This window comes from Ranitomeya imitator, chromosome 3 (genome assembly GCF_032444005.1).
Source record: "Ranitomeya imitator isolate aRanImi1 chromosome 3, aRanImi1.pri, whole genome shotgun sequence".
Classification (NCBI taxonomy): domain Eukaryota; kingdom Metazoa; phylum Chordata; class Amphibia; order Anura; family Dendrobatidae; genus Ranitomeya; species Ranitomeya imitator.
In genome coordinates, this window is record NC_091284.1 from 793,343,770 (window position 1) to 793,838,137 (window position 494,368).

General features: G+C 43.6%; 1 protein-coding gene across 1 annotated transcript; it reads left to right on the plus strand.

Moving 5' to 3' along the window:
• The first annotated feature begins 77,267 nt into the window (after nt 1-77,267).
• ARHGAP42 (Rho GTPase activating protein 42) lies at nt 77,268-451,814 on the plus strand. The gene is made up of 24 exons (XM_069759185.1): nt 77,268-77,675; nt 210,329-210,424; nt 219,978-220,039; nt 286,924-286,995; nt 325,017-325,118; nt 343,889-343,999; nt 402,785-402,889; nt 406,293-406,422; nt 415,341-415,441; nt 417,115-417,224; nt 417,960-418,038; nt 419,216-419,255; nt 420,981-421,043; nt 426,137-426,211; nt 428,643-428,727; nt 431,090-431,148; nt 434,736-434,841; nt 435,058-435,217; nt 438,174-438,318; nt 440,335-440,718; nt 441,395-441,542; nt 443,550-443,612; nt 448,450-448,529; nt 449,838-451,814. The coding sequence occupies exons 1-24, from the start codon at nt 77,522-77,524 to the stop codon at nt 449,924-449,926; spliced, it is 2,619 nt and encodes an 872-aa protein (XP_069615286.1). The 5' UTR covers nt 77,268-77,521; the 3' UTR covers nt 449,927-451,814.
• Nucleotides 451,815-494,368: the final 42,554 nt, after the last annotated feature.

Here is a 494,368-nt window from a genome sequence, read left to right on the forward strand (position 1 = left end):
AGATAGCATCGAGGCTCCATGTCTGGACTCCAGAAACAGTCATAACATTAATGTTCCATCTCAAATTAACTTTAGAATTAATGAGCCGTGCGGCAATTAAAAAATAACAAGTAATGACAACTGTTTGTAGCAGTTGCTATAACAAGAGTTTTAACTATTTGGTTAAAAAAAAAAAAAATTGCATGTAAGATCAAGATACCGTAGTGTGTTGACGGGTCTTCTCTCTTAATAGCCAAAATAGTCCCCAAAATATTGTACCATTTGCCTATTAAGAGGTATCGTGGAATATACTGGACCCATAGTTTAGGAGTCCACAGTATTCATGACGAGCACTCCCCTGCCCACCCCTCTCAGGGTGGAGCTGGATGATTGGATACTGCCCACAGCAGCCCATCAGTTACTGGCAAGACAACCCAGCTGCCCCACACTACCCCTACAGATACCCATACACTTTAGATGAATGTCTTATTTATCTTTCCCAACTCTCCCATACACAAGCATGTTTTTTCTTGTCACTGCCAGACAACTCCACAAGCCTCAGTCTTCTCTCCAGACAACACCTATCAGGAGAGTGTGTCTTCAAGAAGTGTGTCTTCAAGAAAATGGCGCCGGAAAGCGCGGACTGCGCAGGCGCCGATTCCGCCAGCAGGAGGACCAAGAAAATGGCGGCGGAAAGGAATCAGGTGGCGCAAGTAACAAATTGCTGTGGCATGAGGCTGTGGCACTTCATGCCACAGCTATTTGTGACTTACGCCACCTGATTCCTTTCCGCCGCCATTTTCTTGGTCCTGCTCCCGGAATCGGCGCCTGTGCAGTCCGCGCTTTCCGGCGCCATTTTCATGAAGACACACTTCTTGAAGACACACTCTCCTGATAGGTGTTGTCTGGAGAGAAGGCTGAGGCTTGTGGAGTTGTCTGGCAGTGACAAGAAAAAACATGCTTGTGTATGGGAGAGTTGGGAAAGATAAATAAGACATTCATCTAAAGTGTATGGGTATCTGTAGGGGTAGTGTGGGGCAGCTGGGTTGTCTTGTAGTGTGTGCACAGGATCCCGCCCTCATTACGCTGTGACACTTCATGCCACAGCGATGTCTTAATTTTTGGCCCCCTGACTCCGGGCCATGAATTTCTCCCTGCTCCCGCAATCGGCGCATGCGCAGTCCGCGCTTTCTGGCGCCATTTTGTTGGAAACCTCAGTGTGTCTTCAAGAAAATGGCGCCGGTAAGCACAGACTGCGCAGGCGCCGATTCCTGAAGCAGCAGTCTGCACTTTTCTGCTCCATTTTCTTTAATACTGCAGTCTGTCTTCAACGGCGCCGATTCCAGAAGCAGCAGTCCGCACTTTTCGGCTCCATTTTCTTTAATACTGCAGTCTGTCTTCAACAAAATGTCCCCCTGACAGTTTCTTCTGCCATCACTCATTTAGTGAGCATCTATAATATAACGCTGGGAGCGTCACTCTGTCTGAAGCCTTTATAGACTGTGCAAGCGCCGGTGCAGTCTGGACCCCACAGAGTGACGCTCCCAGGAGATCGCGGTATGCGTAAGCACACCGCGATCTCCAACGGAGAGGCAGGGACGTGCCAGGAGGGTAAGTATGCTATATTCACCTGTCTGTCCCATTCCAGCGCTGCACGCCTCTCCATCTTCCGGGTCCTCTGCCTCTGACCTTCACAGTTCAGAGGGCGTGATGACGCGCTTAATGCGCGCCGCCCTCTGACTGAACAGTCACAGCCAGAGGACCCGGAACACGGAGCGGCACGCAGCGCTGGAACGGGACAGACAGGTGAATATAGCAAGTGCTGGGGGGCCTGAGCTAGTGGCGACTCCGGCACCTGACCCCCGCAGCGCGCCGGTGTCCCCGCTTTCTCAGGCCCCCCAGCACCCAGCACCCAGCGACGATAGGTGAGTATTTTTTTTTTTTATATATATATCATAGCAGCATACGGGGCATATACTATGCCATTATGGGGCCATCAACCATAATGGAGCAGTATACGGGGCATATACTATGGAGCATCTTATGGGGGCCATAAACCTTTATGGAGCAGTGTACGGGGCATATAATATGGAGCATCTTGTGGGGGCCATAAACCTTTATGGAGCAGCGTACGGGGCATATACTATGGAGCATCTTATGGGGGCCATAAACCTTTATGAAGCAGCGTATGGGGCATATGGATGGGAGCAGCAACTTACAGAACGGTGGCGCAGGATGGGAGCAGCAAACGACAGAATGGAGGCGCAGGATGGGTGCAGCACATGTCACAATGAGGGCGCAGGATAGGAGCAGCACATGTCAGAATGGGGGCGCAGGATGGGAGCAGCACATGACAGAATGGGGGCGCAGGATGGGTGCAGCACATGACAGGATGGGGACGCAGGATGGAGCAGCACATGACAGGATGTGGGCGCAGGATGGAGCAGCTCATGACAGGATGGGGGCGCAGAATGGAGCAGTACATGACAGGATGTTGATGCAGGATGGAGCAGTACATGACAGGATGGGGGGCGCAGGATTGAGCAGCACATAACAGGATGGAGACCATATACCAATATAAATGCTCGCCATCCGGGCGTAGAACGGGTTCAATAGCTAGTATAAAATAATATCTTTATTAATTAGTAGCAGCGATACAGAAAGATATAATAATTTAAAAAGTTATAAGTAAACAAACTGTGTGCGAATCAGGACAGTATATATTATATATTTAAAAGGAGAATAAACCCATAAGCACAAATGATATAAAGGTCACTAATGGACCTGAGCAAGGTAATTAATCCCCAAAATGGGGTATAAATAATTCCCTGAAATTATTCTACAAGAGAAAAATATAAAAATACATGCCAAAGTACAATTACATGGTGACAAGTGGAAATCCCACGAAGGCTGTGCAATATTGCAAAAAAATATAAAGTGCTTAAGTGCAAAAAAATGAACTTCGGGAAGGATCCACTCATGCACATAGGAAACTCCCTTAAACGCTGAGCATTACTGCAAAATAATAAAGTGCTAAGTGCATATAATGTATAATCCAGGGAAAGATATTAATAAGCATTACCTTAGGGTACCTCACCATCCTAAACACGCGCACACACCCGACGCGCATTTCGGAAATTAATTCCTTCGTCAGGGGGTGGCATTCAAGCAGGCTTAATGTGTTTATATAGTATGCGCCGCTGATGATGACGGCCGAGGCATACCCAGCGCATGCGCAGCCAGGAGGACTCAGGAGCTCCTTCCCACACATCACATGACCGGACGCATCAGATTAGTTACCAGACGTTTCCAAGGTAACCGTGATGTAAGAGGCTGGAGTATACGAGCGCAGGATGCACATGCGCACTAGCCGGACAGTAGACCATGGGCAGCAAAAGACTATGTGAGTTATATTAACTCTACTAAAAACAGGGCATATTTATCAATATACAGAAAACACATCTGTTAGGGACATACTTACTTAGACTTTGCTGCTACAATTCCGTTATTCGAGTTATTGCTGTGCCAGCTTTGGTACATCGGATTCCTCTGGGCAGGTCTACTACATCTCAATTGCTAGGCTTGCTCTGCTACAATGGTAATTATTATTAGGCCAGTACTGTTACATTTATCATAGATGTTTCTCCTTCGGCATTTCCTATTCAGGTGATGATGGTACAGGAAGACAACTGAGTTGGGTTGAAGAGGTGATGAGGATGATTACATCCTCCCAGATTACATCTGGCCTGGCGTCATCTTCCCAGGAAAAAAATGGCACAATGCATGCGCAGTGCGCCCGCCAAGATCAGCCAGCCGCTACACGGCAACAATAGAAATTTTTTCCTGTTGGTTCCTTTTGATCACTGTGATAGACCCTATCACAGGGATCAAAATAAAAAAAAATAGTAACTCAAGCCCCCCTTTGTCAACCCCTTAGTTAGATAAAAATGATAAAACATATTTTTTTTTTTACATTCTTTGCAGTTGGGGTTAAAGTCAGGGTCGGGGCTAAGGTTAGGGTTTGGGATGGGGCTAAGGGTAGGGTTGGTATTGGGGTTAGGGTTGTGTTAGGGGTGTGTTGTGGTTGGGGTTAAAATTGTTTTTTTTACAAAAATAAAAATTACGATATTATGGCTAGTGTTGAGCGCAAGTGCTCACTTCTCGAGTCCGCATCGGGTGCTCGGGTATACACGGAGTATAGTGGATCACCACATTTTTTTTGTGGTGTCTAACAGCCATGAAACATGCGGGGCAGTGACTCGAGCATTTCACTCGAGCACCTGTGATATTTGGTGCATACCTGAGCACCTGATGCAAATTGAAATAGCGAGCACTAGCTCAACACAAATGACTACGTATTCAATATGATGACCTAATGTTATCAAATTCTGTGTCATACCTGTGGGTTCAAAATGCTCACTATACCCCTGGATAGAATCCTTGAGGCGTGTGGTTTCCAAAATGGGGTCACTTCTGGCGAGTTTCCACTATTTAGGTACATTCTGGGCTCTCCAAACACGACATGTCATCTTAATTATTCCAGCAAATTTTGCATTCAAAAAGTCACATGGCGTTCCTTCCCTTCTGAGCCCTGCCGTGCGCCCAAATAGTAGTTTTCCCCCACATATGGGGTACCAGCATGCTCAGGAGAAATTGCACAACAAATTTTGAGATCCATTTTTCCTGTTACCTGTTGTTTGAAAATAAAAAAAATTGATCTAAATTAATTTTTTGTGAAAAAAAGTTAAATGGTCATTTTTTTTTTCACTTTACAAAAATTCCTATGAAGCACTTGAAGGATTAATAAACTTCTTGAACATGGTTTTTAGGATCTTGATGGGTGCAGTTTTTAGAATAGTGTCACTTTTGTGTATTTTCTGTCATACAGACCCCTCAAAGACATCAAATGTGATGTGTTCCCTAAAAAAAAATGTTTTTCTAAACTTTGCTGGAAAAATGAGAGATCGCTGGTAAACTTTTAACCCTTATAACTTTCTAATAAAACAAAAAATTTCAAAGATTGTGCTAAAGTAAAGTAAACATGTGGGAAATGTTATTTATTAACTAGTTTGTGTGACATATCTCTGTGATTTAAGGGCTTAAGAATTTAAAGTTTGAAAATGGCAAAATGTAAAAAATCTGTCAAACTTTAGTTTTTCAAAAATATACACAAGTTATATCGAAGAAATTTTACCACTATTATGAAGTACAATATGTCACGAAAAAACATTCTCAGAATCAATGGCATCCGTTTATGCGTTTCAGAGTTATAACCTCATAAAGTGACAGTGGTCAGAATGGTAAAATTTGGCTTGGTCATTAATGTCAAAATTGGTTTGGTTATTAAAGGGTTAAATAATGCTGGCAAAATGGGATTCATTGGAAATCACACAAGATCTGAATCAATAATTCAGTCCAGGAAACAAGGAAACCAAATTGACTAATTTCGGACCCTCGGTAATTGACAGCTGAAGCTTAAACAAAGGTGAAGGAGGGATTGGCAGTTTACAGTCCGCGTCTCGTTATGGCTGTAATCAGGGCGTGATGGTGCAAATTGCTCATTTAAGCGACGCAATCAGTGCATTTAATGTGTAATTTGACACGATGGAGAAAATCAAATATTGCAGGATGGTAATTTTTTTTATTTGGAGTTTGCCAGCCTGTGCAGAATGAAAGGAGAGTAATTATAAGTTTGGCAATATGAGAATGTCAATTAAAATTTTTATGTTTTTGCCCTTTTACCAATGAGACAGAATTATTTAGTAAATCCTTTTGATCGCAGAACAGAGGAAATTCATTCACCGGACAAAATAGTTACAAGAAATCTGATTTTTTTTTTCCTGTTTTACATGAAATGAGCTCTGTCATCAACAGGTGGCAAAATAGTCTGGAAGAATAGATGAAAATGGAAAAAGAATCTATATAAATTGTAAAGTGGGAAACGTTATACTAAATACACATAATAAACCTAATGAATAATGATCATGATTGGAGGGGTACTGATTCTGATTGAAGAGACACAGCTGTGTGCAGGGACTTATTTATAGATGGGTACCATGGGTAAGAAAAAAAAGTTCTCGAATTGAAAAAAAATGAAAATAAATTGGATATAATATAGATCTATAGTTCACATTGGCCAATCCATACTCATAATTTTGGCCCCTCAGCAAAAATTTGATGTGTCACTCTAGGCATTAATAAGCATCCTGCTTCCCTGCAGCACCTCCATAGGGCAAGTGAGGTATTACGTATTGCTAAAAAAAAATCAGATCTCCTGAAGTTAATTTTATGTGGATTCTCTAAAAACGGCTCACAGATTTAATTTAGTCAAATTAAAATTCGGTCCATATAGAATCTACCCCGAAAAGATGTTCATTATCTGAGGTTTCGCCAGATTCCAAAACATAATAATAAGCAGAGAGCAAGAAAGGGGTGTCCTAGTCTCACCCCGACTGACTGGTCCTCCGATTCTTTCTGATAAATCTTCGATATGGATTTTCCAATGCTGACTAGGCATTAAACCATGACATGCCTGTCACCTAACATGATCATGTGAAGCCTACTCAGCGCCATTCTCTCAATCAGCTTTAACGGGTAATTAAAAATGACCTATAAGTGTTACTCCAATTTAATCAGAAATCAGACAAATGTAAATATAACATAAATATTTTATTGAAACAAACAACTACACAATAAAAATAAAATGTAAAAGTTAATAGTAAAAACAAGAAACAATGAAAGCAAGGGAAGGCTGATGAGAGACACAAAATAATAAAGGTAAGTAATCAATACAAATGGTACCCACCAGATGGCAGAATACTATAAGGAGTGATAACAGGTATGTATAGGTACATATGTACATGTGTATATTCACAAAGTTAATTACAATGCAATTCTGCAAATTAGATATATAGAGATTTGGTGCAATGTAATGCACAAAAATAAGATCAATACTGAAGAGATAAAGATACACTATATTCAGACATACCCCAAAATAACAATAGAATGTGTCACCACGTCGGCCTCCACATCAGACACCTAGAATGGCTTCTAATGAACAGGTCTTGTAAAGACCTTCAGAAAGTGTTTGCAGCTATCAGGGTTTTTTTGCAGAGGAAATGTGTGTTGGTATACAGTTCTATACATTTCTGAACCCTATTTCACAACTGTTCTAAGCTAGAATTTGGAAAGAACCACTCAAATAAGTACAGAAGAGTAATAGTCCATAATTACTTTAAGACATGAAGGTCAGTCAATCAGGAAAATTGCTCGAAGGAATCTCATGTGTAGTCATGATGAAATTTATCGCAATAGGATCATCTAAGGAGAGGAAGACAAAGAATTACCTCCGCTGCAGATGATAAGTTCATCAGAGCTACCAGTCTCAGAAATCACAAATTGACAGCACCCCAAAAAACAGCTCTCATAATTGATGCACAGACATCAAGTAGCAGATACAGCTCATCTGCTATCCAGAGGAGAATGCAAGAAGTGTTCTTTTATGGTCAATTTGATACTAAGAAACCACTAGTGAAGATCGTAAACAAGGAGAGGCTTGTTTGGGCCAAGCAACACAAGGACTATATATTAGACAGTGTGATCTGAAGACTTAAAAATAGAGATTATTGGTAGCAGTATCCATGTCTTTATGAGATGCAGAAAAGGTGAGCGGATGGTATCTAAATGTGTGGCATCAATGGTGAAGCATGGACAGGGAGGTGTAATGGTGTTGGAGTGCTTTAGTGGTGATATTGTTGGTGATTCATTCCAAATTCAAGGCATCCTTTCCTATCATGGCTTCGACAGCAGTCTGCAATCAAATGATATCCCGTCAGGTTTGCTCCTAGTGGAACCATCAGAACAATGACCCTGTTGCAACAGGAAAATAAACCAAAGCACTTCCAGACTATGAAAGTGCTTTGTAACCAACAAGAAGAGCGATGGAGACTGCGTCAGATAACATGGCCTCCACAATTATCCAACCTCAACCAAATTGATATAGTTTACAAAGTGAAGGCAAAACAGCCATCAAGTGCTCAGCATCTCTGGGAATGCCTTCAAGACTGTTAAATGCCATTACACGTGAAGCTGAAAGTTACGGCACAACTGTCAGGTGACCAGGGACCAGGGGCTCCTTCCCTGTCCCTAACACTTGGGGCGCCCTAGCTTGCCCTGCTCCCCAGGATACTACAGATGGCGAAGATGCCGGGGCCTCCACCCTTGCCTTATCTCCTGAGATAGCCCTCTATATTTTCTCTTCCCCCACCCAGTGAAGAGGGGGCGCTACTGTGCACCATAGTACACCAACCCGACAAACGAGGCAACACAAACAAGGATTAACAGAAAACTCCAGCAATACAAAATTTTCACTCACATGTAATAAAGGAATGCATCGGGGTGTGAAGGTAGGGGAATAAACCAAAACAAAGAAGGATAAGGAATTACCACGCATACAAACCAAGCAACAGTCACTAAGAACTCTTTCAACTGTACTTCTCATGTGTACTTCTCTCCCTCCATTAGCCAAGTAGCAATAAAGCTAGCTCTGACAAGGATTAGTAACAGAGCCCAGATTATAAAGGGGTAAGGAGTGTCTAACCGAGCTCAGCTGACAGCGATTTCCAACCTGGACGCCTAACCCTGGTTCTGCCATGTTCATGAAATGACAAAGAAGTTATTTTTCTCAGCACCAGAGTAGGAGCAATCAGATGCTGCGGTCTTCTCGCTCCACAGTGTCACGGCAACCTCGTGACACTGAAGCTGCTTGAGAGAATGCTAAGTGGGCATAAGACAGTCCTCAAAATAAAATGGTGGTACTGTGAAGAATCTAGGTTTAAAATAGTCTGGTTTGTTTCAAATGTATTACTCCCTGTTCCTTCGTGATTTTTTACCTTCAGTCTGAATCTACAATATGCACATTTCAATAAGAACAAGGAAAACCATTACATGACTAGTAGTGTTGAGCATTCCGATACTGCAAATATCGGGTATCGGATTTCCGATACCGAGTTCCGATATTTTTAAGATATCGGATACCGGAATCGGAAGTTACTATAGTGCAATGATGCACTATAATGTAGTGTGGGTGGTGCATGGGCGGAGACTGCATCTGTGTGTGTGGGCGGGGTCTGTGCGTGACCGTGGGGGGTCTGTGCGGGCTACCGGGGGTCTGTGCGGGCCTGCCAGGGGTCTGTACGGGCCTCTCGGGGGTCTGTGCGGCCTGCCGGGGGTCTGTATGGGCCTCTAGGGGGGTCTGTGCGGCCTGCCGGGGGTCTGTGCAGCCTGCTGGGGGTCTATGTGGGCCTGCCAGGGGTCTGTACGGGCCTCTCGGGAGTCTGTGCAGCCGGCCGGGGGTCTGTGCGGCCTGCTGGGGGTTTGTACGGGCCTCTCAGGGGTCTGTGCGGCCTGCCGGGAGTCTGTGCGGCCTGCTGGGGGTCTGTATGGGCCTCTCGGGGGGTCTGTGCGGCCCGCCGGGGGGGTTTTGTGGCCTGCCGGGGGTCTGTACGGGCCTCTTTGGGGTCTGTGCGGCCTGCCGGGGGTCTATATGGGCTTCTCTGGGGTCTGTGCGGCCTGCCGGGGGTCTGTGCGGGTGTGCAGGCATTGTTCGATGGGACTACAAGTCCCATCGGGCTATGCCTGCTACAATGGCAGTGATTGACACATTAGCCAATTAAAATGGGGGACCCACCAAAAAAATGATGTATGGTCCCCCTATAATTAATAAAAAAAAAGGCTAGGCAGACAGCTTTGGGCTGATATTAATAGCCTAAGTGGACATGGATATTGCCCCACCCCAGGCTGAAAACACCAGCTTTTAGCCACTCCAGAAAAGGCACATCTATAAGATGTGCCAATTCTGGCACTTAGCTTCGCACTTCCCACTTGCCCTGTAGCAGTGGCAAGTGGGGTAATTGTTGGGGGGATTGATGTCACCTTTGTATTGTCAGGTGACATCAAGCCCAGAGGTTAGTAATGGAACGGCGTCAATAAGACGTCCCTATTACTAACTCCATAGTCATAATGTATAAAAACACAAGCACCCCGAATAAAGTCCATTAATTAAAATAATGACACAGACACCTTTAATACATTTTAAATAAACCATACTTATGACATACCCCATTCCAGAGACGCTATTGTCCCCTGCAGAAGGGTTAAAATACCAACAATAATCCTCACTTTTCCACAGAGAAGATGATAATTCATTTGTCCCACGATGGGTCTAGCTCTGCTTCATCTAGATGGCAGGCTGCATGATGTGACCATACAGCCTGTCATCCAGCAGAGACACTGAGCAGCGTGTGCTCAGTGTCTCCCTGTGAATTCCTTTTACCTGTCAGACGGCACCATAAATGTGAGAATGTTCTCACACTCGCATTGCCGTCAGAAAGGTCCTGAGAGTTCACAGGCAATGAACTCACTTCAGCTATCTGACATCAGCGCAAGCACTGTGGAAAGTTTCTCGTGTTCGCTGTCCCTTCAGACACGTAATAGGAGTTCACAATGAGACACTGAGCACACGCTGCTCAGTGTCTCTGCTGGATGGCAGGTCGTATGTATTTCCCAACATTTCCCAAGATAATTTGAAATGACAGCAATAAAAAAAACATACAGACAGAGAGGGATTCCTGCTCTTCTTACCTTAGGTAGAACACAGAATGAAGAACCAGACACAGGCAGAAAATTATACCAGAATACTCAGCATTGTTGCTGTGAATCCTGCACTGGGATAAGCTAAATAAAAGCACAGCATGATTTCTGTCTCTTTCTCAGATCACATTTTCCCTCTGCTCCTCCACCCTCTTTCTCAATCTATGGATTTCAATATAGACTGTAGCCTGATAACTCGGTCTTTGGATCTGTGTAGTTTTCAGAATGGATGTTTAGTTAAAAAAGCAGGGAGAGGAAAAGAAGTGGCTCATAAGTGGAGAAAGAAGCTCATTTATCTAAAAAAATATATACCAAATGTCTTATATTGACATATAGTACTATTCATTTGTTCAAAGAGAATACATTTTACTGTTTTTATTTTATTTTACTTATTTGTTTAGCACCATTAATTCCAAATTAATCTGAAGAACACCCAAGCAAAGAACATACAGACTCCTTGCAGATGTTGTCCTTGGTGGGATTTGAACCCAGGTCCCCAGAAACATAAAGCAACAGTGCTAACCACTGAGCCACCATGCTGCCCACATAAAACACAGAAATATGAGGATGAGACCATACTGCATATACCTGGTTTAAGCCAAAGCATGAATAAATAAAAATGTTTTAATATATCTTAGGGGAATGTGACATTAATCTTACCTTTAGGAGTCTTTCAGATGTCCAATTTTCATGTAAAAGTGCTACCCTTGTTTTTCACGGATAGCCCTCCTGTCCAATTTTGATCCAAGAGATGGATTAAAATCAGCAATGTAAGTCAGAAAGTCCATGAAAAAATCGGACCAAACGCGGGTGAGGTCCGATAGTCATAGAGGAAGAGGTGACTCTTTTACCTTACTGTAGACTCACTGTAAGTATTTAGAAACGTCTCCAGTTAAAAACAATGGAGAGGAAAACGAGCGGGAGGAAGAGGTGATGATACAGTCTCTCTACCTCATACTGTTCATGAGACTACTGCTGTGAGAGGGAGGAAGGGGTGATGATACAGTCTCTCTACCTCATACTGTTCATGAGACTACTACTGTGAGAGGGAGGAAGAGGTGATGATACAGTCTCTCTACCTCATACTGTTCATGAGACTACTGCTGTGAGAGGGAGGAAGGGGTGATGATACAGTCTCTATACCTCATTCTGCTCATGAGACTCATGCTGTGAGAGGGAGGAAGGGGTGATGCTACCGTCTCTCTACCTCATACTGTTCATGAGACTACTACTGTGAGAGGGAGGAAGAGGTGATGATACAGTCTCTCTACCTCATACTATTCATGAGACTACTGCTGTGAGAGGGAGGAAGGGGTGATGATACAGTCTGTCTACCTCATTATGTGCATGAGACTCATGCTGTGAGAGGGAGGAAGGGGTGATGATACAGTCTCTATACCTCATACTGTTCATGAGACTACTGCTGTGAGAGGGAGGAAGGGGTGATGATACAGTCTCTCTACCTCATACTGTTCATGAGACTACTGCTGTGAGAGGGAGGAAGGGGTGATGATACAGTCTCTCTACCTCATACTGTTCATGAGACTACTGCTGTGAGAGGGAGGAAGGGGTGATGATACAGTCTCTCTACCTCATACTGTTCATGAGACTACTGCTGTGAGAGGGAGGAAGGGGTGATGATACAGTCTCTATACCTCATACTGCTCATGAGGCTCATGCTGTGAGAGGGAGGAAGGGGTGATGATACCGTCTCTATACCTCATTCTGCTCATGAGACTCATGCTGTGAGAGGGAGGAAGGGGTGATGATACAGTCTCTATACCTCATTCTGCTCATGAGACTCATGCTGTGAGAGGGAGGAAGGGGTGATGCTACCGTCTCTCTACCTCATTATGTGCATGAGACTCATGCTGTGAGAGGGAGGAAGGGGTGTTGATACAGTCTCTCTACCTCATACTGTTCATGAGACTACTGCTGTGAGAGGGAGGAAGGGGTGATGATACAGTCTGTCTACCTCATTATGTGCATGAGACTCATGCTGTGAGAGGGAGGAAGGGGTGATGATACAGTCTCTCTACCTCATACTGTTCATGAGACTACTGCTGTGAGAGGGAGCAAGGGGTGATGCTACAGTCTATCAAACTCATCCAGTACATGAGACTCATGCTGTGAGAGGGAGGAAGGGGTGATGCTATAGTCTCTCTACCTCATCCCCTGCATGAGACTCGTGCTGTGAGAGGGAGGAAGGGGTGATGCTATAGTCTCTCTACCTCATCATGTGCATGAGACTCGTGCTGTGAGAGGGAGGAAGGGGTGATGCTACAGTCTACCTCATCCTGTGCATGAGACTGGTGCTTTGAGAGGGAGCAAGGGACGATGCTAGAGTCTCTCAAACTCATCCAGTACATGAGACTCATGCTGTGAGAGGGAGGAAGGGGTGATGCTACAGTCTACCTCATCCTGTGCATGAGACTGGTGCTTTGAGAGGGAGCAAGGGACGATGCTAGAGTCTCTCAAACTCATCCAGTACATGAGACTCATGCTGTGAGAGGGAGGAAGGGGTGATGCTACAGTCTCTCTACCTCATCATGTGCATGAGACTTGTGCTGAGAGAGGGAGGAAGTGGTGATACTACAGTCTCTCAAACTCATCCAGTACTTGAGACTCATGCTGTGAGAGGGAGGAAGGGGTGATGATACAGTCTCTATACCTCATCCTGTGCATGAGACTCCTGCTGTGAGAGGGAGGAAGGGGTGATGCTACAGTCTACCTCATCCTGTGCATGAGACTGGTGCTGTGAGAGGGAGGAAGGGGTGATGCTACAGTCTCTCTACCTCATCCTGTGCATGAGACTCATGTTGTGAGAGGTAGGGAGGGGGTGAAACCAACAACACAGCTCAATTATGGGAAGCAAATGTACATTTGATGGAGAAATAATGAAATTATCAAACATTTGGCTTCTGTACAATTAATACATATCTACATCTGCCAAAAGCAGGATTTGGATTTTGTAACCACAGGTACTTACTACCTTCAAAATCTACTTATGTTATTAATCTGGTCCTAAGTAAAATGTTTTGGTTAAAGCTTTAGTTAAAGTCTGCCATAATTATTAACATACATGGATGATGGCATTGAATCTATAGTTTCGCTCGTTTATAGACCAAATATATCCTGAGCCAAGGAACATAGAGGTGGGTTAATAAAGAGTAATAAAAACTCATCTCAGAAAATAAGAGAGAAGTCAATAATCTTATTTTATCTAAAAACATAAAAGTAAGGTAAAAGTATAGTCTACGATGTAATGAAACACATAGTTTACATGAGTCCGGTCTCCCAGCTGCCATTACGCACTGATCAGTTGTATATTCTGCAGACACGGAGGCCGCCAAGGGTAAGTCCACAGAACAAGAGACATTGTAAATTTATTTTTACTAGTTTTACATTCATTACTTATAGTTCATGTGATTCTATTATGTCTGAAATAGTAATAATAATAATCGTGATTGATAATACATTTTTACATCTTATTCGTATGTATCATCTTTATTACATGAATGTATAAAACTATGTCCAAGCTATTTATCTATAATCTAATAACAGCAGAAAAAAATCAATGTTTTCCAAATTTGCTGGTAAAGTCCTGATTTTTTGGTTACAATATCAGCAAATTTTTGACCCCAAAAAGGTGAGATTATGTAAATACTGGACGGGAAAGGGTATGCAAATGGGGGGTCCTGCCTAGTTTGGGGGTGTCCCTATTCTTGCAACACCAAAGTTGGTTAGTTGGTTAAGGGCATGACATGGTTTGGAACTTTATGTCGCGACCCAGGCAAGTGTTCCTGTTTTTTGGGAGACATGTTGTATTTTGAATAGCACCATTTTACAGAACGTATAAAGTATAATTTGTTTTATTTTTCATGAGGGTGGAGACTGGAAAAACGCCGCAATTTTTCTATTGTTTTTTTGTTGTTGTTTTGTTTTTTATGTTTTAGTCATCATTGTCCAGATGTAAATGACATAATAACTATATTCTGTGTCATTTTAGAGTAACAATGAGACCAAATTTTTTAAAATGTTTTGCTATTTTTCCACAATAAAAACATGTTTTAATCATTTGTTTTTTTGTAAGAAAGAAAAATATGCATAAGAAAATCAAGTATCCCAAAAATGTTAACATACCCCTACATATTATTTCAACGGCCTTCGGTTCGATCTCAAACCATGGCTACTTGATGGATGAACGCTCTGTAGGAAGATCGATCTTGTGTAAGCCTAGATAGATCCACCAGGGTCTTCTCTGCTGTTATATTGATAGGAAGCCATCAGGTTGCTGGTCTTCCTCTTCACCTTGTCCTTCTATTGTTACGATCATAATGTCCTTCTCCAGTGATTGCTCTCTTCGTTTGAGTTGTCCAAAGTAGGCAAGTCATAGCTTGGTGATCCTTGCTTTGAGAGACATGACTGGCTTGATTTGTTCCAGAATGTATGTGTTTGTTCTTCTTTGCCATCCATAATATTGAAAATATCCTTCTCTAGCACCACACTTTAAAGGCATTGATTCTTCTACTGTCTTGTTCTTTATTGTCCAGGTTTTGCATATAAATGTTACCCCAGAAAGAACCAAACTATGTACGATCCAGGTTTTCATCACCAATGTGAAATGTTCCTTGCTTTGGAGACCTTGTGTAGAGAATTCATTGTTGATTTGCCCATAGCTATTCTCCTATTGTCTTCCAGTGTCGTTGCTGCATCCTGAGTGATCATTTATCCGAGTAGGTTGAAGTCCTTTACAACTTCCAGTTTGTCACCGTCCATCTCAAATGTGTCCCGGCTGCACCTGGCAGTAGTCAATGTGTTTGTTTTCTGGTTCAGTAGCAGACAGCTCCTACACCAACCATGTTCGAAGTCTAAGTCCATATGCCGTGCCCTGTGAAGAAAAGTGACAAATGCTATGATGGAAAAAAACCTCACTGGCCCCTTAGTAGTGATGGGGTCCATGAGGCACCATTATGTAATAGATATGCCATTTCATTTTCTGCTCCAATGATGGAGCATAGAGCAAAAAAAGATTACAAATGTGAACTCAACAGAATCATTCACCAAAATGCATTTTTTTTAGTAATTTGCTTTTGCTTGGATTCAGCAAAATGGCGGCTGCTGAATGCCATAATTCTGAACTGTCAAGGGCCGATAAAAAAAACCTTATACTCACCTTACCACTCACCTATCCAACCCTTCTCCTTCTCATCAACAGCCACTATTTTTTGGATCTTCTCATTCCCACCACTCGGGTTGAAATCCCCGGGGCAGTTCTGCACAAGTGCGTACAAAGTTACGGCGCACGTCAGAAAGTCGTGACCTTTTTGTACACTTACGCAGAACCCCTCTGGGCCTCATCAGAGTTGGAAGTCCCTGCTCAGTGTGAGAAGCCCATTCAACAGGGATCAGAAGATGAAACGAGTATCGGATGGGTGGCAGTGAGGAGTTGAGAGGATGGAGAGCTGAGCGGTGAGGTGAATATAAGGATTTTCTTACTTTTTACATCTTAGGCTACTTTCACACTAGCGTCGGAATCTCCCCGTCGCAATGCGTCGGGCAGAAATTCCGACGCTAGCGTTTGACGCACTGCACAATGGGTGCAGCGGATGCATTTCTCCAGCGCATCCGCTGCCTCATTGTGAGGTGCGGGGAGGTGGGGGCGGAGTTCTGCTCCTGGTGGTCCGCCACAACACGGCGCAACCGTCGCACGACGGTTGCGACGTGTGGCAAAGCGTCGCAATGCGTCGCTAATGTTAACCTATGGGGCAAAAACGCATCCTGCAAAGTTGTTTTTGCCATAAACGACGCATTGCGACATCTGGCAAAAAACGCCAGTGTGAAAGTAGCCTTATATTTATTATACTCTGGGGTCTCTCAAGGGACATTAAATTCACAGAGAATAACTTCTCGACAAATCGAATTTCCATGGGAAAAACAAACAGGTGAATTTGAATGTTAGAAATGCTTTGTTTGGGATTTGAATGTTGCCCGATCGGCTCATCTCTAGTTGGTATCCATTCTATGTTTTGCAATAGGGCCGTATCATTTTTGTGTACATCTCTGACTTCATATCTTTCCTCTTCCCGCACCAACTACTGTTGTACTACTCCCTGCAACAAGAATATGAGAATTTTTACATTTAGCTCTAACGTCCAGTTGAGCCAGATCTTTGACAATATCACACAACAGCTGTTGAGTGCTGATACTTTCATTTACTATGGCAACCATAGAAAATCTAGATTTGGCCCAGTTAAAATTCGCAATCAGCTAAACAGGAATTTCTTAGAAGAGTAGGTTCATATCCAAGGACTTTCTTTGTCTTCAGTTCTTTACAGGGTTCCGTAGATTTCCTGCTCGGGAACCATCACACAAAAGACGTCACTAAATACAAACATGTGGGGATAATAGAGAGAGTAAACAAACGGAATGCTAAGAGATTTTATCACATAACGACCGAAATACAAGGGGCAACGGTGGGAGAGATCCATTGCATTTTAGTTTTAGCTTTTCTCACTGTAGCAGATATACAATCCATGGAAAGCAATATCATTCCTAAATATGAGCTGGCTGATGACATTTTAGCTTCTGAAAATGAGCAAAGCATTAGGACTGTACTACAGGGAAAGGGTGCAAGTATCATAACTGTACCTATTTTTTTATTTTTTTCTCTTTTGGAATGAAAGAATGAATGAATTAATTAAAAATTATTTTTAAACAGGGTCCCTCATCACAGATAATCATCATTATGAAAAGTAACCTTATTCTCGGGTAAGGCGAGGAGTTGACCACAACATAAGAGGTATGGCGCAGCAAAGACTGGCACCAGCTATAGCTAAAAACTGAATTGTAACTGAATGCTCATTGCGTTAGGAAATAAAGTACACAGTAAAAGTCCACAATATTTGGGGCAGATAAGCTTCACAGATCTTATAGACAGGTACATTTCTTATCAGACACAGTCTCTTTAACAGCGCAAACCTCCATACGTTGACTTCCTCTACTTGCAGTTTGCTGGTGTTTTAACCTTGGCTCACCCCAAAAAACACATCACACACAGCTCTCTCTCTCTCTCTCTGCGGGCATGATGCACGGAATAAAGGGATACGCCTGATTGAAGCTGCCAATTTGCAGCTGCTCTTGCCTGCCGTCCACATCCTCATGGCCCAGACTCACTATGTCCCAGCATTGGACCAAGTAGGATGGATACAAGCACTTCACTGACTACCGATGCATGCTTTAACTGACTTGGAGGAGCTGAGACACAGCAGGACATGTGCATCTGTGTCCTCAAGATGCCACTCTCATTTTCTATCTTAGCTAAACTCTTCTACTTCATAAGCCCCGCAACTTCCTACAGGAAAGCGGTCTAGCAGATTCTGAATCATAAGTGGGCTAAACCCATCAATCACAGGAACAGAAGGTCTCAAAGCACCCTATGTAAATGGAGTGGTAGTGACCATGTACAACCACTGTCCCATTAGCTGCCTATAGGAGTGATGATTGCACATGCTCACTACCACTATATTCATACATGGTATTTTGAGCCCTCAGGATAGGGGAGGGTCCTAAACATCATACTTTCCTTTAAACAAAGTATTGTTTATGGGACAGCACCTTTATTTCGGTGCAGGTCCATTTCCTAGAACAATGTGTCAGTTAAACTTGGATGATTTAGAAAAATATTTCCCACATCCACACATAATCTCCAAAAATCATAGTGCATGCTCTCATCATCTCCCACCTCGACTCCTACAACCTCCTGCTCTGTGGTCTCCCTTTTAACACTCTCGCATCTGTAACACCCCAGCTAACCGGTTGTTACAGTGGCATGGCTTATCTCACGGGGAGAGTGACGTTATGCTTGGAAGCGAGGAAGGATCCCTATGACAGGTATTCAGCACATACAACACTGTTCTGACTCCAGGCCAGAAGGGGGAGCTCTACACCCGACTTCAGGGGAGCTGCTCTCTCTGGTCGGGAGGAGGAGGAGTCAGTTTCTAGGCAGTTGCTAGGCAGTTGGAGTTAGACAGTTGGTGAGAGGAGAGCGAAGAGAGCGGAAGGAAAGCTGGGGCCGTGGAGACGAGTGATTCTGCAGCTCCTGGGAAGGAAAAATAAAGCAAAGCAGACTGAGAGGGAAAAGAAGCACAGAAGAGTGAAGAGCTGGAGAGAGAAGCTGCAACTGGGCTTCCTCCATGCTGAGCGCAGATACAGGTAGCCAGGAGACCGAGGTTGTGGGGGTAACTTTATGCCACATGGCAGAAACTGGCGTACAGCTGATTGCAGGTTGCCTGTCCACCATTAACACCCGAGGACACAGTAGCAAATAGAGCCCATGTCGTCATAGAGATCCCGTAAAAAGGCTCGAGCTGCCTGTCGTACGGGTAGTATCCTACCTAAAGTTGGACAGAGAGAAAATGTGAGGACCTTGAGTGAGACCTAAGGCAGCAAGGGACTACAACACCACAGCGCTAGAAGGAAGGCTTCCAACCCCACCTGGTTTGAGCGATTCCCAATTCGCTTCCAAGCCGGCCGGACCACACCAGCATCCATGATCTGGTACCCTGGACTGTGGCTGCCTCGAACCAAGTAAAGAGGTAAAGAGACAGCAACCCTGTGTCCTCCGTTTCATACTACACCACTTATCCCCATCTTCATCTATTATGCCGGGAGCCCTGGGGACCCAGCTTCACCTGTGGGAAGCCATATCATCCCTGCTGCCATAACATCACCCCAGTGGACCCCTATAAGCAGCGTTGGTCACCCCTGACCGAATACCACAGGTGGCGTCACAAACTTTTATTATTCAACTAACCCCTTTAAAGACCATCCCTTTAACATGGGCACCCAGGGCCACGGACCGGGTCGCCACCGTGACACATCCCTTTAAGTACCGAGTACCCCAGGGCCCTGGCGGGCGTTCCACATGCCTCCAATCTATCCTCAGCTCTGCTTCCCAACTTATCCACCTATCCCCTCCCTATTCCCCGGCCTCTCACCTCTGTCAATCACTTCACTGGCTCCCCATTACCCAGAGACTCCAGTTCAAAACCATAACCATGGCATACAAAGTCATCCACAAGTTGTCTCCTACATACACCTGTGACCTAGTCTCCCGGTACTTACCTGCACACAAACTCCGATCCTCACAAGATCTCCTTCTCTACTCCCCTCTTCCCACAATCGCGTACAAGATTTCTCCTGTGTACCCCCCTACTATGGAACTCTCTACTCCAACATATCAGACTCTCTTCTACCATAGAAACCTTCAAAAGGAACCTAAAGACCTACCTCTTCTAACAAGCCTACAACCTGCAGTAACCCTTGTTCCACCAAACTGCTGCACGACCACCTCTCCCTCTCACTGTCACGCACAGTGTAGGACAGACTAAGTGCAACACAAAGGGATGAGGGGAAAGGGAACCAAAAACTAGGGAAGGGGGGAGTGGAAACCCCAAGACAGATCTACTGTAATGTCACTCTGTTTGCCCTATGATCCCTATATAGGTTCCGCACCTATCGCCGAGCTGGATACCTAATCCCTGCCTGATCCTGGCGACAAGCCCTGCATCGGGAAGGACAGGATAAGCGCTAGTCAATCCTCACTACCGCTAAAGAGAACTGGGATAGACAAACTAAGCAAGGGAACACTTAGCTTGAGAAGACTCAGAGAGAAACACCAACGTCCTCCAAACTTCAAAAAGAACGATAGCCGACTGCTACAGCTCAAAGACTCAACAGGGACATGGAAATGTCACCCGCACTTGCCAACAGCAAGAAGGATGTATATTAACACTCAGGTCAAGGTGTGGCCATTAGCCCCGGGAGAGGTGGCCACTAGGTCCTAGCATCAAAAGGACCAGGCAAAAGTCTGCAAAGCAAACTGCTGAGACCTTCTGCAGACAGATGCAGTGCAACAGTCTGCAGCCTCTAATACATCCGTGACACTCACCTACTGTATCCTCACCCAACCCTTGTAGATTGTGAGCCATCACGGGCAGGGTCCTTCCTTCTTCTCTACCAGTCGGTGACCTGTATAATTTAAAATTATTGTACTTGTTTTTATTATGTGTACCCTTTTCACATCTAAAGTGCCATGGAGTAAATGGTGCTATCATAATTAGTGATGAGCGAGTGTACTCGTTGCTTTGGTTTTCCCGAGCACGCTCGGGTGGTCTCCAAGTATTTGTTAGTGTTCGGAGATTTAGTTTTCATCGCTTCAGCTGAATGATTTACAGCTACTAGACAGCTTGAATACATGTGGGGATTCCCTAGCAACCAGGCAACCCCCACATGTACTCAGGCTGGGTAGTAGCTGTAAATCATTCAGCTGCTGCGATGAAAACTAAATCTCCAAACACTAACAAATACTCGGAGACCACCCGAGCGTGCTCGGGAAAACCTGAGCAACGAGTACACTCGCTCATACCTACTCATAATAAATAATAATAATTTTTGCTAAACCTACAAACAACGTACACCTATGTTAGATGCAGTCATAATTCTCTGTATAACTAAGGCCCTTATGGCCCATAAATGAGGCCTCTTTTTATAGATCACAAGGTCTCGATGACAGATACCATGCCCCTTGTCATGTCATCTTTTGCCAGACATAATGCCCTTATGACAGTGACAGTGCCCTCCATAACAATCACAGCTGATTCCTGTGCCAGACAGGCTAAACACCCCCATAGACATTAGTATGCTGTAGATGAAATAATCATTTAGCTGACAACTGCCACCCCGACTCCTCCATATACAGGAATGCCCAGCTCCATTGATCGTTCCCGTATTCCCTGTGAGAGAGACGCTTCCAGATTTCTCCAGGAAGATCAAATTGATCAGCCTTTGGAAATCCAACATGTCGATCCTTGTCCCTACATCGCCTATTGGGGACAAAGAGGGAGACCCCCATACACATAAGACTGTTGGACAATTTTGCCTATACCAAACTGTATGGTTGACTTTGGGACTTTATCGCATCCACACGTTAGACATCGTTGGTATATCTCGATTTTTCCAAAGCGTTTGATACCGTGCCGCACAAGAGGTTGGTACACAAAATGAGAATGCTTGGTCTGGGGGAAAATGTGTGTAAATGGGTTAGTAACTGGCTTAGTGATAGAAAGCAGAGGGTGGTTATAAATGGTATAGTCTCTAACTGGGTCGCTGTGACCAGTGGGGTACCGCAGGGGTCAGTATTGGGACCTGTTCTCTTCAACATATTCATTAATGATCTGGTAGAAGGTTTACACAGTAAAATATCGATATTTGCAGATGATACAAAACTATGTAAAGCAGTTAATACAAGAGAAGATAGTATTCTGCTACAGATGGATCTGGATAAGTTGGAAACTTGGGCTGAAAGGTGGCAGATGAGGTTTAACAATGATAAATGTAAGGTTATACATACATGGGAAGAGGGAATCAATATCACCATTACACACTGAACGGGAAACCACTGGGTAAATCTGACAGAGAGAAGGACTTGGGGATCCTAGTTAATGATAAACTTACCTGGAGCAGCCAGTGCCAGGCAGCAGCTGCCAAGGCAAACAGGATCATGGGGTGCATTAAAAGAGGTCTGGATACACATGATGAGAGCATTATACTGCCTCTGTACAAATCCCTAGTTAGACCGCACATGGAGTACTGTGTCCAGTTTTGGGCACCGGTGCTCAGGAAGGATATAATGGAACTAGAGAGAGTACAAAGGAGGGCAACAAAATTAATAAAGGGGATGGGAGAACTACAATACCCAGATAGATTAGCGAAATTAGGATTATTTAGTCTAGAAAAAAGACGACTGAGGGGCGATCTAATAACCATGTATAAGTATATAAGGGGACAATACAAATATCTCGCTGAGGATCTGTTTATACCAAGGAAGGTGACGGGCACAAGGGGGCATTCTTTGCGTCTGGAGGAGAGAAGGTTTTTCCACCAACATAGAAGAGGATTCTTTACTGTTAGGGCAGTGAGAATCTGGAATTGCTTGCCTGAGGAGGTGGTGATGGCGAACTCAGTCGAGGGGTTCAAGAGAGGCCTGGATGTCTTCCTGGAGCAGAACAATATTGTATCATACAATTATTAGGTTCTGTAGAAGGACGTAGATCTGGGGATTTATTATGATGGAATATAGGCTGAACTGGATGGACAAATGTCTTTTTTCGGCCTTACTAACTATGTTACTATGTTACTATGTTACTATGTTACTATGTTGCCTACCGCCACTGCTACGTTTCTGCCAGCGTTGAATTAAAAGTGCTGGCCACGTCCGCAGATCGCATTGTGTTTATTTTCAGCTGTAACTGTTCTCCGACATCATATTATTATTGTGGTCAGCAGTAAATTGTTGAAAATTTCATCCGGTAGCATGGCCGTCATCTAAAGCAACGCAGTGCCGCAGCAATCGCTGACAGCAAACAGGGATCTTCCAAACAACGCGAAACGCTCGGAATATTGGAAAGTTGCATGCCCGTTTATTAATCCTTACCTAAAATAACAAAATCCCTTTAAGTTGTATCCAGAAGCTATTGAGACATTCAGTATGGGGAATCTCCGTGGTATAAAACGTTGCGTACAATTATATCCATGCTTTATACTTATTTCATCTTTGCAGAACACAATCTTGTTCCTGTTGTTTTTTCAGGAGGGATCAGAATAATTTGCTCATCACATAAACCAGATGCTGACTGCGACATCTGTATTTACTTTTAACTCCTTATACAGGGTTTGTGAGTTTCTAAAGTTGGGGCGTTCTCATCATTCCATTCCCAGTACTGCGGAGATACGCTGACATGTTTGTCCTTTGACATAAATAGGGCAAAAAAAAAACCCTATCTGCAGAGCCATGACCGCTGGGGTGTGTACATCCAGCTATCACTCCACCAGAGATGATGAAATGCGCCACTAGTTTATGTTCCCAAATGAATATGGGAAAGCGTAACTTCAGACATCTGGCCAATCCCATATAGGACTGGAAATATTTCAGTATTTCCTGTCTCTGTGGTCCTATTCCCCTAGGACTGGAATCCTTCCACATTCTTGGGAACAGCACATGGGGGAGGACGCAGCATCAAAAAGTCCAAAAAGTCACATCTGTACTGCACACAGCACACAGGAGGAGAGGAATTGTGAACGTGTATCTGCCACAGCATCTCTATACTGTAATATACTTGTATATATGTACTAAATATATATATATACATGTATATATAAATATGGGAATATATATGTGCATATACATATATATATATATGTATACATATATATATATATACTTACCTTGTAATGTCTTCACATCCTGTTCCATCCAGATGTGTCCTTATCCCAGAATTCCAAGCGGCGGAAGTTCACCGACCTCCATATTGGGACACCCAAGTGATGGATGTCTCAACAATGTGGAAACTGCTGGTGGTACCAACCTCTTGTGCGGTACCACACGCAACACACCGTCGCACCACACACACACACACACTTTATATGCCGTATGCAACACACACACACACACTGTATACGGCGTACACACACACACACTGCATTCCACACACACACAAACACACACTGTATATGCCATACGCACCACACACACACACACACACTGTATACCACACAAACACACACTGTATATGCCGCATGCACCACACACACACTGTATACGACGTACGCAGCCTCTTGTGCGGTACCACCAGCGGAACACCGTTGCGAACACGCCGCCGCCGGGATCAGCCGAATGATTCACTGACCGCCACCATCTTTGTACAGGAGGAGCGCATGCGCAGTTTTAATGTGACCGCCACTATCTGTCTGCACAAAGATGGCGGCGGTCTGATTTACGCAAATTCTGCTCAGGCACAGTGAATCATTTGGCTGATCCCGGCGGCAGATGAGTGATGTGTCTACAGGCAGAGAAAGCCGGTCACATTAAAGGGGTTTTCCCATGAGCGAAAGTTTATTTTAAAAATTGTCTGTGTCTGACGGAGTACGAAATCACATGGGGTACACAGGTCAAAGAAGAGATGACATGAGAGGAGAAGACAGCAGATGGGGAGAGAGAAAGCGCACAGGGGTGAGAGAGACAGAGCACAGGGGGGAGACGGCTCAACCGGGACAGCACATGAGGGGAGAACACAGGAAGGAGAGAGACAGCGGACAAGGGGGATAGCACATGGGGTAGACAGGTCAAAGAGGAGAGCACAGACGGGAGAAGTCAGCACATGGGGAAAGAGAGAGTGGACAGGTGGGTGAGCACATGGGGGGAGAGATTCTCAATGCTGCAAAGCCTGCCCCCATCGTGACATTACCGCCCTCCCGATGCGATAGCATCCGGCCTCCATCTAATACATATATATATATATATATATATATAGAAATATAAGATTATAATTTAATATATATTTAGATTTTTATATATATATATATATATAGTATATTTTTATATATATATATATATATATAAATATATATATATGCACACAGTATACACATATATATATATACGTATATACCGTATTTTCCGGCGTTTAAGACAACTGGGTATATAAGACGACCCGCATCTTTTCCATTTAAAATATAGAGTTTGGGATATTCTCGCCGTATAAGACGGGGGTCGTCTTGTACGCCGGGTGTCGTCGTATACAGCGTATGCGGAGCTCTGAGGTCGCCGCATATGGTTCATGTAAAAAAATTATTAAAATAAAAATTAGGGATATACTTACCTTCTGATGGCCCCCGGAGTCCTCTCGGCTCTCACCGGTGCACGCGGTGGCTTCCGTTCCCAGGGATGCATTGCGCAAATCACCTGAGATGATGTCGCGGTCACATGACCGTGACGTCACAAAGGTCCTTTGCACAAAGCATCCCTGGGAACGGAAGCCACCGCGTGCACCGGTGAGAGCCGAGAGGACTCCGGGGGCCATCAGAAGGTAAGTATATCCCTAATTTTTATTTTAATAATTTTTTTTTTTACATGAATATTGTACCCAGGGCCTGTAGGAGAGTCTTCTCTCCTCCAGACCCTGGGTATCATCCCGGACCGTTCCCTGCACCATATGCGACGACCTCAGAGCTCCGCACACGCTGTATAAGACGACACCCGGCGTATAAGATGACCCTCGACTTTTGAGAAGATTTGCAGGGGTTAAAAAGCCATCTTATATGCCGGAAAATACGGTATACTGTATTTACATATTTATACATTTTTATATATATATATATGATTACATGTGGAGAGAGAAAAAACATCATAAATATCGCATACGTGTCTTGGCTATATGCACTTTTGCAACATTTATTTTATTACTTCAATGTATGGAAGACCATGAAAATGACTAAAGTAACTTTCCAATTTGGCTTTAATTTAAAAAAAAAATCTCTTACTATTTTGTGTATACAGCTGCTTTACCGAACTGTGAGTCTCCAGAGTTACAGACTGCAAACATGCCCTGTGTGTATTCTGGTCCTGAAAAAAATATGTTGAACCTTTTCTCTTTTTTTTTGTTCTTAATAATCATCTATAAACAATAGTAAATGAGGGAGGGCAGACTGAAACTATAATCTAAGCTAAAAAGAAACAAACTATAAACCGTAGAAATGTGTGTAGCCTTATAGAAAAGGGTGACAGTTTTTAAAATAAATCTGTCAGCAGGTTTTTGCACCTAATCCGACATCAGTATGATGTAAGGATAGAGATCCTGATTCCAAAGATGTGTCACTTACTGGGCTGCTTCTTTTGGTTTTGATAAAAATCAGTTTTTATCATTTGGAGATTCTCACCGGAGGACTAGCAAACCTGCCATGTAGCCCTCGATATTTATGATCTCTGTATAACCATACCCCCACCACTGATTGGCAGTTTGCTGCCTATGCACAGTGTACACAGAAAGGAGACAATCATTGGTGGGGCCGGGGTTATTCAGAGCTCAGCAATCAGAGAACTGCTAGATCTGCAGCAGATAAAACAGTGATTTTATCAAAACTGCAGCAAGCAGCCCAGTAAGTGACACATCGCTGGAATCAGGGTCTCTGTCCCTACATCATGCTGCTTTCAGATGGTGCAGCAAAAATCTTTAACAACGTGATGGTTAGTGTTGAGCATTCCGATACCGCAAGTATCGGGTATCGGCCGATACTTGCGGTATCGGAATTCCGATACCGAGATCCGATACTTTTGTGGTATCGGGTATCGGTATCGGATACATAGAGATGTGTAAAATAAAGAATTAAAATAAAAAATATTGATATATTTACCTCTCCGGCGGCCCCTGGACTCAGCGCGGGTAACCGGCAGGCTTCGTTGTTCAAAATCAGCGCTTTTAGGACCTGAGAATCACGTCCCGGCTTCTGATTGGTCGCGGGCCGCCCATGTGACCGCCACGCGACCAATCACAAGCCGCGACGTCACCGCAAGCTATTAGCGCGCTCATTTTTGAAAACCAATCACAAGCCGCTACGTCTTTGAAAGTCATTAACGCGCTCATTTTTCAAAAATGAGCGCGCTAATAGCTTGCGGTGACGTCGCGGCTTGTGATTGGTCGCGTGGCCGCGACCAATCACAAGCCGCTACGTCTTTGAAAGTCATTAACGCGCTCATTTTTCAAAAATGAGCGCGCTAATAGCTTGCGGTGACGTCGCGGCTTGTGATTGGTCGCGTGGCGGTCACATGGGCGGCCCGCGACCAATCAGAAGCCGGGACGTGATTCTCAGGTCCTAAAAGCGCTGATTTTGAACAAAGAAGCCTGCCGGTTACCCGCGCTGAGTTCAGGGGCCGCCGGAGAGGTAAATATATCAATATTTTTTATTTTAATTCTTTATTTTACACATCCCTATGGATCCCAGGGCCTGAAGGAGAGTTTCCTCTCCTTCAGACCCTGGGAACCATGAGAATACCTTCCGATACTTGATGTCCCATTGACTTGTATTGGTATCGGATATCGGTATCGGCGATATCCGATATTTTTCGGGTATCGGCCGATACTATCCGATACCGATACTTTCAAGTATCGGACGGTATCGCTCAACACTAGTGATGGTTAATACTAACATGTCAAAATCCCTTATAGCATGATAAAATTTATCAAAATTCTTCTGTTTTAATTGTACAGGAAAGACAAAATCCCCCATCGGTAAGAGGTAAGTAATGCTTCAAACTTATTTAAACTTGTAAAAGATAAAAATATATCAACATGGCAAACCACAGATATTAGTAACAAAACCAACGCGGTTCAGCATTCAGCCTTAATCATGGTATTATTATTTATTATTATTATAACACCATTTATTCTATGATATAGATAGCATCACAGAGTGTTAGAGTTGGAAGGGACCTCCTGGGTCATCGTGTCCAACCCCCTGCTCAATGCAGGATTCACTAAATCATCCCAGACAGATGTCTGTCCAGCCTCTGTTTGAAGACTTCCATTGAAGGAGAACTCACCACCTCTTGTGGCAGCCTGTTCCACTCATTGATCGCCCTCACTGTCAAAAAGTTTTCTCTAATATCTAATCTGTGTCTCCTCCCATTCAGTTTCATCTAATTACTTCTAGTCTTTCCTTGTGCAAATGAGGATAAAGATGATCCTTCTACAATGAGACAGCCCTTGAGATATTTGTAGACAGCTATTAAAGGGAACCTGTCACCCCGTTTTTTCAGATTGAGATATAAATACTTTTAAATAGGGCCTGCGCTGTGCGTTACTATAGTGTATGTAGTGTACCCTGATTCCCCACCTATGCTGAGAAATACATTACCAAAGTCGCCGTTTTCGCCTGTCAATCAGGCTGGTCTGGTCAGGTGGGCATGGTGACATCGCTCTTTTGTTCCCCAGCTTTCTGTTGGTGGCGTAGTGGTGTGCGCATGTCCAATTTCCGAATTCCCTGCAAACTCGGCTTTGGGAAAATGGCCGCCGCGATCTCTTCTGCGCACGCGCGGCATCCCGCGGCCATTTTCCTGAAGCCCCGTGCAGCAGAGCACTCCATCTGCGCACGCGCGGCCCCAGGAAGATGGCCGCCCCCACCGATGCAAGGGATTACAGCGCAGATCGCGCGCTGTTTCTTCACGTGCGCGCAGGGAATTCGGAAATTGGACATGCGCACACCACTACGCCACCAACGGAAAGCTGGGGAAGAAAAGAGCGATGTCACCACGCCCACCTGACCAGACCAGCCTGATTGACAGGCGAAAACGGCGACTTTGGTAATGTATTTCTCAGCAAAGGTGGGGAATCAGGGTACACTACATACACTATAGTAACGCACAGCGCAGGCCCTATTTAACAGTATTTATATCTCAATCTGAAAAAACGGGGTGACAGGTTCCCTTTAAGTCTCCTCCCAGTCTTCTTTTTTGTAAGCTAAATATTCCTAGATCCTGTAAGGGTATGTGCACACGTTGCGGATTCTCTGCGGATCCGCAGCGCTTTTTGAGGTGCAGAAACGCTGCAGATCCGCAATTGATTTACAGTACAATGTAAATCAATGAGAAAAAAAATGCTGTGCACACTTTGCGCAAAATCCGCTGCGGAAACGCTGTGGTTTAAAAGAAGTAGCATGTCACTTCTTTTTTGGGAATCTGCAGTGATTTTGTACCCATTCAATTATAGAAAACAGCAGGGGTAAAAAACGCAGCAAATCCGCAAGAAAACCGTAGTACTTTGCATTTTTCTTTGTTAAAAACCATTCTGTTAGTTGCTGCCCACTGCTCCAGTTTATTTATATGTTTTTGAATCCTCTCTTTCTCTTCTCTGGTATTAGCTATCCCTCCTAGCTTTGTGTTATCAGCAAATTTAATCAGTTTACCATCAATTCCTTTATCTAAATCATTGATAAAGATGTTGAACAATACAGGGCCCATGACCGAACCCTGTGGTACCCCACTTGAGACATTCTTCCAACTGGATGTGCAGCCATTTACGACCACTCTTTGGGTCGGATCACTAAGCCAGTTATGAATCCACCTAACAGTTGCCTTGTCCATTCCATACTTAGTCATTTTTTCAATAAGGATTGTGTGAGATACTTTGTCAAATGCTTTGCTGAAGTAAGATATACTATATCTACAGCATTTCTCTGATCCACCCAGTCAGTGATTCTGTCATAGAAGGAAATTAAGTTAGTCTGACATGACTTATTAGTTACAAACCCATGCTGACTCTGTTCAATCACTTCATTCTTATCCAGGTACTTACATACGTGTTGTTTATTAATTTGTTCAAATATCTTTCCTGGTATAGAAGTCAGATGATTAAGACTTAACAACGACAGACTTATGGTCATCTTTATACCCCTGTTGTCCTGGTTAAACTCAAATCCACTGTGTGTTCAATCCAGACAGGCTCAGACCATCCAACATACCTCATCTACAAAACCACGACCCCACCTGCCAGCTTCTTCCCCTTCCTAGTTACTTTATGGCCTCCATCCCATTGATTGCTGGTTGATCACCCACACTATGCCAACTGCAGTAAAGGTAGTGTGGCAGCATGGACAGGAAGAGGCTCACTTTGAGCTGCAGTGGATGACTTGAGTGTCCTAATGGTTACCCTTTTGTCAGTAAGATTATCTTCAAATGTAGAAGAGATGAGTTTATGGGTCTATTGCCACCAAACACTTGTACTCCCAGCTATTGCCAACAGATCGAGGAACACAAACATATTGCATTTGCTTTGCGATGTGTTAAAGGGAATCTGTCAGCAGTATTCTTCACTCATGGGTAGCTTTTTCAAAGACAAGTCTAGCAATACCTTTCCTCCATAACTGAAAAATTAGGGTTTGAATTGATGTTCAATTGTATATGGTAAATATGAAGCCTCTGTCACTCCAGCTCTATTCCCCACCTCATCCTGCTTGACTGATGGCTTCTGTTTCCGAAGTCACACAGTACAGAGGCTCTTATCCAAGCAGGCGCACTATTGGGAATAGAGCTGGAGTGACGGAGGCTTCAGATCTACCATAGATCTTCAGCCTCATTTGCATATCAATGATTTCACAGTAAGACTGTAAAGGTATTGCCGGACTTGTTTTTCGAAGCACTACATGCGCATATACAAAGTTTGGGGGGGTGGGGGGATGAAACTCCGCTGAGAGTTTCCCTTTAGGGACTATAAGTTATTATCCCTTCATTGTTTTGTTGTCAAAGGACACCGCAATCGAGGAGGGTCTAGATTTAAAATTCTGGTATCAGGTCTGAATATTTCTCCTTCTCTTGTCTAGCGTCGACATTTATTTAGGGTTCAGAATTGATTTAGGTGTCTGGTCCGGAGTCTAACATTTTAGGGCTTTGGTTTGGGGGTCTGAATTTCTTTATGGATATTGAATATAGACAAGATGCGGCGGTGTGGTGATGAGAAAGGAGATGGACAAGTTGTGGAACAACGTAGGGACTATGGTCTACTTAAACCGCCACTGCTATCAGTGCCTGTAGTTTGGGAACACCTGGAGAGCCGCAGACTAGAGACCACGAATGTGAACTGTAATCATTCTCATCTCATATGTTCGACACACCGAAAAATTGCCAAGACCCCTGCGCCACCGTGTCACGAGATATAAAGCTGCAACAATTCTATTTACAGATCATTATGGTACATTACCTTTCTTTTCACTTTCCAGATACTAAAATAGCAAGCTGTTTGCCTAATTAAACCATACTATTTCATGGCCAACATTTGGAATATTTTATGGCGCGCAAATAAGTTCAGTCTATCCAAATCACATTCGCCGGTCTGCACAAACTGGCATAACGTGGAAGAATTCTGAAACTGGCTGTTTCCATCCTATCTGTAGACCAATAATAACTTCTTCCAATTTTGCTCAGTACGTGGATTTGATGGGAACAATAAAACGGATAGTGTGAAGTCAAACTTAGGTTGAGAACACCAAGTGTATTAATGACCCCGTATCAAGTAAAACAATTGTCCCATACCACGCACAGAAATAATCTTATACCAATTCCAACATTGACCCACATGGAGCATAAAAATTACCCTACACCATGTCCAACAATGAACCTATAAGAAGCACAACAAAAAAACCATGTGAAGGCTAAAGATGACCCTAGTAGTGATGAGCGAATGTGCTGGGATAAGGTGTTATCCGCCATGCTCGGGTGAAAAGCGAGTGTCTTGGGTGTGCTCGAACAGTCCGTGCGGCTGTGTGTAGCAGGTGTTGAACACATGCAGGGATTTCCTGTTTGTTAGACAATCCCTACATGTGTTGCGGCAGTCGAACAGCCACGAGTCATGCAACCGCGGGAACTCGAACATAGTTTTTGACCACGCTGAAGACTCTCGGTTAGCACCCGAGCATGGCAGATAACACCTTATCCCATCACGTTTGCTCATTACTAGACTCAAACCCAAAAAAGAAGTCAACCTTTTCCCGGTAAACGCACTTTCAGTAAGGCAGTCAGACAGCTTTGTGAAGCTCTTTACCTACAAATTAGCTCTATATTTGCAAGTAAATAGTGTTTTTCAAGGTGCCAAGTTCTCTTTAAAGCATCTGCTGCTAACATCTTGATGCGACCACAGGTTACCTTCACAGGTCTCTTCGGAGTTTATGCCTGGGTAGAACAAAGCTATTACACAAGGGGGAATTACACAATCCTAGGCAAGTAGCTGTTTGATATCTAATTTATTTCTTCAAACAAAAAATACTTTTTGCCTTTAAATAACAGCAAACATAGATGCCAAATCAAGGTCAGAGACCTTTCCATTTCCATCATCACTAATGGAAAAAAAATAAACCCTTAAACATCAGGATATATTATACAATTTGCCAACAAAGAATTTAACATCTGTAACCGGGCTTGTTAGTGCCAAAAAGTTGTGTCATCTGCGATAAAATAAAATAAAAAAACTCGACTTCTTCACACCCACATTTCTGGAAAGACTATTATGCTTAGCTTGGCCCATGCTACCCCAACCCGGTGGTCTCATTTTCAATATGGAGCGGGGCAGATGTCTTCTAAATATGTTCAGTACATACCTAGCTTGCATCCGTCACTTGCTGTTAACATTAAAGTGAAGGTGAAAACACCATATTTTTTTATTAACGCAATGTACATGTGTAATTAATAAAAAAAATGTTTCAAAAAGAATTTATCAATTTTGATTTTCGAATTTCTATTTATTTTCTAGTTTTATTGTACATTGATGCTTATCTTTTGGCGGAGGATTCCCACCCTGCAAGCAATAAGAAGATCTCAAAGAATAGATGAAAGACAGATGCCTCGGCGATGGACTTGTTTGCGCTGCAGATAATTTATAGCGTGTTACATTTTTTTGGCTTGTAGAGCGGTGTTGGAAAACATTGGCCGTTTCATCCTCAGATCTTGATAGCTCTATCAGGTCTCTGCTCAGATCAGATGAAATAGGAATTCTTGGATTTTGCAGAGGATTACTCATTTTCCAAAAAATTGGAATGATAACCGGTCAAGAAATGGGGCATGTAAAACAAGTGACATTTGGAACATTATAAAAAAAAGTGCAGATAACCAAATTTGAATTTGGCAAAAATTAAACACAAACGTAAGTGAATATGGAGCTGAATCATCACAAAATAAATGGTCACATCTGTGGAAACTTTAGAAGAAAGGTATTGACGAAGAGCGCATGGTCTGACCTGTCCATTGGCATTCCTGCCGATTTTTGGATGTAGTAAGTGCTTTTAAAAATGTACAGCACTGCAAATTAAACTTGTTTTTCCCAAGATTTATTGGCTTATCCATACAATATACAATAAATCTATTAATCTCTAATTGGTGGGATTCGACTGCTGCGGCCCCTTACTGATCTGGAGGACATGAGCGTCACTGCCGTTCTCTATATTCTAAAAATGTAATTTGGCAAAGAGAGACTTTAACCTTTAAAGACACTGTAAGGTTAAAAAAAATGATTGTATAGTGGAATTGTATGTTCTTTAAGACTCTATATACAGTACTCTGCAGCTGTACGTTTCCTCTGTGCAGCGTTAGTTTACAGTGGCATTTAATAGTTTGGGCACCCCTGGTCAAAATTACTGTTATTGTGAACAGTTAAGGAAGTTGAAGATGTAAAGATCTCTAAAAGGGCAAAATTTACAGATGACAAATTTACTTTGTATTTTCAGCCAAAAAAAATATAAATTGTCATTTTTTACATTTTAAAAAATACAAAAAGGAAAATGGAGCAATACACAAGTTTGGGCACCCTGCATGGTTATTAACTAGTAGCATCCCTTTTTAAAGTATCACAGCTTGTAGCCAGACAAGAGTCTTTCAATTCTTGTTGAACTGATTTTCATCAATTCTTCCGTAGAAAATTGTTCCAGTTCTGTGAGATTCCTGACTTGTCTTGCATCCTCTGCAATTTTGAGGCCTAGCCACAGATTTTCAATGATGTTCAGATCAGGTGACTGTGAGCGCCATTGTAATACATTCCGCTTATGACTTTTGATGTCATCTATTGTGGATTTTGATGTGTGTTTAGGATCATTATCCATCTGTAGAAGCCATCCTCTTTTCAACTTCACTGTTTTACAGATGGTGTTATGTTTGAATCCATTCTTCCCTCTACCCGTGAAATGTTCCCCCTGCCATTGGATAAAACACAACCCCAAAGCACGATTGATCCACCCCCATGCTTAATGGTTGGCAAGATGTTCTATTCCTGAAATTCTGCACCCTTTTCTCTCCACAAATACACACATTTGATAATTGTGGCCAAAGAATTCTATTTTAACCTCATCGGTCCACAGGATTTGTTTCCAAAATGTGTCAGGCTTGTTTAGATGTTCTTTTGCAAACTTCTGACGCTGAATTCAATGATGAGGTCACAATAGAGGTTTTATTCTGATGACTCTTCCATGAAAACCATATTTGTGCAGGTGTTTCTGAACAGTAGAGCAATGTACCACAATGTACCACAACTCCAGTTTCTGCTAAATCTTCCTGAAGGTCTTTTGCAGTCAAGCAGGGGTTCTGTTTTTCCTCTTTAGCAATCCTATGAGCAGCTCTCACAGAAATGTTGCTTGATCTTTCAGACCTTATCTTGACCTCCACTGTTCCTGCTTACTGCTATTTCTTAATTACATTTCAAACTGAGGAAAGGGCAACTTTAAAACCCTTTACAATTTTTTTATAGCCTTCTCCTGCTTTCTGTGCCTCCACCATTTTCATTTTAAGAGTACTAGGCAGCTTCTTAAATGAACCCATGACTGCTGTTTTTTGGCAAAATGTTAGAGGAAGCTGGGTTTTTATAAATCTGTGAGATTTGCATCACTTGGCCTTTCCTAACGATGATAGTGTATGAGCCATAACCCTAACAGGCTAATTAAGGTCTGAAGCCTTAGTCAAAATCTTCAAGGGTGACCAAACTTTTGCATCACCCCAATTTCCTTTTTGCAATTTTTAAAATGTAAAAAGTGACAATATTTTTTGTCTATAATACAAAGTAAATGTGTAATTTTTAACTTTAGGCCTTTTAGAGAACATTTCACCTTCAACTTGCCTAACTGTTGGCAATAATTTTGACCAGGGGTGCGCAAACTTTTACATACCACTGTATAAAGTTATTTTAGAGAGATGGTCTCCAGCCTTTCTTTTCTTAAGCGCCACAATCAGCACTCAGAGATAGTCATGAGCCATATCCAGAAACACCTGAGTCTTGACATCCAGTTCCTCCTGAAGTAGTCCCCCTATTATTGGAATAATGACAACCAAAACTTCAGAACACAGAAATCACACCAGGAACCAAGTGCTGTCGTCCCCTAAAAAGGCAGAATTCTTCTAGGACTTCCCAACTTACCTCCATTCCGTATTCTCGCATCCAAACTCCCAGCACACTATCGTACCTCCCACCACACTGTCCAGTTTCAAGCATCCCTAACTGGCAGTATCATGCTATCTCAACCGTACCCTGTCTAGTATATGCACATCCAGATCTGCTCTTCTTTGCGGGGCTACTCAGAAAAGTCACAATCTAGAGACCTTCTCTACATAACTATTTGCTAGACCTTGTGCTAAAGCACAGAGTTAGCCACACATCATGGGCTTGTGAGCCAACTGTTTCTTCCGAGCCAAAGGTTGGGAACTCATATTCTAATGCAATGCTTATAGAGGGGAAATGTCTCTAATACAGCTAGTGATGGATCATGCCATGACTTTTCTCATACAGCCTGCAATACGGCCACTAGTGCTGAAATGCTTACAGATGTATCTGTAAGCAGATTACTTAGATGTAAAAGCACAATGAGGAGACAGTGGTACTTAATCAACACTATTTATTTGGCTAATACACAAAGAAAATGTATCTATCAGTATATTCACTACTCAAAAAAATAAAGTGAACACTAAAATCCCACATCTTAGATATCACTGAATGAAATATTCCAGTTGTAAATCTTTATTCATTGCATAGTGGAATGTGTTGAGAACAATAAAACCTAAAAACGATCAACGTAAATCACAACTAATATCCCACGAAGGTCTGGAGTTGGAATGATGCTCAAAATCAAAGTGGAAAATGAAGTTACAGGCTGATCCAACTTCAGTGGAAATGCCAAAAGACAAGGAAATGATGCTCAGTATTGTGTGTGGCCTCCACGTGCCTGTATGATCTACCTACAATGCCTGGGCATGCTCCTTATGAGGCGGTGGATGGTCTCCTGAGGGATCCCAGATCTGGACTAAAGCATCCGCTAACTCCTGGACAGTCTGTGGTGCAGTGTGACATTGGTGGATGGTGCGATACATGATGTCCCAGATGTGTTCAATCGGATTCAGGTCTGGGGAACGGGTGGGCCAGTCCATAGCTTCAATGCCTTCATCTTCCAGGAACTGCTGACACACTCCAGCCACATGAGGTCTGGAATTGTCCTGCATTAGGAGAAACCCAGGGCCAACCGCACCAGCATATGGTCTCACAAGGGGTCTAAGGATCTCATCTTGGTACCTAATGGCAGTCAGGCTACCCCTGGTCAGTACATGGAGGGCTGCGCGGCCCTCCAAAGAAATGCCACCCCACACTATTACTGACCCACTGCTAAACCGGTCATGCTGAAGGATGTTGCAGGCAGCAGATCACTCTCCACGGGGTCTCCAGACTCTGTCACGTCTGTCACATGTGCTCAGTGTGAACCTGCTTTCATCTGTGTAGAGCACAGGGCACCAGTGGAGAATTTGCCAATCCTGGTGTTCTGCGGCAAATGCCAAGCGTCCTGCATGGGGGTTGGCTGTGAGCACAACCCCCATCTGTGGACGTCGGGCACTCAGACCATCCTCATGGAGTCGGTTTCTAAGCGTTTGTGCAGACACATGTACATTTGTGGCCTGCTGGAGGTCATTTTGCAGGGCTCTGGCAGTGCTCCTCCTGTTCCTCCTTGCACAAAGGCTGAGGTAGCGGTCCTGCTGCTGGGTTGTTGCCCTCAAACGGCCCCCTCCACATCTCCTGGTGTACTGGCCTGTCTCCTGGTAGCATCTCCAGCCTCTGGACACTTCACTGACAGACACAGCAAACCTTCTTGCCACAGCTCGCATTGATGTGCCATCCTGGATGAGCTGCACTACCTGAGCCACTTGTGTGGGTTGTAGAGTCCGTCTCATGCTACCACGAGTGTGAAAGCACAACCAACATTCAAAAGGGACCAAAACATCAGCCAGAAAGCATTGGTACTGAGATGTGGCCTGTGGTCTCCACCTGCAGAGCCACTCCTTTATTGAGGGTGTCTTGATAATTGCCAATGATTTCCATCTGTTGTCTATTCCATTTGCACAACAGCATGTGAAATTGATTGTCAATCAGTGTTGCCTCCTAAGTGGACAGTTTGATTTCACAGAAGTTTGATTTACTTGGAGTTATATTCTGTTGTTTAAGTGTTCCCTTTTTGAGCAGTGTATATATTTATATACACAAGTAAGCACTATATTATGGGTAACAGTAGTGAGGTCAATACAGTATGTTATGACACTATCAGAACACAGCGATGCAACTAAATATAATGTCCACACAATGTTCTATTATATACACTTTCCTTAATGTTCTTATTATCTGGCAGTTAAATGACTATTAATTACTTTATTTCTGAGCTTAATGGACGTCACTCTCAGTTCTAGATCCGTCACTAATGTAGTCTCTGTAAGCTCCTCTGATCATGACACTGGTCCTAGCAGGGGTCACAGGTATTTCCCGCTAGACCGCAAGTCTTAGACATGAGACTCAGTGGGTATACAGTGTGCTTGTTGCACTGGTCGACTCCATTTCCTGCAGCACAGCCCCAACCTACACCCTATGTCTATGCTCAAGGTAACAGCCCACAGGAATGGTCCTCTGCTGCCTCTCCCGAGCCTGGTTTGGATCTGGTCTGGGTCTTCTACTGACACTGCTTATTGTCTTCTACTAGCACTACTTAACTGGTGCCGGGCATGGATCTTCCACACAGCTCAGGCCTTCTCTGGCATTTGACTGCTCTCAGACCCTTTTATGGCGATGGTGGCTGTAAGCCTGGTACAGGTTCTGGTGCCAATCCTCCCTTCTCGGTCAAGGTCAGCCTTTTATCTTTAGTAACTGCGACACAGGTGTTATGTTACCCTGGAACATGCACTTCCATTCTTGGTCCTTACTACTGTAATTCAATCTTTATTTTCACTTTTGCTTTTGACCAGCAGATTGTGGTGTTCACTTGTAGTTACTCATGTAAGCATGAACTGTACTCGTCTTCTCTCTTGTCCACCTCCTTACATATCATGTATCTTTGTGTCACCAAAACCTAATCTCGTGGCTTGCATGACTTTTTTGATTGTTGTTCCACATGCTTTGTGCCTATGTGTCCAAACATGTGCATGATGCAAACCTCTATGCCACAGCTATGGTGATGCTGATCTAGAAGTCACAAAGAATTATTACAACTTGTCCCCACCTCACCGGTATCTCTCGCTCTTTCCCCTCCTGATCCCAACCTCCTGCTACTGACTGACAAGTTAAATTCTCTGTGACCTGCTACCCCACCCACCCAAGGTTTTGCACAAATATCAACATTCAAGTGGGTGAGGCGTATGTGCAGATCAATAGTCCAGCTCTCGTAACATCCTCAGGACCTTATTACACATGCGTCCCCTCCTTTCAGAAATTATGGCGCCTGCGCGAGAACGTGGATGGGGAAACAGGATATGAAGAAGAGTTACCTGCCAGTCAGTGAAAGGAAGCCGATGATTGGCAGGAAAAGAGCAAAAGAGGGGCCAAGCCCCCTGTACTTGTGTCTCATTAGCGTAAAAATTGACGCAGTCTACGCCAGCTTCCGACAGAAGGACGTATCCAGCGTTATATTATAGATAACATATCCTTAGGATCATGAATGTCACCACTACCAATCATCTGTAGCTCCCTCTGCCCTGGACCTCCCCTTTAACAACCTGCAGCTTTTCCTTTTCTACATATGAATGCTGCAATCAGGCATAGTTCATAGTATGGTGAGAATGGCCTATGTATTAAACACACTGAGCCAAACATAAAAAAAATAAGGACCATTAGAAGATACAGACATTATGGTGTCTTTCCAATCAGCGTTCCTTAACATATTATATCATTTCAATCTAAGTGATTACGAGTTCATTAAAAGTTTACCGAATACATTTACTTTTCCTTCCACCCTAAATTTTACTCGTCGCATTTTTTTCTTTTTATTTTCGAGGACAATAATGTAATCAAATAAATGATAATGCAAAGAGAGAAATCACACAGCTCAGCCAAAGTTATTTAATTACAGAGTATTATACTTACATACAATATGATTCTTATGAAATTGTACTGCTAGATGAAATGAAAATTGCACTATTATATCTTGGTAAGTGCTAGATATCTGCAGAAGGGAATGGAAAGGACACCAATTGTCAATAACAGTACAAATATGCATAATGTAATAGGGTACTTCATAGTTCTGAACAGGGCTGCCACCAGGAATTTCAGGGCCCCATGGTGACAACATTTTTGGGCCCCCTTGAGACTCCGCACAGGCTTCAACCCAGGTCCACCTCCACCCCTTGAACCTTTCACAGTCACACCGCCCACTCTTGGAAAAACTCCACTTCTGCACCACGTCCTCACCAATCACACATTAAAGGTACCGTCACACTAAGCGACGCTGCAGCGATACCGACAACGATCCGGATCGCTGCAGCGTCGCTGTTTGGTCGCTGGAGAGCTGTCACACAGACAGCTCTCCAGCGACCAACGATGCCGATAACCAGGGTAAACATCGGGTTACTAAGCGCAGTGCCGCGCTTAGTAACCCGATGTTTACCCTGGTTACCATCGTTAAAGTAAAAAAACAAACACTACATACTTACCTACCGCTGTCTGTCCTTGGCGCTCTGCTTCTCTGGTCTGGCTGTGAGCGCCAGGCAGCCGGAAAGCAGAGCGGTGACGTCACCGCTCTGCTTTCCGGCCGCTGTGCTCACAGCCAGACCAGAGAAGCAGAGCGCCGAGGACAGACAGCGGTAGGTAAGTATGTAGTGTTTGTTTTTTTACTTTAACGATGGTAACCAGGGTAAACATCGGGTTACTAAGCGCGGCCCTGCGCTTAGTAACCCGATGTTTACCCTGGTTACCAGCGAAGACACCGCTGAATCGGCGTCACACACACCGATTCAGCGATGTCAGCGGGAGATCCAGCGACCAAATAAAGTTCTGGACTTTGTTCCCCGACCAGCGACATCACAGCAGGGGCCTGATCGCTGCTGCCTGTCACACTGGACGATATCGCTAGCGAGGACGCTGCAACGTCACGGATCGCTAGCGATATCGTCTAGTGTGACGGTACCTTAACAGTTCCCATCGAACACCAGATCACATACATAGCCAGCAGCTTTTGTTTTGGGCAAAAGATTTTTTAAGCCGCCACCACGACAAGGTAGACTCTTTTGGCCAGGCCCTATTCTACTCTAACTTTTTAAACATTTCTTAAAATATTCAGTACTCTTTTTAGGTATATTTTTATTTATTTTCCTTTAAGGGAATGTGTTACATACAGTGACTGTATAATACCACATACAAAGACAAATACCGTCTCACAATGGCCGGACCACATATTACCACCACACAGTGAACGAATTATACCCTATACAAGGGACAAATACCATCACACCATGGCCAGACCATATATTACCACCACATAGTGCCCGAATAATACCACATACAGGGACAAATACCAACACACCATGACTAGATCACATATTACCACATAGTGACCAAATAATACCACAGACAAGGAACAAATACCACCACACAATGACCAGATCACATATTACATCACATAGTGACTGAAAACAACAATACTGATCATTAATAAAAAACAATACTTATATTACCATAAGTGCCATTATACACAGAATCTGTGTACATAGTATACAGTGTATAGTATCAGTATACAGGGAGTAGTGACTTATCAGTGACAATATATACAGGAGCTCTGTATATAGGGTCATTGTACAGGTAATTCAGGGATCACTGGTGACATTACACGCAGGAGTTCTGTATATAGTATACTGTATAGTGTATAGTGTCAAGTAACACATTAACTTACCAGTGACATCTCCAGTTGAAGATATTCATATTCGCTTTTCTTTTTCATCCTGGTCAGACCACCATCATTTCTACCGGCCAGGACTAGTTTCTGTTGAAAATAATACAGTTATCTAGAGCAAAATTCTACGCTATGCCAGATGAATAAAAAATGTGACAATGTCACCCTGCATAGTAATATAAATTCCACCTCACACTGAAAACAATGTCCTCAAAAATAAAATACATCACAGCAGCAATAATATCCCTTAATTAGCCCCTACAGGCGTAATGTCCTACATTCTGTCACCTTTATGTATTAACATTCCACATCCTGGCCCCCATGTATCTCATTCCTGGCCACATGTGTTTCCATCCTGCCCTCATATGTCCTCCCATCCTGCCCCCCATATGTCTCCATCCTGCTCCTTCATATGTTTTCATCCTCACCCGTATGTTTCCAACCTCCCCCCATATGTCTCCATCCTGCTGCATGTCTTCATCCTGCCCCTATATGTCTCCATCCTGTCCCCATATGCCTTCGTCCTGCCTCCCATATGTCTCCATCCTGCCCTCTCATATGTTCTCCCATACTGTCCCCTATATGTCTCCATCCGGACCCCATTTACAGTATGTCCTATCATCATATGTCTCAATCCTTTCCCCGTAGGTCTTCATCCTGCCACCATATATGTCCTCTCGTCCTGGCCCCATATGTCTTCATCCTGCCCCCATATACAGTACAGACCAAAAGTTTGGACACACCTTCTCATTTAAAGATTTTTCCATATTTTCATAACTATGAAAATTGTAAATTCACACTGAAGGCATCAAAACTATGAATTAACACATGTGAAATTGTATACTTAACAAAAAAGTGTGAAACAACTGAAAATATGTCTTATTTTCTAGGTTCTTCAAAGTAGCCACCTTTTGCCTTAATGACTGCTTTGCACACTATTGGCATTCTCTTGATGAGCTTCAAGAGGTAGTCACCGGAAGCGGTTTTCACTTCACAGGTGTGCACTGTCAGGTTTAATAAGTGGGATTTCTTGCCTTATAAATGGGGTTGGGACCATCAGTTGTGTTAAGCAGAAGTCTGGTGGATACACAGCTGATAGTCCTTCTGAATAGACTGTTAGAATTTGTATTATGGCAAGAAAAAAGCAGCTAAGTAAATAAAAACGAGTGTCCATCATTGCTTTAAGAAATGAAGGTCAGTCAGTCCAAAAAATTGGGAAAACTTTGAAAGTGTCCCTAAGTGCAGTTGCAAAAACCATCAAGCGCTACAAAGAACCTGGCTCCCATGAGGACCGCCCCAGGAAAGGAAGACCGAGAGTCACCTCTGCTTCTGAGGATAAGTTTATCCGAGCCACCAGCCTCAGAATTCGCAGGTTAACAGCAGCTCAGATTAGAGACCAGGTCAATGCCACACAGAGTTCTCGCAGCAGACACATCTCTACAACAACTGTTATGGGGAGACTTTGTGCAGCAGGCCTTCATGGTAAAATAGTTGCTAGGAAACCACTGCTAAGGACAGGCAACAAGCAGAAGAGACTTGTTTGGGCTAAAGAACACAAGGAATGGACATTAGACCAGTGGAAATCTGTGCTTTGGTCCAATGAGTCCAAATTTGAAATCTTTGGTTCCAACCACTGTGTCTTTGTGCGATGCAGAAAAGGTGAACGTATGGATTCCACATGCTTGGTTCCCACCGTGAAGCATGGAGGAGGAGGTGTGATGGTGTGGGGGTGCTTTGCTGGTGACACTGTTGGGGATTTATTCAAAATTGAAGGCATACTGAACCAGCATGGCTGCCACAGCATCTTTCAGCGGCATGCTCTTCCATCCAGTTTGCGTTTAGTTGGACCATCATTTATTTTTCAACAGGACAATGACCCCAAACACACCTCCAGGCTGTGTAAGGGCTATTTGACCAAGAAGGAGAGTGATGGGGTGCTACGCCAGATGACCTGACCTCCACAGTCACCAGACCTAAATCCAATCGAGATGGTTTGGGCTGAGCTGGACCGCAGAGTGAAGGCAAAAGGGCCAACAAGTGCTAAGCATCTCTGGGAACTCCTTCAAGATTGTTGGAAGACCATTCCCGGTGACTACCTCTTGAAGCTCATCAAGAGAATGCCAAGAGTGTGCAAAGCAGTCATCAAAGCAAAAGGTGGCTATTTTGAAGAACCTAGAATATAAGACATATTTTCAGTTGTTTCACACTTTTTTGTTAAGTATATAATTCCACATGTGTTAATTCAAAGTTTTGATGCCTTCAGTGTGAATTTACAATTTTCATAGTCAAGAAAATACAGAAAAATCTTTATATGAGAAGGTGTGTCCAAACTTTTGGTCTGTACTGTATGTTCTCTCATCCTGCCTGCATATGTATCCATCTTGCCCCATATGTCTCCATCCTGCCTCCATATGTCTCATCTCATCTCTCCCCAAGTTTCTACTTACTGTCCTCTTCCTGAGCCATATAAGGTGCATGTCCTTTCATCAGTTCATCCATTCATATATCTCCATCCTGCCCCCCATTATGTTTTCATCCTGCCCCCATTATGTGTCCATCCTGCCCCCATATATGTCCTGTCATCCTGACCCGATATGTCTCCATCCTGCCCCCATATGTTCTCCCATCCTGCCCCCCCTCCATTTGTTTCCATCCGGCCCCATGGGCAAGCAGCTTGGTGAGAAGGCAACAACTGTTGGCACAATTATTAGAAAATGGAAGAAACACAAGATGACTGTCAATCTTCCTTGGTCTGGGGCTCCATGCAGGATTTCACCTCGTGGGGTAAGGATAATTCTGAGAAAGTTCAGAAATCAGCCCAGAACTATTGGGGAGGACCTGGTCAATGACCTGGGTTTTTTTTTTTTTTTTTATGCGTTGTAAAGGATGGGGGTCATTTTTAGTGGACGGGGGACATTACTACTGGACAGGGGGACATTATTACTAGATAGGGGACATTATTACTGGATGGGACCCAGGATGGAGTACATTACAGGAAGGGCCAGGACAGGGGACATTACTACAGGATATAGGACATTATTACAGGAGACTGTGCATATGATCCACCAGCTGATGGGTCCAAATTTTGCATCGTGCCCATAGGACTCTAGTTACGTCACTGGGTGTATGGGCACTTTTAGTCTGACTTACCAATAGGGGGCGCAACCACTTAACATGCCTGGTGCTATTCTGTAAATTATGTCTGCTACAAAATAGAAATACACTGTTCCTGTTATGAAGCCAATTTTACTTTCCAAGAGCCTGTACCGAAATTCTTTTATTTTTGCTGAACGCGTTGCACTTTTGAATAACACCATTTACTTTACCATTTTATTTATTTATTTTGCTGAAAAATGGAGAACAAAAAAAAAATCAAAATTAGTTGAAATGGTAAAACAAACGCAATCCCTCCATTGTTAGGGTCGGTCTCATTTTTAAAGTGTTCACTTGTATGGTAAGAATAACCTGTCAGCATGGTTCTCCAGGTCAATATGATTAAGGTGACACCAAACATATAGTTTTATTTATTATTATAGAAACTTAAAACAATGTACCGTACTTTGCAAAAAACAATTTGGCTTGTGTCACTGTTTTCCAAAATTTTTTGTTCTATTTCGGTCAGCAGATCTGTATGAGGGTTTGTTTTTTTTGAATGGCGAGCTACGGTGTTTTGGGATTACATGTGATGATAACTGTTTACTGCATTTTTGGAGGGATGCACGGTGATAAAAGAAAAAATTTAAAAAGTTTTGGAGTTTAGATTTCTTTTTCTATCAGGATTAAATAATTTTATGTTTTAAAAGATCGTACCGTTACGGATGTTGCAGTACTGAATATACTTTTTTTTGTTTTAATTTCTGTATTTTTAATTGGAGGGACCATTCAAATTCAGTGTTTTTTATTTTTTTGCAATCTTCTTAAATGGCGCTGTCACCCATTTATAGTGTCACAATTAACTGAAACAGTAGTATAGTACAGTAGGTATTGTCTGATGGAATCATACTTGTGAAGGCACAGGAACACGGAGAGCGATGCCATCAGCAACGGTTGTAGCATTCTTCAGAGCGCTACTATTGTACTTTCCTCTCTCCCAGCAATTAGTAACTATTCTGATGAAGGGTCGGATGTTGGAATGAAACGTCAATATTTCTTTTCACATTTTTGGATAGCACGAGTAAACTTTTGTCTTTTTTACCTGCATACCATGGAGTGACAAGTCCTTTCATATTCCCATATACTGTATACATGAACACTTATCTCACCCAATCGTTCTTGTGTTCTCAATGGATAGAGGGAAGAATGTCGCAGCCAGAAAAACCTCTGTCATCAGCTTATCTCTCCTGAAAATAAAAAAGATTGGTTGTATAAATTACCTTCCCATTTCATATCTCTTCTGATATCATCTATTTGGTGAGAGCTGGGAGGCCCTCCATATAAATAAGATGGTGAGCCAGTCCCTCCAAAATCAGCAAGTTTGCCTGATTTTCATCAAATGTGTATGGGGACCCTAACCCCTTCAGCCCCCAAGCCTGTTTTCACCTTCCACACCAAGCCAAATTTTACAATTCTGACCACTGTCACTTTATGTGGTAATAACTCTTGATCCCTCCGATTCTGAGATTGTTAATTCATCATACATTGTACTTCATGATAGCTGTAACATTTCTTCCATATGATTTATTTGCAAAAAAATTGGAAATTTGGTAAAAATTTTGAAAATTTTACAATTTTCAGACTTTTAATTTTTATGCCCTTAAATCAGAGAGATATGTCCCACAACATAGTTAATAATTAACTTTCCCACATGTCTACTTTGCATCAGCACAATTTAAAAAAAAAATTGTTAGGAAGCTATAAGGGTTAAAAATTGACCAGCGATTTCTCATTTTTACAACAAAATTTGCAAAACCATTTTTTTAGGGACCACATTATATTTGAAGTGACTTTGAGGGGTCTGTATGACAGAAAAAGTGACATTTTAAAAACTGCAGCCCTGAAGGTGCTCAAAACCACTCTCAAAAAGTCTATTAATCCTTCAGATGCTTCACAGTAATTTTTGGAATGTGGAAGGTAAAAATGAACATTTCACTTTTTTTTTCACAAAAATTTTATATTTTCACAAAGGTAATAGGAAAAAAATGAACCCCCAAATTTGTTGTGCAATTTCTCCTGAACATGCTGATGCCCAACTTTTTGAGTGCAGTGCATGGCTCGGAATGGAAGGAGCGCCATTTGACTTTTTGAATGCAAAATTTGCTGGAATAATTAGTAGAGACCAAGTCATGTTTGGAGAGCCCCTGATGTGCCTACACAGAAATCCCCCAATGATGATGCCATTTGTGAAACGAGACCTGTCGTGGAACTTATCTAGATGTGCAGTGATCACCTTGAACCCCCAGCTGCTTCACAGAAACTTAAAACATTGAGCTGGGAAAATAAAATAAAATCTAATTTTTCCCACAAAAATGTATGTAGCCGTAAATTTTGTATTTTCACAAGGGTAACAGGAGAAATTGCACCATGCAATTTGTTGTGCAATTTCTCTTGATCCACTGAGAAACTGACGTTTTGTAGGGACAGGAACCATCTGGTGACTCGGACATTCCTCTTTTTTTCATTTCTCATCCAGACGAGGGGTGAATGGTCAGTTACCAAACGAGACCAACACCCAAGCAAATAGTAGCGTAGGGACTCCAAGGCCCATTTTATCGCCATTTAATCGCCAAGCACTTCTTCTCACTACGCTATAATTTTTCTCTGCCGGGGTCAATTTCCTGCTCAAATAGGTGACTGGATGCTCATTCCCATTTACTTCTTGCGACAGCACCTCTCCGAGGCCTACCTCTGAGGCATCGGTTTGTACAATAAAGGTTTTCTTGAAGTCATGGCTGATGAGGATCGGCTGTCCACACAAAGCCGACTTCCAGGACTGGAATGCTTCCTCTGCTTGAGGATTCCACCGGACCATCACCATCTTCTTACCTTTCAACAGGTCCATTAGGGGTGCTGATTTCCCAGAAAAACTGGGTATAAACCGATGGTAGTACCCAATGATGCCAAGGAATGCCCTCACTTGTTAGGTAAGGGCTTGGGACAGTTTTGAATGGCCTCAATCTTGTTTACTTGGGGCTTGACAACCCCGCTGCCGATCATGTAACCTAAGTACCGGGCCTCTGTGGTTTTGGAATTAAGACAATGGGGCTGGCCCACTCACTTCGGGACTCCTCAATGACTCCCAACTAGAGCATTTGCTTCACCTCTGCTGCAATGGCTTGCCTTCGGGCTTCTGGCACTTGGTACAGTTTCATCTGCACCCTTACCCGGGGCTCGGTGACAATGTCATGTTGGGGAGGTCATGTTGGGGAGGTCCACCCCGGCAGCTCTGAGAATACGTCCGTATTCCGCTGCATGAGGGCCCAAGACTCCCGTCGCTGCTGTTTGGTGAGAGCATCATTTATTTTAACCTGACCCCCTGCTGTGTCCTTGGCCAGTGCCAGAGGGTCTCCTGTTAGCACAACCGGAGTCGCCTCCGTGACTGAAGATTACCTGTCCTTTCAGGCCTTTAGCAGGTTAACATGGTACAGTTGCTTGGGTTTCCTTTTCCCGGCTTGGTACACTCTATAATTCACTTCCCCCATCTTCCCCCGTATCACATAAGACCCTTGTCACTTGGTTATGAGCTTACTCTCTGGGCTGGGCACTAGTGCCAACACCCGGTCTCCTTCTTTAAAGGTCCTGATTGTGGCCCTTTTATTGTACGTTCGGGTCTGCGCAGCCTGGGCATTCATTAGATGCTCTTTTACTATGGACCGTACGGCCGCAATCCAGTTCTGCATGCTTGACATGTGCTTAACTACGCTTCGATGCGTAGTGGGCTCCTGTTCACACATCTCCTTAGCTACTTCAAGCAATCCCCTCGGATGCCTGCCATGTAACAGCTCAAACAGGGAAAAACCAGTGGACGCCTGTGATACCTCCCAGATGGCGAACATCAGATAGGGCAATAACATGTCCCATTCCCTCCCATCCTTGGCGACTACATTTTTGAGCATGGCTTTGAGGGTCTTATTAAACCTCTCCACCAGGCTGTTGGTTTGTGGGTGATATACTGATGTACGTAGCTGTTTAATCTGGAGAAGCTTACATAGCTCCCTGGTCACCTTGGACATAAAAGGAGTCCCCTGATCTGTAAGGATCTCCTTTGGTATTCCAAGGCAACAGAACATTGCAAATAGCTCACAGGCTATTAGTTTGGTCGAGGTGTGTCGGACGGGTACCGCCTCTGGGTACCAGGTGGCGTAGTCTACGACTACTAATATGTGTTGGTGGCCCCAGGCGGATATTACTATTGGCCCTACCGGATCCATCGCAATCCGCTCAAAAGGTACAACTATAATGGGCAGAGACACCAATGGATTCCGGTAGTTTGCCATGGGTGAGGTTAGTTGGCACACCGGGCACGTATCGCAGTACCTTTGGACTTCAACGTAGATACCAGGCCAAAATAACTGCTGCAGTATGCGCTTCAGAGTCTTTTTGGCCCCCAAATGCCCCCCAGCATGTGAGTGTGGGCCATGTCAAGCACCGACCGATGGTAGGATTGGGGGGCTACCAGTTGTTCTACCACCTCATCCCGGATTTTATCAACCCTGTACAGTAACTCCTAGTTGATCGCCATCCGTGGAAACTCCATCTCCACGCCCGGTTTCTGAGCCACCCCATTTACCTCGATTACTCTTTCCCTTGCCCGGGTCAGAGTGAGATCCTGGGAGGGTTAACCCTGGTCTCCCACAGGGACCAGAACAGAGGTAAGTCTCTTCCCAATACAGTCCCATACGGAAGAATCATTACCACTCCCACCACATGTTTTATCTCTCCACACAGGGTGGTAAACATAACCTCCGCAGTCGGGTACTCTAGCAGGTCCCCATGTATGCACACCACCCCTACCTTCCGTCTATTAAAAATGTCCCCAGCAACCAGGGACCCGTACAACAGGGTTATCAAGCTCACCAAGTGCAAGAGAGCATTCGTCTGGTACCCATTAATGAGTACCTGGCACAGCTGAGGTTCGGTACCAGCAGGACCTGTAGAGGCAGTGACTAGCTGGGCATACATAGACACACGGAATGTATACCCACAGTCCATGGGTTCTGCTGTTAGGGGGCAGTTGGCAGCTACATGTCCCGGCCCTTGGCATCACCAACACTTAACAACTGCGAAGCGAAGGAACCGTGGGACTGATTTAGGGTACACGGGGCTGTTGTCACACTCCTTCAGAGATATCCCCTCAGCACGGGAACGTTCCGTATTGACCCTTGGAGGTTGTGGACTTTTCCCCGGCTCCTGGGTTGGCGGGGCATTACGTGACAGCCCAAGTGGAGCAGTGTCCCGTCCCGTATAAAGTCCCGAGTGGCTGTATACCACTCTATCAGTCCTACCACCTGGTCCAGAGTGCAAGGGTCCCCTTGTCCCACCCAATGCTGTATGGCTGCTGGCAGAGCTCTCACCAGCCAGACGACCACCACCCTCTCCACTATCTGAAGTAGGGTTAAAGTCTCAGGTTGAAGCCACCTTTTCACAAGCTGCAGCAAGTCATAAACCTGAGACCGGGTAGGCTGGTCTTCCACAAAAGTCCATGAAAACATCCGTTGGGCTCAGTCTCAACCCCCAGTTGGGCAAGGATCTCACCTATTAGCTTGGCGTAGTCCTGGGCATCCTCCTGACTGAGGTCAAAGTAGGCCTTTAGCGCGTCACCCCTCAGGAATGGAGCCAGTTTCCTCAAAGCGGAGCAGATCTTGTCTCAGGCATCGCAACATTCAGGGGTCGATTCTGGAGATGCCTCATGCAGTGCTGCAATTTGCTGTAGCAATAAGCAATAGATTATTAGTTTGTTGCTGTTGTTGCTGTCTGAGGACCAGCTGCCTCAGGATCTCCTCTATTTTGTCTGCAGGCCTGGGTTGCAACGTGGCAGGCCTAATGACAGACATGCAGCTGGTGTTGGGGTATGCCCTCAATTCACACTGCTCCGCATTCTCCAACCATATGTAGTGCAGCGGTGTCCTTGCTGTGCAGTGAGAAGGCAGGGACCCAGGAAAAGTTCAAAGTAAAGTCTTGTTTATTGTATAGCGTACTCACAAACAGAAAGTAAACAAGTTCTCCGGTTCGCAGCAGGGAAAAAGAACGAAGACAGTCCGTGTCCCGTTGCCGTGGACGATTACACCACCATGTACGCTGGGTGCCAGGCTCTAGGCTCTTCTCGACCTTGTGGTCACACAGAAAGAGCTTTGCACAAGCCTCCTGCTCGGTCTGCTTCCAAGATCAACACTGACACATTCAAACCCTCCTGCAGGGTTTTTTGTTTCTCTCTGCCAGACTACGTGGCCATAGGCCACTTGTAAGATCCGGGCTGGAAGAAACGGACCAGCCTCACTACCTTCCTGCTGTCCGTTTCAAAAATAAAAACCATACTGGGTTTTCTTGAACAATTCGTTGGTCAAATAACTTGACCAGATTCCAGCTTACTTTTTGTTAGGTGTCGAGTTCCAGCCGTTGCACAGGGGGAATCTCAACCCATCTCCACCACGGTCTCCCATTCTCCTCCAGCTGCGGTGGAGCCTGCTCAGCAGAGACGTTGGTCCCAGCGTTTGGCTCAAGCTGATACTGTGCAGCTGGTAACTGCTGTCCTTCCAGGCTCAGCTATTGTAACCAGTACTGATCAGCGGTGAGCAGACGTCCCTGGGACTAAGTCCTGCTTTTCTTCTTCTGAGCATGCCCAAGGGACGACCTCTCATTGGAGGTCAGAGGTCACATGCTCAGGTCCTGTAGCAGCTCCTATTGGACCACAAAGGTTCGCATTGCCATGCGCTAGTATAAACTTATTAACGTGTGTGGATGTATGCCTGTTGATGGATGAAAGCTCCAAATCATTCCCATCCCTAGTGTTATTGACTGATCACGAATGGTGGAAGTTACCTAGCGCCTCACAGTGCTATCCCGCACAGCTAGCACACGATACAGCATCTGATAGCAGTGACCGCCAGTGCAGCACCGTGCGCTAATAGAGCGCTTTCCTGGCCCAAGTCTGGGTGGTTAGTGGCGTCCACCAGAGCGGCACTGCGCGCACTCTTGTGCAGTAAATTATTAGTTGTATTTATCTCTGACACCCCAGTAGCGGTGTCAAGCGCAAGAGGTCTAGAGGAACTCTTTCCCTGAGTTTTGTGACAGAGTTCTGTGACTCTTTGCTTGAGCTCTTTGTGCGGTACCGCGACCCTGTGATGCAACAGGGTTCGCGTCCTTCATACCGGGTGAAGCTAACCCACATGTGTATCCACATTATACCGCCATATAGTTTGTCATTACTCAGCAGCAGGTTCCATCTCTGCACGGTGGACCCCGGGCTGCGAACGCACCTTATACCATCCTTATAATTATTTGGTGCTTTCCGCTAGCCCTAATATTGTACTAGCGCCAGGGTCTGGCTAGTAATGGCGGACAAACAGCGACTGCAGCGGTACATCCAGCAGCTGAAGGGCAGGTTGGCGGCTCTCGAGCTCACAACCTTGGCTGTTGATGATACCACAGTAGTTGTTCAGGCTGCTAGCGTGGCTGCAGCTAGTTTGTCCACTACCACCCTTGTTCCAACCTTATCCCGCCTCCCCCTGCCAGATAAGTACTCTGGCGATAGCAAGTCATGCAGGGGATTCGTGAACCAGTGTGCTATACATCTTGAGCTTCTGGCTGCACGTTTCCCCTCAGAGCGGGCTAAAGTGGGATTCATAATATCTCTCTTGTCGGACAGGGCGTTGGAGTGGGCTACACCGCTGTGGGAGCGTGACGATCATGTGGTGCAGAGTTCTCTGCGGTTCCTGAGCACTCTGAAACAGGTCTTTTTGGGACCTCAAGTCACCCATGCTACGGCGCTCCAACTGCTGGCACTGACACAGGGCTCATCCTTGGTCAGCCATTTTTCCGTCCACTTCCGGAATTTAGCATCTGAGCTGGAGTGGTCGGATAAAGCCCTCATCTCAGTATTTTGAAGGGGGCTGGCTGACCATGTGAAGGACGCTTTGGCCACTAGGGAGGAGGAGCTAATAGCTGTATCAACTCGCATCGACCTTCGTTTTAACGAGCAAAGGTTGGAGTGAGCCCAGAGTAGGCAGAGGTTTCGACTGGCTCCCACCTTCGCCATACCTCTGGAATCTCCTGTCCAGGTGTCCGAGCCGCCTGAGGCCATGGAGGTGTCACGAGCGGGATCTAAGTCCCAGGTCATTTGTGCACTCAAGGTCTGTCGTGTCTGCCGGCGGTCAGGACATCTTGCCTCCAGATGTTCCCAGCGGTCGGGAAAATGTCAGCGTCTAGTGGATGTAGGAGGAGGTACACTAGACACGGCTACATTTTCCTCCAAACTGTCCTTCAAAGGGACAATCACCTTTGGCCCATCCACTCTTACAGTCGAGCTTTGTGTGGATTCTGGGGCGGAGGGGAATTTTATGTCCTCTGCCTTCGCCCAATGCCACGCAATACCCCTGGTGATGCTCGCCAAGCCGGTGACTGTACGAGTGGTGAATGGGTCGACTCTGCCCTCACATATAACACACCAGACCACCCCATTTACTTTATCCATGTCTCCATCCTATCAGGAGATTATCTCACTGCTAGTCCTTCCTGAGGGAATTGATGAGGTTCTGTTAGGGATACCATGGCTACGCTACCACACTCCTCATATAGAGTGGTCCTCTGGGAGAATTCTAGGATGAAGTGAATCTTGTGAGGGTAGATGTCTGAGGGAGTGCATTTAGGTTGCTACTACTGAAGTACCCGCAGATCTTTCCTCTCTCCCCAAGCACGATTGGCCCTATGCGGATGTGTTCTCCAAGAGGGCTTCGGAGACCCTTCCACCCCACCGCCCCTATGACTGTCCTATTGACCTCTTGCCTGGTGCAGAGCCTCCCCGGGGTCGAGTCTATCCCCTATCTCTCCCGGAGACGGAAGCGATGACCCAATACATTCAGGAGAACCTGGCAAGATGATTCATTAGAAAGACAGTGTCACCTGCAGGGGCGGGGTTCTTCTTCGTGCAGAAGAAGAACGGAGAACTACATCCATGCATAGATTACAGGGGTCTTAACGCAATCACCCTTAAGAACAAATACCCTCTGCCTCTGATATCTGAGCTATTCGATAGGTTGCAGGGAGCGAGGGTATTTACTAAGCTTGATCTGCAGCGCGCTTACAACCTGATTCGCATCCGTGAGGGGGACGAATGGAAGACGGCATTTAACACCAGGGATGGGCACTATGAATACCTGGTGATGCCCTTTGGGCTCTGTAATGCTCCTGTCATTTTCCAAGACTTTGGGAATGATATCTTCCGGGATATGCTCACCACCTAGGTCATAGTCTATCTGGATGATATTCTCGTCTACTCTCCAGATATAGACTCCCACCGGAGAGATGTTTGCAAAGTCTTAGACCTCCTATGGGCAAACTCCCTCTATGCCAAGTTGGAGAAGTGTGTGTTTGAGCAGGAGTCCTTGCCTTTCCTTGGCTATATCATCTCTGCCCAGATTGGCTATGGATCCTGCAAAGCTACAGGCTATGATGGACTGGCAGGAACCCCATTCTCTCAAAGCGGTGCAGCGCTTTATGGGGTTCATTAACTATTATCGCCAGTTCATTCCCCACTTCTCAACTTTGGTAGCTCCCTTGATAGCCCTCACCAAGAAGGGAGCAAATCCCAAATTGTGGTCGGAGGAGGTCTCCAAGGCCTTCCTCTCTATTAAGTCTCATTTTGCTAGCGCTCCCATCCTACATCGCCCCGATGTAGATAAACCTTTTATAATGGAGGTGGATGCCTCATCCGTCGGTGCTGGAGCAGTCCTCTTCCAAATGGATGCTCAATGTCTGAAGCATCCTTGCTTCTTTTCCTCCAAGACCTCAACACCAGCGGAGAGGAATTATTCCATTGGGGACAGGGAGTTGCTAGTTATGAAGTTGGCCTTTTCGGAGTGGAGACACCTACTGGAGGGGGCTCATTTTCCCTTCCAAGTGTATACCGACCACAAAAATGTGGTTTATTTACAGACTGCCCAGCGGCTAAACTCTCACCAGGCTAGATGGTCCTTGTTCTTCTCCCACTTCCACTTCAACCTCCATTATCTTTCCGGGTAGAAGAACATCCGTGCCGATGCTCTCCCTCGCTCCGTAGTGTCAGTAGAGGAGGAGCCTCGGTTAATTGTCCGTTCGGAGAGCCTGAGGACCATGGCCCCAGTTTCGCTCTACCCCTGGGCAAGACCTTTGTGCCATCTAATTTGCAACTGGAGGTTCTCTCTTGGGCTCACTCGTCCAAGGTGGGTGGACATTTTGGGACTAAGAGGACATCTGAACTTCTAGCAAGGACGTACTGGTGGCCGCATATGGCCCGTGACCTTGGAGACTATATTTGGGCGTGTGTCTCCTGCGCCAAGAATAAGTCTCTCTGACAACGGCCTGCTGGGCTACTTTACCCTCTGTCAGTGGTGGACAGGCCCTGGGAAATGGTCGGGATGGACTTTGTGGTGGGCTTACCCCAAGTCCTGTAGCTGCACTATTATTTGGGTAGTCCCCGACCATTTTTCCAAAATGGTGCACTTGGTGCCTCTTCCACGACTACCTTCTGCACGGGCCTTGGCGGCGTTGTTTATAAAGCACATTTTCCACCTACACGGTATGCCAGACAAAATTGTCAGTGACCGGGGTCCCCAGTTTGCGTCTCGGTTCTGGAGAGAGCTTTGTCGTCTTCTCAGCATCAAGCTGAATCTCTCTTCAGCATACCATCCCGAGACAAATGAGTTGGTAGAGAGGGCCAACCAGACCCTGGACACATACCTGCGACATTTTCTCTCAGCCAGGCAGGATGACTGGGCATCCTTGCTACCGTGGGCGGAGTTTGCACTGAACAATGCCGTAGCCGACTCCACTGGGCAGACCCCATTCCTCCTTAGTTACGACCAGCATACGTGGGTTCCTGTATCCATGCCAGTGTATTCCGCCAACTCAAGGGTGGCAGACTGGGCTGTGGAGGCACATGACATTTGGGACCGCACACAGGATGGTATCCGGGCCTCCAAGGATAGAATAAGGGTCTCTGCCGATGCACATCAGCGCCCCGCTCTGACCTTTGCTCCTGGCGATTTAGTGTGGCTCTCCATTCATTACATCAGGCTGCGAGTTGAGTCCACTAAGTTTGTGCCTCACTATCTAGGTCCCTTCAAGGTCCTGGAACAGGTTAATCCTGTGGTCTACCATCTGGCCCTTCCATCTGGCCCTTCCTCCACGCCTAGGCATCACAGACACCTTTCATGTGTCCCTCCTAAAGCTGGTTCACATGTCCCGGTTTTCCGAGCCATCTGCTGGGACTTTGGGCTCATCCATGGACGAATATGAGGTGAACGCCATTATGGGGTGTTACGTGGCAAAAAATTATTTTTGGTGGATTGGAAGAGTCATGGCCCAGAGGTTCTGGGAGCCTGTTGAGCACATTTGGGCTCTGCAGCTCATTGCTGCCTTTGAGCGTAGCAAGGCCCAAGGGGGAAGTGGGGGGCATGTTAGGTGTCGAGTTCCCGCCGCTGCACAGGGGGAATCTCAAACCATCTCCACTGCGGTCTCCCATTCTCCTCCAGCCGCAGTGGAGCCTGCTCAGCAGAGACGTTGATCCCAACATTTGGCTCAAGCTGATACTGTGCGGCTGGTTACTGCTGTCCTTCCAGGCTCAGCCATTCTAACCAGTACTGATCAGTGGAGAGCAGGCATCCCTGGGACGAAACCCTGCTTTTCTTCTTCTGAGCATGCCCAAGGGACGACTTCTCATTGGAGGTCGGAGGTCACATGCTTCTATTGGACCACTAGGAAGGTCCTGGAGAGCTTCTGCTATAAAAGGTTTGCATGGCCGCACAGCCATGCGCTAGTATAAACTTATTAACATGTGTGTATGTATGCCTGTCGATGGATGAAAGCTCCGAATCATTCCCATCCCTAGTGTTGTTGACTGTTTGCAAATGGTGGAAGCTACCTAGCGCCTGACAGTGCTATCCCGCACAGCTAGCACACGATACAGCGTCTGATAGCAGTGACCGCCAGTGCGGCACCGTGCGCTAATAAAGCATTTTCCTGGCCCAAGTCTGGGTGGTTAGTGGCGTCTCTGACACCCCAGTAGCAGTGTCGAGTGCAAGAGGTCTAGAGGAACTCTTTCCCTGAGTTTTGGGACAGAGTTCTGTGACTCTTTGCTTGCGCTTTTGTGCGGTACCGCGGCTCTGTGACGCAACAGGGTTCACTTCCTTAATACCGGGTGAAGCTAACCCTCTTGTGTATCCACATTATACCGCCATATAGTCCGTCATTACTCAGCAGCAGGTTCCATCTCTGCACGGTGGACCCCGGGCTGCGAACGCACCTTATACCATCCTTATAATTATTTGGTGCGTTCCCTAGCCCTAACACTTTTATTCTGCCTTGTGACTCACAGGCATCCTGCTGTGACCACAAGGCACTTCAGCGGATCTAATACACCTCTGAGCGCATCCTGGGGGACACATAGCGACCCTTGCATATGATACCGGTCACTGGCTCACATAAGGCAACAGAGTTACTCTGGATTCCATCTGGCCTCTATTCTGTGGACATTTTTTAGAAATGCACAAAACTATGGCTGGTGGCACTTTTCTGCATGACAAAGAAGACGGTCACTGCTGGATCACAGGTCAGACGGTGTTTACAGTGTCTCTGCCTTTTTATGGGGAATCTTCCTTCTGAATCACGTATTTTAGAGATTTATATGGAAACTCCGGTTTAAGCGCTCAGCGCAGAAGGCAGGATAAGTGTGATCCGAGCCTTACTGAGCCAGAATGAAAAAATCAACAGCAGGTGAAGAATTGGCTTTATTTTTTATGCCGTTCCTCATGTGGTATAAATGATTGGACAACTTTCTTCTTTGGGTTGGTGCTAATACAGCGATACCAGATTTATATCGGGTTTTTATGAATGTCTGCTGTCGCACACTAAAAGACGCCTTTTTTGCAAAACAACTTTTTGCATCACCATATTCTGAGAGCTATAATTTTTCCATATTTCGTCCGACACAGTTATGTGGGTCTTGTTTTTTGCAGGACGAGTTCATGTTTTTATTGGTACTATTTTTGGGCACATGATATATTTTTATCACTTTCTATTTTGATTTTTGGGAGGCAGAATGAACAAACACCTGCAATTCAGGAGTTGTTTTTTTGTTTTTTTTCTTATACCATTCCACATGTGGTAAAATTGATTTTTCGGTTCAGTATGATTACAGCGATATAACATTTATATAGTTTTTTTGTGCTTTGGCGGTTTTACGCAATAACTACTTTTTTATAAAGGAAAAAAAAATTGCATCACTTTACTCAGAGTATTCTGGTATGATAAAAAAGCTTAATTTTTTGCCTCATTTTTTTTTTATCGGGTTAAGTCGTGAAACAATTTTGTAGGTCAGGTCGTTTCGGAAGCAGTAAATATGTGTACTTTTTTTCATTAAAATATTTATTTAAGGGTATAATATATTATTTATTTTTTCTCATTATTTTGTGAATTATCTAAAAATATTTTTACACATTTTTTTTTAACTTTCTTACTAAGCCCCTCCATGGAACTTTCAATTTCAACTTTCAGTCTTATCGCAGTTCTACTGCATTGTAATGCACCTGCATTGCAATTTATAGGGACAAAGTGCCAGGAGCGGTGCGGGCTCCCCTCCTGCACTGAGTTCCTGGTGTTAGCTGTCAGAATCAGATGACAGGCAGCTGCGATCGCGCAGGCAAAATCGCCGTGACGTATCCATACGAGTACCAGCCGACCTGGATGTATGGACACGTCAAAGGTCATGAAAGGGTTAAAGGGGGATTCTAGGCTTACTATATCGATGACCTATCTTTAGAACAGTTGCGGTTCCAGAGATATGGGCTTTTTTTATTTTCCTGTTACTTTTTATGGTCTTTCCAAGGGGAGTGACTAATAGGGTAATAATACAAAGCAGCCTAAAGACACGCCCCAGAGGATCCTGTGAGCAATGTACCCTTGGAAAGGCCATAAAAATTAGCACTAAATAAAAAGGTCCATATCTCTGTAACTGTATGGAGGATTTAAATGTAATAAAAACAGAATAAATCTGAGCAGAAGTGGGAAATCCCAAAACATTGACACCTTTGACATGGTGACAGGTTCATTTTAAGTTAGGAGAGGGGAAATTGCTTTGCAGATTTCCAGAATTGTGACCAAGTGTGGGCACTCCCCTCTATTAACTCAGAATTCTCCAGTATGAAAATGTATGTAAAAATTAGACAACCCCTTTAAGACAGAAAGTAAGAGAGGGAAATCTAATCTAATCCTGTAGTAGAAATGTTAGTCTTTAGAACATTACGAATAATTTTAATAAAATGTGAGACAGGTACTGTGTCTCTCGGGAAGGAGCTGGATATCCCGATACAGAATAAATCTGATATGAATAGTTAGTGAGCACAAATGATCCAGCACTGAGGTGTATTTAAACATCAGGTTCAGAAGTTGAAGCCATAAAGTCGCTGCATGACGACTCTTAATGCGGCTCTTTAGTCATAGCTCATTTATATCAGCTGCACTTTGTGCCGTCAGGAGCAGATTTTAGATATTAGCATTACTTGATGGAGACTGGAGCACATTATACACTTTGTCATATTCAGGTCGTGAACCCCCCAAAAAACTTCTACTGTGCTAAAAAATTATATTATACACTAAAGGGAGGTAATCATGAAATATGTATTTGCAGTCAGTTTTTCTTGTGGCTTCATTGTTGCTATTTGAACCAAATTTATCAAAGTGCTGCACAGTGTTTAAACCATTTGGCTCATCTTTAAATATAAACCCGGATTGATACATCCATGAATAGGGATGAGTGGACCCGTGGATATTCAGGTTCGTAAGAATTTTAGTGCAAAGTTTGGTTTGGGTACCATAATTCTACCGGAACCTGAACCCAAACCTCATAGAAGTCAAGGGGGAGCCAGACACTGGTGCTGTAAAATGGTCGTAAGAGGTCGGGGTCTCTCTCTTTTCCCAGAACTTCGAACCGTAACGGCTTAGGGTCTCTCTCCCTTTTACTGGAACTCCGAACCATAAGGGCTCGGGGTCTCTCTCTCTTCTCCCGGAATTTCAAACTGTAAGGGCTCGGGATCTCTTCCTCTTCTGCAGGATTTCCGAACCATAAGGGCTCGAGGTCTCTCTCTCTTCTCATGGAACTCCGACAAGTAGGGTCTCGGGGTCTCTCCCTCTTCTACCGGAACTCTGAACCGTAAGTGCTCGGGGTCACTCTCTCTTCTCCCGGAATTCTAAACCGTAAGGGCTCGGGGTGTCTCCCTCTCCTGCCAGAATTCCGAACCATAAGGGCTGGGGGTCTTTCTCTATTCTTCCAGAATTCCGAACCGTAAGGGCATGGGGCGTCTCCCTCTCCTGCCGGAATTCCGAACCATAAGGGCTCGGGGTCTTTCTCTCTTCTCTTGGAATTTCTAACCGTAAGGGCTCGGGGTCTCTTCCTCTTCTCCCGGAATTCAGAACCATAAGGGCTTGGGGTCTCTCTCTTCTCCCGCAATTCTGAACCGTAAGGGCTCGGGGTCTCTCTCTCTTCTCCCGGAATTCCGAACCGTAAGGGACTCGGGATCTCTCTCTCTTCTCCTGGAATTTCGAACCGTAAGGGACTCGGGGTCTCTTCCTCTTCTGCTGGAATTCCGAACCTTAAGGGCTCGGGGGTCTCTCTCTTCTATCGGAACTCAGAACCTTAAGCGCTCGAGGTCTCACTCTCCCTTCTCCCAGAATTCCAAATCGTAGGGCCTCAGGGTCTCTCTCTCTCTTCTTCCAGAACTCTGAAAACTGAGAGGGACTTCCAGGAGAGGTAAGTGTTTGGAGTTCAGCACAGATACGGACCCTGAACTTTACAGTTTGGGTTCTTTCATCTCTATCCTTAACCACCAGGTCTCTTGACCTGAACAAACTACTTCATAGGTATTTATAAGGCCATGTTCACATCACGTTTGCCCCTATGTCCAGTGGTTCCATTGAAGCTTACATGCGGACACCCACAAAACATGTCTATATAATGATGGGGCCATTTACCATAATAATACAGATTGAGTCACAGTGTGCTCTATCATGCATCATTTTAGGCCGTATATGCCTATTCCATGCAGGCAGGAAGACCTAGTTGAGTATTGCCCCATCGGCCCATATGCCTGAATCCTTTTTTGCGGGGTTTTGGACGTAATTCCTGACGGAACCACTGAACGTGGAGGCAAACGCAATGTGAATCCTGCCTAGGGAAGTTAGCTCAGCTCAGGAGACCCAGCGATCGAGCCAGGCAATATGAGCATGTTCATGTTTCACAGAAGTGCTAAACCAGCCTTATAATTCTGATTTTCTACTTTGTATGCTTTGCATACTCCATAAATGAGTTTGTAACTTTTTATGCAACTTTAAAAAAAAAAAAAAAAAAGTTGCTGTTTATAAAAGGAGATTCAATGTTATCTGCGTAGCTAACTACACCCACTTTTTCAAGGAGGAGGGAAAGGCATAAAATAGCAATAAGTGAAATGTTTTTTGCTAAACAAAATGGTGTGGGAACATTTTTAACATTTTTATTATAAACTGGTGCAAAGCTTTAATAATAAAAGATCTTGGGGGGAAAAAAACCTTTTTGACTAACTTAGACACCAGACATTACATTTTGAAACATATATTCTCTTTTTATATACACTGCTCAAAAACAATTAAGGGAACACTTAAACAACACAATGTAACTTCAAGTCAAGCACACTTCAGTAAAATCAACCTGTCCAGTTATGAATCAATTAAATTGCTGTTGTGCAAATGGAACAGACAACAGGTAGAAATTATAGGCAATTAGCAAGACAGATCCTACAAAGAAGTGGTTCTGAAGATGGTGACCACAGACCATTTCTCTGTTCTCATCCTTTTTGGCTGTTGTTTTGGTCACTTTTGCATTCAGTCATTGCTCTCACCCCTAGAGGTACTGCACAGTAGCATGAGGCTGTGTCTACAACTCACACAAGTTGCTCAGGTAGTGCAGCTCATCCAGGATGGCACATCAATGCGAGCTGTGGCAAGCAGGGTAGCTGTGTCTGTCAGCGTAGTGTCCAGAGCATGGAGCAAAAACCAGGAGACAGATCAGTACACCAGGAGATGTGGAGGTGGCCGTAGGAGGGCAACAACCCAGCAGCAGGACCGCTACCTCCACCTTTGTGCAAGGAGGAACAGGAGGAGCACTGCCAGAGCCCTGCAAAATGACCTCCAGCAGGCCACTAACATGTTAAACCAACAACATAGGAGTGTGTGTCATAACGTAATGAAGATAATATCATACTATATAGAGTTCATGTGGGTAAAAAATACTATTGAACCAAGAAAAACCACATGAACAAGAAAAATAAAATGTCAAAATAATTAAAGTCAAATGCATAAATAAATATAAACAACCTTTTATTGGAGACACCAAACATAGCATGTAAAAAGAAAATCAAAACATAATAGACAAATTACCATAAAAAGATTTTTAAAATAAGCAGGGGAAGCAGGCCATCACACACATTTTTTGTAACATGATCTAGGAGTATGACAATAAGGCCACATTCACACGTTCCTTTTTATCCTGCGGGTTCTCCCGCAGCGGATTTGATAAATCTGCAGGGCAAACCCGCTGCGGTTATCCCTGCAGATTTATCGCGGTTTGTCCTGCGGGTTCCGCTGCGGGTTCCGCTGTGGGATTTACCCCTACTATTGATGCTGCATATGCAGCAATATGCAGCATCAATAGTAGTGTTAAAAATAATAAAATCATGATGATATACTCACCCTCTGACGTCCCGATCTCCTCGGCGCTGCAGGCGGCGGTCCGGTTGCAAAGATGCTGTGCGACCAGGACCTTCGGTGACGTCATGTGACCGCGACGTCACCGAAGGTCCTGGTCGCATAGCAAACCTGAGACCGGACGGCCGCGTGCAGCGCTGAGACTTCAGAGGTGAGTATAACATTATTTTTTATTTTAAATTCTTTTTTTTTAATACAAATATGGTTCCCGGGGCCTGGAGGAGAGTCTCCTCTCCTCCACCCCGGGTATAATCCGCACATTATCCGCATTACTTCCCGCATGGTGGGCACAGCCCCATGCGGGAAGTAAGCGGATCAATGCATTTCTATGGGTGCGATTCTGCACAAAGAAGTGATATGGTCCTTCTTTTTTTCCGCAGCAATTCAGCGCGGTTTTTTTCGGGTTTTTCCGCATCATGTGCACTGCGGTTTTTGTTTTCCATAGGGTAACATTGTACTGTACCCTGCATGGAAAACAGCTGCGGACCCGCAGCGGCAAAATCGCTGCGGTTCCGCAGTGAAAACCACATAGTGTGAACATGGCCTAAAGGGGTGTAAATAATAAGTATTCCCAAATTTATAGAGTACAAGGTCAGATTTACCACAAAATAATTTGTGGCAAATAAAGCGCAGTGCATTAGGTGTAATATTATTCATCCATTAATAAAGTGCTTTCATTTGTAATGCTGGCCGTGAAAAATCTCCTTATACAGCTCTGGCAAAAATTAAGAGACCACCACATCAAAACCCTGTCATGGGCAGCCCAATCTCCAGACCTGAGCCCCATTGAAAACCTCTGGAATGTAATCAAGAGGATGATGGATCGTCACAAGCCATCAAAGAAGAACTGCTTAAATTTTTGCGCCAGAAGCAGTGTGAAAGACTGGTGGAAAGCATGCCAAGACGCATGAAAGCTGTGATTAAAAATCATGGTTATTCCACAAAATATTGATTTCTGAACTCTTCCTGAGTTAAAACATTAGTATTGTTGCCTATAAATGATTAAGAACTTGTTTTCTTTTTTTATTATTTGGGATCTGAAAGCACTGGGCTTTTTTTCTAATTTTGACTATTTCTCCTTTTCAGAAAAAAAATACAAAATGTATTGCTTGGAAATTCTGAGACATGTCATCAGAAGTTTATAGAATAAATGAATAATTTACATTATACTCAAAAAAATACCTGTAAAGAGAAAAATCAAACAAACTGAACATGTTGCAGTGGTCTCTTAATTTTTGCCAGAGCTGCAGGGAAAAAAAAGGGGGATCCATGTGCTAGTCAGGATTCATGCAGTGTGTGTTGACGCCGCTGCCCCACACTCCAATGCGCGTTTCACAGGTTGCTTCATCAGGGAGTGTGATGACAGCTAATAATCTTACTTGGGTTATTGTGGAGCAAGCAGTGACTGTGCTGGGGTGTATATATATACAGTGGGGCAAAAAAGTATTTAGTCAGTCAGCAATAGTGCAAGTTCCACCACTTAAAAAGATGAGAGGTGTCTGTAATTTACATCATAGGTAGACCTCAACTATGGGAGACAAACTGAGAAAAAAAAATCCAGAAAACCACATTGTCTGTTTTTTTATCATTTTATTTGCATATTATGGTGGAAAATAAGTATTTGGTCAGAAACAAACAATCAAGATTTCTGGCTCTCACAGACCTGTAACTTCTTCTTTAAGAGTCTCCTCTTTCCTCCACTCATTACCTGTAGTAATGGCACCTGTTTAAACTTGTTATCAGTATAAAAAGACACCTGTGCACACCCTCAAACAGTCTGACTCCAAACTCCACTATGGTAAAGACCAAAGAGCTGTCAAAGGACACCAGAAACAAAATTGTAGCCCTGCACCAGGCTGGGAAGACTGAATCTGCAATAGCCAACCAGCTTGGAGTGAAGAAATCAACAGTGGGAGCAATAATTAGAAAATGGAAGACATACAAGACCACTGATAATCTCCCTCGATCTGGGGCTCCACGCAAAATCCCACCCCGTGGGGTCAGAATGATCACAAGAACGGTGAGCAAAAATCCCAGAACCACGCGGGGGGACCTAGTGAATGAACTGCAGAGAGCTGGGACCAATGTAACAAGGCCCACCATAAGTAACACACTACCACCATGGACTCAGATCCTGCAGTGCCAGACGTGTCCCACTGCTTAAGCCAGTACATGTCCGGGCCCGTCTGAAGTTTGCTAGAGAGCATTTGGATGATCCAGAGGAGTTTTGGAAGAATGTCCTATGGTCTGATGAAACCAAACTGGAACTGTTTGGTAGAAACACAACTTGTCGTGTTTGGAGGAAAAAGAATACTGAGTTGCATCCATCAAACACCATACCTACTGTAAAGCATGGTGGTGGAAACATCATGCTTTGGGGCTGTTTCTCTGCAAAGGGGCCAGGACAACTGATCCGGGTACATGAAAGAATGAATGGGGCCATGTATCGTGAGATTTTGAGTGCAAACCTCCTTCCATCAGAAAGGGCATTGAAGATGAAACGTGGCTGGGTCTTTCAACATGACAATGATCCAAAGCACACCGCCAGGGCAACGAAGGAGTGGCTTCGTAAGAAGCATTTCAAGGTCCTGGAGTGGCCTAGCCAGTCTCCAGATCTCAACCCTATAGAAAACCTTTGGAGGGAGTTGAAAGTCCGTGTTGCCAAGCGAAAAGCCAAAAACATCACTGCTCTAGAGGAGATCTGCATGGAGGAATGGGCCAACATACCAACAACAGTGTGTGGCAACCTTGTGAAGACTTACAGAAAACGTTTGACCTCTGTCATTGCCAACAAAGGATATATTACAAAGTATTGAGATGAAATTTTGTTTCTGACCAAATACTTATTTTCCACCATAATATGCAAATAAAATGTTAAAAAAACAGACAATGTGATTTTCTGGATTTTTTTTTCTCAGTTTATCTCCCATAGTTGAGGTCTACCTATGATGTAAATTACAGATGCCTCTCATCTTTTTAAGTGGTGGAACTTGCACTATTGCTGACTGACTAAATACTTTTTTGCCCCACTGTATATATATATATATATCTACTATATAAAGCTGAATGTGTGTATGTGTGTGTGTGTGTGTGTGTGTGTGTGTATGTCCGGGATTGGCATCTGCACCGTCGCAGCTACAGCCACAAAATTTTGCACAGTCACACGTCTGGACCCCGAGAGCGTCATAGGCTATATTGTGAGGCGAAATTTTAACCCCGCGCTTTCCAATTCACCAAACAATTTTGCCCCTATCTACATAATGGGGAAAAAAGTGAAAGGAAAAGTGTTGTAAGCGTCGCAGCTACAGCAACAAAATTTTGCACAGTCACACGTCTGGACCCTGAGAGCGTCATAGGCTACGTTGTGAGGTGAAATTTTAACCCCGCGCTTTCCAATTCACCAAACAATTTTGCCCCTATCTACATAATGGGGAAAAAGTGAAATGAAAAGTGTTGGAGGCGTCGCAGCTACAGCCACAAAATTTTGCACAGTCACACGTCTGGACCCTAAGAGCGTCATAGGCTATGTTGTGAGGTGAAATTTTAACTCCGCACTTTCCAATTCACCAAACTATTTTTCCCCTATCTACATAATGGGGAAAAGTGAAAGGAAAAGTGTTGGAGGCAAATTGACAGCTGCCAGATGTGAACAAGGGGGACTTAAAGAATGAGAGTGATGGCGCCAAAGAGTATATACCGTACAGTTGCTAAGGTGCGACCCCGACATGGGATACTCACCACACACGGGGATATGAACACACATACAAAATGCGCCACACACTACCATGTGCTTGAACACATATACCACCCTCAGCACACATTTCACCACACATACACCAACCTCGCCACATAAAAGTCGAAACACAAAAGTCGCCGCTCAAAACTCGCCACGCGCAAAACTCGCCACATGCAAAAACTAGGCTCACGCAAAACTCGCCACAAGTGCAAAACTCACCTCATGGAAAACTCGCCACACGCAAAACTTGCACACGCGGAAAAATTGCCACATGCACAAAATTTGCAACACATGCAAAAGTTGCCTCACACAAAACTTGCACATACTCAAAAGGCACCAGACATAAAACTCACCACGTGCAAAACTCGCCATGCGCAAAACTTGCTGCACACAACTTGCTACACTAACCTGTTACATGCAACTCGACACACAAAAAGTTGCTACACACATGTTGCCACACAAAACTCATCTCACAAAAGTCGCTACATGCATGTCGTCACACACAACTCAACACACACAACTTGACAAACGAAACTCCCCCTAAAACACACACAAGTCTGGTATTAGCCTTCAAAAATAAAAATCTGATTAATAAGCAGACAAACTACAAGAGCAACAAATGTACCATATAGGAAATACAGCAGCTGTCAGTCACATGACCTGTCTATTATGTGTATGTGTGAGCTAATATATACTGCCAGGGGGAGGGCTTCCTGTTGGCTGGGGATTTATCAGGCTGCCAATTTATCTTACAAATACTGAGGTAAAAATACTGAGCAAATAACGTGTTAATGAGGTCTAATACAGGAGATCACACAGGTATATACTATATACAGGGGAGATGACACACAGATATATACTATATACAGGAGAGATAACACACAGGTATATACTATATAGAGGAGGAGATGACATACAGGTACATACTATATACAGGAGGAGATGACATACAGGTATATACTAAATACAGGAGGAGATGACACACAGGTATATACTATATACAGGAGCAGATTACCTACAGGTATATACTATATACAGGAGGAGATGACATACAGGTATATGCTATATATATAGAAGATGACATACAGGTATATACTATATACAGGAGGAGATGACACACAGATATATACTATATACAGGGGAGATGACACACAGGTATATACTATATACAGGAGGAGATGACATACAGGTATATACTATATATAGAAGGAGATGACATACAGGTATATACTATATATAGGAGGAGTTACTGACACCTGCTGTGTGGGCCCCCACTGCTCCAGGACCCCCCCGCCTCCCTCCCACCCTCCCTCCTTGAAGACGATACTCACCCTGCTCCAGCGATGGCTGGTCTCGGCGTCTGCAGCTCAGCTCCTCCTGAATGAGCGGTCACGTGGTACCGCTCATTAAGGTCATGAATATGCGCATATTCATGACCTTAATTAGCGGTATCACATGACCGCTCAAGCAGGAAGAAGGTGCTGCGCCAGAAGTCGGGACAGAGCCTGGAGCCATGTCGACGCGGCCGCGCGGTGTATGGGGCTAGGACAGGTGAGTCTGAGGGACGGGTCAGGTCAGGTGAGTATGAGGGACGGGTCAGGTCAGGTGAGTATGAGGGACGGGGCGGGGCGGGGCGGCCTCCAGTACAGCGCTGATAGCAGCAGGAGACCTCCTGTGCTGTGGAGAGAGGCTGAGGAGCGGCGCAATGGTGGGGGCTCTGTACACAGGAGTACTCCATGGGGCTGATCTGAGGGTTGTGGGGGCACAGGTAAGCGGACGTTCCTACATGGGGGCTGTACAGAGAGCAGGGTGACTTTTGAATGTGGGGGAGGGGGTGCTGTCACGTGGGGGGTCTGTGGGGGGGAGGGGGTGCTGTCACGTGGGGGTCTTTGGGGAAGGAGGGGGTGCTGTCACGTGGGGGGTCTGTGGGGGGGAGGGGGTGCTGTCACGTGGGGGTCTTTGGGGAAGGAGGGGGTGCTGTCACGTGGGGGTCTGTGGGGAAGGAGGGGGTGCTGTCACGTGGGGGTCTGTGGGGAAGAAGGGGGTGCTGTCACGTGGGGGTCTGTGGGGAAGGAGGGGGTGCTGTCACGTGGGGGTCTGTGGGGAGGGAGGGGGTGCTGTCACGTGGGGGTCTGTGGGGAAGGAGGGGGTGCTGTCACATGGGGGTCTGTGGGGAGGGAGGGGGTGCTGTCACGTGGGGGTCTGTGGGGAAGGAGGGGGTGCTGTCACGTGGGGGTCTGTGGGGAGGGAGGGGGTTCTGTCTCGTGGGGGTCTGTGGGGAGGGAGGGGGTGCTGTCACGTGGAGGTCTGTGGGGAAGGAGGGGGTGCTGTCATGTGGGGGTCTGTGGGGAAGGAGAGGGTGCTGTCACACACATGGGGGGGGTCTGAAGGAGGACATAAGCCGTCGTGCCATGCAAGATGGGAGCGGGGGGGTGGAGAGATAAGCCATGCATACAGGGGGGGGATAAGATCCATGCATTCAGGGGGGGGGGGAAATGCGAGCCATGTATTCAGGGGGGGAATATGAGCCAAGCATAGAGGGGGGAATATGAGCCATGCATTCAGGGGGGGGAATATGAGCCATGCATACAGGAGGGGGATATGAGCCATGCATAGAGGAAGGGGGGTCATTATACAGTATTGAGCATCATGTGGGATCATTATACAGTATGGAGAACTGTGTGTGGCCATTATACAGTATTGAGCATCATGTGTGGCCATTATACAGTATTGAGCATCATGTGGGGCCATTATACAGTAGTGAGCATCATGTGTGGCCGTTATACAGTATGGAGCATCATGTGTGGCCAATGGACATTATACAGTTTGGAGTATCATTTGTGGCCGTTATACAGTATGGAGCATCATTTGTGGCCATTATACAGTATGGAGCATCATTTGTGGCCATTATACAGTATTGAGCATCATGTGGGATCATTATACAATATGGAGAACTGTGTGTGGCCGTTATACAGTATGGAGCACTATGTGTGGCCATTATACAGTATGGAGCGCTATGTGTGGCCATTATACAGTATGAAGCACTATGTGTGGCCATTATACAGTATGGAGCACTGTGTGGCCATTATACAGTATTGAGCATCATGTGTGGCCATTATACAGTATGGAGCATCATGTGTGTGGCCATTATACAGTATTGAGCATCATGTGTGGCTATTATGTGTGGCCATGTTTTTTTTTTGTTTATAATTATTGTATATAAAACAGTGTGATCAGCAGTGCTAAATAGCTGTGGTTGGGACGTGGATATGGGTGTGACTAGTTGTGAAATGGGTGAGGTCAGAGGCGTGGCCTAAAATTTGCCGCGGCACACTACGCGCGCCGCAAATTTTATACCTCCTTCCCTTCTTCAAAAGTTGGGAGGTATGGTACCGCTTTTGCCAGATCATGGCAAGTGCCGCAAATCCCATAGGGAATGAATGAGGCTGAATGCAGTGTTGTTGTAAGTGATCCGGTACGCGGCAGATGCAGAAAAACTGCCTGATCTGCTGCAAAAGGCGACTTTCACATCAGCGATTCTTGCCAAAGTCTATGCCAATAGTGTGATACTCACCAAAGGGGGAGGCAGCACTAAAAGTGCCTAGGGCAGCAGAAACTCTAAATACGGCCCTTGGGGTCTACATTATATTCTGTGGGGGGACTGCATTATACTCAGGGTACTACATTATATTATGGGGGCTACATCATACTATATGAGGGGTTACAGTATACTCTATGGGGGCTGCATTATATTCTGTTGTGGGGCTGCATTATTCTCTCGGGACTACATTATATTATGGGGAAATACAACAACCTCAATGACATTATACAAATGTCCCAATAAAATAGCTATATAGTTTAGCCAGATTATTGCAGAAAAGAAACCCGCTCTAAATAGAATATTTCTTAACACGGAGAACAAAAAGAGCAATCAGGTATATAAAACATAGAAAAGTTTATTAATACACATATAAAACATAATAGACAGCATATAAATATACAAAAAGTAGCAGGAAGAAACACCAAAGGGGAAACACCAGACTCCACACTTAATGCCTAGCCACTATGTGCAAGGCAGAAGCTATGCATGGCATAAGGTGCAAGTGCAAATACAGAGCCGCATAAGGGAGGCAGATCCATTCACCCCATGGATTGTCACACCAGTACAGTATAAATAAGTGACCATGGGGATGAAATGCTTACCAAAAAGTCAAAGTGTGGGAGTCCAGGACCGGGTGTGCGTACCCCAACGCGCGTTTCGCTTGTGACAAACCCCGCTTTCTCAAGGGAATACAACGTTTGCCCAACCAGGACCTTAAATTAGCCTTTGAGCCGGCACATGACATCTAGCCGGCCAATCACCGGTGGAGTTGCCGGCGCATGCGCACAGCGGATCCCGGACCCCGGCCAGTGAAGCAGGACGTCATTGTCGTCACGTGCGAGGGAGGAGGAGGAGCAATCCCCCTTCGCACCGACAAGGATAAAGACATGCCGCTGCACCGCCAGAAGCCGGCACCGCAGCGCGCACGCGCGCTTCCACAGTGACACATAGGTGCCGCCAGAAGATGTAAGTTTCACATATACAAAATAGAAAAGAAAAAACAGGACAATACCTAAGCAGTGCACACATGATTAGAACTGATAATACAAGAACAGTATACTGGTTCCAATATAGTCCAAAACGGTGCACGTGATTTGCATGATGTCCCGTCCTTTATTTTTGCACGTATTTAAGCTCTCCAAGGGCAGGAGTATTTCTGTCACTGATGAATCAATAGCAGATGGTCATAACCAGGTGAAAGATCCTGCTTAGGACAACAAGAAATTCAAAGAAAAAATAAATAAATATAAAGAACCACAAGTACAACAATTTAAAAACAGAAATTAAAATTAAAAACAAAAAACCACAAACCCAAGCCCCAGGGGATAAATGATAAGAAACAGGAATGAAGAATAAATACAAAAAAATAGTAATAAAAAGTAAATACACTCAGAGAAAAGAGGAGAAGGAGAGTGACTCATTTAGTCCTTTTGGGGTCATAGTATCTAGGACCACCATCCACTTCGCTTCCACTTGCGCAAGTCTCTTTTTATAGTCACCCCCTCGAATCCCTAGGTGTATCGCATCGATACCCCGTACCATAAAAGATGAAGGATCACATTCATGAAATTGCCTAAAATGGCGCGGGATGGTTTTAAGGAGGGACAGATCAGTCACTGTCCTGGCTGCACGAATGTCCCGCACATGCTCCCGCACACGCTTTCTGAGTTCTCTAGAGGTCAGACCAACGTAAATTTTTGAACAGCCACAAGTGGCGTAATAGATAACATTAGTGTTTCCACACGAAATACGTTGTCTGATATTAAACTCTCTTTTACCATCGGATGAGCAGAATGTGGTGCAGCGCAGGACATTCGTGCAGGCAAGACAGTGACCGCAGGGTATGGATCCAACATTGGGCCCTTTGGACCCAAATGGATTATCTCTAGTTGGAATATAATGGCTTTTTGCCAGAAGGTCTTTTAAATTCTTAGCCCTCCTGGCAGTCATGGACGGGCCCGCCCCCAGTAGTGGCACTAGGGAGGATTCGACCCCTAAAATGGGCCAGTGTTTCTTTAGAATATCCCGCATCTCTTCCCATTCATGATTGTACGTGGAGATGTACCTAATTGGGCCATTACACTGGGTCACTTTTTTCCTCCTGGAGGGCTGCAGCAGGTCACCACATGAGGTGGCTCTGGCTCTTTGATAGCCATGCCTGATGCATCTATTTGAATAGCCGCGTGCCGAGAAACGTGACTTAAGATCTGCAGCCTGGTTTTCAAATTTTGCATCCGACGAGCAAATCCGCCTCATCCTCAGAAATTGACCGACCGGGACGGCCCTAATAGTAGATGGATTGTGAGCTGAGGACGCATGGATAAGCGCATTAACAGATGTTGGTTTGCGATAAACATCCGTCTGGATGAAACCCATTTGGTCCACCTCAAAGGTAACATCCAAAAAGTTCACCTTTTTGGTGTCATAGGTGTATGTTAGACGGATGTTTAAAGCATTCTGGTTAAGCGTCCCCATAAACTCCCCGAGCTGCTGCACCGTCCCGTCCCACAAGAAAAAAACATCATCTATGTATCGATGCCAGCACAGCACATGAGAGGCGGCCCGTGGGCCCTCGTCGCCAAACAGAAATCTCTCCCAGGACCCCAGGAAGAGATTTGCATACGAGGGCGCACAGGCCGCGCCCATGGCTGTGCCGCGCATCTGAAGATAAAATAAATCCTTAAAGACAAAAAAATTTTGTGGGTAAGAACGTAGTGCAGCAGCTCGAGGATAAACTCACAAAAAGGGCCGCCCAGGTCGGACGCACTGAGGAAGAGGCGGACAGCCTCGATGCCATGTTGGTGGTCAATACAGGTGTACAGACTCTCCATGTCCGCCGTCACTAATAACGTATCATGGTCCACAAGAATGCCATCGACCCTCGCCAGGGCATCCGTAGTGTCACGTACATAAGATGGAAGTGTTTCCACCAGCGGTTTCAGATAAAAATCAATGAATTGGCATATCGGATCGCACAAGCTGTCAATGCCTGACACTATAGGACGCCCGGGGGGGGTCAAGGGCATTCTTGTGGATTTTAGGCAGTAAATAAAAAGTTGAAATCTTAGGGGACCTAACTGTCAGACCCTCCAGGACTTCTTTAGTAATTAGACCACCATCGAGGGCCCTAATTAGGATTTTCTGGAGGTCAAGCGAGAAAGAGGATACCGGGTTAAAAGATAATCTCTGATAAGTACCCCGATCCCTAAGTTGACGGAATGCTTCCCGTTCATATTTATCTTGGGGCCAGATGACGATGTTTCCCCCCTTGTCAGCTGCCTTAAAGACGATGTTTGGTAATTTTTGAAGATCTGAAATAGCCATCCTTTCATTTCTTGTGAGGTTATCAAAGCGCCGTCTAGTAGACAGCTCCTTGAATTCCTCTGTCACTAGTCTAGTAAAGATGTCAATAGCAGGGCTAAGTGACAAGGGGGGAAACCTAGCCGATCTGGCCACAGAAGAAGGTGGAAACCTACTTGCACTAGGACTCTCCTGCTCATCCGATGGTAAAAGAGAGTTTAATATCAGACAACGTATTTCGTGTGGAAACACTAATGTTATCTATTACGCCACTTGTGGCTGTTCAAAAATTTACGTTGGTCTGACCTCTAGAGAACTCAGAAAGCGTGTGCGGGAGCATGTGCGGGACATTCGTGCAGCCAGGACAGTGACTGATCTGTCCCTCCTTAAAACCATCCCGCGCCATTTTAGGCAATTTCATGAATGTGATCCTTCATCTTTTATGGTACGGGGTATCGATGCGATACACCTAGGGATTCGAGGGGGTGACTATAAAAAGAGACTTGCGCAAGTGGAAGCGAAGTGGATCGTGGTCCTAGATACTATGACCCCAAAAGGACTAAATGAGTCACTCTCCTTCTCCTCTTTTCTCTGAGTGTATTTACTTTTAATTACTATTTTTTTGTATTTATTCTTCATTCCTGTTTCTTATCATTTATCCCCTGGGGCTTGGGTTTGTGGTTTTTTGTTTTTAATTTTAATTTCTGTTTTTAAATTGTTGTACTTGTGGTTCTTTATATTTATTTATTTTTTCTTTGAATTTCTTGTTGTCCTAAGCAGGATCTTTCACCTGGTTATGACCATCTGCTATTGATTCATCAGTGACAGAAATACTCCTGCCCTTGGAGAGCTTAAATACGTGCAAAAATAAAGGACGGGACATCATGCAAATCACGTGCACCGTTTTGGACTATATTGGAACCAGTATACTGTTCTTGTATTATCAGTTCTAATCATGTGTGCACTGCTTAGGTATTGTCCTGTTTTTTCTTTTCTATTTTGTATATGTGAAACTTACATCTTCTGGCGGCACCTATGTGTCACTGTGGAAGCGCGCGTGCGCGCTGCGGTGCCAGCTTCTGGCGGTGCAGCGGCATGTCTTTATCCTTGTCGGTGCGAAGGGGGATTGCTCCTCCTCCTCCCTCGCACGTGACGACGATGACGTCCTGCTTCACTGGCCGGGGTCCGGGATCCGCTGTGCGCATGCGCCGGCAACTCCACCGGTGATTGGCCGGCTAGATGTCATGTGCCGGCTCAAAGGCTAATTTAAGGTCCTGGTTGGGCAAACATTGTATTCCCTTGAGAAAGCGGGGTTTGTCACCCGCGAAACGCGCGTCGGGCTACGCACACCCGGTCCTGGACTCCCACACTTTGACTTTTTGGTAAGCATTTCATCCCCATGGTCACTTATTTATACTGTACTGGTGTGACAATCCATGGGGTGAATGGATCTGCCTCCCTTATGCGGCTCTGTATTTGCACTTGCACCTTATGCCATGCATAGCTTCTGCCTTGCACATAGAGGCTAGGCATTAAGTGTGGAGTCTGGTGTTTCCCCTTTGGTGTTTCTTCCTGATACTTTTTGTATATTTAGATGCTGTCTATTATGTTTTATATGTGTATTAATAAACTTTTCTATGTTTTATATACCTGATTGCTCTTTTTGTTCTCCGTGTTAAGAAATATTATATTATGGGGGGCTACATCATACTATATGAGGGGGCTACAGTATACTCTATGGGGGGGCTGCATTATATTCTGTGGTGGAATTGCATTCTCTCAGGGGACTACATTATATTCTGTGGTGGGTTGCATTATACTATATGAGGGGGGCTGCATTATACCCTATGGGGGTGCTACATTATATTCTATGGTGGGGACTGTGTCATACCTGAAGGGGTTGCATTATATTTTGTGGGGTGCTGCATTCTATTCTATGAGAGGGGACCGCATTATATTTTATGAGGGGGCTACATTATATTCTGTGAGGGGGCTACCACAACCCTTGCTACATTATTAAGACGTGAACTACCTTATATTATACCCTGATATTAGCGCTTTTTACCGCACAATTGGTGGTCTTGTATCTATTTCTATGTAGCTACATAGTGGGCCCCAAGAATGATTTTCTCTGGTGGGCCCATAGTGCTCCAGTCCGACGCTGTATATAAGGGAGATGACAAACATGTATATACTGAGGTGAAAATGAGAGGTATGAGGTGAAAATGAAAAGGTGTGAATGCAAAATGAGAGGAGTGAGGGAAAATAGTGTAGTGATCGGAAAATGACAGATGTGAGGTCGAAATGACAAGTGTTAGGGGGGAATGAGAGGAGTGATGGAGAAAATAAGAGGTGTGAGGGAGAAAATGAGAGATGTGAGGGGGTAAATGAGAGGCGTGATGGGAAAATAAGAGAAGTGACGTGCTATAACTAACCACAGATATTTACTATGCCCAGGCAACGCCGGGCTCTTCAGCTAGTATATATATATACATATATATATATATATTTGATGCTGTGGCTTTTGTTTCTTGATGATATGTCATATTTTAAATAAAGCTGTTTCGTTTTTGTTTCTTTGTTTCTTCTTGATACAGTCATGTGCGGATTATGTGTGTTTTCACTGTATTTCTGCAGCAGAAACAAGGTTTTTTTTTTTACCTGGGGATTTTCAACAGTCTATGACAAAAATCTGAAGATAAAAACTCAACATAGCCGCAAGAGAAACTGACAAGTTGCGGATGTCAAACACACAGGTCAGTTTATGCTGCATAAAAATACAAGCAGGGTTTGCACCCGCGCCCTGGAGCCTAAAGGCCCTTTGGTCTATATTAAAAGACCAATACTGTTGTAGACTTGCAATAATTGGGGGCTCCGCTGGCGCCCATGAGCTTCAAATTACGCCACTATCCAAGAGGTTTCCCTGGCTTTCACTCTCTAATCCCGTGTACTGGGATCTGGTCTTATACAGAGGCCCCTGGAGAGAAGCTTTGGGGTCAGCTGCTGTGTTGGGGGTGCAGGCTGGCAGGAGAGATCAAGTAGCCGAGTAAGATGGCCGTATGACATGGATGGCAATTGCATTCAATGCTCAAACTGACCGGCGGCTCTCCTGACCCGAGCGTGACAGCTGCATAGAAATACATGCTATTACGCCGCTCGGGCCAGGAGAGCCGTGGGCCAGTCTCAAGGTTGCGGTATGATCATGTTATATGGCCGATCAGGGCACATAAACCAAGGAAGCAGACCTATATCTGCTTTTGTAGGGTGTGGTGCTGTCCAAATGGCCAAAGTCGTGAGCTAATTACTCCAACTGACAGCACGCCTGCATTGTCAAACTGGACGGCAATAGACGGTCCAGCCATGGTAACTGGATGGATCCAACGCTGCTCAGGGCTTCTGGTCATGATGTCTCCACCAGAACTGCCAGCAGAATCAAGAGGGACATTAGTGATGAGCGAACGTGCTGGGATAAGGGGTTATCCTCCATGCCCAAATGCGGCTGCATATCTCCCGGCTGTTCGACAGCCACAACACAAGGAGGGATGGTCTAACAGGAAACCCCTGCATGTGTTGCGCCTGTTGAACAGCCACGAGACAGGCAGCCGCGGGGACTCGGACATATTTTTCGAACACACCGAAGACACTCGGTAGGCACCTGAGCTTGGCGGATAACACCTTATCCCAACACGTTCGCTCATCACTAACGTCCCTATTCATTCTGCTGGCATACCCAGGGACAGGAGCACGTGTCCCAGGAGCAGGTCCCAGAGATTATTATTATTATCATATTATTATTATTATTAGATGTGACACCATTTCATAGCCAGACTCCAGATTAGAACTCTATACAGACTGAAACCCTCACAGCATACTGACCCAAAACTCTCTGGAATCCCGTAGGTCATAAGTGTGTGAATGTTATTAAGGCTCAAATATCCTCATGAATGTTTACATTTTTAGTCCCAATTTTTTGTATTATTTTGAAACCTTTTATATTGTTCATCCTTAATAAATAAAACAATGCTCAATGTTTTTTCTTCTCATTTTTACAATGTTACATGTAGTTTCCCCCCCCCAGCCACCAGCTTGTGTGTTCTTCACTGACACACGGTAGCTCCAGCTCCGGTTATTTCCCGTTCTACCTACAGATGGCGCTCTAGAGACAAACTTCTCAAGTTTCCAATTCTTTTACAAAAGAAAAAAAGTTTGTGCAGCTCTATATGTGATCTGAGTTTCCTATGTAATAACTGCAGCCACAGCTCGGGGTGATGTCATCAGCTCCAAGGATTCTTCTTGCAATCCTCTTCCTATTTCCCTGCAGTTTAGGAGGAATCCAGGACAGAGGGGGGGTGCAGACTGTAGTTTATCTAGGAATGTAGGGTGACCTGAGTGTGACCTTGCTGGGAGTCCCTGTGTGGCAGGAGAACAGTGGGTGGGGGGGGGGGGATCTATTGGGATCAGAGTTTAGCAGCATTGATCAGCCCTGACTACTTTGTGCTGAAGGGAGGGGGAAGAGTCTAAGAAAGAGTCAGATCTGCCGGAAATGTCTGAAAAGTTGAGTTTCCTCTGTGCAGCAGCAGCAAGAAGCAGCATCAGCCTTGTGTCCTGATCACTGGGACAATGCAGCAGGGTGACACAGGCTGCAGATCTCCCCCAGCACCATTGCTGTCCAGGCTCTGATTCTTCACTCTGCTGGGATCTAAGGAAATACAACTTTCCCCCCCAAGAAAAAAACTCTGCAAGAAGATTTCTCCCCTCCAAGGATCTGAGGCTCCTGACTTACAATGGGACTCCCCACTCTGGAGTTCAGTGATTCCTGCTTGGATAGTCCAGACTTCAGGGAAAGGCTCAAGTGTCATGAAATTGAACTGGAAAGGACCAATAAGTTTATTAAGGAGTTGATTAAAGATGGGAACATGCTGGTGGGAGCCTTGAGAAGTAAGTACCCAGGGCTGACATGTATCAGCAAGCTTGTTATGGAAGACTTTGCATTCAGAAAATTGCTGGGGAAAAGTTAGAAGCCGGAGTGTCTGGGTGTCTTGGGGTAGGATGTCTACTTTGTATGGCTTCTTGGTCAGTTTCATAGATATTTCTACTTGTGTAGCTGCTGCAGAATCTCTTGGATGTCAGAGCTAGTCCTAGACCTGCTGAGATCTGCTTCTTGCTTCCATTGTTTATTATGTTCTTATGTATTTATTTATATAGCACTGATACATTTTCTTTGCCAAGAAAGTTTTGCGGGAATCAAGGTGGCGTGTTTTCTAATATCGACACATAGACTAGCGGTGCGAAAAATGGAGTCACTGTCCTCTGTAGAAGTCTTCAACTTTTCCTTGCAGAACTTTCGAAAGCTGCTGAATATGACTACGGGCTGGCGCACACACGAGCGACTTTCTCGTCCGCTTAGGCTACTTTCACACTGGCGTTGTTTTGAATACGTCGCAATGCGTCGTTTAGGGGGAAAAAACGCATCCTGCAAAGTTGTTTGCAGGATGCGTTTTTGCCCCATAGAGCAACATTATCGACGCATTGCGACGTATTGTCACACGTCGCAACCGTCGTGCGTTAAATGTAACGTTTTTTGCTGCCGACGGACCGCTTTTTCCGACCGCGCATGCGCGGCCGGAACTCCGCCCCCACCTCACAATGGGGCAGCGGATGCGCCGGAGAAATGCATCCGCTGCACCCGTTGTGCGGCGCATCAAACCCTAGCGTCGGAATCTCGGCCCGACGCGATGCAACCGGCCAAATCCGACGCTAGTGTGAAAGTAGCCTTACTATCCTTGGTTTTCACAGATCGCAGTCGTACATATGATATATGGGGTAAAGCAAGTCTGACTTTTTCCTTGGACCAAGTCTTCGGCAATAGTGATGAGCGAACGTGCTGGGTAAGGTGTTATCTGAGCATGCTCGTGTGCTAACAGAGCATTTTCAGTGTGCTTGAAAAATATGTTCAAGTCCCCGGCTTTTCGACAGGCGCAACATTCAATTTGAAGAGGGTCATAGATGTTCAGATTAGGGGTTTTAACACTTTATATTGTCTTCAGCTCAAGAATACCCCAAATATGCTTACAAAAGCAATTATTGTTATGATTTGCTTCTAAAGCGCCATCATATTCCACAGCGCTTTACAGACATGATCATCACTGCCCCCATCGGGGCTCACAATCTAGATTCCCTATCGGTACGTCTTTGGAGCGTGGGAGGAAACCAACACAAACACGGGGAGAACATACAAACTCGTTATTGTCTTTGGTGGGATTTGAACCCAGGTCCACAGAGCAACTGTGCTAACCACTGAGCCACCGTGCTGCCCAGTAAACATTTTCCAAAATTGAGCCTTTTTGCCATGTGCTGGGTCAGTATGCATAGTTTGCTAAGCTTTCCCATATTTTTTTTACAATGGGGGTCAATGGCTGACGTATGTACCTGTATGTCTGTGTGGTACATCGAGGGTCTTCGTGGCAAAATTTCAAAGCTTTTTTTACTTGGGGTATCAGGGGCATCACAAATATTCACTCCAAAATCCTCCAAAACTTTTCCTATTAATTTCTATTGGAAATTTGCTTAGCTCTACATACGAGGAGTATTTTGACTGTTTCTTTTTTTTTTTCTCTCTCAAGAGGTTTTGAAAAATTGAGGTTTTGAAAACGAACCTATCCATTACAGTAAATGGCTGCCCACTCTCCCCAGTCCCACAAGCTCGCTGCCTCGGAGTAATCCTTGACGCTGATCTCTCCTTCAAACCACATATCCAAGCCCTTTCCACTTCCTGCTGACTTCAACTCAAAAATATTTCACGAATCCGTTCATTCCTCAACCATGAATCTGCAAAAACCCTAGTTCATGCCCTCATCATCTCCCGCCTCGACTACTGTAACCTGCTGCTCTGTGGCCTCCCCTCGAACACTCTCGCACCCCTCCAATCTATTCTAAACTCTGCTGCCCGACTAATCCACCTGTCCCCCGCTATTCCCCAGCCTCTCCCCTCTGTCAATCCCTTCACTGGCTCCCCATTGCCCAGAGACTCCTCCATATATCTGTGACCTCGTCTCCCGGTACTTACCTACCCACAACCTCTGATCCTCACAAGATCTCCTACTCTACTCCCCTCTTATCTCCTCTTCCCACAATCGTATACAAGATTTCTCTCGCGTATCACCCCTACTCTGGAACCCTCTACCACAACACATCAGACTCTCGCCTACCATCGAAACCTTCAAAAAGAACCTGAAGACCCACCTCTTCAGACAAGCCTACAACCTGCAGTTACCACCGATCGAACAAACCGCTGCATGACCATCTCTACCCTCACCTACTGTATTCTCACCCATCCCTTGTAGATTGTGAGCCTTCGCGGGCAGGGTCCTCATTCCTCCTGTACCAGTTATGACTTGTATTGTTTAAGATTATTGTACTTGTTTTCATTATGTATACCCCTCCTCACATGTAAAGCGCCATGGAACCAATGGCGCTATAACAATAAATAATAATAATAATAATAATAAAATGCCCTGGTGGGAAAAAATAGTTGAATGTCACTCCTTTGAATCTTCTCCAAATTAGGCAATGTCCTATCAAAGGGCTGCAAAAAAAATGCCTGTTTGTTAGACAATCCCTGCATGTGTTGCGTCTGTCGAACAGCTGCGGGGACTGGAACATATTTTCCGAGCACTCCGAAGACCATCGGTTAGCACCTGGGCATGCTCAGATAACACCTTATCCCAGCACGTTGGCTCATCACTACTGCCTATGCTTGTATTGTAAGCACTTTAATGAATTGCCCGTTCATGTGTTGGCCATTGAGCTGAAGGCGAGAAACTTGAGTTCATCATGACGTCTCATGTCGTGAACAGGACGTTACTGTGATGGAATTATCACTGCATTGAGCTTTACGTTCGCTTTATACTGGTGCAGCTTTCTGTTCTCCAGGGTCTGAAGGGAAAACTGCTGGAAAGTATGTTCCAGCCCCTTTAGATGGGTCATTATTGGTCAGTTAATGATCAATCAGTACCTGGTTAATGGCCTGTTCATACATGTTCATACATGTATTCCCATCTCCAAGATCCTATCCCAATGTGTAGTAGATGTAATAATATTAGCAAAAACCCATCAATTAGAAATGTAGTATAATTCTTCTGGTTACCCCATGTGTAGGGTATTGCATCCATGGTTACAACCACTCATAGTGACAACTAGTTACCGGTTAGTGGTCGTAACCATGGATGCCTAAGCTACTGCAATGCCCTGTACATGAGATAAGCAACATAGTGAATCAGGAGGACAATACTGCATTTCTAATTAGAGGTATTTGCTAATATTATTAGTATTATTATTACATCAACTACATATTGGTATAGGATCTTGGAGACGGGAATACTACTTTGACAGTCTGTCCGCGTACAACATGAAACTGTCAGCAGCGCATCTTCTGTTCAGCGAGTAATGTGCTGCTGATAACGATGATTTTACTGCTGACATAAATGCGCCAATCACTTGACGAACGTTCGCTTTGGTCATTTGTCAGGTGATCGCCTACATGTTTACACAGGATGATAATCAGAACGAGTGTTCACCTCTTTTGCTGATTACACTGGTCTACAAAAAAAAAAAAAAAAAAAAAATTCTGGCATGGACTTTAAGAAAAGATTTAGACTAATTTGAGGGTGCTGAATTCAAATCTGATCTTATAATTTCTCTATCACATCACGTTTTTGCGCTATAGGCATATACATTTTCAAGAATTCCATGATAAATATAAGTAGCGTATGAAAAGTGACGGTTTATACGGTTCAATAAGGTAAATTTAGTTTTCATTTAGTCTCCCAATAAATGTGAGAATATCTTTGTTTTCTTTGAACATGCATAATTCCCATTTGTTATGATAACACCCTTGTTTTCTGTGCTACTGGGACAGTAGAGCTACAGCAGAGCATTTGGTGAAAACTGAATGGCCTCAGCGACAGAGTTTGGCATCTGGCGATAAGAATGTCATCCATGATCCTCTAGTCACGCAGGGGTCCCCAACTCCAGTCCTCAAGGCCCACCAACAGGTCATGTTTTCAGGATTTCCTTTGCATTGCACAGGTGATGCAATTATTACCTGGGCAAGACTAAGGAAATCCTGAAAACATGACATGTTGGTGGGCCTTGAGGACTGGAGTTGGGGACCCCTGCGTGGATAGGAAGGACGTTGTTTTTCCTCCCTTACACATAAAACTTGGATTGATGAAGCAGTTCGTCAAAGCTCTCAATCACAGTGGAGAATGCTTTAACTATATGTGTTCAACTTTTCCTGGTCTTAGTGAAGAGAAGAAAAAGGCTGGAATATTTGATGGACCTCAAATAAGAACACTTATGAGAGACCCAAATTATATCACATTAATGAATGAGACAGAAGAAAGAGCTTGGAATGCATTTTGTAATGTGGGGCAGAATTTTCTAGGGAATAATAAAGCAGACAACTATGAAGAGATTGTGGAAGAGCTACTAATGAGTCTGCGACATCATGGATGGAGAATGAGTATCCAGATTCACTATTTAAACAGCCATTTGGACCTTTTTCCAGAGAACCTTGGGGATGTGAGCGAGGAACAAGGGGAGCGTTTTCATCAGGACATTAAAACAATGGAAGAACGGTATCAAGGCCGGTGGGACTCACATATGAAGGCCGACTATTGCTGGAGCTTGATGAGAGACAACCCAGAAGCTGTACATCACAGATCAGCCAAGAAAAGAAAGTTCAAATAACTGCCATTTGTCATTCATCTGTGTGCCATATATATGTGTTTTTATATTTTGCAGTTTAATTCTGTAAGTATATTTGATTTGCTGTTCATAGACGTTGTAATCTTTGTTATTCCTTGATTAAAAATATACAATGTAGTATAGAAAATCATGTGTTTTTATCATAAAACATTAGGAGTAATTTTCATCAAAAATTGAAAATATCTCGAAATCCTGATGTGATAGCCAAAAGCGGAGTTCATATTCGTAACCAGCAGCCAAAATTGACTTAAAATATGTTTTAAAACCTTTTGCCAGAAAAATTGCGTTGACCGGTGTTATCGGACTATGGCCACATTCGCACTTTCGGTATTTGGTCAGTATTTTACCTCAGTATTTGTAAGCCAAAACCAGGAGTGGGTGATAAATGCAGAAGTGGTGACGGTGGTTTCCATTATACTTTACCTCTGATTGTTCCACTCCTGGTTTTGGCTAAAATACTGAGGTAAAATACTGACCAAATACTGAACGTGTGAACGTGGCCTAAGATTAATAATACTAAATCATTCAGTGTGAACACAGTCAGGATAGGCCTTTATTTTACTGATTTTTATATCCTGTTCACTAAAATCCAAATCGGTTATAAACCGGCTACGATTTTGTGTTAAAAACTGGAGTTGTTGCCCATAGCAACCAGAAGCCAGCTTTCATTTTCCCGCTCCATATTATGAAACAGAAGATGTTGTCGTTGGCAGCGGTTTCACTTTGTTTGTCTGCCCAACTTTATTGATTAAACACAATTTTTACGAACAAAATGTTTTCATCGTGTAAAAATCTTGCAAGTTGTCCCTTGTGCAGTTTATCTTCGTGTCTGTGGCCAGATGTGGCCCCTGCCTGGGTCCCTGCCTGGATTGTGTGGGCAGAGATTACCCCTCCAGGATACAGAAGCTTTGTAATGTAATCTGATCCAGCTGTCAGAGGAGTTCTGGCCTCAGGGCTCCGTCTCCCAGGAAGGGGCTGACATTCCTCACAATTCATTGGAATTTTTTTTATTTTTTTGCATTTTTAACCTCAGGCCTAAGGCTATGTGCACACGATGCGGATTTGCTGCGGATCTGTAGCGGATTTTTCCGCGCAGAAAAGCTGCAGATCCGCACTGTGATTTATAGTACAATGTAAATCAATGTAAAAAGAAAAAGATGTGCAGAAAAATCAGTGCGGAATTGCTGCGGATTTAAAAGAAGTGCATGTCACTTCTTTTGTGTGGATCTGCAGCGTTTCTGCACCCTTCCATGATAGAAATCCGCAGTGGCAAAAACTGCATAAAATCCGCGGAAAATCCGCATAAAAACCGCGGCAAATCAGCAGCTGCGGATTCTGCCAGGAGATGCGGATTTTGTGCAGAAAATTCTGCACCACATTTCCTACGTGTGCACATAGCCTTAGCCTTTCCTCCAACAGTTTTTCATTACATGCAAAAAAAAAAAATCTCTGGGGCTATCACCAGGAGTGGTGATAAATGCAGAAGTGGTGACGTGTTTCCTTTATACTTTTCCTCTGATTGTTTCACTCCTGATTTTGGCTTACAAATACTGATGTAAAATACTGAATGTGTGAACGTGGCCCTAAAAGACAGGTCCCAGATGGCTTCTACCCACCTGTTCCCCTTGTGACATACACCTGTCACTCAACGAGCCTGGGGCGGGATGAAACAGCCAGAGAGCAGCCTCTTGGACTAGTCACCCGAGCGGCGTAGTCCCCGACTCGGTGTAAGAAGTGTGTTTTCTTTGTAAAGCCGCAGCGTTTCAAATCAAACCTTACCTGCCTGAAATGACCGACACTGACCATGATTCATGTCTCCGGATTGTAGGCAGCGTGAACCAGCTGTCAGGTTCCCTGTAAGACTTGCTTTAAAAAAATTATATAAAATCGTTATTGCTTCTATTGGGAAGTAATAAAAAATGTTTTCTGTTAAGAGATTTACTAATCACCCTGATATTTCTCGCCCAAATAGCAAATTTGACAAGAATAAGGATGTATTATGATTCTGTGTTGATTGGACTCCTAAGGCTACTTTCACACTTCCGCCTTTTTTCCTCCGTCGCAATCCGTCGTTATGGGCAAAAAACAAATGTGCAAAGGGCAAATGTGCTCACAGGATGCGTTTTTTGCCCATAGACTTGTATTAGCGACGGGTCGCGACGGATGGGCACACGTCGCATCCTTTGTGTGATGGATCCGTCGTGTTTTGGTGGACGCAACGCACAAAAAAAGTTCAATGTAACTTTTTTGTGCGACGTGTCTGCCATTTTCGACCGTGCATGTGCGGCCAAAACTCCGCCCCCTCCTCCCCGCTCATCACAATGGGCAGCGGATGTACTGTGACATCGCTGTGTGTATTATCCCTGTACTGTGACATCGCTGTGTGTATTATCCCTGTACTGTGACATCGCTGTGTGTATGATCCCTGTACTGTGACATCGCTGTGTGCATTATACCTGTACTGTGACATTGCTGTGTGCATTATCCCTGTACTGTGACATTGCTGTGTGCATTATCCCTGTACTGTGACATCGCTGTGTGCATTATCCCTGTACTGTGACATCGCTGTGTGTATTATCCCTGTACTGTGACATCGCTGTGTGCATTATTTACACAATCCTCATCCTCATTTGGGACAATGGGCTCCTTCCTCTGCTGCCTGTGGGAACTGGTAATTAAATGAGGGCAGGGGTCCTAACTGCTTTGAGGACAGCATCTTGTGATTTACGTGAGCAGGGAATTTGTGTTTCTGTTTTATGCTTCGAAAGAAAGTGAAGGGTTAACCGCACCCACAGGTACTACAACGCCATATATGAACACCATTCGTATGGTTCCCATTTACATTATTATTATTTTTTTTTTTTTACGTTTGTAAGATTTCCTTTAATCACTGCTCCACTTTCATGGCCTTCTGCTTGTAATAATGAAATCCTTTTTCGCTCTCCCTGATGTGTTCGGAGTTTTTCTGCTTTGTGCTTGCAGAATACCAATACAGTCAGACGGCGGGGCCTTGTTTAGACAAGGTAATTTTACCTATTATGATCAACAATTCAATTATTTCGCTGTCTCATTTAATTGATTGGGCTGGGTTCAAACGCGGGCGATAGTCAGAGGGTGTACTATCCACCCGAACACTCCTCTCCCTGCCTGCAGAATCAGCACTGACCTATCCTCCTCAGGACAGACCACCAATATCAGATCGGTGGCGGTCCAACTCTCGTCACCCCCTACCAATCACCTGTTTGAAAAATCCCCTTGTTGCCAATATTGCTGCCGATTTCATGCGCGTGGCATCGGCAACACAGCTGTTTGTTAGGCAATCTCTGCATGTGTTGTGCCTGGGAGTTCTAGGGAGCTCTTCAGTGGGGGAGAAAGGTGGGCCCTCAGAATCAAATCCTCCGGTGGACCCAATGTTCATCAGTCTGACACTATAAACATAAGGATGAATGACCTTGGGGAGATCAAAACATCCAACACCGCGGAGACACCATCACGTGTTTCTCAACGCAGTGATCCAGAACACTGCCCCCATCCCTTATGGGAAATATGCAAATGCATGTAGAAAAGCCGCGGAGACACCATCACGTGTTTCTCAACGCAAGCAGTGAATAGCCAGGTCTTTCACCGGGAAGGAACAACCACGGGAAGGGCAGCATCCAAAAGCATTGACATAGGTGGTTTTCCTTTTTGGATGCTGCCCTTCCCGTGGTTGTTCCTTCCCGGTGAAAGACCTGGATATTTATTGCTTGCGTTGAGAAACACGTGATGGTGTCTCCGCGGCTTTTCTACATGCATGAGTCTGACACTGGCGCCTGTTGATAATCCATGAGACATGCAGCCACTTGGACTGGAACACATTTTTCGAGCACGTCGAAGACACCCGGTTATCACCCGAGCATGGCGGATAACACCTTATCTGAGCACGTTCGCTCATCACTATTAAGCATGTATGTGTAGATTCTATACTATAATATGCACAGTATTCTCATATCCGTTCTTGCCTGTTATTTTTCAGAATTTCTAGACAGTCCTGTAGGGCATAGTCATTTTCTTATTACCGTAATTCCATCAGCCTGTTTTTGTCTGCCTCCTCGATGTATCCTGGATTATACTGGTTTATACTAATTTGATCCCCATTTATGTTTCCTGCTAAAAGTATATTAAAATAAATATAAGTAACGGACCGGATTGTTTTTCCTGGCTCCACGCAGACCATTGTAGTTCAGATGACCCGGTAATTGGGTTATAGTTACAAACCGCAGTCACGTTTCTTAACAATGCTCTTTATGACTAGGTCGTAAGTATAGGGTAGAAGCTTATACGTTCCTCCAGAGCATTGTCCATCCCTCTACATTTTCATGCATGCCGGCCCATGGCTCCTTCGGTGCAGAACTGCACAACCTCCGTAGGCTGCTGCACAGGCGTCATGAAATTCTATGTAAGGGATCAATTCAGACATCAGTGATTATCTCGGAAGTTGGTCCGAGTTTCATCAGTCTTTTGTTTTTTTTTAATCAGAGTTCGATGTGTCAGTTTTTACCATCAGAGTTTGGTGTAAATTTCACCAATTTTTGTTGGCTGAGAAACAAACAAACAAAACAATTCTCTCCCTTCTCTTATCTAGTAGTCAGTAAAAGATGGTTAGTACTCAAACAGCATGGAGGGCTGTCCGATTTTTCTTTCACGAACCGATTGCCGATTTTGATCTACCATTCTGATTAAAATCTAACATTAGTCCGCAATTTTGTCAGGACCGCCGTTTCGAAAAAAAATCACCGACATGTGAACTTCTTTATTCTCGAAAAGCACGGGTAGCACCCTACGAGAAAAGCTGACTTGTGAATGAACCCTTAGGAGGTATTCATTCTCGTAAACAATCGATGATTCGGTGCACCATGTCACAATTTTTTTTCATATAGAATCCGACTTGAAAATTTCGTAGGCTACCTTGATTGGAAGTTGGAGAAATATCAAAGTAAAGTAGAGGGTTTTATGTAGCAGTGATGTCAATCAGCTTTTGGTATGGTTTTAACTGACGTCAAGATCATATTCCCGGGCCCCAGATTGGCGTTTAGAGAAAGAAAATTGGCCAAAGTCTAAAGTATTAGGTCTGTGCATGTTATAGGGCCTTAAAGAGAATGCACCCTATATGGTGACACATATATGGAGTACGCTTAGGTCTCTATTACAGACCCAAAGCCCTCGGTGGGCTTCTGTATGGATTTCTGAATGGAAGTTTTAGAGATGATCCTTAGGACTTTTTATGGGTCCACTGTCGTATTGAATAGATTTCTGGCTTCTGCTGTACTCAGACTGTCAGACATAACTTTGTTTTCTTCTTCCATGTGATGTCCCAGCCAGGAAGAATGTTTGCATGAGTCACAAGATAAAGTTAAAAAAAAAACAATGCTCAAGGTAATTGTTGGGTTTCTTCAAGCTCAGGATCAGATTTCCATGGTTTGCCTATGGGTTTGTAGAAAGCATTTTACTGAAAGTTTGTCGCTTCACGGAAAGGAGCTGGGGATTACTTTTTCTCATCTTTGGGAAGTGACCCGTGATGAAGGTTACACTGATCGACAAATATTGAAGCAAAAAAAAAAATCAGCTGTTAATATAATATACAAAGCACAGACTTGTATGCACACATACCTGTATTCATACACTTACAGGTACAAAGATATTCATACAACTATATATTTTAATAAATGCTCGGGACCCTTGTATTCCGTATTGGGGGCCCTGTGTGCCACCTCCTACCTGCTGGCATCCTCTGCTCCTTTTTGATTAGCCAGCCTTCCAAGATGTCATCATTGCTGATCTAAAAATGAAAAGAGGAGCCGGGGATGCAAGATACCAACAGGTAGTACATGGTTCGCAGGGCTACTGTTTGCCAGCTACAAAAATAATGACGTTCACTGGATCAGGGTGCTGTAAATCGATTCACTCATCCCATAATTACTGTGCACCATACATACGCATATCTATACACCTGCTCATGCATAATTAGGCAAGCAATTACACCTATATTTATACACTTACAAATTAAGTTTCTCCTAGTCATACACTTACTACTACTTTCATTTGAACACATGCACACTCATACCCATACAGACAGTATTTGTGCACACATACAAGGGGCGATCCAAAAGTAATGATAATCAATACTAAACACAATGAATATAGTCAAAAAATAAATGTATTTTTCTACATAGTCTCCTAATAAGTCTATACATTTAGTCCATCTCTTTTCTAAACTTAGAATTCCCTTCGAAAAAAATTCTTGATCTTGACCCTCAAAAAAATCCCCAACAGCGGTTATCACGTCGCTATTGTCGTCAAATTTCTTGCCCCGGAGGTGTTCCTTGACCGAGGAAAGAGAAAGAAGTCACTGGGGGCTAGATCTGGTGAATAGGGGGGGTGTTCCACCAGTTCAAAGCCCGCTTCTTGAATGGTAGCCATGGCAACAGCAGCTTTATGAGCCGGCGCGTTATCTTGGTGAAACAACACTCCAGCCCACAGTTTGCCACGCCTTTTCTCCTTGATAGCCTCCCGCAATCTTCTTATATGTTCTGCGTAGTAGGAACCCGTAATAGTGGCTCCCTTCTCCAAATAGTCCACCATAATAATTCCTTCATCGTCCCAAAAAACGGACGCCATAACCTTCCCTGCTGAGCTTGAGACTTTGAATTTCTTCGGCGTCGGTTCGTCGGCTCGTTTCCATGTCATCGATTGTTGTTTAGTTTCGGGATCAAAGTGGTGGATCCAGGTCTCGTCCATAGTCAAAAAACGTGACAAAAAATGTTCCTTGTCTGCTTGGAACTTTTCGAGATTTGCTATTGAAATGTCAACTCGTTTCTTCTTTTGTTCGTCGGTTAACATTTTTGGCACCCAACGCGCGGAGACCTTTCTCATATGCAATTCTTTTGCAAGGATTCTTTGAATACTGCCATATGAGATCCCTGGGACCTCAGTTACATGCCTGATAGTCACTCTTCGATCTGCCAATACAACTTCTTCAACTTTTTTCATGTTTTCTTCATTGAGGGATGTGGATGGGCGTCCTTCACGATGTTCATTTTCAGTCGATGTTCTTCCCAGCTTAAATTCCTTGGCCCAGCGTGCAACTGTGGAATATGGATGAGAAGAGTCCCCCAATGTTTCCACCAAGTCGCTGTGTATGTCTTTGGTAGTCATTTTTTTCAAGCAGAGGTATTTGATGACAGCTCTGAGCTCGTTTTTTTCCATTTTGATGTTCACTCCTCGGCAGTTCATATTCAAATCAATGTAGCTCCCGGGAATCGTGGTCTATTTAAGTAATTTTTTTTTCCTGGACTAGTGGGTACCTAAGAGAGAAGAAAACATTTTATTTTAATTTCTGTGGGCAATAGAAATAACCGATTATCATTACTTTTGGATCGCCCCTCGTACATACCCATACCGTTACCCATGCTTACAGACAGTATCTGTGCACATGTGATGCCCACCAGGGCCGTGGGGTACTCGGAACCGGGTCGGACAGTTCTTTGGGGATGTCACGGGGCCGTGACCCGACTCCGTGGCCCTGGGCATGCAACAAAAATGCATGGGGAAAAGTTATTTGGGATTGATTCGTGACGCCACCCGTGGTGTTCAACAAGGGATTGCCAACCGGCGGTTCTGGTCCACTTTGGCCGATGGTGACGCAGCAAAGATGGTACAGCTCCCCACGGGTAGAGCGGGGCCCCAGGGCAGATAAAACAGACAGATCAGGTGGTGGTGAGCGTTGGGGTGCAGAGAATAAGCAAGGGACGCAGAAAAATACAGGTTTCTTTACTTTTACTTCTTGGTAGATGAACATGCAATTTGGGGTACCAGTTACAGATGACAGCAGGAGTCAGGCTAGCCTGGAAGCATTCAGGGGGTCCACCTTACAAGGTGGGTTTGGAGGCCTTTCTGCTGCGCTCCCTTTTCAGGTCCCTGCTGCCTGTAGTGTTGGCTTTGTCTTGTATGGCAGACAGCGTGAGCCTATCACGGGCGCTGCCTTTTCACTAACAGCCCCGGGCTCTTGGTCTCCTGTGGTGCCTCCGGGTGTTTGGAGTAGCCAGGGAGCTTACAGTTCTCTGCCCTCCAGATTCGGCTGTCACGCCACCGCACAGCCAAAGACTCTGGCGTCCTTCTTGTCAGCGCTCCATTTTGGGGCCAGCTCTGATGCAGATGCAATTTCCCAGAGTCCTTGTCTCTGGTCCTCTCTCCTCTCTCAACACTAAAACCCTAACAGACTACCCTCACTCCTCCTCCCGACCAGAGAGCGCAGCTCCCCTGAGGTTGTGTCTAGAGCTCCCCCTTCTGGCCTGGAGCAGGAATTGTGATGCATGCTGTGTATTACCTGGCATGGGGACCTCATCCTGCTTCCAGGCATGACATCACCCTTCAGAGGGAGGCAATGTCACCATGGCAACCAGACTCTGAGGTGCCACACACATACAGTTAGGGCCAGAAATATTTGGACAGTGACACAATTTTCGCGAGTTGGGCTCTGCATGCCACCACATTGGATTTGAAATGAAACCTCTACAACAGAATTCAAGTGCAGATTGTAACGTTTAATTTGAAGGGTTGAACAAAAATATCTGATAGAAAATGTAGGAATTGTACACATTTCTTTACAAACACTCCACATTTTAGGAGGTCAAAAGTAATTGGACAAATAAACATAACCCAAACAAAATATTTTTATTTTCAATATTTTGTTGCAAATCCTTTGGAGGCAATCACTGCCTTAAGTCTGCAACCCATGGACATCACCAAACGCTGGGTTTCCTCCTTCTTAATGCTTTGCCATGCCTTTACAGCCGCAGCCTTCAGGTCTTGCTTGTTTGTGGGTCTTTCCGTCTTAAGTCTGGATTTGAGCAAGTGAAATGTATGCTCAGTTGGGTTTAGATCTGGAGATTGACTTGGCCATTGCAGAATGTTCCACTTTTTGGCACTCATGAACTCCTGGGTAGCTTTGGATGTATGCTTGGGGTCATTGTCCATCTGTACTATGAAGCGCCGTCCAATCAACTTTGCAGCATTTGGCTGAATCTTGGCTGAAAGTATATCCCGGTACACTTCAGAATTCATCCGGCTACTCTTGTCTGCTCTTATGTCATCAATAAACACAAGTGACCCAGTGCCATTGAAAGCCATGCATGCCCATGCCATCACGTTGCCTCCACCATGTTTTACAGAGGATGTGGTGTGCCTTGGATCATGTGCCGTTCCCTTTCTTCTCCAAACTTTTTTCTTCCCATGATTCTGGTACAGGTTGATCTTTGTCTCATCTGTCCATAGAATACTTTTCCAGAACTGAGCTGGCTTCTTGAGGTGTTTTTCTGCAAATTTAACTCTGGCCTGTCTATTTTTGGTATTGATGAATGGTTTGCATCTAGATGTGAACCCTTTGTATTTACTGTCATGGAGTCTTCTCTTTACTGTTGACTTAGAGACAGATACACCTACTTCACTGAGAGTGTTCTGGACTTCAGTTGATGTTGTGAACGGGTTCTTCTTCACCAAATTAAGTATGCGGCGATCATCCACCACTGTTGTCATTCGTGGACGCCCAGGCCTTTTTGAGTTCCCAAGCTCAACTGTCAATTCCTTTTTTCTCAGAATTTACCCAACTGTTGATTTTGCTACTCCAAGCATGTCTGCTATCTCTCTGATGGATTTTTTCTTTTTTTTCAGCCTCAGGATGTTCTGCTTCACCTCAATTGAGAGTTCCTTTGACCGAATGTTGTCTGCTCACAGCAACAGCTTCCAAATGCAAAACCACACACCTGGAATCCACCCCTGACCTTTTAACTACTTCATTGATTACAGGTTAACGAGGGAGACGCCTTCAGAGTTAATTGCAGCCCTTAGAGTCCATTGTCCAATTACTTTTGGTCCCTTGAAAAAGAGGACGCTATGCATTACAGAGCTATGATTCCTAAACCCTTTCTCCGATTTGGATGCGGAAACTATCATATTGCAGCTGGGAGTGTGCACTTTCAGCCCATATTATATATATAATTGTATTTCTGAACATGTTTTTGTAAACAGCTAAAATAACAAAACTTGTGTCACTGTCCAAATATTTCTAGCCCTAACTGTATATATACTCATACCCTTACCCATACTTACAGACAGTATTTGTGCACACATATATACTTCTATTCACACTTCTATATTTACACACAGATCCTCATGTCTATATGCACTCATACACACATACATATTCCTATCCATGCTCATACCTTTTCCCATACAGACAGTATTTGTGCGCACATACATACCCATACCCTTACCAATACATACAGGCAGACAGTATTTGTGTGCACATGCTGTAGATACTCATACCCTTACCCATACATACAGACAGTATTTGCGCACGCATACATACTCATACCCTTACCCATACATACAGACAGTATTTGTGCACACATACATACTCATACCCTTACCCATACATACAGACAGTATTTGTGCACACATACATACTTATACCCTTACCCATACATACAGACAGTATTTGCGCACATATACATACTCATACCCTTACCCATACATACAGACAGTATTTGTGCACACATACATACTCATACCCTTACCCATACATACAGACAGTATTTGTGCACACATACATACCCATACCCTTACCCATACATACAGACAGTATTAGGTGCACATACATACACATACCCTTACCCATACATACAGACAGTATTTGCGCACACATACATACTCATACCCTTACCCATACATACAGACAGTATTTGTGCACACATACATACTCATACCCTTACCCATACATACAGACAGTATTTGCGCACACATACATACTCATACCCTTACCCATACATACAGACAGTATTTGCGCACATATACATACTCATACCCTTACCCATACATACAGACAGTATTTGCGCACATATACATACTCATACCCTTACCCATACATACAGACAGTATTTGTGCACACATACATACCCATACCCTTACCCATACATACAGACAGTATTAGGTGCACATACATACTCATACCCTTACCCATACATACAGACAGTATTTATGCACACATACATACTCATACCCTTACCCATACATACAGACAGTATTTGTGCACACATACATACTCATACCCTTATCCATACATACAGACAGTATTTGTGCACACATACACACTCATACCCTTACCCATAATTACAGACAGTATTTGTGGACACATACATACTCATACCCTTACCCATACATATAGACAGTATTTGCGCACACATACATACCCATACCCTTACCCATACATACTGACAGTATTTGCGCACACATACATACCCATACCCTTACCCATACATACAGACAGTATTTGCGCACACATACATACTCATACCCTTACCCATACATACAGACAGTATTTGTGCACACATACATACTCATACCCTTACCCATACATACAGACAGTATTAGGTGCACATACATACTCATACCCTTACCCATACATACAGACAGTATTTGCGCACATATACATACTCATACCCTTACCCATACATAGACAGTATTTGTGCACACATACATACTCATACCCTTACCCATACATACAGACAGTATTTGTGCACACATACATACTCATACCCTTACCCATACATACAGACAGTATTTGCGCACATATACATACTCATACCCTTACCCATACATACAGACAGTATTTGTGCACACATACATACTCATACCCTTACCCATACATACAGACAGTATTAGGTGCACATACATACTCATACCCTTACCCATACATACAGACAGTATTAGGTGCACATACATACTCATACCCTTACCCATACATACAGACAGTATTTGCGCACATATACATACTCATACCCTTACCCATACATACAGACAGTATTAGTTGCACATACATACTCATACCCTTACCCATACATACAGACAGTATTAGGTGCACATACATACCCATACCCATACATACAGACAGTATTAGGTGCACATACATACTCATACCCTTACCCATACATACAGACAGTATTAGGTGCACATACATACTCATACCCTTACCCATACAGAAAGACAGTATTTGCGCACACATACATACCCATACCCTTACCCATACATACTGACAGTATTTGCGCACACATACATACCCATACCCTTACCCATACATACAGACAGTATTTGCGCACACATACATACTCATACCCTTACCCATACATACAGACAGTATTTGTGCACACATACATACTCATACCCTTACCCATACATACAGACAGTATTAGGTGCACATACATACTCATACCCTTACCCATACATACAGACAGTATTTGCGCACATATACATACTCATACCCTTACCCATACATAGACAGTATTTGTGCACACATACATACTCATACCCTTACCCATACATACAGACAGTATTTGTGCACACATACATACTCATACCCTTACCCATACATACAGACAGTATTTGCGCACATATACATACTCATACCCTTACCCATACATACAGACAGTATTTGTGCACACATACATACTCATACCCTTACCCATACATACAGACAGTATTAGGTGCACATACATACTCATACCCTTACCCATACATACAGACAGTATTAGGTGCACATACATACTCATACCCTTACCCATACATACAGACAGTATTTGCGCACATATACATACTCATACCCTTACCCATACATACAGACAGTATTAGTTGCACATACATACTCATACCCTTACCCATACATACAGACAGTATTAGGTGCACATACATACCCATACCCATACATACAGACAGTATTAGGTGCACATACATACTCATACCCTTACCCATACATACAGACAGTATTAGGTGCACATACATACTCATACCCTTACCCATACAGAAAGACAGTATTTGTGCACACATACATACCCATACCCTTACCCTTATATACAGACAGTATTAGGTGCACATACATACTTATACCCTTACCCATACATAGACAGTATTTGTGCACACATACATACTCATACCCTTACCCATACATACAGACAGTATTTGTGCACACATACATACTCATACCCTTACCCATACATACAGACAGTATTTGCGCACATATACATACTCATACCCTTACCCATACATACAGACAGTATTTGTGCACACATACATACTCATACCCTTACCCATACATACAGACAGTATTAGGTGCACATACATACTCATACCCTTACCCATACATACAGACAGTATTTGCGCACATATACATACTCATACCCTTACCCATACATACAGACAGTATTAGGTGCACATACATACTCATACCCTTACCCATACATACAGACAGTATTAGGTGCACATACATACCCATACCCATACATACAGACAGTATTAGGTGCACATACATACTCATACCCTTACCCATACATACAGACAGTATTAGGTGCACATACATACTCATACCCTTACCCATACAGAAAGACAGTATTTGTGCACACATACATACCCATACCCTTACCCTTATATACAGACAGTATTAGGTGCACATACATACTTATACCCTTACCCATACATACAGACAGTATTTGCGCACACATACATACTCATACCCTTACCCATACATACAGACAGTATTTGTGCACACATACATACTCATACCCTTACCCATACATACAGACAGTATTTGTGCACACATACATACTCATACCCTTGCCCATACATACAGACAGTATTTGTGCACACATACATACCCATACCCTTACCCATACATACAGACAGTATTAGATGCACATACATACTCATACCCTTACCCATACATACAGACAGTATTTGCGCACACATACATACTCATACCCTTACCCATACATACAGACAGTATTTGTGCACACATACATACTCATACCCTTACCCATACATACAGACAGTATTTGCGCACACATACATACTCATACCCTTACCCATACATACAGACAGTATTTGCGCACATATACATACTCATACCCTTACCCATACATACAGACAGTATTTGCGCACATATACATACTCATACCCTTACCCATACATACAGACAGTATTTGTGCACACATACATACCCATACCCTTACCCATACATACAGACAGTATTAGGTGCACATACATACTCATACCCTTACCCATACATACAGTATTTGTGCACACATACATACTCATACCCTTATCCATACATACAGACAGTATTTGTGCACACATACATACTCATACCCTTACCCATAATTACAGACAGTATTTGTGCACACATACATACTCATACCCTTACCCATACATACAGACAGTATTTGCGCACACATACATACCCATACCCTTACCCATACATACAGACAGTATTTGCGCACACATACATACCCATACCTTTACCCATACATACAGACAGTATTTGCGCACACATACATACTCATACCCTTACCCATACATACAGACAGTATTTGCGCACATATACATACTCATACCCTTACCCATACATACAGACAGTATTTGTGCACACATACATACTCATACCCTTATCCATACATACAGACAGTATTTGTGCACACATACATACTCATACCCTTACCCATAATTACAGACAGTATTTGTGCACACATACATACTCATACCCTTACCCATACATACAGACAGTATTTGCGCACACATACATACCCATACCCTTACCCATACATACAGACAGTATTAGGTGCACATACATACTCATACCCTTACCCATACAGAAAGACAGTATTTGCGCACACATACATACCCATACCCTTACCCATACATACTGACAGTATTTGCGCACACATACATACCCATACCCTTACCCATACATACAGACAGTATTTGCGCACACATACATACTCATACCCTTACCCATACATACAGACAGTATTTGTGCACACATACATACTCATACCCTTACCCATACATACAGACAGTATTAGGTGCACATACATACTCATACCCTTACCCATACATACAGACAGTATTTGCGCACATATACATACTCATACCCTTACCCATACATAGACAGTATTTGTGCACACATACATACTCATACCCTTACCCATACATACAGACAGTATTTGTGCACACATACATACTCATACCCTTACCCATACATACAGACAGTATTTGCGCACGTATACATACTCATACCCTTACCCATACATACAGACAGTATTTGTGCACACATACATACTCATACCCTTACCCATACATACAGACAGTATTAGGTGCACATACATACTCATACCCTTACCCATACATACAGACAGTATTAGGTGCACATACATACTCATACCCTTACCCATACATACAGACAGTATTTGCGCACATATACATACTCATACCCTTACCCATACATACAGACAGTATTAGTTGCACATACATACTCATACCCTTACCCATACATACAGACAGTATTAGGTGCACATACATACCCATACCCATACATACAGACAGTATTAGGTGCACATACATACTCATACCCTTACCCATACATACAGACAGTATTAGGTGCACATACATACTCATACCCTTACCCATACAGAAAGACAGTATTTGTGCACACATACATACCCATACCCTTACCCTTATATACAGACAGTATTAGGTGCACATACATACTTATACCCTTACCCATACATAGACAGTATTTGTGCACACATACATACTCATACCCTTACCCATACATACAGACAGTATTTGTGCACACATACATACTCATACCCTTACCCATACATACAGACAGTATTTGCGCACATATACATACTCATACCCTTACCCATACATACAGACAGTATTTGTGCACACATACATACTCATACCCTTACCCATACATACAGACAGTATTAGGTGCACATACATACTCATACCCTTACCCATACATACAGACAGTATTTGCGCACATATACATACTCATACCCTTACCCATACATACAGACAGTATTAGGTGCACATACATACTCATACCCTTACCCATACATACAGACAGTATTAGGTGCACATACATACCCATACCCATACATACAGACAGTATTAGGTGCACATACATACTCATACCCTTACCCATACATACAGACAGTATTAGGTGCACATACATACTCATACCCTTACCCATACAGAAAGACAGTATTTGTGCACACATACATACCCATACCCTTACCCTTATATACAGACAGTATTAGGTGCACATACATACTTATACCCTTACCCATACATACAGACAGTATTTGCGCACACATACATACTCATACCCTTACCCATACATACAGACAGTATTTGTGCACACATACATACTCATACCCTTACCCATACATACAGACAGTATTTGTGCACACATACATACTCATACCCTTGCCCATACATACAGACAGTATTTGTGCACACATACATACCCATACCCTTACCCATACATACAGACAGTATTAGATGCACATACATACTCATACCCTTACCCATACATACAGACAGTATTTGCGCACACATACATACTCATACCCTTACCCATACATACAGACAGTATTTGTGCACACATACATACTCATACCCTTACCCATACATACAGACAGTATTTGCGCACACATACATACTCATACCCTTACCCATACATACAGACAGTATTTGCGCACATATACATACTCATACCCTTACCCATACATACAGACAGTATTTGCGCACATATACATACTCATACCCTTACCCATACATACAGACAGTATTTGTGCACACATACATACCCATACCCTTACCCATACATACAGACAGTATTAGGTGCACATACATACTCATACCCTTACCCATACATACAGTATTTGTGCACACATACATACTCATACCCTTATCCATACATACAGACAGTATTTGTGCACACATACATACTCATACCCTTACCCATAATTACAGACAGTATTTGTGCACACATACATACTCATACCCTTACCCATACATACAGACAGTATTTGCGCACACATACATACCCATACCCTTACCCATACATACAGACAGTATTTGCGCACACATACATACCCATACCTTTACCCATACATACAGACAGTATTTGCGCACACATACATACTCATACCCTTACCCATACATACAGACAGTATTTGCGCACATATACATACTCATACCCTTACCCATACATACAGACAGTATTTGTGCACACATACATACTCATACCCTTATCCATACATACAGACAGTATTTGTGCACACATACATACTCATACCCTTACCCATAATTACAGACAGTATTTGTGCACACATACATACTCATACCCTTACCCATACATACAGACAGTATTTGCGCACACATACATACCCATACCCTTACCCATACATACTGACAGTATTTGCGCACACATACATACCCATACCCTTACCCATACATACAGACAGTATTTGCGCACATATACATACTCATACCCTTACCCATACATACAGACAGTATTTGTGCACACATACATACCCATACCCTTACCCATACATACAGACAGTATTAGGTGCACATACATACTCATACCCTTACCCATACATACAGTATTTGTGCACACATACATACTCATACCCTTACCCATACATACAGATAGTATTTGTGCACACATACATACTCATACCCTTATCCATACATACAGACAGTATTTGTGCACACATACATACTCATACCCTTACCCATAATTACAGACAGTATTTGTGCACACATACATACTCATACCCTTACCCATACATACAGACAGTATTTGCGCACACATACATACCCATACCCTTACCCATACATACAGACAGTATTTGCGCACACATACATACCCATACCTTTACCCATACATACAGACAGTATTAGGTGCACATACATACTCATACCCTTACCCATACATACAGACGGTATTTGTGCACACATACATACCTATACCCTTACCCATACATACAGACAGTATTTGTGCACACATACATACTCATACCCTTATCCATACATACAGACAGTATTTGTGCACACATACATACTCATACCCTTACCCATAATTACAGACAGTATTTGCGCACACATACATACTCATACCCTTACCCATACATACAGACAGTATTTGCGGACACATACATACCCATACCCTTACCCATACATACAGACAGTATTTGCGCACACATACATACCCATACCCTTACCCATACATACAGACAGTATTTGCGCACACATACATACCCATACCCTTACCCATACATACAGACAGTATTTGCGCACACATACATACCCATACCCTTACCCATACATACAGACAGTATTTGCGCACACATACATACCCATACCCTTACCCATACATACAGACAGTATTTGCGCACATATACATACTCATACCATTACCCATACATACAGACAGTATTTGCGCACACATACATACCCATACCCTTACCCATACATACAGACAGTATCTGTGCACACATACATACTCATACCCTTATCCATACATACAGACAGTATTTGTGCACACATACATACTTCTATTCACACTCTCATATATATTTACACACACAGATCCTCATGTCTGTATGCACTCATATACACATACATATTCCTATCCATGCTCATACCTTCATTTGCACAAATACATACATGGCTCTATCTATACACACACTCATACCCTTTTGTGCACATATACATCGTCCTATCAAGAAACGTACAAATACATACATTTATATAATATAATATACAGTATGTGAGTACTTGGCCAAAAATATTTCTGGACAGCTTTTCCTGACGTATATACGATACTTTAATGTAAATATAGACATTTACCAGGCAGAGGCCAAAAAGTGTGTTCTGGTCTCTGCTTGGCCATTTTGTGTCTACATCTTGTTTTATTTAACCATATAGGAAATTACATTAGTCTGTAGCTTACTATTTGGAGTATCGCAGTAAAGAAATGGGGTACGGTATATCTTCCCTTTTTTATTTTTTTGGAATGGGTCCCGATGGACAACCACACTGTTGCCGGTGTAGGGTGTACACCATACACCGGATAACAGCTAAAAATGCTGTGTGTAGCCTATTACATGCATTTACAGGCATACATACACACACATACACACACTCACCTAAACATACCGTACTTACACATTCTTAATGTACACCCATAACTATTTATTTCCATACACATACTAATATATACATTTATAAACATATATGCACATATATTAAAATGCACATATATACTTGTGCATCCATACAAACTACTATTGTATTGTCATGGATGGTCGAAAGTATTGGCACTCTTGAAATTGTTCCAGAGAATTCATTATTTATCCCAGAGAATTATTGCAATTACACATGTTTTTTTATACACATGTTTATTTCCTTTGTATTGGAACAACATAAAAAAATTTGGAAAAAAAGGCAAATTGGACATAATTTCACACAAAACCTCAAAAATGGGAAGGACAAAATTGTTGGTAACTTTCCAGAATTGTCGGTAAACAACTTAAGCATGTGATGCTTGCTCAAACTCACCTGTGGCAAGTAATATCTGACAATCACACCTGAAACCAGAGAGATTGACTCATTCTTTGTATTGTGTGTCACATAAAGCATGGAAAACCGAAAAAGGAGAAGAAAACGGTCTGAGGTCTTGAGAACAAATTGTTGAACAATATTAACAATCTCAAGGCAAGGTTACAAGTCCAAGTCAGAGATCTTAATGTTCCTTTGTCCACGGTTTGCAACATAATCAAGAAGTTTACAACCCATGGCATTGAAAATAATCTCCCTGGACGTGGACGACAGAGAAAAATAGATGGAAGGTTACAATGCAGGATAGTTCGGATGGTGGATAAGCAGCCCCAATCAAGTTCCAAATTAAATTAAAGCTGTGCTGCAGGCTCAGGGTGCAGCAGTGTCAGCACAAACTATCCATCGACATTTGAATGAAATGAAACGCTGTGGCAGGAGACCCAGGAGGACTGCATTGCTGACACAGAGACATGAAAAAGCTAGACAGCAGTTTGCCAAAATGTACTTGAATAAGCCAATGCTAATGGGAAAGTGTCTTGTGGACAGATGAGACCAAGACAGTGTTTTGGTTAAGCATATCACTCTACTGTTTACAGAAAAGGGAATGAGGCCTATATAGAAAAGACCAAGTACCTACAGTCAAATATGGTGGAGGTTCAAAGATATTTTGAGGTTGTTTTGTTGCCTCTGGCACTGGATGCCTTAACTGTGTTCAATGCCTCATGAAATCTGAAGATTGTGGATTTTGGGTCAGAATGTAGTGCCCAGTGTCAGAAAGCTGGGCTTGCGTCCTAGGTCATAGGACTTCCTTCTGGACAATGACCCCAAAAATACTTCAAGAAGCCCACAGAAATGGATGGAAATCAAACGCTGGAGAGTCTTGAAGTGGTCAACAATGGGTCCAGATCTAAATACCATTGAACACTTGTGGAAAAATCTTAAATTTGCTCCAGGTATTTGAAGGGTGCCTTCTCCCAACAGCAGTTTGCAAAACAAGAGTTGTCAAAAAATTCCAGGTGAGAGGTGTAAGAAGTTCGTTGATGGTTACAGGAAGCGATTGATTTAAGTTATTCATTCCAAAGGATATGCAAGCAAATATAAAGTTGAAGGCGCCAACAATTTTGACTGGACCATTTTTGGGGGTTTTGTGTGAAATTATGTCCAATTTTCCTTTTTTCCCTCTTTTATAAAATTTTTTTTTTTTATGTTGCTCCAATACATACAAAGGTAATAAATGTGTACAACAAAACGTGTAATTGCTCTAATTTTCTAAGATAAATATTTCATTTTCTGGAACAATTTCAAGGGTGCCAACACTTTTGGCCATGACTGTGTATTCGCATATCTATAAATACAGATGTGTAAAGTTTTGCACATATTCATACATGCACATACGAATATTCATACATACCCACACACATACGCGTGTATATACAGTGGGGCAAAAAAGTATTTAGTCAGTCAGCAATAGTGCAAGTTCCACCACTTAAAAAGATGAGAGGCGTCTGTAATTTACATCATAGGTAGACCTCAACTATGGGAGACAAACTGAGAAAAAAAAATCCAGAAAATCACATTGTCTGTTTTTTAACATTTTATTTGCATATTATGGTGGAAAATAAGTATTTGGTCAGAAATAAAATTTCATCTCAATACTTTGTAATATATCCTTTGTTGGCAATGACAGAGGTCAAACGTTTTCTGTAAGTCTTCACAAGGTTGCCACACACTGTTGTTGGTATGTTGGCCCATTCCTCCATGCAGATCTCCTCTAGAGCAGTGATGTTTTTGGCTTTTCGCTTGGCAACACGGACTTTCAACTCCCTCCAAAGGTTTTCTATAGGGTTGAGATCTGGAGACTGGCTAGGCCACTCCAGGACCTTGAAATGCTTCTTACGAAGCCACTCCTTCGTTGCCCTGGCGGTGTGCTTTGGATCATTGTCATGTTGAAAGACCCAGCCATGTTTCATCTTCAATGCCCTTGCTGATGGAAGGAGGTTTGCACTCAAAATCTCACGATACATGGCCCCATTCATTCTTTCATGTACCCGGATCAGTCGTCCTGGCCCCTTTGCAGAGAAACAGCCCCAAAGCATGATGTTTCCACCACCATGCTTTACAGTAGGTATGGTGTTTGATGGATGCAACTCAGTATTCTTTTTCCTCCAAACACGACAAGTTGTGTTTCTACCAAACAGTTCCAGTTTGGTTTCATCAGACCATAGGACATTCTCCCAAAACTCCTCTGGATCATCCAAATGCTCTCTAGCAAACTTCAGACGGGCCCGGACATGTACTGGCTTAAGCAGTGGGACACGTCTGGCACTGCAGGATCTGAGTCCATGGTGGCGTAGTGTGTTACTTATGGTAGGCCTTGTTACATTGGTCCCAGCTCTCTGCAGTTCATTCACTAGGTCCCCCCGCGTGGTTCTGGGATTTTTACTCACCGTTCTTGTGATCATTCTGACCCCACGGGGTGGGATTTTGCGTGGAGCCCCAGATCGAGGGAGATTATCAGTGGTCTTGTATGTCTTCCATTTTCTAATTATTGCTCCCACTGTTGATTTCTTCACTCCAAGCTGCTTGGCTATTGCAGATTCAGTCTTCCCAGCCTGGTGCAGGGCTACAATTTTGTTTCTGGTGTCCTTTGACAGCTCTTTGGTCTTCACCATAGTGGAGTTTGGAGTCAGACTGTTTGAGGGTGTGCACAGGTGTCTTTTTATACTGATAACAAGTTTAAACAGGTGCCATTACTACAGGTAATAAGTGAAGGAAAGAGGAGACTCTTAAAGAAGAAGTTACAGGTCTGTGAGAGCCAGAAATCTTGATTGTTTGTTTCTGACCAAATACTTATTTTCCACCATAATATGCAAATAAATTGTTAAAAAAAACAGACAATGTGATTTTCTGGATTTTTTTTTCTCAGTTTGTCTCCCACAGTTGAGGTCTACCTATGATGTAAATTACAGATGCCTCTCATCTTTTTAAGTGGTGGAACTTGCACTATTGCTGACTGACTAAATACTTTTTTGCCCCACTGTATATACTCTTGTATATACTCCCATATTACTAATTGCTCGGCATGGTGATGTCATGGTTAGCTCTCCTGCACTTCCCTACTGGGCTCCATTGTTTTTCTCTGCATGATGATTTATTTGTTGACGTGTAAGTTTATTTTGGTTTCCTGTGTCTCCCACTAGTAAAAATATACCATGGAGTTAATTTGGTCTTGTAGGAAACTTGTGTCTGTAGATCTGAAATGGGAACATCTTGTTGAATTTCCCCAAAGGAGGAACGAGAGACCGGGCAGAGACTTCAGAAATGTCGTAAGCTCTTATTCATCAGGACTGCCATTTTGCTGGCCAGTCTTGATGATCTCTCTTGGCTAAGCTCTACCAACTTTTCAAAAAGTTAGCGGACTGGCATAAAAATGTCAAGTCACTACGTTTTTGCACAATGAGCTGCGTAAAGATTTGTCGACCTGTCAAACAGTCTGGCGAAAACTGGTGGATGATTTGGAGCCATGGAGGTCGTTGACGCCCAAAAATCTTGAATATTTTATAATCTGACGCTCATTTACTTGAATTAATTCCATAGCAAAAGAAGTTTGTTGTGTAATTCCACCATAAAGCCATAAGTGACGCAATGGAGAATGACTTTTTGTTATCATTTTTTTTTTTTTGCTCTGTTTATTATGATTCAGTATATGACTTTATGACAGCCATTACTTTTATTTTCCCACACTATCGGAATATTTTTGGACTTGTGGTTTTTATTCTGCAGTTTACAAGTCCTAAGGGACGTCCAGATGTCACCAGTTTATCATGGATGCTAAAGTTCACGTCTGGTTCCTATTAACTGTCATTTATTTTTACTTAGCGGGCATTCCTTACCGAGAAGTTTGCGAGACAAAGGCTTTATATTACCCATGCACAGTGTAATAATATAACCTCACTATGTGCAAAGCTCTGTTCCCTCATGATTGTCCATTTGGGCAGAGCCATTTTGTTTTTTTAAAGGGTTTTCTCATCTCAAATGTTTATGGCAGGATATTCCATAAATGACTTATAGGTGTGGTCCTGCCATTTGAACCAGTACCTGTCTTGAGGACAGACCGCCCCGTCTCTTCATGCGCAGTTTTCTCCATACACTTCTTAGAAATTTCTGAAAATACCCAAGCAAAACAAGTAGACAGGCTGTTGTGTAGGGTAAAAGCTGGAAGCACTTACACTATATGAACACCAAAGCAGTACACCTACAAAGCTTTCATGATCTCCCATTCTACATACATAAGCATTAATATGGTGGACCCCTTTGGAGCTTCCATTTTTGTGTGAAGGCTTTTTCCAAGATTCCAGAATGTTTCTGGGGCAATATTTGACGATTCATCCAGAAGAGCATTTGTGAGGTCAGACACTGATATTGAACGAGAGGGTTGGGTTTGCGATCTCTGTTCTAGCTCAATGGGGTTGAGGTCCGTTCTCTGTGCGGCCGGTCATGTTCTTCTAAAACAAACTTTGCCAACCATGTCTTTCTAGACCAAGCTTTGTGCACTGTGGGCCTTTCTTAAACCGTTTCCACAAGGTTGGAAGCACATAATTGTCCAAAATGTCTTGGCCTGAAGCATTAGGTTTTCTTTCAATAGAACTAAGGGCTCCTAACAAGCCCGTAGCGTTGGCCTTCCTCCAGCAAACTAGAGCTGGCACGATGCAGTCAGGTGGGCAACGTTCCCCTGGCATTTACTGAGCCCAGACTCGTCCAGCAGATTATAGACAGAGAAGTGTGATCCAACACTGCACAGACCAATTGTTCACTCCCCTAGAGTCCATTGGTGGTAGCTTTACACCACTCCATCCAACGCTTTATTTATTTTAGTTTTACTTTATTTGCTTATGTTGCAGATTTTGTCCTTGGTGGAATTTGAACCTAGTACCCCAGTGCTGCAAGGCTAACCACTGACCTATCGTGCTTCCATTTCATCCCATTGCATCCTTTCGCTTGGCATCTTATTTGGTGATTATAAGGCTCAGATGTAGCTGCTTGGCCATGAAGCCCCCGGCGGGGTGCTGGTGGTAATACAAGAGGAGGTCCCGACTCTGCAGAGCGTTGGTGACTTTTCTGCCCTCCAGCACTCGGTGACCCCGCTCTATAACGTTACGCGGTCTCCACTTCATGGCTGAGTTGCTGCCGTTCCTTTCACTTCTCAATAATATCACTCACAGGTGACTGAGGAAGATTTAAGATGAAAAAATGTCAAGAACTTGTTACAACGTTGACTCCTATTACAGCACTATTATCGAATTCAGAGAATGAGCCATTTTACAACAAATGTTAGTGTTACTCACCTGTCCTGGCTTCCGCAGCACATCTTGCTTCCTTCCCCTAAGGCTAATTCTCTAGGTTACTATGTTATCCTGACAAGTGCCTTTGACGTCATCGCTCAAGTCCTTTTAAGGCCGGCTCGGGCACCCATATGTGCCTGAGTATTTAGAAAACATTTTTCTTGACTTCTAGTTGTCAGGAATTTGCTTCTTCCACTTCACTAAGAAGCAGCTCGGTGTCTAATTATCTCCTCTGCTACTTATTACTTCTATTCTTCTTCTCTACAAATGCTATTTTCAAGCTCAGTCTAGCTTATTTAAGTGTAGTTCACAGCTATCATTTTGTAATCAAGATTCCAGATTACCAACTTTCTGACACTGTTCATAGTGCTGTTCACACCTATGTCTCTGCTTTCAAGGTACTGCATCTCTGCAAGCAAGTCACCAGTTTGCCAATACATTTCTGCTAATGATGTGTGAACTGCGTCTCTGCAAGCAAGTTTTCCAATGTTTCACTGTTATCCTGTGGTTAACCATTTCTCTGCAACAAGTTCTTGGTTACATACTTCTCTGCTATTAACCATAGCTCTCCTGTATATCCACATGTGGCTCTTCTACAAGCGCTTCTTGCTCCACTTATCTGTCTACCCCGGCCCTACATACCCTACTGTCCTCGCTGATCCACGTGCTATCCGTCTAGACCCGTTACTCATCCTGACTTGCAGATCAGAGAATCCAAAGTACCAGGTGAGACCATTACTAAAGGCAGACTGCGTGGCTAAGGACTGGATTTTATACACCTGTGACAGTGGGACTGAATGCACAACCTGAATATAATGATAAATAATTGTGTTCAAATATTTTGTCCATATAATGTAGGTCCATTCATTCTTGGGATTGATAGAGCCGATAAACATTAAAAGGGAATAAACTTTTTATAATAGGTTTTCACCCTTTTTTACTAGTGTTGATCGGTTGTGTTCAATTTAAAGAGTAATAAATTATATATATATATATATATATATATATATATATATATATATAATATACCGTGTGTATCAAGCCATCACTACCCACTCAAACCAATGTCTGAAAGTTCGCAGCTTATTGTATCTCTCGAGTCGAGATTACAATAGAGATCAGATTCAGTAGAAAGTTTTTTGGGTTCATAATCCTCACTTTCAACCCTCAAGGATACACTAAGCAGAAATGGGTTGAGCTATTTTTGTGGGGTCTTAGGATCTTGACGCTCATGATCAGCATTACGAAATGACTCAATAATATTGATAAACTTACTTATATTAAAGTGGATTTTATAATTTCTCTGTGAAACGTTATTTCAAAGTATTTGCCTTTTCATTGATCAATATCTTCTAAATATTACGCTGTTGCATTGAAGTCCATGACAAATGCTGTAATGCCTAATGTGGTGAAAAAGTGACACTGCAGGTAACAGAATGTCCAGTAAGCTGAAAGGGAATCTGTCAGCAGTTTTTTCACTATGTAGTCTGACCAGCAGCATGAGGTAGGGACAGATACCCTGACTCCAGGGATGTGTTACTTAGTATACTGGGTGCAGCAGTTATGATAGTCACAGTTTTCCTTGCTGCAGATGACATCTACAGAATGGGAGGAATAGAACTAAGCAACAGCATGTGTGAAAAAGACTTGGGTATACTAATAGATCACAGACTGCACATGAGTCAACAGTGTGATGCCGCAGCAAAAAAGGCAAATGCAGTTGTAGGATATATTAAGAGAAGCATACAGTCTAGATCACACAAAGTAATTATCCCCCTGGATCATCATTATTCTAATTTGCACATGGAAACAACGAGAATCAATGAAATTAATCTGAAAGGGAGAAGATACAGATTAGATATTAGAAAAAACTGAGGGGCTTCTATTAAATCTAAGGGGAATCCAATTAAATCTCGTCTTTGCATGGTCATACGCGGGACGAATGTATTATGATATGACTTCAGTATTTACAATATTCAGTCGCCCCTGGTCTGACGCGAGACTTCGAGGACTTGTGTAATGTACAAAACGCGGCTGCAAAATAACAAATACATATAGTGGAAAACACCGAAATTGTCAGTCACACCCAATTATACCAAAGAGCTCCGACAAGCTCCGCAGTAAAAGGCTTGATACTGTTTTGATTTCAGTTGCTCCTCGGGGAAGATTAGAGAAATTGTGTTCATGCCTCAAAAATCTTGAAAGAAATTGAAGAGCCGGCCATGCATGCCTGCCGTAGGCTCGTGAAAAGTCTTCCTTGTTCTAGCATGAGAGTTGGCTGAGACTTCGCATTCAGTGGTATGAGCATCAGCTTGGCTATTAAACTGATCTACGACTTGTCAGATGTTCATAATGTCTTTCTCAGGTTAAGAGTCAATAGGAAATTAGTAAATGGATAACTGGACCTAAACAGACACTGGGTCAATTTTAAGATACTCGAGTGGTTCACAAATTTTTGCTCCCAGCTACTTACGTGTAGTGAATAGCACTGCTATGTTTGAGTTTCTTTGTGCTAAATTTTGGGTTTTGGGTCAATTAGTTGCTGTTATTGAAAGGGTTTTTCCCATCTTTAGAAGTTTTTGCCTAAGTGATATCTTACTATTCGGTAGGGTGTGACCACACGGACCACCACACAGAGTGCCATGTGAATGTCTCAGTGGCTGGACATGTTCACCACCACTCCTTTCACATTTCGTGGGACTGCCGGAAAAAGAGGAACGCTGAATGGAGCGGTGGTGCCCGTGTCTGGACCCCTTTCTGTTCAAGCAGAGCTCTGCAAAGCCCGATTTTATGAATCGATGAGTGTCCCAGCAATCGGATCCTCAAGGATAGGTGATACTGTAACTTCTGAAGATGGGAATAACCTAATAAAAGGGTTCCACCAGAAACTTTTGGAAAAGGGACTCAACCAATCACCATTCAACCATATGAAAAAAGTTCTACGGGGCGATTTATATCGCCGGCCTCGATGAGGGGACATTTTGAAACATCTTGATTCTTTAAGAGGCGTGTGCCTCTATGTGCGCCTCCCCGCAAATCTTACTTCACCCTTTGCTGGACTAAGCACCGCAAAGCATCGTATATTTGATGGACGGGGTTCATCACGCCCCCGTTTCGCCCCACTTTGTTGGAACAGAGGCGAGAATGACTTGAAAATGTCAGAAGTTGCATTTTTTTAATGCAACCTTGGGTTGCGCAAAAAAGTTGTTGTTTTTTTTTTTCTCTTTCTTTTTTTTCAATGCTTTTTTTTTTCTCAAGAAATGTGGTGAAAACTTTGAGTCACCCCATAGAATAAAGACACTAAACTAGGCAAGTTTTTTTATTTTAAAGCTGTTTTCGGAGATTCTCTACTTCTAAGGGTCCCACCGCATGTGTCCTCCTTTCCGTCAGGCATCTATCTCAAATGGAAGAGGGAAACCGATGGAGGTACTCATCCTCTTGCCTTCAACAACAACTGATGTACCGGACAGGTACAGGCGCCGGTCTTGGGGATAGATCTAAACATTTCATGTAAGCTTTTGGTCCATCCACAGGAGTAAGAAAAATAGCAACGGGTTCATTTTTTCATAAGTTTCGTCATTCTTTGGAATCCGGTTGAGTCCTATCGGGCTCAAAATCGTGAGTTTAATACAATGGATATTTGTCAATCCAGCCTTAGAAGGGTCCCATGACCATAAGGTGATCACGTAGGGCTCCATTTATCAAAGCTTTTACGCCAAAAAAAAGTGGAGTGAAAGCGTTGAAAAGTTGCAAAAATTTTGGCAAAATTTTACAGCTTTTAGAAATGACACGCTAGTTTCTCTCAACTCAGCCAAAATGGGCAGAACAGGGGCGAAGCGGGGTTGTGACCGCTCGTCTAATTTATGACAAGGTGTGGCATTTCTTCCACCAGAAATCTTACTCCAATCAAGGACTAGAGTAAGAGTTCGGAGGCGCATGCCATTTATCAGATTCCTCCCTCTACTTGGATCAAGAGTGATCTGTGATCAAACCTGGGTGTAACCTGCTGTCCTCCTTCTGAACTTAGTGTTGTCGATTTTTTTTTTTTTTTTTTAATGCATCACTCCTTTCCTGACTCTTCGTTCTTGTATGAAAATCTAGTCTGATTTGTCAGGTGGGCGTGATCCTCACGCCAGTGACGGGAACTTACCTGGAGCAGCCAGTGCCAGGCAGCAGCTGCCAAGGCAAACAGGATCATGGGGTGCATTAAAAGAGGTCTGGATACACATGATGAGAGCATTATACTGCCTCTGTACAAATCCCTAGTTAGACCGCACATGGAGTACTGTGTCCAGTTTTGGGCACCGGTGCTCAGGAAGGATATAATGGAACTAGAGAGAGTACAAAGGAGGGCAACAAAATTAATAAAGGGGATGGGAGAACTACAATAACCAGATAGATTAGCGAAATTAGGATTATTTAGTCTAGAAAAAAGACGACTGAGGGGCGATCTAATAACCATGTATAAGTATATAAGGGGACAATACAAATATCTCGCTGAGGATCTGTTTATACCAAGGAAGGTGACAGGCACAAGGGGGCATTCTTTGCGTCTGGAGGAGAGAAGGTTTTTCCACCAACATAGAAGAGGATTCTTTACTGTTAGGGCAGTGAGAATCTGGAATTGCTTGCCTGAGGAGGTGGTGATGGCGAACTCAGTCGAGGGGTTCAAGAGAGGCCTGGATGTCTTCCTGGAGCAGAACAATATTGTATCATACAATTATTAGGTTCTGTAGAAGGACGTAGATCTGGGTATTTATTATGATGGAATATAGGCTGAACTGGATGGACAAATGTCTTTTTTCGGCCTTACTAACTATGTTACTATGTTACTAATGACCACACCCCTTTGACTAATAAGAATAGAGTTACATACAGGGGAGAGAGGGCCGTATCTCGGGAGCAGAGAGGTGCAAGAATAAGAAGAGGAAAACCCCAATAGATTCAGGCAGTATTTATTTCCTAGAACGAATCTATATATTAACAGCAAGTAACGGGTCCTCTTTAGGTGATGACTTATGCCAAAGCCAGAAAAATATACTTTTTTTTTATAAACGATTTTTGGCGTTTTTGTCTCTCTAGAACATTCCTCCTCTTATATATTCAAGGCTTGAGTTACAGTGACTTTGTCTGGTGTATGACCTTGAGACTTCTGCTGGTTCACAAGCTTTAGATGCCATAATTTACCAATGTGCTTAGTTAATCACCATGAAGGAATCCTATTAAGGCATCCTTTCCACCCGAATCATTTTATTACTGTGTTCAATGTAAGGCAAAGACGTTTTCTTGCTCCAAGCTCGCTCACGTCTTTATATGCCGTCCTTAAACCAGGGTGTTCACACGATTATATATTGTCGGTACTATGAGAAATCATCCGACTTTTCATCGGTCACGGCACTTGGATGAAGCTTTTCTTCAATGATTTGCTTACGAAAGAGTGACTTTATCCAAATGGCAAAATACCTTTAAAGTGGTCGTACGCGACCATGTGCTATGCCGAGTGCACTCTGCCCACGGAAGTGTATGGAGCGTTTCCTTTCCAGAGTTATTGTGTACAATCACAGCATCCTACATGAAGCACCCCCTGTCTGTAGATTAACAGTTTTTTTTGGAAATGGTTCAATATACCTTGCATTTCATTCATTTGTTTTTTTTTATGATTAAGAGTCCAGTGGGCGGTGCTACTCGGTGTTCGACGGCCTTCCTTGTGACTGTACATACAGAGATTGCTGCCATTCACTCAGTCGGACCCCCACTGGACTCTAAAGCATAGAAAAAGCCGGGAATCTAACGAACATAAGTTATACTGTCCCTTGGCATTGCTGAAAAGGACCGCCCACTGGACTCCTAAGCCTAGAAAGAGCAGGCATCTAAATCAGTAGACGTTGTGCTGAACCTTTTTGCACAATCCCATATATCAGTCTGCTTTTCCTCGTTTGCATTATACCGTGCTGCCCACAGGGTGACAGGTTCCTTTTAGTACCAAATTAAGGCTATTTTCGATTTGTTGTAACATGGATGGATGGATTTTAGTGTCCATATTCCACCCAGACCACCTACATTTTTTTCTGAATCTATCTTAAATTAAAAGGAATCTGTCAACAGGTTTTTGCTCTGCAATCTTAGGATAGCATGATGTAGGGGCAGAGACCCTGATTCCAGTGATGTGCCACTTATTAGGCTTGCATTCAATGAATGTTTTATCAGCAGGTGATTATCACTGCACGGACTGATGCTCAGGTCCGACCATGCCCCCGGCTCTAACAAACGGCTCGCTGTCACTATACATAGACAGCTGTGATGTGGGCGCGGTTAGCTTTCTGAGCTCTGCTGCATGCTACATCTAAAAACTCTGCTTGTATCACAACTACTGCACCCAGTATACTAAGTAATACATCGCTGGAATCAGGGTCTCTGCCTCTACAATATGCTGTTCTCAGATGAAGTAGAAAAAAACCTGCTGACAGATTCCCTTGAAATTCACCACAGAACTTTATGATGATTTGAGACCGGTTCAGTAGAACACAAGAAAAGGATTTAAGCTGATCCGCGATAATCCCTGGGAAATGAGATTAATTGGTCACTGTTTGCAAAAACGTTTCCGTAATATGTATGTATGTAATGTAATATAGAAAAATACTCATAAAATAGCTTTAGCTGAGTACCATACTTTATTTTCATGTTCTAATACTCTTTACTTACTGTAAGGTATATACTTGTTTTTTTCTTGAGTTTTGCTTGTGAAATGACCACAGTGTGAACGCGCTCTTACGCTTTACATGGATACCAGCTTATAGTCACTTCTTTTGGTTTTAGAGAAATATAAATGCTGACTTTTTATCCACTTAAGAGCCACTTTTCTGCCTCCTGAATTCACCATCCAATCTGAAAATCAGTTTAAATTCATCTTGGTCCAAGTAAGACAGACTGGCAGCCACTGAGGGATCACATTACAGCTGCCTATTAAAGTCGTTGTATGTAGATAGGAATAAGTTGCGGATTTCTCCCGCGCTGCTGCGTTCGGAAGACGCCAAATCTCAACGATTAATTCAAACACGTAGTTTTTATTCTAAGTGTCAAGTACTTGCTCCTCAGGAAATGACCACATACAGTACCTATTATTGGAGGAGGAAGAGAATAGGCATGGATGCAGTCAGAGAAGTAATTTATCTTATCCCAGAGCTGGATTCTCAGCTACAATGCTCAGTAGTGCTGTATAATATATCGTGTATGCTGCTCATGTTTGTATGTGTTGTGTATGGGGGACATCACAACAGCATCCACTAGTTGAGAGACAACTGAAAATCAGAACTTGAGTCTGCAGAGGAGAAACTGGTTAAAATGCAGGATTCAAGTCATGAAGTAGCCAGAAATAGTGTTACAAGATGGGGATATTTCTTTAAGGAGGACCTGTCACTTGCCGTAAATATGTATTTTTTTATAGCAGGTGTAATTGCCACTGATCTCCTGAGTTCGGCGCTGTTTTTCTTTTCTTCCTGCGTTACTCCATTCCTGAGATACAGCCATTTCTTCCTGATGTATAAATCTAGTTTTGTAAGCCAAGAGGGCGTGGTCAACAGGTTTTTTTTCAGCTGAGTCTTCTATGTGACCACGCCCACTTGGCCAGCAAGCCTAGATTTATACACAGAGAGGAATGGGCCATATCTCAGGAACGGAGAGGTGCAGGAACAAAAGAAAAACCGCGTCGGATTCAGGAGAACAGCGGCAATTACACCAGGTGAAAACGTTTCATGTTTATTATGTGTGACAGGTCGTCTTATATCACTATTAAAGTAGAACGCCGTGGGAAGATCTAAATGTTGTCGTAACCAAATAAAAATTGTAAAATGAATTGTGCCAATATAAAGAATGCTTCTAGTTACGGAGAAATTCCTGTGGCTATAGAACATTCCGCAGAAAGAATTCTAGTGAGCCTGTCCGCATTAAATATGGTCGTGGCGACCATTGATATTCCATAGCAGTGTGACTATACAGAGCGGCGAGTCTGCACACCCGTATATCTTCCCCTCTACGACGGTGGCGGATGGATCCCTGCTTTAATTTGTGCGATACATTTTTATTTGAAGGTATTATTCTTGGAGTTTCCTCGAACCTTATGATCCATTGTTTGTTTAGGCCGTTCCTGGAGAGCTGGAGCGACACATTTGTATTCATGAGATATATTTATGTGGTTTTCCATTGGATTTATAGACTGGGGGTGGGGGTTTACGCCGCCGTATCTGTCGTTGACGGCGGTCACGATTTCCGCACGCGCCCTTACTTTTTAATGACAGATTTTCCTTGGCACAGTTCATGCGAGTCCATTATTCTTCCACTGACACATTGTAACGCAGAGATTCACTACGGGGAAGGCATTGATCAGCCGTAATGTCGGCCTGTGATGGGGCTCATGTTGACCGGTGACTGAGTCGTGTCCTAATATCTGATCTTATTCCGCCCGTTGTCAGTTTTATCAATTCCGTCAATCTTTATTTTTCATCCTTTCTCCCTCTAAGTGGTAAGCGCCACTTTCTCCGGTAATTCATGGCCATGACTTTCACGTCTGAACCGGTCTGCAGTTTGTCGCTTATTATTCCCATAGAGAACCGATCATGGGGCCTTCCGGTGCCTGATGTTCTGAGATTGTCAGGTGCACAGATGTAGCAGAGCCGAGTTTGTCAGATAATGATCTATATTCTGCAACACCTGTATTACACCGATGTAGCAGAGCCGAGATTGTTATATAATCATCTATATTCCTCAGTGCTGTATTACACCGATGTAGCAGAGCCGAGATTGTTATATAATCATCTATATTCCTCAGTGCTGTATTACACTGATGTAGCAGAGCCGAGATTGTTATATAATCATCTATATTCCTCAGTGCTGTATTATACTGTTGTAGCAGAGCCGAGATTGTTATATAATCATCTATATTCCCCAGTGCTGTATTATACTGATGTAGCAGAGCCGAGAGTGTTATATAATCATCTATATTCCTCAGTGCTGTATTATACTGATGTAGCAGAGCCGAGATTGTTATATAATCATCTATATTCCTCAGTGCTGTATTATACTGATGTAGCAGAGCTGAGATTGTTATATAATCATCTATATTCCTCATTGCTGTATTACACTGATGTAGCAGAGCTGAGATTGTTATATATTCATCTATATTCCTCAGTGCTGTATTATACTGATGTAGCAGAGCCGAGATTGTTATATAATCATCTATATTCCTCAGTGCTGTATTATACTGATGTAGCAGAGCCGAGATTGTTATATAATCATCTATATTCCTCAGTGCTGTATTACACTGATGTAGCAGAGCTGAGATTGTTATATATTCATCTATATTCCTCAGTGCTGTATTATACTGATGTAGCAGAGCCGAGATTGTTATATTATCATCTATATTCCTCAACTCTGTATTAAATTGATGTAGCAGAGCTGAGATTGTTATATAATCATCTATATTCCTCAGTGCTGTATTACACTGATGTAGCAGACCCGAGATTGTTATATAATGATCTACATGCCTCAACGCTGTATTATACTGATGTAGCAGAGAGAGTTTATTACAGTATCGAGGAATGTAGATCATTATGTATTAGACTGATGTAGCAGATTTGAGTTTGTCACATAATCATTTATACTCTGAAATAATGAATGACACAGATGTAGGAGAGCTGAGTTTGTCAGATAATCCATGTTTCACCACACTATATGATGCTGATGTAGTACAGCCGAGTTTCTAAACTCTTATATGTTTTGCAACATTGTACTGATGTAGCAGAGCTGAGTTGCTAAATAATCTGTATTCTGCATCCCCTGCATGGTACATATGTAGTAGAGCCGAGTTTTGTTCGATAATGTAACTTCTACAACACTGGATGATGCAGATGTAGCAAAGTGGAAAGTGTGAGATAATAAGGTGTGATACAAATGTAGCAGAGCTGAGTTTGTGAGTAATCAGTAATGTATAATCTCCAACATTATATTCTGCAAAACTGTATGACACTGATGTAGCAGTTCTGAGTCTGTCATATGATGATCTGTATTCCCCAGTACTTTATTACTAATGTCGCAGTGCTGAGTATGTCGTATAGTATTCTACAGGGCTATAAAGTGCCTACAGACCCCTAGTAAAATGCCAGGTTTTTGTCATGTGGATAAGTCATCCCAAGTACAATCATTTCAGATCCTTTTCCACCTGTAATGTCCCCCCAAATCTCTACAAATCCATTTGAATATAAACTGAAATCTTTGAGTGGAAAAATAAAAATAAAGAGCTAAAATAATGTGATTGCATAAATAAATATATGCACATCATTAAAGTAATACTTTGTGGAAGTCCCCTTTAAATTTATGACATCATTCAGTCTTTTTTTTATCAGCATGGCACATCTAGAATTGCCAATGGTTGCCCACTCTCCCTTGAAGTAGCTCCAAAAACTGTCAGATCATGAGGACAATTCCTGTGGACAGCGCTTTCTTCTGGTCACCCACCGCTTTTTAAATTGATTGCGGTCTGGGCTCTGGCTGGACCTTTCCAAAAGTTTGATCTTCTTCTTCGTTTATCGATTTGGAGATATGCTTGGGGTTGTTGTCGTGCTGAAATTCCTCTTCATCTTCCACTTTCTGTTGCAAAATTGACTGATATTTGAAACTGTTCATAATTCGTTCCACCATGCTTCACTGTGGGTATGGTGTTCTTTTGGTGTAGCAGTAGCTTAGAGCCAAACATACTTTTTAGAATTGCTTTGAATGTTTACTTTGTCAGAAAAGGCTTCATGAGCAAAAGGGTAACAATAAAGTGACATGACAAGAATCTTCATAACTAATCATATGCTAAGTAGTTGCAAGTCACATTTATGTATGAGATAGCCAAGATGATTGTGTATAAAATGATTGTGGTCTGACCTTCAAAGCAGTGGTGGATGCTGAGATCTGGAGCCTGAAAGTCAAAGGTTCTAAACATTGTTATCCTTTTGCTCGTCAAAGAATGAAGAATATAGGTGATTGTTGTCACATGCAGTACACAACAAGCATTTGCCAGAAATTCCTGCAGCTCCTTTAATGTTGCTGTCAGTCTTTTGGCAGACTCCCAGACCAATTTTTCTTTTCTTTTTCATCAATTTTTGGGGGCCACCCAGTTCTAGGTAATTTCACTGTTGTGCCACATTTAAGCCATTTCTTTATTATTATTATTATTTATTTATATAGCACCATTAATTCCATGGTGCTGTACATGAGAAAGGGTTTACATACAGTTATAGATATAGTTTACAGCAAACAAGTTTACAGTGACAGATTGGTACAGAGGGGAGAGGACCCTGTCCTTGCGGACTTACATTCTAATGTAATACATTTCTTGATGACTGTCTTCATAGTGTTCCATGGTATCAGGGACGTCTCCAGGTTTTCATGCGCCCTCGGCGAAAGAGTCCCAGTGGGCCCCTTTGAGACTTTAACACATACCACAATTCATGATGCACAGAAATATAGGGATAGTACAATGCCAAAGATTTCACTTACTTCTTACATTACATGAGTGATATCTATTGTACATTCTACATTAGCTCAGAAACCAGACAGTATAGTCCTCTACACAGAATAATGAGCCCCATGTATTGCTCCATACAGAATAATGAGCCCCATATATTGCTCCATACAGAATAATGTGCCCCATATAATGCTCCATACAGAATAATGAGCCCCATATATTGCTCCATACAGAATAATGAGCCCCATATAATGCTCCATACAGAATAATGAGCCCCATATATTGCTCCATACAGAATAATGAGCCCCATATAATGCTCCATACAGAATAATGAGCCCCATATATTGCTCCATACAGAATAATGAGCCCCATATAATGCTCCATACAGAATAATGTGCCCCATATATTGCTCCATACAGAATAATTAGCCCCATATATTACTCCATACCGAATAATGAGCCCCATATGTTGCTCCATACAGAATAATTAGCCCCATATATTGCTCCATACAGAATAATGAGCCCCATATGTTGCTCCATACAGAATAATGAGCCCCATATGTTGCTCCATACAGAATAATGAGCCCCATATATTGCTCCATACAGAATAATGCGCCCCATATATTGCTCCATACAGAATAATGAGCCCCATATATTGCTCCATACAGAATAATGCGCCCCATATATTGCTCCATACAGAATAATGAGCCCCATATGTTGCTCCATACAGAATAATGAGCCCCATATATTACTCCATACAGAATAATGAGCCCCATATATTGCTCCATACAGAATGAGCCCCATATGTTGCTCCATACAGAATAATGAGCCCCATATATTGCTCCATACAGAATAATGCGCCCCATATATTGCTCCATACAGAATAATGAGCCCCATATATTGCTCCATACAGAATAATGCGCCCCATATATTGCTCCATACAGAATAATGAGCCCCATATGTTGCTCCATACAGAATAATGAGCCCCATATGTTGCTCCATACAGAATAATGAGCCCCATATATTGCTCCATACAGAATAATGAGCCCCATATATTACTCCATACAGAATAATGAGCCCCATATATTGCTCCATACAGAATAATGTGCCCCATATATTGCTCTATACAGAATAATGAGCCCCATATATTGCTCCATACAGAATAATGAGCCCCATATATTGCTCCATACAGAATAATGAGCCCCATATATTGCTCCATACAGAATAATGCGCCCCATATATTGCTCCATACAGAATGAGCCCCATATATTGCTCCATACAGAATAATGAGCCCCATATGTTGCTCCATACAGAATAATGAGCCCCATATATTGCTCCATACAGAATAATGCGCCCCATATATTGCTCCATACAGAATAATGAGCCCCATATATTGCTCCATACAGAATAATGAGCCCCATATATTGCTCCATACAGAATAATGCGCCCCATATATTGCTCCATACAGAATAATGAGCCCCATATGTTGCTCCATACAGAATAATGAGCCCCATATGTTGCTCCATACAGAATAATGCGCCCCATATATTGCTCCATACAGAATAATGAGCCCCATATATTGCTCCATACAGAATAATGCGCCCCATATATTGCTCCATACAGAATAATGAGCCCCATATGTTGCTCCATACAGAATAATGAGCCCCATATGTTGCTCCATACAGAATAATGAGCCCCATATATTGCTCCATACAGAATAATGCGCCCCATACATTGCTCCATACAGAATAATGAGCCCCATATGTTGCTCCATACAGAATAATGCGCCCCATATATTGCTCCATACAGAATAATGCGCCCCATATATTGCTCCATACAGAATAATGGACCCCATATATTGCTCCTTACAGAATAATGAGCCCCATATAATGCTCCATACAGAATAATGAGCCCCATATGTTGCTCCATACAGAATAATGCGCCCCATATATTGCTCCATACAGAATAATGAGCCCCCATATATTGCTCCATACAGAATAATGGACCCCATATATTGCTCCTTACAGAATAATGAGCCCCATATAATGCTCCATACAGAATAATGAGCCCCATATAATGCTCCATACAGAATAATGAGCCCCATATAATGCTCCATACAGAATAATGAGCCCCATATAATGCTCCATACAATATAATGAGCCCCATATATTGCACCATACAGTATTATGTTCACCACATAGTGCTCCATACAGAATGAGCCCCATATATTGCTCTATACAGAATAATGCGCCCCATATATTGCTCTATACAGAATAATGAGCCCCATATATTACTCCATACAGAATAATGAGCCCCATATATTGCTCCATACAGAATAATGCGCCCCATATATGGCCCCATACAGAATAATGAGCCCCATATGTTGCTCCATACAGAATAATGAGCCCCATATGTTGCTCCATACAGAATAATGAGCCCCATATGTTGCTCCATACAGAATAATGCGCCCCATATATTGCTCCATACAGAATAATGAGCCCCCATATATTGCTCCATACAGAATAATGGACCCCTTATATTGCTCCTTACAGAATAATGAGCCCCATATAATGCTCCATACAGAATAATGAGCCCCATATAATGCTCCATACAGAATAATGAGCCCCATATAATGCTCCATACAGAATAATGAGCCCCATATATTGCTCCATACAGAATAATGAGCCCCATATAATGCTCCATACAGAATAATGAGCCCCATATAATGCTCCATACAGAATAATGAGCCCCATATAATGCTCCATACAGTATAATGAGCCCCATATATTGCACCATACAGTATTATGGTCACCACATAGTGCTCCATACAGAATGAGCCCCATATATTGCTCCATACAGAATAATGGACCCCATATAATAATCCATACAGTATAATGAGCCCCATATATTGCTCCATACAGAATAATGGACCCCATATAATGCTCCATACAGAATAATGAGCCCCTTATATTGCTCCATACAGTATAGTGAGCCCCATATATTGCTCCATACAGAATAATGGACCCGATATAATGCTCCATACAGTATAGTGAGCCACATATAATGCTCCATACAGTATAATGGGCACCATATAGTCCTCCATACAGAATAATGGACCCCATATAATTCTCCATACAGTATATGATGGGCCCCATCTATCGCTCCATATATAATGGGCCCTATATATTGCTCCATATAGGATGGACCCCAGAAGATGCTCCATATAGAATGATCCCATTCTGACGGTCCCCATATATTGCTCCAAGTATTGCAAAACAAAAAAAAATGAAATGCTCACCTCTATTTGCTCGCCGCTGCTCTGCTCCGGACTCCTCAGCGCCGCCGTCTTCCAGCTCTCTGCGCTGTGACTGTTCAGACAGAGGGTGCACACTAGTACGTCATCTCGCCTTCTGACTTGAACATCACAGTCAGAGGATGGAAGTCGCTGCAGCGCTGGAACATTGAGAGGTGCATATTGCAAGTGCCGGGGCCCGGAGCAAGCCGGGGAGGGGGAAGGCCCCTCGCAGGTGCCGGCACCGAAGTCCTATAGTGCGCCGGTGTCCCCGACGGTGAGTGGGCCCCCTGCCTGCTCACCGAGTGCGCTGGGTGCCGACGCCAGCCCTAAATGGTATATCTAACGACTCTCAACCATGAGATCCCTTTGCTGTGTTGTCGGCTGTTTGCATGTCCTGGCTTTTTCTGTAAAATACACCTAAGAAATGTCAAGAAAATCCTCCTACAAAAGCAAAACTCTACATGTGGTTGATAAACAAAATAGAAAGTTGCACTCTGTAGTGCTAAAGCATGTCAATATGAAATATGTATAGCGATAATGCTTCTCGATACTAGGAAAAAAATGAGACGCTTAGCACATCATTTGGCCAATTCACTTGTGTCACTTATCTGTATGTGTTTGGTTAGAATCTCTGTACAGGGTGTTCACATTTATGTCATCGCACTATTTTAGTTTTATGATTTTTAGTTCCCCCTCTAAACTTGATCTCAGTTTGTTTCTCAGTGGATTTGTACAGATGACGGGGGACCTTTCAAAGGTGAAAAAAATTCTGAAATGATTCTTCTTGGTATGATTTATTTACATGACATAAACTTGGTATTTTAACAGGGGTGTGTGGACTTTTTATATCCTTTGTATATTGTGCAACACTGATATACGTAGTAGTGCTGAGTTTGTTAGTTTATCATTTATATCCTGCAATATTGTGCGATAAAGATGTTGTACAGCTAGGTTTTCAATTTTCTATAATGTTGCATCACAATGATGTAGCTGAGCTGAGTTTTAGATACTATTATATATTCTGTATGTTACTGATGTAGCAGAGCTGAGTTTGTGAGATAAGTGTAATGCACTGCAATGCAGTATAGATTGTGGTAGAACTGAAATTTGCTGGATCGGTTGTTACTTGTATTTCGATTTGCACCAGTCTCTCTGTCCTAAGATTAAATGACAAACTCGCCTCTGCTACATCTGTAAACGATCCAGGCGCAGCAATGACAGTCATTATTTGGACAAGGTAAGGCATTATGGATGGCAGTCTTCCCAGAATGCAATTTGAGAGCGGTTATTTACTAGATTACAAGCGCTGGAATTTGGAGAGTCCTTTATGCCTCAAAGATCAAACGATTACCTGGAAGTGCAAGTCCAAGAATTGTGTCCGCTTGGGAGGTAATAATTTTATAATCGGTGACACAGCTACTCGCCCAACTTTCCAGACATGGTAGATAAATCTGATTGTAATGCTGGGCGTCTTCTCTTCTTTCTACTGCTCTTTAATGAAAGTTCTGATCGTTCTATAGCTCTGACATTATGATGGTGAACCAGGAGGCCCAGGATGAACATTGTCTTTATTACGAGCACTTTTAGCCCACATGATATTGTCCTACATTGTATTACACAGTAGAAGACCGAGGTCTGAATTGTTTTGGGATTTAATACTCCTCCGCCTCTCACCAGTCTTTGAAGGGAACCTGCCACTTGCCATAAATATATAATTTCTTTACCTGATGTAAAAGCCGCTGTTCTCCTGCATCCGGCGTTGTTTTTCTTTTTTTCCTGCGCCTCTCCATTGCTGAGATATGGCCCCCTTTTCCCTGTATGTAAATCTAATCAACATAGCCAACTGGGTGTGGTACTCAAGGTGACGCCCCTGCGGAGAGGAGTTGGGAGCCACACCCACTTAGCTAAAATGCTAGATTTATATGCAGGGGAAAGGAGGCCATATCTCGGGAACGGAAAGTGACAGGAACGCAATAAAAACTTCTTCAGATTCAGGAGAACAGCGGCATTTACACGAGATAAAAAAATATACATTTATGACAAGTGACCTGTCCTCTTTAAAGGCCTCTTACTCATTAGCTTAAAGTCAACCAAACCTGACAATTTTGGCAGGAATGTACCTGCTGATTCTACCCCCGAGGACAGAAGCACCAGGCAATGGAAAATTATACTCTCCATCCTTTTGCTCTGTCGATGTCCGAGATACCCAGCTGTCCGCTACTCCCCTCTCCCTACCGGAAACACATAGGGCCCGATTCATTATTGCTGTTGCTCCTTTGTTTCTAGAATAAAAATCTTTCTCTTAGCGACTTTTTATATTTGCTTCTTATTCATTAATTAATTTGCACTTTTAACTTTTCACGTAAACTTTACTTGATTACATCTGTTTTTATTTTATTTTTTTTTTTTGCTGCTGTTTTTTCTTTTTGTCATTTGCAATTTTTCAACATGTTGACAGATCTTTGCACTCTTGCATTCCTAAACCTCATTCAAATGCACAAGTTGTAAAAAAACATTTGGCGCAGTTAAAGACTAGCGTGCAACATTTTAAAACTTATCGAAAAGGATCCTGCGACTTTTCGCTTTAAAAAGGTAGAAAAAAGCATCACAAGCATCTCTGAATTGTGTGTTTTTCAAACACTGAGCATATTGTGATTTATTTGGCACAAAATCCGCCTGTGCTAATAGAAAGACGACAAAAAAAAAGCTGTATTAAAAAAAAAAACCTTGCAAATGATGAATCAAGGCTACTGCGGGGAGTTTATTATTTGTTTAGTGCCTGTTTTTTGGCACATTTTGTATCTTTTCTACTTTTTAGACAGATTTTATAAAAGCTGTGCGCCATGTTTAATGAATTTTGCGCTCAAATCCATCCTTTTTATTTTGAACTTATCAAACAAGGCAGCCCCCCCCCCAATAAAGATAGGCATATTTCACCATCACGGATCGAGAGCAGCTCAGAATAAATGTCTGCTCCATTCGAAAGTCTGCAGCGGTCAGGTGATTAGAAGAGTGGCATCCTTCTTTACAACCTAACCGGTGCCACCAATCACAGGCTGCAGCGGTTCTGTTGACTTTCGAACAGCGCAGACATCACTTGTGGAACCTGTGAAGACCTCCGTATCCTCTTGTTCTGAATCTACGAGGGTGCTTTAAGGTGAGCATGCCTTCATTTATTGTTTTAAAACCATCTGTGCCTATAATGATTTATTTCAGTGTTGATCAGCCCCTTGAAATTCAAACAATTCTCTTCATGATAGATTCCCCCAGAAACTCTTGTCCATTCTAGCACAGGAGGAGCTCAACAGTTTTGTGGGGTAAAAAGAGCTCACTGATTGAAATTCCTGCTCCATCTTAGGAGTCCAGTGGGCGGGTCTACTCAATGATTGGGTAACCTTTGATATAGTACAGTCAGTCATGGCCGAAGGTGCTGGTACCGTTGAAATTGTTCCAGAAAATGAAGTATTTCTCCCAGAAAATGATTGCAGTTACACATGTTTTATTATACACAGGTTTATATCCTTTGTGTGCAATGGAGCAACAGAAACAAACAGAGAGAAAAAGGCAAATTGGTCAAAATTTCACACAAAACTCCAAAAATTGGCCGGACAAAATTGTTGGCGCCCTCAACTTAATATTTGGTTGCACTCCCATTGGAATAAATAACTGCAATCAATATCTTACTCTAACCATCAACAAGCTTCTTACAGCTCTCTACTGGAATTTCGGACCACTCTTCATTTGCTAACTGCTCCAGGCCTCTCATATTTGTAGGCGCCTTCTCCCAACAGCAATTTTAAGATCTCTCGACAGGTAATCAATGGGATTTATCTCCAGACGCATTGCTGCCACTTCAAGATTCTCCAGCGCTTTGTTTCCATCCATTTCTGGTGCTTCTTGAAGTATGTTAAGGGTCATTATCCTGCTGGAAGACCCATGACCTAGGATGCAAAAAGCAGCTTTCTGACAGTGGGCACTACATTCTGACCTAAAATCCGTTGGTAATCTTCAGATGTCACCATGCCTTGCAACACAGTCAAAACTCCTAGTGCCAGAGGCAGCGAAGATACCCAAAAACATCTTAAAACCTCCACCATATTTGACTGTATGTACTGTGTTCTTTTCGATGTAGGCCTCAATCCGTTTTTAGTAAACAGTAGAATGATGTGCTTTACAAAAAAGCTCTATCTTGGTCTCATCTGTCCACAAGATGCTTTCCCAGAAGCATTTTGGCTTACTCATGTGCATATTGTCAAACTGCAGTCTAGCTTTTTTTATGTCTCTGTGTCAGCAGTAAGGTCCTCCTTGGTCCCCGCCATAGCATTTCATTTCATTAAATGTGGACGGATAGGTCGCTCTGACACTGATGCCCCCTGAGTCCACAAGACTGCTTGAATTTCTTTGGAACTTGATTGGAGCTGCTTATCCACCATCCTGACTATCCTGTGTTGCAACCTTTCATCTATTGGTCCCTGCCATCCATGTTCAGGGAGATTAGCTACAGTGCCATGGGTTGTAAGGAGCATCAAGATCTCTGGAGATGGACTTGTAACCTTGGGATTGTTGATATTGGTCAACAATTTTGGTTCCCAAGTCCTCACAGTTTTCGTCTCCTCTTTCTGTCCTCCATGCTTAGTGTGGCACACACAGACACACAGTGCAAGGATGGATTCAACTTCTCCCCTTTTTATCTGGTGTCAAGTGTGATTTTCATATTACGCACACCTGTTACTTGCCACAGGTGAGTTTGAACGAGCATCACATTTTTAAAATCTAAGTTGTTTACCCCCAATTTTGGAAAGGTGCCAACAAAGGAAATAAATATGAGTGTAATTGCAGTAAGTTTTGAGGAGGAAAAACTTAATGTTCTGGAGCAATTTCAAGGGTGCCAACACTTTTGGCCATGGCTGCATATATACTGCACAGCTGTCAATCACAGATTAGGACCACCAGTTTGCAGTGATCTCTCAGCAAAGGACTTTGGCATAACAAGTACAGTGGTGTGACTAGAAATGGCTTGGTTTATGGCCCCCGAAAATCTCAAAACCAGCAATAAAGCAAAGTTTCATAGTCGCTCTCCACCCTGAGAAGCTCAGTAAGTTCTCTTGTACTGTGACACGCAGGAGCGCGGTAAGATCTCGTTACGTGGCAGAACAAGGTTTGCAACTTCTTCATTTTTCTCTCCGCAATATAATAAAATTACACGTTGGTTATAATAAAGGCGCTGAACTTCCTATCAGTAGACACCTGTAATTAACTTTTACTTACCCAAAATAGAAAGCAGTAATTACATGATGGCTGTTCTCCAGCATAACCCTCTGCATTTTCTCCTATTTTCTTTTTTTTTATTATTAATAATAATAATAATAATAATAATATTATTTTATCTACATTTATATTTTTACATAAGTATAAAACTCAGTTATCAATGTTTGTACAAATTTTTACTAATAATTATGTATTAATAACTGTAAAGCGCTGCGGAATATGTTAGCGCTTTATAAAAAAATAAAGATTATGTATAAAATATTTAAAATATAATATAAATTTGTTGGTATATATATTATTTGTCAATTTTGTAGGTTTACTTTTAACCTATTTTGAACAGTGGAATAGAGATGGAGGATGCACCTGTGTATGTAATGAGGGTGTTATTTTTGTTTTGTTTTGTTTTTTTTGGATTTGGGGGAAATCGAACACATTATCAATTTGGAATGTCGTATTAAAGGTGTTGCTCAATACTGGACAATTCCTTCTTCAATGCTTAAATGGCAAACTAAAAAAATAAGTTAAAAAAAAAAGCATCCCTGTCTGACTTTCTGGTGCATTTTTGGCAATGTACCGTAAATGATTTGTCTCCTGGACTGAAGGTCTCCTGACAGTCATGCCACGTGACCACTGCAGCCAATGATGAGGCCGATTGGCTGCCGACTTCAATAGTTAGGGTGGACATCCGCACAGCGCTGACATTGCTGGAACAGCAACATTCAAAAAAGAGAGTATGGTTTTATTTTTATTTCAGGCAATACAAGTTAAAAAGAGGTAGTCCAGTGATGGACAATCCCCTCATGGGGGTTGTCCAGGATGATAAAACCATGTTTGATCTCGATCAAAAGCAGCGCCACTACTTACCACAAGTTGTATGTGGTATTCAGCTAAACTCCCGTCACATTAACATTCACATTGTTCCTCAGGGGAGGTGCTGTTTCGAAAAGTAAGCAGCCACTTTTTCCTAAACCTAGACAGCTCCTTTAATCTTGCTCCAAGTGTTAGAAAATATGTTACACTGACACCCAATAATCCTAAAAGTGAGCACGACCGTTGTCATAAATGTAGTTTTAATCTAGGGTCTACCAGTAGTTGGAAACAATCTGCAAAATCTGGTCATCCAGAATCTCGCATGAATGTATAAAAATTATTTTGGCATCTGATTTCACTGTTGTGCTGTGATTGGTAAGGTCTGAGAGCGCACACCCCCAGAGAAAACTCTGCAAAAACACTTAGCTGGCTACAAGCAGAGATTTCACATGCTGCGCTCCAAAAGGAACAAATGGGAATATTTCTGCAATGGAGTGACACAGCGCAAAACGGAAAAAAGTGTCAGAATCAGGGGAGCTCGGTGAATTTTACAAGGTATTTGACTTCATTTTTTGAGCAAGTGATAGGTTTTCTTGAAATTGCACTAATAGTCCATATACTGTGTAGCTGGGGATTATGATGAGACTAAAAAGATATTGTCACTATCTCCTTGTCCTTTCTGAAAGAGAGTCTGTAGTAGAATTATCCTTACATTTATGTATGACAGATATTACTTCGTCCTGTGAAATAGTACTCCCTTTCCAATGTTTGAGCGTTGTGTAATGTTTCAACTCCGGTCGTCATTTTCTGCACTGCTGCATAGAGCCAGCTCATTTCTGGAAAGTCTAATTTGGAACGAGTGGGGCTTATGAGTAACGTGGCAATGTAAGACGTTAATAGCTTGTGTGGTCACGGCATTGCGCTCCGAGTCAGAAATGTCCATGTCGCTTCTAACATGCAGTTTTGCATTACAAGACGCTTAGCTCCAGGGCTCCAGCATAGAAGGGAATTATAAAAGTGTATACCAAAGGCTTCTAAGCATGTAGTACAAGTAGAGCACGAATGCCCACATGTCGTCTCCCAGCTGAACGCTTGTTCCGCGGTATCTTTACCTAATGGCTGATTCTGTACATGCCACCGGCTAAAACAAACACAACGCTCCAAAACGAGCTTCCCCTGCCTCCTGTGTCAGCATTGCCAATAAATGTTCTACCAGTAACCCTTTCCTTCTATCGCATTGCAGTAATATGGTCCACGCGGCTCTAATATGGTCCACTCGGCTCTTATATTATCCACTTGGCATTAATATGGTCCACATTGCTCTAATATGGTCCACATTGCTCTAATATTGTCCACACGGCTCTAATATGGTCCACAAGGCTCTAATATGATCTACACGGTTCTAATATGGTCCACACTGATCTAATATGATCCTCACAGCTCTAATATGGTCCACACGGTTCTAATATGATCCTCACGGCTCTAATATGGTCCACCTGACACTAATATGGTCCACACGGCTCTAATATGATCCACACAGCTCTAATATTGTCCACAATGCTCTAATATGGTCAACTTAGCTCTAATATGGTCCACACGGCTCTAATTGTTCCATATTGCTCTAATATGGTCCACATTGCTCTAATATGGTCCACATGGCTCTAATTGGTCCATATTGCTCTAATGTGGTCCACATTGCTCTAATATGGTCCACATGGCTCTAATATGGTCCACGCGGCTCTAATATGGTCCACGCAGCTCTAATATGATCCACATGGCTCTAGTATGGGCCACAAGGCTCTAATATGGTCCACGCGGCTCTAATATGGTCCACATGGCGCTAATATGGTCCACACGGCTCTAATATAATCCACACGGCTTTAATATTTTCCACACAGCTTTAATATGGTCCACACGGCTCTAATATGGTCCACACGGCGCTAATATGGTCCACAAGGCTCTAATATGATCTACACGGCTCTAATATGGTCCACAATGCTCTGATATGGTCCACAATGCTCTGATATGGTCCACTCGGCTCTAATATGGTCCACCCGGCTCTAATATGATCCATGCGGCTCTAAGATGATCCACACGGCTCTAATATGGTCCACATGGCTCTAATATGGTCCACACGGCTCTAATATGGTCCACATGGCTCTAATATGGTCTACACTGCTCTAATATGGTCCACATTGCTCTAATATGGTCCACGCGGCTCTAATATGGTCCACCAGGGAGCATAAAATTAGCTTTTTTAGTTCCCCTGACCACCAGAAAGCATACAATTAACCTTTTTCACTATCTCAACCACTAGGGAACATAAAATTAGCCTTTCCATTGCTATTGACCACCGGGTAACATACAATTAGAGTTTTTATTACTCTAGACCACCAGGGAGCATAACATTAGGTTTTTCATTACCTGGGACCAGAAGGGAACATTAGAATTAGCCATTTCATTACTGTAGACCAGATTCTCCCAAACTCCAGTTCTCATGGCCCCGAACAGATCACGTTTTCAGTATTTCCGTAGAATTGCAAATTTATTTTCTTTTTTTTTTTATGCTATACAGTATGCTCCCTTTGGCATAACTTTTTTTTATGTAACACAGGGGTCACACTTCAGTAGAAGAGATAAATGCTAGGAGACTGACCCATAGAAGAGTAACACCACGCGTTTCGAGTCATGCGACCTGCCTGATTGTATGGCTGACATTGCAACCTACTGTAGCTCTATACTCCCTTATGGCACCCATAAAAATTGATGTAATTTCTGCTTTGGTAACTACATCTCTCGTAGCTTTTAGGGTCATTATTTACTGTACCTGCAGTGTTGATGACACCTTTTAGAAAAAAAAAAAAATTTTAAGCCCCTGAAATGGATTTTTCAAATCCCAGCAATTACTGTTTGAGAATTTATTTATTTGGCCGGCTGGCGCCTAATTGAGCTGAGAGCAATTTTAATGCTTCCGAACTTGAGAAGGAATATAAATCCTACACTCTGAGATTCACAATAGAAGAAGAGATGCGACACAATCCGCCATACTGTATCATTATAAACCACTGCCCCAATCAATCTGCAGTGGGATTAAGTGCACTGCGGGGAGCACCGGGGTGATGGAGGAGGTCTTAATCTCAGCTTCCTAGTTTTGTGCTCCATTTCTAATAGATTTATATATATTTGTATGGCCACCCTGGTAATACAGTACAGACCAAAAGTTTGGACACACCTTCTCATTTAAAGATTTTGTTGTTTCACACTTTTTGGTTAAGTATATAATTCCACATGTGTTAATTCAGAGTTTTGATGCCTTCAGTGTGAATGTACCATTTGCATAGTCATGAAAATGCAGAAAAATCTTTAAATGAGAAGGTGTGTCCAAACTTTTGGTCTGTACCGTACATGTAAGCAGCAGATCCGCGATGTAAGGTTACTTAATCTTGTTATTAATGCCGTCCTGCCGCTCGCTGATTTCTGTTCCCTGATGTCTTGCCTGTGTTTGCTTCTCCTGCTGAAAATGTTTTCTGCATGTTGTGTCTTGCCGTTACCTTCCGGGTAATAATCCTGCCAGCTTGTTTGATGTGCTGCCCCGTATGACAATGCCCAGTGGGTAAGAGCGCAGAAGAGTGGGATTTCTGCAGTATTCGGAAGAATATTTAACGTTTTTATGAAATTCGCAAAGAGATCTGTTGTATTGTTCGATCACAATGATAGCGGTGGTCACAGAATGAAAAAAAAAAATAACAATAAAAACAACAACAAACCTATAAATTGTATTTAAAACCTTATGTGAATTAGAAAAAGTTATTTCTGATTGTGTTGTTCAGCTAGTCTGGTGTGATCGAGTTGCAGTACCACCTGCCACCTGTAGACCGGCGCGGCGCTGTTTTGAAGTAAGATCAGACCTGTTTATTAGACAATCCCTGCATGTTTTGCCGCTGGCGACTCGCACATATTATTTGAGCACGCTGAAGACACTCAGCACCCGAGCATGGCGGATAACACCTTATCCCAGCACGTTCTCTCATCATTGGCCCCAGCTTGTTGACTTCCTCCCATTCCGCACCTTCATTTCCACATTCTACCTTTCGATCATTTTGACGCGCGTTTTTCACACTTGCAGATATGGGAGATGTTGCCCAGGACTTGATTGATGCCATTTTTTTTTTTATCCCTTTTTGCTGTTCACATTTACATACTGAGAACGTGTTTGTCAAGTTTGGATGAGTGAAACTCTATCAATGAAGTCTTGTTGCGATCAGGTTTAGCGTGGGAGGAATGTTGGCACCGTCTCCGAGACCGGTTCAACTGACTCTAGTACTTTGTGCTTGAACTATGATCCTTGGCTACTGCTTTGGCTTTTATTTACTGCACTTTTCTGTTTTATACCATTGTGTTTTATTTTTTATGTATAGTAAAATCTATACTTTATTGTTTTTTTTTCTTTTTCTTGTTTCTATTTATTGTAATTCTTACAGTGAATATTCTCATTATTAGAACAAGCACGCTCGACATTTTTTTATTTTGTAAAAGCCATGCACACATCTCTCAGAGAGCCCCTTGGGGACAAATCCGTCATCCATCATTGGTCAACGACTCTGTGGACATGCTCTAAGGCTATGTGCACACGTTGCGGATTGTATTCGCTTTTGCTGTGTTTTTTCACTGCGAAAACGCTTTTACAACACAACCCATTGAATTCAATGGGATTCCGCAATGCTGTGCTAACGCTGCGTATTTTTCCATATCGCATTGGGGAAAAATGCACAGCATGCTCGTTCTTTGTGCAGAATCGCGGCGATTCCGCACACATAGGAGTGCATTGATCCGCTTACTTCCCGCATGGGGCTATGCCCACCATGCGCAAAGTAAGTGGATCATGTGCAGAGGGTACCCAGGGTGGAGGAAATGAGACTCTCCTCCAGGCCCTTAAAAAAGAATTAAGATAAAAAATAGTTATGTACTCGCCTTGTAGCGGCCCCCGGATCCAGCCCAGGCCTTAGCGATGCTCCTGGCAGCTCCCGTTCCCAGTGATGCCTTGCGACAATTACCTGTGATGACTTAGCGATCTCGCGTGATGCTACATCATCTGAGGTTATTGTCGCGAGGCATCACTGAGAATGGGAGTTTCCGGGAGCAACGCGAGTATCAGGAAGGCTGCGGAGGCCGCTGGAAGGTGAGACTATCACGATTTTTTATTTTTTTAAATTATTTTTAACATTATATCTTTTTACTATTGATGCTGCATTGGCAGCATCAATAGTAAAAAGTTGGTCACACTTGTCAAACACTATGTTTGACAAGTGTGACCAACCTGTCAGTCAGTTTTCCAAGCGATGATACAGGTTGCTTGGAAAACGCTAGCATTCTACAAGCTAATTACGCTTGTAAAATGCTAGTGTTTAGCGGGAAAACGCATGCCAATTCTGCATGTGTATTTCCTGCGGCAGGAGGCGCAGAATTGACACGGCAATTTCCGCGGCGCACATAGTCTAAATGTCTCAAGTGGGAAAAAATACTTTAAAGACGAACCAATAGCTCTACATATATTTCTGTTTTAGTAAATACATGCGTTTCCCATAAACATAGTAATTATGGGATACTTGTACACCTCACTTCTCAAGGATAAGCTGTGAGACAGGGGAGTCCAGCGGTTCGGGGTCAAATGCCAAGAGAGTTTGTCATAAACAGAGGGGCAAGACAATGTCACAGTTTATGGTCAGAATTCCCAAGGAGGTAGCAAATCGAGACAAAGGGAATAGGCAAACGGATGGTCAATGGCAAGGTCCAAGGTCAAGCAACCAAAGATCAGAATAACAGAGCACTAGAGAATGACACACAAACCACCGAGCTAAAGCTACAACTGGCAGCAATCTAGCCATTATCAGCTAACTAAGTAGCCAGGCAATTATTCAGAAAAGGAGACACCTTGATGAAACCCATCAGACCTGACCTAAATAAGTGGCTTGGCTGTTGCTCACAATACTGACAACCTAGCACACCCCTACCAATCATTGCGAGACTTGGCTGTCATTGACAACTGCCAGCCCAGCATGCCTCTGTATTATATATGGCGGCTGAGCTATCACTCACTGTGTCCCTAGACAGGATTGTGACAAATTCTAGTGTACTTTTTTTTTTCCAAACTTTGTGTTGGGCCCATTCCTCTGCTGATCCTCCTGGAAATTAATAATAAACTTGAAGCTGCTGACAGAGTTGGGATGGAAATGCTCAGTATTTGCAAAGGGGATGGTAAGCCCAGTTATTAGGCTTTTTGTAAATTTTCACAAGGAATAAGAGGCACATTTTTAAGAAACAATCCTCCAAGTATTTATAAAAACAGACATGTTGGGAGAATTTTTTTCTTCAATTCAATTAATTTATTAAGCTTCAGAAGATAAAAGTGTTGTCATGGGTATAGGCAATACAAAAAAGAGACTAGTAACTTTGAACTCTTCAAAATGTGATATACAAAGTGAATCTGTTACCAGATTTCACAGCTGTAACAACTCTGCTGGCATCACGGCATGGCCTCTCATCTCTCACACTATCTTACCCACTGCTCCAGGTCATGATGTGGTGTCTGTTTCTTGCCAGCTCCATATTCTGTGTCTCTGCTCTCTGCATGCTTCCTGGCCGTGTGCATAGGGGGGTGGAGCCTGAACTCTCTGCTTCTTATAGGAATCAGGTGCATCTGTCTAATCTGTTCCTGACCAATTACCAAGAGGCCTTCAGTATTTAGTGCAGCTCCACCCAGTGGACTGGGCATGTGCAATGTGTTAGCTCAGTTTGTGTTTAGCTTCTGAGTTACCAGGCCTTGCTTTTTGTTACTCCCTCTCTAGAGGCTTTTCTCCTTGCCTTGCCTTGATCTTGTTTGTCTGCCCTCCAGGAGGCTGTATATCCTGGTTCCTGTGTCTTTGTTCTTGTACCTTGTCTTGTTCCATTTCCTTGTCTGTACTTAGTCCTATCTCTGCTCCTTGTCTGTGACTTCCTTCCCTGCTGTGTCTTTCCTTGTGTTCTCAGTCTGCTTAGGCTATGTGCACACGTTTAGGTTTTTTCTCGTTTTTTTCACGATAAAAACGCTATAAAAAATAATTAAAAACGCATACATTATGCATCCTATCATTTAGAATGCATTCTGCATGTTTTGTGCACATGATGCGTTTTTTTCCGCGAAAAAAACGCATCATGTGCACAAAAAGGAGCAGCATGTTCATTAATTTTGCGGATTTTCTGCGTTTTTCCCGCTATTCTATGCATTTGGGAATAAACGCACCAAAAACGCGTCAAAAACGCTTGAAAAAACGCAAAAAAAAACGCATGCGGATTTCTGGCAGAAATGTCCGTTTTTTGTCAGGAAACATTCTGCGAGAAATCCTGACGTGTGCACATACCCTAATGCTCCGCACTCTTGCGGCCCTGCCTGCTCTGAACCCTTGTGACTTTGTGACCTTGTGACCAGGGCTTCGCTCTCTTGCAGCTTTGCCTCTGCTCCGCACTCCTGCGGTTCTGCTCCGTTCTACTCTGCTTTTCTGCTGCAGAAACCTCTTGCTGCAGCTCCTCTCCGCGTTCCTTGCAGTTCCTCTCTGCTTAGCTTCTGTTGTTGCTCCATCTCCTGCTGCTCTACCATTCCTATCCGCAGCGTAGCGGTTCTCTCCTGTGTGAACAGGTCCCAACCTGCTCCTTCATACTCCTTTCCTTCTGGCTTGTTTCCGTACCTGCATCTCCTATGTGAACAGGTCCCAACCTGTTCCTTCATACTTCATTACTTCCTGCTTGTTTTCTTACCTGCACCTCCTGTGTGAACAAATCCCTACCTGTTCCTTCATACTACATATCCGTACCTGCACCTCCTGTGTGAACAGGTCCCTACCTGTTCCCTCATACACCACACCAATCTGCCCTGTGTCTCTGCCGTTCCTTCCAGCCCTGTGTCTCTGCCGTTCCTTCCAGCCAGCCCTGTGTCTCTGCCGTTCCTTCCAGCCCTGTGTCTCTGCCGTTCCTTCCAGCCCTGTGTCTCTGCCGTTCCTTCCAGCCCTGTGTCTGTCGTTCCTGCCAGCCCTGTGTCTCTGTCGTTCCTGCCAGCCCTGTGTCTCTGTCGTTCCTGCCAGCCCTGTGTCTCTGTCGTTCCTGCCAGCCCTGTGTCTGTCGTTCCTGCCAGCCCTGTGTCTGTCGTTCCTGCCAGCCCTGTGTCTGTCGTTCCTGCCAGCCCTGTGTCTGTCGTTCCTGCCAGCCCTGTGTCTGTCGTTCCTGCCAGCCCTGTGTCTGTCGTTCCAGCCAGCCCTGTGTCTGTCGTTCCCGCCAGCCCTGTCTGTCGTTCCCGCCAGCCCTGTCTGTCGTTCCTGCCAGCCCTGTGTCTGTCGTTCCTGCCAGCCCTTTGTCTGTCGTTCCTGCCAGCCCTGTGTCTGTCATTCCTGCTAGCCCTGTGTCTCTGCCGTTCCTGCCAGTCCTGTCTCTGCCAGCCTTGTGTCTCAGCCATGCCAACCTACTCGTCTGAGTTTCATTTGTGCTCTTCTGCTATTGCTGCCTGATGCCCACACCTGTCCTAGTGTTCCTGTTCTCCAAGTGGGATCAGCAGCCACAGCCAGACACCACCCTGGAGTAGCACCTGGCAGCTGCCTGCCGCACAAGCCTGACCTCACCATCAGAGGCTCCAGTGAAAACCAAGGCAGCTGTCATAGTCACGCCCCTTCCAGGGTAATCTGGTTCGTGGCACAGTGGGGCCACAAACCCCCTTGGCTCACGCCCACCAGTCAGGGTGTGAGCGTGACAACAATACAGACTGCTTACATTATTATATAGAGCTTAGACCTGATGAGGCCAGTGTACTTATGTTGTAAGTCTGTCAGGATGGTTGTGTAATAGTTTACAACAGTTTGAACTCAGTCTCCACCTCCTGAGTTTCGCTCCTGCTGATTCTCTGCCCACCTAGCCTGATTTACCATTTTTCAGTATCCCTTCTCCTTGCTGTTGCTGAATCCCTACCAACCCACTCTGACTAATAGATCCTCAATGTCCCTCTTTTCTCCTGCTGAATGTCTGCTCACCTACCCTGACTGACCGCTCCTAAGTCTCCCTCTTCTCTGCTGCTTCTGTTCCAACTCTGCTGCTACTGAATCTCTGTCCACTTAGCCTGACTTAGCACCTCAGTGTCCCTCCCCCCTCCTGCTGAATCTCTGCTGACCTAGCCTGACTCGCAGATCCTCAGTGTCCCTTTTTTCTCCTGCTGCATGTCTGCTCACCTACCCTGACTGGCTTCTTAGTGTCCCTCCTTCCTTTTGCTGAATGCTGAATCTTTCCCCACCTATTTTTATTGACAGCTCCTCAGTGTCCCTCCTCCCTCCTGCTGCTGAATTTCTGTCCATGTAGCCTGACTGTCAGCCCCCTAGGTGTCTCTCCTGCTGCTATTGAATTGTCACACTGCTCAGTACAAGGGATAGTAGCAGGAGGCAACTTGAATAAGGAGGACTGAAACTTTGAAAGTTGGCACAGTAATGCCTATGACCACTATTACTTGTCATGTCTCCTCTTTTACTTATGGGTAGGGATGAGAACCAAACTTTAAAGTTTAAACTCCGAACTTCGAACATTAGCTTATTATTGCATGTCTGATTTACTGTTCGGCAGCCTAATAAAGCGTGTTGAAAGGCTGCAGTGCAGCCAATCAACAAGCTTTAAGGGTGTGGGCACTTCCAGCCACATCACAGCAATGCCTAGTAATGGCATGGCTGTGATTGATCAACGCACCACATGCCCAGGCCTGACAGTGTAAAATAAATTAATACTTAAAAAAAACTTTGTGAGGTCCCCCTTATTTTTAATAACTAACCAAGGGAAAGCAGACAGCTGTGAGCTGGTCTTATTATGCTGGGAAGGGACAATGTCCATGGCTCTTACCAGCCTATTAATATCAGCCCACAGCTGTCTGTTTTGCCTTTCCTGGTTATTAAATATGGGGGGACCCTAAAAAAAATGATGTGAGGTCGCCCTTTTTTTTATTAACCAGCTAAGGCAAAGCAGACAGCTGAGGGTTGATATTAATAGGCTGGAAAAGGCCATGGATATTTGCAGTCTAATAAGACCAGCCCTCAGCCGCCCCAGAAATGGCGCATTCAATAGATGTGCAAATGCTGGCGTTTAGCCTTTGCTCTTCCCAATTGCTCTGGTGCGGGGGCAATTGTGGTAATGGGATTGTGAGGTTGATGTCAGCTGTGTCATGCCTGCTGACATCAAGCCCACGGGTTAGTAATGGAAAGGCTTCTATCACACACCCATATTACCAACCCAGTAAGTAAAAAGAGAAAAACACTAAAAAAAAATCTTTTATTTGAAGAAAAAACAAACAAACAGCAATTTCCCTCTTACACCCATTTATTGAAAAAAGACTCAAACCAGTATACCGTAATCCAAATGGAGATCACACGACGATCCCAGTCTCTGTCTTCCAGTGTACAAAGCTCCCTTCTCATAGACTGTAGCAACAGCTACTGCCGAGTCTCACGTTGTACTCATAGCATCATAGAATGTTAGAGTTGGAAGGGACCTCAGGGGTCATCGTGTCCAAACCCCTGCTCAATGCAGGATTCACTAAACTATCTCAGACAGATGTCTGTCCAGCCTCTGTTTGAAGACTTCCTTTGAAGGAGAACTCTTGTGGCAGTCTGTTCCACTCATTGATCACCATCACTGTAAAAAAGTTTTTTCTAATATCTAATCTGTGACTTCTCCCTTTCAGTTTAATTCCATTGCTTATTGTTTCCATGTGCAAATAAGAATAAGGATGACCCCCTATACTGACAGCCCATCAGATATTAGTAGACTGCTATTAAGTCTCCTGTTAGCCTTCTTTTTTGCAAGCTAAACATTTCCCTGATCCTTTAATTGTTCCTCGTAGGACATACTTTGCAGTCCACTCACCATCCTGGTCCCTCTTCTCTGAACTTGCTCCAGTTTTTCAATGTCTTTTTTAAAATGTGGCGCCCAGAACTGGACACAGTATTCCAGATGAGGCCTGTCCAAGGAGGAGTAGAGGGAGATAATTACTTCATGTGACCTAGACTCTATGCCTCTCTTAATACATGCGAGAACTGTTTGCTTTTTTCCTGCTGCATCACACTGTTGACTCATGTGCAGTCTGTGATCTATTAGTATACCCAAGTGTTTTTTACACGTGCTGTTGCTTAGTTCTATTCCTTCCATTTTGCAGATGAAATTTTCATTTTTCTTGCCCAGATGTAGAATATTTCATTTTTCCCTGTTCTTCCCAGGCTACTAACATCAGCCCACAGCTGTCTGCTTTGCCATAGCTGGTTAATAAAAGTATAGGGAACCACACATAATTTTTTTTTAGTCCCTCCATTTAGAATAATTAGCAAAGGCAAAACTGACAGCTGGGAGCAGACATTAATAGGCTGGGAAGGTTCACGGATATTGGCCCCTTACCAGCATAAGACCAACTGACAGCTGTCTGCTTTCCCTTGGCTGGTTGTTAAAAATAGGGGGGATCCCAGGTATTTTTATTCATTTTTTTTTTATTTATTAACAAATACAGCATGCTATGCTAATCTTCCACTTGTACCTCTGCCTCCTAGTTAAAGATTTTTTTTATTATTCTATTTTAATTTTTCCTATACACATTTATTTGCTGGGCAATTTTCCTGTTCCTAACCCCATTTTGCTTCCATTTTCAGCCCTCTAGCCCTTACTATGACCATTTTATAGCCATTTTACAGCACCAATGTCAGGTCCCCATTGACTTATGAGGTTCGTGTCATGTTCAGATACCCAAATCTAACTTTACACTAAAGTCCAGTCCAAACTTCCACTGGTCTGCTCATTACTACTTATGAGGGAGCCAAGATATTGCAGAAAATAATAATAAAAGCTTTACACTAGAAGACAAGACTAATCCGGTCCTTGAGATATCCTGTTTGTGAACTCATTTTTCAAGTAAAGGATTATTTTATCCGAAAAAGTCTGTCCCTCCCTCCCCCCCCCCCCACCCAAGTAAACGGCACCACTTTATTCTATATGCGACTTGTGGTATTGCAGCTCAGATCCAGTCACATAAACATAGCCAAGTTGTGGTACCAAAAGCAGTCAGTTGACAAGAGTGGCACTGTTTTATTTTAATCGTCCAAAGGTGTTTTCACCCAGAATTGTATAATATTTCTAGATGGTGGCCCGATTCTAACGCATTGGGTATTCTTGAATATGCATGTCTACGTAGTATATTGCCCAGCCACGTAGTATATTGCCCAGCCACGTAGTATATTGCCCAGCCACGTAGTATATTGCCCAGCCACGTAGTATATTGCCCAGCTACGTAGTATATTACCCAGCCGTGACGTCATGGCAGGTCCTTGTCGCATACCATCATTGCCACCGGAACCTGCCAGTTGCATGGAGCAGTCACCGGAGCGTCGCGATGAGCGGGAAAGGCGGCGGAAGGTGAATATATAATAATTTTTTATTGTTTTTATTATTTTTAACATTAGATGTTTTTACTATTGACGCTGCATAGGCAGCATCAATAGTAAAAACTTGGTCACACAAGGGCTAATAGCGGCGGTAACTGAGTGAGTTACCCGCGGCATAACTCGGTCTATTACCGCCAGCATTAACTCTATGTGGGCGGTGACTGGAGGGGAGTATGCGGGCGCCGGGCAGTGACTGCGGTGAGGAAGGAGCGGCCATTTTCTTCCGGACTGTGCCCATCGCTGATTGGTTGTGGCTGTTTTGCCGTGACCAATCAGCGACTTGGATTACATGACAGACAGAGGTCGCGACCAATGAATATCCGTGACAGACAGACAAACAGAAGGACAGAAAGACGGAAGTGACCCTTAGACAATTATATAGTAGATTATTATTTACTTTTTTAGCCCCATTTATTCCATGGAGCTTTACGGCATATTCTGATTCTTCTACATCTCATGTTTATGAAGGTTCAAGAACTTCTATTGACAGGGGAGAATAAATAAACCTCCGTATCATAGGCCACGAGGCTATGTAGCCTCTTGTAAAATAAAAGCCATGTATTTAAAAAAAAAATTAAAATGTGTGTTTGATGATTGTCTTCATGGCGCGGCTAATTACTGGGATTCTGTTCTTTACTCCGAGTATTGTTCAAAGCCGCTCGGAGACAGATTGCTGGCGCTTGTCCCAGTTTCTGCATTGTCAGAAAGTGAATTCTGTAAGTGGCACGATGTTTACATAAGATTTTAGCAAAGTTGTAGAACTAGGAATGAATTAGGACCAGTCCCATGGTGAGGACTTGGTTTACATTACTGTGCAGATAAGACAATGCGCGACGTACGGCCCAATCTGGAACATCCGTGATGGGAACGCTTGGGCTGTGGGGTTTGTGACCTGATAAAACGGTACACGTTCATTACACCTTAGACAAAACATATCTCTACTCTCATCTTGTATGAAATTCAAAGCACATGTAGAAAAAAAAATGTTCGGTTGATACCTGAAAACCATCAGCAAGCTGCTGTTGCTATTATTTCTATGGGATTGAGTTGTGTCCTTTCACACCGTAGATCAGTGTCGCACTGCGGCAGCCAGTCTCCTAACTCGCACTTCACAGCCGGTCCGAACAGTCTTTTCGCAGACTGTGAAACATGGATCTGCGAAACCAGTCTTATGTATCATTACACCTAAAATCCCGATTCCTCCATGGGTAGCGGTATTTTTGATGTAGTAATGCCTTAATTTTTTATTACTTGAATGTGTACGGTCTTCTTCCAACCTCTCTGCAGGTTTCTATAAATTTTCATTTTTTTCTCCATGCTGGCAAGCCATTCCTGGTATGATGCTAGTGATTTTCTGTTTTCTTTACCCTGCAGCAGTTTCTTAAAAAAACAAACTCCGCCTTACACACCCTTCCTGGGTCCAACGCTAAGTCTCCACCACTGCAACTGATGTCTGTTATTGTATCAAATCAACAGCACTGCAGCCAATCAATGAGCCCAGCGGGTATAGGTGAGTTTACAGCCGCTGAGTTCACTGATTGGCTGCAGTTCTGTCGACACGATAGGGGAGGGTAAGTAAAGCAGAGTCTTTTTGTTTTTGTTTTTTTAAACAAGTTACAGACGGGAGACAGGGGGTTTCCGAAGCTGGAAAACCCCCTTAAGCCAATCTCCTGTTCCCGTTTGCCCTCTCATACTATTTTTCTGAAGCTGCATCTCCCTCTTCCCCCCTCTTCAGTCTTCTGTTAACCATTTACTTATGAGTATTCACAGAGAGCCTGGAAAGAAGGAGCTCTAGGCTGCTGGAAGGTGAGATAGATACCACTTTATCTGATGCCACTTTATCTGAGGCCTGACACATCTTGTCGGAACACGGTCGAAGTATGAAAATCATATACTTGGGGTCTCATGATTGCCCAGTCCCAGCATCGGCACTGTAGAATCCTGACTGTGCACGCTGCGATCAGTACCAAGGCTGTAGTCACTTAGAGCGACTACAGTCTTGAGCCCCAATCTTGGGCAACCCTTTTATTGATATGGATATCAAATGATAACTGCTGGCCTCTGGGCAACCAGCAAAGTAGTTGTGTTCCCTAACGGTCTTTGACAATATTTCACTGAAATTCTAGTTTTCGAAATACCGTCATACAGTGGCAAAATAGCGCTGACAAAAAATGCCGAACACTACCTAAATAATATGGAGTACTTAAGAAAATATACAACTATTTAATTCCCAATTTATCCCATATATACATGGTTTTCCCCACTTAGTGACAGAGCTAATTTTGACTTTAATGACCAGGTCAAATTTTTTTTAATCTCACCAGTGTCACTATATGTGGTAATAACTCTGGAATGCTTCAACAGATCCCAGTGATTCTGAGTCATAAATTTTGGTTGATTATAATTTGCCTAGATTTATGAAAATTTTGCACAAAATTTAGCAATTTTCAAACGTAATGTCTTTAAATAAGATAGTTGTTGCACACAAAATAGTTAATAAATAACATCCCCCACATGTCTACTTTACATCTACATAATTTTTAAAGCATTTTTTTTTTAGTTAGGAGGGTTCAAAGTTGATCAGCAATTTCTAATTTTTCCAACAAAATTTACAAAAATCATTTTTCTTAGGGACTACATCTTATTTCGCGTGACTTTGAGAGCTTATATTCTAGAAAATACCCAAAAGTGACACCATTCGAAAAACTGCACCCTTCAAAGTCCTCAAAATCACATTCAAGAGGTTTATTAACCCTTCAAGTGCTTCACATGAATTAATGGAATGTGGAAGGAAAGAATAAACATTTTACCTTTTTCACAAATATTTTACATTTGGCCCCAAATGTTTTATTTTAACAAGGGTAACAAGAGAAAATGAACCCCCAAATTTATTTTGCAACTTCTCCCGAGTATGCCGATACCCCATTTTGTATGAGGAAACTACCAATTGGGTGCACGGCAGGGCTCGGAAGGGAAGGAGCATCTTTTGAACGCAAAAATAACTGGAATCGAGAGTGGATGCCATGTTGCGTTTGGAGAGCCCCTGATGTGCCTAAACAGTGGAAACCCCCCTACAAGTGACACCATTTTTAAAACTAGACCCCTCACTGATTTTATCCAGGGGTACAAAGAGAATTTTTGAACCCAAAGGTACTACACAGAATTTGATAATATTGGGTTGTCATATTGAATATAGTGCCTGAGTGACATGCTTGAGTCACCGCCCAGCATGTTTTGCAGCTGTTAGACACCAAAAGAAAAATGCGTGAATTGCCTGTTTGTTTCAGCCAATCTCCGCATGAATTTTTTGGCTGTCTAATACCCATGAAACATGCGGGGTGGAGACTCGAGCATGTCACGCCAGCACCCACAATACTCCGTGCATAATCAAGCAAAAGTGACCTGATGCAAACTCAATAGCGAGCATCGTCGTTTTTTTTTTTTTACTTTTGAAAAAACCCTAAGCCCAACCATAACCCTATAAGCCTAGCCCTAAGCCCAACCCTAACCCTATAAACCTAACCCTTTAAAGAATGGAAGAAATAAAAATTATAAAATTAATCTGACTAAGGGGATGACATTGGGCCCTGATCATGTTCTCCATGGTTTCAGCTACCCCCTGTAGCTGAAATCCTGGAGATTTTTGGACTGTGGGGTGCGCTATACTCTTATTCATGATCACCGTTTTAAAGCAGCGATGAAGAAATAAGGCCCCTTAGTAGCCAACGTTTTAATGCGTATTGGTGGTCGTTAAGGGATCAATTTGCTCCTATGATTCCTGTTAGAAAACAGGAGCCCTAGGCAATTGTCCACTTTTTCACCTTCTTAAATGGTCCCCTGCACATGGCACGATTCATCAAGTCTGGCGTTGTTCATGCCCGCCTTGATGAAGGGGCATGATGGAGTCAGACACTCCTAATTCGTTAGAAGGCGCGAAAGTGGCATCATGAAGTAGATAGGGTGTTATAAATTAGACAAGCGGGTGCCACCACACCTTGTTGCACTCCCATTTGTGTCAATTTTGAAGGAGTTGATCAAATCAAGCTTGAATACTCAGTCACGTAACTTATTATCTTGCAACTTTTTTTAAAGTATGTTTTACGGCGTAAAAGCTTTGCAGAATCAGGGCCTAAATTTTGAATTTCCCTGCAGTGCCTCCACAGAAAAAATGAAATATTACACGTTTCCCTTTAAAATATATGGGCTTGTATGCAGGTTATGAACACGCTGGGTCCTCCAGGGCCAGTTGCTCCCTTTTATGAGACCGCATTTACCAAAGTTGGTGCTTTATTTTAACTTGATCCATGTCACAGGCTCTAGTATCCCGTCATCCAGGGACTCTGTAATTGAGTTAGCAATATACATTGTAACATGTTTCTAATATTTAGATCTTGCGGTATAATTGTGAATTCCTGCAATTATTGCATTTCCACCAGAGCAGGACGGTAACTTCAAAAATCCTTAAAATCATAGATTCCAAGAAAGAAAAGCAAAACTTCCTGCTCTCGTCTGCTTGTTTTTCTAGTTTATTAGGAAATATCTGTTTTACTTTTTGAAGATTAGTTTAGCAGCTGCGAGGCATGTGTTCCTTCATAGTCTGAAGCCTTGTTAAGTGGATTGTGAAAAAATCCCTATAAACTGTTCCCTTTACGACGTGTATCGGAGTGAAATGTATGGGATTACTGGTTCGCATCGGCCCGTGGTAACTGAACGCTTTACCGACTTCATATTGATTTTTAGAGTGGACCGGCTGTCAAGTTTGTGATTTTCAAACTGTTTGAGCTCAGTTCTTAAAAATAATATGTCACACATCAGTCCTCTTTTCTTTCTTATTTTTTTTTTAAATATGCCGTAAAAGGTGCCCGTGGGTGCCGGCACACCAAAGAGGAAGTGAATAGAACCAACTGAAATTTTTAAACTTTTAAAAAAGTTTTATTATCCGCCATCGTCGGGTGCCAACCGAGTTACTTCGGTCTACTTGAATAATATATTCAAGTCCGCATGACTGCCTGTCTCCCAGTTGTTCGACAGCCGCAACACATGAATGGATTTCCTGTTTGTTAGGCAATCCCTGCATGTGCTGAGGCTGTCGAAAAGCTGCGGGGATTCGAACATAATATTCTAGCATATATTAAAGTCACTCTGTTAGCACCTGAGGATGATGGATAACACCTTATGCGATCATGTTTGCTCATCACTAGTTGTAGCGTCGTCAAGGGTTGTTCCCATGGGTAGAGGTGATCGACTTTGCTTCCTGGATCTTGCCGGCGGATCAGCTGCGACACATGAAACTATAAGAGGGAACCCAAACAAATTTGCTCAATTCTACCCATGATCAGTCTTTAGGAGCGCTCTGCTCCCCTTGACTTCCAGTTTCCAGCTTCTCGGGAAACGGTGCATTCCTGACGCTTGACTGTTGCACCGACTTCTAAAATGGTCTGCGCTCCCATGCTGCTAGCGCACGCAGTTTTGGTGCACTGCAGGGAAAATGAACACTTCCTGCTAGATTCCTGTACTGATCACAGCTGATTGCACCCATAGGTCTAACCAGGGCTGTGGAGTCGGTAAGCCAAGTCTCCGACTCCTCAATTTCGTTGACACCGACTCCGACTCCACCAAAATGGGCTCCGACTCCACGACTCCGACTCCACAGCCCTGGGTCTAGCACCCTGTGATCTGATCATCTTTGCGGATTGTCCTAATTAGAAGGGAATGAAAAAAGTGAACGTCAGTTGATCAATGATGGAAAATATTTATTTAACCCATTTAATCCAATCATTTTCATGTACTTTCTGATGGTAGATAACTTATCGAACCCTCTATCCTGGTTTTGACCCTCTTTACTAGCGATTTGTCTTGGAGGAATTTCAGGTGGGGTTCTTCTACAAACAACCAACTTGTCAACAAACTTGAAGATCAGTTGGCTCCCGAAATTCCCTGATGACAGGTGTATGAGGCTTGGAGATTCATCAGGCACTCATTTGGCAATAGCTAAATCCTGTATCACCAGGGTAAATATTTTACTTCCAAGAATCTGAGATGTGAGACTTAATTCAATTGAGCGATGGAGGGAAACTTGTTGGATAAACAGAGACGATTTTGGCTTTGTGTCCTTGGTTGCTTTGCTCGTAAGGCATTTTTCACCCTGCTGGTCGCTTTCCATGTGTAAGATGCAGCTGAAGATCTTGGAATAAAGACAAAATAACAGCACTTAAAAGTCAGGGTCACTGGGTGTGTATGGAAGACATGTCAAGAAGATTCATGGGACTGGACCACAAACTCACAAGTTATGCATGGAGTGGTGTTTTTGGAGACACAGGGGGAAAATCCTTTTGATGGATATAATGTGTGTTTCATTTTGCCTTTTACATTTTTAATTTTTTTTTAAACTTTTTTTTATTGGTTTTAGGATCCAGTTTATAACCAATTATGGAGCCTGACCAACCAGTTTTTTTACTTCACAAATTTGGAAGTTGTGTTGAATTTATGAAATTAAAGCACCAGGACACCTACAAAATACTGTTTTGGTGGTGCCAATAATACAAAAGCTGGTACTGCAGGTGTCTTTAGTAGTACCCAGATTTTGTCTGTGTAACACATTTGTGCATTATTATAAATGACTGCTCGCTATAGTAGGCTTCTACCCTTGGTAGGACATGTTGACATTGTGGACAAAGTCTATTCTGTGGGGCAGGAAAAGTGGAAATGTACCGATGTGACCTTGCAACAGGCAGCACGGTGGCTCAGTGGATAGCACTGCAGCCTGGCAGTATTGGAGTCCTGGGTTCAAATCCCACCAAGGACAACATCTACAAGGAGTTTGTATGTTCTTCCCTTGATTACGTGGGTTTCCTCCGGGTTCTCCGGTTTCCTCCCACACTCCAAAGACATACTGATAGGGAATGTAGATTGTGAGCCCCAATGGGGACTGTAATGTGGTCTGTAAAGTGCTGTTTAATTAATGGCGCTATATAACTGAGTAAAAATAATTATTAACGTTTTTATATTAATAAAGGGGATGGGAGAACTACAATACCCAGATAGATTAGCGAAATTAGGATTATTTAGTCTAGAAAAAAGACGACTGAGGGGCGATCTAATAACCATGTATAAGTATATAAGGGGACAATACAAATATCTCGCTGAGGATCTGTTTATACCAAGGAAGGTGACGGGCACTAGGGGGCATTCTTTGCGTCTGGAGGAGAGAAGGTTTTTCCACCAACATAGAAGAGGATTCTTTACTGTTAGGGCAGTGAGAATCTGGAATTGCTTGCCTGAGGAGGTGGTGATGGCGAACTCAGTCGAGGGGTTCAAGAGAGGCCTGGATGTCTTCCTGGAGCAGAACAATATTGTATCATACAATTATTAGGTTCTGTAGAAGGACGTAGATCTGGGTATTTATTATGATGGAATATAGGCTGAACTGGATGGACAAATGTCTTTTTTCGGCCTTACTAACTATGTTACTATGTTACTATGTTACTATAAGTGGTATGCCAGTTTTAGAAAAAACAAACAAGCGAGATTTTGTGATACTTTGTCAGGAGATATTTATGCTATATGTGGTCATTAGAGTTGAGCGACCTTGACCTTTTTAGAGTCGAGCCGGGTTTCGCGAAACCCGACTATCTCAAAAGTCGGGTCGAGTGAAATCGGCCGATTATGACGTAAAGTCGGGATCGACCGAAACACGAAACCCAATGCAAGTCAATGGGGCAGCATAGTCGGCAGTGAGTGGGGGCCAGGAAAACACCTAGAGTGCCCATTTTAATGTCAAAACCATCCATTCTTCTTAATGAAGCTTGTCAAGCGTAATTTACCTTATAATAATTGGAAGGCATTTGAAATTGGGGGTCATTTGGCTAAAGTTGTGGTGGGTAGGGCTGGTTCAAGTAATTAGTGGGCCCAGTAAATCTGGACCACGTCACGGCAGTGGAGCAGGGAGAGGTAAGTATTTCAACTTTGCAAGTGCTGTGAACCTGAGCAAGCAGGGGGGGCCCACTCGTTGGCATTGGCACTGGCACAGGGCCCCTCAAAGTACAGCGGTGTGTTTGCACGGCGGGGGCGCCTCCCACCGGCAGCAACACTTTTGCGTACTATGAGAGGCCCTGTGCCAGTGACGTCGCCAACTAGTATTCCTCCCCCCACCTGATGAAGGAACCTGCACTTTCATCTGCACCTTCCTCTTTGTCCCCGTGTAAGGTGGTATGGTATGCGGGAAGAGCAACCTGACTTTCAGCAGGGTCACAATGTTGTTGTGTAGCGTGCACGGGGAATGTTGCGTTATGGGTCAATGTACCAGCAGACTCATCTATCCCTGGCTGGGCAATGGGCAGGATGAGGAGGAAACACAGATATAGGCCCAAAGAATAAAGTTGGTAAATGCAGTTCAAAATTGGTAACACAGGAATAACCAGGGGGCATTGCAGTGGAGGACAACTGGAATGAGAGGCTGACACAGAGAGTAGGCCCAAATCAGTAAGTAGTCGAAATGCAGTTCAAAATTGGCAACCGTAGTAAACAGGCGGCACAGCTTTGTTCAGTGGAGGAGAACAGCAAGGAGTGGCAGACACCGATAGTAGGCCCCAACCCAACTAGTAGGCCAAATGCAGTCTAACATTAACAACTACTTAACGAGCGCCTGAAAACGGAATTTCAGGACAGGAAACCAGGAGAACAGCAAGGAGCGGCAGACACTGTTAGTAGGCCCCAAACCAACTAGTACGCCAAATGCAGTTGTTCCATTTAACCACAATTTAACGAGAGCCTGAAGATAGAAGCTCAGGAAAGGCAACCTGGAGAACACCTTGGAGTGGAACACACCATCTCTCTCCACCCGATACCCGTTTTGTAGGCCTAATGCAGTGTAGTTTTCTACAACTACTAAACGAGAGTCTGAAGACCGAAGCAATGGCAAGGAAACCTGGGGAACACCTTGGAGTGTAACACACCATCTCTCTCCACCCGATACCCATTTTGTAGGCCTAATGCAGTGTAGTTTTCTACAACTACTAAACGAGAGTCGGAAGACCGAAGCAATGGCAAGGAAACCTGGGGAACACCTTGGAGTGTAACACACCATCTCTCTCCACCCCATACCCAATTTGTAGGCCTAATGCAGCCTACTTTCCGACAACTACTAAACGAGAGCATGAAGATCGAAGCTCAGGAAAGGCAACCTGGGGAACACCTTGGAGTGTAACACACCCTCTCTCTACACCACGGAAGGGCTGATTCTTAGGAAGGAAGGCTGTCGGAAAGAAGCAGGGCGCGTCCGAGGGTGATTATATTCTTATTAGGTATATACTCACCCTCGGACGCGCCCTGCTTCTTTATTTGTAATGAATGTTTATTTGCAATGTGGTTTTGACTTACTCTATTTTTTTGGTAAATAATGATTTTATTATTTTCATTGTTTTGCATCTTCTTGGCAATAATATAAAGAAGACGCGACAGGACAACACTCGGTGGATGCCATATCTGTGTTTTAGATTGAAAAAAACTTTCAGTTAACTACTTGCAGGAGAAAGTTATTGTAGCTGGTGGCCATTTTTAGTACTGTACCAGATTTTTGTTGTATGTGTTTGTTTTTAATGTTAAAATGTCTGCATTTGATATCTCTCCAGTATTTTCTTTTTTATAAGCAAAATACTTATTTTTATATTTTCTGATGTTGGTTCAAGGGGTACACGGGCAGCAGTAGACAGGTCAGTGGAGGCCTAGTGGAAGGAGGGACCGCAGACAGGCTTCGAAGCCCTAACATAATAAATTGGGCTGGCTGTAGGCAATTTAAAATTGGTTCCAGGGGAACACAGGCAGCAGTAGACAGGTCAGTGGAGGCCTAGTGGAAGGAGTGACCGCAGACAGGCTTCGAAGGCCTAAGAAAAATGTCAATACAATGGTATTGACAGTGCCAGGCATTGAAGGATGTCAGCGCATAGACTAAACATTGGTGGAGCTGTGAGAGAAAATTTTGCAAGTGGTAGAGCACTGTTTGAGCTGGGGGGGGGGGGACTGTCTTGTGGCCGGCGGTACAGGCCCAGGGCCCCTCATATTACAACGGTGTGTCTGACGTTGGGTGCGCACCACCACCGCCAGACACTTTATTGTACTATGAGGGACCTAGTGGCAGTGCCGTCGACCAAAAGCGGGCACACCCACCTCCTCAGACAAACAGTACTCTCACGGGTGCTGGCGCCAAGTGGCGATGCCACGGCCCCGTGTGGGGACTTTGGCCATTTAGGGAGGTGTTAACATGTCGGATGCTGGACAATCAGGTGCTGTAAATTACGAGATTGGAAAAGTCGTTTAGAATAGTCCACAGGCAAGACCTTTACATAGGAAAGCTAGGTGTCAGCCGGGCAAGGTGGGGCAAAAGATTTCGAAATCCAGTTGTGGTTCATTTTAATGAAGGTTAGATCATCTACATTTTGGGTAGCCAGACGAGTCCTTTTTTCTGTTAGTATTGAACCTGCAGCACTGAATACTCTTTCTGATAGGACACTAGCTGCCGGGCAAGCAAGCTCCTGCAATGCATATTCTGCCAATTCTGGCTAGGTGTCTAATTTTGATGCCCAGTAATCAAATGGGAATGACGGTTGAGGGAGAACGTCGATAAGGGATGAAAAATAGTTAGTAACCATACTGGACAAATGTTGTCTCCTGTCACTTTGAATTGATGCTGCAGTACCTGTCCTGTCTGCGGTCATAGCAAAATCACTCCACAACCTGGTCAGAAAACCCCTCTGGCCAACGCCACTTCTGATTTCTGCCCCTCTAACACCTCTGGTCTGCTGGCCCCTGCAGCTCGTGTGAGAACGATCACGGGCGCTGTGTGCAGGGAATGCCAGAAGCAAACGGTCAACAAGAGTTGATTGTTTGGTTGCTAATATTAGTTCCAAGTTCTCATGTGGCATTATATTTTGCAATTTGCCTTTATAGCGAGGATCAAGGAGGCAGGCCAACCAGTAATCGTCATCGTTCATCATTTTTGTTATGCGTGTGTCCCTTTTGAGGATACGTAAGGCATAATCCGCCATGTGGCCCAAAGTTCCAGTTCTCAAATCTGTGGTTGTGCTTGGTTGAGGGGCAGTTTCAGGCAAATCCACGTCACTTGTGTCCCTCCAAAAACCAGAACCCGGCCTTGCCGCGCCAACAATTTCCACTGGCCCCGGAAAAGCTTCCTCATTAAAAATATAATCATCCCCATCATCCTCCTCGTCCTCCTCCTCCTGTTCGCCCGCTACCTCGTCCTGTACACTGCCCTGGCCAGACAATGGCTGACTGTCATCAAGGCTTTCCTCTTCCTCAGCTGCAGACGCCTGATCCTTTATGTGCGTCAAACTTTGCATCAGCAGACGCATTAGGGGGATGCTCATGCTTATTATGGCGTTGTCTGCACTAACCAGCCATGTGCATTCCTCAAAACACTGAAGGACTTGACACATGTCTTGAATCTTCCACCACTGCACACCTGACAACTCCATGTCTGCCATCCTACTGCCTGCCCGTGTATGTGTATCCTCCCACAAAAACATAACAGCCCGCCTCTGTTCACACAGTCTCTGAAGCATGTGCAGTGTTGAGTTCCACCTTGTTGCAACGTCTATGATTAGGCGATGCTGGGGAAGGTTCAAAGAACGCTGATAGGTCTGCATACGGCTGGAGTGTACGGGCGAACGGCGGATATGTGAGCAAAGTCCACGCACTTTGAGGAGCAGGTCGGATAACCCCGGATAACTTTTCAGGAAGCACTGCACCACCAGGTTTAAGGTGTGAGCCAGGCAAGGAATGTGTTTCAGTTGGGAAAGGGAGATGGCAGCCATGAAATTCCTTCCGTTATCACTCACTACCTTGCCTGCCTCAAGATCTACAGTGCCCAGCCACGACTGCGTTTCTTTCTGCAAGAACTCGGACAGAACTTCAGCGGTGTGTCTGTTGTCGCCCAAACACTTCATAGCCAATACAGCCTGCTGACGTTTGCCAGTAGCTGCCCCATAATGGGAGACCTGGTGTGCAACAGTGGCAGCTGCGGATGGAGTGGTTGTGCGACTGCGGTCTGTGGACGAGGTCTCGCTTCTGCAGGAGGACGAGGAGGAGGAGGAGGGGGTGCGAACGGCTACAGCCAACTGTTTCCTAGACCGTGGGCTAGGCAGAACTGTCCCAAACTTGCTGTCCCCTGTGGACCCTGCATCCACCACATTTACCCAGTGTGCCGTGATGGACACGTAACGTCCCTGGCCATGCCTACTGGTCCATGCATCTGTTGTCAGGTGCACCTTTGTGCTCACAGATTGCCTGAGTGCATGGACGATGCGCTCTTTAACATGCTGGTGGAGGGCTGGGATGGCTTTTCTGGAAAAAAAGTGTCGATTGGGTAGCTCGTAGCGTGGTACAGCGTAGTCCATCAGGGCTTTGAAAGCTTCGCTTTCAACTAACCGGTAGGGCATCATCTCTAACGAGATTAGTCTAGCTATGTGGGCGTTCAAACCCTGTGTACGCGGATGCGAGGCTAAGTACTTCCTTTTTCTAACCATAGTCTCATGTAGGGTGAGCTGGACTGGAGAGCTGGAGATCGTGGAACTAGCGGGGGTGCCGGTGGACATGGCAGACTGAGAGACGGTGGGAGATGGTATTGTTGCCGCCGGTGCCCTAGATGCAGTGTTTCCTACTACGAAACTGGTGATTCCCTGACCCTGACTGCTTTGGCCTGGCAAAGAAACCTGCACAGATACTGCAGGTGGTGCAGAAAATGGTGGCCCTACACTGCCGGAAGGGATGTTGCGTTGATGACTAGCTTCATTGGCCGAGGGTGCTACAACCTTAAGGGACGTTTGGTAGTTAGTCCAAGCTTGCAAATGCATGGTGGTTAAATGTCTATGCATGCAACTAGTATTGAGACTTTTCAGATTCTGCCCTCTGCTTAAGGTAGTTGAACATTTTTGACAGATGACTTTGCGCTGATCAATTGGATGTTGTTTAAAAAAATGCCAGACTGCACTCTTTCTAGCATCGGATACCTTTTCAGGCATTGCAGACTGAGCTTTAACCGGATGGCCACGCTGTCCTCCAACAGGTTTTGACTTTGCCACGCGTTTTGGGCAAGATACGGGCCTGGCAGATGGAACCTGTTGCGATGTTGATGCCTGCTGCGGCCCCTCCTCCTCCGCTTCAGAACTGCTGCCGCCTGCACCCTGTTCCCCCAATGGCTGCCAATCGGGGTCAAGAACTGGGTCATCTATTACCTCTTCTTGTAGCTCGTGTGCAACTTCGTCTGTGTCACCGTGGCGGTCGGTGGTATAGCGTTCGTGATGGGGCAACATAGTCTCATCAGGGTCTGATTCTTGATCAGCACCCTGCGAGGGCAATGTTATGGTCTGAGTCAAAGGACCAGCATAGTAGTCTGGCTGTGGCTGTGCATCAGTGCACTCCATGTCAGATTCAACTTGTAATGGGCATGGACTGTTAACTGCTTCACTTTCTAAGCCAGGGACGGTATGTGTAAAGAGCTCCATGGAGTAACCCGTTGTGTCGCCTGCTGCATTCTTCTCTGTTGTTGTTTTTGCTGAAGAGGACAAGGAAGCGACTTGTCCCTGACCGTGAACATCCAGTAACGACGCGCTGCTTTGACATTTACCAGTTTCACGAGAGGAGGCAAAAGAGCTAGAGGCTGAGTCAGCAAGATAAGCCAAAACTTGCTCTTGCTGCTCCGGCTTTAAAAGCGGTTTTCCTACTCCCAGAAAAGGGAGCGTTCGAGGCCTTGTGTAGCCAGACGACGAACCTGGCTCCACAGCTCCAGACTTAGGTGCAATATTTTTTTTCCCACGACCACCTGATGCTCCACCACTACCACTACCCTCATTACCAGCTGACAATGAACGCCCCCGGCCACGACCTCTGCCACCAGACTTCCTCATTGTTTTAAAAACGTTACCAAACTAACGGTATTTGTTGCTGTCACACAACTTACACGGTGAGCTATAACTTCAGTATGATTTAGCTACCCCTTTACAGGTGGGTGAGACCACAACGAAAATCAGGCACAATGTTACACACTCTGTTGTTGGTGGCAACAAATGAGAGAGATGCCACACACGCAGGACTGTCACTGAAGCGCAAATGTAAATATTAATCTCCCACTGATTTGTTTTTTTTTTTTTTTTAAAGGGAGACTTTAGAAAAAAAAAATAATAAAAAAAAATGATTTTTTAAGGAAGAATTTATAAACCAAATAAAATGAAATGATTGTTTCAGGGAGAATTTAGAAAACAAATAAAAAAAAAATAGGCTTTCTATGGCCCACTGAGTGAGAGAGGACGCACACAGGAGTCAGGAGTGGCACACAAGCCCAGAGGCCAATATTTATCTCCCACTGATTGATTTAGTGATTTTTTCAGGTAGATTTTGGAACCCAAATCAAGCAAAAAAATAGATAGGCTTTCTATGGCCCACTATTTGTGAGAGAGATGGCACGCTCAGGACTGGCACACAAGCCCAGAGGCCAATATTAATCTCCCACTTTTTTTTTTTTTTTCCAGGGAAAATTTATAAACCCAATAAAAAAAATAATAAATAGGCTTTCTATGGCCCACTATCTGAGAGAGAGAGATGGCACGCTTAGGACTGGCACACAAGCCCAAAGGCCAATATTAATCTCCCACTGATTGATTTATTGATTTTTTCAGGTAGAATTTAGAACCCAAATCAACCAAAAAAATAAATAGGCTTTCTATGGCCCACTATTTGTGAGAGAGATGGCACGCTCAGGACTGGCACACAAGCCCAGAGGCCAATATTAATCTCCCACTTTTTTTTTTTTTTTCCAAGGAAAATTTATAAACCCAATAAAAAAAATAATAAATAGGCTTTCTATGGCCCACTATCTGAGAGAGAGAGATGGCACGCTTAGGACTGGCACACAAGCCCAAAGGCCAATATTAATCTCCCACTGATTGATTTATTGATTTTTTTAGGTAGAATTTAGAACCCAAATCAAGCAAAAAAATTAATAGGCTTTCTATGGCCCACTGAGTGAGAGATGGCACACACAGGAGTAAGGAGTGGCACACAAGCTCTGAGGCCAATATTTTTCTCCCACTGATTGATGTAGTGATTTTTTCAGGTAGATTTTAGAACCCAAATCAAGCAAAAAAATAAATAGGCTTTCTATGGCCCACTGAGTGAGAGATGACACAGACAGGGATGGCACTCTAGCAGAAATGCCAATCTTAATCTCCCACAAAAAAAAAAAAAAAAAAAAAGGAACTGTCCTTCAATTACTATCTCCCTGCAGTAATCTCAGCCAGGTATGGCAGGCAGCAATAAGGAGTGGACTGATGCACAAATTAAATAAAAAGTGTGGACAAACAAACAAGATAGCTGTGCAGAAAGGAAGGAACAAGAGGATTTGTGCTTTGAAAAAAGCAGTTGGTTTGCACAGCGGCGTACACACAGCAATACAGCTATCAGGGAGCCTTCTAGGGCAGCCCAATGAGCTACAGCGCTAAGGAAAAAAAAAAAATGTAGCTTCCACTGTCCCTGCACACCGAAGGTGGTGTTGGGCTGTGGAAATCGCTACAGCACAAGCGGTTTGGTGGTTAATGGACCCTGCGTAACGCTATCCCTGCTTCTGACGAAGCGGCAGCAACCTCTCCCTAAGCTCAGATCAGCAGCAGTAACATGGCGGTCGGCGGGAACGCCCCTTTATAGCCCCTGTGACGCCGCGGACAGCAAGCCAATCACTGCAATGCCCTTCTCTAAGATGGTGGGGACCAGGACCTATGTCATCACGCTGCCCACACTCTGCGTTTACCTTCATTGGCTGAGAAATGGAGCTTTTCGCGTCATTGAAACGCGACTTTGGCGCGAAAGTCGCGTACCGCATGGCCGACCCCGCACAGGGGTCGGATCGGGTTTCATGAAACCCAACTTTGCCAAAAGTCGGCGACTTTTGAAAATGAACGACCCGTTTCGCTCAACCCTAGTGGTCATCACCCCATATTTGTAATCTGATTTGCATGCGTTCAATGGTTTTTGTTAAATCATCCAGCAATTACGTTGGCCGTGGCTATTTCATGGTACAAATACACAAATTAATAATTCAACAGGGAAAATCCAGCCACTGGGACCCCAACTCATTTTGAGAATCAAGGAGTCCTAAGCTCTTGCCTTATGTTTGCACTGTATCTACTACTGCAGGTCAGCTCAAAAATTCAAGTGCACTGTTCAAGACACAAAGGTGGTGCTGTATCTCCGTGTCTTTAGGGATACCAGGAGTATATGTCAACTGGAGGCTCCCTACAAAAAACAATTGAAGAATTACTGGACTCCCGGTGTGAAAGCGAAGCTCTAAGACACCGCCAAAGCCTTACTAACCCTCCCGGAAGGCAGAATTCAGGAAGCTTTGATGGGGCCCTAATGCACATTTGGTAGTGCTATAAATATGGTTGGGATTTCCTAAGGAAAAAAAAAGGGGGCTTATATGTTATAAGGAAAATATTTTCGGCACCAACCTTTGCATGCTTCAATTACTTTCCTCTTTGGCAGAATGATGAAAGTTCAAGATGGATGATGTTAAATTTAGCCGATGGACCCAATCAATGTTTTTTTTTGTATGTTTTTGTTTAGAGCCCAGATTTTGTTGATGGTAGATGTTGCCTTCGTTCTTAGCCAAATAGTTGAAAAACTATTCTTGCTCTGCTCACATCCTCGTCATGTGCTGAGCAGGGACGGTGACGTCATATGTGCGATCAACAAATAGATGATACCTGCCGGCGGTGCAAGTGGACTTGATGTCCCCGAACCACCCTCACTTCCTGATGCAAAAATTACCCCTATAAAGAATCTGCATAGTCCTGTAGTAACCTCCATATGAGAAATTCTACCAATTGTAATTTTTGGTATTTTACACTGAACTTTAATTGTCTTTTTTGTCCATTAGTTCTTTTCCTCCAAACTTGTTATATTTCATCACTTTTGTTTTTCCTACTGATCTTCCTTTTTTTCCCTCATCTTGGTAAGGAAAAATGATGAGTGTCTTAGTGTTCTGTCGGTGATCAAATGTCTTTCTGCAGACTTTGGATTCCTACAGTATCTTTTTGCAGACACATTTGAAATGCGAGTCTGTGGTTATCTGACTTCATGCCTATTTGTTTTCCTTCCATTCCTTTGAGTAACAGGATCAAAAATCCGATTTTAGGGGTGACCATCTCGACAAATAACTGCATTAAAATTTAATTCCGACCGTAGTGGTAACTCTGTCTGTAAATCGGAACCGTGGAGAAGGAAGAAAGGCCGTGATTCTTAATGATCCTCCATGTGGGATTTGGTCTTTTGGATAATAAGCTGCACCAGGTGATGATATATAGTAAAGAGAAAGCCAGCTCTCCTAGTACTTGAAGTCCAGCTTGCACGGAACCAGGTGGATCCACACTCTTTACTATATATGAATTCATTTGATTCTTAGCCTTGACTCCCTAGTACACAATTTAAAAATGTCCATTATGTTTAAAACACGGGAAGATCAAAGGGAACCTGTCACCCCCAAAACCGAAGATGAGCTAAGCCCACCGGCATCAGGGGCTTATCTACAGCATTCTGTAATATTGTAGATAAGCCCCCGATGTATCCTGAAAGATGGGAAAAGAGGTTAGACTATACTCACCTGGGCGGGCGGTCCGATCCGATGGGCGTCGCGGTCCGGTCCGGGGCCTCCTATCTTCATAGGATGATGTCCTCTTGTCTTCACACTGCGGCTCCGACGTACTTTGTCTGCCCTGTTAAGGGCAGAGAAAAGTACTGCAGTGCGCAGGCACCAGGAAAGGTCAGAGAGGCCCGGCGCCTGCGCACTGCAGTACTTTGCTCTGCCCTCAACAGGGCAGACAAAGTACGCTTGCGCCGGAGCGTGAAGACAAGAAGAGGACGTCATCTTATGAAGATGGGAGGCCCCAGACCGCGACGCCCATCGGACCGGACCGCAGCGGGAACGCCCCTGGGTGAGTATAATCTAACCTCTTTTTCTCATCTTTCAGGATACATCAGGGGCTTATCTACAGCATTACAGAATGTTGTAGATAAGCCCCTGATGCCGCTGGGCTTAGCTCATCTTCGATTTTGGGGGTGACAGGTTCCCTTTTAAGCAGCCAGTGTTTTTGATAATAATTAAAGTGTTACAACAAACTCTGATTTCTCTGATGCGGTTAAAAACCTGGAGAAACTTATGCTTGAAGAGTTGAAGTTATGGTGGGATTCCACAACTTTACAAAAATATATAGATAAAGACATGATACCGCGGGGTCTGAGACTTAAGAAGATACCAACTAAAGTTTACAGTGTGGATTTCATGAATGATTGGAACAATATTTTGCGTAATTGCTCATTAAATCTCATGAAGTTTATCATTAAATTTGAGAATGTACAACTCCAGGTCGTCCAGAAGGACATTGAAATGAAAAAATCTGATTTAATTGAGAATGGATATCAGAAGGAACTAGATGAGTCCCTTGCTAAAATTCAGAAATCTGTCACTAAACTTGAAGATCATAAAATAAATAAAATAAAAAAGTGTAAATTTCAGAGGGACAAGCTGGATTAGTCTCTGAATCATGTGTATTATTGGAGTTGCAACACAGGTGGTAATCGCACTCCTAAATCCATTCTCGAAATGAAGAGGAAAAATCAGAAAGACAAAGGAGACTTGGATACATCTACAACCAGACCATTATCGGTTAATTTTTCAGAAACCAACATCTCGGTAATTTCAACTCAATCTGAAACTGAAAGCTCTGATAATGCCACTTCCCATAACAAAGGTTGCAAAAAACGCAAAAGGCAGAGCGGGAGGAAACACAGAATGACCACAAGAAATAATAGATGCAACATCAAGTGTATTAAATTTGTCTTCCCTTGTTTTTTCAAATGAACAACATATTTTGTTGTCAAGAGGCCTTAATTTTATACCTGAAAAAAAATTTGACCTGTTTGTAACAATCATGGATATTAATCGCTTTATAAGAAACCTTACAGTTTAAAAAAACATTTTGCAGGTGAAGATGGCGTTTGTGAACAGGAAAAAAATGTTTGTTAGAATGTTTACCAAGGATTGGATTTTTCAGAACAGATTGCTGTACTAAATTTGGAAGAATTAAGAGGAAATTCATCTGAAGATGCCGCTTCAAAGATAGACAATATTATGATGAAAAATCCTTATTTCTATCCTGTCAACTCACAAGTTGATTGTATGGAGCGGTTTCAGGAGGTTTTGGAGGAGCTGTGATAAAGAACGCAAGTGAGCATTCGAAGCGCATCTTGCTACCTTGCCCTTTCTATGCAATCTTTGTAATTTTTGTAAATTTTTAATGGACGTAAAATAAAGAAAGAACTATTTTACCAGATGCTGGAACAACAACTTTTTTTTCCTTGGCCAGGTGATGATGCCTAAATAGTATTGAAATTATCTGTCTAGTCTAGGCTCGCCTCTGGCGCTTGTCAGTACAGACTTTGTCCCAGAATGCACCAAGATCACAAAATAGATGTTTATTGGGAATGGTGTGCCCAGAACGTTCCATCAGACTCCTCCAGTTGAAAACATTTCACATCATAAAGCTATTTTTTAATTGGAGAAGGACTGGTCACATGCTCCTCCATTAGCTGCCATCTTAAAAAACAGTAGAGCTTCATAGTCTGCAGGAAAGGCTGCCATAACAAATGGACAGCGATTCACAAAAAAGGAGATTGGCTCTAAACTTTCCTCTATTTGTACAAGTTAGTATTCTTCACAATATAGATTTTTTTTTTTCAATTACCACAGCACAAATTCTCCAACATGCTGCCATCACTGTTGCGGATTCTGTTTTTGGGCTCCCTCTGGTGGTTACAGATGGTACTGGGTGACTTGTGTTCTCTGCGGTCTCTGGTGTCCACCTGTTCTATCAGGATATGGGAGTTTCCTATTTAACCTGGCTTTCTTGTCATTTCCTCGCCGGCTATCAATGTAATCAGTGTGTCTTGTTACCTCTGCTTCCCGCTTCTGTAATCTTCAGGACAAGCTAAGTTTTTGATTTTCCTGTTCCACGTTTTGCTTAATTTTTGTCTTAGTCCAGCTTGCAGAGATGTGATTCCTTTTTGCTGGTTGCTCTAGTGGGCTGATATTACTCCTCATGTTCCATGAGTTGGCACATGAGTTCAAGTAATTTCAGGATGGTTTTTTGTAGGGTTTTTCGCTGACCGCGCAGTTCACTTTTGTATCCTCTGCTATCTAGCTTTAGCGGGCCTCATTTTGCTGAATCTGTTTTCATAACTACGTATGTGCTTTCCTCTCATTTCACCGTCATTACATGTGGGGGGCTGCTATTTCTGTGGGGTGTTTCTCTGGAGGCAAGAGAGGTCTGTGTTTCTTCTAATAGGGGAAGTTAGTCCTTCGGCTGGCGCGAGACGTCTAGGAATCATCGTAGGCATGTTCCCCGGCTACAGCTAGTTGTGTGTTTAGGTTCAGGATCGCGGTCAGCTCAGTTTCCATCACCCTAGAGCTTGTTTTGTTTTTTGTGCTTGTCCTTTTGTGATCCCCTGCCATTGGGATCATGACACATCACCATTTTGCTCAACTGTATAGTTCCAGGCAAATGATTAAAGAAAAAGAAAAATCACACTTCTCGCTTACCCCGTTGCCCATCAGCCTGCCATTCGGTCCACCACGCCTCTTTTTTTCTTTTGTCAAGCACCTCCTCACTAGCTGCTTCACTCCGTGCCGTGGCTCCTTGACCTTGGCTTATATAATGATGTCATGACTAGGGTTGAGCGAAACGGATCGTTAATTTTCAAAAGTCGCCGACTTTTGGCAAAGTCGGGTTTCATGAAACCCGACCCGATCCCTGTGTGGGGATCGTATGTGCTTCGTATGACGCGCTTGGCGCCATTTTTTTTCAGCCAATAAAGGAGCGTGGGCAGTGTGATGACATAGGTCTTAGGGGCGTGGACGCCTATCGCCATGTTGTCGCTTGTGCGCTATAGCAATTTGCACTGTGTAACACCAGCTTTTCAGTTCAGGGACGGACGGAGGGGAGAGAGAGAGAGAGAAAGAAAGAAAAATAAAATTCCCATTGACTTTGCATTGGGTTTCGTGTTTCGGTCGATCCTCGACTTTTCGCCATAATCGGCCGATTTCACTCGACTCGACTTTTGAGATAGTCGGGTTTCGCGAAACCCGGCTCGACCCTAAAAAAGTCAAGGTCGCTCAACCCTAGTCATGACGTTATGACGTGTGTCACTCGAAACCTGGCTGACAATGGAAACCATGACAAGGAGTGAAGTGGTGAATTCAAAGAAGTTCATTTTTTTTCTCATTAATGTTCACTCTCCAGCGCATCTTGACTGAAAAAACAGAAATGTTGAAATTTTTGCAAATTTATTAAAAAAGAAAAACTGAAATCTCACATGGTCATAAGTATTCAGACCCCTTTGCTCAGACTCTCATATTTAAGTCACATGCTGTCCATTTCCCTGTGATCCTTGAGATGGTTCTACTCTTTCATTGGAGTCTACCTGTGTTTAATTAAACTGATAGGACTTGATTTGGAAAGGCGCACACCTGTCTATATAAGACCTCACAGCTCACAGTGCATATCAGACCAAATGAGAATCATGAGGTCAAAGGAACTGGCCATGGAGCTCAGAGACAGAATTGTGGCAAGGCACAGATCTGGCCAAGGTTACAAAAGAATTTCTGCAGTACTCAAGGTTCCTATGAGTACAGTGGCCTCCATAATCCTTAAATGGAAGTAGTTTGGGACCACCAGAAGTCTTCCTAGACCTGGCCGTCTAGCCAAACTGAGCAGTCATGGGAGAACAGCCTTGGTGAGAGAGGTAAAGAAGAACCCAAGATCACTGTGGCTGAGCTCCAGAGATGCAGTAGGGATATGGGAGAAAGTTCCACAGAGTCAACTTTTACTGCAGCCCTCCACCAGTCAGGCCTTTATGGCAGAGTGGCCCAACAGAAGCCTCTCCTCAGTGCAAGACATATGAAAGCCCACATAGAGTTTGCTGAAAAACACATGAATGACTCACAAACTATGAGAAATAAGATTCTCTGGTCTGATGAGATGAAGATAGACTTTTTTGGTGATAATTTTGTGGAGAAAACCAAGCACTGCACATCACCTGCCCCATACAATCCCAACAGTGAAACATGGTGGTAGCAGCATCATGCTATGGGGGTGTTTTTCAGCTGCAGGGACTGGACGACTGGTTGTCATTGAAGAAAACATGAAAGCGGCCAAATACTGAGATATACTGGATGAAAACCTCTCCCAGAGTGCTCTGGACCTCAGACTTGGCCGAAGGTTCACCTTCCAACAAGACAATGACCCTAAGCACACAGCTAAAATAACAAAGGAGTGGCTTCAGAACAACTCTGTGACCATTCTTGACTGGCCCGGCCAGAGCCCTGACCTAAACCCAATTGAGCCTCTCTGGAGAGACCTGAAATTCGCTGTCCACCAACGTTCACCAACCAACCTGATGGAACTGGAGAGGTTCTGCAAGGAAGAATGCCAGAGGATCCCCAAATCCAGGTATGAAAAACTTGTTGCATCATTCCCCAGAAGACTCATGGCTGTACTAGCTCAAAAGGGGCTTCTCCTCAATACTGAGTAAAGGGTCTGATACTTATGACCATGTGATATTTGTTTTTTTTTTATAAATTTGCAAAAATGTCTACATTCCTGTTTGATTTTCAGTCAAGACTTTTTTGAATTTACGAAATGGCTGCAATGAAACAAAGAGTGAAAAATTTAAAGGAGTCTGAATACTTTCTGTAAACACTGTGCCACACAATTATGTCTCCAATTAGTTAAAATACAGATAATTTGAACAGTCTCTTTAACTTTTAGCCCCCAGGTCAAGATTGGGGGATATCTTTTCGAGGGAACATCTATCTACTTAACATCTACCTGTAAAAGTGACCCGAGATCTTGATGGAAGCATGGCTTGTGACACAAAACATAAGTCCCTTCCTACAACTTTCAGCATTTCTGTTGGCCTCTGGTGTAAAGATACTGGTACTGCAATGGGATAGGCTCATGGCATTGTTGCATGGTAGGAGCACAGACTCTTTTGCATTGTGGAAAAATCTGCAAGGCCTATACAGTACAGTACTTAACACATTTTTGTCCTCTTCTCCTTTCAAAGAGATATGTACTCATTTGCCTCTCACCCAAAACCTGATGAAGGAGCTCATTCCACTTAATATGTTGGCTGCCTCTCCCTACTTCCGCCCCGCTCCTCTCAGAAATGACTCAGTTTATACACAGCCAAGATAGGCAGGAGGAGTACTCCCCTCATGAACACAGCAGACTCATAACTGAGAGTCCCCACTATATTCTTGGATTGAAAATATTGAAATTTTATTTTTAATCTTCTTGGCCCCCTGAGTGTTTTCTTTTGTTGTATTTTTTCCAGAGATACAGGACTTTTTATTTTCTCCAAATAATGCAGAGCGGCCTAAACAATCACCCCCCAGAAAATTCTGTGAGCACTGTCCATTAGTAAAGAGTAAGACTATGAAAATTAGCACTAAATAAAAAGACCCATCACTTTGGAACCATATTACAAAATGTTGAAAAAAAAAAAAATCAGAATACTCGGAAGAAGTGGTAATAAAATAAAAGGAAAAACCGGGCACTTTTGATCTGATGACAAGTCCTGTTTCATTTTGTGATCTAACTCAGTAGTACCTTCCTCAAATGTTTTAATGTATAACTAGAATATGCCAAAACATCATGATTTGTAGTGGTCTGACTCCTCGGTTCTCCATTGGCTTGTAAAAGAGGCTACTGTTTGTTCAGCTTCTGTTTTACACAGTGAGTGGCTACTGCCAATGGCAGCAGGCCACGTGGCTGCTATGTGGCCCATGATTCGAGGGGGCCCTGTGCCAGCGTTATCACACATTTAACTGTATCGGCATACTGGATGCCGATACAGTTGAAAGTAATGACGTTTCCTTCTCCATCTTTATTCCTCGACGTCTGACGTCTCAGCGCAGCAGGCGCAATTACGTCATTACATGGTGCTCACTGTGCTGAGGTGTGCCCACTGCGCCGCTTCAGAGTGCTCATTGCAGAGAGCGGAGCAGCGGTGTACGATGAGGAGAGGCGAGTATTGTATTGTATTTATTTATATTTTTTTTCTTCTAGTGGCCTAATACTGTACACAGGACTATAAGATGCATTATACTGTATGGAGGATTATGGGGGTGTATTATACTGTATGGTGGACTGTGGGTGGTGCAGTATATTATATGGAGGACTATGGAGAATGCAGTATACTATATGGAGGATCTTGATAAATGCATTATACTATATGGAGGACTATGAGGGGTGCATTATTCTATATGGCGGACTCGGGTGTGCAGTATACTATATGGAGGACTATGGGGAGTGCATTATACTATATAGAGGAATATGGAGAGTGCATTATACTATATGGATGACTATGGTGAGTGCATAATACTATATGGATGACTATAGGTACATTGTACAATATAGAGGACTATGAGGGTGCATTATTCTATATGGAGGACTAGGGGGCTTATACTATATGAATGGCTGTATGGGGGCTATTATAACATATGCAGGTCTATGTGGGGGCCATTGTAATATTTGGAGGGCTGGGTGGGAGCTTTTATACTTTATGGAGGGCTGTGTGAGGGCCATTATACTGTATGCAAGCAATTATACAGTGTGAAGGTTTGTGTGTGGTCCATTATAGTGTTTGGAGGGCTAGTGGGAGCCATTATACAGTGTAGTGAGGTGAAGGGTAATTATACTGTACGTAGGCCCATCATGCTGCATGTAGAGCTGTGTGGGGATCACAGTTAGGAGATCATACTGCATTGGGGTCACCATACTTTGCCAGGGGATCTGGGGTGGGGTACAGCAGAGTCATCGTAGTAGGTATTTGGCTGAGAGGGACAATATAGGCAGTGATCCTATAAATAGCCAATGCTTTTACAGGTTGTATATTCTAGAATTTATACAAATATTTGAATGAAGCATATGTTTAATAGGTTTAGTTGATAAAGAAAATTCTTTAAATTGTTTATTTAGACTGTAGCATATTTAACTGTTATGTAATTAGTAGCAAAGTATTTTACTCACTAGGGCTAATGTTAGTCCCCATTACGGTTCCTTTTTAAGCTGTATGCTGTACGTGTAATTTGTTATGTGTACATAGTAAACTTTTGTTTCAGAAGAAATACATTTTTGGTATGGCAAATCCTTTATGATACTTACAAGAATACTGAAATGTTGGCTCTTCTGCAAGAATCTTGATTATTACAGTATCAATTACAATAATGTAATTGTTTATAATTAGAAATTACTAGGGTCGATATGAAAATTTGAATAAAGTTGGTGGATTCCCCAGATATTGGCGGAATCCCCAGATATTGGCAGAATCGACTGTCCATCTAAAGTGTGTGTGGATCTTACGACTTTCGCCCAACAGATAATATCAGGAGGGATAAGGATCAGGCAGTTTGAATTGAAAAGCCCAACTTTATTGTTCTCCAATACATAATCCATTGCCGTAGGTGTCTGGTGGTGGCTTTCACCATAGAAAAACACATGGACAATTGAATGAGTATTTGGATATATGAGTGAATTGGGAGAGGCAACTGTTAGCATGACAAACATTTGGCTGACAATTTTTGCATATGTTTGACTAGGATCCAGGTCTTTATTGAAACAGAACTTGGGCCCACCAGAGGATCCTTTTTGTAATCTGGTCGGTAAGTCAAACCCAAGTCATGAATAGGAACTGTCCTTATGCAAAGAAGTGCCTTGGGACTTGTGGGAGTAATTAAAGTGTCTGATTAAAAATACTTACCTTGTTTATTTCTTTCAATAATATCCAATGTGAGGTTCCCGAAGAGTGGAGGTTATTTTAATCCTCAATATTTTAATGAATTCTGCTGAACTGCTTGTGTCAGGGACAACGGTATGGCTACTGTTCTGTAAATTTGTCCTATTTGAAATGTAGTAATCACTCATATCCAGGATGTCATAAAACTGTCTAGGCCTATGGAGGCGGAAAAGGGACTTTTGGGATTTTCTTATGTCTGCTCACAGGGCATATGTATTCGGTTTCAAGCCAGAAATGTGGATACTTGATTTTTCTGTGGCTTCAACATATGTGAAAACCTCTGGAGAAAACTTAATGCCAAAGGAATTTTTCCGCTGTGCGTAAATGTATTTTTTCTGGTTTTCTGCTAAGGTCTACCAATTTTTATCTATCTATCCCATATCTATCTATAATCTTATATCTACCTATCTACAGTACCTAATGTTTGTTACATGCTCCATATACTAGAGAGCGGTAAGTTGTGTTGAGTTGTGGAAGTACAAAGTTAAAGAATTAAAACTCTCTTTAAAATACCATTGACTATATCCTGGAAGATTAATGCCTCACCCGATACACCCATCTGTTTCTCTCTTTTCGAAATCTTCAGTTATGGGTAGGCCTCTGCTTAACTGCTTGAGAAAATGGTCTTCGTCAAGCGGTTATTCCTATTCCCATCCACTGGATATGTCCCAAATGAATGATAGATGCGAGTCCCACTGCACCTGCTGCAAATGTGAATCGATTTATAGACAGCTGGGCATCCGCGGTCGCCTCTCCACTTACAGCGGTGCACGGCACCCAGTCCCATTCTCGAGATCCACATCTGTCCTACTTTTACTTAGGAGGGTATGCCGTACTAATATGAAAATAATTCTTCTAAAGGGAAACTGACTGCTTCACCAGCCCCCAAACTGCCACCATGTATTTATTAATCCCTTTAAACCCTTCCTAACAAGTCTCTTTTAGCGGCTTATTGATTTCTGCTCTTACCTAAAATCTGTTTTTTATCTGCATTGGCGACATGCTGATAAGTGGGAGACTTGGGAGTCGTTTTTCCCCAGTCTATTCATCCCACTAATCATATTATCATACCTCTGTGGGCAGAGAGTGACATCATTTGGAAGAGTGGGGTCACCACGGCCTGTTGTGCAGGGAAGCTGGGTGTCCGTTTCCTGGCTTCATCGGCGCACTGTGCATTCCTACAGAGGCCGCTGTGATGTAGGACACAGCCAGCTATGAAATTTGCAGAGCCGGCAGTAATGGCTGGCTGAGTCCTGTGTCCGCTGCCTCCCTGGGCGTGCATACACCCGGCTTCACTGTACATGGCCTGGGAGGCAGATATTTGGAGTCGGTGGTAATGGTTAGCTGTGCCCTACATCAGTGGTGTCTCTCTTGGCATACGCAGTGTGTCGATGAAGCTGGGAAGAGTAGGACACGGCAAGGAAAATGGAATAAAAAACTGCCTGCCATGAAACAAATTTATGACAACCCGAGGCCTGCTGGGTGATGCCCAAAGAAAATCACTATTTGTCTTTTTCACGATACCATTTTGTATTGGCTGTCTGACAATTACAACCCTAATCTATATTCCCTAGTAGGCATATTGAAGTCATAGTTACATTCCCTTTTTTTTGTGACCTCCTTCTGTGAGCTGGTGTTGGGAAAATGTATGACCAAGTGTATGGTCGCCAAAAACATCTGATCACTTAAATTAAAAGATTAGATGATCCCTGACCGTTTCCTGGCCACCAGACCATGCATACAATATTCAGCCTAAGGCCGGTTTCACACGTCAGTGGCTCCAGTACGTGAGGTGACAGTTTCCTCACGTACCGGAGACACTGACTCACATAGACACATTAAAATCAATGTGTCTCTGCACATGTCAGCGTGTTTTCACGGACCGTGTGTCCGTTTGAAAAACACGGAGACATGTCAGTGTTTGTGGGAGCGCACGTATCACACGGACCCATTAAAGTCAATGGGTCCATGTAAACACGTACCGCACACGGATGCTGTCTGTGTGCCGACTGGGTACCACACCACGCACCGTGCAGGAGACAGCGCTAGAGTTAAGCGCTGTCCCCTGCTTTGGGTGCTGAATCCAGAATTCATTCCTTCTTCCCAGCAGCGTTCGCTGGAGAGAAGGAATGAAAAATCAGGTTTTTTTTTTTTGTTGTTGTTAAAATAGGGGGTGGAGCCGCATATTCATCACTAATGAGCGGCACCACGTGACCGCTCATACAGGACAAGCTGCGACGCTGAGAGGAAGCATCGAGGGAGCTGGGTAAATATTTTAATGCCAGCGGGCAGGCGCACAGGGGAAGGGAGGGGGGAGATTACCGGGAACTTTATTTTAACAACAAAAAAAATAAAAAAACAATGATTTTTCATTCCTTCTCTCCAATGAACCTGCTGGGAAGAAGGAATGAATTCCGGATTCAGCACCCAAAGCAGGGGACAGCACTTAACTCTAGCGCTGGAATGAATTCCGGATTCAGCACCCAAAGCAGGGGACAGCACTTAACTCTAGCGCTGTCTCCTGCACGGTGCGTGTGGTACCCACTCGGCACACGGGCGGCATACGACTGCCGCACGTGTGCCACACTGATGTGCCACGTGAGCACACGGACACGGATAACTCCGATACCGATTTTTCCGGTACCGGAATTATCTGGACGTGTGGGACAGGCCTAAGACAACCCATTTTTTAAGAGTTGAACAAGAAGTGTCATAAGACCCTGGTTCAGCGGCCGTCCCTGCTGCCCCTTATGATTAGAAGACCTTGTGATGTCTTTACGTTGGGGCGCAATGCACACTTATGAGATTAGAGGATGCAGAGAATTATGCAAATTCGCCTCGATTTGGTCCGGAGACCATGGACTACTGACATGGCTTCTGGACCATGGCTCAGCAAATCTTTTCTACCTTCTAATATAATTAGTAACTGGAATTTACTGACTCTTGTTCACTTTTTGAACCAATGCTATTTCAATTTTACTCACACCACCACCTTTTACCCTTCTTACCAGCGTGTGTTAACTCGCTGCTCTCTTTGAGGCGACATTGCCTTATTGTTCTTTTGTTTCCGTTAACGAACACCGGAATGTCTGCAAGCTCAAGGAGAGCAAATACAGCCATCTTAAAATGGCTTGAAAGAATTGAATTGCGCCTTTACATGCCCTTTCCTATTCAACAAATAAAACCCATTTTCTTTGCACGTTCCAATAACAAAGAATTGATTGTCGCCAATCGTAACTAAAACCACGGATGATCAGACGGGAAGCCATTCCAGAGTCTTTCCTCGGAACATTTCCTTCCATTCATTCATTCCTCTTGTGGAGTCTTGTTTAACCATTTTTATGACAAGGCTTAACCTCTTTTTTTTTCTAAGTTTTTGTAAGTTTTTGAATTGTTTATTATTCTGTCTCTCTATGAATTCCTCTTTTCTCTTCGCTTCTGTGTAAACACTGGGTGATAAAAGTATTTTTACAGTCCAGTATTTGCACAAGCTGACTCCAGTTCATGTGAATCGTCTGCCGTTGACCCCGGAAAGTGAAAGTTTTTTTTGACTTGCATGTAATTTCCCACTTTTGTATGAAACATATTATGCAAAAATAATGCTTTAATGTAATGTTTAATAAACACAACGTTATCTGCAGAGCATCTCGCCGGAACGTGACACATGTTCATTCTCCCACGTTTAAGTTTAAAGAAAAGTTTATGTGCTTCCTACTTTGCCAAGAAGAGAAGAATAAGGCGCTGCTTTTTTTCCCATGACCCTCCGACTCGCTCTGTTCCAAGGACTTTATGTTTGGAAATGCCTTGATAACAGCTTCCATTTTTCAAATTCTCTTCCTAACATAACCCAGTGTGACAGCAATTGAACTGAACCCCACCACCCCTCCATAAAAAAAGTTTCTGGCAAAGTTACTGTCATGAGGCCACAGTGTCATAATGATAACCGTTCGGGTCTTCACACTGCATAATATTGCTACTGTCTAAAATTTATCTGCTTTAATGTCAGCCATATAAATTTTCCATGTCCGGAATTGCCTACGAAATAGCTCTCGGAATAACTGTTACGCATTGTGGTAGGATTTTGGCTGCAGGACTGGGCACACAGAGTGCTGTGCATCATCATCTCATCATGGATGCATGGCTAGGTCATAGCTGGGTCGAGGAAGGGTATGTTCCTCAGGATTTGGGGGAAGAGCCAACAAGCCACTTTGTCTTGTCTTGACCAGGGTATTTGGATACAGTTCTATATCCATATGTTAAAGGGAATCTGTCATTGACCCCTCCAACAGAAAATATGGCAGTGTAGTTCTTGAAAATGCAAGGTAATGGATACCCCACCATTTTTTCAGCACTGAGAGTGGAATATAATGAATACATTGGGGTGGATCAATTGATGGAGGTCTTCATTACTCTCCACCTGGCGGTCACCTTCCTCTTTTTTATTGACAGTTCTGCCCCAACCGATGCTTTGGATATTTGACTAGTGGAGAGAGAAGCTTTCAATCATGGAGAGGAAAGTAAAGCTGGCAGGATGCAATGAAGGCAGTTCTTGCACTTGCCATACATCACTACACCCCCAATTGACTTCTACCCTCATTAGCATATACGTTAAGACTGGGATAGTCAGACTCTAATCCCGCTGATTATCGGGTCTTTTAAAAATGGTCATTTCCAACATTTGGATGCTTGAAAGGTGTGAAAATAATCAGAGCTGCATTAACCAAGTACTTTCAGTCAAGAACATTTCAAAGATGTTTACAAAGGGGGAAACTTTTGGACTTTAAGCTGTTCTCCCTTTCTATTTTGTGGAGGACAACAATTCATGTGTTCCCGGAGTGCAAAACAGCTCCTACAACGGATTACATCATAAATGGCTTTTGGCTTAATATCTCTCTCTCTCCTGACTCCTCCATACACAAGAACATTCGGCCTGGTCAAACGCTCTTGTTCTCTTTTGGGAGAGTCTGTGCCGGCAGTTGCCTATCTAACCGCCGAACATAAGGATCATCTGCTGAAATTCCAATCAACTTCTTTCTCTCTACATCATCTGCTGTGGGAGAATCGTGAGGATTTCCATACACATTAGACTGTTGGTCAATCCTGCCGATATTGGAAGACATCTCAAAACCAGGTTTGGGGTTGCCTCATTCTAAGGCTTGGACTTCCCCTGATCATACAGTGGTGGCAAAACATCTTATATGAGTACGCTTAGAAGAGGGCAAAACCCCAAAATAGGAGATGGATTGCTTACATATCAAAATTTGCTGGGTCAATAGTATTCATGCCCCAAATGAAAAAGAGGCCATGGCTTGAAATGGCGGCAGCTTCTGTATTATAGCATTGAGGTTCCCTCTGTTGAGGCATAACTGAGGTCATGTGAAGGGTTTATCCAACATTTTAAAAAGGACCACGCTTGTATAAAGGCACTGTTGGATATTGCAGCATTTGTTGGAATGCAATACCAAAACCACCCATGAACAAGAGTGATGCAGTTTCTGGAAAAAAAAAGGACGTCAACTTGTGTAAGAGCGATTATGATGAAAAACTGCAAAGATCATGAGCACCATAGGGTCTTTTTCAGGTTAAAAAACCAAAATGAAGGCAAAGAATATGGTCACCCTCAAAGGTTGCGAAAGACCCAACCCCTGTGAATGCTGAAGAGATTGGCTGCTCCAGATTCAGAAATGGAGATTTCATGTGGAACTTGGGAAAGTGGAGATGAAACCGCGCTGCCAGTAGTAAAAATGCAGTGGACAAACCTTGAACGTATAAATGCGGTTTAAGAGGGAAGAGAATGAAAAATCATTGCAGTGTGAAGCATTGAAATATAAAGTGCATTCGACGTTATCCAGATGCTCGGCATGCTTACCAGACTTGTCGAAGATCTAAAATTTTACTGACCTTGTAAGCGACTATATCTGTTAATTTGTGTGAAGGCTCCTCATCCTCATTTACCATTTATACCATTTAAAGTTCATGGTTTATAAGCTTAATCAGATAACTGGCTCAATATTCACAATCTGCTGTGTGGGCAAAGCTGTCGCAGCGTGCCATGTTCTGCTCAGGAGCAAATTGAGTGCACAAAGTGAAGCAGCTGGTGGAGACCACAACTGCACAAGAGGGGACGATGCTGTGGATAAGGCATTGCGTCCCTGGATTTAGAGTATTTTATGTGTGGGCAGTGGAAATACTGGGAGCGGCGTTTATTTTCTAATTCAAATTGAAATGATAAAATGTTAGTGATGAAAAAGAAAAAGTCGCTACTTTAAATCTGCATTTATCACTATAAAATATTATAAAGTTCAAAGGAAAGTTGTCATATAAAATAATGCTATTGGCCTACAGATATAGGGTTAATCTGCAGGTTAATAGGGTTCTGACACCATGCGGCGCCAACACTGAGAGCCCCACTGCCAGGAGGAAATGAACTTTATACCCCCCGGCAGCATTCGTTGATCAGTCAAGGAAGTGGCATTGGCACGGTTTCAGTCACTGTTCTGTGTACAGAGAGCGGCAGCTGTAACCGCACCCCCGGCACTGACTGACAGCCAGCCCTATGTCTGAGTCTGCTGTCAGTCAGTGCCAGGGGCACGGTTACATCAATCGCTCTCTACACACTGAGCGGTTACGGAAACTGTGACGGCACCACTCCCATGACTGAAAGGACAGTCAGTCATTGCCAGGGGGATTAAAGTTTATTTCCTCCTGGCAGCTGGGCTCTCAATGCCGGCACCACAAGTGTCAAGAAATCTATTAACCTGCAGAGTAACCCAATATCTGTAGATGAATAGTGTTATTTTATGTGATCAGTTTCCTTTAAGGTCATTAGATGAGAGTAGGCCAAATTTACTGATTTTGTCAAGATGAGATGATGCTCTGATGTGTATGGTGGCCTCCCTCCTGGTTCTCCCCTAGACAGGTGATGTCGGGGGAAAGAAGGATCGAGCATTAGAAACTTTAACAGCCGATCCTTTTGTTGTAAAGGATGAAAAGCCACTGTCAGGGAAGTCTGGAGGGGACAATGGCTTTTTTCTCTCTCCTTACTGAAAACACATAAACTCTTGGTTGAGTCGAGCCAAGTTCTCATGCGTATGGGGAAGTAAGGGGACAGATATCCGTTCTGTCATCAGATATCGCCTGGATAAGGCCAGCTTTAAAAACACTTTAGACTAACATTGGCCAAACCTGCCAACATCAACAGTCTAATGCGTTTGCGACAAATTATATCGGGGAACAGAAGAATCCGGCATGTCCGATTTTTCATTTACTTTCGTTATATATTGAGATAAGCCATCATCAGAGATGTCTGACAGTGGCTCTTTCATACAGAACACAAGAGCTCTCAGCCTGCTGTGTATGTGAATGTCGGGCCAATGACAGTCAGCTGAACAGTTGGCCAACCATCGCTCGGCCGACAGCTGTCGAAAGTGTATGGGGGAATTTTTCTCTATTGCTCCAAATTATTTAAAGGGAATCTTTTAGTAGGACCGACCCTCCTTAGCCATTTATACTGTTTCCGCATGCAGGTCATAGAAAGGTAAATAATATGACACGTTGATATCTGCGATCCAATGTCATATTCCAGAGAAATCCATGTTTAACTTATATGTAAATGAGCTGGTAAGATCTATGGGCCGGACATAGATCTCCCTGAGAATCTGCCTCCAGGGATTATTGTAAATGAAAGGGGGCGTTACCAGTGAGAGACATGAACAGACTGTCAGTCATTACATGTCTCACACGGGTAACGCCCCCTTTCATTTAAACTAATCTCTGGAAGCAGATTCTCAGGAAGAGCTGTGCCCGGCCCATAGATCTTAACAGCTCATTTACATATTAACAAGAACATGGATTTCTCTGGAAAAACACATTTGATCACACATACCAAAGTATCATTTTATCCAGCTTCCTGTGACCTGGAGAGGAGTGTTGATCCTACTGACAGATTACCTTTAATCTAAATTTGGTCTGAGGCCTGCAAGCGTATATGACTACAGAGGGTCTACAGTAGGTACATCCAATTTATAGGGTCATCAGGCAAACCCTGCTATATTGATAGCCACAGTCACCGATTAGGTTGCAAATTGCCCCCACTGTATTGACAGCCCCCAAGTGATATTACCTAACCACGGCGATGAGCACATTATCCCCCCTGACAATGAATATAAGCCAGGTTCTTCTAGAATGTCCATTACTGGCCACCCCAAAGGCTAGAGCTTTCCTCAAAAGAACCCTTCAAATATGGTCCAACATAATGATAATTTTGACCTCAGTAGTTATACACGAGAAGACAAAACATCATATTGCATTAATAACTCTGTCCCGGTGTTTCCTTGTATCACTTATAAAATTTTTCTTTTGTAAATTCTGTCAGGCAATCTTTCATTTTCGTCCCAGTTCTAAAGCAGAACATATGGCTGGGGAACAAAGCGCATATGGCATATGACACCTAAGTCATGGCGCGTAATGCAAATGTTCCTCTTTCTTGTGATCGTTTGCTTTTATGTCCATGTGGATTTGCCCACTCGTGCCTTATGCATGTTAAGCTTTTGCTTGGCCTATTACATACCTATCCTTGGGGGTCTTCAACGTAACATTGAATTTGCTGGTTTGTATGATGAACTACAACATGTTTTGTATTTTTCTCTTGTGTTGCTGTTGTGGTTATCCCAGCACTGTAGTTCTTGTCACTTAGGTTATTTGTGTACGAGGACTTCATGGTGATTTTGTAAACCTTCGCCTCCCGATAAAACACATCTGGTCCCATTCAGAGGATCACTACCTGGGGATGCAACTTGAAGCAACTTTTGTTGAAAGTAACAGAACAGAAAGTAGACGCTGAAATACCAGAGTTTCCAATGGACATAATTTCTAAGTGCTACAAGATTCAGTTAAATTTTAAATCCCAACATTTCTGCAAATATTTTCTAACATATCTACATCTTCCCAATTTAATGACTCTTTTTATTATTGTTCTTTATAGTGCCATAAATCCTAGGACTGTTTTTTTTTTTTTTTCTTTTTTTCAATTTAACTGGAACTGATAAAATTTTGGTAAGCAAATGTTCTGCCTTCTGGTCCTTGAGTTGTAATGTTGATCATCACTGTTATGAATTATGTTGCTTTACGTGTGATATTCAGAAAGCACCCATCAGAAGCAAAATCAGGTGGCAAGTCCGAGCCAGTGCAATTGTTTATTGGGGTATCTATGACCAGGCTTTAACTGATCAGGTGTGGCCAGGAATTTGTTGATTCGTTTTTTGCCAGGCACTTTTGGAAACATCTCACTTGGGGCCCTTCTAAGATGAAAGATAGATGTTCCAGTTCCAATGTTTCGGTCTCCTTTGATTTCGATAGAGTTCCGGTTCAGGTTGAAGTTCGGGTATAGTTCTGGTTCGGGTCCGCCCATCCCTACTTATAAGTTTTCTAGCTTGTAGTATAAAATAAAAGCTATACTATGACTGGTGTTTTCAGGAAATAATTTTTGGGTGCATTTTCTTGAGAGATGAGCAAATCGATTTGGTCCATGTATGGGCGCTGGATAGCAGCTTTGCGATCCGCTATCTATCTGGCAGCATCACCAGCTCCTCTCTTGATTACCCGGCCTTGCGTGACATCATCATTGTTCCGTGATGTACACCTGAAGTTGTGCCAGGCTGACTAATCAAAAAAAGAGAAGGCAAGTAGGAGGTGGTTCGCATGGCTCCCGTCCAACAGCCATGGAAAACTAACCTGGCCGTTGGACTAGGGTCTTGTGAATTTATCCGCTTATCTCTAGTATTTATCCTTTAGTGATTGAAGGGTAATTGCCTATTTAGAAAACTATCCCCTATCCATGGTCGATCACTGGGGTTCAGCTCTAGCATCCCCAGTCATCTAGGCAATGGGGCTCTGGGATTGAAGAACTGGGTTGTCCATTCCATTCTTGACCTATGGGACTGATGGAAATAGAGTTGCAGTCTCAAAGAACCGGTCTCATTTGGCAGCTCCATACACAATGAATGGAGCAAAGGTCGAGCATGCACATTTCCGTTTAACTCAAAACTGCAGAGCCCAGTTCTCAGGATCTCTGGGGTCTGACTGCTGGGAACCCTTATACTATTATGGTGAGTTATCCCCTATCCTCATTTCTAAAATATCTTTATCTGAGCCTTTATTATAGACTCCATCTTATTTGCCGCAATGGGCACCTAGTTGTATCCCATTAAAGTCACTGGGCCCGCCAGACATTGTTGGTATCTGCTGTGCAATAGAGTTTTGACGTTTCATTAATGAAAACAATTGACAATGTCCTGCCAAATCCTTAATATAATGGAGCTCTTGACTTACCCCATTAAGAACATGATGTGAAACCAAATACAAGGAGAGTTGTAGTTCGCAGACATGAAGAATAATTCTTTTTCAGTTAGAACTCCTTTTTGTTCAGTTTTTGCTGTATTTTTATTTGTTTGGTAATTCCGAGAGGTCAAACCGGTAAGAAGAAACTCTTCAACCTTTTACATCCTGTGATCTCCAGATGTGCTGTCTGTTTCCTTGGGTTCTGCCAGATTACAGCACTTTGGTGTATAAACTACATTTGGCTATTATTTATCTACCGACATCTGCTATTTAAAAGACATTTGTCTGATGTAGGTCTTAGAAAATGTTATGTTTTTCCTTCAGACAAGTCCTCCTCCTCGTGAGAAGTGCATTGTTTCTTTGCCTGCAAGCCTCGTAGAAAGTTCATTTTGTGAGTCCTGGATGTACAGGCGTACCCCAACCCTATAGAATCACCGTACCTAAAGTTCCTGGTTCCGAGAGCATTTATTTCCATGTCTGCTATAGTTATATTTCCTTAGGTATGGCAAAGTTCTGCTTTTATCACCATTTTTAGCAGTATATCTACAATTAATTTCCTTAGTGGATTTTTTTTTAGCTTCTTTTATCTTCTACAAATTTTTAGTTTGTTATTATATCTAACTCACTATTAACAGAGACGGCTCCAGGTTTATATGGGTTGGGCGCTGGATCCCAATGGGCATCTCTTCGCTTCTAGTTTTTCTTTCTTTGCCTTCCAAAATCGTATAACTTATTTCTATTTTTTTGGTCGGTAATGTTGAAAGAGGACTTGAATTTTTGTCGTTTGAGCTGTACTTCTTACTAGTATCACTTTGGGGTATATTACGACTTACAACTTTTTGAATTTTCTTTATTCTAGTTTTTTAAGGCAATTCTGCTATATCGATTTTTTTTTTTCCGTTTCCAGATTTTTCATATGGCAGAAGTATTTGGTTATTTTATTAGTTCTTTATTAGGTCTTTAAAATGGAATGAGCACTTGAGTTTTTGCAGTATGCAGTAGTTCTTATTGGTATCATTTTGAATTTTTTTGTTATTCCATTTTTGGTGGAGGAATGATGATGAAAAAACAGCAATTCTGTCATATAGATTTTTAGCATTATTTTAGCATTTTATATATGGGATAAATGTCCTGTTGTTTTTTTAATTCTTTATATTAGTTTGGACAGTTTTGCGTGTGGCAATTTCAAATCTGTTAAATCGGCATTCTCAGCTTTGAAAGTTATCTAAAATATGTGGGATAACTTACTGACCGCTGGGGTTCCAACCACTGGGGCCCCCCACTAATCCTGAGAACCTTGGCACTGAAGAGCCCTATGTGAAGGGAGCGGTGGTCGATGATGTGCACTGTCACTCTATTCATCCTTAATGGGACCGACAGAGATATCCGAGCACTGGTGTTCGCCACTCCATTAACCATAAATCAAAGGTACGCATGATCGATCACTGCTCCATATATTCTGAGTTGCTATCATAGAATCATAGAATGTTAGAGTTGGAAGGGACCTCCAGGGTCATCGTGTCCAACCCCCTGCTCAATGCAGGATTCACTAAACCATCTCAGACAGATGTCTGTCCAGCCTCTGTTTGAAGACTTCCATTGAAGGAGAACTCAACACCTCTCGTGGCGCCTGTTCCACTCATTGATCACCCTCACTGTCAAAAGTAACATGAGTTTTGAGTATACTATATATTGATCACAACATAGAGAGTAATTCATTGCTTACAATGCCATAACTTAGTATTTTGTAGCATAACCTCTTGCTTTACCTTCTGCACCACACCGACAGGGCATTGAAGCCACTAGGTTATTCAAGACATCCTGACGGATCTCGCTCCATCCCATTTGCAAATCTACAATAATTTATCTTTATTGCTGTGGGTACTGGCCCCATCTCGTCGCCCTAGCTCATCCCAAAGGTGCGCTATAGGTTTTTAAGCAGATGATTGGTTTGGCCATTGCAACAGTAGAATAATTAACTTTGCTAACCAATATTTGACTAAATTAGATGTCTGGTATTTCCAGCCCCTGCCTACTTTGGTTTTACCATGTGGCAGCATTACCTTCTCCAGTATATCCTTGTACATGGTAGCATTCATGTTTCCATCAATTCTATGCAGAGGGCAAATGGCAGATGCAGAAAAGCACCACCACACCATGATATTGCCACCACCATGTTTAACTGTAGGTTTTTGTTACCTTACATCACTACGTTTTCCAAGTGGGCGGTATATATAGTGCTTGTTGCCATCACTACCAAAAAGTTTGAACTTAGATTCATCCAACCACAACACTTTAGACCAATTAGCTGTGATCTTTGACAAACTCAAGTCGGACCTCTCAGGTCATTGCAGACATGAAAGGCTTCTTTACTGGAACTCGTGCATTCAACCCTACTGCTCTTAGCCATCGCACCACAGTTTTGCCACTCACTTTGACCCCATATTCTTTGTTCACCTTGTGCAAATGCTGTACAGCACTTCTATGGACAACAGATACTGAGTAATGACTTAATAATGTGATCAACTTTGGAGGAATAATAAGCTTGCTGACATCTGGTCATAAATTTGGCATTGTCCGTATATATATATATATATATATATATATATATATATATATATATGTGAAAATTATGCACTAGTTGTTGGTTTCCATCATAGGAGACTTGAACCAGCGATCAGTTGATACTGTATTATTGAAGTGTATTGTAAGATTACTGACTTGCTCTGATGTCCATTTCCTATCTCTTAGGGCTTGTTCACATGCTGCATTTTTGCCGCTGAGAAAATTGCAGAATTTTATAGTATTAGCAAAGACTTCTAAAATCTCATGCACACACTGTTTATTTTTTTTACTTGCAGATTTGAACCATCAAAGCATTTTAGGTTTTTTTCAGATCTGCAGCATGTCAATTCTTTCAGTATTTTTGCTGCATTTTTCATTCATTCAGATTAATGGGGGAAAATGCAGCAAAAATATGGTTATTTTATAAATCAGTTTTCCTGACAACACTGTTTTTTGCTGCCGAAAAATCTGCTGCCGAAAAATCTGCTGCAAATACTCGTCATTTGCACGTAGTTTTACTGCTATTGTTAAGATTGACATGGACAAGGTTGACATTGATGTACAGTATAAGGTACCTGCCTCCAATAGGTGGCGCTAGGGAGGTAGATTGCAGACTTGCAAAAATGCAGCTTTCTATACGGAAGGAGAAAGTAATATTTTCTAATACAGGAAAAATAAAACCTCATGCATCGAAGTATAAGGTTAAGTTTAATATACAACAGCGGAAAATGTCTTGACTGTCTTCTGGTGGTCAGGAAATATTACGCATCTGGTAGAACTTTGTCATAATTTTTTACCCTGAATCTCCAGTTTTTGAAAATGGACAGAAAAAAATAGTTGTCTAATGCAAATCATGCGTGACATTCTTCATTTTTTCTAAAACTCAGTATTGTCGCGCCTTGGTGATAAATTATTTTTTGTAGGACGATTTCGCAGTGTTCTTTACCTGTTTGAAGCTGTGGATGAAAAATCGCAAATCCAAAGGGAAAACCACGTTCCTTGCTCGGAATAATTACTGTGATTACAGAGGGTTACAGCGGGTGTGTTATGATAGATATAAATATGTCTTCGCGGCCTGCTGACTAAGGGTTTCAAATGGAATATCAAATATTCACCATTTTCATGATAAAAAAAATGTATAATTTTATCATCAGTCCAAAACCCAGATAAAATTGAGCCCAGACTGCTGACTGTATATAATAGGTAACTACATGTTTGCGTTGGACAAGGATCAAAACATTAGATGAGTGATTTTGGTTAGTTCCAGAATTGGTTTCATTTGCATTCAAGTTTTGTTTAATGTCATGGGTTTTCCAGTGATTATTCGAGACAGTTACGGTGCGGCCACTTCATGGAGGTCTCTTTTACATTTTACCTATTTATCTTGCTGGGTATTACTATTAGAGAATTGAATTTGTCTCAGATTTCACAAAAAGAAAAATTTTGATTTGGCAGAAACCAAAGTTTTTGCTACACACTTTGTGCAAATTCAGAAAAATGACAGATGGCCAGACATAAGAAACAAGGCCTGGAAAGAGTTAAAAAAAAAAAAAGATAAAAATGGATACTCATTTGGTCCTCCTTACCTGTCCTCTTCAGTGTCTTCCAGTGCCTGTCATCATCAGTGTCTAGTGCACTGACATCATTACATTGTGGCCTAGGCAGTGCTGGAGACATCAAAGATACCAGCTGTTGGTTTCACTGGGTGCAGGAAGACACTGAAGATGCCAGGCACTGGAAATTATCTAATATGCCGGGTGCCAGAAGACACAGAAGGTGCCGGGCCCTGGAAGTTACCTAATATGCCGAGTGCCGTAAAATGCTGGGTGCTGGAAGATGCTGAGCACTGAAAGTTATCTAATATGCCGGGTGCTGGAAGTTGCCGGGTACTGGAAGACACAGAAAATGCCAGTCACTGGAAGTTATCTAATATGCCGGGTGCCAGAAGATGCCAGGTGCTGGAAGACACAGAAGGTGCCGGGCCCTGGAAGTTACCTAATATGCCGGGTGCCGAAAGATGCTGGGTGCTGGAAGATGCTGAGCACTGAAAGTTATCTAATATGCCGAGTGCCAGAAGAAACCAAAGAAGCCAGACGTTGGTTTCACTGGGTGTTGCAAGACACTGAAGATGCCGGGCACTGGAAGTTACCTAATATGCTGGGTGACAGAAGACACCAAAGATGCCGATCGTTGGTTTCACTGGGTGCTGGAAGACACTGCCGTGTACTGAAAGGTACCTAATATGCCGGGTCCTGGAAGATGTCGGGTGCGGGAAGTTATCTAATATTCCAGGTGCTAGAAGACACCAAAGATGCCAGTCATTGATTTCACTGGGTGCTGGAAGGCACTGAAGATTCCGGGCACTGGAAGTTACCAATTTTCCAGGTGCCAGAAGACAACAAAGATTCCGTGTGCTGGGAGACACCGAAGATTCCGGGCATTGGAAATCACTGATTATGCCGGATGCAGAAGGACACCGAAGAGAACGGGCACTGAAAGTTACCTAACATGTTGTGGGTCAGAAAAGCCCAAAGATGCAGGGTGCCGGGAGTCACCGAATATGCCAGGTGCCAGAAGACACCAAAGATGGACCAGTGATAACTGCATTTGTGACTGGGCTGAAGAAGATGACCATAGCATGGCTCTAGGCTGGGAAAGAGGAGGCAACTGTCCAGAAACTTCAGGACAGTCTGTAGAAATAAGGTACAAACCCTGGCAAAAATTATGTAATCACCGGCCTTGGAGGATGTACATTCAGTTGTTTATTTTTTTTTTAGAAAAAAAGCAGATCACAGACATGGCACAAAACTACAGTCATTTCAAACTTTCTAGCTTTAATAAATGCTAAAATAAATCTAGAACAAAAAATGTTGTAGTCAGTATTTGTTACTTTTTTAGAACAAGCAGAGAGGAAAAATTATGGACTCACTCAATTATGTGGGAAAAAATTATGGTGTCATGAAAAACAAACAAACAAAAACACACTCCAAAACATCACTAGTATTTTGTGGCCCCACCTCTGGCTTTTATAACAGCTTGCAATCTCTGAGGCCTGGACTTAATGAGTGTCAAACAATAATCTTGATTAGTGATGAGCGAGTGTACTCGTTGCTCGGGTTTTCCTGAGCACGCTCGGGTGGTCTCTGAGTATTTATGACTGCTCGGAGATTTAGTTTTCCTTGCCTCAGCTGAATGATTTACAGCTATTAGCCAGCTTGATTACATGTGGGGATTCCCTAGCAAGCAGGCAACCCCCACATGTACTCAGGCTGGGTAGTAGCTGTAAATCATTCAGCTGCGGTGATGAAAACTAACTCGCCGAACACTAACAAATACTCAGAGACCACCCGAGTGTGCTCGGGAAAATCCGAGCAACGAGTGCACTCGCTCTTCACTACTCTTCATCAATGTGGCTCCAACTTCCTCTGACTGCTGTTGCCAGATCAGCTTTGCAGGTTGGATTCTTGTCATGGACCATTTTCTTCAACTTCCACCAAAGATTTTCAGTTGGATTGAGATCCGTACTATTTTCAGGCCATGACATTGACCGTATGTGTCTATTTTCAAGGAATGTTTGCACAGTTTTTGCTCTATAGCAGGATGCATTATCATCTTGAAAAATGATTTCATCATCCCCAAACATCCTTTCAATTGATGGGATAAGTGTCCAAAATATCAACATAAACTTGTGCATTTATTGAAGATGTAATGGCAGCCATCTCCCCAGTGCCTTTACCTGACATGCAGCCCCATATCATCAATGACTGTGGAAATTTGCATCTTCACTTCAGGCAGTCATCTTTATAAATCTCATTGGAACAGCACCAAACAAAAGTTCCAGCATCATCACCTTGCCCAATGCAGATTTGCGATTCATCACTGAATATGACTTTCATCCAGTCATCCACAGTCCACGATTGCTTTTCCTTAGCCAATTGTAACCTTGTTTTTTTCTGTTTAGTTGTTAATGATGGCTTTCATTTAGTTTTTCTGTATATAAATCCCATTTCCTTTAGGCGGTTTCTTACAGTTCATGTCGTGATCCAGGTTTGGATCTGTGACAGATCTGCTTTCCCTCAGATCAAAACCTTTTTTCCTTTCAGGTCATCGGGGGTTAATGCAGTTTTCCTCTCCTGGTGGCCGCTGGTGTTATTGCTTTGCATTGCTGCTGGGTCAGCTGATATTGGTGACCACTCCCACCATCCTTCATAAGGTCACCTGGTGCATCAGCTGATTGTTGGTTATACAGGTCCTTCTGGAGATCAACCAAGCCGATGGAAGGAGTTTTCTGAGGGCAGTGGTTCTTCTGCTGAATATTCATACCTGGTGTATTACTCTGCTGTACTGTGCATTGAAGCAGAGAAAGCTAAGTGTTGTTTGCTTATACCTTGTTTGTCTAAACTTTCCCTTTGTGTTTTATTAGTCCAGCGGCAGGACCAGTGCTCTCATTAGCCAATTCCCTACCCAGGGATAGGTGCAGGGCGAGCAAGGGCTAAGGTATCCTGCTCGGCAACAGGTTGAAAGAACTTTTATAGGGACATAAGGAAGATTAGGGCACATCCTTAGGAGAGTGCAAGAGGTGTCCACTTTCCCATTTCCCTATCGCAGGGCCCACTGTTGTTATTGTGTCCCCGGTGTTTCCTTGTGAGTTCCGCCGTTTTGTGACCAAAGGGTCGTGCCACGCTTGGACAGTTACTTTGTGACAGTTCGGTCACAGACGTTGACTCTACTTTCCTCCCATTCGTTCCTCATTTGTTTTGTTGTGCATTTCCTGTTTTGGAGACATTGCTTTAAGTTTCCTGTCTTGACGCTTTGATGTCTTCCTTGGTCTACCAGTATGTTTGCCTTTAACAACCTTCCCATGTTGTTGGTATTTGGTCCAGATTTTGGACACAGCTGACTGTGAACAACCAACATCTTTTGCAACATTGCGTGATGATTTACCCTCTTTTGAAGAGTTTGATAATGCTCTCCTTTGTTTCAATTGACATCTCTCATGTTGGAGCCATGATTCATGTCAGTCCACTTGGTGCAACAGCTCTGCAGGGTGTGATCACTCCTTTTTAGATGAAGAGTAACGAGCAGATCTAATTTGATTCAGGTGTTAGTTTTGGGAATTGAAATTTAGAGGGTGATTCCATAATTTTGTCCCACATAATTGAGTGAGTCCATAATTTTCCCCTATGCTTGTTCTAAAAAAGTATCCATTACTGACTACAACATTTTTTGTTCTAGATTTCTTTGTGTTTATTAAAGCCAGAAAGTTGTCATTTGAAATGACTTTAGTTTTGTGCCATGTCTGTGATCTGCTTTGTTTCTACAAAATTAAACAACTGAATGAACATCCTCCAAGGCCGGCGATTACATAATTTGTCTGTAAAAAAAATGTCTGTAAAAAAAAAAAAAAAAAATTCAATTGTAATCGTCATTTTCATTTTTATTTCATAAATAGTATGCATAAAAACAATCATTTGCTTCTTTCTCATTTGCTTCTTTCTCTGCCAAAATTTATCAATCATTATCAAAAATCTCAATTCTCAAGTAAAATCTGTATTGAGTGAAGACAACTTTCCAATTACTGAGATACTAGTTTTCACATGTATTATTGATTTATGGAATAAAAATAATTTTTTTGAAGCTGAAAAATCTTAAACCGTACATATTATTTTGACTGTAATTATCATCATTTCACCATTCACAGTTAATGCATCTGATGTCTTCTTATCAGAATTATGGGCTGCAGACATGTATCGCTTATCATAATGATTTATTATGGTTTTCCAATGTGTCCGTAAAAAATATTTTCTGTCCTTGATTCTTTTTATAAGCTGTCCAGTAAAAAAAAAAGTAAAGTTGGCAACCTTAATGGTAAATTATAATTTTGAGCGGATTTTTTTCATATATTTATTATTCCCTGGGGTTTAACAAGCTCTCCAATCAGAATTATGCACATTTGGATTACATTTTCTGGCCAAATTTGAGCAAACTGCTGAGTTCTAATGTCAGATTTGTGTAACCTATTATTTATCTTGACGCTTATGCATCATGTTAGTACTGTATGTATGGTATTTATCAGAGTACGTTTATCACTGTTTATCTGGACACTTTATACTTTTTATCTGTCTGCCATATCATTTTTTTTACTCCTGTCTGCTATAATTTTCTCAGTAATCTATATATCATGTGTCTGGATTGGATCTCCTCTTTACCCTGAATGTAGTATTGCACCGTTTATCTTGGCACTGCATGCACTATCTGGACAATACAGTATATACTTTACTCTAGACAATATATGAAATTACAGTGTATGTGTGTGAATATATAGAACACCTTAACCCCTTAGTGACCAAGCCAATTTTGATCTTAAAGGGAATCTGTCAGTGTCACTAGTAACTGGCTTAGTGATAGAAAGCAGAGGGTGGTTATAAATGGTATAGTCTCTAACTGGGTCGCTGTGACCAGTGGGGTACCACAGGGGTCGGTATTGGGACCTGTTCTCTTCAACATATTCATTAATGATCTGGTAGAAGGTTTACACAGTAAAATATCGATATTTGCAGATGATACAAAACTATGTAAAGCAGTTAATACAAGAGAAGATAGTATTCTGCTACAGATGGATCTGGATAAGTTGGAAACTTGGGCTGAAAGGTGGCAGATGAGGTTTAACAATGATAAATGTAAGGTTATACACATGGGAAGAAGGAATCAATATCACCATTACACACTGAATGGGAAACCACTGGGTAAATCTGACAGGGAGAAGGACTTGGGGATCCTAGTTAATGATAAACTTACCTGGAGCAGCCAGTGCCAGGCAGCAGCTGCCAAGGCAAACAGAATCATGGGGTGCATTAAAAGAGGTCTGGATACACATGATGAGAGCATTATACTGCCTCTGTACAAATCCCTAGTTAGACCGCACATGGAGTACTGTGTCCAGTTTTGGGCACCGGTGCTCAGGAAGGATACAATGGAACTAGAGAGAGTACAAAGGAGGGCAACAAAATTAATAAAGGGGATGGGAGAACTACAATACCCAGATAGATTAGCGAAATTAGGATTATTTAGTCTAGAAAAAAGACGACTGAGGGGCGATCTAATAACCATGTATAAGTATATAAGGGGACAATACAAATATCTCGCTGAGGATCTGTTTATACCAAGGAAGGTGACGGGCACAAGGGGGCATTCTTTGCGTCTGGAGGAGAGAAGGTTTTTCCACCAACATAGAAGAGGATTCTTTACTGTTAGGGCAGTGAGAATCTGGAATTGCTTGCCTGAGGAGGTGGTGATGGCGAACTCAGTCGAGGGGTTCAAGAGAGGCCTGGATGTCTTCCTGGAGCAGAACAATATTGTATCATACAATTATTAGGTTCTGTAGAAGGACGTAGATCTGGGGATTTATTATGATGGAATATAGGCTGAACTGGATGGACAAATGTCTTTTTTCGGCCTTACTAACTATGTTACTATGTTACTATGTTACCCCAAAAATCACATATGAGATAAGGCCACCGGCATCAGGGGCTTATCTGCAGCATTCTGTAATGCATTCTGTAATGCTGCAGATAAGCCCCTGATGTAACCTGAAAGGTAAGAAAAACAGGTTATATTATACTCACCCAGGGGCGGTCCCGATGCGGTCCGGGTCCGATGGGCATCGAGGTCCGGGTCCGGCGCCTCCCATCTTCATACGATGACTTCCTCTTCATGTCTTCCTGCCGTGGCTCCAACGCAGGCGCACTGATTTGCCCTGTTGAGGGCAGAGCAAAGTACTGCAGTGCGCAGACGACGGGCCTCTCTGACCTTTCCCGGCGCTTGCACATTGCAGTACTTTGCTCTGCCCTCAACAGGGAGATAAAGTACGCCTGTGCCGGAGCCGCAGCATGAAGACAAGAAGTGTATTAATATATAAACACTACGGAAAGTCCTTTTGAGCTTTATGGAAATCACATGCTTGGACAGTGGCATGTAAAATGTGAAATGATTAGTGATGAGCGAATATACTCGTACTCCCGAGCACGCTCAGAGGTCCACCGAATATTTTTTAGTGCTCTGAGATTTAGTTTTCATCGCCACAGCTGAATGATTTATATCTGTTAGCCAGGCTGAGTGCATGTGGGGGTTGCCAGATTGCTAGGGAACCCCCACATGAATCTGTGCACATCCTAGCTTCATATCCTATGTGCGCATGCTCCGGAGCCGCTAACAGTCAGTGACTACATGATAGTTTGTGAGCGCACATGCGATGTGTGCCACGGTCTTCCCGTTCACCACTCCGACTCTTATTGGCTCCGGAGCCGTACACAGATTCAGTGCGCATGCCCGGAAATCTGAGCTTCATTGCGCAAGTGCGGGATCTGTTGGGAGATGGCAGTGACATAGGGAGCAGTGAAGGGAAGATATTAGAATGCGATGGATGTGGAGAGATTGAAAAAAAGTCTTTTAACGGATTATGACTGAAAAGCTAGAGATCCCCACCATTCTTCTATTTTTGTCCACTTAGAAGACGCTCCTTTTTTTTGTCCACTTGGAAGACTCTCCATACTTTTCAATATACAGTAAATCAATGGAAAGGCAAACACCATTCAGATGACACCTGGGAGTCTTTTTGGAGCATTTTAACCTGAAAAAAAGCTCACTGTTTACCCATTGCTTAATGGACTTAAAAAAAAAAAAAAAAAAAACGCTTGAAAAATTGCTTCCACAAAAATGGCACAAAAAATGCCACCGAAGAAATGTTTTCAAATGCTCCAAAAATGTGCAAAAAAGACACTTCAGGAGAAGCCACTGGCATTTCCTGAAGCGGCTACCATTTGAGAATTTTGCTGGTTTCACCCGCGCGCACATATCCATAAATTTAATAAATTTATCTTTGCTAGTGATGAACTAATATGTTTGATTTTGGGTCCTTTAAAGTTAAAAAATACTGCAACAAAATATGTTTTTTTTTTTCTAAGTTTCTGTAGACGTAAAAAAATATAACAGGGATTGATGTAAACTCACTGATGGAAAATGAAAAAAAAAAAGACACAACTGTTTTCCAATCCTTTTCTCTGATTCCTCTGCTGCTTCTAACAATGCGGTCATACTTAACATTTATATTAATTTCATCCCCCTGGGGAAGAGCTGCAGGATTGAGCAGATTGATAATACTGTACTTTAGATGTTTTCTTGGGTCTCGATTGCATGGACTCTGCAGTAACCTTCTCTTCTTTAATTGTATTTGCAATTTCACCAGAGATGAATTGGTGAAGGAAAGGTCAGTGTCTTAATGACAAAGTGAGACTGCAAAAGTTGCACATACACTAGACGAACAGTAAATGAGTGGAATAATCATGGTAAAAAATGTACCGTACGGAAAATAAAAAGCAAAAATAACAAAAATGAGTGTCAGAAAAACACTTCTAATTGTTCCGGTTTGCCCACAGTTACATTTGGTGCCCCTGGGTTTTGAGTTTGTCTGTTGTGGATTTTTATGTGTGCTTAGGATCATTATCCATTTTTGAAGCTTTTCAATTTCAGCTTTTTACAGATGGTGTTATGTTTGCATCAAGAATTTGTTTAAATTTAATTGAATCCATTCTTCCCTCTTCTCGTGAAATGTTCCCTGTGCGATTGGCTGCAACACATCCCCAAAGCATGATTGGCCTACCCCTATGCTTAATGGTTGGTGAGATCTTCTTTTCCTGAAATTCTGTGCCCTTTTTTTCTCTCCACACATTCCTATGATCATTGTGGTCAAATAGTTCTATTTTAACCTCATCAGTCCATAACTGTTCATTTACATACTTCTGATACTGAATTTTATGCTGAGAATGCAGGAGAGGTTTTCTTCTGATGATTCTTCCATGAAGGCTATATTTGTGTGTGTGTCTGAACAGTAGAACAACCACGACTTCAGTCTGCTAAATCTTTCTGAATGTCTTCTGCAGTAAAGTGGAGGTTCTGTTTTGCCTCTCTAGTAATCTTACGAGTAGCTCTCACTGAAATTTTCCTTGGTCTTCCAGACCTTATCTTGACCTCCAAAGTTCCTGTTGACTGCCATTTCTTAATTACATTTCAAACTGTGGAAAGGGCAATTCATAAACACTTTGCTATCTTGTTATATCCTTCTCCTGCTTTGTGGGCCGCCACCATTTTCATTTTCAGAGTACTAGGCAGCTGCTTAGAAGAACCCATGGCTGCTGTTTTTTGGCACAAGGTTAGAGGAGGCTGGGTTTTTATAAAACTGGGAAATTTACATTACCTGCCCTTTCCTAACGGTTATCGTGAATAGGCCATAGCCTTAACAGGCCAATTAACCCCTTTCTGACCTCGGACGGGATAGTACATCCGAGGTCAGAAGCCCCGCTTTGATGCGGGCTCCAGCGGTGAGCCCGCACCAAAGCTGGGACATGTCAGCTGTTTTGAACAGCTGACATGTGCCCGTAATAGGCGCGAGCAGAATCGCGATCTGCCCGTGCCTATTAACTAGTTAAATGCCGCTGTCAAACGCAGACAGCGGCATTTAACTACCGCATCCGGCCAGACGGCCGGAAATGACGTCATCGCCGACCCCCATCACATGATCGGAGGTCGGCGATGCTTCTCCATTGTAACCATAGAGGTCCTTGAGACCTCTATGGTTACTGATCGCCGGTAGCTGTGAGCGCCACCCTGTGGTCGGCGCTCACAGCACACCTGCAATTCTGCTACATTGCAGCGAACAGCAGATCGCTGCTATGTAGCAGAGGCGATCGTGCTGTGCCTGCTTCTAGCCTCCCATGGAGGCTATTGAAGCATGGCAAAAGTAAAAAAAAAAAATGTAAAAAAAAATGTGAAAAAAATAAAAAAAATATAAAAGTTTAAATCACCCCCCTTTCGCCCCAATCAAAATAAATCAATAAAAAAAATTCAAATCTACACATATTTGGTACCGCCGCACTCAGAATCACCCGGTCTATCAATTAAAAAAAAAGCATTAACCTGATCGCTAAACAGCGTAGCGAGAAAAAATTTTGAAACGCCAGAATTACGGTTTTTTGGTCGCCGCAACATTGCATTAAAATGCAATAACGGGTTATCAAAAGAACGTATCTGCACCAAAATGCTATCATTGAAAACATCATCTCGCCGTGCAAAAAATAAGCCCTCAACCGACCCCAGATCATGAAAAATGGAGACGCTACGAGTATCGGAAAATGGTGCATTTTTTTTTTTTTTTTTTTAGCAAAGTTTGGAATTTTTTTTCACCACTTAGGTAAAAAATACCCTAGTCATGTTAGGTGTCCATGAACTCGTACTGACCTGGAGAATCATAATGTCAGGTCAGTTTTAGCATTTAGTGAACCTAGCAAAAAAGCCAAACAAAAAACAAGTGTGGGATTGCACTTTTTTTGCAATTTTACCGCACTTGGAATTTTTTTCCTGTTTCCTAGTACACGACATGCTAAAACCAATGATGTCGTTCAAAAGTACAACTCGTCCCGCAAAAAATAAGCCCTCACATGACCAAATTGACGGAAAAATAAAAAGTTATGGCTCTGGGAAGAGGGGAGTGAAAAACGAACACGGAAAAACGAAAAATCCCAAGGTCATGAAGGGGTTAAGGTCTGAAACCTTGTTCAAAGTTATGTGAGCACACAAATGATGCAAGGCACTTCTTAATCAAACCTTTGGGGCTAAAAAACGGTGCCTTTTGAGGACTTTGGCAATCTATGTATTTTCAATTAGTCACTTGAAACATCTATTGATTTTGCCAGAGAAAAATAGGTGGCTATACAATTCAACAAAATGGCCAGCATGCAATACTACATTTCCTCTTCATCGGCCTCCGTAGGGGAACTGTATAACCGACTGTATCTTACGGTGTCCATACCATCAGATATCTCGAGCTGGACCTACAGTGATGACTTCTTGTATAAAAAAGGTTGTCAGTGATGAGGATAATGTGGGAAACAGGCAATGTCCAGACAAATTTGTGTGATATTCCAAGCTTGTGATACCGATTCATGCTTAGGATTACCTTCGAAATCCACAAAGCCCCTTTATTTTCTCCATATCCGGTGCAGGGGGTGCCTCAAGTTGTGCCGTCTGCTATTTGGTGCCAATATATACAGTAAATATCCACTTTTGCTGTGTGTAAGGACTACAGCTGTATTTCCCCCCTGTGCAGAGTGCTAGACAAAGACGGACTTTGGCCACATTTTTAGTCACATACCAAGTCTTCCTCACAGCTTGACAACACTTACAGAGTGGAGCGGGCAGATAGCAGAAAGAGTAGAACATTTGTTAGACCATAAAACGCGCCTTTCCATAAACATACATTAAACTGTCTTGGGATTTCTTGTCTCCGCACTTCGCAGTGTTCGGGATGAAATGGCACACAGTGTGCGTCACCGGCCGCTTATCTCCGTATGAAGGGCAACTTTTATTATAACGGTGTTGCAGACATCCTTAAGTGTCCTTTTCAGCACAGGTTGAGGGGAGTTTTGGTTTATTGGTAATTTCATAGGTTGAATTTCACCCTGGCTCCTCTTGGCTCGAGGAACCGACCTCGGAATATATTTTGGAATGTCTGTTAGATAAGCTATTAAAATCAATCACGCATTATTTGAACCAGATGTTACTTTGGCTTGACGAAGAATGTGTGAGGGTTCTTTACCACATCGAGGAGAAATGAATGTATATATAGTGCGTATCATGCTTTATACATTACTGTACATCCACAAAAAATATTGGACACCTCCACATTACACAGGGACTTCTATGACCGCCCATTGTAAATCCATAGACATTTGTATGGAGTTGGTTCCTTTGCAGCTATAATGGCTTCCACTCTTCTGGGAAGAATTCCTTCAAGGTTCTGGAGATTTTCTTCCAGAAGAGCATATGTGTGGTCATACCCTGATGTTGAGAAGAGGTCATTCTAGTTCATCCAAAAGGTATTACATGAGGTTAAGGTCGGAGCTCTACGTGGCCTTTCATGCCCTTCCACCAAAATCCCCCTACCATGTCTGTATGGACCTCGTGTAGTTGGCACAGTCGTGGGGAACAGAATAGGGCCTTCCGAAACTTTTTCCACAAAGTTGAAAGCTGTAATTATCCAAAATGTCTTGTGCTGAAGCATTAAGATTTCCTTTCACAGGAACTCAAGGGCCGAGGACAACCCCTAAATATATGCCTATAGTATTATCCTCTACCACCATACATCTCGTACAATGCAGTCAGGGGGTAACGTTCTTCTGGAGTTCACCAAACCCAGACTCCTCCATCCGATGCCAGATAGAAAAGTGTGATCTGTCACTGCGCAGAACACGTTTCCTCCGGAGTCTAGTGGTGGCGTCTTTACACCACTCTGACGCTTGGCATTGTAATAGGTGATGTACAGCTGTCTTCAGTTTTTCATACATAAAGCTCCTGGCAGGGAGCAGTGTTTGCGTTGATGTTAATACTAGAGTAGGCCTGAAGTCTATACTTATGGAATCAGCAGAATGTTAGTGACTTTTCTGCCCTCTTCTCCTCAGAACACTGTGACCCCACTCTGTAACCATATGAGGTCTCTTCTTAGCGGCTGAGTTGCTGCGGTTCTTTCCATTTCTAAATAATATCACTCACAGGTGATGGGGAAGATTTAGGAGGAAGAAATGTCATGAATGGACTTGTTACCCCTGGTGGCTTCAATTACAAGATTGCACTTGTATCAGTGATCTCTTTATCGTCAGCCATTCTGTTACTTTTTAGTAAAGGGAGATGGCATGGTGGTCGGGGGGGATGGAGGTTATATAGCAAGGGCATTGGGGCTCAAGTTTATACATTGGGAGTGAGGGGCCGGATGATATGCACCAGGGTACGGGGGGCCAGACGTCATGCACCAGGGTGCGAGGGTCCAGGTGTTATACACCAGGAGGCGAGTGGCTGGATGTTATACACCACGGACAGGGAGCCAGATATTATAGACTGCAAGTAGTGTGATACACCAGCCTCTTTTGAAAACCTTGGCTGCTTTATATCCATTACCTCCTTTCTCACAATGAAGACACAGAAACTTGTGTGGGATAAGTGGGCTGGCCACAGCTTTATTAAGAAGCAAAAACTCCATCCATGCCCATTTCCTTTCTTTCCACTAAGATCCTCATTTAACCCACAAAGGCTTACCGTTGTATTACAGTGGGCCTTGCTGAATGCACATAATTGGGCATGGATGAGGCCATGCTGTGATAATTTTGTAATTAAACATATTATTATTATTATTATTATACATTTTTATAGCGCCATTTATTCCGTGGCGCTTTACATGTGAATACGGGGCAAATATAGACAAATACATTAAACATGAGCAGATAACAAGGCACATGAGTACATAAGGAGGGAGGACCCTGCCCGCGAGAGCTCACAGTCTGCAGGGGGTGGGTGAGGATACACTAGGAGAGGGAAGAGCTGGCTGTGCGGCTGTTCAGTAGGTTGAGGATCACTGCAGGCTGTCATATCATATAATTAATATTTTATATATAAAACATTTGTTAAATATATAATAACATATCCATAAACTTACACTATAACCAAAAACCTTGGTCCTTTATGTATGGAGCCGTCAATCATCCTCATCTTAAGCCTTCAAAATCCAAATCTATCAAAGAAAGACCAATAAAAGACGGGGCAGGGTGGGGTGGACGGACACCAAGAGGAAGGTAATATTGCTGACAAGCCTTTTGGTGGCAAAAGCAAACCCCCTATATATACTGTACTAATCTGAAGACTCATCTCTTCCGACAAGCCTACAGCCTGCAGTGATCCTCAACCTACTGAACAGCCGCACAGCCAGCTCTTCCCTCTCCTAGTGTATCCTCACCCACCCCCTGCAGACTGTGAGCCCTCGCGGGCAGGGTCCTACCTCCTTATGTACTCGTGTGCCTTGTTATCTGCTCATGTTTAATGTAATTGTCTATATTTGCCCCGTAGTCACATGTAAAGCGCCATGGAATAAATGGCGCTATAAAAATGTATAATAATAATAATAATAATAATAATAATCCCACCCCCTTTTACACAGAACAGCCCAAAAAACTTTCCCACAAATTCCTTTAACCGTTTCCTACTCCCTTACAGTCCCAGTGCCTTTCCTTTATATAGTTCAAGCCCCATAACACCGGGGGGACAAGGAGCCGGATGTTATATACTGGTGAGTCGAGGGGCCAGATATTATACACTGGGAGGTGAGGAGCCAACATCGTTGGCGAGGAACCGGATATTATACATTGGTGGCAAGGAGCAAGATGTTATACACTATGGACAGGGAGCTGGATGTTATACACCGGGAGGGGGGGGGGGGGGTGAAGAGCCGGATATTAAACACCGGTGAGCCAAGGGGCCAGTTATTATACAGTGGGAGGCAAGGAGCCAGAAACTATACATCGTGGCAAGGATGCTATACACCATGGACAGGGAGCCGGATGTGTTACACCATGGACAAGGAGCCGGATATTATACACCGGTTGCGAGGAGCTGGATTTTATACACCATGGACAGGGAGACTGATATTATATACCAGTGGCGAGGAGCTGGATGTTATGCACCATGGACAGGGATCCAGATATTATACACCGGTGGCAAGGAGCTGGATGTTATACACCATGGACAGGGATCCGGATATTATACACCAGTGGCAAGGAGCTGGATGTTATACACCATGCACAGGGATCCGGATATTATACACCGGTGGCAAGGAGCTGGATGTTATACACCATGCACAGGGATCCGGATATTATACACCGGTGGCGAGGAGCTGGATTTTATACACCATGGACATGGAGACGGATATTATACACCGGGGGGGGGGGGGGGGGAGAGGAGCTGGATGTTATGCACCGGTGAGCCGAGGGGCCAGATATTATACACTGGGAGGCAAGCAGCCAGATACTATACACCGATTGCGAGGAGCCAGATGTTATACACCATGGACAGGGACCCGGATGTTATAAACTATGGTTTATGATGCTTCTCTAATTTGTGTACTTAACAGCACCTGTAACTTACCTGTGGCACCTAACAGGTATTGGCAATAACTAAATCACACTTGCAGCCAGTTGACATGGATTAAAGTTGACTCAACCTCTGTCCTGTGTCCTTGTGTGTACCACATTGAGCATGGAGAAAAGAAAGAAGACCAAAGAACTGAGGACTTGAGAAACCAAATTGTGAGGAAGCATGAGCAATCTCAAGGCTACAAGTCCATCTCCAAAGACCTGAATGTTCCTGTGTCTACCGTGCGCAGTGTCATGAAGAAGTTTAAAGCCCATGGCACTGTGGCTAACTTCCCTAGATGTGGACGGAAAATAAAAATTGACAAGAGATTTCAACGCAAGATTGTGCGGATGTTGGATAAAGAACCTCGACTAACATCCAACAAGTTCAAGCTGCCCCGCAGTCCGAGGGTACAACAGTGTCAACCCATACTATCCGTCGGCGTCTGAATGAAAAGGGACTGTATGGTAGGAGACCCAGGAAGACCCCACTTCTTACCCTGAGACATAAAAAAGCCAGGCTGGAGTTTGCCAAAACTTACCTGAAAAAGCCTAAAACGTTTTGGAAGAATGGTCTCTGGTCAGATGAGACAAAAGTAGAGCTTTTTGGGCAGAGACATCAACATAGAGTTTACAGGAGAAAAAAAGAGGCATTCAAAGAAAAGAACACGGTCCCTACAGTCAAACATGGTGGAGGTTCCCTGATGTTTTGGGGTTGCTTTGCTGCTTCTGGCACTGGACTGCTTGACCGTGTGCATGGCATTATGAAGTCTGAAGACTACCAACAAATTTTGCAGCATAATGTAGGGCCCAGTGTGAGAAAGCTGGGTCTCCCTCAGAGGTCATGGGTCTTCCAGCAGGACAATGACCCAAAACACACTTCAAAAAGCAGTAGAAAATGGTTTGAGAGAAAGCACTGGAGACTTCTAAGGTGGCCAGCAATGAGTCCAGACCTGAATCCCATAGAACACCTGTGGAGAGATCTAAAAATGGCAGTTTGGAGAAGGCACCCTTCAAATATCAGGGACCTGGAGCAGTTTGCCAAAGAAGAATGGTCTAAAATTCCAGCAGAGCATTGTAAGAAACTCATTGATGGTTACCGGAAGCGGTTGGTCGCAGTTATTTTGGCTAAAGGTTGTGCAACCAAGTATTAGGCTGAGGGTGCCAATACTTTTGTCTGGCCCATTTTTGGAGTTTTGTGTGAAATGATCAATGTTTTTCTTTTTGCTTCATTCTCTTTTGTCTTTTTTAATTAAGACAAATTAAATGAAGATAATAAAACCAAAGAATTTGTGATAGTACTCAGTTTCTTCCTGAAAATGATTGCAATCTTACAGAATTGCAGGGGTGTCAATACTTTTGGCCATGACTGTATATATATGTATATATGTGTGTGTGTATATATATATATATATATATATATATATATATATATGTATATATATGCATCACATGTCTATACCTAGTGCACACACCAAATGCATACAAGAAGTAAAAGATTGTATGTACCTTTGTGCCCGATGTCCCAAGTACAATGCACCCCATCGGGACAAGGGAAATTGTCCAATTTTGTCCACTTTTATTATTATTATTATTATACATTTTTATAGCGCCATTTATTCCATGGCGCTTTACATGTGAATACGGGGCAAATATAGACAAATACATTAAACATGAGCAGATAACAAGGCACACGAGTACATAAGGAGGGAGGACCCTGCCCGCGAGGGCTCACAGTCTGCAGGGGGTGGGTGAGGATACACTAGGAGAGGGAAGAGCTGGCTGTGCGGCTGTTCAGTAGGTTGAGGATCACTGCAGGCTGTAGGCTTGTCGGAAGAGATGAGTCTTCAGGTTCTTTTTGAAGGTTTCTATGGTAGGCGCAAGTCTGATGTGTTGGGGTAGAGAGTTCCAGAGTATGGGGGAAGCACGGGAGAAGTCTTGGATGCGGTTATGGGAAGAAGAGATGAGAGGGGAGTAGAGAAGGAGGTCTTGGGAGGATCGGAGGTCGCGTGTAGGTAGGTACCGGGAGACCATGTCACAGATGTATGGAGGAGACAGGTTGTGGATGGCTTTGTATGTCAGTGTGAGGGTTTTGAACTGGAGTCTCTGGGCGATAGGAAGCCAGTGAAGGGCTTGACACAGGGGAGAGGCTGGGGAATAGCGGGGGGACAGGTGGATTAGTCGGGCAGCAGAGTGTAGGATGGATTGGAGTGGTGCCAGAGTGCTAGAGGGGAGTCCAGAGAGTAGGAGGTTGCAGTAGTCGAGGCGGGAGATGATAAGGGCATGCACTAGCGTTTTTGCAGTGTTGCGGTCAAGGAAAGCACGGATCCGGGAAATATTTTTGAGTTTGAGACGACAGGAGGAGGCAAGGGCTTGGATATGTGGCTTGAAAGAGAGGGCAGAGTCGAGGATCACCCCGAGGCACCGGGCGTGTGGGACTGGGGATAGTGAGCAGCCATTGACATTGATGGATAGGTCTGGTGGAGGGGTAGAGTGAGATGGGGGAAAGATGATGAATTCTGTTTTGTCCATGTTCAGTTGTAGAAAGCGAGCAGAAAAGAAGGCTGAAATGGCAGACAGACAGTGCGGGATTTTGGTAAGCAAGGAGGAGAGGTCAGGTCCGGAGAGGTAGATCTGCGTGTCGTCAGCGTAGAGATGGTACTGCATACCGTGGGATTCTATGAGCTGTCCCAGGCCGAAAGTGTAGATGGAGAAGAGTAGGGGTCCTAGAACAGAGCCTTGAGGAACACCGACTGACAAGGGGCGAAGTGAGGAGGTGGTGTGGGGGAGGGAGACACTGAATGTTCGGTCTGTCAGATATGACGAGATCCAGGAAAGGGCCAAGTCTGTGATGCCAAGGGATGAGAGGATTTGTAGCAAAAGGGAGTGGTCTACAGTGTCAAAGGCAGAAGACAAGTCCAGGAGAAGGAGGACAGAGTAGTGTCGCTTGCTCCTGGCAGTTAGTAGGTCATTGGTGACTTTAGTTAGGGCAGTTTCAGTTGAGTGATGGGAACGGAAGCCTGATTGTAACCGATCAAAGAGGGAGCAGGAGGAGAAGTGAGAGGACAGTTCAAGATGGACGTGTTGCTCCAGCAATTTGGAGGCATAAGGGAGAAGAGATATTGGGCGATAGCTAGACACAGAGGATGGGTCGAGGGAGGGCTTTTTGAGGATGGGTGTGATCTTGGCATGCTTGAAGGATGAGGGAAAGACACCTGTTGTGAGTGAGAGGTTGAAGAGGTGTGTTAGGGTTGGGATGAAGACCGTGGAAAGGTTAGGGATGAGGTGGGATGGGAGCGGGTCAAGCGTGCAGGTGGTGAGGTGTGATCTTGACAGGAGGGTGGAGAGCTTTTATGATATATATATATAGATATATATATATATATATATCTATATATATATAGATATATATATATATATATATCTATATATATATATATATATATATATATATATATATAAATATATATATATAGTACAGATCAAAATTTTGAACACACCTTCTCATTTAAAGATTTTTCTGTATTTTCATGACTATGAAAATTGTAAATTCACACTAAAGGCATCAAAACTATGAACTAACACATGTGGAATTATATACTTAATTTCAGTTGTTCCACACTTTTTTATGTCTTATATTCTAGGTTCTTCAAAGTAGCCACCTTTTGCTTTGATGACTGCTTTGCACACTCTTGGCATTCTCTTGATGAGCTTCAAGAGGTAGTCACTGGGAATGGTCTTCCAACAATCTTGAAGGAGTTCCCAGAGATGCTTAGCACTTGTTGGGCCTTTTGCCTTCACTCTGCGGTCCAGCTCACCCCAAACCATCTCGATTGGGTTCAGGTCTGGTGACTGTGGAGGCCAGGTCATCTGGCGTAGCACCCCATCACTCTCCTTCTTGGTCAAATAGCCCTTACACAGCCTGGAGGTGTGTTTGGGGTCATTGTCCTGTTGAAAAATAAATGATTGTCTAACTAAATGCAAACCAGATGGAATAGCATGCCGCTGCAAGATGCTTTGGTAGCCATGCTGGTTCATTAACTCCACTCCATTAAAGCAGCTATTAACCCTGTGTGACCAACTTTTTACTGTTGATGCTGCACTGGCGCCAGGACTTCAAGCGGCTCTTCGGAAGGTGAGTATATGTTTATTTTTTATTTTGTCTTTTTTAACCTGTTACATACGTGGCTGGGCAATAAACTACGTGACTGGCCAATATACTACGTGACTGGGCAGTATACTAGGTGCCTGTGCTGTATACTACGTGGCTGTGCAATATACTACGTGGCTGTGCAATATACTACGTGGCTGTGCAATATACTACGTGGCTGTGCAATATACTACGTGGCTGTGCAATATACTACGTGGCTGGGCAATATACTACGTGCTTGGGCAATATACTACGTGGCTGGGCAATATACTACGTGGCTGGGCAATATACTACGTGGCTGGGCAATATACTACGTGCTTGGGCAATATACTACGTGGCTCTGTGCTGTATACTACGTGACTGGGCAATATACTACTTCGCTGGGCAATATACTACGTGACTGGGCAATATACTACGTGACTGGGCAATATACTACGTGACTGGGCAATATACTACGTGACTGGGCAATATACTACGTGACTGGGGAATATACTACTTGACTGGGAAATATACTACGTGGCTGGGCAATATACTATGTGGCTGGGCAATATACTATGTGGCTAGGCAATATACTACGTGGGCTGTGCAACATACTATGTGGGCTGTGCAACATACTACGTGGACATGCATATTCTAGAATACCCGATGCGTTAGAATCGGGCCACCATCTAGTCTCTATATAACAACATGGATATTACCGCCATATGGTCAGTGGTAGATACCAGCCCTACAGAACATATAAGAGATCACGGCACGGTTACAGATAATGTCTGTCAGTTAGCGACAGGGTCTGTTCCGCAGGACTGGCGCATAGCAAATGTGGTGCCAATATTCAAAAAGGGCTCTAAAAGTGAACCTGGAAATTATAGGCCAGTAAGTCTAACCTCTATTGTTGGTAAAATATTTGAAGGGTTTCTGAGGGATGTTATTCTGGATTATTTCAATGAGAATAACTGTTTAACTCCATATCAGCCTGGGTTTATGAGAAATCGCTCCTGTCAAACCAATCTAATCAGTTTTTATGAAGAGGTAAGCTATAGGCTGGACCACGGTGAGTCATTGGACGTGGTATATCTCGATTTTTCCAAAGCGTTTGATACCGTGCCGCACAAGAGGTTACATAGTTACATAGTTACATAGTTATTAAGGTTGAAGGAAGACTATATGTCCATCTAGTTCAACCCATAGCCTAACCTAACATGTTGATCCAGAGGAAGGCAAAAAAACCCCATGTGCAAAGAGTAAGCTCCACATTGGGGAAAAAAATTCCTTCCCGACTCCACATACGGCAATCAGACTAGTTCCCTGGATCAACGCCCTATCAAGGAATCTAGTGTAAATACCCTGTAACATTATACTTTTCCAGAAAGGTATCCAGTCCCCTCTTAAATTTAAGTAATGAATCACTCATTACAACATCATACGGCAGAGAGTTCCATAGTCTCACTGCTCTTACAGTAAAGAATCCGCGTCTGTTATTATGCTTAAACCTTTTTTCCTCCAACCGCAGAGGATGCCCCCTTGTCCCTGTTTCAGGTCTATGATTAAAAAGATCATCAGAAAGGTCTTTGTACTGTCCCCTCATATATTTATACATTAAAATAAGATCACCCCTTAGTCTTCGTTTTTCCAAACTAAATAGCCCCAAGTGTAATAACCTATCTTGGTATTGCAGACCCCCCAGTCCTCTAATAACCTTGGTCGCTCTTCTCTGCACCCGCTCCAGTTCAGCTATGTCTTTCTTAAACACCGGAGACCAGAACTGTGCACAGTATTCTAAGTGTGGTCGAACCAGTGACTTGTATAGAGGTAAAATTATGTTCTCCTCATGAGCATCTATGCCTCTTTTAATGCATCCCATTATTTTATTTGCCTTTGTAGCAGCTGCCTGACACTGGCCACTGAATTTAAGTTTGTCATCCACCCATACACCCAGGTCTTTTTCATTGACGGTTTTGCCCAGAGTTTTAGAATTAAGCACATAATTATACATCTTATTACTTCTACCCAAGTGCATGACCTTACATTTATCCCCATTAAAGCTCATTTGCCATTTATCAGCCCAAGCTTCTAGTTTACATAAATCATCCTGTAATATAAAATTGTCCTCCTCTGTATTGATTACCCTGCAGAGTTAAGTGTCATCTGCAAATATTGAAATTCTACTCTGAATGCCCCCTACAAGGTCATTAATAAATATGTTAAAAAGAAGAGGGCCCAATACTGACCCCTGTGGTACCCCACTGCTAACCGCTACCCAGTCCGAGTGTGCTCCATTAATAACCACCCTTTGTTTCCTATCCCTGAGCCAGCTCTCAACCCACTTGCACATATTTTCCCCTATCCCTATTATTCTCATTTTATGTATCAACCTTTTGTGTGGCACCGTATCAAAAGCTTTTGAAAAGTCCATATACACTACATCCACTGGGTTCCCTTGGTCCAATCTGGAACTTACCTCTTCATAGAAACTGATCAAATTAGTCTGACATGAACGGTCCCTAGTAAACCCGTGCACAAAATGAGAATGCTTGGTCTGGGGGAAATTGTGTGTAAATGGGTTAGTAACTGGCTTAGTGATAGAAAGCAGAGGGTGGTTATAAATGGTATAGTCTCTAACTGGGTCGCTGTGACCAGTGGGGTACCGCAGGGGTCGGTATTGGGACCTGTTCTCTTCAACATATTCATTAATGATCTGGTAGAAGGTTTACACAGTAAAATATCGATATTTGCAGATGATACAAAACTATGTAAAGCAGTTAATACAAGAGAAGATAGTATTCTGCTACAGATGGATCTGGATAAGTTGGAAACTTGGGCTGAAAGGTGGCAGATGAGGTTTAACAATGATAAATGTAAGGTTATACACATGGGAAGAAGGAATCAATATCACCATTACACACTGAACGGGAAACCACTGGGTAAATCTGACAGGGAGAAGGACTTGGGGATCCTAGTTAATGATAAACTTACCTGGAGCAGCCAGTGCCAGGCAGCAGCTGCCAAGACAAACAGGATCATGGGGTGCATTAAAAGAGGTCTGGATACACATGATGAGAGCATTATACTGCCTCTGTACAAATCCCTAGTTAGACCGCACATGGAGTACTGTGTCCAGTTTTGGGCACCGGTGCTCAGGAAGGATATAATGGAACTAGAGAGAGTACAAAGGAGGGCAACAAAATTAATAAAGGGGATGGGAGAACTACAATACCCAGATAGATTAGCGAAATTAGGATTATTTAGTCTAGAAAAAAGACGACTGAGGGGCGATCTAATAACCATGCATAAGTATATAAGGGGACAATACAAATATCTCGCTGAGGATCTGTTTATACCAAGGAAGGTGACGGGCACAAGGGGGCATTCTTTGCGTCTGGAGGAGAGAAGGTTTTTCCACCAACATAGAAGAGGATTCTTTACTGTTAGGGCAGTGAGAATCTGGAATTGCTTGCCTGAGGAGGTGGTGATGGCGAACTCAGTCGAGGGGTTCAAGAGAGGCCTGGATGTCTTCCTGGAGCAGAACAATATTGTATCATACAATTATTAGGTTCTGTAGAAGGACGTAGATCTGGGGATTTATTATGATGGAATATAGGCTGAACTGGATGGACAAATGTCTTTTTTCGGCCTTACTAACTATGTTACTATGTTACTAATGTCTTACCGCTGACGTTTTTTGTGATGAGTCGTCACTTTTCCCATCTTTTCCATCTGACCCAGACCGACATGACAACTTCTTCCACCCAGGACTCGTCTGCAGAGAATACAACAAAGACATATTTCACTTCTCATATTCCAACATTCACCATTTATTCTCATCCGGCACAAATTGCTCATCCTGCTGATACCCCAATACTGAGCCCCTGCTGCCGTATGTATCCCTAATACTGCACCTGATATCCCAATACTGAGCCTCTGCTGCCGTATGTGTCCCTATTACTGCACCTGATACCCCAATACTGAGCCTCTGCTGCCGTATGTGTCCCTATTACTGCACCTGATACCCCAATACTGAGCCACTGCTGCCATATGTGTCCCTATTACTGCACCTGATACCCCAATACTGAGCCACTGCTGCCGTATGTGTCCCTATTACTGCACCTGATACCCCAATACTGAGCCACTGCTGCCATATGTGTCCCTATTACTGCACCTGATACCCCAATACTGAGCCACTGCTGCCGTATGTGTCCCTATTACTGCACCTGATATCCCAATACTGAGCCACTGCTGCCATATGTGTCCCTATTACTGCACCTGATACCCCAATACTGAGCCACTGCTGCCGTATGTGTCCCTATTACTGCACCTGATACCCCAATACTGAGCCTCTGCTGCCGTATATGTCCCTATTACTGCACCTGATACCCTAATACTGAGCCTCTGCTGCCATATGTGTCCCTATTACTGCACCTGATACCCCAATACTGAGCCTCTGCTGCCGTATATGTCCCTATTACTGCACCTGATACCCTAATACTGAGCCGCTGCTGCTGTATGTGTCCCTATTACTGCACCTGATACCCCAATACTGAGCCACTGCTGCCGTATGTGTCCCTATTACTGCACCTGATACCCCAATACTGAGCCTCTGCTGCCATATGTGTCCCTATTACTGCACCTGATACCCCAATACTGAGCCTCTGCTGCCGTATGTGTCCCTATTACTGCACCTGATACCCCAATACTGAGCCTCTGCTGCCGTATGTGTCCCTATTACTGCACCTGATACCCCAATACTGAGCCACTGCTGCCATATGTGTCCCTATTACTGCACCTGATACCCCAATACTGAGCCTCTGCTGCCGTATGTGTCCCTATTACTGCACCTGATACCCCAATACTGAGCCTCTGCTGCCGTATGTGTCCCTATTACTGCACCTGATACCCCAATACTGAGCCTCTGCTGCCATATGTGTCCCTATTACTGCACCTGATACCCCAATACTGAGCCACTGCTGCCGTATGTGTCCATATTACTGCACCTGATACCCCAATACTGAGCCTCTGCTGCCGTATGTGTCCCTATTACTGCACCTGATACCCCAATACTGAGCCACTGCTGCCGTATGTGTCCATATTACTGCACCTGATACCCCAATACTGAGCCTCTGCTGCCGTATGTGTCCCTATTACTGCACCTGATACCCCAATACTGAGCCACTGCTGCCATGTGTCCCTATTACTGCACCTGATACCCCAATACTGAGCCACTGCTGCCATATGTGTCCCTATTACTGCACCTGATACCCCAATACTGAGCCACTGCTGCCGTATGTGTCCCTATTACTGCACCTGATACCCCAATACTGAGCCACTGCTGCCGTATGTGTCCCTATTACTGCACCTGATACCCCAATACTGAGCCACTGCTGCCGTATGTGTCCCTATTACTGCACCTGATACCCCAATACTGAGCCACTGCTGCCGTATGTGTCCCTATTACTGCACCTGATACCCCAATACTGAGCCACTGCTGCCGTATGTGTCCTTATTACTGCACCTGATACCCCAATACTGAGCCGATGCTGCTGTATGTGTCCCTATTACTGCACCTGATACCCCAATACTGAGCCGATGCTGCCGTATGTGTCCTTATTACTGCACCTGATACCCCAATACTGAGCCACTGCTGCCATATGTGTCCCTATTACTGCACCTGATACCCCAATACTGAGCCACTGCTGCCGTATGTGTCCCTATTACTGCACCTGATACCCCAATACTGAGCCGCTGTTGCCGTATGTGTCCATATTACTGCACCTGATACCCCAATACTGAGCCTCTGCTGCCGTATGTGTCCCTATTACTGCACCTGATACCCCAATACTGAGCCTCTGCTGCCGTATGTGTCCCTATTACTGCACCTGATACCCCAATACTGAGCCGCTGCTGCCATATGTGTCCCTATTACTGCCCCTGATACCCCAATACTGAGCCACTGCTGCCGTATGTGTCCCTATTACTGCACCTGATACCCCAATACTGAGCCGATGCTGCCGTATGTGTCCTTATTACTGCGCCTGATACCCCAATACTGAGCCGATGCTGCCATATGTGTCCCTATTACTGCACCTGATACCCCAATACTGAGCCTCTGCTGCCGTATGTGTCCCTATTACTGCACCTGATATCCCAATACTGAGCCGCTGCTGCCATATGTGTCCCTATTACTGCCCCTGATACCCCAATACTGAGCCGCTGCTGCTGTATGTGTCCCTATTACTGCACCTGATACCCCAATACTGAGCCGCTGCTGCCGTATGTGACCCTATTACTGCACCCGATACCCCAATACTGAGCCGCTGCTGCCGTATGTGTCCTTATTACTGCACCTACTCTGTGATTCTCTGTACCCTCTAAATTCTAAGGCTCCCCTCTATAATATAGTAATGCCGGGTGCAAGTGCCCTAGAAAACATTGCCCATATTTTGCCCCCTAGAATGTAATAATGCCCTGTGTGCCCCTTTGATAGTCACAGTAACCTGAGTTCCCCTATAATAATAAGTGCCCACTTTACATTTATTAATGTCTCGAGTCTCCCCCTGTACATCTCCCCTATACACAGCATGATGCTCTTTTATACACACTGTTTAATGGCTCCAACACTGTATGATGACCCCTCACTGTAATCCCCACACTGTATGATGCCCCTCTAGATGGCCTCCATATAGTATTATGCTCCAGATAGTCCTCAGTCTAGCATAATGCACTCCCCATAGGCAGAGTCTATAGCACAAGGCAGCACCCCATAGGCAGACCCTGTAGTATAAAGCAGCACCCCGCAGGCAGACCCTGTAGTATAAAGTAGCACCCCTGTAGGCAGACCCTGTAGTATAAGACAGCACCCCTATAGGCAGACTCTGTAGTATAAGGAAGCACCCCTATAGGCAGACCCTGTACTATAAGGCAGCACCCCGATAGACAGACCCTGTACTATAAGGCAGAACCCCCATAGGCAGACTCTACTATAAGGCAGCACCACTATAGGCAGACCCTGTACTGTAAAGCAGCACCTCCTTAGGCAGACCCTGTAGTATAAGGCAGCACCCCCATAGGCAGACCCTGTACTATAAGGCAGCACCCCCATAGACAGACCCTGTACTATAAGGCAGAACCCCCATAGGCAGACTCTACTATAAGGCAGCACCACTATAGGCAGACCCTGTACTGTGAAGCAGCACCTCCTTAGGCAGACCCTGTACTATAAGGCAGCACCCCTATAGGCAGACTCTGTAGTATAAAACAGCACCCCATAGGCAGATCCTGTGGTATAAGACAGCACCCCCATAGGCAGACCCTTTAGTATAAGGCAGACCCCCCATAGGCAGACCCTGTAATATTAGGTGGACCATGTAGTATAAGACAGCACCACCCCATAGGCAGATTCTGTAGTATAAGGCAGCACCCCTTAAAAAAAATAAATATTCACCTCTCCTCTTCCTGGTTCCTGCGCTGCTCTGAACTACCGCTTGTCTCTTGACAGCAGGCGCCGGGCAGTGACTCATCTTGCCCACTGTCAGTGGGGTAAGGAGCGCAGCGCTCCATCTCTCATCATTGCGATCAGCTGTATCTGCTAAATGCCGGTACAGCTGACCCTGCGATGACAGGTGGGGGGCCCAGAGCCAGCAGTGGGCCCCCCCCCCCGCCTGCTCAGGGGCCACATTGCAGCAAAGCAGGGAGATCGATTCTCCTTGCTCTTCCGCAAAAGGTAACTGTATTGACGCGCTGCGTTCGCCGATACAGTTACAGTAGTGTAGCTCCGGGTGGGCCCCCTCAGAGCACTGGGCGCCCGCACCCTCTGCCCCCCGGTAGCTACGCTACTGCGCATGTCCCAATATTTTTGTCCATTTTGTTTATATTCTGTATAAAGCAATGTAAGTCTAGGAAATGACCATAACCTTATGTAAGTCCACTGCATCTGATCATGTCACAAGTGAGTGTTGTAGTGAACCTCCATGTTTGACTAAATCCTCTGTGTAGTGGATATTTATTATGGTTTTCAGTTAAGTTTTATCTTTTAATCCTATGATGTCGTTTCTTGGAAACCATCAACAAGGAGGATCGTGGCTGTTGACGGATCTAATACATGACCGGTCAGCTCTCCGCTCTTGTGTTTTCTGAATACTTGTATCAGTCTAGTATGGAGCCAGGAGAACTCTGCATGCCTCCATAATGAGGTTTTCTGACTTTGCAAATATTGCATTGAGTAATTTATCTCAGTAATTGGCTTCAGAGGTCACATGTGTAATCGATATCGTTATGGCTGCGGAGGCGCCGGACCTACGACTAAGTATTGTCTTTTTTTTCTTCAATTTCATCCTTTGGCCATATTTTTTAATGGGTCTGAGAGTCCCTCACTCTATATGAGAATTTGTCAACTCAATAAATACCAGAAAGTATCAAAAACAAAGCAGCTTTATTTAAAACATGACACACCAAAAAGACAAAAATTGCAGGGTCAAAAACAGGATAAAAACGCCTGTAAAAAAATGCAATAATGTGTATTCCAATATTTAGTATATTCACAATATACCATACATGCCTGATAAGTACAAGTCCCTTACCAAGCCCCTCGTCTATTGAGAACACTAGTGTCCCTGGGTTACTGATTCCACTGTTGTCAAATGGATGGAGAGCAGCCAAGTTGGCTTTTACCTTGCTGTGAATTGAAGAACAGGGATGATCAGATCTACATTGTCCAGGGGTATTACCCACACGTATTAGGTATTAATGTCATATTCTGTAGGTATTCCATAAATGCTTGAGATAATAATACCCCTTTAATGTTCTTAAAGGGTTATACGCATCTTTAAAAAAAATGGGTATTGTAAGATAGTGCTTGCAAATACAAGCAAATTTGTAATTTACTGCTCATTAAAAATTTTAGCCGTTCTTGAAATATTCACACTTTTTTTTAAGTGTGTTTACGGCTCTTTGCCTTGGAAACAGTGGTCGGTCTCCTTGGCAATGGACAATAAACAAAAGAAAAGTGTTAATATCTCAACAATGGATGCAAATATTAATAAGCAGTAAATTGCAAAAGTGCTTGTTTTTACAAGGACTATCCAACAATATCCATTTTTTTGGAAAATGGGAATAGCCCCTTTGCCCCTTTTAACGATGGGAATAGCCCCTTTAAAGAGCACCTGTGACCTGATGCTTTTTTTTTTCATTATTTTAGTTTGTGCGTCCTTGTGTACTAAGTGTATTCTCCCTCCAGAACCTTCCTGTACTAATCGTTTCCATATAGCCAAAATCTCAGAAATGCTTTAATTGAATGGGAAGCCTTGTACAGTACGTCGAATCTTTTCAGGGCGATTTTCAGCATCTAATTATTTTAATCAATGGCAATTTAGCTCAGCGGGTCTCAAATGGCTGGAGAAAGCTTTGAGAGAAAATGACCTTTAAATGAAACCCAGTGAAGAAAAATTACATGTCTGCACCAGGAGGTATTTCAACGTAAATGGATGATAATTCTCCCCCTGAATGGAAAGACAGATCCACAATGGAGCAGCTAAATTTAGATTGATTGATGGGCGGCAATTACAGGTTTGACCCTTATTTACGGGGAGGAAATAGCATCTTTTCTGTCATATAGCAGATGACTTAGACATGTCGGAAAAAAATGCTATATGAGTACAGCGTGTGGCGGTATGATGGGAGTTTTGGAATTTTGCATTTTTATATTCGCAATATTTGGTAGCCATGAAAGGAGTCTAGTGCCCCAAAGGGGTAAAAGGTTGTCCCAACTCAGCATATCACAACCTATAGATGATAACTTGCTGGTTTAATTGGTGCAAACCCCCCATAGGGCTTTGAATGGGAGTGATGGCCATCCATTGTCTATGGGACTGCTGGAGGTACTTGAGTGCTGTACTCATCCGCATGCAGCCATCATTCTTCTCATTGTCTATAGGACTGAAAAAGGTAACCAGGCACTTGCTTATGTCCAATCACCAGATATACAATGAATGGGTCAATGATGCACATGTGCGATCAAAGCTCCACCTCAGAGTCCTGTAATCAAAAAATTATGGATTGGTGATGACTTACTAATGGTGACGAGAGAACATGTGTTATCCGCCATGCCCAAGTGCTGACCGAGTGTCTTTGGCGTGCGCTCAAAAAATATGTCCCTGCGGCTGCATGCCTGATTGACAGCCACAACACATGCAGGGATTACCTGTTTGTTAGGGGATCCCCACATGTGTTGTGTCTGTGTAACAGCCACAAATCAATCAGCTACAGGGACCTGGACATAATATACGAGCACTACAATATTCTCGGATAACACCCATGCGTGCGGATAAGACGTCATCCGAGCACATTCGCTCATCACTAGTGGGGATCCATCACTCCCACTATCAGCTGATTAGATATGACACTGCCGTACATTATGTAGTGGCCATGAGTGGTATTGCAAGCTCTTTAGTAGTCGTCAACATATTTTCCATCCCTGGCATCCAGCACAGTGTGAGCAGACGTTCTTGTGTCTTTATTACAGCGGTTTGGATGCTATATCCTCCACTGCTCTCTTTACTGTGCCCTCCGTAATATTATCAGGGCAGGGGCTTCTCTTTACCAGGATAACAGTTCTTTGTTGCAGCCTATTCACTATTCCTCATTATTATATTGCAGATCTGTCGATGGCCGTGCAGAAATTTTCCCATTCGTTGCAAGATTTCCAGTTTGAATGCATTGGCGATGCCGAAACAGATGACGAAATAAACATCGGTGAGAGCAATAATATAAATGTGCGGCGATGAGTAAAGAGTAGCGATGAGCGAATGTGCTCTGATCAGGTGTTATCCGCCATGCTCGGGTGCTGACCAAGTGTCTGCGGCGTGCCTGGATAATATGTTCCAGTCCCCGCGGCTGCGTGTCTCATGGCTGTTACACAGCGACAACACATGGCGGGATGGCAAATCATTTGCAACATAGTCTGGAATTCAACAAGTATCTAAATCACATATAAAATGTTGTAGCCTGGTGACATCCATAGCTCATATCATAATACAATTATTGATGCAATAATCCTTATTGACTAAGGCAAAGTAACCCTCAAAAGAAGTGCAAATAAAGCTTGAAATTCTCCGGTATACTTACTAAGTGTGTGGAGCCTGTGCCGTATCCCTCTTCCCCGACGCGCGTTTCATCTATACTTCTTCAGGGGGCGCCTCACATACAATGGACATACATGCATCTTATTATAGGCGTTCCCATTTATAGAGGGGCCTTAATAGCTGAGCTGACTCCACACGCGTCTGATGCAGGCAGCATGACACAGCCCATATCTGCGTCTAACTGCAGCAACCAGAGCTGAGCTCTGATCACTACGTAACCATTAAAGGGCCACTGTCACCCCCTCCAGCTGTTATAAACTAAAAGAGCCACCTTGTGCAGCAGTAATGCTGCATTCTAACAAGGTGGCTCTTTTCGTTTTTTGTTCATGTATTCCCAAAATAAAGCGCTTTGAAACTTATCCAAAATACCCCTCTTTGTCCACGGAGGCGGGTCCTCACTCCCCAGCTTGAACCGGTACTCTGCCATCACGAATATCTTCAGGGGCTTTCGGCGCCGCCCCCTCCGCGCTTTTTTCGCTTCAAAACCGGCGCCTGCGCTGTGTACAACTGTGTGGGGCAGGCGCAGTAAGCTCTGGCCGTCTGACGTCCCAGCCAGGCTTGCAGACTGCGCCTGTGCGGCCGCCCTGCTTATGAATCCCAGCCCCGCACTGTGCATAATGCATAACACAGTGCGGGGCTGGGATTCCCAAGATGGCTGGCCGCACTGCCCACACAGGCGCAGTCTGCAAGCCTGGCTGGGACGTCAGACGGCCAGAGCTTACTGCGCCTGCCCCACACAGTTGTACACAGCGCAGGCGCCGGTTTTGAAGCGAAAAAAGCGCGGAGGGGGCGGCGCCGAAAGCCCCTGAAGATTGGAGTGACGGCAGAGTACCGTTCAAGCTGGGGAGTGAGGACCCGCCTCCGTGGACAAAGAGGGGTATTTTGGATAAGTTTCAAAGCGCTTTATTTTGGGAATACATGAACAAAAAACTAAAAGAGCCACCTTGTTAGAATGCAGCATTACTGCTGCACAAGGTGGCTCTCTTAGTTTATAACGGCTGGAGGGGGTGACAGTGGCCCTTTAAAACACCACCATCAGAGATTGGACTGGAACGTTGAATCGGAACCCGGAACGTGACGGTTCTCACGTGCAACAGATCCAATTGGCCCCTCCTGTGAAGAGGCCGAGATTTACACTCTCTGCAATACTGCAGTATATTGTACAAGCAATTGCAGGTTCAAGACCCCTAAGGGGACTAAAAATGAAACTAAACAATCATAATAAAAAAACAATATAAAAATGTGAATCCCCCACAAATAAAAAAGTGGCAAAAAAAGAAAACTTTTTTAGGTATTGACTCCTCCATAAAATTCCTAAGACTCAAATTAATTAACAGTAAATGCTGTAACAAGAAAAAAACTTTAAAAAAATGCAAATAAAACAAGATAAAAGCATTGCATGCAGCCCAACTTTTATCAATAAAGCCATCCGCTCTCCTTGCAAAGAAACAAGCCAATCACTGGGAAAATAAAAATAGTGTCACAGACCAAACCTTTTTTTTTTTTAATTTACAAGTGTCCTAATTTTTTTTTCTCCATTTAGGGCTATGTTCACACATTGCATTTTTGCAGCATTTTTTTTCTGCAAATATTAAGCTGGGCTTTACAGTAACAGCATATGCTATGGGATTTCATTTTTTGCAGCAGGTTTTGCCTGCAGAAAAAAACGCAGCAAGAACGCAACCTGTGAACATTGCCCAAATGACCAAAAAAAAAAATAAAAAAAAATCTAAGCAAGTTTGGTATCTTTGTAATCGTGCGGACCTGGAGAATTATGATTCGGAGTCATTTTTACCACATGATGAACAACATAAAAACACGCACAAAAACCCATGACGAAATTTCAATTGTTTTTCAAACTTTCTCTGCACATGTAACATTTTTTTCCCGCTTTCCAGTACATTGAATATTAACATGAATGGTGTCATTCAAAACATCAACTCTTCCTGCAAAAAACAATCCTAATTCTGTGCCAATGAAAAAATAAAGACGTTCTGGCTGTCGGAAAAAGGACAGGGATAAACAAAAGCATAAATATGAAAAATTGCCTGGTCGTAAAGAGGTTAAAGTCTAATTTTATTTGTTTTTGCTTTTTTTTTATGTTTGTTATTTGTTTTTTTCCAAATATTTTCAGCTGATTCATCAATTGCGAAGTTTTAAAAAGTTCCAAAATATTTGTGAAAATGTATTTTGGTCCCTCCTGGGATTAATTTAATGTAAGACTGGAAATTTTTGTTCAAATTTTTCCACCTTTAAGCCGAACATGTTACTTTTTTGGTGCTTAACCCATTACTTGCCAAATTAGCCATTTTCATTTTTTTTTTTTTTTTAATGACAGATTGTTAATGATTTGGCTCCTAATGAATCAGAAACCTAATTTGCAAAAATTTTTCAAGTACGGATTTTTCAGAAACGGGCGTCACAATATTCAATTAAAAATGACAATGACACGATTTCCTATTTTGAAAACATTCATTTTACAAACACAACACAAAAAATTGGACCTAATTATAAAAATTATAAAATCTTAGTTGCTAGAAGCTAATGATTAGGCGTCCCAAAAAAAAGGACATTGGTAGATAATGGGTTCAAAAGTCACCAAAAAAGTCAAAAAAATTAAGAACATTTATGATTCTGTGTTACATTCTTGATCTATGTCCGACAACTTGAAGCATTTGGAGCAAAGATGTCAAGGAACCCCACAAGAAGAAGAACTCCCAGACTAAATAATGGCCACCAATATTACAGTTCCCTAAAACCCCTTCATACATTGGTAGGGATATGATTTTCCATTCTCCTATGCTCTCTTAAAGGGAATTTGCCAACATTTTTAAAAATATACATTTAACACAACAATCTGATTTAATTTTCTGCTGGCAATTTTATTTTTTTACTATCTGTATAAAATTAGAAATTGTGCAGTTCTCACACTGACCACCGGGGCTATTTTAGACTCAAACTTCCTGTTGTTCCAGGAAACACATTAACATTAGCAGCAATGAACAGACCCCGCCCTATCTTTTGTATTGAAGCATGTAATGAGCATGTGCAAAGGGTATTGTGATGGTAAGGGGAGGTTGTGATATAATTTATTGCGAATGTTGGATTGAGATTACTATTTCTGCTTTTTAGTAAAGACCATGATGTGAAAATAAATATTTCTGTGAATTTAAAAACAATAGCAATACGTGTAACACGTAAACCTGGTCATTTTCTGAAGATATATTCCCGTTAAAACGCATCAGGAGGTCTTCTAATCTCATAGTACAATCATCTCTTAGTTATCTGTGATCATAAGATTTGTCAGCTCCAACGCTGAAAACATCTGAAGAGAATTGGTTACAGTATTGAGTCCCCTGCTCCATTTGGTCCCGGTGGTATAAGGATATTGATGAAAGTGGAAACGGTGATCTGCTTCTTTAGCGTAGCTGCCGTAGGGATAGGAGTCCTTTGACCCAGTTATTTATGTGATAAATTAATATCTACAATGTAACAGCACTATATGTACCGGAATGTGCGGTGTACACATATGATCTGAATTACGAAAATTCCTGCAGTTTTGGATGCCATGCAAGTTAGTTTTGTAAGGGAATACTGGTTCAAGGGGAATTTACCTTTTGTAATGTAAAGTATGCTTTCTTTTATTATACTAAGAATCTGCTTAAAAAAATGTATAAGACGTGCAAAAAAATTTTTTTTTTTTTTTCGTTTTAGAAAATATCTGGGATCTGATTGATCTGATTTTGTTTTTATCCCTGAGAGACAAAAATATTTTTATGTGATGGTCAAATACTTGCTAAGGTTTAGTGATGAGTGAACGCGCGCGGATAAGGTGTTATCCGCCATGCTCTGGTGCTAAAGGCATGCTCGAAAAATATGTTCCAGTCCCCGCAGCTGCATTTCTCGCTGCTGCTCAACAGCCGCAACACATGGAAGGATTGTCTAGCAAACAGACAATCCCTCCATGTGTTGCAGCTGTCAAACAGCCGTGAGACCTGAAGCCGCGGGGACTCAAACATATTTTTCGAGCAAGGCGAATTGACTCTGTTAGCACCCGAGCATGGCGGATAACGCCTTACCCCAGCACGTTTCCTCATCACTAGTAATGGATCGTTCTGAGCTCATAGATTGCTACTGATCTCTGCAGCACAAGTCCTGTTTAAACAGGACTACTGCGCTGCCGAGAGTGATGATTTAAAAAAAAAAAAGCCAAAGGATAATTTCTCCCAGCGAAGAATCCTGTAACTGTGCATTATATATATAATAAATATATATATATATATATATATAAATTTATATATATATATATATATATATATATATATATATTATATCTTAAAGGGAGTCTGTCACCCCCAAAACTCAAATTTAAAACCTTTTTCCATTCCTTTAGTGTAATTATCCGCTATGAAAATCATTCCTGTACTATAGATTTTACATGTTACGTTTTAAATGAAGAACAAAAAAATGTTTTATTAGACATGTAAATGAATAGACTTGGGTGCACCCTTGGTGTGGCCGAGGGCTCATTTCACCATTTGCCCCCTCAAATCCAATCCTTTCCACCTCCCGTTATGTTGATTAGTTGGCTTAGTCCTGCACACAGTGACATTGCAGGAACCGAGCGCACACCCAGTGTCAGTGTGCAGGTGCGTTCTCCTTCCCTATTCCAGTCTGCGGTGGCCTCTCATAGCACACAGAATCACACCGTAGGGAGCGGCCGATGCTGACGGGAGAGGGAAATGAGAGCGCACACACTGACACTGTGTATGAACGCCTGTACAGCTCCTGTACTGTCAGTGTGCGCTCTCATCCTTCTCCTGATCATTGGCCGACTTCTATTTTGTTGTGCCGCGTGCAGCGAGCGGCCGCTGCAGACAGAGAGGGATAAGAGCCGGAGTATGGCTAGGTATAGCACAGGTGATTGGATGAGCACAGCTTCACAGCTTCAAGTCCCTTAACGGGACTATTAAATACAGTAAAAAGAAAAAAAAAATTTTTTTAAAATATGAAAAAAATAATTTTTTTTTTTTGCCACAATGAAAATAAAACTATTAAAACAATATATTAAAATCCACACATTTGTTATCGTTGCATTGAGAAATGTTCCATCTATCAAAATATAAAATAAATTAATCCGAATCGTAAAAGGCATAACGAGAAAAAAAATTAAAACGCCAGAATTTTTTTTTTTTTGGTTGCCGCAACATTGAAATAAAGTATCGTTATAATAAATTGGCATCAGTATAGACATCAGCACAAAAAATAAGCCCTCACCCAGCCCCAGATCATAAAAAATTAGAAAGGCAACAAAAGCAAAAAAAAAAAAATCAAACAAATTTCCGATTTTCTTTTTCACCACTTGAATTAAAAAGAACCTACGGTAGACATGTTTAGTATCTGCGTAATCGTACTGACAGTGGTTAGCACTGTACGGTGGCTCAGTGGTTAGCACTGTACGGTGGCTCAGTGGTTAGCACTGTACGGTGGCTCAGTGGTTAGCACTGTACGGTGGCTCAGTGGTTAGCACTGTACGGTGGCTCAGTGGTTAGCACTGTACGGTGGCTCAGTGGTTAGCACTGTACGGTGGCTCAGTGGTTAGCACTGTACGGTGGCTCAGTGGTTAGCACTGTACGGTGGCTCAGTGGTTAGCACTGTACGGTGGCTCAGTGGTTAGCACTGTACGGTGGCTCAGTGGTTAGCACTGTACGGTGGCTCAGTGGTTAGCACTGTACGGTGGCACAGTGGTTAGCACTGTACGGTGGCACAGTGGTTGGCACTGTACGGTGGCTCAGTGGTTAGCACTGTATGCTGGCTCAGTGGTTAGCACTGTACGGTGGCTCAGTGGTTAGCACTGTACGGTGGCTCAGTGGTTAGCACTGTACGGTGGCTCAGTGGTTAGCACTGTACGGTGGCTCAGTGGTTAGCACTGTAGGGTGGCACAGTGGTTAGCACTGTAGGGTGGCACAGTGGTTAGCACTGTACAGTGGCTCAGTGGTTAACACTGGTGCTTTGCAGCGCTGGAATCCTGGCTTCAAATCCCACCAAGAACAACATCTGCAAGGAGTTTGTACGTTCTCCCCGTGTTTGCGTGGGTTTCCTCCGGGTTCTCCGGTTTCCACCCACATTCCAAAGACATACTGATAGGGAATCCAGATAGTGAGCCCCATTGGGGACAGCGATGATAATGTCTGTAAAGTGCTGTGGAATTAATATAAGCGAGTAAAATAAATAAATAAGAGACTGAATAAGAAGCCGAGATTCTGCCGGAGAAACTCTAAGTCAGGTTAGACCGGGTGTGAGAAAGATAAACAAGTCAGGTCTAGACAGGCAGCGACGGGAGACACAACATTGTAGCTCAGTGATTTCATGATCATAACAGTCGCCTCTAGAACAGGGACGTTGCCGGATTCTACTGGAATTCTACTGTGTGTTCTCTGGAATAAATTAATGTAGAAATGTTAATTAACAGATTAAAAGGCACGGAAAATGTGAGCGAATAGAAGAAACTTTGTTAACTATCTTATCACAGTAACACAGTCATATGCTTCCTTCTCCACTCGAGACCATTCTCATTCCCTTCCTTCTGTCTCCCACTCCAGCAAAGACACAGACATTGTACTGTGTTTTATCTCGCCCCAGTGCAGGATTCACAGCTACACTGCTCAGTCCTTCTGTATAATGTGCTCCATGCAGTTATAGCTTCTGAACATATAGAGAGGGGAGAGCAGGAATCCTTCATGTCTGTGTGTGAAAATTATAGGGGAAGCTTGCAGAGGGGAAAACTGATAAAAAATGTTAATCAGAAGTCATGTAATGGCCGAAAATAGTGCTGCGTCACATATACAATCACGTGGTCACCTGAAATGATAGTTACACTTTAAGGTTTGTTGCATCTTCGTGTTGAATGTGACATTTTTACCACACAGTAAATTGCAAAAAATATTCATGAAATTGCAAAATTCAGATGATCAAAACATCATATCTACCACCTCACCGAGCTCCAGATCCCAAAAAATGAAAACATTACGGGTCTCGGAAAAATGCGACAAAAACATTTTTTTTTTCTTTTTACAAATTTTAGAATTTTATTTTACCAGTTAAATAAAAAAAAAAAATACTATACATGTCTGGTATCTGCGAACTTGTGCTGACCTGGGGAATCATTTTACCAGGTCAGTTTTACCATGTAGTGAACATGGTAAATAAAAAACCCAAAAAACAATTGTGGAATTACACTTTTCTCGCAATTTCTACACACTTGGAATTTTTTTTCCCCAGTGCATCACATGCTAAAATTAATGGTATTATTCAAAAGGTACAACTCGTCCCTCGCAAAAAAACAAGCCCCCGTATGGCTATGGGGAAGGACTTTCTAAACCCTCCGCTGTGTCCCCTGAATGTAGAAATTTGGCTCAGATAGAATTAAAAACAGAAGACAAGTATCGGGGAGCACTTTGGAATCGAGCCTAGAAGAACCAAGGGACCTCATGGATACGAAGTACCGGGTTGTGGGATCTTCACCCACCATCGACTCCTTGCGTTGTTACACAGCAGCCCGCACATATGTGTTTTTTTTTCTTTATCTATTAAATAATGGAATGTTCAAGTAGATTTCCATATTTTCAAAGTTACAAATGTGTTTGGTAAAGTGAGGCACCTTACCATCTGAGAGAGAAGGGAAATATCACGTATCGGGTCTCTCCCGAGACCCTCGGAAATGCTGCGGCAGCCACTATAATGTACTGATGTGTTTTGCAGACTACAATATGTGAAATTTATAAAACGCTAAAATTGATTTATAGCGTCTTCCTACACTTTCGAATAACATTGCTCAATCCCCGAGCGCTGGATATTTCTTACATTTTACCAGCGGATTCTTCTTGCTTTTCTTTTCATGGTCTGGACCCTAGCAATGGTCCCAGTGGTATGGCGCACTTCTTCCTCTACCTTATCAGTAGTAGTGCACTTCAATACCGTAGCCTGAAGCTGAGATATGAGAGGTTGGTTGTTGAGGTTCTCACACTGTAGGTTCTTTCAGCTGCCCATGTGTCTACCTGTAACACGGAATAAGCGCGTTTCTGGTGACCGGTCAGAACAAGCTGTCATGTTTTTGCATGAAGAATACCATTATATGACTTGTACCTTGCATTTATCACCAATATTCCCCTCTCTCAAGTCTCTAATTTTCATTAGTCTCGGGCCTAGTGGGTAGAAAACTAGCTTCCATGATATCTACCATACACAGCATGAGGGATTCCTGCTCTCCTGTCTCTCTGTAGCACATGATGTAAGCAACAGCATCATGAAGGACATTAGACACAGCAATACTGAACTGTGTTACTGTGAATCCAACACAGCAGTACTGAACTGTGTTACTGTGAATCCAGCCCCGGCTGACTGCTCCCCCAGCTATCTTGAGCTCTCTGAGAAACTCCTCTGCCAGTGGCTTACCTTCTGTTATACAAAAAGGGTTGAATGTTATAAAACTAACAGGCCGATACCCCCCCGATATCAGCAGGTTCGTCCTACTTTTAGTTAATGTTTGTGGGCGGGCTTAAAGGAATTGCTCCCTCTCGCATAAAATTTATCTCTCACTGCATTTTGTTTAAAAAGAACAAACATTGTGCTGTAATCGCCATCCCTGGATCCATCGGTGAGCCTCCGTTGCTGTTCCTGCTATGTGGCATTGGCCGTGGCGCTGAAGTCACATTGGCAGCGCAGCAGCCAATCGGTGAACTCAGCTGCTCGGAGGCGGGCGTTCCATCCACACCGAAATACCCCGCTCAGAGCCGCCTGCGACCGTGCTGTCATGGTGACATCCTATAGCGTGGTTTGTATTGTTTTAAACAAAATGCAGCAAGGGATGAATTGGATTTAAAAGAGGGGGAAAAAACCCTTTAAGCCAAATCTTCTGCTGGAGTCAGCCATGAGTTGATTTCTAAAAGTGTGTTTGTTTTCAAGGATCACAGACTGACAAATGTGCCGCAATCTTCTTTCTTTTGAGCTCCCCCGCTATCATCAAATTCTAGTTTTAGTGCCCCTTTTAATAGTCTTGTGTATGGGTTTTCTTTGACAAGTCTCCTTTTTAGCTGTCATGTTCCTCTAAAGTCCTTTTATCAGGGAATCAATACATGCACTTAACTTTGTTTCCTTTCTTTCAGCTCAATCCTTGAAAGAATTTGCTCGCCTACTCATTACCGTAGAGGAAGAAAGAAGGAGACTGGTAAGAAACATTTTTTATTTTTTTTTGCATCGGCGTGAACCATAATCATCTGGGACTATTAATGAGCAGAAAAAAAAACAAACAGCGATTGATCACAGGCCATTACTTGTGCTGATCGACTTTCATATGATATAGGTTTCGGGATTTATACTGCAATTTACAATGAAAATTGCTCCATTTGTAGAGTCACTCCATGTTTACCTTGCCAAAGCCTCATCAAATTACATCCATTTTATTAGCTTCTATCCATATTGACGTATGGGCTTGGCTTTTCTGACCCTGTGGCAGTGAAGACCTCGGTGGTTTGTGACCTTTGCAATCGCTTGTCATTTCTGTAGAGGGCTCCACTGGCAATAATGAACTTTTTTTTAACATCCTTTGGCTCCATCTCCAGTCATGGCGACATGATGGATGAACGATCTGTAGAAAGATCGATCTTGTGCAAGCCTAGATAAGTCTACTAAGGTCTCTCTTGATAGTATCTAGCCATCAGGTTGCTGGTCTTCCTCTTCACCTTGTTCCTTCTGTTCTGCTGACCATGATGTTCTTCTCCAGTGATTGCTCTCTTCATATGAGGTGTCCACGGAAGGCAAGTCGTAGCTTTGTGATCCTTGCTTCGAGTGACCTGTCTGGCTTGATTTGTTCCAGAACTGATTTATTTCTTCTTGCCATCCATGGTATTGATAAGATAGATGTCCAGTGTGTAGCCTCATTCTATCGATTCTACTGATTAGGTTGGAGATACTCACGACCATGTTCTGTACCCAGTCCATGGCTACAGAGTGTCCCGAGACGAGATTATTCCAATTAGCTTTTTTTGCATTTCTAGATTCCATTTATTTGGGAAAAACCATAACTCAAAAACATCCAACGATAAACTAAAGCATGTGTCAAGAGTTTGACCTATCTTAAAAGCTTTTATGGAGCATCTCAATCTTGAAATAATAATCATTGATTCAATCATTTCGGTGCAATGAATCTTTTTGGACATCTTTGTTACTATCAGTTAATAGCTTTGAATACCAACTCCTTTGATTTAATAATTTCTGGTCAATTCTAAATGCAACTAAAATGTATGGGAGCTCTGTTGTCAAGTCTTTGATGACCATGTAAGACATCACCATGTAGAGGAATCCCACTTGACCATCTGATAGACTGAAAGATGACTTTGGATTTGGGAGTCCATGCATATTAGTTGTAATGGTCTCCCGACTGTCTCTGGATAAATGATGTTGAGGGACAGAAGGATGTGGCCTATCAAATTTTGCACTGTTGATTCTTTTGTTCTCTAAAAGTTAAGCCACCTCCTGAGATGTCTGACATTGGTCCTCTGATAGAGAACTCAGGAGCACTCAGCAGCTGAGTGCTCCTCTGTATGGGAGACTTCGGGAAGAAGCTGTATGATCCTGTGTATGGGAGACTTCAGGAAGAAGCTGAGTGCTCCTCTGTATGGGAGACTTCGGGAAGAAGCTGTATGATCCTGTGTATGGGAGACTTCAGGAAGAAGCTGAGTGCTCCTTTGTATGGGAGACTTCGGGAAGAAGTTGAGTGCTCCTGTTTACGGGAGACTTCGGGAAGACACCTGTTGGTCGTATGTTCAGCCAAACCATCATTTGGACAACAGCTACCTAAAGTGTATTGGGGACTCTAGATTTGACAGAGCTGGAATGTTGGTCTGAAGCAATTTTTTGAATAATTTTCTTTCAATTCCACCGTGTAAGGGCTCATTCAGACATCAGTGATTTTCTCGTACAAGAGATTCAGTTTTATCTGAGTGTCGTCAGAGTAATGGGAAAAACTGACTCACTGACCACAGAGTTTGGTCAAAGTTTCATCATTTTCTTGGATGATAATCAAAACGAAAAAAAAAAGTTTCTCTATCTTCTATCTATCTGTCTGTGAAAAATTTGTCTCAATTTTGCATAGACCAGAAAAAATCACGGACATGTGAACATCCCCATAGACTTTATAGGTACAAGTGCTGTCCGTGAAAACCACATATATCACTTGGCCGAGAAAAGCCGAAGCGTGAATGAAACCTAATGGGTTGCCTGTCATAAAAAAAAATGTATCTAAGTGCAAGGAATTTGATAAAATTAAGAAAAAAAAATCATGTTGAAATATCTGTTGCTATATGTGACCAGTCATTGATCTTCTGCCGTACGTGCAGTCACCAGTGCTGAGACCAGGCTGCAGCGGTCAAGTGGAAGTATGGAACGTGGTGGCATCAGCACTATAAACATAGACTGGTGAGGACCACCTAAGGCTGCAAGAATTACACTCTTCTTTTAAAGGGAATCTGCCACCCAAAAAATCGTATATGAGCTAAGGCCACCGGCATCAGTGGCTTATCTACAACATTCTGTAATGCATTCTGTAATGCTGCAGATAAGCCCCCGATGTAACATGAAAGGTATGAAAAACAGGTTATATTATGCTCACCCAGGGGTAGTCCCGGTTCGTTACGGGTCCGATGGGTATCGCGGTCCGGGTCCGGCGCCCCCTATCTTCATACGATGACATCTTCTTCTTGTATGCCCGTGGTAGGGGTTACATAAGGGGCCCCTAACCAGGTATCTTTGATTACAACTCGGTGACGCGCCCTAATAGTGGAGGAGAACCTCAGCAGATGACCGCGCTGTTAATGAAGATAATCTCTATATAAAGACCAACATAGATATTACCGCCATATGGTCAGTGGTAGATACCAGTCCTACAGATCGTGTGATTACAGCACAGTTACAGATAATGATAATGGCCCAGACCGACATGACAACTTCTTACAGCCAGGACTCGTCTGCAGAGAATACAACAAAGACACGTTTCACTTCTCACATTCCAGCCCCATCACCATCTATTCCCAACCTGCACAAACTCCTCTTCCTTCTGATACCCTAATACTGAGCCGTTGCTGCCGTATGTGTCCCTATTACTGCACCTGATACCTCAATACTGAGCCGCTGCTGCCGTATGTGTCCCTATTACTGCCCCTGATACCCCAATACTGAGCCGCTGCTGCCGTATGTATCCCTATTACTGCCCCTGATACCCCAATACTGAGCCGCTGCTGCCGTATGTGTCCCTATTACTGCACCTGATACCTCAATACTGAGCCGCTGCTGCCGTATGTATCCCTATTACTGCACCTGATACCCCAATACTGAGCCGCTGCTGCCGTATGTATCCCTATTACTGCCCCTGATACCCCAATACTGAGCCGCTGCTGCCGTATGTGTCCCTATTACTGCACCTGATACCTCAATACTGAGCCGCTGCTGCCGTATGTGTCCGTATTACTGCACCTGATACCTCAATACTGAGCCGCTGCTGCCGTATGTGTCCCTATTACTGCCCCTGATACCCCAATACTGAGCCGCTGCTGCCGTATGTATCCCTATTACTGCCCCTGATACCCCAATACTGAGCCGCTGCTGCCGTATGTGTCCCTATTACTGCACCTGATACCTCAATACTGAGCCGCTGCTGCCGTATGTATCCCTATTACTGCCCCTGATACCCCAATACTGAGCCGCTGCAGCCATATGTGTCCCTATTACTGCACCTGATACCCCAATACTGAGCCGCTGCTGCCGTATGTGACCCTATTACTGCCCCTGATACCCCAATACTGAGCCGCTGCTGCCGTATGTGTCCGTATTAGTGCCCCTGCTGTGTGATTCTCTGCGCCTTTTAAATTCTAAAGCACCCCTCTATAATATAATAATGCACTCCCCATAGGACTTCATATAGTATAATGCACTCCACATAGGCCTACTCTATATTGTATAATGCACCCCGTAGGCAGACTCTATAGCATAAGGCAGCCCCCATAGGCTGAGTCTATAGCCTAAGGTTGCTCCCATAAGCAGACTCTATAGCATAAGGCAGCCTCCATAGGCAGACTCTATAGCATAAGGCAGCCCCCAAAAGCAGAATCTGTAATAAGGCAGCCCTCATAGGCAGAGTCTCTAATAAGGCAGCACCCCCATAGGTAGACCCTGTAATAAGGCAGCACCCCCATAGGCAGACTCTGTAAAATGGCATCACCCCCATAGGCAGACACTTTAATAATGCAGCACCCCCATAGGCAGACCCTGTAATAAGGCAGCACCACCATAGTCAGACCCTGTAATAAGGCAGCAGCCCCATAGGCAGACCCTGTAATAAGCCTGCACCCCATAGGCAGACCCTGTAATAAGGCTGCACCCCATAGGCAGACACTGTAATAAGGCAGCACCCCTATAGGCAGAACCTGCTCAGAGGCCCGTAGCGACTGGGCAGCAGATCAGGGAGATCGATTCTCCCTGCTTTGTTGCAGAATGTAACTGTATCAGTGTGCTGTGCACGCCAATACAGTTACAGTAGCGTAGCTCCAGATGGGCCCACCAGGCCTGGGGCGATGGCCCCCTCTGCCCCCCCGGTAGCTACGCTACTGATTGTACATCAAGTTTGGGTTGCCATGACACATTGACTGTATTACAAACCTTATTGCTCAAAATCCATGTCAGACCTAAGTGATGAGAGGTGTGAGTTGACACTGAAGCCTTCTTAGAAGAGTACAAGCTGTTATACAGTACTTTACTAACAAGGGCCCACTCCATAGTCCCAAGGATTTAATATGATCAGTCTGGTCAACCAGCTCACCTGAGTATCTATCTGTCCACGCTTTTTCGGCTATGTAGTGGATTTGAGCACAGAAGATGATAAATAGCATGGCCTCAACAGAGTCGTCAATTTAACAGGACATGTCACCAGGTCAAAAGTATCCAGGTTTGCTCTAATTTTATTCCCTGTCTTCCCCAGTTTAGCTTTTATTTTATTCCCTCTGTTCTCCTGAGTATTCAGTCCTTTTTTTAATTAAATCCGCCATACGGTTTCAGAGATATGGACCTTTTTACTTAGTGCTCATTGTTATGGTCTTTACATGGGATCCTGACTAGCAGGGTAACAATGTAACGTAACTTAAAGACACGCCCAAGAGGATCCCTTAAACCGCGCCTCCTTATAAAGACCATAAATATTGGAAGTAAATAAAAATGCCCTTATTTCTGGAACTGTATGGCAGATTTAAAAGCATGGCATGCTCAAGGGAGCATGGGGAACAAAACTGATCACGTTTGACCTAGTGACAGTCAGTTTTAAGTCTGAAATGGCAAGGTTTGGATCCCAGATATATCTAATATGGCATACTTTTGATTCCAAAGTCCTCAAAAGCTGGGACACAAGACCCAATGTGGCTGATAATAGTGAATACATTGTCTGGTTGTCTTTAATCTTAATATCATCCAAAAAAAGATTTGACTAAGAAAATACCAATATAGTTTATATACCTCACCGAATAGGGATACTCCATGTGATAAGATCTATCTTTACACCTCTTGTTTTCTACTTGACCTAAATATGAAGTAAACGTAAGTAAACTACCAACTTTATTTCTACAGTAAAATAACCTTTGCCTGTAACTCATTGCACAATGAATGTATTCCCATTTCTGGACGGCTTCATCGGTTAAGGTTAACTTGCTCATTTCCCGATAGCACATACTTCTTGTGATAAAGTCACTTCCTTTTTGGTATTCTTTATCGCTTCCTATAATCATGGTTTTGCTGAAGTGCTACCTGACCTCGGAGTATGATGTACTCTCACTCTGCTGCAGAAACAATAAGTAGCTTACTACAATATGACGTGCGCCATGCGGATATGCTCATCACAGTAAGGTCAGACAAATTTGGCACAACAAGACAAATGCAAAGAATTTGACGTTTTTAGTAAATTTTCAGTTCTTTTTTTTACAAGAAGAGATCAAGCATTCAGCTAACCCTGTATGATAAATCTAAATACGCCATAGGAACGTGCACATTTTCTAAATATGATGTATGTGACACAGTGGCAGCACCTTGGTCATCAGCTATAATGTCAGACTGGTGACGGTCTTGGAAGTCACCTGTGAAAAGGGTTGTCTTCTCCTGGATGACTGATGTTTTGGTTGCTGCTTTACAGCCTGGGCACCGTTGAAGGATTTTTATTTAGGTCAGTCCGTTTCTGAGCTTGTAGACCTCTAAATCAGTATGACTGGGAGTACAGGGCCGGTTGATGTGGGCCGGAATGGGGTTCTCCTTGACCTGAAACCTCTCCTCTTGTAAACAGGAGTCAGACAGGTGTAGGGTGTTGTGCTGTGGAGTTAGTGCTTTACTCAGTCTTCGTTCAGGAGTCCTGTTACCTCCCCGTCCATGTGACCGGATCCGGCTACAAACATGACAGGAGACCTTGGGTCCAGTTTAACAGGTTCTGCTTTACTGTGCAATTCGGTTACACACGGCTGCAGCATACAGATTGAGACAGAGTCCCTTTTTGGTGATGTTACCTTTGTCCTGTGTACTATCAGTCCTTGCCTCCGTTCTTCCTGACCTGCCCTTCCCGGTTCATATCAGGGACTTCCTATACGGCAGTCCAGCTTTTCTGAGGGCCACTATCTTTCCCATTCGTTGAGACCTGGCTGATATCTTCCTCACTGGGGAGACAGAGTTATGGCACTCAATATCTGTTCCGGGCCCTAGGCCTAAGACTGCCCCGGCATCCTCACGAACATACAGATATGTCCTCATACTGTTGGGAGACTTGGCACTCCTAGAACGTTCTCCCCTCCGCTGCATTTGCTGACTGAGAACCTGTTAACACTGAAGAGCCTAGCCTTCCTCTGAACTCCACTCACACCTGACTCTGAACTTGACAAGACTCCAAATGCTTACCCCCCAGAAGCAGGAAAAGCTTTTCCTATTAACCGATCTAACCCCTCTCAACTTGTAGGCTAATATCTTGTGGACAGACCCAGGGACAGCCTTGAGGCAGAGCCTCCAGGAGAAACGAGACACAAGCCGGCCATAAGGATAAAATGCAACATTCCTTTATCAAGCACATAACATATTGACATATCACACTTCACGTTAACCCTCTGTTGCCCCACTGTTTTCAGTCACCCTTCTAAAAGTACTAAAAGCCTAAGTGCATTTACAAATTTTTTTTTGAGGCAGACAAATTCTATGTGATTTTCATGAGGAACCTACATCAGGGATCTAAGTGTCTCTCCTTGTCAGCTCTACTTTCTGTTTAGTAAATATTTTGTCAAGGTGCTTTACGCATGATACTCTGGTAGCTCTTTAGTGGGTTTCCACGGATAAGTTTTGCTTTAGTCACTTTGTTTAGCAGATCTAAGTGAGTGCCCTGACCATTTTCCCAAATACAGGGATCTGGACTTACACAGAGGCCCCTGGGTTGGGTCCACAGAGTGACTGCTGGCCAGTGGATCGGGTTGGCAGAGTCTAGTGAGAAAGTCGCATCAATACCAGGAGATCAAGAGCATGAACAGAATAGTTAGGCATCAGAATGGTCAAAATACAGACAGAAGTCAGAAATGGGAATCAAACTAGCACTTGTGGCAGCAAAAGCAGGTGTTATCCAGAGTAAGAAAACTAATAACCGGCAAGTAGAGTTTGGGAGCCATGGGTTTTATAGTGTGAGCCCCATCCATAAAAGGCTCCCTGAAGAGAGATAATTAGACTACTTACTAGCCCCAGTATATTAACCCAAACAGTTGCAATGTCGCCAATCGATGCCCAAAAGGACGGCAGTAGAGGATGAAGTAGAAGGACTGAGCAGAGACATGGATGGAACAAGACATAACAATGAGGGAGACTCCTTTCTCAGATCTCTGCATTGTGCTGCTCCTTCGTTATTCCTCCTGAGGATGTAAAAGTTAATTGACCACTGGGTGTTTACTGTATCTCTTGTCTAAAAGATTAGACTCCGATTTCCAACAAAAGACGATTCAAAATTATTAAAAGTGACATTACATAGCACAAAATGGAACATAAAAGACTTCTGCAACCTCCATGAAATATGCCGTGATAAGAAAAAATAAAATGCTTTGGTTGTGACTAGAGAATAATTCATGGTGTAATTCCAAATTGTGCGTTCCTCTGTACTCATTATAGAATATCCCAGATCTCATTTCAGCGTTTTGACATTTCTTCAGGCTCCGTGCTGAGAACAATTACTCCCATTCGTTACTTCCGGACAGCCCTATTTTTCAAGGCTACCGATATTAACTAGGAACCTTCCCGTTACCTGTTAGCAGATGCCCGGGGTGCCCACCAGCAATGCATCGTAGATTGCCAGCTGGAGAGCATGCTGTGCCTATTATGAGATTATTAGGGAAGCGATTGAACGGCTGCCATCACTTGTCCTGTCAGCGTTATTGACAACCTTGTAATTTCCATCTTCTTCCATCTATTAAAAGTGAAGACGCATTCAGGGCAGAACTGCTGGGACTACGGAGAGTTTGCTGAACTGTTGGAATAAAAATTAATATTCATGTTTGACGGAGAAAAAATGGGTCTGATATTATATATAATATATATAAAATATAATAATTTATTATAAAATATAATATATATATAGTCAATTTAGGTCAGAAGAAAGTAGCCTTCAGGGGGTCATTTAGGATGCAAAAAGCAATTTTGGTAACAACTGATATTACTATTGGTGGTAATGTAAACTGTGGGGGGCGTAATACCGGTAATTCATTTTTTTCCAAACCCTTTCATAGTAGGTGGATGATGTGCGGTTCAGGAACTCTCCTTTAATTTGCCTGCTGCCTTCTAATAACCCACACTCACTAGCGGGAACCGTTCTCCGACCCTTTATTGTCTTTGGCTCTGGTCCATTTGGTATCAACGCTAATAGTCACTTTTCACCGCTTGATGTAATAGACCATGTGCATTTTTTTCCGACTAGGTCACTTTAATATTTTACCTTGTATTTAAAAGGGTTTTCCAGGATTACTACATTTTGCTTTGAAGTTGGTTAATCCAGGAAAAAAAAAACATTGTAATCTAATCCTGCTCCGACCACAGCGGATACCACAGCTGTAAAACCGATACCTGCTTGTAACTGCCGCGATTGGAGCTAGCTCAGATCGCGGCAGGTTTAGCTTTTTATATGTCGCAGTCCATAGTGACCGGGACACTAAGAGATGATTTCACTGGATTTTTTTAATTTAAAGGGAACCTGTCACCAGGTTTTTCCCATATTAGGTACAGCCAGTACCTGTGAGCCCTGATATACAGCAGTCTAACATGCTGACTATAAGCCCCTTATCCGGCCTGCAGGACAAGAAGAAGACCTTTTATTATTCTTACCTAAGGAGCGGTACGATGGCCATCGCTGGTCTTGATCCGGCGCCTCCCTTTTTCTTGCACTGCCATCCTCCTTCTTGTGGATGACGTGTCCTACATCATCCACACAGTGTCCCTGGCATTGCACTCCCGCGCAAGGGGGAATGTTGTGAATTCTGTGGTCAAGCTCCCTCCTGTGGTCATGAGTGGTACTTCGGCTGGTTCTGTCTATGAGCTTCCTCTGGTGGATGTGAGTGGGGCTGCGGCTTCTGAGTTTCCTTCCTCAGGTGACGAGGTTAAGTCGTTAGGTGCTGCTCTATTTAACTCCACCTAGTTCTTTGTTCCTGGCCTCCAGTCAATGTTCCAGTATTGGTCTTGCTCTCTCCTGGATCGTTCTTGTGGCCTGACTGCCCTGCATAAGCTAAGTTCTGCTTGTGTTACTTTTGTTTGCTATTTTTTCTGTCCAGCTTGCTATATTGGTTTGTCTTGCTTGCTGGAAGCTCTGGGACGCAGAGGGAGCACCTCCGTACCGTTAGTCTGTGCGGAGGGTCTTTTTGCGCCCTCTGTGTGGTTGTTTGTAGGTCTTTGTGCTGACCGCAAAGCTATCTTTCCTATCCTCGGTCTATTCAGTAAGTCGGGCCTCACTTTGCTAAAATCTATTTCATCTCTGTGTTTGTATTTTCATCTTTACTCACAGTCATTATATGTGGGGCTGCCTTTTCCTTTGGGGAATTTCTCTGAGGCAAGGTGGGCTTATTTTTCTATCTTCAGGGCTAGCTAGTTTCTCAGGCTGTGCCCGAGGCGCCTGGTCTGGTCAGGAGCGCTCCACGGCTACCTCTAGTGTGGTGTGATAGGATTAGGGATTGCGGTCAGCAGAGTTCCCACGTCTCCGAGCTCGTCCTATGTGATTAACAACTATCAGGTCATTTTCTGTGCTCGTATTCACCAGGTCCATTGTGGTTCTGAATCACCTGTTCATAACAGGGGAAATGCAGTGCGCATGCGTCAGTGCTCTTTGACCTTTTCCGGCGCATGCGCACTGCAGTTCTTTGCTCTGCCCTCGGCAGAGGAAAGAGAGAAGTATGTCTGTGCAGGAGCACAATGCCAGAGACACTGTGTGGATGACGTAGGACATGTCATCCACACAAACCAAAAAGAAGGACGGCTTTGCAAGAAGATAGGAGGAGCCGGACCAAGACCAGAGATGCCCATCGGACCCGACCGCCCAGTAGGTAAGTATAATAAAATCTCTTATTCTTGTCTTGCTGGCCAGATTGGAGTCAGAAAGACAGTATATTAGTATGCTGTATATCAGCGTTACAGGTACTCTGCCATACCTCGTATAGGAAAAACCCAGAGACAGGTTCCATTTAAAAATATCACCTCATTCAATTGCTGCTGTCCCATTGATTCTGGAACAGTTTTTCTTTTTCTTCTGTGCCCTTCTGTCCCAAAGTTATGCCCCTCCCCCGTAATAATGGTGCAAAGTTTACCTTCAGCCAACAGGGCGTGTACCAGAGAACATCTTTGTGGGTGTTGCTGAATTCTGATTTGTCAGCGTCGTTTGATAACAAGATTGAATGAGAAGTTCTATGGTACACGCCCAGTTGACTGAAGGGTAATTTTGCACCATTATTACTGGGGGTGGGCATACATTTTGGAACGGAGGGGCACAGAAGAAACAGAAAAAAAAAAACATTTTGGGATCAGTGGAGCATCGGTATTTGGAGGCAGTATCAGTTTAAGGCTACTTTCACACTAGCGTTTTTTTAAATCCGTCACAATGCGTCGTTTTGCAGAAAAAACGCATCCTGCAAAAGTGCTTGCAGGATGCGCTTTTTCCCCATAGACTTCTATTGACGACGCATTTGCGACGGATTGGCACACTTCGCATCCGTCTTGCGACGGATGCGTCGTGCTTTGTCGGACCGTCGGGAGAAAAAAACCTTACATGTAACGTTTTTTTGCTCCTGACGGACCGCTTTTTCCGACCGCGCATGTGCGGCCGGAACTCCGCCCCCACCTCCCCGCACCTCACAATGGGGCAGCGGATGCGCCAGAACAATGCATCCGCTGCCTCCATTGTGCAATGCAGCAAACGCTAGCGTCGGAATCTCTCCCCGACGCATTGCGACGGGGAGATTCCGACGCTAGTGTGAAAGAAGCCTAAGTTAAAAACATCCAGCGAAAGGTCCTCTTTATTTACCGTAGTTAGACAAGAAGGGGCCCTGTGTCATCACATGGCCTCTTTCTCCCTGTATGATGGTACGTGCAGAAATATCAACCACTGAGTAGGACCGCCCACTGGACTTCTGAGCCCAAAATATGTAAGGATTAAGAACTTTATGAGCGCCAACTGCCATCTTCTATCTGAGTAATGGGAAAATCTAAATTCACTGAAGACAGATTTTACCCGTGAATTGAGAATTTTGAGAATAATTACGGTAATATAATTATACTATTATTATTACATATTAATAATGAATATTCATTTTGCTCAGAATTAAATCCAACATAGTGATTCAGCCCTCCACAACAATCGTGGTCACTTCAGTGGCCACTTGGTGAAAAAAAAAATTGGCTTTTCCATTATTCATGTGTGAACGGCGAGTTGTTGCACGCCTGTGCCGGACACAACTAAGGCCGAGGCTGTGTACTTTGTGATTCTGTCCAGTGTCCATGCCGCCCGAGCACCAATTCAGCAAAACAACTGATTGCCCAGATCAATGGGAACAATCCCATAAAAATCTATAGGATTCATTCTGCCAATGTTTCTAGAGGGGGGAGAAAGTGATGTGTGGATATAAGGTAATAATAGAAACAGACCCAATATGCCAGTTTCCCGGGCTGGAGACCTTGTAATGCGACTTATCAGAGGTGCGGGGAGAAACTGCCTGTATTGATCAGTCGATTATGTCTGTGCACGACTGGAGTCAGAACATTTGCTCTCAAATAAACAAGCAGCCGTTCAGCGGAGGCGCGACATCATCTCTCCACACTCAGCAATGACCTCGGCTCAGATATAAAGGCAGAAAATAGCAATGCCCAGATGTAGAAAAGACACCAGCAAGGGACATGAGATTTTAATTTTCACATTTTCGGCAAATATAAAGGTGATGTGTCTAAGATTAGGAAAAACATTTGCTTTTTTTCTTTAGAAACAGCGCTGCTTTTGTCTAGTGGCTGTTTCTGGTATTACATCTGTCCATTTCTTATTTCTGTTGTGACAGACCTACTGCAGGTTAGGTCCATTTACAGAGTAGAAGGGACTCAGGATGGGGGGGGGGGTTATTACTGGATGGGACTCAGGATGGGGGCGTTATTACTGGATGGGACTCAGGATGGGGGGGCGTTATTACTGGATGGGACTCAGGATGGGGGCGTTATTACTGGATGGGACTCAGGATGGGGGGGCGTTATTACTGGGTGGGACTCAGGATGGGGGGGCATTATTACTGGATGGGACTCAGGATGGGGGCGTTATTACTGGATGGGACTCAGGATGGGGGGGCATTATTACTGGATGGGACTCAGGATGGAGGACTTAATTACTGGAAGGGACAAAGGATTGGGGATATTATTACTATATGGGACCCAGTGTAGGGGACATTATTATTGGAAAGGACTAAGGATGGAGAACATTATTACTGGTGGGGACTCAGGATGGGGATCATTATTACTGGTAGGAACTAAGGATGGAGGACATTATTACTGGAAGGGACTAAGGATGGAGAACATTATTACAGGAAGGGACTAAGGATGGGGAATATTATTACTGGAAGGGACTAAGGATGGAGAACATTATTACTGGAAGGGACTAAGGATGGAGAACATTATTCCTGGAAGGGACTAAGGATGGAGGACATTATTACTGGAAGGGACTAAGGATGGAGAACATTATTACAGGAAGGGACTAAGGATGGAGAACATTATTACTGGAAGGGACTAAGGATGGAGGACATTATTACTGGAAGGGACTAAGGATGGAGATCATTATTACTGGAAGGGACTAAGGACAGAGAACATTATTAATGGTAGGGACTATGGATGGGGAACATTATTACTGGAAGGGACTAAGGATGGAGAACTTTATTAATGGAAGGAACTAAGGATGGAGAACATTATTACTGGAAGGGACTAAGGATGGTGAATATTATTACTGGTAGGGACTAAGGATGGAGAACATTATTACTGGAAGGGACTAAGGATGGTGAATATTATTACTGGTAGGGACTAAGGATGGAGAACATTATTACTGGAAGGACCTAAGGATGGGGGACATTATTACTGGTACGGACTAAGGATAGAGAACATTATTACTGGTAGGGACTAAGAATGGAGAACATTATTACTGGAAGGGACTAAGGATAGGGAATATTATTACTGATAGGGACTATGGATGGGGAACATTATTACTGGAAGGGACTAAGGATGGAGAACTTTATTAATGGAAGGGACTAAGGATGGAGAACATTATTACTGGAAGGGACTAAGGATGGTGAATATTATTACTGGTAGGGACTAAGGATGGAGAACATTATTACTGGAAGGGACTAAGGATGGTGAATATTATTACTGGTAGGGACTAAGGATGGAGAACATTATTACTGGAAGGACCTAAGGATGGGGGACATTATTACTGGTAGGGACTAAGGATGGAGAACATTATTACTGGTAGGGACTAAGGATGGAGAACATTATTACTGCAAGGGACTAAGGATGGGGAACATTATTACTGGTAGGGACTAAGGATGGGGAACATTATTACTGGAAGGGACTAAGGACAGAGAACATTATTAATGGTAGGGACTAAGGATGGGGAACATTATTACTGGAAGGGACTAAGGATGGAGAACATTATTACTGGAAGGGACTAAGGACAGAGAATATTATTAATGGTAGGGACTAAGGATGGGGAACATTATTACTGGAAGGGACTAAGGATGGGGAACATTATTACTGGAAGGGACTAAGGATGGGAAAAATTGTTACTGGAAGGGACTAAGAATGGAGAACATTATTACTGGAAGCGACTAAGAATGGAGAAAATTATTACTGGAAGAGACTAAGGATGGGGAATATTATTACTGGAAGGGACTAAGAATGGAGGACATTATTAATGGTATGGACTAAGGATGGACAACATTATTACTGGAAGGGACTAAGAATGGAGAACATTATTACTGGAAGGGACTAAGGATGGGGAACATTATTACTGGAAGGGACTAAGGATGGAGAACATTATTACTGGAAGGGACTAAGGATAGGGAATATTATTACTGGTAGGGACTAAGGATGGGGAACATTATTACTGGAAGGGACTAAGGATGGAGAACTTTATTAATGGAAGGGACTAAGGATGGAGAACATTATTACTGGAAGGGACTAAGGATGGTGAATATTATTACTGGTAGGGACTAAGGATGGAGAACATTATTACTGGAAGGGACTAAGGATGGAGAACATTATTACTGGAAGGACCTAAGGATGGGGGACATTATTACTGGTAGGGACTAAGGATGGAGAACATTATTACTGGTAGGGACTAAGGATGGAGAACATTATTACTGCAAGGGACTAAGGATGGGGAACATTATTACTGGTAGGGACTAAGGATGGGGAACATTATTTCTGGTAGGGACTAAGGATGGGGAACATTATTACTGGAAGGGACTAAGGATGGAGAACATTATTACTGGAAGGGACTAAGGACAGAGAACATGTTTAATGGTAGGGACTAAGGATGGGGAACATTATTACTGGAAGGGACTAAGGATGGGAAACATTATTACTGGAAGGGACTAAGAATGGAGAAAATTACTACTGGAAGAGACTAAGGATGGGGAATATTATTACTGGAAGGGACTAAGAATGGAGGACATTATTAATGGTATGGACTAAGGATGGAGAACATGATTACTGGAAGGGACTAAGGATGGAGAACATTATTACTGGAAGGGACTAAGGATGGGGAACATTATTACTGGAAGGGACTAAGAATGGAGAACATTATTAATGGTATGGACTAAGGATGGAGAACATTATTACTGGAAGGGACTAAGGATGGAGAACATTATTACTGGAAGGGACTAAGGATGGAGAACATTATTACTGGAAGGGACTAAGAATGGAGAACATTATTACTGGAAGGGACTAAGGATGGGGAACATTATTACTGGAAGGGACTAAGGATGGAGAACATTATTACTGGAAGGGACTAAGGATGGAGAACATTATTACTGGAAGGGACTAAGGATAGGGAATATTATTACTGGTAGGGACTAAGAATGGAGAACATTATTACTGGAAGGGACTAAGGATAGGGAATATTATTACTGGTAGGGACTAAGGATGGGGAACATTATTACTGGAAGGGACTAAGAATGGAGAACATTATTAATGGTATGGACTAAGGATGGAGAACATTATTACTGGAAGGGACTAAGGATGGAGAACATTATTACTGGAAGGGACTAAGAATGGAGAACACTATTACTGGAAGGGGCTAAGGATAGGAAATATTATTACTGGTAGGGACTAAGGATGGGGAACATTATTACTGGAAGGGACTAAGGACAGAGAACATTATTACTGGAAGGGACTAAGGATGGAGAACATTATTACTGGAAGGGACTAAGGACGGAGAACATTATTACTGGAAGGGACTAAGGACGGAGAACATTATTACTGGTAGGGACTAAGAATGGAGAACAGTATTACTGGAAGGGACTAAGGATGGGGAATATTATTACTGGAAGGGACTAAGGATGGGGAACATTATTACTGGAAGGGACTAAGAATGGAGAACATTATTACTGGAAGCGACTAAGAATGGAGAAAATTATTACTGGAAGAGACTAAGGATGGGGAATATTATTACTGGAAGGGACTAAGAATGGAGGACATTATTAATGGTATGGACTAAGGATGGACAACATTATTACTGGAAGGGACTAAGAATGGAGAACATTATTACTGGAAGGGACTAAGGATGGGGAACATTATTACTGGAAGGGACTAAGGATGGAGAACATTATTACTGGAAGGGACTAAGGATAGGGAATATTATTACTGGTAGGGACTAAGGATGGGGAACATTATTACTGGAAGGGACTAAGGATGGAGAACTTTATTAATGGAAGGGACTAAGGATGGAGAACATTATTACTGGAAGGGACTAAGGATGGTGAATATTATTACTGGTAGGGACTAAGGATGGAGAACATTATTACTGGAAGGGACTAAGGATGGAGAACATTATTACTGGAAGGACCTAAGGATGGGGGACATTATTACTGGTAGGGACTAAGGATGGAGAACATTATTACTGGTAGGGACTAAGGATGGAGAACATTATTACTGCAAGGGACTAAGGATGGGGAACATTATTACTGGTAGGGACTAAGGATGGGGAACATTATTTCTGGTAGGGACTAAGGATGGGGAACATTATTACTGGAAGGGACTAAGGATGGAGAACATTATTACTGGAAGGGACTAAGGACAGAGAACATGTTTAATGGTAGGGACTAAGGATGGGGAACATTATTACTGGAAGGGACTAAGGATGGGAAACATTATTACTGGAAGGGACTAAGAATGGAGAAAATTACTACTGGAAGAGACTAAGGATGGGGAATATTATTACTGGAAGGGACTAAGAATGGAGGACATTATTAATGGTATGGACTAAGGATGGAGAACATGATTACTGGAAGGGACTAAGGATGGAGAACATTATTACTGGAAGGGACTAAGGATGGGGAACATTATTACTGGAAGGGACTAAGAATGGAGAACATTATTAATGGTATGGACTAAGGATGGAGAACATTATTACTGGAAGGGACTAAGGATGGAGAACATTATTACTGGAAGGGACTAAGGATGGAGAACATTATTACTGGAAGGGACTAAGAATGGAGAACATTATTACTGGAAGGGACTAAGGATGGGGAACATTATTACTGGAAGGGACTAAGGATGGAGAACATTATTACTGGAAGGGACTAAGGATGGAGAACATTATTACTGGAAGGGACTAAGGATAGGGAATATTATTACTGGTAGGGACTAAGAATGGAGAACATTATTACTGGAAGGGACTAAGGATAGGGAATATTATTACTGGTAGGGACTAAGGATGGGGAACATTATTACTGGAAGGGACTAAGAATGGAGAACATTATTAATGGTATGGACTAAGGATGGAGAACATTATTACTGGAAGGGACTAAGGATGGAGAACATTATTACTGGAAGGGACTAAGAATGGAGAACACTATTACTGGAAGGGGCTAAGGATAGGAAATATTATTACTGGTAGGGACTAAGGATGGGGAACATTATTACTGGAAGGGACTAAGGACAGAGAACATTATTACTGGAAGGGACTAAGGATGGAGAACATTATTACTGGAAGGGACTAAGGACGGAGAACATTATTACTGGAAGGGACTAAGGACGGAGAACATTATTACTGGTAGGGACTAAGAATGGAGAACAGTATTACTGGAAGGGACTAAGGATGGGGAACATTATTACTGGAAGGGACTAAGGACGGAGAACATTATTACTGGAAGGGACTAAGGACGGAGAACATTATTACTGGTAGGGACTAAGAATGGAGAACAGTATTACTGGAAGGGACTAAGGATGGGGAATATTATTACTGGAAGGGACTAAGGATGGGGAACATTATTACTGGAAGGTACTAAGGACGGAGAACATTATTACTGGAAGGGACTAAGGATGGAGAACATTATTACTGGAAGGGACTAAGGATGGAGAACATTATTACTGGAAGGGACTAAGGATGGAGAACATTATTACTGGAAGGGACTAAGGATGGAGAACATTATTACTGGAAGGGACTAAGGATGGAGAACATTATTACATGGGAGGTGAACACGTATGTCTTTGTAGGATTTGGAATGCCCGGGTCCACATTTTTCACCAGGACCTATTGGACTCTAGTTACATCACTGGCTTTAAGCTTACAGTTTAGGAAACTAATATTGTTGATGAATCTTACACTGCAGAGTTGAGTTGATATCAAAGCTGCTGATTTTAGTTGTATTGTTGACACCTTAACTGTCTGTGAATATCTATTATTCTTATTTTGGATTCATGGTGCGAAGTAAGACCAGATAAATGATCTGTGAGAAGAGAACAGAAGCGTGCTGCTGGATTATTAGACTGTGCACAGACTGAGTTCAGGAATCTGTTGATCCAATTACTGACACCAAAATAAGACTTCATAAGTAGGATGAGCTGGAGAAAACCCTACCTTAAAGTAAACTGGTGTTTAATGAGGATCTGTTGGCCCTCCTGACACATCTGTCAAATGCTCCTATTCCCCATGATCTAACAATTCCGAATTTTTTTCTTTAGAACTCTATATTTTGTCTCTGTTATTCCTCCTAGAATCTTAGGAATAAATTGACAACAACTTATTACCAGTTAGGCTACTTTCACACTAGCGTCGGTAGGGGCCCGTCGCAGTGCGTCGGGCCGACGTACCGACACATGCTATGAAATAAAAGCACAACGGGGGCAGCTGATGCAGTTTTACAACGCATCCGCTGCCCCATTGTAAGGTCCGGGGAGGAGGGGGCAGAGTGCCGACGTTTTTGTCCAGATGGACTGCAAAAACACGTCACATCCATCACACGATGGATGCAACGTGTGGCAATCTGTCGCAATGTGTCGCTAATGAAAGTCTATGGAGAAAAAACGCATCCTGCAGGCAACTTTGCAGGATGTGTTTTTTCTCCAAAACGACGCATTGTGACGTGCGTCGAACGACGCTAGTGTGAAAGTAGCCTTAGGGACCTATCCCTGCAAACATTATCCAATCAGGGCTATGTAAATTGCCTTTTCTGAGGGGAAGAGGACTAGAACTCTAGCGCCATCTATTGGAAGTAGCCATCTTAAAAGTGACTATTGAGCCTTGCCACATGATTTTTTTTGATAAAAGTCAAACCAGAATTTTGAGACTCTGTGTTTGACAGTGTTGCCCCTCCTCAGTGCAAAGCAGAATATCCGATTGGACTGTATGAGAGACCTCTGACTGTGGTCTAAGGTGTAACTTTTTTATGAGTGGAGCCTGACGTGCCAGGATAAGGAGACATATAGGCCATGCAATGGGAAATTAATCTTGCAGATTGCCTTTTCTGAGGGGAAGAGGATTGGTCCTCTAGTGCCACATACGGCACGTAGGCGCCAGTCAGAGGCCTCATATAGCTAAAAAGATCTCATGATTTGCACCAAGGAGGGACGGCCCACCGAAAAACACGTCTGCAAATTGAGATTCAGGTTCGGCTTTTATCCTAAGCCAGGTGACAAGGCTCGTTAAACGGTTGATATTGACTTTTACGATTGCTACCCCTTTCTGCCATCGGATGGAACAGTACGTCTGATGGCAGAACCCCTGCTTTGATGTGGGCTCCGGCGGTGAGCCCGCATCAAGGCCAGGACATGGCAGCTGTTTTGAACAGCTGACATGTGCCCGCAATAGGCGCAGGTGGAATCATGATCTGCCCGCAATTATTAACTAGTTAAATGCCGCTGTCAAACTCTGACAGCGGCATTTAACAAGAGCTTACGGCCATCGGGCCGGAAATGCGTGCATCGGTGACCCCTGTCACACGATCGGGGGTCATCGGTGCGTCAGCATAACAACCAGAGGTCTCCTGCAGACCTCTATGGTTGTTGATTCCAGATCGCTGTGAGCGCCACCCTGTGGTCGGCGCTATAGCAAATCTGTAATCCTCCTAACTAGAGGCGATCTGAGCATCGCCTCTGTAGCAGAGCTGACCAAGCTATGCCAGCTTCTAGTCTCCCATGGAGCCTATTGAAGCATAGCAAAAGTTTAAAAAATGTTTTTAAAAATATGAAAAAAATGTAAAAGGTCACATCATCCCCTTTCGCCCCATTCAATTAAAACAATAAAAAAATTCAAACCTACACATATTTGGTATCGCCGCATTCAGAATCGCCCGATCTATCAATTAAAAAAAGGATAAACCCGATCACTACACGGCGTAGTGATAAAAAAAAATTCAGAACGCCAGAATTACGTTTTTTTGGTCGCCGCGACATTGCATTAAAATGTGCAATAACGGGTGATCAAAAGAACATATCTGCACCAAAATGGTATAATTAAAAACGTCAGCTCGGCACACAAAAAAATACACCCTCACCTGACCCGAGATCACGAAAAATGGAGACGCTATCGAAAAATTGTGCTTTTTTTTTTTCTTAGCAAAGTTTGGAAATTTTTTCACCACTTGGATAAAAAAGAACCTAGACATGTTTGGTGTCTATGAACTCGTACTGACCTGGAGAATCATAATGGCAGGCTAGTTTTTGCGTTTAGTGAACCTAACAAAAAAGCCAAACAAAAAACAAGTGTGGGATTGCACTTTTTTTTGCAATTTCACCGCACTTGGAATTTTTTCCCGTTTTCTAGTAGGCGACATGGTAAAATGATGATGATGTTGTTCAAAAGTACAACACGTCCTGCAAAAAACAAGCCCTCACATGGCCATATTGACAGAAAAATAAAAAAAAGTTATGCCTCTGGGAAGGAGGGGAGCGAAAAACGAAAACCCAAAACCGAAAAAAGCTCGGTTAAGTCCTCTTCCTTTTCTGAAGAAGCAATTTGCATATTTAATTTCCAAGAGGAGCATTGCATGGCCTGTAAGTCTCCTTACATTGACATGCCACTTTTTAAAAAGAAAGACATTACTCAATAGATCCAGGAAAAAGAGGCACGCAATCTTCATAAATATGGAGTTCAGTTTGAGCATACGCGATAAATTCACTGATTATGTCCAATTTACTATTTGTTTTTGTCATTTCTATCTAGTTGGCCAGCTTGTAGCCTGGCGAGTGTTAAGCCCTTAAATACCAATTTCCTAAAACAAGCAAGTTAACATGAGCTGCTTCTTTCACAAGTTGTCAGACTGTACGAGATGAACTTGTTTGTGGTCACAGTATCACACGGTGCCAGGAATGGCGGACAGCTACAGAACGGTGGATTGTGTCTTGTGAACATATCATCCAGACGTCCATTGGACAGGAAGCCACACGCTCCGAGAGGCTACATATGGAACTTGTTGTTGGTAATTTTTGTGGTAGTGATCGTGAGCAAGATGTATAAGCGAAAGCCATGGGAAACTTTATTCGGGGAGAAAGAAAAAAAGTGAGGTTGAGGAAAGAATTACAATTCCTAATCCACAAGCTAAAATGAAGAGCAAAGTTTCTCGTAGCTGAGAAACTATCAGTGGGTGCAACTGTTGGGTAGAAATGCGTCTAGCTAGCGTTAATCGTTGGTGTAGTATTGCCAACGTCAAGTCGGTGCAAAAATTATCACTGTGAATAGTTGAAATAAAGTTGTGGATGTTGGAGCTACACACACTTCCCCCTTGTACTTTTTGAAGTTCCCCAGGCTCCATGGTCTAGGTGAATGGGGATTAATGAACATAATTGTCCATAGCCACATGGGCCTCAATTCATCAAGACCACCATGTACGCAATGAGGGAGCATGCTGGAGTCAGATGTGCCTGATTCATGATACAAGGCGTTTTTGAAAAGTGGCGTGTGCCTCTGTGTGCCTCACCACAAATCTTACTCCAGTCAAGTACTGGAATAAGATTTCTGGCATATGGTACACCACAGCCATTATGAATTAGAAGTCCTGTGGCATCAAGCCACCATCCTGCCCCAGGTCTGCCCATCTTGGCGGAGCTGGATGAAACTGGCCCAAAAACGACAAAAAGCTAAATCAACTTATCAAAGTGTTTTATTACAAATTTCCTGCTAAAACACTTTGATGAATTGGGGTCACAGTCTTCAGGAACTAATAGGATACATCAAATCCCCCAGAGCCAAGTGAAAGGAAGGGGATAGCAGCGTGACTTGAAGAAGTCCAAATGCAAAATCATCAACAGCGCCCCCAATTGTCATGGGTCTTTAATAGTATTGGTCTTCCTATATGTACTTTTTGTGCTCCCTAAAGGCTCCAGGTCCCATGTGCCATTGAAACCCCCCCTGCATTTACTATTGTTGCACCCCTTGAAGAGGAGCTGGCTACGGAGACTTACATGTGTTAATACTGTTACTATTCTAAGATTGCTGGGATATGTCACCTTGGGTAAAAGCATGGGAACCTTATGACTTGGCACACAATATGGCAGCTCCTGTCCACCTTGAAGCTGGAGGTGCTCAGTGGTTGACTCACAGTCCAGAAGTCCATGCTTGTAACTTTGAGTGGTGTCTGATACATCCTGTATGTCCACCAACTATCTTTGTTTAGACAGCTTCCTTTGCTCCTGTCATCGTCCCTGTACCAAGAAGTGGACATATAGATGGAGCAGGTGAAGAGTCTTGAAGGACATCGGGCAAGTTTGCACCTTGCGTTGTAATGAGTTGTGATGTGCGATTCATCATGCATGGTGCTGTAGCAGGATGGTGGGACAGATCATAAGATTGGATCTCTGAAGGAAATAACCAAAGTACCTGGTCCAATGTTTTATGACCAACCTGGAATGATTGCCACCTGATCTCCCACTGAATAGACAGTCCCTTTGTGAAGACCTCGGTAAACCACCATACGAGACACTGAAGAGCATGACACATTTGGTTAATAGTATGGCAAAACAATTTCGATAGCTGTGCTCAACGGTCACTTCACTTTTCTTAGTGCAGAAGCTAGACTTTGCTTATTCCACCAGAAGAAGGGTCCATGTATGGACCTTGATGTCACTGGAGCTTCCCAACGTAACGGTATTAGCATCTGGCTGAAAAACTGTCCCTGTAGGCACATTTTACATGTACATATGGAGCTCTATGCTAAAAGGAAACCAAGACTGAGATGTGAACTCTCTTCTAATTCTGGTCCAACAGAATATGAATGGAACGGTTGTGAACGCGCTCCACCTACCCTCCATTCAGACAAGGCTTTGAAGACCCCCATTCTCAGAAATGGTGGGGGTTAACGCAATTGGACAGCCAACAATCAGCAATTTATTTGCTGGATAGGGTACAACTTTCAATCTTGGATTTACCTCTTTAAGGGGTACAATTACGTTTGATGTGGTTTGATTTGTAGAAGTAAGGACAATCTGTCCAGGAATTGTATTATTAATATTAGTCCTAATATTATTATGGTTGCCATGTATACCATACGTTAGGGTGAAGTTTAGTGGAGCTGACAGTTTGGCAAGTTTGAGTTGGAAAGTTTCCATTTGTCAGAATTAGATTATTTTTAGTGATGTGTTACGGCCCCATACGCTTTTCATAATGTTCATTACGCTGTTGTAGGATTTTTTCTCCTCTGCTGATTTTGTGTATATCTGTACTGATTCTTGATTCCAGATTATCCGTGAGAAGTAATTTTGGAGAAGGATTCTCATTTGAGATTTGTATAAACACTACAGTGATGGAATATATATTCCTATATGGCATTGCTGGGACGTCTGGCCGCTTTCTCATGTATATTTATGTTTCAATATGTATGTTATATGTATGGGAGCAAGACTTCAAAGCCGATGTTAAGTGTCATGTGAACGTCCTGCGTAACTGTTATGGACAATGTCCATTATCCTAAGTGATATTTAATCCACTTCCTACCTTGTATTTGGAAAGGTTGGCTCCGTCACAGTCCTTCTTGTGCAGCTTTGTCGCAGTGTGTCAGTGCTGCTGAATCTCTGTAAAACAGCAGCGTTATTTATCTATTTTTTTATTTAATGCAAAGTTAAAGGAATGGTCTAAAATTAATGCTGATTTTCATCCTAAATGTCTATTAATTTTAATTAATATTTTTTCTAACATTTTTAATTAAAAAGTCCCTACCGTTCATCTGTGACATCCATTTCAGGGGCTGGTTTCGTCCCTGCTCTACTGAGCAATTGTCGGTTGTCAATTCCGACGTGTGATCAGTAAGAGCTCTTTCGTAACTGTGCGATACTATTTTTTACTGCACAGTGACAGTGCACTCCCTCGCCATCTCTAATGAGAAGTAATGAATCGGCAATAGAGTGCACTGTCAGGGCACATTGTCAGGCAGAGACCATCCCTGTCGCCAAAAGTGACGTCTGTTTTGCGGGAAGGGTTGGTCTCTGCTTTTTCTGCTTGCCAGGTTATCTCCTTCCAATGTGCACTGACAGTGCGCTCTGTTGCCACTTCTCATTTGAGCCTGCAAGGGAGCACACTAGCGCTATTTTAGACTTTATTCTTTACAGAAGACTTTTCAGATGTCTCATTTTCATCACAGGTAGTATTACAATGAACGGTAACATGTTTATACACAACTAATAGTACAGGATCCACCATTTATTTAATCCTCATCCCTTCACAATGACCTTTGCATACGTTCATTAAATGATTTTGCACAAAGATAGAGTCAGTCTGTCTATTGTTGCTGATCTACATGTGAATATCCTGAAATAACCGGAATTATGAGTCTATAATAGCCCCCAATGGCCAGAGTAAATATTGAAATATTACAGGTTTTTTTTTAATTCAAGTTATGATATATAAAAAACAAAAACATTACTAAAATAAAAAAAACTAAAACATTTACATAAAAAGCAGATTTAAACAGGTCATTTTCTGACGATGACCGGTTCCCTTTAATAGTGTGAGCCCTGTTGGAGGGACCGGGACTAATGTGAGTGATGACGATCGGTGCAGGAACATGGAATATAGTGATGCTATAAAAGTCACAGAGAGAATAAAATTAAACGATATCCTGATTTTTTTACAATGACTTCGCATTTTTGAGTATTGTATTTTTAGCTCTCGGTTTCACTACACAGAAGTGCATCATCTACCGTGTATTTCTCACAAGGTCTGATTCTATGAAATGTATGAATATTTTGTAGTTTTACGAGGTGAAACAAATCTTTTAAGTTCAGCACATGGACTTTTGCCTAGAAGAATCATGATTTCCAGCATCACAGAGTGGATGTGATACTTGTGCACTAAACACGTTTAATAGAAAATGAAGTATGCCTTTATAATGGATGAGGAGGTGTTAGGATTGAGAAAGTTCCAGAATTGGAAAACTACCCTTCCAGGTCATTAAGTGTAGGGAATGCGCATGGTCGAATGAGATTTGGGCCCGTTTTCTCTTGTATGCAAATATTAGGTGTAGAAGAGGAGAATTGCTCAGGTTATCATCCCGCCCATGAGGAGCAGGTCTCAGCCATATTGATCTTTCTCTTTCCTTAACGTCACATAATTGCTGTATGGACTGCTCTACAGTGAGAAATTGTATCACATCCAAAAGGAATCTGTGTTATTGTATCTAGAAACTTAGAGAAGTCATCATCAGGATTTAGCATAAACGTCTTTGTAAATCTACGGTTATATGTCCACTAGCTATTGAACCCGTTCTACGCCCAGGTGGCTAGCATCTATATTGGTATATGGTCTCCATCCTGGTATGTGCTGCTCCATCCTGCGTCCCCATCCTGTCATGAGCTGCTCCATCCTGCGTCCCCATCCTGTCATGAGCTGCTCCATCCTGCGTCCCCATCCTGACATGTGCTGCACCCATCCTGCACCCCCATTCTGACATGTGCTGCTCCTATCCTGCACCCCCATTCTGACATGTGCTGCTCCATCCTGCGTCCCCATCCTGTCATGTGCTGCACCCATCCTGCGCCCCCATCCTGCCATGTGTTGCACCCATCCTGCGCCCCCATTCTGTCATGTGTTGCACCCATCCTGCGCCCCCATTCTGTCATATGCTGCTTCCATCCTGCGCCCCCATTGTGACATGTGCTGCTCCCATCCTGCGCCTCCATTCTGACATGTTCTGCACCCATCTTGCGCCCCCATTCTGTCATGTGTTGCACCCATCCTGCACCCCCATTCTGTCATGTGCTGCTCCCATCCTGCGTCCCCATTGTGAAATGTGCTGCACCCATCCTGCGCCTCCATTCTGACATGTTCTGCACCCATCCTGCGCCTCCATTCTGTCATTTACTGCTCCCATCCTGTCATGTGCTGCTCCCTTCCTGCGCCCGTTCTGTCATGTGCTGCTGCCATCCTGCGCCCCCGTTCTTTCATGTGCTGCTCCCATCCTGCGCCCGTTCTGTCATGTGCTGCTGCCATCCTGCGCCCCCGTTCTGTCATGTGCTGCTCCCATCCTGCGCCCCCGTTCTGTCATGTGCTGCTCCCATCCTGCACCCGTTCTGTCATGTGCTGCTGCCATCCTGTGCCCCCGTTCTGTCATGTGCTGCTCCCATCCTGCGCCCCCGTTCTGTCATGTGCTGCTCCCATCCTGCGCCCATTCTGTCATGTGCTGCTGCCATCCTGCGCCCCCGTTCTGTCATGTGCTGCTCCCATCCTGCGCCCCCGTTCTGTCATGTGCTGCTCCCATCCTGCGCCCGTTCTGTCATGTGCTGCTGCCATCCTGCGCCCCCGTTCTGTCATGTGCTGCTCCCATCCTGCGCCCGTTCTGTCATGTGCTGCTGCCATCCTGTGCCCCCGTTCTGTCATGTGCTGCTCCCATCTTGCGCCCCCGTTCTGTCATGTGCTGCTGCCATCCTGCGCCCCGTTCTGTCATGTGCTGCTGCCATCCTGTGCCCCCGTTCTGTCATGTGCTGCTCCCATCCTGCGCCACCATTGTATTATATGCCCCCCATAAGATGCTCCATTATATACAGGTCCTTCTCAAAAAATTAGCATATAGTGTTAAATTTCATTATTTACCATAATGTAATGATTACAATTAAACTTTCATATATTATAGATTCATTATCCACCAACTGAAATTTGTCAGGTCTTTTATTCTTTTAATACTGATGATTTTGGCATACAACTCCTGATAACCCAAAAAACCTGTCTCAATAAATTAGCATATTTCACCCATCCAATCAAATAAAAGTGTTTTTTAATAACAAACAAAAAAACCATCAAATAATAATGTTCAGTTATGCACTCAATACTTGGTCGGGAATCCTTTGGCAGAAATGACTGCTTCAATGCGGCGTGGCATGGAGGCAATCAGCCTGTGACACTGCTGAGATGTTATGGAGGCCCAGGATGCTTCAATAGCGGCCTTAAGCTCATCCAGAGTGTTGGGTCTTGCGTCTCTCAACTTTCTCTTCACAATATCCCACAGATTCTCTATGGGGTTCAGGTCAGGAGAGTTGGCAGGCCAATTGAGCACAGTAATACCATGGTCAGTAAACCATTTACCAGTGGTTTTGGCACTGTGAGCAGGTGCCAGGTCGTGCTAAAAAATGAAATCTTCATCTCCATAAAGCATTTCAGCCGATGGAAGCATGAAGTGCTCCAAAATCTCCTGATAGCTAGCTGCATTGACCCTGCCCTTGATGAAACACAGTGGACCAACACCAGCAGCTGACATGGCCCCCCACACCATCACTGACTGTGGGTACTTGACACTGGACTTCAGGCATTTTGGCATTTCCTTCTCCCCAGTCTTCCTCCAGACTCTGGCACCTTGATTTCCGAATGACATGCAAAATTTGCTTTCATCAGAAAAAAGTACTTGGGACCACTTAGCAACAGTCCAGTGCTGCTTCTCTGTAGCCCAGGTCAGGCGCCTCTGCCGCTGTTTATGGTTCAAAAGTGGCTTTACCTGGGGAATGCGGCACCTGTAGCCCATTTCCTGCACACGCCTGTGCATGGTGGCTCTGGATGTTTCCACACCAGACTCAGTCCACTGCTTCCTCAGGTTCCCCAAGGTCTGGAATCGGTCCTTCTCCACAATCTTCCTCAGGGTCCGGTCTCCTCTTCTCGTTGTACAGCGTTTTCTGCCACATTGTTTCCTTCCAACAGACTTACCATTGAGGTGCCTTGATACAGCACTCTGGGAACAGCCTATTTGTTGAGAAATTTCTTTCTGGGTCTTACCCTCTTGCTTGAGGGTGTCAATGATGGCCTTCTTGACATCTGTCAGGTCGCTAGTCTTACCCATGATGGGGGTTTTGAGTAATGAACCAGGCAGGGAGTTTATAAAAGCCTCAGGTATCTTTTGCATGTGTTTAGAGTTAATTAGTTGATTCAGAAGATTAGGGTAATAGGTCGTTTAGAGAACCTTTTCTTGATATGCTAATTTATTGAGACAGGTTTTTTGGGTTATCAGGAGTTGTATGCCAAAATCATCAGTATTAAAACAATAAAAGACCTGACAAATTTCAGTTGGTGGATAATGAATCTATAATATATGAAAGTTTAATTGTAATCATTACATTATGGTAAATAATGAAATTTAACACTATATGCTAATTTTTTGAGAAGGACCTGTATGCCCCGTATGCTGCTGCCATATATATAAAAAAAAAATACCATACTCACCTATCGTGGCTGGGCGCCGAGTGCTGGGGGCCTGAGCAGGCGGGGACACCGGCGCGCTGTGGGGGTCAGGTGCCGGAGTCACCGCTAGCTCAGGCCCCCAGCACTTGCTATACTCACCGGTCTGTCCCGTTCCACCGCTGCGCGCATTAAGCGCGTCATCGCACCCTCTGAACTGTGAACGTCACAGCAGAGGACCCGGGAGACGGAGACGCACGCAGCGCTCGTACGGGGGACAGGTGAATATACTCACCCTCCTGGCGGTCCCTGACTCTCCGGTGGAGATCGCGGTGTGTGTTCAGTGTTTACGCATACCGCGATCTCCTGGGAGCGTCACTCTGTGAGGCCCAGACTGCGCTGGCGCTTGCGCTTGCGCAGTCTATAAAGGCTTCGGACAGAGTGACGCTCCCAGCGTTATATTATAGATTGTACAGCCACATAACTTAGAACGTAAAGGTTATAAAGAAATTTCTCTGTCGCCCATGACGGCACCACGGAGAGAAGGGATCCGCCCACCAAGGACAGGAAACCTACGGATAAAAAGGCGGTACCACTCTCCTGCATCAGTTGGTTTCCTGTCCTTGATGGGAGACCTACGGACTTACCAGATCGGCGTTGGAATTCCGGGGCCAACCAGTCCAACTCAGGCAGCTGGGGTCCCTCTGCCTCGGCTGGGGTGGTGACCTGAAGCGCCACTGCTGGGGGCTAGTGGGCCAACAGAGTGTGCGGGGGAGGTAACAAGGAGTTCGCGGTCACCTCCCCAGGTAAGATGCAGCAGCGGCAACATCCAGGGGGGTCTCTCTGTGGTTGCGGGAAGTGCAGCGCGACCCTCCCTAAAACAAGCGTCAGTCTGCACGCTGCACCGCCATCGGGCGTGCAGAACAGCGCGCTAGGGACTGCATAGGACCGGGGGCGCCAGTCAGTAGCGCCATATCTGCACTCCGGGCACCATCTTGAATAGTTCGGCGCATGCCCGGGATCTGGGCTGGTCTCGCGAGGCGGCCGGAGCTTCTGCGCAGGCGCCGGTGGGGTTGCCGCTCGGGCGCATACTACGGTCTGCGCAGGCGCCGGCGGGGTTGCTGCTCGGGCGCATACTACGGTCTGTGCAGGCGCCGCAAAGGATCGACTGCGCAGGCGCCGGCGTTCGGCGCTCCTTGCCGTCGGCCGGGCGCTACTGAGCAAGCGCAATAAAAAAAAAAAAAAAAGGGAAAAGCGTCGGGAAGGCTTAAATAGGAGAATCTACATCCTCCCAGTGGCTCTGCAATATTAGGCAGGAGCCTCAGGAGCCAATAGTCGCCGCAGCGCCAGCGCAGCACGCGTTATTAAGGCAGCAACCGCAGACCAGCAGCAGTATGAGCGACCCGGCATCACCCTTGCCAGAATCACCTCCACCTGTAGCGTCGCTGCAGCAGCAGCAGCAAAAAAGGCGACAGCAGAAAGGACACCAGGACACCAGCAAAGAACGCCAAAGGTCCCAACACAGTAATGAGTCCAGTACGGCGTCGGGGAAAAAGCCAGAGGCAGAGAATCCCCAATCGGTATTTATGGGTCCTGGAGGTGGTAAGTGGATCTTCGTGAAAGTCAGAGACAGTAAGATTATTATTTGTCTCTTTTAGGGGAGGAAGAGCGTAGGTAAAACCAAGCACAAAATTTGTGCCATCTGTAGAGAGGATCTTCCACCCGCCTGGGAGAAGAGACTATGCAATACTTGCATACAGCAGACTGTATCTGAAAGCCTCCCTGGGTTTGCGACCGACCTAAAAAACCTGATTAAGGAGCAAGTGGAAGACACCTTTAGATCACTAAAAAGTGGAAAAAAACGGAGAAAGACCAGACACAGGTCCCCGTCTCCAGTCTCAAAATCTGGCAGCGATAGTGAGAGTTCAGTGTCCTCCAACTCCTCCTCCTCATCTTCATCATCCACTTCTTCCTCGGGGGGGCATAACTGTTTCCCACTAGAGGACACCGATGGCCTCATAAAGGCAGTGAGAAGTACTATGGGGTTAGTAGACTCCCACCCTAAAAAATCGGTACAAGACATCATGTTTGGGGGCCTGGAACAAAAAAAGAGAAGAGCTTTTCCGCTTAATGACGCAATTGCAGCTTTAATTAAAAAAGAATGGAGAAAACCCATGAAAAAGGCCCTTCTAACTCCAAAAAGGAAATACCCCTTCGAGGATGAATCCTGCTCCTTTTGGGAGAAGGCCCCCAAATTAGACGTAGCAATTGCTAAAGCCTCAAAAAAATTTGCTCTCCCGTTTGAGGACATGGGGGTCCTAAAAGACCCTATGGACAAGAAGGCGGACGCCTTTCTTAAAGGCTCTTGGGAGGCAGCGGGAGGAGGCCTAAAACCGGCAGTAGCAGCGGCATGTACTTCACGCTCCCTAATGATTTGGTTGAACCAACTAGAGGGTCAATTAAAGGGAAAAACTTCCCGGGACTCAATGCTGAATACATTACCTGTAATGAGGGGGGCCGCGGCTTTCCTGGCTGATGCCTCGGCCGACTCCATCAGACTAGCTGCCAGGTCAGCAGTGTTTGCTAATGCGGCCAGGCACGCCCTCTGGCTTAAGAACTGGCCAGGCGACCTGCAAACAAAAACAAAACTGTGTACCATCCCCTGCGAAGGAGAATTTCTGTTCGGTTCTACCTTAGACGACATCTTGGAAAAAGCAGAAGACAAGAAAAAGTCCTTCCCCTCTCTGGGTCTCCCCTCTTATAGGAAGCCCTTTCGGAACAAGAGGTTTTTCCGTAAGAACCCAGGGAGAGGCCAGGGGAAATGGGAAGATAAGAGGAACAAAAATAAGGGGTTCATCTTCAACAAAAACCCCAACGATAGCAAGAAACCTTCACAATAGGGGTCAGTATTGGGACCTGTTCTCTTCAACATATTCATTAATGATCTGGTAGAAGGTTTACACAGTAAAATATCGATATTTGCAGATGATACAAAACTATGTAAAGCAGTTAATACAAGAGAAGATAGTATTCTGCTACAGATGGATCTGGATAAGTTGGAAACTTGGGCTGAAAGGTGGCAGATGAGGTTTAACAATGATAAATGTAAGGTTATACACATGGGAAGAAGGAATCAATATCACCATTACACACTGAATGGGAAACCACTGGGTAAATCTGACAGGGAGAAGGACTTGGGGATCCTAGTTAATGATAAACTTACCTGGAGCAGCCAGTGCCAGGCAGCAGCTGCCAAGGCAAACAGGATCATGGGGTGCATTAAAAGAGGTCTGGATACACATGATGAGAGCATTATACTGCCTCTGTACAAATCCCTAGTTAGACCGCACATGGAGTACTGTGTCCAGTTTTGGGCACCGGTGCTCAGGAAGGATATAATGGAACTAGAGAGAGTACAAAAGAGGGCAACAAAATTAATAAAGGGGATGGGAGAACTGCAATACCCAGATAGATTAGCGAAATTAGGATTATTTAGTCTAGAAAAAAGACGACTGAGGGGCGATCTAATAACCATGTATAAGTATATAAGGGGACAATACAAATATCTCGCTGAGGATCTGTTTATACCAAGGAAGGTGACTGGCCCAAGGGGGCATTCTTTGCGTCTGGAGGAGAGAAGGTTTTTCCACCAACATAGAAGAGGATTCTTTACTGTTAGGGCAGTGAGAATCTGGAATTGCTTGCCTGTGGAGGTGGTGATGGCGAACTCAGTCGAGGGGTTCCTGGAGCAGAACAATATTGTATCATACAATTAGGTTCTGTAGAAGGACGTAGATCTGGGGATTTATTATGATGGAATATAGGCTGAACTGGATGGAGAAATGTCTTTTTTCGGCCTTACTAACTATGTTACTATGCTACTATGTTACAATGAAGGTTCGCCCCAGGTGGGAGGGAGATTATCTCTCTTTCTCCCAGCCTGGGAAAAGATTACCTCCAGTCAATGGATACTAAACATCATAGAATCAGGACTGAGGTTAACATTCAAGAGATGCCCTCGTCCCTCTTTCACGATAACATCTACAAGATCCTCGGCAGAAGAGCAATTGGCGCTAGAAAACGAGGACGTCGGGTTAGTAAAAAAGGGAGTACTCCTGGAGGTTCCCCCTCAAGAAAGAGGACAAGGGTACTATTCCCCTCTATTCCTGAGGAAGAAACCAGACGGTTCCTTCAGGACCATTATCAATCTGAAAAACCTAAACGATCATCTAGAGGTTCAAGCATTCAAAATGGAAACGATAAAGTCATCTATCAAAATGCTGTTTCCTCAATGCTTCATGGTGGTCCTAGACCTGAAGGACGCATATTATCACATCCCAATACACAAGGATCACCAAAGATTCCTCAGAATGGCGGTTCACATCAGGGGAGTCCTAAGTCACTTCCAGTTTTCAGTTCTACCATTTGGCCTAGCAATAGCCCCGAGGGTTTTTACAAAGCTGGTCGCGGAGGTAATGGCTCACCTCAGGGAAGAAAACACAATGATTGTACCATATCTGGACGATTTCCTGGTGATAGGCTCCTCCCCGCAACATTGCGAGAATCAACTAGCATTAGTGATTCATTCCCTAAAGGAATTGGGTTGGCTAATAAACCTAGAAAAATCCAGACTGATGCCCTCTCAGGTCCAGGAGTACCTAGGTCTCACTCTAGACTCCAAAAAAATGGAATGTCGGCTCCCGGAGAACAAAATACAAAAACTAAAAAGTTTAGTATTAAGAGTGCAATCTGTCCCTTCCATAACACTCCGTCAGGGTATGTCCCTTTTAGGCTCTATGACCTCTTGCATCCCTGCGGTCCAGTGGGCCCAACTACATTCAAGAGATCTCCAATGGCAGCTATTGTCAGAGCAAATCCATCTAGGGGGGCATTTAGACGGGCGGTTAACTCTATCTCCTCGCACCAATCACTCTCTGACTTGGTGGACGTTGCAGGAAAATCTTTCCCAGGGAGTCCCATGGGTAATCCCGATCTCTAAGGTCCTAACTACGGACGCAAGCCCCTCAGGGTGGGGGGCTCATCTGGGCGATCTAGTAGCCCAGGGCATCTGGTCTCCATCTCTAACAAACAAATCCTCCAACATGAAGGAACTTCTTGCGGTCAAATTCGCCCTTCAGGAATTCTTGGGGGTTCTTCACTCTCACCATGTAAGAGTGATGTCGGACAACCGGGTGGTGGTATCTTACCTAAATCACCAAGGAGGCACCCGTTCCAAAAATCTGATGGAAGTGACCAAGTCAATCCTACAAATAGCCGAGAGCAACCTCCTATCCCTAACAAGCCTACACATAAAGGGAGTAGACAATTACAAAGCAGACATCCTCAGCCGGTCCAGCCTAAAACAGGGAGAATGGGAACTAAATCAAGAGATATTTACCCTGATCACAGAAAAATGGGGGGTTCCCAAAATAGATCTCTTTGCGAGCCATCTAAACAAAAAGGTAGCCTCCTTTTGCTCCCTATCTCCCCTGGGGAACCCAGTAGTAGTGGATGCATTCCTGATGTCTTGGGGTCACCAACTGGTTTATGCCTTCCCTCCTCTTATTCTGATTCCAGCAGTGCTGAGGAAGATTCGGGAGGACGGGGCGCTGGTCATCTTAATTGCCCCGTTCTGGCCGAAGAGACCTTGGTTCTCATGGATGAGGAAGATGTCAATATCCGACCCTTGGGTATTACCAGATCTCCAGGATCTATTGTCTCAGGGCCCAGTCTGTCATCCGCAGGTCAAGAACTTGCACTTGACAGCTTGGCTCTTGAAAGGAAACTATTAGAAAGCAGGGGGTTCTCCCCCGGGTTAATTTCAACTTTATTACAAAGTAGGAAGCCGGTTACTACAAAACAGTACGGCAAGATATGGAAAAAGTTTCTATCTTCATCAGGGGCAAAAATAGGGAAAGAAATTCCCCTTAATTCCATATTAGAGTTCCTACAAAATGGGTTGGAGATGGGGTTAGCCACTAGTACCCTAATAGTTCACGTGGTAGCATTAGGAGCCCTATTTAATTTTGATTTGGCTTCAAACAGGTGGGTCTCTAGATTCATCAGAGCAGCAGGAAGATCGAGGCCTCTTCCGGTAAAAGTTGTTCCTCAATGGGACTTAAACTTGGTCCTTAAAGCCCTGACTAGTCCACCATTTGAACCTTTACACGAAACTTCATTAAAAAACCTATCTCTCAAAACCGCTCTGTTAGTCGCCCTCACTTCTGCCCGTAGGGTTAGCGACTTACAAGCTCTCTCAGCTAACCCTCCTTACACACAATTCCTAGAGGATAGGGTCATTTTAAAAATAGACCCAGCATATCTCCCGAAAGTGGCTTCAAAATTTCACAGGTCTCAAGAGATATCTCTCCCCTCCTTCTGTCCCAATCCTAAAAATAAGGAGGAACAAACATTACATACACTAGATGTAAGAAGATGTCTCTTACATTACCTAGAAGTCACTAGAGAGAGTAGGGAGGATCCCTCTCTGTTTGTGTGTTTCCAGGGTCTCCGGAAGGGGAAAAAAGCATCTAAAGCCACCATAGCAAGATGGATCACGGACGCCATCAGTCTTTAATACTCGGCAAGTGGAGTGTCCGTTCCCGGGGAGGTTAAAGCTCACTCGACAAGGGCAGTGGCAGCTTCCTGGGCGAAGAAGGCTGGAGCTTCTATTGACCAGATATGTAGAGCTGCTACCTGGTCCTCACCATCCACATTCTATAGATACTATAGGTTGGACCTAATCTCCTCTTCAGACCTTACCTTTGGTAAAAGGGTTCTGGAGGCAGTGGTCCCTCCCTGAATGTACTGTCTATGCAAATCTCTCCGTGGTGCCATCATGGGCGACAGAGAAAAATATAGTTCTTACCGATAACGGTATTTCTCTGAGCCCATGACGGCACCCGTACATTCCCTCCCTTCACTTGTGGGTGCACACATTAAAATAGTGCCATAGTCTATTTATAGTCAATTCATAGTTTAAAATCACGCGATATCTTGTTATGCTGAACAGTTAAAATTAACAAATGTTTTAGTAGTCTCCCATCGTTCTCTATGTAAAACAACTGATGCAGGAGAGTGGCACCGCCTTTTTATCTGTAGGTTTCCTGTCCTTGGTGGGCGGATCCCCTCTCTCCGTGGTGCCGTCATGGGCTCAGAGAAATACCGTTATCGGTAAGAACTATATTTTTCTCCACCATATGGTAATTAGGGCCAAAGTGTCCACTGGGCATATGCAGGACTCCCAAGTGCCTGACGGAGTCGGTGGTATCCAGGCCAATCTTTGGTTTATTGCCACCGGTGACACCTACTAGAATGTCCACTGGTGACTCCTACTAGAACGTCCACTGGTGACACCCACTAGAATGTCCACTGGTGACTCCTACTAGAATGTCCACTGGTGACTCCTAGGGTTGAGCGAAACGGGTCGAACATTTTCAAAAGTCGCCGACTTTTGGCTAAGTCGGGGTTTCATGAAACCCGATCCGACCCCTGTGCGGGGACGGCCATGCGGTACGCGACTTTCGCGCCAAAGTCGCGTTTCAATGACGCGAAAAGCGCCATTTCTCAGCCAATGAAGGTAAACGCAGAGTGTGGGCAGCGTGATGACATAGGTCCTGGTCCCCACCATCTTAGAGAAGGGCATTGCAGTGATTGGCTTGCTGTCTGCGACGTCACAGGGGCTATAAAGAGGCGTTCCCGCCGACCGCCATCTTACTGCTGCTGATCTGAGCTTAGGGAGAGGTTGCTGCCGCTTTGTCAGAAGCAGGGATAGCGTTAGGCAGGGTCCATTAACCACAAAACCGCTTGTGCTGCAGCGATTTGCACTGTCCAACACCACCCTCGGTGTGCAGGGACAGTGGAAGTTTTTTTTTTTTTTTTTTCCCCTCAGCGCTGTAGCTCATTGGGCTGCCCTAGAAGGCTCCCTGATAGCTGCATTGCTGTGTGTACGCCGCTGTGCAAACCAACTGCTTTTTTCAAAGCACAAATCCTCTTGTTCCTTCCTTTCTGCACAGCTATCTTTTTTGTTTGTCCACACTTTTTATTTCATTTGTGCATCAGTCCACTCCTTATTGCTGCCTGCCATACCTGGCTGAGATTACTGCAGGCAGGGAGATAGTAGCTGCCTGCCATACCTGGCTGAGATTACTGCAGGCAGGGAGATAGTAATTGTAGGACATTCCCTGTGTTTTTTTTTTTTTTTTTTTTGGTGGGAGATTAAGATTGGCAATTTGGCATTTCTGCTAGAGTGCCATCCCTGTGTGTGCCATCTCTCTCACATAGTGGGCCATAGAAAGCCTTCTCATTTTTCTGTATTTTTTTTTGTGGGGTGTATAAATTCTCCCTGATAAAAATACAGTGGGAGATTAATATTGGCCTTTGGGCTTGTGTGCCAGTCCTGAGTGTGCCATCTCTCTCACAAATAGTGGGCCATAGAAAGCCTATTTTATTTTTTTTGGGGTTTTATAAATTCTCCCTGAAAAAAAGGTAGATTAATATTGGCCTCTGGGCTTGTGTGCCAGTCCTGAGCGTGCCATCTGTGCCAGCCCTGAGCGTGCCATCTCTCTCACAAATAGTGGGCCATAGAAAGCCTATTTAATTTTTTTTTTGGTTTTATAAATTCTCCCTGAAAAAAAGGGAGATTAATATTGGCCTCTGGGCTTGTGTGCCAGTTGTGAGCGTGCCATCTGTGCCAGTCCTGAGCGTGCCATCTCTCTCACAAATAGTGGGCCATAGAAAGCCTATTTAATTTTTTTTTTTTGTTTTATAAATTTTCCCTGAAAAAAGGGAGATTAATATTGGCCTCTGGGCTTGTGTGCCAGTTGTGAGCGTGCCATCTGTGCCAGTCCTGAGCGTGCCATCTCTCTCACAAATAGTGGGCCATAGAAAGCCTATTTAATTTTTTTTTTGGTTTTATAAATTTTCCCTGAAAAAAGGGAGATTAATATTGGCCTCTGGGCTTGTGTGCCAGTTGTGAGCGTGCCATCTGTGCCAGTCCTGAGCGTGCCATCTCTCTCACAAATAGTGGGCCATAGAAAGCCTATTTAAATATTTTTTTGGTTTTATAAATTCTCCCAGAAAAAAAGGGAGATTAATATTGGCCTCTGGGCTTCTGTGCCAGTCCTGAGCGTGCCATCTGTGCCAGTCCTGAGCGTCCCATCTCTCTCACAAATAGTGGGCCATAGAAAGCCTATTTTTTTTTTTTGGGGGGTTTTAGAAATTCTCCCTGGAAAAAAAAAGGGAGATTAATATTGCCCTTTGGGCTTGTGTGCCAGTACTAAGCGTTCCATCTCTCTCTCTCTCTCTCTTAGTCAGTGGGCCATAGAACGCCTATTTTTGGTTTTATTTGTTTTCTAAATTCTCCCTGAAAAAATCATTTTATTTTATTTGGTTTCTAAATTCTTCCTGACAAAATCATATTTTTTTTATTATTTTTTTTTCTAAAGTCTCCCTGAAAAAAAAAAAAAAAACAGTGGGAGATTAATATTGGCCTTTCTGCTTGTGTGCCAGTCTTGACTCCTGGGTGCGTCATCTCTCAGTCAGTGGGCCATAGAACGCCTATTTTTGGTTTTATTTGTTTTATAAATTCTCCCTGAAAAAATCATTTTATTTTATTTGGTTTCTAAATTCTTCCTGATAAAATCATATTTTTTTTATTATTTTTTTTTCTAAAGTCTCCCTGAAAAAAAAAAAAAAAAAACAACCAAAAAAAACAGTGGGAGATTAATATTGGCCTTTCTGCTTGTGTGCCAGTCTTGACTCCTGGGTGTGCCATCTCTCTCTCTCTCTCTCTCTCTCTCTCTCTCTCTCCAATTGTGGTCCATAGAAAGCCTATATTTTTTTTCCTTGATTTGGGTTCCAAAATCTACCAGAGAAAATAACTCCATCAATCATTGGTAGAAAAATATTGGCCTCTGGGCTTGTGTGCCACTCCTGATTCCTGTGTGCGTCATCTCTCAGTCAGTGGGCCATAGAACGCCTATTTTTGGTTTTATTTGTTTTATAAATTCTCCCTGAAAAAATCATTTTATTTTATTTGGTTTCTAAATTCTTCCTGATAAAATCATATTTTTTTTATTATTTTTTTTTCTAAAGTCTCCCTGAAAAAAAAACAAAAAAAAAAAAAAACAGTGGGAGATTAATATTGGCCTTTCTGCTTGTGTGCCAGTCTTGACTCCTGGGTGCGTCATCTCTCAGTCAGTGGGCCATAGAACGCCTATTTTTGGTTTTATTTGTTTTATAAATTCTCCCTGAAAAAATCATTTTATTTTATTTGGTTTCTAAATTCTTCCTGATAGAATCATATTTTTTTTATTATTTTTTTTTCTAAAGTCTCCCTGAAAAAAAAAAAAAAAAAAAAAAAAACAGTGGGAGATTAATATTGGCCTTTCTGCTTGTGTGCCAGTCTTGACTCCTGGGTGCGTCATCTCTCAGTCAGTGGGCCATAGAACGCCTATTTTTGGTTTTATTTGTTTTATAAATTCTCCCTGAAAAAATCATTTTATTTTATTTGGTTTCTAAATTCTTCCTGATAAAATCATATTTTTTTTATTATTTTTTTTTCTAAAGTCTCCCTGAAAAAAAAAAAAAAAAAAAAAAAAACAGTGGGAGATTAATATTGGCCTTTCTGCTTGTGTGCCAGTCTTGACTCCTGGGTGTGCCATCTCTCTCTCTCTCTCTCTCTCCAATTGTGGTCCATAGAAAGCCTATATTTTTTTTCCTTGATTTGGGTTCCAAAATCTACCAGAGAAAATAACTCCATCAATCATTGGTAGAAAAATATTGGCCTCTGGGCTTGTGTGCCACTCCTGATTCCTGTGTGCGTCATCTCTCACTCAGTGGCCCATAGAAAGCATATAGTTTGTTACATTTGTTTTCTAAATTCTCCCTGCAAAAATCAATGTTTTTTTTTGGGGGGGGTTTCTAAAGTGTTCCTGAAAAAAATAAAAATAAAAAAAAAATAATAGTGTGACATTAATATTAACATTTGTGCTTCAGTGACAGTCCTGCGTGTGGGGCATCTCTCTAATTTGCAGCCACCAAAAAAAGAGTGTGTAACATTGGGCCTGATTTTCGCTGTGGTCTCACCAACCTGTAAAGGGGTAGCTAAATCATACTGAAGTTATAGCTCACCGTGTAAGTTGTGTGACTGCAACAAATAACGTTAGTTTGGTTACGTTTTTAAAACAATGAGGAAGTCTAGTGGAAGAGGTCGTGGCCGGGGGCGTTCATTGTCAGCTGGTAATGAGGGTAGTGGTAGTGGTGGAGCATCAGGTGGTCGTGGGGAAAAAAATATTGCACCTAAGTCTGGAGCTGTGGAGCCAGGTTCGTCGTCCGGCTACACAAGGCCTCGAACGCTCCCTTTTCTGGGATTAGGAAAACCGCTTTTAAAGCCGGAGCAGCAAGAGCAAGTTTTGGCTTATCTTGCTGACTCAGCCTCTAGCTCTTTTGCCTCCTCTCGTGAAACTGGTAAAAGTAAAAGCAGCGCGTCGTTAGTGGATGTTCACGGTCAGGGACAAGTCACTTCCTTGTCCTCTTCAGCAAAAACAACAACAGAGAAGAATGCAGCAGGCGACACAACGGGTTACTCCATGGAGCTCTTTACACATACCGTCCCTGGCTTAGAAAGTGAAGCAGTTAACAGTCCATGCCCATTACAAATTGAATCTGACATGGAGTGCACTGACGCACAGCCACAGCCAGACTACTATGCTGGTCCTTTGACTCAGACCACAACATTGCCCTCGCAGGGTGCTGATCAAGAATCAGACCCTGATGAGACTATGTTGCCCCATCACGAACGCTATACCACCGAACGACACGGTGACACAGACGAAGTTGCGCAGGAGGTACAAGAAGAGTTATTAGATGACCCAGTTCTTGACCCCGATTGGCAGCCATTGGGGGAACAGGGTGCAGGCGGCAGCAGTTCTGAAGCAGAGGAGGAGGAGGGGCCGCAGCAGGCATCAACATCGCCACAGGTTCCATCTGCCGGGCCCGTATCTTGCCCAAAACGCGTGGCAAAGCCAAAACCTGGTGGAGGACAGCGTGGCCATCCGGTTAAAGCTCAGTCTGCAATGCCTGAAAAGGTATCCGATGCTAGAAAGAGTGCAGTCTGGCATTTTTTTAAACAACATCCAATTGATCAGCGCAAAGTCATCTGTCAAAAATGTTCTACTTCCTTAAGCAGAGGTCAGAATCTGAAAAGTCTCAATACTAGTTGCATGCATAGACATTTAACCACCATGCATTTGAAAGCTTGGACTAACTACCAAACGTCCCTTAAGGTTGTTGCACCCTCGGCCAATGAAGCTAGTCATCAACGCAACATCCCTTCCGGCAGTGTAGGACCACCATTTAGCGCACCACCTGCTGTATCTGTGCAGGTATCTTTGCCAGGCCAAAGCAGTCAGGGTCAGGGAATCACCAGTTTCGTAGTAGGAAACACTGCATCTAGGGCACCGGCGGCAACAATACCATCTCCCACCGTCTCTCAGTCTGCCATGTCCACCGGCACCCCCGCTAGTTCCACGATCTCCATCTCTCCAGTCCAGCTCACCCTACATGAGACTATGGTTAGAAAAAGGAAGTACTTAGCCTCGCATCCGCGTACACAGGGTTTGAACGCCCACATAGCTAGACTAATCTCGTTAGAGATGATGCCCTACCGGTTAGTTGAAAGCGAAGCTTTCAAAGACCTGATGGACTACGCTGTACCACGCTACGAGCTACCCAGTCGACACTTTTTTTCCAGAAAAGCCATCCCAGCCCTCCACCAGCATGTTAAAGAGCGCATCGTCCATGCACTCAGGCAATCTGTGAGCACAAAGGTGCACCTGACAACAGATGCATGGACCAGTAGGCATGGCCAGGGACGTTACGTGTCCATCACGGCACACTGGGTAAATGTGGTGGATTCAGGGTCCACAGGGGACAGCAAGTTTGGGACAGTTCTGCCTAGCCCACGGTCTAGTAAACAGTTGTCTGTAGCCGTTCGCACCCCCTCCTCCTCCTCCTCCTCCTCGTCCTCCTGCAGAAGCAAGAGCTCGTCCACAGACCGCAGTCGCACAAACACTCCATCCGCACCTGCCACTGTTGCACACCAGGTCTCCCATTATGGGGCAGCTACTGGCATACGTCAGCAGGCTGTATTGGCTATGAAGTGTTTGGGCGACAATAGACACACCGCGGAAGTTCTGTCCGAGTTCTTGCAGCAAGAAACGCAGTCGTGGCTGGGCACTGTAGATCTTGAGGCAGGCAAGGTAGTGAGTGATAACGGAAGGAATTTCATGGCTGCCATCTCCCTTTCCCAACTGAAACACATTCCTTGCCTGGCTCACACCTTAAACCTGGTGGTGCAGTGCTTCCTGAAAAGTTATCCGGGGTTATCCGACCTGCTCCTCAAAGTGCGTGGACTTTGCGCACATATCCGCCGTTCGCCTGTACACTCCAGCCGTATGCAGACCTATCAGCGTTCTTTGAACCTTCCCCAGCATCGCCTAATCATAGACGTTGCAACAAGGTGGAACTCAACACTGCACATGCTTCAGAGACTGTGCGAACAGAGGCGGGCTGTTATGTTTTTGTGGGAGGATACACATACACGGGCAGGCAGTAGGATGGCAGACATGGAGTTGTCAGGTGTGCAGTGGTCGAAGATTCAAGACATGTGTCAAGTCCTTCAGTGTTTTGAGGAATGCACACGGCTGGTTAGTGCAGACAACGCCATAATAAGCATGAGCATCCCCCTAATGCGTCTGCTGATGCAAAGTTTGACGCACATAAAGGATCAGGCGTCTGCACCAGAGGAAGAGGAAAGCCTTGATGACAGTCAGCGATTGTCTGGTCAGGGCAGTGTACATGACGAGGTACCGGGCGAAGAGGAGGTGGAGGATGAGGAGGATGATGGGGATGAGTATATTTTTAATGAGGAAGCTTTCCCGGGGGCACGGGAAATTGGTGGCGTGGCAAGGCCGGGTTCTGGTTTTTTGAGGGACACAAGTGACGTAGATTTGCCTGCAACTGCCCCTCAACCAAGCACAACCGCAGATTTGACAACGGGAACTTTGGCCCACATGGCGGATTATGCCTTGCGTATCCTCAAAAGGGACACACGCATTACAAAAATGATGAACGATGACGATTACTGGTTGGCCTGCCTCCTTGATCCTCGCTATAAAGGCAAATTGCAAAATATTATGCCACATGAGAACTTGGAACTAATATTAGCAACAAAACAATCAACTCTTGTTGACCGTTTGCTTCTGGCATTCCCTGCACACAGCGCCCGTGATCGTTCTCACACGAGCTCCAGGGGCCAGCAGACCAGAGGTGTTAGAGGGGCAGAAATCAGAAGTGGCGTTGGCCAGAGGGGTTTTCTGACCAGGTTGTGGAGTGATTTTTCTATGACCGCAGACAGGACAGGTACTGCAGCATCAATTCAAAGTGACAGGAGACAACATTTGTCCAGTATGGTTACAAACTATTTTTCATCCCTTATCGACGTTCTCCCTCAACCGTCATTCCCATTTGATTACTGGGCATCCAAATTAGACACCTGGCCAGAATTGGCAGAATATGCATTGCAGGAGCTTGCTTGCCCGGCAGCTAGTGTCCTATCAGAAAGAGTATTCAGTGCTGCAGGTTCAATACTAACAGAAAAAAGGACTCGTCTGGCTACCCAAAATGTAGATGATCTAACCTTCATTAAAATGAACCACAACTGGATTTCAAAATCTTTTGCCCCACCCTGCCCGGCTGACACCTAGCTTTCCTATGAAAAGGTCTTGCCTGTGGACTATTCTGAATGACTTTTCCAATCTCGTAATTTTCTTCACCTGATTGTCCAGCATACGACATGTTTCCACCTCACGAAATGGCCAAACTCCCCACACGGGGCCGTGCTATCGCCACTTTGCGCTTGGACCCTTGAGAGTGCTGTTTGTCTGAAGAGGTGGGTGTGGCCGCTTTTGGTCGACGGCACTGCCACTGGGTCCCTCATAGTACAATAAAGTGTCTCTGGCGGTGGTGGTGCGCACCCAACGTCAGACACACCGTTGTAATATGAAGGGCCCTGTGCCTGTACCGCCGGCCACAAGCCAGTTCCCCCCCCAGCTCAAACAGTGCTCTACCACTAGCAAAATTATCTCTCACAGCCTCACCAATGTGTAGTCTAGGCGCTGACATCCTTCAATGCCTGGCACTGACAATACCATTGTTTTGACATTTTTGTTATGTTAGGCCTTCGAAGCCTGTCTGCGGTCCCTTCTTTCTACAACTACTACACTGACCAGGCCACTGCTGGCCGTGTTACCCTGGAACCAATTTAAAAGTGCCTATAGTCAGCCCAATTTTGTTATGTTAGGCCTTCGAAGACTGTCTGCCGTCACTCCTTCCACTAGACTTCCACTGACCATACACTGCTGCCCATGTACCCCTGGAACCAATTTAAAGTGCCTACAGCCAGCCCAATTTTGTTATGTTAGGCCTTGGAAGCCTGTCTGCGGTCACTCCTTCCACTAGACTTCCACTGACCAGACCACTGCTGCCCATGTACCCCTGGAACCAATTTAAAAGTGCCTACAGCCAGCCCAAGTTTGTTATGTTAGGCCTTCGAAGCCTGTCTGCGGTCACTCCTTCCACTAGACTTCCACTGACCAGACCACTGCTGCCCGTGTACCCCTGGAACCAATTTAAAAGTGCCTACAGCCAGCCCAAGTTTGTTATGTTAGGCCTTGGAAGCCTGTCTGCGGTCACTCCTTCCACTAGACTTCCACTGACCAGACCACTGCTGCCCGTGTACCCCTGGAACCAATTTAAAAGTGCCTACAGCCAGCCCAAGTTTGTTATGTTAGGCCTTGGAAGCCTGTCTGCGGTCACTCCTTCCACTAGACTTCCACTGACCATACACTGCTGCCCATGTACCCCTGGAACCAATTTAAAAGTGCCTACAGCCAGCCCAAGTTTGTTATGTTAGGCCTTCGAAGCCTGTCTGCGGTCACTCCTTCCACTAGACTTCCACTGACCAGACCACTGCTGCCCGTGTACCCCTGGAACCAATTTAAAAGTGCCTACAGCCAGCCCAAGTTTGTTATGTTAGGCCTTGGAAGCCTGTCTGCGGTCACTCCTTCCACTAGACTTCCACTGACCAGACCACTGCTGCCCGTGTACCCCTGGAACCAATTTAAAAGTGCCTACAGCCAGCCCAAGTTTGTTATGTTAGGCCTTGGAAGCCTGTCTGCGGTCACTCCTTCCACTAGACTTCCACTGACCATACACTGCTGCCCATGTACCCCTGGAACCAATTTAAAAGTGCCTACAGCCAGCCCAAGTTTGTTATGTTAGGCCTTCGAAGCCTGTCTGCGGTCACTCCTTCCACTAGACTTCCACTGACCAGACCACTGCTGCCCGTGTACCCCTGGAACCAATTTAAAATTGCCTACAGCCATGTTTTATTATTTTAGGCCTTCGATGCCTGTCTGCGGTCACTCCTTCCACTAGGCCTCCACTGACCACACCACTGCTGCCCGTGTACCCCTGGAACCAATTTAAAATTGCCTACAGCCAGCCCAATTTTTTTATTTTAGGCCTTCGATGCCTGTCTGCGGTCCATTCTTTCAACTACTACTACACTGACCAGGGCACTGCTGCCCAAGTACCCCTGGAACCAATTTAAAATTGACTACAGCCATGTGTTAATATTTTAGGCCTTCGATGCCTGTCTGTGGTCACTCCTTCCACTAGGCCTCCACTGACCACACCACTGCTGCCCGTGTACCCCTGGAACCAATTTAAAATTGCCTACAGCCATGTGTTATTATTTTAGGCCTTCGATGCCTGTCTGCGGTCACTCCTTCCACTAGGCCTCCACTGACCACACCACTGCTGCCCGTGTACCCCTGGAACCAATTTAAAATTGCCTACAGCCAGCCCAATTTTTTTATTTTAGGCCTTCGATGCCTGTCTGCGGTCCATTCTTTCAACTACTACTACACTGACCAGGGCACTGCTGCCCAAGTACCACTGGAACCAATTTAAAATTGACTACAGCCATGTGTTAATATTTTAGGCCTTCGATGCCTGTCTGTGGTCACTCCTTCCACTAGGCCTCCACTGACCACACCACTGCTGCCCGTGTACCCCTGGAACCAATTTAAAATTGCCTACAGCCATGTGTTATTATTTTAGGCCTTCGATGCCTGTCTGCGGTCACTCCTTCCACTAGGCCTCCACTGACCACACCACTGCTGCCCGTGTACCCCTGGAACCAATTTAAAATTGCCTACAGCCAGCCCAATTTTTTTATTTTAGGCCTTCGATGCCTGTCTGCGGTCCATTCTTTCAACTACTACTACACTGACCAGGGCACTGCTGCCCAAGTACCCCTGGAACCAATTTAAAATTGACAACAGCCATGTGTTAATATTTTAGGCCTTCGATGCCTGTCTGTGGTCACTCCTTCCACTAGGCCTCCACTGACCACACCACTGCTGCCCGTGTACCCCTGGAACCAATTTAAAATTGCCTACAGCCATGTGTGATTATTTTAGGCCTTCGATGCCTGTCTGCGGTCACTCCTTCCACTAGGCCTCCACTGACCACACCACTGCTGCCCGTGTACCCCTGGAACCAATTTAAAATTGCCTACAGCCAGCCCAATTTTTTTATTTTAGGCCTTCGATGCCTGTCTGCGGTCCATTCGTTCAACTACTACTACACTGACCAGGGCACTGCTGCCCAAGTACCCCTGGAACCAATTTAAAATTGACTACAGCCATGTGTTAATATTTTAGGCCTTCGATGCCTGTCTGCGGTCACTCCTTCCACTAGGCCTCCACTGACCACACCACTGCTGCCCGTGTACCCCTGGAACCAATTTAAAATTGCCTACAGCCAGCCCAATTTTTTTATTTTAGGCCTTCGATGCCTGTCTGCGGTCCATTCTTTCAACTACTACTACACTGACCAGGGCACTGCTGCCCGTGTACCCCTGGAACCAATTTAAAATTGCCTACAGCCATGTGTTATTATTTTAGGCCTTCGATGCCTGTCTGTGGTCCCTCCTTCCACTAGGCCTCCACTGACCTGTCTACTGCGGCCCGTGTACCCCTTGAACCAACCTAATAAAATATTTAAAAAATTAATTTGATTATAAAAAATAAGATCGTGTTGAGATCTCAAATGCAGACATTTTAACAATCAAAACAAACACACAACAAATATCTGGAACTGTACTACAAAGGTCCAACAGCTACAATTTCTTTCTCCTGCAAGAAGTTAACTGAAAGTTTTTTGGAGTTGTTAACACAGATATGGCATCCACCGAGTGTTGTCCTGTCGCGTCTCCTTTAAATTATTTCCAATAAGATGTTAAACTATTAATTTAATAAAATCAATAATTAAAAAAATAATTGAGTAAGTCAAAAGCACATTGCAAATAAACATTAATTACAAATCAAGAAGCATGGCGCGTCCGAGGGTGAGTAGATACCGAATAAGAATATAATCACCCTCGGACGCGCAATGCTTATTTACAACAGCCTTCCTTCCTAAGAATCAGCCCTTCCGTGGTGTAGAGAGAGGTTGTGTTACACTCCAAGGTGTTCCCCAGGTTGCCTTTCCTGAGCTTCGATCTTCCGGCTCTCGTTTAGTAGCTGTTGGAAACTACGCTGCATTAGGCCTACTAATTGTGTATGGGGTGTAGAGACAGGTTGTGTTACACTCCAAGGTTTTCACCAGGTTGCCTTTCCTGAGCTTCGATCTTCATGCTCTCGTTTAGTAGGTGTCGGAAAGTAGGCTGCATTAGGCCTACAAATTGGGTATGGGGTGGAGAGAGATGGTGTGTTACACTCCAAGGTGTTCCCCAGGTTTCCTTGCCATTGCTTCGGTCTTCCGACTCTCGTTTAGTAGTTGTAGAAAAGTACACAGCATTAGGCCTACAAAATGGGTATGGGGTGGAGAGAGATGGTGTGTTACACTCCAAGGTGTTCCCCAGGTTGCCTTTCCTGAGCTTCGATCTTCATGCTCTCGTTTAGTAGGTGTCGGAAAGTAGGCTGCATTAGGCCTAAAAAATGGGGAATGGGGTGGAGAGAGATGGTGTGTTACACTCCAAGGTGTTCCCCAGGTTTCCTTGCCATTGCTTCGGTCTTCCGACTCTCGTTTAGTAGTTGTAGAAAAGTACACTGCATTAGGCCTAAAAAATGGGTATGGGGTGGAGAGAGATGGTGTGTTACACTCCAAGGTGTTCCCCAGGTTGCCTTTCCTGAGCTTCGATCTTCATGCTCTCGTTTAGTAGGTGTCGGAAAGTAGGCTGCATTAGGCCTACAAATTGGGTATGGGGTGGAGAGAGATGGTGTGTTACACTCCAAGGTGTTCCCCAGGTTTCCTTGCCATTGCTTCGGTCTTCCGACTCTCGTTTAGTAGTTGTAGAAAAGTACACAGCATTAGGCCTACAAAATGGGTATGGGGTGGAGAGAGATGGTGTGTTACACTCCAAGGTGTTCCCCAGGTTGCCTTTCCTGAGCTTCTATCTTCAGGCTCTCATTAAATTGTGGTTAAATGGAACAACTGCATTTGGCGTACTAGTTGGTTTGGGGCCTACTATCGGTGTCTGCCACTCCTTGCTGTTCTCCTGGTTTCCTGTCCTGAAATTCCATTTTCAGCCTCTCGTTAAGTAGTTGTTAATGTTAGACTGCATTTGGCCTACTAGTTGGGTTGGGGCCTACTATCGGTGTCTGCCACTCCTTGCTGTTCTCCTCCACTGAACAAAGCTGTGCCGCCTGTTTACTACGGTTGCCAATTTTGAACTGCATTTCGACTACTTACTGATTTGGCCCTACTCTCTGTGTCAGCCTCTCATTCCAGTTGTCCTCCACTGCAATGCCCCCTGGTTATTCCTGTGTTACCAATTTTGAACTGCATTTAGCCCACTTTCTTCTTTGGGCCTATATCTGTGTTTCCACTTCATCGTGCCCATTGCCCAGCCAGTGATAGATGAGTCTGCTGGTACATTGACCCATAACGCAACATTCCCCGTGCACGCTACACAACAACATTGTGACCCTGCTGAAAGTCAGGTTGCTCTTCCCGCATACCATACCACCTTACACGGGGACAAAGAGGAAGGTGCAGATGAAAGTGCAGGTTCCTTCATCAGGTGGGGGGAGGAATACTAGTTGGCGACGTCACTGGCACAGGGCCTCTCATAGTACGCAAAAGTGTTGCTGCCGGTGGGAGGCGCCCCCGCCGTGCAAACACACCGCTGTACTTTGAGGGGCCCTGTGCCAGTGCCAATGCCAACGAGTGGGCCCCCCCCTGCTTGCTCAGGATCACAGCACTTGCAAAGTTGAAATACTTACCTCTCCCTGCTCCACTGCCGTGACGTGGTCCAGATTTACTGGGCCCACTAATTACTTGAACCAGCCCTACCCCCCACAACTTTAGCCAAATGACCCCCAATTTCAAATGCCTTCCAATTATTTTAAGGTAAATTACGCTTGACAAGCTTCATTAAGAAGAATGGATGGTTTTGACATTAAAATGGGCACTCTAGGTGTTTTCCTGGCCCCCACTCACTGCCGACTATGCTGCCCCATTGACTTGCATTGGGTTTCGTGTTTCGGTCGATCCCGACTTTACGTCATAATCGGCCGATTTCACTCGACCCGACTTTGGACATAGTCGGGTTTCGCAAAACCCGGCTCGACTCTAAAAAGGTCAAGGTCGCTCAACTCTAGTGACTCCTACTAGAACATCCACAGACATCTCTAAATCTAGTCTATATGCAGAACTGAACTAAATTTGTTCCTCACATTAAAGAATTTACGATATGCATGTACTGGTTCACTTAATTCTGGCATAAGAGCATGGTGACATGGCTGAGATATGGACTGGCTTTGGTCTGCTTCTTCTGCTGGCCATGAGGTGGTCTAGCGATCAGCTGCAATCACCGCTCAGGAGAGCTTCATGCATTCAGATTTCTACAACACGCAATAAGTTCAATGCTAATTGTAAAAAAAACAATTTGGTTCTTGAACTTCTTCTCCAGAGACAATTGACCCTAAATATGGAATGATTCAAATGAAAAAGGGTTGGTCCTAGAAACAACACCTATCCACAGGATAAATATATGATTGCTTGAGATCTGACGCCTGGGGCCTCCATTAATTACAATATCTGGGGTGTCAAAGTAGATTGTGAGCCCCAACGAGGACAGTGATGATGAGGTCTATAAAGCACTGTGGAATATGATGACGCTATATAATAAATAATACGTGATAAATATTGTTTATGGGACCGCCCTTTTAACGTTAACCCTCAGTTGGGATCATTGCCCTGTGTGTTTGGTCATGGGGCCATATTTCTTGGTACACCTCCTGCCTGCCTGGTTTCTATTTGGAAGTAATGTGCTTAAATTAAACAGTCCAACAGGAACGTTTCATCCATTTACTGGTGTCTAATATTGATATGACTCCCCGCCTAAGTTCTGTCTTGAAAATGCACAGAAGATTTCTTTATAGTCTTGTAAGATCATCGAAACATGAGCCACATGGACTGGTAATTCCTTCACACGACTAGTTCATAATCATTGGATGTAAGCATGATTGTTCGGACGAGTCGAGGGGTTCATTTCAAGTCAAACTCATCCTTGACTTTTATTGTTAAACATACCGTTAGAGCTGGTAAGCGTGACAGCGCGACACAGACCAATACCAAACAATGCGATAACTCAGTCCTGTGTGACTCGGCCTCCGGGGTTCACTTCACAATTTAATACATCAGTTACTAAACCAAAACACACGGTCTTTTTCCTTAACTCTTCGATACGGCATACAAGATCTCAGCGGGGCGTACTTATTTAAATTACTTAAAATTCTGTTTTTCCCATGTAAAGCAGGATCCAAAGTCGTGTTAGGAATATGTTTTTTCTGTTCCGCTATTGGAACAAAAAACAGAATTCATGCAGGAAACAGATTACTAACATCCCGGACTCAAATGATGCCACCACTGATTGCATTAACTGGAAGGAGGTCCATTGGGTTTTTGTTAAAATGTTCATCATTTTAATAGAAATAAATAGCTGAGAACACCAAAACTTTTTCACTCGTTGAAAATGAATGAGACTCCTTACAAAAGCTCCAACGAAGGTGTGAACAAAGCAGGGGTTAAAAAAAAAATAACAAAAGCAAAAACACTCAACAAATTATATCTCTAAATTGTATGTAGTTGACACATATGTGGTCACTTAGAGACGAGAGTTTGTGATTGGCTTTATTACAAACCTGTTCTAAGAATCCTGGGCTCTGCTTCCTTCACCTCGGTCCACTGCCCCCTGTTGTGCTCCACAGTGGGTTTTGCAGGGTGCCCGGCGTGGCTCAGCAACGTCATCTCCCTATTCCTGTGTGTTAGGATTAAGACTCTAGAGTCTTGGTATGCTCCACCATTTGGGCTCCAACTCTCTGATAATGCATGCCCACAAGCCAAGCACAATCACTCGGTGCACCCTAGGTGTGGCTGAGCGGTTCAGTGCAACATCCCACCTATTTGTATTTCATCCCTCTTTATCGCCATCTTCCTTTAATTGATTGTTTTAGCTTCACAGAAGACCAAGAATGATGGAGATAGATGGAAAACTAGCAGGTAAGAAAATGCACTAAAAAGCTCGCCTACACCAAGGGTTCACAGTGCGGCTGTGTATGGTTTGAACAGTTATTTTGTACTGTGTTGGTTATAATGTTTTGGTATGGCTGTTTTCAGAAATACAACATAAAATAGACTAAACAATTGTAATGGTCTGGGTTGAGGCCCTATGCCGACAGCAGAAGGCTCTTGAGTAGGGATGGGCTGACCCATTGATGCTTGGGTCTGTCAGTTTCAGTCAAACTTTATAAAAAAGTTCAGTTTGGGTACGAGAACAGTACCCAAACTTGATCCCGAACCCCATTGAAATGATTGCTGTGAGAGCAGGCGAAGCTGATGAGAGTATTCATCAGCCGGCACCTGTGCATGGTGGTAGGTTTACTGCTATCCACAAGTGACAGAGACAAAGAAAAAGATGGATGTAGTATCGGAATTACTTTGTGGGATCGTTTAATTAATAAATGGGTGTGGGGGAGTCTTTATTCAAATATTTTTTTCTGTGTGTTTATCTAAACTATTGGATTAGTAATGGGAGTGTCTGACTGACACCTCTCCATTAGTAACTTCAAAAACAATTACGTCGATTGCTACTGCACCAGGGAAATCGGGAAGAGCTAAGGATAGGTATCGGAATTGGTGCATCAAATATGATCAAATATGAGGCGCCTCTTTTGTGGCGTATGTAGGCTGATATTTGTCGGTTGGGAATGGCCCAATAACTATGAGCATTCTCAGCCTATTAATATAAGCCCGCAGCTTTCTACTTTCCCTTAGCTCGTTATTAAAAATTTAAGGAACCTCACATTATTTTTTTTCATTTAGTTATTACTATTAAATAAATGAAAAAACGATGGGCCCCCCTATTTTTAATAACCAGCCAAGGGAAAGCAGACTGCTGTGAGCTAGACTTACTATTTTGGGAAGGAGCCAATATCCATGGACCTTCCCAACCTATTAATTTCAGCCCCCAGCTGTCTGCTTTGCCTTTGCTGGTAATTAAAAATGGGGGGAACGGCACTCATTAGTTTGGCACTCACACTGCCCTCGTGAGACCCAGCCGCTGTGAACTGAAGTGATGTCAGTAAGGTTACCTCAGTTCACAGCATTGCTTCCCTAGTGAGAACTGGATGCTGTAAACTAAGATAACCTTACTGACATCATCGCAGTTCACAGCAGTCGTGTCTCTTGTAGTACAGTGTGAGAATCGTCAGTAGCTGCTGCTCCAGTCTATGAATGGAGCTCCATAAAGTGGATGAAGAAGACTGGGCTCCTTGGGGGACCTCCATATTATGGATTACATTGGACCCTGTGGGGGAAAGAGGGAGATTGTTGGCGAGTATTTTTGTGCTGTGTTTTTTCTTCTCTTTTTTACATACTAGGTTAGTAAGTAAGGTTAGGAAATAGAGAATTTCCTTGTCTGATGCGGTTGGCTAGTGAACTATGAAGTCACGTTCTGAGAACTTTCTCACAACGAGACTCCATAGGATTTGATTTATTTCAGAAGTTTACTGGATTTAATTTTAATTAATGGGTAAACAAAGAAGCGGGGGGAGTTTTTATTCAAATGAAGTAATGGGGGTGTCTGATAGATGCGTCCCATCAATAATCTCTGGGCTTCATGTCAGTGGACATTATACAGCTGATATCAACCCCAAAATATTGCCTCAATTGCTAACATACCAGGGCAAGCGGGAAGAGCCAGGCAGAGCACCAGAATTGTTGCATTTATTGGATGTGCCTTTTTTGGGGCTGCTACTTTTAGGCTGGGGAGAGCTAAATATCCATGGCCTTGAGAATATCCTGAGAATTCCAACCCCAGCTGTCTGCTTTACCTTGACTGTTTAACAGAAATAGGGGGATGCAACACCATTTTTTTAAATTATTTATTTAAATACTTAAAAAAATGGTGTGGGGCCCGTCTATTTTTAATAACCAGCCGAGATAAAGCAGCACTTCATTAAGTGATGGAATTTTCCTCCTGTATCCTTACCAATATCTGATGGATTTTATTGCTACATGAAATCATAATTTTTAATTTTTTGATATGAATAAATTAAATGTTTTTATCGAAGACAGATTTTCCTTCTTTCTACGAACTAGTCACACGTCTGGTCAGGACGCATATCTGTGCTCCATACCACGAACTGCTGAAGGTAAGTTGGCGATTTTTTTTTTTCTTTTCTCCCTGAAATTTTACCATTCGGGTTCGCCCATCACTACTCTTGAGCATGACCTATAATGGTCCTATTGCTTTCACGTCTCCTTGAAAGGAAATCTCCATCATGGCCCTAGGAGGCAAGTAAAGAAGGAAGCTTATGTCTGGGTCATCAAGAGGATGAACATGTGCTACAGGTGAGGGTGTCTAGTCAGGTTTATTACCTGCCAAGCTTCAAACCATGGACATCAAGTCATCCAGACACTAGAGAGCACGTTGTCTTCCTTCTGGAGGAGCAATGCTTTTCCCATTGAGAAAAATCCTCTAACTGAATCTCCACCAGAGAATCAGAACTTTTTCTGAGATTTTACGCTGGTTCCTGATGATTGATTCCAGTGAAGGTGATGGGTTGTATAAGGAATGTCCATAAATTACCGTAAGTTAATGTCCATAAATTAAGTTTTTCTACTATACTAGGTTATGCTGCGCACATTGTAGGCCTTGGAAAGAAAAAAGTGCAATGTTGAACCTAAGGGATTTCCTCAGCCCACACATAAGAAGGTAGAGGAAGTGCCATAGCCTAAAGAATGAGTAATCGGCACTCTCATCATGTCGTCTGACAGGATTCAGTGAAAACAAGAGTGTTTCCTGCCTGGTCCGGAAGTGTTCTGGAGTGTATCACACGTGCGGGAAGAAGTGCGGAACACTGGGGACATCTGTTCTCTTTACTACATGTGTTATTCTCTGTGCCCCTGAAAATTGCGTCATGTGTTCATTTTTTTTTTTAATTACATGAATCACTTGTTATTTGGTCTCATGTGCACAGATTTATTACGGATCCTCATGTATGAATCCAGAAAGCATCATCCATAGCCTATACCGGACTGAACCCATTCTGGACTCCGTGTTATATGAAGACGCACATAGATTTTGTTTTTTTGTTTTTTTATTATAAACTAATATGGATCACAAAAAAAAACAGTATTGAGAATGAATTTACTCTTAAGCATTGTTTTTTTGGGGAAAAAAAAGGTGTAAACCATCACTATTCGTAACAGTACCTTTCCTTAGCGCAATCATTTAATTTTTCCTGTAGACTGTGGGGAGCTAAATAATGTCGTAATGTCCAGCTCAAAGAAAAGGGAGGCCACGGCCTTATTTGCACTAAGTGCAAAAACCTAAAACAAAACCAAAATAAATGAACTGGAATATAAGTTGGTATGGGTATGGTATAGATGGTGAGATAGATATGGGATGGATAGATATGGAATAGATAAATAGATATCGGATAGATAAATAGATATGGGATAGTTGGATACAAACAAAAGCATAGAGCAGCACTTTGTAAATGTTAAGCTATATGCAGACATTGAACATATGAAATTTGAACTACATCACTGTTATACAGAATATACAGAATATACTAATAAAATAAAGGGACTTCGCTTATAAATTGGCCAATTCATTAGAGACCACCAGACACGGCGAGTCGTATCTTTCTATTATAGAACCCTAGCTTAATTTTGCTTTATTCTGTTAGAAGTTTCTGGTCAGTCTTTGTTTTTTTTGTAGTATACTGTTCGAGGTTGTGGCTGCCTCGATATTTAGCTGAGCTACTCCTCCCATCAGCCTAAATCTGTTTTAATTACCGTAATACTGGATGCTACCTGCCCTTTACATTTGTAGGCTTATAAACCAGGAGAGTTATGTCTGATAAATATTAGGTTTAGGGTTCTATCAAAGAAGGGCACCTTGTTGTGGCTGGTGAGCTCTCATGAATTGGCCAATCTGTACGCTAAGTTAAGTACCTTCATTTCATAAATATACTAGCTGAAGAGCCCAACTTTGCCCGGGCATAGTAACGAACTGTGGTTCGTTATAATAAATTATAATAATAATAATCAGTGTCAGATTGCATCATCCGTCGTATGAGCCAAAGTTGACTTCATGGGTGACGACCAAGGGAGGACACCATTGTTGAAAAAAATCATAAAAAAGCCAGACTGGAATTTGCCAAACTACATGCTGACTAGCCACAAAGCTTCTGGGAGAATGTCCTATGGACTGATGAGAAAAAAATCTAACTTTTTGGCAAGGCACATCATCTCTATGTTCACAGATGGAAAAATGAAGTATATCAAGAAAAGAACACTGTCCCTACTGTCAATCATGGAGGAGGCTCTGTTGTGTTCTGGGGCTGCTTTGCTGCATCTGACACAGTGTGTCTAGAATCTGTGCAGGGTACAATGAAATCTCAAGACTATCGAGGGATTCTAGAGAGAAATGTGCTGCCCAGTGTCAGAATGCTTGGTCTCAGTCGCAGGTCATGGGTCTTGCAACAGGATAATGACCCAAAACATGCAGCTAAAAACATCCAAAAATGGCTAAAGGCTAGGTTCACATTGCGTTAGAGCAATCCGTTTAGCGCATACACTAGCTGATTGCGCTAACGCAATGTCTCAAAAGGGATCGCGTTTGGCAATCCCACTAGCGCAGATGCCCGATCTGCGCTAGCGAGGAACGGACCTCGGACGCTGCAAGCAGCGTTCGAGGTTTGTCCGAAACTAACGGGACATCGCTAGCGCGTGCCGAAAATGGCATGCGCTAGCGATGCGCTAGAGATCGGTTAGCACATTGCAGTCAATGGGTGCGCTAACGGATCCGTTGCATGGCGTTAATTGCAACAATTGCGCCATGTAACGGAGTCCGCTAGCGGACACCCATTAACGCAATGTGAACCTAGCCTAAGAGGAAAACATTGAACTATTCTGAAGTGGCCTTCTATGAGTCCTGACCTAAATCCTATTGAGCATCTTTGGAAAGAGCTGAAACATGCCGTCTGGAAAAGGCAACCTTCAAACACGAGACAACTGGAGCAGTTTGCTCTTGAGGACTGGGCCAAAATACCTGTAGAGAGGTGCAGAAGTCTCATTGACAGTTACAGGAATCGTTTGATTGCAGTGATTGCCTCAAAGGTTGTGCAACAAAATATTACTTCAGGGGTACCATCATTTATGTCCAGGCCTATTTCATGAGTTTTATTTTTTATTAAATTCTATGGAAGCATGGTTGAAAAGCAATGTCTGACTTTCATTTGTTCATTTTCATAGATCTTTTATTTGTTATTACTTTTGTCGGATTTAAGTTATTTCTGTGACCATTGTGGGTTTTTCTGTCATTAAACGAGGGGTACCAACAATTTTGACCACGTGTGTAGATAGATAGATAGATAGGAGATAGATGATAGATAGATAATAGATATTAGATACAGTATATATTACATAGATAGATGATAGATAATAAATAGATGATAGATAGGTAATAGATATTAGATAGATAGGAGCTTGAGTGGCTACATTGACACGTTTTGCCCATCCATGTGCTATTTACCAAGCAGGCAGACACTGACCCATAGAAGTACCGGTAACCGCATATCAGCTTTTTATTTTATTTACAGATCTTTGTTGTTTTTTTTATAAAACTCGACCATTCCAGTCTATGGGGATCCTTCAAAGTCCTTGTTCACTTGACCATACTTTTGGTCTGAGTACTGTCGGTAAATAAAAAGGTCAGCACTCAGACCCATGTTATTCATTGGGGCAGTGCAAAAACAAGCTATTTTTTTCTCAATGTTTGAAACATAAATGGCATCGTCCTCTCGTTTCTTCTGTAAATCAGATGAGCCTCACCCATTCAAGTCTATGGATGCACAAAAAAAATCCATTTTTATGGATACATTGCAGTTTTGTCTTGTAAATGACTAAGTGCTACTATAAAAAAAAATAGATGGTGGCCCGATTCTAACGCATCGGGTATTCTAGAATATGCATGTCCCTGTAGTATATTGCCCAGTCACGTAGTATATTGCCCAGCCACGTAGTATATAGCCCAGCCACATAGTATATTGCCCAGCCACGTAGTATATAGCCCAGCCACGTAGTATATTGCACAGCCACGTAGTATATAGCCCAGCTACGTAGTATATTGCCCAGCCACATAGTAAATTGCCCAGTTACGTAGTATATTGCCCAGTGACGTAGGATATTGCCCAGTGACGTAGTATATTGCCCAGCCACGTAGTATATTGCCCAGTGACGTAGTATATTGCCCAGCCACGTAGTATATTGCCCAGCCATGTAGTATATTGCACAGCCACGTAGTACATTGCCCAACCACGTAGTATATTGCCCAGCCATGTAGTATATTGCCCAGTTACGTAGTATATTGCCCAGTGACGTAGTATATTGCCCAGTGACGTAGTATATTGCCCAGCCACGTAGTATATTGCCCAGTGACGTAGTATATTGCCCAGTCACATAGTATATTGCCCAGCCATGTAGTATATTGCCCAGTTACGTAGTATATTGCCCAGTGACGTAGTATACAGCACAGAGCCACATAGTATATTGCACAGCGACGTAGTATATTGGCCAGTCACGTATGTCACAGGTTAAAAAATAAACCTATACTCACCTTCCGAGGGCCCTTTGTAGTTTGGTCACATGACCGTGACGTCATTGCAGGTCCTTCTCGCGCAGGGCCTATGATGACATCGCGGTCACATGACCGTGACGTCATGGCAGGTTCTTCTCCCATACCATCCTTGGCACCGGAACCTGCCGCTTGCATGGAGCAGTCACTGAAGCGTTGCGAAAGGTGAGTATATAATGATTTTTTATTTTTTTTTAATTATTTTTAACATTTGATGTTTTTACTATTGACGCTTCATAGGCAGCATCAATAGTAAAAACTTGGTCACACAGGGTTAATAGCGGCGGTAACGGAGTGAGTTACCCGTGGCATAACGCAGTCCGTTACCGCTGGCATTAACCCTGTGTGAGCAGTGACTGCGGAGAGTATGGAGCAGGCGCCGGGCAGTGAGTGCAGGGGAGTAGGGAGGGACTAATTGGACTGTGGCCATCGCTGATTGGTCGCGGCAGCCATGACAAGCAGCTGGCGAGACCAATCAGCGACTTGGATTCCATGACAGACAGAGGCCGCGACCAATGAATATCCGTGACAGATAGAAAGACGGAAGAGACCCTTAGACAATTACATAGTAGATGGATTATATATGACAAGTGAGAAAAAAATAGTTTTCTGGGTGACACTGAATGTTCTATTATACGCTCATATGACCTTACCCTAAAGTTATGTAATTGGCGTGGAAAGTTCAATCTGTCAAAATCTATAGCCCATAAGGTAAACGTCGTACACAAGGAAAGTGGGAATTAGATTTTTCTTTTACCATTCCATATCCATTTGAGATTTGTTTTCTCATTTTTCGCTACGTTACGTGGATAGTGTCTGGGTAAAAAAAAATGTATGGCTCTTGGAAGTAGGGGAAGGAAAAAACAAAAACTTTGCCTAAGTTGGAAAAGGGTTAATCACACCCTGCATGTGGGTAAAATTGGCGGCGTCTTTTTAAATAGTTTGAGTCCATGATTCTTTTAAAGCGTCTCTTTACCATGTTTCATTTTACATTTTTTTTAGCATAACTTTTTATTTTTGTAATTAAAAAAAAAAAATATTCTGCAAAAATGATGTAGCTGAAAAAAAAAATGAAATAATTTTTTACAACGAAAAATCAAACCCAGACACAAGTCACTGTGAAATAAAGAATAACGACTATGGCCATATATTGCTCATGCATTAAGAATTGTGTAGAATTTAAAGCCATAAATATCTCATTTGGTCCTGACGGAAAAACCAAAAAATTCCGGTTACCGAGTGGTTAACTGGAGCAGTCCTCTATTTGCCGGGTATCTCCGTATGATAATATGTGCCGTAATTGAGAGGTTTCATTAAGTGCCGCGTTATCTAATATCTACATAGCGGCACAGACCTGCATTAATCCGGTGCGCGGGCATTTCTCACCGTCTTGTCGATTCTACACAGCCGGCAATTAAGCGTCTGCGGAAAATAATTCAATGAAGTATTTAAGGTTTCACAAGAGAAGGAAACGGGCTGGAAAATATTCTTCCTGCCATATGAAAGCATTCCTAGTAATGATCTGTGAATGATTTATGAGAAATCCCTTGTGGCAGTTTATTAGAACCACTTGAAATATCAAAAGCCCAGTGACAGGAAGTGTAATGTGCTGGTAGGCTGAGAAAGCGGCACGATAGTAATGTACTAGAGGCAGCGGCTTATTAAATGGTTTAATCTACTATGAAAGCCTTGATTGACTATTTAAGTAGCAGTCTCCTTGATGAACATGCCCGCCTGGAGACTCGAGATGCAGCCCTAGTTCCACGGGGAATCTGAGGTGACCCATGTAGTAATTCAGCATTATCAGGACAAAGCCTGAAGCCTGGTTTTCTCTTTTAAACAGGATCCATCATTAGGTCAAATGTGGGCAGTTTTTGCTCTTATTTTATTCACGCTTCTCCCCTGAGTATTCCATTTTTTAATTTTTTTTAAAATCCGCCCTACGGTTCCTTTTTTTTGACTGCTAATTTTTTATGGTCATTACTAAGGAGGCGCGGCTCACAGGCTCCTCTGGGGCGTGTCTTTAGGCTGTTCTGCATAATTACCCTCTGAGACACGCCCCCTTAAAAAAAAAAAGAATACAAATTAACAGTGAATAATAAGGCCCATTTCTTCGGAACTGTATGACGGATTTACAAAAAAAACAAAAACGGAATACTCAGGGGAGTAGTAAAAATAAAAAAATAAGCAGAAGCTGCCCACTGTTGACCCGTTGACGGGCCTTTGAGCTATTCCGGAGGCTGTACATCACTTTGCCTTACTTAGAGATTTTACTGTATATTTAAATTGTCAGGGATAATAAAAAAAAAGTGTTGAAATTCAGCTACATTTTTATCTTTAGCCTGTATCTATCCAAGGTTGGCAGATTTTAAAGTCTGTATAAGCTGCAAAGACGTTTATATTTTATTGTCTATATTTCTTTTTAGATATTTTGTGTATTTATTTTGTCAAGTACAAATATTTTTTGTATTGTCCTATAGTTGATCTAAAAATGACCTATTGTTTTAATAAAAATTTTTACGGTAAATGTATTTTTTTAAATTATTTTTTGCTAATAGATACAGATTTAGTGTTGTATAAAAGTTATAATTGTGATCTGCAGTATGGCTGGTACGTCGTCTGGCCATGTTATCAGCAGCAAGGAGATACTCATTTTTCCTCTTTGAAGACCATGTTTATGAGGGGGCATAATATTGCTTGTGCGGTGGTATACGTGCGGGGTTTGATTTTTATTTCCTTTTTTTTGATTGACGTCAGATCTGGGATTTAGCAATATTTGCGAGCATATAAAACTGGGGTTTATTGTAAAGTCTGGCCTTTAACAGAATAAGATCAAGGATTACCATGTTCCAGCGAGCGGCCATATCTTCCTGATGGGACCGGTTTGATTTGTAGATGTTATAAACAGAGGGACGTCTCGTCCTCTGCATTGATTTTACAACTTCGGAGCACGAAGGTCACACGATTAAAGGGAAATTGTTATTTTGGATCCCTGCTTAGTGTATGAACAAACCTTGACTTGACGGGTTACAAAATAATTAAAGAAGAAAAAAAAAGTCTGATAAATATATTGTTCCAAGAAGTATGATGCTGAATTTAATATTATGACTTTTGTTTTAATGAATAATTTTTGCACCAGACATTACCCTTTTTTATGCTAGTTTGGGAAGGACGTGACAACAGTCGGCTTCTTTATAGATTATGAAAATTATACATTTTAAAATCAAGACTGAATTTACAGTTAGTGCCTTATGACAGAAAACGTCATGTCCTCCCCCATTCGTTATTTAAAGAGGACATGTCACCGGGTCAAAAATGCCCAGTTTATTCCGCTTTTTATTTTTCTAAAATTTGCCATGTTGTTCCAGAGATGGGAACATTTTTGTATTCAGAGCTAATTTTTATGGCCTTTATTGAGAGGTGGGACTCTCAGGATTATTTGGGGAGGTGTCTTTAGGCTGCTTTGCATAATTAAACCGTGAGCACTTCACCTTTTGGCTTGACTGCTTGCTTTTTAAAGACTTTTCATGGTAGGAAAAAGAGGAGTTGAGATGCAATGCTAGAAATAGCTTGTAGACAAGAGTGGCGTGGTTTCTGGAGGAAAAATAAAAAGCAATCGATCTCTTAGGCTCACCTTGGGAGGTAGATCCACAAAGCCTCAGGTTCTGGTCGATATACAAACCCCGGCTTCATGTGGGTGCAGCTGGCTTTAGGGCTTATGGAGGGGAGAGGATTTGCACAATTAGAGTAACGGACCCAGGAAGGCTTCAAGGTAGGAAAAAAATGGTTTGAGTTACAATACTAGAAGTATCCCGTAGTCAAAAAGTGGTGCTGACTACTGCCAGGTACAACCGGGAATCATTTGAGATGGATGGCGATGAACTAGACGTTTTAAAGGACTTCAACCTATTAGGATTATGATCAATGATAACTCAAGATGCAGCAACAACACCGGACGTCAATAGGAGAATGTCTACGGGCAAATCAACAATGAAGTCACGGGACGATGTCTTCAAATCAAGGAACATTTTAGCGGTGAGGAAGACACGGTTCGTACTTAGTGTAGCCTTTTCTGTGGTAACAAAGGGATGCGAAACCTAAACAATAAGGAAGCAAAACAGAAGAATTGTCGCCTTCGAAATGTGGTGCTGGAGAAGGGTGCGATCAATACCATGGATGGCAAGATCAACAAACAAATCAATTTTGGAACAAATTAAGTCAGGCATGACACTTGAAGCAAAGATCGCCAAGCTACGACTTGCCTACTGTGGACACATCATACGAAGAGACCAATCAGTGGAGAAGGACATCATGGCCAGAAAAATAGAAGCAACTAGGATCTAGACCAGCATCCCGATGGCTTCATACTATAAAGATAATGGTGGAGAAGATCCTGGTGGACCTATCTAGGCTTGCACAAGATCGATTTAGTCTATAGATCATTCATCCATCAAGGCGCCATGGCCCCAGATCAAGTTAAAGCCTGTTAAATAAATTCAATAAAATTCTGGAGAAAAAGAAAAAGCAAACCTGTTAGGCTGACCTTGCCAGGTGGATCCACGAAGCCTCAGGTCCCGGCAGAGTGCTGGTACCGCTGACTCTGGACAGACGTAATCGAGGTATTATGCACATTCTCTTTTAAGAAGTAAAAGGTTCTAGCAGCTTACAATAAAATTTTAAAACCTTCACTTCAAAATATAGTAAATAGTAATTTATATGGTATTAAATAGAAAATACATTAAGAAAACACCATTTTTTGCTAGAATTTGTGGTGTTTGTTGGATATTATGACACATCGTCTTGTAGTTACCCAGGTGATAGAATCCTTTGCTATCAACATCTGCTTTTGATCTCTAATTCCCAGCATGCTTAGTTGGCTTTAGACAGATGACAAAGCATGCTGGGAATTGTATTTAACATAATGCAGGAAATCTACAGGTACGATCGGTTTTGCTCTCACTACCTACAGTAATAACAAAAATAATCTTTAAAGGAATTCTTTTAATTTGTATCATAAAAAGCGTTTCCACTTTCATGAACCTGTTTTGTTCTCAGCATGTTGGCGCCATAAAGCCCACTATGAGAAACGGACAAATTGCAGCTCCCACTTAGCAGAGGCTAGAAGATTCTAAAACTCCCGTCACTTTTTATTGCTCTTTTTATTACCATTAAAATCATTGTCAGAATTTCTAATATTCCTGTTTTCATTGTTTGCATTCCACTTTAGTTTTGTATTCCGCCCCATAGAAAACAATATTGTACTGCTGAGAATGAATCTACTATAGAACCGAGGATTATACTTTTTTTATTTATCTTTTATATGTGGAGATTTTAACTCTGTTTATTCTATTTTACGCATACATGTTTTATATATTAATAAACCTCATAGTTGGGGTGACAGATTCAATTGTAGACTGAAAAAATGCATTGACTCATTTACGGGAAAACTGACCTGACAATATGGCACTCCACGTCAGTATGAGTACACAGATGCCAAATCTGTATAGTTTTGTTCATATTTTTTATAACTTTTTTCCCCCACTTTTCACTGTATTTATTAGTCCCCTTAGGGGACTTCAAGCTGGGATTGTCTGATCGCTTGTTCTACACATCCGCCCTCCTATGTAAAGGGAAAATTACCATCTCCTATGAACGCCTATAGACTGACTTTTACAGGAGAATCATAATAACTAGCATGGTTGGTGGTCATCAGCAGATCCTGGCTGTCATAGCAATCCATCTGCGTCCCCTGATCATATCACAGGCACCCCGATGTGAGCATGTTAAATGCCACTGTCAGAGATTGGCAGTGGGATTTAACAGATTAACAACCGCTGGCGGAGCTCAGCTCCACCTGCAGCTGTTGGAGGCACATGATGACTGAATATATCAGCCATCATTTGCCAGGAAAGATGCTGATTGGATAAAATAATGTGTATGTTTTTATTCCTTTAAGACGGGGAATGTGAGTTTGTGCTGGACAGATTCGGACACTTTAGGAAATGTTTATTAGAACAGATCATGATGAAATATTGTGTTCACGTTGAGTCACAGTTGCTCCCTTGTATGGTTTTGGCTATTCGTAGTGTTTCTCCTGGTGCGATAAAATTAAACTGCATTAATTAAAGAAAAATATGTTATCTCTACAACTTGTAGATGAAATATAGTTTGACTGGCCAGTGCCCTAATGTTGGCACCACGGTCATCTTCTCATCAATTCCATTTATGGTTATGTTATGCTTCATTGTGTTGATTATAACTCCTGATGACCATAAAGAAGGTATCTCAGGAATGTTTTATCTTCTGTTTGGGTCTTCAAGTTTCCAAATGTTGTTTTCATGAGTTCCGTGGTTAACGCCATCCATGTTGTTACTTGTCATTTTCTTTCTCTTTCCTTTAAAGGTACAATTACTCTAGAGTCATGCTGCTGAAACCTCGTACTTTGAGGTCTGAGGACCTGCCTATTGTACTAGTCATCTTAGTCACATTACTTCTTCCCGCCCTGATCGAACTTCTGGCCAGATGTCTCAGGTCTTCAAACGAGCACCTCTTTGAACCTTATTGGTCTCAATTTGACATAGATACAGTTAGGTTCTGTGGTAGACTTTTATCCTGTAGGCCCATGGCCTACAAGACATTGGTACCACGGCATATGCGATGCAATTACATTAATGCATTGTACCCAGGTGATCTTTGTGCAAGGGAGAAAAGGACTTAGTCTCTCGAAAAAGATGAATATACAGTAAGCATTATTTTTTTTGCAGGGGTTTGGGAATGGGACATTAAGACCCCTTCTCTTAAGGGGTCACTACTACTGTTTTGTAACGTGCACTACTTGCCTTGCACCTGGTGTTGACCATCCATGCTACACCAATCCAATCTGGTCATTGGTTTGGAAGGTTAGGCTTCTCTTGGCCACTTGTTTGAGTTTTCGCTGCCGTTATGCAGCACATATGGAAGTCTACGGAGCATTACTGTAAACCCATATATCTCTGATATCATATATAAAACAAAAAAATAATCATGGCTTGTTCTCTTGGAAGCCTTAGGATTTTAGGGTAGATTGACAGTACTACAGTGCCATGTGAGTGCACAAGGAGTGCCATCTACTCTATAGTATGGAGTCCTATTGGCTCCATAAAACAGATCGGCTATGCCATGTTCTTGATGCCTAATTATGAGAAGACCATGTTTAAGGCAGATCTGCTGGGTTGTCATATTTCTTTTAGTCACATTTCCCAGGCCAGCTAGCCATGTATTTTTTTACATTCAAGTGGGGGAAAGTAAAGGTCATTGCCCCTCTCAGAGTTCATTAATATTGTGTTTAGTGATAAATCGCCTAACTTCTGCCTTTTCTCCTTGGGATAGTTCATAAAACCCAGGAAATGCCTTTTTTTCTGAAGAATTCCAGCTCATGACTCGAATATTATAGACCGGTCACACATTCTCAACTAAATGCTCTGGTGCTTCTATTTCTGTCGACGGCCTATCCACAAATCTGTCAACTCGGCTCTAAATTTATTGTGCAACTTGAAAGAAATCTATATTTGGAATCAATATTTTGTATATGAAACATGAGTGCAACTTACATGCCAACTGAGATTTGTGATGCCGAGAGGGGCTGTCATTGGAAAAAATAAGTTCTGAAATATAGCCGGGCCTCACAGAAAACAATGTCGAAAGTACATCTGTTTTCTAGCAATATTTTTTTTTTCTCGTCTTTATGAATATTATTTTTTTTAACAGCTGAATATTTTATGGATTTTATCATTACAAAGAAATGTTGAATGTTTTTAACAACTTGACTTCACATTCAACTTTCCACAAAGAAGAAGGGCCTAGGCCCCTTAGTTATCAGGACTGATAGAAGTTTCTATGCTGGACAGAATTCTAACAAAAAATATAATGAAAGTTTAGTTACTCTTTAAGTTATCCTCTACCTGTAGGCTATGGATTAACTTACTGATCTCTAGGGATCTGACCGCTGGGACTCTCCACAATCTTGACAATGAAGCCTTGTCGGAATAGAGTGGAGGTCAAGCCATCTCCAGCAGTCCCATAGGCACTGTGCGTTCACGCTCGACCTGTGCTGTATTCAGAGCCATTCTCTCTGGAACATTGGGTGGTCCTATCAGTTGGGCCCCAAGCGATTAGTAAGGTATCACCTATCCTAATATAACTTTGGTTTATATACTATGGCACGGATTCATTAAAGCAATTTTTCTTCTCGCTTAAATTAAAAACGTTGGAATTGCACCAAAAATTTTGCCACTTTTGGTGTTTTTTTCCCCCAACTCTGCCAAAGTTGAGATAGAGTTGGGACGGGATGGGGATTGCGTCATGGCTGTGACACCACAGCTCATCTAATTCATGACGAGCTGTGGCGTTCCCTACGCCAGTCTAACGTGGCACATGGCGGTGCACTCCACTCGCCTGACTCTTTCATGCCCCATCGTCACGGCTCGCGAGAAAATTGTTGGTCTTGATGAATCAAAGCCAATGTCTTAAGAGGTGGTCTCAACCAATATATAACTTTACCAAAAAAAAAAAATGTTTTTTAGGCAAAATAAAAATGTTTTCTTAGGAGGGATAACCTATAAAGCAATATTGCTATAACTTTCCAAAAAAGTTTCTGTATGAAGAAACGTGGAGGAGTGCGGTAACTTTTTTTCTTATTTTACCAATGGCTTAGAATTGGTAAAAGAAGCACCGCACTAATCCTCCGCTGCTCCTATTTTGACCTTGGTGTGTTCTCGAATTGGTCTCTACCTCATGGACCCATCTTTATACACAGACAATTCTAGTAATTGTCTGCTCAGCTGTCTGCTGGACACAATGGGGACCCCTGAAGCTATAGCTATTGGCTATACAAAAAAAAAAATTTTGACCACACCATCGAATTGAAAAATATTTCTGCGCTACACAATAATACCTTGGTGATGACTGACATAACTGGTTGCATTGCTCTGCATATGAAAACTCAACTTTTTTTTGCTTTTGCTAATTGTTAATGATTTGCAAAATTTTGTAGGAGCTGGGTAAACTGCCATGTGAAATGGGGAAAAAAAAGCAATTTAACTTATTTTAAGATTTTGTTTGCTTCAAGTTATTTTATTTTTTTATTTTACAGATCCAGAATGCCAATGACGTTCTAATATCCCCCCTGGAGAAGTTTCGAAAGGAACAGATTGGTGCGGCAAAGGTACATTTAATTTTAGCAAGAAATAGTGATCATGTTGAAATTAGTTATTTACGTGCACTTTTCAAGTTTTTATTTTTTTATGTATTTTTTTCTATTTATTTTTTATATTTATGACATAACTTGTCTTTTGGTTACCATTATGTATGTATTGTGGTACCGTTATGTGCTGTACACTACCATACGCCTCTTCTCACTGTTCACTCAATGGTCACTGTTTCAACAACTGTTGAAATAAATCTATAGCACAAGTGAATATTAGAATCTTTTTAATATATTTAATAGAAATGTTCTTTTTCTCCACTTATGAGTCATTTCTGCCCCCCTCTAACACCATGTTTTTTTTCCATCGGCTCCTCCGCTGATTATTCACTCTGTAAAACTGCTAAAGTCTGTCTTTGTTAAAGAGAGGGAGATTTCCAGGTCCCTTAGGGATCAGATAACTGATTCCTATTGAAAACTATGGAGATGAGATTGGTAGGGGGAGTAGAGGGCAGTAGGCGTAGACAATCATATCTATCATATTGCAGCCTCTAGTCTCACATCAGTGCTGGATTCACTGCTGCACTGCTCAATATGGCTGTATAATGTCCCTGTGGCTGTAGCTTCTGAACATGTCCTTCATAGAATCAGAAGAGCAGGAATGCCTCATGTCTGTGTGTTCTGTGTATGTGCTACATTATAGTAGCTAATCTCCACCCACTAGCTCAGAGACAGCTGAAAGACATACAGCCTGCAGAGGGGAAACGGGTGCTTAATGCAGGATACAAGCCATATAATGGCCAGAAATAGTGTTATTTTTCATATACACACATGACAGCTTATTATGAGCAGTCATCTGCTATGTCAATAATTTTTAAATACTTTGATGCATGTATAGCATTTGTCCTACAAGCGACTGATTCATGGTGCATGTCCAGAATGTGAGTGGTGCATGTATAGCGCTCATCCTGAAAGTGACTGCTGTGTGGCGTTTTTCCAGCACGTAATTGGGGCAGGCCATAAATATTATGCATGAGTGGTGCATGTATGGCAATTGTCCAGCAAGTGACTGCTGTGTGGCATGTATCTGGTGTATGAGTACTGTGTGTGAGTATTTATTTATTTATATAGCACCATTAATTCCATGGTACTGTACATGTGAAAAGGGGTTACATTCAGAGTTATAGATATCGTTTACAGTAAATACATTTACAATGACAGACTGGTTCAGAGGGAATAGGACCTTGCCATTACATTTTATGGGATAATGGGGAAGAGACAGGATGTCGGTGTTGCGGCAGCTCTGGTGGTGGTAAGGCGGCAGCTCTGGTGGTGGTGAGGCGACAGCTCTGGTGGTGGTGAGGCGACAGCTCTGGTGGTTGGTGAGGTGGCAGCTCGGGTGGTTGGTGAAGCGGCAGCTCGGGTGGTTGGTGAGGCAGCAGCTCTGGTGCTGGCGACTTGGCAGTTTGGGTGGTTGGTGGGGCGGCAGCTCGGGTGGTTGGTGGGGTGGCAGCTTGGGTGGTTGGTGAGGTGGCAGCTCGGGTGGTTGGTGAGGCGGCAGCTCTGGCAGTAGTGACGCAGCAGTTCGGGTGGTTAGTGCGGCGGCAGCAGCTCGGGTGGTTGCTGAGGTGGCAGCTCGGGTGGTTGGTGGGGCGGCAGCAGCTCGGGTGGTTGGTGGCGTGGCAGCAGCTCGGGTGGTTGGTGGGGCGGCAGCTCGGGTGGTTGGTGAGGCGGCAGCTCGGGTGGTTGGTGGGGCGGCAGCTCGGGTGGTTGGTGAGGCGGCAGCTTGGGTGGTTGGTGGGGCGGCAGCTCGGGTGGTTTGTGAGGTAGCAGCTTGGGTGGTTGGTGAGGTGGCAGCTCGGGTGGTTGGTGAGGCGGCAGCTTGGGTGGTTGGTGAGGTGGCAGCTTGGGTGATTGGTGGGGCAGCAGCTCGGGTGGTTGGTGAGGCGGCAGCTTGGGTGGTTGGTGGGGCGGCAGCTCGGGTGGTTTGTGAGGTAGCAGCTTGGGTGGTTGGTGGGGCGGCAGCTCGGGTGGTTGGTGAGGTGGCAGCTCGGGTGGTTGGTGAGGCGGCAGCTTGGGTGGTTGGTGAGGTGGCAGCTTGGGTGGTTGGTGGGCAGCAGCTCGGGTGGTTGGTGAGGCGGCAGCTCAGGTGGTTGGTGACACATGATATGCATTCTATGTGTGAGTGGCACATGTTGTGAGTACTAATCTGTGAGTGGTGCATGATATGAGTATTCTGTGCGAGCAGCACGTTATTTGAGTATTATCAGTGAGTGGCGCATTGTAGGAGTATTATGTGCGAGTGCCACCAGTGTGCCACCTATGTACTGTGTGAGTGGTGCATGAGAGGAGCCTGCACACACCTGTTGCACAGGGATTATCCACAGTCTGATTTTGCCACAAATCTGTTTGACCACTGACATTGAGATTTCCAGTGGTTCATTCCACAGCTTCACACAAATGTCCTTATCTGGTTAATGAAGGAAACTGCTGTAATTCCCGTGTCCGGTAGTGATTGTGGCGTGGCCGGCACGGACACAACTTTTGTACCAGGCTATGAGGATCTCCCCGCTAATCCTTGCCGTTCCATCACTGCGTGATGTGTCATGGAGCTAATGCAGCAGAATAAATATATAAATGGCCCATCCTGGAAATATGGCTGTTTGGATTTTTCCCATCGTAGCTCAGGTCCCTTCTGTGGCGTTATTTAATGTTGCAGCGAGACACAATTACTTCATGATATGATTCTGAGCTCCGTGATAAGAGGTTTAATCATTCCGCTCGTCCCTGGGGGACCGGACTGCCGAACAGCCATGCAGTAAATGTATATCTGAGAACAACTCAAAAATATCCCTCTCTTCATTCTTGTATGATATGATGGAGCGATAGTCTGATCCCAATACCGCTATCTATGAGAAAAGCTGACAGGCGGCAAAAAATATCACTGACTCTCCATAAGTCATCGCTCTGTGATTCCTTAATTCGGCCATAATTACACTTAAATAATGAATATTCTTTAATATGCAGAGGAGAGTTGGCTACACTTGAAATGTACCCCCCCTAAGCAATGGCATTCGAAGAAAGCCCCCCAAATGCTACAGTTAGCTTTATTTTGAGCAAAATATGAAATGACACATAACACCGCAATACATCACTCCATAACACTTGTACATCGATGCAGTCAATGTCGGACTGGGGTGCCAAGGGCCCACTAGTAACCAACTCCAGGGCCCAACTTTTCACCTACATGCAAATGTGACATTATCCTCAATCACAAATTTATGTAGCAATGAACTGGGTATTTTGTTAAAGGTAACCTGTCACCAGAATTGGCGGATATGAGATACTGGCACTGCCTTTCAGACCTGATATACGGTATTCTATAATGCTGTATATGTGCCCCCAACCCGGCCTGTAAGAGAAGAAAAAGAGCTTTTATAATACTCACCTGTGGGGCGGCCCAGTTCGAGGGTTGTAGCTCTTCTTGGTCCGGCGCCTCCCTTTTTCCTGCGATGCCGTCCTCCTTGCTTCATGTGGATGACACGTTCCTTCGTTATCTACACAGTCACCCCAGCATCGCGCTCCTGCGCAGGCGTACTTCTCTGCCCTCTTGAGGGCAGAGCAAAGTACTGCAGTGCGCATGCGTCAGGGCCTCTTTGACCTTTCCCGGCACCTGCGCGCTGCAGTACTTTAGGCTGCTCTTGTCATGGCAGGAGCACGATGCTGGGGAGACTGTGTGGATGACATAGGACGCGTCATCCACACGAAGCAAGAAACAGGACGGTATCGCAAGACGAGTGACACCCCTCGGACTGAACCTCCCCACAGTTGAGAATAATAAAAGCTCTTTTTCTTATCTTTCAGGTCGGATTGGTGGATTATATACATCATTATAGAAGGTGATGGACGTATCTCATATCTGTCAAACCTGGTGACAGGTTCCCTTTAAATAAGATGCGCCTTTGTCTGTACATCGTGATTCAAGTGTATTGTGCCAAGTACGGCTCATATAAGATGGTGGTGGCCCACTCTTGCACAGGGGCCCAGAGGAGGATTGGCTTATGGAGGAGAGGAGATAGGAGGATGTTGTAATGGTAACGTCAATCAGGGGCAGGCACGGTGGTTAAGCACAGGAGTGAGGAACATAGGGTCATAGAAGTTTACTAGCTCTGCTTGAATGGCCTCCAGTGCGTGCCGCTCCTTTTTAGCTGTCTGTTCGGGTGCCGTACAGTATGTCATATAGCTGGGAATATCACCCTACTTAAATAAAGCTGTGGCCGTTTTGACAACCAAAATATTGTGTTTTGTGTATTTGTTCCAGTGTCTAGGTTTACTGTAGTTATGATTTCTATTAAGATAGAATCATAGAATGTTAGAGTTGGAAGGGACCTCCTGGGTCATCTGGTCCAACCCCCTGCTTAACCCCTTCATGACCGGGGGATTTTTCGTTTTTCCGTGTTCGTTTTTCGCTCCCCTCCTTCCCAGAGCCATAACTTTTTTATTTTTCCGTCAATTTGGCCATGTGAGGGCTTATTTTTTGCGGGACGAGTTGTACTTTTGAACGACATCATTGGTTTTAGCATGTCGTGTACTAGAAAACGGGAAAAAAATTCAAAGTGCGGTGAAATTGCAAAAAAAGTGCAATCCCACATTGGTTTTTTGTTTGGCTTTTTTGCTAGGTTCACTAAATGCTAAAAATGACCTGCCATTATGATTCTCCAGGTCATTACGAGTTCATAGACACCAAACATGACTAGGTTATTTTTTATCTAAGTGGTGAAAAAAAATTCCAAACTTTGCTAAAAAAAAAAATTGCGCCATTTTCCGATACTCATAGCGTCTCCATTTTTCATCATCTGGGGTCGGTTGAGGGCTTATTTTTTGCGTGCCGAGATGACGTTTTTAATGATAGCATTTCGGTGCAGATACGTTCTTTTGATCGCCCGTTATTGCATTTTAATGCAATGTCGCGGCGACCAAAAAAACGTAATTCTGGCGTTTCGAGTTTTTTTCCTGCTACGCTGTTTAGCGATCAGGTTAATACTTTTTTTTATTTGATAGATCGGGCGATTCTGAGCGCGGCGATACCAAATATGCGTAGATTTGATATTTTTTTATTGATTTATTTTGATTGGGGCGAAAGGGGGGTGATTTAAACTTTTATGTTTTTTTTTTATTTTTTTCACATTTTTTTAAACTTTTTTTTTTTACTTTTGCCATGCTTCAATAGCCTCCATGAGAGGCTAGAAGCAGGCACAACCCGATCGGCTCTGCTACATAGCAGCGATCTGATGATCGCTGCTATGTAGCAAAATTGCACGTGTGCTGTGAGCGCCGACCACAGGGTGGCGCTCACAGCGACGGGCAATCAGTAACCATAGAGGTCTCAAGGACCTCTATGGTTACCATTCACAAGCATCGCCGACCCCCGATCATGTGACGGGGGTCGGCGATGACGTCATTTCCGGCCGCCCGGCCGGAAGCGGTAGTTAAATGCCGCTGTCTGCGTTTGACAGCGGCATTTAACTAGTTAATAGGTACGGGCAGATCGCGATTCTGCCCGCGCCTATTACGGGCACATGTCAGCTGTTCAAAACAGCTGACATGTCCCGGCTTTGGTGCGGGCTCACCGCAGAGCCCTGCATCAAAGCAGGGGAGCCGGCATCGGACGGTATAGTACGTCCGATGCCGGTAAGGGGTTAAAGCAGGATTCACTAATCCATCCCAGACACATGTCTGTCCAGCCTCTGTTTGAAGACTTCCATGGGAGGAGAACTCACCACCTCTCGTGGCAGCCTGTTCCACTAATTGATCACCCTCACTGTCAAAAAGTTTTTTCTAATATGTAATCTGTGTCTCCTCCCATTCAGTTTCATCCCATTACTTCTAGTCTTTCCTTCTGCTAATGAGAATAAAGATGATCCTTCTACAATGTGACAGCCCTTGCGATATTTGTAGACAGCTATTAAATCTCCTCTCAGTCTTCTTTTTTGCAAGCTAAACATTCCCAAATCCTGTAACTGTTCCTCATAGGACATGGTTTGCAGACCGGTCACCATTCTGGTCGTTCGTCTCTGAACTTGCTCAAGTTTGTTGATCTTTTTTAAAATGGGGTGCCCAAAACATGAAACAGTATTCCAGATGAGGTCTGAACAAAAAAGGAGTAGAGGGCAGTAATGACTTCACGTGATCTAGACTATATGCTTCTGTTAAAACATCCCAGAATTGCATTTTTGCTGCTGCATCACGCTGCTGACTCATGTGCAGTCTGTGATGTATTAGTATACCCAAGTCTTTTTCACATGTGCTGTTGCTTAGGCTACTTTCACACATCAGGTTTTCAGTGTCAGGCTAAATCCGGCTAATTTAACCACTTTCTGCCATTAGATGTACTATTCCGTCCATGTGGGGTGGGCCTTAATTCCCATGGATGGAATAGTACGTCATATGCGATCGGCAGCGCTCACGGGGGGAGCGCCGCCGATCGCGGCCGGGTGTCAGCTGCTTATCGCAGCTGACATCCGGCACTATGGCCAGGAGCGGTCACAGACCGCCCCCGGCACATTAACCCCCGGCACACCGCGATCAAAGATGATCGCAATGTGCCGGCGGTACAGGGAAGCATCGCGCAGGGAGGGGGCTCCCTGCGGGCTTCCCTGAGACCCCCGCAGCAACGCGATGTGATCGCGTTGCTACGAGGGTCTTACCTCCCTCCCTGCCTGCTCCAGGCCCAGATCCAAGATGGCCTCGGATCCGGGTCCTGCAGGGAGGGAGGTGGCTTCACAGCGCCTGCTCAGAGCAGGCACTGTGAAGCCTGCACTGCTGTAAGTCAGATCAGTGATCTGACAGAGTGCTATGCAAACTGTCAGATCATTGATCTGTGATGTCCCCCCTAAGACAAAATAAAAAAGTTAAAAAAAATTTTTTCCAAATGTGTAAAAAAAATATATATATTCCTAAATAATGAAAAAAAATATATATATTATTCCCATAAATACATTTCTTCATCTAAATAAAAAAAAAACAATAAAAGTGCACATATTTAGCATCGCCGCGTCCGTAACGACCCGACCTATAAAACTGTCCCACTAGTTAACCCCTTCAGTAAACACCGTAAAAAAAAAACACGAGGCAAAAAACAATGCTTTATTATCATACCGCCGAACAAAAAGTGGAATAGCACGCAATCAAAAAGACAGATATAAATAACCATGGTACCGCTGAAAACGTCATCTTGTCCCGCAAAAAACGAGCCGCCATACAGCATGATCAGCAAAAAAATAAAAAAGTTATAGTCCTGAGAATAAAGCGATGCAAAAATAATTATTTTTTCTGTAAAATAGTTTTTATCGTATAAAAGCGCCAAAACATAAAAAAATGATATAAATGAGTTGTCGCTGTAATCGTACTGACCCGAAGAATAAAACTGCTTTATCAATTTAACCAAACGCGGAACGGTATAAACGCCTCCCCCAAAAGAAATTCATGAATTGCTGGTTTTTGGTCTTCCTCACAAAAATCAGAATAAAAAGCTATCAAAAATTGTCACGTGCCCGAAAATGTTACCAATAAAAATGTCAACTCGTCCCGCAAAAAACAAGACCTCACATGAATCTGTGGACCCAAATATGGAAAAATTATAGCTCTCAAAATGTGGTAACGCAAAAAATATTTTTTTCAATAAAAAGCGTCTTTCAGTGTGTGACGGCTGCCAATCATAAAAATCCACTAAAAAACCCGCTATAAAAGTAAATCAAACCCCCCTTCATCACCCCCTTAGTTAAGGAAAAATTAAAAAAATGTATTTATTTCCATTTTCCCATTAGGGTTAGGGCTAGGGTTAGGGCTAGGGTTAGGGTTGGGGCTAGGGCTAGGGTTAGGGTTAGGGTTGGGGCTAAAGTTAGGGTTAGGGTTTAGATTACATTTACAGTTGGGAATAGGGTTGGGATTAGGGTTAGGGGTGTGTCAGGGTTAGAGGTGTGGTTAGGGTTACCGTTGGAATTAGGGTTAGGAGTGTCAGTGATTGCAGCGTCACGACTCAAAACTACCTATGAACATAAATGGCCACAAATACTAACAGATCAATTAGACAATTTGCATATACTTGGACAAAGAGAGGTGCGCTGACCTTCTGTATGCGTGGTGTAACTAATTGTGGCTAATTGCCTACTAATTGTAGGTTTGACCCCATTGAGGCTCCATAGGCCAGTGACGTCACTCACTGCTTCGCAGTGTCGGCCATTTCTGCACGTGTATCCAGGGACGCCTCCGGCCGGGACGTCTCTGGCGCTACACGTAGCTACCACAGTCCCCACCTGCAGTACCCAAAGCCGCCGAGATCGACCGAGGCTAGCACCCGCATACTTACGCTCTAGGGAGACGGAACCAGCCCTCCGCCAGAGCGGACCCCTAGATGCATTGATCAGCCAGCTGGATCCGACGCAAGTAGCCGAGCAGCTCCGGGATCCTCATACGGCGGCACACAGCAGGTAACGGCAATATTACTGGTTACCATCTACTTAAGCGGCGTACCAGTATAGTATTACCGGCTTAGCAGGAAAGCCACAATTAGTTACACCACGCATACAGAAGGTCAGCGCACCTCTCTTTGTCCAAGTATATGCAAATTGTCTAATTGATCTGTTAGTATTTGTGGCCATTTATGTTCATAGGTAGTTTTGAGTCGTGACGCTGCAATCACTGACAGTATCCAGCCATAGCAACCACTTGTAGCGCGGTACTCTTTATTTGTTTATTGGTCTTTAATCCTTGTTTGTCAGATTGGGCACATCATCTGACAGGAGTACCAGCGACACTTGTGTAGCCCACATCTGCAGTTATAGCGCCAGTGTATATTCTTTTATTTAGGGTTAGGAGTGTGTTTGGATTATGGTTTCAGTTATAATTGGGGGGTTTCCACTGTTTAGGCACATCAGGGGCTCTCCAAACACGACATGGCGTCCGATCTCAATTCCAGCCAATTCTGCGTTGAAAAAGTAAAACAGTGCTCCTTCCCTTCCGAGCTCTCCCGTGTGCCCAAACAGGGGTTTACCCCAACATATGGGGTATCAGCGTACTCAGGACAAATAGTACAACAACTTTTGGGGTCCAATTTCTCCTGTTACCCTTGGGAAAATACAAAACAGGGGGCTAAAAAATAATTTTTGTGGGAAAAAAAAAGATTTTTTATTTTCACGGCTCTGCATTATAAACTTCTGTGAAGCCCTTGGTGGGTCAAAGCGCTCACCACACATCTAGACAAGTTCCTTAGGGGGTCTACTTTCCAAAATGGTGTCACTTGTGGGGGGTTTCTACTGTTTAGGTACATTAGGGGCTCTGCAAACGCAATGTGACACCTGCAGACCATTCCATCTAAGTCTGCATTCCAAATGGCGCTCCTTCCCTTCCGAGCCCTCCCATGCACCCAAACAGTGGTTCCCCCCACTTATGGGGTATCAGCGTACTCAGGACAAATTGGACAACAAATTTTGGGGTCCAATTTCTCCTGTTACCCTCGGGAAAATACAAAACTGGGGGCTAAAAAATAATTTTTGTGGGAAAAAATATTTGTTTTATTTTTACGGCTCTGCATTATAAACTTCTGTGAAGCACTTGGTGGGCCAAAGTGCTCACCACACCTCTAGATAAGTTCCTTAGGGGGTCTACTTTCCAAAATGGTGTCACTTGTGGGGGATTTCAATGTTTAGGCACATCAGTGGCTCTCCAAACGCAACATGGCGTCCCATCTCAATTCCTGTCAATTTTGCATTGAAAAGCCAAACAGCGCTCCTTCCCTTCCGAGCTCTCCCATGCGCCCAAACAGTGGTTTACCCCCACATATGGGGTATCAGCGTACTCAGGACAAATTGTACAACAACTTTTGGGGTCCAATTTCTTCTCTTACCCTTGGGAAAATAAAAAATGGGGGGCGAAAAGATAATTTTTGTGAAAAAATATGATTTTTTATTTTTACGGTTCTGCATTATAAACTTCTGTGAAGCACTTGGTGGGTCAAAGCGCTCACCACACCTCTAGATAAATTCCTTAGGGGGTCTACTTTCCAAAATGGTGCCACTTGTGGGGGGTTTCAATGTTTAGGCACATCAGGGGCTCTCCAAACGCAACATGGTGTCCCATCTCGATTCCAGTCAATTTTGCATTGAAAAGTCAAATGGCGCTCCTTCGCTTCCGAGCTCTGTCATGCGTCCAAACAGTGGTTTACCCCCACATATGGGGTATCGGTGTACTCAGGACAAATTGTACAACAACTTTTGGGGTCCATTTTCTCCTGTTACCCTTGGTAAAATAAATCAAATTGGAGCTGAAGTAAATTTTTTGTGAAAAAAAGTTAAATGTTCATTTTTATTTAAACATTCCAAAAATTCCTGTGAAGCACCAGAAGGGTTAATAAACTTCTTGAATATGGTTTTGAGCACCATGAGGGGTGCAGTTTTTAGAATGGTGTCACACTTGAGTATTTTCTATCATATAGACCCCTCAAAATGACTTCAAATGAGATACGGTCCCTAAAAAAAAATGGTGTTGTAAAAATGAGAAATTGCTGGTCATCTTTTAACCCTTATAACTCCCTAACAAAAAAAATTTTGGTTTCAAAATTGTGCTGATGTAAAGTAGACATGTGGGAAATGTTACTTATTAAGTATTGTGTGTGACATATCTCTGTGATTTAATTGCATAAAAATTCAAAGTTGGAAAATTACGAAATTTTCATAATTTTCGCCAAATTTCCATTTTTTTCACAAATAATCGCAGGTACTATCAAAGAATTTTTACCACTATCATGAAGTACAATATGTCACGAGAAAACAATGTCAGAATCACTGGGATCCGTTGAAGCGTTCCAGAGTTATAACCTCATAAAGGGACAGTGGTCAGAATTGTAAAAATTGGCCCTGTCCATAACGTGCAAACCACCCTTGGGGGTAAAGGGGTTTAAAAAAAAATGGATCAGGCGTATGTTGCCACCGGAACAGGTTTTTTTCCCATAGACTTGTATTAGTGCCGGATTGCACCAGATGACATTGCATTTTGTCCGGTTTTCGCCGGATTAGGCAAATCTGCCGCTTCCGGTTTCTTGAAAAATGTCCATTGCAACGTTTTTTGTCTCCCGCGAAAAAGCCTGAAGCGCCGCATCCGGCGCTTCCGGCTGTTTGCTAGAATGGAAGCCTATGGGAGCCGGAAGGTGCCGGATCCGGAAAAAGGCGGATCTGGCGGCCTGATCCGGTTTTTTAAACTGAGCATGCTCCAAATTTTTGTTTTATCCAATAATCTAGATAGGCTAGCCAGATCTGTAAAAAAAAACGGATCCGTCGCATCAGTTTTTCACAATCTGCGCCGAATCCAGTTTTTCCAACATTCGCTGGATTTAGCCTGACACTGAAAACCTGATATGTGAAAGTAGTCTTAGCCCTATTCCTCCCATTCTGTATATGCTTTTTTCATTTTCATTACCCAGATGTAGTACTTTGCATTTTTCCTTATTAAAAACCATTTTGTTAGTTGCTGCCCACTGCTCCAGTTTATTTATATGATTTAGATGGAGTGGGGTCCGTCCCATATCCAAAACTCAATGGAGGCCACACTTTATTTTGCTCAAAAACAGTGTTTACGAAGTACATGTGTATATATACCGTATTTCCCGGCGTATAAGATGACTTTTTGACTCCTAAAAATTGTCCCAAAAGTCGGGGGTCGTCTTACACGCCGGGTACGGCGTGTGCAGGGAGCGATCCTGGATGTCGGCGTGTGGTTCCCAGGGTCTGGAGGAGAGGAGACTCTCCTTCAGGCCCTGGGATCCATATTCATGTAAAAAATAAAGAATAAAAATAAAAAACATGGATATACTCACCCTCGGATGGCCCCTGGCTCACAGTACTGCTAGCGTCTGCCTCCGTTCCTGAGAATGCAGTGAGTGAAGGACCTTCAATGACTTCGCGGTCAGGTGACCGGTCACCTGACCGCTCATGTGACCGCGACGTCATCGAAGGTCCTTCACTCACTGCATTCTCAGGAACGGAGGCAGACGCTAGCAGTGCTGTGAGCCAGGGGCCGTCCGAGGGTGAGTATATCCATGTTTTTTATTTTTATTCTTTATTTTTTACATGAATATGGATCCCAGGGCCTGAAGGAGAGTCTCCTCTCCTCCAGACCCTGGGAACCACACGCCGTATAAGATGACTGGGTGTATAAGATGACCCCCGTCTTATACGGTGGGTATATCCCAAATTCCATATTTTATATGAAAAAGTTGGGGGTCATCTTATACGCCCAGTCGTCTTATACACCAGAATATACGGTAATAAAAAACAAATACAATAATCTTGAACCAAAAAAGTCAGCGACCTGTAGAGGAGGAGAGAAGACTCTGCCCGCGAGGGCTCACAGTCTACAAATACAGTGGGGCAAAAAAGTATTTAGTCAGTCAGCAATAGTGCAAGTTCCACCACTTAAAAAGATGAGAGGCGTCTGTAATTTACATCATAGGTAGACCTCAACTATGGGAGACAAACTGAGAAAAAAAAATCCAGAAAATCACATTGTCTGTTTTTTTAACATTTTATTTGCATATTATGGTGGAAAATAAGTATTTGGTCAGAAACAAACAATCAAGATTTCTGTCTCTCACAGACCTGTAACTTCTTCTTTAAGAGTCTCCTCTTTCCTCCACTCATTACCTGTAGTAATGGCACCTGTTTAAACTTGTTATCAGTATAAAAAGACACCTGTGCACACCCTCAAACATTCTGACTCCAAACTCCACTATGGTGAAGACCAAAGAGCTGTCAATGGACACCAGAAACAAAATTGTAGCCCTGCACCAGGCTGGGAAGACTGAATCTGCAATAGCCAACCAGCTTGGAGTGAAGAAATCAACAGTGGGAGCAATAATTAGAAAATGGAAGACATACAAGACCACTGATAATCTCCCTCGATCTGGGCCTCCACGCAAAATCCCACCCCGTGGGGTCAGAATGATCACAAGAACGGTGAGCAAAAATCCCGGAACCACGCGGGGGGACCTAGTGAATGAACTGCAGAAAGCTGGGACCAATGTAACAAGGCCTACCATAAGTAACACACTACGCCACCATGGACTCAGATCCTGCAGTGCCAGACGTGTCCCACTGCTTAAGCCAGTACATGTCCGGGCCTGTCTGAAGTTTGCTAGAGAGCATTTGGATGATCCAGAGGAGTTTTGGGAGAATGTCCTATGGTCTGATGAAACCAAACTGGAACTGTTTGGTAGAAACACAACTTGTCGTGTTTGGAGGAAAAAGAATACTGAGTTGCATCCATCAAACACCATACCTACTGTAAAGCATGGTGGTGGAAACATCATGCTTTGGGGCTGTTTCTCTGCAAAGGGGCCAGGACGACTGATCCGGGTACATAAAAGAATGAATGGGGCCATGTATCGTGAGATTTTGAGTGCAAACCTCCTTCCATCAGCAAGGGCATTGAAGATGAAACGTGGCTGGGTCTTTCAACATGACAATGATCCAAAGCACACCGCCAGGGCAACGAAGGAGTGGCTTCGTAAGAAGCATTTCAAGGTCCTGGAGTGGCCTAGCAAGTCTCCAGATCTCAACCTTATAGAAAACCTTTGGAGGGAGTTGAAAGTCCGTGTTGCCAAGCGAAAAGCCAAAAACATCACTGCTCTAGAGGAGATCTGCATGGAGGAATGGGCCAACATACCAACAACAGTGTGTGGCAACCTTGTGAAGACTTACAGAAAACGTTTGACCTCTGTCATTGCCAACAAAGGATATATTACAAAGTATTGAGATGAAATTTTGTTTCTGACCAAATACTTATTTTCCACCATAATATGCAAATAAAATGTTAAAAAACAGACAATGTGATTTTCTGGATTTTTTTTTCTCAGTTTGTCTCCCATAGTTGAGGTCTACCTATGATGTAAATTACAGACGCCTCTCATCTTTTTAAGTGGTGGAACTTGCACTATTGCTGACTCACTAAATACTTTTTTGCCCCACTGTATATGTTGATTTTGTTTCTATCTAAGGCATTGTTGGTTTAATAGCTCTTACATGTAGCACGTATGCCAACTTATACTCCGGTTCATTTATTTTGTTTTTACTACATTTATACTTTATACCTTTTGGGCATAGAATCAATCTTTCCTCTAGAGATGAAGAAGGGGAGATTGTGAAGTAGGCATGAAATGGAGCCTCCTGAAACGAGTTGTGTTGAGACGGTCATGATCGGGGAGGGCATAGGACAACTGATATACGTAATAGACATTAGTCAATGACTGGCTGCCATATATAAGGTGCGGAATATGATATAAGACAATGGAAACTCTCCTGCCCTGGCGTCTACTAAAGAGTGAAAAGGCAGTAAAGTTTAGAGCAGGAGTTGGGTCAGGGCAGTTTGCCGTAGTTTGTACAATAACTGTAAACATTGAAGCAAACCTGCAGCTGTGAAAACCATTAGGTCTGTATAGATTTTAGGCCCCTAGATATAAAATAGCATTTGTTAACAAAACAGCATGGTTCTCCTGATGAAGAAGTTGGTTCAACTTCGAAACGCATTGAGAATAAACCGCATGATCTAATCCTTCACCACATCCTCAGAATGTATGTAATTCAGCACACTACTACTCCTATCCTCCATCAAATATACGCTAACAAGAAGCTGAGTTGCGAAAAATATGAGGAACTAAAACACCAAGAAAGTCGAAGAACCAATTTACAGGAGTAGTAGTGATCGGTGGCAGCCGTTGCAGTGGAGTCTTGTAGTAGTCAGCGAGCATTAGGTTTCCTGTGGATGAAAAACAGGATGTCCGAAGTGTCCTCTACAGTAAATGTAGAAACCCCAGGATCTCCTGAAGGACGCGGCTGGTAGGACTGGTGGCCTTATTTGGTCAGTGTCGTCCATGGTCCACAGCTGGTTGTATTGATGAGCTCATCCCTGCGTGAGCCAAAATCCTGTGATTCTTTCTATCTGTCCAGTCTGTTAAACATTATTCTGCTCGAGTGCCCCCTGACCTCCACTCGAATTCTCCGCCACATCAAAGGAAGTCGAGACATATTTACGCGCCATAGAAATAACTGAAACTAAATTTGGTTTTCTGTTCGAATGATATTTAGTAGCTGTTCGCATTTTTTTTCACTGATATCGGTATTTTTGGATAAAATGGAAGAATTGAAGAGTAAAGATAGATTTTATTAAAGAGATTTTTACAGTCAACATGAGGGCATAGAAACCTATGTTATGAGGCAGAATGTCTCCTTAGGGTACACGGCACATCTGTGCATTACTTTGTTTGCTTGATCGATGTTTTTTTACCACCCTGTTTACACAGGTAAACCGCATAATATGTGCCCATAACAATCTGTAATAAATTGTTCAGTGCTCATAGGCTGCCATTATTCTCGGCAGCACAACTTCTGTTTGTATGTGCTGCCTAGGACAATTATCTTTTAGGGTATGTGCACATGTATTCTGGAGGACTGCGGATTTTTCCGCAGCGGATTTGGAAAAACCGTAGTGCAAAACCGCTGCGGTTTTTCCTGCGGATTTATCGCGGTTTCTACTGCGGATTCCGCTGCGGCTTTACACCTGCAGTTTTCTATTGGAGCAGGTGTAACACCGCAGCGGAATCCACACAAAGAATTGACATGCTGCGGATTATAAACCGCTGCGTTTCCGCACTTTTTTTTGCACAGCATGTGCACTGTGGATTTCACTTCCCATAGGTTAACATGGTACTGTAAACTCATGGGAAACTGCTGCGGATCCGCAGCTTCGGAAACGCTGTGGATCCGCAGCAAAATCCGCAGCGTGTGCACATACCCTAAGGCAAGCCCCCCCCCCCGAAAAAAAAAATTAATTTGACGAACAAGCATTTAGCTCTTTTGTCGGGTGATAAGCAGCCTGTTTGGACTGCACAATTATTAGGAAACAAGTGTTCTAGGAAAATTTGTTTCTAATAATGGAGTAGTTAGATCGCACCTTTAGCTTTGTGAAGGCCTCCAAAGTTTGTCGAAGAACAATAGGAATCAAACAACATTATGAGAACCAAGGAACACACCAGACAGGTCAGGTATAAAGTTGTTGAGAAGAGTAAAGCTAACGCACAGTTAGGTCATAAAAAAATAGCCCAAGCTCTGAACATCTAATGGAGCACTGTTCAATATATCATCCAAAAATGAAGGTATAGCATAACTGCAAACCTACTGTACCAAGACATGGCTGTCCACCTAAACTGACATACCAAGCAAGGAGTGTACTAATTAGAGAAGCAGCCAAGAGGCACATGGTCAGTCTGGAGGAGCTGCAGAGATCCACATCTCAGGAGGGATAATCTGTCCACAGGACAACTATTACTCATAAATTTGGCCTTTATGGGAATAATGATATTTTTAAAAGCAAGCCATAAGAAGTCCCATTTGCATTTTGCCAAAAAGCCTTGTTGGGGACTCGGCAAGCAGAGTTGCTCTGGTCCTATAAGACTAAAGTAGAATTTTGGGACCTTAATGCAAATTTCTATGTGTGATGGTCGACTAACTCTGCACATCACCCTGAAAATCCCACCCCCACTGTCAAACATGGTGGTAGTAGCGTCACGCTGTGGGGAAGCTTTTCTTCAGCAGGGACGGGGAAGCTGGCAGGAGTTAGAGAAGATGGATGAAGCTAAATGCAGGGCCATCCTGGAGGAAAACCTGTTAAAGAGGCTGCAAAAGATCTGAGGCTGGGGCGAAGGTTCATGTACCTGCCGGACAATGACCCTAAACATACTGACAGAGCTACAATGTATGATTTAGGTCAAAGCATATTCATGTATGTGAATGGCCGGCCTAGTCACGGTCCGCACCTAAATCTCATTGGTAATCTGCGAAAAGACTTAAAAATTGCTGTTCAGAGACATCTTTCAATCTCACTGAGCACGAATGTGCAATAAGAATGGAAACAAATTTCAGATTTATTAAATCTTTAGAAAACTATGTATCATTGCCTTTGCAATTCACAGATACTTGCTACTTTGTGTTGGTATATCACATAATATCCAGATAAAATACATTCATGTTTGTGGGTGTAATGTGAAAAAATGTGGAATATATATTTATTTAATAATTATTTCACTATTTTTCTGGCTAACTTCATTGAACTGTCTCTGACCCCCTGGAATCATCTCTGTTTACTCTCCTAATCCTTATAAGATCAGAATCTAAAGCTGCTAATAATATGCAGCTATGATCATTCATTAAAGTGAATCCCCCCGCCGGGCATTAGTTCAGATTAATAAATAATCCGCTATGTATTAAATGTAATACAGCTGCGGCTATGGTCTTATCAGCGTCTGGACAGAATCCCCTCGACTTCTGCTTTTTTTCCCTGCATTAGGTCTTTAGCTGTTTGAAATAATAGAATGATTTAGCAAATAAGATTGGATGGGCTCAAGGAAATGTCAATAATGAATATTACCAGGTATGCATCAGTAGTAATAGAGCTGATAAAGTCTAGTACCGCTCCATCACAGGGACGTGGTTGTTTTCACCTTGAAGGCTATGGACAAAAATGGAAAAAATATTTTTGCATATGTAAGTGGTTTTCTTAAGTTAATAACATGGCTCTAGGTTTCAGTCTACAATCTTAGTCCCTGCAGTCTATTTTAGAGCATCTGATAAGCACTTTGTGCCTTGATCCAAGTTTCAGATTTTTCTCTTGTGGGAGTGTTCCTCTCTGTAAAATACAGTTGCATGCAAAAGTATTCATCCCCTCACACCTGGAATTTTGTGTTTTCCTTCCTGGCAACCCGGAATTTCACATTTTTTTGGAGGGTTTGCATCAGTTCATGTAAAGAAGATGCCTACTACTGTGAACATTTTGGATTTCTTTTTATTGTGAAGCAAACAACAAGCAGGACAAATAACTGAAAACTTCACTGTGCATAACTATTCACCCCACTAAATTCAGGACTTTGTAGAGCCTCTTTTTGCAGCAATTACAGTTGCAAGTCATTTTGGATAAGTCTCTATGAGCTTTCCATATATTGTCACTGGGAATTTTGCCCATTCCTCATGGCAAAACTGCCTCAGCTCCTTCAATTTAGATGTTTTCCTCTGGTGAATAGCAATCTTCAAGTCTGACCACAAATTTTCATTTGGATTGAGGTCTGGGCTTTGACTAGACCACTCCAAAACATTTACACGTTTTGCCTTAAATCACTCGAGTGTTGATTAAACAGTATGCTTAATTTCTTTCTACGATGGAATCCCTGACTGGGTGGATCAGGGAAATGTGGTAGATATAGTATACTTCTATACCAGTAAAGATCTTTGAACCAATTATTAAACAACGTGTATTTAAATACTTGGATAAGAAAACCGTAATTAAGCTCAGCCAGCATGGGTTTGTAGCAAACAAATTCCATTCCAATCTAATTTCCTTCTATGATGGAATCACTGACTAGGTGGATCAGGGAAATGTGATAGATAAAGTATATCTTGACTTCAGCAAAGCATTTGATAAAGTATGTCACACTTTCTTTATTGAAAAAATTACCACGTATGGGATTGACAAGGCTACAGATAGTTGGATTCACAACTGGCACAGTGATCATACTCAGAGTGGTACTAAATGGTTGCACATCCAATCAGAAGAGTGTTTCAAGTGGAGTATCATCAGGCTCTGTGCTGGCCTGTTCTGAAAGGCAATTCAGTATCACAATGGACATGGAGGTCAGAGGACATACAGTGATCTGACAACAACCCAAAATAATAGAACGAGCTCTGAGACGTGGGAACTCTGCAGACCGCAATCCCTGATCCTCTCCAAACACAACTAGAGGCAGCCGTGGATTGCGCCTAACGCTACCTATGCAACTCGGCACAGCCTGAGAAACTAGCTAGCCTGCAGATAGAAAAAATAAGCCTACCTTGCCTCAGAGAAATACCCCAAAGGAAAAGGCAGCCCCCCACATATAATGACTGTGAGTAAGATGAAAAGACAAACGTAGGGATGAAATAGATTCAGCAAAGTGAGGCCTGATATTCTAGACAGAACGAGGATAGGAAAGGTAACTTTGCGGTCTACACAAAACCCTAAAGAAAACCACGCAAAGGGGCAAAAAGACCCTCCGTACTGAACTAACGGCACGGAGGTACACCCTTTGCGTCCCAGAGCTTCCAGCAAATCCAATAGACAAGCTGGACAGAAAAAATAGCAACAAATAGCAAAGAAGCACTTAGCTATGCAGAGCAGCAGGCCACAGGAATGATCCAGAGAAACACAAGTCCAACACTGGAACATTGACAGGAAGCATGAATCAAAGCATTAGGTGGGGTTAAGTAGAGAAGCACCTAACGACCTCACCAGATCACCTGAGGGAGGAAACTCAAAAGCAGCAGTACCAGTTTCCTCCACAAACGGAAGCTCCCAGAGAGAATCAGCCGAAGTACCACTTGTGACCACAGGAGGGAGCTCTGCCACAGAATTCACAACAGTACCCCCCCCTTGAGGAGGGGTCACCGAACCCTCACCAGAGCCCCCAGGCCGACCAGGATGAGCCACATGAAAGGCACGAACAAGATCGGGAGCATGGACATCAGAGGCAAAAACCCAGGAATTATCCTCCTGAGCATAACCCTTCCATTTAACCAGATACTGGAGTTTCCGTCTTGAAACACGAGAATCCAAAATCTTCTCCACAATATACTCCAATTCCCCCTCCACCAAAACCGGGGCAGGAGGGTCAACAGATGGACCCATAGGTGCCACGTATCTCCGCAACAATGACCTATGGAAGACGTTATGTATGAAAAAAGAATCTGGGAGGGTCAGACGAAAAGACACAGGATTAATAACCTCAGAAATCCTATAAGGACCAATGAAACGAGGTTTAAATTTAGGAGAGGAAACCTTCATAGGAATATGACGAGAAGATAACCAAACCAGATCCCCAACACGAAGTCGGGGACCCACACGGCGTCTGCGATTAGCGAAACATTGAGCCTTCTCCTGGGACAAGGTCAAATTGTCCACTACATGAGTCCAAATCTGCTGCAACCTGTCCACCACAGTATCCACACCAGGACAGTCCGAAGACTCAACCTGTCCTGAAGAGAAACGAGGATGAAACCCAGAATTGCAGAAAAATGGCGAAACCAAGGTAGCCGAGCTGGCCCGATTATTAAGGGCGAACTCAGCCAAAGGCAAAAAGGACACCCAGTCATCCTGATCGGCAGAAACAAAGCATCTCAGATAAGTTTCCAAAGTCTGATTGGTTCGTTCGGTCTGGCCATTAGTCTGAAGATGAAAAGCCGAGGAAAAAGACAAGTCAATGCCCATCCCACCACAAAAGGCTCGCCAAAACCTCGAAACAAACTGGGAACCTCTGTCAGAAACGATATTCTCTGGAATGCCATGCAAACGAACCACATGCTGGAAGAACAATGTCACCAAATCAGAGGAGGAAGGCAACTTGGACAAGGGTACCAGATGGACCATCTTAGAAAAGCGATCACAGACCACCCAAATGACTGACATCTTTTGAGAGACGGGAAGATCTGAAATAAAATCCATAGAGATATGTGTCCAAGGTCTCTTCGGGACCGGCAAGGGCAAAAGCAACCCACTGGCACGAGAACAGCAGGGCTTAGCCCGAGCACAAATCCCACAGGACTGCACAAAAGAACGCACATCCCGCGACAGAGATGGCCACCAAAAGGATCTAGCCACTAACTCTCTGGTACCAAAGATTCCAGGATGACCAGCCAACACCGAACAATGAACCTCAGAGATCACTTTATTTGTCCACCTATCCGGGACAAACAGTTTCTCCGCTGGACAACGATCAGGTTTATTAGCCTGAAATTTTTGCAGCACCCGCCGCAAATCAGGGGAGATGGCAGACACAATTACTCCTTCCTTGAGGATACCCGCCGGCTCAGATAAACCCGGAGAGTCGGGCACAAAACTCCTAGACAGAGCATCCGCCTTCACATTTTTAGAGCCCGGAAGGTACGAAATCACAAAGTCAAAATGGGCGAAAAAACAGCGACCAACGAGCCTGTCTAGGATTCAAACGCTTAGCAGACTCGAGATAAGTCAGGTTCTTATGATCAGTCAATACCACCACGCGATGCTTAGCTCCTTCAAGCCAATGACGCCACTCCTCGAATGCCCACTTCATGGCCAGCAACTCTCGGTTGCCCACATCATAATTCCGCTCAGCAGGCGAAAACTTCCTGGAAAAAAAAGCGCATGGTTTCATCACTGAACAATCAGAACCTCTCTGCGACAAAACAGCCCCTGCTCCAATCTCAGAAGCATCAACCTCGACCTGGAACGGAAGAGAAACATCAGGTTGACACAACACAGGGGCAGAAGAAAAACGACGCTTCAACTCTTGAAAAGCTTCCACAGCAGCAGAAGACCAACTGACCAAATCAGCACCCTTCTTGGTCAAATCGGTCAATGGTTTGGCAATACTAGAAAAATTGCAGATGAAGCGACGATAAAAATTAGCAAAGCCCAGGAACTTTTGCAGACTTTTCAGAGATGTCGGCTGAGTCCAATCATGGATGGCTTGGACCTTAACAGGATCCATCTCGATAGTAGAAGGGGAAAAGATGAACCCCAAAAATGAAACCTTCTGCACACCAAAGAGACACTTTGATCCCTTCACAAACAAAGAATTAGCACGCAGGACCTGAAAAACCGTTCTGACCTGTCTCACATGAGACTCCCAATCATCCGAGAAGATCAAAATGTCATCCAAGTACACAATCAGGAATTTATCCAGGTACTCTCGGAAGATGTCATGCATAAAGGACTGAAACACTGATGGAGCATTGGCAAGTCCGAATGGCATCACTAGATACTCAAAATGACCCTCGGGCGTATTAAATGCAGTTTTCCATTCATCGCCTCGCATGATTCGCACCAGATTATACGCACCACGAATATCAATCTTGGTGAACCAACTAGCCCCCTTAATCCGAGCAAACAAATCAGATAACAAAGGCAAGGGGTACTGAAATTTAACAGTGATCTTATTAAGAAGGCGATAATCTATACAAGGTCTCAGCGAACCATCCTTTTTGGCTACAAAAAAGAACCCTGCTCCTAATGGCGACGATGACGGGCGAATATGCCCCTTCTCCAGGGATTCCTTCACATAACTGCGCATAACGGTGTGCTCAGGCACGGATAAATTAAACAGTCGACCTTTTGGGAATTTACCACCAGGAATCAAATTGATAGCACAATCACAATCCCTATGCGGAGGTAGGGCATCGGACTTGGGCTCATCAAATACATCCCGGTAATCAGACAAGAACTCTGGAACCTCAGAAGGGGTGGATGACGAAATTGACAAAAATGGAACATCACCATGTACCCCCTGACAACCCCAGCTGGACACTGACATGGATTTCCAATCCAATACTGGATTATGGGCTTGTATCCATGGCAACCCCAACATGACCACATCATGCAGATTATGCAACACCAGAAAGCGAATATCCTCCTGATGTGCAGGAGCCATGCACATGGTCAGCTGGGTCCAGTATTGAGGCTTATTCTTGGCCAAAGGCGTAGCATCAATACCTCTCAATGGAATAGGACACTGCAAGGGCTCCAAGAAAAACCCACAACGCTTAGCATATTCCAAGTCCATCAAATTCAGAGCAGCGCCTGAATCCACAAACGCCATGACAGAATATGATGACAAAGAGCAGATCAAGGTAACGGACAGAAGAAATTTTGACTGTACCGTACCAATGGTGGCAGACCTAGCGAACCGCTTAGTGCGCTTAGGACAATCAGAGATAGCATGAGTGGAATCACCACAGTAGAAACACAGCCCATTCAGACGTCTGTGTTCTTGCCGTTTAACTCTGGTCAAAGTCCTATCGCACTGCATAGGCTCAGGTTTAAGCTCAGGTAATACCGCCAAATGCTGCACAGATTTACGCTCACGCAAGCGTCGACCGATCTGAATAGCCAAAGACATAGACTCATTCAAACCAGCAGGCATAGGAAATCCCACCATGACATCCTTAAGGGCTTCAGAGAGACCCTTTCTGAACATAGCTGCCAGCGCAGATTCATTCCATTGAGTGAGCACTGACCATTTTCTAAATTTCTGGCAATATACCTCTATCTCATCCTGACCCTGACAAAGAGCCAGCAAATTCTTTTCTGCCTGATCCACTGAATTAGGCTCATCGTACAGCAATCCGAGCGCCAGGAAAAACGCATTGATATTACTTAATGCAGGATCTCCTGGCGCAAGAGAAAATGCCCAGTCCTGAGGGTCGCCGCGCAAAAAAGAAATAATAATCAAAACCTGTTGAACTGGATCACCAGAGGAACGAGGTTTCAAGGCCAGAAATAACTTACAATTATTTTTGAAACTCAGAAACTTAGTTCTATCTCCAAAAAACAAATCAGGAATAGGAATTCTTGGTTCTAACATAGATTTCTGATCAATAGTGTCTTGAATCTCTTGTACTCTTGCCGAGAGCTGATCCACAAATGAAGACAGACTTCTAATGTCCATCGCTACACCTGTGTACTGAACCACCCAAATGTCTAGGGGAAAAAAAAGACAAAACACAAAGCCAAGAAAAAAAAATGGTCTCAGAACTTCTTTTTTCCCTCTATTGAGAATCATTAGTACTTTTGGCTTCCTCTACTGTTCTGAAAGGCAATTCAGTATCACAATGGACATGGAGGTCAGAGCACATACAGTGATCTGACAACAACCCAAAATAATAGAACGAGCTCTGAGACGTGGGAACTCTGCAGACCACAATCCCTGATCCTCTCCAAACACAACTAGAGGCAGCCGTGGATTGCGCCTAACGCTACCTATGCAACTCGGCACAGCCTGAGAAACTAGCTAGCCTGAAGATAGAAAAAATAAGCCTACCTTGCCTCAGAGAAATACCCCAAAGGAAAAGGCAGCCCCCCACATATAATGACTGTGAGTAAGATGAAAAGACAAACGTAGGGATGAAATAGATTCAGAAAAGTGAGGCCCGATGTTCTAGACAGAACGAGGATAGGAAAGATAACTTTGCGGTCTACACAAAACCCTAAAGAAAACCACGCAAAGGGGCAAAAAGACCCTCCGTACCGAACTAACGGCACGGAGGTACACCCTTTGTGTCCCAGAGCTTCCAGCAAAACAAATAGACAAGCTGGACAGAAAAAATAGCAACAAATAGCAAAGAAGCACTTAGCTATGCAGAGCAGCAGGCCACAGGAATGATCCAGAGAAACACAAGTCCAACACTGGAACATTGACAGGAAGCATGAATCAAAGCATTAGGTGGGGTTAAGTAGAGAAGCACCTAACGACCTCACCAGATCACCTGAGGGAGGAAACTCAGAAGCAGCAGTACCAGTTTCCTCCACAAACGGAAGCTCCCAGAGAGAATCAGCCGAAGTACCACTTGTGACCACAGGAGGGAGCTCTGCCACAGAATTCACAACACTGGCCTCAGTGTTGTTCATTATTTTTATAAATGATGTAGATAAGTGAACTGAAGGTAAACTAATCAAATTTGCAGATGATGCAAAGCTAGGAGGGATAGCTAGCACTAGAAAAGACAAAGGATTCAGAAGGATCTAGATAAGCTCGAACAATGGACAGCAACTAATACAATGGTATTTAACAGGGAAACATTCAAGATTCTGCAAGAAAAGCAAAAATTATATCTAGAGAATGGGAGGAATAGAACTAAGAAACAGCACATATGAAAAAGACTTGGATATACTAATAGATAACAAACTGTGCATGAGTCAACAGTGTGATGCAGCAGCAAAAAAGGCAAACAGTTCTAGGGTGCATTAAGGCCTCTTCCACACTTCTGTCATTTGGCCTCCGTCACAATCTGTCGTTTAGGGCCAAAAACTGATCCTGCAAATGTGCTCGCAGGATGCGTTTTTTGCCCATAAACTTGTATTAGCAACGGATCGCGACGGATTACCACACGTCGCGTCTGTCGTGTTTTGGCGGACCGTCATCACAAACGTTCAATATAACTTTTTTGTCCGTCGCATCCGACATTTTCGACCGCGCATGCACGGCCGAAACTCCGCCCCGTCCTCCCCAGACTGCAGAAAGGGCAGCGTATGCGTCGAAAAACTGCATCCGCTGCCCACGTTATGCAAAACTTTCACAATGTCCGTCGGTACGTCGGCACGACGCATTGCAACAGACCCCTACCGACGGAAGTGTGAAAGAGGCCTTAGAGAAGTAAAGAGTTGAAATTACGTAAAGAAATTATCCCCCTCTACTCCTCCTTGGTCAGTCCTCATCTGGAATTCTGTGTCCATTTCTGTGCATGACATTTTACAAAAGACATTGAAAAACTGGAGCTTTCTATGATTCTATGAAAGCCACATGTTCACAGTTGAACGTATGATTTTTATATGAACTGATGGAAACCCTAAAAAAAAAAAAAAAGTGAAATTCCAGGTTGTTAGATAGCAAAACACAAATAATGCTAAAGGGGAGGGGGAGAATCCTTTCGCAAGCCACTGTATAGTAAATAAAGATATATTAGGCCATGTTCGCACAGTGCGTTTTTTACTGCGGAACCGCAGCGTTTTTGCCGCTGCGGTTCCGCAGCTGTTTTCCATGCAGGGTACAGTACAATGTACCCTATGGAAAACAGGAACCGCTGTGCACATGATCCTGAATTTAAAAAAAAAAGCCACGCTGAATAGCTGCGGGAAAAAAGAAGGAGCATGTCACTTCTTTTTTCGGAGCCGCAGCGGTTCTGCACCCATAGACCTCCATTGTGAGGTCAAACCCGCAGTAAAACCCGCAGATCAAAAATATATCTGCGGGTTTTATTGCGGTTTGTGGTGCCGAACCGCTGCAGCAGGAAGTGCGGGGAAGCGGGCGGAAGTGCGTGGGCGGAGTGTGGCTGCCCCGATCCCACCCCCCCATGCTCCGATGCCCCAACCCCGTGCTCCAATGCCCCCCCCCCCGTGCTCCGATGCCCCCCCGTGCCCTAATCTCCCCCCCTTATACTTACCCGGCCTCCCGGTGTCCGTCCGGCCGTCTTCTCCCTGGGCGCCGCCATCTTGCAAAATGGCGGGCGCATGCGCAGTGCGCCCGCCGAATCTGCCGGCCGGCAGATTCGTTCCAAAGTGCATTTTGATCACTGAGATATAACCTATCTCAGTGATCAAAATAAAAAAAATAGTAAATGACACCCCCCCCCCCCCTTTGTCACCCCCATAGGTAGGGACAATAAAAAAATTAAGATTTTTTTTTTTTCCCACTAAGGTTAGAATAGGGGTAGGGGTAGGGTTAGGGTTAGGGTATTTTCAGCCATTTTAACCCTAAAAAACTTCCTAGAAAACACACAGACTCTGCATAGAAAACTGCATAAAAAAAAGGATCAAAAAACGCATCAAAAAACGCACCAAAAAAGCACAAAAAAAGGACCAAAAAAAGGACCTGCGTTTTCTGCCAAGAGCTGCAGTTTCAGTCCTGAAAAAAAAAGGATGGAAATCAGGAACGTGTGAACATACCCTTATAGTGATGTTTATAGTTTAATAGTTTGCTACTGCAGAAAATAGCTCCTTTTTGCTTCTAAGAAGCATCCACTAGTTGGATACAAAGGAAGGCATTTTAGGGATAAATATTTAGAAATGCTAATGACATTATGAACATCCCGTGTAGTGACTTCAGCTCTGGTTGAGGTCCTGAGAAAGTTTGACATTACAGAATGTATTGGCTTCTCATATACACTTATGTGAGAGTGTAAAGCCCAAAGGACAGCTTCATGGTACATGTGTGTTTAACATGGAGGTCTATGGGCAACGAATGCCACTGTATGCAAATAAATTGGTAAGCACAATTCTTTTATTGTAAAGAGTTAAAAATCTGTGTATTCAAAAGTATTATCACATCTAGACATCCCGCCAACAGGAACTTTTATAACCTCCCATTCTACAGCCCAAAACAGTTGGAACACTGTGTAAAATGTAAGGAAAACAAGAATGTGATCAATGGGAAATCTCGTTGAACATAGATCGGTAGGTCAACATTGGGCAGTTTTCCATTTCGTTTCAAAAAGTTAAATCATTTAGTATTTGATGTCGGCAACACATCTCAAAAAAGTCAGGACAGGGTTAATAAAAGCTGGAAAACTAAGCTGCATGTAATAAAAAAAACAACTGGAGGGTATGACTCTAGTCACTACTCATGGACTTTCCGTGAAGCAGGATAGTCAAGAATTTCGGGGTCAGTACCTAGAAGGTTCATAATAGACAAAGGCGTAGTCGGATAACAGTCCGAGGTCAGAGTATCAGGAAGGTAGTGGATCAAGACAAAGGGGTAAGGCAAACAGATGGTCAAAGGTAAATCCAAGGTCAGTAACGAAGTTCAGAATGCAGCTCAGAGCATTGTTTAAACACACACTAGTTAAGCAAAGCTACAATTGGCAATTGTCTCACCATTCTCAGTGTTAAATAGCCCTGTAATCACCTAGAACAATGGCACCTGGAGGAGATCCAACAGACTAAACAGATAGAACAGCTGAGCTGTCATTCACACTACTCACTACTTTGCCTTAGATTGGGTGGTTGAGCTGTCACTCACAATCCTGACAGCTCAGTAAGCCCTCGATCCAAAGGGCAGCAGAGCTGTCATTCACTGCATGCATAGGACACCGTGAATGGAGGAATCATGACAGAGAGTAAATTTTCAACTGTTTCACATGATTGTTTATAAAAAGAGCATGGTAGAGAGGCAGAGTTTCCTAGAAGCAAAGATAGTCAGAGGTTCACAACTGTATCTAAAAATTGTGAAACAATTTCAGAAAAATATAAGCTACCCTAAATTCGTACAGACAGACCCCCTATTGTATTAAACACTTTTTTTCCTATTTACATCCCCCAAATTTTGGGTTCGTCTTATGGTCCAGTGTGTCTTATAGTCCACAAAATATAGTAATAGCATCAAAAGATTCAGAGATGCTGGAGATATCCATGTGCACAAAGGACAATGCTGATGGTCAATTTTGGATGCTCATGATCAATAGGCCCTCAGGTGGCACTGCATTGAAAACATGCATGATTTTGTTGGGCAAATCACTGCATAAGGCAGGCTTCACACTAGCATTCGGCAGGGCTGCAGATGAAAGCCTTCTTCCTCTGTTGAGCCCTGCCCACTGCCGCACCTCTTCCATCAGCTCCGCTTACATTGGCATGTGTCCTGGGCACCCTATCTTTAACATTGGGTAAGCAGGCCATGCGGATGTATGTGGATGCCTGAAGTGGCCCCCACCCTTGAGAGAAATACACAAATTTCCAAAAGAACAGAACTTCACCATTTGGCCAGAGAATTAGAGGCCACGTGTTAATGAAGGCAAGGAGGAGCAGAGCTGTAACCCCCTCCTGTCTTTAGTGCAAGGCGGCCCACATCAAGGGAAAGCTCTAGACCAAGCGCCACCGGCATCTAGAGATGATTTATGAGAGTACCTTGAAAGTGCAGACACTTTGGCACTGACACCTAGAGATGAATTATGAGAGTACCGTACATCGCAGGGTTACGTCCGATATACCACCAGAATCCTGGTAGTCCTTTGCACACACCCCTGCAACTCATATTTCTCTAGCTGTCCCGAATTCCGAGCTATTGAGACTGTCTGTCCAGAACCTCTTAGCCGACCCAAGTTTATACTCTCCATATCGGTCCAGCCCCAACGAACCCGTTGAGACATCAGTCGTCCTGTTTGGACCTCCCCTAGGTAGTTATAACCCATCCTAGATATTGGGTATTATTTCAGCTAGGAGGTCAAGGGAGGAGAATTAAATCCTACCCAGAGGGGCGGTGGCAAATATGGGAGGGGGCAAGCTAGGGGTTAAAAGCTAGCCACCCACCTTTAGCCTTTGTCCTTGTTCTGCCATGGAAGCCACATCATGCCACATGTGGAGACATACCAGAAACTAAGAAGGTGGCTGTGGATACAGGAACTTCCCTTCATCTACAAGTGATAAGAAACGGTTACGTGACACATATACAGCGAACTGCAATCCCAACCTGTACCCTACTTTTATCTGTACTTCTTGCTGTAATATTTGCATATTACTTTGTATATATTTGTAGTATCTAGTGCATCTTTCGACAATTAAAATATCAGTTAATTTTGGACTGGTCTTTTAACTTGAAACCTGATTTCCCACATCCATAAGTCCGGCTAGTACTTATACGCTACCTAGGGTTGGCTTCTGACCCTATATAAGCTTGTTAATGGACTTGGCTTATATCTAATGAGGAACTGGTGGCAGCATAGCGTTCTGGTGTTATTGGGGGATCCTGGCAGTGACGGATCGGAGGTGTGATATATATATACTGTATATTTACCGCCCTCACTGCAGAGTTCCCATGATAACAAGTACGTGACAGGGCAGCCTCTCTGGCGATTAATATTTTGGATGTGTAGGTGGGAATTTTTTTCTCATTGTCAAGAAAAGCATTTGTGATGTTGGACACTGATGATGGAGGAGAGGCTGGGCTCACATTCTCTGTTCTGGTTCATCCCAAACATGTTGGGTGGGTTGAGGTTTGTGTTCTGTTCAGCCGGTCTTGTTCTTTTACACCAACCTCCCCCAACCATCTGTATGGACCTTGCATTGTACACTGATCAGTTATGTGGAGCAGAAAAGGGCCTTGCCCAAATTTGAAGCTAAAATTTTACAAAATGTCATGTATGGTGATGAATTTAAGATTTTTCTTAAGGAGCCTAGAACGATCCCTGAAAAACAACCACATAGTATTATGTCTCCTCCCCCAAGCATAAGCGTGAGTCATCACTCCACCAAACACGTGGAGTGTTCGCTCTACGTTCGCTCTAGTGTTCGCTCAATGTTCGCTCTACGTTGGAAACGTAGAGCGTTTCCAATGCTGTAGAGTCCAGTGTTGGTGGCTTTACACTACTACATTTTATGTATGGCATTGTGCTTAGTAATTTCATGCTGGTATATAGTAGCTTGGCCATGGAAATCCATGTTTTGAAGCTCCCGGGACGGCGTGCCGTGTTTGTGCTGATGGTTATACCAGAGGAGATATTTACTCCTCAGTTATGGTGTGTCAGTCATTGCACAGTGATACGTCAGTACATATAGCACACTTCCTCCAGAGTCTATTGGTGACGCCTTTACACCACTTCATTCGACGCTCGGCATTGTGCTTGGTGATGTACGGCTGCGTGCAGCTGCTTGGCCATTAAACACCCTGCGGGTGTTCAGTGTTTGTGCTGATGTTATACCAGAGGAGGTCTCAACTCTGCAGTAATGGAGTCAGTTATTTGTCTGATAATTATAATTATTTTAAGGGTATGACTGGGGCTGACTTTTGGTAAATGGTATTACAAAGTAAAAAAAAACAATAGCTGCTTGATGCTGCGTGGTGATGATTAATATGTGACATCAGGAGACCTGGAAGTCTGCAGGAATATCCGATTTCAACAGCAAAAGGAATAAAAATAAGTCTTTGTTTGCAGATTGAGTAAAATAACAGAAGTTATTTGCGGTGGAAGAGAGTCCAACAATTCTAGAAGTGGAATGTGCTAAAGCCGTAACTCGCCATTTCCCGCTAGTAAACAGGGTTTATGACTGAGATTGAAACAGCAGGTGCCCAAATGATCTGAGAAGACAACATTTACTGTACTAATGGGAAATCAAACTTATTTTCACATAAGTTCACAAAGTGAAAATGGAGCAGATACCCCTAGCAACCTTTCACATTTCTGCAAAGTGGAATCTGATTGGTTGCCATGGGCAACTACTCTTCTAATGGGGACTAGTTAGAAAGACCCCATGTGTCTTTGAGTCAGAAGATCGGGACTTTCATTAATGGTGGTCAATGAATGAGTTGTATACCTTATATGAAATTCTTTTAGATCTGATGAACGCAATCTACAAAAACAAAACTTCTTCAGATCTTTCCTGCCTCTTTGCCCTAACCGGCTCACCTCCAGCCCCTAGCAACAGGCCTGACCAATGGCCCAATCAACAGGTCCTCCTCCAGGCTTTAGAATGGCCCAACTCCAGGCCCAAGCTAAAAGCCAGCCTAAAGACTGTAGCAACAGACCCATCTCCAGGCCCTAACAATAGACCCGATTCTAGGTCCTAGCAACAAGCCCGCCCCAATGCCCTAGTAACAAGCCCATCTCCATGCCTTGACAATAGACCCTAGAATAGAACTCCAGGCCCCAGTAATAGACTCATGTCCAAGCCTTAGTAACTGGTCCACATCCATACCCTGGTTACAGTTCCACATCGAGGTGCTAGTAACAGGCCCATCTTCTGCTTTTACAAGCAAATAATGGATAGCTACTGGCAGCAAATTTGAAAAGGAAAACTTGCTAATGGAGAAGATACACTCGGTTGCATTGCTCACATATCAGACAGATGTCGATAGCAGTGTGAACAATCTCTATATGAGTTTGCTTATGTTTGCAGCAGATAAAGGGTTAACCAGCAGATCTGAGCCAGGAAGCAAATGTGGGTCATAGCAGCAAACTGGAGTTTGATGAGATAATAGCTGAATAAATTGGTTGCACAAACTCCTAGACAGAAGTAAACACAAGGCATATAGTACTTAATACTCAGACATAAATGTGTCCAAGTTGGCCTTAAAAAGGTTTTGGGTAATGAAAGAACTGGAGTTTGCTATGTAACTTGTGAAACCCATCTTGGAGCACCACAAAAGACGGTCATTGGAGAAAGGAGCAGAGTCCAGCACTAAAGCTGAGACAGATGTTACCCATCACCTTTCTGCCACCCAATGCTCCACAAAAAAGTAAAGTTTATATTCCCCTAACCTGAGTGGCCAAAATCCTCTTTTACCCTGCATACAGAGCAAGCCAGCATAGGTGGCACAACACTGTGATATCACCTTGTATGCCTAGAACAGCTTTCTGCCTACAGGATGGAGAGTGGTAGAGCTGGGAGTCTATGACTCTCTGCTCTACCAAAGGATGCCAGAATCCATCACTTCCTCAGCCAACAATCTACTAAAACTCTTGTGCATGCCCTCATCATCTCCCGCCTCGATTACTGCAACACCCTCCTCTGTGGCCTCCCTGCTAACACCCTTGCACCACTCCAGTCCTCAACTCTGCTGTCCGGCTAATCCACCTCTCTCCTCGCTACTCCCCTGTTTCTCCCCTCTGCAAATCCCTCCACTGGCTCCCAATTCCTCAACGAATCCAATTCAAACAACTAAGGGTATGTGCACATGATGCGGATTCGCAGCGTTTCCGCAGCTTTGGGTCCGCAGCAGTTTCCCATGAGTTTACAGTTCAATGTAATCCTATGGGAAACCAAAAACGCTGTGCACATGCTGCGGAAAAAAACGTGCGGAAACGCAACGGTTTACATTCCGTAGCATGTCACTTCTTTCTGCGGATTCCACAGCAGTTTTACAGCTGCCTTTATGGAAAACTGCAGTTGTAAAACCGCATTGAAAACCATAGAAAAACCGCGGTAAATCCGCAATAAATCTGCAGCAAAAACACAGCGTTTTTGCCCTGCAGATTTATCAAATCTGCTGCAGAAAAATCCGCAGTGGCCAAGAATACGTGTGCACATACCCTAAGATCTACGAAGCCATCCACAACCTGTCCCCTATCTATGTCTCTGAACTAATCTCCCAATATCTTCCCTCACGTAATCTACGATCCTCCCAAGACCTCCTACCCTCCTCCACACTTATTCATTCCTCACATAATCGCCTCCAAGATTTCTCCCGAATATCCCCCGTCCTTTGGAATTACACGCCTCAACACATCCGATTATCCACCACCCTCGGATCCTTCAGACGGAACCTAAAAACCCATCTCTTCAGGAAAGCCTACAGCCTGCAATAACCATTCTGTCGACTCACCACCACCGAAGCTGCCACCTCACCAACCACCCGAGCTGCCGCCTCACCACCACCAGAGCTGCTGCCTCCCCACCACCCGAGCTGCTGCCTCACCACCACCCGAGCTGCCGCCTCACCACCACCAGAGCTGCTGCCTCACCACCACCCGAGCTGCCGCCTCACCACCACCAGAGCTGCCGCCTCACCACCACCCGAGCTGCCGCCTCACCACCACCAGAGCTGCCGCCTCATCACCACCCGAGCTGCCGCCTCACCACCACCAGAGCTGTCGCACCCCCGACCTTCTGTTTCTTCCCCATTACCCCGTAGAATGTAAGTCCGCAAGGACAAGGAACTCTCCCCTCTGTACCAGTCTGTCATTGTAAATTTGTTTACTTTAAACGATATCTACAGTATAACTCTGTACATAACTCCTTTCTCATGTACAGCACCATGGTGCTATATTAAATAATAATAATAATAATGTCAATGAAATAGAAATCAGAGTGTGAAGGAAGCCGCATTCATTGATACAACCACTACTAGAATACTCTTCCTTCTATAGATTATCTCTTTAAATATTCCTCCATTACATCAAACAGCAAAGTAAATTTGTGGCTGGAAAACACATCAGGCTGAGATGGTGGAATAAGGAGTATGAAATCAATTACTTCACAAGGCTTCATATGAGGGAAATATGTCATCATGCCGCACATTCCAGAATTCTCGTCTGTCGGCTTTTGGGAAGTAGATTATAGTCTGGATGTCACTGCTGACAGTACCCCTTTAAAAAAATTTTTCCCACGAGCAAAGTACATTTTAATTAATAGATCTTGGAACAATAATAATTTACATAATTGGATGTGTTAAAAAATGTTCCTGTGCTGAGATAATCTTATAAATGTGCCCCTGCTGTGTACTGTGTAATGGCCGTGTCTGACCGTACCACATCTCCTGGGCAGGGAAGCAAACAAGAGTATACAGACATTACAGCATGGGGGATCACAGCTGATTCTTCTTGTGAGGCCAAACATTTCACAGTCTGTTTTTAATCAATGTTACTTGCTGTTCTCAGAATTATTTACAGTAACTCCATGGACATAGGAAAGCTAAGTCTGAAGACTCCTTATTGACTTGAATGACTTACCGTAATGGTCATGCTCTGTCATCTGTGCAGAGGTCACTGTGCGGAGAGGGGTGAGCTGTACTCCCCATATTTTTTCTGATAGTTTTCCTTAAGAGTCTGGCTGCTTTCCATTGAAATTCGTAAGATGTACAGAAATGTCTAGTTTTTGCTCTTATTTTATCTCCGCTACTACCAGGAGTATTTTTTGTTTTTTTTTCTAATTTATCATGCGGTTCCAGAGATAAAGGCCTTTTTATCTAGTTCTACTTTTTATGATAATTACAAGGGGGGGGTGCTGACAGGGTAAAGCCACATTCACACGCTCGGTATTTTACCTCCGTATTTGTTCCATTCCTGGTTTTGGCTTACAATCAGAGGAAAAGTATAATGGAAACACGTCCCCACTTCGGCATTTTTCACCCATACTGTCCAAATACTTAACATGTGAAAGTGGCCAAATAATGTAAAACAGCATAAAGACACACCCACAAAGAATCTATGAGTCATGCCCCGTTGTATTGACCAGAAATGCAACACTAAATAAAAAAAACATCTGGAAACGTATGATGGATGTTAAAAAAAAAATAATAAAAAAAAGTGGAATACTTGGGAGCAACAGGCATAAAATACGGGTAAAAACTGCCCACTTTTGACCTTGTGACAAATCCTCTTTATTATTACAGGATTTAGTCCTACACTGCTTGAAGGAGTTGTCCATGCTTGGGATCAAAGTCTGTAGTCACTCTGTATTACTGTAGACTTATGAATCCTCACAGTATGCACAGTGCGTGCTGTCAGGATTCTTCGATGCCAGGAGTGGGTGGGAAAGTGATCACAAATATGCGATTTGCAAGCATTCAGTCACGTGCCAACTAGACATGCATGGTCTTAATCAATACAATTGAATTGAATGATGCCAGACATGTCTAGTCAGCACATGACTAAAAATAAGCATATCGCATAATTGAAGAATCTTGACAGCGGGCAGTGTGCGTGCTGTGAGGATTCACAAGTCTGCAGTCATCTAGAGTGAATACAGACTTGAAGCCCAAGTCTGGACAACCTCTCTAAAACCACAAATATCAACATGCCCAGAAGATCTCATAGCTTAGGTCTAACAATAAATGGAAAACAGGTACTCAGGTTCCTACAACCTCTGATTTAATGACCATGTAGGACTAAACCCAGACCATTTTTACCTGCCTTTCCATTTATAGTACAGGCAGAACCCATCAGACCCTTAAAATATTTAGGCATACAATATGTTTAATGCTTTAACCCCTTAAGACCCAAGAGTGGTTTGCACGTTAATGACCGGGCCAATTTTTACAATTCTGACCACTGTCTCTTTATGAGGTTAGAACTCAGGAAAGCTTCAACGGATCATGGTGATTCTGACATTGTTTTCTCGGGACATATCGTACTTCATGATAGTGGTAAAATTTCTTCGTTATGGCTTGCGTTTATTTGTGAAAAAATTGGAAACTTGGCGTAAATTTTGAACATTTCGCAATTTTTCAACTTTGAATTTTAATGCCCTTAAATCACAGAGATATATCACACAAAATACTTAATAAGTAACATTTCCCACATGTCTACTATACATCAGCACAATTTTGGAAGCAAAATTTTTTTTTGTTAGGGAGTTATAAGGGTTAAAAGTTGACCAGCAATTTCTCATTTTTACAACATCATTTTTTTTAGGGACCACATCTCATTTAAAGTCATTTTAAGGGGTCTATATGATAGAAAATAACCAAGTGTGACACCATTCTAAAAACTGCACCCCTCAAGGTGCTCCATACCACAGTCAAGAAGTTTATTAAACCTTCGGGTGTTTCACAGGAATTTTTTGAATGTTTAAATAAAAATGAACATTTAACTTTTTTCACACAAAATTTACTTCAGCTCCAATTTGTTTTATTTTACCAAGGGTAACAGGAGAAAATGGACCCCAAAAGTTGTTGTATAATTTGTCCTGAGTACGCCGATAACCCATATGTGGGGGTAAACCACTGTTTGGGTGCATGGCAGAGCTTGAAAGGGAAGGAGCGCCATTTGACTTTTCAATGCAAAATTGACTGGAATTGAGATGGGACGCCATGTTGCGTTTGGAGAGCCCCTGTTGTGCCTAAACATTGAAATTTCCCAGAAGTTACACCATTTTGGAAAGTAGACCCCCTAAGGAACTTATCTAGATGTGTAGTGAGAACTTTTGACCCCCAAGTGTTTCACTACAGTTTATAACGCAGAGCCGTGAAAATCTAAAATAAATTCCGAAAAAAAATATTTTTTAGCCCCCAGTTTTGTATTTTCCCAAGGGTAACAGGAGAAATTGGACCCCAAAAGTGGTTGTCCAATTTGTCCTGAGTACACTGATACTCCATATGTGGGGGGCAACCACCGTTTGGGCGCATGGCAAAGCTCGGAAGGGAAGGAGTGCCATTTGGAATGCAGACTTAAATGGAATGGTCTGCAGGCGTCACATTGCGTTTGCAGAGCCCCTAATGTACCTAAACAGTAGAAACCCCCCACAGGTGACCCCATATTAGAAACTAGACCCCCCAAGGAATTTATCTAGATGTTTTGTGAGAACTTTGAACCCCCAAGTGTTTCACCACAGTTTATAACGCAGAGCCGTGAAAATAAAAAATCATTTTTTTCCCACAAAAATTGTTTTTTTGCCCCCAAATTTTTATTTTCCCAAGGGTAACAAGAGAAATTGGACCCCAAAAATTGTTGTCCAATTTGTCCTGAGTACGCTGATACCCCATATGTTGGGGTAAACCCTAGCCCAGGGGTGTCAAACTGCATTCCTCAAGGGCTGCAAACAGGTCATGTTTTCAGGATTTCCTTGTACTGCACAGGTGATAATTTAATCACCTACACACATAATGATTACAGCACCTTGTGCAAAGCTAAGGAAATCTTGAAAACACGCATGGTTTGCGGCCCTCGAGGAATGCAGTTTGACACCCCTGCCCTAACCCTAGCCCTAACGCGTTGACTGAAGGAGTTAACTAGCGGGACAGTTTTTTAAGTGGGGTCGTTACGGACGTGGCGATACTAAATATGTGTACTTTTATTGTTTTTTATTATTTAGATAAAGAAATGTATTTCTGGGAACAATATATATATATATATATATATATATATATATATATATATACACACATACAGTGTATATATATATATAATTTTTTTTTTTTTTTTTTTTTTAGGAATTTTTTTTTTTACACATGTGAATATATATTTTTTTTTACTTTACAACATTGCCCCAAAGGGGGCATCATGTTATAGTGTAAGATCGCTGATCTGGCACTTTGCTGTGCACTGTCAGATCAGCGATCTGACATGCAGGGCTGCAGGCTTGCCAGCGCTTGCTTTGAGCAGGCACTGATAAGCCACCTCCCTGCAGGACCCGGATGCAGCCCCGTGGCCATTTTGGATCCAGGGCCTGCAGGGAGAAGAAGGTAGGAGACCCTCGGAGCAACGCGATCACATCGCATTGCTCCGAGGATCTCAGGGAAGCACGGAGGGAGCCCCCTCCCTGCGCAATGCTTCCCTATGGCGTCGGAACACTGCGATCATGTTTGATCGCAGTGTGCCGGGGGTTAATGTGCCAGGGGGTGTCCGTGACCGCTCCTGGCACATAGTGCCGGATGTCAGCTGACATCCGGCCGCGATCGGCCACGCTCCCACCATGAGTGCGGCTGATCGCATATGACGTACTATCCCGTCACCGGAAATTAAGTCCCAGGTCACCTCGACGGGATAGTACGTCACATGGGATTAAGGGGTTAAACCACAGATCCCAGCATGCCTTGTAGATTTGTAAGGGCATACCGAGACTATGGGAATGCTGATGTCTTTGCCTCTACGACAGAGCACATTAATAGATGTTGTCTCATATTTCAACACCTTGTATGTTGGCTTTAGTGGACCTTGCGGAAGGCACACTAAGCTTCTTAGTCGGTAATTACTTTTGCATGCCAAATGTTAATGTTTTGACTTTCATGTTTTTAGGAAGGAAAGAAGAAGTTTGACAAAGAGAGTGAGAAATATTATTCAATTTTAGAGAAACACTTGAATTTATCATCGAAGAAGAAAGAGGCGCATTTACAAGAGGTACATTGTTCTTCATTTTCTCCTCATCTTGGCAAAGACTTCAAATACACATTTCCAAGGTTTAATCATGTGGCTATGCCCACGACATCATTGCGTAGTTGAGAACTGGATAAATGCTATCTGGGCTGATGGGAGTACAAGAGATGCGTGGTAATGTTTCTTTCCGTCAAGCCATAATTGCATGGTCGATGGATGGTTAAAAGACGATGACTACTGGGAAGGGATGAAAGGTACAATTTTATATAGACGAGTATAATTACACAAGTGGTTATCAAATACGGTAACTAATGTCTCCATTAGACTGACTTACAAATAATGAAAAAAGGTTAAAGCATAATAACAGACGCGGATTCTTTACTGTAAGAGCAGTAAGACTATGGAACTCTCTGCCGTATGATGTTGTAATGAGTGATTCATTACTTAAATGTAAGAGGGGATTGGATACCTTTCTGGAAAAGTATAATGTTACAGGGTATATACACTAGATTCCTTGATAGGGCGTTGATCCAGGGAACTAGTCTGATTGCCGTATGTGGAGTCGGGAAGGAATTTTTTTCCCCAATGTGGAGCTTACTCTTTGCCACATGGTTTTTTTTTGCCTTCCTCTGGATCAACATGTTAGGGCATGTTAGGTTAGGCTATGGGTTGAACTAGATGGACTTATAGTCTTCCTTCGACCTTAATAACTATGTAACTATTAGACTGACTTACAAATAATTTCACTTTCACCATTTTTTTTACATAAAAAAAACTGATAAAAGGTTTGAAAAACAGCAAAGAAAAACATTGAAGTTTTGGTAAAGTACTGGTGTCATCTAAAAAAAAGATAAATTAGGAGGAGTTTCAGAACGACAACCCATGTTCATGTGCCATCTTCGGGCATATGTGACATGCAGAAATAGTGCTAACTGTTGTTGATTCAAAAGCATCCAGCAACTAGAGGGGTTAACACAGTCACAGGAGACAGGGAGTGGTTAGCAGAGCCCCAGGGAGATTGTGGGAAACTTGTTTACCTTTCTGGCCACAGCCAAAGGAATGAGTGGTGTGTTTCTGTGATCTCTCTCACAGAAGTTCAGGCAAATGAACCATAGGGATACTGGATTCATGTACAGAGTGGAGTTGGGCTACCCCTATACTGCTAGTTGAGGAAGTCTAAAGGTACCTTCACACTGGACAACTTAACAACGATATCGCTAGCGATCAGTGACGTTGCAGCGTCCTGGATAGCGATATCGTTGTGTTTGACACGCAGCAGCGATCAGGATCCTGCTGTGAGATCGCTGGTCGGACCTAGAAGTCCAGAACTTTATTTCGGCGCTGGATCACCCGCTGACATCGCTGAATCGGCGTGTGTGACGCCGATTCAGCGATGTCTTCACTGGTAACCAGGGTAAACAGGGCCGCGCTTAGTAACCCGATATTTACCCTGGTTACCATTGTAAAAGTTAAAAAAAACAAACAGTACATACTCACATTCTGGTGTCTGTCCCCCGGCCTCAGCTTCCCTGCACTGTGTCAGCGCCGGCCGGCCGTAAAGCAGAGCACAGCGGTGACGTCTACCAGGAGAGCTGGCAGAGCATACTTTTAATGGAACCATACTCCCCTATTTACATGTGTCTTTTCGGCCTCTATAAGGTGGGATTTTACATCGTGACCATCAGATGACTATATAGGCGGAGTCTTCCAGCAAGTGTTTCAATTAGGGGAATACTTCTGACCAATGGTATAACTAGAAACCGATAGGCCCCTGGTGCAAAATTTGGACGTGGGTCCCAGGACCTGATGGTCAGATGTATGGGCACTTGTAGCATTCTATAAAGACATGCTTGTTCGCTCCCCATGTGGTAATGTCCTCTATCCTGGTATAATATTTCAATTTTGGTATTATGTCTCCAATCATTATATAATATCCCCCATGCTGGTATAATATCCCCCATCCTGGTATAATGTCCCCATCCTGGCATAATATCCCCATTATGGTATAATAGTCCCGTCCTGGTATAATGTCCCCATCCTGGTATAATAGCCCCATTATGTTATGATGTCCCCTATCCTGGTATAATGTCCCCATTCTGGTATAATGCCCCCATCCTGGTATAATAGCCCCATTATGGTATGATGTCCCTATCCTGGTATAATGTCCCCATTCTGGTATAATAGCCCCATTATATTATGATGTCCCCTATCCTGGTATGATGTCCCTATCCTGGTATAATGTCCCCATCCTGGTATAATAGCCCCATTATATTATGATGTCCCCTATCCTGGTATGATGCCCCCATCCTGGTATAATAGCCCCATTATGGTATGATGTCCCTATCCTGGTATAATGTCCCCATTCTGGTATAATAGCCCCATTATATTATGATGTCCCCTATCCTGGTATGATGTCCCTATCCTGGTATAATGTCCCCATTCTGGTATGATGTCCCTATCCTGGTATAATGTCCCCATTCTGGTATAATGCCCCCATCCTGGTATGATGTCCCTATCCTGGTATAATGTCCCCATTCTGGTATAATAGCCCCATTATATTATGATGTCCCCTATCCTGGTATGATGTCCCTATCCTGGTATAATGTCCCCATCCTGGTATAATAGCCCCATTATGTTATGATGTCCCCTATCCTGGTATAATGTCCCCATTCTGGTATAATGCCCCCATCCTGATACAGTGCCTCCCATCCTGGGTATCTTCTGTTCTTCTACAGAGCATTTTAGAAACGAACAATAAATTATTCTTACCTTCCTTCACTTCCACGACATGTGGTATCCTTCTCCATAACTGGTGCAGAGGCCGGCAGCTGATGTTTGTGTGCAGGCAAGGGCAGCATATGACTTCACTGTCATGCGTCGCCTTTCACTGGCAAGCAGGCATCTGCTGCAGCTCCTGGCTTACAGCGTGTATTGCCGCACAGGGAGCCGTTGAGTCTCTGCGCCGCAATACTGTTCAGCTGAATGTGCAACTAAGGACACACATCCAGGTGAAATTGGCATAAACGGGCCCTCTCCTGCACTACCTGGACACGTTCACAACCTCTGCGACTATGATCGTTATGTCCCTGTTTCTGACGTTACCTCTGATGTAAGGTTCTGTAGAAATGTGTAGGGATCTTCAGGAAAATCTGGAAAAACAATCATGGAGACTGATCTTTTTTATACCAAGACATCTATTTGATAAGTTTTGGATAGCAGGGGTGATAACCTAAGGAAACATTCCTGTAACTTCCCCTCCCCTTTCCTCTGGTTATTGGAGTTTGTTCAGCGGGAAAGCGGCAACAATCTGTGATTGGGAATTTGGGTGATAACATGAGGAAAAGTTCCAGGAACTCCCTGAGGTCATCGGAGGCTATACAGAGTGGGAGTTAACAGTGACTGGCTTTGATTTTTCTTCCTGATCTGAAAAATTGCTGGACCCACAGCAAGTGGGAATGTTCTACATACATTCTTGGCAGTGAAACGGTGGGGTTAGAATGTTTGCATGAACACACTTGATAATTTCTTTTTATTATTAATTTCTTAATACTTCCTTACAGCTTTATGTCCTCTACATAGTTAAAATATCCTCCCAGATGAAGCTTGTGAAGTGCGTACTAATATTTAGAGGGGTTTTCCATTTTCAAGTTCTGTCCAAAGCTGCAGATTGATAAAAAAAAAAAGATTCTGCTTTAATTGGCCTTCCTGGTTTCTGTAGATGGTCTGCAACGCTGAGATCATTCCGACAGCACTGCAGCCAATCACTGATCTCAGGTACTCTCTCTGAGTTAAGTGGCTGAACTTTTCTAAAACCGAAAAAAAACTATTTAACCACCTGCTTGTGCAGTGTTGACTATTAATTAATCCCTGCCACTCTTTACTTGTTTTGCAAATACTAACCACTGCAGCCAATCACAGGGCTCTGCTGTTTTGAATCAAAGGATTGGCTGCAGTGGCCATGTGGATGTACCAACCGCCTGTCGAAAAGTCAACAAAAACCAACAGGAAATACTGGAACATTGGTGCTGGAGCAGGGGGGGCTTCAAAGGGGGAGCGTAGGTATTTTTTTTTTATATGGGCAGTTTGAACAGCAACATTCTCTATAAAATGGTGAATTTCAGACTAATATTTTTTCAGAGTAATTATTAGTTTCTAATATGATTATGTATGATACTTTTTTCCCATTAACGTGAGTTTCCTATCCTACATCACACCAAGCTGTGTAGTCTCCGGACATGAAACATAAACAATGGGAACCAGAAGCTACGCAAAATATTGGAACAAGTAGTTCTCCTACAGTATTTGTCATTTTTTTATTGTTTGTTTGGTGTCAGATCTTAGAATTGTCATAACAGCGTTGCATTTTCTGCATCCTCAGGAGCGAGCGTAGCGCGGACACAAGCTGCGGGATTAAGCCTAAATAACAGACATGAATGAGCGGATGAGTAGTTTGGCTCTGCTTCTCTAAACGTACATGTCATTTCCAAATGTGGCCACCTGCCCAGCAAAGTGGAACAATTGCTTGTGGTCTGACATCCATGCCAAATATACAATGATTTATGCTTAGTTTGTTGAGCGCCGGCCCTTGCCATCAGCACATAGATTCTTGCAATAATGGATGTAATGTTCAGCATAATCCAATACAAGACAGTAAGGCTGTGTGCACACGTCGCGTTTTTGCCGTACAGATTTGTCACAAAATCTGAGGGAGCGTTGGCAATCCTAGTAATTGTAGTTGGGGTTGATGTCAGCTGTGAATTGTCCAAAAAATACGTCTGACATCAAGCCCTGATGCTAGTCTATCAGACACTCCCATTACTAACCCAGTAATAAAAAGGAAGCACACTCAAAAGAATACTTTATTGAAATAAACACTCTCCCTGGTTTTCACCACTTCATAAAAACAAAAAAAAATCCCACACAGGTCCGACGTAGTCCAGCGAATCTATCGTAGTTCAGCGAATCTGTCCTAGTCCAGCGAATGTGTCGTAGTCCATCGAATCTGTCGTAGTTCAGCGAATCTGTACTAGTCCAGCGAATGTGCCGTAGTCCAGTGAATCTGTCGTAGTCCATTGAATCTGTCGTATTCCAGCATATCTATCGTAGTCCAGCGAATGTGTCGTAGTCCAATGAAAGGGTCGTAGTCCAAAGAATGTGTCGTAGTCCATCGAGTCTGTTGTAGTCCAGCGTATCTATCGTAGTCCAAAGAATGTGTCGTAGTCCATAGAATCTGTCGTAGTCCAGTGTATCTATCGTAGTCCAGTGAATGTCGTAGTCCAACGAATGTGTCATAGTCCAAAGAATGTGTATTAGTCCAAAGAATCTGTCGTAGTCCATTGAATCTGTCATAGTCCAGCATATCTATCATAGTCAGCAAATGTGTCGTAGTCCAAAGAATGTGTCGTAGTCCAGCGTATCTATCGTAGTCCAGCGAATGTCGTAGTCCAGCGAATGTCGTAGTCCAACGAATGTGTCGTAGTCCAATGAATGTGTCGTAGTCCAACGAATGTGTCGTAGTCCATTGAATCTGTCGTAGTCCAGCGTATCTATCGTAGTCCAGCGTATCTATCGTAGTCCAGCGAATGTCATAGTCCAACGAATGTGTCGTAGTCCAACGAATCTGTCGTAGTCTAACAAATCTGTCGTAGCCCAGTGAATCTGTCGTAGTCCAACGAATCTGTCGTAGCCCAGCAAATCTGTCGCAGTGCACCAAATCAGGTGAACGAAGCCTAAAGGTACCGTCACATTAAGCGACGCTGCAGCGATATAGACAACGATGCCGATCGCTGCAGCGTCGCTGTTTCGTCGTTGTGTGGTCGCTGGAGAGCTGTCACACAGACAGCTCTCCAGCGACCAACGATGCCGAAGTCCCCAGGTAACCAGGGTAAGCATCGGGTTACTAAGCGCAGGGCTGCGCTTAGTAACCCGATGTTTACCCTGGTTACCATTGTAAAAGTTAAAAAAAACAAACACTACATACTCACATTCCGGTGTCTGTCCCCTGGCCTCAGCTTCCCTGCACTGTTTCAGCGTCAGCGCCGGCCGGCCGTAAAGCAGAGCACAGCGGTGACGTCACCGCTCTGCTCTGCTTTACGGCCGGCCGGCGCTGACACAGTGCAGGGAAGCTGACGCCAGGGGACAGACACCGGAATGTGAGTATGTAGTGTTTGTTTTTTTTAACTTTTACAATGGTAACCAGGGTAAACATCGGGTTACTAAGCGCGGCCCTGCGCTTAGTAACCCGATGTTTACCCTGGTTACAAGTGAAGACATCGCTGAATCGGCATCACACACGCTAATTCAGCGATGTCAGCGGGTGATCCAGCGACAAAATAAAGTTCTGGCCTTCTAGCTCCGACCAGCGATCTCACAGCAGGATCCTGATCGCTGCTGCATGTCAAACACAACGATATCGCTAGCCAGGACGCTGCAACGTCACTGATCGCTATTGTTATCGTTCTAAAGTCGCTCAGTGTGAAGGTACCTTAAGAAGCCTCGTTCTGACGCTCTATAGGATTTGCAAACAGCCACTTCTGGGTCACACTAAGCTCTGCAAGACCCGACAGTTCTGAAGAGCGGTCATGTCAGTAACTCTGTGACGTCACCGCTCTTCAGGCATTCTGGGTCACTTACTGGGCTGCTTACTCTAGTTTTATATTATCAGTTTTATCAGTGAGAGATTATCGCTAGAGAAGTACGGTAATAAATCTGCTGCCATGTAGCCCCCCCATATTCATGAGCTCCCACCACTGATTGGCCGCTTTCTGCCTATGGACACAGAAAGCAGCCATTTAGTTGTGTGGGCGGGGTTATACAGAGCTCAGCATTCAGAGAACTGCTAGATCTGCAGCAGAGAAATCAGGGATTTTATTAAATCTGTAGTAAGTGACAGTCAGGGTCTCTGCCCATACATCATTCTGCAGTTTTATCAGATGGGGTAGCAAAAACTTGGTGACCGATTACCTTTAAGAAACTTTGTATACAGTCAATAGCACAAGCGAATATAGCAAACTTTGTGATATCTTATTATGGAAAAACACTTCTCCCTTCACCGGCCTCTCTCCCCATATCTAAAACTAACCTGTTACTCTCAGGCAGGTCCAGATGACCGTTTTCTCTCCATCCAAGAAAATCAATCCAGTAATGCTGCTCAGCTTGCTCAGAGTGGGATCTGCTTTTCTTGGATGTGGAGAGCGAGAAAATAGGAGTAAGGTGGATGATTGACCGGGTGATGGAATGACACAAAGACAATTCTGCTACTTTCTAGCAATTGTTTTATCTCACCTGAGAGCTGGATTCCCTGTTACACTGCTCAGTACTGCTGGATATTGTGCTCCATGCTGCTGTCTCTGGTGGAGTGCTACAGGGAGACAGAAGAGCAGGATCACCCTTCATTATGTGTGCAGCATATAAGAGACAACAGCAGCGGTCTCCACCTACTCTGGAGATAAACTTAGGAAAAACTGACTGTTTGCTTCCAAGTCTGCTGAGGAATAAACTAGTGAAAAATGTCTGGTATAAGTCACCTGAAATGACACATATACTTTAAAAATACCAAATCTATGCAGGTGATGCCATAGGCTAATTGCAAATCAGATAATTGGGCTATAGCTACACGCACCTTTATTTTTTCTGCAGTAAAAATGCGTTCAAATCACCATTTTTTCTGTATTTATAAGGTGTTTTTGCAACATTTTTTTTTGTTCCAATTACATGTGTTTTTTGTCTACAGTACATGTTTCTAGAAGTTTTTTTCACCAAAAATGCTGTGAAAATTCCAAGAAAATATTTGTTGCAGTTTATTCACATAATTTTTTTCACTCTCTCATTGTTTTCTATGGGTGGAAATCAAAAACGAAACAAAAAAAAAAAGCTGCAAAAACAGAAAAAATTGACTTGCCGCAGATTTTAAAAAAAGCCAAAAAAAAACCCCCACTGTAGTTCTAAAATTCAGTCATGAAAAAAAACGTGTGCGTGAGATTTCCAAAATCTCACTGTAAAGTAAAAAGTAGCTTTTCATTTTTGCAGGCAAAAATACAGCAAAAACCCAATGTGTGAACGTAGCCTTACGTTTTGTTCACAAGCTTAGGATTTGCAGCCGAAAAATCTGATCTATTGGAAGGAAAAACACTGCATAAAATCCGTGCATTTTTATGTTTGTTTGTTTTTTATGCTTTTTTCCCATTCATTAGAATGGGTGAAAAATGAAGCAAAAATGCTGAACGAATTGAGTTGCTGCAGATATGAAACTGCTTCAAATCTTCAAGGAAAAATATATGTAACGAGTGCAGGAGATTTCACAAATCTCATTGACTTTGCATTTTTCTTAGCTACAATCCACTAGTGCCAACTACTGATCCCCCATGGAATCGGGTGTATAGCATTACTGCTCCCGTGGATTTCTTTTCGAGGACTGTTTAATGACGTCTTGTCATCTGAACCTTGTAAATATTGCACATACGGTTTACTGTTTATATAAGTCTCAATAAACGCTGCTCATTAGTGCGCGGTTTTCCATCATCTTCTAACATTGATGGCTGTGAATTTCAGCCAAAAAAAGTTGTTATACAAATAGACACCATACTTTCCATAGCAAACCGACCTTAATGACCATACGGGGGCAAACACATGAGACTAGTCCTTCTAGGTGGTCGGAAGAGAAAAAACAACATGGAACATATCCTGTTACTTTACATATATTGTGTGTCCTGTGGTTGAATGGGATAACAACTCCCAGCATTTCTCTGCTTGTTTACAGATGGCTGTTATTCTAAGCAAGCTAACCTGACATTATTCTCTTACGGCCAAGCTGATGCCTCATTTGATAGAAACGACTCGTGCAGCATAGTTATATTCTTAGGGTTGAAAGAAGACACAAATCCAACTTGTTTTTCCCCTTTGACATCGCTTGGCTTTCTAGCACTGGCTGGCACAAACAGAAAAGGGCTCCTGTGCAAGAAACATATATTAGTGGTATATAAAAGTTTGGGCACCCCTGGTCAAAATGACTGTTACCGTGAACAGTTAAGCAAGTCAAAGATGAAATTATCTCTAAAAGGCCTAAAGATAAAGATGACACATTTCCTTTGTATTTTAGGCAACAAAAAAAAATATAAATAAATATATATATACATATATATATATATATATATATATATATATATATATATATACAGTGGGGCAAAAAAGTATTTAGTCAGTCAGCAATAGTGCAAGTTCCACCACTTAAAAAGATGAGAGGCGTCTGTAATTTACATCATAGGTAGACCTCAACTATGGGAGACAAACTGAGAAAAAAAATCCAGAAAATCACATTGTCTGTTTTTTTAACAATTTATTTGCATATTATGGTGGAAAATAAGTATTTGGTCAGAAATAAACAATCAAGATTTCTGGCTCTCACAGACCTGTAACTTCTTCTTTAAGAGTCTCCTCTTTCCTCCACTCATTACCTGTAGTAATGGCACCTGTTTAAACTTGTTATCAGTATAAAAAGACACCTGTGCACACCCTCAAACAGTCTGACTCCAAACTCCACTATGGTGAAGACCAAAGAGCTGTCAAAGGACACCAGAAACAAAATTGTAGCCCTGCACCAGGCTGGGAAGACTGAATCTGCAATAGCCAACCAGCTTGGAGTGAAGAAATCAACAGTGGGAGCAATAATTAGAAAATGGAAGACATACAAGACCACTGATAATCTCCCTCGATCAGGGGCTCCACGCAAAATCCCACCCCGTGGGGTCAGAATGATCACAAGAACGGTGAGCAAAAATCCCAGAACCACACGGGGGGACCTAGTGAATGAACTGCAGAGAGCTGGGACCAATGTAACAAGGCCTACCATAAGTAACACACTACGCCACCATGGACTCAGATCCTGCAGTGCCAGACGTGTTCCACTGCTTAAGCCAGTACATGTCTGGGCCCGTCTGAAGTTTGCTAGAGAGCATTTGGATGATCCAGAGGAGTTTTGGGAGAATGTCCTATGGTCTGATGAAACCAAACTGGAACTGTTTGGTAGAAACACAACTTGTTGTGTTTGGAGGAAAAAGAATACTGAGTTGCATCCATCAAACACCATACCTACTGTAAAGCATGGTGGTGGAAACATCATGCTTTGGGGCTGTTTCTCTGCAAAGGGGCCAGGATGACTGATCCGGGTACATGAAAGAATGAATGGGGTCATGTATCGTGAGATTTTGAGTGCAAACCTCCTTCCATCAGCAAGGGCATTGAAGATGAAACGTGGCTGGGTCTTTCAACATGACAATGATCCAAAGCACACCGCCAGGGCAACGAAGGAGTGGCTTCGTAAGAAGCATTTCAAGGTCCTGGAGTGGCCTAGCCAGTCTCCAGATCTCAACCCTATAGAAAACCTTTGGAGGGAGTTGAAAGTCCGTGTTGCCAAGCGAAAAGCCAAAAACATCACTACTCTAGAGGAGATCTGCATGGAGGAATGGGCCAATATACCAACAACAGTGTGTGGCAACCTTGTGAAGACTTACAGAAAACGTTTGACCTCTGTCATTGCCAACAAAGGATATATTACAAAGTATTGAGATGAAATTTTGTTTCTGACCAAATACTTATTTTCCACCATAATATGCAAATAAAATGTTAAAAAAACAGACAATGTGATTTTCTGGATTTTTTTTTCTCAGTTTGTCTCCCATAGTTGAGGTCTACCTATGATGTAAATTACAGACGCCTCTCATCTTTTTAAGTGGTGGAACTTGCGCTATTGCTGACTGACTAAATACTTTTTTGCCCCACTGTATATATACTAGCTATTGAACCCGTTCTACGCCCGGGTGGCGAGCATTTATATTGGTATATGGTCTCCATCCTGTCGTGTGCTGCTCCATCCTGCGTCCCTATCCTGTCTTGTGCTGCTCCATCCTGCGCCCCCATCCTGTCATGTGCTGCTCCCATCCTGCGCCCCCATTCTGACATGTGCTGCACCCATCCTGCGCCTCCATTCTGACATGTGCTGCTCCCATCCTGCGCCCCCGTTCTGTCATGTGCTTTTCCATCCTGCACCCCCGTTCTGTCATGTGCTGCTCCCATCCTGCGACCCCGTTCTGTCATGTGCTGCTGCCATCCTGCACCCCTATTCTGTCATGTGCTGCCCTATTCTGTCATGTGCTGTTCCCATCCTGCGCCCCCGTTCTGTCATGTGCTGCTCCCATCCTGCGCCCCCGTTCTGTCATGTGCTGCTCCCATCCTGCGCCCCCGTTCTGTCATGTGCTGCTGCCATCCTGCACCCCCGTTCTGTCATGTGCTGCTCCCATCCTGTGTCCCCGTTCTGTCATGTGCTGCTCCCATCCTGCGCCACCATTCTTTAATTTGCTGCTCCCATCCATATGCCCCATACGCTGCTCCATAAAGGTTGATGGCCCCCATAAGATGCTCCACAGTATATGCCCCGTACACTGCTCCATAAAGGTTTATTGCCCCCATAAGATGCTCCATAGTATATGCCCCCGTACACTGCTCCATTATGGTTTATGGCCCCCATAAGATGCTCCATGGTATATGCCCCCGTACACTGCTCCATTATGGTTTATGGCCCCCATAAGATGCTCCATGGTATATGCCCCCGTACACTGCTCCATATAAGTTTATGGCCCCCATAAGATTCTCCATGGTATATGCCCCCGTACACTGCTCCATAAAAGTTTATGGCCCCCATAAGATGCTCCATGGTATATGCCCCCGTACACTGCTCCATTATGGTTTATGGCCCCCATAAGATGCTCCATTGTATATGCCCCGTATGCTGCTGCAATATATAAAAAAAAAATACCATACTCCCCTATCGTCGCTGGGCGCCGAGTGCTGGGGGGCCTGAGCAAGCGGGGACACCGGCGCGCTGTGGGGGTCAGGTGCCGGTATCGCCGCTAGCTCAGGCCCCCGACACTTGCTATATTCACCTGGCCCCGTTCCACCGCTGCGCGCCGCCATCTTCCGGCTCCTCTGGCTGTGATTGGTCAGTCAGAGGGCGTCGCGCATTAAGCGCATCATCACGCCCTCTGAACTGAACGTCACAGGCAGAGGACCGGGACACGGAGACGGAACCGCACACAGCGCTGGAACGGGGGACAGGTGAATATAGCCGATACTCACCCTCCTGGCGGTCCCTGCCTCTCCGTTGGAGATGGCGGTGTGTGTTCAGTGTTTACGCATACCGCGATCTCCTGGGAGTGTCACTCTGTGGGGTCCAGACTGCGCCGTCGCTTGCACAGTCTATAAAGGCTTCGGACAGAGTGACGCTCCCAGCGTTATATTATAGATATATATATTCATCTTTTACATTTAAAAATTAACAAAGGAAAATTGACCAATGCAAAAATATGGGCACCCTGCATGGTTAGTACTTAGTAGCACCCTCTTTTGCAAGTATCACACCTTGAAAACATTTTTTGTAGCCAGACAATAGCCTTTCAATTCTTGTTTGAGGGATTTCCATCCATTCTTCCTTGAAAAATTCTTGCAATTCTATGAGATTCCTGGGTCATCTTGCATCATCTGCTATTTTGAGGTCTAGCCATAGATTTTCAATGATGATCAGATCAATGGACTGTGAGGGCCATTGTAAAGCTTTCAGCTTGCTCCATTTGAGGTCGTCTATTGTGGATTTTGACGTGTGTTTAGGATCATTACCTATTTGTAGAAGCCAACCTCTTTTCAACTTCATCTTTTTTACAGATGTTATATTTGCATCAAGAATTTGTTGAAATGTTATTGAATCCATTCTTCCCTATGCCATTGACTGCAACACAACCCCAAAGCATGATTGATCCACCCCCATTCTTAATGGTTGGGGAGATGTTCTTTTCCTGAAATTCTGTGCCCTTTTTTGATAATTGTGGCCAAAGAGTTCTATTTTAACCTCATCAATCTACAGGACTTGTTTCCAAAATACATCAGGCTTGTTTAGATGTTCTTTTGCATACTTCCAATGCTGAATTTTATGGTGAGGATGCAAGAGAGGTTTTCTTCTGATGACTCTTCCATGAAGGTTATATTTCTGCAGGTGTCTCTGAACAGTAGAAAAATGTATCACAACTCCAGAATCTGCTAAATCTTTCTGAAGGTCTTTGCAGCCAAGTGGGGGTTCTAATTTATCTCTCTCGCAATCTTACGAGCAGCTCTCACTGAACTTTTGCTTGGTCTTCCAGACCTTATCTTGACCTCCACTGTTTCTTTTAACTGCCATTTCTTAATTACATTTTGAACTGAGGAAAAGGCAACTTGAAAACGCTTTACTATCTTCTTATAGCCTGTTCCTGCTTTGTGGGCCTCCACCGTTTTGATTTTCAGAATGCTAGGCAGCTGCTCCCATGGCTGCTGTTTTTTTGCACAAAGTTAGAGGAGGCTGTGTCTTTATAAAGCTGGGAAATTAGCATCACCTGGCCTTTCTTAACGATCATAGTGAACAATCTATAACCCTAACAAACTAATTTAGGTCGTCTGAAACCTTTATTCAAGTTATCTGAGCACACACGTCTCCAAGGGTGCCCAAACCTTTGCATTCGCTCAAAATATTTGTGTGTATTCATATATATCTATATATCTATATATATATATTTATATACTAGCTGAAGAGCCCGGCGTTGCCTGGGCATAGTAAATATTTGTGGTTAGTTATAGCACCTCACTTTTCTTATTTTCCCATCATGCCTCTCTTTTTCCCCCTCACATCTCTAATTTTCTCCCTTACACCTCTCATTTTCCCCCTCACTCTTATTTTCCCCCTCACTCCTCTCATTCCCCCCTAACACTTGTCATTTCGACCTCACATCTGTCATTTTCCGATCACTCCACTATTTTCCCTCACTCCTCTCATTTTGCACTCACACCTTTTCATTTTCACCTCACACCCCTCATTTTTACCTCACACCCCTCATTTTCACCTCACACCTCTCATTTTCCCCTCAGTATATACATGTTTGTCATCTCCCTTATATATAGTACACACCTGTATGTCATCTCCTGTATATAGTATATACCTGTATGTCATCTTCCCTGTAAATAGTATATACCTGCTGTATGTCATCTCCTCCTGTATATTGAGATGACACACAGGTATATACTATGTACAGGAGGAGATGACACACAGGTATATACTATATACAGGAGGAGATGACACACAGGTATATACTATATACAGGAGGAGATGACACACAGGTGTATACTATATACAGGAGCAGATGACACAGGTATATACTATATACAGGAGCAGATGACACACAGGTATATACTATATACAGGAGGAGATGACACACAGGTATATACTATACACAGGAGGAGATGACACACACATATATACTATATACAGGGGACATGACACACAGGTATATACTATATACAGTGGAGATGACACACAGGTATATACTATATACAGGAGGAGATGACATACACGTATATACTATATACAGGAGGACATGACACACAGGTATATACTATATACAGTGGAGATGACACACAGGTATATACTATATACAGGAGGAGATGACATACAGGTATATACTATATACAGGGGAGATGACATACAGGTACATACTATATACAGGGGCGATGACACACAGGTATATACTATATACAGTGGAGATGACACACAGGTATATACTATATACAGGAGGAGATGACATACAGGTATATACTATATAAATGAGGAGATGACATAGGTATATAGAGGAGATGACATACAGCAGGCATATACTATATACAGGGGAGATGACATACAGGTATATACTATATACAGGAGATGACATACAGGTATATACAGGAGGAGATGACATACAGGTATACACTATATAAAAGAGGAGATGACATAGGTATATAGAGGAGATGACATACAGCAGGTATATACTATATACAGGGGAGATGACATACAGGTATATACTATATACAGGAGATGACATGTATATACTATATGTAGGAGGAGATGACATACAGGTATATAGTATATACAGAAGAGATGACATACAGGTATATAATAGAGGAGATGACACATGGGTATATACAATATACAGGAGGAGATGACACAGCAGGTATATACTATTTACAGGGGAGATGACATACAGGTATATACTATATACAAGAGAAGACATACAGGTGTATACTATATATAAGGGAGATGACAAACATGTATATACTGAGGTGAAAATGAAAAGGTGTGAGGTGAAAACGAAAAGGTGTGAGTGCAAAATGAGAGGAGTGAGGGAAAATAGTGGAGTGATCGGAAAATGACAGATGTGAGGTCGAAATGACAAGTGTTGGGGGGGGGAATGAGAGGAGTGAGGGGGAAAATGAGAGGTGTGAGGGGGAAAATGAAAGATGTGATTGGGAAAATGAGAGGTGTGATGGGAAAATAAGAGACGTGAGGTGCTATAACTAACCACAGATATTTACTATGCCCAGGCAACGCCAGGCTCTTCAGCTAGTATATATATATATATATATATATATATATATGTATATATATATATACATATATATATACATATATATATATATATATATATATATATATATACAGTTAGGGCCAGAAATATTTGGACAGTGACACAATTTTCGCGAGTTGGGCTCTGCATGCCACCACATTGGATTTGAAATGAAACCTCTACAACAGAATTCAAGTGCAGATTGTAACGTTTAATTTGAAGGGTTGAACAAAAATATCTGATAGAAAATGTAGGAATTGTACACATTTCTTTACAAACACTCCACATTTTAGGAGGTCAAAAGTAATTGGACAAATAAACATAACCCAAACAAAATATTTTTATTTTCAATATTTTGTTGCAAATCCTTTGGAGGCAATCACTGCCTTAAGTCTGGAACCCATGGACATCACCAAACGCTGGGTTTCCTCCTTCTTAATGCTTTGCCAGGCCTTTACAGCCGCAGCCTTCAGGTCTTGCTTGTTTGTGGGTCTTTCCGTCTTAAGTCTGGATTTGAGCAAGTGAAATGCATGCTCAATTGGGTTTAGATCTGGAGATTGACTTGGCCATTGCAGAATGTTCCACTTTTTGGCACTCATGAACTCCTGGGTAACTTTGGATGTATGCTTGGGGTCATTGTCCATCTGTACTATGAAGCGCCGTCCAATCAACTTTGCAGCATTTGGCTGAATCTGGGCTGAAAGTATATCCCGGTACACTTCAGAATTCATCCGGCTACTCTTGTCTGCTCTTATGTCATCAATAAACACAAGTGACCCAGTGCCATTGAAAGCCATGCATGCCCATGCCATCACGTTGCCTCCACCATGTTTTACAGAGGATGTGGTGTGCCTTGGATCATGTGCCGTTCCCTTTCTTCTCCAAACTTTTTTCTTCCCATCATTCTGGTACAGGTTGATCTTTGTCTCATCTGTCCATAGAATACTTTTCCAGAACTGAGCTGGCTTCTTGAGGTGTTTTTCTGTCTATTTTTGGTATTGATGAATGGTTTGCATCTAGATGTGAACCCTTTGTATTTACTGTCATGGAGTCTTCTCTTTACTGTTGACTTAGAGACAGATACCCCTACTTCACTGAGAGTGTTCTGGACTTCAGTTGATGTTGTGAACGGGTTCTTCTTCACCAAATTAAGTATGCGGCGATCATCCACCACTGTTGTCATCCGTGGACGCCCAGGCCTTTTTGAGTTCCCAAGCTCACCAGTCAATTCCTTTTTTCTCACAATGTACCCAACTGTTGATTTTGCTACTCCAAGCATGTCTGCTATCTCTCTGATGGATTTTTTCTTTTTTTTCAGCCTCAGGATGTTCTGCTTCACCTCAATTGAGAGTTCCTTTGACCGCATGTTGTCTGCTCACAGCAACAGCTACCAAATGCAAAACCACACACCTGGAATCCACCCCTGACCTTTTAACTACTTCATTGATTACAGGTTAACGAGGGAGACGCCTTCAGAGTTAATTGCAGCCCTTAGAGTCCATTGTCCAATTACTTTTGGTCCCTTGAAAAAGAGGACGCTATGCATTACAGAGCTATGATTCCTAAACCCTTTCTCCGATTTGGATGTGGAAACTATCATATTGCAGCTGGGAGTGTGCACTTTCAGCCCATATTATATATATAATTGTATTTCTGAACATGTTTTTGTAAACAGCTAAAATAACAAAACTTGTGTCACTGTCCAAATATTTCTGGCCCTAACTGTATATATATATATATATATATATATATATATATATATATATATATATATATATATAATTTATGTATTTATTGTTTGCCTAAAATACAAAGGACATTTGTCATCTTTAACTTTAGGCCTTTTGGACCGAAAGCAATTGTCACCATCCACCTCTTATGTCTCCCTGTTTCCTCATAGTCTGTAAGCTTGCGAGCAGGGCCCTAACTCCTCTTGGTATCTATTTTGAACTGTATTTCTGTTATGCTGTAATGTCTATTGTCTGTACAAATCCCCTCTATAATTTGTAAAGCGCTGCGGAATATGTTGGTGCTATATAAATAAAATTATTATTATTATTACTATTATTATTTTGGAGATCATTTCATCTTCAACTTGCTTAACTGTGCACAATAACCGAAATCTTGTCCAGGGGTGCTCAAACCTTTACATGCCACTCTAGGGGCCCTTTACAGTCCAATAGGTCATCATAATACATAATTCCACATGCTTTGGAGGTGAGCCTCCTTACCTTGTGGGCCCCTGTGTGGCTGCACAGGTTGCACCAATGATATGTCCGCCCCTGCTTTATAGTCAATGTCCGCCAATTCGGTCTAAAACTTAGATCATACAGTAGCTGTAGGGCAACACACATCACTCTACTAGAGTAGCAAACAAGGGTTCCTGGGGCATTATATTCCCTATGATATAAAGGGAGGGTTAAAGGGATGGATAAGAAAAGAATTGGAGGAAAAAGAAAAGAGGTGGGAAACCAGATGTTCTGACCCCTCCCAACCCTAAAGCTGACCACAGGCATTAGTTGCCTGTCGGCTGAGCAATGCTGATAACTCAGCCATCTCTAAAATACACAGGAGTGCTCAATCGGCTCAGTACTCCTGTGTTCTCATTGAGAAAGCCGTTTCCAGAAATGTCAATATTAGTGGGTTTGGCCGACATTAGTCTAATGTGAATGGAGGCCTTAGGGTCCGAACCAGTGAGATTAATAATGAAAAGAAAGATGAAGGTTTATAAGGTTTTCCAGAATTTCAAGTCTCCGGTTAGTTAGTAAAAGTTCTACTTACATCCTTCTCAAGAATCCTTGTATTCTTTTGGATAACAATATTGGATCCCCTGCTTGTTATATGCCGATTACAGTTATATAACTGTCTCCCTTGTCTGTAAGAACTTTTTTTTACTTGAGTTTCTTTTTCTGATCCTTCTTTCCATCGACAAAATCTGTCGGGAGAGAGTCAGGAGTCCTCAATACACATGAGGTGGTTAGATAGTCCCAACAAAACTGCGTTAAGCTTCTGTCCAGGAGTTTTCAACTCTAAAATATTTATATTTGCATTTATTCACAAAGCATCTAATTTTAGTTGAGTTTTTATTGTCAGAAGTTATTGAAGTATCATGTGTCTTGTCCTGAAGAAGCTGAATCCTACTGAATCAGATTGATTAGATGGTCATGTCGTGCCCCCTTTCACCAGCTCAGCAGTTTGTTCCCCACCCTGTATTCCTATCTCTTTAAAATAATAGCCCTCAACTATTGACCTGACCACCAAGTTTTGTTGATCATGTTCATGAGAAAGTGAGGTGAAGAATTGGACAATTCTTGTAAATCTCTTGCCTTTGCTTTTTCATAGGCAGACTCCTTAATTGATCGAGAACACCAGAACTTCTACGATGCGTCTCTGGAGTACATCTTCAAAGTGCAAGAAGTACAAGAGAAGAAGAAATTTGAGTTTGTGGAACCGGTTAGTATAATTGTCCTCAGATTTTTTTTTTCTTGTTTCTTCAGCCATTTATTTTTTTATTTTCTTGTTAAGTGGTTACTTTTTATTGCACATTGTTGTTTTGCATTATTTATGCATTTTATTACGGAATTGACCGCCAAGAAGGCTCGTAAAGAAGACTTTAAACACTTTCCACAATTTCTAATTTGTAACGGTCTTGAAAGCTGGCATCTAATTTAATGACTCATTGGATAGGATGAGTCATGAATCTCATAAAGAAGAATCTCGTCCCATGATGTGACCTTTTCTAACAAGAGACTTTTTTTATATGTTCATCTGTGTAATGTTTTGGTTAGCATAAGCAAACTAGCAGACATGGACATACATGGATGGGATCGTAAAGTGTCTCCTTTTTTTTGTGCCAAAACCAATATCACCACTCGCTCTCGACTGCCTAGAAGCATTTTTTGTCGAAGGTGCAGAGACCGAATACCAGCAATGCTGACATTTCCATTTTTTTTCTTTACAACATATATCTTTTGAGTTAAGTTAATCATTTCATATTTTGATAGTTCTTACTTTTTTATGGGCACGGTAATACTCCGTATTCTGTTATTTATAGTTTTCTTTATAGTTGTTGTTGAAAAATGGGGATGTTCAAACTTTTATGTAGATTTAGATTATTTTTTTTTATATTTTTAAAACTTTTTTTTCTATTACTTTTTGAATGTATTTTTTTAGTTCACTAGGAGACTAGAGCCTGTCAGGTGTAATATGCACTGCAATGCTTTAGCATGTCCTGTGAAGCTTAGCCTGTGGCTGTCTCGTCCAAATGGATGCGCTCCAGGATCGCGCACTTAAATGCCATTGCCTGAGATTGACTTCAGCATTTATATAGTTAGACTACAGAAATCAGAGCTCCTATCGCTGCTGTTAGAGGTGGGTACCAGATGGATAACACAGCCCACACATGTCCACACACCTTCTGTAGGATGTGTTGCTAAGTTGTTAAAATTGGTCCCTTAACCCTGCTGTTGTCTTCGGTCAAAAACGACCGACCTTGAACTTCAATATTCTTTAAAATATTGAAGATGCGGCTCTGAAACCCGTGGCTGACTGACCCATCCTCATTTAAGTCAATCAACCACAAGTTTCAGAACCGCATCTTGAACACCCCATCTTGAAAAAATACCAAAGTTCAAAATCGGTCTCCCCAGACCGAAGACAACAGCAGGGTTAAGGTAAAAAGTACAAGTATTACTCAAGTTGTGATCTTCTCCAGTAATGGAAGGGATGATGTCCTGTCCATCAGTCACGTGACCGCTGATACCAGTGACTGGATTCGTGATTCATATGCCCTACATGCCTAAATTTGAGATCTGAATTTGTAAAATCCCATTTAGTTGATGCCTCTCTAGATAAAGCCACCAGTCATCATCATGCTGGACAGCACCATGATTCTTGGTGGTTCTTTGTCAACTGATCTTGGTTACTAATCACAGCAATCTGTGATGGTCGCCGCTGAAAATTATATAAATGGCTGGTGCTGGGGAAAAAAGGGCAACAACAATAATGGAATTTCCAAAATTAGTTCAGTTCTCTAACCATCCAACTCCCTTCCTGAAATAGTTAGGAAAAGTTTTGTGTTCCTTGAAGAAAACTATGAATGTAGTTATAAAACTGTGAACTTTAGGAAACCACATTTCAGAGAATGTCTCTGAGTTTTATCTCCATGGCGCAGATGGAGGATGGGGAGTCAGCTTTTCATAGAACCGAAAAGGTAATCAGAATGAACTTGTGTTGGAGAAGTGAAATTGTTCTACGTGGTGGAGGACAAACGAGGCATACCTCACTTCTCAGCCCTATATTTCTCACATCTGTCAATGAAGCATTGTGCTGGAGCCCACACTTGGCAAGATCCGCACAACATCGCCATGCATGAAATATTGATTTTTCTGCTGCGTCTCTGTACACTGCCTTTTAATCCACAGTAATCAGAGCGGTAGGGGTTTCTTTGTTGGTATTTGGAGGGGATTAAAGGGCATTGCATGCAGAACGTAGACTCAGCAAATGAAAGACATGGACGGCTCAGCTATATTTACACTGGCTGAACACAACTATTTTATGGCGTTTTTTTTTTTTTGTTCGTGTTCATAAAGATAAAATAAAGTACCGAATTGTAATTATGAAGAAGCATTTCAGCAACTTCTCACATTGTTATCTCCATAAAATACATCAATAAATGGAAGTAGAAAGTCACACAGGGTCCGCAAACACTGACAAAAGCGGGATAGAAATAATAGCACAACATGGATGTCAGTTTGGCAATTAGATTCAGATCATTGATCCTTGTTTTGAAGCTGGTTCAAATGTATTTTCTTCTTTGCAACACACTAAAGTGTGTAGAAAGTGCTACTATCCTGAGAGTAGTGATAGGCAACATGACACCACATAGTAATCAATTAAATAAAATTGTTTCACCTGATGTAAAATAGTACAAGATGGTGCCACCTACTAGAAGCTTATCCAAGATTACACCCCCTGCTGAAAATTAGTCCAAGACTGTACCACCTAATGGAAGCTAGTCCAAGATCACCCCACCTGCTGGAAATTAGTCCAAGACTGTACCACCTAATGGAAGCTAGTCCAAGATCACCCCACCTGCTGGAAATTAGTCCAAGACTGTACCACCTAATGGAAGCTAGTCCAAGATCACCCCACCTGCTGGAAATTAGTCTAAGACTGTACCACCTAATGGAAGCTAGTCCAAAATCACCCCACCTGCTGGAAATTAGTCCAAGACTGTACCACCTAATGGAAGCTAGTCCAAGATCACCCCACCTGTTGGAAATTAGTCTAAGATTGTACCACCTACTAGAAGCTAGTCCAAGACTACATCTCATGCTGGAAATTAGTTCAAGATTGTACCCCCTACTAGAAGCTAGTCCAAGATCACACCACCTGCTGGAAATTAGTCCACATACTAGAAGGAAGTCCAACTTGATGCCACGATGTGGAAGTTAGTACAAGCTGATACTATCTATTATAAGCTATTCCAAGATGGCACCACTTGTATCACTTACTAAAAATTGTGCAGGATGATATCACTTAGTAGAAATTAGTCCAAAATTATACCAAATCAATTGCTGGAAATGACTTCAGGATGGTACACCTACTGGAAGTCAGCCCAAGATCGTGCTGCTTACTAAATCCAAAATTTTACCAACGCCTGGAAGCTGATCCAAGGTGGTACCACCAACTGGAATTTAGTCCAAGATAATACGAATTGCTTTTCATTTGTTCAAAATAGTAATACCTGCTCAACGTTATTACAAGATGATTCCACCTACTAGACATTGGTCCAAAATGACACTACTAAAAGCTAGTCCAAGATTATACTATTTGTTGGAAATTAGTCCAAGATGGTACCACCTACTAGAACTAAGTCAAAGTTGATGCCAGGATATGGAAGTTAGTCCAAGGTGATAGCACTTATTGTACCGGTAAGTTATTGCAAGATGGCACCACTTACTAGAAGATATTTCAATAAGGTATCACTTACTAGAAAAAGTCCATGATAATATCACCTACTAGAAGTTAGTCCAAGATGTGACCACCAACTGGAAGTCAGACCACGATGATCCTGCTTACTAAGTCCAAGATGATACGAACTACTGGAAGTTAGTCCAAGATAACACCAATTACTGTTAATTTGTTCATGGTGGTAATACCTACTCAAAGTAATTCCAAGATGGTACCACCTATATGATGTTAGTACAAAATGACACTACTAGAAGCTAGTCCAAGATTACAACACCTGCTGGAAAATAAAATGGTACAATCTGCTAAAAGTAAGTCCAAGTTGATGCCAGGATATACAAGCTAGCCCAAGGTGGTATCAGCTACTGGAAGTTAGTTCAAGATAACACCAACTGCTTTTAGTATGTCCAAGGTGACATTACCTACTGGAAGTTATTCCACGATGGTACCACTTATTAGAAGATATTCTAATATGGCATCACTTGGAGGAAGGTGGTCCGGGATGATACCACTGACTAGAATTCAGTACAAGATAACAACTGGTGGAAATAAGTTGAAGATTGTACCACTTTCTAGAAGTTCAAGAGGATATTGCCTACTTAAAGATAGTCCAAAATGATGCCACAAGTTGGAAATTAGTTCAAGATGATGCCTCTTACTAAGTTAGTTCAATATGATACCAATTACTTAGTTAGTTCATGATAATTCCACTTACTAGAAATTAGTCAAAGATGGTACCACATTCCACAAGGTATTCCAATATGATATCACTATTTGGAAATTAGTCCAGGATGATACCATCTACTAGTAATTAGTCCAAGAGGGTAAAACCTACTAGAAGCTTACACTTGCTATAAATTAGTCTTAGTTGTTACAACCTTCTGGGAAGGTTTTCTAGTATGGTTTCGTCTGCTGGACGTTAATCCAAGGTAGCCTCACCTACTGGACGTTAGTCCAGGATGGTTTCATCTACTGACGGTTAGTTTAGATGGTATCACCTGCTAAATGAGACAGACGACTCAATTGTTTTAATGATACGAATGTCTGCAGTCACTCTGGGAGTTGAAGGACTTTTTACCAACTACCATTAACAAAATTGGACTATCTACCTTGAACCATTGGAAGTCAGTTGTACCTTTTATACACTGTGGGGTGATATAAAAAGGTTTAGCTATTTTGTAAAAATATTATCAGTTGAGTGTTTTGTTTGCTCCGTGATACCCATATTGTCCATTGGTTATTTTATCAATACAGCACTGAACGGCTCCGGTGTCAGACATACAAAATATTACAAATCAGGTTTCAAAGCACGGCTGACATGTCTTTGATAGAACACTTCGTATCACCTCGGGCACTTTGGATTAGTGTAAAGAAGAAAATAGCACCTCGAGGAAGAGAATTTACCACTTGTCAGTTCTGGATTCTTAGGCAGCAGATTGGGACAGGTTTTCAATTCATCTTTCATGTTGTATTTTTGTTCACGTTCATTAATGAGTGCAGTTTAGTTTACTGCATTAATTGTTGCTTTTTCCCGGTGACCAGATGTATAGAGTTAGGCTGAAATATATCATTTGCAAACCTTCAAAGCATGAATTTTTGGTGCCAAGAAGTCCAGGTCCAGGGGTAAGGTAAGTATTCCATAGTCGCTGGAGGTGATCCCAGCAAACCGTCTCCTACCTGTTGGCATCAACAGCTTCTATTTTGATTTACCGTGGGGTCAAGCCACGCCGATGACAAAATGCTATGTCAGCTAATCTAAAGAGGAGCTGGGGACTCTAGCAGGTAGGAAGGAGGTTGTTCACAAGACTCATCCACTGGCCATGGAGTGCTGATCTGACCCACTGGACCAAGGTCCTGCAAATCAATATCTTGTGCTGTCATATACCATCCTTGCCCTCTGATCTTATCTCATATATTTCTTTCTGGTTCCTGTTTTCTTTTTTTATGACATTATATTGTTCATGGCGTAAAAGAAACAAAAACCCTCCTTTCTTTGGTCCTGTCCATGAGGGAGAAGGCACCATAGAAGTCCTTGATTTTTTTTGTTTGGGTTGTTTTTTAACCCCTTCCCGACCTTTGACGCCACGTAGGCGTCATGAAAGTCGGTGCCAATCCGACCCATGACGCCTATGCGGCGTCATGGAAAGATCGCGTCGCTGCAGACCGGGTGAAAGGGTTAACTCCCATTTCACCCGATCTGCAGGGACAGGGGGAGTGGTAGTTTAGCCCAGGGGGGGTGGCTTCACCCCCTCGTGGCTACGATCGCTCTGATTGGCTGTTGAAAGTGAAACTGCCAATCAGAGCGATTTGTAATATTTCACCCATTATAACGGGTGAAATATTACAATCCAGCCATGGCCGATGCTGAAATATCATCGGCCATGGCTGGAAATACTAGTGTGCCCCCACCCCACCCCTCCGATCGCCCCCCCACCCCCCCGATCTGGCCGGTACACTGCTCCGGCTCCACTCCGTCCAGTGCTCCGCTCCCCCCCGTGCTCGTGTCCGCTCCCCCCGTGCTCCAATCACCCCCCCGTGCTCCAATCACCCCCCCTGCACTCCGATCCACCCCCCCCGGTGCTCCGTTCCACCCCCCCGTGCTCCATTCCAGCCCCCCCGTGCTCCGTTCCACGCCCCCGTGCTCCGTTCCACCCCTCCCGCACTCCGATTCCCCCCCCCGTGCTCCGATCCCCCCCCCCGTGGTCCCCCCCCACCCTATCATACTTACCGATCCAGCCGTGGTCCCGTCCGTCTTCTCCCGGGCGCCGCAGATTCGTTCCAAAGTGCATTTTGATCACTGAGATATAATCTATCTCAGTGATCAAAATAAAAAAAATAATAAATGACCCCCCCCCCCTTTGTCACCCCCATAGGTAGGGACAATAAAAAAATAAAGAAATTTTTTTTTTTCCACTAATGTTAGAATAGGGTTAGGGTTAGGGGTAGGGGTAGGGTTAGGGGTAGGGTTAGGGTTAGGGGTAGGGCTAGGGTTAGGGTTAGGGTTAGGGGTAGGGTTAGGGTTAGGGGTAGGGTTAGGGGTAGGGTTAGGGTTAGGGGTAGGGTTAGGGCTAGGGTTAGGGTTAGGAATGTGCACACGTATTCTGGTCCTCTGCGGATTTTTCCGCTGCGGATTTGATAAATCCGCAGTGCTAAACCGCTGCGGATTTATGGCGGATTTACCGCGTTTTTTTCTGCGCATTTCACTGCGGTTTTACAATTGCGATTTTCTATTGGAGCAGTTGTAAAACCGCTGCGGAATCCGCACAAAGAAGTGACATGCTGCGGAATGTAAACCGCTGCGTTTCCGTGCAGTTTTTCCGCAGCATGTGTACAGCGATTTTTGTTTCCCATAGGTTTACATTGAACTGTACACTCATGGGAAACTGCTGCGGATCCGCAGCGTGTGCACATACCTTTAGAATTAGGCTATGTGCACACGGTGCGGATTTGGCTGCGGATTCGCAGCAGTGTTCCATCAGGTTTACAGTACCATGTAAACATATGAAAAACCAAATCCGCTGTGCCCATGGTGCGGAAAATACCGCGCGGGAACGCTGCGTTGTATTTTCCGCAGCATGTCAATTCTTTGTGCGGATTCCGCAGCGTTTTACACCTGTTCCTCAATAGGAATCCGCAGGTGAAATCCGCACAAAAAACACTGGAAATCCGCGGAAAATCCGCAGGTAAAACACAGTGCCTTTTACCCGCGGATTTTTCAAAAATGGTGCGGAAATATCTCACACGAATCCGCAACGTGGGCACATAGCCTTAGGGTTAGGGTTGGAATTAGGGTTGTGGTTAGGGTTAGGGGTGTGTTGGGGTTAGTGTTGTGGTTAGGGGTGTGTTGGGGTTAGGGTTGTGATTAGGATTATGGCTACAGTTGGGATTAGGGTTAGGGGTGTGTTGGGGTTAGTGTTGGAGTTAGAATTGAGGGGTTACCACTGTTTAGGCACATCAGGGGTCTCCAAACGCAACATGGCGCCACCATTGATTCCAGCCAATCTCGTATTCAAAAAGTCAAATGGTGCTCCCTCACTTCCGAGCCCTGACGTGTGCCCAAACAGTGGTTTACCCCCACATATGGGGTACCAGCATACTCAGGACAAACTGCGCAACAATTACTGGGGTCCAATTTCTCCTGTTACCCTTGTGAATCTAAAAAAATGCTTGCTAAAACATAATTTTTGAGGAAAGAAAAATGATTTTTTATTTTCACGGCTCTGCGTTGTAAACGTCTGTGAAGCACTTGGGGGTTCAAAGTGCTCACCACATATCTAGATAAGTTCCTTGGGGGGTCTAGTTTCTAAAATGGGGTCACTTGTGGGGGGTTTCTACTGTTTAGGCACACCAGGGGCTCTGCAAACGCAACGTGACACCCGCAGACCATTCCATCAAAGTCTGCATTTCAAAAGTCACTACTTCCCTTCTGAGCCCTGACGTGTGCCCAAACAGTGGTTTACCCCCACATATGGGGTATCAGCGTACTCAGGAGAAACTGGACAAAAACTTTTGGGGTCCAATTTCTCCTGTAACCCTTGGGAAAATAAAAAATTCTGCGCTAAATAATTATTTTTGAGGAAAGAAAACGTATTTATTATTTTCACGGCTCTGCATTATAAACTTCTATGAAGCACTTGGGGGTTCAAAGTGCTCACCACACATCTAGATAAGTTCCTTTCAGGGTCTAGTTTCCAAAATGGGGTCACTTGTGGGGGGTTTCTACTGTTTAGGCACATCAGGGGCTCTGCAAACGCAACGTGACGCCCGCAGAGCATTCCATCAAAGTCTGCATTTCAAAACGTCACTACTTCAATTCCAAGCCCCGGCATGTGCCCAAACAGTAGTTTACCCCCACATATGGGGTATCACCGTACTCAGGAGAAACTGGACAACAAATATTGGGGTCAAATTTCTCCTGTTACCCTTGGGAAAATTAAAAAATTCTGGGCTAAATAATTATTTTTGAGGAAAGAAAACGTATTTATTATTTTCACGGCTCTGCATTATAAACTTCTATGAAGCACTTGGGGGTTCAAAGTGCTCACCACACATCTAGATAAGTTCCTTTGGGGGTCTAGTTTCCAAAATGGGGTCACTTGTGGGGGGTTTCTACTGTTAAGCCACATCAGGGGCTCTGCAAACGCAACGTGACGCCCACAGAGCATTCCATCAAAGTCTGCATTTCAAAACGTCACTACTTCACTTCCGAGCCCCGGCATGTGCCCAAACAGTGATTTACCCCCACATATGGGGTATCAGCGTACTCAGGAGAAACTGGACAACAACTTTTGGGGTCAAATTTCTCCTGTTACCCTTGGGAAAATAAAAAATTGCAGGCTAAAAGATCATTTTTGAGAAAATAATTTTTTTTTTTTATTTTCATGGCTCTGCGTTATAAACTTCTGTGAAGCACTTGGGGGTTCAAAGTCCTCACCACACATCTAGATTAGTTCCTTTGGGGGTCTAGTTTCTAAAATGGTGTCATTTCTGGGGGATCTCCAATGTTTAGGCACACAGGGGCTCTCCAAACGTGACATGGTGTCCGCTAATGATTGGAGCTAATTTTCCATTTAAAAAGCCAAATGGCGTGCCATCCCTTCCGAGCCCTGCCGTGCGCCCAAACAGTGGTTTACCCCCACATATGGGGTATCAGCGTACTCAGGACAAACTGGACAACAATATTTGGGGTCCAATTTCTCCTATTATCCTTGGCAAAATAGGAAATTCCAGGCTAAAAAATAATTTTTGAGGAAAGAAAAATTATTTTTTATTTTCATGGCTCTGCGTTATAAACTTCTGTGAAGCACCTGGGGGTTTAAAGTGCTCAATATGCATCTAGATAAGTTCCTTGGGGGGTCTAGTTTCCAAAATGGGGTCACTTGTGCGGGAGCTCCAATGTTTAGGCACACAGGGGCTCTCCAAACGCGACATGGTGTCCGCTAACAATTGGAGCTAATTTTCCATTCAAAAAGTCAAATGGCGCGCCTTCTCTTCCGAGCCCTGCCGAGAGCCCAAACAGTGGTTTACCCCCACATATGAGGTATCGGCGTACTCGGGAGAAATTGCCCAACAAATTTTATGATCCATTTTATCCTACTGCCCATGTGAAAATGAAAAAATTGAGGCGAAAAGAATTTTTTTGTGAAAAAAAATTACTTTTTCATTTTTACAGATCAATTTGTGAAGCACCTGAGGGTTTAAAGTGCTCACTAGGCATCTAAATTAGTTCCTTGGGGGGTCTAGTTTCCAAAATGGGGTCACTTGTGGGGGAGCGCCAATGTTTAGGCACACAGGAGCTATCCAAACGCGACATGGTGTCCGCTAACGATGGAAATAATTTTTCATTCAAAAAGTCAAATGGCGCTCCTTCCCTTCCGAGCCTTACCATGTGCCCAAACAGTGGTTTACCTCCACATGTGAGGTATTGGTGTACTCAGGAGAAATTGCCCAACACATTTTAGGATCCATTTTATCCTGTTGCCCATGTGAAAATGAAAAAATTGAGGCTAAAAGAATTTTTTTGTGAAAAAAAAGTACTTTTTCATTTTTACGGATCAATTTGTGAAGCACCTGGGGGTTCAAAGTGCTCACTATGCATCTAGATAAGTTCCTTGGGGCGTCTAGTTTCCAAAATGGGGTCACTTGTGGGGGAGCTCCAATTTTTAGGCACACGGGGGCTCTCCAAACGTGACATGGTGTCCGCTAAAGAGTGGAGCCAATTTTTGATTCAAAAAGTCAAATGGCGCTCCTTCCCTTCCAAGCCCTGCCGTGCGCCAAAACAGTGGTTTACCCCCACATATGAGGTATCAGCGTACTCAGGACAAATTGGACAACAACTTTCGTGGTTCAGTTTCTCCTTTTACCATTGGGAAAATAAAAAAATTGTTGCTAAAAGATAATTTTTGTGACTAAAAAGTTAAATGTTCATTTTTTCCTTCCATGTTGCTTCTGCTGCTGTGAAGCACCTGAAGGGTTAATAAACTTCTTGAATGTGGTTTTGAGTACCTTGAGAGGTGCAGTTTTTAGAATGGTGTCACTTTTGGGTATTTTCAGCCATATAGACCCCTCAAACTGACTTCAAATGTGAGGTGGTCCCTAAAAAAAATGGTTTTGTAAATTTTGTTGTAAAAATGACAAATCGCTGGTCGAATTTTAACCCTTATAACTTCCTAACAAAAAAAAATTTTGTTTCCAAAATTGTGCTGATGTAAAGTAAACATGTGGGAAATGTTATTTATTAACTATTTTGTGTCACATATCTCTCTGGTTTAACAGAATAAAAATTCAAAATGTGAAAATTGCGAAATTTTCAAAATTTTCGCCAAATTTCCGTGTTTATCACAAATAAATGCAGAATTTATTGACCTAAATTTACCACTAACATGAAGCCCAATATGTCACGAAAAAACAATCTCAGAACCGCTAGGATCCGTTGAAGCGTTCCTGAGTTATTACCTCATAAAGGGACACTGGTCAGAATTGCAAAAAATGGCAAGGTCTTTAAGGTCAAAATAGGCTGGGTCTTGAAGGGGTTAACATTTCTTCATTTTTTATCAGCAGAACATGATGGAAATAGACTTTCTGTTGGTTACTATTTGCATTATTCCCCTGTTCCCCCATCAGTAGCTCCTGCTTTATGTAGCGTCACTATGGATAAAGCATATGCCATGACTTGACATTGGTATTGTCGATATTCTGGTGGGGGCTTTTCTCACTCTAATCCCCTTCCTCTTAAACTGCCCCTTCCTCATACCTGGTTCCCATTCCCAAATAAAGACAGGACTTGGATAATAATCGGCCACAGTGGCCTTTATTATAAAACATACAAACACTTAACAGTGAAAAATAACACGGGGAGGGTCCTTGAAGCTCAAAATCTGGTGGTTACCATGCGAGAAAAAATGTGGACAAAAAACAGACCATAAAATACTCCCAGCCGTTACCCCACTGGTTTGAGAGCACCAAATACCCCAAACGGTACCATTGTCCACTTAAACCTGGGAATCCGGCCCACCGTTGCCAAAATTCCCCCAAAATCACCAGACCAGAAACTATAATCTCACACCAACTGAAGAATCCATATCCCGATGGATCCCCGAGGCCAATTTATCACCAACTTTAAGGACCCCTCCAACCACATTACATCCACTATGACCCAAAGCAACTTGTCCAACAAAACGCTCCCCAAAATCAATAAATGACGGGCAGGCGGGACTGCTCAGCCTCCAGAGCAGGAACTGATCCAACCCCACCAACACCTTGCCATATAAACCCCCCCCCTATGAATATTCCACCCCACTAAAATAACCCCAACCCCCTGTCATGCTGGCCTTGGCCTACGCTGCCTGGGGGGGAGGGGGCGTCTCAATCCAGCCTGTACTTTATGGTCCTACTTCCGGAACTTCTGTCCTGAGAATAAAAGTGCCCTGGTGATCATTTATTGTTCTATCCCCTTAACCTGTGAAGGACTACCATGACCAAGTGAAAAGAGACAGCTATAGTTCCCTGCATAGCTGGATGACACCATTGTGCACGGAAAGCTAATTCTCCAAATCAGTGGAGGTTCTTAACCTTAGACGATAATCTGTGAGTGATGGAATAACCTAGTGATATGTCATAGCTTTATAGGGTGGAAATGCCCATTTAATAAAGACCTGTCATTTGCCTTAAATATGGAATTCGTTATCTGGTTTAAAGGAGTATTCCAAGAACCTATCCCAATATGTAGTAGGTGTAATAATATTATTAGCAAATACCTTCAATCAGAAATGTTGTATAGTTTTTCTGTTTAGCTATGTTTCTTTCCTCATGTGCAGGCATTGCAGGACCTTAGGTATCCATGGTTACGACGACTGATATAGTGACAGCTAGTTGCTAGTGGTCGTAACCATGGATACCTAATGTCCTGCAATGCCTGCACAAGAGAAAAGAGACATAGCGAATCAGAAGAACCATACTACATTTTTAATTGGAGGTATTTGCTAATATTATTATTATTACACCTACTACATATTGGGGTAGGATTTTGGAGATGGGAATACCCCTTTAAGTGCCACTGTTCGCCTGAATCCCGCGTTGTTTTTCTTTCATTCCTGAAGTGGCCGGCTCTTCCCGGTATATAAATCTAGTCATTGGTCAACCGGGTGTGATTTTCAAGAAGACGCCTACAGAGAAGAGTTTAGAACACGCCCAGTTGGCTAAAAGACTAGATTTACCTGCAGTGAAGAAGGGGTCATATCCCGGGAACGGAATGGAGCAGGAACAAAAGAAAAACATCACCGGATTCAGGAGAACAGCGGCATGTACACCAGGTAAAGTAATGATATATTTATTCCAAGCGGCAGGTTCTATTAAAGGGAGGCAATATATTGTTTATGGTTCCTTTAACAGTATGCACCAGCCTTTATGTAGAAGTTTAGAATACAGTCATAATTGAGCATTTCTAGTTTCTTCCCCTTCTCCTTGCAGCTCTGCCCCGATGGTAACGTTAGGTCAACACAATGCTATGTTAGCGAGGACAGAACATATTTTTGATAACTCCTCGTCTGGTACAAACATCCAATTTTTAGAATTGACATGGATTCCCATTTACTATGTAAAGTCAGGATGAGATAACATTGGAATTGGTTATTGTCCCGGACCTGCACTCGCCCTTACCGGCGACCCATCGCCTACATTCTGCATATTGTGCGCTGCTGCAGAAGACAAAGTGGAAATTCTCCATTTATCTAAACCTAATCTGCAATTTCCTGTCCCTCTGCATAAAGCGCTTACATTATCTCAAGTTCACACCTGTTATTATATGACGAATATTTTTTTTTTTCTTCATCTTTTTGTTTTTGCTGTAAATTATAGGCAGCGGCTAGAGGAGCAGTGGGGCAGGGAATGGGAGGAAGGGAGACGGTTCCGCTTGTGGAGTCAGGGAATATAAACGGTCTATATACAGTTAGGTCCATATATATTTGGACAGAGACAACATTTTTCTCATTTTGGTTATAGACATTACCACAATGAATTTTAAACTAAACAATTCAGATGCAGTTGAAGTTCAGACTTTCAGCTTTCATTTGAGGGTATCCACATTAAAATTGGATGAAGAGTTTAGGAGTTTCAGCTCCTTAACATGTGCCACCCTGTTTTTAAAGGGACCAAAAGTAATTGGACAGATTCAATAATTGTAAATAAAATGTTAATTTTTAGTACTTGGTTGAAAACCCTTTGTTGGCAATGACTGCCTGAAGTCTTGAGCTCATGGACATCACCAGACGCCGTGTTTCCTCCTTTTTGATGCTCTGCCAGGCCTTCACTGCGGTGGTTTTCAGTTGCTGTTTGTTTGTGGCCTTTCTGTCTGAAGTTTAGTCTTTAACAAGTGAAATGCTGCTCAATTGGGTTGAGATCAGGTGACTGACTTGGCCATTCAAGAATATTCCACTTCTTTGCTTTAATAAACTCCTCGGTTGCTTTGGCTTTATGTTTTGGGTCATTGTCCATCTGTAGTATGAAACGACGACCAATCAGTTTGGCTGCATTTGGATGGATCTGAGCACACAGTATGGCTCTGAATACCTCAGAATTCATTCGGCTGCTTCTGTCCTGTGTCACATCATCAATAAACACTAGTGACCCAGTGCCACCGGCAGCCATGCATGCCCAAGCCATCACACTGCCTCCGCCGTGTTTTACAGATGATGTGGTATGCTTTGGATCATGAGCTGTACCACGCCTTCACCATACTTTTCTCTTTCCATCATTCTGGTAGAGGTTGATCTTGGTTTCATCTGTCCATAGAATGTTCTTCCAGAACTGTGCTGGCTTTTTAAGATGTTTTTTAGCAAAGTCCAGTCTAGCCTTTTTATTCTTGATGCTTATGAGCGGCTGCACTGTGCAGTGAACCCTCTGTATTTACTTTCATGCAGTCTTCTCTTTATGGTAGATTTGGATATTGATACGCCGACCTCCTGGAGAGTGTTGTTCACTTGGTTGGCTGTTGTGAAGGGGTTTCTCTTCATCGTGGAGATTATTCTGCGATCATCCACCACTGTTGTCTTCCGTGGGTGCCCAGGTCTTTTTGCATTGATGAGTTCACCAGTGCTTTCTTTCTTTCTCAGGATGGAACAAACTGTAGATTTTATCCACTCCTAATATTGTAGCAATTTCTCGGATGTTTTTTCTGTATTTGCAGTTTAAGGATGGCTTGTTTCACCTGCATGGAGAGCTCCTGTGACCACATGTTTACTTCACAGCAAAACCTTCCAAATGCAAGCACCACACCTCAAATCAACTCCAGGCCTTTTACCTGCTTAATTGAGAATGACATAACGAAGGGATTGCCCACACCTGTCCATGAAATAGCTTTGGAGTCAATTGTCCAATTACTTTTGGTCCCTTTAAAAACAGGGTGGCACATGTTAAGGAGCTGAAACTCCTAAACCCTTCATCCAATTTTAATGTGGATACCCTCAAATGAAAGCTGAAAGTCTGAACTTCAACTGCATCTGAATTGTTTTGTTTAAAATTCATTGTGGTAATGTCTATAACCAAAATTAGAAAAATGTTGTCTCTGTCCAAATATATATGGACCTAACTGTATGTTCAAAAAATCTTAAAATAAAAAATTACCCTAAATACGTAAAAAAAAAAAAAATCTAAAAATAAATATACGTTTACTATAATTTTTACATAATTTGCTGAATTCTATGACTTCACTTTTCCAAACTGGTCTAAAAAAATATCTAAAGCGCATAATAAATTGTAAAGATGTTTTTATTCATTCATTTATCTATTTATTTATGCATTTCTTTCTTTTTGCAGTTTATAACTTTAAGAGGTTGTTCACTTTTTGGGACTTATTTTTATTTAAATGTATATATTTGTGGCTAAAAATCATATTTTTGCAATTGAGTTTCATAAAGATTGCACTATTTTGCTTTTGCAGACTGTTATCTAGTTCCCGGGCAATTCAACTTTGATGTGATCTGGAATCATAAATCAGCTGAGAGGAGCTTAAAAAAAAAAAGAGAAATAAATAAAAGCCTTAATAACACTCCATCCAAATGAGCTCCCTTATGGATTCTCGGTTAACTCATTCTACAGCCAGCCATAGACAGTGCAATGCTGCGCCTCTGGGAGACACATGGCGCAACATTTTGAATGAAACCCAATTATATAAATATTTTTTATCCAAAAGTACATTTATGTAAGAAAAAAAAAGACCCCAACAAAGGATGGATGGATGAGCATTTCCAAAAGGAATTTTTCGTAACAAAGCGATATTGATAATACGATTTTTCCAGGATTTATAAATCAATGAATTTAGGTTAAAAGTAACATAAAATAAAGTTTTTTTAAAAAAGTATATAAGGTCTCATTCAGATGCTCTTGTATCACTTATGTGGTTTTTTATTGACTTTCACTGATAGAAATGTGCACATTATCGTTTATGGGACTGTTCACATGTCCTTGTTTTTTTATGGACCGTGAATTAAAGAGGACTGTAATCTCTCCCGATCCTGACATTTCTGTTTTACCAGCTACTTCCCCATGAAATAACATCTTTTTGTATAAATCTACATTGTGCTGTTCCTCTGTTAATCCCCCCTGGAAATTTATGAATGAATTGGCAACTGGGTGGGATCGTTCTATGTGTCAAATAGGTGTGACTAACAGTGTCACCTTTGATTGGACCATGTAGGGACACGCCCCCCAACTGTTTACATTAACTGACTTATTACTAGGAGGAATAATTGGGGAACAACGCAATACACACAGTACGTTAGAAGAAAATATGATCCTGATTTTTTTTTTAACAAGTATTTATTAAAACAGACGTATCTGGAAATCCTATTATACTCCACATAGGGTGGTGTAAATACATGAAAAAAATAAATTATGGTTTTTTTTTCCTAAAATTGATTGACCGATGTGAAACAAATGTGTATACTTGTGTCCCTATGACAACACTTCCTGTTTATGCACTTTGACAGCTCATGGTTACCTTGGAGACACTTCCTAATAGACCAGATATCTACTTTGGTTTGATTGCTTTTGCTCGAAAAATTACACTTTTAAAGAACAGCCATCAGTTTTTATGCTTAGATAGAGGTCCCCTCACTCTCATTAAGGTGGTCCGTGCTCCTCCATGAATACTCCTGCTCCGCTCAGTCTTTATACAACTGACAGAGGTAATGTTGTATTTGGCTTTCTTCATCAGTCCTATAGAGATTGAGGATACGGGACATATCCAGGGGTTATTACTTCACTACCGCCAAAAGGCTACCTGTCACTTGCTCAAAAAATTTGAATAATGCCATGTAAAAATCCCTGAGCTCTCTGGATTCTGCAGCTGTTTTCCGTTTTGCGTTTTGTCGCTCCATTGAAGAAATATTCACATTTGTTTTGGAGCTCAGTATGTGAAATCTCCGCTTGTACCACAGCTGGGCATTTCTTCAGCATCATCTCTGTTGGCATGTGTTGTCATTCCTCCCTCCCAGATGCTACCAATCACAGCTCAGCAGCAATGAGAACGGCAGACTACTGATCTGTGATTGGCAGCATCTTAGAAGGAGGAGGGAGAGCACACGCCCCCAGAGATGACTCTGAAGAAACGCCCAGTAGGACTGCAGAGGAGAGATTTCACATGCTGCACTCCAGTAGAAACAAATGTGAATATTTCTGCAATGGAGCGACGCATCACAAAACAGAAAAGAGCGACAAAATCAGTGGAGGTCAGAGATTTTTTACAAGGTATTCTACCTAATTTTTTTTTTAACATATGGCAGGTCACCTTTAAAAAGCTCATAGAAAATGGCATAGTCATCCTAAGACAACCAATTTAAACCTGCATTTTAAATGGTGTCCCTGTGATGTAATTGTACAGAGGAATAAGAAGTGTTGTCATGTGGACACAGTTACGTTGCATTTTACACAGACATCTTGTAATTTCAGCTTCAGGTAATAAAAGACAAGAATAAAATGGTTTTTTTTTGCCATTTTTATAGCACGCCAACCTTTCCTTTAAGTAACACCAGTTCCTCCTGTAACTGATTGTTTCCTCCTGGTGTTTCGCTCTGATGAATCGTGATTGTTCCTCCGACCTCTCTTGACTCCCCGGACCTGCAGCCTGTGATTGTTGAACTCCGTGAACCCCCTTCTCTAGCTACAAATTCCCATCATAAACCAATTATTCATATTTCCTGACGTGAAAGGTAGATTCTTTATTTCTAACTTTGCAGCCGTTTATTTCTAGCAAATTACTTCCAGACAATTCATAAAAATGACTTCTATAATCTCCAGAATATTCAGTGTTTTACCAGATAGTGTATAGATTGTAAGATCTTTCTGCAAGGATCTGGATTTTTTGCTTTCCCGTGATTTAGTGGATCATATTTATCAGATGACTGTGAACCGTCCAAATGACTGCTGGCCAGGAAGAATAACTTAAAGGGAAACTGTCATGTCCTTTATAAGCCGTAAACTGTCCCCAGGTGTGTTGTTAGTGATGAGACGCGCATGCGCCGTGTGGGTAGTACCCAGCTTCACTGAGCCGCTCTTCACGGTTCAAGTGCGGAGAGCCACTCGTCACAGCGCATGCGCGGTTTTACAGAGATTGAAAAATCCAGTGCTTGCGCAGTGTCAAAGCGCTTGGGGGACGTTTACATGTCAAAAAGGTAATGACAGGTTCCCTTTAGGGAGCAGAGGTCTTTTGTGTAATTGTGGGGGGAAACGTTTGTCCTGGTGGTTTTGTACTGGTGTGTTGCTCCCCCTCCCTCTCTACTCGTCTTACCCTAAAATTCGTCCTATTCTTCCCTCCATACAGTCATACACACTTTTTTTTTGTCTGTGATAGTTTCTGAGCATTTACAGAGATCCCAAAAGGAAATGCGAAGAGCAGACGGCTGATCTCCACCTCCTTCTCCCCCCTCTCACAGCATGAGTCTCACAGAAACTGAGAGATTCCTCTGCTGTATCCCCCTTTTCCAAGTCTATTTTTTATGGTTTTACACTAGGTGGATTTTTTCAGAACATTTACAGAGACGTCAAAGAGAGAGGTGAACATCAGACTCATAGATCCACCTCCTCCTCCCGCTCTCACAGCATGAGTCTCACTGACACTGAGAGATTCCTCTGCTGCATCCCCTCTTCCCTACTAATTGTGTACTGTTTTACACTAGATTTTTGTGACTGAGGACATTTCAGAACATTTACAGAGATCCCAAAAGGAAAAATGAACAAAAGATTGCTGATCTCCACCAGGGCCGGCTCCAGGTTTTCAAGGGCCCCGGGCAAAAGAGTCTCAGTGGGCCCCCCCCTTTAACACATACCCCGATTTATGATGCCCAGATACGGCAGAGAAATGTATAGTACAATGCCAGATTTCACTTCTTACATGAGTGACAGCTATTGTAAATTCTGTGTATATATACAGGAGAGGTGCTGTGCAGTGTATATATACAGGAGGAAAGGTGCTGTGCAGTGTATATATACAGGAGAGGTGCTGTGAAGTGTATATATACAGGAGGAAAGGTGCTGTACAGTGTATATATACAGGAGAGGTGCTGTGCAGTGTATATATACAGGAGGAAAGGTGCTGTGCAGTGTATATATACAGGAGAGGTGCTGTGCAGTGTATATATACAGGAGGAAAGGTGCTGTGCAGTGTATATATACAGGAGAGGTGCTTTTCTGTTTTGAGTTTTTCTATGAAACAAAGACTTTTCTACATAAACAACGTTGTTTGGTTTTGCGGCCCCAACAGATCTGTGCTACAAAGTAACAGGCGGCTCGGGCATTAATGAGGGACCTGATACTGAATCCTTTCCACAAACCCTAATGACCGAATTAGTGCCCCGTCATTAGAAGCTCATTAAACGCCTCCCTGTCCTGAGCAGTCATGTACAGTATGGGGGGATCCTGCAGCCCACCCCCTGACTGCTCCATACCATACACTGCCCTCTGTCGTGCTCACTATTATCCTGTGCATTTCTCCGTCATCGTTACCCCATGTTACACTTGTCACCCCCCATTACAGAGTAGCAGGGCAGCCAATGTCACCCCCTCCCGGACCCTAATGGCAGCAGAAAATGTCTGCTCCTCTATTGGGTTGGAACCTGATTCAATCAAGGGATAATGTGGATTTGTTGCCGGTGGCTGCAGGGGAAGGGTTAAGTGATGCCATGTCCTTGGTGGGAGCAGTGGCAGCTGCTGGGACCTGGACAGAGACAACCAATGTTGCTGTGACTGCACAGTGTGACCTGGAGGAGAGAAGCTGAGACTCCAGAGCAGAAATCACCCACATGCCAGCACTGGGCAGAGTCCCTCCAGTCACCAGCCTGGGGCCACGGGGCCCCAACGTACAGCCCACAGCTCAGTGTTATCCATGGCAGCAGCTCCCCTTCCTCCTTGCATCTGGTTAACCCCATTTATGCGGGTCGGATTGTTATCTTTAAGGTTCAGCAATAACCTTCATACAGATGGAAAGGGGTTAAGCTTCTTCCTACCCCACTGGTGCAGGTTGGTGAGGAATGCATGTATTCTGGGGTTCTGGGTGAGCTGGGCGGATGCAGGTTGCAGGCTGCTCTCCACCATCTCCTCCTCCAGACATCACCCACATTTTTAGGCAGCGGAGACAGACAGCAGCAGACTGAGCCACAAGTCCAACCACTGCTGGATACTTTAGTTTGCACTCACTCAGGCACTGGTAGGATGGAGCTCCTCCGGAATCTGCCTGATAATAAGTTCAGCACTGCAGCCAGCCAGGGGCTCTCTCCGCCCACAATCAGTCACACTGGCTGCGTTCTCTTAACCCCTATGTGTGCCTGCCTGGCTGCACTGACTGAGTGAGAAGATGCTTGTGTCAGAGCTGGCACATAGGGGTTAAGAGAACTCAGCCAGTGTGACTTTGTGGGCGGAGAGAGCATGTTCTCCTGCTCTTCTTTCCCAGCTGTATCTATGACAGCGTGAGTGGGCCCCCCTCTCTTCCCAGGGCCCCGGCATTTGCCCAGGTGCGCCGGGTGCTGACGCCGGCCCTGATCTCCACCTCCTTCTGCCCCTCTCACAGCATGAGTCTCACAGGCAATGAGAGATACATCTGCTGAACTCCCCTCTTCCCTGTTTACTGTGTTACCTTGGATAGATTTTTTTTGCTACTGTAGATTTCTGAACATTTACAGAGATCCTAAACAGACGGATAAATTATAGGCTGCTGATACCAACACTCCTTCTTCTTCCTCTCTCACAGCATGGGTCTCAAAGACATGGAGAGATTCTGTTGCTGAGTAATGATGAGCGAACGTTCTCAGATAAGGTGTTAAACGAGCATACTCGTGTGCTAACTGCGTGTCTTCCGTATGCTTGAAAAATATGTTACGTGGTAACTTTGACTGTGACACCTGTTGCGCAACCAAGATTCGCTTGGTGCCGCTGATACATGGCAACGCATTGCAGTCCTGAGGGCACTGCGCTTACAGCAAGCAAGTCACCATAAATCCGATGAAGTTGGACTTCACAATGCGATGCCACTCAGTTGTGTTCAGATCCAATGTAGTAGCGGCACCGAGTGAAACCTTGTTCACACTACATGTGCTGCTGCCATAGTTGCCTTGTAACCATTGCTTTGGAGAGATAACTCGAGGAAGGATGAACTTTAGACTATCAGACAATGAGAAAACTATGCACACCCCCTAATAGGGTTGCCATCCATCCAGAAGTTCCTGGACAGTTCCTGGACAGTCCATAAAACTTGTGCACCTTAAAAAAAATTAATGGGTTCAAAATTTGGGAGGAAACTATAGAATCAAAGAATGTTAGAGTTGGAAGGGACCTCCAAGGTCATCGTGTCCAACCCCCTGCTCAATGCAGGAATCACTAAACCATCTCACACAGATGTCTCCTCTTAGCTTTGTTTTTTGCAAGCTAAATATTCCTAGATCCTCTAACCGTTCCTTGTAGGACATAGTTTGCAGTCCGCTCACCATCCTGGTAGCTCTACTCAGAACTTCCTCCAGTATTTCAATGATAAGCTTGTTAAGGTTTTTTATGACTGTAATAATCATCATTTTACAATTTACAGTGAATGCAACTGGTCTTCATAACAGTATTATGGCTTGTAGACCTCTAGTGCCCTCAAAAATAATTCATACACCTTGAACTTATCGCGTTAATAATTTATGGCTTTCCAATTTGTCCGTACAAAATGTTGGCTGCCTAGGAAAAAATTTACGAAAGTCAAGTTGGTAACCCTGGTGCCTAATATATTATAATATTATATGCATTCATATGTGTTACTTAGTTATAAAAAAAGAAAGAAATGAAAATGATAGGTAAACCTAAAAATTGAAAAGGATGAAATAACAGGAGCAAACAGAAAAGCAAAAAGACTTCAGAGACGCGAAGTCCGCGCCGGGGAGCTGGATGTACCAGTTCGTCAGATGTCTTTTCCATGCATCGGTTTTCCCTTGAGCGCCGGTCTCCTTCCTTCAGTCATCCGTCATGTGGCCGCCCAAACCCCTCGTTTATCCAGGTCTTTCTGCAGAGAAATTACAGTGCTCTGATTTTATAACCTTGCATAATTTAATGCTATCAGCAGAATGAAGTCTTTGCTTCCAATGACGGCATCAAGGTCAGTGCTGAGCAGCCACAATGCATCGTCCAGACATGGTGCAGCACTGGATATATACTGTATAAGTATATGCACTGTGTGTATATATATATATAATGTGTGTGTGTCATTATAGATGATTTACCTACCGTCTGCCACTGTTATAGATGTGTCTCTAGACAGGTATAATTGTTCTGAATGTGCGTAGAATGGATTATCAAATGAACAGTACCTTTTGCACCAGTGTGCAATTGGTGTTATAGATGTGAAATCTACTATATAATCGTCTAAGGGACACTTCCGTCTGTCTGTCACGGATATTCATTGGTCGCGGCCTCTGTCTGTCATGGAAATCCAGTCGCTGATTGGTCTTGCCAGATGCCTGTCATGGCTGCCACGACCAATCAGCGACGGCCACAGTCCGATTACTCCCTCCCTACTCCCCCGCAGTCAGTGCCCGGCGCCCGCTCCATACTCCCCTCACACAGGGTTAATGCGAGCGGTAACGGACCGCGTTATGCCACGGGTAACTCACTCCGTTACCGCCGCTATTAACCCTGTGTGACCAAGTTTTTACTATTGATGCTGCCTATCCAAGGGGAGTATATGTTTATTTTTTATTTTAAGTCTTTTTTAACCTGTTACATATGTATCTGGGCAATATACTATGTGACTGACCAATATACTATGTGTCTGTGCTGTATACTACATAGCTGGGCAATATACTACGTGGCTGGGCAATATACTATGTGGCTGGGCAATATACTACGTGGCTGGGCAATATACTACGTGGCTGGGCAATATACTACGTGGGCTGGGCAATATACTATGTGGCTGTGCAATATACTATGTGGCTGGGCAATATACTACGTGGGCTGGGCAATATACTATGTGGCTGTGCAATATACTATGTGGCTGGGCAATATACTACGTGGCTGGGCAATATACTACGTGGCTGGGCAATATACTACGTGGCTGGGCAATATACTACGTGGGCTGGGCAATATACTATGTGGCTGTGCAATATACTATGTGGCTGGGCAATATACTACGTGGGCTGGGCAATATACTATGTGGCTGTGCAATATACTATGTGGCTGGGCAATATACTACGTGGCTGGGCAATATACTACATGGCTGGGCAATATACTACGTGGCTGGGCAATATACTACGTGGCTGGGCAATATACTACGTGGCTGGGCTATATACTACGTGGCTGGGCTATATACTACGTGGCTGGGCAATATACTACGTGGCTGGGCTATATACTATGTGGCTGGGCTATATACTACGTGGCTGGGCTATATACTACGTGGCTGGGCTATATACTACGTGGCTGGGCAATATACTACGTGGCTGGGCTATATACTATGTGGCTGGGCAATATACTATGTGGACTGTGCAATATACTACGTGGACATGCATATTCTAGAATACCCGATGCGTTAGAATCGGGCCACCATCTAGTAATATAGAAACAGCAAAATTCCAAGCTCTTAAAAAAAAACTTGCATCTTTCATGAATTAGGAGGCTCAGGATGGGCAATAATCTCAGGCTAGACATAGATCTATAAAAATAAAATAATAAAAACGAGCGGCATAACCACAGCTTTGCCCTTAGAGGTGATGTGACTCAGCAGCGTGATTTAGGCAACTGAATTTGATACTATAATGTAGATAACAGATTGCCTAAAAATGGCCAAATATGTAATGACTAAACCTTCATGTGCGAGTCACAATTAATAAGTCACCTTCTCCAGCTTTCAATATTGTTCAAAGTAAGTTTATTCTTGTCTCCTTTCCTGCTTGGAAGCTGTAAATATACGATAAGTGCTTGGATTTCGTCTGGGTTCTCTGGTTTCCTTCCACAGTCTAAATACATACTGATAGTGAATGTAGATTGTGCCCCCCTCCCCCCCAGTGGGGACAGTCTGTAGAGCATTGCGAAATTAGGGTCGCTAAATAACTGAGTAAAATAAATAGCAGTCCCTGGTAAATTCACTGGTCAGTCTCCTTCTCCCTCTGGCAGCCAGACAGTTTTCAGTAAATCACCTTTAGAGTCTGGAGCATTATAAATAAATAGAGCGTACATGTTTATTGAACACTAGATGGTGGCCCGATTCTAATGCATCGGGTATTCTAGAATATGCATGTTCACGTAGTATATTGGCCAGCCACGTAGTATATTGCCCAGTCACGTAGTATATTGCCCAGCCCACGTAGTATATTGCCCAGTCATGTAGTATATTGCCCAGTCACGTAATATATTGCCCAGTCACGTAGTATATTGCCCAGTCACGTAGTATATTGCCCAGTCACGTAGTATATTGCCCAGTCACGTAGTATATTGCCCAGCCACTTAGTATATTGCCCAGCCACGTAGTATATTGCCCAGCCACTTAGTATATTGCCCAGCCACGTAGTATATTGCCCAGTCACGTAGTACATTGCCCAGCCACGTAGTATATTGCACAGCGACGGAGTATACAGCACAGAGCCACGTAGTATACAGACTTAAAATAAAAAAAAAACATATACTCACCTTCTGAAGGCCCGTTGAAGTCCTGGCCCTGTGTGCGGTGCACTGGGCAGCTTCTGGTCCCAGGGTTGGTATGAGCGCAGGACCTGTGATGACATCGCGGTCACATGACCGTGACGTCATGGCAGGTCCTTCACGCATACCATCCTTGCCACCGAAACCTGCTGCTTGCATGGAGCTGTCGCCGGAGCATCGCGAGGAGCGGGAAAGGCGGTGGAATGTGAGTATATGATTTTTTTTTAATTTTTTTTATTATTTTTAACATTAGATCTGTTTACTATTGATGCTGCATAGGCCTCATCAATAGTAAAAATGTGGTCACACAGGGTTAATAGCAGCGTTAATGGAGTGCGTTACACGGCAGCATAACGCCGTCCATTAGCGCTGCCATTAACCCTGTGTGAGCGCTGACTGGAGGGGATAATGGAGCGGGCACTGACTGCGGGGAGGAAGGAGCGGCCATTTTGGCGCCGGACTGTGCCCGTCGCTGATTGGTCGTGATTGGCTGATTGGTCGCGGCAAAACAGCCAATCAGCGAGTTGGATTTCCGTGACAGATAGAGGCCGCGACCAATGAATATCCGTGACAGAAAGACAGACAGACGGAAGTGACCCTTAGACAATTATAGAGTAGGTTTATTTCACTTTGCAGATGAATCCAGATCTATCAAATGTTAACTTGACCCGATCAAGGCAAAAAAAAAAGTGTAATCTGTCGCCTAACATGGCCTCTGTCATTGGCTTGTGTAATGTTAAGTTCTCTTTAGCCTCTTAAGAGGTGACTTTCTGTGTAATCAAGATGACGCTGTTTGTGCCATGAGAACGTTTGCTGAATGTGTCCGCTATGATGTGTCTTGTCCAGATTCCGACCGGTCGCCGTTGTGCAGGGAGGAAGCAGTTTGTATAGGCTGCGGGGAATAGAGGATCGCAACACTGACGATAGGATACGATACGATACGATACACTTTATTGATCCCGTGGGAAATTATGGTATCACAGCAGCACGACTTAAATCATAAAAATCATAAAGGAATTCCATAGTTGACATGACAGTGGAGTTGACAGAAGAACATTATACATTAGAATAGGACATACACAACGAGTGAACTGAAATGTAGAGAAATAAGTAGACATTTAACCCTAGTGTTATTGTTGTACATTCCCATGGCAGTTGGCACAAACGATTTCCTATATTTTTCCTTCTTACACCTCAGAAGTATTAGCCGGTTGCTGAAGGTGCTCTTCTGTCTCATGAATAGCTCATATAATGGATGTGCATTATTGTTCATAATTGCCACACACTTTTTCAGAGTTTTTTTCTCCACTACCTCCCCAAAAGAGTCCAGATTGCAGCCCACAGCAGAACTTGCCTTCTTAATAATCTTATTCAGCTTATTAGCATCAGAGGCCCGCACACTACTACCCCAGCACGTGATCGCAAAAAAGATGGCACTTGCCACTACAGATTGGTAGAACATTTCTAAAGGTACCTTCACACTGAATGATATCGCTAGCGATCCGTGACGTTGCAGCGTCCTGGATAGCGATATCGTTGTGTTTGACACGCAGCAGCGATCAGGATCCTGCTGTGCCATCGTTGGTCGGCAAAGAAAGTCCAGCACTTTATTTCGTCGCTGGACCCCCCGCAGACATCACTGAATCAGCGTGTGTGACGCCGATTCAGCGATGTCTTCACTGGTAACCGTGGTAAACATCGGGTTACTAAGCGCAGGGCCGCGCTTAGTAACCTGATGTTTACCCTGGTTACCAGTGTAAATGTAAAAAAAAAAAAAAAACACTACATACTTACATTCCGGTGTCTGTCCCCCGGCGCTGTGCTTCTCTGCACTGTGTTAGCGCCGGCCGGAAAGCACAGCAGTGACGTCACCGCTGTGCTTTACGGCCGTCCGGCCGGCGCTCACAGTCAGTGCAGGAAGCAGAGCGCTGGGGGACAGACACCGGAATGTAAGTATGTAGTGTTTGTTTTTTTACGTTTACGCTGGTAAACATCGGGTTACTAAGCGCAGCCCTGCGCTTAGTAACCCGATGTTTACCCTGGTTACCAGGGGACTTCGCATAGTTGGTCGCTGGAGAGCTGTCTGTGTGACAGCTCTCCAGCGACCACACAGCGACGCTGCAGCGATCGGGATCGTTGTCTGGATCGCTGCAGCGTCGCTTAATGTGACGGTACCCTAACATTTTGCTACACACATTAAAAGACCTCAGTTTCCTTAGGAAATACAATCTGCTCATCCCCTTCTTGTAGACAAACTCTGAGTGGCATCTCCAGTCCAGTTTGCTATCCAAATGGACCCCCAAATATTTGTAACTCTCCACCTGCTCTACCTCCTGACCAGCAATAGTGATCGGTAAGCATTTCATCTTAATCCTGCTATAGTTGGCCACCAACTCCTTAGTTTTCTTAACATTTAGTTGTAGATAGTTACCATTGCACCAATCCACGAAATTCGACACCACCCTTCTATATTCCTCATCCCCCTGATCTCCCCTAATGCATCCCACAACCACAGAGTCATCCGAAAATTTCTGAAGGTGGCAAAGTTCAGATTTATACTGAAAGTCTGAAGTATACAGTGTGAATAGAAAGGGCGCAAGCACCGTTCCCTGGGGGGCACCTACACTGCTCAGTAATCTGCTTGACACCACTGCTCCCATTTGTACAAACTGTGGCCGATCTGATAGGTAGTCAGTTATCCAATTTCTCATCCCCTCCTCCACCTTCATATCAGTCATCTTTTTGTGTAGTAAAAGTGGCTGCAGGGAGTTAAATGCACTCGAGAAATCGAAGAACATCGCTCGCACCATGGTACCGTCAGTCTCCAGAAATGAATGTACCCTATGTAACAGAGAAAGGATAGCATCATCCACCCCCAATCTATGTCGGTAGGCAAACTGAAGGGGATCAATAAAAGCATTGACCCTCGGTCTTAAGTGAGCAAGCACTAATCTTTCCAAGGCCTTCATAGCATGAGATGTTAAGGCTACAGGACGATAGTCATTTAGGGTTGCAGGAGAAGTCGTCTTGGGTACTGGCACCAGACAGGAAGTTTTCCATAACACTGGTGCCCTCTGTGTTTGTAGACTTCCATTAAATAGGCGCGTAAAGACAGTACACAGCTGGTCTGCACACACTTTAAGGACACGTGGACTGAGTCCATCAGGTCCTGACACTACACACGCCAGCCCTCCTCTGACTAGTTCTCGTGGGTGTCCTGCGTCGCTGTATCACAGTCTCTTTACAGACTCTTTACTCACACAGTCGTACACAGTTCAGGATATCCTCCGGATAGCAGCCGGGCACCATATCCACCTGTTTGCAATCGTTGCACATGCTAGTCCTCTTCCGGGTACAGGACATCCACCTCCGGGCACAGGACTGTCCACATCCGACTCCTACGGGCACAGGACATCCACCTCCGGGCACAGGACTTCCACCTCCGGGCACAGGACTGTCCACATCCGACTCCTACGGGCACAGGACATCAACCTCTGGGCACAGGACTGTCCACATCCGAGACCAGTACCATGGATGACTTGCATCTCTGTGTACGTTGCGGGTGCCAGGCTATTCAGCTGCCCTGGGTGCTGGCTCTGCTTGCCTTCATGCACTCTGCAGACCAGCACACACCAGACTGACACTGATGTGCACCTCACACACCTGGCCTGACCTGGCCAGACACCTGACACACCCATAGCTCTTACTGCAGGGCTTTTAAACACACACAAACCTGTGGCCTTCAGCCACCTGGAAAACCCGGACCGGAGATCCGTGACTCTCATGCACACCTATGGACTACATCCGTCTGCATGCACATTCTGAGGAGAACAAACAGCGCCCCCTAGCTGTATCAGAGGCCACAGCCTCACAATAGATAGATGATAGATAGATAGATGATAGATAATAGACAGATAGATAATAGATAGATGATAGATAGATAATAGATAGATAATAGATAGATGATGGATAGATAATAGATAGATGATAGATAGATAGATAGATAGATAGATAGATAGATAGAAAATAGATAGATAGATAATAGATAGATAGATGATAGATAGATAGATAGATAATAGATAGATAGATGATAGATAATAGATAGATAATATATATATATATATATATATAGATAAGATAGATAGATAATAGATAGATGATAGATTATAGATACCGTAGATAGATAATAGAAAGATAATAGATATATAGATGATAGATAGATGATAGATAGATGATAGATAGATAATAGATAGATAATAGATGATAGATAATAGATAGATAGATATAGATATATAATAGATATATAGATAATAGATAGATAATAGATAGATAATAGATGATAGATAATAGATAGATGATAGATATAGATATATAATAGATATATAGATAATAGATAGATATAGATATATAATAGATATATAGATAATAGATAGATAGATAGATGATAGATAGATAATAGATACAGTAGATAGATAATAGATAAATAGATAGATGATAGATAATAGATACTGTAGATAGATGATAGATAGATATCCTGCATAAATACCATGTCACGAGCCCCCTACATACTTGCCCCCTTTAGTGCCTTTCATGTGGAGTTTATTACTGACCTTTTTAGACTTGTTTAACCAAATAAATAAATAAAATGATAAAAGCGATGTACGGTAGGTTCCCCCCTATGTTATGAAACCAGCCAAGGTAAAGCAGGTAGCTGTGAGCTGAAATGATCAGGCTGGGAAGGTCCCTGGTTATTAGGTCCTTCCCATCCTAATAATACCAGCCCGCGGCCGCCCCAGAAATGGCGCACCACATGAGATGCTCCCATCGCGGCCTTCACCTTCACTCTTCCCCACTGCCCTGGTGCATTGACAATCGGTGAACCCGGAAATGTGTCGAGAATTGTTTTATTCTAATAAATGTATTTTTTTTAAATTACTGCCTTAACAATGTGGGTGTCTGATAGATCCCCCTTCATTACTAACACCCGGACTTGGTGCCGGCTGTGATCATCGAATAACATTGATCGGAGTGCAATTGGATTTTGTTCCTTGCATTGCCCTCGCCCGATTTATGCTGTAATGTATGAGCGCCCATCCTCTAAGCTTTGGGGCTCACACACCGACATCTGATGATTCCCTCATGCGAAAGCATCTGATGCTGCGATATGCAAATGACCTTCAGCTCAAACTCGGCGGCGAGCGTGATCCGAGTGTCATTTTATTATCATCCCATTCGGATCACAGGGGTGAAGATGGAGAACTTAATTTCTCCATCTTCTCCATTGTGTGCCCATGTGCTGCCCATTCATGCCAGGGGTCAAGTGATGCAGTGCTGTGTATGGGGGAATGGCGCTGGTGCGGGCATTGAATATCTTATTTTCTGGGTTGTTTTTTTTCTTCTATTTTTAGATAGTGGAACTCCTCTCTAATACGCCCATTATAGGGAGCATTAAAGGCTGCATTTAAAGGACCCCTTTAAGGTCCAGGTAGTGGGATTTCTAGCGATCTCACGATCAAGTTGATGATCACGATACAGTCATATCTCCACAATGAATCTTATCCTTATCCCTGAGCTTCATGTCTTCCGTTCACCAGTCCCCATGCCGCAGTTCTCGTTTTTTTTTTCCGTCTAGCGATGTAATAAGGTCTTTGTTGAGAAACACTTTGTTATAATTGGTTTTGGAGGTGTCTTACCTTTTACGTTTTAATTTCTTCTTTCTAATTGTCAACATTTATCAATAAGAAAATCCAGTTTTTGACGCGACACTCGTGTATGTAGATGTGTAGTTATGCGGTGACAGGTAATGAATTGCTGGGAAATAATTGAGCGCATTGAGATAGCTGCACGCGCTCTAATCCATAACTGGGGGGATAGTGCCCTCTAGTGGTGAAACACTGGAACAGCAGGATTAGATCATTTTGTAAAACTTACATTTTTAAAAAATGAAATCACATGAAATATAAATTATCCCTGTGACTCATATAATAAAATTGGAGAAGATGACTAACCTCTGTCTATATAATTGCCAGCATGGTATGGTCTCGCACAATATCTGCACAGTGGGGAGACAGCTGGATAGAGGTAGTAGGTGTAATTACATACATCAGCTAAATATGCAGGACATACCCAGCTTAAGAAGAGATGAGCAACTGCCAGGCACCACCGGTACCAATGACCTTTACAGTCTGTATTTTCCATCAAAAAAAGTTTCCCTATGCCTATTCCATTAGTATCATCAGCACCCACTAATGCTATAAAACCTACTGCCTAATTTAAAAGTCTTTCAACACAATGTCCATTTTAGGTCCAGATGTGTTAATACATTTCTTAATCTATTGGCAATAAAATTAGCATATAAAATTCCCACTTTCTGTAGCAACCACTAGAGGGAGCTCAGGAGCAGACAGCACATTGCTCTCAGTGCATAACGGACTCCCTCTAGTGGTGGCACAAGGTAACCAGCATTTCATCATTTTAAAGCAAAACTATTTCAGTGCTGGACTGGTATCACTAATGTATGTTCCCTGCCTCTAGTCTTCTACTTACCAGCCGCTGTCTTCTTCTGTTATCCTTGCCACCAGGGCTGTGGAGTCAGTAAGCCAAACCTCCGACTCCTCAATTTCCATGACACCTACTCCCACTCCACCAAAATGGGCTCCGACTCCAACTCCGCAGCCCTGCTTGCCACTCCAGTCGTCTTCTGCAGGTTGTGACCTGCCGATTCTAAAAAATCACTTCTCAATGTAAGTCAATGAGTGCCAGAGCGAGGCCAGAACGAGGGTCTGATAGACTGACATTGAGAGATAGTGACAGTTCCCTCTGACTTCCGGTCAATCAGCAGCTGTGGTCGCATGATGGTGATGTGGGCCCGGAGCGGCAGCGGGAGAGCAGAAGATGACAGCTGATGAGTATACGATTAGGGTCAGGGAACAGGCATTAGTGATACAACTATAAAAAAAAAAAAAAACACTGGAGTGGTGCTTTAGATCTGACTGTATAATGGAGGAATATAGAAGGAGCAACTCCTCTAGTACAATGACTGATTACACCTCTATATACAGCAGATAACACAGGATCCACCATTCACAATAGGTGATGTCACAGCTCACCTCCTCCTCCTGTACAATGACTGATAACACCTCTATATACAGCAGATAGCACAGGATCCACCATTCACAATAGGTGATGTCACAGCTCACCTCCTCCTCCTGTACAATGACTGATAACACCTCTATATACAGTAGATAACACAGGATCCACCATTCACAATAGGTGATGTCACAGCTCACCCCCTCCTCCTGTACAATGACTGATTACACCTCTATATACAGTAGATAACATGGGATCCGCCATTCACAATAGGTTAAGTCACAGCTCACCTCCTCCTCCTGTACAATGACTGATAACACCTCTATATACAGCAGATAGCACAGGATCCACCATTCACAATAGGTGATGTCACAGCTCACCTCCTCCTCCTGTACAATGACTGATAACACCTCTATATACAGTAGATAACACAGGATCCACCATTCACAATAGGTGATGTCACAGCTCACCCCCTCCTCCTGTACAATGACTGATTACACCTCTATATACAGTAGATAACATGGGATCCGCCATTCACAATAGGTTAAGTCACAGCTCACCTCCTCCTCCTGTACAATGACTGATAACACCTCTATATACAGTAGATAACACAGGATCCACCATTCACAATAGGTGATATCACAGCTCACCTCCTCCTGTATAATGACTGATAACACCTCTATATACAGTAGATAACACAGGATCCACCATTCACAATAGGTGATATCACAGCTCACCTCCTCCTGTACAATGACTGATAACACCTCTATATACAGTAGATAACACAGGATCCACCATTCACAATAGGTGATATCACAGCTCACCTCCTCCTGTACAATGACTGATAACACCTCTATATACAGTAGATAACACAGGATCCACCATTCACAATAGGTGATATCACAGCTCACCTCCTCCTGTACAATGACTGATAACACCTCTATATACAGTAGATAACACAGGATCCACCATTCACAATAGGTAATATCACAGCTCACCTCCTCCTGTACAATGACTGATAACACCTCTATATACAGTAGATAACACAGGATCCACCATTCACAATAGGTGATATCACAGCTCACCTCCTCCTGTACAATGACTGATAACACCTCTATATACAGTAGATAAAACAGCATCCACCATTCACAATAGGTGATATCACAGCTCACCTCGTCCTGTATAATGACTGATAACACCTCTATATACAGTAGATAACACAGGATCCACCATTCACAATAGGTGATATCACAGCTCACATCCTCCTCTACAATGACTGATAACACCTCTATATACAGTAGATAACACAGGATCCACCATTCACAATAGGTTGTCACAGCTCACCTCCTCCTCCTGTACAATGACTGATAACACCTCTATATACAGTAGATAACAGGATCCACCATTCACAATAGGTGATATCACAGCTCACCTCCTCCTGTAGAATGACTGATAACACCTCTAAATACAGTAGATAACATGGGATCCGCCATTCACAATAGGTTAAGTCACAGCTCACCTCCTCCTCCTGTACAATGACTGATAACACCTCTATATACAGTAGATAAAACAGCATCCGCCATTCACAATAGGTGATATCACAGCTCACCTCCTCCTGTATAATGACTGATAACACCTCTATATACAGCAGATAACACAGGATCCACCAATCACAATAGGTGATGTCACAGCTCACCTTCTCCTCCTGTACAATGACTGATAACACCTTTATGTACAGTAGATAACACAGGATCCACCATTCACAATAGGTGATGTCACAGCTCACCTCCTCCTCCTGTACAATGACTGATAACTCCTCTATATACAGTAGATAAAACAGCATCCACCATTCACAATAGGTGATATCACAGCTCACCTCCTCCTGTAGAATGACTGATAACACCTCTATATACAGTAGATAAAACAGCATCCACCATTCACAATAGGTTAAGTCACAGCTCACCTCCTCCTGTACAATGACTGATAACACCTCTATATACAGTAGATAAAACAGCATCCACCATTCACAATAGGTGATATCACAGCTCACCTCCTCCTGTATAATGACTGATAACACCTCTATATACAGCAGATAACACAGGATCCACCAATCACAATAGGTGATGTCACAGCTCACCTCCTCCTCCTGTACAATGACTGAGAACACCTCTATATACAGTAGATAAAACAGCATCCGCCATTCACAATAGGTGATATCACAGCTCACCTCCTCCTGTATAATGACTGATAACACCTCTTTATACAGCAGATAACACAGGATCCACCAATCACAATAGGTGATGTCACAGCTCACCTTCTCCTCCTGTACAATGACTGATAACACCTTTATATACAGTAGATAACACAGGATCCACCATTCACAATAGGTGATGTCACAGCTCACCTCCTCCTCCTGTACAATGACTGATAACACCTCTATATACAGTAGATAACACAGGATCCACCATTCACAATAGGTGATGTCACAGCTCACCTCCTCCTCCTGTACAATGGCTGATAACACCTCTATATACAGTAGATAACACAGGATCCACCATTCACAATAGGTGATGTCACAGCTCACCTCCTCCTCCTGTACAATGGCTGATAACACCTCTATATACAGCAGATAACACAGGATCCACCAATCACAATAGGTGATGTCACAGCTCACCTCCTCCTCCTGTACAATGGCTGATAACACCTCTATATACAGCAGATAACACAGGATCCACCAATCACAATAGGTGATGTCACAGCTCACCTTCTCCTCCTGTACAATGACTGATAACACCTTTATGTACAGTAGATAACACAGGATCCACCATTCACAATAGGTGATGTCACAGCTCACCTCCTCCTCCTGTACAATGACTGATAACTCCTCTATATACAGTAGATAAAACAGCATCCACCATTCACAATAGGTGATATCACAGCTCACCTCCTCCTGTAGAATGACTGATAACACCTCTATATACAGTAGATAAAACAGCATCCACCATTCACAATAGGTTAAGTCACAGCTCACCTCCTCCTGTACAATGACTGATAACACCTCTATATACAGTAGATAAAACAGCATCCACCATTCACAATAGGTGATATCACAGCTCACCTCCTCCTGTATAATGACTGATAACACCTCTATATACAGCAGATAACACAGGATCCACCAATCACAATAGGTGATGTCACAGCTCACCTCCTCCTCCTGTACAATGACTGATAACACCTCTATATACAGTAGATAAAACAGCATCCGCCATTCACAATAGGTGATATCACAGCTCACCTCCTCCTGTATAATGACTGATAACACCTCTTTATACAGCAGATAACACAGGATCCACCAATCACAATAGGTGATGTCACAGCTCACCTTCTCCTCCTGTACAATGACTGATAACACCTTTATATACAGTAGATAACACAGGATCCACCATTCACAATAGGTGATGTCACAGCTCACCTCCTCCTCCTGTACAATGACTGATAACACCTCTATATACAGTAGATAACACAGGATCCACCATTCACAATAGGTGATGTCACAGCTCACCTCCTCCTCCTGTACAATGGCTGATAACACCTCTATATACAGTAGATAACACAGGATCCACCATTCACAATAGGTGATGTCACAGCTCACCTCCTCCTCCTGTACAATGACTGATAACACCTCTATATACAGTAGATAACACAGGATCCACCATTCACAATAGGTGATGTCACAGCTCACCTCCTCCTCCTGTACAATGACTGATAACACCTCTATATACAGCAGATAGCACAGGATCCACCATTCACAATAGGTGATGTCACAGCTCACCTCCTCCTCCTGTACAATGACTGATAACACCTCTATACACAGTAGATAATACAGGATCCACCATTCACAATAGATGATGTCACAGCTCACCTCCTTCTCCTGTACAGTGACTGATAACACCTCTATATGCAGTAGATAACACAGGATCCACCATTCACAATAGGTGATATCACAGCTCACCTCCTCCTCCTGTACAATGACTGATAACACCTCTATATACAGTAGATAACACAGGATCCGCCATTCACAATAGGTGATATCACAGCTCACCTCCTCCTGTACAATGACTGATAACACCACTATATACAGTAGATAACACAGGATCCACCACTTACAATAGGTGATATCACAGCTCACCTCCTCCTGTACAACGACTGATAACACCTCTATATACAGTACATAACACAGGATCCACCATTCACAATAGGTGATATCACAGCTCACCTCCTCCTGTACAATGACTGATAACACCTCTATATACAGTACATAACACAGGATCCACCATTCACAATAGGTGATATCACAGCTCACCTCCTCTTTTTACAATCACCTTTGCCCAAATAAGAACAAGACTGATATGAATCATGATACACACGTGGGAATTGACCGTTGTTGTGAACTCAAAGGTGGGGCAGATCCATGGAGGTCGCAACATCTTGGAAAGTGTGCAAAATGTACAGGACCTTAAAACCCTTTAACAAGCTTTCTGATATGTAAGATATGACTTATCTCTGTATCGTTTCTTCTGTCCTAGTAAAAAAGAGCAGATCCTGATGATTCCAACCGAGGCGTGTGGACGGTGCAGAATATTATTTACAGAGAACAGATATAGCAGAGCTGAATCCGAAATGGTTCTTTTGATCTGAACAGCTCAATTAGATGAATAATTGATTGCATCATTTTTGTTTCTAAGCTTTCGTCTAATTCAGCAAAATGTTTTGTGAATTTGGTGAATTCGTTTGAGTGCATTATGTAGTGAAAAAATGGACTCTACACAGTCATGTCAATTAGCAAGGAGGGGTGTAAATTTGTAAGGAGGGGTGTGAATGAGCAAGGAGGGGTGTGAATGAGCAAGGAGGGGTGTAAATTTGTAAGGAGGGGTGTGAATGAGCAAGGAGGGGTGTAAATGAGCAAGGAGGGGTGTAAATGAGCAAGGAGGGGTGTAAATTAGCAAGCTCACCTCCTCCTGTAGAATGACTGATAACACCTCTAAATACAGTAGATAACATGGGATCCGCCATTCACAATAGGTTAAGTCACAGCTCACCTCCTCCTCCTGTACAATGACTGATAACACCTCTATATACAGTAGATAAAACAGCATCCGCCATTCACAATAGGTGATATCACAGCTCACCTCCTCCTGTATAATGACTGATAACACCTCTATATACAGCAGATAACACAGGATCCACCAATCACAATAGGTGATGTCACAGCTCACCTTCTCCTCCTGTACAATGACTGATAACACCTTTATGTACAGTAGATAACACAGGATCCACCATTCACAATAGGTGATGTCACAGCTCACCTCCTCCTCCTGTACAATGACTGATAACTCCTCTATATACAGTAGATAAAACAGCATCCACCATTCACAATAGGTGATATCACAGCTCACCTCCTCCTGTAGAATGACTGATAACACCTCTATATACAGTAGATAAAACAGCATCCACCATTCACAATAGGTTAAGTCACAGCTCACCTCCTCCTGTACAATGACTGATAACACCTCTATATACAGTAGATAAAACAGCATCCACCATTCACAATAGGTGATATCACAGCTCACCTCCTCCTGTATAATGACTGATAACACCTCTATATACAGCAGATAACACAGGATCCACCAATCACAATAGGTGATGTCACAGCTCACCTCCTCCTCCTGTACAATGACTGAGAACACCTCTATATACAGTAGATAAAACAGCATCCGCCATTCACAATAGGTGATATCACAGCTCACCTCCTCCTGTATAATGACTGATAACACCTCTTTATACAGCAGATAACACAGGATCCACCAATCACAATAGGTGATGTCACAGCTCACCTTCTCCTCCTGTACAATGACTGATAACACCTTTATATACAGTAGATAACACAGGATCCACCATTCACAATAGGTGATGTCACAGCTCACCTCCTCCTCCTGTACAATGACTGATAACACCTCTATATACAGTAGATAACACAGGATCCACCATTCACAATAGGTGATGTCACAGCTCACCTCCTCCTCCTGTACAATGGCTGATAACACCTCTATATACAGTAGATAACACAGGATCCACCATTCACAATAGGTGATGTCACAGCTCACCTCCTCCTCCTGTACAATGGCTGATAACACCTCTATATACAGCAGATAACACAGGATCCACCAATCACAATAGGTGATGTCACAGCTCACCTCCTCCTCCTGTACAATGGCTGATAACACCTCTATATACAGCAGATAACACAGGATCCACCAATCACAATAGGTGATGTCACAGCTCACCTTCTCCTCCTGTACAATGACTGATAACACCTTTATGTACAGTAGATAACACAGGATCCACCATTCACAATAGGTGATGTCACAGCTCACCTCCTCCTCCTGTACAATGACTGATAACTCCTCTATATACAGTAGATAAAACAGCATCCACCATTCACAATAGGTGATATCACAGCTCACCTCCTCCTGTAGAATGACTGATAACACCTCTATATACAGTAGATAAAACAGCATCCACCATTCACAATAGGTTAAGTCACAGCTCACCTCCTCCTGTACAATGACTGATAACACCTCTATATACAGTAGATAAAACAGCATCCACCATTCACAATAGGTGATATCACAGCTCACCTCCTCCTGTATAATGACTGATAACACCTCTATATACAGCAGATAACACAGGATCCACCAATCACAATAGGTGATGTCACAGCTCACCTCCTCCTCCTGTACAATGACTGATAACACCTCTATATACAGTAGATAAAACAGCATCCGCCATTCACAATAGGTGATATCACAGCTCACCTCCTCCTGTATAATGACTGATAACACCTCTTTATACAGCAGATAACACAGGATCCACCAATCACAATAGGTGATGTCACAGCTCACCTTCTCCTCCTGTACAATGACTGATAACACCTTTATATACAGTAGATAACACAGGATCCACCATTCACAATAGGTGATGTCACAGCTCACCTCCTCCTCCTGTACAATGACTGATAACACCTCTATATACAGTAGATAACACAGGATCCACCATTCACAATAGGTGATGTCACAGCTCACCTCCTCCTCCTGTACAATGGCTGATAACACCTCTATATACAGTAGATAACACAGGATCCACCATTCACAATAGGTGATGTCACAGCTCACCTCCTCCTCCTGTACAATGACTGATAACACCTCTATATACAGTAGATAACACAGGATCCACCATTCACAATAGGTGATGTCACAGCTCACCTCCTCCTCCTGTACAATGACTGATAACACCTCTATATACAGCAGATAGCACAGGATCCACCATTCACAATAGGTGATGTCACAGCTCACCTCCTCCTCCTGTACAATGACTGATAACACCTCTATACACAGTAGATAATACAGGATCCACCATTCACAATAGATGATGTCACAGCTCACCTCCTTCTCCTGTACAGTGACTGATAACACCTCTATATGCAGTAGATAACACAGGATCCACCATTCACAATAGGTGATATCACAGCTCACCTCCTCCTCCTGTACAATGACTGATAACACCTCTATATACAGTAGATAACACAGGATCCGCCATTCACAATAGGTGATATCACAGCTCACCTCCTCCTGTACAATGACTGATAACACCACTATATACAGTAGATAACACAGGATCCACCACTTACAATAGGTGATATCACAGCTCACCTCCTCCTGTACAACGACTGATAACACCTCTATATACAGTACATAACACAGGATCCACCATTCACAATAGGTGATATCACAGCTCACCTCCTCTTTTTACAATCACCTTTGCCCAAATAAGAACAAGACTGATATGAATCATGATACACACGTGGGAATTGACCGTTGTTGTGAACTCAAAGGTGGGGCAGATCCATGGAGGTCGCAACATCTTGGAAAGTGTGCAAAATGTACAGGACCTTAAAACCCTTTAACAAGCTTTCTGATATGTAAGATATGACTTATCTCTGTATCGTTTCTTCTGTCCTAGTAAAAAAGAGCAGATCCTGATGATTCCAACCGAGGCGTGTGGACGGTGCAGAATATTATTTACAGAGAACAGATATAGCAGAGCTGAATCCGAAATGGTTCTTTTGATCTGAACAGCTCAATTAGATGAATAATTGATTGCATCATTTTTGTTTCTAAGCTTTCGTCTAATTCAGCAAAATGTTTTGTGAATTTGGTGAATTCGTTTGAGTGCATTATGTAGTGAAAAAATGGACTCTACACAGTCATGTCAATTAGCAAGGAGGGGTGTAAATTTGTAAGGAGGGGTGTGAATGAGCAAGGAGGGGTGTGAATGAGCAAGGAGGGGTGTAAATTTGTAAGGAGGGGTGTGAATGAGCAAGGAGGGGTGTAAATGAGCAAGGAGGGGTGTAAATGAGCAAGGAGGGGTGTAAATTAGCAAGGAGGGGTATAAATGAGCCAGGAGGGGTGTAAATTAGCAAGAAGGCATGTAAATTAGCAAGGAGGGGTGTAAATTAGCAAGGAGGGGCGCTAATTAGCAAGGAGGGGTGTAAATTTGTAAGGAGGGGTGTAAATTAGCAAGGAGGGGCGCAAGTTAGCAAGGATAGGGTGTAAATTTGTAAGGAGGGGTGTAAATTAGCAAGGAGGGGTGTAAATTAGCAAGGAGGGGTGTAAATTTGTAAGGAGGGGTGTAAATTAGCAAGGAGGGGCGCAAGTTAGCAAGGATGGGGTGTAAATTTGTAAGGAGGGGTGTAAATTAGCAAGGAGGGGTGTAAATTAGCAAGGAGGGGTGTAAATAAGCAAGGAGGGGTGTAAATTAGCAAGGAGGGGTGTAAATTAGCAAGGAGGGGTGTAAATTAGCAAGGAGGGGTGTAAATTAGCAAGGAGGGGTGTCAATTATTAAGGAAGGGTGTAAATTAGTAAGAAGTGTAAATTAGCAAGGAGGGGTGTAAATTAGTAAGGAGGAGGTTATTGTAATCAGGCCTGCCAAATTACACCTTAGCACTGGGGCCAGTGTTAATCTATGGGGCAGCTCCCATCATCCGTTTTTTTCTCGTCCGTATTACACTTGCGAGTGAAATCGCAGCATGCTGCTATTGTCCGCGTATCTCAGCTGAGAATCGCCATTAAAAGTCTATGGGTGCGAGAAAAGAAATCGCACACCACACGGACCATCAGTGTGACTTGCGAGAAATTCTCAGGCATTCGCAGGTGACAGGAAAGACTCAGCCATTATTTGCTCATTTTGCAAGTGTGTGAGAAAATCTCACCAAACAGATGAGATACGGATGACACACGGATACTTTTTTGAGAAAAAAACGCATCCTGTCATTGCACATGGATGAGACACGGATCACCATACGGAGAACATTTGTGCGATTCTCAGCAGACAAAATCGGACAGATTTTTTATACATTGTGCGTGACCCCAGCCTAAGGACTCAATCAGACACGGGACATGTGTCAATCTTTCAATTATAGTTTTTCTTTGTATGTTCCAATCTTGATTTTTGCGTACAATCACTGATGAAAAATCGCTGATGTCTGAATGAACCTTAAGGGCTCATTCACTCCACCGTATTTTTGATCCGAGTGCTGTCCGTAGAAAAAAAAAACGCACTTGGACCAATGTTACTCAATGGACGCAGTGCAAATGAGCATTTTTTTTTTCACTGTGCGAATCTGCACGCACAATTTTCATTCAAAAATCGGATCAGACTCGCCCATTCATGTCAGTGGGTGCGTAAAAAATCCGATGTCCTATGGAGCTACAGTCCAGCATCCGATATTTCCCCATACATTACAATTATAATACATTACAATTAACAAGTAGAAGGACGTAGATCTGGGTATTTATTATGATGGAATATAGGCTGAACTGGATGGACAAATGTCTTTTTTCGGCCTTACTAACTATGTTACTATGTTACTAATTCTGTAACATAGGAAACTGTAGGTGGTCTTGTAAATTATTAATAGCTGCTGCTGTAAAAAAAACGGATTGTGCATGCATGACAAGTGAAAAAAAAAATCCAGATTTTCAGGGGGAAATTCTGAACGATTTTTTCACACAAGTGTGTTTTTGGTCATAGACCTCGCTGGGTGGACACAGCGAGTGTGAATTACGGTACTTATTAGGCTACGTTCACATTTGCGTTGTGCGGTGCTGCGTCGGCGACACAACGCAAACCAAAACGCATGCAAAACGCATTGTTTTGTGACGCATGCGTCCTTTTTTGGCATGATTTTGGACGGAAAAAAAATGCAACTTGCTGCGTCCTCTGCGCCCTGACGCATGCGCCAAAAAAGACGCATGCGTCACAAAATGCAATGCAACGCATGTCCATGCGCCCCCATATTAAATATAGGGGCGCATGACGCATGCGTCGCCGCGGCTGCGCCCGACGCAGCCCGGCAGAACGCAAATGTGAACGTAGCCTAATGCAGCTATTAATTCTGCGATCCTCTGTCCTATATTTATGTATGGAACGCAGATATTCATGAAGCCTATAAATATACAAACACTCCAGGAGCCCCCGGGAGATTATTGGAAATCGCGTACCTGTGTATTCCTTCCATTACCACCATCCATAATCTAAATCCCCCAATTTTTTAAGTTGTAGTGTGATCCTCCCCGGCAGTAGTAGCCATCTGATAGCGAGTTACCTGCGTCCCAGTGTCATTGTGCAAAGATGATTACATCTGATTTCATCCACACTTCCAAAATAAGGCTGAACAATAAAAGACGAGATGAATACAAAAATAAATATTCGGTGCAAATTATTGATGAATAGTAAAAAAAAAAAAATGGTGCAAATTAGACCTAAAAAATTGGCGCACTATAAATGTAGTGTTCTATAATAACAAGGCCCAGTCCTTTCGTCTGCCCTTATTCACACTGAGGTCAACATTGACACATGGTAAGGTTTTAATATTAGACAGTGTAGGACCGTCCCTATCACAGTTACCTTGACGCAGTGGGATGGCTTTTTTGCTATTTTTTTTTATCAAAAAACAGTAGTACTAAAAACTCTGTGTTATTTAAATGCACTTTTGCTTTTTTACTTAGTTACATCAGGGTTTTCGCTTACTTTTTTCTCTTGTAGGTTTTAATGTTCTATAATAATGTAGATTTCCATCCAGTCCTGTGACTATATATCACGGTAGTGCGGATTTTGCATCAGATGTTAGTCTGTAGCCCTAATATATTCTCTGCTGGCCCGTTAGCTAGTGACAGTGTCAGAAGTCGCAGATTACAGCTGGACCAGTAACTGGGGTATCGCGGCGGGGCCAAGCTGGAACAGTTTTTGACCTTCCTTACCTTTCTGCATATAATGAGGACCCTAAGGACCCCCAGCTTTGTGATGTGTATGTTACACAGGAGCACATCCCCATCTCACACATCCTCGTGTTCTGGAGCGCTGGCCGAGACACTGCGCCTTAGGAGACTCCGCTCGCCCCATGTGAAGACTCTTAATAAATTAGGTTGAACGCTCCTGTAAGAGGTTAAACAAACTCCCTCATAATCCATCCTGTTGGGAAATAGCGGTATAATAGCATTGCTTTTATGTCATGGCGTTTTTGATCTATTTATACTGGGCTGTGCTGCCATCTAGTGGATTTATTGGGTAATAGCTCCCTAATAATGGTCGCATATCCCCGCGTCTGATCACTCTTTTTCTTATGTGGCCTCAGTTTTACATTCAATTTTTTTTTTTTTTTTTAAATTTTTAAATTTTTAAATTTTTTAAATTTTTTTTTTTTTATTTATCTGTTGACTCTTGGAACAAATCCGTGAAAAACAGATGGAAAGCTGAAGCACAAATGTCTTTCATGTTTCATCTGCGTTTAATGGATCTCCGTAAAATATAAAGGGAATCTCTCAGTGGGATCAATCCTCCTAAGCCGTCTGTATTGGCTGAATAAAATGACACCTTGATACCTGCGATCCGATGTTTTATTCCAGAGAAATCCACATTTTTCTTAATATGTAAATGAGCTGTTAAGATCTACGGGCCGGACATAGATCTCCCCGAGAATCTGCCTCCAGAGATTATTGTAAATGACAGGCAGCGTTACCAGTGTGAGACATGTCGGTCCAACAGAGCCTTTGAATTTCAGCATTTATCTTCTACAACCTTTGTGTACTGTTTCTGGCTGGAGAAGGAGTTAACTAAGAATCCATCAGTGAGTTGTAATTATTTAACGGTTGTTTTCCGAGCACTTCTCAGCTGATTTTTAAGATCACAAAGTCGAGATTAAGGTTGTTGTCATAAATCAGGTGATAGGAGTTCATTAAATTATGGGGCAGGCACGGCCATTAGACCTCGATCAATAGATCTAAAAATGAGCAAACCCAAACCGTCTCCAACAAATGCCAATGTGGAAGTTTCTTGTACAGACATGGCAGACATCGTCGGTGGCAGACAGTCGCCAAAAAGAGGCGCTCAGGGGGACGTCATGGGTCTCATTAGAAAAAACATGAATTTGTGATACTTTGTCAGGAGAGGTTTATGCGACATGTGGCCACCCGGTGGCTGTTACACAGAACTGCAGGCTCCGGAGGGTTTTCCCACAATGGTGCACTGCTGCACTGAAATGGTATCATGAGAGATCGGCGTCTGACTGTAGACTTATCGATTTCAACCCTATAAAAAGTCAGTCGGCACCACAGGGCTGGTCAAACCAAGCACAAGAGCTCGGTGCCCCCTCAGCATGGCCAAGCAGTTCACTGCAATTTTCGGGTGAAACCAAAAACATAAATAGGTAGGAACCCTAGAACAATAGAAGACCAAACCAGAAAAAACAAGGATCCCTAAAAAATAACTTTTAATAACAACAATTTAAAAAACCTCTATTTTTTCAAATACAATAAAAAAGTATATAATGTACCTAGAGAACCCTATAACGGACTACCATGAATCCTGCCTATCAGTGGAGGTTATAAAGGCACAGATGATTGGCCTCGGGGAGACCAAAACATCCAACACTGCGGAGACACCATCACGTGTTTCTCAACGCAGTGATTCCAGAACACTGCCCCCATCCCTTATGGGAAATATGCAGATGCAGGTAAAGAAGCTGCGGAGACACCATCACGTGTTTCTCGACGCAAGCAGTGAATAGCCAGGCCTTTCCCCGGGAAGGAACAACCACGGGAAGGGCAGCATCCTATGAAGGAAAGCCACCTATGCCAAGCATGGTATCCATCCACAGACAGCTGTTTCGGGGTTTTTGCCCCTCATCAGTGTGGAGTAGGAATCTGGCTATTAGGAGCAGTGCCTAGTAAAAAGCAGCTTCTTTACATGCATCTGCATATTTCCCATACGGGATGGGGGCAATGTTCTGGAATCACTGCGTTGAGAAACACGTGATGGTGTCTCCGCGGTGTTGGATGTTTTGGTCTCCCCGAGGCCAATCATCTGTGCCTTTATAGCCTTTTTACTAGGCACTGCTCCTAATAGCCAGATTCCTACTCCACACTGATGAGGGGCAAAAACCCCGAAACAGCTGTCTGTGGATGGATACCATGCTTGGCATAGGTGGCTTTCCTTCATAGGATGCTGCCCTTCCCGTGGTTGTTCCTTCCCGGGGAAAGGCCTGGCTATTCACTGCTTGCGTCGAGAAACACGTGATGGTTAGAGTTGAGCGACCTTGACCTTTTTAGAGTCGAGCCGGGTTTCGCGAAACCCGACTATCTCAAAAGTCGGGTCGAGTGAAATCGGCCGATTATGACGTAAAGTCGGGATCGACCGAAACATGAAACCCAATGCAAGTCAATGGGGCAGCATAGTCGGCAGTGAGTGGGGGCCAGGAAAACACCTAGAGTGCCCATTTTAATGTCAAAACCATCCATTCTTCTTAATGAAGCTTGTCAAGCGTAATTTACCTTATAATAATTGGAAGGCATTTGAAATTGGGGGTCATTTGGCTAAAGTTGTGTGGGGTAGGGCTGGTTCAAGTAATTAGTGGGCCCAGGAAATCTGGACCACGTCACGGCAGTGGAGCAGGGAGAGGTAAGTATTTCAACTTTGCAAGTGCTGTGATCCTGAGCAAGCAGGGGGGGCCCACTTGTTGGCATTGGCACTGGCACAGGGCCCCTCAAAGTACAGCGGTGTGTTTGCACGGCGGGGGCGCCTCCCACCGGCAGCAACACTTTTGCGTACTATGAGAGGCCCTGTGCCAGTGACGTCGCCAACTAGTATTCCTCCCCCCACCTGATGAAGGAACCTGCACTTTCATCTGCACCTTCCTCTTTGTCCCCGTGTAAGGTGGTATGGTATGCGGGAAGAGCAACCTGACTTTCAGCAGGGTCACAATGTTGTTGTGTAGCATGCACGGGGAATGTTGCGTTATGGGTCAATGTACCAGCAGACTCATCTATCACTGGCTGGGCAATGGGCACGATGAAGTGGAAACACAGATATAGGCCCAAAGAATAAAGTGGGCTAAATGCAGTTCAAAATTGGTAACACAGGAATAACCAGGGGGCATTGCAGTGGAGGACAACTGGAATGAGAGGCTGACACAGAGAGTAGGGCCAAATCAGTAAGTAGTCGAAATGCAGTTCAAAATTGGCAACCGTAGTAAACAGGCGGCACAGCTTTGTTCAGTGGAGGAGAACAGCAAGGAGTGGCAGACACCGATAGTAGGCCTCAACCCAACTAGTAGGCCAAATGCAGTCTAACATTAACAACTACTTAACGAGAGCCTGAAAATGGAATTTCAGGACAGGAAACCAGGAGAACAGCAAGGAGTGGCAGACACCGATAGTAGGCCCCAAACCAACTAGTACGCCAAATGCAGTTGTTCCATTTAACCACAATTTAATGAGAGCCTGAAGATAGAAGCTCAGGAAAGGCAACCTGGGGAACACCTTGGAGTGTAACACACCATCTCTCTCCACCCCATACCCATTTTGTAGGCCTAATGCAGTGTACTTTTCTACAACTACTAAACGAGAGTCGGAAGACCGAAGCAATGGCAAGGAAACCTGGGGAACACCTTGGAGTGTAACACACCATCTCTCTCCACCCCATACCCAATTTGTAGGCCTAATGCAGTGTAGTTTCCAAGAACTACTAAACGAGAGCCGGAAGATCGAAGCTCAGGAAAGGCAACCTGGGGAACACCTTGGAGTGTAACACACCCTCTCTCTACACCCCATACCCAATTTGAAGGCCTAATGCAGTGTAGTTTCCAAGAACTACTAAACGAGAGCCGGAAGATCGAAGCTCAGGAAAGGCAACCTGGGGAACACCTTGGAGTGTAACACACCCTCTCTCTACACCCCATACCCAATTTGAAGGCCTAATGCAGCGTACTTTCCAACAACTACTAAACGAGAGCCGGAAGATCGAAGCTCAGGAAAGGCAACCTGGGGAACACCTTGGAGTGTAACAAACCCGCTCTCTACACCCCATACCCAATTTGTAGGCCTAATGCAGCGTAGTTTCCGACAACTACTAAACGAGAGCATGAAGATCGAAGCTCAGGAAAGGCAACCTGGGGAACACCTTGGAGTGTAACACACCCTCTCTCTACACCCCATACCCAATTTGAAGGCCTAATGCAGTGTAGTTTCCAAGAACTACTAAACGAGAGCCGGAAGATCGAAGCTCAGGAAAGGCAACCTGGGGAACACCTTGGAGTGGAACACACCATCTCTCTACACCCCATACCCAATTTGAAGGCCTAATGCAGCGTAGTTTCCAACAACTACTAAACGAGAGCCGGAAGATCGAAGCTCAGGAAAGGCAACCTGGGGAACACCTTGGAGTGTAACACAACGTCTCTCTACACCACGGAAGGGCTGATTCTTAGGAAGGAAGGCTGTTGGAAATAAGCATTGTGCGTCCGAGGGTGATTATATTCTTATTAGGTATATACTCACCCTCGGACGCGCCCTGCTTCTTTATTTGGAATGAATGTTTATTTGCAATGTGGTGTTGACTTTCTCTATTATTTTGGTAATTAATGATTTTATTATTTTCATTGTTTTGCATCTTCTCGGCAATAATATAAAGAAGACGCGACAGGACAACACTCGGTGGATGCCATATCTGTGTTTTCAATTTAAAAAACCTTTCAGTTAACTACTTGCAGGAGAAAGTAATTGTAGCTGGTGGCCATTTTTAGTACTGTACCAGATTTTAGTTGTGTGTTTGTTTTTAATGTTAAAATGTCTGCATTTGATATCTCACCAGTATTTTCTTTTTTATAAGCAAAATACTTTTTTTTTTATTTTATGATGTTGGTTCAAGGGGTACACGGGCAGCAGTAGACAGGTCAGTGGAGGCCTAGTGGAAGGATGGACCGCAGACAGGCTTCGAAGCCCTAACATAATAAATTGGGCTGCCTGTAGGCAATTTAAAATTGGTTCCAGGGGAACACGGGCAGCAGTAGACAGGTCAGTGGAGGCCTAGAGGAAGGAGGGACCGCAGATGCGCCAATGTTTCCCCCATACCAAATTTGTAGGCCTAATGCAGTGTAGTTTCCAACAACTACTAAACGAGAGCCGGAATATCGAAGCTCAGGAAAGGCAACCTGGGGAACACCTTGGAGTGTAACACACCCTCTCTCTACACCCCATACCCAATTTGAAGGCCTAATGCAGTGTAGTTTCCAAGAACTACTAAACGAGAGCCGGAAGATCGAAGCTCAGGAAAGGCAACCTGGGGAACACCTTGGAGTGTAACACACCCTCTCTCTACACCCCATACCCAATTTGAAGGCCTAATGCAGCGTAGTTTCCAACAACTACTAAACGAGAGCCGGAAGATCGAAGCTCAGGAAAGGCAACCTGGAGAACACCTTGGAGTGTAACAAACCCTCTCTCTACACCCCATACCCAATTTGTAGGCCTAATGCAGCGTAGTTTCCGACAACTACTAAACGAGAGCATGAAGATCGAAGCTCAGGAAAGGCAACCTGGGGAACACCTTGGAGTGTAACACACCCTCTCTCTACACCCCATATCCAATTTGAAGGCCTAATGCAGTGTAGTTTCCAAGAACTACTAAACGAGAGCCGGAAGATCGAAGCTCAGGAAAGGCAACCTGGGGAACACCTTGGAGTGGAACACACCATCTCTCTACACCCCATACCCAATTTGAAGGCCTAATGCAGCGTAGTTTCCAACAACTACTAAACGAGAGCCGGAAGATCGAAGCTCAGGAAAGGCAACCTGGGGAACACCTTGGAGTGTAACACAACGTCTCTCTACACCACGGAAGGGCTGATTCTTAGGAAGGAAGGCTGTTGGAAATAAGCATTGCGCGTCCGAGGGTGATTATATTCTTATTAGGTATATACTCACCCTCGGACGCGCCCTGCTTCTTTATTTGGAATGAATGTTTATTTGCAATGTGGTGTTGACTTTCTCTATTATTTTGGTAATTAATGATTTTATTATTTTCATTGTTTTGCATCTTCTCGGCAATAATATAAAGAAGACGCGACAGGACAACACTCGGTGGATGCCATATCTGTGTTTTCAATTTAAAAAACCTTTCAGTTAACTACTTGCAGGAGAAAGTAATTGTAGCTGGTGGCCATTTTTAGTACTGTACCAGATTTTAGTTGTGTGTTTGTTTTTAATGTTAAAATGTCTGCATTTGATATCTCTCCAGTATTTTCTTTTTTATAAGCAAAATACTTATTTTTATATTTTCTGATGTTGGTTCCAGGGGTACACGGGCAGCAGTGGTGTGGTCAGTGGAGGCCTAGTGGAAGGAGTGACCACAGACAGGCATCGAAGGCCTAAAATAATAACACATGGCTGTAGGCAATTTTAAATTGGTTCCAGGGGTACACGGGCAGCAGTGCCCTGGTCAGTGTAGTAGTAGTTGAAAGAATGGACCGCAGACAGGCATCGAAGGCCTAAAATAAAAAAATTGGGCTGGCTGTAGGCAATTTTAAATTGGTTCCAGGGGTACACGGGCAGCAGTGGTGTGGTCAGTGGAGGCCTAGTGGAAGGAGTGACCACAGACAGGCATCGAAGGCCTAAAATAATAACACATGGCTGTAGGCAATTTTAAATTGGTTCCAGGGGTACACGGGCAGCAGTGCCCTGGTCAGTGTAGTAGTAGTTGAAAGAATGGACCGCAGACAGGCATCGAAGGCCTAAAATAAAAAAATTGGGCTGGCTGTAGGCAATTTTAAATTGGTTCCAGGGGTACACGGGCAGCAGTGGTGTGGTCAGTGGAGGCCTAGTGGAAGGAGTGACCGCAGACAGGCATCGAAGGCCTAAAATAATAACACATGGCTGTAGGCAATTTTAAATTGGTTCCAGGGGTACACGGGCAGCAGTGGTGTGGTCAGTGGAGGCCTAGTGGAAGGAGTGACCGCAGACAGGCATCGAAGGCCTAAAATAATAACACATGGCTGTAGGCAATTTTAAATTGGTTCCAGGGGTACACGGGCAGCAGTGCCCTGGTCAGTGTAGTAGTAGTTGAAAGAATGGACCGCAGACAGGCATCGAAGGCCTAAAATAAAAAAATTGGGCTGGCTGTAGGCAATTTTAAATTGGTTCCAGGGGTACACGGGCAGCAGTGGTGTGGTCAGTGGAGGCCTAGTGGAAGGAGTGACCGCAAACAGGCATCGAAGGCCTAAAATAATAACACATGGCTGTAGGCAATTTTAAATTGGTTCCAGGGGTACACGGGCAGCAGTGGTGTGGTCAGTGGAGGCCTAGTGGAAGGAGTGACCGCAGACAGGCATCGAAGGCCTAAAATAATAACACATGTCTGTAGGCAATTTTAAATTGGTTCCAGGGGTACACGGGCAGCAGTGGTGTGGTCAGTGGAGGCCTAGTGGAAGGAGTGACCACAGACAGGCATCGAAGGCCTAACATAACAAAAATGTCAATACAATGGTATTGTCAGTGGCAGGCATTGAAGGATGTCAGCGCATAGACTAAACATTGGTGGAGCTGTGAGATAATTTTGCAAGTGGTAGAGCACTGTTTGAGCTGGGGTGGGGGGAAACTGTCTTGTGGCCGGCGGTACAGGCCCAGGGCCCCTCATATTACAACGGTGTGTCTGACGTTGGGTGCGCACCACCACTGCCAGAGACACTTTATTGTACTAGGAGGGACCCAGTGGCAGTGCCGTCGACCAAAAGCGGGCTCACCCACCTCTTCAGACAAACTGCACTCTCACGGGTGCTGTCGCCAAGTGTCGATACCACGGCCCCGTGTGGGGAGTTTGGCCATTTAGTGAGGTGTAAACATGTCGTATGCTGGACAATCAGGTGCTGAAAATTACGAGATTGGAAAAGGCATTCAGAATAGTCCACAGGCAAGACCTTTTCATAGGAAAGCTAGGTGTCAGCCGGGCAAGGTGGGGCAAAAGATTTCGAAATCCAGTTGTGGTTCATTTTAATGAAGGTTAGATCATCTACATTTTGGGTAGCCAGACGAGTCCTTTTTTCTGTTAGTATTGAACCTGCAGCACTGAATACTCTTTCTGATAGGACACTAGCTGCCGGGCAAGCAAGCTCCTGCAATGCATATTCTGCCAATTCTGGCCAGGTGTCTAATTTTGATGCCCAGTAATCAAATGGGAATGACGGTTGAGGGAGAACATCGATAAGGGATGAAAAATAGTTTGTAACCATACTGGACAAATGTTGTCTCCTGTCACTTTGAATTGATGCTGCAGTACCTGTCCTGTCTGCGGTCATAGCAAAATCACTCCACAACCTGGTCAGAAAACCCCTCTGGCCAACGCCACTTCTGATTTCTGCCCCTCTAACTCCTCTGGTCTGCTGGCCCCTGCAGCTCGTGTGAGAACGATCACGGGCGCTGTGTGCAGGGAATGCCAGAAGCAAACGGTCAACAAGAGTTGATTGTTTGGTTGCTAATATTAGTTCAAGTTCTCATGTGGCATTATATTTTGCAATTTGCCTTTATAGCGAGGATCAAGGAGGCAGGCCAACCAGTAATCGTCATCATTCATCATTTTAGTTATGCGTGTGTCCCTTTTGAGGATACGTAAGGCATAATCCGCCATGTGGGCCAAAGTTCCAGTTCTCAAATCTGCGGTTGTGCTTGGTTGAGGGGTAGTTTCAGGCAAATCAACGTCACTTGTGTCCCTCAAAAAACCAGAACCCGGCCTTGCCGCGCCACCAATTTCCAGTGGCCCCGGAAAAGCTTCCTCATTAAAAATATAATCATCCCCATCATCCTCCTCGTCCTCCTCCTCCTCTTCGCCCGCTACCTCGTCCTGTACACTGCCCTGGCCAGACAATGGCTGACTGTCATCAAGGCTTTCCTCTTCCTCAGCTGCAGACGCCTGATCCTTTATGTGCGTCAAACTTTGCATCAGCAGACGCATTAGGGGGATGCTCATGCTTATTATGGCGTTGTCTGCACTAACCAGCCGTGTGCATTCCTCAAAACACTGAAGGACTTGACACATGTCTTGAATCTTCGACCACTGCACACCTGACAACTCCATGTCTGCCATCCTACTGCCTGCCCGTGTATGTGTATCCTCCCACAAAAACATAACAGCCCGCCTCTGTTCACACAGGCTCTGAAGCATGTGCAGTGTTGAGTTCCACCTTGTTGCAACGTCTATGATTAGGCGATGCTGGGGAAGGTTCAAAGAACGCTGATAGGTCTGCATACGGCTGGAGTGTACGGGCGAACGGCGGATATGTGAGCAAAGTCCACGCACTTTGAGGAGCAGGTCGGATAACCCCGGATAACTTTTCAGGAAGCACTGCACCACCAGGTTTAAGGTGTGAGCCAGGCAAGGAATGTGTTTCAGTTGGGAAAGGGAGATGGCAGCCATGAAATTCCTTCCGTTATCACTCACTACCTTGCCTGCCTCAAGATCTACAGTGCCCAGCCACGACTGCGTTTCTTTCTGCAAGAACTCGGACAGAACTTCCGCGGTGTGTCTGTTGTCGCCCAAACACTTCATAGCCAATACAGCCTGCTGACGTTTGCCAGTAGCTGCCCCATAATGGGAGACCTGGTGTGCAACAGTGGCAGCTGCGGATGGAGTGGTTGTGCGACTGCGGTCTGTGGACGAGCTCTCGCTTCTGCAGGAGGACGAAGAGGAGGAGGAGGGGGTGCGAACGGCTACAGCCAATTGTTTCCTAGACCGTGGGCTAGGCAGAACTGTCCCAAACTTGCTGTCCCCTGTGGACCCTGCATCCACCACATTTACCCAGTGTGCCGTGATGGACACGTAACGTCCCTGGCCATGCCTACTGGTCCATGCATCTGTTGTCAGGTGCACCTTTGTGCTCACAGATTGCCTGAGTGCATGGACAATGCGCTCTTTAACATGCTGGTGGAGGGCTGGGATGGCTTTTCTGGAAAAAAAGTGTCGACTGGGTAGCTCGTAGCGTGGTACAGCGTAGTCCATCAGGGCTTTGAAAGCTTCGCTTTCAACTAACCGGTAGGGCATCATCTCTAACGAGATTAGTCTAGCTATGTGGGCGTTCAAACCCTGTGTACGCGGATGCGAGGCTAAGTACTTCCTTTTTCTAACCATAGTCTCATGTAGGGTGAGCTGGACTGGAGAGCTGGAGATCGTGGAACTAGCGGGGGTGCCGGTGGACATGGCAGACTGAGAGACGGTGGGAGATGGTATTGTTGCCACCGGTGCCCTAGATGCAGTGTTTCCTACTACGAAACTGGTGATTCCCTGACCCTGACGGCTTTGGCCTGGCAAAGAAACCTGCACAGATACTGCAGGTGGTGCGGAAAATGGTGGCCCTACACTGCCGGAAGGGATGTTGCGTTGCTGACTAGCTTCATTGGCCGAGGGTGCTACAACCTTAAGGGACGTTTGGTAGTTAGTCCAGGCTTGCAAATGCATGGTGGTTAAATGTCTATGCATGCAACTTGTATTGAGACTTTTCAGATTCTGTCCTCTGCTTAAGGTAGTTGAACATTTTTGACAGATGACTTTGCGCTGATCAATTGGATGTTGTTTAAAAAAATGCCAGACTGCACTCTTTCTAGCATCGGATACCTTTTCAGGCATTGCAGACTGAGCTTTAACCGGATGGCCACGCTGTCCTCCAACAGGTTTTAGCTTTGCCACGCGTTTTGGGCAAGATACGGGCCCGGCAGATGGAACCTGTTGCGATGTTGATGCCTGCTGCGGCCCCTCCTCCTCCGCTTCAGAACTGCTGCCGCCTGCACCCTGTTCCCCCAATGGCTGCCAATCGGGGTCAAGAACTGGGTCATCTATTACCTCTTCTTGTAGCTCGTGTGCAACTTCGTCTGTGTCACCGTGTCGGTCGGTGGTATAGCGTTCGTGATGGGGCAACATAGTCTCATCAGGGTCTGATTCTTGATCAGCACCCTGCGAGGGCAATGTTGTGGTCTGAGTCAAAGGACCAGGATAGTAGTCTGGCTGTGGCTGTGCATCAGTGCACTCCATGTCAGATTCAACTTGTAATGGGCATGGACTGTTAACTGCTTCACTTTCTAAGCCAGGGACGGTATGTGTAAAGAGCTCCATGGAGTAACCCGTTGTGTCGCCTGCTGCATTCTTCTCTGTTGTTGTTTTTGCTGAAGAGGACAAGGAAGCGACTTGTCCCTGACCGTGAACATCCACTAACGACGCGCTGCTTTGACATTTACCAGTTTCACGAGAGGAGGCAAAAGAGCTAGAGGCTGAGTCAGCAAGATAAGCCAAAACTTGCTCTTGCTGCTCCGGCTTTAAAAGCGGTTTTCCTACTCCCAGAAAAGGGAGCGTTCGAGGCCTTGTGTAGCCAGACGACGAACCTGGCTCCACAGCTCCAGACTTAGGTGCAATATTTTTTTTCCCACGACCAGCTGATGCTCCACCACTACCACTACCCTCATTACCAGCTGACAATGAACGCCCCCGGCCACGACCTCTTCCACCAGACTTCCTCATTGTTTTAAAAACGTTACCAAACGAACGGTATTTGTTGCTGTCACACAACTTACACGGTGAGCTATAACTTCAGTATGATTTAGCTACCCCTTTACAGGTGGGTGAGACCACAACGAAAATCAGCCACAATGTTACACACTCTGTTGTTGTTGGCAACAAATGAGATGGCACACACGCAGGACTGTCACTGAAGCGCAAATGTAAATATTTATCTCCCACTGATTTGTGTTTGTTTTTTTTAAAAGGGAGACTTCTGAAAAAAAAAAATTAAAAAAAAATTATTTTTTACAGAAGAATTTATAAAACAAATAAAATGAAATGATTGTTTCAGGGAGAATTTAGGAAAAAAAAAAAAAAAAAAGGCTTTGTAGGGCCCACTGAGTGAGAGAGGACACACACAGGAGTCAGGAGTGGCACACAAGCCCAGAGGCCAATATTAATCTCCCACCGATTGATTTAGTTATTTTTTTTGGTAGATTTTGGAACCCAAATCAAGCAAAAAAATTAATAGGCTTTCTATGGCCCACTGAGTGAGAGATGGCACACACAGGAGTAAGGAGTGGCACACAAGCCCTGAGGCCAATATTTTTCTCCCACTGATTGATGTAGTGATTTTTTCAGGTAGATTTTGGAACCCAAATCAAGCAAAAAAATAAATAGGCTTTCTATGGCCCACTGAGTGAGAGATGACACAGACAGAGATGGCACTCTAGCAGAAATGTCAATCTTAATCTCCCACAAAAAAAAAAAAAAGGAACTGTCCTTCAATTACTATCTCCTTGCAGTAATCTCAGCCAGGTATGGCAGGCAGCAATAAGGAGTGGACTGATGCACAAATTAAATAAAAAGTGTGGACAAACAAACAAACAAGATAGCTGTGCAGAAAGGAAGGAACAAGAGGATTTGTGCTTTGAAAAAAGCAGTTGGTTTGCACAGCGGCGTACACACAGCAATGCAGCTATCAGGGAGCCTTCTAGGGCAGCCCAATGAGCTACAGCGCTGAGGGGAAAAAAAAAAATGTAGCTTCCACTGTCCCTGCACACCGAAGGTGGTGTTGGGCAGTGGAAATCGCTACAGCACAAGCGGTTTGGTGGTTAATGGACCCTGCCTAACGCTATCCCTGCTTCTGACGAAGCGGCAGCAACCTCTCCCTAAGCTCAGATCAGCAGCAGTAAGATGGCGGTCGGCGGGAACGCCCCTTTATAGCCCCTGTGACGCCGCGGACAGCAAGCCAATCACTGCAATGCCCTTCTCTAAGATGGTGGGGACCAGGACCTATGTCATCACGCTGCCCACACTCTGCGTTTACCTTCATTGGCTGAGAAATGGCGCTTTTCGCGTCATTGAAACGCGACTTTGGCGCGAAAGTCGCGTACCGCATGGCCGACCCCGCACAGGGGTCGGATCGGGTTTCATGAAACTCGACTTCGCCAAAAGTCGGCGACTTTTGAAAATGTTCGACCTGTTTCGCTCAACCCTAGTGATGGTGTCTCCGCAGCTTCTTTACATGTATCGGTGGAGGTTGGCACCCTAATTTTCCGCGGTAGGCGCCCCCACTCCTCGACGGCTCACCCTATTCAATCCCTAGCTGAACCTGCAATATAGGAAACCTGGTGAGCCCTAAAGCTCAATCCTATACTGATAACTGCCTGACAGTGGAGGTAGACACCCTAATTTACTGCGGTAGGCGCCCCCACTCCTCGGCGGCTGACCCTAGGGTCCCTTACAATCCCTACAGTAAGGATAGACAAAAGATCATGTACCAAATACACCTCCGATACCCGTGAAAAAAAAAACGAAAAAATGAAAAAATAAATATAAAAAATTAGTAAAAAGAAAAAAAGAAATTGATTATGAGTGCAGCTCTATATGGCAATGTAGAGTGCAGCGTAATAATGTATAATACCATAGATATACCCTCAAAAATAACCGGGTAAAACGGAGTGCAAAGATACGTTTTGTCCAAATCGAATTTTCCTGAACAGCACCGGAGTGCAATAATGAACAGATATTGTATGATGACAAATGTATTTTAAACACACTTTTAAACAGACGTCCCGGGACCCTAGGGTGATCCGCCGAGGAGTGGGGGCGCCTACCGCAGTAAATTAGGGTGTCTACCTCCACTGTCAGGCAGTTATCAGTATAGGATTGAGCTTTAGGGCTCACCAGGTTTCCTGTATTGCAGGTTCAGCTAGGGATTGAATAGGGTGAGCCGTCGAGGAGTGGGGGCGCCTACCGCGGTAAATTAGGGTGCCAACCTCCACTGATAGGCAGGATTCATGGTAGTCCGTTATAGGGTTCTCTAGGTACATTATATACTTTTTTTTATTGTATTTGAAAAAATAGAGTCTTTTTAAATTGTTGTTATTAAAAGTTATTTTTTAGGGATCCTTGTTTTTTTCTGGTTTGGTCTTCACTGCAATTTTCCACTGCTTTTTTTTTTTTTTTTTTTATCTACATCCTCCTGTAAAGCCAAAGCTGTTTGGGGCTCATTCAGACATCCAACTTTTCCACGTTTCTGATCAGAGCCTGGTCTGAGCACCATCCAATTTTTTAATTTATGGGGAAATTGAAGAAAAAAAAAAAAAAAAAGTCTCCTGAGTCCTGACAGCCCATGTAAATCGGATGTCATCATCCGATTTTTTTTTTTTTTTTTCCCGGAGCCATTGACGATTTGTGACATGATAGCTCTCGTATGTAAAAGTCGGACATGTAAGTGAGGCCTCAATTAAAGGAGAGGGGGCGGTGAGAGATGGTTGGAGCCAAAAATGTTCCCAAAAAAATAATTTCCTTTTACAATTTGCTGTACATGGTTAAAATGATGCAAGCAAAATAAAATGTAATTTCCACAGATTTGCTTTATTTTTATTCATTATTGGTATTTTTTATGTTTTTTATTTTTATTCATTATTGGTAATTTTTTTTTTTTTTGCATTCGTTATTGGTAATTTATTTTTATTCATAATTTTTTTTATTATTCATTATTGGTAATTTTTTTTATTTTTATTCATTATTGGTATTTTTTTATTTGTATTAATTATTGGTAATTTTTTTATCTTTGTATTCATTATTGGTAATTTATTTTTATTCATTATTGTTTTTTTATTACTCATTGTTGGTATTTTTTTATTTTTATTCATTATTGGTATTTTTTTTAATTCATTATTGGTATTTTTTTTTTTTTATTCATTATTGGTAAAAAAAATATTTGTATTCATTATTGGTAATTTATTTTTATTCATTATTGTTTTTTTATTACTCATTGTTGGTATTTTTTTATTTTTATTCATTATTGGTATTTTTTTTAATTCATTATTGGTATTTTTTTTTTTTTATTCATTATTGGTAAAAAAAATATTTGTATTAATTATTGGTAATTTTTTTAAATGTTTTGTTCATTTTTGGCAATTTTTTATTTTTTTGCTTATATTCCATAAATACATTTACATTCGGTTCTTTTTGTTTTCTTTCTTTTTTTTTTATTTGTGGGAATTTAGAATAATCAAAGCAACAACCGTTCGATATATTCTTTTTTTTCTATGCAGATCCCACAATAAATTAACATGTCACTTTCCTTCCCGCCGAGACGCTCCTCACCCTTCTCCTCTCTTGACAAATGCATGTGGCTTTTCCAGAGCCGCGGCGCCGTTACGACTCGCAGATAACCAATATGTCCTCCACCGAGCTGAAGACTCTGAATATTTATGGTTCACAATTACAGGCTTCGCAAAACCTTCTAATTTACCCACTGAGCACTTGAAGTAATTTATTTGCGGATATCTACGGAGGTGAAATGTTGAATTATAAGACTCGTTTTTCTTTTAAATCGAATTCATGGATTAAAGGACAGTTTCCTTGCGGAATAAATCGCCCACACCTCGTCCTTTTGGTGCAGTCATAATTATTTTATTTTTTTCTCTATGCCGAACCTTGAAGGAGCGATCCTGTAAAAGAAATGAGATGTCATTAATTGCGGGTTGTTGCTTGGGGTAAATCTAAAGCTCGTGGTGTTTACTTTTCCATGTCTGTAATATTCATTGCTTGTTTTTTGTGTTTTTTTTTTTGTTTTATTTGCAGCTTTTGGCGTTCCTCCAGGGTCTTTTTACCTTCTACCATGAGGGCTATGAGCTGGCGAGAGAATTTACACCCTATAAGGAGCAGCTACAGTTCAATTTACAAAACGTAAGCGGCCGCTCGGCTGATTGCTGAAGACTCCAGAACAAATTGAATTGTTTGTCATATCTGGAAGCGCAAAACTTCTCCTTTAAAGGGGTTTTCCCCATGAGAATAAAGAACATTTTAATTAATAGATCTTGAAATAATAATAAGTTTCACAAAATAATAATGTTCCTGTGCTGAGATAATCTTATAAATGTGCCCCTGCTGTGTACTGTGTAATGGCCATGTCTGACTGTGCATGAACATGGTCTGATCATACCACAGCTCCTGGGGAGGGGAGGAAGCAAAAGAGCATACTGACATTACAGCAGAGGATCACATGAGAGTATACAGACAGGAGAGTCGGAGATCACGTGAGAAAATACAGACAGGATAGCTGGGGTATGCATGAGACTATACAGACAGAACAGGCGGGATACACATGAGAGTATACAGACAGGACAGGCTGGGTACGCATGAGAGTATGCAGACAGGACAGGCGGGGTACACATGAGAGTATACAGACAGGACAGGCTTGGTATGCATGAGAGTATACAGACAGGACAGGCGGGGTACACATGAGAGTATACAGACAGGACAGGCTGGGTACGCATGAGAGTATGCAGACAGGACAGGTGGGGTACACATGAGAGTATACAGACAGGACAGGCTTGGTATGCATGAGAGTATACAGACAGGAAAGGCGGGATACACATGAGAGTATACAGACAGGACAGGCTGGGTACGCATGAGAGTATGCAGACAGGACAGGCGGGGTACACATGAGAGTATACAGACAGGACAGGCGGGGTACGCATGAGCGTATACAGACAGGACAGGCGGGGTACGCATGAGCGTATACAGACAGGACAGGCGGGGTACGCATGAAAGTATACAGACAGGACAGCTGGGGAACATGTGAGAGAATACAGACAAGACAGCTGGAGAACGCATGAGAGTATAAAGACAGGACAGCCGGGGAATGTGCGAGAGGATACAGACAGAAAAGCCAGGTAACGTGTGAGACTATACAGACAGGACAGCCGGGAAACAAGTGAGAGTATACAGAATGGACTACCGGGGAACGCGTGAGAGTATACAGACAGGGAACACATGATGAGCGTATACAGACAGGACAGCTGGGGAACATGTGAGAGTATACGGACAGGACAGCCGGGGAACCATGAGAGTATACAGACAGGACAGTCGGGGAATGCATGTAAGTATACAGACAGGACAGCCGGGGAACACGTGAAAGTATACAGAATGGACTGCCGGGGAACATGTGAGAGTATACAGACAGGACAGCTGGGGAATACGTGAGAGTATACAGACAGGACAGCTGGGGAATATGTGAGAGTATACAGACAGGACAGACGGGGAACGCATGTGAGTTTAAATACAGGACAGTCATGGAATGCATGAGAGGATACAGACAGGACAGACAGGGAACATGTGAGAGTATACAGACAGGACAGCCGGGGAATACATGAGAGTATACAGACAAGACAGCCATGGAATGCATGACAGGATACAGACAAAACAGCCGGGGAATGTGTGAGAGTATACAGACATGAAAACCGGAGAACAAACACGTGAGCATATAGACAGGTCAGCCGGGGAACACGTGATAGTATACAGACCGGACAGCCGTGGATCGCAGTTGATTCTTTCTGAGAGGTAAAACAAGTTTAAGAATCATCACCAAATGTTTTACCTCTCAAAAAGAATCAGCTGCGTTCCCCGGCTGTCCTGTCTGTATTCTCTCTTTTGCGTCCTCCACTGCTGAGGAGCAGTGATATGATCAGATTGAGGGCTGGTTTTATACAAAGTGGGGCCCTGGGCAAAAGTTTAAAGTGAGGCCCTAAATGCCAACAAATTACACAGTCACGCAAAAACATTTACATTGCATTTCCATGCGCTGAATTCAGGCTGTTAAACGAGGGTGATCGACAGTGTCGAAGTCGTTTGGCTCTTGTTTCCTGGCCTGTTTAAACTGGCTGAGGAAGAATAATGGGCACAGACCGATCATTACTAGAGCAATCTGTCCCCATTCAGTATCATGTTATTGGCAGCACATCTGCAGCTTACATCGGGGTGGTGTGCTGTTGAGAACAATGTTTTTTTTTTTTTCCGGCTAAAACAAAAGGCAGCATTTTTGCTCGTTCGTTGGGCAATTGCTGATGTTTACACTCATGGACTTCCATCTGAGCTATAAGTATTTATAAATGCATTCCTATAATTTGGCCAGGAAGTAAAGGGCACTTAAAAAAAAACTACAAAAACAGAAGTGCTACGCCAACAAAGTAAAATTTGATAATGCTTATTAGCACCAACAATAAAAATACATACAAATAATAAAAAGTGGTGAATGTGTACAGAGAAAATACTGCAGTATGGTGACCCAGAAAAACAAGAACAAGTCAGAACTGGCAAAACAACCCGTAGGTAGTAAAAACTGAGGGACCCCATAGTCCTCCATACAGTATCATACGCCCCAAAGTCCTCCATACAGTATAATGCACAGCCCATAGTCATCCATATAGTATTATGCACACCCCATAGTCGTTCATATGGTGTATTGCACTCCCCGTCGCCCTCCATACAGTATAATGCACTCCCCATAGTCCTCCATATAGTATAATGTAGGAGGAGACGGCACCGGGTAGGGAATAGAGCTGGAGTGACAGAGGCTTCAGATCTACCATAGCACTTCAGCCTAATTTGCATATAATTTCAAACCCTGATTTCTCAGGAAAGGACCGACCATGTGAAGGTATAGCTGAACTTGTCTTTGAAAGATCCACACGCACATGTATAGTTTGGGGTGTGAAATCCTGCTGACAGATTCCCTTTAAATTATAGTGTATTTAAAAGTGCTTACCGAACCTCAAAAAAATACACGTAAACCTCATTAAAAAATACACGTATACCCTCATACTTTTTTTATGCCTAAAAAAAGTTTGCACCCCCTTTATTTATTTTTTACAATAAACAACCGAAAAAGAGGGGAATAAAATAGCTAAAACTGATCGGGATGTAAAACATAACTATCCGCCCCTCTAGAATAGACACGGGTACCTATTGTCCATGGGTTATAAGTGCCAGGACCAATGACAATGTCTCTTATTAAATAGCCCATTTTGGAATTGTTAATTAAAGGGCTGTTCCCACGAGGGGTAAGTATGGAATGCTGATAGGATATAAGTTCAGGTCCTAGGGCTGGGAATGGGGCTCTTGTGGTGCTCGGTCAGGAGCAGAGAGGTGGCTACTAGAGCTGCGTAAACTTTCCGAGTCCAGTGACCACATTGTTGGCCCGTGTCTGCTGGCCCAGAGCCCTACTACCAGTGACATCCTGACGCCATCCTGACGCTATAAACTCGCAGATATGAACAGGATGATGACCGTAGATCGTTTCTTTTTGCAGACCCGGAATAACTTTGAGAGCACCCGGCAGGAGATGGACCGCTTAATGCAGAGGATGAAGTCTGCAGACCAGGACTATAGACCCCCCAGCCAGTGGACCATGGAGGGATATTTATACGTCCAGGAGAAGAGTGCGTCGTCTTATGTTTGATTATTATTCATGTCTCTCACCGTTTGTGTATTCCGTGCCGGTAGAATTGTGCTCTAATTCTGTTTGATATTGGCGGAAGTGTGCCGTCCCCCGAGGAGCCGACCTCCAGAATAATTATCATCCTTGTGAAGTTGTTAAGCGCCCCTCTTTGACCCCTGCTACGTCAGTCTGGATTACGCCTTGTCTTGTTAACACGTGCCAATGTCGGATCCTAGAACACTGTCCTTGGTATAGGAACCCTCCATGCGCCAGGCTGTGTCCTATACAGAACCTGCCATAACCGTATCTCGGCAGACCCGTCCTCTGATGAAATCAGTCACTTTGGGTCCCACTCTTACCAATTGATTTGGGAGCTGTTATGACCCCTATATGAATGGGGTAATCTATGGTGGGGCAAACTCTACAAATGATAATATTTTGGCTGCTGCCAGCCACCGTTTAGGAGATCTTATGGATTTACTCTATATGTTTCTCTGATATCTTATCAGAGAAATCTGCTTCTTTCTCCTTCTGGACTGATCTTTCAATCTCAATTTATGGTAAAAAATCTGTATACGGTGAAGACAGATTTTCCCATCACTGAGACAGGAAGTGACGGTTGGTGCTTTTAAAATTCTATGAGGAAGGGGAGGAGCTAGAGACAGTTACCATTCTCCATTGAGCTTTATGGGCACCAACTGTCCTCTCATCTCCGTAATTTGTATTCACTGAATATAGATTTAACCCGTGAATTGAGAATTTTGAGCCTAAAATGATCAGTCGAAGAGGAGAAAGAAACAGATTTTTCTGATCAGATATATTACAAAGTTTCTTGTTTTCACGTGGGCTATTAATTATGGAGAGAAAAATATTAAATGACTGTTGCCCTTGAAATTTTATATGTCACTTACCCCATGTCCATGGGAATAATAATGATATTAATAAATACCTCCGATTACAAATGTAGTATAGTTATTCTAATAAGCTATGTAGTGTAAAAATAATATTAGCAAATACCTCCAATCACAAATGTTGTATAGTTCTTCTAATAATTCTACTAAGCTATGTCTATTACCCCATGTGCAGTAGCTTAGGTATCCATGGTTACAACAACTAAGCTGTAACCATGGATACCTAAGCTACTGCCATGCCCTGCACATGGGGGTAAGTGACATAGCTTATCAGAATTATCAGAAGAACTATACTACATTTGTAATTGGAGGTATTTACTAATATTATTTTATTTTTACAGCCACTACATAGCTTATCAGAATTATCAGAAGAACTATACTACATTTGTAATTGGAGGTATTTACTAATATTATTATTTATTCCAGCCACAGCATATTGAGATGCGACCTTAGAGATAGGAATACCCCTTTCAGAGTAATTTTTCTTCTACGCTTGGCCCCAGCCCCCTCACCTATTGAGTAGCTTGCACTTTTCAAAAAGTTGGCGGACTTGCGCAAACATTTGAAACAATTTGAACAATATCAGAACTCCGGGGGTAAAACCGTTTGATAAATCGGGGCCCGAGTAATTCTACTGGTAGAGTCCAGTTTGTAGATATTGTGAGATTGATAATTGGCTTCCTGATTGATGCTGGTACCAGCTTCAGATCATTTTCTATCTTTTTTTCTTACTCTTGCACGATATATTTTGTAGGCTCAGGGGATTACACAATATCAGCCTTCACCTCATTTCTTTTTTTTTTGTAGATCTCATTTACATTTACAAGCAATGCAATTACCATGTTCCTCGCCTCGGCTATTAGCTTACACCATGTTTGTGACTGCACGCATTGCTGGATTCGGAGCCTCTCCGTGAAACAGCTGTAATATTATTTCAATGAAATAATCATCTTTATCCGACGTAAATGTTGTGAAGCAGAACCTGAAAGCCAGAGGACATAAAGGGAATTCCACTTAGCAGCTGCTTTTCTTGTACGGAGCTGCCCTGCCCCAGTGGTTCTAGGATCCGCAGACATCATAGTTCTGCCTCTTATACATAGATAGGCTTGTGTATTAGAACGGTTACACATCGATCCTGGCGTTAAAGAGAACCTGTCACCAGCTCAAAAAGTGGGGAGATTTTGCTCTGATTTTATTCTAGCAGCTCCTCTAAGGAGGACCTGCCACTAGCTAAAAAGTGTCCAGCACACCTGGGTAATCCATATTTTGTATTTATTTCTTTTTAAATCCTCTTTACAGTTCTAGAGATATGGGCCTTTTAATTTTGATGGTCTTTACTAAGAGGCTATGGTTCACTGGCTCCTCTGGGGCGTGCAGAGTAGCCTAATTACCCTGTGAGCACTGCCCCTGTAAAGGCCATAAAAAGGACCACATATCTGGAACCGTATTGCAGATTAAAAAATAATAATAGAATACTCAGGGAAGCCGGACACTTTTTAACTAGCGACAGGTCCTCTTTATGTAGAATATTATTACTAACGTCACAGACAAAACCTAGCCCCTTGTGTTTTGTCCTGCACTTCATGTACTAGGTGGCTGGGTGCTTCAATACAACGCTAAATGCATGGTGGGTGCTGGTCAGTCATCAATAGCTAGTCTTGTTGTGACTGTTGAGGAAAGGCTGGGGGGGTTATTAGGAGACCTACTTTAAGTGGGGGCCACAGTGACAATTTACATGGCTTCTGTAAGTAACATAGAATCAGAGGCTGTTCTGACTGTTGGTGAAGTGCAAAGGATTTCTAGGACTATTAGGCAAGTGAAATGGTTTGGTGTGATTTTTGCAGAAGTGAAGGGTTGCCGCCATGAGTAAGTGGGGAAAAGAGGAGATCAGTTGTGACTACTGGGGAAGAGAGTAGATCAGTTGTGACTACTGGGGAAGAGAGTAGATCAGTTGTGACTACTGGGGAAGAGAGTAGATCAGTTGTGACTACTGGGGAAGAGAGTAGATCAGTTGTGACTACTGGGGAAGAGAAGAAATCAGTTGTGACTACTGGGGAAGAGAAGAAATCAGTTGTGACTACTGGGGAACAGAGTAGATCAGTCGTGACTATTGGGGAAGAGAGGAGATCAGTCGTGACTATTGGGGAAGAGAGGAGATCATTTGTGACTACTGGGGCTGAGACGAGATCAGTTGTGACTATTGGGGAAGAGAGGAGATCAGTTGTGACTATTGGGGAAGAGCGATCAGTTGTGACTACTGGGGAAGAGAGGAGATTAGTTGTGACTATTGGGGAAGAGAGGAGATCATTTGTGATTATTGGGGAAGAGAGGAGATCAGTTGTGACTAATGGGGCAGAGACGAGATCAGTTGTGACTACTGGGGCAGAGACGAGATCAGTTGTGACTAATGGGGAAGAGAGGAGATCAGTTGTGGCTACTGGGGAAGAGAGGAAATCAGTTGTGACTATTGGGGAAGAGAGGAGATCAGTTGTGACTATTGGGGAAGAGGGGAGATCAGTTGTGACTACTGGGGAAGAGACAAGATCAGTTGTGACTATTGGGGCAGAGAGGAGATCAGTTGTGACTACTGGGGAAGAGAGGAGATCAGTTGTGACTATTGGGGCAGAGAGAAGATCAGTTGTGACTACTGGGGAAGAGAGGAGATCAGTTGTGACTACTGGGGCAGAGAGGAGATCAGTTGTGACTACTGGGGAAGAGAGGAGATCAGTTGTGACTATTGGGGCAGAGAGAAGATCAGTTGTGATTATTGGGAAAGAGAGGAGATCAGTTGTGACTATTGGGGAAGAGAGGAAATCAGTTGTGACTATAGGGGAAGAGACAAGATCAGTTGTGACTACTGGGGAAGAGAGGAGATCAGTTGTGACTACTGGGGAAGAGAGGAGATCAGTTGTGACTACTGGGGAAGAGACAAGATCAGTTGTGACTACTGGGGAAGAGAGGAGATCAGTTGTGACTACTGGGGAAGAGACAAGATCAGTTGTGACTACTGGGGCAGAGACGAGATCAGTTGTGACTACTGGGGCAGAGAGGAGATCAGTTGTGACTACTGGGGAAGAGAGGAGATCAGTTGTGACTACTGGGGAAGAGAGGAGATCAGTTGTGACTACTGGGGAAGAGAGGAGATCAGTTGTGACTACTGGGGAAGAGACAAGATCAGTTGTGACTACTGGGGAAGAGAGGAGATCAGTTGTGACTACTGGGGAAGAGACAAGATCAGTTGTGACTACTGGGGCAGAGACGAGATCAGTTGTGACTACTGGGGCAGAGAGGAGATCAGTTGTGACTACTGGGGACGAGACGAGATCAGTTGTGACTACTGGGGAAAAGAGAAATGAGTGAAAGGGATTATTGTGTGTGAAAGTGGAAGTTTCCTGCCGTGATTACGGAGACGTTTGCTGAGATTTCTGGGTTGTCGAGGGGTCCTGCTCTGACTATTGGTCAAGTAAAGGAGTTGTTGTAAATATTAGGGATGTGGAGGATTCCTGCTGTGACCTATGGGCACATTACGGGGTCTGCTATGACTTTAGGACAAGTGATAGGGTTTTCTGTATTTAATGGGGAAGTGGAGGAGTCCTGCTGCGAGTTCTTGGGAAGAGAGGGGATCAATTGTGACTCTTGGAGCAGAGAGGGGTCTGTTGTTACTCCGGCAAAGATTAGTTAAGAGGTTTGCTGTGATTATTGGGAGTGGGAGGGCACTGCAGTGACTATGGGGCAACTGAAGGGGTTTGCTGTGATACTAGAGAAGTGGACGGGCCTTGCTGAGACTGATGGGGAAATAACCGGGTCTGCTGTAACTATTGGTGAAGAGAAATTATCATTTGTGACTACTGGGGAACAGAGTTAATTCTGCAGTGACTATTGGGGAGTTGGAAGTTTCTTCTGATGTGCCTACTGAAGAAGTGTGAAGTATAAAGGGGGGGAAAGTATTTTTACGACCATAGAGGAAGTGAGGGGAGCTGCTGTATCTATTGGGGAGTGCCAAAATATTAAGCTCCATGTAAGGCCAGCCTAGAACATTTGGGCTTCCCCCTTGTCAGTGCATTTACAGGAATCGCGGTGGAGCCAGCCCAATAGCGTGCTGTTACTGACTCATAGACCTGCCTATCATTATTACAAGATGTTCATTATATACAGCCATAAAAAAAATCACGTTTGAGAATTACTTTTCACAGCTGATTTCTTTTTCATACAATCACAACAGAAGGTTGTCAAGTAATGTAAAGCGAAAAGGGTTTGTATAATTTCCAGGAGAAACGACTGTCAGCTCCATGCGTTTTCTCTGAGCTGTCATACCTTGTAGAAGGTTGAGATCTCGCATCGTGAGATGTGACATTTCTATTATTACCAGATAAGTCTACTCCGAATGAAATATCACATATCTGCCATCCTCGTTTGTCTGATGGCTGTGCGTGTCACACCTGCTCTTTATTCCAAAGCTTTATAGCCAATGCCTCATAACTCCCATACCACCTCTTCATCTCACGCCCTCTCTGTTGGTGTCCCTCAAGGCTCTGTCCTAGGACCTCATCTCAATCTATACCCTTGGCCTGGGACAACTCATAAAGGGCTATGGCTTCCAGTACCATCTATATGCTGATGACACGTAGATCTACCTCTCTGGCTGTCCAGAATCCCAGAGAGTCTATCAGCCATATCCTCCTTCTTCTCCTCTCGCTTAGGCCGGGATCACACATGCACGAAATACGGCCGAGTCTCGCATGTTAATACCCGGCCCTGCCGCCTGCACTTCGGAGCGGAGTGTGCAGCCCCATAGCAATACATGCAGCCGCACGCTCCGCTCCTGAGTGACGGCGGCAATATCGGGTATTAACATGCGAGACTCAGCCGTATTTCTCGCATGTGTGATCCCGGCCTTACTCGAACTCAATGTGGACAAATCTGAACTCATTATCTTTCCTCCATCTCGCATATCTTCCCTAACTGATCTATCACAATAAATGAAATCACACTTTCCCCTGTCCCGGTAATCCGCTGCCTTGGAGTAAGGGTACCGTCACACAGTGCAATTTTGATCGCTACGACGGCACGATTCGTGACGCTCCAGCATCGTAACAATATCGCTCCAGCGTCGTAGACTGCTGTCACACTTTGCAATGTACGACGCTAGAGCGATAATTTCATGACGTATGTGCGATGTAGAAGCCGTTGGTTACTATGCGCACATCGTATACGATATATGTTACACCATGCGATCATGCCGCCACAGCGGGACACTAGACGACGAAAGAAAGTTTCAAACGATCTGCTACGACGTACGATTCTCAGCGGGGTCCCTGATCGCAGGAGCGTGTCAGACACTGCGATATCGTAAATATATCGCTCGAACGTCACGAATCGTGCCGTCGTAGCGATCAAAATTGCACTGTGTGACGGTACCCTAACCCTTGACTCTGCCCTGTCATTTAAACCGCACATCTAAGCTCTCTCCACCTCCTGTCGCCTCCTGCTCAAAAATATTTCCAGAATCCGTCCTTTCCTCCATCCTCACTCTGATGTACCCCGATGTGTGCCGCTTTCTCATGCACGGCTCCCTTTATCTATTTCTATGTGACCTCTGAAAATCGCTGGGCACACCAGCTCCTCACTATTAAGAATGCCCATAGAAATGAAACGAAAGACTGTGCATGGCCTGCAATCTCTCCTTTCCTGTGCATTCTGTGCCATCTCTCCTTTCCTGTGCATGCGCTGCCATCTCCTTTCCTGTGCATGCGCTACCATCTCTCCTTTTCTGTGCATGACTTGTCATCTCTGCTTTCCTGTGCATGGCTTGTCATCTCTGCTTTCCTGTGCATGCGCTGTCATCTCTTCTTTCCTGTGCACAGCTTGCCATCTCTCCTTTACTGTGCACGGCTTGCCATCTCTCCTTTCCTGTGCATGGCTTGCTGTCTCTCCTTTCTTGTGCATGCGCTGCTATCTCTCCTTTCCTGTGCATGCGCTGCCATCTCTCCTTTCTTGTGCATGCGCTGCCATCTCCTGCTTTCCTGTGCATGTACTGCCATCTTTCCTTTCCTGTGCATGCACTGCCATCTCTCCTTTCCTGTGCATGCGCTGCCTTTAGTGATGAGCGAATATACTCGTTACTCGAGATTTCTCGAGCATGCTCAGGGGTCCTCCGAGTATTTTTTAGTGCTCAGAGATTTAGTTTTTCTTACCGCAGCTCAATGATTTACATCTGTTAGCCAGCATAAGTACATATGGGGATTCCCTAGCAACCAGGCAACCCCCACATGTACTTATGCTGACTATCAGATGTAAATCATTCAGCTGCGGCAAGAAAAACTAAATCTCCGAGCACTAAAAAATACTCGGAGGACCCCTGAGCATGCTCGAGAAATCTCGAGTAACGAGTATATTCTCTCATCACTAGCTGCCATCTCTCCTTTCCTGTGCATTCAATGCCTTCTCCCCTTTCCTGTGCATGCACTGCTGTCTTTCCTTTTCTGTGCATGCGCTGCCATCTCTCCGTTCTTGTGCGCAGCTTGCCTTCTCTCCTTTCCTGTGCATGCGCTGCCATCTCTCCTTTCCTGTGCATGCGCTGCCATCTCTCCCTTCTTGTGCATGCACTGCCATCTCTCCTCTCTTGTGCATGCGCTGCTGTCTCTCCTTTCCTGTGCATATGCTGCCATCACTTCATTCCGGCGCATGCTTTACCGTCTCTCCTTTCCTATGCATATGCTGCCATCTCCCTTTTCCTGTGCATTGGAGTGCCATTGTCAAGATTGGCATCAGTGATCATACAGAGCTTATGCGCTTCACATAGTAGACTGCATACCTATTTGCTGCCTAATCTTTATTGCTCCAGTGCATCCGAAATGAGAAATAAAGTTCTCCTGAATCATTTTTGTATGCAGCTCAGCTCCCAAAGATAAGTGTGTACCAGATTTTTTTTTCTTTCTAACTTACATTCTTTGGTTAACAAAAAGCAGAGAACAGATCAAAGCGAGTTTGACTGCTGTATCAGACTACCTAGGGTTTGTTCGTAGTCTGTTACCATGGAGACACAAAATATTTTTTTTATATTTAATTTATAGACAGAAATTAAAAAAATAAAGAAGACAAACAATATGCTTTATTGTAGATGCATTGGAGTAGTAGGATAAAAGGTTTCTGAGGTTTTTTGTTCTCCCTGTATTATCTGGTAATGCGGAATGGTCAGTAATCCGCTATAATGTAGTAATTGTTACTGTGCCACGCTGCATTGTTTGTGACTGACTGCGATGTTTGCACATGTTGCCATTGAGTTAACCTTTCAACGTGTCTCTTCTGGGTTAGATTACGGCTTATTTTCCCGTGCCGGTCTATGGAGGATACTTATGGTTTGCACATACAGGATGTGATTTGTGTTGCGCTGGAATCAATATGTTCCTGGACACCTGTAACCTGCAAACCGTCTCTAGTCCAACGGCTGCTCCGGATAATGAGCCCCAATGGGGGCCGCAGCTGTTGTATTCCACATGTATTGTCCTGCCGGTGTGTATGGAAACGGGGCCAACACCGCTCTGACTTCCCATCCCGTATATATCTGAAATTAAGAGTACAGATCATTATGGCGGGGGGTTTTGGCACTGAGGATGTTTGTAGAGCTGAATGTTAGTGAAAGGTTAAAGGATTTGGGTTTTCTCCAAGACCCGATTTATTCTTCATAGCTTAAACGTTCTGGTTTTTGAGAAAGTTCAGGATTTTTACTTTTGCAGGTTTCACTATACAGATCCAATCCCCCAAAAATTATTTTAGCGGTGTGACCTAAAACATAAGACAGCAGAAAAGGTACTTTTTTATATACAGATAGCGCCACTATTGTATATTGGTGGTGTCCGGTATTGCAGTTTAGATTTATAAGTTTGTAGAATGATAAACTGCAATACCAAACATTGCCTCTACACAAGAGTGGCGCTGTTTCTAAGAAAATGAATCAAGTTTTTATTTTTTTACTGTTATGTCAAACTTTTTTTTTCTCTATATTAAGGGCCCCTCGGATTTACATGGACTCGTCATTACTGTACTTACGACAAAAGCAGTAAAACCTTTACGATGAGCATTTCTGAAACAAAGTCTGGTGGAAAAGTGGTGAGTGTTATGGCTGTTTGTAATGGAACTATTTTTATTAATTTTTATTATTTTGTAAAAAAAAAAAAAAAGAGGTAAAATGTTCATCCCAATTAGATCAAGTGTACACCATGAGGGCATGTGGACATGATCGATAAGTCTCCCTTCCCTCAGAGTAGGAACTAGCAAGCAGGCGTACTATTTTTTCTATGGTGAGAACTGAACTGGCTCTACTGGCTTGGATGGAACGTCAAGGCTGCAGCCGATCAGTGGCCACTGATTGGCTGCAGCTGTCACATGACATCCATCACCAGAAGAGGAAGCAAGGGGAACTCAAGCAGAAGTGCAGAGGAGTGGTAAATATCTTATTATTTTGTTTTTTAATGACCCCCCCCATAGGCCTATTTTTGATATAAAAATATTTTGATGTCAGTATATTGGTGCAACAAGTGTGAATGAGGACACCCATGCCAGGCCGTTGGGGCCAATGGTGCCTCCTTCAGGAAATGTGTTCCCTTCTTTGTCACATTGAATGATCAGCTGGCAAAAATCTCTCAACTATGGCTAGCTTAATTGTTGGGTCTAGAGATGAGAAAAGTGCTTCTCGCAATCCCGGTCCATGGTTGAGGTCAATGCTCCATGGCCGACTATAGGAGATGCTCGAATTTCCTGAGCCTTCAGGTTCCCTGCTGTTGCCTTTGATTCACCAGTTTGGTGTGACATCATATGTTTGGCGACAGGTGACATCTCATCAGCCTGGCTAGTCAAAAAGCCAAACCTGGGATCCTGTAGGGTAAGGATATTCGTGCAGCTCCTTTCCACTGCCAGAGACTACTGGCCTGGACCATGGACACGGGCCTTCACGAAGCGATACGCTAACTCCTAGTTGGGTCTCGTGGTACAGAACAACTGAGTCTGCTTCATATAGAGCATGAATGTGATACAGATAATATAAATGGTTGGATCGGACCTCTTTCACCCCATTGTCCACAGCGGAAAGGCCAAACTGGGTTCCTCCACCATAGGCTGTCGATTAGTTAACATCACCACAACGCCTAGAACAAGGATCAAAAATAACATCAGAGATGGTTAGGAAGTGGGATTGGTTTCGGAAAACAGTCAAAGGAACCACTCCACTTTACCAAGACTCATGGCTTCTCTTTCTAGGCTTTGGGGGTATTGGCTAAACTTCCACTAGTTAGTCATGTCCACTGGACACCAATACGTAAAGGACAGGCCATTTTGGATTTTTCTGCATATATATGCAGAGAACGTCTTTAATTATCTTGTGATCTAGATGCCTCATGCAAAACAACTATAGGACGGCAGACGTAAAGACCCCGTGAGGTGTTTTCTTTTCTCCAAATCTAATCATCTTGTGCCACTCAATATGTGGAGACCAGGAAAGGAAGGACACACCGATAGCAGTCACATCCCTGTAATACTCAACATATTTGGGTGACATCCAAGTGGGTGATGTAATGGTGGCCATTTTGAAAATTGAGATACAGGCGACCCTTCTAGGAAATGTTTCATAAATGTTCTCTTTAGATTAAATTCTTTGACCAAGTTCAGTTGTGCTGTAGTTTCTAGGGTTGAGTACATGTAGATTTTGTGCAGTTGTGAACTGTTCCTAAATGATGAGACTGTAATGTGGGTACATCACATCATTTTTCTTTTCCCCCCTTCTTCAGAACGGGTTGATCTCCAGCACCCCAGAAATGTTTAAGCTGAAAATGTGCATCAGACGCAAAACCGACTCTATAGACAAGCGCTTCTGCTTCGACATAGAAGTCATAGAAAGGTCAGTCATTGGCTTCAATAGCTGAAAAATACGATCAACTTTTGTTTTTTTTTATTATTTTTGTTAAAATGTCTGACTGTCTGTCTTTTGGGGATATTCTGGTTTCTTCATAATTCAGTAGAAATAGATTGAAAACAACCTTACAAATATGACGACTGTTGTAAACATGGAATCTTCTCAGTCCGAAGCCTATAGTCCATGTGGCTGCTAGGAGGCCTGGTGATGAAAGACCTACATGGGACCTTCTTTAGGGTATATGTGCTCCTGGTGTTCCTACACGGTGTTTGACGCAGACGACGATTGAGGAGAACACCCTCTTTTCTGACGTCTTCTTGTATGTCTCTTGCGGCAGCCCGGGCTCTGTGTGGTCGTCATGTTCTTCCCACCAAACTCCCCCCAACCATGTCGGTATGGACCTTATGTACTGCGGAGAGTCATGGGGAACAGACAAGCGTCTTCCCCAGACTTCTTCCAAAAAGAGGGAAGCTCCAATTGTACCAAAATGTCTTGTGGAAAAGCATTAAGATTTCCCTTCTCTGGTATTAAAGGGAATTTGGTTTTTGCCTAGTAATCTGAGAGCAGCATCTTGGGTGTTATACACTGGAGACAATGGGGCCAGACATTATACACCGGGACAATGGAACTGAAGTTAAGACCTGAATTCAATAATTGAGATGTTTGTGCCAATACTTTTATCCACATCATCTCTCTATCGATCTATATTTTCTTTTCCAGACAAGGCATCATAACTCTTCAAGCATTATCCGAGGCGAATAGGAAACAATGGTTGGAGGCCATGGATGGAAAAGAGCCAGTAAGATCAATTTTATTGCAATTTTTTGCTTTGTGAACAACATCTGTCAGCAATAAAAAGCATTTCATCCTAAAATTCCCTCGGTCTAGTTGCATTTGTTTTTATTGAAACTGCTCTTCAATCTGTATTGCTGCCGCCGCCGCGGCTTCCATGGATCTCATCCAACTTGCCATTCGGCTTTCCCAAGGAATGACAACCCCTGAGGAAGCAATAACTACTGCTGATTTATTAATACATGTATTTTATATTTATCTTAGTGGATTTTTGTTTTTAACCCAGTAGTCTCCAATGTCTTTAATAGTGAAAACAACACAAGATTTTGGTCTAAAAACTACAGAAAAACTAAGAAACACTAGAAAATGTAGATAAACTAGAAGGATAATATATATACATATTGTCTAAATATGTCAATATGTTAGAGCCCTGAGGCCCGAATTCATCATTTGCATTTGTTTGTTTTTTTTGGGGGGGGGGTTTTGTGCCCAAACTTCTTACCTTTTTTTTTTTTTTTGCTTTTCTTTATTTTTTAGAGCACAAAATTCACACGATCCTTTAGAACGTTTCGCCTTTTAAGGTATGTGCACACGTCAGGTTTTTTTCCTGACAAAATCCTGAGAATTCTGCCAGAAATCCGCGTATTTTTTCGCGCGGATTTCTCGCGGAATTTGCGCAGATTTTGGGCGGATTTTTTGCGGAATTTTTGCGGATTTTTTTTTTTTTTTTTTCATGAATGTCCTTTTTGATATGGAATCCTCAAAAAATCCGCAAAAAGAATGAGCGTGTCCGTTCTTTTTGCGGAATGCGTTTTTTTTGCGGAAAAAAACACGAACATATGCACAAAAAATGCGGAATGCATTCTAAAAGATAGGATGCATAATGTTAGCGTTTTTTTACCGGATTTATAGCGTTTTTATTGCGAAATTCCGCAAAAAAACGCTAAAAATCCGGACGTGTGCACATACCCTTAGTCTTCATCTGGGCAAAAATAAAATGAGACAGATTTTGTACTCCTCTCTAGAGAACAGGAGTGTACGACTGTGCAAAAATAAAATTTTCAACAGTTCGAAAAGTTGTAAATGATGAATTGGGCTAAAACGTCTGACATCTAACCTTCTCGTTTTGTCGATAAATTTATATGTACTCAATATGTAACGTATTATTTTGTTTTATATTTTAGATTTACACACTTCCAGCGATCATTAGCAAAAAAGAGGAAAGTAAGCGCTTGTGCAATGTGTTTTACTTAGTATTTGACCTTGTTTGGAAGGCGTATAATAAGGCCGCGTTCACATGCCGAAAGCCACTCCCGCTTTGTACCACCGCAGTATTTCCACTGTTTCCTTGTGCCGTCAATACATTTTGGAGGACAAAAAGTTGTGTTCTTTCAAGATGAAGTGCTTGTGCAGGGAACGTCTTCGCTTTTTATTTGGTGATAGTGGATTTTATGGCAAAGTTATCAAAATGGATTCTCAAGGATTAGTTAATTGGCACAAGTTCAAAAACGTTTATTTTTTTTAAGCTCTTTTCCAAAAGTTACACGATCTTTTTAGTAACATTTCAAAGTTTTGAGAATTTTTACGAAATGTTGCCAAAATTTTGCCAGTGACAAGTTGGGCTGAAAAATCTGGTCAATGAAAACAATGTCCATAATGACCGAGAAAAAAAAAGTCGACAAGCCCTACTTCAAAGGAATATGTCACCAGGTTTTTGCTATCTGGGAGCAGCATAATGTAGTGATGGAGACCCTGATTCCAGTGATGTGTCACTTACTGGGCTGATAAGTTTTTTTCTACTGCAGATCTAGAAATTCTCTGATTGCAGAGCTCTATATAACTCCACCCACACCACTGATTGGCAGCTTTCTGTGTACACTGTGCATAGGCAGAAAGCTGCCGATCAGTAATGGGAGCGGGGTTATACAGAGCATAAGGACTATATGGCATGTGACAACTTTTCCTCTAGTGATAATCTCCTGCTGATAAAACACTGAGGTTATAGAAATTACAGCAAGCAGCCCAGTAAGTGACACATCGCTGAAATCGGGGTATCTGCCCCTGCATCATGCTGCTCTCAATAAATAGCAAAAACATCCTGACAGATACTCATGCATTAAAGGGAAACACTGTTTTACCTGCAGATGTAGAGTTAATTTGTACTAAAAGTGCGACTGCCATCAGAAAATGAACTTCTTTCCTTTATAGGGGTGGTGCAGTGGCTGCTACATTCATCGCTCACAACACCACTGTGAATGCATGTGGAAAGTGTTTAGATGTGTCTTCTCCATATAAAGGTCTCTATGGACTGGGTATTTGGGACATGTCTATAGAGATCAATGTACATATTCCATCCTTGGGGTGTCCTGATAGATAAGATCATAGAATGTTATAGTTGGAAGGGACCTCCCGGGTCATCATGTCCAACCCGCTGATCAATGCAGGAATCACTAAACCATCTCAGACAGATGTCTGTCCAGCCTCTGTTGAAGACTTCCATTGAAGTAGAACTCACCACCTCTCGTGGCCGCCTGTTCCACTCATTGATCTGCCTCACTGTCAAAAAGCTTTTCCACTATCTAATCTGTATCTTCTCCCTTTCAGTTTCATTGCTTCTCGGGTTTCCATGTGCAAATGAGAATAATGATGATCTCTCTACACTGTGACAGCCCTACAGATTTTTGTAGAATGCTATTAAGTCTCCTCTCAGCCTAAACATTCCCAGATCCTTTAGCCGTTCCTCGTAGGACATAGTTTGCAGTCCGCTCACCATCCTGGTAGCTCTTCTCTGAACTTGCTCTGAACTTGCTCCAGTTTTTTCAGCAAGGACACATTCCCATTAACTTTATAGGTCAGGGGCTGCTGTGATAGGCTGTTTATGAAGTTTTTCTACTACATGCAGTTTGTTGCTTTACTAACCCCATCTGCTTTTTTTTTTTTTTTTTTTAGTGTTTTTAAATGAAGCCGGCTTCAACTTTGTGAAAAAATGCATCCATTCCGTGGAAACCCGAGGTGAGGTCTCACGTTTTCTGTTCTACGTAACAGGACAACTTGAAAGCGTTAAGTAAGACAACACTGAAATATCAATACCTAACGTCTCTCAAAAGCAGAAATTCGGTTGACCTAAAAATTGCTGTTGACACTAATATCCAGAACCGGATTATAGCAAAATCAGGGATATTCTAAAAGATGAGATTGAAAATGCTGTTTGTTGAGACACGTATGCTGTTTTTACCTAACCCTTAAATATATCTTCATAAATGCTCCCTCACACTGGCGTACAACACGGCCGAGTGCTATCTAATGTTTTATCGGATAGCACTAGGTCCAATGTTATACTGTGGGGCAGCTATTATTTTCCCCTGCCGATTCGGAATGAGAAAACAATCACATCCTACTGCGACTGGCTCCAATATTCGGATCACACACACTCATACAAATCTATGGGTGCATGTAAAACATCTGACTGTACAGAGAAGTCATTGATTGTCGTGGACACAGACAATGGAGAAGATGGAAAAATTAAGTTCTCCTTCTTCGCACTTGTGCTTCAGTTCTCTAATGCGAGAGATTTGGATCACACTAAGATGACACTTGGCTTAAACTTTGACAGAGTTTGATCCTAGTGACATTAGCATGATTAGCCTGAATCTCTCTCGTGAGAGAATCTACGGCCGTCTGAGCGAGCCCTACCCATAGCTATAGCTAGCACACAACATGCTGTTCAATAAACCAGCATAGGGTATACACAATAATCACAAGACCCTAACTAAAGGTTGACGTAAAACATCATTTTTAATTACACTATTAAAGAATTAAATTAAAATCTGCAAAGTTAGTGGGTATGCACTGATAGGATAATGATTTGGCTGTCTAATCCTCTGGATTTATCTCCAAAATCCTCGGTGTCATTCATTCCATAGAGTTGGTGCGACCGCTACCACTACTCTCATTAGGAGTTTATATACACTCCACTAACTAGCTAATAAAAGCTACACCTAGACCTCCCCAACATGTTTCGCCAGACTCGCTGGCTTCATCAGGGTTAGAGGCTAGAGTAGCTATTGCACCCTCATGAACAGTTCCAAGGAGTGCTCCCAGTAACAATGCCAAATAAAGAGTACTCCTAATATCCATGCCTATCAGAAACTGTCTACAGTGAACATGTCAGCCAGAGATTCCCTAATACAGTGCCAGCCAAAAAGTGCCCCCAATATCAGTGCTAATCAGAGAGTTTCTCAATAACAATGACAGCCATAGAGTATCACCAATAACACCGCCAACCAAAAAGTGCCCCAAATATCAGTGCCTGTCAGAGCGTGTTCCAAAATCAGTATCAGCCAGTGTCCTACTACCAATTTCTGCCAGAAAATACCCTCATTAGCAGTGTCAACTAAAAAGTGCCACCAATAACTATACCAACAAAAGACTACCCCTAATACCAGTGCCAGCCATATAGTACTCCCAATAATAATGCAACCCAGAGAGTTTAGCGAATATCAGTGCCAACCAGAGAGTGTCTCCAATGAGCTGTAGAGTACCACTTAGCGCCATACATTGAGAAACCCCCCAAAACAATGGCAACCACAGTGTTTTCTCACTAACTGTGCTAGCCAGAGATTGTACCCAATAAGAGTGCCAGCCATAGAGAACCCCCAATAACTGTGCCAACCGGAGAGTTTCTCAATAATAGTGCCATCCAGAGAGTGTCTTAATATGAGTTCCAGCCATAAAGTACACCCAATAACCATGTCAACAAGAAAGTGTTCCCAATAGCCGTAAAGAGAGGTAACCAGCTCACCCAGGCTTAGGCGTCCTGAAGCGCGGAATTCAAGGGACCACTTGCAGAAGAGTACGGAAAAGAAAATATGGGTTCCGGCTTCATCAGTGTTACCACTCCGCCCTCCCTGCTCGACGGCGTCGGATCCTCTGCTGCTTGCGCCGTTGCCTCCTCGCTCCCTCGCTTCTCGGTCCGTGCTCCCCGCCGGGTGTCTGCACGGGCGCTTCGGCGCGCTCCTCCTCCATAGCCTATAACCTGCGCAGGCGCTCCAGGACATGGCCGCGCGCGTTCCCATCTCCTTTATGCCCCCGTGTGACCTGACCCGGCAGAATTTCCTGTCCAATCGCGGACTGGTGTCAGTTATTTCAGGCCGTCCTCCCTATGTGGAGGTTCCTGATTATTGCGTTCTAATTGCTATAGTTTGGCCCCTTTGCTGTCGCTCGCTCAGGCCTGCCCAGCTTGTCATTTAGTGTTGTCTCTATTTTCCCCTTCGTCCTCCGTTCCTGTCCTGTGCTTCCCTTGTTCCTATTTTCAGCTTTCCCCACCGTTCCTGCCATTTCCTTCCTCTCCTATTTACCCTGCCAGTTTTCTCCGTTTCTTCCCTTCTTCCGTTTGCCTTCCTCTCGGAGCCGACCCCTGGTCCTGGCGTCCGTGGTTTTAGAAGTCCCTGAGCCTGCTTCCTAACTATCCTTGTATAGGGGTTGGAATATTCTGGAGTGCTCAATCAGGGAAGGGTCATTTCCACGGTCCAGTGGGTCCATTCTAGATACCAGCTCTCTGTGGCGTAACAATCTGTTTGCAAAGTTTACACCAATTAGTAGTCAATAATCAAGGTAGATACTGCATTCTTTAGCAACGCGCTAATAAAGAACAATATTTGCACTTCTGAAATGCGTTGCTGTGTCTATCTTGATTATGGAATCCTAATTGGAATAAACTTTGCAAATTAATGAAGCCGGATCCCATTTTTTTCTTTTCCGTTTCAATCAAACAGGATCCCCGTTAACAGTGAAAGTCAGAGAGTGCTCCCAATAACAGTGCCAGCCAGTGCTCCCAATAACAGTGCCAGCCAGTGCTCCCAATAACAGTGCCAGCCAGTGCTCCCAATAACAGTGCCAGCCAGTGCTCCCAATAACAGTGCCAGCCATATAGTGCTCCCAATAACAGTGCCAGCCATAGAGTGCTCCCAATAACAGTGCCAGCCATAGAGTGCTCCCAATAACAGTGCCAGCCAGTGCTCCCAATAACAGTGCCAGCCATATAGTGCTCCCAACAGTGCCAGCCATATAGTGCTCCCAATAACAGTGCCAGCCATAGAGTGCTCCCAATAACAGTGCCAGCCATATAATGCTCCCAATAACAGTGCCAGCCATAGAGTGCTCCCAATAACAGTGCCAGCCATACAGTGCTCCCAATAACAGTGCCAGCCATACAGTGCTCCCAATAACATTGCCAGCCATAGAGTGCTCCCAATAACAGTGCCAGCCATATAGTGCTCCCAATAACAGTGCCAGCCATAGAGTGCTCCCAATAACAGTGCCAGACATACAGTGCTCCCAATAACAGTGCCAGCCATGGAGTGCTCCCAATAACATTGCCAGCCATAGAGTGCTCCCAATAACAGTGCCAGCCATAGAGTGCTCCCAATTACATTGCCACCCATAGAGTGCTCCCAATAACAGTGCCACCCATGGAGTGCTCCCAATAAGTGTGCCAGCCAGAGTGCTCCAGATAACAGTGCCAGCCATAGAATACTCCCAGTAACAGTGCCAGCCATAGAGTTGCTCCCAATAACATTGCCATCCATAGAGTGCTCCCAATAACAGTGCCAGCCAGAGTGCTCCCAATAACAGTGCCACCCATAGAGTGCTCCAAATTACAGTGCCTCCAGAGTGCTCCCAATAACCAGGCCAGCCATAGAATGCTCCCAATCATAGTACCAGCCATAGAGTGCTCCTAATAACTTTGCCATCCATAAAGGGTTCCCAATAACATTGCCAGCCATAGAGTGTTCCCAATAACAGTACCAGCCATAGAGTGCTCCCAATAACATTGCCAGCCATAGAGTGCTGCCAATAACAGTGCCAGCCATAGAGTGCTCCCAATAACATTGCCAGCCATAGAGTGCTGCCAATAACAGTGCCAGCCATAGAGTGCTCCCAATAACAGTGCCAGCCATAGACCTCCCAATAACAGTGCCAGCCATAGAGTGCTCCCAATAACAGTGCCAGCCATAGAGTGCTCCCAATAACAGTGCCAGCCATAGAGTGCTGCCAATAACAGTGCCAGCCATAGAGTGCTCCCAATAACAGTGCCAGCCATAGACCTCCCAATAACCGCGGCAGCCAGAGTGCTCCCAATAACATTGCCAGCCAGAGTGCTCCCAATAACAGTACCAGACAGAGTGCTCCCAATAACAGTGCCAGCCATAGAGTGTTCCCAATAACATTGCCAGCCATATAGTGCTGCCAATAACAGTGCCAGCCATAGAGTGCTCCCAATAACAGTGCCAGCCATAGACCTCCCAATAACTGCAGCAGCCAGAGTGCTCCCAATAACATTGCCAGCCAGAGTGCTCCCAATAACCGTGCCAGCCAGTGCTCCCAATAACAGTGCCAGCCAGTGCTCCCAACAACAGTGCCAGCCATAGAGTGCTCCCAATAACATTGCCAGCCATAGAGTGCTGCCAATAACAGTGCCAGCCATAGAGTGCTCCCAATAACAGTGCCAGCCATAGACCTCCCAATAACAGTGCCAGCCATAGAGTGCTGCCAATAACAGTGCCAGCCATAGAGTGCTCCCAATAACAGTGCCAGCCATAGACCTCCCAATAACCGCGGCAGCCAGAGTGCTCCCAATAACATTGCCAGCCAGAGTGCTCCCAATAACAGTACCAGACAGAGTGCTCCCAATAACAGTGCCAACCATAGAGTGCTCCCAATAACAGTGCCAGCCATAGAGTGCTCCCAATAACAGTGCCAGCCAAAGAGTGCTCCCAATAACAGTGCCAGCCATAGAGTGCTCCCAATAACAGTGCCAGCCAGAGTGCTCCCAATAACAGTGCCAACCATAGAGTGCTCCCAATAACAGTGCCAGCCATAGAGTGCTCCCAATAACAGTGCCAGCCATAGAGTGCTCCCAATAACAGTGCCAGCCATAGAGTGCTCCCAATAACAGTGCCAGCCAGAGTGCCATGACCCCATTACAATTTAGAACATTTCTAAATATTATTTACGACTGGTGTGCCGGTATGGGCCCGGACACTGTGTGATTACATTTCCTCTCTGTATTACCTGCGTCTCCTCTGCTGTCTCCGTATATGCAGGCATCACTATATTGGGACTATACCGAATCGGAGGTGTCAACTCCAAAGTCCAGAAGTTGATGAATACGGTTTTCTGTAAGTATCTTCTGTTGTGTAGTGGAATGTAAAGGGAAACAATTCACAGAGTTTCTAATAGTCTCTATGAAAGGATTGTCCCAGGCGAGGTTGTGCCCTTCAGTTATACTGACCCCGTACAATGCTGCAATCCCCCGGTAGGTGCCGAGGACTAGAGCGAGCAGACCTGTGGTGGTCGTAATATTCAGTGCTGGTCAGAAGTTTGTACACCCCTTTTCATGTAATGTTTGTTTTTTATTCTTACTTTAATGTGCACGTTGTAGATTCAGACTGAAGGCAGCAAAACAGCAAAGAGAACGAATTGAAGTCCAACCTCACTGATAAACCTTTGCATTTACTCTACACCAAAATGGAACATTATAATAAAATGTAATATTAACGTTTGCTTTTCCCCTAGACCACCAGGGAATATAACCTTAGCCTCTTCTACCCTGGATGTCCACGAAATCATATATTAACCTCCTCTTTTATGTTGGACCACAAAGAATAATTGAATTACCCTAGAAAACATAATATCAACTTCTGTTATTCTCCCTCGATCAGAGCGGGATATAATATCAGATTTCTATTATACTCTAGACTGCCAGGGCATCATCCTCGAAAAAAAATATTAACCTCTTATTTTTTCTCTCCACCACCAGACAATCAAATAAACTCCATCCTCCATGCTAGACCATACAAAAAAAAAATGAGATCAACTTATAAAAAAAAAAGAAAAGGTTTAATATTAACCTCTTTGAACATAATATTAATTGTCTATTCTACCCTAGACCACCAGGAAATCAAGTTTATTCCTTTTTTTTTATACTAGACCACAAAGAAAAAAAAATAAATCGCCTTCTATCACTATGGAAATATTATTTTTAACCCCTGCTTTTCCCCTAGACCACAGGAGACCATATTATCGACCACAAAAGAATGAAATTAACTTAATCCTCCATGCTAGACCACAAAGAAAAAAAAAACACCTTATATATCTAAGGAACATATCTATTTTTTCATTCACCCTAGACCACCAGGACATAACCATGTTAACCCTTTGTTGTAAATCATGTTAACCCTTTCTTGTCCCCTAGATTATAAAGAAAGCCGTAGTTACCCCTAGGTCACAAGGGAATAAAATACCAACTACCTCTTTTTACTACTAGACCACCAGGGAACCATTTTAACAGTTTTGATCACAAATAACTATTATTAACTTAGAAAACCAGGAAAACAAATATTCCCTCCGCTAACCATGAGCAGTATATTAAAATTATTTTAAAAATATATTTTTTTTGCCTAAGCTTGGCTGTCCCCCATACTTTGAGTTATACAATAAATACCGTAATTGATCTGAGGACAATAATAAGGTTTTTGCAGTCTCACAATGATGAAGGTATAGAGCCGTCCTCGGTAAACTCGGTCTTTCACCGACACTATTGTTCGCCATCAGTACACATCTCATTACCTAAACCTAAAATAGCCTAATAACTGCAAAGAGCTGAAAAGGCAACGAAGACGACAAATATCATTAAGGACAGGATGACATTGTCAGATCGCAGTATAAAAACCTCTTCTGGACGGATATGGATTTCTAAGTACGGCGCTTGTGAATACTCACTTTTCAGAAACTGCTTTAATGGGAACCTGTGTGAATGAGATCCTCTTTTAAAGGGATACTCGAAATATTAAATAGATATTGATTCATTAAGGAGATTTCTTTTTAACTCTGTAATAAACATTTTAAATACCATATACCAACAGCTGTGTCTTTCCATAGCATAGATTTTCTAGGATGAGAGGTACGAGATGACCTGTTTTTGAAAAGGAAAAACAAATGATATTCTGTCGGGAGTTGTTTACGCTGTGGTGGTCTAGGGCAGAGAAGTTAATGTCACCATCCCTGATGATCAAGCGCTGCATCCCTGGTGGTTCAGAAAAAAAATCATATCTGGAGTCTAGTTGTTTACTTGCCTCCCATCGTTCCAAAGATGTCTCTTCTTTTTCTACAGGAAAATGCTTTTTTATCTTCTTTTTGCGCCTTTTTTTTTAAAGCAAAAAGGCGCATGTTACGCTAAAATTTGGAAAAAATTTGTGCCAAATTTCCAGGCATGCCTAAAATCACTCCAGGGGATAATGGTAAATTGGCTGCAAACATCTTGAAAATGAAATCCGAGCACATGATGACGAGCAATAATAATAAAAAAAAAAACACAGGCAAACATAGATCACGTAGACTTAACATAAAAAAAAAAAAAAAAAACATAAAATGAAAGATCGAATCAAAAACAGGTTAAAAATGGCTAAAACTAGTCATAAAAGGGCACAAATGTAATAATAAATCGGGCCTGGAGAGTCAAGGATTTCAGAAGCATTAGATATGTAAATGTATGTGTCTAAGACGTGAAAGTAACCGATTCTTCATTCTGAAATCTGTTTTGATTTTTAGCACCTAAAGCTCCTCCTGATATGGATATTGATCTAGAATTATGGGACAATAAGACCATAACAAGCGCTCTAAAAAACTACCTCAGGTGAGTGATGACATACACATAGGAAATAACGGAGGCCAATTTCTGCAGCAAAAGCCATAAAACATACCCCTCTCCCAATAATTGTCACAAATGTGTCACATCCTCCTGGGAGATCTGGGGTTAGGCAATCATTACATATTGTGATTCACGGGTCTTCCATTTTGCTTGTGTTTCGTTCCTCATATTAAATGGATTTTGTTTCCTTTGGTGCTGAAGAGGTTAATGACTCTTTGTATGCTGGTTAGAGACAGGCAGATCCATCTCACAGCTGCTCCTGACCTGCTCATTTTCTCTCTCTACATAACCTGGCCAGACCTTCTCATCCCTGCCTGTGAAAGTTTACTTCCTGACTTGCTGGAGTTGGTGTGCTAAAGTTGGAGTTCGTAGTTGTTGCAGGAGATTGTTGCGTGCTGTTTTTAGGTGTATGCTTTCTCCATTATCCTATTCGAATATGGTTTGTACCTTCCTATCCTTCCCTTTATTACTCACTACCTTTGGTATGTGTTTTTGTATGCAAGTTGCTTTTTGTTATCTCTGTTTCTTACGTGTATATACACTAACATATCTGTTCCAGACCTCCTAGGGCGAAGGGGAGGGGACAGCTTAGGACATTAATAGGAGCATAGCAAGGTCTGAGACTCGGGCCTCTCTACCTTTAAGAGTACCCTTAGGATAGTTAGGCTCCCAATTCCAGGAACAGTTTGAGGCCATAATTGGTGACGGGTTGAGACTTTCTTTTGACTATCCATCCCAATGTGTTTTCTTGTAAAAAGATCCATAGTCCTGACTTGATTAATATTAATAATTGTTTGTAGTGCTCAAATCTCCTTTTTTGTGGCGCGGAGCTCGAAATTACCTGTATAGACAAAAAGTTAAAGTTCATTCAGCCTTTGTCCGCCACTAGGGGGAGCTAAAGAAATCATTAAGTTTGACTATCTTTGATCTTATGTGTATGGGCAGCTTTAAACCAGTTCAACCAGGCCATTTATCCCCTGTTCCTGACCAGGTAGTTTTTCGATCATGTTGCTTATAGAGATGTAGAATTTTTTTTCCTTTTGGATACTAAAATAATTTTTTCATAGTTGCTTCGTGACACGTGGAATGTAATTTTTATAATCGTTTTATACGCTCTTTTATGTTTTGTCGATATCAGGTGATACTGGTGTGAAAATAAAGCAAATATGTGTCTGTTCTTTCATTTTTTTTATAACCACAAATCAGCACTGAAATACATTTTAACGTTTGTTCCCTTTTTCCATAACAATTATTATAATATACCACACATGTGTTATTTTTATTTATTTTTTTCTAAAGGGGCAGAGCTTGTAATAGCGATATGGAATGGCCTCTGCTTTTTTGTATTTTTTTTGTTCTTTTTATTTATGTATTCATTTATTGTGTCACTCATAAGATCATAAAAAACCATTGGGTGAAATTTCAACATTTGAGTAAATATATATTTTTTATTTGATTTCCTCTGTAACTGGGACTGATATATTAGCTCCAGTTACAGGAGAAATTCTGCTTCCTGGCTGCATAGCAGAGCTCCCCTGAGTATTTTTTTTTTTTAAATCCACCCTACAGTTCCTGAGATATGTGCCTTTTTATTTTGTGCTACTTTTTTTTTTGGTCTTTACTATGAAACCGTATTTTCAGGATAATTATGCATAAGTCACGCCCCTGATAATCCTGTGAGCCCCGCCCCCTTGGAAAAAAAACATAAGAATTAGCACCAAATAGAAAGCGTGATACCTCTAAAACAATTTGATAAATTTTATAAAATCTTTTTTTTTCTTTGCGTTTTCATGAAATGTTGAAAAATCATTTTTATTTTTCGAGATTCATTGTAAAAATGACCTGGTGGCATGATTTTCCAGATCAGTATGAATATAGCGCTCCCAATCTTGTATAATTCTTATTATATTTTTGTAGTTAAAAAATATAAATCAGAATTCTGTAAAATAAAATAGTTTTTCAGCACTTTCTAAGTATTTTTTTGTATTTGTCCAGCATGTGTTAATGCTTTTTTTGTGTGCTTAGCATTTATTTTCGTAGGTACTATTTTGATAGCTTTTTATTACATTTTTGGGGAAAACAAAATGGTGATTTCATAGGTACAATTTTGATAACTTTTTATTACATTTTTGGGGAAAACAAAATGGTGATTCTGACATTTTGATCTTTTTTTCATTATGGCATTATAAGTTAAGTAATTTTAGAATTACATAGATCGTACTTTTACAGGCACGGTCATACCAAATATGTTTATTTTGTTAATTAATTCCATTATTTTCAAATTGGAAAAAGAGGGGCAATTTAAACCTATATATTGTTATTTAACATGTGCTTTATGTTCTTCTAGGTGCCTAACTGAGCCTCTCATGACCTATAAATTACACAAGGATTTTATTCTTGCTGTCAGTAAGTATAACCATTACATAAGTTTTTAAAATATACATAGTATATTGCCCAGCCACGTAGTATATTGCCCAGCCACATAGTATATTGCCCAGCCACGTAGTATATTGCCCAGCCACGTAGTATACAGCACAGCCACGTAGTATATTGCCCAGCCACATAGTATATTGCCCAGCCACATAGTATATTGCCCAGCCACGTAGTATATTGCCCAGCCACATAGTATATTGCCCAGCCACGTAGTATATTGCCCAGCCACGTAGTATACAGCACAGCCACGTAGTATATTGCCCAGCCACATAGTATATTGCCCAGCCACATAGTATATTGCCCAGCCACGTAGTATATTGCCCAGCCACATAGTATATTGCCCAGCCACATAGTATATTGCCCAGCCACGTAGTATATTGCCCAGCCACGTAGTATATTGCCCAGCCATGTAGTATATTGCCCAGCCACATAGTATATTGCCCAGCCACGTAGTATATAGCACAGAGCCACATAGTATACAGCACAGACACGTATTATACTGCCCAGCCACGTAGTATATTGCCCATTCACGTAGTATATTGCCCAGTCACGTAGTATATTGCCCAGCCACGTAGTATATTGCACAGCGACGTAGTATACAGCACAGAGCCACGTGGTATATAACACAGCCCACGTAGTATACAGCAGTGTGGGCACCATATCCCTGTTAAAAAAAAATATTTAAAATAAAAAATAGTTATATACTCTCCCCTGGGATCCAGCGGAGCTCCGGCATTACGCGCACGACTGACGCCATCTTCCGTTCCCAGGATGCATTGCGAAATCACCCAGATGACTTAGCGGTCTCAGATGGTGGCCCGATTCTAACGCATCGGGTATTCTAGAATATGCATATCCATGTAGTATATTGCCCAGCCATGTAGTATATTGCCCAGCCACATAGTATATTGCCCAGCGACATAGTATATTGCCCAGCCACGTAGTATATTGCCCAGCCACATAGTATATTGCCCAGCGACGTAGTATATTGCCCAGCCACGTAGTATATTGCCCAGCGGCGTAGTATATTGCCCAGCCACGTAGTATATTGCCCAGCCACGTAGTATATTGCCCAGCCACGTAGTATATTGCCCAGCGACGTAGTATACAGCACAGACACATAGTATACAGCACAGACACGTATTATACTGCCCAGCCACGTAGTATGTTGCCCAGCCATGTAGTATATTGCCCAGTCACGTAGTATATTGCCCAGCCACGTAGTATATTGCCCAGCCACATAGTATATTGCCCAGCCACATAGTATATTGCCCAGCCACGTAGTATATTGCCCAGCCACGTAGTATATTGCCCAGCCACGTAGTATATTGCCCAGCCACGTAGTATATTGCACAGCGACGTAGTATACAGCACAGACACATAGTATACAGCACAGACACGTATTATACTGCCCAGCCACGTAGTATGTTGCCCAGCCATGTAGTATATTGCCCAGTCACGTAGTATATTGCCCAGCCACGTAGTATATTGCCCAGCCACATAGTATATTGCCCAGCCACATAGTATATTGCCCAGCCACGTAGTATATTGCCCAGCCACGTAGTATATTGCCCAGCCACGTAGTATATTGCCCAGCCACGTAGTATATTGCCCAGCCACGTAGTATATTGCACAGCGACGTAGTATACAGCACAGAGCCACATGGTATATAATACAGCCCACGTAGTATACAGCAGTGTGGGCACCATATCCCTGTTAAAAAAATAAAATAAAAAATAGTTATATACTCACCCCTGGGATCCAGCGGAGCTCCAGCGATACGCGCACGGCTGACGCCATCTTCCGTTCCCAGGATGCATTGCGAAATTACCCAGATGAATTAGCGGTCTCAGATGGTGGCCCGATTCTAACGCATCTGGTATTCTAGAATATGCATGTCCATGTAGTATATTGCCCAGTGACGTAGTATATTGCCCAGCCACATAGTATATTGCCCAGCCACATAGTATATTGCCCAGCCTACGTAGTATATTGCCCATCCACATAGTATATTGCCCAGCCGTGTAGTATATTGCCAAGTCATGTAGTATATTGCCCAGCCACGTAGTATATTGCACAGCGACGTAGTATACAGCACAGACACGTATTATACTGCCCAGCCACGTACTATATTGCCCAGCCACGTAGTATATTGCCCAGCCACATAGTATATTGCCCAGCCACGTAGTATATTGCCCAGCCACGTAGTATATTGCCCAGCCACGTAGTATATTGCCCAGCCACGTAGTATATTGCCCAGCCACGTAGTATATTGCACAGCGACGTAGTATACAGCACAGAGCCACGTGGTATATAATACAGCCCACGTAGTATACAGCAGTGTGGGCACCATATCCCTGTTAAAAAAATATATATTTAAAATAAAAAATAGTTATATACTCACCCCTGGGATCCAGCGGAGCTCTGGCGATACGCGCATGGCTGCCGCCATCTTCCGTTCCCAGGATGCATTGCGAAATTACCCAGATGACTTAGCGGTCTCACGAGACCGCTAAGTCTTCTGGGTAATTTCGCAATGCATCGCCGGGAACGGAAGATGGCGGCCGGCGCGAGCGGCTCAGCGGACAGCGGAGGGTGAGTATAGCAGATTTTTTGTTTTTTTATTATTTTTAACATTACATTTTTTTACTATTGATGCCGCATAGGCAGCATCAATAGTAAAAAGTTGGGGACACACAGGCTTAATAGCAGCGGTAACGTTACCCGCGGCATAATGCGGTCCGTTACCGCCGGCATTAACCCTGTGTGAGCGGTGACCAGAGGAGAGTATATGCGGGCCTCGGGCACTGACTGCGGGGAGTAAGGAGCGGCCATTTTCTTCCGGACTGTGCCCGTCGCTGATTGGTCGTGGCTGTTTTGCCGCAACCAATCAGCGACTTGGATTTCCATGACAGACAGAGGCCGCGACCAATGAATATCCGTGACAGACAGATAAAGACAGACAGACGGAAGTGACCCTTAGCCAATTATATAGTAGATATATATATATATCATATATTATATCACTGGTCTTGGTCCGGCGCCGTCCTCCTTCTTGCTTCGTGTGGATGAAACGTCCTACGCCATCCACACAGAGTCCCTGGCATCGTGCTCCTGCGCAAGTGTACTTCTCTGTCCTGTCTTGTAGTGCACTGGGAAAGGTCAAAGAGCCTCAGCGCATGCGCACTGCTGTATTTTATCTTGCCCTTGTCATGGCAGAGAAGTACGTCTGCGCAGGAGCGCAATGCCGGGGAAACTATGTAGATGACGTAGGATGCCTCCTGCACACAAAGAAAGAATAAGAACAGCATCACAGGAAGAGAGGAGGTGCTGGACCAAGACCGTGATGCCCATCGGACCCGACTGTATGAGGGCTGAGAGGTGGTGGCGTTTTCTCATGTGGTACAAACCTGGTGACTGCTTCCCTTTGAAAAAGGTTCAAATAGAAAAATGAATATAGTGCAAACGAAAAAAGGAGCGAAACACTAAATACTCAACAAAAAATGGGTAAATGCAATAATGAATTGGCTCCTTTACATCTTCTGTTCTTTTCTCTACAGAATCGGATGACCAGAATTACAGAGTACAAGCGGTACACGCCTTAGTCCATAAACTACCAGAGAAGAACCGAGAGATGTTGGATATCTTAATTAAGCACCTTGTCAAGTAATGATCTATTCTTACCTGTCTTACATGATGTAGACAAATCATACATTTGTCATTTTCAAAAAGTTTGATCTTCTTGTGCTTTATTTTTCAGCTTTAATGTTTTACATTTTTTACTTGTGACAGAGTTAAATCTCACCGAGAAAATGTTTTAAATATTCCATATTTTGCCAGTAATCCTGTTAGGTAATATTGTAAATATCTTTGGCCATGCAGGGTATCACTGCATAGTCAACAGAATCTGATGACTGTCTCCAACCTTGGCGTAATATTTGGTCCTACACTGATGAGAGCGCAGGAGGAAACTGTGGCAGCAATGATGAATATCAAGTTCCAGAATATCGTTGTTGAGATTTTAATAGAACATTATGAGAAGGTAATATTCTATATCCTGTCGTGATTTAGTAATTATTGAATGAATGCATACATTACTTTTTTATTAAAATGTTCCACAAAGAATCAAAGATTTTTCTTGAGTTCCTCCCAAAATTCACGTAGAGGTTCTCCTCATTGATTGTCTTCCTTGCTTGTCTCAAGAGTGTGACAATTGCTAGACCTTCGACCCCTATGTAAAATTATACAGGTCCACCATAATCTGCAGAAGTCAAAATGGTGGTCTAGTAAAAGAAGACTATTTGACTACTTCATTCCCAACCTTTCTCACTGCAGGTGAGATGGATGGATGGGTGGCAGCGTCAATGCTAGAAAACACAAAAATTAATCAGACGAATTAGGTGACTAAATGAGTGTATATCCTTGGTGGAACCATTTTAATTAGTCTTGAAGTGTCCTTAAAAATTCTGTTTACAGTGGAAAAACATAAAAACCCCGCTGGGTGGTACAACTTTAAGGACAACCAAGAATGCATGGGTCCTAATTAAACTTGTAGGGCCATCTTGATCATCATGTGGGTGCATTGGCACCTTTACCATCCAGTGCTACAGCAGGTGTCCAGTATTTTGCCAATCGTGGACATTGGTTCCAGTGGGGTAATAATCCCTAAAACCTAAAAAACTTAGAAACTTTATGATAGCTAGTGTAGGATACATATATTTTCCCCATAGATTGGTGAAATTTCAGATGATCCAAAGTATTAGCAGAACCCTGATTCTGAAGACACATTGATAGTCTTTGGCCACCGACAAGAGCCCTTACGAACCTCCTCCTAGGTGACAACTTCCTGGGCATCTTTTCTGAATTGTAGCCCCCGATGTGACGTCATGCATGAAAAACTATGACATTGTGCCTTGCCTACCAATGAGTGGAGGTGCCAGAGATGTCCAGAGCAAATACTGGGGTAGGTAAGTAGGAAAACATAGTAGTTCTGGAAGATGCTGTACCATTTTGACCAAAAACATTCAACTACTACGGGAACTAAAAAAAACATCCTTATGATCACAGCCATAGACTTTAGGATTTCACAAATTTGCCTGACCTGCTTACACAAAGGCAAAAGATGTCTCTAGCGCATGAAGGGGTTAAGTAAAATAAAACTAGTTAAAACTTCAGAAAGAAACTTTTCATTAAAGGGAACCTGTCACCCCGCTTTTTCAGTAGGAGATAAAAATACCGTTAAATAGGGCCTGACCTGTGCTTTACAATAGGGTATTTTTTGTCCCCTGATTCCCTACCTATGCTGCCGAAATACCTTACAAAAGTCGCCGTTTTCGCCTGTCAATCAGGCTGGTCAGGTCGGATGGGCGTGGTCACAGCGCTGTTTCTCGCCCACGTCTTGCTTATGTTCCCGTTGGTAGCGTAGTGCTTCTCGCATGCGCAAGTGCCGAATGCACTGCGCAGCTGTGGAAAAAGAGCGCGCTCGCCGCTATTCAGCGGTTTCTCGCTGGGCGCGGCCATCTTCCTGAGGCCGCGCGTGCGCAGATGGAGTCTCCTGCTTCCCGGGGCTTCAGGAAAATGGCCGCGGGATGCCGCGCGTGCGCAGATTCGAACTCGGCTTCAGGAAAATGGCCACCGCGATGTCCATCTGCGCACGCGCGGCATCCCGCGGCCATTTTCCTGAAGCCCCGGGAAGCAGGAGACTCCATCTGCGCATGCGCGGCCTCAGGAAGATGGCCGCGCCCACCAAGAAACCGCTGAATAGCGGCGAGCGCGCTCTTTTTCCACAGCTGCGCAGTGCATTCGGCACATGCGCATGCAAGAAGCACTACGCCACCAACGGGAACATAAGCAAGATGTGGGGGAGAAACAGCGCTGTGACCACGCCCATCCGACCTGACCAGCCTGATTGACAGGCGAAAACGGCGACTTTTGTAAGGTATTTCACCAGCATAGGTAGGGAATCAGGGGACAAAAAATACCCTATTGTAAAGCACAGCTCAGGCCCTATTTAACGGCATTTTTATCTCCTACTGAAAAAACGGGGTGACAGGTTCCCTTTAAAGAACATTGAAAGCTCTCAGTCCATTGACCGCACGCACTGAGAGTCACAGTAGGCGCAGACTTCCCTCTTGAAGAAATTAGATTGGTGATAAAAAATGGTGTTTTCTAATGCACCAAACCGAAGACCCATGCAGTCTACATCATAAAGAGACATTAATGACCATAAACGCCAGAACTGGAGCCTTCACTGTGTAACTCAAGAGACAAACTATCGCAATTTATCCGGTTCCACATGCAGCGAGCTCTACTTATATGACCCGCTATTTCATATCTACTCTTTTACCTTTTCATGAAGACTCATGATTTCTCACAATACAAATTCAATAAATTTTTGAGACATTCTAGCAAAACCCTCAACAGTCTGCAACTCACATCACAACTTCAGAGTGGCCACATATAGACACATATAGCATAAACATCTCCCAACATAGTATTACAAAATCCCATTAGAAAAATGGATATTTTGCAATAAACAGTGTGGAATATGTTGAGTCAAGCAAGTGCAAAAAAATGAAAAGCCATAGCGGTTCATGAAGCTATGAATTACCATTATCCTTAAAGAGGTTGCCCACTACTAGGACAACCCCTGCTGAAATGTTATATTCCTCAATGGAAAATTAAATGACCGTGTACTCAACTTCTGTACTGGTGCCGATCCAGCGGTGTTGGCACCCGCCTCCCGAGGCTCACCTTGTTATGCAGCCAATCAGCGGCCACTTTAGAGCTGATCTGCTCTCACTTCCTTTGGACAAACCTCAGAAGTGCGGGGGAAGTAAGAGCACTGCATCTCATTAGCGGCTGCTCAGTAGGTATGGCTGGAATATGAACATACCTATCAATGGTTTGATGACTTACATCATCAATAATTTTGCAGGATTCTCTGTAGTCATACAAATGTTATCATATTTATCAATGTGGCAAATCTTGTTTTACAGGTTTTTCACACCGCACCAGATCCAAATGTACCGCTTCCTCAGGTTCAACCGCGTTCGGTTTCTAAACGAACCAGAGCAATCTGCCTTTCTACTGGTCCCAGGAAGCCTAAGGGGCGGTATACGCCATGTCTGGCTGATCATGACAGTAAGTATTCTCCAACGGGTATTCACTTACTTCCCTTTTACCCAAACCACACATTGAGCTATTTTTCAGTGGTTTTACACACATTGAGGTATATTGATTGGTGAATATTCATGATTGCATTTGCAACTTTTTTAACTCGTTATTTTTTGTGTTTTTCGCCTGTGTTTTTATTTGCCTTTTTATTCTTTTTTTTTCATTTGCGCCTTTATTAAAGTCTATTTCATATGATTTCACTTTTTTTATGTTCGCCATTATATGCAGGGCTTGGGCTTTCCAGATGATTTCAGCTGATTCCTAAATTGTGAAAATTTGTAACAATGTAATCTAATCTTTCCTTGGGTTGATTATGTGTACGTCTGGATTTTTTACTCAGATGTTGCACCTTTTAGCCAAATGTGTGACTTTCGCTAAAGGGTCGCAGAACAGTTTAAAGACAACCATAAAGAGCATTTTTTTGTTTTGATCAAAATTCTTGAACCATTTTGAAGAATTAGATGTTTAAATCATAAACTATTACTGCAAGGCGAAGAAAAAAAAAGAAACTAGCAAATGATGAATGAAGCCCTTACGCTAGATCATCTTAAAGCGAATCTGTCAGTAGGATTTTGCTAAACTACAGGCATTGTAAGGTTGGCACTGTTACACTGATTAAAATGATACTTGGGATGAAGAAATCCGTCTTGTGGTTCTTGTGTAATCAGTGTTAGAAGTTTTCAGTTACTGAGATGCCCGTGCTCCGGAGCCAGACTGTAGACAGAGTCTTATCTTGGTGCTCTAGGCTAGAGAAACCAAGGAAAGACCTGCCCTCAGGCCGCCCAAAGCACAAACATGTTCCTCACCATAGAGACATAGAGAGACAGACTGTTTGCGCTTCAGAGCGGCCTGTGGTCAGGTGTTTCCTTGGTTTCTCTGTCCTTAAGCAGGAAGATAAGACTCTGTGTACAGTCTGACCCCAGAGAACGGGTATCTCATTAACTGAAAACCTTTAACACTGATTACACAAGAACCACAAGACGGATTTCTTCACCCCAGTATGATTTTAATCAGTATAATAGCGCCAACCTGACAATGCCTGTACTTAACTTAGCAAAATCCTGCTAACAGGTTCACATTAACTGGTTTATGCTGTATGATATATCTGGAATATTTTAAGGTTGGTTTACACCATTGATTAGCTGACTTCATACCAGAAATTTGCTGCAAAATGTGGGCCATTTTTATGGCGCATGGTGTTGCATATTAGGCCACACCCCTTTTTTTGGCAAATCACATCCATATTCAGTGAGGGCATGCCCCTCGTATTGGACCCAGTGCATAATGTGTTCAAAACACATAATACATATGGTGCAAGTAACTGCGAGAAGGACTGTTGGTTTCTGAAGAAAATTACTCCAGAATTCATGTTTATTTATGTTGCTAAATATGCCCCCACAACCCTTTTATTGTCAAAAATGCCTCACGGCAGGTTTTGTCGCTTTTTTGTTGCCAGAGTCAAAAGCAGATCTGTCAAGAAAGAAAATAAGTCCTTCCTTTCTATTCCCCAATTCACTCTTGACTTTTGTTTGAAAAAGAAAAAAATGCTGAGTGTGAAACCCCCATTAGGCTGAGTTCACAATTTGCATATTTGGTGCTGATTTTCTGTATGTAATACCTGCAGCATTCCGGAGTACCAGTAAACTGGATGAGCTGGAGTTGCAGCTCACTCTGTATTTTTCTTTTTGGTGCAAATATTAGCTTTCGTTTAGATTTTTCTGCAATCTTTTGCATGTCCGTTTCTGTTGCAGAAATTCAACTTTTTGCTGCGGATTTTACACATTCAGTTCAATGGACACCCTTAAGTCCGCAGATTAAACCCCTGTCTAGAGTTTAGACAACCATATGTAAAATCCCTACAAAATGCGTAACGTGTGAACCCAGGATTTTATCTGTTTGTGTGTTCCAGTTTGTATTGTTATATATTACTTTGGAGTTTGAGTTCTCTTTTTGTTTTATATATTTTTATTTTTTTCTCAAAAGGTGACTCTTACAGCAGCAGTCCAACGAGTACCCCAATGGGTAGTGTTGAGTCCCTGTCTTCACATTCCTCAGAGCAAAATGTCAACTCAAGGTGTGCCTCGTCACCACAAAGAGACAAGAAGGGAGGGGGAATTCCTTGGGTCACCTCCACACCATCGTCTAATGGTCAGAAGGGTTCCAGTCTATGGACCACAAGCCCTGAGTCCAGTTCCAAAGAAGATGCCTCCAAAACTGACGTAGAGTCAGATTGCCAGAGCGTGTCTTCTGTTACAAGCCCTGGGAACGTTTCTCCTCCAGTTGACCTGACTAAGAAAGGACATTATGAACTGTCGGGGCGCAAGCTCTCTGCTGCATCTTCTCTCCGCTCCTTACCTTCCACAGAAGGTAGCTAAAGTCTTGTTTCCTGGTCCTAAAGATTGAGATGTTGACATTTTTAGCTGGGAGACTTTGACATGGCACAATTTCCATCTTATCTTGGTGATTGTCACATTTTTAAAGAGTCATTTCTGATGGAAGTCCCTTATTAAAATTAAAGCAGAAATCCACTAAATTTATCTTCCAACATATATTGTTCGTGCCAGATTTCTAGTGGCCAAAAATTTCCAAACAGTGCCAAATGGAAGAGTTGAGCAAAATGATTTACACTTCAGTCTTCCCAGCATCCTTGGCCCAAAATCAAGGGTTCCTCTTGGGCTTACTAAGCCTTAGCATTCGGAGCATCTCTTACTCTTACTACACCGTGTGACGTCAAGCCATTGCAGGGTCTAGCAAGTGAAAGACTTGCCCAAGAACCTGGCTGCAAAACCGAAAACCAATGGCAGCACACATGTTTTTGCTCAGCCCTTCCAAATGGGTTTTTTGAACTCTACAGGTCACGATAGCCAGTCCGTTGGCTGACAAACCTCTGGCGGGTTGGAATTCACATCATAACTACTAGATGGCCACATATAAACACATTTAGCATAAACATCTCCCAACAGAGTATCTCTAAATCATGTTTAAAAAACAAACATATCTATCAATTAATAGCTTATAACATGTGCTGTCTAACTTACTACAGGTATAAAAAGTAGAAGTCCATCCACTCAAAGCTTAACATCGGTGGACCTTAAAGACGTCACAAAGGCTTATCCCGATTTACCTCCTAAGGGAATAAGGAGGAGGCTGGACACCGGTTCTAGTAACGGATACCAGAGACCTGGATCAGTGTAAGTTCTAGATAAAATATACTGCAATTGTAATATTTTCATAAAAGCCCTATAAAACAGTATTTGCTGTTAGCTAAGGGTATGCTCACATGGGTCAGATATGCTGCAGATTTTTCTACTAGAGTGTCCAGGTGAAAAATCTGCATCGTTTTAGAATACCTGAATTTTTTTAAGAGATCAGGGACCCACCAGGTGTCAATTTATGTTGTGGAATGCCACAGAAATATTGCGAAATGTGGGCTGAAATCCGTACAAATGTATAGTATTTCCACAATGAAATCTGCAGCAAAACCCTTAGATTTGGTGTGGGTTTTCCTCTGTGGATTTCCCTCGATATTTATTTATCCAAAAAGCACTATTCACACTGAGTTTGGAGTTTCTGTCTGAAGGATATATTGGAGAATGCTCCAGATGCTTCCATCTCATGTTATTCTCTGATGTATCGCAATGTACAGATGTGGGGGAAAAAATTTAAGGCTGAGACAAATTTTGTTTTTAGCAAAGTTTGCCGATTGTGTTTTTAACCTGGCAATTTACCAATTTTCTCTAGATTTTTGCGAAGAATGATCAGATGAATTGCAAAAAAAATTGCAAAGTGATTCATTGCCAAGAAAATTAACTGAATAACATAGAAAAAAAATTTCAACTGGATTTTAGCCCTACCACAAAATGACCTGCCGACATCATTTCAGTGACATTCTTATTAGCTCGGGAGAAAAGTTTACCAAGGACAAGGTAGCTGATATCACTCTGTCATGCTGATTGAATTCTAAGAACAGACTGGATGCTTTAAAAGATGCCTGAAATCATGAACACTTTCTGCTGGCCATGGTTACTTGCAAGGACACACTTGAAGTTGTCAGTGCTTTGCATCAAAAAGGCTTTACAGGCAAGGACATTGTTTCTTGTAAGATTGCCCCTAAATTAACATTTTTTTGGATCATCAAGACCTTCAAATAAAGAGGTTCACTTAATGTGAAGAAGGCTGCAGGGTGCCGAACTAAGTCTCGCAAGTGTCCCCTAAAGAGGATTCAGGTATAGGATCAGTTATGCACCAGTGCTGAGCTTGCAGAAATGGCAGCAGTCAGACATCTGTGCATGTACAGGGAGGCGCAAGCTTATCAAGACTGGCCTGGTTTCATGAAGAGGCAGTAAAGAAGCCATTTTTTGTTCAAGAAAACAAAGATTCTGAAGGTATTACAGGGATTTGACTGCAGATGTTTTCTTTGATGACTTCAGACTCTTTGGGACAACTGAAAGGTGATTGCAACCATGAGTCCTGTATATGTCAACAGTAAAACATCCTGAGACCATTCATGTGTGGGGGCTTTTCATCCATGGAGGAGGCTCATTCACAATTTGGACTAAGAATACTGCTATGAATAAAGAATGACATCTAAACATCCTTCAAGAGCGATGTCTCCCAACGATCCAGGAGCAAATTAGTGATGAGCAATGCTTTTCTAGCACCATGTTACAAGGCAAAAGCGATAACTAAGTGGCTAAGTGAACGAAACAGTGAGAATTTTGGGTCCATGGCCAAGTAATTCCCCATATCTCAATCCCACTGAGAGCCTGTGGTCAATCCTCAAAAAAGCTTGAGAACAAATAAAACCACAGAAATTGTGATAAACGTCCAGCACTGATTAGACAAGAATGGGCGGCCTCCAGTCAGGATTTGGCCAGAAGCTGATATTCAGCTGCCAGGGCAAAACGCAGAAGTCTGGAAAAATAAAGATCAACTTTACAAATATTGAGTCTTTACATAAACTTGATGTATTTGTCAATGAAAGTTTAAAAACTCATGAAATGCTGAGAATTGTACTCCAGGAACTGTAGAAACGTCCGACTAAGATCTAAAAACACCTAAACGGCAAACTTTGTGAAAGCCAAAACTTGTCAGTCTCAAAACTTTTGGCCAGCACAGTATAGCCATAGAGCGGTATAAGTCATTTGTATGCTGTTGTACAGTATATGCAGTAACCAATAAATGGTTTCTTATCGTAGGGTGGCAGCTAAGGCTCAGCTGTTCGAGAACGCTGGATCAAACAAACAATCTACAATCGGTCGGTAAGGCTGAGATCTAATATGAATGTGCTAACAAATAATGTGTCCAGGGGACAGATGAGTCCTTCCTTACTTTTCCTTTCAGCTCCATAAAAATAACCAGCTTTGACATAAAATTTGAATCCGTTATATACTGTCGGGAGATGTTTATACTGTAGGTCAGTGTTCCCCAAGTCCGGTCCTCAAGAGCCACCAACAGGTCATGTTTTGAGGATTTCCTTAGTATTGCACAGGTGATAATTGCATCACCTGCACAGGCAAGCATTCACTGACCTGTGTAATACTAAGGAAATCCTCAAAACATGACCTGTTGGTAGCTCTTGAGGACCGGAGTTGGGGAACACTGCTGTAGGTCAAAGTTGGGCAAACATCCGGCCCATGGACTGAGTCAGCTGAAGGGTTGATAAGAATGGCATATGGGCCGCACCATGGTGGGAAAACCTGGTATGACACCCTGATATTCAGATCTCGAGGTGTCCATGTATTTTACTCATTTTTTTTGCAAAATTTATTAGAGTAGGCCTACAAGTGTGGACTCCTTTATGAAGTTCGTATGCCCTAGTAAATGGTCTTACTACAATATGTTGGAATTTTCTAAATCGAGGGTCCCATGTTTCCATACAAGAAAGTTGACTACTTTCCGTACAAATAGATGGCCAGATATTGGCAGTCCCCAATGGTCCTATAGATTTATATACAGGTCATGAAAGTAAAAAAAAGATTCTTTGCAGGACTGGACCTTTTAACTCCTTCACACTGCAAAAGATTTACATCCGTCATGGAGCGGATTGTGGTGCATGGAGCTGACTCGGGTGTATAGCCGGCACCAAACAGCAGCAATCATGCTAAAAAAAAATAAAAATCCCTCTCACAGTTTCATCAGCAGAAAATTAAAAAGTAATGTTTTTTGGAAAATGGCAACAAAAACCATTTTTTTTTATTTTTTTTTTTACGAAGTTCTGAATTTTTTATGCCTCTAAAATAAAAAAGAACTATATGAGTTTGGCAACTCTGTGATCATACTATTCTGGAGAATCAACCTGCCAGGTCATTATTACCGCAGAATGAGCGCAGAAAAAACGAAACCCCCAATTTTTTTAAACGCACATGGAATTTTTTGGCCCCCATTTATCAGTACGCATTATGGTAAAGTGAGAGGGGTCATTGTAAAGCACAAGTCATGCTGTTATGAAGCAGCCAGGGATGATGTGTGTTAGTAACTATGTAAATCAACAGTGGAAAGAATAAAAAACTGGTTCAGAATAACCAAGAAAGTCTTTCACTATTCACCTTTAATTTCCTTTTCACAAAGGCGCTCCACCCAGACATGGTGGTCATCACCACGTAAGTTCTCTCTGAAGCTCTGGTCCTAGCGGGGGGGTCACTGGATTTTCCCACTAGACTGCAAATCTCTTCCTGACGTAGTCTATTAAAACCCATTGAGCCTCCCGTGCCCCACCCGGTCCACTCCCAAACTATAATCCTAGTCCCACCTGACCCCAGTACCGGAGGTGATAGCTGGAAGAGACGGCCCTGCTCACTCGCTCTGTTCCTCCGCAATGGCAGGTGTGCCTTTCCTGTCGCAGTCTCCTCACGGCTCTTCTCGGTGGAAGTCTCTTAGGTTCAGGGCAGAGAGGACTAGGCCTCGACTCTTGACAGGCAACTTCGGGTCTTGAGGCATGACCAGCGCAGGGCTGAGATCCTGGCTCTGACCAGCATAGGTGGTACTTGGAAGATGTCCTGCTAGGAATCCGAACCTTCCTAGGTGGTGACCGACACCTGGGTGGTGCAAACTTCCTGCTCAAGCCTGTCACGTTGGTCTCTGTGGTGTCTCTGGAGCACGTCTGCTCCGCCCTCCTCCCTGGTGCCAAAGCTCCTCGTGGTTTGGCAAGCTGGCCTTTTATATCAGGGAAGTCCTTCCTGTGGGGGCCACCTGATCTAGTCCAGCACATGAAGTTGCTCCCCCTGCAAATCTTCCAGCACCATTTGGTTCCATTGATTTCGGCTTGTCAGCACATGGCAGTCTCTCCTCATTAAAGTCACACCCTGCAAGAGTTCTTCCGAGATATCGCTGCTTCTTATTACAGTGCCTTCGTATGCCTACTCTATGTCAAACGGAAAAATAGAAAAAGTTGTGTTTCTTGGAAGACGATTCTGTAACCGAAAAATTTAAAGATCTCTGGTCATATTCCAATAAACAGGAAACGACCTTTACAAGATAAATAAATCATAAATGTGTCTGACCACAGCGAGGCCGCAGGTCATGGGAAACATGCCAGAAAGAAGTAAGAACTCCTGACTTCCACCATAAAATAATATCCCCTCGAGGCAATCACCCTGCCCCACAAAGCCCAACAACGGAAATTCGTGCACTTAAGGAAGACATTCTACCTTGGGGTGAGGGACCTTTCTGCTCGTTAACCTGCTGAGACTTGTAGTATTACAGTGAGCCTAAGAAACAAATCTAAAAAAGATTTTCATACATGCTGTCACATGCCGGCCTCCCTCAATACAAGTGAATTGAGCAAGATCTGACACGTCTAGTCGGAATGTATCACATGCCCGCTCACTCCGGGCCCCAGAGAATCCACATAGAGTGACTGCAGACTGGAGCTTTAATCTTGGACAACCATTTTAAACGTATCATCTTTGCAATTGGGTCTCATTAAAAATGTTGCATCGTTACTGGCTCTTTATTTACCTTCACATTAAACTTTGATGTGGTCTGTGGTCATAAATCAGCTGATAGGAGCTCAGAAAAAGATAGATAAGACATTAAGACATTGCTTTCACCCCCCTACCCCTCGAAATATGGCTGCATGGTGCCTCTGTCACTGCCATGACCGTCCCAAGAACCCTCGTCTGCGATGTTTGGACACCTATGATAGGAGATCTGTATTATAATATTGCAGTGTATTGTACAGGCAATCAAGTCCACTAAGGGACGAGCCAATAAGAATGTAAATATAAACATATATTTAAAAAATAAATACATAAATACATAAATAAAAGTTTATATCACCCCCCCCCCTTTCCCTTACCCATAACATAAAATCAAAAAAATAAGTAAAAATAAGATATTTGGTATCATCGCGTATGTAATATCTTAATGTTTATGCCATACTGTGAAAGCCACAGCTAAAAAACAGAATCGTTTTGCTTCCACAAAGTGTAAAGTCTGGTGAACCGTAAAATGGTAATAATAATAATTACTCATGCCACAAAAAAAAAAGAAACCAAGCCCTCATGCAACGCTATCGATGAAGAATAAAATGTACATCTTGGAGGATGAAGAGGGGCCAACTGGGACTCATAAAGCCGACTCTGATCAAAGTGCACAAAAAAGACAAGACCGCAAATTCTTCTCTTCTATACATGTGTAGCAGAGCTGAGTATGCAAAGTAGATGTATCACCATTAGTTTACCTACAGGAACGCCACCACTCTGTCCACTTTTTTGTTCAAAAATTTTGTGAAAATGGCATGTGCCAAATTGTTGCGCAGACTTGCTTTGTGCAAAAATTTTGCAACTTGGACGCTTTCTCCACCAGTTTACTGACATAAAAGCTTTGATGAATCGGGGCCGTAACTGTAATAAACCTTGATTGCAAAGTGTCTGTAGTGCCCTCTTCTGGTCTTCGTATTTTTTTTAGTAACTTTATGTTAATCCTAGTGACTAATTTTATCCTACCATAGAAAAAACAAAGATTGTTAATAGACAAGTATAGAAAATTCTACCCAAATCTTCGGAATCTGTTGGAATGGAGCAGGGTGCATAGTGTTCCTGATTTGATGGTAGTGGGGGTCACAGCAGTCTGACCTCCATCACATCTAAACATTATCACCTATCCTGATAAGTGATGGCTTATTCCAGGCAGACGACCTCATTAAAGAGTTATATCAAGACAGATATAGCGAAATTCAGAAATGTCCTCCCTTAGACGGGTTGTCCGGCGGGTACAAGTCTGCAGTCAGTCTATGACAGACTCTGCACTGGAGAAACCTGACAGCGCGCAGTGCTCACAATGTGAGGAGTCACAAGTTTGCAGTCACATAGACTAATTGCAAACTTGTAGCTTAAGGCTGGACAACCCCTTTAACTCTTAGTGAATATGGTTAAGGACTAAAATCTCTCGGGATGCAAATTCATTATTATGACTTGCTAGCAAAACCCTCTTCTGGCTGCAGTTCACATTACAACCACAGGGTGGCCACACTGAGACACATATAGCATACACATCTCCCAACAGAGTATCCAAAGTCAAGTTGTTGTTTTTTTTCTTCCAAAGCTGCTCATCTAAAACGTCTCATCTCAGATAAGTCAAGGCAAGAGGAAAGGGCATTACCATTTTACTAGAATATGCCACCAGTGTCTGATCCAACTGCTGAGACCTCCGCCGTTGAATTAACGTCAGCAGCATCTTCACCAATCAGTGGCAAATCTCATTAAAATGCCCTTTTAAGAATTATAAACTCGGCTGTACATCACCAGACACAGTTTACAATATATAGAGCCTCTTCCATGAGTCTCACACCAATATAAGTTAATGGGAAAGAGTAGTTTAAGCCACCTCCTTCTGCAAAGAATATCTCTGTTATCATGTACTGCCAAAAAAAAGTCGGAGAGTGCTTGTATTAAAAAGAATTGTCCGGACTGATCTTCCCCTTTAAGCCGCCATTTGTCAGGTTATAGTAAAGCTTGCAGAATCGGCTCTGCTTTACCTTTTACTATTAGATTCCTTGGAATACAGCGCCCCCTACTGCAGAGGAGGAAGAGGACACGACTCATATTTACTATTGCTATTTGATCGTAACCTGGTTATTTTTGTGTTTCTTTGTAGCCAAGCAAAAGCTATGTACTCCTGCAAAGCGGAGCACAGTCACGAGCTGTCTTTCCCCCAGGGGGCGATATTTTCTAACGGTAAGTCTGTTACCTCGCTTACACCCAATTTATAGTAGACGACTGCCGATCACGTGCAGTGCGCCCCTGTGAAGCCGGCATGCGTACACCCGGCCTCAGACGATCCATGCAGTGAGGAAAGGAAGCCGTGCACATGCGCTAGTGATGACGGCGGGGCTTGTAAGCCATGTTGTCACGCCCACATGCCAAGTGGGCCGACTAGTCTGGGGACACTAACGCCCCCTGAACTAGTCAAAACAGATATTTAGAAAAAGTAATGTAATAAAGGGTATTTACGTATGCAGACTCAACTTCTGGGGGCGTGGGGTGCCTGACAGGTTCCCTTTAAAGCATTTTGGAAATCTTGGTGAGTAATTTCTATTATTTTTTTTTCATTGATATGCAAATGAGGCTGAAGAGCTAGTGTAGATCTCGAGCCTCTGTCACTCCAGCTCTATTCCCTTCCCAATGCCGATGCCTTCTTCTTGACTGACTGCACCTTTGACTGAAGTCACAGAGAATAGAGGCTGTCAGTCAAGTAGGAAGAGGAGGCACTGGGTAGGGAATAGAGCTGGAGTGACGGAGGTATCGGATCTACCATAGCTCTTCAGACTCATTTGCATATCAGCTCAGAAGCTGATTTGTTACAGTTGTTTCCAGTCCCTGCAATTTCACACAGTCAGCCCCATTCTAAAAGGAAGCCTGCGCTGATCGCCGGCAAAAGCCTCCTTTACCCATGCAACAATCTTCAGCCTTAGATTAAAAAAAAAACTTTCCATTCACTTTATCTTGTAATGGTCATATACAGAGGTAGAAATCTGTATCACCCGTACTCCATAACTGGGTCAGCCATTAAAGGGATTGTGCATGACTTTGATATTGATGAGAACCGATCCTGGTTCTGCGGTCGCAGGAAATGCACAGTGCATAGAAACAGAACAGCATAGCGCCACAGACTGTTTAGTGGCCGTTCTGGGGTACTGCAGCTTAGCTCTTATTAAAGAGATTGGAGCTGAGCTGCAGTACCGGTGAATGACCACTACGCTGTGTATGGAGCTGTGCTGTTCCAGTTCTGAAGACCGCATTTCCAACAACTGATGCCCGACATGAGGGTGCCATGTGTCGGACTCCCACCAGTGTCATACTGTTGGATCTCTCTTGAGGTTCTGTCATCACTATCTCGGACACGGACAATCCCTTTAATTTTGTTGTATCTAATGCACCAGGCGAGTAGTGAAGCGTGACAATGACGCAACATTGTTTGGACCTTGCTACATCTGTATCTTTCACTGAGTTACACTTATACCCATTTTTGTCCCCATTGCCCAGTGTACAGATCTGTGGAACCAGGCTGGCTGAAGGCTACCTACGAAGGCAAGACCGGATTGGTTCCAGAGAATTACGTGGTCTACCTCTGATGATGGTTGTGTAGACAGTGCTATCTTCATGGTATCCATGTTGACAAATGAGAAGATGAGGACTGTATCTAATACGGATACAGCGATCTACCAGCGTTGAAGTCTCCGATGGCTTTTGACTTGAAGACTCTTTGAGGGATCGTCCACTGCTTGACTCGAGGCTTGCTATGAAGAATTTAGAATTACAGTCAAATGAATATAATATATATATATATGTCTATGTATTTCATGCTGCGCACAGGTCCAGGCATGACCAAAGCCTTGAGATATTCGGTACTCGATTCATGGAGGACTTGCACTGACCACCGGTACCAATGTTTGGTATATGCAGAGGTATAGCTAGAATGTCCAAAGCAAAATCTATAAGTGGTCCACCAGTCCACCATGTCACTTTGATAATACTGATGTGTTCCTGGGTGGCAATGGGGTCCCTGGGCTCTCTCAGGCACCAGTCTGTTGTAGCATATGAGATTCTAGGCTCCATCAGACACTAGTATGATTTATGAGAAACATGTCTGGGCTCCATAGAGGCATCTCTGAGCTCCATGAAACACCAGTTTGATGTGCAGAAATGTCTCTGGGCTCTCTCAAGCACCAGTTTTATGTAGCAAAAAAGTCTCTGTACTCCCTTAGGAACCAGTCTGACGTGGTAGATGGGATTATAGGGCACCCTTGGGCACCAGTTTGGTATGGAAGATGGGACTCTATGCTCCTTCAGGCACCAATCTGATGTCGCAGATGGGATTCTAGGCTCTCTCAGGCACCAGTCTTGTGCTGCACATTGGTCTATATGCTTCCTCAGGCACTATTCTGATGTGGAAGTGGATCTCTTAGCTTCCTCAGGCAATATTCTGATGTGGCAGACAGGTCTCTTAGCTCCCTCAGGCACCAGTTTGATGTGGCAGATAGGTCTCTAGGCTCCCTCAGGCACCATTTTGATGTGGCAGATGGGTCTCTGTCCTCCCTCAGGCATCAGGGTCCCAAACTATCTGCTACTTATGCACCCCTTATAGCGACTCCATTGGTGTGAGGCTGGATGATTGAGCTAAGACGTGCAACTTCTTTCTCTTTAGTGATAATTGACATTTATGGTGACTATATTTTTTTATTTTATCTTCACTTTGTTGTTACTTTTATTTTATGATGTCCTGTACCTGCAGACCACTATTATTGCCCTCCATGAAGGCTTAAGGTATTACTGAGAATTTCCTACATGCTTCGGTACATTTTACACTTTTTAGGAAAAAAATAATAGTTTTACATAATATTAGTCACCTGGGACCATTTGATTGGCAAACAGCTACTTATAGTGAAGATGACGTAGTGTGAAAAGAGGCAATATATATCATGAGGAAGCAATGACTTCTTCGGGAAGTAACGTGATGCTGAATTCTATTGGCTGTAGAAGGGCAACTGAATTTTTATTTTTATTTTTTTTTTCAGAATGTGCCACATTTGTGGTTTATTTTATGCGGAATTTAAAAGCCAAGTTAACCGTAAAGTTGTCGACAGTAAATTTTTCTCTCGTCTCACACCTTCGATCTAAATGCTACATTCCCTGATAGTCTCCTGGGATCAGCATCCGGCGGGGGCGTCACATGACTGCTAAAAGCAATCAGCCGCTACTGATAGGTAGGTCTCACGTGATGCCCACGCTGGATATTGATTGACGGAGAGCGGTTGAATATGGAGGAGTTGCACCAGTTGAATATTGCCATAATAAAACATTCTTGTGACGTGTCGGCCGCCAAATCCTTTGGTCGTAGTAATGGAAAATTTCATGTGTTCAATGTATAAACTAAAGGATTAGTTCTAAATAAGTGTGCAAATTTAATTAGGGTGTCCTTCACTGTGTCCCCCCAACACAGAATGACGAAATAGTGTTAAGGTACCTTCACACTAAACGACGCTGCAGCGATCCAGACAACGATCCGGATCGCTGCAGCGTCGCTCTTTTGTCACTGGAGAGCTGTCACACAGACAGCTCTCCAGCGACCAACGATGCCGGTAACCAGGGTAAACATCGGGTTACTAAGTGCAGGGCCGCGCTTAGTAACCCGATGTTTACCCTGGTTACCATCCTAAAAGTAAAAAAAACAAACACTACATACTTACCTTCAGCTGTCTGTCCTCGGCGCTCTGCTTCTATGTACTGGCTGTGAGCACAGCGGCCGGAAAGCACAGCGGTGACGTCACCGCTCTGCTTTCCGGCCGCTGTGCTCACAGTGAGTGCAGGAAACCAGAGCGCCGGAGGACAGACAGGGAAGGTAAGTATGAAGTGTTTGTTTTTTTTACTTTTAGGATGGTATCCAGGGTAAACATCGGGTTACTAAGCGCGGCCCTGCGCTTAGTAACCTGATGTTTACCCTGGTTACCAGCGAAGACATCGCTGAATCGGGGTCACACACGCCGATTCAGCGATGTCAGCGGGAGAGCCAGCGACCAAAGAAAGTGCTGGCCCTCTAGCCCCGACCAACGACATCACAGCAGGATTCTGATCGCTCCTGCGTGTCACACTGAACGATATCGCTAGCGAGGACGCTGCAACGTCACGGATTGCTAGCGATATCGTTTAGTGTGAAGGTACCTTTAGGGGACTGTTTAGCACCAGATCCTCCTGGTTTATAGGCTCTGTAGTGGCCATGTATACCCGTTGCCATGGGCGGAACACTTCTGTAGCCCACTTAGGTTCCACCATGTGGGGACCATGAATTCTGGACTTTGTTTGACCTCAACAGACTCTAGGGCCCATGAGAGTGATGAGTTCAAGCCAGGAGACCCGCGGCCTGTCCAAAAATCACAGTACATGCCCAGACTGTGAAACTCGGAAAGCGTGAACCTGGCCTTAGAGCAGAAAGCTACTGAAGAACACCGTTGGCGGCCTGGACTTGATTTCAAAGGCCATCGTGTACTTTTTTTTATTGTGCAGGGGAAATAAAACTGATCTATGGTGAAATAAGCCGCACGACCTATCCCTTTTGTGAGAACTTAATAAACGTCAACATGTACAAAAAAAGCATTAAAAATCACGATTATACATTTTCAACAAAGCGGTTTAAAGAAATTAATTTTTTGTCAATTTTTGTGGGGCGCTGGTGGGGAAGCTCTATGGCTTACCTGCATGAGCTTCTTCCTCTATTTATTTTCTGCGAATCAAACCCTCGCAGCTATTTATTTTCCAGTTTTCTGATGATAGAAGGATCACACCCAAGACATTTTTTGTGACTGAAAATCAACTCCATTCCTTTAGCTAAATTTTTTTTTGTGACAAGCACTTGGATTTCTGAATTGTGGTCGCTCTTGACATTTACATCTCCATTTGATAAAATTTGTTTTATTCCAGAGCGATAGGCACCATAGTAACTTATCAAACCAACAACTCACTGTCAAGGAGGTCAACACAAGCGGAAACCTTCATGTTTTTTGCACCATGTCGCCACCTGCGGGTTAGGAGGTGTAACATGAAAAAATACCCAGGATGATAATTCTAAGTAGTAACTGTACACAACTGTTTACTGTCCACCTTTCTATCTATGTAGATATTAAAGGAGTTGTCCAGGATTAGAAAAAAAGGGTCCCGGCGAGAAGGGGTGAAGTTCGGTACCACTCTTGTCCATTTGATGTCGCTGGCGTTGGCAGGTTATTCTTATGGGAATGTGGCAGAGCTGTAATACTAGATACTGTTGGTGCTGTTTTGTGGGGGAAAAAAAGGTGTATTTTGTCTTAATCCTGAATGACCTCTTTCAGTTTAGAGTGTCTTGAGATTTTCGTTAACTCACACGTAGAAGTCTTATTTTATTTAGAAAGCTCAGTTTTTATCTATGTAAATAATTGCACCTAAAACCACACTGTATATGTACTCCAGTGTATAAAATGTAATGTATAAGATGTTGAATAAACCATATTTATAAAAAAAACGATGAATGAAGAGTATGGAAGCGAGCCGTTTCGCGCAACACTCGGGCATTCTTTATGAAGCTATTGGGAAACTGTTCGATCACGAGGTGTGTGCTCTACACGAGGATTTGCAGCAAATAAGAGGGTTTTAAGGGCTTCCGAAAAATATAAAATTCTATCTATAATTGTCTAAATGATGAGCAGATGATGTAACCATAGCTAAGAAGTAATCCTTCTCCATTGTTGCGCTGTGCTGCACCTTTGTTTTGATGTCTCCAGGGTTTGTTCTTCACTGCATAATTAATGTGAAGGACTACTGCCTAGTTCTCATGATTCCTCCACCATACCTTCATATTCTCTATTACATGGTGTAAAGAAGAGCTGGAAGTTTCCTCTGGTCAGTTTTGCTCTATGGTCACACTTGGAAAGGTAAAGAAATCCATAATCTATATAAACCATAAGAATCTGTGGCACTCCAGTATGTATGAAGAAAAAATGATGTCCCTCTGACTGCATAAATTATGGGCAATAATCTAGTTAAGATGTCTCAGCGTGTCTTGGGCCTTGGTCACCCATGTCACATAGACAGTGCAGAATGTGGGAATATGGCCGACGCATCGAGGTGAAGTTGTTTCGGCCTAGTTGAGGATTTATATTGGTGAGCTATCGTTAGGATAGGTCATCAGTATAAGATATCACATCAATGGGGTCCAATACCCAGCACTCCCACCGATCAACATCCCACCATGGCGCCACTGACCAGATATTCGCAGTTGTAGGAGCTGAACAGCGCAGCTCCGTCAGCTGTGTGGCGGTCACTGCCGGGCACTGCAGATCAGGAGTGGATATGCAGTACACAACATTGGCCACTATTCAGCTGACGGACCTGTGCTGTTCAGCTCCACAACTAAAATCCGTGCGCCACCAGCACTGAGCACAGCTGCTAATATGTGTGCGCCATGTGTTAGACACCCACCAATCTGATATTGAGGACCTGTCCAAAGTATAGGTCAGGTTATAAAAGTAGTAGGGCAACCCTTTGTTATTGATTTTACTAAAGCTAAAGTATCTGAAACAACCGACAGTTTCTCCGGATAGGTCATCAATATAATTATCATTTTACAAAAGCTAAAATATCTGAAACGACAGAACGCTTCACTTATCTGAACGTTAGTCCCGATGTTGGAACACCAGGTGCCCTCTGGACACTAATAAGTCTTTCAGCGGCTATTTGATTTTGCGAGCTTGTCTTAGCTTTTTAGATTCTACCAGAAACGGTTACTGTGTTCCAGCTAATCTGGTCATCTTGTCTGAAACCCCGATCACATACAGTGCTCAACATAAATAAGTACACCCCTAATATTTTAGTCAATAGCTCACTGAACACAAAAACAATTTCCAAAATGTTGACAAGACTGGGTTTCATACAACATTTTTTGTAACCCATAACATAAAAGTAAGGTTAATAATCTAAAATTCATTGCAATTATTTGGTTTTACTCAAATTAGTTGATGCAAAAATGTGCACACCCCACATCAAAAACTACTGCATCTAGTATTCTGTATGACCTCCATGATAATTTTAAGGACAGCGTCAAATCTTCTAGCCCTGGACTGAGATATTGACGACATATTGCAACATTTTTTTCCATTCTTTAAGAACGACCTATTTCAGAGCCTGGATGCTGGATGGAGAGTGATGACAACTTGTCTCTCCCATAGTCGTTCGGTTGGGGCTCAGATTTGGCCACGGAATCACTTTCACCCTTGTTCATCAGAAATGTAAAAGATGTTTGTTTAGATCATTGTCATGTTGGAAAAGTGCACGTTTAACAAGAGCACAGAATGATGGCTGAATCTTCTCTTTCAATTTAGAACAGTACATCTGTGAATTCATGATCCCATCTATGAAATTTAACTCCCGAACACCAGCACGCTCATGCAGCCACCTCCATGTCTCACTGTAGGCACCATACATTTTTCTAAATACATGGTGCCTATGCAGCGCCCCAGAGACCTGGTCGTTGCAGTATGACGCTGTGCCACTAAGGGGAGTGATGGTACGTCTGATGGCACTGAAGGAATTCTTCTGACCAGGTATCACCAGAACACATTACACTTCACACTCCGGCCACTAGGGGGAGAAAAAGGCTTTATTTATTGGGCCCCTCCTCACACTGGTAAAACTAGGGGTTGGGGAGGAAGTTAGTCAGAAGCTGACTGGGTTGGATTCAGGCAACATCCCGTGGCAGAGGGTGTTGCAGGGAGAAGACACAGGGGGGGTCCCTGTTATGATTAGGTAATTCAGAACCACAATGGACCTTGAAGTTCAGAGCACACAAAGTGACCTGACAATAACCAAAAGACATAGGACGAGCTCTGACACGTGGGAACTCTGCTGACCGCAATCCCTAATCCTATCCAACCACACTAGAGGCAGCCGTGGATTGCGCCTAACGCTCCCTATGCAACTCGGCACAGCCTGAGAAACTAGCTAGGCCTAAGATAGAAAAATAAGCCTACCTTGCCTCAGAGAAATACCCCAAAGGAAAAGGCAGCCCCCCACATATAATGACTGTGAGTAGAGATGAAAGTACAAACGCAGAGATGAAATAGATTTAGCAAAGTGAGGCCCAACTTACTGAACAGACCGAAGATAGGAAAGATAACTTTGCGGTCAACACAAAACCCTACAAACAACCACGCAGAGGGGCAAAAAGACCCTCTGCACCGACTAACGGTACGGAGGTGCTCCCTCTGCGTCCCAGAGCTTCCAGCAAGCCAGAAAAACCAATTAAGCAAGCTGGACAGAAAAAATAGCAAACAAAAATAACACAAGGCATAACTAGGTACTCAAAATGGCCCTCGGGCGTATTAAATGCAGTTTTCCATTCATCGCCCCGCTTAATACGCACAAGATTATACGCACCACGAAGATCTATCTTGGTGAAGCAACTAGCACCCTTGATCCGAGCAAACAAATCAGATAGCAGCGGCGGCAAGGGGTACTGAAATTTGACCGTGATTTTATTTAGAAGGCGGTAATCTATACAAGGTCTCAGCAAACCATCCTTCTTGGCCACAAAAAAGAACCCCGCCCCCAATGGCGACGATGACGGGCGAATATGACCTTTCTCCAAGGACTCCTTCACGTAACTCCGCATAGCGGCGTGCTCAGGTACAGATAAATTAAACAGTCGACCCTTAGGAAACTTACTACCAGGAATCAACTCGATAGCACAATCACAATCCCTATGCGGAGGTAGGGCATTGGACTTGGGCTCATCAAATACATCTCGGTAATCAGACAAGAACTCTGGGACCTCAGAAGGGGTGGATGACGAAATAGACAGAAATGGAACATCACCATGTACCCCCTGACAACCCCAGCTGGACACAGACATTGATTTCCAATCTAATACTGGGTTATTGTCTTATAGCCATGGCAACCCCAACACGACCACATCATGCAGATTATGCAACACCAGAAAGCGAATATCCTCCTGATGTGCAGGAGCCATGCACATGGTCAGCTGGGTCCAGTACTGAGGCTTATTCTTGGCCAAAGGCGTAGCATCAATTCCTCTCAATGGAATAGGACACTGCAAGGGCTCCAAGAAAAACCCACAACGCCTAGCATACTCCAAGTCCATCAAATTCAGGGCAGCGCCTGAATCCACAAATGCCATGACAGAATAAGAAGACAAAGAGCAGATCAAAGTAACGGACAAAATAAATTTTGACTGTACCGTACCAATGGTGGCAGACCTAGCGAACCGCTTAGTGCGCTTAGGACAATCGGAGATAGCATGAGTGGAATCACCACAGTAGAAACACAGCCCATTCTGACGTCTGTGTTCTTGCCGTTCAACTCTGGTCAAAGTCCTATCGCACTGCATAGGCTCAGGTTTATGCTCGGATAATACCGCCAAATGGTGCACAGATTTACGCTCACGCAAGCGTCGACCGATCTGAATGGCCAAAGACATAGACTCATTCAGACCAGCAGGCATGGGAAATCCCACCATGACATCCTTAAGGGCTTCAGAGAGACCCTTTCTGAAAATAGCTGCCAGCGCACCTTCATTCCATTGAGTGAGCACGGACCACTTTCTAAACTTCTGACAATAAATCTCTATCTCATCCTGACCCTGACACAGTGCCAGCAAATTTTTCTCTGCCTGATCCACCGAATTAGGTTCATCGTACAGCAATCCGAGCGCCAGGAAAAACGCATCAATATTACATAATGCAGGATCTCCTGGCGCAAGGGAAAATGCCCAGTCTTGAGGGTCGCCACGTAATAAAGAAGTAATGATCCTAACTTGTTGAACTGGGTCACCAGAGGAGCGAGGTTTCAAAGCCAGAAACAGTTTACAATTATTTTTGAAACTCAGAAATTTAGCTCTATCTCCAGAAAACAAATCAGGAATAGGAATTCTTAGTTCTAACATAGAATTCTGAACCACAAAGTCTTGAATATTTTGTACTCTTGCAGTGAGATGATCCACACATGAAGACAGACCTTTAATGTCCATCACTACACCTGTGTCCTGAACCACCCAAATGTCTAGGGGAAAAAAAAGGCAAAACACAGTAAAAGAAAAAAAAATGGTCTCAGAACTTCTTTTTTTCCTCTATTGAGAATCATTAGTACTTTGGGCCTCCAGTACTGTTATGATTAGGTAATTCAGAACCACAATGGACCTTGAAGTTCAGAGCACACAAAGTGACCTGACAATAACCAAAAGACATAGGACGAGCTCTGAGACGTGGGAACTCTGCTGACCGCAATCCCTAATCCTATCCAACCACACTAGAGGCAGCCGTGGATTGCGCCTAACGCTCCCTATGCAACTCGGCACAGCCTGAGAAACTAGCTAGGCCTAAGATAGAAAAATAAGCCTACCTTGCCTCAGAGAAATACCCCAAAGGAAAAGGCAGCCCCCCACATATAAAGACTGTGAGTAGAGATGAAAATACAAACGCAGAGATGCAATAGATTTAGCAAAGTGAGGCCCAACTTACTGAACAGACCGAAGATAGGAAAGATAACTTTGCGGACAACACAAAACCCTACAAACAACCACGCAGAGGGGCAAAAAGACCCTCCGCACCGACTAACGGTACGGAGGTGCTCCCTCTGCGTCCCAGAGCTTCCAGCAAGCCAGAAAAAACAATTAAGCAAGCTGGACAGAAAAAATAGCAAACAAAAATAACACAAGCAAAACTTAGCTTATGCAGAGCAGATAGGCCACAGGAACGATCCAGGAGGAAGCAAGACCAATACTAGAAAATTGACTGGAGGTCAGGAGCAAAGCACTAGGTGGAGTTAAATAGAGCAGCACCTAACGACTTCACCACAGCACCTGAGGAAGGAAACTCAGAAGCCGCAGTACCACTTGTGACCACAGGAGGGAGCTCTGCCACAGAATTCACAACAGGTCCCTGTCAGGCGTGGGAACCTGGCAGGAGCCTAGCGAACAGCAGAACGTAACGGAACCGCGCCTGCACTGTTATGATCCGGTGACCTTGGAGCTGCATGAGAACTTTCACTGGAGAAGGTGGCCACTATACTGACCGCAATACTGAACTTAACACCGCAACTAGAAGTAGCCGTGGAGTGTACCTAACACACCTAGACACCTCGTCACAGCCGGAGGACTAAATACCCCTAAAGATGGAAATTAGAATACTATCTTGCCTCAGAGAAAATCCCCAAAGGATAGACAGCCCCCCACAAATATTGGCAGTGAGTCGGAGAGGAAAAAACATACACAGGCAGAAAAACAGGATTTAGCACAGGAGGCCACTCTAGCTGGATAGGACAGGATAGGACAGAGTTCTGTGCGGTCAGTAGTAAAACCCTTCAAAACATCCACAGCAGAATATGTTGTGAATTCTGTTGTCGAACTCCCTCCTGTGGTCGTGAATGGTACTTCGGCGAGTTCTGTCTATGGGCTCCCTCTGGTGGATGTGAATGAAGCTGCTGCTTCTGAGGTTCCTTACACAGGTGACGTGGTTTATCCTTTGGTTGGCTGCTCTCTATTTAACTCCACTCAGATCGTTACTCCATGCCAGCTGTCAATGTTCCTGCATTGGTTCAGTTCGCTCTTGGATCTTTCTGGTGACCTGTCTTCTCCAGCAGAAGCTAAGTTCCTGATAGTTATTATTTGTTCATTGTTTCCTTGTCCAGCTGGTTATCATGATTTTGTCTTGCTAGCTGGAAGCTCTGGGATGCAGAGTGGCACTCTGCGTGGTCTTTTGTAGTTTTTGTGCTGACCGCAAAGATACCTTTCCTATCCTCTGTCTGTTTAGTAAGTCTGGCCTCCCTTTGCTGAAACCTGTTTCATTTCTGCGTTTGTGACTTTCATCTTTACTCACAGTCAATATATGTGGGGGCTGCCTTTTCCTTTGGGGAATTTCTCTGAGGCAAGGTAGGCTTTATTTTCTATCTCTAGGGCTAGCTAGCTCTGAGGCTGTGAAGAGGCATCTAGGGAGAGTCAGGAACGCTCCACGGCTATTTCTAGTGTGTGTGATAGGATTAGGGCTTGCAGTCAGCAGAGCTCCCACTGTTATGATAAGGTAATTCAGTACCACAATGGACATAGAAGTCAGAGCACATACAGTGACCTGACAATAACCCAAAAACATAGAACGAGCTCTGAGACGTGGGAACTCTGCTGACCGCAATCCCTAATCCTCTCCAACCACACTAGAGGCAGCCGTGGATTGCGGCTAACGCTCCCTATGCAACTCGGCACAGCCTGAGAAACTAGCTAGCCTGAAGATAGAAAATAAGCCTACCTTGCCTCAGAGAAATACCCCAAAGGAAAAGGCAGCCCCCACATATAATGACTGTGAGTTAAGATGAAAAGGCAAACGTAGAGATGAAATAGATTTAGCAAAGTGAGGCCCGACTTTCTGAACAGAGCGAGGATAGGAAAGGTAACTTTTTGGTCAACACAAAACCCTACAAAAAACCACGCAAAGGGGGCAAAAAGACCCTCCGTACCGAACTAACGGCACAGAGGTACACCCTCTGCGTCCCAGAGCTTCCAGCAAGCAAGAAACAACAAATAAGCAAGCTGGACAGAAAAAACAGCAAACTAAATAGCAAAAGCGGAACTTAGCTATGCAGAGCAGCAGGCCACAGGAACGATTCAGGAGGAAACAGGTCCAATACTAGAACATTGACTGGAGGCCAGGATCAAAGCACTAGGTGGAGTTAAATAGAGCAGCACCTAACGACTTCACCACATCACCTGAGGAAGGAAACTCAGAAGCTGCAGTACCACTCTCCTCCACCAACGGAAGCTCACAGAGAGAATCAGCCGAAGTACCACTTGTGACCACAGGAGGGAGCTCTGCCACAGAATTCACAACATCCCACATCCCAGAACTCGTCCTGTGTGAGTTTAACTATCAGGTCATGCCGGGCGCTCCTAACCACCAGGTCATAACAAGAATATACAGAAAACTACCTACATCAAACTAAAAGATGTAGGAGCGTAAATCTGCAACTCCAGTGAATCCTACAATCAGAGCAGGAATAAAACTGAAACAAGCACACAGCAGTGTGCCACAGAAACAAAAACCAAACACTTATCTTTGCTGAATTTGGCAGCAAGCAGGAGAAGCCAGAAAGTGATCCAACACTTCACAAGGAACATTGACAACTGGCAAGGGCTAAAGGATCCTGCACACCTAAATATCCCAGTCAGAATTGTAATCATCCGATACACCTGGCCAGGACTGCGAGTCAGAGACAACTGCATTCCCACCTACAACCACTGGAGGGAACCCAAGAGCAGAATTCACAACACTGCACTACCTTGCGGCGGTATCCTAAGGAAGAGACACGAAGGGAAGGATATTGTGGAACTGTGTAAACAAGATCAAGCACAAAGGAGTACCAGTAGGAGTCGTGCCGTGAGACCGAGGCAACATCCTACTGAGGCGCGTAGCCGGTGGCCGGAACACCGCGGGAGTAACTGACTCTAGGCCTTACTTCGAACTCCACTTGACAGTTAATTATAGATTGGCTGTCTACCTTAAATTTCCTACGAAGACATAGGGGGCAACAGTGGGAGAGGGGCATCTCTAGGGTCCCGGAAGACCTCCAGGCCTTACCGTCATACGGGTGCGTCCTAGCCATAACATACCAGGGGGACGAGAAACTAGCAACATCTGGAACTAAAGAGAGAGAGAGAGCTGTAGAGAACGACGAACGAGAACAGCAGTTGTGAGGACTATTCCGAATGCTCGGCAGGGTAGGACTACAACACACAGGTGCTAGTGGTAGGCAACGATTTCCATCTGAGAAGGAAACTCTGTTAAACGTGCTCTGGATTGAGGATCCTGAAGTCTTCAGTAAAGAGGTAAAGAGACTGCAACCTTGTGTCCTCGTTATTGACTGCATCTCACACCATTACCATCCACCTTACTGGGAAGCCCTGGGGACATACTTCACCTGTGGGAAGGTATACCGTCCAGCTGCCATTCCATCACCCCAGCGGACCCAACAGCAGCGTCGGTCACCCTGATCGAACACCACAGACTGCATCGCCTTTATTGGACGCCCCTTAGCAGGGTCGCGGACCGGGTCTAGCCACCGTGACAGTCGCAGAACCGAACCAGAGAGGCCCGGTACCGAGAACTCGTGGCCCTGTGTCTGGGGGCGCTCCACCTACAGTAAAATATGGTGGCATGTTGGGGCTACATTAGTGCTGCTGGTGTCCAGGAGCTACATTTCTTTGATAGTGTCATGAATTCACAGATGTACTGCTCTATATTGAAATAGAAAAGCTACCATAATAGTAACTACACCCATAATCAAATCTCATGATATTTCTCTTTAAGTAATGTCAATGAAAAGTGTAATATCCCTTTAACATTCAGCAAAGGAGGTGAAGAAGCCCACGGCAGGTTTAGCTGTTGCAGCACCTTCTGCAGGATGACTCACATACAGTTAATATGATTATTTCTCCTAGGATTTCATTTCTCATCTAATTTCAATGTCGCAGCAGATGGTATTAGTAGGTTGTCTGTTCATTGAGTTATTGTGTCCTGATGAATAGAAATATTCCGAATGAGTTTTCTCATTAAAATCTGTTTCTTCCAAGTCTCAATTATGCAGTTTTATGGTTTTGCTTTATGTCTCTTGATGCATTTCACTAAATAATAAGGAAATACACTATTAGTTAAGCAATGGGGGGTCATGGTCTCCTGCTGTCCTGCCCTTTATGTGTCACACCCAAATGTCAGGACACTTGACCCAAAAAAAGTTGTATGTAGTTTATAGTTAATAATATACGGCACAGGGAGTCGGGATATTGCAGCTCGCCATCATTTATGTGAATATTGTAATACCAGACAATGCTCATTTATAACTATTGTCCTAAATTTATTTTGAACCTATTGAGTTACGCATTCAACCAATGTCTTAAAGAGGATCTGCCAGTTGCTATAAAAAATCCCACTGTTCTTCTGAATCGAGCAATGTTTTTCTTTTTTATTACAAAAAAAAAATGTACACATATTCTACGTAAAAAGAGTGAAGCATGTTACCACTGGACATCTCTGTCCCCTCCAGACATCTTTGGTGGTGGCTTGTTGAAATAATGTGCTATGGGAGTCTAGAGCCCCCAATAAATATTAGATGGGTGGACGATTGGCAGGTTCCATTGAAATTGTCAGGAATAAGGGGTCTTTTTAGAACAGGAAGCCTTACTTTGATTCTCTTATGTAGACTACACCTTCTAATCAGGCAAATGGACATCATAGAAGGGTTTCTCCGGTCAGGAACCCTCTTTATGACCTAGAACACAGGGCCACAGTATACAAGCTGCTCACTTTTTTTTAGACTTAGACAGTCCTTGAATTACTCCGATGAGCTCTCATACTAATGCCTTCCATCTAATACTACATTTCCTGGCTGGCCATTGCACCATGGAGGAAAGCTGATCACTACGGGTTTCACATTTTAAAGGGCAATGTCTCTGATGAAGTAAGGCTCTAAAAAAATAAGAGACCACCACCAATTATTAATTTTCAAGCCTTCTCTGATTGGTAAGGGGTGTGATGTTATGTAAAACATTGTGACATGGAAGATTTTATTTTCAAAAAGTTCTGAACATCAATATGTATAATACAGATGATTGACATATTTCAAAGGGTATTCCGATAAAATTATATATACAGTGGGGCAAAAAAGTATTTAGTCAGTCAGCAATAGTGCAAGTTCCACCACTTAAAAAGATGAGAGGTGCCTGTAATTTACATCATAGGTAGACCTCAACTATGGGAGACAAACTGAGAAAAAAAAATCCAGAAAATCACATTCTGGTTTTTTTATCATTTTTTTTGCATATTATGGTGGAAAATAAGTATTTGGTCAGAAACAAACAATCAAGATTTCTGGCTCTCACAGACCTGTAACTTCTTCTTTAAGAGTCTCCTCTTTCCTCCACTCATTACCTGTAGTAATGGCACCTGTTTAAACTTGTTATCAGTATAAAAAGACACCTGTGCACACCCTCAAACAGTCTGACTCCAAACTCCACTATGGTGAAGACCAAAGAGCTGTCAAAGGACACCAGAAACAAAATTGTAGCCCTGCACCAGGCTGGGAAGACTGAATCTGTAATAGCCAACCAGCTTGGAGTGAAGAAATCAACAGTGGGAGCAATAATTAGAAAATGGAAGACATACAAGACCACTTCCTCGATCTGGGTCTCCACGCAAAATCCCAACCTGTGGGGTCAGAATGATCACAAGAACGGTGAGCAAAAATCCCAGAACCACGCGGGGGGACCTAGTGAATGAACTGCAGAGAGCTGGGACCAATGTAACAAGGCCTACCATAAGTAACACACTACGCCACCATGGACTCAGATCCTGCAGTGCCAGACGTGTCCCACTGCTAAAGCCAGTACATGTTCGGGCCCGTCTGAAGTTTGCTAGAGAGCATTTGGATGATCCAGAGGAGTTTTGGGAGAATGTCCTATGGTCTGATGAAACCAAACTGGAACTGTTTGGTAGAAACACAACTTGTCGTGTTTGGAGGAAAAAGAATACTGAGTTGCATCCATCAAACACCATACCTACTGTAAAGCATGGTGGTGGAAACATCATGCTTTGGGGCTGTTTCTCTGCAAAGGGGCCAGGACAACTGATCCGGGTACATGAAAGAATGAATGGGGCCATGTATCGTGAGATTTTGAGTGCAAACCTCCTTCCATCAGCAAGGGCATTGAAGATGAAACGTGGCTGGGTCTTTCAACATGACAATGATCCAAAGCACACCGCCAGGGCAACGAAGGAGTGGCTTCGTAAGAAGCATTTCAAGGTCCTGGAGTGGCCTAGCCAGTCTCCAGATCTCAACCCTATAGAAAACCTTTGGAGGGAGTTGAAAGTCCGTGTTGCCAAGCGAAAAGCCAAAAACATCACTGCTCTAGAGGAGATCTGCATGGAGGAATGGGCCAACATACCAACAACAGTGTGTGGCAACCTTGTGAAGACTTACAGAAAACGTTTGACCTCTGTCATTGCCAACAAAGGATATATTACAAAGTATTGAGATTAAATTTTGTTTCTGACCAAATACTTATTTTCCACCATAATATGCAAATAAAATGTTAAAAAAACAGACAGTGATTTTCTGGATTTTTTTTTCTCAGTTTGTCTCCCATAGTTGAGGTCTACCTATGATGTAAATTACAGACGCCTCTCATCTTTTTAAGTGGTGGAACTTGCACTATTGCTGACTGACTAAATACTTTTTTGCCCCACTGTATATATATATATATATATATATATATATATATAATTTATTTTATTTTTTTTGCATTATGAAATGTTCTCCAAACTTCAGAAAACTTTTTTTTTATCAATCCCTCACAATATTCAAAACCTTTGCTTATATAAAAATCTGTCCTGGTCATTTTGAATGGACAGACCGGTGCATGGCTTGTTACAAGGCACAGCATACATAGCTAAATAATGAACGTTCTGAGTGAATGAAAGCAAGCGGAGATCTTGAAAACTGTATAAGTAGAAAGTAAAACAGTGCCAATAATATTCAAATATGTAACTGGAGTGGTGGAACCCTTGTGTTGTGGTCAATGGAGAGCCTGGTGGGGTGTGGATCGGTGAGCACCTGACTTCACTACAGCCCCTGATGGTGGGGTTAAGCTTGGCTCCTGATGGACATCAGGTGCTACTCCAGGACCGACCTTGGACACACAGCAGCTGACCACTCAAGGGACAGGTACCTGTAACAGCCCAGTAGGAGAGTATGGCTTATATACAGACTGGCACAACATTATGCTGCCAGGGAGCAGATCGTATGGGCAAAGGAAGTAGCCAACCAGATGGAAGCTGTTTTGGGGTATTGTTCTGGGCACAAGAGGGACAGGCAGAGACAAAATCCACAATATCCTTGCGCAGGGTCGGCCACCAATAATGTCGGGAAATGAGTAGAGCTGTTTTCTTATGTCCGGCATGACCAGCCAACTTACACAAAGGATCCCACAGAAGAATCTGCTTCATGTCTGGTTCAGCAATGTAATTTTACGGTTAGGACCTGTGACAAATCTATCACCGAGTGATCGTAATTTTGAAGGGCTCAATGATGTGTTAAGGCACCTCCTCCTGATCAGAAGACAGAAAAGACCTACATAGTAACATAGTAACATAGTTAGTAAGGCCGAAAAAAGACATTTGTCCATCCAGTTCAGCCTATATTCCATCATAATAAGTACCCAGATCTACGTCCTTCTACAGAACCTAATAATTGTATGATACAATATTGTTCTGCTCCAGGAAGACATCCAGGCCTCTCTTGAACCCCTCGACTGAGTTCGCCATCACCACCTCCTCAGTCAAGCAATTCCAGATTCTCACTGCCCTAACAGTAAAGAATCTCTTCTATGTTGGTGGAAAAACCTTCTCTCCTCCAGACGCAAAGAATGCCCCCTTGTGCCCGTCACCTTCCTTGGTATAAACAGATCCTCAGCGAGATATTTGTATTGTCCCCTTATATACTTATACATGGTTATTAGATCGCCCCTCAGTCGTCTTTTTTCTAGACTAAATAATCCTAATTTCGCTAATCTATCTGGGTATTGTAGTTCTCCCATCCCCTTTATTAATTTTGTTGCCCTCCTTTGTACTCTCTCTAGTTCCATTATATCCTTCCTGAGCACCGGTGCCCAAAACTGGACACAGTACTCCATGTGCGGTCTAACTAGGGATTTGTACAGAGGCAGTATAATGCTCTCATCATGTGTATCCAGACCTCTTTTAATGCACCCCATGATCCTGTTTGCCTTGGCAGCTGCTGCCTGGCACTGGCTGCTCCAGGTAAGTTTATCATTAACTAGGATCCCCAAGTCCTTCTCCCTGTCAGATTTACCCAGTGGTTTCCCGTTCAGTGTGTAATGGTGATATTGATTCCCTCTTCCCATGTGTATAACCTTACATTTATCATTGTTAAACCTCATCTGCCACCTTTCAGCCCAAGTTTCCAACTTATCCAGATCCATCTGTAGCAGAATACTATCTTCTCTTGTATTAACTGCTTTACATAGTTTTGTATCATCTGCAAATATCGATATTTTACTGTGTAAACCTTCTACCAGATCATTAATGAATATGTTGAAGAGAACAGGTCCCAATACTGACCCCTGCGGTACCCCACTGGTCACAGCGACCCAGTTAGAGACTATACCATTTATAACCACCCTCTGCTTTCTATCACTAAGCCAGTTACTAACCCATTTACACACATTTTCCCCCAGATCAAGCATTCTCATTTTGTGTACCAACCTCTTGTGCGGCACGGTATCAAACGCTTTGGAAAAATCGAGATATACCACGTCCAATGACTCACCGTGGTCCAGTCTATAGCTTACCTCTTCATAAAAACTGATTAGATTGGTTTGACAGGAGCGATTTCTCATAAACCCATGCTGATATGGAGTTAAACAGTTATTCTCATTGAGATAATCCAGAATAACATCCCTCAGAAACCCTTCAAATATTTTACCAACAATAGAGGTTAGACTTACTGGCCTATAATTTCCAGGTTCACTTTTAGAGCCCTTTTTGAATATTGGCACCACATTTGCTATGCGCCAGTCCTGCGGAACAGACCCTGTCGCTATAGAGTCACTAAAAATAAGAAATAATGGTTTATCTATTACATTACTTAGTTCTCTTAGTACTCGTGGGTGTATGCCATCCGGACCCGGAGATTTATCTATTTTAATCTTATTTAGCCGGTTTCGCACCTCTTCTTGGGTTAGATTGGTGACCCTTAATATAGGGTTTTCATTGTTTCTTGGGATTTCACTTAGCATTTCATTTTCCACCGTGAATACCGTGGAGAAGAAGGTGTTTAATATGTTAGCTTTTTCCTCGTCATCTACAACCATTCTTTCCTCACTATTTTTTAAGGGGCCTACATTTTCAGTTTTTATTCTTTTACTATTGATATAGTTGAAGAACAGTTTGGGATTAGTTTTACTCTCCTTAGCAATGTGCTTCTCTGTTTCCTTTTTGGCAGCTTTAATTAGTTTTTTAGATAAAGTATTTTTCTCCCTATAGTTTTTTAGAGCTTCAATGGTGCCATCCTGCTTTAGTAGTGCAAATGCTTTCTTTTTACTGTTAATTGCCTGTCTTACTTCTTTGTTTAGCCACATTGGGTTTTTCCTATTTCTAGTCCTTTTATTCCCACAAGGTATAAACCGCTTACACTGCCTATTTAGGATGTTCTTAAACATTTCCCATTTATTATCTGTATTCTCATTTCTGAGGATATTGTCCCAGTCTACCAGATTAAGGGCATCTCTAAGCTGTTCAAACTTTGCCTTCCTAAAGTTCAATGTTTTTGTGACTCCCTGGCAAGTCCCCCTAGTGAAAGACAGGTGAAACTGCACAATATTGTGGTCGCTATTTCCTAAATGCCCAACCACCTGCAGATTTGTTATTCTGTCAGGTCTATTAGATAGTATTAGGTCTAAAAGTGCTGCTCCTCTGGTTGGATTCTGCACCAATTGTGAAAGATAATTTTTCTTGGTTATTAGCAGAAACCTGTTGCCTTTATGGGTTTCACAGGTTTCTGTTTCCCAGTTAATATCCGGGTAGTTAAAGTCCCCCATAACCAGGACCTCATTATGGGTTGCAGCTTCATCTATCTGCTTTAGAAGTAGACTTTCCATGCTTTCTGTTATATTTGGGGGTTTGTAACAGACCCCAATGAGAATTTTGTTACCATTTTTCCCTCCATGAATTTCAACCCATATGGACTCGACATCCTCATTCCCTTCGCTAATATCCTCCCTTAAAGTGGACTTTAGACAAGACTTTACATAGAGACAAACCCCTCCTCCTCTCCGATTTTTACGATCCTTTCTAAACAGACTGTAACCCTGTAAGTTAACTGCCCAGTCATAGCTTTCATCTAACCATGTCTCGGTTATTCCCACTATGTCAAAGTTACCTGTAGATATTTCTGCTTCTAGTTCTTCCATCTTGTTTGTCAGGCTTCTGGCGTTTGCGAGCATGCAGTTTAGAGGATTTTGTTTTGTTCCAATCTCCTCACTGTGGATTGTTTTAGAAATGTTCTTACCTCCCTTCTGAGTATGTTTTCCTGGGTCGTCTTTGTTCGAGTCTAATGTTTTTCTTCCCGTCCCCTCTTCTTCTAGTTTAACGCCCTCCTGATGAGTGTAGCGAGTCTTCTGGCGAATGTGTGTTTCCCAGGTTTGTTGAGGTGTAGTCCGTCTCTGGCGAGGAGTCCATCATACCAGTAATTCACACCGTGGTCCAGGAATCCAAATCCTTGTTGTCTGCACCATCGTCTTAGCCAGTTGTTTGCATCAAGGATCCTGTTCCATCTCCTGGTGCCATGCCTGTCTACTGGAAGGATAGAAGAAAAAACTACCTGTGCATCCAGTTCCTTTACTTTCTTCCCCAACTCTTCAAAGTCCTTGCAGATTGTCGGTAGGTCCTTCCTTGCCGTGTCATTGGTGCCAACATGTATCAGAAGAAATGGGTGGACGTCCTTGGAGCTGAAGAGCTTTGGTATCCTATCGGTCACATCCTTGATCATCGCACCTGGAAGGCAGCATACTTCTCTTGCAGTTATGTCCGGTCTGCAGATGGCTGCTTCGGTGCCTCTCAGTAGTGAGTCTCCCACCACCACCACTCTTCGTTGCTTCTTGGCTGTACTTTTTGCTGTCACTTGTTGCTGTGTGCCCTTTTCTTTTTTGCTTGCTGGTATTGCTTCATTCTTAGGTGTGCCATCTTCATCCTCTACAAAGATTTGATATCGGTTCTTCAGTTGTGTGGTTGGTGATTTCTCCATGGTCTTCTTGCTTCTTTTGGTCACATGCTTCCACTCATCTGCTTTTGGAGGTTCTCTGACACTTTTTGCACCTTCTGTGACCAGTAGAGATGCTTCTGTTCTGTCTAGAAAGTCTTCATTCTCTTTGATGAGTTTCAAAGTTGCTATTCTTTCTTCCAGACCCCGCACCTTTTCTTCTAAAAGGGCCACTAGTCTACACTTCTGACAGGTGAAATTGGATTCTTCTTCTGGTCGATCTGTGAACATGTAGCACATGCTGCAGCTCACCATGTAGGTTGTCACATCTGCCATGTTGCTCCTAGATCCTGCTGACTTGCTGTGTGTTTTCCTTCTTGTGTAATCTACTCAGCCAAGCTCTCTTGCAATAATGTCCTACAGGCAAAAATTCGCGCGCCGTACGGCGCGCGGTTTGGTGATGCTTTCGAAGCAGCTGGTCCCGGCTGTATCCAACGATCTTCTAGCTTAGGGAGACTTCGCTTCTCCCAGAAGGCACCTGGAATATGCAAATTAGCCTCCTGAAGCTTGAATCCCTGGTTTGGTGATGCTTTCGAAGCAGCTGGTCCCGGCTGTACCCAACGATCTTCTAGCTTAGGGAGACTTCGCTTCTCCCAGAAGGCACCTGGAATATGCAAATTAGCCTCCTGAAGCTTGAATCCCTGGTTTGGTGATGCTTTCGAAGCAGCTGGTCCCGGCTGTACCCAACGATCTTCTAGCTTAGGGAGACTTCGCTTCTCCCAGAAGGCACCTGGAATATGCAAATTAGCCTCCTGAAGCTTGAATCCCTGGTTTGGTGATGCTTTCGAAGCAGCTGGTCCCGGCTGTATCCAACGATCTTCTAGCTTAGGGAGACTTCGCTTCTCCCAGAAGGCACCTGGAATATGCAAATTAGCCTCCTGAAGCTTGAATCCCTGGTTTGGTGATGCTTTCGAAGCAGCTGGTCCCGGCTGTATCCAACGATCTTCTAGCTTAGGGAGACTTCGCTTCTCCCAGAAGGCACCTGGAATATGCAAATTAGCCTCCTGAAGCTTGAATCCCTGGTTTGGTGATGCTTTCGAAGCAGCTGGTCCCGGCTGTACCCAACGATCTTCTAGCTTAGGGAGACTTCGCTTCTCCCAGAAGGCACCTGGAATATGCAAATTAGCCTCCTGAAGCTTGAATCCCTGGTTTGGTGATGCTTTCGAAGCAGCTGGTCCCGGCTGTATCCAACGATCTTCTAGCTTAGGGAGACTTCGCTTCTCCCAGAAGGCACCTGGAATATGCAAATTAGCCTCCTGAAGCTTGAATCCCTGGTTTGGTGATGCTTTCGAAGCAGCTGGTCCCGGCTGTACCCAACGATCTTCTAGCTTAGGGAGACTTCGCTTCTCCCAGAAGGCACCTGGAATATGCAAATTAGCCTCCTGAAGCTTGAATCCCTGGTTTGGTGATGCTTTCGAAGCAGCTGGTCCCGGCTGTACCCAACGATCTTCTAGCTTAGGGAGACTTCGCTTCTCCCAGAAGGCACCTGGAATATGCAAATTAGCCTCCTGAAGCTTGAATCCCTGGTTTGGTGATGCTTTCGAAGCAGCTGGTCCCGGCTGTATCCAACGATCTTCTAGCTTAGGGAGACTTCGCTTCTCCCAGAAGGCACCTGGAATATGCAAATTAGCCTCCTGAAGCTTGAATCCCTGGTTTGGTGATGCTTTCGAAGCAGCTGGTCCCGGCTGTACCCAACGATCTTCTAGCTTAGGGAGACTTCGCTTCTCCCAGAAGGCACCTGGAATATGCAAATTAGCCTCCTGAAGCTTGAATCCCTGGTTTGGTGATGCTTTCGAAGCAGCTGGTCCCGGCTGTACCCAACGATCTTCTAGCTTAGGGAGACTTCGCTTCTCCCAGAAGGCACCTGGAATATGCAAATTAGCCTCCTGAAGCTTGAATCCCTGGTTTGGTGATGCTTTCGAAGCAGCTGGTCCCGGCTGTATCCAACGATCTTCTAGCTTAGGGAGACTTCGCTTCTCCCAGAAGGCACCTGGAATATGCAAATTAGCCTCCTGAAGCTTGAATCCCTGGTTTGGTGATGCTTTCGAAGCAGCTGGTCCCGGCTGTACCCAACGATCTTCTAGCTTAGGGAGACTTCGCTTCTCCCAGAAGGCACCTGGAATATGCAAATTAGCCTCCTGAAGCTTGAATCCCTGGTTTGGTGATGCTTTCGAAGCAGCTGGTCCCGGCTGTACCCAACGATCTTCTAGCTTAGGGAGACTTCGCTTCTCCCAGAAGGCACCTGGAATATGCAAATTAGCCTCCTGAAGCTTGAATCCCTGGTTTGGTGATGCTTTCGAAGCAGCTGGTCCCGGCTGTACCCAACGATCTTCTAGCTTAGGGAGACTTCGCTTCTCCCAGAAGGCACCTGGAATATGCAAATTAGCCTCCTGAAGCTTGAATCCCTGGTTTGGTGATGCTTTCGAAGCAGCTGGTCCCGGCTGTACCCAACGATCTTCTAGCTTAGGGAGACTTCGCTTCTCCCAGAAGGCACCTGGAATATGCAAATTAGCCTCCTGAAGCTTGAATCCCTGGTTTGGTGATGCTTTCGAAGCAGCTGGTCCCGGCTGTACCCAACGATCTTCTAGCTTAGGGAGACTTCGCTTCTCCCAGAAGGCACCTGGAATATGCAAATTAGCCTCCTGAAGCTTGAATCCCTGGTTTGGTGATGCTTTCGAAGCAGCTGGTCCCGGCTGTACCCAACGATCTTCTAGCTTAGGGAGACTTCGCTTCTCCCAGAAGGCACCTGGAATATGCAAATTAGCCTCCTGAAGCTTGAATCCCTGGTTTGGTGATGCTTTCGAAGCAGCTGGTCCCGGCTGTATCCAACGATCTTCTAGCTTAGGGAGACTTCGCTTCTCCCAGAAGGCACCTGGAATATGCAAATTAGCCTCCTGAAGCTTGAATCCCTGGTTTGGTGATGCTTTCGAAGCAGCTGGTCCCGGCTGTACCCAACGATCTTCTAGCTTAGGGAGACTTCGCTTCTCCCAGAAGGCACCTGGAATATGCAAATTAGCCTCCTGAAGCTTGAATCCCTGGTTTGGTGATGCTTTCGAAGCAGCTGGTCCCGGCTGTACCCAACGATCTTCTAGCTTAGGGAGACTTCGCTTCTCCCAGAAGGCACCTGGAATATGCAAATTAGCCTCCTGAAGCTTGAATCCCTGGTTTGGTGATGCTTTCGAAGCAGCTGGTCCCGGCTGTACCCAACGATCTTCTAGCTTAGGGAGACTTCGCTTCTCCCAGAAGGCACCTGGAATATGCAAATTAGCCTCCTGAAGCTTGAATCCCTGGTTTGGTGATGCTTTCGAAGCAGCTGGTCCCGGCTGTACCCAACGATCTTCTAGCTTAGGGAGACTTCGCTTCTCCCAGAAGGCACCTGGAATATGCAAATTAGCCTCCTGAAGCTTGAATCCCTGGTTTGGTGATGCTTTCGAAGCAGCTGGTCCCGGCTGTACCCAACGATCTTCTAGCTTAGGGAGACTTCGCTTCTCCCAGAAGGCACCTGGAATATGCAAATTAGCCTCCTGAAGCTTGAATCCCTGGTTTGGTGATGCTTTCGAAGCAGCTGGTCCCGGCTGTACCCAACGATCTTCTAGCTTAGGGAGACTTCGCTTCTCCCAGAAGGCACCTGGAATATGCAAATTAGCCTCCTGAAGCTTGAATCCCTGGTTTGGTGATGCTTTCGAAGCAGCTGGTCCCGGCTGTACCCAACGATCTTCTAGCTTAGGGAGACTTCGCTTCTCCCAGAAGGCACCTGGAATATGCAAATTAGCCTCCTGAAGCTTGAATCCCTGGTTTGGTGATGCTTTCGAAGCAGCTGGTCCCGGCTGTACCCAACGATCTTCTAGCTTAGGGAGACTTCGCTTCTCCCAGAAGGCACCTGGAATATGCAAATTAGCCTCCTGAAGCTTGAATCCCTGGTTTGGTGATGCTTTCGAAGCAGCTGGTCCCGGCTGTACCCAACGATCTTCTAGCTTAGGGAGACTTCGCTTCTCCCAGAAGGCACCTGGAATATGCAAATTAGCCTCCTGAAGCTTGAATCCCTGGTTTGGTGATGCTTTCGAAGCAGCTGGTCCCGGCTGTACCCAACGATCTTCTAGCTTAGGGAGACTTCGCTTCTCCCAGAAGGCACCTGGAATATGCAAATTAGCCTCCTGAAGCTTGAATCCCTGGTTTGGTGATGCTTTCGAAGCAGCTGGTCCCGGCTGTACCCAACGATCTTCTAGCTTAGGGAGACTTCGCTTCTCCCAGAAGGCACCTGGAATATGCAAATTAGCCTCCTGAAGCTTGAATCCCTGGTTTGGTGATGCTTTCGAAGCAGCTGGTCCCGGCTGTACCCAACGATCTTCTAGCTTAGGGAGACTTCGCTTCTCCCAGAAGGCACCTGGAATATGCAAATTAGCCTCCTGAAGCTTGAATCCCTGGTTTGGTGATGCTTTCGAAGCAGCTGGTCCCGGCTGTACCCAACGATCTTCTAGCTTAGGGAGACTTCGCTTCTCCCAGAAGGCACCTGGAATATGCAAATTAGCCTCCTGAAGCTTGAATCCCTGGTTTGGTGATGCTTTCGAAGCAGCTGGTCCCGGCTGTATCCAACGATCTTCTAGCTTAGGGAGACTTCGCTTCTCCCAGAAGGCACCTGGAATATGCAAATTAGCCTCCTGAAGCTTGAATCCCTGGTTTGGTGATGCTTTCGAAGCAGCTGGTCCCGGCTGTACCCAACGATCTTCTAGCTTAGGGAGACTTCGCTTCTCCCAGAAGGCACCTGGAATATGCAAATTAGCCTCCTGAAGCTTGAATCCCTGGTTTGGTGATGCTTTCGAAGCAGCTGGTCCCGGCTGTACCCAACGATCTTCTAGCTTAGGGAGACTTCGCTTCTCCCAGAAGGCACCTGGAATATGCAAATTAGCCTCCTGAAGCTTGAATCCCTGGTTTGGTGATGCTTTCGAAGCAGCTGGTCCCGGCTGTATCCAACGATCTTCTAGCTTAGGGAGACTTCGCTTCTCCCAGAAGGCACCTGGAATATGCCAATTATCCTCCTGAAGCTTGAATCCCTGGTTTGGTGATGCTTTCGAAGCAGCTGGTCCCGGCTGTACCCAACGATCTTCTAGCTTAGGGAGACTTCGCTTCTCCCAGAAGGCACCTGGAATATGCAAATTAGCCTCCTGAAGCTTGAATCCCTGGTTTGGTGATGCTTTCGAAGCAGCTGGTCCCGGCTGTACCCAACGATCTTCTAGCTTAGGGAGACTTCGCTTCTCCCAGAAGGCACCTGGAATATGCAAATTAGCCTCCTGAAGCTTGAATCCCTGGTTTGGTGATGCTTTCGAAGCAGCTGGTCCCGGCTGTACCCAACGATCTTCTAGCTTAGGGAGACTTCGCTTCTCCCAGAAGGCACCTGGAATATGCAAATTAGCCTCCTGAAGCTTGAATCCCTGGTTTGGTGATGCTTTCGAAGCAGCTGGTCCCGGCTGTATCCAACGATCTTCTAGCTTAGGGAGACTTCGCTTCTCCCAGAAGGCACCTGGAATATGCAAATTAGCCTCCTGAAGCTTGAATCCCTGGTTTGGTGATGCTTTCGAAGCAGCTGGTCCCGGCTGTACCCAACGATCTTCTAGCTTAGGGAGACTTCGCTTCTCCCAGAAGGCACCTGGAATATGCAAATTAGCCTCCTGAAGCTTGAATCCCTGGTTTGGTGATGCTTTCGAAGCAGCTGGTCCCGGCTGTACCCAACGATCTTCTAGCTTAGGGAGACTTCGCTTCTCCCAGAAGGCACCTGGAATATGCAAATTAGCCTCCTGAAGCTTGAATCCCTGGTTTGGTGATGCTTTCGAAGCAGCTGGTCCCGGCTGTACCCAACGATCTTCTAGCTTAGGGAGACTTCGCTTCTCCCAGAAGGCACCTGGAATATGCAAATTAGCCTCCTGAAGCTTGAATCCCTGGTTTAGTGTGTCGGCCTTGTGTGTCTTAAAAGGCCAGACAGAAATAGAGAATAAAGTTGAAGCAGGCGAAGAGCAGAGACCACCTGGCTTTCGTGCATTCAGCCACTGTGCGGTCTGCAGATAGGCTACATTCTTGTGATCAGTGTAAATGACCACTAGGGTCATCACTCCTTCAAACAAGAACCCCCACTCCTCCAGAGCCAGTTATATTGCTACCAGTTCTCGATCGCCTATCGAGTAGTTGCATTCGGAAGCTGAGAAGATTTTGGATCAGAAGGAGACTTCAGGGTACAAATGGCTCCAGCCTCTGAGGAAGAAGCATCCACTTACAAGAAGAACTGCTTATTATAGTCTGGTCGATGCAGCAGCGAAGCTGATGATAAGGTCTGTTTTAAAGACACAAAGGTGTCCTCTGCCTCAGGAGTCCATATTTTAGGTTTATCCCTCTTGCAGGTCAAGGCAGAAATAAGAGCAGTCCGAAAGGAAAAATGTGGAATAAACTGGCGGTACTGGCTCATGAATCCGGGAAACCGCTGCATCTGACCGTCAGGACAGGGCCACTTCAAGACAACGGACACCTTCTCATGGATCCATTTTCAGGTCTTAAAGATGATGTATCCAAGAAACAGAAGATAAGTCTGCTTGAAGACGCACTTTTCATACTTTGTGTACAGACGATTCTTCCTTAATTTCTGCAGAACCTGGAGAACATCGCTCTCATTGGAAGGCAGATCTGGAGAAAACATTAAAATATCAGGCACGGTGGCACAGTGGTTAGCACTGCAGCCTTGCAGCGCTGGAGTCCTGGGTTCAAACCCCACCAAGGACAACATCTGCAAAGAGTTTGTATGTTCTCTCCGTGTTTGCGTGGGTTTCCTCCGGGCACTCCGGATTTCCTCCCACATTGCAAACACAATTTAGATTGTGAACCCCATCGGGGACAGTTATGATAATGTGTGCAAAACTGTAAAGCGCTGCGAAATATGTTAGCACTATATAAAAATAAAGATTATTATTATCTAAGTAAACTACCACACACATGTACAGAAGATCCCAGAAGTTGTCCTTCAGCAGTTCTTGAAAGACTGCAGAAGCATTACGGAGTCTAAACAAGATTACATTATACACATAATGGCCATCGTGGGTATTAAAGACAATCTTCCATTCATCTGGTGTATTCGGATCAGGTGATACACACCCGGGACTTTGAGTTTCGTGAAGACTCTGGAACTATTACGGTGATCAAACAGCTCAGAGATTAGAGGCAGAGGGAATGTTATTTGGTTGAGTCCCCTATAATCAATGCAGAGTCGAAGCCAACCGTCCTTTTCCGTTACAAAGAAGAATTCTGCCCCTGCAACAGGTGGTAGATGTGACCTCGTGGAGGGGGAAGCACCAGAAAGAAGATCGATTGGGCAGTCATACGGCCAATGAAGTGCTAGCATCTCAACCTCCTTTTTGTCGAGGATGTCAGCACATAACCAATATGAGGCAGGCAAGCCAGATAAATTAGATGGAGAAGTCAGAGGTCAAGCAGGACAAATGGGAACAAGTCTCGTGGCACTCCTCTCCCCAACGGAGTACTTCTCTGGATTTACAGTTCAAGACAGGCTCTTGCCTCCACAGCGATGGCACACCTAGAAGCATAGGGTAAGACAGATCCAACAGCATGTAGAGAGGAGTCTTCTCTGCGTATAACATTCATACCCGAAGTTCCACAGTGGAGAGGGACCTGAGAACTAGCAAGCGTGTTGAGAACAGACTAAAAACATTGCACAGGCACTTCTATGCAGGGGAAGATGTCCTAATAAGTGTCTTCCAGTCATTGGGTGGGGACACCACTTTAGAACGGCATGCATAGCCCCTTGAAGGAGGGAACGTGCGCACCTTAAGCACATTGCCCGAGGATCTGCAGGCAGTGTGCGTGGAGCCCAGGCAAAAGCCAGAGAGGAAGGAGGAAGTGGGGGACAGGGGCCACTATGGTGAGTGAGTGGGCATCAGTGACGGGGGAGAGGAGCAGCGTGCCGGTATGTCGGTGCTACAAAATACCATGATAACTTTTTTTATTGTTTTTTTGCTGTAAGTGGGGTAACCTTTAGGTTTGATTTGCATTAGACTCGTGACCACTGCTTCATGTCATCGACTTCTACTTGGTAGAAGCCAAACTTCAATACTGCGCTCCGGCCAAGTTCACAGTGTACTTTTTAAGACAAACACGTAAGAAATCATGAGAAAACACAGTGACCTTCATGGTCTGAAGGGATTCTCGGATCATGAAAAGTATTTGTGTAATTGGAATTTAATCTCCTGCCGGCATATCTGAAACAATGATTAGTGAAATGAGACAACATTTTCCTGCTGCCCCCGTCTATCGCTCTTCCTTGTAAGGATTACTATCTGACATATCCCAATGATAGATCCTCTGCAGCCTCAGCGTCTATAATAAAACCGAGCCATAGACGTTTTATAGGATGAAGCCTTTATAGAGCTCCACTGCACTGTCCTGAATGTATGTCACCACAGTCCGGTGATCTGAAGACTATGGAAGGTGTATGATGGTGTGCAGTGGCATAACGATAGTCCTATGGGCCACCTGAGCCCCCACCTGCATGTTGGTCAGATGTATGGACCCTTGTACAGTTCTAGATTCTATAAAGACCTATGTGTTAACCTGACCCCATCCTATAATAATGCCCCTATCATGTAATAATATCCAGATTCCTGGATCCCTCTCGGGTATAATGTTCCCCATACTGGGCCCTTCCTGGCATAATGGTATAATATCCTCCATTCTGGACCCCTCCCTGGTATGATGTCCACCACCCTGGGCCCCTTCCTGGTATAATGTTAGCCATACATGACAGGCAGAGGAGCGCTTTACCTCTACAAAGGACCCAAGGACTTAATGACAAAGACCTGAAAGGGTCGAAACGCCAATCTAATTCAGATCTCTGTTGTACATGTCCTTGCATCTTTAATGTTCGACCACATGTCTATTACATGCCTGCACATTACATAAACTCTTTGTATCATTGAAACAAGATTGTTTGGTTGTTTGGTGAATTATTCTCTTCACTTAAAGGCCTAATCAGTGGCATCAGGTCCAGACAGCAGAGGGCAGCGCAACGACCGGAGGACGAGGGTGAGGATCTTTTATTATTTTTTACCCCTTATTTTTTAATGCTTTAGTGTTAGGAGAGACCTCTGAGCGAAATAAAAGTTTTTTGTGAGTGGGAATTTTGATTTGAGATAAATCAATTGGGTACAAATTGAACTCGAAACTAATTTTTTAACATTTTCCTCTACGTGATTCATAGGTGTTACAGAATTAATGTCTATGGGGCTGATACTAATAGTAGAGTAAAGGACTCCGTTGTTTCAGTTTATTTCATAGTGCTACAGGACCCCAGCTCTCATGATTGGTGGGGATCCCTCTGACAATATGTGGCAGGCGACTGGTGATGCTGATTACTGGTAGCCCAATGGTGGGGTAACATGCAAGTTTGTAAAAATATATTACAAAAGTATTTAATTTGCTACTACCGTAAATATCTTCCATTGTTTGAAGCTGAATAAGAAAACGATATCCAGCATTACTCACTGGGTTTTGTTTTCTTTCAGCCGGTTCTGCACTTGATCCTCTTTGTTGGAAAACCTCGGAAGATTGTAGAAGTTACAAAAGCGTTCAACGAGTGGATTTTTCCCATCTTGACCAAGTTTACATTATCTTCTAATTTTCTTCACCTACATCTGGTCTGGTTCTAAATTAACCTCCATATGTAAAACGTAGCGCCATCAAGAAAGTGGATTAATATTTGTGGAACCAGGAGCTCTAGTTCAAGATGTGGCCTTCTTTACCCTTACTTTTGGCTCAACATATCCTGAGATGAGCGGCATGAGATAACCAGCTTTAAAAATAAAATGTCTTCCTTGATCGCTTCATATACTTTTGGTCATCTTTGATTTTAGTGGAAAAATCATACATTCCCCACACCGCCTTGCCCCCCTCTCAAATTGGACCAAGAGAAATGTTGCATACCTGTATAATTTCCATTATATATGGGATGTAGTCAAATGTCTGATCTTCTGTACAAAAAATAACCATCATAGTGGAGCTCATAAGTTCATAATGAGGGGACTTAAAGGGGATGTTCAAGAATGTAATAAATAATGTAACTCAAGGAGTAGTCCATCCTACTCATGAGTTGGGATGGGCTACAGTCTGAAAAAACTCTGCCCCTGAGACCTGTGTCTCAATGACAGAGGAGCTGTTTTCTAAGTGCACGTATCTCCGTGAGCTGAGGATAAGGGCTATGAGATCAGAAGAAATAAATCTTCTCAGTGGGCTGAGCATGGAGGGCTAAGGCTAGAGAATAATATATTTTCTGCTCCGTTCTTCTCCTTTCACAGCCTTTGTCTCGCAGCTCATCAGTAATAATAATAATGATCATTTTATTTCTATAGCGCCAACATATTTCGCAGCACTTTATGTTTTAGAGGGGACTTATACAGACAATAAGACATTACAGATTAACAAAAATCACATAAATCAATAGATACCAAGAGGAATGAGGGCCCTGCTCGCAAGCTACAATCTGTGAGGAAATAGGGGAAACAAGAAAGGTCAATAGTAACAATTGCTTGTATTGTACGGTCCAGCCATCAATGTAATAAATCGGGTGTTCATGTAAAGCTGTATGAACTGGTTATCAACCAGTATGTGTAAAAGTACAGAAACAGAGGGCTATTAAATGCATAAAGATTGTGAGAACATGATACAAGGGGTCCTGGTTATGAAAAAATTTTTGAATGGGCAACACAGGGATAGTTATAGAAATATGTTAAGGCAGTAGGCCAGTCTGAGGAAATGCATTTTTAGGGCACGCTTAAAACTGTGGGCATTGGGGATTCATCGAATTATCCTGGGTAGTGCATTCCAAAGAATTGGTGTAGCACGAGAGAAGTCTTAGAGACAGGAGTGGGAGGTTCTGATTATTGAGGATATTAATCTTGGGTATACGGTATTTACTTGCAATACAGCTCCCCTGTCAGTTGAGACACAGGTCTCAGGAGCTGTGTTTCTTCAGACTAAAGCAAATCCTGACACATGACTAGGACAGACTATCATTTCAATTATGTGACAGGGGCCATTTTATTACATTCTTATAGAACCTCTTAAAATAAATGAATTATAAGCAATAACAGTAACGCACTAGGGGGTGGAGCCACTGGGACGTGATCCTAGGAGAGCCTGGAGGGGCGTGACTAGGTGCCTCACCAAGTCTGACCTCGGATGCACGGTGGCTGACAATACTGCGATCCAAGGAGGGAACAGGGAGGTGAGACCAGCTGTGACATTAGGACTGACCTCAGGAGAAGGGCAGCTGACCTCAAAGGAACAGGAAGCATGTAGGGCCAAGAATAGTAGGCTTGGCAAGTACTGGCTGGTACAGCTGGTGCAATGACTGGTACGACAGGCAAGCAGGCACTGGCGGGCACAACTGGTATACAGGCAGGAGGGAGCGACTTATAGGCAGGCAGGTGGGCACGGCTGATGTGTAGGACAGGTATACTGGGATACGAGCACTGGGACCTGAGAACTAGCAAGCACGTTTTAGAAACAGACTAACAATGTTGACTGGCACCTCCCATCATGTGAAGGTGCCTTAAGTCTCCCAGCCATTGGAAGACATTAGGATGGCGCGTGCCTTTAGCACAGTATTTGGGGATCTGTGAGCCATGGGTAGACCCTGGGCAGCAGCAACAGGTGAAGGAGGAGGAAGTGCGGGACTGCGGTGGTGAGTGAGTCGGCCTTTCTGCCGGGGAAGGAGGGCAACATGCAGGGGTGATAGTGCTACAATACTAAATCTTTTCCCACAAAATTATATATTAAATTGCTTCTCTTAGAAGAAGAATTAGTGCAAACCTATGAGACTGACATTCAGTGAGCTCTACTGTAAATCCATAAATGCTATGATTACATTTAATAATTTGGACTACTATTAGGCAGACGCAAAGAGAATAGTAATGCTATGGTCAACGCTATTAATAAGAACAGCTATGCGATTAGGATTATAGCCTGACACAATTAAAGGGGTTGTTTCTTGTCAAACAAAAGCACAACATTGCTTGATTGACAGTTTGGACCTGAAGCATGGTCCAATTTGTGTGCTCATTGATGCTACAATCAAAAGCTACATGAAAGGAGCATAGTAGGGGCGTTGACGTCCGGATACCACATTCTCACCAGCTTCGGAGCAGCGCATGCAAGCTCTATAGCAAAGAGTACCTATTGGGTACTACTATAAAACTAGCACAGCTTACAGGTCATTCTATGAGCATAGCCGCATACTAATGGATGCTATTTAGGTGCTGTATTTTCTTACGTGATTTATACAGAGGACTTGACTCTCATTTTAAATCCAATTGGGCAAATAATTTGTGCTTTGCACCTGGCAGCCGTTTGGTTACACGCTTGCACATTCACAGGAGCTGAGAGCTGAATTTCACATTTAGACCATTCTCCAGTCATTACGGTCACCTTCCCTTTCCTAACAATCTATTTTACTTTCACACAAATTCTATTTTCTGCTCTGATTTCAGGCTCTTCACGGCAGCAATTTTAGTCAAGACACATTATATGTGACCGAGAGAATGGGTCAAAATGTGAAAATGAACTTTTGTCCCTAAACTTTCTTTTATTTTGCAGTGAGGAACAAATGAATATGGTTAGCTATTGAATTTCACGCTTAGACTATTTGGTCTTCTTTTTGTCTTACGTAATTATTTTGTGCTCTGTATCAGGAAGCTAAAGGTACATGGTCAGTCCGCTCCACCATGATATCCTCCAGTGGGCTCAGGGTCCGAACACTATATTGGACCCCAAAGGTCCAGTTTACGTCAAACACGCACAGGGGATGGGAGGCGGTAGGGGACGCACAAACTTTATTTTTAAGGGAAAATAAAAAAAAACATTGATTTTTCATTCCTTCTCTCCAGCGAACGCTGCTGGGGAGAAGGAATGAATACCGGCTTCAGCACCACACGCAGGGGACAGAGCTTAACTGTAGCGCTGTCTCCTGCACGGTCCGTGTGGTCCTCAGTCGACACACGGGCAGCACACGGCTGCCGCAAGTGTGCCACACTGATGTGCTAAGTGAGCACACGGATAATTCCGGTACCGATTTCTCCGGTACCGGAATTATCTGGATGTGTGAAAGAGGCCTAAGACACAGAGCAGAACCGGAGGGCCGAGAACTGTATGTAATTGGCCCATACCACACCTGAGACGCAGCAGCACCTGAGGAGCCCAGGGCATGATAGAGTCCCTGTAAAAAGGCTCAAGCTGCCTGTCATGCAGGTACCTGTCTCAGGACAGGGGGTATAGAGGACTCTGCAGCAAGCTTCAGGCAGCAGGGACCTCATATACAGCAAGCACTAGTTGAAAAGGCTCATGGACCTCAACTGAGAAGGAGATTCTTCCATTGCCTCTGAGCCGGCCGGACCATAGGACACCTGTGCCTGGTAACATGGACTGTGGACTACTACATCTTCAGAAAACCAGGTAAAGACTTACAACTTGTGTCCTTTGCTCATTTTACCGGCCTACACCATCATCACCATACCCTCTAGGACCCCTGGGGACCCCACTTCACCTGTGGGAAGCATTACCATCATTGCTGTGACAACATCCCTCGGAGGACCTCTTTAATGCAGCGTCGGTCCCACAATTGACTGAACACCACAGGTGGCGTCACGACAGACTCATAAACACTTTTCCCTTAAAAGACCTTACCCCCTTATTTGGACGCCCAGGGCCACGGACCGGGTCAAGGAACAGTATGATTGAATAGTGTGAGTGCATACACTTTTGTATGTGTTAACATACACAGGTAAATAAGTATATATAAGGATTAAATAAATATAGTGATTACATATATATATGAAGAATAACTACATACAGTATACTTAGAACATCACCAAGAGGCTTTTAAACATCATCCGTCTTGAATATCAGAGAAGCAACACCAAGACAGAGAACCCCTGGGAGATTACCTACACTGCATGGGCATCCCCAATTATGCAGGTATCAGCACACTGTACATGTACAGGTACCCTAGTTTTGGCATCTGTCTTAGTCATGTTTCTCTGGTCTTATATAGTGATTTACACTATGTAGTAACTCCAGTTTCACCCAGACCTTCTAGTGGCCAGCTTTCAAGGTTGTATAAAACTGAGATATCATGGAGTCATCAGACGAGGGGCCATAAACCCCTAGAATATAAAAGCCACAAGGATTTAGATCAAACCACCACAGGCATAGTTTCAGTAAACCTTAATGTTTTACAATGACAAAAAGCAAACATATAGAGGCTTAGAACTGTTTGTGAAGTGAATAAACAAACATTTCTCAAGATTGAGCATTGTCTGTCACATCTGCAAATGTTTTACAAGAAATGCAGCTATGTGATTGTCTGAATGCATTCCGTATACAGTATTTTAATCTGGATTCCAAATCGTCATTTGTATATTCGCCATTTGTACATTTGAGGCAGCCAAAGTTATGGCTCTCAAGGAGAGAAACTAATATAGTTGACAAAGAAATATCGAATATACTCGAGTATAAGCTGAGAATTTCAGTCCATTTTTTTAGGCTGAAATTGCCCCTCTCGGCTTATACTCGAATCATTCCCAGGGGTCGGCAGGGAAGGGGGAGCAGCAGCTGTCTAATAATACTCACCTGCTCCTGGCACGGTCCCTGCACGTCCCTGGTTCTCCGGGCGCTGACAGCTTCTTCCTATATTGAGCGGTCAAATGGTACTGCTCATTACAGTAATAAATATGGACCCGACTCCACTCCCATAGGGGTGGAGCCACATATTCATTACTGTAATGAGCGGTACCATGTGACCGCTCAATACAGGAAGAAGCTGTCAGCGCCAGGAGAACCAGGGACCTGCAGGGACCGCGCCAGGAGCAGGTGAGTATAACGGGGGCATATTCACCTGTCCCACATTCCACCATCGGCGCCGCTCCGTCTTCCGCGTCCTCTGCAGTGATGCTCAGGTCAGAAGGCGCGATAACGCCTCTGCCTGAATTGTCAGTGCAGAGGACGCACAAGACACAGCGGCGCTCGGCGGTGGAACGTGGGACAGGTGAATATAGCAAGTGCCGGAGGCCTGAGCGACGAGAGGTATGTGATTTTTTTTTTTTATCGCAGCATTATATGGGGGCAAATATCTCTATGGAGCATCTTATGGGGCAATGCAGCAATATATGGGGCAAATATTTCTATGGAGCATCTTATGGGGCCATGTGCAGCATTATATGGGGGCAAATATCTCTATGGAGCATCTTATGGGGCCATAATCAGCATTTGTCCAGCATTGTATGGGGCAAATGTCTCTATGGAGCATCTTATGGGGTCATAATCAACATTTGTGCAGTATAATATTGGGCATATTTTAATATGGAGCATCTTATGGGGACGATTATAAACTGTATGGAGCATTATATGGGGCGTATTTTGTATGGAGCATTATATGGGGCCCATCATGAACTGTATGGAGCAGTATATGGGGCTCCTGATTCAATATGGATATTCAAAAACACTTAACCTACTGATGTCTCAATTAATTTTACTTTAATTGGTATCTATTTTTATTTTGGACATTTACCGGTAGCTGCTGCATTTTCCACCCTAGGCTTATACTCGAGTCATTAAGTTTTCCCAGTTTTTTGTGGCAAAATTAGGGGGGTCGGCTTATACTCGGGTCGGCTTATACTCGAGTATATACGGTATTTGTAATGAACTACTGAGCCAAACTAACAGCATTACTTTATCAAATTTATATGAAGTGCATACCTCCCAACCGTCCCGGATCCAGCGGGACTGTCCTGATTTTGACAGTCAGCCCCGCGATCCCGGGCGGGACATTAATTGTCCCACACTGGTTGGGAGGTACGTGATATCACCCGGTCAGCTGAGAGCTCCGAGTCCCTGCACCCGGCCCGCACAGCAGCAAACCACATGATGGCTGCTCTGTGCGCACAGGACCTATGATGAGGTCACAGGATGGGAGGAGTCAGGGGTCACATGATCGGGAGGACATCCTTGTACAGGACTCTGCTGGTTGCCATGGGCGCCGGAGGAGGGTAAGTGTATGTGTGTGGTGTGAGGTCAGGAGGTGTTTACAGTGTGGATGTAGCAGAGCCGTGTGTGTACAAGGTGTATGGATCAGAGCAGCGTGTGAAAGGTGTATGGAGCGGAGTTGTGTGTGTACGTGTTAAAAATTGTTATCGCGTAAAAATATTTGATCAAGACTTAACCAGGTGCTTACTCTTAAAAGAAAAATGTCATGATATTCTGATGAAAGTATAGTGGTTTATTGAATTATCCACCATTGCAGAAAGAAAATAAAAGTAGATGAAATAGTTACGAACAGATTGTCCATGTGTAGATATCAGCGCTTGTCTTGTTACTCATCTTTCCCAAGATCCTGAATGATAAAACAGTCTGTGTGAAGTCTGAAGGTCATCATGGCTTCCACTATCAGCTGTTGCTTCTTCATCTGTTGTCCATGGAGAATGATGTGTAGGAAGGGAGGTGACCGTCCCACGTGACAAAAGGCCCCCACACCTTCCTAAGAGACGTTTATATATGTCCAACACAGATCACGTGTCCTCTGTATATGGTGTTAACTTATACTCTCAGCTACATACACAGAAATAGCTTTTGATAGTGTCAGCAATAAGCAATGTGCTCAGTACAGGATAAGAATAATTAACATTTAACAGTACGATGTGTACGGAGCGGAGCCGTGTGTGTAAGAGGTGTACGGAGCCGTGTGCATGAGGTGTACGGAGCGCAGCCGCGTGTGTACGAGGTGTACGGAGCGGAGCAGCATGTGAAAGGTGTACGGAGCGGAGTCGTGTGTAAGAGGTGTACGGAGCACAGCACGTGTGTACGAGGTGTACGGAGCGGAGCAGCATGTGAAAGGTGTACGGAGCAGAGCCATGTGTGTAAGAGGTGTACGGAACCATGTGTACGAGGTGTACGGAGCGCAGCCGCGTGTGTACGAGGTGTACGGAGCGGAGCAGCATGTGAAAGGTGTACGGAGCAGAGCCATGTGTGTAAGAGGTGTACGGAACCATGTGTACGAGGTGTACGGAGCGCAGCCGCGTGTGTACGAGGTGTACGGAGCGGAGCAGCATGTGAAAGGTGTACGGAGCGGAGTCGTGTGTAAGAGGTGTACGGAGCACAGCCGCGTGTGTACGAGGTGTACGGAGCGGAGCAGCATGTGAAAGGTGTACGGAGCAGAGCCATGTGTGTAAGAGGTGTACGGAACCATGTGTACGAGGTGTACGGAGCGCAGCCGCGTGTGTACGAGGTGTACGGAGCGGAGCAGCATGTGAAAGGTGTACGGAGCGGAGTCGTGTGTAAGAGGTGTATGGAGCACAGCCGCGTGTGTACGAGGTGTACAGAGTGCAGCCGCGTGTGCACGAGGTGTACGGAGCGCAGCCGCATGTGTACGAGGTGTACGGAGCGCAGCCGCGTGTGTACGAGGTGTACGGAGCGCAGCCGCGTGTGTACGAGGTGTATGTGACAGGTGTACGGAGGTGTACGGAGCGGAGTCGTGTGGAAGAGGTGTACGGAGCCTTGTGTACGAGGTGTATGGAGCGCAGCCGCGTGTGTACGAGGTGTACGGAGCGGAGCAGCATGTGAAAGGTGTACGGAGCGGAGTCGTGTGTAAGAGGTGTACGGAGCCGTGTGTATGAGGTGTACAGAACACAGCCGCGTGTGTACAAGGTGTACGGAGCACAGCCGCGTGTGTACAAGGTGTACGGAGCACAGCCGCGTGTGTACGAGGTGTACGGAGCACAGCCGCGTGTGTACGAGGTGTACGGAGCACAGCCGCGTGTGTATGAGGTGTACGGAGCACAGCCGCGTGTGTACGAGGTGTACAGAGCAGAGCAGCATGTGAAAGGTGTATGGAGCAGAGCCGTGTGTACGAGGTGTACGGAGCACAGCCGCGTGTGTACGAGGTGTACGGAGCACAGCCGCGTGTGTACAAGGTGTACGGAGCGGAGCAGCATGTGAAAGGTGTACGGAGCGGAGTCGTGTGTAAGAGGTGTACGGAGCCGTGTGTACGAGGTGTACGGAGCACAGCCACGTGTGTACGAGGTGTACGGAGCGCAGCCGCGTGTGTACGGAGCAGAGCAGCATGTGAAATTTGTACGGAGCAGAGCCGTGTGTACGAGGTGTACGGAGCACAGCCGCGTGTGTACGAGGTGTACGGAGCACAGCCGCGTGTGTACGAGGTGTATGGAGCACAGCCGCATGTGTACGAGGTGTACGGAGCACAGCCGCGTGTGTACGAGGTGTACGGAGCACAGCCGCGTGTGTACGAGGTGTACGGAGCGGAGCAGCATGTGAAAGATGTACGGAGCGGAGTCGTGTGTAAGAGGTGTATGGAGCCGTGTGGACGAGGTGTACGGAGCACAGCCGCGTGTGTACGGAGCGGAGCAGCATGTGAAAGGTGTACGGAGCGGAGTCGTGTGTAAGAGGTGTATGGAGCCATGTGTACGAGGTGTACGGAGCACAGCCGCGTGTGTACGAGGTGTACGGAGCGAAGCAGCATGTGAAAGGTGTACGGAGCAGAGACGTGTGTAAGAGGTGTACGGAGCCGTGTGTACGAGGTGTACGGAGCACAGCCGCGTGTGTACGAGGTGTACGGAGCGGAGCAGCATGTGAAAGGTGTACGGAGCCGTGTGTACGAGGTGTACGGAGCGCAGCCGCGTGTGTACGAGGTGTACAGAGCAGAGCCACGTGTGCGGAGCAGAGCCATGCGTGTACAAGGTATACGGAGCGGAGCAGCGTGTGCAATGTGTATAGAGCGGAGCCGTGTGTGTACGAGGTGTACGGAGTAGTGCCGTGTGTACGAGATGTATGGAGAGGAGCCGTGTGTGTATGAGGTTTATGGAGCGGAGCTGATGTGTACGAGGTGTATGGAGCGGAGCTGAATGTGTACGAGGTGTACAGAGCGGAGCCGTGTGTGTATGAGATGTATGGAGTGGAACCATGTGTACGGAGCGGAGCCGTGTGTGCAAAGTTTACAGAGCGCAGCCGCGTGTGTAGGAGTAGCTATGTGTGGCCATTATACGGTACGAAGTATCATGTGCTGCCAATATATAATATGGAGCATCATGTGCAGTCATTATACAGTATAGAGCATCATGTGTGGCTATTATATATTATGGAGCATCATGTGCGGTCATTATACAGTATGGAGCATCATGTGTGGTCATTATACAGTATGGAGCATCATGTGCGGTCATTATACAGTATGGAGCATCATGTGTGGTCATTATACAGTATGGAGCATCATGTGCGGTCATTATACAGTATGGAGCATCATGTGCGGTCATTATGCAGTATGGAGCATCATGTGCGGCTATTATACAGTATGGAGCATCATGTGCGGCCATTATACAGTATGGAGCATCATATGCGGTCATTATACAGTATGAAGCATCATGTGCGGCCAATATACAGTATGGAGCATCATATGCAGTCATTATACAGTATGGAGCATCATGTGCGGTCATTATACAGTATGGAGCATCATGTGGGGTCATTATACAGTATGGAGCATCATGTGCGGTCATTATACAGTATGAAGCATCATGTACGGTCATTATATAGTATGGAGCATCATGCACGGTCATTATACAGTATGGAGCATCATGTGCAGCCAATATACAGTATGGAGCATCATGTGTGGCTATTATACATTATGGAGCATCATGTTCGGTCATTATACAGTATGGAGCATCATATGCGGTCATTATACAGTATGAAGCATCATGTGTGGCTTTTATACAGTATGGAGCATCATGTGTGGCTATTATACAGTATGGAGCATCATGTGCGGTCATTATGCAGTATGGAGCATCATGTGCGGCTATTATACAGTATGGAGCATCATGTGCTGCCATTATACAGTATGGAGCATCATATGCGGTCATTATACAGTATGAAGCATCATGTGCGGTCATTATACAGTATGGAGCATCATGTGCGGTCATTATGCAGTATGGAGCATCATGTGCGGCTATTATACAGTATGGAGCATCATGTGCTGCCATTATACAGTATGGAGCATCATATGCGGTCATTATACAGTATGGAGCATCATGTGCGGTCATTATGCCGTATGGAGCATCATGTGCGGCTATTATACAGTATGGAGCATCATGTGCTGCCATTATACAGTATGGAGCATCATATGTGGTCATTATGCAGTATGGAGCATCATATGCGGCTATTATGCAGTATGGAGCATCATGTGCTGCCATTATACAGTATGGAGCATCATATGCGGTCATTATACAGTATGGAGCATCATGTGGGGTCATTATACAGTATGGAGCATCATGTGCGGTCATTGTCATTATACAGTATGAAGCATCATGTACGGTCATTATACAGTATGGAGCATCATGTGCAGCCAATATACAGTATGGAGCATCATGTGTGGCTATTATACATTATGGAGCATCATGTGCGGTCATTATACAGTATGGAGCATCATGTGCGGTCATTATACAGTATGAAGCATCATGTGTGGCTATTATACAGTATGGAGCATCATGTGTGGCTATTATACAGTATGGAGCATCATGTGCGGTCATTATACAGTATGGAGCATCATGTGCGGCTATTGTACAGTATGGAGCATCATGTGCGGCCATTATACAGTATGGAGCATCATATGCGATCATTGTACTGTATGAAGCATCATGTGCGGTCATTATACAGTATGGAACATCATGTGGGGTCATTATACAGTATGGAGCATCATGTGCGGTCATTATACAGTATGAAGCATCATGTGGGGTCATTATACAGTATGGAGCATCATGTGCGGTCATTATACAGTATGGAGCATCATGTACGGTCATTATACAGTATGGAGCATCATGTGCGGTCATTATAGAGTATGGAGCATCATGTGGGGTCATTATACAGTATGGAGCATCATGTGCAGCCAATATACAGTATGGAGCATCATGTACGGTCATTATACAGTATGGAGCATCATGTGGGGTCATTATACAGTATGGAGCATCATGTGTGGCCATTATACAGTATGGAGCATCATGTGCGGCCATTATACAGTATTGAGCATCATGTGCGGTCATTATGCAGTATTGAGCATCATGTGCGGATATTATACAGTATGGAGCATCATGTGGAGTCATTATACAGTATGGAGCATCATGTGCAGTCATTATACAGTATGGAGCATCATGTGCGGCCATTATACAGTATGGAGCATCATGTGCGGCCATTATACAGTATTGAGCATCATGTGTGTTCATTATACAGTATTGACTATTGAGCATCATGTGCGGCCATTATACAGTATTGAGCATCATGTGCGGATATTATACAGTATGGAGCATCATGTGCGGTCATTATACAGTATGGAGCATCATGTGCGGTCATTATACAGTATAGAGCATCATTTGTGGCCATTATACAGTATTGAGCATCATGTGTGGTCATTATACAGTATGGAGCATCATGTGCAGTCATTATACACTATGGAGCATCATATGCGGCCATTATACAGTATGGAGCATTATGTGCGGTCATTATACAGTATGGAGCATCATGTGCGGTCATTATACCGTATGGAGCATCATGTGTGGCCATTATACAGTATGGAGCATCATGTGCGGTCATTATACAGTATGGAGCATCATGTGCGGTCATTATACAGTATGGAGCATCATGTGCAATCATTATACAGTATGGAGCATCATATGTGGTCATTATACAGTATTGAGCATCACGTGTGGCCATATTTTTTTGTTTATAATTATTCTTTATGAACAGTGTGATCAGCAGTGCTAAATGGGTGTGGTTGGGATGTGAATATGGGTGTGGCTAGTGAATGGGTGTGACCAGAGGTGTGGCCTAAAATTTGCCACGGGTGATCTAGTGGCAGTTAAAGGACACATTGCAGAAGAAAGCGTTAAGAAGTAGGGCATTTTCTCATGGGGGGTAGATTTTTAAAAATATTTCATGTGGATCATAGACACCCTTTCCAAAAAATTGACTGTAGCAGCACAGAACCCGCGAACCCTGGTGATCTAGTGGTGGAGAATGAGGAGAAATTGATGAAGGCCTCATTAAAACCTAGGCCCAATGTAAAGTATTTTGTCTCCTACATTTGTAATGCCCATACAGCAAGTGTATAGGCTGACAAACATTTCCCCAAGGGGGATACATTAATTAAAAACATAGTATGGCCATTCTAGACACCCTTGCCCAAATCTTGACTGTCTGTAGCAGCACGGAACACATGAACTCTGGTGATCTAGTGGTGGAAAATGATGAGAGGTGGAGGAAGACCTCATTAAAAAGTAGGCCCAGTAGGGTCTCCTTGACTTGTAATGCCCATACACTAAGTGCATGGCCTGTCAAATATTTCCCCAGGAGGGGGTTATTATTTTTTTTTATTATTATTATTTACGGGCATCATAAACACCTTGCAAAACTGTAAAGAGGTTTCCTACACATGTAAGGAGGTTGCTGTCCCTGCTCCTTACCTGGAACCACTTAGTCGGACAGCTGGGTTGTCGGGGGGAAGACTTTCTGCTCTGGACACTAGGGACCATGTGACAGCTGGGGCAGGGAGGAAGAGAGGGAGGTGTGGTCAGAAAAGTGCGGGAGAGCAGAGCGCGCCAAAGAGAGGGGACAGCTGCACAGAGAGAGGGCAGGCTGCAGCATCACGCTCCCCATGACAGAGTGCTCTGTTGTGAATTCTGCTTTTGGGCTTCCTCCGGTGGTTGTAGATGGTAATGCAGTTGTCCCTGGGCTGCAGTCTTGGACAGGTGTATCTGCTAATTGCAATTCTGACTGGGGTATTTAGCTTTGCAGGACTCATTAGTCCATGCCAGTTGTCAATGTTCCTTTGGAAGTGTTGGATCTCTGCCTGGCCTCTACTGCTTAGCTGCCAATTCAGCAAAGATAAGTGTCTGTTCCTTTTTCTGAGGCACACATGATGTGTGCTTATTTTCAATGCTGTTCATTTGTTTCTATTTGTCCAGCTTAGACTGTGTCAGTTGTTTTTCTCAGTCTGGTTGGATTCTCTGGAGTCGCAGATATACTCTCCACATCTTTAGTTAGGTGGTGGAGTTTTATATTTTCTGCTGTGGATATTTTTGTAGTATTTTTATGCTGACCGCTTAGTATCCTGTCCTGTCCTTTTCTATTTAGCTAGAAGTGGCCTCCTTTGCTAAAGCCTGATTTCTGCCTGCGTGTGTCTTTTCCTCTCCTACTCACAGTCATTATTTGTGGGGGCTGCCTATCCTTTGGGGGTCTGCTCTGAGGCGAGATAGTTTTCCTATTTCCATCATTAGGGGTATTTAGTCCTCCGGCTGTGTAGAGGTGTCTAGGTTTTGTTAGGCACACCCCACGGCTGTTATGAACTGGTGGCCTAGGAGCAACATGAGACGTTCTCTGGAGAAGGTGGCACCTGTACTGACCGCAGACCTGAACTTAACGCCACAACTAGCAGTAGCCGTGGAATGTACCTAACGCTCCCTAGACATCTCGACAGAGCCGGAGGACTAATTAACCCTAGAGATAGAAAAGGGAAAACTATCTTGCCTCAGAGAAAATCCCCAAAGAATAGACAGCCCCCCCACAAATATTGACTGTGAGAGAAGAGGGAAATAACATACGCAGGCTGAAATCAGGATTTAGCAAAGGAGGCCATTCTAGCTAGATAGAAAGGATAGGACAGAATGCTATGCGGTCAGTATTAAAATACTAGAAAATATCCACCACAGAAAATACAAAAATCTCCACAACTAACTAAAGGCATGGAGGGTATATCTGCATCTCCAGAGATACCAGCTTGGATAACAAATCCTTATACAGACCAAGCTGGACAAAACATATGGAAGCACTGAACAATAAGGCCCACAGCATGTGGACTGCAAAAAATCAAAGGCCAGAACTTAGCTTGGATGAAATGAACATCAAAGCAGCAGAGACCAGGCAGGGAAGTGAATCCTCCAGGAACAATGGACAACTGGCACTAACTGAAGGGTCAAGCAAGACTAAATAGCCCAGTCAGAATTATCAAGTGGACACACCTGATGGCTGCTGCGATCCAAAAACAGCAGCGCTACCACTTATAACTATCT

What these genes read in the sequence shown, in the direction of transcription:
- ARHGAP42 (XM_069759185.1), top strand. Translation starts at nt 77,522, where the DNA reads ATGGGACTCCCCACTCTGGAGTTCAGTGATTCCTGCTTGGATAGTCCA. An exon ending in CAAAGTCTGGTGGAAAAGTG is followed by an intron (nt 415,442 to 417,114) that starts GTGAGTGTTATG and finishes CCCCTTCTTCAG; the next exon opens with AACGGGTTGATCTCCAGCAC. An exon ending in GGATTTTATTCTTGCTGTCA is followed by an intron (nt 431,149 to 434,735) that starts GTAAGTATAACC and finishes TTTTCTCTACAG; the next exon opens with AATCGGATGACCAGAATTAC.